Source organism: Mustela erminea, chromosome 6 (genome assembly GCF_009829155.1).
Source record: "Mustela erminea isolate mMusErm1 chromosome 6, mMusErm1.Pri, whole genome shotgun sequence".
In the NCBI taxonomy this organism is placed as follows: domain Eukaryota; kingdom Metazoa; phylum Chordata; class Mammalia; order Carnivora; family Mustelidae; genus Mustela; species Mustela erminea.
Window position 1 is genome coordinate 44,748,332 of NC_045619.1, and position 576,716 is coordinate 45,325,047.

Below are 576,716 nucleotides of genomic sequence, written 5' to 3' on the forward strand. Positions count from 1 at the left end.
TGAGCCACCTATTATCTTCCTCGACGGTGCCATCTCAAATTATACCCTGTCACTCTTTTTCTCCTTATTCTGTTTTATTTTTCTTCTTAGCACTTATCTCTGCCAAACTTCCTCTATACTTATTTAATATCTAATTTTCCTATTCGAATTTAGTAGGATTCTTTGTCTGTGTCTGTTCACTGCTCTCATACCAATCACTGTGACCTGCCTGTTACACATGAGGTGCCCAATCCATTTTTGTTGAATTGAATGAATTTAAAGTTTTAAATATTTCCAGAGGTACATGCTCTTCTAATGTGAGCTTTGCATATTTCTTTTGCGAGTTATATTGCTTTCCTTCTTTGTTGTAAGTTTTTAATAGATTCTATGCTGGGGTGAATTTATCTTCATTTACATATCTCTGAATGTGGGGCAAATTTATAAACATCTGCTCCTACTCAAAATAGAGTCGATATGTTCCATTTACTTCCATGGCCTATTCTATCTGAATATCATCTGCCTCTTCCCCTTCAACTCTGAGTTGGAGTCCTGGCTCCTAAGGTTTCACCTGTTCTGTAACTTGAAGGAGGAGCAGAGAAAGCAAAGACAGCTGGCAGCCATAGTTAGGGAATTTTACATCTGCATTTTCCCCTCTGTGTTTCTTAAAATTCTGCCCAAGTGTCCTGCTTTGCCTGTTGAGCTGTGAGCATATGTTATCCAATTAAAGTACCTTATAAATATGATTCCTATCTTGGGACAAACATCATTTCAGTGATAAGTTCATTTTGAAAGATGTGAATTCTTTTATTTTTTTAAGATTTTATTTATTTATTCATTTGTGAGAGAGAGAGAGAGAGAGAGAGAGAGCATGCACAAGCAAGGGGAGCAGGGGAAGGAGAAGCAGTCTCCCCGTTGAGCAGGGAGATAGACATGGGGCTTGATCCCAGGATCCTGGGATCATGACCTGATCTCAAGGCAGACACTGAACTAACTGAGCCATCCAGGAGTTCTGGATTCTTTTAATTTAGTATGGATGTGCAGCTTTGCCCTGGCAGTTTGTTGCTATTGGTCTTTAGTCTTAAAAATGGCTTTAGGAAGTTCTTTATCATTCTCCTGCTTTGTGCCCTTGTGGTGGGTTGAATGGTGGCCCCAAAATGGTAAGTCCATGAACCTAAGAATGTCGGCTTATTTGGAAGGAAGATCTTTGCATAAGTAACTTAAGTTTAAGAATCTTGAGATGAAATCATCCTTGGGATGCAATTATCCGGATGGAGCCTAAATCCAATGACAAATGTCTTGATAAGGGACACACAAAGAGAGGGAAGAAAAAGGTCATGTGAGGAAAGAGGCAAAGATTGGACTTTAGACAACTACAATTGCTGAACACCAGTATCTACAAGAGGCAAGGAAAGATTGTTCTGTAGGGCTCTCAGAGGGAGCAGAACTCTACCAGCTAATACCTTGTTTTCAGATTTCTTGCCTCCAGAAACTGTGACAGACTAACTTTCTGTTGGCCTTAAGCCATCCAGTTTGTGGTAATTTGTTGTGGCAGACTTTGATGCTAGATATCATCCTTCCAGGTAAGGGGGCAATTCTCTCTTTGATTTGAATGAACACTGTCATTATTAGAGAGTGAAAGCAGAAGGAAAACCAATGGAAACTTCTGGTCACATTTCTTTTGAAGTCCTTGCATTGAAATGTCAGCATGACATTAATATGCCCTCAGGAAAGCAGTTTCCAGAATATTCCCTACTTTCCCTTATCTACCATGCCCTACTACCAGCTCATCCTTCATTCAGTTGTGGAAACAACACAGTGCTCTTTTGAAAAATGTATTCTATATGTTGTCTGTGTAGGCAATCTTGTTTATGGAAAGGTCCATAATATGTCCTGGATTTCACCTTTATTTTGTTGCAAATTATAGTCTATTTAGCAGGAAGCAGAAGGAAAAAAAATTCTTTAATTTTGCGGTTAAGGAATTTTCCCATTTTAAAATCTTCACTTGTGTTTAGGAAGGAAAAGAGTTATAAACCTACACTTACATTCATGTCTTTTTTACAATACTTTATTTTGCTCTTGCAATCTAAGAAGATAGTTGATATATTGACTAATTTCTCTCCCCCTTGTCAGTCTTGGTCAGCATTTGTGTGTGTGTGTGTGTGTGTGTGTGTGTGTACATGTGTTACTAGACATAAACATAAGTACCATAAACAAATTCTTGATCTTATAAAGTTCCTGTGCAGCTAACATAGCAATTCTAATAGCATATACTTGAACATTAGTGGTTCACTGCTTATTAGACATGCTTATCACCAGAGTTCCTTCCTGCCTCCCACGAATTCATGGTGAGTATCTCAGACTCTTCAACATTCCACAGAACTAATGTTTTGTGGAATGTTGGGGGTGATACCACCGGTTGCATATGCTAGCTGCATCACATGACAACCCATTGATTACCTCCAAAATACATATTCCATGGAACTTTAGATTACAATTCCTGTCAGAGGAGAGATATCTAAAAAATGTAACATAACTCCAAGCATGGGATCTTATCAAATATTTCTTTAACCTCTCAAATGCCATAATCCAAAATACATACCAGTAGCATACATCATGAATTCTCTATAGCAATGCAAATGAATGGAAAGGCTATGGGGAATGTTTTTTCAAAATGCCCACCTGAAACTTGAGATAAAGCCTAGTCTGATCTACTTTAACCTCCTCATCAGTGACCTGAAAAAGGGTGGGAGCCAACAGCACATTAATTAAATCACAGCTGTTGCTTAATTGAAAGGTGTAACACCTGCCAACTGCGGACAGAGACTCTGAGGTTAAAAACAGGAGTATAGAAAATATACATACCCAGGCTGGAGAACAATCTAAAAACCAGATCCCATGGTTTGAAGATACTTGAGATGGTGCTCATAGTTCAGTAATTCTCAGGTTGAAGATGGGAGTACAGGATATGATAATACTATTATCCATTCTAAGTATCCCGCAATCCAGTGTAGGAAAGAGGCACATAGAAGGACATCACACAGCACACAGAGATGCGAGTAGCTCTTTAAAAGACATGCAAATCTCTATTTAGAATAAGTATAGACAGCCACATTTTAAGAAGTAGGAAGAAGAGATAACTGAAAAAAATGACTTGTAAAAATAAAAACATATGTATAACCTCATAATTAAGTCAAATTTGCAAAAACAAACAAACAACAACCTTGCAAGGGTGAGATCACATGAACTTTAAAAATACTATCAATTTACAGGTGAACAATATGACACCATGAAAGTTTAAGGTAGTAGTTCAGGCTCCTAAAGCAAAAATCTAAGAACCAGAAATGATGTTTAAGTCTCCTCACTACTCATTTCTGTACTGGATCCCTGCACCATTGCCACATCCAACCTAAATACAGCATTGGGGGTGTGAAAATATCCTTATCCTAATAATGGGAATTCCTGGTAAGGAAGCTTTAGTAGTAAGTTAAAATTCCCCAACTGTTTGGAGGAATAAAGGAAGCAGAGAGAGGACCAACGTCAGATGAATTCAGGAACAGTTGGTTGTGGTATCATTTCTTCTCTGTAGAACATTTAGTGATGATTTCTAATCTGACTTATGAATAGCAGCAAAGAACATCATACTAAGAATCAGAAGAATTTTCTTTAGAATCTTGAGCATTTATTTTAGTATTGTGATATTCAGCTTCAAAATTTGAAAATTAAATCCCAATAAAATTAATTAATATTATTGACAATCAATTAATTAATATATTTACATATTTATATTATATATTATACATTATTATATATTGTATATTATGCATTAATGTATACATATACATTATACATTATTATATATTATACATTATTATAGTAATATAATTAATTAATATAAAATTAAAATTAATTAAAATAATCGACAATTTTATAATTGTCAATTAAGGTTGATACCTGTATTGACCATTTAATAAGTTAGGTTAGGATCAGATTAAAAAGCTACAGGAAGGATTCTGTAAGAGAGAAAACTCATGTAGATTAAGATATAATTTGCCTGAGTCCTGACTTCATTACATGCTTTAACTTTCTAAGCAGGGTCCATTCAACTAAGGCCATGCCATTGCTGTAGCTTGTTCAAAAAGTCTGTCCAATGAAAGGATGGATAGTCAGGAGAAGTAAATTAAAACAAAGCTAAAGAGTGTACTTTTTTTTTTTTTTTTTAAACAGAAGCGCGACCGTTTCTTTATTAAATTATACAAAAAGGGGAGGGGAGGGGAGGGGGGCAGCTGTGGGGCTCGGCCCCAACCCTGGCCCCACCCCGGCCTGGCGCTGTCTGAGAGAAGGGGATCTGAGGGAGACCCAGGGATCAGGCAGGGTAGGGATGGACAGGACATGAGGCTGGGATGCAGAGGTGAGGAAGGAGAGGCTACTGGAGGAGGGATGGGGGAAGGGAGGAAGAGAGCAAGGACAGGAAGAAGAGCAATTGGGACCAGCTGGGGAGCTCAGATGGAGCCGGTCAAGAGGTGGAACAATGGCAGAGTGAGGCTAGAAGAGGCAGTGTCTGGAGAGGCGGACATGAGAAAGGCTGGGGACAAAGAGGGTGGCAGCTCTGGTGCAGGGTCCAGAGCCAGGAGCCAGGTGGAGAGTGGCTGCACTCGTCTGTCCCCACCCCCACCTCCAGGCCCTGAGGGGCCTCCCACCCCCAGCCCATTGGCGCGGGGCTCAGGCCGACGCCCCATTTTCTGTCTTCTGCCGCTTGGGATCCGCTTCATCCTCCTCTTCAGCTGCTCTCTTCAGCGCGGGCCCTTCGTCGTCATCTTCTTCTTCTTCCTCATCTTCTTCTGCCCCTTCATCCTCCTCCTCTCCGTCCTCAGCAGTTTCTTCTTCTTCCTCCTCGGCTCCGTTCTCCTCCTCCTCCACCACTTCTTTCTTTCGCTCTTTTCGGCTGGCTTTCTCCTCCACCTTCTCTTTCTTCTCCTTCAGGTCCTTGGCGCTCAACTCGGCCGCTGCCTCCACACTCTTCTCCGACGTGGTGCCGGGGCCGGGGCTGGCGGGGAGCCGGGGTTCCAGGGCCGGGACGGAGGGGCCCTGGACGGCGGAGGAGGTTCCTCCTCTGAGGAACCTGGGTGGTTCAGTACATTAAAGATCGGACTCTTGGTTTGGCTCAGGTCATGATCTCAGTGTTGTGAGACTGAGCCCTGCATCAGGCTCTGCATTGAGCACGGAGCCTGCTTAAGATTCTCTCTTTTCTTCTCCCCCTGCTACTCCACATTCCCTCATGAGAAAGAGAGAGGGAGATGGCTTCGCTGGAGTGAAAGTTTCCTGCATATAACAACACTCCGAAGATAGTAGCTTGATATTCTGTGTGTATAATCTGTAAGAATACTAAAGATTTCTAACTTCATGGATTAAAACTGTCCCAGAGAAATCAGCCCAAACTGAAAAGTCTAGGTTCTAGTAAGATGTAGAGAAAATGGCTAAATTTTAGAATCCGAATGATCTGTGTGTGTGTACCCTAGCTTCACTGTTCAAGGGCAGTGTGACTTGGGAAAGTCACCAAGCTCTAGCTGTTTCCCTTATAAAAGGAATGAGAATAATATCAATATCAAAAAGTTGTTGTAAGGATTAGACGAGTCCATGCACATTTTCCAATACGGTGCTGCACCTACATCATAATTACTTTTTTACTTTATAAAGCAGCTATGGGAAATTTCCTCCCAGCTATGGAAACACTCTTATGGATTGCATACAGGTCAACTTTGAGAGATTTATTTCAAACCCTAAGATTGAACTGAGCTGTCAACATTAATGAAAATAAAGACAACGGGCATCGAATGTACATAGTTATAATTCTACAAGTGATACATGATCGTACTGTGAGAAAATCTTGCCCTCACAAAATGACAATATGTTAGATCATTTCATAAGTCCTTTTTCATTTTTAATTTCTCTGGCTGTGACTTTTTTCTAAGTAAGTTAGTTAAAGGAACGATTCAAACCTATGTTGAGGTAGCTAGGGAAAAGCCTGTTCAACTACCCTTTGCTGTGCTATTAGTTCCATTAAAACCAACTTATTAAATATGGGCAGGTCAGGTCCAGGGAACAAAGAGAATTAGAAAAAATGTGTCAGATCTTTTGAGCCACGAAATAATCACAGCCAAGATTTTCCCAAAGCTAACCATTCGTTTGCACCCTAGCACTTATGAATCATTATGTTATTGTTTTTCTCTTAATGTCTGCTATGCATCAGTGGTCATAATGGATGGAGATTGATGGAGAATTGAGACTTAGCAGCAACTTAGCAATTAAAATGCTCAACCGGTCTTTGTTCTAGTGTTCCCTGGTGGATATGGCCCTGTTCATTAGTCTGCATGTTGATTATAGCCGGTGTGTGCTATTGATCTGTATTTCCCAGCCCTATGATTGTAGGAGTATTAAGTTGCCATAGGCATCTATAACAACTCATACCTCTGAATTTAATGTTGCTGACAATTACGCAATGAAAAAATTACAGTCAGCTTTTGTGCTGACTTGAGGATATCTAAGAAAAATTTCAAAACCTATCTACCTCAAATTAGTTTAATAAGATAAATTGAAAGGCTATTTTGCTTCGTATCATTGATGTGGTTCTAAAATTGTCCGGCTACTAAAAACATATTTTCTCATTGACTTACTTTATAAATTTCAGCTAGGGTTTGTTTTTATATTCAATTATTGGTGACTCCATTACATTAGTTCTAAATTTCTCTCTTCTGTTCCCAACCTTTTCCTCTCTGTCAAGTAGTTAATGATGTGTAAACCAGCACTTAGGTGTGCTGAGAGAGCATGTTATTTCAAAGAATGTGATCATGAGTCTTTTTATGAAATAGCTTTTAGAAATGTGGACAATTATCCTGAAATATATATATATATATATATATATATATATATATATATATATTTTATATTAGCTTTATTAAAGCAGAATATATCAAAATAATTGTGATATAAAGTATGAGGATGTTTTAATTGACACCAGATGAAATCTTAGTTTAGATCACAGTGATTGAGAATGATTTTGTAAGACTTTTATTTAGTAAACTTTACTTAACCTTACAGGTATTAAACATGAATATATGAAACACTGCTAAACTCATCAGCAGGACCTATAAATACTTTCACTTAGATGTTTACTTTAATCACTGAGGCATTTTAACAATGTAGTTAATTTCTTGGGGTCCTGTTTTAAGACCAGTACTAACACCTACAAACTCTTAAGCATTGACCTTTCCTGGGAATTTAACATGGCCTGTAAATATGTAGGTCTGTTAGAAGGAAGAGAGAGAGGAGACAATATTTAATTTATTTGTCAAAATAAGGATAACTGTAGATTGAAGTAAAAATTATGAATCTGCATTAATGTGAATCCTATGCCTATATAAATTAGGATACTGAAATTTAGCTCTTTGCTAGAATTTGGGTATTATTGTCAAATTTCATTACCTTGTCTGCCTCTACAAAAGTGAAAATAAATGATAGATTAAAATGTTTTTAAAATACTAAAAATGGAAGCCAGAAGAAACAGACTAAACGACCATTCAAGAAGCAGTGATGTCTTTGGACTCTTGCAAGTGAACTACTGTTAACACAACAGCTTATCCTAGTACTTTTAAAAGTCATTCTGCCAAAGACCAGGCCCTATAACAAACTGTTTTATTGTGTGTAAGGTCACTTTATAAAGTTTTTCAAGTTTATAAACTTTATAAAGTTTAGGCAGCACAAATCATATTTTATTACTTTAGGCTTAGAAAAGACCTTTTCCCTGGTCTAATTCATCCCATTGAGTCACTTTCTATGTTTCCAGATGAAATCTTAAGATGCCGTTAGCTTGAATACGCTCTTTATAGAGTTATTTTTTGTTAGGTTTTAAATGACATCATGGTGTATACTAAATTCTAGATGATCATTTTACCCTGGCATTATCTGAAGTCCACAGACTTCTGTTGTACCTCTCAGTGAAGTTCACTAGAGACATGGTAGAAGCCAGGCTTACAGGTTACAGAGCCCCAACTGCTTCCAGGAGGTCAAAATTGAAAGACATCCCAAAGCCTCACTTTTCACCAAAGACCAAAAAAAAAAAAAAAAAAAAAAAAAAAATCACTGACATGTGTGACACTGCTGGAAACCCTCCTTTTCCATTGTCACACTTGTCTTTTTTTTTTTGTTGTTACTAAATTTTCTCATTTGAAGACTCTTGCTAAAATTGGAATGTATTCCCTTAGGCAGAGAAATAGATGAACTCTCTCCCATCTATTAGCCAAGGAAGAGGAAAGGGAATATGCAAAAGTCAAGACTATTCTCTTTTGACTGGAAGGAAGTAGAGCAAAAGACTGGTAAGATTCAGGGAATTGCAGGATCCAGGTATGAAGAAGTGAGCAGGAAGGAGAATGAAGACCTAAGGAACTCTGAGGTCAAGAGGAACAAGAACTGGAAAACATAAGTTGCTGTCCTACCAGAGCATTTTCATTATTTATAATTTTTCAGTTCCTTTCAAAGCTGTGCTACCCCTTATTTTCAATTTTTCACTGAGTAATCAAAATGCAGAAACCCTAATTATCACTTAGAGCAATGGAATCTTTATTCCTGATTTTGTTTACCCAGTTTTAGATTACAGTGCTGACACGGGCTTCATCTTTTCACGTTAGTGATAGTGTTAAATCTCAGCTTGTCTACTGCAGAGTTACTTTAATTTGAGAATTTGGGCAAATGCACTAGGATTTAAAACTTAATAAAAGCCTCCTTTTTGCCTACAAACCAATACTGATGTTAATGATATTTTCAACCCTGATATCAACCAAATAAATGCTTTATTATTTCCTGTCACTTCCCCTCCACCTAGAATTTGACTTAAGGTTTTTTTCATGAAAATAAAGTAATGATTGTTTTTACTTACATAAATTTGATTTAAATTTATTATTTTTCTGTGAAATGTTAACTTCCTGTTTAATACAAATTTCCTTTTCATTCTTAGGTACCAGTAAGAAGCAGGTAAGTATAAGTCAAAGATATTGTCCAACTATACTGCTTTCTCAAAATAAATCACTTTGTGTACAATAATTTAATATAAAAACTATAAATTGTAAGAGCATTTCTTATCTGTGAACCAGGGAGTCCATTCCGGCACTCATCTATTTCCGTTTACCCTCACCCCCAACCCACTCTCTAGAGTACTAGTGAAAGCCAGACTTGCAAGACATTTGTTGAAATTCCCATCAGCTAAAAAGAATCAGAACCTCTGTTAGCCATTTTTCATCCCAAATCCCTATAGTACCTTCCATCATAATGTCCTGGTAATCAAAAGCAAGAGTTATCTACTCCTCAGCCTCTGAAATCCAAAACTCACTGACGTAATTTCCCCTGTCAAAAAGATGTTACAATAACAATTATCCCAGGATCTCCTTGGCAACAGTAATTGTCCCCAGAACCTTTGTTCTTTTCAGTATTCTTCTCAAGGTCCCGACACATTTTGTAGCATCCAAACTGTCCTCTTGGGTGTCCAATCTCTTAGCATAGTATTACATGTAGAATTATCTAATTATCCTGTCTCATCTTTCTGGATACTGTAAAGATCATAGCTTATGAATCCTTAGCAATTTTTGGTGTGTGCTAGTTAATAAATATGACTCATACTATATCTAATGTTAACTTCAGCAGGGGGAAAATATGAACAAAGTTTAATAGGGAATGACAACATGGACCATTATGCCCCACACGTGTTTTCCCTACTTTATATTGTATATCATCAATTCCACAGAGCTCTTTAATTCTTATGAACCTGACTCGGCATGTACAAGTTGTAGCTGTGCAATGTAGCTTTTCTTTTCAGTGATTGATCGTGAGCCTTAAAGCAGAATCATGAAATGTATGGGGAAATAGAATCTGAGTTATGTAGCTGCAAGTAAGTACTCAGATAATGCAATTCATACAAAATTCACAAGAGAACTAATATAGCTAAAAGATACAAATCAGATCTTAGGCATTCTGTATAGGATAAATATATTCATTGAAGACACATTTTTCAAAAAGCATTAGAAAAAGATCTGATCTCTTAGCAGATGGATCCAGAGAGAAAGAGATAATGTGTGTTGACACATAGAGGAAGGGATCTAGGAAAAGGAAAGATGGAATAGACTTATGATATTATTTACCATGCCATCGGCAAAGAAAAATAAATAGAAATCAGATCTCTGAAGTAGACCAGATGAGACATACAAGGCAAGAATTTGAACACATTGGAGAGGCTTAGCAAAGTGGTCAGGAGAGGAGGGCAAGGAGACTCTTCACAACAGAAAAGAGAGTGATTAAAATCAAAGAGGCAAAACGTTATAATTGCCAGGATGAAATTTATCCTAATGTTGAACAAATGGTTTTAACTGTAGGACAAAAAGAAGAAATAGTTAACAGGATTCTACAATTATCTGGATGAAAATAGAAGGTAATAACAACCCAAAAGTTGTATTCTGAAGAGATTAAAAAATGGTAAGATTTCAGCAGTGAAAAATATTTGTCAAGAAAATATCATAAGGCCTATAGGTAATAATACTGTGTGTGTGTGTGTGTGTGTGTGTGTGTGTGTGTGTATAAGCTTCCTATAACGTTAAATCTTACGTTGAGTGCTCTTATTACTAATAATAAGAAGAGATAGAGGGCTTGAGGAAACTTTTGGACACGATGGGTATTTTTATGTCATGGATTGTGATGGTAGTTACAACAATGTATACTTCTCTCCAAACTCCTTAAGTAGTACACATTAAATATGTACAGATTATTGTAGGTCAATCATATCTAAACAAAATAGTTTTTAAAAAAGAGAAAAAATCAATAGTATGCAAAGGTTAAATAAAAGATACTTTTTATATGGAATAATATACCCTTCAGTTAGATAATTTTCAGCACCAGTGTGAATTTGACAAGGCATATCAATTAGCTATTCTGGCATAACTAACCACTGCAAAATTTAGTGTTTAAAAACAAGAAGTATTCCTGTAGCTCTAAAAGTTTTTGGGTCAGCTGATCAATTCTATTGATCTGATTAAAACCCCATGCGGCTGTCCTCAGCTGATCAATCATTTGACTGGCCCAGGAGGGCATCCGTTGGGATTATTAGTCTATGTTCCATGGGGCCTCTCACCGTCCAGCAGGCGAGGCCAAGTTTACTCATGGGTGTTAACAGTGGTACTAGAGAGAGCTGAAGTGTGCAAGATCTCATGGCCTAGGTGTAGAAGATAAACCATAACTTCTGTCACATTCCATTAGCTAAAGCAAGACACAGTCTCTTCTAGATTTAAGAAGAGAGAAAATAAACTCCACCTGTATGTGAGTGGCTGCAAAAATTACATTGGAAGGGCAAAGGACAGAGGATTATGTTTTGTTTTTTTTGTTTGTTTGTTTTTAAAGATTTTATTTATTTATTTGACAGAGAGAAATCACAAGTAGGCAGAGAGGCAGGCAGAGAGAGAGAGAGGAGGAAGCAGGCTCTCTGCTGAGTAGAGAGCCCGATTCAGGACTCAATCCCAGGACCCCGAGATCATGACCTGAGCCGAAGGCAGCGAGGCTTAACCCACTGAGCCACCCAGGTGCCCCAGGACAGAGGATTATGTAAGTGTTAAGTCACGCTGGCCTGAAAGAGTGCTGTTCAGCGGCTGGAACTTAGTTTCTAGTGGAATAGCTGAAGAGGGGGCTGAGTGAGGAAGAGATAGCAGGCTAATATGGCTTGATTTTATCCTATAAGAAATATAGTTTAGGGGCACCTGCATGGCTCATAACTCACTACATGGGTAAGCCTCTGCCTTCGGCTCAGGTCATGATCTCAGGATCCTGGGATAAAGCCCCACATCGAGCTCTCTGCTCCGCAGGGAGCCTGCTTCCCTTCCTCTCTCTCTCTGCCTATCTCTCTGCCAACTTGTGATCTCTCTCTATCAAATAAATAAAATCTAAAAAAAAAGAAAGAAAGAAAGAAAGAAAGAAAGAAAGAAAGAAAGAAAGAAAGAAAGAAAGAAAGAAAAAAATATAGTCTACAAGAAGACAGCAGCAGGGACAAGGCTGAGAACTAGAAGTACAGACATATTGATAGGAAGCAGTTAAAATAGTTAAGTGAGAGGGCACCAGGGTGAATCAGTCAGTTACACACCTGACTGTTGATTTCAGCTCAGGTCATGATCTCAGGGTGATGAGATGGAGCCCCACATCAGGCTCCCCACTGTGTGTGGAACCCGCTTAGGATTCCCACTGTCTCCCTCTGTCCTTCCCCCTTCCCCCTCTCACATGCACATGCTCTCTCTCCCTCACACACAAAAAATAAAAATAGTTACATGAGAGAAAAACAGAGTAGCAACTAGATTGAAGAGTTATTCAGAGATAAATGATTGATAGATTGGATGAAGGTCAATGAATGGAGAAGAGGAACGAAAGGATACCAAGGGTTTAAGCATAGACACCTGGGTTGATGGAGCACCATGCACTGAAGACCATTACAGAGTAATTGATTTCTTCTTTTTGTGTATGAGGGGAGTAAGAGGGTCTGTTGAGAATTAGTAGAGTTTTGGCAATGTTGTTTCCATGCCTCTAATAATGCTGCATTTGAACGACAAAGGAGAAGTAGAAGTCAAACTATAAATTGACGCAAGAGTGGAAATTAAGCAGAGACATTGTGTGCAAATAACTCTTTTATGATGCTTGTCTGGAAAGAAATGAAAGTTGTAGGATATAGCCAGAGGAGAATGAAAGACTGAAAAAAAAACTGCTGTTTCAGTGTTTTCTTGCTTTTGTTTTTAAGATGGGAAGGGCTTCAGCCTTTTTATAGTTTGGGGAAAAAGGAGAAATTAAATATACAGGCAGTGAGAGGGTTGGGGGTAGGATTGGCTTTTGAAAAAGAAGAAAAATGAGTTTTTTAAAAAGTACATTAGAGGCTTTTTTTTATATGAAAGATGGGAAGTTGAGAGTTAAATGCCTGATAAGCTCTTTTCTCAACTCAGATGGTTTGGGTAAAATAACAGAAGATTTAAGGAAGTGAACAAGATATAGAATCGCTCCTTTGGGACATCTGGAGAGAGAGCAGTCTGAGGACACATAGAGACTGTGAAAAAAGGCTGAGGCGACTCCTAAAAGAAGGAAGCTAATTTGTGTTGACAGGAACTACCCTCAACCTTTTCATAGGTGTTACTACATTGAAATCTCCAATCGGCTCTTTCTGAGGCAGGAAATCCCATTTGACACATGGAGAGGTAAAGCCTTCTGAAGGATGCATGACCTGATCATCCTAACGCAGAGGCAGAAGGACCAAGAATTTCAATCCAGGTCTATTTGGCTCCAAAGAAGATCTTCCCAAATCATACTTCCCCTAAATTTCCATTTTCTATGGCTTTCTCCTGGCACTTGCCTACAATTTTTGACTACCCAACTCCCCCACTGAAGAGAAAGAGCTTCTGCTCTTTCTTTTTATCACAAGTACAAGTCAAGGGTTGGTCTTTCTTGAGGAACCATTTATAAAGATAGGAGACTGCTGCAAGGACAGACACTGCTGTCTCGTTCCCCACCCACCAATGGTGGATGCCCACTCAGGCAGCATATTTGTTGATCTGCTCTCTTTAGTATAAGGATGCAGTACAGAACAGTGGTAGAGTGGCATAGACAAAGGGGTATCTACAGAAGGTAGCAGAGCTTGTAGTCAAGAGAGCTTTCATGCAAGATGGTCTTGGCAAAAAAAAAAAAAAAAAAGACTGAGCAGATGATGAAGAGTGTCAGAAAAGGTTACCTCAAAGTCCTCCTCCTTAATCTGGTGCCAGTGCAGCAGAGACATTTCGTTCAAGGGGTCCCTAGGAATGCACCCACTCATGTCCTCCACTGGACAATAAGCATGGACACACTACAACGGATAGCAGCTAAAAAAGGATTTTAACACCATCTAGAGCTAGTAAAAAAGTCGGGGGGGGGGGATTTAAAATGGGTTTGAAATCAAAGCTGTAGCCTGGACTAAATTGAACTATGCTTTTTAGAACCTAACAGAGCAAAAGAGCTGGAAAATCTACATAAAATATTTAGTAATAGGAATAGGAGGAACAGCAAATTATGGTTAAATAAAGTGATTGTAGAAACGACTGAAACCACTTTTTATTTATACCCCCATGAAAATTAGATTCTTTGATAAATAAGTAACATGGAATCATAAAAACTTTAGTTAATAGGACCCCTGAGACTTAACATTTGACATGGTTTGGAGACAGCTTCAGCATGAAAGTCAAGACTGAGGACTCATACACCTAGAGATGGTACATGGCATGCAAAGGACAAAAATCATGATAACATTCATAAGGGTTTTTTTATTTTATTTATTTATTTGACAGACAGAGATCACAAGCAGGCAAAGAAGCAGGCAGAGAGAGAGGGAGGAAGCAGGCTCCCCACTGAGCAGCGAGTCTGATGCAGGGCTCGATCCCAGAACCCTGAGATCATGATATGAGCCGAAGGCAGAGGCTTAACCCACTGACCCACCCAGGCACCCCCATCAGGGGTTATTTATTGCATAATTTAAAACATTTTTTTACCATAAGCACCACCTTCACTCAGGGATAGCTCCTGCATCTCGTTTACTTCTCATGTTCTTGTCTTTCACCTCCGTGCCAGGGGCAACTCCAGTTTCTACTTCACTTAAAAATAAATCTTCTCCATTTCATTGATAATATCTGGGTTTCCCTCATCAAAAAATATAGCTAATTATCCTCCATTTGAAATAAACTCCTTACTCTGATTTTTCTTTTCTGGTTAGTAGTCAGTCAAGGTTAAGAGGTTGAAATGGACTGGGAGTCCTTCCGTGAACTCAAGAACAACCAGGCTTACAGACACTGTGTCTCTACTTATGTGATTCTAATTTCTTCCTGTCTGGATTATTATTTTTTTAAATGCAAGTGCTTCATAATCCATTCTCTTTATAATTAAATAAATAAATCCTAACTGAAAGTCTGAAAATTTTAAGGAGCACCGTTCTGAATGTCAAGTCCTCTATTATGTTCAGTGATGTCTACAGCTAGATATCTGCTCTTTAGAACGATAGAGAATTCCTCAAAGGAAATCCTGATGCCGCAAAAAAGATGCCAGATAATACTGTGGTACCATGGAAACTCATAGATCTGTGTTCAAATCTACACTTTAGCACCTTCATTTCCTCCCTTGTAGCAATAATTCTTATTTCAGGAAGATAGAGTGACCAAAAGAATATCAAATTTAAAGTACCTGAAATATAACAGGGGTGCCTGGCTGGCTCATTCGGTGGAGTGCATGACTCTTGATCTCAGGGTTGTGGGTTCAAGCCCCATGTTGGGTGTAGAGATTACTTAAAAATAAAGTCTTAAAAAATAAATAAGTAAAGTAGTCGGAATTTAATGAATGTTCACTCTTTCTCTTAGCATTCATATAGGATGACTTGTTACATTTATTCCTATACTATTGTGATATGTTATAAACATACTTACAAATTTGGAGCCCAGTTTTACAAGTGAAATAACTTTGCTCTGTGTTTTCGAACAAAACAAGTATGGAATAGGTCTAGGAAGTCCTTCAAATTTATTTTCGTCATTAAATCTCCCTGAGATGCTTTTCTCTATCTGAGCTTCATGCCTTCACCTACCTTTGGATGCTGAGATGCTTCCTCTTTTCCAGTCTCCTCCACCTACTACATTTTTGTACTGATGTTTATATATCTATGAAAACAGTTATACCAATCAATCATCTCTCACATCCTTTTGGATTGCAAGCATTTTTCTCCCCTTTATCACTAGTTTGGTGCAGGAGTACATGTTATATACTAACTTTCTGTTAAATAAGTGTTTAAGTAAAAAACAGTAATAGGTGGAAGAATAAATTACCTAAACATCTTGAGTGCTTCCTGTGTATGTAATCTGTGCTAAGTACTCTGCAGAGATTATCTCATTTAAACAAAGCTCATCAGGTAAGAATAATTATTATCGCCATTTTACCTATCTGAGAACTAAAGCATAGAAAAACTAAGTAACAGAATATTGCCACATGAGTAAGATGAAATGCATGTGAGATTCAAGCACAGGAAGTCTGCTCCTTGAGCCTATGCTATTATTGTATTAATGAGTATTTTCTTTCTCTTTCCACACCCTCCCTTCAAATCCTACAAGGGGACTCCGAGAACCATTTATAGAGTTAGGTGACTTAGCAGAGGCAAAACTTATGTTAAAACATAATACATCATAGAACACATAGAACACATACATTATAGAACAATACATGGACCAAATTAGTTGCTTATTACTACTATAATGATTCACAGAATTAGAGACTTAAAACAATATGAATTCATTACCTTACATTTATGGAGGTCATGTAACTGAAATCCATTTCCTGGGCTAAAATCAAGGTGTCAACAGGGCTATATTCTTTCTGGACATTCTAGGGATGAATCCATTTCCTTGTATTTTCCAGCTTCTAGAGGCTACCTTTATTCCTTGGTTTGTGGCCCCTTCCTATACCTTCAAAGCCAGCAATGCAGCATCTCTCCTGTCTGGTATCTGCTTCTGTTGCTTTGAATAGACTTTTGGTAGATGCTGCAAGTGAGGGCTTAGAAAAAAGAAAGAAATCAATAGAAGGAGCTTCTATTTTCTTAGAGAATAAATATATTACTCTAACAAGAAAGTTGGTATAAACATATGTTAAAGGCACTGCTGGTGAGTGCTCAGAGGGAAATGAGGAATAGATTATTGCAAGTTGAAGGAAAAGACTTCCTTGCTACACAATAGCAGAAAAATTAGCTGATTTGTGGCTTTCAGTTGTGTGGAATGCATAGCTGGAAAATAAGGAATTTGGATACTAAGCTGAGATTTCTAGAGTGTTGAAGGTGTGATCTGGTCCTTTTTGTTGCTTATTCCAAAATGCTACATGAAAGAGATGGAATAAAGATGTGTTTTTCTTTTCTCTTAAGAGAAAAAAGAGAAAGAGAGAGAATGAAGATTTGATGATGTGGGAAATTCTCAGCTTATCCAGATTGCAAAGAAGTTAACATTAGGAAATTCACTGTCACAAAAAGATGCTCTGGATTGAAAACCAAATGTAGCTGGACAGCCCTTTGCTAGCACCTCGGAAACAGCAAGAGCTCTGAGTATCAACTCACACAGAAGATTCTTTGAAATCATTAGGCATGTGACTCACTGATCTCCTTAGTCTTCTTAGCAGAAGCTAAAACAGTAGGTATAGTTTTCCAGGAGGATCCTCTTGTCTAATAGAAGGAATTCCTATGACAGATACTTGAGATTCATGAGTTTCTGGAAACGTTATACGAGCAGAAACACTGATCATTGGTACTGAAAGGAACAAAGAGAGGACAAAATGGGAGAAGGATGCCAAACTTCTAAAAAGCTACAGGCAGGAAACAAGTTTGTAAAACTACTAACTTGTAAACACGTATCACTCTTCATTTAAAGAGTTCATCCAAGAGATGAACGTAGCCCAAACGATGAAGTCATAAGCCACAGAAGATTATGCCCAGTCCTTGTAAAATAATAAAGTCCATCTCCTGGGATTTCAAAATGGCTTGGAACTAGTAACTATTTTTTTAATTAAAAATTATTATTATTATTATTATTAGAGCAGGTTAATTTTACCTGCTCTTAAAGAAGGTACATTTCTTTTCTTTTCTTTTCCTATCCTTACCTCTCCCTTCTTTTCTTTCCTTTTCTTTTCTTTCTCTTCTTTTTCTGAATGGAAATGTCTACAGCTATAATCATATCCTATCCAATCATTGTATTTTGGAAAAGACAACTTGTTTCATAGGTTTAAAGATAGAGAGGAATTGTACCCCAGAATGGGTTACTCCAAGCATCTCATACATACCTGATTTAGATGATGAGATTTGGGACTTCTGAGATGATGAGGCTTAGACGAGATTTTGTACCTGAGCTATTGTTGAATGTGTTGAGATTTTTGAGACCTTAGGATGGGGTGAGCCTATTTTCATGTTGGATGGATTTGAATCCTTGGAGCTCAGAGAGTGAACTCTAGTAGGCTGAATAATGACTTTTAAATATGTCCCCATTCTAGTTCCTGGGTGTTGTGAAAATGTTACCTTATGTGATAGAAGGGTCTTTGGAGATTTGATTAAGTGAGGATCTTGAGATAGGAGGATTATCCTGGATTATCAGGGTGGGCCCAATGTGATCATAAGAATCCTAAGAGAGATGAAGGAGGATCAGAGGCCAAAAGAGGAGGTATATTAGAAAGAAGAAAAGATGCTACACTTCTGACTTTGAAGTTGGAGGAATGGGGCATGAGCCAAGGAATGCAGGCAGCCCCTAGAAGCTGGAAAAGGCAAGGAAACAGATTCTCCCATAGAGATCCCAGAAAAAATACAGGATTGCCAATGACTTCATTTTAGCCTAGTGAAACTGATTTTGGATTTTGAACCTCTAGAACTATCAGATAATAAATTTATGTTATGTTAAGCCACTAAATTTGTGATAATTTATTACAGTAGCAATAGGAAAATAAAACATGGTTTGTGAATTGTCAGTTTTATTTGTTGTTTAGTAATATAAACATGATTTTTGCCCTGAAAACTGAAATTAAAACAAAGATAAAAATGAACGTCCATCCCACATGAGCAATTGACCACACCTCAGTTAAGCCTCTTCTGCAGTCACGAATCTCTTCTAATTACATGGCACGGCATCAGAAAACAGCAGATATTATGATAAAAATACAGGATGTAAAGTACTTACTCTAGCTATTAGTACTTTTGAATATATACACTCTCATTAATATATGTAGAAAAGAGTGGTTTTTAAAGAATACTTACCAGAAACTTGATAAAATCCTAGAAACTTGATAAAATCCTAGAAACTTGATAAAATCACATTTTAGTTCTAGTAGCTTCTTCATAGATTCCTTAAGTATATAATCTGTAGATAAAGGCTTTTATTTTGTCCTTTGCAAGATACATGCATTTTATCTTATTTTAATTTAAATTGTTTCGTATTATATTACTGCCTAAGAGCTCTAGTAAAAAACTGAAAAGATATAGTAAATTCAGACAACCATGCCTCATTATCAATCTTAGAAAAAAAATTATTTCAACTTTGCCATTAAATAATATACTACCTTTTTATTGGATACCTCTTACTAAGTTCAGTGAGTTCTAGATATTGAATTTTGTTATATGCTTTTTCTTCATCTACCGAAATCATCTTATGATTTAATTTTTTTCTTTTAATCTGTTAATATGATGAATTGTATGACTGTTTTTCATTGAAAAAACAACCTTGCATTCCTGGATAAACTGCATGTGGTCATGATACATTATTATTTTATATATAGGTAGGATCATATTGCTAATATTTTGTCATCTTTTGTCAAGAGTTTTTGTGTCTATGCCCATGAAAGGTACAGATCTGAAGGCTTTCTTTTAGTAATGTCTGTTTTGGCTCAATGGAATGAGTAGAAAAATGATTACTTATAATCTATTTTCTAGAACACTTTGTGTAGAATTGGTTTCTCCCGTTAATGTTTAATAGAATTCAGTAAAGCAATATGGGCCTGGAGTTTTCTTTATAAGAAGAGTTTTTACTAAAACTTCAAGTTTTTTGATAGAAGTGGAGATAATTCTTCCTAAATAGTTTAGTATTTTTTCCCCTCTAAGGAATTTACCTATTTCATATAATTTGTCAACAATATTGGCATAAAACTCTTAATAATATCTCTTTATTATCCTTTATAAAACTATAGGATCTGTAGTGCTATCACTTCTTTCATTCCTGATACTGATAATTTTTATAGTGCCTTTTTCTTGATCAGTCTGGTGGCTAGAGTTGTATCAATTTTATTCTTTTTAAAAAAAACTGGCTTTTTACTTTATTAATATTCTTTATTGTTTTATGTTTTTCCATGTAATTGCTTTCTATTCTTTATCCTTACCTTGACTTTAATTTCCTCCTCTTTTTCATGGTTTGTCAAGCTCGAAACTTATCATTGATTTTCTTTCTCATTTTCTTATATAAAAGGCTATAAGCTCTGTAAGCACTGTCCCTTAATTTTTATTTGGTCACAAAGCATTTGTTTGTCTTTTAACTTACCTGTAGGGTCATCTGGGTAGCTCAGTCAGTTTGGCAGTTAGACATCTGAATTTCGATTTCTGCTAAGGCCATGATCTCAGGGTAGTGGAGTCAAGCCCTGAGTTGAGCTCTGCACTCAGCATGAACTCTACTTGTCCTTCCTTCCTGCATCCCTCTCCCTGCTCATGCTCGCTCTCTCTTTCTCTCTTCCTCTCTAAAATAGATAAATAAATCTTGGAAAAATAACAAAATTTACATAATTTCTTTTTTGATCTGTAGGTGACTAAGGAAGTGTACTAGTGATTTTCTAAATCTTTGCATTTTTTTTCTAGATATCATCCTGTTTTTTCTAGATATCATCCTGTTACAAGGTATCATCTTGTTCAATTCTAATGTGGTCAGAGAACATGCTTTACATGATTCTAGCTTTTTTAAATATGTTGGAATTTGTTTTGTATTCCAGAATATATTGTATCTCAGTGACTGTCCCTTGTACATTTGAAAGAAATGTTTTCTTCCATTGTTAGGTAGCATGTTTATTAATGTGAGTTATGTCAGTACATTTGACAATGTTGGCTGGCTTCTATAACTCCACTGACTTGTTATGTCAATTACTAAAGTTATATCCTTTTGTCGCTGTGGATTTTTCCACTTCTCTTTGCAGTCCAGTCAGTTTTTGTTTCATGCATTTCAAAGATGTTATTAGGTGCACTTACGTTTAGGGTTGTTTTTGTTTTCTTAATCAATTCAATCAAGATTGAGACAAAAGAAGCAGAAAATGATGAGACAGAAATGGGACTTATTTGGAAGGAGTTTTAAAATAATTTCTAGTTCAATATTCTATAAAATCATCCAAATGGAAATGTATTTTAATTGTCAGGATGCAATTCATTTAACAAATAACCACCACCTCCGAGTTATGAATGGTACAAAACAGGGAGCAGAGAGAGTGGCTGTGAAGTTTTTTAAGATACCTCTCGATGCATTTCCTTCTTAGGCATGCTTCATACGGGAATTCTCCATGCATAAACTGACTTTACTCTTCATAACCATGTGTCTGGCATAGAGGAGATGGCTGGAAACAACACTTGCATAGAGAAAAGCTGTACATAAATTATCTTCTCAAATCTGAGACAGCAGAAAACACTGAAGAAAGGAATTGAGGATTTCTGGGTTAATATTTCCAACCTTTACAAATAACCCTTCTTCTTCTTCTTTTTTTTTTTTTTTTATTTCCCCCAGCATATATAGATCCCTCTCTGCCAAACAGTATTTTATTTATTGTTTGAAAAGCTTCAAAGGCAACCTGGCCAAATTTATTCCCAGGGGGTTGCTTCACCATCTGCTCCAGCAGTAAAACTTCATAACACTTGGTAAATATCAGTCCCATGCTATGTCTACACAGCAGCAAAAAGAAGCAAAGATTTCATGATGCTTTAATTATTTTTGGTGACCAAATAAGAGAATTTGACTTGGAATATGTTCTAATTCACACTTGTTAATTGATAATAAATGTAGTAATCAAATAATAACCAAATTTTGACTTTTAATGATGTTATGTGACCAAAGTAGACTTGTGCAAGGCCTTGCCCTGAATAAAGTTTATGCAGATAGAATAATCTTATTGTATATCTATTTATCTAACACGTATTTATTGAACACTCATTATGTACCAGGCAAAATTCTGGAAACTGTGGTAGAAAATTAAATTAAACTAGATGGGACTTATTTTGCATTCTCACGTAAGTATAGTCTATAAGCCGATGAACATATGTCAGCATTATGTGCTAAAGGGTTAAAAATGATGATATACTTTTTGAAAGATGGTCAGGAAAAGTTCCTCTGAGGAGGTGGCATTTCAATAGGGGTATGAGTAACATAAGGGAGTAAGCAAGGCAGTTATCCAAGCAAAAAAAATTCATCCTAAGCAAGAAGAATAGGTGGTACGGAATCCTTGAGACAAGAGCCAAGCAAGGAGGCCAGTGTGCCTCATGGAAAAAAAGTAGTAAGAGGCAAGGACTAGGAGGTGAGCTCCAAGGTACATAAAGGTAAATGGGAGGGTCAGACTACTCAGTACCTTTTTTGCTCTATTCCAAGTGTGACAGAAAGTCACTGGAGAATTTGAGCAGAGAAGTTATTTGATCAGGCAGTCATTTGATGTTTTGAAAGGATCCCTTGGGCTGCTGAGTGGAAAAGAAAACAGACTATATGCATGTAGACACAAAAGGGAAAGCAGAGAAACCAGGTAGGGAGACACGGCAGGATTCTATAGGGGAGGGTGGTGGCCTAGGACAGGCTGTAAGTATAATAAATGAGAAGTAGTATGATTTCAGATCTTTTTTTTTTTTTTCACTTCTTTTTTTTTTTATTTCCAGCATAACAGTATTCATTATTTTTGCACCACACCCCGTGCTCCATGCAATCCGTGCCCTCTATAATACCCACCACCTGGTACCCCAACCTCCCACCCCCCGTCCCTTCAAAACCCTCAGATTGTTTTTCAGAGTCCATAGTCTCTCATGGTTCACCTCCCCTTCCAATTTCCCCCAACTCCCTTCTCCACTCTAAGTCCCCATGTCCTCCATGCTATTTGTTATGCTCCACAAATAAGTGAAACCATATGATAATTGACTCTCTCTGCTTGACTTATTTCACTCAGCATAATCTCTTCCAGTCCCGTCCATGTTGCTACAAAAGTTGGGTATTCATCCTTTCTGATGGAGGCATAATACTCTATCCCCAGGGGTACAGGTCTGTGAATCACCAGGTTTACACACTTCACAGCACTCACCAAAGCACATACCCTCCCCAATGTCCATAATCCCACCCCCTTCTCCCAAACCCCCTCCCCCCAGCAACCCTCAGTTTGTTTTGTGAGATTAAAAGTCACTTATGGTTTGTCTCCCTCCCAATCCCATATTGTTTCATTTATTCTTCTCCTACCCACTTAAGCCCCCATGTTGCATCACCACTTCCTCATATCAGGGAGATCATATGACAGTTGTCTTTCTCTGCTTGACTTATTTCGCTAAGCATGATATGCTCTAGTTCCATCCATGTTGTCGCAAATGGCAAGATTTCATTTCTTTTGATGGCTGCATAGTATTCCATTGTGTATATATACCACATCTTCTTGATCCATTCATCTGTTGATGGACATCTAGGTTCTTTCCATAGTTTGGCTATTGTGGACATTGCTGCTATAAACATTCAGGTGCATGTGCCCCTTTGGATCACTACGTTTGTATCCTTAGGGTAAATACCCAATAGTGCAATTGCTGGGTCATAGGGCAGTTCTATTTTCAACATTTTGAGGAACCTCCATGCTGTTTTCCAGAGTGGCTGCACCAGCTTGCATTCCCACCAACAGTGTAGGAGGGTTCCCCTTTCTCCGCATCCTCGCCAGCATCTGTCATTTCCTGACTTGTTGATTTTAGCCATTCTGACTGGTGTGAGGTGATATCTCATTGTGGTTTTGATTTGTATTTCCCTGATGCCGAGTGATATGGAGCACTTTTTCATGTGTCTGTTGGCCATCTGGATGTCTTCTTTGCAGAAATGTCTGTTCATGTCCTCTGCCCATTTCTTGATTGGATTATTTGTTCTTTGGGTGTTGAGTTTGCTAAGTTCTTTATAGATTCTGGACACTAGTCCTTTATCTGATATGTCATTTGCAAATATCTTCTCCCATTCTGTCAGTTGTCTTTTGATTTTGTTAACTGTTTCCTTTGCTGTGCAAAAGCTTTTGATCTTGATGAAATCCCAATAGTTCATTTTTGCCCTTGCTTCCCTTGCCTTTTGCGTTGTTCCTAGGAAGATGTTGCTGCGGTTGAGGTCAAAGAGGTTGCTGCCTGTGTTCTCCTCAAGGATTTTGATGGATTCCTTTCGCACATTGAGGTCCTTCATCCATTTTGAGTCTATTTTTGTGTGTGGTGTAAGGAAATGGTCCAATTTCATTTTTCTGCATGTGGCTGTCCAATTTTCCCAGCACCATTTATTGAAGAGGCTGTCTTTTTGCCATTGGACATTCTTTCCTGCTTTGTCGAAGATTAGTTGACCATAGAGTTGAGGGTCTATTTCTGGGCTCTCTATTCTGTTCCATTGATCTATGTGTCTGTTTTTGTGCCAGTACCATGCTGTCTTGATGATGACAGCTTTGTAATAGAGCTTGAAGTCTGGAATTGTGATGCCACCAACGTTGGCTTTCGTTTTCAATATCCCTTTGGCTATTCGAGGTCTTTTCTGGTTCCATATAAATTTTAGCATTATTTGTTCCATTTCTTTGAAAAAGATGGATGGTACTTTGATAGGAATTGCATTAAATGTGTAGATTGCTCTAGGTAGCATAGACATTTTCACAATATTTATTCTTCCAATCCAGGAGCATGGAACATTTTTCCATTTCTTTGTGTCTTCCTCAATTTCTTTCATGAGTACTTTATAGTTTTCTGAGTATAGATTCTGTGTCTCTTTGGTTAGGTTTATTCCTAGGTATCTTATGGTTTTGGGTGCAATTGTAAATGGGATTGACTCCTTAATTTCTCTTTCTTCTGTCTTGCTGTTGGTGTAGAGAAATGCAACTGATTTCTGTGCATTGATTTTATATCCTGACACTTTACTGAATTCCTGTATAAGTTCTAGCAGTTTTGGAGTGGAGTCTTTTTAGTTTTCCACATAGAGTATCATATCATCTGCGAAGAGTGATAATTTGACTTCTTCTTTGCCGATTTGGATGCCTTTAATTTCCTTTTGTTGTCTGATTGCTGAGGCTAGGACCTCTAGTACTATGTTGAATAGCAGTGGTGATAATGGACATCCCTGCCGTGCTCCTGACCTTAGCGGAAAAGCTTTCAGTTTTTCTCCATTGAGAATGATATTTGCGGTGGGTTTTTCATAGATGGCTTTGATGATATTGAGGTATGTGCCCTCTATCCCTACACTTTGAAGAGTTTTGATCAGGAAGGGATGCTGTACTTTGTCAAATGCTTTTTCAGCATCTATTGAGAGTATCATATGGTTCTTGTTCTTTCTTTTATTGATGTGTTGTATCACATTGACTGATTTGCGGATGTTGAACCAACCTTGCAGCCCTGGAATAAATCCCACTTGGTCGTGGTGAATAATCTTTTTAATGTACTGTTGAATCCTATTGGCTAGTATTTTGTTGAGTATTTTCGCATCTGTGTTCATCAAGGATATCGGTCTATAGCTCTCTTTTTTGGTGGGATCCTTGTCTGGTTTTAGGATCAAGGTGATGCTGGCCTCATAAAATGAGTTTGGAAGTTTTCCTTCCATTTCTATTTTTTGGAACAGTTTCAGGAGAATAGGAATTAGTTCTTCTTTAAATGTTTGGTAGAATTCCCCCGGGAAGCCGTCTGGCCCTGGGCTTTTGTTTGTTTGGAGATTTTTAATGACTGTTTCAATCTCCTTACTGGTTATGGGTCTGTTCAGGCTTTCTATTTCTTCCTGGTTCAGTTGTGGTAGTTTATATGTTTCTAGGAATGCATCCATTTCTTCCAGATTGTCAAATTTATTGGCGTAGAGTTGCTCATAGTATGTTCTTATAATAGTTTGTATTTCTTTGGTGTTAGTTGTGATCTCTCCTCTTTCATTCATGATTTTATTTATTTGGGTCCTTTCTCTTTTCTTTTTGATAAGTCGGGCCAGGGGTTTATCAATTTTATTAATTCTTTCAAAGAACCAGCTCCTAGTTTCGTTGATTTGTTCTATTGTTCTTTTGGTTTCTATTTCATTGATTTCTGCTCTGATCTTTATGATTTCTCTTCTCCTGCTGGGCTTAGGGTTTCTTTCTTGTTCTTTCTCCAGCTCCTTTAGGTGTAGGGTTAGGTTGTGTACCTGAGACCTTTCTTGTTTCTTGAGAAAGGCTTGTACCGCTATATATTTTCCTCTCAGGACTGCCTTTGTTGTGTCCCACAGATTTTGAACCGTTGTATTTTCATTATCATTTGTTTCCATGATTTTTTTCAATTCTTCTTTAATTTCCCGGTTGACCCATTCATTCTTTAGAAGGATGCTGTTTAGTCTCCATGTATTTGGGTTCTTTCCAAACTTCCTTTTGTGGTTGAGTTCTAGCTTTAGAGCATTGTGGTCTGAAAATATGCAGGGAATGATCCCTATCTTTTGATACCGGTTGAGTCCTGATTTAGGACCGAGGATGTGATCTATTCTGGAGAATGTTCCATGTGCACTAGAGAAGAATGTGTATTCTGTTGCTTTGGGATGAAATATTCTGAATTTTCTGTGATGTCCATCTGGTCCAGTGTGTCGTTTAAGGCCTTTATTTCCTTGCTGATCTTTTGCTTGGATGATCTGTCCATTTCAGTGAGGGGAGTGTTAAAGTCCCCTACTATTATTGTATTATTGTTGATGTGTTTCTTTGATTTTGGTATTAATTGGTTTATATAGTTGGCTGCTCCCACGTTGGGGGCATAGATATTTAAAATTGTTAAATCTTCTTGTTGGACAGACCCTTTGAGTATGATATAGTGTCCTTCCTCATCTCTTATTATAGTCTTTGGCTTAAAATCTAATTGATCTGATATAAGGATTGCCACTCCTGCTTTCTTCTGATGTCCATTAGCATGGTAAATTCTTTTCCACCCCCTCACTTTAAGTCTGGAGGTGTCTTCGGGCTTAAAATGAGTTTCTTGGAGGCAACATATAGATGGGTTTTGTTTTTTTTATCCATTCTGATACCCTGTGTCTTTTGACAGGGGCATTTAGCCCATTAACATTCAGGGTAACTATTGAGAGATATGAATTTAGTGCCATTGTATTGCCTGTAAGTTGACTGTTACTGTATATGGTCTCTGTTCCTTTCTGATCTACCACTTGTAGGCTCTCTCTTTGCTTAGAGGACCCCTTTCAATATTTCCTGTAGAGCTGGTTTGGTATTTGCAAATTCTTTCAGTTTTTGTTTGTCCTGGAAGCTTTTAATCTCTCCTTCTATTTTCAATGATAGCCTAGCTGGATATAGTATTCTTGGCTGCATGTTTTTCTCGTTTAGTGCTCTGAAAATATCATGCCAGCTCTTTCTGGCTTGCCAGGTCTCTGTGGATAAGTCAGCTGCCAATCTAATATTTTTACCATTGTATGTTACAGACTTCTTTTCCCGGGCTGCTTTCAGGATTTTCTCTTTGTCACTGAGACTTGTAAATTTTACTATTAGGTGACGGGGTGTGGGCCTATTCCTATTGATTTTGAGGGGCGTTCTCTGAACCTCCTGAATTTTGATGCTCGTTCCCTTTGCCATATTGGGGAAATTCTCCCCAATAATTCTCTCCAGTATACCTTCTGCTCCCCTCTCTCTTTCTTCTTCTTCTGGAATCCCAATTATTCTAATGTTGTTTCGTCTTATGGTGTCACTTATCTCTCGAATTCTCCCCTCGTGGTCCAGTAGCTGTTTGTCCCTCTTTTGCTCAGCTTCTTTATTCTCTGTCATTTGGTCTTCTATATCACTAATTCTTTCTTCTGCCTCATTTATCCTAGCAGTGAGAGCCTCCATTTTTGATTGCACTTCATTAATAGCTTTTTTTATTTCAACTTGGTTAGATTTTAGTTCTTTTATTTCTCCAGAAAGGGCTTTTATATCTCTCGAGAGGGTTTCTCTAATATCTTCCATGCCTTTTCGAGCCCGGCTAGAACCTTGAGAATTGTCATTCTGAACTCTAGATCTGACATATTACCAATGTCTGTATTGATTAGGTCCCTAGCCTTCGGTACTGCCTCTTGTTCTTTTTTTTGTGTTGAATTTTTCCGTCTTGTCATTTTGTCCAGATAAGAGTATATGAAGGGGCAAGTAAAATACTAAAAGGGTGGCAACAACCCCAGGAAAAAATGCTTTAACCAAATTAGAAGAGATCCAAAATCGTGAGGGGGGAGAAAGGGGATAAAAAGAGGTTCAAAAAGGAAGAAAGAAAAAAAAAAGAAAAAAGAAAAAAAAGAAAAAAGAAAAAAGAAAAAAGAAAAGAAAAGAATTAAAAAAAAAAGGAAAACACCTAAGAAAAATGTAAAAAAGAAAAAATATATATATTAGATAAACTAGTAAAAAATCGTTAAAAAAGAAAAAGGTAACAGTTAAAAAAAAAAAATTTTTACCCGAAGGCGAGAAAGAAAAAAAAAGTGAAAAAGAAAAAAATTAAATTAACTGCAAGACTAAAAAAAATCACAGGGAAAAAGCCATGAGTTCCGTGCTTGGCTTTCTCCTCCTCTGGAATTCTGCTGCTCTCCTTGGTATTGAAACCTCACTCCCGGTAGGTGAACTTGGTCTCGGCTGGATTTCTTGTTGATCTTCTGGGGGAGGGGCCTGTTGTAGTGATTCTCAAGTGTCTTTGCCCCAGGCGGAATTACACTGCCCTTACCCGGGGCCTGGGTGAGTAATCCGCTCGGATTTGCTTTCAGGAGCTTTTGTTCCCTGAGTGCTTTCCATAGAGTTCCGGAGGACGGGAATACAAATGGCGGCCTCCTGGTCTCCGGCCCGGAGGAGCCGAGAGCCCAGGGCCGCACTCCTCAGTGCGCCCTCAGAGAACAGCGCCCAGTTACTCCCGTCTGCCTGACCTCCGGTCGCGCTCCGAGCTCTCCGAGCCTGCGACCAGTTCAAGGTTAACACCGAGCTGTGAGCTTACTGTCGGCTCTGTCTCTGTAGCCGGCTTTCCCGTTCCAATACCCGCAAGGTCTGCGACACTCAGACACCCCCGATCCTTCTGTGACCCTGCGGGACCTGAGGCCACGCTAAACCCGCGTGGGCTTCGCCCCGGTTTAGCCTCTGGAGCGATGTCCCTCAGCAGAACAGACTTTTAAAAGTCCTGATTTTGTGCACCGTTGCTCCGCCGCTTGCCGGGAGCCGGCCCCTCCCCCCGGGGTCTATCTTCCCGTCGCTTTGGATTCACTTCTCCGCCGGTCCTACCTTTCAGAAAGTGGTTGTTTTTCTGTTTCCAGAATTGCTGTTGTTCTTCTCTTCGATCTGCCGATGGATTTTCAGGTGTTTGCAATCTTTAGATAAGCTATCTAGCTGATCTCCGGCTAGCTGAAGCAGTCTCAGCCTGCTACTTCTCCGCCATCTTGACTCCTGATTTCAGATCTTTTTTGAAGAACTTTTGTTAATGGATCAGATGTGTGATAGAAGGAAATATCTATGTCTCCAGAGTTTTCCAGTCAGTGCTGGGTGAATGACTGGTTGGGCCAATTCCAGAACTCGGTATATCAAAAGTGACATGTTTACCTAAATAAGATGTTGATCAGGCAGTTTGTGGAATTCTGGAATTCAGGAATAGAGACAGATTTGGGAGTCACCAGCATATAAATAGTACTTAAAACCATGAGAATGGGTAGAAAAGAGAGATCTGAGGTTGGAGCTTGGGCTTGGTCTATTTGGGGTAGCCTGGACTACTCCATCACAGAGATGAAAGAAGGTCAACTGAAGTAGAATGAAAAAGAGCATGTAGTCCCCTGGAAGCCCAAGAACAAACGTGTTTCAGGAGAAAGAGGAAGTGATTCGTTCTGTGCATTTGCTTCTTAATGCTTTCTCTCATTTTATTTCAATCAAAATCAATATGAGTAAGAATGAATAAGCACATTTTATCTGTGGAAGACCTAGAAGATTAAGTTGAAGTAAAAATAGAAAATTCATGAAAAATACAGGGTTACACATCATATTTCCATGCCCTAACACCTGGAATCCACACAGAAACACTCATCTTCTTATTTATCAGGTTATCAGAGCTCATAAAATAATAGCACCTCAGATGAACAGCACACATGAATATATGTATTGGTATTAGTTGCTATGTTTAGTGACAATTACAGAATCATTCTCCTTTCTTTTTCCATTTCTAGATTATCAGTGATGTGGGTAATCATCAATATATTTAGAAATGAATCATTCTCACTAAGAAACTAAAATAACTCTATTGGACTCATTTCTAACTGTGCTATTCTTAGCTGATTAAAGGGGGAAAATGTTGAACTTTTAGCTATTACTTAAAATTTTGAATATTGAGATGCCTGGGTGATTCAGTCAGTTAAGCATCTGCCTTCAGCTCGGGTCATGATCCCAGGGTCCTGGGATCAAGTCCCACATTGAGCTCCCTGCTCAGTGGGGAGTCTGCTTCTCCCTCCGCCTGCTGTTCCCTCTGTTTGCTCGCTATCTTTTTCTCAATCTCTCTGAGAAATAAATAAGATCTTCTAAGAATTTTTGAGTATTATCTTCTTGCTAAAACTTAGTGTCTTAGTCTACATAGAGCACAGAGGATATTGTATTCCTTTTTCTCTGATGTTAAAAGAGCCAAAACTAGTATATTCCCCTGATAAACACACTATCTATCTATCCCCACAGAAGCCAGTCTGCGCAAGTTAATTGCTTGGACCTGACAGTGCAGAGAACAGCATTAATAAATGGGGTGTACTGGGTTGTAGAAAGAACAGATGTGAGTTTTCTGCTCCACTGTACGGTGAATTAATTCTCTATCTCTCCATTTATATACTGCGGTCACCATTGAAGACCTGTGTTTAAAGACTCTATGGTAAAGCACTCTTCATATAGTTTTCACTATTTCAAAAGTCTCCAGTGGCACTTAAAATTTCTCCTTTAAGTTATAGTCTTTTATTACAGTGTTCAGAAGGGGGGACGTTAACTTGAAATGCCGCTAAAATATGATTTTTGTTTCTGGTTGCTCTAAAAAAACTCTTGCTTACAGACCTACTGCCTGGAGAAAGTAGAACTGTGTAATTACCTATAACTTTGTTCTAGTGGAAAATGTCATTGAAATATATTTTTTAATAAATTTTGCCATTTTATTTTGTATCTGACACAAAGGATACACATATATAAGCTCCTAGGAATATAACATTAGCAAAGGGTTTGGAAGATTGATCCATGAAAACAATGCACATATTTACCTACTGAGCCACCCAGGCGTCCCAATAATGCACATATTTAAATAATACAGTAAAATAAAAGTGTTTTGGGGGGGTTCGGGCTTTTTTTTTTTTTTTTTTTGGTCATAGATTTTATTATTTGAAGCCAAATGTCATGCAAAGCTCTTGTGTATTTATTGTGTTTCTGGGCACACACCAAATTCTTGCGGATGAAAAGCATTCTGAGAGTCTATTACTAGACAGAATTGGGGATATGGGGATATGTTTCCAGCTCCCATTTTATTCTAAGCATCATGCCAGGTGCGGTCCAGCTCACTCAATCATTACAATGGTGTAATGATAAGAATCTCTGCTTCTGGAGGGCCACCTCTCTGATTAAGTTTCCTTATTTGTAAATGATAGAGAACCGTTGTACATGACTCATAAAGATTAAGGAAATTATGTCTGTAAAAGGACAGCTTGACACAGTCCTTACCTTGAAAACTCTCTCAGTTATATATAACCTATGACTCAAAAAACTGGTAACAAATGAAGAAACAAATTGCTTCCTATGTAACATGGCCCAGGTTCTGTAGACCACAAGAGGGAAATCTAGAATTTAAACCCAAGACTATCTATCTCCAAATACCTGTAATACCAAATACCTATAATATGTGTATTGACCACTTAATGGTACACGAAGCTAGGAATTTACATGCAATATATCATTCAATTAAAAAACAAAAACTTGGGGCACCTGGGTGGCTCAGAAGGTGAAGCCTCTGCCTTCAGCTCAGGTCATGGTCTCAGGGTCCTGGGATGGAGCCCCACGTTGGGCTCTCTGCTCAGCAGGGAGCCTGCATCCCCCTCTCTCTCTGCCTGCCTCTCTGCCTACTTGTGATTTCTCTGTGTCAAATAAATAAATAAAATCTTTTAAAAATAAATAAATAAATAAGTAGATTAAATAAAAAATAAAAAGCAAAAACTTGTGGCAATGGTATACTATGTCCATTTTACAGCTGAGGACCCCCAGATCAAATGTAATAAATGATATATCTAAAGCTGCCAAAGTTCATGGAAACAAGAATCAAAACCGTATCAATTATAGTGCAAACTCACTAGAGGAGGGACCCATGATCAGATTCTGTGACCAGCACATAATGAACACCCATTAAATGATAGTGGAATGAATGGACCTGACTCAAAAGCTGAAGCTTGTTTCTGTCTCATCCCTCTACATGCTCCAAGAAGATCTTTGCTAAAAGTCACGCTTCACTGAGAGGTACTGCATATAGGACTTCAAACTGGAACCAGTTGCCAAGCCAAAATGTTTTCAAAGTTGCCACCATTCTGCAAGGGTCCAAGATGAATCCTCGTGTCACATTGTTTTATTTGTTAAATAGCTTGTTTTGAGAAAGGGAAAAGTCACCTAAGCAGTGTCAGAAAGACTAATATGTATAGACCCTTCATTTCCTCATCTTGCCGCTGAAAGGACCAGGGTGTCTCCTGGACATGAAATGGATTCTGATCCAGTAATACCAAGTAGACTAAGTTTGAACTTTCACCAGTTTGTGAAAATTATCTAGAAATGCCAACTGCCAATCACCTGGAGACTTTGAGAACTGATAAATATCGTGGCCCTCTTTATCGGGGGAAGAAAGTACCCAAAGTGTTTAAAACTATGCTGAGATATAGCTGAACATGAGTCATTCTTCTACAATATCAGCTTGGTTAATCATGGAAAATTTGGCTCCAATCCTAATAACTGTTGAACTTCCACATAGTATCAGTGGGTTCAGTAAATTTAATGTACTCTGCTTTGTTCATTTTATTTTAATAATCAACAAATTTAACACTATTCAACATTATGTGAATAAAAATGTACATTTAAATATAATTCTACATAAAAATTAAAAAAAAATGAATATAATTCTATAGTATCATTCCGTAAGTTTTGGAAATTTTAACAAAAACTTCATTTAGTTTATTTTCCTTGTATATGTCATTAGATTCCACCCGACCCCCCCCAAAAAAAAAACTTAGAGAGTTATTTTTAATATTTTTAAATCCATACCTAACTAAAATGGTCTCTGGAGTCAGATGTAACTATAGTTTAGGAAGAAGATTCTCCACACGGTTATGCCCTAATACCTGGCTCTTTTATTATTCAACTCAGACTCTCACTGATCATTCACTAAATAATACTGAGGCAAAAACAAAGTTAAAATAAGACAAAATAAATTAGAACTGTAGAGATAAAATTAGCATTCCCACACTTATAAGTAGTGAGGAAAAGGCCTAATATTCTTAAAACTCAAATTGATTAATTCCAAGACACAAGATGGTTGAACTAATGCTTCAGTGAAATGTACATTGGTCAAGATACGGACTTTCTGTTTAAGACATTTAATATATAAAGGAGGCCAAGAGCAACAAATTCATTGGCAATCTTGAATTCAGGAAACTATGAAACCACATCTGCTGAGGAAGCATTTCATAAGGAAAATCCAGAGGCATTAGGAATGCTAAAGATACATAGTTAAATTTTCAGCATGTGTACTTCTGATAATCATAGTAATGAGGTTTTGCATTTACATATAATTTTTATTTTACTCTCAATTCTCATTTCAATTTGTTTTCGTAAAAACTCCACTTTTGTATATGGCAACATCACTGTCACACAAACATCATCTCTTACTCCCTGTCATGAGAAACTTTGGGCCCACGAAGTCAGATACAGCAGGAGGGATGGTCATAGGATAGTGACATGGTGAAGACAGAAGCTGAACTGTGAAACAGACTTGGAGTTAAGAATCAGCTCTACCTCTTGCTGTCTGTGTGTCCTTGAGCAAATGGTTTAATTTCCCTAAGCTGTTTCCTCATCAGTAAAACGGAAATAGTAATTTCTATCTCACAGAGATGTGGTGAGTGTTTAAAGGAGATCACAAATATAATGAGTTTTGCATAGAGCCTCAGGCATAAAGACATTCAGTAATTTTAGCCAGAAATATGTTTGTAACTATTATAAACTACCAAGCAGTTATTAGTAGTGAGTTCTCTGATAACTACTTTACGTGTTCAGAAAGATGCTATAAAACATTTTAATTTCTCTGTGCAATCTCCCTTCAACCTGTGCCAAGACTTTCCTCAATTTGGAGGCAAGAAATGAGATCACTCTTGCTTCAAGCAGGGATTATCAGTGGAAGATGTGGAGAACTAATGACCAGTTACTGCCTTTTAGGGTCTGAAAACTCCCAATCTAGGTAAAAGTTGGTTTAAAAAAAAAACACTTTTAATGTTTTCTGGCACTCTCACCACCCCTCACAACTTTGCTTCTGCTTCTGAGATGAGGAGGAAAAAAAAAAAAAAGAATCTTGGAGGGAGAATTGGAGGAAGGTGATCAGAAGGACAAATTTCCAGTTAGAAGATAAGGAAGCACGTGGAGGTTAATGTACAACACAGGGACTACAGCCAACACTGCCCTATGATAGGAGGGTTGTGAAGGGAGTAAACCCTAGGAGTTCTCATCACAAGGAGAATTTTTTCCCCTTTTTTATTCTCTTCTTTCTTTTCTCTTAACAGTACCTATATGGGAAGGTAGATGTTACCTGAGCTTATTATGGTAATCACTTCACAATATAGGTAAAGCAAACCATCATGCGTCTATGGTGACATACAACAATTAAATCACAATTAAACTCGGGGATGGGGGAGAATTATGGAAAATGGTGAAGAAATATAGAGCTTGGCGGCCTGGCTGCTGGTGTACCTTTAAATTTGGAAAAACAAAAGTAGAGGTATCTGAGGCCCACTTTCCAGCTGAGCTCTAAGGGGCCTACAGGTGTGCCCCGGGTCACAGTGAGGTAGCGGCCAGCTAAATGACAAGGACTTCCTGGGTTTCAGTGACAGAGAATATCTGCTGAGAACTCAGTTTCCCTCAGTCTCAGCGAGGTTGAGAAAAATCATCAAATCTTACCTGAAGCTAGAAGAATGACATAAAATTAACTGATCTTTAACTCAATAGAGGTATGCTTTCACGTATAGTATCTTGCACTGTGCGGCAGAAGAACGTTGAAACAAAGGCCGGTGGAAGTAGAAGCCAAACAATTTTGTGTCTCCTTGGATACCAGCACAGGACAGATCAAAGCCAAGAAGTGGAGTTCTCTACTTACCAATAACACAGATTTTTTTTATTTTTTCATAAGCCCTGAATCTTAGAATCAATTCCAGGAATAAAGATTAAGGAGAAACAATTCTATATTTGATTTTTAGCTCAAAATAATTGCAAAATGTCTGGGTTTCCCTAGGATGTAGTGCTTGCATTTCCTGATCCTAGATATAATTTGTGATCAAAATAGAAATTAAGTTCAGTTATGAGAAAATAAAATTACTTTCTCATACACTTGGATTTATAGTCTGTGAAAATATTGTGTGAACTACATATGCAGCTCTCACTGACTGTTCAGGTTAGGTTTCATTACCATATAGCAAAAGAATATATCATATCAGAGAGCTTATGTTTTTAGTCTCACATACAACCAGACCCTGTGATCACAGTTATGGTAACTGCCACCAGGTATATGGTGGGTCCTAGTTATTTGTCCAGTAGTGATGTGGTCCTCAAACATGAAGGTATAGAAGGGGCTTATTAAAAATGCCCTGTACCTCAGAAATTCTCATTCCCTAGGTCTTTGGTGGAGTGCAGGAATCTGAAGCTTTTTAAAAATTTTTTATTTTTAGAGAAAGAGAGAGAGTGCTCATAAGCAGGGGTGGGGGGCAGAAGGATAGAGAGAAGTCTCTCCACTCAGCAGGGAGCCCAATGCAGGGCTTGATTCCAGGACCCTGAGATCATGACCTGAACTGAAGGCAGATGCTTAACTGACTGAGCTACCCTGGAACTCCAGGAATCTGAAGCTTTTACATGAAGTCTAGTTTGTTTTGATCCTGGTAAAGCCATCTTAGCAACACTGGTCACAGGTAAAAAGGAAAGAGAGAGGTAGACAGAAAGACTAAAGTATATGACCAAGTACTACAATGATTACATGTACACAAAATAATTATTAGGTAGTAGTATTATAGTCACTCTTTAAGGAAAAAGATACTCACATGCAATGTTTAGGAAAATATAGTTAAGTTTAAACAGTTGTATTGCCCTCTTAATTTATCTATTGATGTCCAGGCAATTACAACCATAAATCTACCATTGTGAAAGTAATACAAAAGTTATTAGAACAATTGAGGAGTGCAAGCATTACTTCAATATATAAATCCGTTGTAATAGTAATTATTTTGCAAGTAAATCACAAGAGGAAATATGAGTTAACTAAATGAGTATACAGCAACTGTTTAAAAACAAATTTAAGAAACTAACCTGCCGTTTAGTGGACAAAATAAGGCAGTTTACTGGCTGAATAGAGTATGGGCTGCTGCCTCTAGCAGCTCCCAAGAAATGAGTCATTGTGGTATTGGCCAGAAGAAAGGTGATTCAGACATTTAGCAATAAGACACCAGTAAATTATGGCATGACCCAGCCACCCTGTCCCCCTTCTCATGTCTTCTCTAATCTCTCACCTCTTGCAGGAAGAGGGGTTTTTTCAGGCTGAGTAAAGTCTCAGAGAATTTTTCAGCATATTAATGGAATAATATTATCCTCTCAGTTGCTCAACATTTGCAGACTAGTGTGTGTGTGTGTGTGTGTGTGTGCATGTGCGTGTGCATGTGCATGTGCATGTGTGTGTGTGTGTGTAAAAACTGCCTCCATTTACCCAATACCAGCTTCAGCACTGCAAATCTCGCAAGAAAATTGATTCTCAGGCAAACCAGAATAGTTGGTCACCTATTTGCAAGAGAAAAGATAACTTATGCTATAAATATTATATTCAGAAGAATATGATGTGTAATATTAGGAATAATATTTGGAATAGTATTTGTGAGTTGTCTTTTTTGACTTTCTGAACACAAGACTTTTCATCAATTTACTCATAGCATCCATCTACCTGGGGCATGGCCAATGAGCAGTTCTTTGGGGAGAAGTAAAAAATTGGGGGAGTGCAGTAGAAGAGGTTCTTGGTGAAGAAACAGTGTGATGTTTGGCTTCATATATGTAATGCAGGGCTATTGGGACAATAGTTCTGCCATTATCAATATTATGCCTTGAAATGACTGTTTTTCCACTGAGCCTCTATATTCTTGAGAGAGGAATCACAAGATTGCTTTGTTCCCGTGTAGTTCACTGAAACAGAGACTCAAAGACATAGAATTCAGAGTTCACCTCAAGAAATTCAAGAGAATTTCTCTTCTTGCCCTGGGGCATTGGAGAGAGAAGAAGTGGGATAAGAAGAGAGACAAGTATGAGTGTGTCTTATCTCTAGCTACCGCTGAAATTGTGCCCCACAGGGTTAATGAGGTTAAAATTAGCAGAAAATTTAAAGCTTGTTTTTCAGAGAACTGTTTTCCCTTAATCAACTATTTTTTTTTTCAGACCCCACTAACAAATATACTACCTGCCTCCATAGAAGCCTGGATTTAAGGTCAACTGATGTGTTCCAGCCCTATAAACTATCAAGGTTCTGCATTCCTCAGTCTAGAATGGTCTTAGAAGCCAGCCTATACCAGCTTGAGCTCAGCCACCAAGTCAATGACTCTGCAGATGAGCTGAGAAGTATCCATCGGTTACCTCTACTTTATTATAATGTTTAAGTCTCCACCCTAGGAAGAGCACAAGCTTCATTAACATAACATAGGACACATGTATCTTTCTAGTATATCTGTGCAACCTTCAGCCCACCTTTACATGTGATGGCAAAGCTTCCTTTTCTAAATATTTACCCTAAATCCTAAAAACCAAGAACCTGCTTATCCCTGATCTGAGAGTCACGGCTTTGGATATTATTCTTCATGATCTCCTTATTTGCTACAAATAAAAATTACTTTTGTGTGATGACTCCACCTGGTATAGTCTCTATTTTCAATTCATCAAGGAGCCAACTCCCATTAGCCCAGTTACACCACCAAAGAGGAGGGCAGAATGTCCCCTCTCTGATTACAGTTCAGGAAGAAGACTACCTCACCAAATGCCTGTAGCCAACTGAGGTGTTGATAGGTCAAGATAACTGGTGGCACAGAGGGTTCCAGGTTGCAACATTCCCAAACCACACTTGGTTCAATATGTCTCGTGGGTGCATTGAGAGCCAATGGATCCAAAATGTATGGATTATGGATGAGGAATGTGTCCCCTCCACTGGCCAGAGTCTGGGAGGATCTCCAGGTTAGTATGACACATACTAAATCAGGCAGATGCCCAGTCAGCAATCAGCAGAAATCAAGGTGAAAGAGTGCCACACAGGTCATTATCAGAGTCAAAATAACTATAATAGCAAATACACCAGTTACAGGCCTAAGCATCAGAGGATATTAGGGCTCCAATTACCCAGTTGCAAGCTTAGCCTGGCAGTCAGACAACACTAAATCTAATGAAAAAGGAGCATCTTCTTCCAACTCAAGGCCACGTAAGCCCCACACACCTCCACTCATACACTAGACCTCACCTGAAGGCGAGAAACAGGGCAAGAGGGAATTTCAGAATCTGAGACACCGAAAAATGCTGTTTAAGAAAGCCTAAACTCTACCATAAGTGTCTATTTGAATAATTAGATATGGCTAAGATCCAAACTAAATTAGACATTTATTCATTTACTTTCTACTCTCCGAAGGTGGGTGTTCAAAAAGAAGTCCAAGTCATTGACTCAAAATATAAACTACTATTCTTTTATTGTTCTTGAATATCCTTGTTGTAGTGTAAGTGAATGACATTTTTAAATGTGTACATGCACTGACCCTTTTTCTTAAACATAGAATAGGCACTCTGGTATGAGAGGCTGTTAAATGTTCACCCAGCTCTCTTTTCCCTTTTCCTGGGGCAAGCAGCTGAACTATACTTATAAGGCAACTTTGTAGGTCATGTCAGTAAATTCTAGCTACACGAGTGAGTGAACTAAGAAATGTCACTGTATGGTCAGCTAATTAAAACATCTTTTTCATCTCCTCCCTACTGATTAGACAGAGATCTAATCTGAATCAGGTGACGTAGCCATGGGCTGGTAGCATCCAAGTCCCTGAAGTGAAAGAAAGCCACCCATGAACCACGCTGATTGGCTGAAACTTGAACTTCTCCCAACTTTCTGGGAGTTCTGTAAGCAGAAAAGTCACAGCACCTGGTATTTTCTCCCTGATCATGTTAAGATCTACCCTATATGTACACAAATTATCCTTAGCCAAAGACCCAAGGGAACCCCTATACAAATTTCCAAAGTTCTTTATAGCTGTGTCTCCCTTCTCTCCAGTAGTCTGATTTACAAAATTTAACTGTCTTTGCCTCCTTGAATTCCTATCTCTGACTCTTCAACTTAATGAGACAATGGCGCTGTTTGGATCTCACTTTCCTCCATTGTTGTCTGGAAACCAATCTTAGGAGATAGCCAGAGGCATAGTGGGATTCACAGCATTGGTTTCCATCTCTCAAGGATCACCAGCTTCCTCTGCTTATTGTCTAAGTGAAGGAAAATTGTTGCTTCAAATGTCTTTTCCCCCTGCTTCTTGGTTGTTAATGGTAGGAGGCCAAATACCATCTTCTTTCCTTGGCAGACAGGAGTGGGATTCCTAAAATGTTACATAATTTAAAATGCTTATGTTATCATGGATGTCAAAGGCTATGTGCCCAAAAACAATTTATTAGAATTTTGCTTACCTTTGTATTTATGTAAAGTGCCCTCTTGTTTCCATTTGAAAAACAAGTTTTCTACATTGGTGCATAAATACATAGCTGGTCAATTGTTTGAAGTGAGTTAATGTCAAATGCAACTTTATACAAATATTTTCATACACCTGTAGCAAAGATGTGTTATATATTTTAGGATTATGTTTAGACCTATAGCATGTCAAAATCCTTTACAAATGTTAGTTTGCATCTTTTGTTGTTCTTCAATTCTAGAAAGAAGAAACAGAAAGAAGAAAGAAAGGAAAAAGGAAGAAAAAGATAGGAAGAAAGAAAGAAAAGCTAACTGAATGGCTATGAAGTTTTCACAGAGAAGCTATTATGACTCTAAAGGCAAAAAAAAAAAAAAAAAAGACTCTAAATTCTTCATCAGAAAGCATTTTCCATTTTATTACATTTATATTTATTGACCACAGGGCCAAGCTCACTGTCTCTTTGGCTGCTAGATTCCTTAGCCCAAAGAAAACAACTAAGCAAATACAACACATCTCTAAGTTATAACTGAGAACCAAAATAATTGTATTTAATGATAAGGCTCATGGATTATAACAAGCTAGTTTTTACTGGTAAGGTTACTGTGGTGAGCAGAATTCTAAGATGACCTCCAAGATTCACATCCCTGGTGTACATGCCCAGTATAAGACTTTCCCCTTGAGTATGGACAGGGTTTGTAAATATGGTTGGTTTCACTTCTGTGATTGATTTTCATTATATGCAGTGGTAAAGGAGTTTTGCAAATGTAATTAAGTTACTAATCAGTTTGATTTTTGAGTTAGTCCAATGAAAGATTATTCCAGGTGGGCCTGACCTAATCAGGTGAAATCTTTACAAGAAGGTTTATGTTTTTCCTGAGAAAAGAAAGATTCTCTTGTCCTAGAAATAAGCTACTATGTTGTGAGAAGGCCTATAAAGGACTTGGGAAAGGACCACATTACTAGGAACCGTGAGAGTCTTCAGGTTGCTGAGGGTGACAGATGACACAAGAAAATAGGAACCTCCTTCTACACCCAAAAGGATTAAGCTTTTCCAGTACATACATGAGCTCTGAACAGAATTCAGTCTAACCAAAACTTTGATTAGGCTATAGATTTGCTTTGTGAGACTCTGAGCAGAGGACCCAATTATGTTATGTCTGGATGTCTGACTTGAGTTATTGTGAGATAATAAATGTTATTTCAAACCAAAAAGTTTTGGTATTTTTTAATGCAGCAATTGATAAATAATACAACTATATTGGTTAGTAAAATATTAAATACTTCTACCAGTCTGGAAATAATGTCTCCTCAAGCTCCTAATAATCCTACCATCACCCTTCAGTCATCCAAGTTATCATTGTTCTTAGATGAATGGACATTCCCACAATTCAGCAACTCCACGACCCTGTTTCCTCAATGCGGAAGTTTCCCTTCTGATTGGCCAGTGATCAGGCCATACCGATTGTTAAATATTTTTAATGTAACACTTAATACATTATATTTTATTTAATTATACATTATATTTTTAATATATATTACTATATTGTAATATATTGTAAAAGGTACTTCAAAGAGTTGTAGAGAGTGTAGGATATAGAACAAAAGACATCCCTACCTTCATGGAGATTACCTGTGAGCTAGCGAAAAGAGAGGGAAAAAAAGAAAATCAAGTCAACAAATAAGATTTTGACAATGATAGGGGCCTCTGGGTGGCTCAGCCGGTTAAATGTCTGCCTTCTGCTCAGGTTATGATCACAGGGTCCAGGGATTGAGCCCCACATTGGGCTCCCTACTTGGCGGGAAGCCTGCTTCTCCTCCCCCACTCCCTCTGTTTGTGTTCCTTCTCTCGCTGTCAAATAAATAAATAAAATTTAAAAAAAAGATTTTTGACAATGATAAATACTATAAAGGAAACTAAAAGGGTCTACATGACAGAAACAGGTTCTTCATGCCCACTTGGCTGACTTAAATTTGTGAACTGGCTTGTTTTGTCACAGCTGTCGTTTTGGCTGCTTTTCTCATTTTATCATGATGATGATGATGATTACAATGATGACTATTATGTACTTATATGATTAGAATATGATATTATTATATAATATGTAACTAAAATGCACAACATAATAATCTGATAATAATAACATCAAAAGTATGCATCTAGTGTATTCTTTGTGCTAAGAATGGTGATGGTTGCTTAACATACATCGTCTTAATCTATCCAATACCTCTGTGACTCAAGTACTCTGTGAAGTACTTGTTTAATATATATGACATAGTAAGTGTGATATTCAAAATATTTAACAACCATTATGACATAGTTACAGGCCAGAGTAATGAAGAGTGATTGGCAGGGAGATAACTCAAAGGTGGAATTTGAGCTAAGACCCAAAGATAGAAAAGGACCAACCATGAAATAATCTATAAAAGATGAGGTTAGAAAAGTAAACCTGGTTGGTTTAACACCATTCAAGCCACTGTAAGGAGCAGAGTTTTATTTTTAAGTGAAAGAGGAAGACTTTGAAATCTTTGTAGCAGAAAAGTTACATAATTTAATTTACTCTGTTCCCTGTGGCTTTGGCCCCTAGCATCTAATAACCAGCCATGGCATACTGCGAGGAGCTACTCCTTGGAAACGACTTTTCCCCTCTTTTCTCTATATACCCTACTAGCGATGTGCCCATATGGTCTCTCAGGTGAATGAAGTTTAGTTAATCTGTTGTTACTTGTCTTACTCTTGACACCCTACTTTTTAGAAAAGTTTTAAATCAACCCATATAGCTTACTACATTTTCAAACACATTGATGAAGGGTCTTCTTAGTTTATCATGCCCCTACTTCTAGGGAAGCTGACTAAGCTGTTTTAGTGTAAAAGCAATAGAAGAACGTAGGCTGGGTTGCTGCAGAGAAACAAAATTAACTGCTGCCCTCATCATTCCTTCCTGTGCTTTCCAATTTAATACAATGTTTCGATGTCACATTTTAGGTGAGTGTCTAAATCACACAAGATTTTCTGCCACGGAATGGTTAGCACGTGCCCCAAAAAGGTTTGTATGTAATGATCAGTTTTAGCTGGGTAGAGTGGATGAAAATTTGGGACTGTGTGCGCTCCTCCTGGTACACTTTTAGCCCGGAGCAGTGCCTTTATGGAAATGTCCAGCTCTGGAAGCTCCTGCTGACATCTGCTTGACAGAAACACCCACTTCCCGCCCAGAGCTCACCAACTTCCTTTCCTGAACTGCACTCACTTGGTGCTGCTACACCTCATTCCACTGCTTCTTTGCTTCTCTTCTCACTTGATGATGATGATGATGATGAAGGTCATGATGACGATGTAACAATGACCTCCGCAAGTATGCATCCACTGTACCAAGCACGGTAATAGTTGCTGAACACATATTATCTCATGGAATTCATTCAACAATTCTGTGGCTTGAATACAATTTTAAGCCCATTTTACCGAGAAGAAAACTGAGGCCTAGAGCCTAGAAGGTCTCACAGCTTGTGAGAAATGAACCCAAGACTTACACTCAGAATGTTCTGACATTTACCCACTCATTCCTTTCTGGACCGCGGAGTATCCTTGTGCCTCCAATCTACCCCTGCTTTGACTTAACTACATGCTTATAGCCTCACGTGGGTAATAATGCTTCCAGCTCTACCTCGCCTTAGGAAAATCCTTTCAGGATACTCCCCCTGAGTAACAAAAGCAGATCCCTAGTTTCTTTTTGTGACTTACCCATAATACATCTTACCTTGCTTTCTTACTGGAAGCTACTTATAGATAAAAATGGAAACTGTGATATGAAAATATAATGTTTACAAACTGAGTTATTATTAAATTACTTTGTAAAGGCCAAAAAGGTTTTTATAAAAGGCAAGAAGTGTATTGTTTCTTTGATTAATACCCACATTGTTCCCCAAAAAAGGATTTAGGGACATTAGAAATGTAATTTCAACTCAACCTGCTGTTCTTTAATACAGTTTTAAAAATAGTAAGAGAAAATTAATTGAAAAGAAATTTATGTTATTAAGTAATACTGCTTGACTTTTTACTTGGTTGCTTGGCTTTTTACTTTTGACTTGAATTCTATTTGGATTGTTTAGCCAAAAAAACACTTAATAGTTTTGTAAAAAAAAATAATAATAATAAATAAATCTGTTTTTCTCTAACCATAATGCTGGGAATGGTAAAAAAAATTTTCTTCTTGTCGAATTTTCTGGATTCCCTTAGTAATTTGTATTTGAATATGAAAAAGTCTTCTCCTCTTCTAAACTGTGGTAAAAAGAATATTCACATTCACTCTTCACAGATGTTTTGAATTTCCTTTATGTTATGTACTCATTTAATCTGCTTTTCATAATTGGCCTATTTTGCCTTTTTTTTTTTTCTTATCTATTTGTCATAGAATAGCACGGCAAGAGAGTTTATGCTTCTTAAAAGCAGGTAGTATGTATTTTGTGGCTAACCTTCTAATGGATGCAGACTTCAATGAACAAGATAGAAATATTTTTAAAAGTACAAGTTTTCAGATATCTTATATCTCCTGGCTGACAACAGTACCCTGACTGTGCAGTTATATTATTCCAAATAGAGAAAATTCTTTAAATGATATTGCAACATCATACCAATAATGGCCCAATGATATTCAAGACTAACTTTTCTTGTTATTGGAGCAGATTATCTCTTCATCTTTATATATGCATACACATAGGTGAGGATAAACCTGGCATTCTTGTCCTTAGAAATTCCTTTGTGAATTAATAGATGGGAATTTTTTCAGTGGTAAACTCCAGATTTATAATAAATTCAAAACATATTAACAAGTAAAAAATTTAAAAAAAAATTGTAAAGATTTTTTTCTCAGTTTTAATGGCAAGAATATATTTTGAATGCATTTTTTAAAAATTTGTTTAAAGATTTTATTTATTTATTTGACAGAGAGAGAGACAGTACAAGCAGGAGGAGCAGCAGGCAGAGAGAGAGGGAGAAGCAGGTTCCCTGCTGGTCAGGAAGCCTGATGTGGGGCTCAGTCCCAGAACCCTGAGATTATGACCTAACCTGAAGGCAGACACCTAACCGACTAAGCCACCAAGGCACCCCCTGAATGCCTTTTTGGTAAATCTATTTGAAGTTTTTTCCTCTGTTCTGTAAACTGAATTTATTTTGGCCCATCATTTTATTTTCTAAGGCAAAAGAATTGTTGTATGCAAAGAATATGTACTGCAAATATATGTTCCCTTCTGTTTTCTTTTGGAGATCCAAGCAATATTTTGGCAACATGATTCTTTTCTGATGCTAGAATTTGACTTCCAATAATACATTTCTAGAGATCTATTAAAAAATGGGAAGGAACAAATCTGAGGTGGTTATTAAAACTTTAAAACTTTCTGAACATTTCTCACACATGTAATCAAAACCATCTATAATCTTACAGAAAATCTTCTAGATTTATGCATTTAAAATGATGTGATTCAATAAAGATTCATACTAAAATCATTGAAAAAAAGGAATAGGCTGAAAACTATAGGAATATGGCTGAAAACATACATAAGAATGATGGCAATGGTTTGTTATTTTTTTTTTAATGGAGGGCATTTTGAAAATATTTGTAGAAGTTACAGGACAAGAGGGTTAGTTGGCAGTGAAAGGTATAAACATTTTCTTATTCATATTGATTTATATTGTACTAATCCTGTTATCTACTCAGGAAATTTATATAAAATCCAACAAAATGGTCTTTCAGTTTATTCTAAGTGTGCAATTCAACTACAGCTTAGTTTTAGTTAGGTAGACAGAGACGTAAAATTTATGTGATTTTTCTCCAGAATAATATAGTTTCTTGGATATATATATAGTGACTTGGATATGCTTATTTTGTTATTTGTTTGTGTACATATATGAGAAGGTAGGGTTTGTTTTTTAATTAAAGCACATTATATTGGCATTTTCCCATATAATTTTTCAGTTTGCCAAGAAAGCTGATATACAGTATTAAGTAGTCAAGTATCCCATGAATGTGTCTCTTTTTCTTTTTTTTGTAAGCATTTTAAGATTTTATTTATTTATTTGACAGAGAGGGACACAGTGAGAGAGGGAACACAGTGGGAATGAGAGTGTCTCTTAAGATGATTTTGTTTAAAAAGAAAATCTGGGGGCACCTGTGTGGCTCAGTGGGTTAAAGCCTCTACCTTTGGCTCGGATCATGATCCCAGGGTCCTGGGATCGAGCCCCACATTGGACTGTCTGCTCAGCAGGTAGCCTGCTTCCTCCTCTCTCTCTCTCTCTCTGCCTGCCTCTCTGCCTACTTGTGATCTCTATCTGCCAAATAAATAAATAAAATCTTTTTTAAAAATCTGGTTAAGCAAATTTACAGCTAAAATTATGTTTTCTAAGGAATTTATGTATTTATTTGAGAGAGAGAGAGAGAGCATGAGCAGGGGCAGGGGCAGAAGGAAAGGGGGAAATAGACTCCCTGCTGAACAGAGAGCCTGACGATGCAGAGCATGATTCCAGGACCCTGGGGTCATGACCTGAGCCACAGGCAGATGTCTAGCCAACTGAGCCACCTAGGTGTCTCTCAGCTAAGATTAAAGAGATAAATGCGTCTATTTGCAATTCTTTTATGACCCTTTTTTTCTTCTAGAATCCATATAACAAAAGAGCCAAGATGGTTTATATCAGTTTTCCTAGTTTTTATTCAATTTATTCTATTTATTTTTCTTAAGGTCTCTAATGCTATGGTTCATCATAGTTATTCCCAAATTATCTAATTACTTTTCATTTTTACAAGCCAAACTGATAAGGGTATCTTCCCTGTGTTCCATTCTAAATTTGTCAGATATTAATTATTTGTGTTGGTAGCAAAGCTTTCCCTATAGACAGTTGACTACTTCTCAGGGATGATTGGAGTGGCTTCTGGGGACAGAAGGTGATTTCTTTGTGTGTCTTGTTGTCCTGAATTCATGTGTATAAATAAAATCAGACTAAAATAAATCAGACTAAAATCAGGCTAAAAACACCTGTGAAAGGTAATACAAATGACAAGAAATGCAGTGGGTAGATTCAGAGAACTGGGTGAAAGTTAGAAGTATCTGTGAATGTTCAACATACTTAATGAAAGCATGAACTCCAGACCCAAGCTTTCTAGACTTGAGTTTCAGATCCACCACTTAACAAATTGGGCAATGCCCTTAATATTTCTGAGCCTAATCAGTAAATGAGGCTAATATTAGGTGCCATGGACTGTTGTTGGCACCAGCAATGTAGCAATAACAAAGAATAATTTACGAGTTCATAGAACTCATGTGGGGAAGGGATAATAAATACATAAAGATATAATTAGGCAAGGTGTGATAAAACAGAAGTAATATAAGATAGAAGAATAAAGTGAAAGTACAGGAGGTTGGGAAGTTTGTCAATATTTTAGAAAAGGTGGACAAAGAAGATGTCCCTAAGAAGGTGTCATCTATAAGTGAGATGAGAAGCCATTGGTGTACGTCCTCTCAAGCGATAACATAAATTTATTAGTTCTATAGAAGAGCCATGGCTTATGCGTTACAAAGGACTATAGGAAAGAAAGGATAGAAACACAAGGGAGATTAAGAAATGAAATAATTAGAGCACCAAATAATTCAGTAGTTCAGTGGACATGCTGAGAAATGATCACAATCTAGATATAATTAGAAAGAAGACCTAAATGAATTTACTAACATATTGACTGTGAGATAGGAGAGAAAGAGAAGGTATTTTGCCTTAGCATCTGGAGGGAAGAAATTACCATCTACTGAAATGATGACAGTTAAAGGGGGAGCATCATTGGTGGGAAGTTAAGGGACATAATATATAAATGTCTTTATATAAATGTCTTTCATATGTAACCTTAATATATAATATAATAATTATATTATTTTTAATATAATATATTAAAGATGCCCATTGGTAGGTAGTTTCCTGTAGAAGTCTCAAGTCTATCACAAAGGAATGTAAATTTGGAATCAATAAGTATATGGCTATTATCTGAGGTCATGACACTGAATAACATTCTTTGGATAGTTGTGTTGATAGATAATGGGTCTGAGAACTGAGCTCCAAGGCATTCCAACATCTGAAGTTAGAGAAACTCATAGAAACCACCAAAGATACTGAGAAGAAATGGTTAGTAAATAAGGAGGAGCACTTACAGAACTCTAGAGGATTCGGGAATTATATGTTTCAAATGCTCTCAGTAGATGAGTAATGGGGAATAACCACTGAATTTGGTAACAAAGAGATGACTGTTGACCTGTGCAAGAGAAATTTTGGTAAAATGTTGAGGACAAAAGCCCTGTTGGAACAGGTTCCTGAGAAAATGGAAAAGGAGGAATGAGAGACAATAGTTCTTAATCAAGTTTTTCAGGAAATTTTGCTACAAAGGAAAGAAGGAAAAAGGATAATGGCTAGAGAAGGATGTGTGATCAAGTAATTTTTTTTTAAATTCAGAGATAGTTATAAATATTAAATGAGATAATACATATAAGGTAAATAGAATAGGACCTGGCATGTATGAACTCAGTAAATATTATTATTATTATTATCATTTATTCAGTAAAATTATTTTCCATAATAGCAGCAAAAAGTCAGCTCTGTCCTTTTCCTTCTCAATCTCTGAATAACTAAAAAATTCCATTAAAATAGAAATAGAAATCTTCAGAAGACAATGAAACCATCTTGACTTTTGATGACTAGTCAGCTGAGTTGGGGACAAGGAAATAGAGATAATTCAAAACCATGAGTTATCAGATAAGCCAAACTCTATATTTTTGTTATAGATTTCAAACTTTGCTGCATTTGACACTGTTAACCGCCTCCTCCTTCATGAAGCTCTCAGCTCTCTTGATTCTATGACAACTTGTGACTGGTTTTTCTGCCTCACTGAGCATTTCTCTAAATTGTCTTCTTCCTCTCTAAATGTATATTTTTTCCAACATTCTGTTTTCACTCTTGGTCCTTTCTCTCTCTCCTTCAATGATCTCAACATCCAGAAAGGCTTCATTCTGACTCTGTTCAAATAGGAATACATTTTCTTAACTCTAATTGGTTCTTCCTACTTTTTTCACTGTTATAATTGAAGCCATTATCATGTTATTTGGTGGCTAAAAAAAAAGAAAAATCCTATCATTTTCAACATCTTTCCTCTTCAGTCACCTCTCAAATCCAATTACTTGTCTGGCCCTGTAGTAGTCTTCCTCTTGTCTATTTGTTTAAATGCCCTGGACTGCTGTTGATTCACAAGTTTCTTTATCAAGCCTGATTCTCTCCCAAGAGTTCTAGACTCATGACATCCACTTGGAATGCCTAATCATTACTTTAAATTTGACATACCCAAACTTGCAATTCCCCAAGGTTCCCCGTCACAGTGAAAGGCACCTCTGTTCATTCATTATACCTGTCTAAAACTTCATAGTCATTTTTGACTATTCTATTTCTCTAACATCCCACCTCTCACTCATCAGGATATCTTTCAAATCTGCCACCAGAATGCACTCCAAATAAATCTCAAGTCTGACCATTTGCCACCATTTCTACTGTCACTATCATTATCTTTCCTCTAGATTACTCAAATACCCCCTATGGAAAACAGGTGTTAGCTAATACCTTGTTCTCAGCAATACCTGCTGTGATACGCCTGGCAAGAGATTTATATTCAGATTATGATTTGTTTCATTTTCAAATGAAGTCACCTTCTTTGTTATCGCTGACTCTCTATATCTCATTTTCCTTCCTTTATCAACTGTAGAATACTTATTGATGTGGAGGTGCCATAAAAGTAAAGGAACCTGTAATACTACATGGAGAGTTGCCTCAAACCACAGCATACTTTGCATGTGTCATTATCTAGCCTGAATAATACAATCTCCAAATTGATCTCCTTGATAAGCTCTTGCTTCCACATCCCTATAGACTATTTTTTAACCAAGCTGCCAATTGCTCTTTTAATGCATAAAATACCTTCTCGGTCTTCTGTTCCAAAGCTTCTAATGCCTTCCCATTATACTTTGAATAAAATCCAAAGTCATTACCAACACCCTCATGGCCCTGAGTACTTGATTTGGTGCCTGCTTAATAAGAAGTCTTTCCAAAGCTCTTCCTCTCAGTCATTCTCTACCCCAGCTATACCAGACTTCTTTAACTCTTCGAATAAGACCAGTATGTTCCTGCTGGAGCCAAAACCAAAATATTACATCTCTTCTTTCTGCCATCTACTATCTGGTCAGTGCATACATTGGCAAAACTTTACCAGAGCTAAGCTGCTGAGGAAGTCTAGAAAATATTTGCAGCCTTCTAGTTTTAGTAGCACAGAGAAGAGAATAAATGAACAAGTGTGAAGCTAAGAACCAATAAACAACTATCTAGTGCCCTTGGCATCATATAAATTGCACAATAAATATTTATTGAGAAGGCAAAATGAATATGTCCTCCTCAAAGTTTCTCCTATTAATCAGCACCTATTCATGAGATGCTGAATAATACAGAGAGGCACAACAAGTAAATGGCAATGGAGGCGGTGTTCTGAGATTTATATAATGAGAAGATACAAATATTCCTGAAAACTCATACGAAGCAAACTATTACAGTGAGACTCTCTTCTTAACAGTAAAAGTTGCTTTACAGAATTTCATTAATATTCGTATTCAAACTCCCTTCCTGGAAAAGTGAGATACGGTGCTGTCCTAAGGCTGGAATCTCAGGAATTAATTCTGGCAGTGATGGTGGGCTGGACATGAGAGTCACAGAGCATAAACTGAGGCAGATCTAAATAATGGCAACCAAGGATAGAGCAGGAATTAAGCCAAGCTGGTATTAAAACTCAAGCATCAATTTCATTAAACTAGGTAGTGAGGCAGAAAACAGGAATCAGGCATCAGGACAAGAACTAGCCACCAAGGGATAGAGAAAAGTCTCAGAAAGAAGGAAAGGAGGCAGAGCTTTCAAAAAATTCCTGTGGCTCTGTAGCATAACCCACTGTAGTATTCTGAAGATGGACTGTGTTTCTTACCTCTACATGGGGAAGAGCAGATATACTGTAAAATTAGGAAAACATGCAGCAGATGAAATTTAATTTATTGTTATTTTATTAAGTTCTAGGAACTATGGTAAGCACTTTATATGAATGCATTATCTAATTTTCAGTTCACAAAACCCCCCAACGTTATTCACGGTCTCAATTTTACAACTGAGAATAATGATACCCAGAGAAGTTAAGTTTACTTTTCCCAAGTCACACAATTTAGTAAGGGGTACAGACAAAAACAAATAATGACCTAATTTCACAGCGCATGATCTTTCCCAGTAGCTATATCTCCTGGTAAAAGCTGCTGGCATCAAACATATTAAACATATAGGACACACACATACACACACAGAGGAAAAAAATTTTATCAATAATTTAAAATATACTCACAACTGCCTTTAGAACATATATGCTGAACTGATTTATCTAGCTAATTAAGTTTCTTATATTAATATTACAATGCACTAAAAGCAATGAAGGCAAGAGCACGATGATGTTGGCTTATGGGAATGCACATTTGTGACAATAACCCACAAAACAATATACACATAGATAATTGAGAGAAGACTGCATTTTTCTACTTTTAGTTTATCATAGCAGTATTCATTTTGTGTTAAATGTATATTGATGATAAATCTCCCATTGGAATTTTTTTCATGCTCATAATCACTCTTATGAGCTTAAGAAAAAAAAACACACAAAACATAAATTTGAACTTTTGAATTCTATTGTGGAGATACTGCAATTAAGTGCTATCAAACCAAGCTTTGTAATTTTTTTTAAAGCTGTAGAAAAACACATCAGTTTATATGTTCCACCTTTTTACTCCTTTTCTCAATGTGTAATGGATTAAAAACAATGGGTTATCTCTGAACTGAAAATGCAGCATTTAAATCAGCAACACCTATTTCCAAGCACATTTTTATACCAAAGCCCAAAAAGTAATACAATCAAAAGGCCAAATTTTACACACAATTTAACGATGAGAATTCAAAAAACAAGTGACTTAAAGAAATAAGATATTTTTCTCTTAGATCTTGACAGGAGGTAACATTTTACCTGAAAATTGTTTTGTTATAAAAAGTTAATGTATATAGCAAAGATTTGCAATTGTTTCTGCTCAATTTTTATCTCCCCTGGTGATTCCCATATCCTTTAATGGAACTACTACCCTTTCCTCTCCAGAGCACTTTCTCACCTCCAGTCAATCCACTAAAATTTGAATTTCTCAACCATGGGAATTGTTCTCCCAGAATTTCTAGATGTTACAAATTTACGGAGTACTTGACAGTTCTTACCTAATTCAACCTCTCTAAAACATTCAATACTATTAACTATTAACTTCCCTTTAAAATTTTTCTCCTTTGAGTTCTGTTTTAACATTCTTCTCTGGTTTTCTTCCCTCCCCTCTGATTGCTTCTTCACAAAATCTCTTGAAGCTTCTCCCTCTTTCTTTGTCAATGCTCGGTGTTGGTGTTCAGTGAGATCTACTTCTCAACTCTCCCCTACAATTCTTTTTTGCGATCTTAACAATACTAAATTGCCATTTCAAAAATCATATTTCGGGTCTTGACTTCTCTGGTAAACTCTAGATCTTTTAATCATGCGGCACATTGGATAATTCCACTTGAGCCTCCATACAAGCAAAACAAGAAAGGGATCACATAGCTGAACAATCTGTTGGCTCCCTTGTGTTCTGTATCTTATCCAATGTTATGACTATTCATGTAGTTTTCTTAGTCCAAAATCCACCCTCACTTCCAACACCCACCATGCCCCAAAAAAGAATATATATCAATTCTACAATTTTAGTATGTGCAAAAGTTTCAATCCCCTCTCTCTTTACCACCTCTCTTACCTTCTTTTTCTCAAATTACTTCAGCAGTTTCTTTTCTTTTTTTCCTTGATTCTGATCTTGCTTACCACCAATATAGTCGCTGCCCTTTACTTTTGGTAGTTGTCATCCAGTAGGTTGCCATTTTGTTTTGTTGATGGTTTCCTGCATTATGTAAAACTTTTTAGCTTATTGTAATTCCATCTCTTTGTTTTAGCTTTTGTGGCTTGTAATTACTCTGTATGGTAACAGTTGATAATTGAGCTTAGCATGGGGATCATTTTGTAATGTGTAAACATGGTGAATGACATGATATACACCTGAAACTAGTAGGATATTGAAAACCAATTATACATCAAAAAAGAAAAGGGGAAAAAAAAGTCTTCTCAATGCCAAATTCTCCATCATTGGATACAAGATCTTTCATAATCTGACTCCAGCTAACCTCTTGTCAGTATCAGCTTCTATCCCAATACCCTAGTATTTTAGTATTATCTTTAGAGTATTTTAATAGTAAAAAAAATCTATCAAACTATGTACATTCTCAAGGGCCCTATTGGATTCCTTCTTATCTTGGCACAGGCTGCTCACAAAGAATACTATTTTGGATATGTCTCCTCATTTGTTTCACTTTCTCTACTTTTATACTCAAGTGGAAAGTTTCCGTGATTCACACTTCCCAAGACATGCACACACACAAACACACTCACACACACACACACACACACTACATACATACATACAATTTTGGCCGAGTGCTCTATCTCTAGACCAGGATTTACTAACTTCAGCACTATTGATATTTAAACAAAGATAATTGTTGGGAGGCTGTTCTCTACAGCGTAAGGTGTTTAGTCACATCCTTAGCTCTACACACTCAATTCCAAAAGCAACCTGGCCTCCAGTTTTGACAACCAAATAGTTCTCCAGATACTGGTAAACATCCCATGCTAGGGGACATTGCCTCTTATAGAGAAACACAGCTCCCTGTTCTTACCTTTAACAATGAGCAAAATTACTTGGTCTTCCTTATTTGCACGCTTTCCAAAAGAATAAAGATAAAAAAAGGATATCTTGGAAATTTATCTTACAAAATCAGAATAAAGACACTAACCAAAACCTAAAAATGATAGTACACAGAACTAAAAATTACTTTTGTGATTGGGTGTAAAACCTTAAAATTAATAACAAAGAGAATTTAACAATGAATTAAACAACAGTATACTATTATTAAATCAAATTAATTTCACAATTACAAAAATCCTTCCACAAATATTAAAAGATTAAATTTACAATTAAATCACATTAAAATATGATTATTTCAATAGATTCTCAAAATTCATTAAATTTTTTCATATCTTTACTAGCATAGTGCCTTGTTTTAAACTAACATTTTCCCTACTTCCAGCCAAGAAGAAGTGTTAAATTATTCCAAGACTAAAGTGAAAATGGCAGCATTGAATAAGAACTCTATAAATATTTATTTCTGTTGCTTACCAGACATGGTAGAAGAGAGAATTCATGAAATGGAAAAGAGGTTTGGAAAAAAAAAATTGATACATAAGCAAATAAAAAATATGGAAAACTTGGAAAATTGTATGAGAGACACATAGAAGTGGTGACAAAAATTACAGAAGGAGATGAAAGAGAAAATGGGAAGAATCATTATTTGGTACACTAATCACTACAGGCATCAAGCCAGGTACTCAAAAGTTTTAAAAATAACAAATATGATACATTTTAAAAATACAAAATAAAATACTTATGTAAATTTTATTTAAAATTCTAATATTCCATAAAATAAATAAAAAAGAATATAAAGCAAAAAATATATGAATAACTGACCTAAGAACAACAGTGAAAGTGATAACAAAAACAACAGAAGGCAGAAAACACTAGAAAGTATTCAGATTGCTAAAAGAAAATGACTGCCAACATTGTATTGTACACATACATGCACACATCACTGGAAAGTGAAGGTAAGATAAAAATATTTTTAAGAACAAACAGTACAAGCGTTCATTCCCATAGACCTACACCAAAGAAATACCAAAGGGAGATCTTTAAAAAAGTTGATGATCTCAGACAGAAGCATAGAAAGGCAGAAAGGTATGAAGAACACTAGAAAAGGTGATTATGAAGATTATCTTAAAAATATTGGCTGTACAAAAGTATAATGATAATAACATGAGAACTAACATATATGCAGAATTAAAATGCATGAAAATAGTAGGATGAGAGAGAAAAATGTAATTAATGACTTCTAATATCATCACATTAATAATTTATATCTTAATAAAGAATTCATGATGTTATGTTCAGGTTAACCACTAAAAGAATAGTAAAAGAGTATATAACAATCAAATAAGGGTAGAATGTAGAACATTTAAAAAAACATTTAATCCAGCAAAGCAAGAGAAAATGATATAGACAAGATGGGTCAAATAGCAAACAAATTGTATGTTGATAAATTTGGTTCCAAATATAGCAGTCAAGAGTTTAAGTGAATTTGACTAAAAAATTAGAAGAGCTTGTTAGACTTGATTTTTAAAAACATGCAAACTACATGCTTTGTAAGTGATAAAATCAAATCTAAAAATGCATAAAAGTTCAAAGAACAAAGATAAGAAAATTAACAGGATGAAAACATTACCAGAAGGAAATGAGGGTAGTGATATCAGTATCATACAAAATAGACATAAAGACAAAAAGTATTAATGGGATGCCTGGGTGGCTCAGTCAATTGAGGGTCTGATACACGATTTCAATGCAAGTCATGATCTCAGGGCTGTGAGATGGAGCCCTATATAGGCTCCACACAGAGGGTGCCCACTTCAGGTTCTCTTCTCCCTCTACCCCTTCCCTCACTTGCCCACTCTCCCTCCCTCTTTCTTTCTGAAATAAATAAATGAATCTTTTTAAAAAAAGACAAAAAAATTGATAGATAAAAGAGAGGATTTTCATAATATTAACATGCAATTCATGAGGAAGATAGAATAATTTGTTTGCAAGTAATAATATAGTCTGAAAAATATAGAGCAAAAATGGAAAGTAAAAGAATAATCCATCATTGGACTGGGAAATTTTAATATACCTCTCTCAGAAACTGACAAACTAATCAAATAAAACAAAGCAAAACAAAAATAAAAAAACAGGTGAGATATAGATCATTTGAACAGTGCAATTAAGAAATTACCTAAGCATCATATCTGGGTCACTATATCCAGCAATGGAAGAAAACACTTTATTTTCAACTGCACATTTACCAAAATTGACCATAAACTGGACTATATAATACAGTTCAAAGGATTAAAATCATGCAAATTATGTGACCATTATGAAACTGTTAAAATTCAATTTAAAAAACATACCTAGAAGCCAAATATTTAGACATAAAGCAATATACATCTAAATGATCTATGGGTTCAGGAGGACATCACTAGAGAATTTTTAATCATTTTGAAATGAATAATAGTGAAAATACAACATCAAAACTTGGAGAAAATAGGTAAAATCATGCTCAAAAAATACTTTGCCTTAAATTCATATATGAAAAAGAAGGGCTCAGAACAAAAACTTAGGTATTTTTCTCAAAAAGAGAAAGGATAATAGCAAAAATGAATATAATTGAAGAAGTTGCATTTTAAAATATTTTAAAATTTTCACAAAAACTTGTAAAAATTCATTTAAAAATAAAAAATAATGAAATCAGGAATTCATAATCATATCTGCAGATTACACAAATATTAAAAAGATATTATAAAATCACCATACCAAAAATTTGAATATTTAGATAAGACTGACACATTTTTGGTTTAAATTCAATTAGCCAACTTATAGTACGTCATTAGTTTCAGAGGTAGTGTTCAATAAATTATAACTTGCATATAACTCCCAGTGCTCATCACATCACGTGCTCTCCTTTTTACCCATCACCCAATTATCCCACCCCCCTACCCTCCTCCCCTCCAGCAACCTTCAGTTTATTTCCCATAGTTAAGAGGCTCTCATGGTTTTTCTCCTTCTCTGATGTTTTCCCTCCCTTCCCCTGTGGTCCTCTGTCCTGGTCCTTACACTCCACGTATGAGTAAAACCATATGATAATTGGTTTCTCTGAGACTTATTTCACTCATCATAATACCTTCCAGTTCCATCCATGTCAATGTAAATTATAAGTATTGAACCTTGCTGATGCTGAGTAATATTCCAGTGTGTGTGTGTGTGTGTGTGTGTGTGTGTGTGTGTGTGTGTGTGTATGTGTGTATCACATCTTCTTTATCCATTTATCTGTTGATGGACAACTTGGCTCTTTCACAGTTTGGTTAATGTGGACATAACTGCTATGAACATTTGGGTGCAGGTGCCCCTTCCTTTCACTACTCTGTATCTTTGGAGTAAATACCTAGTAGTGCAATTGCTGAATTTTAGGGTATCTCTGTTTTTAACTTCTTGAGGAACCTCTATTCTGTTTTTCAGAGTGGTTGAACCAGCTTGCATTCCCACCAACAGTGTAAGAGGGTCCATCTTTCTCTGCATCCTCACCAACATTTGTTCTTTCCTGTCTTGTTAATTTTAGCCATTCTGACTGGTGTGAGAAATATTCTTAAAAGATTTTCTTAAGCTATGCTGGCAGGAGTAATGACTATCAGTGAACCTACTAACATGAATTCTTTTTCAGCAAGGGTAATCTACTGTTAAATGTCTGACCAGTCAGCTGCAGAACTTAACACTAAACTCTCAATATAGTACCATTCTTTAAAGAATGAAACCAGTCACTTGGTGGCTACTTAATTATACTGACAGTAATTCATCTTTTCTGGGATTGATATGTATCACTGCCAATAATGCCTCAGCTAGCAGAATTGTCAAGGGGCTCACAGAGTGTCTGAGTTAGTGTCAGAGGATCCCTGCATGCTATTACTTAGGACTAAGGACTCACTCTGGGATTAAGGAGGTATAACAAGGGACATTTGGCCATGGAATCGACAGATCAGGGATCTTATAGAATGTTGGAAGGACCTCTCAAAAGTGCACATAGGGTGTCAGCTTGGAGAAGACATTTCATGGTATTAGAGCATGGTCATTCAAGTTGCAGTACTGTATACTTCAAATCAATGAGACTTTAAGGTAAGCAGCTAAAAAATACGGGTCTATGAAACAAATGGTACATGGAATGTCTTCAACTCATCATGAATCCTATTTATCCACTTAGAGAATTTGTGTTTTCTGTCCCTGCAGTGTAGTCTTCAAGAGACTACTTCTCTAAGTTGGTACATGAGTAGGATGTGGAGTGGAGTGGAAACTCCAACCAAGGACACAGTAAATGTTCAGTTGAATTTAAACCTGAAGCTGTTACACAGTCATATTGGGCTCCTCATGCCAGCAGACCAGCAGGCAGATAAAGGTGTGGCTACCTTGGCAGGAGTAATTGACTTTATTCTTATGTAGACCCTGGGGCCGCAAGGGCCTTGTCAGGATTCGGGGCATTCAGCAAGTTGCTTCCCACTGTTTTCATGTCCACTGATAATTTGAATGAGCTGTTTCAGGGACCAAGGCCTGAGAAGAACAAGGTGACTAGAGGCTCAGACATCTCATACTGAAGGTGTGGAAGATCCACCAAGTAAGTAACCTAGAACAGAAGGATGTCCAAAGATGAGGGGAATCTAGACCAAATGCTGGGGGAAGAAAAAGGTGACTGCCCAGGATACTAGTTTGTTCCATTGAGCCTTGTAAGTCTTCTTTTCTAAAGAAATTTTGACTAACTGTTAACTTGAAGAAGAGATGGCGCATAGTGATGTTATCTTAGGGCATGGGTGAATCAGTGGATCCGAACAGTGGAAGAGGTGGACGTTAGCAGAAGCTATTGACAATACTCTCATAACCCATTCACCCTCCCATCCTCATGCATGATGGCGTGTCCCTTAGCCCTTCCTCAGGACAGGTCACAAAGCCTTAGCAAATAGCAGGGGGAATTTGAAGGATGCCAGGTGCCTTGTCTCTGAGGCTGGTTTAACCTTCTAGGGTTCAGTGGGACTCAGGCTCAGATGTCCATAAAAGTAACAGGTTCAATAATGTTCCTATTATTGATTTCCTTCCTTTTCCTGTCTCATTTCCTCATTCTCCTGCTGGTATCTCCTAGGATTGTCCCACCAGTAAAGAACTTGCACCCAAATCTGTATCCTCAGGGTCTCATTCTAGGTAAATCCAACTTAAACAAGACACCTTGCTACTGGTGTATAGCTTGCATTGTTTTGTCATTATAATCAGTCTTAAAGGCTTTGCCTTTAGATTGATTTTAAAAACCAAAGAACACAAAATAGAGTTCCAATTATTATGACTAGTTATATATTGTTTGCTACACAACAACATGGATCATGTTTTCTTCTCCATATGTCCAGTGATAAGCCTGCTGAGCCACTTGAAAGAAAAAGCTGAAAGTTGAATTAATTCTTTTCTCATATTGCAACAATTTCTTAAAATACTATGCATTTTTATTTACTTCACATTTTTATCATTCAGATGCCAGCACCCCCCACATTGCTAATTCTATCCTTTTAAAATTTTATATGTATCAAAAGGCTATTATCTCTCTCCCTCTCTCTCTCTCTAATCTATCATCTGTTTACCTATCTTTCTATCATCTCTCTAACATATGTATGTATGTGTATATAAATTTTATAAGCATATGATCATGTCATCTAAGAATAAGGTCAATTTTTATTATTTTCAATCCTTATTCTTTTTATTTCTTTTTTCTGTCTTATTGTATTAGCTAGAAGCACTAGTATGATAAATAGAAGTAATGATAGCTTGTAAAGGCAGCCTTCTCTTAAGTCTGAATTTCTAGCAAAAAGAGTCAATATTTTACCATATTTGAAATACACTTTTTTGTAGGTGCTCTTTTTCATTTAACAAAGTCCCCTTTTATTCTTATATTATTAAGTATTTTTACTTAATAAATAAGTATGGGTATTTATTTAATGGGTATTCAACTTTATCAGGGTTTTTTTGCATCTATTAAGATTATTTTTTCTTTATTGTGCTAAGGTTGTGCATTACATTCATTTGCTTTTTTAAATTTAAGCAAACCTTATATTCTGAGAAAAATAAAAAATTGGCTTTGGTATAGGATTTTGTATATAATGACATTTGATTGGTTAATATTGTGTTTAGAATTTTTTTTTTTTTTTTTTTTTTTACTTTGGAGAAAGACCTTGGCCTGTACCATTTCTCTTTTTAATATCTTTGTCAGATTCTTATAACAAGATTATTCTGTCCTTATCAAGTCAGTTGGAAAGTATAAATTCTTCCTTCCCCCCATGTTAACCCTTCCTCTTACTCTTGATAAACATTGTGTGAGGTCTTAACCATCTAACAAGTCTATCCAACATGACTATTCTCTGGGACCAGAGAAATGACTACACTGCTGTTGTGTAAAGTGGGCATGGACTAGGACATAGGACAAGGACTAGGACATGGAACCTGGCCTCACTATATCCCCCTCCACAAAGTGGCTAGTTGATGTCTGGGTCTTCTGTTCTGAGTGTTAGCTCAGAACCTGTATCTAAGTGCTCTCAAAAGATCTGGGTATTTCTCCTTTCCCCTGTGTATGCTCTTCTATTAAAGGGAAGGGAATGAGAGAAAGGTTATTGACTGTGCCTTAAAGTATATTCCTTCTTCCATCCTTTCAGTCAATAACCCAGATCCTAAAAACTGTCTCAAGTCTAAAACCAAGAATTGTAATTTCCCTCACAAAGGCTGGGATCAGTCTTCTCACTTGATCTTGACTTGCTTTGATTATGTAGGTCAGGGTCAGCAAACTTTTTCTGTTAAATGACAACATAGTAAATATTTTATGGCTTTGCAGGCCATCAGTCTCTGTTGCACCTACTTGACTTTGTCACAGTGGCACAAAGTGGCCATAAACCATAAGTAAACAAATGGACGTGGCTATGTTCCAGGCAAATGACTGACTTTGATCCACACCCCAGCATAAGGTCATTCCTGACTTCCCATCCATCTCATCCATAAGAGATCTATGGTCTATTAACTAAGGTGGATCCCCAAAGTAGTCCTCTACATACCATTCTGACCTTGATGCCCATCATAATAATTATATCTACTTTGCTGCTGATGGCTAAGTGCTGGCACCATATATCAAATATGCTATAATTTTATTATCCATACTGACCCCAGAAAGATGAATTCCATGCAAGTGTTTTGTTTTGTTTTGTTTTTTAATCAACAGAAACCTGAAGTAAGAATCACCATTACATTTCTCATCCATGCTGATGACATTTAATAGTCAATTCCTTAACACTTTCATTAAAAAAGAAGAAAGAAAGAAAAAGAAAATATCGTCTAAGTCCTTCATGAAAACATAGACAGATGGTACTTCTTCTAGACTTGCAAAATAAGTTCATTCTAACATGCTCAATTCTCTGAATCTTTTACCTTGTGCAATACTTTGTTAAGACAGTTCTAGCAAGTTTCCTTTATTTACTGTAGGCTATCATTCCAAGCTTCAAAGAGTCACTTCAACAAAATGGTAGGACTATATCAGAACCCTATTTCTATACTGTTAAATCCTGAGTTATGTTAGACTACCTCCATATCATCATGTCCACTACCCAGTCTTATGCTCCACTTTCCTAAACCTGTACCTTTGGTACAGCATTCTAAGACTCATTCTGAGGCATGTTATCCCACGTTCTGGTAGTATAATTTAACCAGATCCTACTGATCTTTTGGTAAATTATCCCTTTCCTCCTGGTCAGCTATAGTGCAGATGGTCCCAGACTTCTGATGTTTCAACTTATAATTTGTTGACTTTATAATGGTGCAAAAGCAATAGAAGAAATAGAAACTGTACTTCAAATTTTGAATTTTCATCTTTTTTAAAAGATTTTTATTTATTTTTTTGACAGACAGAAATCACAAGTAGGCAGAGAGAGAAGGAGGGGAAACAGGCTCCCTGCTGAGCAGAGAGCCCGACGCGGGGCTCGATCCCAGGACCCTGGGATCATGACCTGAGCCGAAGGCAGAGGCTTTAATCCACTGAGCCACCCAGGTGCCCCTTGAATTTTGGTCTTTTCCCAGGTAAGGATATACAATGGGATACTCTCACATGATGCTGGGCATAGGTAATGAGCCACAGCTCCCAGTCTTGACCACATGATCATGTGGGTCAAGAACTATCACACAACCCTTCTGTACCAGTACAACCATCCTGTTCTTCAGTACAGTATTAGATTACATGAGATAGTCAACATTTTATTATAAAATAGGCTTAGTATGAGATGATTTTTCCCAATGGTAGGTTAATGTTAATGTTAACTAACTTTCTAACTTTTAAGCTTTTAAGATGGTCAGGCTAAGCTATGAAGATCAGCAGGTTAGGTGTATTGAATGTCTTTTCAACTTATGATATTTTCAACTTATGATGGGTTTATGGGGACATAAACATCCTGAGGAAGATCTGTTCTTCTTTTTCTGGAGCCAAACTGAGACAAGCCTATTTACTGGTCGAAAGGCAATGACAGGAGGCAGGGGAAGATCCCAGGGAAGGCAAACAAACAAGGAGAGGCTTTCTCCTCTGGCAGAGGGGGATGTGGAACTCCTATTAACCTAGAACATCCAGGCAAATATGGGAAACCAAGCTTCTCCAGTCTACGTACTCAAATATTTATCCAGCTCTAAGGGCCCCCCTCCTTCCCTCTCAGGACTTGACTTTGCTGTAAGAAGACAGGTAATTCAAACTCCTATGTGACACTGCCACTCTGAAACTTAGGTATTGTTCCACTTTTTCTGGAGATCCTTTCCTCTCACCTGCAAGATTTGAGATTCTCTTCATTATCACCATGGAGACCTTCTGGCTTTTGTACAATCCCTTTGTTATATGATTACGGACCCGAGCCTTGTATATTCTTCCTTCAGGATGTCTGTGGAAGCTAGCAATAGCAAACCAACTCCAGGATTCATATAATAATTCTTTTCCTCATGTCTCACAAGGGCTAGAGCTATAACATAAGCCAGTGTGTCCCCTTCCACCTGTGCCTTATCACAATTTGTCACAGGGAAGAGCTTTAGTAATTGTGATGCTAGGCCTCTGTCTATTACCAAGCTATGAAGCACTTCCCAGGAGTTCGCTTACCCCGGATCATTTTCTTCCTTCCATAAGGTTTATGACCAGGAGTACTGAATGAACTATGCCTGTTGGGAGGCCTTTCCCTCACTGCTGTCCCACAGAGCTATCTCTCAGAGATAGTAGGGTAGCAACAGTTCTTTTTCCACTCATGCCAATATATCAAGCAAACCATCCCTGACCCAGGCCCAGGTTTTTACTCCTCCACTAACTAGGCCTAAGGAACACCCCAAGAGGCCGTCACTGTGAGCTTATGGAGAATTGGTGAGAGAGTTCTTACTTCCTTCTGACTGATAAGCTCTCCAATTCCAGAATCTCACATCAAGAGGTCAACTTCTGGTACTATGTTGAGTTTCTCAGTAGCAAACCCTACAGACCCTAAGGAAAGGATCTGAGGATAAGCAGCTTATTTGAGAGTTGTGCACAAAAAGGACAGGCAGGGGAAATGGAAATAAGGAAAGGAAGCCAACGAGTGTGTTATCAAGCTGGTTACTCTGATGGGCAACTAAAATGCAATCTCGCTGAAGAACTTTTGGAGGTGATGTAAAACATGCCTCTGATTCATCCTTCCCAAAGGGGAGGAAAGCTGAAGTATTTAGCTTTGAACCCCAATCCATCACTGATCAGGGACTGCTCCTGGGGTGGTACTTCCCCCTGGTACTTCCAGAGGCCCCAATGTAAATGAAGAAGCCCTGAGGTTTAAAGCGGCAGGAACATGCAGTAGGGTGCTGTGGTATGTACGGGCACAGTGAGGGACAAGCAGATATGGGCATGGCATTGATTATATATGCTCTATACGGTATAGCTGAGGGAAGGTGAGCAAATTATGGGCACAGGAAAGATTTTATTTCTTAGAATAAAAAGCTAAGATATTATTGCATAGACACTTTCACATGCCATGGCTTTAAAGAGATAGCTTATTTTCCTCACATGCCTCTAAGTGGTTCTTTTCCATGTAGTCACTCAGAAACCAAAGCTATGACAGACATTATTTCCACTTATGTAATATTAGCAAAATTTTTGTCACGTGATAGCACTTACCAATCAAGCTATCTGGCAATTGTTGTTCATAGCTGTAAAGTCACATTCTAACAAAACTTCTGAAAGTTATGAAAGTAAAGGAGGATAGATTGTAGGTCTGTTTCTCTCTCAAAAGCAAGAGCACTAGGGGGGATTTTGGATACTGATTAAAGTTCATGAGAACAAGAAATAGTTATAAATATATTATTCAAAGTTGCAAAAATGATCAATATAAGTATCAAATATTAGAAGAAAAAAGATAATTACATGTTAGTTCTATTATTAATTTTTTGAGGAAACTCCATACTGCTTTCCACAGTGGCTGCACCAATTTACATTCCCACCAATAGTGCATAAAAATTTCCTTTTCTCCGCATCTTTGGCAGCACTTGTTTTTCTTGGATTTTTTTGTTTGTTTGTTTTGTTTTTTTGATTCAAGCCATTCTGATGTGTCACGTGATACTTCATTGTGGTTTTAATTTGTATTTCCCTGACGATTAATGTTGTAATCCATGCTGAACACCTTTTCTTGTCCCAGCTAGCCATCTGTATGTCCTCTTTGGAAAAATTATTTTCAGTTCTTTTGCTCATTTTTCGATCAGATTTTTTTTTATGTTATCGAGTTAGATGAGTTTTTAAAATGTATTTTGGGTATTAACCACTTCTTAGATACATGATTTGCAAATATTTTCTCCCACCCATAAGATGTTTTTTCCTTTGTTGATTGTTTTTCTTTTCCTCTTCTTTTTTTTTTTTAATTTATTTTATAGTCCCACTTGGATGTATATCCAAAGAAAATGAAAACAAGATATCAAAAATATATCTGTACTCTCATGTTCATAGGAGTGTTATTCATAACAGCCAAGCTATGGCAATAATCTGTCTGTCAACTGATGAATGGATAAAGAAGTTGTGGTGTCTACCTACAATGGAATATTATTCAGCCATGAGAAAGAAGGAAATCTTGTCAATTGAAACTACAAGAATGGACCCTGAAGGGATTATGCTAAGTGTGTTGAATCAGACAGAAAAAGACAAATACTGTGTGAGATAACTTATATGTGGAATCTACAAAAACCAAATCTGTACAGAGAGTGGAACAGTGGTTACCAGGAGCTGAAATGAGGAAATGTTGGTCAAAGAGTACAAACTTCCTGCTAAAAGATGAATAAATTCTGGGGATCTAACACACAACATTGTGATTATAGTTAACAGTACTGTATTGTATACTTGAAAATTACAAGAAAGTAGATTTTTTCACCACAAAAAGGGAATGATGATTATGTGATATGATGGAGGTATTAGCTAAAAGTATTATAATAATCATACTTCAATATACACATATCCCAAATCCCAAGTATTTTGTACACTTTAAACTTACATGATGTTATGGGTCAATTATATCTCAATAAAGTCAAAGAGACATAAGGTACATTTTAACTGTGGACAGTTAAAAGAAAAAAAAGGAGAAGGAAGAGAATCAATATAAATCATCCAAATACTCATTTCATGAAAGGGAGTTGATAGTGATTGTTTAAAGGTAATAATAGAAGTTCACTCATATAATTTAGTGACTTGAAAGTAACCACCAAAGGAATTTACAGCAAACAAAGAGTTTTTTTAAATTGCTGATTTTTAGATATGCATGTGGAAAGAGGAGGATAAATTTTAATTTTTACCATTGCTTTAAATATAATTGAAATACATTTTGAAAATATAAAAAAAGAAGTACATTTTGATTGGTTGATAAAATAATTTCTAAGTATGTTATTGGAGCACCTGGGTATCCCAGTTGGTTAAGCGTCTGAGTCTTGATTTTGGTTCAGGTCATGATCTTAGTGTTGTGGAATCAAGACCCACGTGAGGCTCTGTGCCCAGTGGGGAGTCTGCTTAAGGATTCTCTCCCTCACCCCACACTCATGTGAGCATCTACATGCAAGCTTTCTCTTTCTCTCCCCCTAAAATAAATATATTTTTAATTTTAATTTATTTAATTTTAATTTAATTTAATTTTAATTTAATTACCCAGGGATGCCTGGGTGGCTCAGTCAGCTAAGTGTTTGCCTTTGGCTCAGATCATGGTCCCAGGGTCCTGGGATAGAGTCCTGCATCGGGTTCCTTGCTCAGCAGGGAGCCCGCTTCTTGCTCTGTCTGTAGCTCCTCCTGCTTGTGCTCTCCAGCTCTCTCCCTGACAAATGAATAAATAAAATATTTTTAAAAACACATGTTATTAACTGATAAAAGTGAAATACATAATAGTTTATTTAATGGAATACCATTAGTGTAACTAAGAAAGGATTCACACACACACACAAACTAATCAGAATAAACTTCTTTATGCTTATATATATTTTTAGAAAGATACATAAAAGATTTTCATAATGGTTATCATCAATGAGTGAAATCGCTGATCAGAAGTTTGGATTAGGAAAAGAAATATTTCAACTTTTCAGATTTTTTTTAATGACTTCAATTCACTACTTTTGTTCACATAAATTTTAAAGTTACACTTACAGGGAAAATAAATTCATAAGGCCAGAAAGTCAAACACTCCTAACTACATTTTCTAGCCATGTAACATAAACTGTGAACTATTTTAAATTCCTCAGTGTTCACTGCAGCCGTCTGTCTTCCGTCAGTTGGAATCACTGAGTTATAACACTACAGAGTTGCATTAGTCTGGGCAAAGAAGAGCACTCTCTTTCCTCACGTATCCCATCAGTGCTATTTGAGTGACTTCCATCCACTGAGAACAAGACAGTTCTAACTTAGCATGCATTCATTCGTCCATTTATCAATTCATCCATCTCCTTAAAATTTCAAGTCAGAAGCAGCAACAAAATCATTAGAAGCAGCTGATGAAAACATCATGACGGTGATGGATGGTGGAAAGAGAATTTCTGGAGACAGTGATGTTTCAGCACAGGTATTTGCATTATTTAAAGAGGCTCTGCCAACTCTGGGCAGAGCTGGAAGAGAGTCGTAGTCTTTGTCCAAATTTTTTTATTCTTTTTTAATCACAATACCTTTAGAAATGATAGCCCTGGGGATAAGTATTAAAAGGGGGAGGCTTTATTAATAATAATTTCTTCTCTAGAGCACTTTAATGAGTATGATTATTTAAGTGTGGCAGATGTCCTGATGCATCTGCTCACCTGTAGCCACTTTGCACAACCAAAGAGGAATAATGACCACTTTTAGTATGATATGCATTCATGAGTTATGTTTTGAACATAAGGTAAGATTTCCATTCCCACATAATGAAACTTTTTATGATGTGCTTATTTTTACTTTTCAGCTGGCTCAATGCATTATTTTTCTTCAAAAGTGATTAAATGTGCCATATAGTTTATGCACTTAGGTCCCTGTGGCCATTTAGAACATCATTCAGACATTACCTTTGCCTGATACTTCTGATCACATGGATGCATATCAAGTTGCTCTTTGAGATATTTATTTAAGTCATTTTAGAGTATGGTGTTGGTTGAATTCCCACTCTTCCCATAGAGAGACATGATAGGCTTGCTGCTGAGTGGGGTTGCGCCTTCTGTTTGAGTTCTACTCTTAGCTATCAGGGTCGTGGAGGCTAAAGGAGAAAACAGGAAAAACAAAACAAAGCAAAAGAAAAAAACCCAAAACCTGCAAACATGCCTAAAACCAAAATGGCAGGAGGTAATTCAGAGGTCCAAAAAATCTGAGGCTATCAGAGGCAGATTCCAGAGTAAAGGTATGGAGAAAGAAAAGTCTAGAGCTAGGGCATGAGTTCAAGAAAAAGAAAACTGGACAAGAGGCCGGAACTGTTCTTAGGCAATTGCCTAAAACAGGTGTCGGTCTGCTATCGGTAATGTCTGCCCAGGTAGAATCACTGTGTGTGGTTTGTCAGATGGTGCAGTGCATAAAAATAACTGAAGATGCAAGCGCGGGTGACCCCTTCGGGCCTCATTTATCCAAAGGCTCTCTATAGGCTAGTGAGGCTGAGCTCAGGTTAGGTAGGCAAGCATTCACATAGCTGCCTTATGACTTTTAGACACATCCCGCTCCCTAACCTAGAAGAGTTTGTCCTTCCTCAGTCAAACAGCAAGTGCATAAAAATATACAACAAAAGCATAGATGAACAAGCAAAAATAACAACAACAAAAGAAATGAGGTAAAAGAGGATAAATCAAAGGATGCAGAACAAAGAGTGGATACCAGCCTGAATATGGCTCGGGATTTTCAGTAGCTGCTTTCCCACACAATTAAAAAAAAAAAAAAATCACCAGGTACGTAATGTTAGAGCAAAACCCCATGCCAATGAAACAATACCATATTTACTCCTCTGTTTTTTTTAAATGATGGGATTGCATCATTTAACTTATTCTACAAGGTATTTACAAGATCTACAAGAAGAAGTTACAACTTCTTCTTCTTCTAGGTATTGAGTTCCTACTGTATATGTTCCGGGGGATATTATGGAAGATGCTATGGCTTTTGTTTTCATGGAGTTTATAATCCAGTAGGAGAAAAATCAGCAATCCCCCTGATATGGGCTTTCCAGTCCAGAAGAATGAAAAGAATGGAACAATGGAAACTGGCTGGGAGGAAAGGGTTGTGCTGAGACAGGCTGCCCAGCTTCTTTGCAGTCATAGGTGATGTTTCGTGGAAGCACATAAAGACAATGTATTCTATACAATATTAGTGCATGGCTTTTGAATTTATAGACACTTTAATAAAATAACAAATGTCCCATAGACATTAGATAAGGATTCCGATGCTCCAAATTTCAACTGACAGGAAAAAATATAGTTACAGACACTAGGGAGGGAACATTCTCTTATGAAAATGGAAAAATGGTTATACTGAAGGGTGGGGAGCTATCACACCTGAGCTGAGAGGCAGTTCTACTTCACCCTAACTTTCTAATATTTTGTAGTGAAGAAGCCCTTCTTCTTCCCACTGTCTGTAGAATCTGTGAGACTTGGATTTGAATCTCACCACACTACACTACCAGTTACAGGGCTCTTCTGCAAGTGTCATCATCTGTGAAAAAATGGTAACAAATAATACTTGTCAACAATGAAGGATTAAATGAGAAATGCGAAAAATGTGTAGTTCAAAATGAACTATGCAGTCTTTTTTTTTTAAGATTTTATTTATTTATTTGACAGAGAGAGATCACAAGTAGGCAGAGAGGCAGGCAGAGAGAGAGAGAGAGAAGCAGGCTCCCCGCTGAGCAGAGAGCCCGATATGGGACTCGATCCCAGGACCCTGAGACCATGACCTGAGCCGAAGGCAGCGGCTTTAACCCACTGAGCCACCCAGGTGCCCCTGAACTATGCAGTCTTAAAAATAAAATGAATTATATTCTTGGTGAGAAGTTTTTATTTGATATAATTGAAAGGAAAGATTGGCCATGGCCATCGCCAGTGCAGAGAGAGAAAACTTGAGGTTTCCCATAGATTGCCTGAGACTTCCACCCAGCCACAAGACCAGAGCTCCCCACTTCCCACTTGTCCTATGGGACCAGCAGAAATTAAATAATTACTTTAATATAATGCTCAAGTCTGAGCTGTCATTTTGTAAGACAGAAGGAGAAGTGGAAATGGGACTTGTGGATTAATGTTATATTGCTGTCACAACAAACCGCCAACAATTGAGCTGCTTCAAACAACACCCATTTGTTATCCAAATTTCCTGTGGGGCAGAAATCCAAGTACAATGTGGTTCTGGGGTGGGGCGTTGGTCTCCACTTAGCTTTATGAGGAGGAAGTCAAGGTGATGGGAAAGAGTTACCCCAAGCTCATCCAGGTTATTAGATTATTCTCTTGTGGAAATAATAATTATTTGGAAAAAAAATAATTATGTGGTTATTTCCCTGTGGTTGTAAATGTGAGGTATCTGTTTCCTTGCTGATGAGCCTGGAGCATCTCTCAGTTCCCTCAGACCATGTGCATTTCTCCTTTTGTCATCCTTTCCAACTCCACACCAGCGGTGGGTATCAATTACTTCTTACTTTTGAATGACTCTGACTTTCCTTCTCCTTCTTCCAGATGGAGGAAGTTCTGTGCTCCTAAGGTTCTCATGATTAGATTGAGCCTACCTAGATAATCTAGTTTCTGGTTCTGGTTTCTAGATAATCTGGTTTCACTCTGGGAGCTAACGGAAATGGTTCTGCTATGGGAGAAGAGGAGAGATGTGATTAAAACTGACTTTCAAACTGTGATTGACTGGATATAAAGAAGCTGAGTCTGTTTGGGGATTTTGTCTTTTTAGCATGGTGTTTGCTGTTTGTCTGGTTTTTAAATTGAATTTTAATGTCTCTAGGATCACCGTGTGCATACTTCAGAGTTCCATATTCCCTAGCATTCCCCATGGTCTGACTCCACCTCATTCAGGCAATGGTCTTACATCCATTGCCTCTGAGAACATCTGTGCTTGCAAAGTCTACCTTGAAGTGAGGTCCCCAGGAGGCAAAGGATGAGGATTGAAGTGGCGTATATGGGACTCAAGCATGTATTTGGTCAGGGGAAGACAGAGTGTCATAATTCCAGCCATCCCATCCTATAAGATCTGAAGAGTGCTGGTAGATCATCCTTTGTATGCTATTTTCCAGAACAACCAACCAAAAGATGGCTCCTATCTTCAGGGGTTCGATCATCAATTCCACACATACTCTTCTCCTCAAGAAAGGAATTGGGAGCATGTCAAGAAAGACACCTGGGTGGCTCAGTGGGTTAAAGCCTCTGCCTTCAGCTCAGGTCATGATTTCAGGGTCCTGGGATCGAGCCCCGCATTGGCTTCTCTGCTCAGCGGGGAGCCTGCTTCCCCCTCTCTCTCTGCCTGCCTCTCTGCCTCCTTGTGATCTCTGTCAAATAAATAAAATCTTAAAAAAAAAAAAATCCTTAAAAAAAAAAAGAAAGAAAGAAAGAAAGGAAAAAGTCTGCTGAACACAGCTATACTAGTTTATAGCAGAGGCTCAGGAATTGGTGACTAGTCCACTAACCGGTCTCTCTTTTCATAAACTCATTCCTTAACTGTTCAGTAAAATGTCTACAGAGGCAGATCTGTGTGCTTGGCATCGATCACTTTGACAAATTCATGATGTGAATAATTTCACAAGAAGCAATACAGTGACCCAACGGTTAAGAGCGTGGGTTTTGGGGCACCTTGGTGGCTCAGTGGGTTAAGCTTCTACCCTTGCTCAGGTCATGATCCCAGGGCCCTGGGATCTAGCCCCGCATCCGGCTCTCTGCTCAGCAGGGAGCCTGCTTCCCCCTCTTTCTGCCTGCTGCTCTGCCTACTTCTGATCTCTCTCTGTCAAATAAAAAAGATTAAAAAAAAAAAAAAAAGAGCATAGGTTTTGGAGCCAAGGTGCTGAGATCCAAGCCTTAGCCCTACCATTTACCAGCTGCTTCCAACTTTCCAACTTGGGGAAGTTATTTAACTCCTCTGTGCTTCTCTTCTTTTCATGAGGATCGAACAGAAGATTACGTGATATCCAGTAGTTATTCAATAAATATTGAATATTATTATTATTATTATTAAAACATCTTAATTGTTTTTATAACTATAATTTTTTTAACGGCTGGGTAATATATTTGTGAAACATTAAAATTTTGTTCTTGAATTTTGTGTTTAAGACTTCAAAGATGGGGGGCACCTGGGTGGCTCAGTTGATTAAGTATCTGATTTTAGATCAGGTTATGATTTCAGGGTCCTGCAATTGATCTCCGCATTAGGCTCCATGCTCAGCCAGGAGTCTGCTTGTCCCTCTGTCCCTTCCCTGGCCCCTGCTCTCTCTCTTTCTCAAATAAATAAAATCTTAAAAAAAAAAAAAAAAGATTTAAAAAATGTACTGGCTTCTTGCTAGTACCTCAGTCTTCCTGGAGGATGTCAAAGTAAACTGATCTTTCAGGAACTAATCACAGTTGGGGAGGAGGGGACAGCCTAGGACAATAGATCTGAATGCTTGCAGAGAGGTGGGAATGTAACTGACAGAGATAATATAACTTTGTAGCATTTAGACCTTAGCCAGAGGTTGATTTTCCAGGTAGCTAACTAAGCTTATACTTTGGGAAGCTTCACAATACAGTATACCCCCAAAGCTTGGGAGGGGACCAGAAATGTAGGAACCTAGTTTTGTGCCAGCAACTTTGTAATCATTTTCCTTCTCTCTTTTCTTCAGTGTTACTGAGGTGCAACTGAGAAAATTGTGAAATAGTTGATATATTTGATATATATGTCCATTAGGAAAGGATTCCCCGCATGGAGTTCACAATCCATCACCTCACCTATTTACCTTTCATGTGTGTATGAGAGAACATTCGAGTTCCATTCTCTCAGTAGAATTCTTTGTATATAACGCCTTCATAATCATTGCCACATTATCTTCAAGGGCAGGAGCCATTTATTTTATTTATTGTGACTTCTAAACATACCAAATTTCTAGCATATTTTATGTTTCAATAAATTTTTCGTGTAAGAATGATTAAAGGAATGGAATAAATGAAGAGAGATTAAAAAATTGTTGCATAGAAGTAACTTCTTATGAATAAATCTTGCCCTCCCAAGAACTATTTCAATAACTGTGTCATTGACAAGTGTCATGTCTTTTCTTTCTGGATTAGTCTCTTGAGTACTTATCACAGTACAGAGCACATTGTAAATACTTCTTAATTGATTAAATATTGTCAGCAAGGGCAATCTAAAACACACTCCATTTAAGTTCTCTGATAGAAAAGCTGGAGAGTGCCACAGAAAAGAAAAGGAAAAATAAAAACCAACATCTACCCAGAAGATGGAGGATTTACCTCCTTCCTTAATATCTTAAAAAAAAAAATAAAAAATACTGATTACCCAGTTTAGGGAAGAGTATTTCTGTGATAAGAAAACCATAACTGTTTTCATCTTGTAGCAAAAGCAAGTTGGAGTCCTCAGATCCTTTTATAGATTAATCTAATTTAGTATTTTACTTTGTCATGCCTTGGAAATGCATATTGTCTGCATTTATATGGATTTCAAAGTATATAGTTCTGGGTTCTTCACACAATAAATGTTGATATAACTTACATATTCTAATTGCAGAAAAATTGTAGTAAAACTTAAAGAATAAAACTATTTTAATCACAATGTAAATTTTAAAAAGACTTGGTGTTCTTTATAGCTTTTCTAATAAGCTCATAATATTGTTTTAAAAAACAAAATGCTTTCTCTTGTTTTAATATTTAATTATTTGTTTGAGAGAGCGAGAGCAGGGGGCAGGGACAGAGGGAGAGGGAGAGTGAACTGAAGCAGACTCCCTGCTGAGTGGGGAGTCGAAGGCAGCGTTCAACCTGGGACACTGAGATGAGACCTGAGCTGAAACCAAGAGTTCCTCATCTCACTGGCTGAGCCACCCAGGCGCCCCAGAAAATACTTCTCTTATACATCCATATATTACCAGCAAAAGTGCATGAAAGAAGATCAAGCTGAGAAAAATACGATTGGGGTTTAGAGAGGTACATGCCAAATATAATCATTTGAAGTACTTAAGTATGTTTCTATGTAAACATACCCTGAAAGAAATGTATTTTGTCATTTATTTCTCTAAAATCTGGCACTTACTGCAATCTAAGATTACAAACATAAAATTAGCATTATATTACTGTAAATTAGAATAGCAAGGATATGGGCAGCAGCACATTATGAGACGCCATTAGAGAAATACGGGTTTCCACCTTCAGGAAATATTGAGAGCGCTCTCTCTAATATTTAAATGACAATAATCATTATCAATATATATATTTTAGAATAACAAATATATTAGTTGCAAACTTCCTTTCCTCTAAATGAAACCTGGGGAAATCACCTTGAACTGACATGACATTACATGCTCCCAATCTGTGATAGTAATGACAATTGCAGCTACCCTTTATTGATTGTCCATTCTATGCCAATACTTTTATATACATTATTTTAAAATACACACTATAACCCTCAGAACTAAGTATTATTATCCCACCTTTCTAGCTGATTTAACAGAAGCCAAGAATTTTCATGTTGTCCAAGGATACAGACTTGGCTAGGAAGGTGCAGAGTCAGGAAACAATGTGAGGTTCCAGCCTAGCTTTCATCTACTGGGCCATTTTTACTCTAGGGAGAAATCTTGAATCCCTGAGACTTCTATCAACTTTGTCATCAGGAAAGTTTCCTTCCTCATAACTTCGCATTTCCTCTATAAATTTATTTCTTCCAATTCTGCCCCCCAGGGAGAACAGCTGGTCAGTGCCCTTCTAATAACAGTAACTGATTCAGGGGGTAATTGAGTAATTTTTCTTATGAGAGATTTTTAAATCTCTAGAGAACCAAGTATTTACTCACAGAAGGAAAAATACTTATATTGAACTAATCCAAGAAGAATATTCCCTGAGCATCAAGCTTTCCCTATATTTTCAGTGTGCAGGATGGGAAAAAGGAGACAATGTAAGAGAGCCAGAAGTGAAGATATTTTCTTCATTTTTTTTTTCTCTTAACTATGATCTAGAACTTGCTGACTACGAACAGAAAAGTTGATGGAAACTCAAAAAATATTAAGAAAACACCCACGCAAACATTTTTAGTGTTTACATCCCAAACCAAATTGTCAAAAAATTGCTTAAAGTATTATTTTTAAAAATGTTCACTACAATAATATCTGGCTTTAGATAAGGTCCTTCTTCTCAAATTTATCATTCAATAATCACTTTGCAATTATTCTTATTTAATGAATATTTTTGTTGTTTCTTTATGTGAGCTCGCTCACCAGACTCATTTAATGCCTCACTATGGTTTTATTCATTAATCTCTGTCTCTCTTTTGAAAAATAATCTGTGTTTAATGGCCAGCTTATGTAATATGCAACAAGGCAGGACTCTCCCATACATTTCAAAAAGGGCAGCACTGAAATGTGTCAACAGACTTACCTTTACCTTTGCATCAAAATCTCATTCATTCAGTTACCAATCTGGGGGATTTTAGAGTCTTATTATAATTTATATATATATATAAATTATATACATTATTATTAAATTATATATTATAATTTATATATATATATTTTTTTTTTCTCCTAGTGACTCCAGGTATTGGAATTCTGAATCATTCTGCTATTTCTCAAGGGATTACTGACATCATGGAAAAGATAAATGCTATTATAAATTAAAACAAAATACAAATTTAAAAATACATTTAAATCACTAAATACATAGAGCAGGACAGTTCTTTTGTTCTCTTGGGGTATTAAAACATGACTGCAGATTTAACATTTACCAGACCTGATAACAAGTTCGAAAGGTAAAGCATTTCTTTTTTCTCGAGTATAAGAATTCTTCTGAGTCCTACCTGAACCAGAGTGGCTGGACTGTATAATTCATAATGAATTATCGCTAAAATAAAAGTAATTGAAAATTAATAGGTTTGTAAGGAGATAAAAAAGAAATTAATGTCTTTGGTGAATGAATACATGAATAAGTGTTGAAGTAATTGGATTGTTTAGTTATTATTCCAATCTGTACTTCCTTCCCTTGTCCTTGCTCTGAAATTTCCAGAATGTGGTAATCCTGAAAGTGCACGAAGGAAAATCCTTACAGAAAGTAATGGCTTTCCCTTATTTCTGTTTCTCAGCTCAGTATATTGTCCTTCTGTGTATCTATTTCACCAATGTATTGAACTCCTACTATATACCAGATTCTGGTCAAGTCACAAAGACTAAAGATGAACAAAAATAGTCTTGCCCTCCATGTGTTGACACACTAGTAGGGAGACAAATGGATAAAAGGATTATTTCTATGCAATGCAGGAAATATAATAATTGAGGTCTGATTCAGTGAAATGAAAGCACAGAACAAAGGGAACTAACACTTGCAATAACAGCCATCACATCACATTTTAAACCGGCCATTTGTCATACATTTCATCCATGTGTGCTAAACTTAGGCCACAAAATTACCAAATTACTCCATAAATACTGCCAGGCAGATGTAAAAAGTATAATAACAGTAGTTTTTATTGAGTGCTTACTCTATTCCAGGCATCATTGTGGGGTTTTAATGTATATATGCTCAGCTAATCCTCTCCATTTCCTATGTTAGTTACTATTATTAAGTCATTTCACAGATGACAACACTAAGGCAAGAGAGGTCAAGTTACTTTCTCATGGCAGAGCTAGAAAGATCAAAAATTCATACTCAGTCTGACTCCAGATACCTAGTTCTCCAAAACTCTACTCCACTCTTTTTTATGAGTGAAAGTGTAACAACTAGGAAAATTTGGTTCCAGTCTCAACTACAACACTATTTCACTTTGGGATCTTAGGCAAGATTCCTAATTTTTCAACTCTCACCTTTTTCATTATAAAATGCAATTAAGTTTTTCCTCTGGTGGCAGCTTTCAGTGTGATTCTAGAGCTCACAACCCCTTCCTTGAGAGGTAGTGTTTATGTTCCTCCTACAACTAAGCTCTGCAATTGGCCAACAGAATTCAATAGAGGTGACAGGGTTCCAACAGAAGTGACAGGGTTCCAGTTTCCAGGCCTCGTCCTTAAAAACCATTCCCCTTCTACTTATCTCTTTGGATGCTCTCACAGGGAGCCTGCCCTCCATGTGTGAGGGAAAGGCTATGTATAGGTGGTTTAAGGCAATAGCCCAGGTAGGGTTGCAGCCCATACCAACTCTGCACATGGAAGACACAGCCAAGTCTGATTGCAACTGCAGGAGACACCCCAGGTGAGAATCACCTGCCCTCAGTTGGCCCCCAGATCCACGAGAAATCATTAAAAGTGATTAGATTGCTTTTGGCTATTGAATTTTAGGGTGATTTCATATGCAGCACAGATAACAGAACCATTCTTTACTTTGTCAGTGTTATTGGGACCAGTGTGAGAATCTTTGGTACATTACAAAGTATTATACAAATGTAATGAACTATGACTTAGCCACCTTATAAGCAGGTGACACCACATTGAATAATGAAAATTACAAAAATCACAGTCTTCAATACCAACAAGGGCCGCTTCGTAAGTTTGTTTAAATCCGGCAGGTATTCTTTGAGTGTGTATGTATACCTGGACAACTACCAGCAAATTAGTTTCCATAAAGATACAAAAACATAAGAGTAGGAGTATTCCATGCATTCAAAGAATATACTAAAGGCATCTTAAGCCAAACAATAAATAAAAGGAAACATTCTATTTAGCATCCAAATTTCTCAGAAACATTGTTTTATTCCTTATAGTTCATTTTTTAATAGAAGTTGATGCTGATGTCAGGAAAATCTGAGTTTCAACCTTTCTTTTAATATTACCTTGAGTGCATACAAAACATCTATGGGTGAAATGAGGGTAATTATTAGTAAAATGAGGGTAATAATACCCACTATTCAGGTGTCTCGGGAGGATTAAATGACACAAAGTATATTAAAAGCTTAGTACCTAAAATGAGCTCAATAATGGATAATGCTCATTACAAGTGGCCCTTCTAGGCTTGGTCTCTACTGCAAATTTGCAGTAAAATAATTATCCTAGGTATCTGTCATTGTAGTTAAGAAATATGGCTACCAACTTTTCCTGAGTTCAATTCTTAAGAATAATAGGCTGCATTTGTTCTTGAATTACTTCTAATTCTTCTTCATCAGACCACATGTGCATCAGCAAATCCTGTTGATTTTGTCTTTTTAAAGATAGAGCTAGTTCCCCCTTATTGAGACAAGGAAACTCAAGGGACCCCATGAGAGAAAAAGCTAGGTTCCCCCAACCCTTTGCTTCTTATCTGGCATCTATCGTTGCTAGGATCTGCACTCCCACCCCACTCCACTCTACATGTGCCTCAGAATGCAAATAGAGCATGTCCTCCTGGTAAGGGACAAGGGTTTAATGATTTCTCTAGAATAGGTAACATCTAAAGAAGGACCAGTTGAGCTTGATCAGATGAAGCTATCACACATATATCCAGACCACCAGCAGTAGGCATCTCAACACCAAAACCCCTGGCTTCAGGGAATAAGTGACTTGTGATGGGCCCCTGGATCTTGTCCTTGATCTGACCAATTCCTGAATGCTTGAGAGGACATGGGCACCAGACTACAATTTCCAATAAAAGCCCACAGACCCCAAACAAAGATGAGACCCCCTCCTTTCCTTTCTCAGTCTCCAAGACACTCAGTCCGTACGTACCTGCTCCACCTTCAATAAAGTCTGCTTTCTCCTCCTGCTTGCTCATGTTTGATTTCCATCCTGTATGAAGCGAAGGACTCTTTTGGCTGGTCCTGCAGGCCCCTCTCTGGGTCCTCAGACCCTGTGTGCTGACATCATAATGACTACCACTAGTACCAAGCTGACCAGCGCCATCATCTCTCACATGAATTAATGACCATGTCTTTCTGTACATGTTTCCTAGGGCTTCCATAAAAAACAGTGCCACAAACTGAGTCATTGAAAACAAGAGAAATTCATTCTCTCATTTATATAGGCTTAAAGTCTAAAATCAGTGTTATTAGGGCTGTGCTCTGAATATTTCAGGAGAGGATCTAGAATCTTATCTCTTCCTAGCTTGTATGGTTGCTGGCATTCCTTGAATTAGACAACATAAGTCCAATATCTATCTGTTATCATATGGCCCTCTCCCTATATATGCCCCAATTTCCTTCTTATAAGTACACCAGGCATTGGATTAGACCGTCCTGATCCAGTATGACCATATGCTAACTTGATGAAATCTGCAAAGACTCTATTTACAAAGTAAGTCATATTTACAAGTATCTGGATGAGGGGCTGGTAAGAACTTCAACATGGCCTTTGTGGGGACAGAATGCAACCTGTAACACTTCCTGTGTTGTCTCCCTGCTTTACCCTTGACACCTTTAAACTGTTTACCTCATCACAGCCAGAATGTTTGTTTCCCATGTCAGATCATGTTCCACGTTTGTTCAAACTCTCCAGTGATTCTCCATTTCTCTTAAAGTAAAAAAAAAAAAAAAAAAAAAAATCAAAGTCCTGAAAAATGACAAAATGTTTCATCTTGGTCTCCCCATACCTGCCTTCCAACTTCCAACCCTTCACTCTGGGTCACTCTTCAGGACTTCTCTCCCTGGGACTCATTCTATTCCGACTCCTGTCTCAGGGCCTTTGCACTTAGTATTCTATATATATATCGTATAACATGATTCCACATGTATTATGAGGCTATGGGAATTGAAGGGAGAGAAAAATACGTATATACAGCCCAGAGCCTCATGATATACTCCCTTTCTTCCTTCAGATTTCTGCTGAAATATCACCTTAGCAGAGACCATTCCTGATAACTCCACAGAAATTAGTACTCTACATTACTTAGCATTATTATCCTGGTTTGGATTTCTTCACTGATATAGCACATATCTCTAAAGGTCATATTATATATTTATGTATTTAATATCTGATTCTAACAACACACATACAAGCTAGAATATAAGCTCCAAGGAAGCAGGCATTTTGTTTTCTTTATTCCTATATCTCCAGTGCCTAGAACAGTTTCCAACCAATTATAGAATATTCGAAAGTAAAGCAAGATGCTTGTCCATAGAAATGTAAGTTATTTTGCTGGAGACCTGGTTGATTACTGCTGGTGGATATTGATCAGCTTGGCAATTTTTCATCTAAGAAATTCATATCAACGTTCCTGATGGCTTTAGGTATGTGTAGTTCTTTGAGTTCCTTTGAACATCTTATAATACCCTACTAGTTCCCTCATTAATGATCTTTTAACAACATCCAACTCTCTACACTGCCATGATCAAGACTTGTCTGCATTGCTGTGGACAGGAAATACCATGACGTCTCATCCATTCATTGCCATCTGCCCTCTAAATGTACATCTTTATCTCTATAAAAGCACAAAATACACCGGCTGAAGACAATCAAAGGTACACACCCCACAAAATAAAATAATCCTTGAAGAGTAGCCTAGATAACATCCAGCATTCCTTTGAAAGGGCATCTGGTGATCCTTTTGGAAAATCTTTCAGAATTTTTCTAAAATTAGCAGGCAAGTTATGCAAGGTGCAGAGGCTCACATGTTTCTGAGAGTGTTGAATATTTGTTTGGTTAGAGGAAGGGGTAGTCCGGTTGGTGAAAGATGTTATTGCAAGACAAGTTGGGATTTTATATAACAACTTATGGAAAATTACTCTAAATGTTCAAGCAGAGGAGTGACTTGATGAAAACAGTTTGAAAAGAATCATTTTAGCAGAGGTGTGTAGGATGGATCTTAGAGTTGGAGGGGAGGCAGGGAGAAGACAGGAAGCCAGGAGACACACTTGGAAATGTTCTGTAGGAATTCTGCCCCATTTAGGCCTGGGTCATGCAAATGACCCAGGTAAGGTTGGATGGCGAACACTGTTGGGATAGAGAAATAGCCAATTGAGTTGATTAGGGGAGAGTCAGCTTTCTTGGAATTCTTCAGAGGGTATCTGATTGTGGGAGTCTTTATATTTTAAAATGTGCACATGCTCACATATGACAGTTTATTTTTCTGCATGTCTATTACTTTCTGACAGCATGTTAATAAGTGACTTTTCTTTTGTATTCAAAATACTGTGTTCATCTTTTATTTGAGCCTGGGACTTTTGTAGTTTTCGTGCCTAACATGTTTTCTCCCTAAAATGTTTTCCTTCCCTATCATTTGAGAAAGGCATACATCTATAAAATATTCAAGGGTATCTTCTCCATCCCTGCAAAAGTGTATCTACTCCACCCCTGTAAAACTATAAATTTGTGATATCTTTTCTATGATGGATGTGATTTTGATGTCAGCTCTAGTGTTATTTATTAATATAATTGCACTAATACTTATTTAATGCCTTATTTAAATGCAGTATTGAATGATAATTAAGGTTCCTACAATATTTATAACAGGCTTAGAGAAATCTATCCTCTCTCTGCTAAGCTTTATTTCTCAGCTTTACTGAAATATAATTGATAAACAACATTGTGTACGTTTAGGTGTACAACTTGATGATAGGATACACGTTTTTATTGCAAAATGGTTACCACAATAAGGTTATTTATGCAAGTTTTTTTTTCCAGATCGGTACCTTAGTTATATTTTGTGTGTATGTGTTTTACTGAATTTTATCTGACTTGCAAAAGAGAAGAAAAAGCATCAAGCTTACCAATATTAGAAAGCAAAATAAATCACTCAAGTCGTTTAATTCTATAGCAACACATGTTTAAAGGGGTTAGGTGATATCCTGATTTCAGAAAACCCAGGTACCAGGGAACACACCTCATAATTGCCGTTGAACAACTGAAGTTGAAGCCATGCTTCCGATCTTCAATTTGAGAATGCTTCCTTCATCCAGTCAGATTGTGTAGAAATTAAAAAGTGGCATTTTAGGAAAATGCCCTTTTTGTAGCTTGACATATCCTAAACAAACACACGCACTCTAAAAATGTGCGTCCAAAGTTAACCTTTGGAAAATTCAAACTGTGCTTGAGGACATCATAAATGATTGACCGGTGACAGACATATAGGTAATTTTTATGACCCGAGCCATGAATCGTTCTTCAGTTCTTGATGCAAGTGACTACTTTCCACTATATTGAGCCATGCGTTGCAAAAATAAACCTTCTGCTGATAAGGAGATTTACAGAGAACAAAAAAGCCTGAGTCAACTATTTATCTGGGACCAAATTCTGTGAACTAAGCTTAGTTCAAGCAAGAGGTTTTCTAAGCAGTTCATTTATTTTAATATGGTACAAGCATTTTGGAGTTATACTGTAGCTTATATTCACAGTGCACTGACAGAAGAGGAGGGGAAAGGCCTGGAGGTAACATTTCATGCATTCTTAGAGATAAGAATTGAGCACCTGCTTGAAGCAAAGCTCCATGCCAGATGCTCTGAGATACACAGGTCTAGTCTGCAAGAAGCTTATCCCTATTATAGAGGGAATAAAACAAGTGCACTGATCATTATGTTATGAAAAACTATAATATAAGACAGAATATTATAAATGTTACAGGAAGGATACAAAAGCAAACTTTTTTTTAGAAATTTCAAAGATAGATAAAGTACGTTGGTTTTCTGGCAGAATGAAAAAGACTTCACGGTATTTGAGTAGAATGGTGTTTTGCAAACTTCTGCATGCTTGAAAGATGCCTGGGGAGCTCGTTAAAATTTAGATTTCTGGACCATCCCTAGAGATTGTGATTTATGCAGTGGGTCTGCATTTCTAGCCAATACCCCAGGTGACTGCGACAGAAATGACCCAAGCAGTGTGCTTTAAGAACACATGGTTGGAGCCTTAAAAGATAAATAGCATTGAGAAAGCCATGATGAACAGAGAAAGTATTCAGATTAAAGGAACGATAGGATAAATCAAGAGATGGAAAAGGTTTGATGTACCATCTGATCTCTTTTGGGGGGATTAGAATTCCTTTCTCTCACTCCTGTTAGCCTATTAAAATAACAATGGTTTCTGAGGAGCAGTTCTCCAATATGGAGAGACTTGGAATTTCACAACAGAACAGATTCAATATCACCACCCCAAAATATCCCTAAATTACCTAAACATTGATGAAGAGTAATTGATGAAGAGTTTGTGAAGTATCAGTAAGAGATCCTCACCTGGCTAGGTGGGCGAGCTCACTGAAACAGCGATCGATCTCTTGAAGGAAAGGCATCATAGAGCACTCACATTGATGGTCAGCGAAGTTATGATCCCTTTTTTGGAACAACATGTGGATACTGCTTTTCTGTGGGTGTGCTCTGAGTAACTGGTCTGTCTTGCTGATGCCAGGCTGACTCAATCTATCTCTGTAATCACTGGACAGTATTCATAAACATGTGATGAATGATGGTCATGGCACAGAGGGGATGGGGAAATCCACTATGCTACTCCCTTGGCCACCTGCAAGGGACTGGGAGTTTCCTGTGTCCTGTGTCTTTGGACATAAACTCAGATTCCTTTATTCTCATTTTACTTTCACTCATGTCCCTACATTACATCTTATATGCCCTCACACGACATTCTGCTGGAGAAAATGTTGGTTCACACTCTGGGGAGTTCCCCAGGTGACATCTGAAACTGCCAAGCCCCCCTCCCCATCCTTCACCGCGACATGGAGGGCAAGGAGAGACAGAAGGACGAGGCAGATTACTTCAGAATAACCATTCCAGGGAACTTACTTCCACACCTTGTCTTGGGTGACTGGAAGACAAATAGATATCCACACCAGCCAGCCAGACTCTTCAAAGTTTATAAGACCTTTCACTGGGTCAGTTTCGTATTCAGTTCAGATGGTCTCGAAAACACCTTACTCTTTTAAGACCGCATCCTTGGACCCATATCTAGTATGTGGGAATGGTAAGGAGAAGATGCATTCCAAGGACAGAGGAGGGAGTGAGGAGCCTCTGATTGCCTGGGTTTAGCTTGCAGGTCAGTCAGTGGTCACATCCTCTCCATGACCTCCTCCAAAAGGAAAGAAAACTAGCATTCCTTCTCTGTATTGACATATGGCTAAAGCGGTAGAGGTAGAGGCTAGGACTCAAGGAAAAGCCCTGTAGGATTGTTTTTCCTAGAGTCTTACCTCCAGCCTCTATGGGGTTCCTTTTCCCAGTGCAATCATGCTCTTGCAGGGAATTCCAAAGTTGTAAATGGCATCATTTTCTTGGATAGATTTATGTTTTGGTAATACGTAATACTGTGAATGTTTTCTATATGAAGATAATTTTAGAAGGCAGCACGTGTACAAAGTCAAGTGTATGTGAAGTTGATAGAATATTAAATGGAAAATGTGCTTTGTTACCAAAGAATCACCATTAACAGTGGGGGAAAAAAATCTCTTTATGGAAACAATATAGACATTTTTTTTTTTAAATGTACTTCTTGGTTCAGTTCTTCAACTAAAATTTCTTTCTCCCTAGTGCATTTTGCAACCTTTTGGCAGCTTTATTGTTGAAAAGCCAAGGTACATTCATAATTGCACCACAGTAACATGCATTTATCATTGGCAAAGGTTCCGTACTATAAATGAATTACTGTAATAGATGTGTCATGAAATAGCATCTTATTATCCTCTTCTTCTTCTACTTTCTCCACCAAGCAGGTCAAAGTCGATAACAAGTGTTACTCTAAAGTGATATTTTTGAACAAATTAAAGAAATGGAGTGAGCTTTAAAGCTTTAGCTTTACAATATTTTAAAATGATCAACACTTTTTATTCTAGTTATGCTTCTAAATCCCCAAAAACATTTCTTGCTCTGTGCTGTTTTTGCTCATACTAGAAAAGCCATTGGTTTCTATGCTGGCACTTAGGTTGTTCTCAATCAGGAGAATGTGATTGAAAATTTATTAAATTTGAAGTTGCTGTCGAGAAATGGAAAAAGATATCTCTACCTTTGAAGAATGTATAATCTAGTTGGGAAATAAATAAATAGTTGATATAAACTATCAAAGAAGTGTGAAATGGACGGTATAGTCAGTAAGGACTATATACACTGAAAAGAAAATCTATTCAGAGGAGAGAGATTTCAAATTGACCAAAAAAAAAAAATTTTTTTTTTAAACTGTGAAAAATTTTAACTGTGAAAAAAAATCTCTGATGTAGATGATAAGATTTTCAATTGGTTTTATTTAGGTAAGTTTGAGAACTGTGAGAAAGAACAAAAATCCACCCTACTCCTTTTCAAAGAACTTTGACAATATATGAGAATAAAAAACTTTCTTGGGCGCCTGGGTGGCTCAGTGGGTTAAGCCGCTGCCTTCGGCTCAGGTCATGATCCCAGGGTCCTGGGATCGAGTCCCGCATCGGGCTCTCTGCTCAGCAGGGAGCCTGCTTCCTCCTCTCTCTCTCTGCCTGCCTCTCTGCCTACTTGTAATCTCTCTGTGTCAAATAAATAAATAAAATCTTTTAAAAAAAAAAAAAAAAAAAACTTTCTTGGCTGTGTGGTATGTTGATAGCTGTCATTTCAATGTTTCTAAAGTAGGGAAAGTGAAGTTATCAGAAACATAGGGCAGTGTTCTGTTACCATGATATTCTGTCTACCTTAATGAATCCCTGAAGGAGGTAGTGTGTAGTCTATAACAGAAAAGTTCTTCCCAAACATGTCCTACAAAAACATAGACTAACCACAGGCTGTACACATCTAATTGAGTGAGAAACTACTCTCAAGTAACAGATGCACTAGCACAGTGATATCTGGGGGATAAAATTCCCTTCTCGTGATTTTAAGTGGGAATGAAGATATGCTACTTATATAGAAAGAGAAATAATCCATTGTACTGACAAGGTCAGAATCCCCAAATTCTCACATGACAAAACTGAACAAGAACAAAAAATTTTAATTTCTTGGTTTCAGTCCAAAATACAGCCAATATTTAACTGAGATGTGGCTTAGCGGTATTCAAACTTTGGACCTTTAATTAACTAAGAGCTATGTGGAACAAGTTGATCCTTTTAAGGAAACTGCAAATTTATAGTACATATATAGTACATATAGGATATATATTCACACATATATACATATATATATGTATATACGTAGGGCATGGCGTGTGCATATTTCGCTTGATTCTTGCAATTTAGCCAATCTGTACAAGGTCTGTAGGACAAAATCAAATCTCTCAAGTGATGACAAATATTATAGTAAGATAAAAATCTGTAATCAAAACAAATGAAAGTTTTACACACAAAATTCAAATAAAACATTTGCCATCACTCAAGTTGTTTGAGTTACAAGAATGACTAAAAACTTAACACATACGGACCCTTATTTTAAAATGAACTTGTGACAAAACGAGCAGATACTCATCTACATTTCTAATCCTGGAGTTCCAATGTTTTGTTACTAACCAGAAAAGGCAACCTGATTTTTTTCCAGTTTCATTTACCCAAAGTTAGGTTTTGGTATTTCTTTTTGCAATCAAAAGAATGTCTAGTTTCTATGTGACCAGAATCTTACTTGACAGTTCTAGAAACTCATGTCACTTTCTATTGAACCAAAACTAATAATATCACATTTCAGTCTAAATCTCTCTTCTAAATCACCAGGTATTTTTTTTCATATGCAACAAGATGAGAATTTTCAAACTAGCAAATTGAATAAATTGAGTCTAAAATAATGTAAAATGATTTCATTGTGTAATGTGGGACTCTAATTTCACTTTTTTTTCCATGTGAAAATATGCCTTCTTTAAGGTTCCTTCCTCTGCTTTTAACTCTCCTCCTCTCCCCCTCCATCTATGACACACACAAACACACACACACACACACACACACAACACACACACACACACACACACACACTTAAAACATCTAAATTTGTGTTTATTACATGAAACCTTCCATTTATCTCAGTCAATTATTTTCAGTCAAATATCACTGAAAAATGCTGAGGTCATCCAAGCATAGAACAATTTACTTGTATAGTATGTTGGTGCTATACTTAAACTGTCTGTAGTCCTCTACACACTTGTTGCATTCTTGGAACATCTCTGTGCGCTAAAGTCTTCTTAAATATGGCATCTTAAATATGGCATCTTAAATATGGCAAACCTACCTCCCCATCCCCTTTTTGTGCTAAATTTTGATGTATGTCTACCTAGCAATGTTGGATGGAAACCATTCCAATTAAGATTTTAGCTTTAGGATTTCTATACAATTCTTTGCTCATTAAGCAGTTCCCTCCTTACTCTACCTGGCAGCCAGTTGTTGGAATTCTTGAGTAGACCTGAATTTGTCAAATCTGTCTCCATGAAGTTAGTCTTTGTACAAATTTTGATAACTTAATAAAAAGTTACTAATTTGGAAGGTCTTACTCAAAGCAAAATTTCCCTTCTGCATGCAAATTGGCTCACTGTTAAATCATATCAAGATCATTACATATAGGGTAAAAGATGGAGAAGAAAAAAAAATAGCAGAAGTAGGGATAGAGAGGATTAAGGCATTAGGGCACCTTCTTTTTTTTTTTTTTTGTCAGATATGGCTCAAGAGTTCTCCAATTCTCCAATTAAATAATTCACCCTCTACTAGTTGCTAAAATGTTTCAGAGGTGGCAATGTTTCTAGTTTCCTTTCTAGTGAAAAAAAAAATGAATTCGTTTGCATTCTGAAATCTCTAATTAACCAGAGATTTTAGGAAAAGCAAGCAAAATTTAACAACCTAAAGGAGACCAAGAACTAAAGAATTGATGAATGAGCACAGAGTCCAGAGCACAACCAGGCAGTTGCAATGTGCCCGATGCCCTTTGGGCCTTGTTTGACAATCCCAAGAACACATGTCACTTTCTATTATGCACACAGATATGGTAACAGCTCAAAACTTCCACTATTCTTTTTGCAATGTCAAGTGAAAATATAGTGTCTGTTGCTGAAGAAGTCTCAGTGCTCAACGGGCAGGTCGCAGTGAGAGACAGAAAGAAAGAGAAGCTAGAGTAAAAGAAACCAGGAAAGAACTAGAAAAAAGAATATTCCAGATGATAACCATTTATAATAATAGTGTATGGTTAGTTTATGTCCCTGATGTGACCATGTTATCCCATGTGTCAGCCCTGAGCTCCAATTTCAGACACTTGCCAGATGAGGCACAGAAAACAATTGTTCTGGTCGGAAGGGCAAAGGTGCAGTCATTTGATGGAACGCCCTGCCAACAGCCTTTCCTTTTATTTCCAAGCAAAATAAAAGTTGAAAAATTGTTATTGCTGATAGTAGATGTGGATATAGTCATTCTCATTAAGACTGTAGAGAAAAAGATGTAAGACAAAGCAGGTGATGGAAAAAGTCAGTGAAACAGAGGAAACAGGGAAACAGAGGCATCTACATGGATGGTCTGGGACCACTCAGCACAGGGCCAGTTATATACCACGGAGAGCCATTGTCCAAGGTTCTTATTGGCTTCTCACTATTCAGCTAATTGACAACACAGGTTTTGCTTCTACATTTAGTGGAGAAAGTCAAGCAATAATAAGAACCTCTTAGATTTCTAAAAATAGGTACTTGGGTAACATTTCATAACTATTCCTTAAGGGCTTATTGTTCCATTTGGTATCTGTTACCCAGAATTCTTAACCCTGTGTATTAGAATCATCGGGAGTCTTTTACAAATGCTGATGCATATGCCTGATGCCAGAGATTCTTTTTAATTGGATCGAAGTACAGCCCAGACATCAGGAAGGTTTAAACACTATCTAGGGGAATCTACTATCAAGTCAGGGAGAGAACCACTGAGCCTAGCCAATATTCCTTAAACCACAGTCTAGACAGATTGCCTCCACTGGAATCACCTACAGTCTTGTTCAAAATGCAGAAGACCCCATCCCACCCATCACCTACTGAGATAGAATCTCTAAGGTTAGGGACCAGACAGAATGGATTTGTTGTTGTTGTTGTTGTTTATAGTCAGACCACCCTGAATGTGCCTGATCTCATCAGAATTGTTTCTTTATAAGTTCCTGCATGATTCTTAGAGAAAATTCTTGTGGTCATGCTTCTATAACTTAATGACCCATCTGACAGGTTCTTTAGGTAAAAATAGTACCCATGCTCTACTCTCCCAACTGGTATTTTATAATAACCGTTTTCTGACCTCTGTGATTATTCCACAGCACAATTTTCATTTCAGTACAGAAATGAAACTATATGTGTATGTATAGATTATATAGATTTGGATAGATACCATATATTTCTATCTATATGAAATAGATACAGACATCTATATTTCTCCAGTACATACACATAGAGACACTGCCTATAATACAAATAGGAATCGTCTTGATTCCAGTTTTAAAGAACTTCTATTTCTTAAAAAAAAAAAAAAAAAAGACTTCCATTTCTTATTTTCATGCTCATGACAGAGGAGGACTTCCTATGGCTGTATATAATGTATCAGGGGTAAAATCACAAATGGGTGGCTATACACAGCCAAATTTAATGTTTTCTGAATAACCCTTAGAAAGAGAAAAACCCAGGGACATCAAAAAATTTATCTTGAGTAATACTTATGAGTCCTGATTATATATATTTTATAGTTCTGTTGTTACTGAAGATGATTCTTGAAATTCAGGGATTCTGACAGTCTGTCCAATGTGGAAAACCTATTAAAAAGCAATCTGAAATGCATTGCAGGTGAAATCACTTTTACTGAAGTGAAGATCATTTAATTTATTCTAAGGGCATACAATTGGAAGAAAAGACTGCCTTGGATTTTTTTTTTTACGATATTGCATAAATACATACTTCTTTATTCTAGCTTCAATAAGTGTATAGCTTGGGAAAGGCTTATGTCAGAAAAGCAAGTGACATTTTTTTCTTGCCATGGACCTCTACAATATGGATACTCAGAATTAAAAATGGGTTCTTAAGTGAAAACAGAAGAATGAAAAAGCAGAAGGTATTGTTTATCTTGGCCTTATCTGTACATGTCAGAAAATTAAGACAGTGATGAATTACTGTACAAAATTTTATTTTCAGAGGCAAAATTCAAATTTGTTCTGCTTAAAATACAGAAGAGAAATTTTCTCATTTAGAAAAATCCACTTTGTTAGTGCTTGATTTTAATGGAATAAAAATTTCATGTTGAACACATACTGATTCGATTTTCACTGAATAGTTTTAAAGGCATACCATAGAAAACATTTATCTTCTAAACTAACACAAAACCATTGATTTGGTAAATTCTTTAGCAAGTTGTATTTACTAAAAGAATAGTTATTTTGTTTCTAAATCATAAAATATTAAAAAGCAAAAAACTGCTTCCATTAGGCATATTTTAAGTAAGTCTGTCCATTTGGGAAATGGCTTTAGGAAAATAAAGTTTGTTGCCAAATTAATTCAAGTTCATTAAAAATAGTCCACATAATATTTTAAAAGATTATCTGATGAGTCCAGTGGTGTGCAGAAAGCCACTTTTGACAGTTCAAGGACAGAACGTCTCATTTCACCCCAAGTAATTGGACAGTGCATAAGCTTCACAGAACTAATGTGTTTTATTTTATAGTGTGAATTTGTCTTCAAAGACTATCAAAAAATAAAGGTACCAAAATATATCAAAGGAAAATGGCAAGTATATTCATATGTGACAAGGTACAGGGAGCATTTAAAAAGGTAATGTGAGATTACTATTATACCATAGTTTAAAAGATAGAAACAACATTTGAGGAGAAATTCACTTGAAAAAATGTTATATGCTTGAGAAGTGATGGATAAGAAACCTATGTTAAATAAAACCGAATAACGCAAAATTAATAGCAAATGTTCTCACCCAGTAGGTCCTAGAGTATATGAAGGTGGGAACAGGATACTGTCCAAGAACAAGCATAGTAATATTGTGAACCTAGTAGGGGTTAAAACGGTAGCGACTTAATGATTAACTTGGAAGATAAATCCACTGCACATTCAAGGCAGATGTGCTTTACGGTAATATTCGCTATAAAACATTTCACTCTCTCATTTACTTACATGACATAGTAAAAATGTGTGCGATTAGAAGTAAGTTGACCTGTGCCAAGCTAGGTCAAAGCAGTTATCTTAAACCGCATCTGCTACGTACAGCAGGCCAATGGAAAAGGTAACTTCGAGTAAATTCAGCAGCAGCGGTCCATCTATACAGCTCCAAGCAGAAAGAAGAGCTCTCTGACCTCATGGCTAAACAACAGGAAAGTTCTGGCTACACGAATAGATCTCCTCTGCATGTAGGACAGAGGTTTAACCTATCTTTTGGTCCACTGGTGAAGAGTTTTGTAATCCACCCTCTCTTTTTACTTATTTTTCAAGGTTGATTGTCTGGAGTATCTGTTCATTATCTGTTGTAGCTTAAAACCTACTACACTACACACTAACATAAAACATTTGGATGAAAACTGTCAATAGGCCATGTGAAGTAACTGTTAAGAACCGAGTGTCAAACCAAAAAGCACTAACTAGCATTTTTTTCTCCAACAAGTCAGTGACAACGAAAAAGTAAGCTAAGTATTCAAATCCTCTATAGAGACTGGTCTGTACCGATAATGATTATGCTTCCGGGCATATGGGAGGCAGATTGATGACTGACTTGAGCCCCGTAAGTCTTGTTTTGCACCGTTTTGAATCCCAGCTAATACCTATCACCAGTCATGTAAACTGATCCCAACTCTTAACCTCAGTCTCCCTATTGATAAATTGAAACTGATGGTGTTTCAGTTATTAAATGAGATGATGTCTATAAAATGCCTGACATTTAGGGGCACCTGGGTGGTTCAGTGGGTTAAGCTTCTGCCCTCAGCTCAGGTCATGATCTCAGGGTCCTGGGATCCAGCCCTGCATCTGACTCTTCTCAGCAGGGAGCCTGCTTCTCCCTCTCTCTCTGCCTGCCTTTCTGCCTACTTGTGATCTCCGTCTGTCAAATAATAAATAAAATCTTTAAAAAGAATTGAAAAAATGCCTGACATTTAGTAGATGCTCAAAGGTTCATTCTTTTCCTATATTTTATCTCGTTTAACATTAATACAGCACACAAAAAATTAATTCAGATAAAAATAAAGAACTGGTCATTATTTTTCTTTTCTCTTAGTGCATTAGTACATGAACTGGGAATGTAAAAAAGAGACATTTTCAGTGTACTATCCTTAAAGTACTTAATATTCAAAATAAAGTTCCTTAATGTGCTATGTGTTCAAAATCTGAATTAAATCATACTGTCTACTAATAAGACCTTTGGTGAAAAACTTTTTTTAAAAACATAATGCATATACTTATACATAAATAGTATACTTAAAATTAGAACATCTATTTTTCACCAACTGCTTAATTTTAATAAAGACTCTAAAAACTTTTCTAAACTTTGAAACAAAATTTCATAAAATAAAATTGAAAATAAAAGCTACTAGAGTTCCCTTTTGTTAGCGTTTTCCTGAAGAGAAACCACGTTAAGCAAAATATTTTAATAATTCCTTATTAATTCACAGCGATTGAACTCAAGGTTACCTTTATATAGCTAAAACTTGAAATTTTAAAATATTTTATAAGTACATTTCTTTACTCAAAAGTTCACATGTACTAATTTGAACAAATACATTATTGCCTGGGATAAGAATTGTTGAACCTGCTTTAAAGAATATATGATTAACTTAAAATTAACACATTGTGAATATACAAATAGTATGCTAAACCCATTTTAGAAAACTTGAACTACTTTTCCTAAGTAGGTTAAACATCTTTCCTGCACCTTACTGATATTATTAAATTGTTCAAATAGCTTTTCTTGAAGATAAATTCTATCCCAATTTATATTCCAATTACAAAGTTTAAACCATGTGGTTTTATTATACTTTCTAAATGTTACACATTTTTGTGAAACACAATTAAGTGCTGTGATACCAAACATTGAGAATTATCCTCAAGTACCATATAAGTTTTGAAAACGAGTGTACAAAAATAATGCACAATATTATCTATACCTAAAAATTTAGTTTCTCTGATGTAGCAGGTAATTATTCTTCATGTCACCCTCACTCTGATTGGCTCATGATTTATGTTTGTTGCATTTACTGTGATGTGAATTCCTCTAGGCCTTTTTCTGCTCCTCCTTCCTTTCCCTTCACAGAGTGCTTTGTGAAATAAAATGTGCTCTATAAATATTTGTTTAATTAAATTGAATTTTGCCCTATATAATTAGCAGTGTCAAATGATAATAATCCAGCTATGATCTCTGGTAAAGGGAGGAAAAATTATTTAGGAATCCTAATATCTCATTATATAAACTTTTACCATGTCTTTAAGAGGTATATGTGGTTACCTCTTGGTCATCCTGAGAATAATTGAGCTATTTTAGGTCTTCAATTGCTCAGGGAAAAAAAAAATTCCTTAAAATTTTAATAGCCAGTGGATTTTAATTAAATACATCATTGTAAGTTTCTTCAGGAATTCCTATATTGCAGCTGCATAAACATTGCTTTTTCACAATTTAGTCTACATAACATTTTACTGAATATTATTTTCACTGATTTAGATGGAAACCATTTTATCTGTGGTCTGACCATCTGTTACTACAGTTAGAGTTTACCAGAGAAATATGTATAAAAATAAAGCATATTATCAACCATGTTAAAGTCCTATTTGAACAGTGTTCACCAAAAGATCAAAAAAGGAAACTATAATTAATGAACTATATGTTTTGTCACAATATCAGGCTGCTTATCCTGACTGAAGTGAATTGCTGATGAACATTCCATGCAGTTGTTTGACATCATGCCCATTAGAAACACAGACTTTACAAAATAATATAATTAGTGTAGACCTATTTCATCACGTGTTTTGATGCTGTTTCTGGTATTTGGAAAACCTCCAACTCGTGCAATGGATAGAGGCATTTCCAAAGTGTCTTTCTAGTTTTGTCATAGGAAGGTTCTATTGAAAAGCTAAGGTTATTGTGCCTGTTTCCCAGATAACAACTATGTAATTTTCAAGGTTCCTGTTGCTAATCCGAGCCTCAGTTTTCTCATCAGACTATCAGGGCTAATATAATTTATTATGTTAAGCATAATAAGCAATAAAATAGCATTTGTAGAAGTTTTTCACAAATGAAATGCAATTTATGAGTACGTTGTAATCTTAACCTTGTAAGCTATTACAGTTATGTTTGTAAATAGCACTGACACAAAAATCTCAGTCCTATGATATAAAGTATCTTAGAAATAATATAAATCAAAGTCAGCTAAGTTCCAATTTAAAAAAGCTCCAATTAAAATCTGGGTTATTGAAACTCAGGAATCAACCTCACATTGTAGAAATTAACCTTAGAGGTCGTACTCGACTATTTTTTAAAAACATGAAGATTTTAAGAAAAGTTTAAGGGAAAATGTGTGAAAATTGGGAAAACGTTTTATTTATAAGTTACCTGGTGTTATTTAATATTTGGTATGGTAAACAATTTAGTCCTGCCTAATTGAAACCAACTTTTGTGTTGTAATATATATATATATATTGGCAGAGTAAAGATTTAAGCCTAGATACTGAACAATTTCAACAGTTTGTTATTTCATGCATATATAGGACTTGTAAAACATACAAAGAAGAGAAAAAAGATAAAAACTCTATGTAGAAAATAGACTTTTATAACTACATTTTACAGAATATTCCAAGAGATATCATTGGTCATTTTATTATTTTGAAAATATTACTTATTTAAACAACTAAAAAACATCAAAGCCTGATATAATCTTCAACATTGGAAAGGATAAATCATTGAAAAATATGTAGAACAGAAATTCCATCTCGATGCCATTGATACTACTATACCGTTGAACAGATATTCTATGAGGTATCAAACATTGCACATAATTACACATTTAGGATTTGACATCATAGCTAAACCAGTTGTTCAAGGCCACTAAAATACTGAAAGAGGATTAAGATTATTAACAGTGGGGAGGAAAAAAAGAACTCTTAAAGGCTTTCTAACTCAAATCTGGAAATGGAGATTTCACTCAAAAAGAATGTCACAACTACAAAGAATTTTCAATAATCCATGACACAAAATAAGACATCCACCTCTAATTTTTTAATCTATTTACCTCAATTCCATGAATCCAAAGGTGATACAGTACATGTTTTGGACCTGCACTGCAGAGTGATATTTATTATTGTGATGTCTCAGAACTTGTCCCTAAAGGATTTTATATGCGATAAGTACTAGTTAAATTTCACGACTTCTGATCAGCAGAATGACTTTTAGATTTTCTACTATTACTATGTCTTACTAATACCACACAGTGTCCTTAAAATTCATGTGTTTTAATTGAATGAAGTGCTGAAAATGTTAGGTATGAGTAATAGTTATTAATTGCTAAAAAGATAAAATTCAGTTGTAGGTGATACTTGTTTGATGGATTGGGAAATTGCTCCTTTTTTCTACAGACTCAAAATAAATCTATGGCTCTGGTTTTTAAAATACCTATTTTTCCCCCAGTGCTCAGTGACTATTAGAATCTATTTCTCTCAATAATCTGCAAGAAGATTTGGAGGAGTGGAAAACCTCAGGACAATAAAAAGTGGTCCACAAACTTTTGGCTTGGGTCCAGTGGTTGTGTTGGTATTTTATAACGGCAAACTTAAAATATGTTCATTTTAGATCATCTAAGCAATGTTTGGAGAGCTGGCCTACTGGGTGAGAATACCATTTAAAAGCACTTGTGTTACATAATAGACAGCCATGGCAAGGGCTATTTAAAATTCCTAGGTAGAAGAGAGCTGTCAATGCCAAAGAAAAAGCTTTGCTCCAGGAAAATAACTGTCCTCTGAATGGATGGCACGACTGGGACCAAGGGTCATTACATGGTATCAGACCTACTTGAGGTCCCATCACTTAATGGAGGATTCGACTGACACAGACACAAAGACCAACACACACACACACACACAGAAAGTTTTTAACCCTCTGGACCACACAACATGAGATGGAAAAACAAACAAGATGGGAAAGAAACGTTTTCTCAGCACTGATAATTATTAAACGTGTACAATTGTTTTATGCAACAGGAAGTTTGACCAGAATGATGACAGAATCTGTATTTAGGATATGTTTCTGCCACTTTGGAGAATTAGAAGAGTGTTTATACATAAATTTTGCTTGAATTCACTTTCATGTAGTAGAATAGACTGTTGTTCAGGAAATAGATGGAAAAAAATCTGTAAGAGTCGAGAAATTTCGTTAGGAAATGGTGGAGAGTGGTGAGATAAATTCTTTTCAGCCTTTTCAAAGTTTGCACAAGTTTATAAAAAGAGATAAAGTTTCTTTGATTGGAAGAGATTCTTTGCAGAAGTGCAGTGTACAACATACTATATACATATAGGGCTTCCCTCTGTACATATACATATGCATACACTATCTATACGCCTTTTTAAACGTATACACGGCTTTAACTCGAAGAAAATGAGTTAGCTACACAGTCATCATTGCAAGACAAGCCAATTGCTGAAAGAAGTGATAATGATCACTTAAAGAGCTATTTCACCTCCCACATTGCCCAGGACTAAGAAGAGAATTCCTTTTCAGTTTTTCTTTCATTGCAACAATGATTGTCATAGATAATCTTTGTGCTTTTGTATAATGCCCATCCTGGATGTAACATATATACACATACGACATCAGACAGTTTAAGTAAGCATGCTGAACACAGGCAGGACCATACAACCATGCACAAAATATTCTGAATATGTTTTTCCGAACTGACGGCAACATCAGCATGCACCACTATCATATTTGGTCCTGTACAAAGAGGAATGTACAGCTGAGGCCATCATGGCTAGTGTCACTTGCAAGAGTTTTTTTAGAGAAGAACACCCAGTAGAGAAACAAAACAGAATGAATGAAACAAACCAAAAATTCCCCCAAAACCAAAATAAATAAATAAATAAAATTTTCCTCCCACACGTTAATGCTGAAAATCTGGCCATTTTCCACATAGCACATTTTCCTCATTCCGTAGAAAGCAGGTCTTCTCCCAAAATTCGGAGTTGGATTGTTTATAAGAGAGAGTTTAGTGTCTCAGAGCTTTTCCTAACCATTGGAAAAGCTCATCTTGATAAAGCATTTTCCAGCGCACATTGGCTTCCACGGTTTCCACAGCTCTCAAGAATGAGGCAGCAGCTACTCCGTCATAGTTCTTCATGAAGTTCTTCAGCTGGAAAGAAACAGTTTTGAATGGTAAATATGCATGCCTCAAGCTCCTGTCTAACGTATGTAAACAAGACTGTATGAGAAACGAAGTGCCACAGCCACCACAGAAGGCATATTTAATAGGGGAAGAAAGCTCACTAACAAAATACAATATAACAAATTGTGCCCATTAAGTGTGGTATAGTATCTCTGGAACCAGAAGGAAAAAGGAGTGGACATTACAGTTTCAAGAGCTCCAAATTCAGATTCTTGTTTCCTAAGTAAATATTAAAACAGACATATTTATCTTTTCGTAATAGGTTGACCGGACTGTGGCCAAGGCTAGTTCGAATTACGAAGCACATCAATGTTCAAATAGCCTCAAAAACTGAAGATAAGGATTAAAGCTCACTCTTTGTTGGTAGAGATCCAAATCTTCTTCATCATCCCCAAATAAGTAGCATAAGGGGTTGACACTATCTTTAGCAGCAAAGGATTACCAGATATTGGGTGGTGGGAAGAAAGTAACGATGCTGGGAAAACTGGATGATTAATGGCATTTCAGTTGCCCGAGTGACTCAGCTTAGAAAGAATGAAAGATAGTTAAATGTGGACTCATTTAGCTAGAGACTTTGAGCACTTAATTAAAATAAGTTACCATTTTAAGATATTTTGCTAATATTTTTCTGGATATAAGATTTTCTCTAGAGAGTTCACGTATTCTGGGAACGCTCAGGGATTTTGTTTCAAGAGTCTTTCTGGCAGTCTTTCTTTCTGTTCAATATGTTAAGAAACTGGCAACCAACCAACAATCTCAATGCTAATAGGCAAATGTGAAAAATCAGCTTGCAACACAGAAACATTAGTGGTGTAATTAGTGTGAGTGTGATTCATCATATGGTGGGTGCCACATGGAGGACATGCCAGGAGCAAAATGTAGTGCAGCAAGACTGACTCAGGGACAGGGGGAAGGGCATTTAAAATGGACTTCTTAATACCTTTCTGAGTTAATCTAGAAAGTGGTTCATTGGTAGCTCGGTTTGTTTATGACAGTGTTACTTTGATTACATGATACCCATCGGTTTTCTCAAAGTTTTCCTCCACTTTCCTACAAAGCCCCATGCCCCTCCACGTCATTAGCAATGGATGACTTCATCGCAGAGCTATATCCTTTATAAGACTTCAAAATCCCTATGCTTTGATAACAAACATGTAAAATATCCAACATATAGCAAAGATTTATTGATGCTACCCTGAAAATTGATTTGACATTTTACCAAATTTACACATGCTAAGAGGAAGAAGGGAAGATATGGTAATTTACTGAATGTCTTCAATATTACAGGCACCGTGCCACACACATATGCCTGTAACAGACACACATATATTAAAAGGAAGTCTAATGGAAACACTGAATCATATTTTTTAAACTTTAACTGATTAATGCAATAATTCATTGGTATTTATATGTTTGGATTCGTTCAGTCTATATTCCTATAGCAACAAGTAATACATCTATGTCTTGAATTGTTTTATTACACAAATACGTATATCACAGCATACATGTATATATCACATATGTTCATTATAGTGGTATTCTTTACATAATATATGTCAATCAGGAAAAAATTATATTTGCTGCTCTTAAAATACATTCTGCATTATTACAGGCTTTCCTCAGCAGTACTAAATATGCCAGATAGTGATAAATGACCCACTGGCAACTTTGACTCTGTACAGCATGTTCTTGGCCTCTTGATGGGAGACAGAGCAAGCGAGCCTGAACACTGGAAGTAAAACACTTAAGTCCTCCTCAAAGGTAAACTATGGGTTTGAATATGAATGTGTTATTGACACAAAGACAGTAGGTCAGATTATCTTGCAAGAGAACCATCAATAAAAAATGTAAGTGGTGGGTCTCCAGGGATTCATTTCTTAAATCACTATTTAAGTGCACTAAGTACTAGCCTCGTGAGCTCAGAGAGCCTGAGGTGACTTGAATGAATCTTGGGAGTAGCTTATTCATCAGAACACATATGGCCCACTTTCCGTGGTTGACACAAATTGATTTTATGCCCAGATTCCTCTGCAGCTCTTCTGGCAAACATGTGGTCAGAGCAGCCATCTAACAGGTCCCGGGGTGTGTGATCATAGCACCTTCCAGACCCTTTGCCTGACTATAGAGGGCACAGGGTAGACGGAAGACACTTGGCATTCCAGTTTGCTTATTTCTGCAGTTCTTTGGTAGATTTTCTGCTGTTATTAGCTTTTATTATTGTGTTTCCTAAATATTTATGCCATCTTCTGCTTTTATTTGAAAATGTTGCAAGTTTAGACATTTTTATAAAATAGCATTTAGTAAGATGTCAGAGTTGTTTGTGCTTCCTGTTCTTAGCATAAAATTTCTAGACATGTTTGTTAATTTCTCCATTAGAAGGCATTTTCACATTTAAAAAGAAACTCTGATTTTAGGGTACCCAAGACCCTAAACATCACAAAATAAATTATTTGTAGAGTAAATTGCAAAACATAATATACTCTCAGTAACCATATAAATGAATTGAATTAGCTATTGCCCTATTATGAGGTTTATATTTTCAACATTAAAACTGTAAATGGGATGTCTGTGATGCCCAGGATCTATGTTCCTCCACAACAGGGCTGCCGATGAGATTCAAGAGGCAGAAAAAGGAGCGCTGGGGAGAATTGCTCAACAGACATCAGTATGAAAAACTGGCAAAGGGCTTCTGTCGCTCCCTCAGGTTGTACTTCCATTAGTTTAAAATTAAGGAAATAACACACTGTTTCATGGAGAAATAGTTTTCAAATTCAAATAATTAGAAGGAAATTGCCAGTTTCAGGTACTAGAAGGCAGTTTTGGGGAAGGGACCTTGCAACTACTCCTATTTCTCTACTGAATGCCCCTGGGTCTGATGGGGTCATTAACACCTCAGCTGAGTTTTCAGAATTCATAAAGATGCCGGTTCCCTTTTGAACTATATATACTCTTGAAAATAAGAATATTCCCACATCCAAAGGGAGGGCATTGGGTTTTCTGCTTGTGAGATTCATTGGTTATTAGAGGATGAGTCTGGAATTTCCTCACCTGCTTTACATTAATGGGCGTGGGAGGAGGGAGTAATGAGCAATACAAAGCAAACTGCCATCCTACTTTATAACAGTGGTCCCCAATCTTAAAGACAATGATGAGATAATGAACATATGGAAAATCCTCAGAGGGCAACTATCAAACTAGAAAGTCAGCACAAGGGGAGCCTGGGTGGCTCAGTGGGTTAAGCCGCTGTCTTCGGCTCAGGTCATGATCTCAGGGTCCTGGGATCGAGTCCCGCATGGGTCTCTCTGCTCAGCAGGGAGCCTGCTTCCCTCTCTCTCTCTCTCTCTCTACCTGCCTCTCCATCTACTTGTGATTTCTCTCTGTCAAATAAATAAATAAAACCTTTAAAAAAAATAAAAAAAAAAAAGAAAGTCAGCACAAGCGGCCATGTCGGGAAGCGATTCCTAACTTATGCCACAGCCAGATAGTGTGAGGTTAGCTGCTGTGTAGATAATGGAATAAAAACCACAGTTTAGTTTCAGGTGTGAAACTGCACTTTTCATTACAAGGACATTTCAAATAACAATTAAATCAAGTGGAAAAATATTAAAAATATGTAAGAAGTAAATAAAACAAAGTGGCCAGCATATAATAAAGTCAAATAAATATCCATTTAAAAGACATTTTCCCAGGGCCTGGGTATACCTGAAACAAGGAAAGTAGGAAAGACCGACAAGAGTTTGAGGGTGAAGAAAAGGAAGCGGGAACAGAAGTGAGGCAGCAAGAAAGGAGGCAAAGGCAGAGAATACTGGGAAGAAGACAGGAGAAGGTGTTCACTTCAGTGGCTTCATAGGTTGTGACTAAATGAGTCTTTTACTCACTGATTATTGAATGTAAAATCAAGAAATTAAAAGTACTTCATTTAAATACAGAGAAAATTGGAAGCAATCATTCATTTAATTGTTCTTTCATTGTTTCATATGGATATGAAAGGAGTCCTTCCCATTTAGCTTCCTTCATTAAAAAAATTTAGTAAAACATTGGGCTGGGGCTTTCAGAACCAAATCCTTTAGGGTTGGGAACACACAGCAGGGGTAAAAATTGAATTTCAAATCATTACAATCAGAGACTTAGCTTAGCTTAGCTCGTCACATGCAAGAATCCAAGTCAGTACATGCGGGATGGTCATACAACACCGGCACTATTAGAAGATGTTAAGGGTGGTGCCAGGGTGATGCTTCTAGGGAAATGCTGCTGGATATGTTTAGCTCCGGGTCACAGCCCAGATATCCGATGAGTGAGAATCGAGGAAGCCATGATTGTCAAAGCCAAATCTCAGCTATACTTTGTAACGGAGTAAAGCAGCAGAAAAAAAGTAGATGGTTGAAGCCCAGCTCATCAGAATCCTTTAAAAGGACCTATGGGTGCCTGGGTGGCTCAGTAGGTTAAAGCCTCTGCGTTTGGCTCAGGTCATGATCCCAGGGTCCTGGGATCGAGCCCCACATCGGACTCTCTGCTCAGCAGGGAGCCTGCTTTCCCCTCTCTCTCTCTGTCTCCCTCTCTGCCTACTTGTGATCTCTGTCAAATAAATATATAAAATCTTAAAAAAAAAAATTGTATCGGGATGCCTGGGTGGCTCAGTTGGTTAAGCGACTGCCTTCAGCTCAGGTCATGATCCTAGAGTCCCAAATCAGGCTCCCTGCTCAGCAGGGAATCTGCTTCTCCCTCTGACCTTCCCACTTCTCATGCTCTCTCTCTCTCATTCTCTCTCTCTCAAATAAATAAAATCTTTAAAAAAATTTTTTTTAAAGTATCTATATGTTTTTCCTCCCTCCTACATACTTATCCCTCCCCATTTCATACCCTCTCTTCTACAAATGTAAGTTAAAGATTAGGGGGGAAAAAAAAAGCTGGTTTAAATTTCCAGAGAAATAAACCAGGAAAAAAAAAAAAAGAAACATTAGATATACTCTAAACTGGACACTAGTCCTTAAAGAATTGTTCATTTTCTTTAATGAAATTCATGTATGATTAAATCAAGCAGAATTTTCAACAAACTATTAATCTCAATATATATTGCCAGATATATCCTCTTTCATACACTGAATTCATTCCACTGAACAGACTAGATAGCACGAAGCTTTATAATCACACCTGGTGATCCACACCCTGTAATCTGCCTGAACATGAAGCAGGGAGACTCAAGTTCTATATCTTAACACAATCCTTGATCCTTTGTACCCTAATGCTGAGTCATTGTGACAGGATGGTTCTGTTATTTCTAGGATCCCAACCTGGGTTCACATCATCAGCCCAGGAGCAGCGGATTGGATCAAAGATACTGGGAGTGGATTTGGAGTCCTGGAGTTTGAGAATCATTATATTCAAACACCTCTCGAAGGCATTTTATGTCTGTCTGTTCTTAGATTGTATTTACTTATTTGATAAAGAGAAAGCTAACATTCACATGTGCAGGGGCACAGAGGGATGGGCAGAGGGGGGAGAAAGAGGAACAAGTAGACTCTGCACTGGGTGCATAGAGCCCCAAGAGGGGATCTCAAAACTCTGAGATCATGACCCGAGCTCAAACCAAGAGTCAGATTCTCAACCGACTGAGCCACCCAGGTGCCCCCCCCGAAGACATTTCATGTTTAATACAATAGAAATACCTTTGCAAATAATGAATTAAGTCAAGTCTTCAGCATGAACGTGTGTTTTTTAAAGAAATAGATAGGAGCCTGTCAGAAAAAAAGTGGTTAAAAGAAATGTATAATTTTATATATTTATAAAAGAAAATCATTAGAACTCCTATATTAAAATATTTACCTCTTTGAGTTCACCTTCGGTATTAAGAAATTCTGTAACTCCACTAATGAGTTTGGAATTCATAAATAATGCCTCTCCATACCTAGAAAGATTTAAAAAAAAAAGGCTTGATGTTATATAAGCAATAATTTAAGAAATCCTACTCTTCAGATTTTTTTTTTTTTTTTAAGAATCCTTTTCAAGGGCTCCATTTGACCAATGTTATCTTATTGCCATTAAGATCTCAGACCATTTCAAGGTCATTTCTCCAGGGAGCCAGGGAGGTGCAAAGAGCTGTGACTGCAGAATAATATCAGATGCCACCTGATTTGGCTCTAAATGTTTCAGGGAGGTCTATGTTGTAGTACATTTAAAAAAAAAAAAAAAAAAAAAGGACTCCTCTAAAATTAGATTTAGGAATTATTGTTATATTTTCAATCTAAGGCCTGAGGAAGAAATATTTTAAAACTTTCAACTTTAAAGCAACCTAGTTCACTATAAGAAAAAAAAAAAAAAGGAAATCCCAACAAAAGAAAGAGGAGTATAAGAAAAACAGTATGTCACACAGCTCCTTTGGTCTAGTCAGTCACAATTGACATTAGCATTCTCCTTTTTCATGCTTAGAAACTGAGCCATATTTCTTTGAAATGCTTCCCAAATATTAGTATGTTTTCATGTAGACATTAAATTGAAGTATTTAGTTGTTCACCTGTTGCATAATCCTTGTGCCACAGACATAAATTCTTGACTCATGACCCACAGTAAGGAGCAGTTTGTATTGGTGAGTTGGAAAGGTTTCTCATTTTATTGATTTATCTCTGTTGTGCTAAGGATACCTATCACAGACTACCATACTCTCAGAATTAAGATTAAAAAGATTCTGAGGTTTTGGAAGCAAAGGCTCAGCCCCCATTATAAGAGGTTTTCTAATGCTTCCCTTACAGCATTGTGGCACCTTTCTTTTAGGACTTGTTAAATTGACAATATCTCAGGCCTAATTGTCATACATGACCAGGGGGTATCTGTAGTTTTCCAAGTGTCTGGCTTGAGCAATTGGTGGATGGCCATAATATTTACTGAGGAAAGGAAGACAAGAGGATAATGATAGGTTTAGCTTTGCAGGTACACCTCAGTAGGGGGGCCAAACAAGCAACTGCCTATCATAGAGTGAAGCTTAGACAAAATGTTTGAGTAAGAGATCTAGAGCAATTGAAACCATTGGAATAGATGGCAATTAAAAGCAGGGACAATCTGCAAAAGATAGAGTACCTTGGACAGCACTTCCATGAACTCCAGTGTTTAAGGACTGCTAGAGCAGTAGAAGCCAATGAAGAAGACAGTTCTATTTGTCAAGATTTTAAACATTTCCAAATCTCAACCTTTTTAGCTTTTGGTTAGAGACCATGGACTCTCAAGTGTACAAAATAAGCACAGTAGGAACCAAACATTTTTTGGTTGGGACTGAACTATACATGCCCACTCTGCTGAGCCCTGATAGATAAAACCACTCCCTACACAGGCTGTGTATTGGCAGATATTTGACACTTTTTAAAGTGAAATGTTCCTATATATTAATTTCACCTTGTATCTGACTATTCACTATATTATGGTACATGAGAGCAAAGTAAGTTCTAATCTTCCAATCATTCCAATTTCTGAGCTGCAAATACAAGAAAGCTAATGTGTCTTCTAGGAATATCAGCACTTTCTGATGAAATATTTGTAGATAGAGTTGTGTTTTAACAGGACACATCCATTCAAATGGAACCCTTTATACAAGGGCAACTGAGAAAGAAAGGTCTATGTACCTTAAAAACATGAAGTTTACACACCAATTTTTAATAGACAGAACAAGAGGTCTGCTCACTTTTTGGGGACATTTAAGTTTGAGAGCATGTAACATCTACATGCCCTATAATAAATTAAATTTTAAAATGCCATAGAGATTATCAGAGTAATAAATCAACATTTATTATAATATATTTAAATACATAATGAAACATTTTCTTAAATTGAGGCTGAAAAAGTCTCACCATGAAACAAGATGTCTCAGGAATGAATTCTATTGAAACTAGGATTATACAATGATTCAAATGTTCCTTCTCTATATCTTGGTTTTATTTCAGGTGTTTTATGATATTCACATATAAAGAAAATTTAAAAACAATTCTTGCAGAGGTTAAATTTTCTTGTTATGTAGTATAAAAATTATATCTGATTTATAAATCATTTTTTCTATAACACATTCAGAATACAGTTGTATGATACTTCTTCAACCTTAGACAACTTAATAGATTTTCCACAAACGTTGTACTGCTAAACATTTTTACTCTCACATTTCCATATATAATCATAGTCTTTAATCTTTATTACATGAATAATATTATAGAATCATTAAAATAATTCTGAGTTTCACAGGAGTGGCAACACTCAACTTGGCTGACTATTTTAAAATCCAATTCTATTATCTGGACCTTAGTTTTAACACAAAAAGTTGGGTCTTTATCTCTACTATGTCACCTTTAATTTATTCATTCAGGTTTGAATGACTGAACTCTTATTCTACCTGGTATTTAATATCTTCCATTTATCTCTGAAAAACTTCCAGGCAAGGTCTCGGCCATGTGGATTTCGAGCGACATGGATTATCACATCAATTGCATCTTGATCTAACACCACCTCAGAATTCAGTGATAGATTCAGAAGCCTTTAAGGATAGAATTGTAGAAAAGCTTTTAGCCCAATAACTTAAAAATTTTTTATAAAATTACAAAATATACATGCATTAATTTGTCATATTCTTTAGAAGAACAATCCTGTGTAAACTACCAATACAACTTATCAACAGAACAATTTTCTGTTTTTAAAGGGGGGAAGAGCAAATTCATAGCATTTTAATTAGCTCATTAATTAAATTTAAAAAAATCTTGCTGGTGAAGAAATCACAAGTTTGTTCTGATGCTATCAACTTACTTAAAAATCTTTATAGTGAGAAACAAAGGTGTTTCTTTCAATTCAATTAGCATTAGTCATGTCAACACAGCAGTTTTCTTTAGCTATATCCTAGCGTAACTAGCTTATATTCAAGGAAATAAAATCAAGTTCGGTGTACTTTGATTAACTGAGAGTACTCTCATTACACAAAAAATTTAGAAAATTAATTGACTCACCTATTTAATAAGTTCCTGTCATCACTGCAAGTTAAGGCTTCCAATAATATTTTCTTCTCAGAAACCGCTGTAGTGGAGTGGAATTTCATCCATATGAATTCCCAGACATCCTCATCTAGTAGTGAAACTCCTGTACAGTAGACGATGTCTCTAACATTTAGTGGTATTCTAAAGAAGCAACCCATGGTGGTTTTCTGTTAATTAAATGCTTCATAGCATTGAAACTAAAGACAGATGTTGCTTTATTACAGTCAGTTTTTAAAAAGATGATTTTGTTAATCAGATTTTACCTGAAAGAGAATAATACTATATAGTAACAAGATTTTAAAAATTGGCAATTGAACGATGCAAAATCATGTATTTTGAATGCAAGTTTTGTTTCTATTCTTAAAACTATGTTTAAACCAAAGTCACAGGGTGCCTGGTGGCTCAGTGGGCTAAATGTCTGCCTTAGGCTCAGGTCATGGTCTCAGGTGCTAGGATCCAGCCTGGCCTCAGGCTCCCTGCTCAGAGGGGAGCCTGCTTCTCCCTTTCCCTCTGCCACTCCCCCTGCTTGTGATCTCTCTCTCTCTCTCTCTCTCTGTCAAATAAATAAATAAAACCTTAAAAAGGGTCAGAATATAAAGGCTTAAAGAAACAATGCAAGCAGGATGCCTATAGTTCTACCAACATTAATACACTTATCAAAGATTTTGCTTTCATAACTGGTAGACCCAAGAATGGCAAGAAAGCACAGGTTGAAGAGACTAATTTGAATAAACAAACATTTCTCCTAAAATCATGGACAGGTGTCCCTAAAATTATTTTTCACAAATAGGCCTTCACATTGCAGAACCTAGAAGATTACTGATAGAGATAATAAACAGATAAAACATAAAATAATAAATTTTGAGAAAAAAAATGTCTTTTTCCCTACATTTACAAAAGTGACTATAAAAACAGGCTAAATTTTGACTTGGACTCCAAAATAAATATTATGGTGGGAAAGTGTGAGTGGATTTAATTACTCTTGACTATTTATAACTTATAAAAGCTCATGTTTACTCACCATAGCAATTTTCTACTAAATATTGTCCTCTCGAGTCTCAGTATATATCCCACATTTTAAAAAACTGACTTCTCTGAAAGAAGACTAGAATGCTTACAAAAAGTCAAAAAAATACATTCTGCTTTGTGTCATATTCAGTGAACCACTATTTAATTTTCTCACTTGTAACTTGAATGTGGGTGATAACAGGTGTTTTTTTCTGGACAGCAAGATAAAACCCTCTCTTCTAAAGATTTAGGACCTTGACTGATGGTTAAAACACTGCTATGGTTGAAGGGCTATTTAGAAAACAGGAGGAAGTATCTGAATGACCACCGGGAATATGCTTCATCTGGCTCTGTTAAGCAGCTATAGAGGACAGAGGACACTCAAAATATAGACCACTGGGCTTCAGGATACCACATGCTGAGATTTGCTAGAAGAATCGTACAAAATTAATTGTTCCCAGAAATGCCTAAAACTATATTATTCTGTCTCTTCCTAGAAGTAAGTGATCTGGAGTGTTTGGACAAAAGTTACTTTAAACTTGCTGACTAAAGCCTTTTGTCTTTGCGGTATTAGATGACAAGCACTCTGCTTGTTTTGTTTTCAACAAAAGAACACAGCATCAGCCCAGAGCTTCAGAAAACCAGCCCAGAGCTTCAGAAAACATTGCTGCCATGTTTAATCATGGTAGATGCAATACAGGATTACAAATACGCCTCCATCTTTAGTAATGATAAGAAAATTAAGAAACTTAGTTTTTCTCTAAATCAACGGCTAGAAAGGAGGATGAGTCTTTTCTTTCGAATATAGGCTACAGAGCAAAACACTGTATAATTGTTATGACTTTAGCCAAGCAATCAACAAAAAAATTTGCAAGAAAAAACAATAAAATGTCTACTGAAATCATCAGCTCATCAATCAATGTATATTTTCCTTTTTTTCTCAGTGTACATTTTCTTAATATTAGCTCTAATAGAGAGTCATTAAGTTATTAATGTATTAAAGAGAATATAGGGATAGAGTCCATTGAATTAAGTTTGTTACTGCCTATGAAATGCATTTCCAATATCAATGGTTTCCAATAGAAAAAGCATACAGAAATAAGGAAAATGCAAAAACAATAAAAGAAAAGAAAGAAAAGAAACCCACCAGATATCAAACTATATTCCTTAGAAATAACTTGACTGCCATATATCATAGTCACTAGCAATAGTCCATACTTCATTATTCAGTAGATGCTGTTGGCTGATGCAGAACTAAGAGGCGCATACAAATGAATAAAGGGACTGTCCCTCCAAAGCCCTGGGCACTGGCTGGAGGAGCACAAGAGGTAGAAAATAACACCTCTGGGCAATACCATGTTTCAGGTTACACATTTTATTTAGTCTATATAATAATATCATGATGTCTGCCTTATACATTTCTTTTTGCAAGTGAGGGGACTCTGTTCTGAGAGAGGATATTTTGCTCTATCACCACGATATAGTAAACTGAGATCCAAGATAATCTGTACAAGACAGTCTTTCCCATTTTTATCAGCTTCAAGATGGCTAATAACAACAAAAGTATGATACGTTGGCTTTTGTTTTGTTTTGTAAGATTTTACTTATTTATTTGACAGAGATCTCAAGTAGGCAGAGAGGCAGGCGGGGGGTGGAGAGGGGAAGCAGGCTCCCGCTGAGCAGAGAGCCCGATGCACGGCTCAATCCCAGGACCCTGGGATCATGACCTGAGCCGAAGGCAGAGGCTTAACCCACTGAGCTACCCAGGTGCCCCTGATACGTTGTTTTTTATTAGTAGCAGTAGTCAGAGTAAAATGGACGCATCCAACCTATCATTTTCTCAGTGCTGAACTGGCCTGGCCATAGGGTCGCCGCTAGTCTTTTTTTTTTTTTTAAGTTAATTTTCTAATACACAGTTTAATCAGTCGTCTTTGAGAAATATGTAATGTTGGTGAGACCAGATTTCCAACAATAAGTATCCTCAGTGCTCCCCAGCACTGAACTGATACTTGTTAAAATGCCGCCTCTGGGCCAGCATAAGGACAGAGGCTAGCGGTGTACTGAAGGAACTGCTCTATGGCAATCTGGCCATACACACAGCAAGAAGAAAAAAAAGTCTTAAAAGGGCACTCAGCAATAAAGTGCTGGATAAAATGACAGAGAGACCACCCTGAAGGAATCTAGCAGAAGTTATCCCAGGCAAAGGAGGCCTTTAAACTCAAAGTTGACTGCCCAGAATAGGGGCTGATTCTGCATCTCAAGCTGCAGTGTCAAACCCAAAGAAAAACCCCATAATTTGGATTTGCTCTGCCAGAAGCTGCAGGTCAACTTGCAGGCTTTCCAGCAGCTGGCCCTCTGTGCACAGCAGATGAATCAAATTTGGTTACTAGAAAAATGAGACACACATATGTTTACATATTTAATTTCAATCCTGTGGATCGTCCATTGAAAAACAGCCCTCAGTCTCGTCTGCAAATCCCCAAACTCTCAGGAAAGAAATGACTCTATTAGCAGATGCCATGAGTTCGCGCTGCTTCCGGTTTACAGGTCTCCTTCCAAGAGCAAGGACAGAGCTGATTAACCAGAGAATACCGTCCGGATTTTTCGAGCATCTCTTCCCATGGCATCCACTCCTCAACTTCCTTACCCACCCACCAGCTAAGGAGTCAGTGGATAGTTCACAACATTATTGTACTCGTTGCTGAAAATAAAACAAGACTGGTGAGCACTGACTTTGCTAAGGGCCTTGGTTCCCGATGATTTCCATTGTTAATGAAGCCCCTTTTGTTGCTAAATTTGTAAAGATGTTCTAATAACATTTTAGCAAAATGATTGCTCTGGGGACAGTTTAAGATCTCTTTGTATAAACCAAAGTCATTAGAAACAAATGAAAAAGCTCATTTGTTGGGAAAGCATGAGCTGAAAACCCCACAGAACCCAGAGTTATGAGCAGTACAAATGAGTTTTGTGAGATTCTTGATACAGGATAACAGGGAGAAGGGCCCCTTCTTACGGACATGGAAATTGTTTATAAGAATGTGAATATCCCACGGTCATTTCTTTTAAACTTCCGCCTCAGAAATAAATCTTTTAATGGAATTTTATTATCTGAGAAGGAAATGTGCTTATATTTCTCCATGTGTAGTAGTATCCATATACAGGACGAGGAAGCTAGTCTCTCCCAGCGGTCTTCATAGGAGATGATTGGAGGAGAGCTTAGCCAAAAGGAAGTGTCTTGATCTTCTTGAGGGTCTAACGCTGCAGAAAATTATACCTAATTAGTGTAACTTGTACTGTAGCTTCTACTCTATTCTCATTTTATTTATTTATTTTTAAAGATTTTATTTATTTATTTGACAGAGAGAGATCACAAGTAGGCAGAGAGGCAGGCAGAGAGAGGAGGAAGCAGGCTCCCCGCTGAGCAGAGAGCCTGATGCAGGACTCGATCCCAGCACCCTGGGATCATGACCTGAGCCGAAGGCAGCGGCTTAACCCACTGAGCCACCCAGGTGCCCCTCTATTCTCATTTTAAACAGGACCATGACAAAGTTGATTGGTTTGGTGAAAGTTTTAAAAGCATAGCAATATCATCTTGAAATAATTTATTTTGTATTTTGGTGATATGTTAAACCTTTTTTTACTTTACCAAAAGCAGATGCATGACAATGAGACTTTGGGGTAGAGGTTAAAAACATTTAGTAGGTGGAAAAATAGAGCAATTTTTTTTAATTTAGAAAAATTTAGAATTTTTTTTTTTTTTACTGAGTTAAATAATGATGGTGGAATGGGACTAGTATCTTGAATCTCAGTAAAATGATATTTTAGTTTTAAATGGAAATCTGTGAAGTAGGTTGAGAAATTCATAAAAATAATTAGACAAATTTCTGAAGATTTTGCTATAAAAGTTTTCTTTGTTAAAAGTGTTTTTTAAGGTAAAATACCAGGACACATCTAAAATAACAATCAGGGACTGGTTTAAGATAGAAATAGCAACAGAGAATGAGATGTCATAGATTAATATTTAATGATATGATAAAATACATTATTTAATATATGAAATATATTATTAAGGATGAATATAACAGATACATAATACCACTATATTAAGTGAAAAAAAATAATGTTTATGTTAGAAAGAAAGACTAAAAGAAAAAAACCAAGAAAATATTAACATTTGCCTCTGAGTTGAGGGATTACAGTTAACTAGTCTTTCTTTTTGTAATGCATATATTTTGAATTTAATCATTAAATAAATTTGAAAATAAATTTGGAAATAAGATAAGTGAAGTATAATTACATTTATAAAGACAAAATTCTATTACTATTAGAGTAAAACATATTCCAATATAGAAAAATGCTATTGAATAATATGTAGAAACAATTCTGATGATTCAGTTAAAATATCTCCCAAAGGAAATTATACAGGCCAAAGGGAAAAAAAAATCGTACTATTTTAAAATATAAATTTTCATGCTTAATCATGATAGGGGTCTATTTTTAAGCAGGTTCTCAGTAGACCTAATTTGGCCAATAACTGCCTCTAGGACCAGGCAAGTCAAGGTCATTGCTTTGGGCTTCATTTTTCATCCTAATTGGACAGGGCTAACATACATGAGTTCTAAAGTCCCTTCCTGTTCTGTTAGTATAAGATTCTTTTCATTAGTGATTGTATTAACATTGAAATGCAGATTTAATTATTTTCAAAGACAATGAAAAAAGTTTCTTAAATCACTAGCTTCTCAAAGAGCGCCTGTTTCTGTCAGTGGCACTACACATTAATCTAGTGTGTGGCCTACTATTTAATTAACTTTAATTAATTTGCAGTTAATTCATTCATTTGAAAGATCCCTTGCCTAGTCTAAAAGTTAAAAGACAGCTTTGGTTGCGGCTTCCTCATCAATACTCTAGGTCTTGTTTGACCTTATAAGTATTAGTACCGTTATTTCTTTCAGGGTAATCATTGACATTAAAATATCAGACTGAAAAATAACCTGCATTTACAAAGTTTGACCCTGGTCATAGTACCCCCCAAGGCCACCTTTCATTCTATCTCCATTCCTTTGTCCCTTAGCTGCTCCCAAGAAGCTGTGTGGAATAAAAACTTAAAGCTGTTTCGAAAGAACATGTGACTTTTTGCATCTGAGGATCAATTTCCTCATCTGGAAAATGGGGAAAACCATTCTTTTGAGGTTTTTTCCAATGATTAAGTGAAATCATGTTTATCAAGGGTGTAGCGCAGTGCCCAGTACATATCTGGAGCTCAGTATGGACGTTATCTAAATGCCTCGCATAGCCAAGTGCTGGGTACACAGAAAATTGTCTCAATTTGTTGTAATGACATTCCTCCTCATTATTTTTATTATTACTATTACTAGTAGTATGAAGGAGCAAACAAATCTTTCCCAAAAGTGTACAGGACTCAAAAGAAAGCAGAAATAAAGTTTTCAGACAATCTCACCACAAGTGAATGAGAAATTATAAAAATCATGACTGACAATACATTAAGGCATTATGATAAAACATAGTTTTATAATCCTACCTAATTTCACCAGTATGCTTGTCAATCAAACGCCCACCAAACTCATAAAAAATCTGGCACCCGGAAGAGTATTGTTTTATAGTATCTCTACAAGGCCCCTAGCAAGAATCCCCCGTGCACGGTGCATCGGTGACTGGTGGAAAGAACATGAGGCCACAGGGCTGTGGGCCAGACACCTGTGGGGCAGCAGCTGAGGCTGCTCTGTTTCCAGAAGCTTCTCTCACTTGTGACCATACAGCGCCTGCTCATTCCCACTGAGACTTGAACATAACAAAAGGAATACTAAAACCCCGGAATGAAGGAAAAAGCAGTTCAAAACTAGACTTTGTGGCCCTTTGGACCTCAAAAAATAGAGGTGGATAAACCAAGTGGATAACAGACCAGCTATATTTAAAATTGTTGTGTTTTGAGATGTTCAATACCTCTTTAGGTTTGAATTTTGCATATTTGCAAAGAGGCATATGCTGCTCTTTCCATATGAAAGGAAACAAGATTGCTGAAGGGGGGCTCATCTTAATTGCTACTATCTGGAGATTATCAAAAGACTATATTTTAAGATAACAGTACTCCTTTAAGTGGCTTTTATAATTAAAATAATTGTACTTTAAAAGAGACTTTCACGGGGCACCTGGGTGGCTCAGTGGGTTAAAGCCTCTGCCTTCGGCTCAGGTCATGGTCCCAGGGTCCTGGGATCGAGCCCCGCATCGGGCTCTCTGCTCAGCAGGGAGCCTGCTTTCCTCTCTCTCTCTGCCTGCCTCTCTGACTACTTGTGATCTCTGTCTGTCAAATAAATAAATAAAAATATTTAAAAAAAAAAAAAAAAGAGACTTTCACTTTCTTTAACCTGAAATAATATACAGGACATTACATTTTAAACTTTTAAGTCCCATATATAAAATAGCTATTATTTCTACTGGGTAGGAAAGAAGAGAGATGGTGAGTGTAAATATTTAGGCTATAAGACCACTCTATAAAATATAATTGCTAAGGCACAAAAATGTAAGAACTCAGGTGGCCCAGACAACATTACCAAAAGAGGATAAAAAGACGGAGACATCAAAGAAAAGGTAGAAAAAAGAACACAAGTGAGAAATGTACAGAGAGGCCCAAACATTCAGCATGATGATGACAAAGACAGGCAATGACAAAGAGCTACAAAAAGGTAAAAGAAAAAAAAAAGGCAAACAATTAGAGAATAGAGAATTCGTGACTTGACTTGTTTAAACTGTTTCTTTGTCCTGGACTGTAACCACTCCACTGAAAAGCCTAGAACATTGTTACTTAACATTTCACAACTCAGAACCCTTATGACATCCAGAATCAATTATACCCGTGAGAGCTCAAAAAAAATCAAACTGCTTTATAACAAAAGTAGAAAAATTAAGATATCTCTGATGACTCACTCTGAAACAGTGGGCAGCAGCCTGCTAGTATAAATAGTTCCAAGAGCATAGCATCATTTAAAACTTAAGAGGTATACAGTTGTAGTAGATGTTGTGAAATGCATGATAAATTGCCCTATTTATAGATGCCTGTATTAGAGATAAGATTAATTGTTTCCTGATTACCAGGTGCCCATTATCCTTGGCTTCTCAAGGAACCTGCTCTGTCTTGATCTGTGATATTTACATTTCTTTCATTGGGCTCTGGCCATAGCACTGTAAAGCTAAGGGCCTGCTGGGATAAGAAGTCTAAATCTACATACATACATACATATGACGGTGATGTCCGAATCACAATGATTAGGAATCAGTACGTGAAGACACAAGATTAGATTTACCATCTGCCAATCCAAAATATGCCTAATTATGACTGACTATGATGACACAAGATAATGACACATTGGTAACATCAGCAATCCAATCCGTAAACTCTCTTCTCATTCAAATCATGACCCAGGCCTGAGTGTTTGTAAAAACCCTACCTGATGACATTGGGCTCCACCTTGACAAATAACTCTTACTGCCCAGGCATAATTTATAGCAACACTCATTGTCTTCTGTATTCTTCATAGAAAGGTTGAAAATTACATAGATTTATTGTATCCATCAAAATACTACTTCTATAAATGGGAGGGCCTGTGCAAATGCGGTTTACTTTCATTTCTAATGCACTGTCAAGGTCACTGAGGTTAACAAGGCTGTTTCTCCAGCCTGGGAAGAATCAACTACAGCAATTCAGTTAATTTTTTAGGATAACCACTAAGCTGTGATGCAGAGCAGTAAGTAATGTATTTTTCTCACTAGCAAGGTCCTCAACTAAAAATAGATTTTACTTTAGCCAAAGTAAATTCTACTGTGTGTGTGTGTGTGTGTGTGTGTGTGAGTGTGTGTACACACACCCTAACCAACATGGAATTGTCAGGTTTTCAGAGATTTAACTGGCAGATTCACTACACAAAAAAACAGTGCTTTCTAAAAATAGAAAAATATTCTTATTTATATCAAATCCTATATGTTCTACGGTTTCACTTTGACCCTCCTATGAAAAAGCAGTGACATCCATGGGAAACTTCATATATGTGTATGTGTGTGTTTTAAGGAATAAGGATAGGTATAATTAAATCTGATAATTAAAAATAGTTAACGATAATTTATTCCTGTTATATAAGGTAACAGAAAATTATTGCAGGGTAAAACCCTGACAATCTGGGTTCTGGAGGAAAGGGCAATCACAAGTGCAAATGACAAAGTTATAAAATAAGGCAAAAGGCATATTTTGCATTGGAAGATGATAAATCTAAGAAAAACACCAGTTTTATGATTTTTCTGAAATAACAAATATATATATGCACATATACATGTAACTGGCAGGCACTGGCTATAGCACTGACGTGTATGAAGAGAACAAAGTAGAGAGTATACTGGATGCCTGCATTCTATACTGCAGAATACAACAAGCAATGTTTATTTTATGTATATATGAGAAAATAAAATAGAAGTCACGAGAATTTTTTTCTATTTGATTTGTTTTAACTATAAAAAGAATCCCAAATCATGAAAAAGAAAAAAGAAGAGGCTCTTTCAAAATATTTAGAAGGGATCCTAAAACATGAGCACAGGTTCTTTGCTGTGAATTTTAGGAGCTATCTCTACATAATTATTCTATTTTCATAGCAATGAGCACTCCCATATATTTCTTTACACATTTACTAAAATAATTCCATGAGCACTGATGATGGCAGTTTTGTTGAATTTTTGTGATAAATAAGAACTGGCTTCTCAGTAGCTCATTCTTGATGAAAATCTTAAGAGCAGGAAGAAGTGAGTGAAAGTTAAAAGTTGAACTTGCTATCTGTAGTGACCCTTGATATTCTATCAAAGAAAGAAAAAGCAAAACATTGATTATAAACCAATTTTGAATAAGAGATACTAGACTGCCCTAACAAACTACCACAAACTTGATGGCTTAAAACAACAGAAATATATTCCTCCCCAGTTCCCGTGGCCAGAAGTCTAAAGTCAAGGTGTCAGCAGGATTGCTTGCTTCCAGAGGCTCCACAGAATCTGCTCTATGCCTCTCTTCTAGTTCCTGTGCCTCCAGCAATCCTTGGCATGCCTTGGTTTACAAACCCACTTCTTCAGTTTCTACCTCTGTTGTCACATGAGCTTCCCTTTGTGGCTCTCTGTGTCTTCTCTTCTGTCTGTTGTGAGTACCTTCATCACAGGATTTAGGGTTTACCCTCAATCCACATGAGTTCATTGCAAACCTATTTCCAAATAAGGTTGTATTAACAGATTGCAATTAGGATTTAGACATATCTTTTAGAGGACACTATTCAACCCACTACAGTGCATGCATCTGTTTTTATTTTTCCTGTAATTACAAATCATCAATGTTTTCATGTGTAGGTATTTTAAGATATATAGGTAGATAGATATGTATATGTATCTCACAAAATTTAAGATAGGTATATATATCACAAAACAATATTTGATACTTGTAGAATATTCTCCATCAATGTTATCACAATATTAAGTAAACAATATCACACTATCATTAGAAAGACAAACCTAAATTATTTTCATTTTCATTTTGAGCTAGAATGAGTTATGTGTATAGAATCAGTCCTAAGTCTTAATCTTGGAGGGAAAAATAAACAAAAAGGCTATGTTGCTAATGTTGCTGAAGGATTCTTCTCAGTGCTTATATTATTTTTGGAAAATGTGGGGGAAATTTCTTCTTTATAGTGGTTGGTAAAAGTTACCATAAACCTGAATCTGAATCCATTACTGTAATCCACTATCTGTGAGTAAGTAAGAAAGTTTTGGAAGCTGCAAATATTTTTATTGGTGTTCCTGCTCTGGCTTAGTAAATAATAGTGATCACTACTGTGAGTTAATCAACATTGCTCCCTGTGTTGCCCATGGAAATCCATATTCACTTAGCACTTGTACTGTGACAAACAGTCAGCCGGTTAAAATAGAGCTATTCTATAACTAATCAATAAGCATATCTTTTGATAGATGACACAAAAGTTCAATAGTGTTATGCCTGAAGTTGGTATAATATCATGCAAACAATACTAACATGATAGGAAAATCACTATTGGCAGAAATGGGGGAAAAACCAATTACACTGAAAAGAAAAACAGTAAAATTAAATCAAGTCACCTTCAAAAGCATGCTTCTGTAAAAATTAAAATACCTTAAAAAAATACTATTGACTATTTGCTTCTATGCATGATGGTAATAGAATTTTTTTTTTAAGTAAAATGTCAGGAAAAAGCCCAAAGTGTCAGGAAAAAGAAAACAAGTGTAGGATTATTTCTGCATTTTAAATTAGAATATAAAATTATTAGTGTATTTAGATTAGAAGCTAAATATGACTATATGAAAATGAATAGAAATATGCATTTACTGACGTTATATTAGCTCTCGAGGCAAAGTCTCTGCTACACCAAGAAGTAAATTAAAAAAATACATCCAGATTAGTTAGTGCCTCAAGTAGGTCATTTAGTCAAATATTTATCCCATGACAGACTGAACTAAGCCAGCATGTATCGAATTCTCCTAATGGCAAGGAAAAGTGGACCTCTCAGTGTGATTCCAGAGGAACTTTGGAAAAGAGAGCTACTACAACCCTCTTCTGCAGACAGGTGTAACCATTACTTGAGTAACCTTAACAGATGACCTCTACTTCCACAAATGGCAAATCACACAGCATCACTGGTTATGAAGGAGATTTCTACTTTGACAAAGGAATTCACAATAGGATAAATTCAGATAGCAAGTACATTTACTACACTTTATATATTATCTTTCTTCTACATAGATTTTCCAAAACATTTTTGTTTGATAGCATACTCTTTTAGAAGAGCGGTTCCCTCAAGCTTTGATGAAGGTGCCTAATCAATTAACTGGGATTTTTGCTCTTCTCAGCAAATAAAAACAAAACAAACATGATTAGCTGAAAAAAAAAAATTGCAAGACTTCCAAAGGATGTCCTTGGGTTAGTATAGATTCTGCCCAAATAGTTATGCCTTTGGAAAGTACCAAGACTTTAATCTTGAGAAATGATGTTCGGAAAGAAGGCTATTCTTGCACACTGTTTTTGTTTGTTTGTATGTTTTGGGGGTCGGCGGACATCTCCTTTCTTGCTCTGACTGATGAATGTGTATTTTTCCTGTAGGCCTCAGGTCAGTTGTCACTCTGCAGGTGTGTCAATCTCACTGTCAGGTCAAACTGTCCTTTTCTTAGAAATCTCCCTTCTGGCTTCTTAATACAGTTAAAGTCTTAAAGTGTTTGTATGACCTCTGATTACTCTCTGTCTACCCGACCGGACTGTAAGCTCCAGGAAGGCAGAACTGTGTCCTTTTGTTCATCACTGGATATCTGGTGTTTTTTAGTATGATGCCTGAAATGCGACAGAGGCTCAAGATGTATTCAGTACATGAATCAAGTAGTGTATGAGACTCAATTAATTTTTTTTTTTTTTAAAGATTTTATTTATCTCTTTGACAGAGAGAAATCACAAGTAGGCAGAGAGGCAGGCAGAGAGAGAGAGAGAGAGAGGAGGAAGCAGGCTCCCTGCTGAGCAGAGAGCCCGATGCGGGACTCGATCCCAGGACCCTGAGATCATGACCTGAGCCGAAGGCAGCGGCTTAACCCACTGAGCCACCCAGGCGCCCGAGACTCAATTAATTTTGATTAGATTAAGGAGATATATTACGATGGAAGAAATGTGCAATACTATTTTATTTTAGAAATAAAGTTGAAAGCTAAACACCAAGTGGACTCATAATCAGATACCCCATATCCAAGAGTGGACAGAGGAACATAGCCCTGGAACACTGCAAGGGTCACAATGAGGGAGGGGTGTAGCATATTAAATATGTCTTAGCTTTGAAGAATTACAGAGGGATAAATTGATAAGATGTTAATGACAGTGATGATTTTGATGGCAATTGTGAATTATTCCAGAGGTTCCCATACCACTTTCTACTTTAAATATTTTCATGAGCAACTTTTAAATGCCTGGGCTAGGGTTACACAGGCAACCATTCAGAACCAGGTGACTGGCCAAAACTACTGAAATATACAATTACTAAGGCAGAAAGACACTGGAAGGGAGGTGACTACTGCTTAAGGTTTATTTTCCAAGTATATGATAAAAGTAAAAAATATGTGTGCTCCAATTTGCATTAGGGAAAACTAGCTGAAAGTACTTCAAAAAAAAAAAAAAATCAGCCTTACAAACATTCCAATAGGTAATTCACTATATTTTCCCCCTCACCTCAGTGGGTCTGTTATGAAGAATGTTCAGGGTAGAGATTGCACAAAGTTCTCTATTAACAGGACCCCAACTGTTGACAGTGCAAAATAAGGCAAGAAATGACAGTACATGATGCTGTGTTATCTCACATGCAAGTAAAATTGTGAATGACTCAGAGTAGAGGTCAACGAGTTTTAAGTTTCTCAACCTAGTCTACTGAGAACAGAACTACCTTTTACAGCATCCTTCCTAAACTCTTAGAAATTAAAAATGGAAATAAGTTCTGATATTCTGATGAAAAAAAGAACAGTTTATAGCCCAGGTGTTAGGAGTTAAAGAGCTACATGACTTGTAAAAGCAGGTTTGGTTTAATGTAGAAAAATAATGCTTTAAGTTTTTAAAGATGTATGAGAAAATCATGAAAACTATTCTGAAACTAAGATATAAACTGCCTATTTTGTAAGGTAAGATAGAGTGGAAATAGTGGGATTTTTTTTTTTTTAAGGAGAAATAAGTTTTAAGAATTGTACAGGTTTCTGGGGACATATTTATAAGAAGGAAGTCCAGACATGTTTTTAGACTATCCACTGTTTTTAGATATTTATAGCTACAGATAGATCTCTATCTTCAAATAGATAAAATTCTTTGTACTCAAGGGAAAAGGATTCATAATAAATTTAAAAATATGAACATTGGCAGAGGGAATGAAACAAGTTTCAGAAGACACTGTAAATGTTAAGCTTCAAGGGCCACAACTCATGTCTGGATAATACCCAACGATTCAACAGTGTGATTTCTCAATTCTTTGCTTTTGCTCTCCTTGTTACACTCTCTCTCTAAACCATCTAATCCATCACTCGTTCTTTCCATTTCCACCCACTGCCCAGTGTCAAGGCCTTCCTTACCCCCAGACATAGGCATTTCTATCTCTGGGAGTAAGGACAGACTTCTTTTTTTTTTTTTTTTTTTTTTTTTTTATTTCCAGCATAACAGTATTCATTATTTTTGCACCACACCCCGTGCTCCATGCAATCCGTGCCCTCTATAATACCCACCACCTGGTACCCCAACCTCCCACCCCCCGTCCCTTCAAAACCCTCAGATTGTTTTTCAGAGTCCATAGTCTCTCATGGTTCACCTCCCCTTCCAATTTCCCCCAACTCCCTTCTCCACTCTAAGTCCCCATGTCCTCCATGCTATTTGTTATGCTCCACAAATAAGTGAAACCATATGATAATTGACTCTCTCTGCTTGACTTATTTCACTCAGCATAATCTCTTCCAGTCCCGTCCATGTTGCTACAAAAGTTGGGTATTCATCCTTTCTGATGGAGGCATAATACTCTATCCCCAGGGGTACAGGTCTGTGGAACACGGCAGGGATGTCCATTATCACCACTGCTATTCAACATAGTACTAGAGGTCCTAGCCTCAGCAATCAGACAACAAAAGGAAATTAAAGGCATCCAAATCGGCAAAGAAGAAGTCAAATTATCACTCTTCGCAGATGATATGATACTATATGTGGAAAACCCAAAAGACTCCACTCCAAAACTGCTAGAACTTATACAGGAATTCAGTAAAGTGTCAGGATATAAAATCAATGCACAGAAATCAGTTGCACTTCTCTACACCAACAGCAAGACAGAAGAAAGAGAAATTAAGGAGTCAATCCCATTTACAATTGCACCCAAAACCATAAGATACCTAGGAATAAACCTAACCAAAGAGACACAGAATCTATACTCAGAAAACTATAAAGTACTCATGAAAGAAATTGAGGAAGACACAAAGAAATGGAAAAATGTTCCATGCTCCTGGATTGGAAGAATAAATATTGTGAAAATGTCTATGCTACCTAAGGACAGACTTCTTAAAGAATATCTAAAGGGTACTTTGACAACAACCAAATTCCACAATCTAAGCTTTCCTATGGATAGCTCTTCATAAAAACCCGTCTCTCATTTTCCCTCACTTTCCAGGAGAAAGGTGTATTTCTCATTCACTCATCTCGTATCTTCTGAGAGTACACTGTACTGCAATATCAAATAAAAATTCTAAATATTGGTGTTGATGTCTAGAAAATGAGTTTTCAATTTTTTTAAATTCTTTGCTTCCATCAGAATTGAAGAAAGCCCTAATCAAGTTGTCAGGTGATAATTTAAAAATTGTGGTGATAGATTACTATGTAATTTTTGGCACAACACTTGGAAAGACAAAAGAACTATAACAAAATACTGTCCATTCCTGTCTACTTATTTTTATGTATAAAGTTTCTCAGTTCTTTAACATAAAAATCAAATGGAATTGGTGGTGAAGCTCTTCTCATTCTAGCTGTAAGTAATATTTTCTGTGAATATATAAACTGGTTGGGGAAAAAAAGCTAATCTCAATTTTAAACGTTTATATTTAACAACTTTTATGTTTGGAAATTACTTACCAGAGTTTGTATTTATGTTAAGAGTTGTATTTGTGTAATTTATGTATTATGTTAATCAACTATATACAAGTAACTGTTGTAATGAAAACTTAATTTTGAAAAAACTTAACATAAGATATTATGACATGAAGAAATGACGTGTGTATGTGTCTGTATGTATATATTTCCTATTGCAGAAAAGTATGATAGGGTGATCCAAAAAGGATTCTCTAGCAAAAATATATTAGAATATAGTTTGGGGGAGGAGAAAAGAATAATATAAAATTGGAGAGTTAAGGAAGAACATAATTCATATTTTTAAATGGCCAATGGTGGGTATAAGTAGCTAGGGTGTTTCAATTCCACTGGATACATTTAGGGGTTTGAAAGAATTTTGTTTAAAAAAAATGTCTATTTATAATATGCTGAAAGGTAAAACCTTGCAATTATTTACATGTATGATGAAGAGTTTTGGATAGAGACTAGAAAATGTTATCTTTGGCCATTCGTATGTATAAATGTTTGAGCTCTACTGGATTATTCTAATGGACTGTCATTAATCCCTTCCTTTTTTACCATTTATATGCAAGCGATCACTAACTCCTCTCTCTCTTCCTTCTTAGTCATGCTCAAGTATGTCCTCTTCATTTTCATCACTAGCTCTCAGGGCTGGAAGTTTTCCCCTCGTCTCTCTGATCTAGTCCAGTTCCCATGACATTCTCTCAGAACACCCCAGACTTCTTGGTTGCACTTCTCTGAGTTTCATTTTTCGGTGTGTGTTTATCTGAACAATTTCTGTTTCCCTCCTACACTCTCTTCCTGCTTCCACCATAAATCTTTAAGGTATGTCAGGACATAAACCACATATTCTCAATGCCAAGTAAGTAGCAGGGGCAGGCACTAGTTGAATGAAAGAACTTTGCCTTCCAAGTGTCCAGCACAGTGCTGACATGTCTTAGCTGCTCTATACACACTTACTGAATAGGTGAATAAATGAAAACACACCCTCTACACTATATAATAACCAAGCAACTGTAGCATAATATTGATATGATTTATGTTCATGGACAGGGAGTATGAAATTTTGAAATTTTGGACTGTTACCTCTAATGTAAGCCCTGGAGATTTGGGGGTAATGCCCTTGCTTTAGAAATGGTGGGGCAGGGTTTGGGGGGACGTGGAGTAAACACAGACTCATCTAAAGCCAAAGCTGTCTAATGACAACCTGGATGTCTAATAACACCACAATTACAATTAGGAGCAAACCTGATTCCTCACCCCAACCCAGGGAGTTGTGGGCAGTCCTGTCCTTCCCCTTACTCCCTAAAGACTTCCTACTGGCTTCACTTGTCTGAGAAAAGCATATGCAGGAAGCTGAGCATGAAAACGGCTGGTCTGGCTGGTATAACTTCAGCCTGTGAAAATTTATAGTAGGACAGCTCATAGTAAGAAGGATACAAAAAGCAGTGTACAGAACAAGGGGCATAGGACCATAATAACTTGGGAACATGGATAATAACTTAGGATCCATGTTTCTAGGGGAAGAATACATGAGGTTTCTGAACCAGATATACAGACTATAGCAAAAAGAGCCTTTTGTCGGTCCTCCTTTGTGTTTTTAGAGAAGGAAAGTGAACATTGATGGGCAGAGAGAGACACAAAGGGAGGGAGCTGAACTGGAGCTCTTTACCTGTGAGATACAATGAGCTATGGCTGACGGAGGGACATGACCAGCAGGTGAAGAGGAGGGAGGAAAATGAAACATCAGCCTGGAGGCCAAGCCAGGCAGTATTTCTTAAAGCAGGAGGAAAAGGGCAAACATCCCATGCTCCTGTTTGACAATCTCTATGGTAATAGTTTGTGTATAGTCTATGTTACAGGTCATGTGCTTATAACCCCTAAACTTACAGAGATCTGATAATGAAGGCATTCTCTACATGTTCCGTACTGCTCTATTCTCTACTTATTCCTACTCCCCCATTCCAAACTCACAGCACCCACCTGTATGGTCAAAACAAGTAGAAGGCCACGTCCAAAGATGATTCAAGTTTAAGATTTCCTATAAAAGCCAAATAATAAATAGGCATTTTTGTCTAATGCTTATGACTTGTTTGGTTAGTCTTATGACCGCCATTTTTCAGATGATGAAACCACGTGGTTTTCCTCAGGTCAGTGAGTGGCCCAGCTGCATTTTGATCACTGGTGTCTTTGATGACAGTAGCTTTTCCCTACACCAGTGGTTCCCAAAAAGTGGTCCCCAGACCAGCAACATCAGCCTCACACAGGAACTTGTCTTGAATACAAATTCTTGGGCCCCATTCTACCTACTGAAACAGAACTCTGGGGGTGGGGTACAGCAACCTGTTTCACAGGCCCTCACAGTGATTCTTACATGTGACCAGATGCAAGAACCACGGGCTTATCTCGTGAGCACAACCTGCATTCAACTACGGCTTATACTCAGTGCAGAGAGTATTTAAGTTCTGGTGGGTGTCTTTTTTTTCCTTTCTTCTTTTTTAAATCGTTTCTGAACAAATATATATTACCAATATATGGTAATTTGATATTCCTCCACAGCATCACATGCGGTCAGGTTAGAAGAGCAGGCAGCCTGGGAAAGGAAGCCCAGATCCACTGCCTGCTGTCACATAACCTTGCCAAGTTGTATATAACCTTTGAGAGTTTTGGATTTGTCGTCTATAAAAATGAAATAAAAACAATGAGATCGTGCACAAAAAGCAGTTGGTCTAATGCCTGTAACATGCCAACCACTCAATAAATAAATATATTTTTCATTATGATCATCATTAAAGACAATAATACCAGTAACATTATAATGAATAGCATGAGTAGTGACGTTTATGTATTATGTATATCACCAAGTTCCAGAGATGGTCCTCTACTTATAATTTTTAGTATGGAAGGACCTTAATTTTTCCATTTTCAAAATGATTTCCAATTCATTTCAATTCAATATGCATTTTTGATCTCTCATAATGTAGAAGGTATCCCACTGTTCAGGATATTTTTTAAGTAGAGTGATGATACCAGTTATCAATTAATCTACTAGGGAATGGATATCAGTATCTACTGAATACTTTTTAAAAACTAAATACTTTAAATCTTTGTTCCATATGGGCTTAAAGCTTTAAATTGTATCTTTTAACATTATTTGAAAAATAATACATTATCACAAAATTAAGAGGCTGTGTTACTATTGACACACATTTAATTTCGGAATAAATTGCTTATTAAAAAAAAACCCATTATACCATATTGTGATCTCTGTATAGTTAATTGTACAATCTCAATAGTGTTTTAACGAAATCTTCAAATAATAATTTACCTACAGTAATAATATAATCCTTATATTTTACTCAGTGAAGCTTATGCCTATTATTTCTTGTTTATTTGTGCTAATCTGTGAAAGAAACCAATTTCTGTCCCTTTTATTACATTTTTTATACTTACAAAAGGCTATCATCTTCTCTATGTTATTTTTTTTTAGAATGAAATTTTCAGGTCCCATAACCTCCTCTTGCAGCTCGTGTTTTCAAGATCTTTTTTATCATTTGTATTGTTCTCTGCTGAATGCTTGGCAATTTGTCTCTTTTCTGAGATGTGGTGTTCTGCTGAACTCAGTCCCCAAATCACAGCCTAACAAGACCTGAATGTAGCTCATCCCTTTTGATGCATGACATCACCATTACAATTCAACACACTGCAGCATTTGAATATATTAACATGTGGAATCATTCAATTTATCATTCACTGGAATTCTCGAGTTCTTCTCTCTCTCTGCTGCTACTGTCTCTAGCTTTGCAAGGCACTTTTTGGTTCCCTTACCTTTCCCTAGACCAACTTTCATATCCATTCGATCCTCCTGAATCCCACCTCGCCCTGGGAGCTATCTCCCCAGCATATCAAGATCCGGCTGTAAAATAGCAGAGAGGCTCCTGGGTGGCTCAGTCATCAAGCGTCCTGGGATAGAGCCCCATCAGGCTCCCTGCTCAGCAGGAAGCCTGCTTCTCCCTCTCCCACTCCCCCTGCTTGTGTTCGTTCTCTCTCTCTCTCTCCTCTCTCTGTCAATTAAATAAATAAATAAATCCTTAAAAAAAAAAAAAAAAGCACAGCACCCCAGATTTGCAATCCCTGCGAACTTCCATGACTCACTGTCTTTTAAATTTATTAGCATACATACGCAGCATCTCCCAAACCATTTTGTAAGTACCCTATTGCATTACCTTGGGAGGCTTTTCTTAGAGATGATTTTTAAGGGTCCTTTGAGACAAAAAACAAGCAAACAAATGCAACTGACTGGTGTGTTGCTTCAGGCACATTTAAAAAGAAACCTTCCCCTCCCCTTTACTGACTTGATTTAAGAAAGTTAATCTCAGAAACAACTACAGGATCACACAATTGTTTTATTATTAAGCTGTCACTGAAAAAAAAAATACAGGTTAAATCTCTGGTCCTCACACACAGATAGCTCAGAGAGTACCCTGTACCCTCACTGCGGGAGGTCCCTTGTATATGCAGGGACACGTCCTATGGCTGGTTAGGCAAATCTTAGAAACACAGCGTTAGTTCCACTTAGCGTGTTTACTTAGCCAGTTACAGAAGAAAGCAAAGGAGGAGAACATACAAATGATGAAGGAAAGAATGAAAGAACCTTCAAGTATTGGACCCAAGTTTAGTTACTTTGCCATAAATAAGTGGCAGAGTTATCAAAACCGAAATGAACTGATACCTCATGCATAAACTTTCATGTATAAGGGAATTTTGGAAGTGACGGGTTGTTCAAATTCACAGACCGAAATTTACTACACTCGTTCAACTAAACATCAATCTGTGTACCTTCCCTCTGCCTGGAAACCCCATCCACGCCCCCTGCACTCCCCACCCCTGACTTAAGTATTCATGCACCTGCCCAGGTCTCGCCTGCCCTCCTAGTCCCAGCAGGATCCTGCTCATCCTCTTGAGGATGAAGGTGATTCCCCCAAAGCAGAGTCCTCCCTTCTTACTTCACACTGTCATGTGCTGAGCTCTTGCTTCAAAGAATGACTCTTTGTTCATAGAGATGCATTCTCTAATTTTGAGCTCTCCCTCTTCTCTTTGCTTCCTGCCCACCAGCTGGTATTGAGAATTGCTTAGTAAAATTTGGTTAAATAAATGAATTATTTAAAAAAATAGCATTTTCCCAATAACTGTACTTTTATGGGCTAAAAAGCAACTGTCAGGTCTGAGAAAAGGCATGTGTCTGCAGCAAGAGGAATCAAACACACAAAAGACTAATCAAATAAAAAACAAAATGGCAGAGACCACGATCTTTAAATAATGGATTTTACCTTTTTTTCTCATATGCATTTATGATCAGGTATCCTAATACAATTTTGGGTGTATTGGTTTTGGGTAAATTTTTATGTGTTCCTCCCTTAAATACATGTGGTAGAACTGAAAAAGTTGGTAGAAAAAAGGAAAACAAAGCTTTTATTATATCATTTTCAAGTTTGATGTAATAGGTTTCAGAAGACTTAGTACAATGGATAATCATTGGTAAAAGTTAATAAATGAGAGCACTTTTAGTTCTAGAAAAGATCCGTGACAAATTTAACTGCTGTCTTTGAGTACATAATGGATCAACTGAGAGAGGATAGTGATAAAATATTTTCCTTCTTTAGCTTCTGGGTAAACCCAGAAACGGTTAATTTAAAGAGAAAACCAGACAATGGTTAAAAAGGTGACAAATTACTTAGCAATGCAGTGAAAGATCTCTCACAGATTTGTGAAGCAGGATAGATGTGCTTTGCTCTGGAGTCAGTTAACTACTACATTTAAACCTAAGTAACTTTTGACCAGACAACAATCAATTTGTTCCTTAAGGAGGAACAAATTACACTCTATGTGGTTCTCTGTATTTGCCTAGAACAAGTCCCTTTCTCTGTTTCCCATGAGTCATCCCAGCCACTCAGCTGGGGACAAGCCCACAGCGGCATGCAGGCAAGCGAACTAGCACCATCTGAATATAATGTCCCCCAGCTCCTCAACTTTCCCATCAGGCTTGCCTTAACACAGGGGCCAAAGACTGGGAGGAGTGATTGTAAGTTGCCCAAAGTGTAATAAGAAATGGAACATAAAGGTCTTTGGAAATATAAAAATACCTACGAAGGTTTAAAAAACTGTAGTGAAAAGATCATGATCTTCAATTTTTTATGCCTAATATTCAATATTAAAACATCATTAACATTAACAAGTGACATTTAGTATAATATTTTTATCAAAGGTAATTCTATTAAACAATTTGAACATGACATTATGTATTAAAATCCTGTATTGTGAAATTCCAAGATAAGATACAAGTTTAAGGTCTCTGTCAAGGGTCACTGAAAGAGTAGATTTTTTTTCTATAACCTTTTTGGTTTTTGGTTTTTAATATTAACATATGTTACTCTGTTTTATTATATCATATGCTTGCAGTTGTTTTATAAATAAATACCACAACCTTTATAAAGAACCTTAGAATCTGGCCTACATAAAATTATTTTATTCTAACAGAATAGCAAACTACCCAAATTCAAAATAAGCTGGCACCGTATGTTTGAAGAATAAGAGCCTAGATTAAGAAAGTTAATTTAAAACTCTACAAAACACTCCGGGGGAAAGCCTATTGTGGCTTTTGTGGGATCGCCTTGTAAGCAATGAACCTGAAACACAGTTTCACAGTGTTTTTTCCTTGTCTTGTCTTCCTCTCGTTGATAAATGCAATGCATCAGCTGAGAACCTGAAAGCAGTATTAAATCATATCAGAAATACAGGATTTGGTTCCACTTACCTGTTCCTGTTGCTGGAAATCCAATCTGAAATAAGTGTCGATGCCTGTTGGTGACAGTGTTTGTTGCCAAAACTGCACGCCAGCATTATAACTTCTCTCCGGAGCTCTCTAGGTACCATCAAAAGGAAAAACAATGAAAAAGCGGTGTTACTATCTGGAGAGGAAGGGTTCCTCATTGCATAAGCAGTAGATACGTAAATAATCAGCCCCAAAATAATTTCCAGATACAGAAATCCTATTTTGCCGAGGAGGAGATGGTCAGGCAGAAGAAAAGAAGTTCAGGATAATAAAAGTCACAAGTCTTCTCTGGAACAGTAATACAGTCGGGCAGGGGCGGGGGAGGTGGGGCTGGGTTCAAATCTCCCTTTTACCAGTAACGGCAGATCTTACACTGAAGCATGGCAAGGATATGCTTTTGTTCTCAGGACCAGGTAGGGGAAACTGTGCTATCCATCAGCAGGCCTCCCAGCAAAGGGAAATGAAAGATGCAGAATGAAAGAAAGATCATCTCATGCTGCTGAAGTCGCAGTGGTACTAGTTATATGTTATTGTACAGCTCTGGGGGAAAGAGGCAAATAAGAAAATAAAACAGTACTCATGTTGGTAGGAGGCTTGAACAAGAGATCCATTAAAATTGTTTTTTGGCCATCCAAGCTTGATGTACGTGGTTGCAACTTGCTTTAAAATATATTCCTAAATGGGGGTTAGGGGAAATAAAGAGGATGTCAGTTTCAAACCTCTCCATGATGATAATTACAGTTCCATAATACGATTAAAATATTTTCTAAATGCACCTACTTTAAAGAATCAGTAAAAAGATGGCCATGGTAAAGGCTCTAATTTTATCCAGCTCAGTGTTTCAAATATAGAAAATAAGGATAAAATACAGTTGCAATGGTAGAAGTCTACTCTTTACTTCCTATTGAATGATTAAGTAATTTGCACTAATCAATATTTTAGATGAAAATTTTGGCAGCGAAACAAGGACACTGAGGAACAGTGACAATGACAACCATGCATACAAATATACAAATGTATGTAGACATAGCTTGTGGAAAATAAGCACCTAACATTTATGCAGTTCATGTCAACAGAGCACATTTAAAGAAAAGCTGTGATGTAAGCCCAGCCGATAGCCTAGCACTGTTGAATCTGAGATACACAGAACACTCTTCAGTAAAAAATATGGCATTTCAAAGTCGAAATCCATTGAGCTAATGATATATTTAAATATTAGCAGCGATATAAAATATGCTCTCCTCACTTTAATGTGGTCCTTGAATTTTGTCAAAGAAATGAAAGCATCAAAATTACAGTAAAAGCAATTCTTAACTTTTACTGAAATTGAGGTGTCTGACATGAAATACTATTCCAAAGTACAAATATATACAAAAATGTATTTTACTTTTACAGAAGCTTAACATGGCAGTGTCTCTGTTAAGGAGAAAAGAGAAGTGTGGTAAGTCTTTCTCTAGCCGATAAAAGTTACACCAGAACTATAACGACCCATTTTTTTTTGCATGTCTGTTGTCAGGGATTAGACCAAACTAATGACAACGAACAGTCAAGCCAGGATCATTCCAGTTTTTAAAAAATATATGAAAACAGAGGTATTTGCATGCAGACTGGGAATAGGGAAACAAGAAGCAACTCTGATGGTCATCAGACAATGTGGAGGGGGCCAGAAACATACTTCATGTCATGGTATTCTAGTCTCGAATAATTCCAAATATGGAGGTTAATTAGCAGAGCCCATGGGTCATAAGACGTAGGAGGATTTTATAAAACACTGGGCAGACTCCTAAAATAACTGAGGGGAACCAAATAGGACTCGAAGGTAGATAGAAGGCAAAGAGACATAGTCTCATATACAAAGCCTCACTGGTGATAAGAAATTTAGGAATCAGAAGCTCATTAGCCATACTTAATCTTAATCTTATTCAAAATGGTTATTAAATTAGATTAGGTGGTGTCCGCCATGCAGTGTTGGTTTACCAGACTTCAGCTTAGGAAATCTGGTCAGGTAACATTTTGGAATGTTTGTCATGTCTTTGTGTCTATTTGGATTATCTATTGTTTGCTCTCCTGTATCCCCTTGGACCCAATTATGAATGGGCTCTCGCTTCAATGTTGATCTTATCCTTGTTAATTAAGGAAGTGAATTGAATTCACTATGCCCTTTTGGATAAAAATAATGACTAAGAATCTTTACTGAAACTGTCTATATTCTGTTAAGATCTTTGGGATCCCTCTACCCAGGTTAAGTCCTTTGTGAACACAGAGCCCTTTAACTCTTGGAAAGTAAGTTTGAACTTTAAGGATTTGCCATGTATATTTGTTCTCAAATTCTGAGTCATTTAAGCTTAATTGACACTTTTAGGCCAGAATAAAAAGTAGCTCAGATTCCATTTCTTCTTCAAGTAATTGTCATCAGTGTTGCACAGAAAATCAGGACAAAAATGATAATACAAATTAGAAGAAGAAACACAAATAACTCGGGATCAGTTGCATAAAGTGGATAATGAGAAAACAGTTCATCATCTGAAAATAAGAAAGAAGAAAATAGGTCTTTTTACATTGAAGACATTGTATTTCTCCATGCGGTCCAGTAATTTATCAAGGGGATAAAGAGCTCGGCTGGCAGCATGCCAAGGAAGAAAATCCTTCTCCTCAGATAGGTATCTGATAATCTCCAGGGGGATATGCTGAGGCAAGTAGCCGGCTCTGCACAGTCAAAAAAAGTTCATGTTAATTATATGCAGAAAATATACATGATGATGCAAAAGTGAAGATTTTACTTATGCAAATAAAAGGCAGAAAGCAAGATTCATCACAGTATAAAGAAGTCATACTCAGTGCTATAAAAATAAAATTACTCACTTTTTAAATATAGTCCTACTTAGGATGCCATGTGCCTTAATACATACAGAGTTAGAGAGTTAAAAATTTACATACACAAAAATATCAGAATGCATATTTTTTTAAAAGGAAAGAATTCCGGAATTTGAATAAAATCGACTCTAGGTATTTTCCTTCACAGAAACTCTTCCGAGGTCACATGTAATTGAAAATAATTGATTACTGAAATGCAATTTCAGTTTCTCAATGCATACTCTTTGCTCTTCCTGTAGTTCTGTGTAATATTTACTACAGATTGTGTTCAAAAGAACAATCAAACTAAAGAGGCAACTTACAGTTTTGACTGTATCTGTGTCATATTACAATTTGAACAGCTCAAAAGAAATGGTTTCCAAAACACCTATGAAAATCTCAGTTAGATTTTAATAGAGTCCAAATTCCAAACAAGTTGAAAGAACTGGCTCTTCCCGTTTATTATTTTTCTTTCAAAATAGATGCTGTGTCACCTTGGGGACCAATGTCAGATTCCTTGGAGAATATGAAACTGTAGCTTTTTAAAAAATGATCTGGACACACATTGTGCATATTTAAAGAGGGTATGTCCGAAAAGGATCCAAAAAGAAGTGTATATCTCTACTCTCCAGGAAACTACATATAAAATCCTTGCAAATCAAAGCATTATAAATGACAATCCACAGTACATTAAAAGGTAGTCTGTCTTAGCCTTGATGTCCCCGATGCATACACATTGTGACACTATGTGTTTTGCTGGATTTTTTTTTTTTTTTATTTTACAAGAATGATCAACTGAATGCAGACTTCTAACATGAGGACCAGCTAAATATGAAAGTAACCAAAGCCTGCTTATCTCCTTTATCTACTTCTCGCACTGATGTTCTTTTGTAACATCACAAAATTAGATGGACCTTTCATTTTTTCCTTGGTAGAGGTGGACAAGCAGGGAGCAAAGTCTGTCTCATCTTCACCTAAAATAAGTTTGCCAGATTATCTAATTCTTACACAGTCTGACAAGCAAAAGTTACTCTATGGTAAACTTGTGGCCATGTTCAGATGTCTGTAAGAAAAACCAATTCTGGGGGTACCTGGGTGGCTCAGTTGGTTGAGTGACTGCCTCCGGCTCAGGTCATGATCCCGGACTTCCAGGATCGAGTCCCGCATCGGGGGACTCCTTGGGGAGTCTGCTTCTCCCCCCGACCTTCTCCTCTCTCATGCTCTCTCTCACTCATTCTCTCTCAAATAAATAAATAAAATATTAAAAAAAAAAAAAAGAAAAGAAAAACAATTCTGAAGACTGTGCTTCAGTTTTCTTTAAAGGTTTTTAAAACACAGATGTGTGTCACTCTAATGATTTTAGTTCACTCATGGCATAATTCAATGATTTGTGCTTTGTAGGAGATATGACTAAAGAAGATGACAAATAATGTTATGGAAGAGACTTGGGTTTGAGAAAGAGCTGGGAACTACTATTGTTTCCCATAGAATTAAACAAATTCATCTTGCCAAGCTTCACATTCCTTATTTACAAAATAAGAAGGTTGAAAAAGAAGACCTCTTTTTTAGCCGCCAAACCTTTTATCCTAACCTTCTTGTGTACAATTTAAACTGCAACAAGTATTATAATAATACGGTCATACTTTATTTGTTCAAATATTTGAAAAAAAAACTTTGTAACTTCTTTCATTCCCCATTCTTCAGTTGTTCAATATGTGTAAATCTGAGAGGCAGGGCTTGGATCTAGGTTTTTTAGGAGATAACTGACAGAGTATCTCCTAAAAAAAGCAAAGCAATTTATAAGGTAAATAGCATAGAGAATATTTTGCTCATTCTTTAGATAAAGAGAAATATGTCTCAAGATTGAGTACCCTGCCGTATCACCTAGCTCATAGTGGCAAATCTGGACGCCCATCTCCAGAGTCCTACTTTCAAATAATGACAGAAGTTCCAAATAATGACAAACCAAAGAAAGTATTCATTAAATAGGGAAAGAAAGCAAGTTCTGTTTTGAGTCCTTATGGAAAAAATTGCTAACTGTTCACCAGAAGTCCATGCTTTCCTCTACTTCCTGGGATAGATTATAATGCCCATTTTTTTGGTATTTAGGTGTGGTCTTGTGAACGCTCATCACTGCCAAGGTTAGACCTCTCCCATTAGCTCCTCAATACTCATTTTCCCTGAAGTGAATCGTTCAGGGTGACTTTGGAACTCTTGTACTGAATATGTCAGAAGCCCACCTGGGTGTCTGGAAGACCGCATGCCTATGTACTAGTTCTCACACCAGTTCTGTTATGTGAGCAGGAAAAAAACACTTCTATTGTGTTTGATCCAAATACATGCTTGGGTCTATTTTTTTTAAAGCAGTTAACCTTCTCTAATGCAGCCCTCAAAGAGAATAAGAAACAGATTACATTCAAATTGCTCTCATTTGCGTTGTTACAAACATACGTAAGTAATTACCTACTACATAATTCAATACACTCACATTTAGCCTACTAGATCAAAATATGTAGCTACACTCAATTGGACAAGATGATCAGCTTCATTACAAAATTAGGACTCGTAAGAGATAATGTTGCTGAATAAGTTACCTAGTTTAGATATGTGTTTGTGTAATTGGCTGGTAATGATATCTGTGATTACTACTACTGATAATGCAATCAATATGGGGGAAGTGTGTGGAATCCAATGAATGGAACACTACATTAGCTTCAAGTAATCAGCCCAGTAGGGAGCACATTTAGGGTCCCGATGCCAAAAGGCAGTTGCCCTAGATTTGCATCATCACAGAGAAATGCTGCTAACAAAATAGGGGAAAAAAAAGCAAATTTAAAGAATATTTCATGTACAACTGTGTTTTATTAATATTTTAGGTAGAGGTTGTAGATGATATCTATCTTCTGTATTGGGGTATAGGTTGGCATAAGAAATAATTTAGGGGGGTGCCTGGCAAGCACAGTCAGTTAAGTGTCTAACTCATGATTTCAGTTCAGGTCATGATCTCATGGGTTGTGGGATGGAGCCCCGTGTCGGTTTTCTCACTCAGTGGGGAGTCTGCTGGAGACTCTCTCTCTCCCTCTCTCTCTGCCACTTCCCCCAGGTGTACACTGATTCTCTCTTAAATAAATAAATAAATCTTTTTTAAAAAAGAAATAATTTAGGAATCAAAGGAAATATGATGGGGAAATGAGGAAAGTTAAAAAAAAATAGATGAAGATTGCCCTTATACACCTATATATACAGTTCCTCTTCCCACTTCCCCTCCTTAAACACACACATACCCTCTTCTCCTTCTTTGATTTACTGGAGCTTGCAATGAAATATATCTTTAGGCATACAAGAGAGTATTTTTTTTAATAAGAAGAAGATTAAAACGAGACAATATTAGCTGATATTGAAATGCACTGATCTTAGCTGGCTTTGTTTTCACCTAAGATCCAAAACTACTTTTTAAAAACTGCTCTGAATTCTGTGAATGTTAATTCTTAAATCTACTGAGATGGGTGGCTTGCACACAAATAACTTATTTTATGTGAATTTCCTTGCAAAGCATTTGGCTTCTGGGTGCTTGATACTTGGAAAAAAATAAAAAGCACAATCAGACTCTTCAAAACATCCTGCTTCCAGGTTTCACTAGTGGAATCTTCATTTAAAACCAATAAATTACATACTACATCTTTCACAATATGTCTAAGAGACATTATATCTCTCTTTGAGGGCACAGATTTGTAAAGCATTTGCTGACATGCTTAATTAAAAAGTTTACTATTCTATCTATTATCTTTCATTAATCATTGGAAAGGGCTTTTATGTCTTCGTTGTGGGAAGATCCCATGGCCGAGACTGGAAACTCCAGTAGTCCTCAAAGTACCATAGATTCAAAGAGGAAAAACACAGGGGAGGTATCTTTGTCAACCAACAGTCTATTTGGTTAGGTCATAGATGAAACAAAAGCTATGATTCGGACATTGGAGAAATGTTGTCGGCAGAGACAGAAAGGAAATTACTTATCTGTAGCCCCATGAAATCAGAACCACAAAAAGTTGCACAACAAAGAATTCTCATATCACCCCCTTCTCCTGTTCCTTCTCCTCCAGAAAGCCTTCTTCCACACTGACTTAGGCACTTCTTTTCTGGGCTCACAGAATACCTTGATAACAGTAATCTTTATAATAGTTATCATGATATTAATCATAATTTTATCATAAGATGGTCTTTCTCACTCACTGGACTTACCTCCTTAAAGAAATGAAGCATGCTTTGCCTATCTTTGTATCCCCATAATCTAATGCAGACTCTAGTACAAAATAGGTACTCAATAAATGTTTTATTTTACACTAAATTACATTATGGCAATAATGTCATTGTTCTTTTTTTTTTTTTTTTTTTTGACAGAGAGAGTGAGAGACACAAGCAGGCAGAGCAACAGAGGGAGAGGGAGAAGCAAGCTTCCCACTGAGCGGAGAGCCCGACTCGGGACTTGATCCCAGGACTCTGGGATCATGACCCGAGCTGAAGGCAGTCGCTTAACCGACTGAGCCACCCAGGCGTCCCAATGTCATTGTTCTTAAAAACAGGAGCACTTTATAAGTATAATAAATTTTAACATACACATATGTTATTTTTTAAATTAAGCATTTTTTAGGGCTAAAAGATACCAACAGGATGAGGAAAGTCTATTAGAGTGATATTTATACTATTTTTAGTCATCTTGTTTATTAATGGTATACATGATAGAAGATAAGAAGGCCATTGCTATCTAGCTAAGGAGCTTTGAATCAGCTAATCTATATCCAAATGAAATATCTTTATAGCCAGAGAGAAAGCGGAAGCACTGTATCAACACCTCTGTTGTTTCTTTGTTTGTCTGTTTGTTTTTGTCCCCGACTAGTAAATTACTTTCCTACTTTCCTGGAAGCAACAGCATTATTTTATACCATGTCTTTAAGCAAACTGATCGTGGGTTTGGAAATCTCTTTCTCTTAATCAGTAAATGGACAAGGATGAACTACATGATCTCTAGGGTCCCTTCTTCAGTAAAAATTTGAAGATTAAAAATAAAACATCCAGAAATAATTTTTTGCAACTTGTATGGTCCCCCCTACCACCACTACAATCAGCCTTTCCTATCTGCAAACACACTTGCTTCTTTATTTCCAAGTATAATTTCTCAAGAAATCAGCCATCATCTAAATAGAGGGATCCTCTGGGTACTCAGTAATGTTAAAAAGCAGAATCAATGTTTGGTTATTAATTGGAAGAGTTAATAGATGTTAGCTATTCACCTGAAAAGGAAAACACCCTTAGCTTTATGGCTGAAATGAATTATTTTTTAAAGGAAAATGATCAATTTATTTTAAGCTCTTGTATATTAAGGATTTACCATATGGTATGGTGTTATGGAATGATGGTCTAAGTTTGTTTTAATTTACTATCCTTAAAAGCTTTAGAATCAGTGCTATTCTGCAGCCCCCCAAACTACTTCTTTTTTTTTTTTTTTTTTAGATGAAGAAGCTACAATTTAAAGAAGATAAGCAACTTCCCAAGCTGACTTGGCTAATAAGTGAGAGAGCTGGAATTGAAAACCAAGACTGACAGGAAAGCTCTCACTGATGCCACCACATGAGACTGCCTCCCTAAATACCACTTTGAACTAGAGTTAAACGCTTTCTGTCTCCTTTCCTTTAACATCTGTTTACACATCACTATCATAGCTCTCATCACATTAAGTCTAGTTCATGAAGAAATACATAATCAAAGCCCAGATGCTAACAGGGCAAGTGAGCAATGGTAAGGATCAGAGGGTTATAGGGAGTGATTTAAAGAGGAGGCTTAGGCCAGGCCTCAGTGAGGACACCTGCCTGCGTGACATGAGAGAGCAGATCCGGCGGGGGGAGGAATTCAGCACCCCCCCCCTCCCCGGGAAACAGCAAGGTCCAAAGTCCTAGACCAGGAATAAATTGGGGACATTGGCAGAATCACAAGGAGGTTTTTGTGGCTGGCATGGAGTGAGCCGCAGAAGAGTAGGCTAGGTACAAGGAGGTTGCCGATATTGGTGGTGCTGGAAGGCACTTAAATAAGAAGGGCTTTGGCTTGTTTTTCTATGGGTGATGGAATTCTACGGCAAGTGTTTGATCTGATTTTATGCTCTGAAAGGGTGACTCTACTGCAGTAGAGAGGAAACCCAAATATGCCATGTGGTCCACCCAGACAAGAACAGAGTGAAGCATGATCTCCTAGCTGACCGTCTCCCTCTCCCACTATACAGGCTATGCTTATGAGAAAAACATACCTAGTGAGGGAAGTTACTGACATGAAATCAGACAATGATTTTTTGAGGTAGGCTTCACATGAGATTTGTTTTAGAAACAGTAGCTTATGCAGGTATCAGGAAAAGGAAATATTCCCAAAGTTTATCTATGTATTATTTATTGTTACTCAATTGCTAAAAACAAAAACAGAAAACAAAAAAACAGCAATGATGATATGGGACTGTGACATTGTTTAGGCAATGAACACATTTTAAAAGATAAGAGTATATATTTTACATATAGGAAGCTGCACTTTCCACTCTGGGTTAATTAGCACAATTATTCCAGAATTTAAATAGTGAAAGCAGCCTGAAAGACAACGAGGAAAATAATCCACATAGCTTATGATTTCCACTGAAAACACAATACTTACCCCTGGGACTAATAATATATTATATGTTAATAAAAAATTTTTTTAAAGTTAAAAAAAAAAAGAAAATACAATGCTTAAATTTGGTATGGAATTTTGCTTACTAGGTAGTGACGTTTTCCGATGTTCTCCATAGTCACACAGGAGTAAAAAGAATTTAAAAATCCAGTAGGATTTTACTGACATTAGGATATCAAATCATTAACCTAATCGACTGTGTTTCATACTTCCTATTTGGTTGCTTTTTAGAGATATGTGTGAATAATAGGAAACCAGAAAAAAGAAAAATATCACTGAAACCAAACCACTTAAAAAGAACTAGAGAGCGTCTGGCTGTCTTAGTTGGAAGAGCATGTGACTTTTGACCTTGGGGTTTTGAGTTTGAGCCCCACATTGGGTGCAAAGACTACTTAAATAAATAAAAACCTTAAAAAAAAACTTTAAAAAAATAACTGGTTAGGGGCATCTGGGTGGCTCAGTGGGTTAAGCCTCTGCCTTCGGTTAGATCATGATCCCAGGGTCCTGGGATAGAGTCCCGCATCGGGCTCTCTGCTTGACAGGGAGCCTGCTTCCCCCTCTCTCTCTCTGCTCGCCTCTCTGTCTACTTGTGATCTCTCTCTGTCAAATAAATAAAATCTTTAAAAAATAATAACTGGTTATATATCCTCATATCTGATATTATATCAAATTTTTGCTTTTTGTATAGATTTTACTATACTATACATTAAAGTTTACATAATTTTTATAATAGTTTTCCATATTATTGGAGATTCCTCATAATTACTTTAGCAACATTCTGTTGGAAAGATAGATGGAGTTCACTGCTGTTTAGTACCTGAGGTGCACATAACAGAGCTATGAACATCTTTGTGCATGTTGTGATTCTTGGCAAATCTAAGTTCACGTTCTCAGGCTTCATCAATCAGCAATTGGTCTAGGTAAAAGAAAAAGACGTAGACAGTCCCTGTGGTGACCAACACTGATTTAGCAACCCCTGTTACTCCAGACCCTGTGCCAAGTGCATATATTATATATTACATATTATATATCATATATAATATTATACATTGTATCATATAATGTTATATATGTTATATAACATAATACATCATGTTATGAAATCCTCATGACAATCTTCTGAGCTTAGCAATATCACTAACCCCATTTTGCAGATCAAAATTGAAATCCAAAATGCTTCCTTACCTCTCCAGGATCATATTGCAAATAAGGGTGGTACTGGTATTTGAACCCAGTCTTCCTGCACAAATATTTTTATCACTATACCAAAAAGGCCCAGCAAGTCACCTTGAATTCCCTCTCCCATCTTCTAGTAAAAGGAGAAAATGAGAAGAGGAATTTAAGGGACATCCTGTGGGAGTAATCTTTGGAGGCCTTATAAGGAAACATAGTAGAACCTATGGGGAAGGAGAGAGTAGTATGGTCTGTGGCTGCAACTTTGAAATGGAGGCTTTAGTGGACTTATTGTTGATCTAGCTTTTAGACTTTGCTCATTTGGGGCCACTTCTGGCAAAACCACTTTAGTCACTACTGCCTCTAATTCCCCGGGTTCTAATCTCCATAAGACAAGAACACTGTCAGCCTAGACTCTGGCCTGGAAGGCCTGACGCCATTTAGAGGCACTTTATCTGCCATAACGAGCATTCTCTTCAACAACATGCTGCTTTCAGAGATCTTGCTGACGCAGGAAAACAACAGAGTGCTAGGATGTGGTCTACAGAAGAAAGGGAGGGGTAATCATCTGCACTAAGGATCTTTAATTCAAATAAAAGGAAATATTTCAAAATAGAGAAGGTAGTTTCCATCTCAAAGTCTTGCAAGAAAGAGAAATTGAAGCTAAGCAACATGGTGTGAGGCTCCTAGACACAGGCTGGGCAGGAAAGAATGAAGATTTGAACACTGGCATACGGAGTGTGGGGGAAATCACTTTCTGGATATAACTGTAGGGCAGACTCCTAGGTCTGGATAATGTGCTTCAATTAAAAACCTCAGTGAGAACTCTCAAAACCAAGCCAGTCCCTCTGCCAGTCTATTCACAGAAGGGTCGTTACATATATGCGGCCATAATAATTCTGTACATAATTTTCTAAATGCACAGCTAAGGTCTGAATTTTAGAATAACACAAAGGTAATAATTAAGAAGGAAGATTCAGTCCCAAATGGATGCATTCAAAAAAATAAAAGAAAAACACTTTTGAGAGTATAATCTAGCCATGCAGAAGTCAGTAATGACCCAGGTGGAAAGGTTCTAGAAGAGCCACCAAAAGTCATAAAGGGGGCACCTGGGTGGCTCAGTGGGTTAAAGCCTCTGCCTTCAGCTCAGGTCATGATCTCAGGGTCCTGGGATCGAGCCCCGTGTCGGGCTCTCTGCTCAATATGGAGCCTGCTTCCTCCTCTCTCTCTGCCTGCTTCTCTGCCTGTTTGTGATCTCTGTCTGTCAAATAAATAAATAAAATCTTTAAAAAAAAAAGTCATAAAGGAGATCTAAGAAGTACAATGACAGCAACCCATTAGATCTGGGCTCTGCTATCAGCTTGAAGAAGCTCCTGGCCAAGTTAGGACATCTTGAGTATCAGTAAGAATGAAAACTGCCATGGAATTAAACTTATCAAATATACTCAAACGCATAGGATAAAATGGTACTTGACTAAAAACAAAACAAAGCAAAATAATTGGTCACTATGGAGCATGCTAGAGGATTGACTCACTATTTTTGAAACTGAAAACGACAGGGAATCAGTTCAGCATTTATCCTGCCTTTCCTGAAGAACTATATCACGGGGTCACCGAACAGTACGTGAGAGCAAGTTTCTCTTGAGAGAACTATTTTGTTTATGAATGGAAGAAGAACCAGGGCATCCTCATTTTGCCACCTCCAGTAAATCAACAGATTTAGGCATTGAACAGTAATCGCTGCAAATGTCATAAAAAGACAACTGTTTATTTTATGTGTTCATTGAGAGTCAACTGTGACGCAGACTACCAAAAAGCTGAACCTGTAATGGATCAAGGCCTTGGGTTTGATGACCAATTTACAGGCCAGAGAGAGGACAGAGGACCATAGAAAGGTACACAGTGAGGAGGCAGTCAGCAAAATCTAGACAATGGGAATCACATAGGACAAACCACCTCGTTCCTCACCAAATAACTTGGAAATTTTTTTTTAAGACGAAGGGGAAAATCAATAGTTTAAAAGAGTGTGAAAAGATAACATCAACTAGTCACAGAACAGTAATATCATTTGGCTCATAATTCAAACAAAGTGTATAAAAAGAAAAAAGATACATGCCACTTATAAGATCACTGAAATTTAAATACTGCCTGGATTTTTATATTATTCAGGAAATGTTCATTTTAGGTCACCATCTTTAGTAATGTTCATTTTTAAGAGCCATATAGTGAAAATTATTTTATGAAATGATGAAATGTCTGGAATTCATTTCAAAATGGTATGAAAGGGGGTCACCTGGGTGGCTCAGTGGATTAAGCCTCTGCCTTTGGCTCAGGTCATGATCTCAGGGTCCTGGGGTTGAGCCCTGCATGGGACCCTCTGCTCAGCAGAGAGCATGCTTCCCCCCCCGCTTCTCTGCCTGCCTACTTGTGATCTCTTTCTGTGTCAAATAAATAAGTAAAATTTTTAAATAAATAACAAAATGGTATGAAAGGTTGGATGGAGATGTGAAGTGAGACTGACCATGAGTTAATCATGGCTGATGCAGAGCAAAGGATACACCTTTCTACTGGCTTTTGTGTATATTTGAAATTATTCATAATAAAGAGGTGTTTTTGGTTTTTTTTTAAAGATTTTATTTATTTATTTGACAGAGAGAGAGATCACAAGTAGGCAGAGAGTCAGACAGAAAGAGAGAGAAGCAGGCTCCCCTCTGAGCAAAGAGCCCAACGCGGGGCTCGATCCCAGGACACTGAAATCATGACCTGAGCTGAAGGCAGCGGCTTAATCCACTGAGCCACCCAGGTGCCCCTAAAGAGGTTTTTTTAAAAAAACAAAGAAGGGACTAAGTCTTATCTGTGTTTTCCCAGTGTGCATCAAAAAGCCTTCTTATTGTCTGTGTTTAAAAATATTTGCTGAAGGGGTGTCTGGTGGCTCAGTCTGTAGGGCAGGCGACTCAGTCTCAGGATCGAGTGTTTAGGCCCCCCATTGGGAACGGAGCCTAACAAAAAAAAAAAAAAATTAAAAATATTTGCTGAATAACAAATTCAAGGAAGGCAACATTTCTGGCCTCCGTTTCCTTCCTTAGAAAACGAGAGAAACGCTATTTACCTCCTAGAGTTGCTGTGAAAGCTAAAAGACAAGAAATGGAAGCGTATTTTGTAAACTGTAAAGGTCCACAGAAATGTGGAGAGCCTTCAGGCTGAAGAACCAGAATGAGAATTTGGCAACCGTATATTCTGCATTTGTATTCTGACCTTGATTTGTTCCTTACACGGAGCTACTAAACTCATGGATAGATCCCAGCGCATTCATTTTTCCCCTTAGGGACAAAGTACCAAATGGTAGTGTAATTGCCAAGGGAAAATTATTACTCTGTTCTGAATTATTTCTATCATAAATCCAAAACCAGTCAAACAGGCTCTGTCACAGAAACGACAGGGTTGCTGTACAGTGATGAGAATCCCACATACAAGTGCCCCATAAATCCGTGAGTATCACAACCCTCCAAAGTCATTCTGACTCATGTGTTTAAATCACAAGTGGGAAGCCCGGCTGGCAGCACGTTGGTCAACACTGTGGAAACAATGAAAATGAGGTGATTTACTCAGCCATCAGTTCGAGAAATGTCCCGTCATCTGTCTTATGTAGATTGCGCAAAATGTGACAAGCATTTTGTTTGCTTTTCTTTACACATTTTTCTATTGAATCGCAGGAGAAAAAGTCTTTTTCATTTAGTAATGATAACAATCACCCATATTTCTCCTAAATTCAATCACAACTGCTCTTAACATGTCAAAGAAATGATTTCTGGTAAGAATGGTGAATGATAGAAAGGCAGAGAGAAGGACACAACTTGTCTGTGTGTCATGCATTTTCTCCTTCTCTAATCTTAGTAAAATATTCATCTTTACTTAGGATGAAATGAAATATCTAATCTAATTCTTTATGATTTAAAGTGATATTTTCCTGCCTCTCAGAATATAATACTCCATTCCAAATTAGAGTTAAAAGCCACTCCGTGGCATTGTAGATGAAATGTGGAAGGTAAAAATACTTTTTATTACCAGTGAGATAGAAAAAGGACTTCAACTATATAATTCATTATATAAAAATAGGATTAGCATCTTGAAAAAGAAGAGAGCTGTACCCATTTGAAATCACGTTCAGGGAGTCGGGCATGTTAGTTAAACTTGTGGGACTTTATTTTTCTTTCATAAGGGGCTAATGAGAACATCAGGAAATGAAGGATGAAGATAAACAAATGTGCCTAGCCACGGCTTATTAAAAAATGCTAGCCCTATAATGATACAATCAACTTAGTTGAGAATTTGTGCCCACAAGGAGTTCTGGATTTATTTGAGGAAATTTTCAATTCTTAGAATTAAAATACGTTAAACTTCTTTTGAGATTGGCCAATAACTATATATTGAAATAACAGGTAATTCTTGTCCTGTGGGACACTAACTTGCAGACAAATCATTGAACCTCCAGAAGCAGAGGTTAGGAAGGGAAGTAGCTTTCTCTACTAGCTCCATAGCTCTCAATCTCTCCATTTATCCTTCAACTCCCAGGGTCACAAGATTCTGAAGATACACTATTATTATGGAAATATTTAATTAATCCTGGATCCCCAGCTCAGAAATATAAGACCTTAACCTTTCCTTGATTTTCTTTAACGCTGATAATGTTCAAATAAAACTTAGGAAAAAAATAATGATAATGATGTTCTAACTCCTTAATGATGATTAACAATTAGAGAACATTAATGGTATAGATTGACTGTGTTCTAACAATGACACTCATTAATTTTAATAACAGTCCTATAGTTCAGTCCTTGCTTACTGTCTGAAAATTTACCCCTCATTACCACTTGTAGGAAGCAATTTTTTAAAGTTGAAGCACCAGTGAAAATACAAAACAATAAAAAAGTGCTAGTTAATTTACATTATTTAAAAAATATTAGTGTAAAAATAAAATATTGTCTCTTAATAAGAACCATATGCTTAAAATATTTTTTTTAAGATTTGTTTATTTATTTATTTGACAGACAGAGATCACAAGCAGGCAGAGAGGCAGGCAGAGAAAGAGGGGGAAGCAGGCAGAGAGAAAGCAGGCTGAGCAGAGAGCCAGATGTGGGGCTTGATCCCAGGACCCTGAGATCATGACCCGAGCCGAAGGCAGAGGCTTAACCCTCTGAGCCACCCAGGCACCCCTGCTTAAAATATTTTATATCCTGCTAAAATGATCACATGTGGTTCAAAAACATTATTGAAATTCATATAAAATTTTTAAAAATTAGAAATTTCTCTCTAGTAAGAAAACCACTTTCATGAGAAAAATAATTCTGTAATCAGTTTAGTAGAAGTCATTATCAGTATTATTTAATATATAATTCTAATACAATCATAATTTTCACAAGGATCATGTATTTAATACTAAAAGGCAGAAATTTACAAGAAAAATGATAAAGTGATGAGGTCTCTCAAAGAATTTGTAGTTTGAGAAAGATGGCAGAAATCTGCCACTCGATGCGACTGAAATACCCTTTAAAAACTTACATTTGCTACTTTATCTTTTCAAAAAGAACTTCATCTCAATTAAAGTAAGCTATCTAAAAAGAATTTTTTTTCCTATTGATTTATTCATGGTTAAATCTGTACCACTGTTTCCTGATAAGAACGATGAGGAAATCATCAGACTTAGCACTTTCTACTAAACTCTGCAGCCCCGTTGGATTTTCACTTGCTGAATCATTTCTACATTTTCTTGGTTTAAAGATTTGCCTTCTATTTTGTAACCTTAATTCTCTTTCCTCTTTATCCTTGGCTCCATGTGCAAGTGCATTCAAGCCTCATCACCATTCTTTCGTAGGCAAAGGATAAGTTGACCGTAGAAAAGATTTTATATTCTATCTACTGGAATATTCTGGGCTTATAGAAATCTGAGTCAGTCTGAATTTCCCACTTTCCAGGTAACTTTTTCTTATGTTTAATTTTGAAAGTTCAGGCTATTTATCAAGATGCATCTGTGTTTTTTTTCCTAAGACACAGGGTACCTTTTAATCTACATACTAACATCTTTATTTTGAGAAAGCTACTCTTTGTATGTCTTCAAGTTTTCAAAATTTTCTTCTTCTTTTTCATGAATATTAAATGCATACATGTACACATACACCAACACACACACTAGATGTGTCTTATTTACATTATGATTTTCATTGTTTTTTTTCCATTTCATTGATCTCAGTGATTGCAAGCTCATTCTCCATGTCCTTGATGATGTTTCCCCTGTGTCTATAATGTTTACTGCTTCTCACATGGCTTTCTTTCTTGTAATGCCAGATTACCTTCATTCTTTTTGCTACCTTATCTCTTTCGGATTTCTTTGCATGTTTTCTTTAAACTCTCACCTCAAATGACAAACTCGATAAAATCCCCCATTTCTTTGTTTTCATACTTTGAAATCACATAGAGGGGTATATTTGAATTGTTTGTTTGATGTTCTAGTTCTTCTGTTGTTATTATGATTCTGTTTTTTAAAAGATTTTATTTATTTATTTGAGAGAGAGAAAGCGCATGAGCAGGGAGGGTCAGAGGGAGAAGCAGACTCCCCACTGAGCATGGAGCCTGATGTGGGGTTCAATCCCAGGACCCTGAGATCACAATCTGAGCTGAACTCAGACTCTTAACCAACTCAGACACCCAGGTGTCCCTGTTATTATGATTCTTAACTATCATTCTTTCTATACTCCTATAGATTTAAGATTGGATTATGTTTAAACAGTACTCATAATTAAAAAGTAAATTCCTATACAGTAAAAACAGTTGCTGATAAGTTATGGCTTAAGAGCAATCACGGTGAATAGGTTGGAGCAGTAACAGTTTACATCTGGGTTGTTATTTCCGACCAAGTTCTAATCAAATCAGTAGTTCCATCTGTTTAGGGGCATATTTCTGTGCTGTAGTCCCATTTCAGAATATGCTGTATAGCTGTGTGATTCTTACTTCGACCTTGTACATCCCAGGTTCTCATTGTGGTGATTTAGCATTTAATTGTTTCTCTCCAGCTGTCTCGATTAATGGTTGCCAAGCCAATTGCCATATATATTTCTTCCCCCACCCCATTTCTGTTCCCTGCTTCCTGAAAAACATGGGAGTTTCCATGTTGTCTCTTTCAGGCCTGATTTTGTTTCCTCTTCCTTCGTGTGAAGAAAGATTCAGCAATGGAACCCATCATGCCTTAAGATTTTATTATTCTAAATAAGCCAGTCCCTCCAAGAAGCTGCCTTCCATTTTTATAGATTTCTGCATCCCACAGAGGACAATCTACATCTATAAATCTATAGATATAAATATCTATAAATACTGTCTTCTATTTTCAGAATCGTCGTGAATTTAGGTCCATAATTCATTGTATTTGTTAGTCATTCTTTTTCCTTTCCTTCCTTCCTTCCTTCCTCCCTCCCTCTCTCCCTTTCCTTCTTCCTTTCTTTTTGGTTGTTGGCAGTTGGTGTTAAGGTGGAAATGGATATGTATTTCATTTCCTTTAACAGAATATCCTTAAAAAAACAGTGCAGAATAAACAAACAAACAAACAAAAAAATGGCCATACCAATAAAAGTCTTGGGGACGCTGTGTTTAAACTAGCACTCTCATCTATTTCTGGGAGCATATTCAGTTGGTATCTGTAGAGTACTCAGCTTGCTCTTGACCAAAAGTCCCTTTCTTTCCTCATCCTGAGAACATGACCAGACGTCATTTATCTGATTCCTTCAAAGTTAGATCTTATCATGTAATCTGATAGCTATCAGAGGAAAATAGGCAGAAGTGATACAAGTCTTCCAGACTGACAATATAAAGCCCACTATGGGTTTCTCCATGCCCTGTACCCTTCTGCCATGCTGAAATGGAGACAATCCCAAGCTGACGTGGAGTTATTTGTTAAAGATATCTACAACCTTGGTCACAAAGGAGGCCTACTTAATAGCAAATTTTTTTCAAATATAAATATAATGCAAGGAAAGAGCCTAAGGGTCTGGCTCTCTTGTTGAAGATTGATGAATTCAAGATATCCCCAATATGGAATTGCCTGGCATTAAATAGGAAGTTTTTAAGAGAGGTCTGTTACCAAAGATGCCATAATCTTGGACTCAACGAATGAGTAACTGTTTAAGACTTGAAAGAACCCTTAGGTATACAACCTTCTAGAAGCAGACAGTGGGATATAAAGCTGCATGGCACCCAAGGAAGGTAAATGGCCAGCACTCATCTCATATATGCCCATGTAAGATCATGGAAAAGAAAAAGTTTCTCAAAGGGCAGATCCAGAGAATACTAAGAAAACTTGACCAAGAAGTCATGCTCAAACAACAAAATCAGAATTTAATCAAACTACTCATCCCCAGGAATCTTTCACAATGGTTTCAATGTCTCCCATTTTTTTCTGTCTTGAATGGCAAGTTTTTGTATTTTTGCCCCATCATTGAGAATTGGTTGTTTGAAAGACACCAACTTATTAATTCATGGATTTCCAGAATTGATATAGAGATCTCTCTGCTTCACTTGAAGATATTGAAATTTGGACTTTGGTTTGTATATAAAAGATACAATTTCAGAATGTATCATTTGATTATCTAGTTTGCTGACCAAGAATATAAAATAAACCTAAAAAAATTAGCATTTCATGAATTAAAAAGAAAAAATCGACAGCAACCTTCTTTACTCCTTGTACTTTATCATGTGAAGGAAATGTTTTCTTTAGGATTTTCTAGTATGGAAAAACAGTGTAGGACTTCAGTGGGTATATTTGGAAATCAAAAGTACATAAAGACAATGCTAACTTCAACTAAATTTAAAAATATGATCATCGATGTTAAGTTCTGGTAATTACTAAGTGTAAATCAATGGATTTTTTATTCACCACATGCTAGGTACATTACATAATCCATTTGTGGAGAACAGAGTTGGTTAAGTATACTTAAATTTGTTTGGGCAATTAAATAAGTATTACTTAGTAAATTTCTGCAGCAAATGGTTTTTATGAGAATAGTGTATTTCAAAAAAGAAGAAGAAGAAGAAGAAGAAGAAGAAGAAGTGATTATACCAGTTTTTTTCCCCCCCTTTTACCTCCTCAAATATGGCATGCAGGTTAGGAGAAAGAGCACATTAGCAGCTTTAAAGAAACCAAACACATAATTTTTATTTTAGAATATATATGAAAAAGCCTTTTATAATAGATATTGTAGAATACACTCACACATAAAACCCTCTCTTACTTTTCCTAATCAAAGCACAAGTTGCTGTTGACTCATAATATAAATTAGGACCACAAGAATTGTTTATAGTTAAAAAGCAAATGCATGCAGTATAATATTCTAAGCATGAATCCAACAACAAGAAATTCCAAAAGCTTTCCAGTTCAATGACGCTTAACAGGGAGAGAAATCTGTATTTCCAGATCATCATTAAATTCCCATATATAACAATGTATAACTAGAGACACATTATATTCTCCAGAATGACAGACTTTTTTTTTGTTTTGCTTTCCTATCTTGCTATCTCATTAGTGATTTAATTCAGATAAATATGGCTTAAAACTGAATCACATAAAACTTGAAACTGGTTAGCCAAGAAAATATTTTTAAATGGACTTTCTATTGTAACATGTCACCCTAAGTAGGTAAAGCTAAAATTTGGACATCCTCTATGTATCCAGAGATTTGAAATATGAGCATGCTTCTTAATCCAAAACTGGGAGATTTTCATAATGGCAAGGAATTCCTTTTTTAAAACTTTGATTTCAAAAAGATGCTATCATTTTGAATTACTCATTCTGATCTTTTCCTGTACACCTTCCTCTTCTACATGTGTTTATTATAGTTACTTTATTTTGAGGTCTCTTTGAAGACTATCTTGAAATGCCATTGACTGCTTAAAAAGCTTGAGTTGGAGAGACGTCAAGGAAGATGGTGGAGTAGGAGGACCCTAACCTCACCTCATCCCATGGATACAACCAGATAACATTCTTATCAGTGTAAGCAACCCAGAAAATGACCCCAAAACTGGCAGAACAAGTTCCACAACTAAAGGGAGAAGAGAAACTACATCTAAGAGAGTAGGAAGGGCAGGGATGTGGTAGTGTGCTAAACAGGTCTTGGGGCATTCAGAGGAGGTGAGGAAGCCACCAGCATGGAGAGGGGAAACAGACTATCATACCAGGAAGCCTATGTGGGGAAGGAGAATCCTCATAACATTTGTCTTTGAAAACTAGAGGGGCCAAATTTCATGAGTTCTTACAATAAGCAGGACTGGACTTTTAAAGACTGGACTTTTAAAACTGCAGGTTCTGTTCTGGGAGAGCTGGAGGTCAATAGGAATCTGAGTCCCCACCCTTAAAGATATAGCAGGAAAAAGGGCATGTAGAAATAACCATAGAAACAGCAGTTTAAAAAATGGCTGGGGCAAATAGGAGGGAGAGTTATTTACTAATCTCAGAGCTTGTCCAGGAAGGGCAGGGTTCCCCGAGGGACTTCTCCAGGAACAGAGGAGGAGGCAGATGCCATTTTTTTTCCCTCCTCCCCAACATAAACACAGGGTCACCTGCAGGAATGATCAAGTCATGGACATTCAATACCAAAACTTGTTTACACCAAGCAGTGGCCCCACCACTGCTCTTTGGAGGATCTGCCCTTTCTGATCACACTTCCCTCAGTGCTGGCACTGCAGGCCCCCTCCCCCAGAAGATTGGTGCAAAACTTGCCAACACCTCACCTCCTGCCCCACACAGTTTGTGAGGTCTGGGTCTTGGTGGCAGCAACAGCAGTGGTCCCCTTTTCACAAAAGACCAAAATGTACCTTGTTAAAATCAGTCTTCCGGAGAGGCAAAACACTGCCTACAAAAGGCAAAGAGAACCACTGCAGATGATTGGACTAAAAGAAAAAGCAACCAAGACATGAGAGCATGGTGCACACAAAATACATAAGAGATATCCTTTAAGTGCCATGTTCTGGTGAACAGGACACTGCACTGTAGGGAACTACAGACCTTTTCTTCATAAGGCCATTATTTTCAAGAGCAGAAGACATATCTAACCTTCCTAAGACACATTAATAGAGAGAGCAAGATAAAATGAGGAGACAGAGGAATATGTCCCAAATGAAAGAATAGAACAAAACCACAGCAATAAACCTAAGTGAAATGGATATAAGTAATATGCCTGATAGAGAATTTAAAGTAATGATCATAAAAATACTCACTGGACTTAGGAAAAGAGTGGAGAACATCAGTGAGACCTTAAACAAAGAGATAAAAAAGAACCAATCTGAGATGAAGAACACAATAAGTTAAAGTAAAAATATACTAGATGAAATCAATAGGTTAAAAGAAGCAGAAAAAAGACTTAGTGATCTGGAGGACAGCAATGGAAAGTAATCAAGCTGAGAAGCTGAGATTTTAAAAAAAAATTATGCAAAATTAGAACAGACTCAGAGAACTAAACAGCTCCATAAAAATTAGTAACATTCACATTATACAGATCTCAGAAAATGAATAGAGAGAAAGGGGGGCAAAAAATTTATTCAAAGAAATAATAGCTGAAAACTTTCCTAATCTGGGGAAGAAAATAGATATTTAGATCCAGGAGACCACAAATCCCAACAAAATCAACCCAAGGTGTCCCAGTCCAAGACACCTAGTCATTACAATGGCAAAAAATAGTGATAAACAGAATTTTTAAAGTAACAAGAGAAAAGAAGACAGCTACATACCAGGGAAACCCCATAAAGATTTCAGTGAATTTTATTAGAGGAACTTTGCAGGCCATAAGAAAGTGGCATGATATATTCAATGGAAAGGAAAAAATCTACAGCCAAGAATACTCTAACCAGAAAGATGATCATTCAGAATGGAAAGAGAGATAAAAGAGTTTCCCAGACAAACAATAGCTAGAGGAGTACATAACCACTAAAGCATAAAGTGGGACTCTGAGTAGAAAGGAAAGACCATAAGTAAGAATAAGAAAATTAGCAAGCACAAAAGCAGTAAAAAATAAATATATATGTAAAAAATCAATCAAGGGACTCAAAAATAAAAGGATGTAGAATATGAAACCATATACCTAAAATGTGGAGAGGAGGAGTAAAAATGTGTTCAAATATAAGTAACCATCAACTTCATAGAGACTGCTATATGTAGAAGATGTTATACACAACCCTCATGGTGCACAAATCAAAAATCAGTAATAGATTTTCAAAAAATAAAAAGACAGGAATGAAAGAATAGAACAAAACCACAATCACTAAAGAAAACCAGCAATCTGTGAGAAAAGAGAGCAAGAGAAGAAAGGATCAGAAGTAAACTATAAAAACAACCACAAAATCCACAAAAGAAGTAGCAAATTGGCAATAAATAAATACCTATCAATAATTATTTTGGATGTAAATGGACTAAATGCTCTAATTAAAAGATGTAGGATGACAGAATGAATAAAAAACACAAGACCCATGTGTATGCTACCTCATTTTAGATGAGACATTTTATTTATTTATTTTTAAAGATTTTATTTATTTATTTGACAGAGATCACAAGTAGCATAGAGAGGCAAGCAGAGAGAGGGGAGGAAGCAGGTTCCCTGCGGAGCAGAGAGCCCGATGCGGGACTCGATCCCAGGACTCTGAGATCATGGCCTGAGCCGAAGGCAGAGGCTTTAACCCATTGAGCCACCCAGGCGCCCCTATATGAGACATTTTAAATGAGAGTCTCATTATAGACCTAAAGACAGATATAGTTCGAAAGTGAGGAAATGGAGACACATTCATCATACAAATTGAAGTGAAAAGAAAGCTGCGATACCAATACTTATGGCAGAGAAAATACAGTTTAAAACTGTATCAAGAGACAAAGAAGGACACTGTATAATCATAATCATAAAGGGGACAATCCAACAAGAAGACATAACAATTATAAATATTTATGCGCCCAGCATGAGAATACCCAAATTCATAAAAAAGTTAATGGCAAACAGAAAGAAGTTAATCAATAGTAATACAGTAATAGTAGGGGACTTTAACACCCCACTCATATCAATGGTCAGATCATCCAAACAGAAAATCAGCAAAGAATTAGTGGTTTTGAATGACAAACTGGACAGACGGATTTAACACATACATTCAGAACACTCCATCCTAAAACAGCAAAAAACACATTCCTCTCAGATGTACATGGAACATTTTCCAGAACACATATTAAGCCACAAAACAACCCTCCACAAATTTAAAAAGATCAAAGTCATGTCATGCATCTTGTCTGACAACAACACTATGAAACTAGAAATCACAAGAAAAAATCTGGAAAGAACACAAATACACAGAGGTTAAATAACATGCTACTATACAATGAATGGGTCAGCCAGAAAATAAAAGAAGAAATAAAAAGCATCTTAAAACAAATGAAAACAAAAACAAAACATTCTAAAAACCTCTGGGATATAGCCAAAGCTATCCTGAAGAGGGAGGTTTATAGTCATACAGGCCTACATCAAGAAGTATGAAACATCTCAAATAAACAACTTAATCTTACACCAAAAGGAACTAGAAAAAGAAGAACAAATGAAACCCAACTCCAGCAGAAGGAAGAAAATAATAGATTCGAAAGAAATAAATGATATATGGGACACCTGGGTGGCTCAGTGGGCTAAGCCTCTGCCTTCGGCCCAGGTCATAATCTCGAGGTCCTGGGATTAAGCCCCGTACCGGGCTCTCCACTCGGCAGGGAGCCTGCTTCCCCCTATCTCTCTACCTGCCTCTCTGCCTACTTGTGATCTCTCTTTCTGTCAAATAAATAAAACAAAATAATCTTTTAAAAAAAGAAAGAAATGTTATAGAAATAAAAGAAAAGAAAACCATATTATAGATCAATGAAAAGCAGGAGCTGTTTCTTTGAAAAGATCAACAAAATTGAATAATGTTTAGCTAGACTCATCCAAAAAAAGAAGACTCAAAATCACAAATGAAAGAGGAAAGGTAACAAGTGACACTACAGAAATACAAGGAATACTAAGAGATTATTATGAAAAGTTATAGGCCAACAAATGGGACAACCTAGAAGAAATAGATAAATTCCCAGAAACATATAACCTACTAAAACTGAAGAAGAAAGAAATAAAAAATTTGAACAGACTGATTATCAGCAATGAAATTGAATTAGTAATCAAAAATTTCCCAACAAACAAAAGTACAGGAGCAGATAGCTTCACAGAGGAATTCTGTCAAACATTTAAAGAAGAGGTGATATCTATTCTTCTCAAACTTTTCCAAAAATAGGAGAGAAAGGAAAACTTCCAAGCTCACTCTATGAGGCCAGCATTACCCTGATACCAAAAACCAGAAGAAGAGGACTACAGGCCATTATCTCTGATGAACACTGATGCAAAAATCCTCAACAAAATAGTAGCAAACCAAATCCAACAATATATTAAAAGTATCATTCATACAAAACAACAACAACAACAACAAAATAACAAGGACACACAAACATACACATAATTCACCATGATCAAATGGTGTTGGGGGAGGAGTCAAGATGGCAGAGAAGTAGCAGGCTGAGACTGCTTCAGCTAGCCGGAGATCAGCTAGATAGCTTATCTAAAGATTGCAAACACCTGAAAATCCATCGGCAGATCGAAGAGAAGAACAGCAATTCTGGAAACAGAAAAACAACCACTTTCTGAAAGGTAGGACCGGCGGAGAAGTGAATCCAAAGCGACGGGAAGATAGACCCCGGGGGGAGGGGCCGGCTCCCGGCAAGCGGCGGAGCAACGGTGCACAAAATCAGGACTTTTAAAAGTCTGTTCCGCTGAGGGACATCGCTCCAGAGGCTAAACCGGGGCGAAGCCCACGCGGGTTCAGCGTGGCCTCAGGTCCCGCAGGGTCACAGAAGGATCAGGGGTGTCTGAGTGTCGCAGACCTTGCGGGTATTGGAACGGGAAAGCCGGCTACAGAGACAGAGCCGACAGTAAGCTCACAGCTCAGTGTTACCTTGAACTGGTCGCAGGCTCGGAGTAACTGGGCGCTGTTCTCTGAGGGCGCACTGAGGAGTGCGGCCCTGGGCTCTCGGCTCCTCCGGGCCGGAGACCAGGAGGCCGCCATTTGTATTCCCGTCCTCCGGAACTCTACGGAAAGCGCTCAGGGAACAAAAGCTCCTGAAAGCAAACCCGAGCGGATTACTCACCCCGGCCCCGGGTAAGGGCGGTGTAATTCCGCCTGGGGCAAAGACACTTGAGAATCACTACAACAGGCCCCTCCCCCAGAAGATCAACAAGAAATCCAGCCGAGACCAAGTTCACCTACCAAGGAGTGCGGTTTCAATACCAAGGAGAGCAGCAGAATTCCAGAGGAGGAGAAAGCCAAGCACAGAACTCATGGCTTTTTCCCTGTGATTTTTTTTAGTCTTGCAGTTAATTTAATTTTTTTCTTTTTCATTTTTTTTTTTTTCTCGCCTTAGGGTAAAAATTTTTTTTTTTTAACTGTTACCTTTTTCTTTTTTAACGATTTTTTACTAGTTTATCTAATATATATATTTTTTCTTTTTTACATTTTTCTTAGGTGTTTTCCTTTTTTTTTTAATTCTTTTCTTTTCTTTTTTCTTTTTTTTTTTTTCTTTTTTCTTTTTTCTTTTTTTCTCTTTCTTCCTTTTTGAACCTCTTTTTATCCCCTTTCTCCCCCCTCACGATTTTGGATCTCTTCTAATTTGGTTAAAGCATTTTTTCCTGGGGTTCTTCCCACCCTTTTAGTATTTTACTTGCCCCTTCATATACTCTTATCTGGACAAAATGACAAGACGGAAAAATTCAACACAAAAAAAAGAACAAGAGGCAGTACCGAAGGCTAGGGACCTAATCAATACAGACATTGGTAATATGTCAGACCTAGAGTTCAGAATGACAATTCTCAAGGTTCTAGCCGGGCTCGAAAAAGGCATGGAAGATATTAGAGAAACCCTCTCGAGAGATATAAAAGCCCTTTCTGGAGAAATAAAAGAACTAAAATCTAACCAAGTTGAAATCAAAAAAGCTATTAATGAAGTGCAATCAAAAATGGAGGCTCTCACTGCTAGGATAAATGAGGCAGAAGAAAGAATTAGTGATATAGAAGACCAAATGACAGAGAATAAAGAAGCTGAGCAAAAGAGGGACAAACAGCTACTGGACCACGAGGGGAGAATTCGAGAGATAAGTGACACCATAAGACGAAACAACATTAGAATAATTGGGATTCCAGAAGAAGAAGAAAGAGAGAGGGGAGAAGAAGGTATACTGGAGAGAATTATTGGGGAGAATTTCCCCAATATGGCAAAGGGAACGAGCATCAAAATTCAGGAGGTTCAGAGAACGCCCCTCAAAATCAATAGGAATAGGCCCACACCCCGTCACCTAATAGTAAAATTTACAAGTCTCAGTGACAAAGAGAAAATCCTGAAAGCAGCCTGGGAAAAGAAGTCTGTAACATACAATGGTAAAAATATTAGATTGGCAGCTGACTTATCCACAGAGACCTGGCAGGCCAGAAAGAGCTGGCATGATATTTTCAGAGCACTAAACGAGAAAAACATGCAGCCAAGAATACTATATCCAGCTAGGCTATCATTGAAAATAGAAGGAGAGAATAAAAGCTTCCAGGACAAACAAAAACTGAAAGAATTTGCAAATACCAAACCAGCTCTACAGGAAATATTGAAAGGGGTCCTCTAAGCAAAGAGAGAGCCTACAAGTGGTAGATCAGAAAGGAACAGAGACCATATACAGTAACAGTCAACTTACAGGCAATACAATGGCACTAAATTCATATCTCTCAATAGTTACCCTGAATGTTAATGGGCTAAATGCCCCTGTCAAAAGACACAGGGTATCAGAATGGATAAAAAAACAAAACCCATCTATATGTTGCCTCCAAGAAACTCATTTTAAGCCCGAAGACACCTCCAGATTTAAAGTGAGGGGGTGGAAAAGAATTTACCATGCTAATGGACATCAGAAGAAAGCAGGAGTGGCAATCCTTATATCAGATCAATTAGATTTTAAGCCAAACTATAATAAGAGATGAGGAAGGACACTATATCATACTCAAAGGGTCTGTCCAACAAGAAGATTTAACAATTTTAAATATCTATGCCCCCAACGTGGGAGCAGCCAACTATATAAACCAATTAATAACAAAATCAAAGAAACACATCAACAATAATACAATAATAGTAGGGGACTTTAACACTCCCCTCACTGAAATGGACAGATCATCCAAACAAAAGATCAGCAAGGAAATAAAGGCCTTAAACGACACACTGGACCAGATGGACATCACAGATATATTCAGAATATTTCATCCCAAAGCAACAGAATACACATTCTTCTCTAGTGCACATGGAACATTCTCCAGAATAGATCACATCCTCGGTCCTAAATCAGGACTCAACCGGTATCAAAAGATTGGGATCATTCCCTGCATATTTTCAGACCACAATGCTCTAAAGCTAGAACTCAACCACAAAAGGAAGTTTGGAAAGAACCCAAATACATGGAGACTAAACAGCATCCTTCTAAAGAATGAATGGGTCAACCGGGAAATTAAAGAAGAATTGAAAAAAATCATGGAAACAAATGATAATGAAAATACAACGGTTCAAAATCTGTGGGACACAACAAAGGCAGTCCTGAGAGGAAAGTATATAGCGGTACAAGCCTTTCTCAAGAAACAAGAAAGGTCTCAGGTACACAACCTAACCCTACACCTAAAGGAGCTGGAGAAAGAACAAGAAAGAAACCCTAAGCCCAGCAGGAGAAGAGAAATCATAAAGATCAGAGCAGAAATCAATGAAATAGAAACCAAAAGAACAATAGAACAAATCAACGAAACTAGGAGCTGGTTCTTTGAAAGAATTAATAAAATTGATAAACCCCTGGCCCGACTTATCAAAAAGAAAAGAGAAAGGACCCAAATAAATAAAATCATGAATGAAAGAGGAGAGATCACAACTAACACCAAAGAAATACAAACTATTATAAGAACATACTATGAGCAACTCTACGCCAATAAATTTGACAATCTGGAAGAAATGGATGCATTCCTAGAAACATATAAACTACCACAACTGAACCAGGAAGAAATAGAAAGCCTGAACAGACCCATAACCAGTAAGGAGATTGAAACAGTCATTAAAAATCTCCAAACAAACAAAAGCCCAGGGCCAGACGGCTTCCCGGGGGAATTCTACCAAACATTTAAAGAAGAACTAATTCCTATTCTCCTGAAACTGTTCCAAAAAATAGAAATGGAAGGAAAACTTCCAAACTCATTTTATGAGGCCAGCATCACCTTGGTCCTAAAACCAGACAAGGATCCCACCAAAAAAGAGAGCTATAGACCGATATCCTTGATGAACACAGATGTGAAAATACTCAACAAAATACTAGCCAATAGGATTCAGCAGTACATTAAAAGGATTATTCACCACGACCAAGTGGGATTTATTCCAGGGCTGCAAGGTTGGTTCAACATCCGCAAATCAGTCAATGTGATACGACACATCAATAAAAGAAAGAACAAGAACCATATGATACTCTCAATAGATGCTGAAAAAGCATTTGACAAAGTACAGCATCCCTTCCTGATCAAAACTCTTCAAAGTGTAGGGATAGAGGGCACATACCTCAATATCATCAAAGCCATCTATGAAAAACCCACCGCAAATATCATTCTCAATGGAGAAAAACTGAAAGCTTTTCCGCTAAGGTCAGGAACACGGCAGGGATGTCCATTATCACCACTGCTATTCAACATAGTACTAGAGGTCCTAGCCTCAGCAATCAGACAACAAAAGGAAATTAAAGGCATCCAAATCGGCAAAGAAGAAGTCAAATTATCACTCTTCGCAGATGATATGATACTATATGTGGAAAACCCAAAAGACTCCACTCCAAAACTGCTAGAACTTATACAGGAATTCAGTAAAGTGTCAGGATATAAAATCAATGCACAGAAATCAGTTGCATTTCTCTACACCAACAGCAAGACAGAAGAAAGAGAAATTAAGGAGTCAATCCCATTTACAATTGCACCCCAAACCATAAGATACCTAGGAATAAACCTAACCAAAGAGACACAGAATCTATACTCAGAAAACTATAAAGTACTCATGAAAGAAATTGAGGAAGACACAAAGAAATGGAAAAAATGTTCCATGCTCCTGGATTGGAAGAATAAATATTGTGAAAATGTCTATGCTACCTAAAGCAATCTACACATTTAATGCAATTCCTATCAAAGTACCATCCATCTTTTTCAAAGAAATGGAACAAATAATGCTAAAATTTATATGGAACCAGAAAAGACCTCGAATAGCCAAAGGGATATTGAAAAAGAAAGCCAACGTTGGTGGCATCACAATTCCGGACTTCAAGCTCTATTACAAAGCTGTCGTCATCAAGACAGCATGGTACTGGCACAAAAACAGACACATAGATCAATGGAACAGAATAGAGAGCCCAGAAATAGACCCTCAACTCTATGGTCAACTAATCTTCGACAAAGCAGGAAAGAATGTCCAATGGCAAAAAGACAGCCTCTTCAATAAATGGTGCTGGGAAAATTGGACAGCCACATGCAGAAAAATGAAATTGGACCATTTCCTTACACCACACACAAAAATAGACTCAAAATGGATGAAGGACCTCAATGTGCGAAAGGAATCCATCAAAATCCTTGAGGAGAACACAGGCAGCAACCTCTTTGACCTCAACCGCAGCAACATCTTCCTAGGAACAACGCAAAAGGCAAGGGAAGCAAGGGCAAAAATGAACTATTGGGATTTCATCAAGATCAAAAGCTTTTGCACAGCAAAGGAAACGGTTAACAAAATCAAAAGACAACTGACAGAATGGGAGAAGATATTTGCAAATGACATATCAGATAAAGGACTAGTGTCCAGAATCTATAAAGAACTTAGCAAACTCAACACCCAAAGAACAAATAATCCAATCAAGAAATGGGCAGAGGACATGAACAGACATTTCTGCAAAGAAGACATCCAGATGGCCAACAGACACATGAAAAAGTGCTCCATATCACTCGGCATCAGGGAAATACAAATCAAAACCACAATGAGATATCACCTCACACCAGTCAGAATGGCTAAAATCAACAAGTCAGGAAATGACAGATGCTGGCGAGGATGCGGAGAAAGGGGAACCCTCCTACACTGTTGGTGGGAATGCAAGCTGGTGCAGCCACTCTGGAAAACAGCATGGAGGTTCCTCAAAATGTTGAAAATAGAACTGCCCTATGACCCAGCAATTGCACTATTGGGTATTTACCCTAAGGATACAAACGTAGTGATCCAAAGGGGCACGTGCACCCGAATGTTTATAGCAGCAATGTCCACAATAGCCAAACTATGGAAAGAACCTAGATGTCCATCAACAGATGAATGGATCAAGAAGATGTGGTATATATACACAATGGAATACTATGCAGCCATCAAAAGAAATGAAATCTTGCCATTTGCGACAACATGGATGGAACTAGAGCGTATCATGCTTAGCGAAATAAGTCAAGCAGAGAAAGACAACTATCATATGATCTCCTTGATATGAGGAAGTGGTGATGCAACATGGGGGCTTAAGTGGGTAGGAGAAGAATAAATGAAACAAGATGGGATTGGGAGGGAGACAAACCATAAGTGACTTTTAATCTCACAAAACAAACTGAGGGTTGCTGGGGGGAGGGGGTTTGGGAGAAGGGGGTGGGATTATGGACATTGGGGAGGGTATGTGCTTTGGTGAGTGCTGTGAAGTGTGTAAACCTGGTGATTCACAGACCTGTACCCCTGGGGATAGAGTATTATGCCTCCATCAGAAAGGATGAATACCCAACTTTTGTAGCAACATGGACGGAACTGGAAGAGATTATGCTGAGTGAAATAAGTCAAGCAGAGAGAGTCAATTATCATATGGTTTCACTTATTTGTGGAGCATAACAAATAGCATGGAGGACATGGGGACTTAGAGTGGAGAAGGGAGTTGGGGGAAATTGGAAGGGGAGGTGAACCATGAGAGACTATGGACTCTGAAAAACAATCTGAGGGTTTTGAAGGGACGGGGGGTGGGAGGTTGGGGTACCAGGTGGTGGGTATTATAGAGGGCACGGATTGCATGGAGCACGGGGTGTGGTGCAAAAATAATGAATACTGTTATGCTGGAAATAAAAAAAAAAAATGGTGTTTATTCCCAGGATGCAAGGGTGGTTGGATATTTGTAAATCAGTCAATGTGATGCATCACATTAATAAGAGAAAGGATAAAAACTATGTGATCATTTCAACAGATGAAAAAAAGGCATTTGACAAATACAACATCTATTCATGACAAAAACCCTCAAAAAAGTAGGTTCAGAGGGAATATACTTGAGCATGATAAAAACCTTTCATCAAAATCCTACTGCTAACTTCATACTCAATGGGGAAAAATAGAACTTTTCCCCTAAGTTCAGGAACAAGACAAGAATGCCCACTCTTACCACTTTTATTCAACATAGTATTGAAGTCCTAGCCACAGCAATCAGATAACCAAAAAAGGCACCCAAATAGGTAAGACAGATGGAAAACTTACATTATTTGTAAATGGCATGATACTATTCCACAAAAAAAACTACTAAAAGTGATAAACGAATTCAATAAGGTTATAAGATACAAAATCAGTGTACAGAAATCTGCTGCATTTCTATACACTAAAAATGAAGCAGCAGCAAGAGGAATCAAGAAAACAATCCCATTTATAATTGTATCAAAAAAATAAAACACCTAGGAATGAACTTAACCAAAGAGGTGAAAGACCTGTACTCTAAAAGTATAAAAATAATGAAAGAAATTGAAAATGACACAAAGATATAAAAAACATTCCACACTCATGAACTGAAAGAAGAAATATCGTTAAAATAGCTATACTACCAAAATGATCTACACATTTAATGCACTCCATATCAAACTACCGACAGTATTTTTCACAAAACTAGAACAACCCTAAAATTTGTATGGAACTACAGAAGACCCTGAATAGCCAAAGCAAGCTTGAAAAAGAAAAGCAAAATCAGAAGAGGTATACAATTCCAGACTTCAAGTTATCTTTAAAAATTCCAGTAATAAAGACGGTATGATACTAGTACAAAAATAGACACATAGATCATTGGAACAGAATAGAAAGCCCAGAAACAAATATACATGTACATGGTCAACTAATCCTTGATAAAAGAAGCCAGGATATGCAATGGGAAAGTGACAGTCTCTCCAACAAAAGGTGTTGGGAAAACTGGACAACAACATGCAAAAAAATGAAACTGGATCTCTTTCCTACACCATGCACAAAAATAAACTCCAGATGGATTAAAGTCCTAAATGTGAGAAGTGAAATAATAAAAATCCTAAAAGAGAGTACCAGTAGCAATTTCTCTGACATTGGCTACAACATCTTTCCAGTTATGTCTCCTGAGGCAAAGGAAACAAAATCAAAAATAAACTATTGAAACTACATCAAAATAAAAAGCTTCTGCACAACGAAGGAAACCAACAAAACTGAAACATAAGGAAACCAACAAAATTGAAACATAATGTACCAAATTGAAGAGAATATTTGCAAATGATGAAATCTGATAAAGGGTCAGGATCCAAAATATATAAAGAACTGATAAAACTCAACACCCAAAACCCTACAAATAATTCAATTAAAAATGGGCCTAACACTCTGCTATAAACATTCGGGTGCATGTGCCCCTTTGGATCACTACGTTTGTATCTTTAGGGTAAATGCCCAATAGTGCAATTGCTGGGTCATGGGGCAGTTCTATTTTCAACATTTTGAGGAACCTCCATGCTGTTTTCCAGAGTGGCTGCACCAGCTTGCATTCCCACCAACAGTGTGGGAGGGTTCCCCTTTCTCCACATCCTCGCCAGCATCTGGATTGGGTGGGAGACAAACCATAAGTGACTCTTAATCTCACAAAACAAACTGAGGGTTGCTGGGGGGAGGGGGTTTGGGAGAAGGGGGTCGGATTATGGACATTGGGGAGGGTATGTGCTTTGGTGAGTGCTGTGAAGTGTGTAAACCTGGTGATTCACAGACCTGTACCCCTGGGGATAAAAATATATGTTTATTAAAAAAAAAATTAAAAAATAAAAAAAATTAAAAATAAAAAAAATTAAAAAATTAAAAAAAAAAAATGGGCCTAACACATGAACAGATATTTCTTTAAATACACAGATGGCCAAAAGACACATGAAAGGTGATTAACATTGTTCATCATCAGGGAAATGCAAATCAAAACCACAGTGAGATATCAACTCACACTTGTCAGAACGGGTAAAATAAAAAAACTCAAGAAACAACAAGTGTTGGTGAAGATGTGGAGAAAAAGGAAACCTCATGCACTGTTGGTGGGAATGCAGACTGATGCAGCCACTGTGGAAAACAGTATGGAGATTCTACCAGAAGTTAAAAATAGAACTACCCTACCATACTCAGTATTGACCCTAAAAATATAAAAACACTAATTTATGGGGATATATGCACGCTTATGTTTATTGCAGCATCATTTACAAATGCCAAAGTATGAAAGCAAGCAGCCCAAGTGTCCATCGATAGGTGAATGGGTAAAGAGGAATTAGTATCTACCTATGTCTATATCTGTATCTATCATCTATCTATATCAACCATAAAAGGAATGAAATCTTGTCATTTGCAACATGGATAGATCTAGAGAGTATAATGTTAATCAGAAAGAGAAAAATACTATGTGATTTCACTATTATGTGGAATTTAAGAAAGAAACAAAGAAGGGAAAAAAAAAAAAAAAAGACAAACCAGAAACAGACTCCTTAATATAGAGAACGAAGACATGGTTACCAGAAGGAAGGTAAGTAGGAAGATGGGTGAATAGGTGAAAGGGAATTAAGAGTACACTTGATGAGAACTGAGTAGTATTTGGAACTGTTAACTCCCTGTATTGCATACCTGATTAATACAGTACTGTATGTCAACTACACCAGAATTACACTTTTCAACAAACTGAGGGTTTCAGAGCAGATGGCGGCAGGGGTTTGGGTAGCCCAGTGGTGGGTTAGCTCAGTGGTGGGTATTAAGGAGATCACACACTGCATGGAGCACTGGGTGTCACACCCAAACAATGAATCATGGAAACTACATCAAAATCTAATAATACACTGTATGGTGACTAACATAACATAATAAAAGAAAATTTAAAAATAAATAAACAAATAAAGTCTAAAAAAAAGAATATATCATAATTTGTTTTAAAAAAATGCTTGAGATCTATTACCAGGTAATCCCGGATGCAGGTATCATGCCATCATTTGTGTGAGGTTCCTTGTTTCCTTCTTTCACATGTTTTTCAAAGATCGCCCTAAGTTCCCAATTGCTACTTCTTCCGTGGAGCAGTAGGAGACTGTGAGCATATCACCCAGAAGTGATCACTCCTTTAAAACAGTGTTTAGATGTGCTCTTAAAACACCTAACATTTATATTAGAAAAACTTTAAATATTTTAGACCAATGTATTACATTAGATAAAATCTTACACTAGATAATTGTGAGATTATAGTCTCTCTCTAAATTCTAAGGCATTTGATGACATCCTATTAAATTTTATAGTTCATATGTTTAATATAATACACCAGCATAGTAGGTTCCTCATAAACATTCACTTAATGAACAAATGAAATACATGCGTTTCTAACAACTATAAAAAAAGTGTGTTTTATATGTGAATGTTGTTTTTAACAGATTAATTGCTTTCAACATCATGAAGCTACATTTATCCACAATTCTTTGTATGTCCTTTATCCATTTAATCATCAAAGTGACTAAATTTAGTATTAATATGCAACCTTCATACTTAAAACCATATGGTGTATATTGGAAGGAGGATTCTAGATTACAATGATATTAGTTACCCAAAGAAAGCTAAGGGAGAGTATGTTATAGAGAAAGATAAAATGGAATGAAAACTGAGAGTAGAAAACTTCATCAGAATGGACTTGAATTAAACTTGGGACACATTTTTTACTTGAGTATATAGGTATACATTTCCAATAAAATCAGTCCTTAACGATATGTTTTAAACTGAGGTGAAACTAAGGGAAAATGGGTATATCCTGAATTAACTACTTTTCTAGTCTAAAGTCTCAGTTCAATATCTTTTGTCCCCTGAATGTCATGATAGATGCTGATCTGTCATGGAAGGGTCATGTAATAACAGAAAATATTGATTAAGCACTTACTGGGCCCAGGACTATACAGAATATTTATTACATAATCTCATTTCATACTCAAAATAAAACTCTAATCTAGGTACCCATTTATCTACACTTTGTAGTTGGCGAAATTAAGACGACGGTAGCTTGTTCAGAGTTACATTTTTGTTGAAGCTAGGACTAACATTCATCTTAAATCTAGAGTTAATGATCTTAACCACTATAATTTCATAAACTAAACACTAGGGAAGGGGGAACAATTTACTTTTAACAAAATAAATATTCCTTAAGCTTATTTTGGTCTAGAGAATAGAATACTATAAAAAGTAAAATAAATAATATCAATTTTAAGATAGCCACACTAGAAAACACTCTACTCTTCTTGAGAGAAATGTGTCCATCTTTAGTGGCAACTTGACCATGTGTTTCACTGCTATTTATCATGTTTACAATCATGGACTCAATAATCAAAGTTCTAAAAATATATATTCATAAACAACAAATAAATAATAAAAACTGCATGCACAAAAATTTTCTTAATAGAGTTATTCATAAGTGAGAATTTGAAAACATCCTAAATTTCCAATAATATAAATATGTTTAGGTTAATTATGATATACATAGCCATACGACCATATAGTAGAGAGCATTTCAAAACTATTTTATGAAGATAGGGAGATAAAATGTATAAATATTGGAAAGGAAGTAATGCTACTGTTATTTTTAAAAGACATTACAATGCTTGTAGAAAACTCTAGAAACTATTTAAAAACTGTAAGAAATAATAAGCAAATTTGGCAAGGTTGCAGGCATAAAGTGAATATAGAAAGCTCAAGGATATTTCTAAGTATGAAGGTTTGGCATTCTCTTTCTTAAAGGGTCAGACGGTAAATATTTCAGGCTTGCAAGCTACACAGTCTCTGTCGCAAAAATTTAACTCTACCTTTGTAATGGAAAAGAAACCATAGACGATATATAAGTAAATGGGCCTGGCTACGTTCCAATGAGAGCTCATTCACAATAGCTAGTGCCTGGCATGTGGGCCTCAGTTCATCAATCCATGATGTGTGTGTGTGTGTATATAATTATGCAACTAACAACTCCAGTGCAAAATTTTAAAAATACAACTTTATTTATAATAACTAACAGATAAAATATACAGGAATAAATTTATTAAGAGATATGTAAGATTTGCACACTGCAAACTACAAAGCATAGCAAAGGAAAACTTTAAAAGACCTGAACAAATGAGGAGCTAAGCCACAGACATGGCTATCAAGATGGCAATTCTCTCCAAATTGATTTATATTCTTAAAGTAATCTCAACCAAAATCCTAAAAGACTTATTTTAAAGCTATAGTAATAAGATAGTATAGTATTGGCATAGCAATAGACTTATAAATCAATGGAACAGGTTAGAGAGTCCAAAAGATAGATGTATAACTTACACAGTCAACTGATTTTTGACAAAACTTCCATGGAAAGTCAGAGAAAAATGAAGTCTTTTTACCTAATGGTGCTGCAATGTATCTGCAATGAAAACAGCTAAAAATAACCCCTACCTTACATCAGTCACAAAAACTAACCATGGGTCACAGACTATATAAAAGAGCTAAAATTACCAGTCTCTTGGCCAAAAATGTAGAAGAAAAACTTTGTGTTATTGAATTTAGCATAGATATCATAAATAAGTCAGAAAAAGCACATCTTATGAAAGAAAAATTAATAAAATTGACCTCTTCAAGTTAAAAACATTCAATTTTGAGAGACAAGTCAAGGAAATAAAAAGGCAAACCATAAACCTGGAGAAAATTTTGCAAAACATATATCTGAATAACGGGCTTGTATCAGAATATTTAAGGAATTCTTGTTGTCGATAATAAGACAACCCAAATTTTTTAAAAAATGGACAAAAGATTTGAATAGATAATTCACAAAAGAAGATATACAGATGTCAAGTAAACACATGGAAAGATTCTCAACATCACTGACTGCCAGAGAAGTAAAAATTAAATCAATTACAATAAAAGGTCTTACATGATCAGTACTCTTTTAACTCCCTAAACTCATCTCATCCTGCTTTGCCCCTTATCATTCCATTAGAGCCACATCCATCTGTTTTCTTTCTCTTGAACATGCCAAGTACCTTCCACCTCAGGGCCCTTGCACTTGCTATTCCTCTGTCTGGAAAGCTCTATTCCTGGGTAGTTCACTTATTTACTTCTTTTAGGTCAGCGTCAACTGCTCAGATTGTCAACTGGAAAGTGAGAGCTTCCCTCATTGCCATATTTAAAATAAATTCCTTCTCTGTGCCACTTCTCCAAACACTCCCATTCTTTGCTTCACTATTTATTTACTGTAAAAATAACACCATCTAAGATATATTTGTTTGAGTGATAATCTGACTGCAGTCACTCTACACTGCAAGCTCATGAAACAGGGACTTTGGCTCTTTTTGGGCGGGTGTGGGGTGGGGGGTGGAGACTGGCTCTTTTGTTCACTATTATTCACTCTAGTGTCTTGTAACACTACCTGGTATACAGTAAGTGTTCATTAAATATTTGTTGAATAAAGAAATTTGCATTACAGATAAGCCATCTGGGATCACCACTCCATCCCTATCTACGTATATTTGCAACATCCATGTTTTCAAACGTAAAAAGCTGTTATTACAAAACTAGAACAGCGTGCTGACCAACTTTGTTTTACAGCATTTTCCATTTGTGAATTATCTGTACTAACAAGCATCAAAAATTAAAAAAAAGAAAGACACCCCACTAAAAGCTCTTTGAAGTGCTTCTCATTCTTTTCATTAGTTCCATTTGCCTGTTTATGAAAGATGCTCTCACATCACTTATCTGTTAGGGATAAGGAGAACTCACCGTTCATTTTAATATGTGTATGCACTCTAGAAACCGATTAACTTACCTACAATAAAAAGTACACAATCAATAATAATAGCACATACAAATAGGTAAGTAACTATTGAAAGATTTTCCTACTAGTTTCTATGCATTCTTATGATAAAATTTAGACTAAAAAATAAAGAATGTATGTTTCTACCTTCCTCTTAATGTGGCATATCTTTGAAGTATGTGACTATTTGAAAATTTCTTCATCAAACACTTATAGCCTGTTATTGTTACATGTGATAATTATTTAACATGTTACTCATGTGTATAAAATATTTATCTCAGTAATACCCTCCTTTCACTAAGAGAAATCACTTGAATTTATTTTAAGTAAACATTGGCTATGATTCTCAAATTTCAAAATTCTTATCACTTTTCTTATATTAAATAAGCATGACAAAATAATCTTTCTGAACCCAAAGACAGTGATTCCATTATATGAAATAAGTCTCATGGCTCTTTGTTCTCCACCCGCCTTTCAAACATGTATCTATCATTTACCTATTAGTCAACAAACTCATTAACTTTCATATGGTATATGAAATACCCTATGTATGTGAAATACCCTACTGTATATTGAAATACCCTACATGCTACTTTAGCATTTACTGAGACACAAATTTTCATATGGATTTCTCAACTCTACGCACATACTCTGAGAAGTAACTGATAGTCTATCAATGTCAAAATTCAAGAGAATGCAGTGACATTTAAAAAATGGATAGGAAACCTAAGAAACTACAAAGATGGAAATTTTAAAATCTAGTAAGCTAGGAGGCAAGGGGTCTAACTGCTCTGCACAGTAACTATCTTTCTGTAATGATTTTAGTCTCACTATTGGTGGAAAAGGGAAAAGTGACATTTCCCTCAATCTGCATTGGGTAAAATTCATCATCTCCCCCCAACTTACACAATTAACTTCCAATACATTTGCACACGGGGAATGCAAAACCAACTACTTTCACCTGCGGTCCTTTCTACTTTGGCATTTCTGATAGCACTCCCAAGAACCCTCCACTAACTTAGAGTGTGTTTAAGTTAGCACCCACTTGAAACTCTGATACTCAATCATTATTCTCTTCAGGGCCTATTAGTCTTACTTGAGTTTGTCCCATATAGAGTGCAAGACCAACACTTTCTTATTACAAACTCTATTTTCTCCTCTTTCAGTTAGCATAACCACCTGGTGACCTGGAGAGTTGATACTGAACTGTTCAATCCTCATCCTAATTAGGTAAATCAGCTAAACAACAGGAAACCTCTACCTACTTCCCTTTGGAGGCTCCAGTGAATGGCACTCAGGCCACTCCTCGTTTAGGAAGGAAAAAATCTGATCTGAGAGTCAAATGTGGTCTGATTCCACAGGTCCCAGCACTGCTTCTTAGCTTCTGAGTTGGCCTGTGTTCATATCTTTCAATAACATTAAAGAAGGCTTTGGCACAGCTGTAATGAGGCAGGTTTTCCTAATCTGATGTTTTCTTACATCCAAAATAGTGAAGACCTCTTCACTGGTACTCCATTCCACGTAAGGGCATCTGAAGCATTCCACACATAATGGTTCAAATTGCATGCAATTAAGGAAGAACATCATGTATTTCAAATCATCTCCCAAAGGCCTCAAGATTTGCCTCATAAGCAAGAGTGTGTTAATTTGAATTAATCACTCACCTTCATTGCACATAATGTTAGAACTAAATTTCTTTTCCTTTCCCCTCTTCTCCAAATTATTCCTGCCTCAAATACAAAAATGAATCTTATATATTTTCATGACAAGGAGAAACCACTGTAAAATGCCTACTTTTCATTACCTTTATCCAAGTTTCTTTACCACGGTAGTGCTGCAATTTAGGTAAATAACTGCTGAGGTCCAGAACAGACTCTTTTGAGTTCTGGGAGAAACACAGGAGCAGCTCTTACTTTATCATTGGCTGATTAGCATGTTTGTTAAGAAAGATGACAATCAGAAAGGCCTCTTCGCATCTCTGTTCTAAGGTGAGAAACTATCATAAAATAACCTTAAGCAGCAAATAATTGATGTAAAACCAGTATTAATACATATATTCATACAGTCTTCATTTTAACGACTTCTTTATCATTTATCATAATAAAGATGAAAGGAGCCAGCGTATACATAGCTCGTTGTGAAAATTAAGCCTTTCCGTTAACAAGCCAAATACCAGAAGGATTCATTTAATTTTTCCACACACTGAATCCACCTCAAAGCTCTCATTTTCTTCTTTCTTATCACATACTCCTTGCTGAAGCAACCTACTTACTTTTCCTTTCTTTCCTTTATCTTTCTTGGTTTCTGATTTCCTTGATGCCACAGAGTAACCACAAGACCTGAGGCTGGGACGTCTTGGTGGCTCAGTCGGTTAGGCGGCTCCCTTTGGCTCAGGTCATGATCCCAGGGTCCTGGGATTCAGTCTGTAGTGGGGAGCCTGCTTCTCCCTCTGCCTGCTCTGCCTGTCACTCCCTCTGCTTGTTCTCTCTCTCTCTCTCTCTGATAAATAAAGTCTTAAAAACAAAACAAAACAAAACAAAAAAACCCTGAAGATACCCCTCAGTTAACACTTGTTTCAGATAGCTCAAGTGTTCTTGCTTACCTGCATTATCAATAGATTTGCAGATTATTCCAGGTGTAGAAGCCAGATTAATTTGCAAGAAAATTCTGCCATGCCTTAGACCAGAGAAAACTACTGAATACCTTATAGATCAACATGCCTATGCATGACTGATAGATGCCAGTCTACGCATTGGAACATAAAGGTCCTTCCTAATTACATGAGAATCCTCCAGTACTTTTCCATTCTTGGGAAGATTTCAGAGACACCCAGATTATGAAGCTTGTTTATAGCTGTCAGGTAGAATATCTAAAACAATAACATATTTAATAGTAAGAATTAAAAAAAAAATGTTTTTGAGTCCTTATAACTGATTCCCTGACATCCTGATTGCTGAATGGTCACTCTTGACTCCAGGATCCAGAGAAAACCATGCTTCCTGTTATTACGGATGCCTGTCTCAGACCTCCCAGCCTCAAATGAGTACCTGTCTGCCTAACCTAATGCCATAAATACCCTCTGGGACTCAAAAGGAGCAGTTTTCACATTGTTGTGTGTGTTGGAATCACATGCAGTGCTTCACAGAATGCAGGTTTCCAGGCAGCCTGGGTAATATACAATTTTTAATAAAATACTTCCAGAGATTCTGATGCAGGTGGCCTTTCAGAGCACACTCAAAGGAGCACTGTACTTGAACATGCAAAAGATTTCCAGCAAGCTGCAGAAGGGATAACTCAAATTCATAAAAGGAGAAACCCTAAGATAAAACAATCTCAATTCAGGAATCCCAGATCAGAGGAATAGTCATGCCTTTATTTTAAAAGTATGCCTTACAAATATCTGTTCAAGGAAAATTGGTGTTTATAAATGGCATTTTGGAGGGACCATTTATATACCTCTGCCCAAGTAAATTATTGTTAAATTCTTAGGAAGGTCAGAGAGCCTAAAGCAAATTCTTATGGAATCTCAGGCTTAGCTTTCAAAATTCTTACAGAAATAAAAGAATCACAATTGGTGTTAAATATGACTAGACAGTACTAACTACAGTGTGAATTATAAAAATTATTTTTAATGTGTGAGATACTAAGGAGCATAAATATATACACTTATTCAAACAAATCTGTACTTGCTTTGGAAATTTAGACTATTCAATCTTTAAAAAGAATGGCAAATCCATGCAACCTACAAATATCACCCACACTTTTGCAACTCAAGATTGAATGCTGTTTGTCATGAAAATGGCACAAAACTACAGAATGATGTCAAGACGTCTCTCTCCCATCTGCTACTCAACACTGTCAGACATTAGGCACTAATATTACAGCATTTTAACCTACAGAGTTGAAATGTCAATTTGGCAGCAGAAGGTTACAAATATGCCCTTGATTTAATGCAGTGCAACTTAAGTTTCCAAGAAAGTTTGGCTCCTCAAGAGCCACAGGCCTTCCGCCTAATTCTTCAGGAGGATTGTACTTCTCAGAAATACCTCAGATGGTACCTCCACCCAAGTCCTTATCCCAGGCAATAGTCTGTAACTTAACTGATTTTTAAAAAGAAAGTGCAACAGAATGTGTTACCCTACGTTAGCCTTGAACAAATCAGGGTATGCCTACAGGAAGAGTCTAGCATGAAAATTCAGGAATATACTTCAGGCTTTTACTGGGCTATCATAGGAAGAAAGCTGAAGACACTGAGCTCTCATTACAGTAAAATATCCTGAAAATGCTCTCAAAGTATTTTTAACATTTATTGGTGGCAAAGTGTTGCATAAACTAAGACTAATTTAGAGGTCTTTCAGAAATGAATTCTAAAGCAATTGCATGCAGAAAGGTGTAGAATGAGAGGGTTCTAAGGTGATTTTTTGTATGTCTCAAGAGAAGCATTAGCTAATGATGACAAATCAATTAATAGAATGCTTCCTTAGCCTCAGAGATGTGAAAAATATTGTGATTTTGCAGGGATGGCCATGAGGTTCCTAAATGTACTCACTGTGAGTCACTCCTCATAGCATGGAAATATCTGCACTGGTTAGAAAGTCTGAGAGGATAACTACAAGCTAATTTTAATAGCTTTTGGTCAATAGCAGAAGATTGGAAGCATAGAGCCAACAATAATTCTTATTTTGCAATAAACAATTTTATCACTTTCAGGACCGCATAAATATTTAATTGTAATCCTCTTGCACACACATTCTCGTGGCTTAACAGAAGATAAATAAGAATATAATCATACATGGATACTTCTCCCAAATGAGCCTAATACAAACAACTAAAGAATCATCCTTCTCTCAGTGAGTACAATATAAAATACACTTTAATCAGTATTCTATTATTATTAATGACTCTCATGATTCCCTTATAAAACACAAGTAAGAAAGGAAAATGTTAATGCTGAGATTTTACAGTACTTTAAAAAAGGAAAGGGATAAAGAATTCTGAATAAAGAATTCCAAAACTAGACATCTTTCATAAAATCAGAATTTATAAAGCAGAAGACAGTATCAGAAGGACCCAGGATCCTTAACCAGCTTTTGCATGGCAGTGTTCAGCAGAAGTGAGGTAGTCTCGTTATCTCTGGAACACAATGGGAAATCAGGACAAAAGGTCCAGCCTCCCACCGATTTCTCACAAAAGGTGTTTAAGTCATTCCTTCTCAATTTCATCTATGAAAGGCCAGCATACCACCTTTAAACAACTAGCCATCAAAATATGAAAAGCTTATTGGCATGGAATTGCTTTTCAGACACATCAGGCTCTTTTCTGCATTGACCGAAGAAAGATCAACACATGTTTTGTAGGAGTAGCTTTAAACAAGGTACAGGAGAGCCATCAAGAAGTCTTAGAAGAACGTTTTCTTAGAATTTTATTTAAATTCAAGTTAGTTAACATATATTGTCTTATTAGTTTCAGGGGCAGAATCTAGTGAGTCATCACTTGCCTATACCACCCAGTGTTCCTTATAAGTGCCCTACTCCATGCCCATCACCCAGTTATCCAGCCCTTCGCCCACCTCCCCCCAGCAACCTTCAGTTTGTTCCCAGGACTTAAGTTTCCTATGGTTTGCCTCCCTCTCTGTTTTTATCTTATTTTCTTTTTCCTTCCCTTCCCCTATGTTCACCTGTTTTGTTTCTTAAGTTCCACATATAGGTGAAATCATATGGTATTTGTCTTTTTCTGCCTGACTTATTTCACTTAGCATAATACCCTCTAGTTCCATCTATGTCACTGCAAATGGCAAAATTTCATTCTTTTTGATGGCTGAGTAATATTCCTGTGTATGCACATGCATGCACACACACACACACACACACACACATGCACATACCACACAGAGCAGAACATTTAAACAAAATCATGATGGAAGCAGTTCCACAAGGAGATTACTACTACTCAATTTGTAAATACTGTTAGGGTGATTTTAACAATGTTGTTACTACTCCTGAAAGCAGGGTTCAGAAATGAAAACATGTAAGAGTAGAATTTTGGATGTTCTCATAATTTGCTTCTTCATGAGCCATTATATTTTCGCTAGTTCATAAACTGAATTTACAGTTTTCCTAATGTATCTTAGATTTATAAACTCTGAAACAAGTAGATAAAAATGTATCTATTAATTTTTTTAACTCACATACCCATCGAACACATATTAAGCACTACCCACGGCTGCTCACCACCGATAGAGCACTTCTGCTTGTGACATTCATAATCTCCAGATACAGGTCCTTATATTTGTTGTTAATATAACACTACTATTTTAAATGAAATAACTGCTATTTTATTCCTTAACGAAGTTTTTAAACTAAGGTATAATAATGTGCACTTCTTAAGGCTTTTTAAGTCATTGGATCCTTAGCTGAATAGCCTATAACAGAAGTTTTTAAAATATGTAATGCAGGCCAAGAAAGTTATTATATTCATAATGCAACAAATTGGCATGTGTTCACCATAACTGAAAGTTCCAGGAAAAATGCCACTAAATAAATAAATCAATGCAGAACTGCCCAGGGCAAAGATGATGATGATGATGATGATGAGATAATGGTGATGGTGGTGATGATGATAATTTATCTCTGAATTCTTTTGGAAAATTAACACATTTTCCAAATAATTTTCATGTATTTTGAATATTTGCAAACAAAATACTATGCAAGTCCATGATCAAGTGATACACCCTTTTATAGCTTAAAACTGTACTCAGAGTATATTAATAGCTTTAAATATACAAATGCAGTGGTAATTACACTTCTTGTTGCAAATCTTGTAAATTTTCAGTTTCTCTCAATACTAAGCTAACAAGTGGCTTCAGTAAGAGTTCTATTTTTTCTAGCTGCTAATTCTACTCTTTCCCAATCCCTGCTTTACTCAGGGTGCAGCACAAGTCATGACTATCCTAACAGCTCTCACAGAAGTCCATCCTTTAGTTCACACTCTTCCCACTCTCATTCTTCTACTTTTAAACATTTAATGGATTTTCCTAGTAAACTCAATCTTCTAATATTGTTTGCCATATGATGTCCTCCATAATATTCCTAAGCCTCATTAATTCTTTACTTCCCAATGCTTTCATAATATTTTACTCATAGCACTTATATACTGAATATAATTAATTACATACTGTGTATCATCCCTGCTAGACTGTGAATTCATTGAAGACAAGGGCTGCATCTTGTTCATTTTATGTCACCCAATCTAATAATGCTTTATCAAAGCAAAAAACAAAACCAAACATGAACATCCATCAACAACAAAATTCTAGGCATTTTCATCACTAATTTCAAAGTCTGAGTCATAACACAATGGTATTCACAAGCAATTGATTGATCCTTATACACAAGCAATGAAAATCAGAGTATACTTGGACAAGGCAGTGTCATTTCCTATAGAAGCACATACCATAAAAAATGAGGCAAAAATATAACATGACCAGAATTCATGTACATAAAATCATAAAGCTTGACTTGGGGACCTGAATAAATGGGGAGAAGTAGCATGTCTTAATATAGAAAGCTTACATTTTAAAATATGTTAATTCTTTAAAAATTAATTTATAAATTCAATGCATATCCGGTCATAACTATAGGAGGATTTTTAAGTCGACTTTGTCAAATTGATTCTAAATTTATGTTGATAAAATCTGTAAGATTTTGAACAAAAATTTTATAAAAACTTTTTCAACCATAACACACTATATAGCTAAATAAACTAATTAGAATATGACAGGAGCTCACAAAAGAACAAAGGACCAATTAAACAGAATCAAATCAATTCCCTAAAATATGACCACTTGTATTAAGATAAACATACCATTTCAAATGTATGAATAAGGAACTCCTTTTAAGTCAGATGGAAATAATTGGTTAAAAATGTATTAAAATGAGGGCTTCCTGGGGCTCAGTCAGTTAAGAATCTGACTCTTGATTTTGGCTCAAGTCATGATCTCAGGGTCATGAGATTGAGCCCTATGTCAGGCTCTGTGCTCAACAGGGGGAGTCTGCTTGAGATCCTCTCTCTTTCCCTCTGTCACTCCCTCCTATTCTCTATTTCATATAAATAATTAAATATTTTAAAAATATATATTAATGTGAAAGAAAATTAGACCCCCAACTCCATTCTGTGCACAAAAACTAATTAGAGGAGGAAGGGCTGAATAGATAGATGTAAAAGCAAAATAGCATTTTAAAAAACACAGTATTTTCAAAATCTTCAGATAAGAGAAGCTCTTCTAAATGAGACAGAACCAGAGAACTAGGAAGTTATAAAAGGGATGACTAGACATATAAAATAAATGCCTTTGAATGATGAAATACATCACAAAATTAAAAAAAAAGTTGACAGAGTCAAGAGAAAATACCGTAAAAGTGTATGTTACAAAAATAATTAATAACTTAATACATATAAAATATATAAGAAAATATACTCAGAAAAATATCTTATCCTTTTTCTGTTAGGTTTTTAATCCTTTTTTTTAAAAATCAGGTAATAATTCACAGAAGAAAAAATACAAATAGCAAATGTGTATGACAAAGACGAACAAGCTAATTTAACTAGTACGGTAGCAACTTACATTTGCTACCAGGCTATCAAAAACTTAAAAGATATATATGATTCATCATCATGGAGGGTTTGAGGAGATCAGACCCTCTCACACAAGGTTGATGGAGGGCTAAAATGGTAAAGCTTTTGGAAAACAATTTTTAATATTTATCAAAAATTTTATACCTTGTGAACCCACAATTCCACTTGCAGGTATCTATCCTATCAAAATATACATATGCACAACAAAAGACTACTCAAGGGTACTCAAGGTAGTCTTACTTATAATAATGAAAAATTAGAAACAATGGACTAAAGCTCCCCAGTCTAATTTATAGAAATGAGTCTGAGAACAGAATACATTTCTGTAAAATTTAAAAAAAAAAATCAAACGCTATGGAAATGTAAAGAAAAAATGACTGGATTGATACCCACCAAATATTGACAATTTTATTTGTGAGGAGGATAAACATGATGGGAAGGTATGGAAAAGAGTAAAAGAAATTTTTCACATTGTATTGCTCTTTTGTTTTATTCTTTTATAATTAGAACTAACTCATGTGGCTTTTATGTATTTAAAAAACAACTCCAATAAGAGTACCCAAGAATATGTTTACTTAACTGTACAAAAAATGGTAGGCATGAAAGTTTATAGTTTGAATAATTAGTAATTAATTACCAATTCATGCAACAAATAAATACTGACAGAGTTTTGCACTAAAGATTAAATGCGAGAGTAGTAATACAAGGATGAGACAAAGCCCTATCTTCAAAGTTACCAAAAAATCATCAGGGATGCAGAAAGGGAATGAACTACAAGGTGACAATTGTCAATTGCTATACAATTCAGACATACAGGATGTTACCTTATCCTTACTGGAGAAGACAGATTTCAGGCATGGGAATGCAAGTGAAATTTTTTTTTTTCTTTAATGAATAGTAATATTCCCAACAGATAAGAGGGAATGCAAGTGGGAAGGAATTCACATAATGGGCAAAGTCACTCTGACTTGAGGTCATGGGCTCTGCTGTGCCAGTGTTAGCTGTTGAATCTCCCCTCTGCCCCTCACTTAAAAGCTGTGCAACCTTCAGCTAAGTGACTTAACTCCCCTTAATCTCTATGTCTCAGCTATAACATGGCTAATGTAACCATCCATTCTGAGGGTTTACTGAGAAAACTGCACAAGGCCATTCATAAGAGCCTCAGTAGAATACCTAGAATACAAGTTTTAATAAATATTTGCTTTTCTTCTACTTCTTTATTTTTTTAAATATTTTATTTATTTATTTGACAGAGATCACAAGTAGGCAGAAAGGCAGGCAGAGCTAGAGGGGGAAGCAGGCTCCCTGCTGAGCAGAGAGCCTGATGCAGGGCTCGATGCCAGGACCCTAAGATCATGACCTGAGCCAAAGGGAGAGGCTTAAACCACTGATCCACCCAGGCGCCCCTAGAAGTTTATTTCTATTATATAAAAGAGGTCCAAAGGTATACAATTATAATTGGCATAGGATTTTCAGATGACATGGTAAACCCAGGTTTCTATTTTACTATTTTCCACCTTCAGTGATAGGGTTCATCACCTCTTAATTCAAGATGGTTACTGGAATTCTAGCCATTGCATCTACATTTCCATAATGGCATACATGCTATCTTTAAAGAAGCCAAGAAGAGCATGCTATGCTTCGGAAACGGAAAGGCTGAAACAGACTGGTAGCAAAACTATGAAATTTTTCTAGGAAACAGTGACCCATGATAACCCTCACCTCCAAGTTATGGCCAGGCATGTGCCTATAGAAATCTGATTTTTGTATTTACTCACTTGCATACCAATGGGACAACTATCTCAGTATCAGTAAAGCAAATTTTAATATATATTCAATGAGATTTGCATTATTTTCCTGGTGAATTGTATAAATGATAATTAAATTATTTACTCCAAGTATGTAAGGCTTCCAAAACTAGAATTGAAAACAATGTTTTGTCTTAGGCAAAAAGAAATTTAATTTTTGAAAAAAATAATTCATCCACTGGAATTCAATAAAATATTCCATTAAAAACTAATGTAATGAAGATGAGTCAAAGATCCTTTTCTTTCAGTTTTCATCTGCCCTCCAACTTTAGGACATTTGCTACTTATATGCTTTCTCATCATTGTTTCAAATCCATAAGAATTCACATGAATATATGTATGTATTCATTTTATATATATATATATATATATATGCAGTAATATTATATATTACTTATTAACATTATAACAAGTATTAGTAACATTAAGAATAAGTATTTCTTATTCACTTAGTAACATTATATATATACATATATATATATTAGCAGTAATAGTAATTTAATTAAAATAATTAAATTATTATGATTAAAGAACCAGGCAATATAGGAAAACTGATAGGATTTGAAATGGTAGTTTTGTGTGTATGTGTGTGTGTGTGAGTGTGTGTGTGTATAATATATATCTATAGTAATAATATTTATTATAATGAGTTGACAGCGTTGGGCTCTATAGCCAGACTACCTGGACAAAGCCCTGGTCCTGTCAGTTACTAGCTGTGTAAATTTAGGCATGATGCTTGACCTCTCTGAGCCTTAGTTCCCTTACCTATGATATGGAAACAATAATAATAATAATAATAATAAATCCACATATCTCAAAGGTTGTTGTCAGAATTAAATGAATTGCTACATATTCAACAGTTAGAACAGTGTCTGGGCCCTTAAGAGTGTTTATGTAGTGGATGGTAAGAGGTCTCTTCTAGTCCTCAAACCTTTACTTGTGGTGCTATCAACATAATTCTCTCCTTTTCCTGCTTCTCTTTCAATGCAATGTTACATTTAAGTACACTGTCTTACTGGCTTTCTGTCCTTTTTAAACTTCTATGTCAAAGTAATCTTCATGTCATACTGAATACTTTACTCAGAGTCTTCATGTCTTATTATAGAATCAAAGGTACATCTTAATCATTACTCCACATATTGCTATCTTGGTGGGCCTTCTTCTAGCACTATTATTTTTAAGTTTCTGCCCAATAACAATGGATTATTAAAATTAAAACTGTACTTGGATGTGGAACAATTTAAAATACTTAAAGGACTGAGTTTATTTTACTGTTTAATCTCAACATTGACTAAATAGCTTGAGTTTACAATCAATATTATTTTAAAGAAATAACTGTTCAATGACTATTCCAAGGAATAATTCATATTAGCATTGTAAGTCTAATGATGAAAATAATATAAATATTACCATAACAAGTACAACTAGAGGCTTCTGCTATAAAATTGATATACATTTTGTCCAGAACAGCTTTACTCCATGGAATATTTATTTCTGTCTTGCAGCACAAGCTTCTCATAATGAATCACATTCAAAAAACATTAAAAAAAGATATACGGGTATATGCTGGGAAAAAAAATTGCTGTTGCTTGAAGGTATTTTCCATCAAAAATTAAATATGGCACAATGGTCATTTTGTAGAGTTCATTAATGAAATTGGGAAGGGATTATTAATCTCCAGTGTTAAATTGAACTTACAGTGAAAATTGATCAAGCTTCTCCTGATTCAGAAATACCCCATGGCTACTATTGATCAAGAGTGTGGGACAGTGATTATAATTCATATCCAAATACCAAAAAAAAAAAGAGATAGAAATTGTTCTTAAAAGGTTTCTTATTCAAAACATGTAATATTTAGCTTTATAGAGGAAGCCTTATGGACACAGTTTTCTTGTGAAGATCCACTGGAAAACATACCTGGCCAGGCTGAAGGCATCGTCAATCAAACCTGCTCTGTTACTGACAGAGAGAACCTATGAGATAGAAAGAAAGAAAGAAAGAAAGAAAGAAAGAAAGAAAGAAAGAAAGAAAGAAAGAGAAAAAAAGAATCAGGATTAAAATGGCACATGTTGACCTCTTGAAACATGTTTGAGAGTAAATCCAGTTTACCTCATGGTTCCTGATTAATTGATCAATTAATAATCGCCAATTCCTTAAATCATAGTTGACTCTAAAATAGCCAGTTTGATTGATATTCCCCAGCAACCAGCTTCCTTTGTCCAAAGTTATTCTGTGGTGCTCTGAAAACAATATTTTGGGGGGTAAAACAGATTTAAAATTTATGGGTTAAAATGATATGAAGTATATTTTCTAAATAATGGATATTAGAATACCAATAATAAAAGGAGAACACCATTAAAAATACCTAATTGAAATTTAATCTTTAATCAATTCATCACTATATCTAGAATTCACTAGAAAACCTTCAGTTGCTTACTCTATTACCTGTTGTTTTCTCATAATTAGCATTTTTTTTCTTGATAAAACCTCGTTACCTATACACAATATTGTCTCAGATAAATGTCAACAAGAAATTGCCTGGATTCATGTGACTTCTAGTTAGATTGTATTTAAATATGGGGCTAGAATAGAAGAAACAGTTTTAGATGCATATTCTACTTATTTTATTCAGTAAGAAAGTGATTAAAACAACAGGACTCATTCATTTTAAAGTCACTATTGTTTCTTGCCTTTTTTCTTGTGCTTTTTTGGAAGTACTAATAAATAACAGTCTTTCCAGCATCATCAATAATGTTAGAAAAAGGAAACTCATTTATTTAAGACTCTAATATTTCTACATATAATTAGAACAAAGATAATAAATTCTGTTTATTGGAATCACTTTGGAAAATGGCAACTTGCTTATATTCCCCAGCTAATTCAATTAAAGGAAGCCAGCAAAAGCAATCTTATAACTTATATATTTAACTCCTTCAAAATATGGTACAGATGGAGAACTCCATTCACTTTAATGTCAGCCTCTGTTGACTTCACAGAACCATAGCTTACAATTCTAATCATTTGTGGATATTCTCAGGACCCATGGTTCACAGAAGTTACAAAATGTATTGTTTACTTAAAATTTATATTTTATATACACACAGACATACACACACACACCGGTCTACCAAATTCCACAATGATTCAAAACCAGAAGATGCATCACAGAAAACATTTGTATCAGCTCTGATTGGGACACACAACCTCCAATTCTCACCTTATTATCCAGGTTTTTTACACATCAGGCTACAAAACAAGTTTTCTTTTCCTCTCTCTTTCTGAAACACTGAATCTACATTCTCTTTCAAGTAAAAGCCACACAGGAAGAAGGTGTGACCACAAAAATTAAGTGAACATTAATGACTATTAATTGCTGAAATGGGGTGAGCTCTGAAATGGGGTGAACTTCTTAAGCTAATGCCTGTTATATTTTGCCAATTTTTATAAATGTACAATAAAGTCAAAAATGCATGTTGAACATAAAAAAATCTAATCTTTAATGTTTCGAATAGCACGTCAGTTTTTTTGTCACTTTTATAAATAGTATCTGTCAGAACAGATAAAGAAACAAGGCTCAGATAGGCTAATCGAATTGTCCGAGAAAGCTGGGATGGTCCGTCTCAGGTCTCCTGACTTGGGTGTCCTTTTCACTACAATTATACTCCATTGATACAAGATGGTATAGCACTTTTACTGTAATATATTTCTCACATTCTTAAATCGATTTGAAAAAGAGGGCCATAGCGTTGGAAACAAGAATTAGAACCAGAGCAAGATAGCTAGATTTTTGTTCCAGTTCTCCTAGACTTAAATGTTTGAGCTTAGGCCACTCATATAATCTAAGGGCAAACTACTCGCATTTAAGTTTCCTTCCAACTCTAGGACTCAGTGGAAGGAGGAATGGTTTTTCTCAGTGTAAAATTTTACCAGGCTTCATCTATGGTACTTAAAAAAATAAATCTATCAGATAATGCTTTAAAATATTAATAGTATCCCAACTTTCTGATTCTTTGTTTTGAGATATTTTTCAAAACCTTAATGTGCTTATGTACACAATTACTTTGAAGTTTTAGAATATCACCCCCTTTTACAAATACAAAAATAAAAAATAATTAACAAAGGGTATGACATTTTTAAAAACTTAACCATCTAAAGCAAGATTTCAATTAATCATGTCCAAATTCAGTGAAAAAAATTTAAGATTAAAATATTGAGGATACTGTTTCTCTTGAACGCTGTCTTGAAGAATACGAGGATTTTTACAACACGTTTAAGTTGTGATTAAATTCATGTGGATTAGGTGCTCACTCTGACAGCACATATACTAAATTCACTTGGGTTAAGAGTAAATTTGAGGGGTGCCAGGGTGGCTCAGTGGGTTAAAGCCTTTGCCTTCAGCTCAGGTCATGATCCCAGGGTCCTAGGATCAAGCCCTGCATTGGGCTCTCTGCTCAGCGGAGAGCCTGCTTCCTCCTCTCTCTCTGCCTGCCTCTCTGCCTACTTGTAATCTCTGTCTGTCAAATAAATAAATAAAAATCTTTTTTAAAAAAAAGTAAATTTGATTATTTTGATCTAAGAAGTGTTATTTTTTGAAGAAATTATAATATTCAAGAATCAAGTTTAATATATGAATATGTGATTTAGGTATTTACAATTCTGAAACAGTCATCAAATCCTATGATATTAAATCTGTTTTTTAAAAAGTTATTCTTGTTCACATTTTAGAGAGCTGGGAAAATTTAACTTCATGTGATACACTTGGCTATACTTGGACATTAAGGAGGGAACCTACTGTAATGAGCACTGGGTGTTATATGTAAGTGATGAATCACTAAATTCTACTCCTGAAACCAATATTACACTGTCTATTAATTAACCAGAATTAAAATAAAAACTTGAAAATTCAAAAAATTTTTAAAAATTAAAAAAATAAACTTATGGAATTCAATGGCTTACAGGTAGAAAAGAGACTAATTTAAATGGGAAAGCAACCCCTATACCTTCTATTTCATCTGATAAGAATAAAAAAGGCAAGCATCTATTGTTATAAGTATGCTATTATTAAATTGATAACTAAAACCTGAAGGTTATTACTGTTCATGAATGTTTTTATGCCTTTGTTATAAATGAAATCTTTGGAGAAATGATTCCCTGAAAGATTTGTAATAGATTTTTAAATGTCTTTTTTCATTCTAGTTAATTATATCTTTAAAATGTTCTTCAAATTAACTAATGGCAAGCAATGAATTTTAAAGAGATCTTTTCCAATGGCTTAATGAGGTATGGTACGTGATGTGTACCAAAATAAAAAGTCTAAAAGTTGTGTTTTGAGTGTTAGTAATAACAACTTAAAATTGTATGTAGAATGTATCCAAAATGGCACAAAATTTAGATTATATCAGGGCACAGAATAGTTGGAATTTTATAATATTTTGGGTTTATAGCCTATACTTTCTGCACAAAAAGAAGAAGATTAAGACTTTCTTCTCTATATTGGCCCGTTGCAGAAAAATCAGAATTTAAAACAAACAAAAAGTTAACCAAAGTAACGAGGGTAGCAACACATACTTGTTGCCTGTATACGAGTTGCTTGTACATACTTGTATACTCAGATATAACACATACTTGTTTTCTCACTGGACTTGTCTGAGAATTGAATTAGAAAATGCTCCATAGACCCTATAAAGAAATGTACATGTATACAATGGTAACATGTTGAGTAATTAGCGCATCAGCAAAGCAACCTGCCAAAATCTTAAAATTTTATGTGTGTGTTTGTGGTTTAGAGGGAATATGTTTAGGGGAAGAAAAAGCAAGCTCCTAAGACAATTTAGGCAACTTATTTCTCAAACCCTAACTTCCTCATTTGTAAAATGGAGATAAAAATAACACATTCTAAAGCCTTGCAAGTCATACAAAACAATGCTTAAGGCAAGCACTATATCATTACATTATTTTTAATGTTTACTTACAATTTCAACATCAATTTCCCTTTTACTCTCAATCTTTTCTTTCCTAACATCTGGCATTAAATTTATTCCCTTACATTACACATTCATTGTCACCCTACAAGTTGCTATATTTATAAACTTCTGCATTCTCAATATCTCAGTAGTAAAAACAAAAGAGATAAATCCTTTTACCTTCTTTTAGTAATTTAAAAGTTTATTTAAAAGCTATTTTAGGCTAAAATAAACTATACCTTAACTTGGAATTAATTCGATATTCATCTAATGGGTTTAATAAATGGAAATTTGATTCAAATCAAATTTATACTTTTTTTAATCACCACAACTGTGCCTTAATACCTGGTGAGATCAAATCTATGTGACTGACAATGAAAAATTATAACAACATTGATCTTACTGTTATAACCAAAAGGTAGACTTCTAAAATATAATGTTGGTAAGAATTGACCGAAATTTTCTTAACGTTTTTATGGAAAAACATTGTTACCGATATTAGTTAACTATATTTTTTATCTTGAGTTATTTATTTATTTTTAGAGAGGGAAGTAAGGGCAGAGGGAGAGAATCTGTACATGACTCCCTGCTGAGCATGGAGCTCAGTGTGGGGCTTGATCTCAAGACCCTAAGATCATGACCTGAACTGAAACCAAAAGTTGGACACTTAACCAACTGAGCCACCCAGGTGCCCCTAGTTAACTGTATTTTGAATAAAAGGAGATAAGAGTTAACAATCATTTTTCCCCTAGTCTGTGCCTTGTGTCAATTTTTTTTTGTCATCAGAATGAAGGACTTAAAGACAAAACTAAAGAATGAGCCTGAAAGGGAAAACAGAATGGTTGTCTTTCTTTTAAGTCTCTCTTGGAAGCTTCTTCCAGATTTACATATTTACAAAGTTTTCAAGAAACATTTACTTTGTGTGGGCATTCCCCACAAAAGCGTCAACACTGCCACTGGGACCATGTTTCATCAGCCAGAAGACTGCTGTGATTAAATGGAAACTGACACACTGTAGATGGCACAACTCAGTATCAGGGTCAATATCAGTATCATCTCCCAGAGTTATGCACTGCATACACTAGGTAGTGTGCATGTCACATGTATTAATAAAGGTGACATTTCAGGTAAATGTAAATCATGTTGTTATTATTCCTGATTAATAATGAGAGACTACAAACGGAAACAACCTCTCAAACACACCTGTGGTTATTGGTCAAGAAGAGCTGTGACACTATTCCATGTACGATGTGTGAAACGAGAGAATACCATGTGAAAAAGAGCATACAGACAACTAGGGAGTTAGAGGAAATGGATGTGGGGAAAGTAACCAAGAAGAATCAGGCTTACCCTGGATCTGTTCTCTACGAGTGATGTTTTGGCCTGATCCTGCCTTAATCAGTATCTTTGCTCTCTTGTAATTGTACCCCCCAATGAGAAATGTTTTACTTGTGTTTCTGAAAACTGTTCTATTTCATGTTCCTAGCAATCCCATGGAGGATCTAATAGTTAGGTCATTAAGTTAATGACTCACTGTTTTCACTCATCATTTCATAGCAAATTATGTAGATAAACAAAACAACTACATGAGAGTAAAAAAGCAGTAAAAAAAAAAAAAAACAAATAATACAGTAAGTGAATTAAGAATCATGGTATAAATGCTAATTCTAAGAAATAAAAAGAATAGATTATAATAAGCAACTTTAAAAGGAAAAACACTAATAAATTTTAAAATAAGCATTTCAATTCATCACTACATTACTTATGAATCTTTCATACACAATGTATATAAATAAAAGCGCACATTTTCAATAGTATGTGATCATATGTTAAAATACCACATGAACATATGAGTAAAAATTCAACTGAAAATACAAACATTTATATTTTTGGTAAGCTAGATTAGATTTTGCTTTAAGAACTTTTTCTTGTAAATATGTATTTTGAGCACTTACATCTCCTTTATAATAGCAAGACTGAGGAACAGACACAATGTTTGTGATTTGATTATGCCTCACTTACTGCAAAAAAGAGTTTGTGGCTGCTTATAGTGGTTATGAAATAAGACAATATCAATTAGCAGAATGGAAGAAAGCAGTTAGAAAAAACAAAATGTGGACATACTTGACCATCTAAATCTAAATAAAATGTTACATAAAAGATGATAATTGGCTTTTTCTCCAGTTCAATAGTAAACAGAAATTAAAGAGACCTGTTTCACATCTAGCATGAAGGATTCAGATTGAATTCAAGAAATAGCTTTCTGATAGTGAATTTAAATAGGGCGCTATCTTATTTGAAGATTTTTAGAAACAGAATAGAATCTCATCTTTCTCTACTGCTTGAGAATTGACCCTAGTTTAGGTGATGCTTTGATGACCTATCAGAGCCCCTCCCTTCTGTGCCTATAATTATCTAATTTTATGGAGAATATCGCCTTGTCCATTCTTTAAAGAGCCAGTCTGGAAAAAAGAAAATAGCAGGAAAATGGAATTGAAAATGGTGACCTCTGTTTCATTATTTGGCATACTGTTCTATGGGGAGTTTATAATTATAATTTAATTACATTTGGCATTAGAAAATGATACAGTTTAAAACAGCTAAAAGTACTATCAATGTTTTGTTTTACATTTTCTCTTTACCACCAATGACCCAAATGAACTTAAGAATTATATAGGCATATGAAAATTAGACTTAAACTATACTATACTTAATTTTGTAGAGGTGATTATCATTCTTCCATATTCTCTTTCTAGTTTGTCTTTATTCACATTTTTATAAAGGCTGAAACCAGAGGTTAAGTTGCTAAACAATTATCTGAAACCAAATAGTTCCTGAGGGGAGCATATATATTTTACCTGATTTGTTAGACACCCAAATAATTGCTTCTGAAGACACATGGCTTCTATTTCCTACCACAATAGTTAGTGGAATCTGCCACAGATAACTGCAAAATATAATAGAAGCTTTAAGAATAAAATTGGTTATAACAAATAAACAAACAACATTTGCTATGCACCTTCTGGATGATTTCCATTATTCTCTTTAGGGGAAAATTAAAAATTCCCCACTTACAAAAGTAAAGAGTAAGTCAAGAAGATGAATTCACTTCTACAATGCCACTAAGCAGACTTAGCCTATAAGAGTTTTAATTTCAATATAAAAGGGAGACTTTAAACAACACAATTTATCTTGAAAAAAAATTTGCATTTTACATTATGGAATAAAAAGTAGCTAAAATCAATAAATCAGAGCCACACCAAATATTGATTAAAGTCTCAAAATAACTCCCTTCTCCTTGTTTCTATGTTAAATTAATGCACATTTCAGTGGCTTGATGCATTTACATTTCAACATTATACTTGTTTATTCACTTAACTATCCTAAAAAGCAGTAGTATCACATTTTACAGAAAAGTTAAAACAGCACACCTAAAGTTATTCAGCAAAGCAGGAATGAAAGGTGAAAGTAATGATTCCCCTAAAATTCAGATCAATATAAAGATTAGTGTGGAACACCTTTAATGCTGTTTTCTGAAATGAAATTTCCAAACTGGTGTGTGAAATCATCAACCAACATTCAGGGATCAGTCAGGAGTCTCAGCTATTAAGAGAAGCATTTTCTAGAATTTGCCTTTTTGTAGGAAAAAAATGGAAGTTTACACTTGTACATGAAGTAGTATCAATTTAATCTCAAATGGCTACCCAGAGATAAACTGGATGGTCTTACAATAAGTTCAATGACTACATTATGTTCCTTTCTATGAAGTACAGCCGAATTATGTTGACTTATCATTGCACTATTAACAGCAGGGGTAGCCAATAATATCTAGTATGTGAAAAATATTTTTGATTTTATGGAAGAGACACTGTGTGAGTTCTATAATTGGGAAAGTAAACAGAGAATTGGTATTTTTCAGGAAACATACCAGGGATTATATAATTACAAATATAATGAATCTGCTTTGGGGGGATGGGAAGAGAAGACATTTCCTCTAAATCTGTTATATGGAATTTAATTACTTTGTCATTTCATCTTTCTCATTCACAACAAACAAATGTCAGTAATGTAACAAATCTAAGTGGAAGAGTGGAAGAAATTAATAATTTTACACCAATTGCCCTCCTACGATATGGAAAGTTAAAATAATGTGTTTAAAATTCTAAATTTTAAAAATATTATGCTGTATTTAATCAGCAAAATATTTTTTAAAATTTTTTATTTTTTATAAACATATGTTTTTATCCCCAGGGGTACAGGTCTGTGAATCACCAGGTTTACACACTTCACAGCACTCACCAAAGCACATACCCTCCGCAATGTCCATAATCCCACCCCCTTCTCCCAATCCCCCTCTCCCCAGCAACCCTCAGTTTCTTTTGTGAGATTAAGAGTCACTTATGGTTTGTCTCCCTCCCAATTCCATCTGTTTCATTGATTCTTCTTCTACCCACTTAAGCCCCCATGTTGCATCACCACTTCCTCATATCAGGGAGATCATATGATAGTTGTCTTTCTCCGCTTGACTTATTTCGCTAAGCATGATATGCTCTAGTTCCATCCATGTTGTTGCAAATGGCAAGATTTCATTTCTTTTGATGGCTGCATAGTATTCCATTGTGTATATATACCACATCTTCTTGATCCATTCATCTGTTGATGGACATCTAGGTTCTTTCCATAGTTTGGCTATTGTGGACATTGCTGCTATAAACATTCGGGTGCACGTGCCCCTTTGGATCACTACATTTGTGTCTTTAGGGTAAATACCCAGTAGTGCAATTGCTGGGTCATAGGGCAGTTCTATTTTCAACATTTTGAGGAACCTCCATGCTGTTTTCCAGAGTGGCTGCACCAGCTTGCATTCGCACCAACAGTATAGGAGGGTTCCTCTTTCTCCGCATCCTCACCAGCATCTGTCATTTCCTGACTTGTTGATTTTAGCCATTCTGACTGGTGTGAGGTGATATCTCATTGTGGTTTTGATTTATATTTCCCTGATGCCGAGTGATATGGAGCACTTTTTCATGTGTCTGTTGGCCATCTGGATGTCTTCTTTGCAGAAATGTCTGTTCATGTCCTCTGCCCATTTCTTGATTGGATTATTTATTCTTTGGGTGTTGAGTTTGCTAAGTTCTTTATAGATTCTGGACACTAGTCCTTTATCTGATATGTTGTTTGCAAATATCTTCTCCCATTCTGTCAGTTGTCTTTTGATTTTGTTAACTGTTTCCTTTGCTGTGCAAAAGCTTTTGATCTTGATGAAATCCCAATAGTTCATTTTTGCCCTTGCTTCCCTTGCCTTTGGTGTTGTTCCTAGGAAGTTGTTGCTGCGGCTGAGGTCGAAGAAGTTGCTGACTGTGTTCTCCTCAAGGATTTTGATGGATTCCTTTCGCACACTGAGGTCCTTCATCCATTTTGAGTCTATTTTCGTGTGGGTGTAAGGAAATGGTCCAATTTCATTTTTCTGCATGTGGCTGTCCAGTTTTCCCAGCACCATTTATTGAAGAGGCTGTCTTTTTTCCATTGGACATTCTTTCCTGCTTTGTCGAAGATTAGTTGACTGTAGAGTTGAGGGTCTATTTCTGGGCTCTCTATTCTGTTCCATTGATCTATGTGTCTGTTTTTGTGCCAGTACCATGCTGTCTTGATGACGACAGCTTTGTAATAGAGCTTGAAGTCTGGAATTGTGATGCTACCAACTTTGGCTTTCTTTTTCAATATCCCTTTGGCTATTCGAGGTCTTTTCTGGTTCCATATAAATTTTAGAATTCTTTGTTCCATTTCTTTGAAAAAGATGGATGGTACTTTGATAGGAATTGCATTAAATGTGTAGATTGCTTTAGGTATCATAGACATTTTCACAATATTTATTCTTCCAATCCAGGAGCATGGAACATTTTTCCATTTCTCTGTGTCTTCCTCAATTTCTTTCATGAGTACTTTATAGTTTTCTGAGTATAGATTCTGTGCCTCTTTGGTTAGGTTTATTCCTAGGTATCTTATGGTTTGGGGTGCAATTGTAAATGGGATTGACTCTTTAATTTCTCTTTCTTCTGTCTTGTTGTTGGTGTAGAGAAATGCAACTGATTTCTGTGCATTGATTTTATATCCTGACACTTTACTGACTTCCTGTATAAGTTCTAGCAGTTTTGGAGTGGAGTCTTTTGGGTTTTCCACATATAGTATCATATCATCTGCAAAGAGTGATAATTTGACTTCTTCTTTGCCGATTTGGATGCCTTTAATTTCCTTTCGTTGTCTGATTGCTGAGGCTAGGACCTCTAGTACTATGTTGAATAGCAGTGGTGATAATGGACATCCCTGCCGTGTTCCTGACCTTAGCGGAAAAGCTTTCAATTTTTCTCCATTGAGAATGATATTTGCGGTGGGTTTTTCATAGATGGCTTTGATGATATTGAGGTATGTGCCCTCTATCCCTACACTTTGAAGAGTTTTGATCAGGAAGGGATGCTGTACTTTGTCAAATGCTTTTTCAGCATCTATTGAGAGTATCATATGGTTCTTGTTCTTTCTTTTATTGATGTGTTGTATCACATTGACTGATTTGCGGATGTTGAACCAACCTTGCAGCCCTGGAATAAATCCCACTTGGTCGTGGTGAATAATCCTTTTAATGTACTGCTGAATCCTATTGGCTAGTATTTTGTTGAGTATTTTCGCATCTGTGTTCATCAAGGATATTGGTCTATAGCTCTCTTTTTTGATGGGATCCTTGTCTGGTTTGGGGATCAAGGTGATGCTGGCCTCATAAAATGAGTTTGGAAGTTTTCCTTCCATTTCTATTTTTTGGAACAGTTTCAGGAGAATAGGAATTAGTTCTTCTTTAAATGTTTGGTAGAATTCCCCCGGGAAGCCGTCTGGCCCTGGGCTTTTGTTTGTTTGGAGATTTTTAATGACTGTTTCAATCTCCTTACTGGTTATGGGTCTGTTCAGGCTTTCGATTTCTTCCTGGTTCAGTTGTGGTAGTTTATATGTTTCTAGGAATGTATCCATTTCTTCCAGATTGTCAAATTTGTTGGCGTAGAGTTGCTCATAGTATGTTCTTATAGTTGTTTGTATTTCTTTGGTGTTAGTTGTGATCTCTCCTCTTTCATTCATGATTTTATTTATTTGGGTCCTTTCTTTTTTCTTTTTGATAAGTCTGGCCAGGGGTTTATCGATTTTATTAATTCTTTCAAAGAACCAGCTCCTAGTTTCGTTGATTTGTTTTATTGTTTTTTTGGTTTCTATTTCATTGATTTCTGCTCTGATCTTTATGATTTCTCTTCTCCTGCTGGGCTTAGGGTTTCTTTCTTGTTCTTTCTCCAGCTCCTTTAGGTGTAGGGTTAGGTTGTGTACCTGAGGCCTTTCTTGTTTCTTGAGAAAGGCTTGTACCGCTATATACTTTCCTCTCAGGACTGCCTTTGTTGTGTCCCACAGATTTTGAACCATTGTATTTTCATTATCATTTGTTTCCATGATTTTTTTCAATTCTTCTTTAATTTCCCGGTTGACCCATTCATTCTTTAGAAGGATGCTGTTTAGTCTCCATGTATTTGGGTTCTTTCCAAACTTCCTTTTGTGGTTGAGTTCTAGCTTTAGAGCATTATGGTCTGAAAATATGCAGGGAATGATCCCAATCTTTTGATACCGGTTGAGTCCTGATTTAGGACCGAGGATGTGATCTATTCTGGAGAATGTTCCATGTGCACTAGAGAAGAATGTGTACTCTGTTGCTTTGGGATGAAAAGTTCTGAATATATCTGTGATGTCCATCTGGTCCAGTCTGTCATTTAAGGCCTTTATTTCCTTGCTGATCTTTTGCTTGGATGATCTGTCCATTTCAGTGAGGGGAGTGTTAAAGTCCCCTACTATTATTGTATTATTGTTGATGTGTTTCTTTGATTTTGTTATTAATTGGTTTATATAGTAGGCTGCTCCCACGTTGGGGGCATAGATATTTAAAATTGTTAGATCTTCTTGTTGGGCAGACCCTTTGAGTATGATATAGTGTCCTTCCTCATCTCTTATTATAGTTTGGCTTAAAATCTAATTGATCTGATATAAGGATTGCCACTCCTGCTTTCTTCTGATGTCCATTAGCATGGTAAATTCTTTTCCACCCCCTCACTTTAAATCTGGAGGTGTCTTCAGGCTTAAAATGAGTTTCTTGGAGGCAACATATAGATGGGTTTTGTTTTTTTATCCATTCTGATACCCTGTGTCTTTTGACAGGGGCATTTAGCCCATTAACATTCAGGGTAACTATTGAGAGATATGAATTTAGTGCCATTGTATTGCCTGTAAGGTGACTGTTACTGTATATGGTCTCTGTTCCTTTCTGATCTACCACTTGTAGGCTCTCTCTTTGCTTAGAGGACCCCTTTCAATATTTCCTGTAGAGCTGGTTTGGTGTTTGCAAATTCTTTCAGTTTTTGTTTGTCCTGGAAGCTTTTAATCTCTCCTTCTATTTTCAATGATAGCCTGGCTGGATATAGTATTCTTGGCTGCATGTTCTTCTCGTTTAGTGCTCTGAAAATATCATGCCAGCTCTTTCTGGCCTGCCAGGTCTCTGTGGATAAGTCAGCTGCCAATCTAATATTTTTACCATTGTATGTTACAGACCTCTTTTCCCGGGCTGCTTTCAGGATTTTCTCTTTGTCACTGAGATTTGTAAATTTTACTATTAGGTGACGGGGTGTGGGCCTATTCTTATTGATTTTGAGGGGTGTTCTCTGAACCGCCTGAATTTTGATGCTCGTTCCCTTTGCCATACTGGGGAAATTCTCCCCAATAATTCTCTCCAGTATACCTTCTGCTCCCCTCTCTCTTTCTTCTTCTTCTGGAATCCCAATTATTCTAATGTTGTTTCGTCTTATGGTGTCACTTATCTCTCGAATTCTCCCCTCGTGGTCCAGTAGCTGTTTGTCCCTCTTTTGCTCAGCTTCTTTATTCTCTGTCATTTGGTCTTCTATATTACTAATTCTTTCTTCTGCCTCATTTATCCTAGCAGTGAGAGCCTCCATTTTTGATTGCACCTCATTAATACCTTTTTTATTTCAACTTGGTTAGATTTTAGTTCTTTTATTTCTCCAGAAAGGGCTTTTATACCTCCCGAGAGGGTTTCTCTAATATCTTCCATGCCTTTATCGAGCCCGGCTAGAACCTTGAGAATTGTCATTCTGAACTCTAGATCTGACATATTACCAATATCTGTATTGATTAGGTCCCTAGCCTTCGGTACTGCCTCTTGTTCTTTTTCTGTGGTGAATTTTTCTGTCTTGTCATTTTATCCAGATAAGAGTATATGAAGGAGCAAGTAAAATACTAAAAGGGTTGCAACAACCCCAGGAAAATATGCTTTAACCAAATCAGAAGAGATCCCAAATCATGAGGGGGGAGAAAGGGAATAAAAAGAGGTTCAAAAAGGGAGAAAGAAAAAAAAAGAAAAGAAAAGAATTTTAAAAAAAGAAAACGAATAAAGAAACATATAAAAAAGAAAATATATCTATATTAGATAAACTAGTTAAAAAAACGTTAAAAAAGAAAAGGGTAAAAGTTAAAAAAAAATTTTACCAGAAGGCGAGAAAAAAAACAAAAAATGAAAAAGAAAAAAATTAAATTATCTGCAAGACTAAAAAAAATCACAGGGAGAAAGCCATGAGTTCCATGCTTTGCTTTCTCCTCCTCTGGAATTCTGCTGCTCTCCTTGGTATTGAAACCGCACTCCTTGGTAGGTGAACTTGGTCTCGGCTGGATTTCTTGTTGATCTTCTGGGGAGGGGACTGGTGTAGTGATTCTCAAGTGTCTTTGCCCCAGGTGGAATTGCACCACCCTTACCCGGGGCCGGGGTGAGTAATCCTCTCGGGTTTGCTTTCAGGAGCTTTTGTTCCCTGAACGCTTTCCGTAGAGTTCCGGAGGACGGGAATACAAATGGCGGCCTCCTGGTCTCCAGCCCGGAGGAGCTGAGAGCCTAGGGCCCCACTCCTCAGTGCGCCCTCAGAGAACAGCGCCCAGTAACTCCCGTCTGCCTGACCTCCGGCCGCGCTCCGAGCTCACCGAGCCTGCGACCGGTTGAAGGTAACCCCGAGCTGTGATCTTACTGTCAGCTCTGTCTCTGTAGCCGGCTTTCCTGTTCCAATAGCCACAAGCTCTGCAACACTCAGACACCCCCGATTCTTCTGTGACCCTGCGGGACCTGAGGCCACGCTGACCCCGCGTGGGCTTCGCCCCGGTTTAGCCTCTGGAGCGATGTCCCTCAGCAGAACAGACTTTTAAAAGTCCTGATTTTGTGCTCCGTTGCTCCGCCGCTTGCCTGGAGCCAGCCCCTCCCCCGGGGTCTATCTTCCCGTCGCTTTGGATTCACGTCTCCGCCAGTCCTACCTTTCAGAAAGTGGTTGTTTTTCTGTTTCCAGAATTGCTGTTCTTCTTCTCTTCGATCTGCCGATGGATTTGCAGCTGTTTGCAATTTTTAGATTAGCTATCTAGCTGATCTCCTGGTAGCTGAAGTAGTCTCAGCCTGCTACTTCTCCGCCATCTTGACTCCTCCCCCTATCAGCAAAATATTTTTGAGTGCCAACTACATGGAGACACTAAGCTCCACCACAGTGGAATCCACATGGTTGGTCAGGAAATCAATAACCTATATACCCAAACGTATCATTTTTAAAGTAGACATAAATGAACATAACCCATGTAAGCTCTTATTCAAAGCCTGCCAACCTCTTCACATAATACCAAGAATATGGAAAATATTTAATAATGGTATTACTATAAGAAAGACAAAGAGAATAGATATTTATTTCTTTAACAGTTGTTCTCTAAAAATAATGACTCTTCTTTGATTAATTGAAAAAAAAATATTTAACAGACAGTAATGCTTAACTGTGTGTCTGACTCTTAAACCACACGCTCATATTTGTAAACCTAATATCTTGAAAAAACCTAGAAATGGAAGGCGTTCCAGAAACTGCTATTGAATTGGATCAAATGGGATGAGACCAAAGTAAAATGAAAGGAACCAAATCAGTTAATCCGAGATTAACTTTATGAACTTAACTTTCTGGTCCATATCTTCCACATTGAGTTCGGTCAACTAAATTGAGAAGTCAAACAAGTATCCATTAAAGGGCAAGGAATATACAAAATTGAAGATGTTTAAAGATCCTCAAGGATAAATGTGCCTTTTTAAAGCATGATCTTAAAATGTGAAATATTATTTGCCCCAATATAAATAAATATACTTTTGCATTTATTTAAGCTGTATTCTTTTAAATAGTAGAACTAGAAACAATGATAATATTTCTATGGTAATGCTTCAGTATTTGAGTTTTAGCAAAAGTTTCTTAAGTACAAGAAAAAGAAATTCTTCTTAGAACCTGGGTGTTGCTTACAGTCAATGCCACATCCCTATGGGAAACTTAATGCATGGCAGACACTTAATCACACAGCTGTTCAGATGCAAAAGAGTTAACTATAAAGTATTGGGATCCAAACACTTGGGCATTTTGTAAAACTTTTGAAATAGTCTTCTGTATTCTTCCCAAGAATGTTTTTACTCTGTGTCTGTGTGTGTATATGTCTGCATGATCGTGTATGCACACAGTTAAAATGTTTATATTGTCACAAAAACAAAATAAAAATTACAAATTACCAAGCCTATCTAAAATTTGTATTCATTTCTGAATTGCTATACTATGAATCCTGTATATTGTTTTTCATAACTTTCCAAACAACACCTATCTGGTCTTTTCCCAACTTCATTTTGAAGTTTCATTTGAAAAATCAAAGAAAGCTCTTTGCTTGATGGTTAGAACTTAAAAGAGTGGAAGACACGAAACATGGTTGAGTGAAGCGTGGTGTGCTATAAAGAAAATCTCAGACTGCAGTGGGTTATGTTTGAAGAAAAACTAGAAAAAAGCATTTGTGAAATTAAATTGTGTCCTTAGCTACCTAAGTTGAATTCTAGTCATCTCATTTTAAGCAGAAAAAAAAAAAAAAACAAAAAAACCAAAAAAAAACACAAATGCATTTCAATAGACTTCTAAGATATATTTTTCTTTAATATTCCCCAGGGTTATCGCTCTCTCTGTAGTTCATGTTTTTTATAATAAAACAATGTTTATCCTAGTAATCATGTTAAGGTAGACAATAATAGGTACTTATTTTAGCTTAAGGGAAAAATCTTTCTTAAAAATGGTACCAATGTCAATGAAGCATTAACGTAGACACCACGAACTCTACAGAAATTCCTGTCATCAGGTCAATAACCAAAGGGAATTATGACTGTGGAGATAAATACAATTGTCTGTAGCACAGGACTCCGAGAAACCCCATAAGCAGATGAGGAGACAATGGTTGACATTGCAATGTATTAACTTCATAAAGAAAAAAGCTACAAAGAAAAAAAAAGAAGAAAAAAAGAAAAAAGCTACATAAATTCAGAACTTCCAGAATACATAAATTCTAGCCAATATCTTACTCGCTTTTACATATCAATGAACTGTATGCAATTATTAGTTATATAGCAGTCTTTTATACTATAATATACTATAATATACTATACTATATATATATTATATACTATATATATAATATACTATATATATTATATACTATAATATACTATAATTATACTATAATATAGTTAGTCCATATGACAAATATAATTACTATATACATTAAAAATGTTTTGGGCATGTTATTGTGATTTTCTGATATCCTTTACAAAATTCAGGACAAAGAATTGATGAGACTGGCTCAGAAAATATCCACAGCTCATGGGATTTCTGGTACCGGTGGGCACTGTCTCACTGGATCAACAGTTTGCACTGTACAATAAAGACCTAGGAAGGTTATGTACAAAGGATGGATAGGATTGATATTGAAGCTCTGGCCACAATCTTAGAGTGAATAAAATGGATCAATAAGACACAAATGAATACTAAATTTTTAACTGCAAGCTCAATTATTCCAAAATAGATAGAAAATAATTTTCGAGCTTAAAGGGACTCCATGCCTTATCTTACTCTTAATATTTTATACACCAGGTTCTCAGGGTTCAACGTTATCCATATGATTTTACAACTCTAAGGAAAGCAAAGCTCTATTCACATTACATATACTTATGCAGCCTGGGAGAAATTCTGCCTTTAAAAGAGTCAGACTCACAGCTCATACATCTGATGCATGTTACAGGCTGACAGCATATTTTTGTTCAAAATTTGTTCTGTCATTTGCAGGTCCTTTATGTTTTTCTGCATCAGTGATGTTTGTGTCAAACTGATCATTCTCAAAGGCATGGCCTAAATCTCTCTAACTTTGCCACAGTCAAGTAGTTTTTATGTACTTCCTGGCAAGGCTGGGGTTGATGCCTAAGCAGGTTTAGCCTGGGGCCAAAGGGTGGAGGATGAGAAGCCACATTTGGCAGCTCTATAGAATCCCAGGCTGGGTAAAAGGAAGCACTGGCAGAGTCAGACCCTGACGTATGGCAGGGTATTCCCACTTTGCAAAGGCAGTTTGTTGAAGACCCACGTATATATTGACCGGGAGATTTAAGTCCGTGCTGTTCCAAATTTAGTCACCAGAAAACATTCAGGAATTTCTCAGTCACTTCTACCTATAACCCATCTTGGAGCTAGCCTACTTGGAAATGATTTCCGTCCCTCTCAGAGATTAAAACAAGAACAAAAGCAAAAACAAAAACAATTCATGCTTCACACCTCCGGGTAATGTAATGGGAGACAGCATGACCAACCTAATCCAAACACCCCTTTATTAATTTTAAACTCCATTCCTTCTGTACCCTCCCCACTCCAACCTTTTCTTAGGGCACCTTTTGAAAAATGAAATGAACCATTCCATTATCTTTCTTTGGCTCAGCCTTTAGTAAAACACCATACAGTAAGGAAACGTGAAGTAGGAAAGAAACACTATATGCTGTTTTCAGTAATTAAATAAGAGTTTCAAAAGAAAGTTTAACAACAAATAAAAATTCTATGTATGTTGTTTGTTCAGTGGTTTTACACATGGAATGAGGGAGGAGAAAATATTTTGATGCCAAGTAACACTGATACTCAGATCATTTAAAAATGGTTCTACTTTGAGTTCCTTTGGCTCAGATACTAGTCTAGCTGTGGTTTTTGTTTGTTTTAATTAGTCTTTCTGGATTGTTAGTTTCTATTTTCATCTATTTTATAAATCGCAGTTTACTCAATTCCATTTAATTGACTTCATTGCATCCTAACTTTTTTGAATTTTATTCAACAAACATTCACAGGGAAAAGTAAAAAAAAATCACATATTTTTCTAAATCACCATGATAATTTAAACTCTGCTTAAACAAAATAACTTTGGTGTGCTGTCACTTTGATGGTTAAAATATCTGGAAATGGGAGTAAAAGAGGAATCAAAATGAAAACACCATCTGTAAATAAAGAAATGAAAACCATATTTCACTTACATTTTATAATTGGGCTAGCGATCCTTTTTAAAATGCTAAAAACACAAAGTGAAACCTAAGAATATAAGCAATTGTTTTTTCAGGTAAAAGAGTGCTGTACCTGTTATTTTGAAGTTCAAGTGCTTTAGTTTTAGCACTGATGTCATAAATAAAATGTTGTTGGGTAATTATTATTCTATTTTCTGCTGTTGAATTTCCCAAGATTGTGATAACAGGATAACCCATCTGGAGTGTCCACTGATCCATTACTTCTTGTATATTTACAAATTTTCCATTCCGTTTTAAAGCCTTTGTAACCCAAATTGTATAAATTAGTTTCATAAACATGAACCATAAACATAATTAACATTAAGCCATTTTTATTTTTACCTTTATGATTTACTTAAGGATGAAAACATGTAAAATCAGTGAAGCTAATATAACGTGTTAGTAAAATTAACCTTGTTGCCTTAAGTTTCATGCATATATAGAGAAAGGAAAGCCTTATAAGCATTAAAGTTTTTACTTAATGGAAGATAAAACATAGCTGATTGTTAAAATAAGTGCTTGTAGCATCATTAAGTATCCCCAGTATGCCTAGTACCAAATTTAAATATTTGTTATTCACCTATAGAAAAAAACTACTTTAACTTCAATATTTCTCTCAAACATGAATATCTGACACCATATGAATGTTGTATTTCAGTATTGTCTTGTTTGAGAGGAGGCAAGGTACTTTTTTACTACCATTTGTACTTTAAGTAATTTTAAACCCCATTACTTTTGTAATACATCAAAAATAAAATGATAAAGCAATATGAGAAAATATAAAAAGTAAAAACAACTGTCAGTCTCAATAAAAGTTAAACGAATGGTTTATAAACTCAATTCAAATATTCAAGAAGAGGTTTTGCTATTCGAGCTTCCTATACTTTACCTCTGACAGTGTATTCCAGAGATCATTTCTGGCTGCATTGCCGTACTTATGAATGGTTAAATAATCCTACAAAGAATATAAAATTAAAATTACAACTCAGAGGCTAAGCAATTTCCAGTAAACACATATATTTCTCAATTCAATTAATAATTTCTATTTGTTAGAATTACATTACTACAAAGACAAGGAGAAAAATGTGGAAAAAGATGAAAAATTTCATTTTACAATATCCTGAAGAGTTTTAACTGTAACACATTTCTTAACTCATCAAACAATACTGGTCTCTTAAAAAATATGTTCGTAGCCATAATCACTTCCCATGGATTTCCAGCGTCAAATACCTTCCTCTAATTTAACAAATCAACCTCAGGCAATTGTTAAAGAAACAACCTCTGCAATGAAACATTTAGGAGAAACTTCCCCATCAGACTTTCCTGTTGAAATGTTGAAAAAAACAAATTCTGTTTTACGGAAAAGTAAAAACAACAACAGAGACCCGACTGATATATGCCAAAATGAAGAGGAATCGCTTTGCTGAAAGAGTCATGACTATATCCACAAGCTGTCCAGTTCCCTAGTCTCTCTGCAAGGGACAGGCTGCCTAATACAAAAAAGGACACATACTTATTTCCATGAGCTTGAAACATATATTAATACTTAATAAGGAAAAGTTAATCCTAAATTTATTTAATATTTTTGAGGGTATGGTTTTTCACTTCCCAGTTTCCACCATTAGTAGTTAAACCTACACACTTTCTATCTACCTATGCCTGCTCCCTTCTATGAAGCATGGTCTATGTCACTGTGGATACGTGATTTGGTTACGGCCAGTTGGTGTTATTCTTTTTCAACATCAAAGCGGAAAAATGAATAGGAAATAGTGTTTTATGTTATAAAACAGAGTCTCCTCAATTTGAAATTCCTTCATCTCTACAACATGTAGGTAGTAAACAAAATCCTAATTTACATCACAGTACTGAAAATGAAAAAAAAAAATGCTGACTCTCTTCAGTACTTTGTGTAGAGTAGAATACTTTAGGGATAATTAAACTTGGGGAAGACGTTTTTCTGAAATACAAATTGTAGCACCTGTGACAGATTCAGCTTCGTTGGCAACTCACAGCCCAGAAAATGGCAACTCCCACTTAATCAGATTCTAAAGATGCAATGCCCAACACTAACTTAGCAACCACAAATTCATCATCGTCATCAGGGATTATGAATAACTTTAATGAAAAAATATAACCCCAAATAACCAATCTGAACTCTACTTTTGATTTTGAATATGCCATATGAGTCATTTTCCATTAGAACTTGGAGACCAGGATTAAAATAAATTATTTCAGATTTAACTATCAGCATTATCTTTCATGCTTTTTCAGCACCTAAACGAATAAATCTGGGAACAATAGGAATTATGAAACACAAATTTGGGGGTTATTTTAGTACGTGATTTTTTTTAGAAGTATCAACATTAGAACTATTTATTTATTGGGTTTAGTTTATGGATATGCTGCTAGGATAATCCTAAAGAGGGAACAAAGGAATACCCCATGGACTTTGAAAAGTCCAATACCTAACTACAGGATTCTCTTCACAGACAGATCATAAAAATCCAACTGTTCAAGATACAAGTTGACTTTGGCCCAATATTGATCATCAACTCGAACTCTTGGTTCCCTCCCCAATTCAGAATAAAGTTCAAATTTACATTTCAAGCAAGCTGAAACGGCAATTATCCAGGCTTAGGAAGCAGTTCCAACTTGCTTGCCTCGGAAGTCAGGGCAAAAAGCATCTTCTTGGATTCCCAGCAGTCCCAATTTTCGGGTGTTACTGGAATTCTACATAAGTCAACTCTTGTTTTTCAAAAACTGAGAAAACCCCAAGTGTTTTCCTTAGTTATCTTAGCCTTCCTCTTGCATGAAAATAGTCATATTTTAAGTTAAAGAAATTGTGTTTTGTCCTTGCTGAATTACAAAGAAACTTACAGAATAGTAAATATGGTTTTTCTGATAATCAATTATTTATTTATTCATTCTTTCCACAAAAGGTATGGTGTACTTTGCATGTGCTGGTAGCTTTCACATGCTGGGGAATGGTTCGGGGAGACTAGGTTACTGAGAACAATGGCAGATACGGAGATGGGATTTGTGGAGGACGGTTTCTGGGACTGAAACTGTAGAAATCTTGGTACAAAAACTACTTGACAAGATGAATTTAAACATTTGCTGTGTAATTAAATAAGATTTTAAATTCCTTTCAAGCCTACAAGCCGATGAATATGAAAATGGCTGGAGTTATGAATCTGAAATGTAAATTTATGTTTATATGTATGTGTATGAAAGTCAATTAGCGGTAGATTTGACATTATGATACAAAATAGGAGAATTTTTTAATATTAACCATACAAAGAATTTCAGAAACAGAAGAGTTGTTGAAAAGGGGGGGAAAAAAAAACAACCATAGATGACCACTAGAATATTCTTAAGGGATCAAACCAACATTATAAACTGATTAAAAGTTAAAGGCCTATTTAGCCAAAGTATATTCTCATCCCTAAAGTACAAGAATGGAATTCTGACTGCCCTTGTCCAAATCTGCACCCCAATGCTCTCTAGTTACTTGATTTTGGCAAGTTGCTTAATATCTTTGGGTATGAGTTATGCTAAGGAATGAATGATTTTTTAATAGAATTAGGTTAAGGAATAAATGATTTAATATCTGTACAGTATTAGAAGAGCAAAAAGTGTCTAGTACCCAGTAAGTATTCAACAGACATCAGTTGTCATAGGCTTTTTAATCACTTAGGCTACCTGTTAGAGTAACAGAAGGAAAAGCATCACTGAGGATAATAACCAAAGAACATAACACATGAAAACAATATCTGTCTCTTTTGTAGCATTGTGTGAGTTGCTTTCTTTTATCCCATTCAATCCCAGGACATTTATGAGATAGATATCATCATCATCATCTAATAAATCAGAACACTAGAACTCAGAGACTCCAGCCCATGTCCAAACCCCATTCCTGTGCACACCGCTGCTGACCCAAGTCCAATGTCTGCTAGATGCCCCACAGACAACTAACTAAGAGCTGAACTCATTGTCCTCCCCAGCATTAGCTCCTTTTGGCAATCCTTCCCCAGCGATGGCCTTCCAACCACCTCAACCAAGGAGGCTTCTTGGATGCCTCTCTTTCCCTTTCTACCACATTCAAGTAATGATCTACATTGGAAATCTTCCCTCCAGGTTCCCCTTTCCCTCCACCTGTCTGACAGCCTCTCTAGATGACTAAGACCACCACTGCTCTGTCCCTTTCAGATGGTGTCTCTCCCGTGCAGCCAGAAGAGCTTTCATCAGATGCACACATGGATCCCTGCTGCATTCAGAAGACAGTCTGAACACGCTAAAGGAACGGTCCCTCTGTATTTCTGCCAGCCCGACTGTCACTTTGTTGCTCTGCTCTCTACCCATGCCTGTGCAGACTCTTTCCTTCTAGTCCCCTGCACAAGCCCTTCTCCACATATGCTCTACTTCAAGCCCATTCAAGCTCCGGGACTCAGGCTTGATAAATTCTTCCCAGAGATTCTTTCTTGGCCATTCCCAGACCTTCCTGTGTTACATACCCTCCCATATTCTCACACATTGCACCATATGAGAGCATCTATCACACTGTGTTATAATTGCTCGTTCATTACTTTAACCACCCATATACTCTGTAAACTCCATAGGAGTAAAGCCCCTGTTACTCCTCTTGACCACTGTTTAGCTGGCATCTATGTGCCCATCCCGGTACACAGCAAATGCTGAATATATTTGTGTGATTTTTGACTTTCCTTATTCATCAAGCTTTTCAGTTAACAACTGACAGTGCAGTTAAAAGACGTTTCTCATATCCATCAGATTCCTCCAAAATGTCATATTTAAACACTAGCACAGGACACAATTTCTTATTTCAGTGCATATATGCCAGCTCTATAACTTGCATTGATATATACAATTGCATGTGATGTCATTGAAAGACCAAACTATTGGGTAGGAGGCCATTTTTATTTTACTTTCTTTGCTAACAATGACATGATCCACAATTTTGCATGTACAAAAGCCAATGGGACTACTAAGTAAACAGGAGAAAAGGAAAAAATGATCTGAGGAGGTAAAGCACTATTATCTTTTAACATGTTTATATGGAATAATTATGCTCTCCTACTAATGGGTCCCTTAGCATGTTAAAAAAGAGGACTAACTGCACAAAGGATTTATTCCTCAGGACACAGAAGGACAGTTTAATAAAATCCAAAGATATATGGACTGGTTTATTTGTGTTTAGCTGCAAATTATAAAAAAAATTCCACCCTAAAATGACCTTTATAATGACAAGATTTATTCTTCCTATTATAAGAAGGTAAGACAGACGCAATTTTTTTCTCCAGAAATTGTTTGGCCTTGCCGTTCCTTGTGTTTTGTCTCCCTGCTTGGGTTTGAGGCTGGATGGCACAAGCAATCCCAGCCATCACATTCAGACAGGACATGGCACAGAGGAAAGAGACAGAATTTCTTTCTGAGAAACTTCCTCTCCGTTGCTGCATCAAACTCTCCGTGTTTCCCACTTGTCAGAATTGTATCACGGGCTCCAGCTGAAATCTGCTGATGAAGCTCTTAGGGGGTATTGTTTTGGGACAGCTCAAGGCAGGCTCGGTGCTGTGTTTTCTCCAATGACAGAAGAGAGGCAAGTCTGGGCCTCAGTGATACTGGCAAGTAGGAGCCCTTCTACCCGTAAGACTAGCCTGGGAAATGCCAGGTAAATCCAGGCATCGATTTTTCTGACTATGTGACAAGAAGGCTGAAGCAGGGATTTGAAATATTGTTCCTTTCTATTAAGAATAATTGTACCTCAAAAAATGTGTAGTGAGCATTTGTCATTCTTTTGGCTTTCCAGCATTTAAACACCACGTTTATATGGGGACAATAACTCACCATGGAATCCTGCAGGAAGGTGAGGGCTCTGCCTCCCACTCTCAATGGAAGGGACAAAATAGTAAATCCCTCCTTCTCCCCTTTCCCTGACAGCTAAAGTATGTACGCGTGCCCTGGCCTCAGATAAGTAGATACTTCAGCGCAGGACTGTGAATCCTGCCAGATCGATGCAAAGAAGAAGGAACAGGTAGCCACATTAACGGTAGCAGTTAAACTAACCACTCCTGAGGCAAGCCCTTGGCTAGCTTTCTTAATTTCTTAGTTTCCCTTAGTTCCTACTACCCATTTTGCAAGCCTGGTGCTCCAGCATTCCCAATGCTTCCAAAGGCTACTGACCTACACCCTTCCAGCAATTTTTTTTTTTTTTTTTTTTTTTTTTTTTTGCCTGATTGGCCAAACTTTGTTTCTATTGCTTGCAACCCAAAACCCTGACTGTTACAACACTAATAGGGGATATAATCAAAACAAACACAAACATCTTAAGTTTTCTTGTTAACCTCGGAATGAAAAATAGAAATGTTCTCACACAACTTATACAAAATGAAAAGCAAAGGACACCCAGTTTTACTGCATAAATCTAGGGTTTCACGGTATTAGAAACAGTAGGTATGAGGGGAAGGAGGTTGATACTTAGGTTTAAAAAGGAAAAAAGAGGCAGACAAGAAGACTGGAGAAAAAGTATAAAACTTCCATAGACAGGAATGCACAGAGAGTAACAATAATAAAAACAAATCTATGTTAAACTCTTGTCTTAAAAAAAGCTTCTAGACAAACCATAAGTGACTCTTATGATTTGGGAGACAAACCAAAAGTGACTCTTAATCTCACAAAACAACTGAGGGTTGCTGGGGGGAGGCGGGTTGGCAGAAGGGGGGGTGGGATTATGGACATTGGGGAGGGTATGTGCTTTGGTGAGTGTTTTGGTATGGTATGCTTTGGTATGGCATGCTTTGGTATGGTATGCTTTGGTGAGTGTGTTTGGTGAGAGTATGTGCTTTGGTGAGTGCTGTGAAGTGTGTAAACCGGGCGATTCACAGACCTGTACCCCTGGGGATAAAAATATATTATATGTTTATAAAAAATAAAATTTAAAAAAAAGATAGTCTTTATTTATATTTTAGATCTAATTATTGAGCACTAATTATATATCAGGGCTAGTACATGTATTAACTTTCTTGAAAAGTCTAAAAAGTGGTTCAACCCAGAACACATGATATCATATATGAATTTGAAAACAAATAATTATTTATAATTCTGTTACAGGTGCACATTAAATCTACTTTCAGCAATTATATTTACATTATTTTTGTCATTTGGTACTGGTTATCAATTGTGAGTTATTTGACATAGCATTTCCTCTAATTTTTATATTCTCATAAAGGATTAATGTAATATCATGTAATATCTCAAGTACTCAATAAATATATTTTAAATATCAAAAAAAAAAAAAAAAGCTTCTAGAGCAGGGGCTTTTAAACTAGAAACCTAAAGCTCAAAACTTAAATACTTGTGAGTGTATGCGTTATTAGAGTTGGGTGATGTTAAAGGAATCCGTGGACAATAAGAAAGCAGATTAAAGGCTATCAGATCAAAGCAATGTCACAGAAGGGTTGGAAAAACCCCATCTGAAGCCTGGGCCATGCACTTCAGAAATGTTTCTACATTCTCTGACCTTGAGAAACAGTAGTAAGGAGACCAAACGAGTGACAGAAGACCAACTAACACACACAAGAAAGATCAACTACAGATCGAGATGTTATTTTGTTTTTTATCTGAAACATGGCTGTAGATTATGAAATTAAATAAAAATGAGAAGCAGAGCACTGGAAAAGCATTATGCAAAATCAAAGAATGTTTACATTTTATTCTATTAGCCAGGAACCAAGGATGAAAAGGTATGAATAATTGTTAAACCTTGACTGTTAAATTATAACAAGTTTCTAAGGAGGAAGCCCAATAAAAGAGGCACCAATACTAAAGTTTTCAAGGTACATGAGTGTCTGGCCACCAGACACAGTAAAAAAGAAGCGGTATTTAGGAAAGAAAATTATTCGACTAGATAGAACAAAATCAATTATGCCACTGTTTGCATGCATTTTTTATTTTTATTTTTTTAATGTGCATTTTACCTAGATTTACCATTACACGTTGCTTACTTACATACAGGAGAATTCAGATATTTCTCTAAGAACAAAAAGGTATTTTACATGTTCCAAAAAATCCACTACCCACCTAATGAGGATAATTTTGTAAAATCAGCATATGTTCTTAAGGAGTTGCGAAATATACCAGAAAATCAGAAAATCTTAAATCAAAACAACTTGCTGGTACATAAAAGATTTGTTTGTTGGTGTTTGTTTGTTTTAAATCACAGGCAATGGCAAGTTCTCATATCAGCTTTGTTTTCACAGATCTCTTACTTAGCAATTACACATCATGCCATCAATGCCTTCACAGGCAGAAGCATCACAAGAGGTGTGAGGGATATCGCCACCGCTGAATTTGTGCATTCCAGAGCAAGCTGACAGGTCTTACACCTGTCAGTAAAATAATGTGAATGTAAGTCTACAGGGGTGTTCTGGGGTACTAAAATGTCCCCCCCCTTCTGCCACTAGCTTGAAATATTACTGAGACATAAAATGAATCTATTGGCAAAACTGAAGTTTGTAGATTGCCTTTCCTGAATGCCCTGGTAAAGGACTTTGACCACAACAAGCTCACGAAATAGATAAATGATATCCTGACTGGTAAAAATACACTGCCTTTTGTAAATCAAGATGCCCATGGACTGTGGAGCATGTACATGGAGCTCCCTCCACTTCCACTCCTTTTCTTAACCAGCCCTAGCCCTGGTGACTAGTTGAGTTGAAAAAAAATGCAATTCAATTAAGATAGAAGCATGTGTGTATTTAGAAAACTAAACAGAAATTTAGGCTGATCCTTATCAGTCATGTGATCTTGAGTAATTTTTCTATTATCTCTAAACTTCAATTTTTTCAGCTGGAAAGGATAGATAATATAGTACCTACTTAGGAAAACAGTGCACAGAAAATGACATAGAACAAGAAAAGCACTTAGAAAAATGCCTGCCACACAAAAACCCAAGGAACATTAGTTATTATAAGACCAAGCGCAAGGGGAAAATACCTCTAGAGTCAATATTTTTGATCTCACGTCCAAGAGCAGTCAAAATATTCTAGAGGCTAAGGAAGGGAAATGATACGGACTAACTGGAAGAAAGTTAGTGCTTAGAGGGACCTTTTTTTTTTAATTTTTAAAAAAGTAAAAATGCAAGAAAAAAATTGAGGCCAATGTTTTTTTAGGTTTGAGGAACGCTTAGAAACCTTCCCCCTCCTGGGTCTGGAAAAAGAAACTAGGAGGACTCCTGAGTTGTGCAGTCTAGCGCCCTATTTTTCACCGAGCTCTACTCAGGTGACAAGCCACTGACTGTTTATGACTTGGGTGGCTCATGGAATAAGGGCACTAATTAGGGACTTCAACACAAAATAGCCATACCTAAGTTGGCATGAAGCTGCAAAAACACTACTATTCAGGTGACCAGAAAGACAAGGCTTGGCCAAGATATATAGCAAACACTCAAGCAACATGTGCTCTCTCACTTCTTTCCCACTCACTAATCAACCCACACCAAGAAACCAACAGGAGTGCGTGTCAGTGTGGAAGAGAACAAAGGGTTCTTCACCACACATTCCGGACTGAAAAAGTCCCCTGCAATATCCTCATATTAATATCAATAAGCACAGATTGAATTTCCCATATGCTCAGAAGCATGGGGGATCTCTTCTAGTCAGTGTTAAAATCATATATACTTGTTAATACATTGTTTATCAATGACAGCTATTAGTCTATCAGATCCTTTCTGGTTTTAGTCCCCTGATTATCTAGCTTATATTGCATAGCTCATCTTAACCGGTTCGTAGCAAACTGGCTCATCTCCTTTGCAGCGCTATCCTTTAAGTTTACTAGTTGGCAAAACCCCAGTCCTGGATGAATCCAAGCATGTGCCTTCTCTAAACCTGCACCATGCCGCTGAGCATCATGGGAGAAAATAATGCAATTGAATAGTTTGGTTGTATTATAAATTCATAATTCCCAAACTCAAATAGGCACTCAATACAACAGTCATGCCATCTACTCTTCCCAATCTTCAATCTCCAAACCTCTCTCCTGCCTAGGCTTATCCCCCAATTTTAGCTACTGACGTTGCTTTAAAAAAAAAAAAAGAAAAAAATAGAATTCATCAGAAAGGAACTCCCTCATGTTCCCATTTCCAAATCCCTAAATTTACTGGAAGTGTATCTCTTATCAGAGACCAGTTACTTTACCTTCGCCAGGACAAACGTCCCAGTCAATTCTCTAGTTTCTGTCCATTAAGCTTTTCCTCTCCTGACTCCTTCTCCACCAGCCTAATTTGTACAACGGTCCCCCATCTTTGAGAGCTTGTTTGGAGGTTCTAGCAGGGGAGCGCAGCTACTCGTATACCCTTGACCGAAGAACGGTCCTCTCCTCTATCGGGGAAGGTCATCCTCTTGACCGAGTGCGCAGCTTCGGGAGGGACGCACATGGAGCGGTGAGGGAGGAAGGGGACACCCGCCTAGACAGCCAGATCAGCCGAATCAACCCTGGCAATCAATGGGGTGACAGATGTCGCAGTCATATCGCCCTCACATCCACGGTCCCCATCTTTAAAAACGAAACAAAACAAAAACTTTCTTTAGCCTTATCCTCCTCTAACAACCTACCCTGGTTTTCTGATCTCTTTCCTTGGCAAATTTCTTTAAATTTTACTCTCCAGGCCTATTTCCACTCAGACAAAAACCCATGCACTCTTTAAGCCATTCCAGAGATAATCAATAAATTGGCAAGCTGCCAAAAGAAACACTTTTCAGTCTTTACTCCACCGCTCAGTCGCATTTAACCTCTTCGATCACTGTCTTGAAATAAGCTTTCTTCTTGACTTGGGTGACACCACAGTCTTGGTGCCCTGCCTGCCTCTCCGGCTGCCGCATCTCCATCTCTAGCTTTGGGACCCTCCCCTTCTCTCAGCCTCCAGTTGTTCAAGACCCGCAGGGCTTGTTTCCTGGCCTTTGCCCCCGAAACATTCTCAGGTCCCCCCTCTTCCTCACCTCTCATACATACCCTTTACCCAATCTATCCCCAGATCCCTCTACAGGACCTTCAAAAAACATTGTGAATCCACGTCTCTGTGTATTTACTGACTATTTATGTTGCCATCACCTCTCACCTGAATCTTCAAATATCTTCCTAATTTTATTACCCGATTCCTGTCTTGGTATGCTGATTGCCCCACTCCCCGTGTATTATTATAAGTTGCCAAATAACTATTTTAAATATAAACAGAACCACATCACATCCCAGTTTAAAACTGTTTAATAGCAGCCCGCTGCACTCAGAATAAAATCCAGCCTTCTTAGCACTTGGTACTGCGTGAATACTTCCTGCCTTCCACTCCCACCTTCTCTCTCCTTACTGACTCGGCTGAGCCACACCAGCTTCTTTCTTTCCCTAGAAGTTGCTCAGTCCTTGGCCTCAGCCCTTTGCACAAGCCGTTCTATATTTCCAGAATGATCTCCTTCCTCCCCCAGGTTTCTCTTGGCCTCCAGACCTCAGTATGGATGCCTTCTTCTTAAGGAGTTCCTGAGCGCCCAATCTAAAATTGCCTGACCCATCTGCCCATATGTTCCCTCACAGCATTCTATTTTCTTCCTTCCCAGCATTTCTCGCATTTAGTAAATATATATGTATTTGCTTTTTTCGTGTTTAGGGTCAATCTTATCCTGTTACATATGATTTGTGAGATCAGGGGCCATCTCTGCTGGGGGCGGCATGCCCTGAACACTCGGTACTTACCACAGTGTCTGACATAGAGTGGGTATATATAAGTTTGTGTGGAATAAATGAATAACCGAACATGCCTGATAGGGGAGCAATGTGTGCTGTGGGTCTAAAACAAAGCACAGCTGGTGCAGGAAGTGAAATCAGAATTTTGGTTTATTAGCACAAAGCATTAAGGAAAAATCTTAGCACTATAATGAGCTATGTTTCAGGGGAAAAAAATGATCTGTGAAATAATCACAGGGAGAGACCTTGAGCAGGAAAGAACAAGTGAATATAAGAGCCTGATTGCAAGAGGCAATGAGATTCAGGATGACAAATGAACATCGCCATTTCTTTGTGTGTCATACTAGCACGGATCCCCCTCTTCCATGGACGAAAGAAACCAGAGGTAGACCAAATGGGTTTGTTGTTGTTGCTGTTGTTGTAATTTTAAAGATTTTATTTATTTATTTGACAGACAGAGATCACAAGGAGGCAGAGAGGCAGGCAGAGAGAAAGAGAGAAGGAAGCTGGCTCCTGCTGAGCAGAAAGTCCAATATGGGCTCGATCCCAGGACCCTGGAATCATGACCTGAGCCGAAGGCAGAGGCTTTAACCCCCTGAACCAAATGTTTTGAATGCACTTGAACCTTTTGTAAGGCATTTTCCAAATATATAACTTAGGTCTTTAGCACTCCTCCTAAGCCACTAATTTATAATATGGGCTTTTTCACCATAATACTAAGATACTTAGAATCATGGGGAAAAAAGAATGTGTAGTAAATATGTTATGGTTTATTATTTTTACTGTATAGTCATTTATACAAAATTATGAAAAAGGGAGTAAAACTTCAATCTTCAGATGGGTAGGAACGTGGGTGATTATATCACCAAAAAGTGAAATACAAGAGAATATATGAAGTGTTTCCAACATCATTTGTGATAAAAAAAAAAAATACACAAGATAGCAATTGGGTAATTTTTTTTAATTTATGAAATTAGTAAGAAAATTATTTTGGAAAGTAAGACCTAAGGCTGTTTGCTTAGTGCATTATAAAAAGAGAATTTTCAAACTTTACTTCTACTACTATGTACTGGCTTAACATTTTGGAAGAAAAATTAAGAATGTGATTCCAGAAGTGGATATGAAGAGACAACCAAAATGTAATAGGAAAAATCTATCATTTGAAGACCATGACAGTATTGTTCATTTAACAGAAACTGGAAAGTGACCTGGATGTGCACAAACAAGGAAAAAACTAAATATATTATGGCACACCCAGTATTAACCTATATAATAGCATCACCAAGCAGTTAAGGAAACATGAGTAATGAGAAAAACCACCTTCCCAACTCAGGAAGGTTCTTTTTGCATCAAAACTTACAACATTGCCAGATATGTGGTTCTAGGCTATTACATGAAGGTTCTGAAAAGAGAATATTAAAGGAAAAGAAAAAGAAATTAACAGAGGAAAAGAAAGAAAACTGCTAACGTAGGCATTATAACAGGTCAGGGAAACAGATGCCTGGGATGCAAGTTTACCGTATCCTGCACTAGCGATCTAATCAATTGGTACAGTCCTCAAGGAGTGAGAGACACTTTGCAGTTCGGTGTACCCATGGCAATGCAGATTTAGAGACTGGTGTATGTTTGCACACATATTCACATATCAATATATCCACTCGTCAACCAAAGGTGTCTAAAAATTTCACAGATACAATTTAAATATGGTTTCACTTATTTGTGGAGCATAACAAATGGCATGGAGGACATGGGGAGTTAGAGAGGAGAAGGGAGTTGGGGGAAATTGGAAGGGGAGGTGAGTCATGAGAGACTATGGACTCTGAAAAACAATCTGAGGGTTTTGAAGGGGTGGGGGGTGGGAGGTTGGGGTACCAGGTGGTGGGTATTAGGGGGCACGGATTGCATGGAGCACTGGGTGTGGTGCAAAACTAATGAATACTGTTATGCTGAAAATAAATAAAAAATAAATTAAAAAAATAAATAAGGTTATCTAAGACATCATTTTATAGGATCAACTCTATATAGCTAAAATGTATAAAATATCCTGAGCCCTTAACAGGTAAAAGAAAACCAATAAATATAACTTTCTAAGACTTCCTATTGAGCTGGGTAAATGCCTGCAGGATGACCAAATAGAGATATTTGTCATTAATAATAAGGGCTTTTTAGCTAATGCTATATAGTCATAGTGGTCAGTTAACAATATTGAACTCAAAGGCAAAATGATAAGGATTCAATCAGTAGCTGTATATAAACAAATGAGTTGAAACTGATGAAATGGAAGCTATTTCTCTCTGATTGAGAAATATGAATAACTACTGCTATCTAATTTTTAAAGTATTTGCTTTTTATTGAGATTGTATTCTTGATTCTCAAATCTATATAATTAATATTTTTCTATATTAATATTCTCAATAATTTTAGCTTTCTAGTTAGGTCTATATAAGTTAAATGCTAATTAGGTCAAATCCAACAACTAAAAACACCAGCAATGATAGCACTATTATCATATGGTATTGAGTGATCAAAACAAATTAGTGAGAAGTGTTAACCTTCTCCCTCTAGTATAACTAAAACTGCCCAGTGATTTAAGTGAAACATGGAGAAATTTGAGCAAAAGCTGTCGGTGGTTATTCATTTTAGATTAAGCATGATTCAGTTATCATCTGGAAGAAAACACAATACTACCTCTTCAGAAAGGAAATGAACTTCGACACACTGTCTCTGTTCCTCTATTATTCTATGACTTTTCATTTTTATGAAAAAACTACATGTGAGAGAAAAAACGTTCTCTCAGAAACGCAAGCTGGAAGTTATTGAATAAAAATCCTGTGTACACATGTTAACATAGAACTTCTCACTGGAACACAAGTTATTGAGTATGTTGTTGCTACTAATAATCCCTCTGGCTTTGTGCCTGTCATTACCTTCAGGCTATCAGAATTTTATGAGCACAAACCAATAATAATGATATTTCCCTTTTGCTTTTTATCCACACCTCATTGCCTTACATTGATTTGCATAAGCAATTTCTACCCTGATAATTGGAGCCAAACATCTTGTTCTGGCTTATCTTATGGAAAAGAGCAGTTAAATACTAATCAGGGGAAATCTTTTTTTATTCAACTACATTTTAGATGATATTGAATTACCCTTATTGGTTGAGAAAGAAGGTAACTCATTTTCTGACATGGATTTCAAGTTTTGAGTTTATATCAAGCTTAATAATGATGTTTCTTCACAATTTCATTTCCCTGATGTTGACTCATAATAACATGAAAAATGATGTCGTGAGGTTCAAATCATTATAACAATATTGTTTTGTTTAAAAAGAAAAAGCAACAGTACTATGTAATAATTATTTTTTAATAGCTACTGAGCCAATCAATGTTATCTGAGGGTTTCATAATTATAGCTTTATTCTTTTATTTCCAGAAAAATAAGAGAAAAGGAGAAAATATAACTAGGAGATTAAAACATGTAAAAAATGAAATAAGAAAGGTCAATGCCATGTAAAAAAAATTCTTTCTAAAAGAATCATTACTTGAATCACTTCAGAAATAAGCATAGTACTTAAATAGAATGAGGATTTGAGCTATGGGAACTTAAGTTATAAAAACACAGTAAAAAAAAAACACACACACAGTAAAAGAAGTACATCTTAATTTACTGACCATATGCATAAACATTACTACATGTGGATGAAAATTAACAAATAGGCACTGAAACAATCAGATACCCAGGAAATAAAAAGATGTAAGGAATGCTGAAAGATTCAGCAATACTTAACCAGTATTATGGTTTGAAGACGGAGTGAACTATAACCACACTCAGGAGACCACAGTGTTACCCAAGCCAACAGAAGAAAGTCTTTCAAAGCACTTCTGGATAAAGACTATAGATTGAACAAACCCATCTAGTTTCACTCATTTCCCAAACCTAAGTAGAACTATACTGAGTGTATAGGTATCATCAATTCTTTGTGAAAACTAAATATCTTGATTTTCTGAAATCTAGCAGGAGCTTTCCTGACATTTACTCCTCTAACCCTCCCAACAGTTTTTTAGAAAATTTATATACTCTGTGTTAAATCCCTTTCTTTTGAAAGACCTAGAATGGATTGGGTTTTGCTACTGTATCATGGGCCAGGAGTGGTATGTTCCAGGAAATAGACCCTCAACGATGGGAATCTACAATCTAGATTTGTGCCTGATAGATTATATTTAGATGAGGTAATATCACTGAACATGGGTAATAAGGTTCTGGTAAACTATGGTTTTCAGGGTCAACCAGTTTCTTAAATTATCATCTGCAGTTGTCTAAATAGAAGAAGAGGCTTTTTGGGAAAACAAATAATTGCTTCAACAGGACATTACCAGAGCATACAGAATTACAAAGTCTTTGAGGCTTTATAAAGCCTTTACAAAGGCTATTTCTGACAGGAGGGAATTGGGACGGGGACCTTGAAAGTATAAATTCCACTGAGCCTCTTTTGGGGTCAAAAGCAGCTCTTCCTGTCTCTGGAAAAGTTAGTTACCACTAGTTTGAATTTCTGATAATGGCACACTCACTGGGGGAGAGGGGGGAATGCTGATTCTCAAAACCAACATCCAATATATCTCAATGCCATCAGACCCACAAGGACAGTTGACTCCAGCTGATTCCAGGAATATAAGTAGAAATTCTTACTTTAGAAAAGATAGCATATACACTAAAAATCACCAAGAAATTTCAAAAAGTCCGTAGAAAATGTCATCTGAGACAACTGTAGCTTCATCATAAACATGTAAAGTATCCAGTGCAAAATATGAAAGTATAACAAAATACCAAAGATAACTAAAAAGCAAGGGAAATAGAAGCAGTTTCTTAGCAGTAGGCAAAAAGAAACATCGCCAGCAAAAATTCCCTGTAACAAAAATTGCTGGTCTGGTTTGACTATAGTTACAACACTATGCACATTGAAGGCCATTAGCCTTAATATTCAGATAATAACTAAAGATTCAAGAATAGGGAGTCACTCACTTTTGCACATCTGGTTTAAAAATTTTTCTATCAAAATAGTTGTTCCCAAATTAAAGTATCAAACCCAAATTGTCTAACTAGTAAAAAAATTTGGAGAATCTGAAAGATGAAAAAAATCTTAAGAGAGTATTTAGTCCAACTCTTGCATTTTATAACTATGGAGCCAGGAATCGAGAAGATTTCATGATTTGTAGAAAGCCCAGCATTAACTGGAAACAAAAATGAGAATCATTTTCATTGCCTCATGCTTCCCAAAATATATGAGCTATTATTCTGGGAAATGGGTTACGTAAAACAGTAGATACAGAGTTTGCAAAACTATAAACATATCTACGTTTTAAAAATATATTACTTATGAGGACATACCTCATAAGAGGTATTATATTACTTATGAGGACATACCTCATACCTCATATGAGGACATACCTAATGCAACAAGGGTTCATGCTTGATTTGCTCCACATTTCATTTTCAATTTAAACATCAAAACAGAAGACAACTTATTAATGGTAGGCAGGTCTAATATTTTAAAACTATATATGCTATCTATTTATAACTGTGTATAACTATCTATAGCTATTTTATAACTATACATACTATCTATATATATAACTGTATATACTATCTATATACTACAAAGAGAAGTTTTTGAGGCAATTTTATTTATTTATTTAATTTATTTTTAGTGTATAATGCATTATTTGTTTCAGGGATGTAGGTCTGTGATTCATCTGTCCTATACAACACACAACACTCACCACAACACATAACCTCCCCAATGCCCATAACTCAGGCACCCCATTTCTTCAATCCCCTACTCCTCCAGCAACCCTCAGTTTGTTTCCTAAGATTGAGAATCTCTTATGGTTTGTCTCCCTCTCTGTTTCATTTTTTCCTCTCTTCCTTTACGATCCTCTGCCTTGTTTCTTAAATTCTGCGTATCAGTGAGTTCATATGATAATTATCTTTCTCTGATAGACTTATTTTGCTTAGCATAATACCCTCTAGTTCCATCTACATCACTGCAAATGCCAAGATTTCATTTTTGATGGCTGCATTAATATTCATATAGATGAATATTAATATTATGATATTAATATTAATATTATATATGTATACACCACATCTTCTTTATTCATTCATCTGTCAATGAACATATGGGCTCTTTCCACAGTTTAGCTATTGTGGACATTGCTGCTATAAACACTGGGGTACAGATGCCGCTTCAGATCACTATATTTGTATCTTTGGGGTAAACACCTTGCTTGCGCTCAATCTCATCTGATCTTGGAAGCTAACCAGGGTGAGGCCTGGTTAGTACTTGAATGGGAGGCAATTAATTTTAAAACTATGTTAAAATGAACCATTTAAGCATCAAATAAAATTTAAGAAACAAGGGAATTAGACAAAAAAATCAAGAAGACCAGACCAAGGAAAGCTGTGATTATTCTGTAAGAAACTATTTATTAGGGGGCACCTGGGTGGCTCAGTCATTAAATATCTGCTTTCAGCTCAGGTCCCGATCCCAGGGTCCTGGGAGTGAGGCCCCATTGGGCTCCCTGCTTCACAGGAGGTCTGCTTCTCCCCCTACCACTCCCTCTGCTTGTGTCCCCTCTCTCACTGTCTCTCTCTCTCTCTCTCTCTCTCTCTCTGTCAAATAAATAAATAAAAATCTTTTAAAAAAAGAAACTATTTATTAGACTTTCTAATAGCTGATTAAATGAATCAAATGGTTACTAGGAATAGAACTTTCCTCAAAAAGTCTCTAGAGTGCCTTCTTGCTGTGGAATATATGGGTGAAGTGATACAAGATAATACAAAAGGTAGATGAATATATTTGAATTGATACTCAGATACTTCGTAAGTTAAATACATACATTTGAATTGATCCAGAAATTTTCCAGAAACCTACTACCTTTCTATATTACTTTTATTACATTTAATATATAAGTATTATATTTATATAAATTATTTTATAGCTATCAATATTTATTACATATTAATAATTATTTATATTAGATTGTAAATTTTGTATTGTGTATATTATATAATACATACAGTTGACCCTTGAACAACATGGGTTTGAACTACACAGGTCCACTTATATGTGGATTTTTTATCGTATAGTACTGTTGAGGTATTTTCTTGTCTTTAATATTTGATAACCCTTTTTCTCCAGCATTCTTTACTGTAAGAATATAGTATATAACAGAACATACAAAATGTGTCAATTGACTGTTTATGCTATCAGTAAGTCTTCCAGTCAACAGTAAGCTACTCGTAGTTAAGTTTTTGATCATCAAATTTATATGAAGATTTTTGGCTGTGTCGGGGGTGTGAGGGGGTCAGTTCCCCTAACCTCTTCATTGTTCAAGGTTCAACTGTATATATTTAATATATTTCTGGTTGTATTTGTAAAAAATATTAGCCTTGTTCCGAAAAGTGTTTAGGATGAGTCGTGAGGATACAAAAACTGTAAGAGAGCACAAATTTTAGTAGAAACCTCCAGCATAAGATTGTTCCTATGCAGAACATGAAAGGTCTTAGTAAAAAATGAAGAAAAAAAGGAGGAAAGGAAAGGCAAGAAAAACAGAGGGGAGAAGGAAGGGGGTAACAAAAAAGGAGAGAGAAAAATGTATATGAAAAACATACTATTTCCAATCTGTGATTGACTACAAACCTAACCCTGGGTCTGTCTTCAACATAAACTTCTATTTGCCAACATAGAAATAGCCACGGTTAATGTAAAAACAGTTAATGGATTTTCCAGCAAAGGTAAGCGTTGACAGTCCAGATTAGCACCTACAACAACATGTAAACCAAGACTCCCCAGAGCCTTGTGGATGGGAAATATATTAAATCAACTCAGTGACCACTCAACACCATGACACAAACGGTCTGTTCAGGAGGTCATTTCCAAAATGTACCCCATACATCTTCATGCACAAGAGATGATAATTTATCACCTAGACATAGGGATCTACTGTAAACTAATCCAAACTGCTGATGATACACTAAATCAGTTTGAGTGATGAGTATAAATAAAGCTGCAAGCAAAGTACTGAAGGATACAGATCTTTCTGATCAATGAGATGTCACAAGGCAAATGAAATGCAATGTTGACAAACATAGAGTCCCCTCAGTTGAAAATTAACCACCTCATGTATCAAAGCATAAAGGCACACATTAATAAAAGTTTACTATAATAGGAGTCCAAGGCTATATTCTTTTTCAGATAAAACTGAAGAGACTGAGTCAGTAGTACAGGGTGTACTAAAAATTGATATATTTTTGCATACCACCAAAAAAGCGACAGGATAAAGAAAAACTTTGCAAAGCAGTAATCCTTCCCAAATAATATAACTAGAGTTATTCAATCTGCTGAGCAAATCCAGATGAAGAAAAACAATAAAAATTTTATACAGAAAGTGATTTCACATCAACTTGCTGCCAGGAAATCAAATTCAATTTGTGTTGCCCTTATGAAAGCTTAGATATTTTCTGGAACTGTCATACTACAATTTCAATGGGGGAAAAACAAAGGATTGGGGATAGGAAGGACATTCCTCCAGACAGTTGATATTCATGGAGGGCACTCCTTGAGAAAAAAGATTTTCCCAACTATGTGATCAGAATAGAGACTTCAGCATCCAGCAAACAGGTTCAATAGAATTCAGCTATTCTGAAGGTGTCCCGAATGGAAAGAGCTGATTAAAGTAAATTTCAACCCCTGCTGGAACAAATCTGTAAGAATATTTTCTAAGGGAAATTAGTCTCCAATAAATTTATATTTTTTTCTTCATTCTGTTAAGTATATGTAACTTTGTCATAACATATTCAACTCTTGCTTTGTATTTTATCTTTTAGTTTATTTTAGGTAAAGATAGAATTATACTACTAAGATATGACCTAATCCCATACGTAGTTTATTTAAATTTCAAAATGAAAAGCTTACTAAGAACAGATAAGATTGATTGCTCTCTCTGTCTTAGCATAATTGTATTTCAGGTGAACATCAATTTACTTTAAAGGACACTTCTAAGTAGCAGAATGCATCATAAATAATTCATCAATCACAGCTGCTCGAAACATGATTTACTTCAACAGATTCAATGGAATAAAAGTTCTATTTTTCTATATTTGTGTATGCTTTAAAGTGTTTAAGGACCCTCCTTTTTAAAGAATCACTCTTAGATTACATACTTCATACTTACAATGCAGTCTGATAACACTGGGGTTTTTTGTTTATTTTAAAACATATTTTCAATTTTAAAAACATTTAAATATCTTCAGAACAAATAACAATTTATGTATATCAACAGTAAAACTACAGCAACATAAAAGAACAAGTCTGAAAAACCGGCATTAAGATTTTAACATAATTTATTTTCACTTTATATTAACTTTTATACTGAAGGAAAAGTGAGGTAGGCTTTTAGAGCATCTTATACCGATTATTTAGAATCTCACATATTTGAAAAATACTTCAATTTAAAAATGCATATTGAACAGATCTAAATTGCATAACTCTTCAAGTTCTACCAGTTGATACAGTGAGAATACTATCTACCACTTTCATTTGTCATACGGAAAGACTCTGCTTACCTTATTCATCTTAAAGTTTTCCATCAAAGGCAGCAATTTTGTATTGGCAATTTCTCAAGCTGTGAAATATCTTTAAAATAAATATATTGACAAGGAAAATGTTAAGAAAAAGTAGAAAATGTTTTACTCACTTGCAAACCCCTTTGAAATACTGAATGGCCCATAAAATTAGCCAGCATTCTAATTAGAGCAGCACCCTGTAGGAAAAAGTATTTAAAAAGAAAAAGAAAGAAAGAAAGGGAAAATAATTAATCAAATAACATAATTCAATAATTATCCTATATCCATTAAAAAATCTGCTTCCATCATGCTATTGTATTCTTAGAAAAGAAACAAGAGAATCATGAATACAATATCCCACCTTGCAGATAACAATTGACTATTTGTTTTGTGGATCTAAAAGTTCCATGGATATAAAACCAGTGACTTCTGGACAGTCTCCTGGATAGAGTGAGTATCTCAAGGCAAAAATAAGCTGTAATTTAGGAGTAATAAAATTTTTATTGAACACTGCCTATGATGGAGTTAATAAAACATGGTCCTTGTTCCTACAAGCTCATAATCTAGTAAGAGAGGGATACCCCTGTTAATAAATCATCATATTAAAATAGAGCTTTAGAGTAACGTAGGTACTTACTCTACCCCTGGCTCCACTAGAAGTTGAGCTATAAAAGCGGAGAGTAGAGAATACCATGTATTGAGACTGCTTGGGTTCAAATCCTGGTTCCGACACTTATCTTGCCATACGTACTCAGGAAAATTATTTAACCTCTCTATTCCTCACTTGTGTCACCTTATAAAGTGTAGCCTATACCAGGCTTTATGTCATGTAATTGTTCTGAAGCTTACATGAATTACTATATGTAAGGCGAACTGGGTCTGAAAAACAGTAACCGTGATGTGAATGTTAGTGATCAGTATTATGTAATTGTTTTTATTTCCTGCCTACTTTGTTTAGAGGCTGGATGTAGCCCCCTATGTGCAGGAAAAACATGTGATCAATATAAATATTTAGAATAATAGGAGAAAATACTAGTTTAAGAGTTCACCTCACCTATCACAAGTATGATAACACAGTGGAACAATATCAGTGAGAAAGGATAGACATGTAATCAATATGAAACATTCCAAATGATAATTAAGCCTGGATAATCGTGAATTTGTATGTGAAATATACAGAAGACGTCAAGAAGATGTTTTAGTCTGCACTAAGTTGTTTGAAGTATAAAACGATGGGTTATAAGCTGCAAAAGTATAAATATAAACGATAGCCTGGTTTTAGTGGGAAAAAAAGTCCCTGGATGATTACATACTCCACTTCATGCTCGTTTACAAATTCATACCCTCCAACGACTCATTTCTTACTTGTGGTTTGTTTTTTATGAGAGAATCATTAGAACTACACATGGATTCATCCTGCCGGGAACTGAACTGTGGCAGCCAGTTCAGTCACAAAAATGCGTTTCTATTGTTTGTTAAAAATTGTTTCCTATAACTCTGGAATTTTAATGCAATCCAGTACTCAGGCTCCACGAATCGCCATTCAAGAAATGTCTCAAAAAATTTCAATCGTCACCAACAATGCTCTCCAAATTGGTATTTTATTCACAGCTCAACAAATGATAAGCTGGACAAGCCATAGAGTTTTATGCCTCTTCTGATATATTTTCCTCCCACACCTTCTACTTTTTGCTCTTTCTTTGGCTTCTTCCTCTTTATCTTCTGGACACTTGTGTAAGTCCATAAAATATAAGCATTTATGATTCAATCAGAGGACCAGGTTAGAATTCCCTCTAGAACTTATCATCTCTGCTCCTTGAATTTCCTTGACAAGCTCTCCTCCTATACATTTCCCAGTCTAATCTACCCACCCAGAGGGTAGAAACTGTCAATTCTGCAGCGAAACTAACCCTTGCCACTTGGGAAGAGAAACTTAGAATCTCAAGCAGTCAACTCAAACTTCCCTTCAGAACAGAATAGCTATCTTCAGATGATTTAAGTGTTTCCCTCCAGGTAATGATGACTTGGTCTCTTGTCAGGCTATAAAAACTATCAATTTAGCATGGTCTAATGGCACAAGAGCCCTTTCTAATCATAAAGAATGTACCCGTTTTCCTGTCTGGGTTGAGCGTTAACAGGAAATAAAACGTAGAAATATAATCAATATTTAAAAGTTATATAATACCACTGGACTTTTTTTTATTATTATACCGTGTAACTTAGTTAACTTTTAGAAAATATGTCTGTGTTGCCCACTTGAATATTTAAAATTCCCCGGAGTAGCATGCACTCTTCTATATTTAACTAGCCTTTTCTTTCCACAGCTAAATTTTGAGAATCCTTATATCATAGAACTGCATAGACAGATGGGCTCTCCAACTGTTATCATTCAGACAACATACACTGAGCACCTACTAGGTCTGGATTATAACAAAGATCACACATCTTAACATAGGCATAACTCACCACAAACTTTTTTTTCTTTTAAGAAAACATTAAATCCCCTTTCAGCATGTCTTTAAAACACTGCTTTCACCAAGCAAATACCATTTAAAATATTGTAAATTATATTCACCTGCTATTCAAAATTCTAGACACATTCAAACAAAATGGATTTTAGATAGCCTCAATAGATTTATGGGAAATAAATATACTATTTCTGCAAGGTTTTTATAATTTTAAGACTTGATCAAGTAAACCTAACATTGCATTTGCTATACTAAGGTTCAGGATGATATAAGGATGGAAGGTACTGATTTCTTTTAAGGTTTCATAAAGAATATTCCAAAAAAGTATACTTACAAACATATTCTTCATGTACTAATTCTTCTATATGGAATACTTTTTTTCATATAAGTTCTCTGCTAACACTTAAATTTCAGATAAGTTCTCTGCTAGATTTCTTTCATTTTACACTGTAGTCATCTGTATGCATGCCGGTCTTATAGAGAGTAAACATCTCCAGAGAAAGGACTGTGTCCTTTAGGTCCCCCTGCTCTCTGTGCCTGGCTCAGAGAAGGTGTTCTCTTAACATTATAACTGGATGACAGAGAAAGAGAAATTGGTAAAAGTACAGCAATTACTTTGTATTCTTGAAGACCAGTCAGCCGGGAGACACAGTTTACTGCTTTATCAGTGGGCATTAGTGTTAAGTAATCACTCTGAAAGAGAGGAAGATCTTCTCAACTAATTTATTCCTTTAAAATATGCTTATGGAGTAAGACTCCATAAGTGTACTCAGGATCCAGTAGAATAAAAATAGGAATGCCACAAGTCTCTGTCCTCAAGGACCTCAAAACCTTCTAAATGAAATGAGAAGATACAATGTTATTCTATGAATGACAAAGAAATAAAATATTCTATTATGTTTCAGAAGGGGGGAAAGTTCTTACATCTGAAGGGATGAAGGGTCAGGGGATCTGAAAAAGTGAGGCTTGGGTTGGACTTGACGGAGGGACAGGATTCCGGTAGCACAGTTAAACAGAGCATCTGCTATGGCAGCAATGGCCTTTGTGTGGTCATACAGGTGTGAAAGTGAGAGGTCCTAGTAGGGAAGGGGATACTGAGGAACAAAGGGTATAAGCCAGGCAACAGAAGAATTGATGGAATATAAGTTTTCAGCAGTCATTAGAGAAGAGTGAATACCAAGGCTAGGGATTAGAACTTATTTAAAAGATGAGGCAGGATTTTGGAAAGGTGGTTTAAAAATACAGTGGACCCTTGGACAACACAGATTTGAACTTCACAGGTCCACTTACATGCTGATTTTTTTCCATGAGTACAGGACACGACTATAAATGAGTTTTTTCCTCCCTTATTGATTTTAGTAACACAGTATTCTATCTTATCTTACCATAAGAAAACAGAATATAATATATATAGGATACAAAATATGTGCTAATTGACTATTTATGTTATGGGTAAGGTTTCTAGGTCAATAGTAGGCAATGAGTAGTTACATTTGGGGGCAGTTAAAGTTATACATGGGTTTTTGCATGGTGTCAGCACCCCTAATCCCTGCATTATTCAAGGGCAAGTGACTTATCTGTGATACTCCAAGGAAGGAAAAGAACTAGAAGCAGAAGAGAATAATGGTAACAATGAGGATAAACCAGAGATAGGTTTAAGGAATAGAACAAAGATTTTAAACCTTAAAGCCTCAGTGACTGGAAGATAATATTAGCAGATATGTAGAATTTAAAAGAAAGAGTTAGGGGAATATGGTAACTTCCACTTAAAACATGTAGAGTTTGAGGAACAGGTAGGAACCAGAAGAATAGAAGGCATATGTGACCCCAGGAATGAAATTCATTGGCAGGTTATGACTGAAGACCTAAATTAGCATCTGTAGTGGGTGAGATCACTTGGAGAAAAGCACTGAGGTTTTAGTGAAGGAGAGAGAAAACAGAAACTTAGACTCTCTCCAGAATCTGTATGGTCAGCACTTGAGTGCCCATAATAAGTAGCCAGTAAATAACTGCTGGGAAAGTCAGTGAAGAAATGGAATTAAGAGCAAAGGATGACACATTGTGACAAAAAACAGAAGTAGCACTGGGTTTAAGTAGTGTCATGTTTTAAGACATGTTTTAAGAATAAGTGCTTCAGATTGCAAGAGAAAAAATAGCTGAGAAAGCCATAGTAGGTCACGTTTAAGAGAGAGTTATTTAAGTAGACTTGGTGTGAAAGCCAGAATGAAAAACAATGGAAACAGAAGGAAGAAAGAAAAAGCAATACGCATGTCCACATGAGGTTTGTGTTTCTCTTTGTAAGATTATGGGAGACAATTTTAGGCAAAGAAAAAGATGATCTAGTGGAGACAGAGAGTGAACACACAGTAGATCAAGAAAGAGTTTTCAGACCAAGATAGCTGGGTAAGAAAAGAATTATGGTGAATATTGAAAACAATAAGGACAATCTTCCTGTGAGACAGGACTAAAGCAGAAAAGGAAAGTAAAGATAAATAAGACATTTTGAAGTATATAACACAGAAGTTGAGGAAATGTGTTGTTTCATCAAGTTGAACACTTGGTTTGTCTGAGTCACTGCTATAGATGCATTGCAAAAAAAATAGTTCCTGGAACATAGTAGGTTCTCAAAAAATACTGAATAATTGATGGCCTGTCACTTCTCAATAACGTAGGGGATATGGTCCCAAGATTATGTGAATTGGAAAGAGTGAAGCTAGGTTTGACGTAACTCTAATAAAAAGGTAGTAGGGAATCGAGAATGTGGAAATGTGCAGAAAATTCCCAAGTCCTAGTTGAAATGATTAATAATGTAACTTTCATTCATTAAGCACCTTCTATATGCCATATTCGCAATACTGAGAATAGGGAAATATTCCCTATTTCCCAATAGGGAAAATATCAATATCTTATTTGTCAGATCAGAAAATTGAGGCTTGAAAAGTTGTGTAATTGTCCAAATTAACCTAGGTAGTAAGTTATGGAGTTAGGATTAGAAATCCATTTATATCCAAGTCCAAAATCAGTACTCTTAACCAAAGTGGTTTATATTATCTTGATCCTTAATCAAAATAGTTACATGATACTCTTTAGAAACACTGGATACAGTGAGAAATTAAAAAAAGAAAGGAAATTCTTAGAATTACTCATTTCTTGGAACTAGTAGATGTTCCCAAAAGAGGATGAAGGGAAATCTAATTCAAGGAGACATAGTTGAAACAGTTGACCAGTAAGTCCAGGAGTGGGGATGAATTAGAAGACATAAATTGGCTGGCATAACAGAACATGTAGATAGATAAGGAGTCACAAAGCTGGTTTAGGACAGGTTAAGTAAGAGTAAAATACTAGCAAGGTTAAAAATAGTGATCTCTTTTATCCCAAGCTATGTGTGGATATGGCAGCCATGAAAATGCAGTGCTCAACATTTCTACTCTTGGCCCTCCGCACTTGCCACCATGAAAGCAATGCTTTCCTCAGTGTACTCCCAGCCAATGACTAACCACAATGGTGGAATTAAGGTGGGCCCATTCCACTGAGACAGGGACCCCTACAACAGGAAATTCTGCCTCAAGGAGTCTCCACTGGCCTGGATGAATGTTTCTACAACTGGGCTGTCATCTGAAACTCTTACAACCCAGTGCTTCTTCCTTCCCTATCTTCCTGCAGTGTAGTTTTGTTTGTTTGTCTGTTTGTTTGTTTTAAGATTTTTTTTATTTATTTATTTGACAGAGAGCACAAACAGGGGAGCAGTAAACAGAGGGAGAGGGAGAAGCAGGCTCCTCACTGAGCAGGAACCCAATGCAGGGCTCCATCTCAGGACCCTGGGATCATGACCTGAGCCGAAGGCAGATGCTTAACTGACTTAGCCACCCTGAAGTACAGTCTTAAGGAGACCCTAACTACCTTCTTGGGCTCCTTTCCCAAATAAATATCTCAAACACCACAATGTCTTCTTCTTAGAAATCTGACCCAGTGGGACAACTTTAAATACTGAGGTCCAAACAAGTGTAAATTGTTGGAACAGAGGTCACTGAAATAAGTTGGCCGTGAGTATACTCTAATAATAACTAAGACACACACCAAAACCAGATCTTCCCCCTTCTTACTCCTCTCACGAAAACCTTTTAGTGGGTATATTCCTACATTCCTCATTACAGATGTGTTTGCCTTTCTTTGGTAGAGAAGCAGGTAAGGAATCATTACATTCAGTTTACATACGGGAGTGACTGAAGCCAAAGAATAAAGTCATTTATCCAAAGTTTACACGGGGTTAGTAATTACTAGAACTTGCCTCCAGACTTGGTTTCATCTTTTCAGTTGTTGAGTTCTTTGATTAGCAGAGAAACCTAGGAGGTAAGACTTTCTTGTTATTATTTAAGTTACTGGAAGGATTCGTCCATTGATTCTAAATCAAAGTACTTTTAAAATGTAAATTTCTTTTTTCAAAAAGATTTTATTTATTCATCCAAGAGAGAGAGTGAGCTCATAACCCAGGTGGGGAGTTGGATAGAGCCAGAGTCAGAGGGAGAAGCAGACTTCCCACTGAGTAAGGAGCCCAACATGGGACTCCATCCCATGACCTGAGCAGAAGGCAGATGCCTAACCATCTGAGCCACACAGGCACCCCTAAAATGTAAATTCCTAAATGATGTCTGTGCATTAAACTTAGACATATGTGGAGATAACATAGTGTTCTCACATCATTTGGTACTGAAGAATGGTTTTTGCTCTGGAGTAAAAGCCTATCTTAAATCCATCACAGTTTTTCAAAAATATGATCTTTTCCTTTTCTTTTTCCAACAGAATGATAGCTATATTTAGGATCTGAGGAAGAAAAAAAAATAAATACCTAATCTTGTATAACGCTCACTCATAAATTGACTACCAAAAAGAAAAGCTGATGGGGCAAGAGAATGGAAGAAGAGGAAAAAAAAGACAAAAAAGGTAAAAAAAAAAAAAAAAAAAAAAAAAAAAGTTCCTATAAATAAGAAGACTTAATGTCCCGTTGCTCCAGTCACCCATGCTTGGAAGCCCGAGGTCCTCTTTGATGTTTTACTTCCTAAGGCCAAGACTCTAACACTGCAGAGCTGAATTATACTACCGCTTCCCAAGAAACCCCAGATCCATTCTTTTTCTCAAGTCCATTCTATGGACCACAGCAGACTAATTTTAATAATTACTTCTGAAGAAGGATGTTTGCTGAAAGTCCTAGCTCTGTCATCTACTAGATGGAAAAGCTTAGGCAAGTTAGATGACCTGCATTAAAATCTCACAGCATTCACTACCACTACTGATGATGACAATGCTGCTGGGATGCTGCTGGTGAAGGTGATAGTGACCTCAAGATTCTTCTAAGTATTCACTTAAATCATTTATAGGAAGCACTTGAAAAAATGTTTGCCATATAATATACTTCCACAAAAGTATGTAGTTACTATCATTGCCTTCATCATTACCATCAATTTTATGTCAGCTCCCTACCCCCAAAATCTGCTTTTTAACACATTTCTTAGGGTAGCCCATAAATCCCATACAGAATGAAACTTACCATTGCCTACCGAAACATTTTCCCCATATGACCAAATAATCAGCTTCTACTCTAGTTAAGCTGATCTTTTCATGATCCCATGGGCCAACTTTATATTTTCATGTTTTAATCATAGTATTTACTCCAATAGCAATAATATTCTTTCTCAATCTTATGTTCTAAGTCCTGTACATTATTCAAAAGCACAGGGAAAGCCCATACTGTCAAAGAATACATTCCGAAATGTTAGCCCTCAACGTTTTTCTCTCTACTGCAGTCATAAATCCTTTAAGCCTCACTACACAATTTATCAAATTATTTTACATCACTCACTAATTGTTTCATATGACTGTTCTTCTTTCCACAACTGGATGCAGGTCATGTCATTTAGACTTATTATTGGCACACCTGTTAGCTGTCAATGCTATAATTTATCCATTGCCAGTGAAAGCTGTTCCCTGCTAAGCAAAGTGTCCACCAACTACTTGCTGTTTTCAAATCAGCAATCCAAACCACGAGCTTGGAGCCAACACATAGGTCTCAATCTTCCTTGTAATAAAATTCAGCATCTCCTCTACAACTGGGAACTTTTAATTTTTACTATTCTCAGGCAATGATATTCAAACAGTGCAATCTATATTTAAGTCAGTAGGAAACCAAAAATGAGGACCACAGATCCAGAGACAAAGAAAACAGGGAGCTTTCAACAGTGTCTGAAATAGCAATTACATGAAAGCATTCAATTAAAGAAATTTGAAACATAACAATACTGTAAATTCAAATGAATGTTCATGGAGGGATGTAACATAAGAACAGAAACTAACAGAATAGAGAATAAAGAAATGGTTGAGAAATGAAAAATAAAATAGCCACATGAACACAAAGACTAATAGGAAAGTGCTGGAGGATCAAGGGGGAAGAAAATATAAAACACATCAAATGAACAATATTAGAAATAAAAATGGGCACATACCTACTGAAATAATTAAAAATAGAGAATACTATAACAGCATGCTACTAAATATGAAAACCTAAATAAAGAGTATTTTCTATAAAACTACAAAGTTGTCAAAAATGACCCAAGAAGTAAAAATACTAATCATTAATAAAAAATAGAAACACATACACACACACACACCCCCATACCAGTTTTACAGGCAACTCAACTTTAAAGTTGATTCTGTAACATGTTACCCTTGTCTTATACAAATAACTAAAAGGAAATAAAAGAGAGCAAAACCTTAGCATTTTTTATGATGTTTGTGTAACTGATAGGCAAATTGGACACAGTAAATGATAGTCTAGTCTCATTGTTGATCATGTAAGGATACATAGATATAAAATTTCTGGGATAAATCCCCCTTACACACTATATATACTAATATAAAATGCAACTTGGTTATATATTTTATATGTATTCTATAATACAACAAATAATGTATATACATAGAATGTACATAAAATGGAGGAAGAGAGAGACTTTAAAAGTAAAGTTTAAATAAAAGTGGAGTTTATCCTAGAAATTTAATAATGTTTTTTTTTTTTTAAGATTTTAATTATTTGACAGAGATCACAAGCAGGCAGAGAGACAGGCAGAGAGAGAAGGGAAACAGGCTCCCTGGTGAGCAGAGAGCCCGATGAGGGGCTCGATCCCAGGACCCTGGTATCATGACCTGAGCTGAAGGCAGAGGCTTTAATCCACTGAGCCACCCAGGCGCCCCTTAATAATGGTTTAATAGCAAAAATTATATGGATGCAATTCATCCCATTAATGGACTAAAAGAGATAAACTATATAATGATCTCATTATATATGTGAAAACATTTGCTATGACTTAGAATTCATTCAAAATAATACACCTTAGTAAAGTAGGAAAAGATGGGAATTCATTAACACTTTAAAGGACATCTTCAAAAAATACACTGATAGTGAATCATTATATGCATTCTCCTTAAAATGGTAAAGAAAAAAAAATGGCCTCTATTAATACTTATACTCAACAGCACAACAGAACAAGTAACAACAGAAATATGAAGCAAAAGATAGCCAGAAAGCAACAAATTAGTATTATTCAGAGATGATGTAAAAATCCCCCACAGAAATCCAAACAAATGCATAGAATTAGTCTATAATATCAATAAGAGTGCAAAAGGGTTGACTGACACAGATCAGTAGATAAAAATCTAGAATTGATATATATTAGTAACAACTAATTAAAATAAGTAATTTCCAAAGAGTCTCATTCTCAAAAACAAAATATACAAATATGACAAAACCAAATATTATCTAGAGAAATTAAAAATTAGCACTTTCATGAAAAAAAGTCATAAAACTGACACAAGGACCTAACTATGAAGAACTATATTTCTTACTAAGCTAGGAAGAGCTGTTATTATAAAAATGTCAAAATTAATATATAAAAACTTCAAAAGACTTTTCCTAGAAACTGTCTTCATCTGAAAATTCATATGGATTGGCATATTAACAGTAGGAATTCTAAAAGAGAACAAGACAGGAAGAATCCTCATACCCAATAGTAAACCTAAAAGGCTGTAATAGACCTAAGGCAGAAATGTTGAAGTGGGGATACACATACAGATCAGGGACCAGCACAAAGGACTGCAGATGCACCAATGCTGATACTGACAGAGCTGGTATTACAGAAGAGTAGGACTAGCACAGGAAATTCATAAATAGCACCAAGAATATTGATTATCCAAACAAAAATGAAATTATGTTTACACACAAAAGAAAACAATTGAAAATATCCATGTCAATTAAGGAACTTAATATAAAATGCCTAATTTTTAAAATGTTAGGAAAAAATATCAAAGCATGTGTTTAAGAATTTGCATTAAAGAAGGATAATTAAATCAAACAAAAAGCATGAAGCATAAAAGAGAAAATGGACAGACTACAACAGAGCTAAAAACATCTGTATGATAAAAGACATCATAAATTAAATGATAAATTACAGTCTTACTAGCCACAAAAAATTAGTACCCAGAATATACAAAAAGACTCTTATTAATCAATGATTAAGTAAATAAGCAAACAATTTTGAAAACAAAGGCCCCATTGGAAAATGGGCAAAAGATGAAGTCTCAATAATTTGTTTTTCCTTTTGTATCCTTTACCTCAAGAAACATATCTAGAAGGAAGTTGGTGTGGCCAATGTCAAAGAAGTTACTGCCTGTGTCCTTCTCTAGGATTTTTATGGTTTCAGGTCTCACATTTAGGTCTTTTCATCTATTTTCAATATATTTTTGTGTATGGTGTAAGAAAGTGGTCCAGTTTCATTATTTTTCATGTCACTCTCCAGTTATCCCAACACCATTTGCTATTATCCAGCAATTGCAATACTTGCTATTTACCCAAAGGATAAAAAAACACTAATTCATCAAAGGGACACAGCACCCTGACGCTCACAGCAGCATTATCTACAATAGCCAAATTATGGAAACAGTCCAAGTGTCCATCAACAAATGAATGGATAAAAAACATGTGAGATCTCTCTCTCTCTCTCTCTCTCTCTCAGATGTTCTTTAGTAGGTAGATAGATACTATATAGCTCTAATGGAATATTACTCAGTCATAAAAAGAATAAAATCTAGCCATTTGCAATGACATAAATGGAGCTAGAGAGTATTACGCTAAGCAAAGTAAGTCAGTCAGAGAAAGACAAATACCATATGGTTTCACTCACATGCAGAACTTAAGAAATAAAACAAATGAGCAAAAGAAAGAAAAGAGAGAGAGGGAGAGAGAAACCAAGAAACAGACTCCTAACTATAGAGAACAAACTGAGAGTTACTAGAAGGGAGGTGGGGTGAAGGTGGGGGAAACAGGTGATGGGGATTAAAGAGTGCACTTGTGATGAGCACTGGGTGATGTATGGAAGTGCTGAGTCACTATACTCTATACCTGAAAGGAATATTAGAGTGTATGTTAACTAACTGGAATTTAAATAAAAACAGGCAGGGAGGAAGGAAAAAAGGAAGGAAGGAAATGGGCAAAAGATATACACAGAAAATTCAAAATGTAAGAAATCCAAAGGGCAGTAAATACACAAAAGAGACATATTCTCACTAATAAAGAAATGCAAATTAAAACAGTAAGATAGCATTTCACAGCCTTAACAAACCAGATTAAAAAATTGGGGAGTTTAATAATATCAAGTATAGATAAGGACCTGAGGAAACAAGATCTCTCAAACATTCTAGTGGGAGTATGTATACAAATACACTGGGGGAGAAAGTGGCACATTATGGGAAATTTAAGGATTCATTTATTTGGAAACCAACATATAATTATTGAGTACTTGCTATGCTAGATAGGCATCGCTGTAAGGACCGAAGATAATGCAGAGAACAAACCAAATGAAAGTTTTGTGGAGTTTACATTCGAGGGAGAAGAGACAGCTAATAAACAGCTTAACGTAATCATGCAAAGTACTGATTATGGCCGTGAAGAAAAATAAAGCAGGACAAAGATGCTGGAGAATGCCGGAAGAGAAGGGCTCTCAAATTTTTTTGTAAGATAATTAGGGAAGACTCTTCTAATAAATTGATATTTGAGCAGAGACATGAATCAAAGGAAGAAGTAAACCCTGTTGATAATTGGGGACGAGCATCCCAAGCAGAGGGAACAGTTGACTTCTGAAATCTGAAACTCAAAAGAGAGATTTGAGCTAGAAACCCAGAAGTCACAGCCTCCCACAAGAAGCCAGTATAGATTAAAAATATCTATTTGTAATTATATATATGTTGTTTTATATTATATATTTCATAGTATACATTTGTTCTTCATGTATTACATATTATATATTTATGATAATTATTATTTTTACATTTTATATTATAAAATACTAAATCAAATTACTAGAATATGTATTATAAATATACAACTACGTACCTATATGTTATATAAATTATAAATATATACTTATAAGTATATTCTGAAGAATGGTTCCTTGGATATTTCAACATTTAGAGTCCAAGAAAAGTAATTGAGTTCATCAAAAAGGTGAGGGAAGAATGGCCAGTGAGTTAGTAATAAACCAAAAAGAAAAAGTTTTTAAAGAAAGAGCATGGCATCTAGGAAACAAAATGAAGAAGTGTTTCAAGGGGAGAATGATAATCACTTTAAAATGTGCTTGAGAAAGCAAGTCAACTAAGTTGAAGACTAATTGGATTTTTCAATGTGGAGTTAATTTTTGACCCGACAAGAAAAATCTGGTCAAGGAGTAAAAATGAAAGTATAATTAGAGTAGTTTTAAAAGAGAAGGGGGAAGAAGAATTGATATTTTGCATTAAAAGACTATAAAAACATAAAGAAATAGTCTGGGGGAACATAAGTCAAGGATTTTTATTAAGAACAAAATATAACATTTTATACAGATAAGAGTAATCGAGTACAGAAGGGAACTTCTTTTTTTAAGATTTTATTTATTTGACAGACAGAGATCACAAGTAAGCAGAGAGGCAGGCAGAGAGAGAGAGAGAGAGGAGGAAGCAGGCTCCCCACTGAGCAGAGAGCTGGATATGGGGCTCAATCCCAGGACCCTGGGATCATGACCTGAGCCAAAGGCAGAGGCTTTAACCCACTGAGCCATGCAGGCGCCCCCAGAAGCTTTAATGCGTCAGGACAGAGGACACAGCTCTGCGTGAGCAATCTCCTCCTGTAGGCAAGAGAGGAAGGGAACCAGGACAAAGTCATCCCCTGGACCCAGAGCAAGGCAAATGGAGTATTTAGGGATCGACAGGTGAGATGTCAAATTTTGGAGGTGGGACGTTGGTTTTTTTTTTTTTTTCTTATACCTCTGTGAAATAAATGCAGTCATCAAATAAGAGTGAAGAAGAATGACAGAATGTGAACACAGAAAAAAGAAGAAAGCCCTAGCTGTCTGGAAGTAGGGTAAATTGCAGAAACATAAATGCACAAACCCAGCAATTATCCAGTAATTTCTCTAGCAGGTATATACACAGTATGAATGATTTGTGTAGGTACACCCAGACACATGCACAAAGATGTCATTTGCAACATTATTTTCCATTTCTTGTTTTAAAAGCTTTTATTTCTTGATTAGAGAGAAAGAGAGCAAGCATAAGCAGGGGAAGTGGCAGGCAGAAGGAAAAGGAGAAACAGTCTCTCTGCTGAGCAAGGAGCCCAATGCAGGACTTAATCTCAAGATCCCAGGATTACAACCTGAGCTGGAGGCAGCTACTTAAAAGATTGAGCCACCCAGGAGCCCCTATTTTTCATTTCTAATTCAAATTACAATAACTTCTAATGAACAAAAACTGCAAACAAACTTGGGTCCACGAATGAGGTCTAGATAGATTTATTTTTTGTTTCAAGTTTTTATTTAAATTCCAATTAGTTAACATATAGTGTAATATTAGTTTTAGGAGTAGAATCTAGTGATCTGTCACCTACATATAAGTGCTCTCCTTAATACCTATCACCCATTTAACCCATCCACCCTCCTGCCTCCCCTCCAAGTAACCCTCAGTTTGTTCTCTATGGTTAAGAGTCTGTTGCATACCTTGCCTCTTTTTTCCCCCTAAGTTCATCTGTTTCAGTTTTTAAATTCCACATATGAGTGAAATCATACAGTATCTGTCTTTCTTTTACTGATTTATTTCGCTTAGCATAATACACTCTAGCTCCAAGCATGTCATTGCAAATGGCAAGATTTCGTTCTTTTCTTATGGATGAGTAATATTCCACTGTGTGTGTGTGTGTGTGTGTGTGTGTGTGTGTGTGTGTATCCTTCTTTATCCATTCATTAGTCGAAAGTTAAAAGTAGGGAGTGCCTGAGTAGCACAGTCAACTAAGCTACTGACTCTTGGTTTCAGCTCAGGTTGTGGTCACAGGGTCCTGGGATCCAGCCCTGTGTGAGGCTCTGGGCTTTGCATGGAGTCTGCTTGAGACTATCTCTCCTTCTCCCTTTGCCCCCACACCATTACTTGCTTGCTCTCTCTCTCTCTCTATCTCTGAAACAAATAAATCTTAAAAATATAGAATTAGCCTATGATCTAGCAATTGCACTAGTAGGTATTTATCCAAAGGACAAAAAAATACTGATTTAAAGAGACACATGTAACCCGATATTTATAGCCCCATTATCAACGATAGCCAAATTATGGAAAGAACCCAAGTGTCCATCGATGGATAAGGGACAAATTTATAAATTGTTTTTTAATCATATTGTATAGCAGTGAAGATAAATAGCATAGACACCTGAGCATAAAAATATGAATGAGATAGAGTTATATCCATTTAATGGATATCTCTGTAAAGAGAGCAAGGAACATGGTAAAGATAATAATGAAATAATGATATGTGTTAAATTTGGGTTTTGAGTACATGCATATATTGTTCCCTGTTTGAAAAATTTCTTGAGATTTTTCTTAAATATAGAGTCTCTGGGAAAATTGCTAACCTGAAACACCATATAATTAATCTCCATTTAGTTCAATCTTCCTTGTTTTATATAAATCTTGAGGTCCTCTTATCTTTATCTTAGTGGTAGAAAACCCCCTATTCCACGAATTAACTGTGGATCCTTCTAGGATGATTTCTGTCCTACCATTTATTATTTTATTTATATAAAATGAATTACTCTGACAGAGGAAAAATGAAATAAATTGAACTGAATTAGCCAGGCATTTGGAGTAACTCTTTAAACAATTCTGATCTTATGAGTAATAATTTTACCTTAAAAATAAAATTATTATTGAACATATTGTAATTCCCATTACAGTGCAAAGATATTAGCAGAGCAAAGGTTTAAAAGTACATGGTAAAAATATTATTATTTTTAATTTCTGAACCAAATGGAAAGCTAAAATGTCCCAAACCAATAACAGTGTTAAACGAGTAAAACAATTTAAAGAATTATAAGAAACACCATTTGTTTGTAAAAATCTAAATATTCTTTAATCTCAAATTCATTTGAGAACTTGATAACAACAGGCTATAAAGTAATTGCACAAAGATGCCAATATCATTTGTGGTTTTTGTGTATCAGCCAACAAATAGTATTCTTGTCACTTATTATAGAACAATCATTCCTTGTTGGAGTTAAACTATCACAGCTGGAAACCCATATGAAATTTAGCTTATTAAGAAAAATACAACATAAATTAATGTTAGTGAACAAGGCATATCAAACATGCTACATAAATAAGACTTTTAAAGACACTCGCATAATATTGTACTGGCAAATGTCACAAATTAAATACTTAACAGAATCATTACGAATTAGGTTTTGATATGCTTAGAATACAAAACACTTCCCCAGTTTCTGTCTAATATAAAAAAAGGACATGGTATTTCTTAAAGAGGCATTGCTTGATTAAGTTGAATGCTAATAATTTGAGTAAATATGGTTTATTATGCAAACAACAACATACTTTAGTGTAATGATATTTTAGCATCAGTAGGATATTGTTTGAAAATCAGAGTGCAACACTAACCTCTGATACATTAAGTTGCATCTTTCCTGAATAATCTAAATATTCACTTGTTCACCTAATAATCAAAATGCCAAATATTCAAATACTTGAAAGCTACTTATAAACTAATTTATAAGCACAACATTCAGCTACACGGTTAAAATCATTCTTCCTTCCAATCTTTCTTTTCTTTCCTAAATTTTATTCTTTTTAAAGGTTTTATTTACTTATTTGAGAGAAAAAGTGTGTTAGAGTATGAGTGCACAAGCGGGGGGGAAAGGGGCAGAGAGAGAGGGGGAGAAGCCAGCTTCCTGCTGAGCAGGGAGCCCAAGGCGGGCCTCGATCCCAGGACCCTGAGAGCAGATCCAAGCTGAAGGCAGACACTTAACTGACAGAGCCACCTAGGCAGCCCTCCTAAATTTTATTTTTATTATGTATACAGATATATATAATACTGAGGTGTATAAAATATATACAGCTTGCATCAGTCCTTCATATTTTTATTTGACTTACTGAAAAATAAAAGAAAATGAATGGGCATGTGACTCCTAAGAAATAGTATTTTCTTAAATATGTCTTTCTTTTATAATCCCTCTCCCAGATTCTGGCCTGTATTGTCTTTTGAGAAACTATGTAAAGAACTTTTTATTTGGTCTCCCTGAAATTCCTGTTATCCTTGACTTTGAATGACTTCTTCATCCCTGAAATGCCCCAATTGCCCCAAATCAGGTCTTAACTCTTACAGGACTAAAGTCTTTAATATCACCTTTTTTTCTCAGAAACATTTCCTAATTCAAAAGAATCAAAACTGCTCTCATAATTCTCCTACAGTCTCTGCTTGCAGTATCTATTTTTGTATTTATTTTACATACATAGAGCACAGGCTGTCTTATTTTGAGAACTCATATATAACAAATTTTTGCCACACCACCAGTAGTCAGGAGAGGAGGGGGCCCTGTTCTATAAAACGTCCCATTTTCCTGCATGACTACACATTCAATACATGTCTATTAAATGAGATAACTAAGTAAATGCACTAACTGTGTAATATTAACAGGAAATGATGGGGGTGGAAAAAGCAGTGAATTAAGTACAGTTGCAGCATTATTTAAAACAAAATAATTCTCTTGTTTCTAGAGACCAGTCCAGGTGGGGATGAAAAGAAGAAAATGATTGTATAAAACTACATACAGTTCTTATTATTCACCTACAATGACTCTTCTCTTTAGGGATTCCCAAATTCATGATTCCCTTTTATAGATTTGCCTTAATATTTTCAATATTTCTTAATATTTTTTCTTAAATAATTTCATCCATTCAACCATTAAATTATAACCTTTAGTTATAAAAGGTGTTTTTAGTCTTTATATTAAAGTCATAAAGAGACATTCCTCTATAGCTTAGCTATCCATGTACAGACACCTCACAGACTCTATGTCAAGTGTAGCCATATGGCAAATGATGCTTGGAGAAGGGTGAACTTCAGGAGAGTCCAGGCACTTGTGTGTAATTCTCAGGTCATCAGAGAAAACCTGTTTACTGGTTATAAAGAATTTATTTTAATAATAATGGGAAAATGTCTCCACATAATTACTTTTAAAGATAATTTGGGGAGTGCCTGACTGGCTCAGTCGGTTAAGCATATGACTCTTGGTTTTGGCTCAGGTCATGATGTCTGGGTCATGAGAGGGAGCCCTGTGTCAGGCTCCATGCGCAGCACACAATCTGCTTGGAATTCTCTCTCTCTCTCTCTCTCTTTCCCTCTCTCCTTCTCCCTCTCCCTCTTCCCCTCCCCCCTCTCTAAATTAAAAAAAAAAAGAATAATTTTGAACTATTACATATCAACTACAGAACATTTATAAAGCAGACATTCTAACAACTTAAAATATCAATTGTGAGCTTAATAATCAAATCAAAAGAAGCTATAATCCTCAGGTACTATTTCTAAATCATCTACCAATAGCTGATAAAAAGCAAGCAATTGCTATTGTCTAGAGTTGTTAAAAAAAAGAGAGATTGTAGCAATAAGTTATCTGAAAAAAGTATAAAGAAATAAATTCAGTGAAAGCACAATAATAGAATGCATGACCCTTTGCTCATGAATATAGTGAGTGTCTGGAAGTGCTATTCAGTATGAACACAATATTGGGATGTAAAACATAATGCAGGAAAAAAATTATATTGAACATGATATGAAATAACCATGTGCTCAAAAAAAAGTTATAGGTAAAAATGTCAGAGGGATATTGAGGAAATACAGAGATAAGATAAAATGTTTTAAAACTAGATAGAAAGAAAGGCTATCCAAACACTTAGTAATAATTTTTAGGGGGCGCCTGGGGGGCTCAGTGGGTTAAGCCTCTGCCTTCAGCTCAGGTTGTGATCTCAGAGCCCTGGGATTGAGCCCCGCATCAGGCTCTCTGCTGGGCAGTGAGCCTGCTTCTCCCCCTCCCTCTCTGCCTGCCTCTCTTCCTACTTGTGATCTCTGTCAAAAACATAAATAAAATCTTTTAAAATTTTTTAAAAAATAATTTACAATGTAGGAAAGTTTCATATAAAGTAAATATGGTCAGTTGATCTGCAACTGCACTGGGAATTAATGAGCAACCATATGGGCAGAAAAAAGACTAAGAAAGATCCCTGAAGGAAGGAAAGTATTTCTTAGCCATGAAAGACTGAATATTTGTTATTAATCACCAATGGAACGTGTAGATGGTGCTTTAAAGTATAGTTTCAATAAACTACAGTTTATTGCAATTATTTTTTGTACTAAGAGTTTAAGTATTAAGCTGCCAGAAAGTAGAAGAATATTCTCAAGTAAGACCTGCCACAAAGAAACAGTTGTATATGGACTCTGTTTAGCCCATCTCCAAACTGGTGCATTCTTGATCTATTCATTTATTCATCCATCTAACCCAGCTACTTACTAAAAAATTGCTGCCCCAGATCCTTTTCTATGATAGCTCACTGGTATTCCTTTTAACTACCCACCCATACACACACACACACACACACACGCACACACACAAGTAATAAAAGAAGCCTAGTGTAGCATCTTACTGTTATATATAGTTGTATATAGTAAATACAAAGAAATATATTTCAATAATATAGTCCCAAAATATACCGCAGAGAACCTTCCAATTTTTTCATTTTGTAATTCATCAGGCTAGATAATATTTAAATATTTTATTACATTATGCTATTATTTAAATTTAGAAGAGTTGATATTTTTAGAAATGAGTAGCCTTAGTAAATAATAGAAGACCTAAGAAAACACTATTTTTTAATATAAAAATAATACAAATATCTATTGAAGTGATCATATGGTTCTTAGCCTCTCTTTTATTAATGTGGTGTATCACATTGATTTGAGTATATCAAACCACCCTTGCAATTCAGGAATGAATCCCACTTGAACCATATGACCATTTCAAAAGGTGCTGAAAAAACATCTGACAAAGTACAACAGTCATTCATTATAAAAAACTCTCAACAGAATAGGTTTTGAGGGAACACAGCTCATCATAATTAAGGCCACGACAGCTAATACCATCTTCAATGGGGAAAAAATCAGGAGATTTTCCTCTACACTCAGAAGTAAGACATGAATGTCCAGCCTCACCACTTATATTTAACATAATACTGGAAGTCCTAGCCACAGCAATCAGATGACAAAAAAAAATAACAGGCATCCAAACTAGCAATAAGAAGTAAAAATTTTACTCTTCGCAGATGACATGATACTCTATGTAGAAAACCCAAAAGACTATGCCAAAAAACTGCTAGAATACATGAATTCAGTAAGGTTTCAGTATACAAAATCAACATACAGAAATCTGTTGCATTTCTATACAATAATGAAACAGCAGTACAAAAAAAATTAAGGAATCAATGCCATTTACAATTACCCCCAAAACAATAAGATACCTAGGAATAAACCTAACCAGAACAATAAAAGACATGTATTCTGAAAACTATAAAACACTGATGAAAGAAACTGAAGATGACAAAGAAATGGAAAAATATTCCATGTTCATGGACTGGAAGAACAAATACTGTTAAAATGTCTACACTACCCAAAGCCACCTACACATTTAATGCAATCCCTATCAAAATACAAACAGCATTTTCCATAGAGCTAGAAAAAACAAACCTAAAATTTGTATGGAACCATGACAGACTCCAAATAGAGAAAGCAACCTTGAAAAACAAAAGCAAAGCTGGAGGCATTACAATTCTGAACTTCAAGTTATATTACAAAGCTTTTGTGATCAAAGCAACATGGTACTAGTATAAAAATAGACACTAAGATCAATAGAATAGACTAGAAAATCCGAAATGAACCCACAACCATATGGTCAATTAATCTTCAGCAATGATGTTGGGAAAACTGGACAGCAACACGTAAAAGAATGAAATTGGACTACTTTCTTATACCATACACAAAAACGCAATAAAAACAGATTAAAGATCTAACTGTGAGATCTGAAACCATAAAAATCCCAGAGGAAAACACAGATAGCAACTTCTTCGACATTGGCCACAGCAACTTCTTTCTAGATATGTCTCCTCAAGCAAGGGAAACAAAACAAAAATAAACTACTGGGACTTCATTAAAATAAAAACTTCTACACAGTAAAAGAAACAATCAACAAAGTAAAATGGGAGAAATGAAATGAAATAAATCAACAAAATGAAATGGGAGAAAACATTTGGAAATGACATATCTGATAGAGGTCAAGTATCCAAAATATATAAAGAATTTATAAACTCAACACCGAAAAAATGAATAATCCAATTAAAAATGGGCAGATGGGGGTGCCTGGGTGGCTCAGTGGGTTAAGCCTCTGCCTTTGGCTCAGGTCATGATCTCAGGGTCCTGGGATCGAGCCCCGCATCGGGCTTTCTGCTCAGCAAGAAGCCTTCTCTCTCCCCTCTCTCTCTGCCTGCATCTCTGCCTACCTGTGATCTCTTTCTGTGTTAAATAAGTAAATAAAATCTTTAAAAAATAATAAAAAATAAAAATAAAAAATAAAAACGGGCAGATGACATACAGGCATTTTTCCAAAGAAGACAACCAGGTAGCCAACAGACACATTAAAAGATGCTCAACATCACTCTTATCAGAGAAATAAAATCAAAAGCAATGAGATATCACCTCACACCTGTCAGAATGGCTAAAAAATAACAACGGAAAAAACAAGTCCTGGCAAAGATGTGGAAAAAGAGGAAACACTCTTACATGGTTGATGGGAATGCAAACTGGTACAGTCACTCTGGAAAACAGTGTGGAGTTTTAAAATAACACTGCCCTGCAATCTAGCAATTGTACTATTAGTATTTACCCACAGAATACAAAAATACTAATTTGAAGATGTATATGTACCCCGATGCTTAAAGCAGCATTATTTATAATAGCCAAATTATGGAAGTAGCCCAAATGTCCACTGACTGATGAATGTATAAAGAAGATGTGGCATATGTGTACAATGGAATAGTATTCCGCCATAAGAAAAAGAATAAAATCTTGCCATTTGTAAAACATGAAAGGATCTAGAGAGTATAATGCTATGAGAAATAAGTCCGAGAAAGACAAATACCATAAGACTTCACTCAGATGTAGAACTTATGAAACAAAACAAAAGAGCAAAGGAGGAAAAAAGAGAAAGGGAGGCTAACCAAGAAACAGACTCTTAACTACAGAGAACTGATGATCCCCAGGAGGGAGGTGGGGGGGATGGGCTAAATAGGTGATAGGGATTAAGGAGGGCACGTGCTATGATGAGCACAGGGTGTTGTATGGAAGGTGGAATCACTATACTGCATACCTGAAACCAACATTACATGGTAAGTTAAGTAACTGGAATTTAAATAAAAACTTAAAAAAAATAAATTCCACAGTTGATAAGCAAAAATAGATAAATAGATAAATATAAATAAGGAAATAAACATCTAAAGAGCAAAATTATTTATTTTTATTTTAAAAGAAGATCCTAGATTTTCAAAACTTTTTTCTCAACCATGTATACTGTCAAGTGACCTTTTTCTAAATGATTTTAAAATGAAGTAAACTGTAGTGCAACTATATTCACAGAATATTACCTGGAAACTGTATTCACAGGGTATTTTATGTAAACACCCATCGTTTGCTGGTCTAATTCAGAAACTCGAGATTCAAATTTGTCTTGGTATAAATTTTGTCTTGGGTGGTATAAATGTATCTCTGAAGACAGGTATTAAAAGAAGCCTCCATGGAAAATTAAGGAAATTCAAGGCAAGAAGGACTTGAGAGTTGGAGGTCAGTCCTCTGGACATCGAGCCATACTTTCCACATGAACAAAATTCACTAGACATGACCATAAATAACTATGTCCTTCACGTGGGCTCAGGATTGTCTTTTTTCTGTGAAACCCAGGATGCACTAGCTGCTTACTCATCCAGATAAAATGTTACTGGGCCTCCTCTTACAACAGAAGCTTTATTTAGCAGTTGTGCTGAACATCTCATATGTTCTGACACCACTGACAAGGACAAAAGCATAGTATATTTTTTCATTAAGCATCCATAAGAGGAGATCTTCAAGGATGGGCTCACATAAGAGGTTGATGAGATTATTTACAGAGATGGGCCATCACAGAGTTCAAGAACAATATTGAATAAAGCCACACTTCTCAAACTCCACTGGGCCATAAAACTGAATTTACCATCTTACTGGATCCATAATAAATAAAATATGCATTATCGGTGAATATCAGCATAACTGATGTTTTGATCAGTACAATTAATCCACAATGGAAACAGATCAGCTAAAACCTGAACATCATCTTACCACTAAGATATACATAGAAAAGGAAAAGAAGAAAAACTTCTTGTCTGGGGTATGGGTTTAATAACTGACACTTTTTAACCTTCATTGTTGGGTTCATTTATCCATACTTGATATGACCAATTTTCTGGAAGCGAAGGAAATTATTTTACTGTACTGGTATTTGCAGGATAAGGGAAATAATTGCTAGAGTAAGGTTTTCTCTCTCTCCCTTTCTGCTATTCTGACTTCAGGGTGAGTTTACAGAGAGAATGAAACGTCCAGATTAAAGTTTCATCAAACCACCTTCAGCTCTTCTCAAAAAAAATAAATTTGCCTCTTCACATAGTTCATTGAGAAATGGATTATTTCTCTCCCTGCCTTACCTCTAGGAAGGCAGAAGTCATAACTTCAGTTTGGATGCTAGTGGGTAACAGAGGATAACGGGGAGCAGGTTAGTACTGAGGACTTGATAACATCTAGAAACCAGTCCATAACATCCGGACATCCGGTATGTGCACCTCACCTGCCCCTCTTGTAAAACATAAGGACAGCTTTTGCCTCCAGCCTTTGATTTTTGTTTTCAGTGTGGCAAGGCACAGATGTATTCTATCCCCAGAGAGTTTCAAAACTCAGAAACATATCGTCCAGGGAACTGAAGCAGCAAGCCATTTATCACGGAACAAACCCTTCCAACAGTGGTGGATCATGCACACAAAGAATCAGCCCCTTGCTATATATAGACAAGCAAATGCATTCTTGCCAGTGTTCACCCACCGAGTCCACAGAGGAAATTCATTTAACTTTTCATTTAAGGCAAAGTTTTGCACCTTTAGCCAAATCAGAAGTTTTAATATCTGAGTAAAGGGGGAAAAAATAGCTGTAAGAGAATATATTGTGGTGTTCCACAGACTGCACTTTGGGAAACACCATCTTTGCAGGATAAAATTTCCCAACACAAACGTGTAAGAATATACAACGCCCTTTTGTCTGGGAATCTATGAGGAAGCATTGGACACTCTGTAAGCAAACATGTACATCACAGATTCTGCTGTTAAATTCCCAAACTTTAGCTCTTTGTATGTGGCAGCAAATTTCTACCCCTAGCTTTCTTTCATGCATTTTATCATCAACCAGAACAAGAAACATTGGGTATCGTCCCTGCCAGAAGTCTAGAAGAAGTAAGCCACTCTAACACCTGGTGATCTAGTACCCTTTCACTTCAGGAACAATTAAAGAAAGGTCCACTTGTAGAAGGGAAAAGTTAACTGACTCTCATTCCCTTATTTCTGGGAGAAAATAAGTGTGCTTGGCTGGTAGCAAATTTCTCCCATACTCCTCTGGCAGCATCCTGGTTTCAGTTGGCAACAAGGTCACTGAAAAGAGACATTAAAATGAGCAAATGGAAAACGTTTGGTCCCAAAGCTATAAAAATGGTTTCTCAAGCAGAAGTGGAAAATAGAGAAAGATCTGGCTTTTAAAGTAAACAAGAGTGGAATTAGGGGGAAAAGGCCATAAAGGGGCAGATCAATGGCCCATCAGACTGGGGACTGTGTCTGAGAGAGGCAACAAGGGATGCTGAAACAGGAATGCTCATTGTTTTCTATGGCCAGCATCTCTGAGGTGAGGGGTGTGCTCTGAATGTTCCTAACTTCTCCATCAGGTTTGTCTAAGGAATCACAGGATCTCAGAACAAGGGAGTATCACGTAATGCTCAAGGCAGGTAATTCAGAACAAGTAGAAGTTTCACTCTGCGTTATTTTTCAGGGAACGTGTGAATAATTCAACCTAAAGAACTCTTAAAAAGGGAATACTAGCATTTAATAAAGCATAAATTTGTGTAATGGTACAGAGCCATCTTCACGTTTCTTTTGCATCCCAAATGTTTAAAATAAAAAACAAAAAAATGTCTCAAAAAGATACTGCGGTTAGGAATCTGAAACAAATAGAAATTAAATTTGCATTACCACCTTATCTCTGGGGTTTTGAGAGTAGAATAAATCGCTGTGAAAATTTCTTTAAACTAGAAGCATTATTGTGTGTTCACTATCTATAAGGCATTGAACGAGGTAATAACTAGGATACATTGAAGCCTTGTCTCTAAAAAGGACTGGTGAAGCTGATATTTACAAATAATGTCAAAATCTAAGAGCTCTGCTAGAAATGAAATAGGTGCCTTTTCATGTTTTATGTTCAACATGTTCTGTAAACATAAAAAGAAACTGAAGGATTACCAGTCTAACATAGTTGATGGAGGGCACAGATAGAAACATCACTGTATGAATCCCAACTCTAACACTTACTAACTTTGAGATGCCGGTTAAGTTACTACTTAGGTTTCCCCCCATCCATAAATTGGGGATGGAGAGAGCATCTGTACCATGTGGTTGTTATAAGGATTAAATGACTTAATATACATAAATAACTTAAAGAGAAGAGACTGGTGCATCATGTTATAGAGTGTTAGATGAGGTTATTATTTCAGACATAAATACCTTTAAACAGCTAACTTTCCCCAACACTACCATCACACTCATTTCAAACTAGAAAAACTATTTTAGATATTAGAGAGCACTTAAAACTCTTGCTTTTACTCTTTAACAAATGTGACCAAACTGTTCCAATTTACTCATGAAGTTCCTGCTGGGACTGATGCCCTTCCAGAAGGAAAATGATGTAGCATTAAATGTTTGCACATTTCCTCTTACAACCGTAGGGCCGGAAAACAGTTTCGGGGATATGTAAGCAAAACAGACATTCAGCTGCTTGATCATTGCTCTGTTTTGGCTTACAACGGGGATACATACCAAAAGTTCTCTCCTGTAGGCCAGATATTTTTATGGCATGGACATAATTGCATCCTCATGTAAAATTACAGCAGAGAGGCAATGCACATCTCGACTGCACCAGTTGGTTGGCTTCTGGATGAGTTCTACTCTATGCCTCTCTGAGTCACCTAGGTCCACACAGCTCCACTCCAGCTAATGCCCCTCTCTACTTAGTCTTTCAGCTCCATGAAAGTCTTGGCATAGAATGTTTCTGAGGGTCTGTAGATTATTGGCTCAAATGTAAAAGAGGGTAAGTCAAGAAGAGCTAAGTAGGGTAAAAAAAAAAAAAGATTGAGAAGAGGAGGACAACAAAAATAAAAATACCTAATCAAGGTAGGCTCTTCAAGAATGATAAAATAATGATACTGGTTTTCTTAGGCAAGAAATTGTATTTAAAGGTCCTTTTAAAAGGGAGATTAAATAATTGGTCAGAGGAAAGGCAGAATTATTTGAATAAATGTATAAAGTTCTCTGCTAGGTAAGTCAGCACCTACTTGACTATGTGATCAGGCAGTTGGAGAACAGAATTTGGAGTCAGGTAGGCTGGGTTGAAATTTGGTTCTTCTACTCATGAGCTATGTAAGCTTGAGCCAAAAACAAATAAATAAATAACAATTCTAGACTTCAGCTTGATGTAATATGTAATATTCCTGGAACATAGGGAGCACTCAATACATAATAACTATTACCATGGAAAGTATACTTAGTGCTTAGTTTTTAAATTAGTATCTTTGTTTTATTTTACTTAAGTTAAGATGGTAATAAAAGAGAATAGAAATGACAAAACAGTGCTTTGTTCATGGCTTAAATTTGTTATGTAAAAGAAAATCTTAGATCAAACACAGAGCTCTGTTTCTAAGAATGATGCCACTTGTTTAAGGCAAAATTGTTAATCCCTCAAGCTAAGAAGCAATAATCTGGTGGAGAAACTAAGGATGGAAAAAAGTAAGTGAAGCTAAACCTTGAGTATATGTATTGACCAATGATTACAACTTTTCAATCTCTCTCCTGTCCCTTAACCTCTCTTGTGAATTTTCCATCTCTTTGTCTCTCAGTGCCATACTCTGGATAGTTTCTTCAGTTCTATCTTCCTGTTTACAATTCTCTCTTCAGCTCTCTCTAATCTGTAATAAATCATCTACTCCATATACTGTATTTTTAAATGTAATTATTACATTTTAATTTCTAGGAATCCTCCTTGGTTCTATTTAAAATATGCTTGCATTTTGCTTTTATTTCCAAGTCTCTTTTTATTCCCTCAAATTTATTAACATGCCATTTTATATTCTGTGTCTCATATACCCAATATTTTCATTATTTGCATGAATGATTCTGTTCTCAATTATTTTAGCTATCTCAGATTCACAGGACTTTGGTTCCTTGCATGATTAGTGATTTTTGACTGTGAGATGCTCTTTTTCTTTGGGATTTATTTGTGGAAATCTTTTGAGATGTGATACAAAAGCACATATTTCTAGAAAGGATTTGTTTTAGCTTCCGTCTGGCATCTGGGGACCCCTCTAGTGCAGGAACAAGCATTTTAAATTAAAATCCTGTCTTGAGGTTTAAGTATACCAAGGTCATTTTCATTTGAGCTGCAATGCCATGCAACTGTTACTTGTGGTCACAAATTTTCAGGGAAAAATTTGGAACAGACAGTTTCTCCGCAGTCCCCCAAGGAAGGAGATAGGTTTATTTCTAGTTCACCTGTGTGCTAAGGGTACAGATCTTTAAGGTCCTGGCTTTGTGGGAGGCCTCCCATTAAACTTCTCACCTTAGGCTTTGTCTTCTTTTCCTATCTTTGTGAAACCCTGAAAAGTATGCGCAAATTCTCCCAGTTGGAAAAATGCCCTCAAGACAAAAGCCAGCTTCAGTATTTTTTTTAATCTTTCTGTTTTTTTAAAGGTAAGAATATGTTGTATGAAATCACGGTCAAGCCTTCTAATACTGACATAAAGACAACTCAAAAAAGCTGTAAGACATCCTATTTTTAAAAAAGCAGAAAAATCAAAAACTTGATTCAGTGCTACCAGGAAATATGCAATAGCATGAATGATAAAGGATATAGAAAACATGTAGTCTCTAGATAATTTTCTCAGTAGGTCATCGAATGGCCCTTAGCCTCCACTGAAAGAATCCATGAAAATATCTGTGAAAGTGTACCCAAAGAACTATTTTCATTATTTCAAAGGAAATAGCATATTTACCTTCAGTAAGCCGACATGGGCCAAACAGAAAGAGTTTTTGTTTATTTGTTTGGCTAGAATTGTATCAGCCCAGCGTAGTGACACAATTTGGCCTTTTTGAAACAAAAACTCTGCTTGAGACTTATATAAAAGTTTTTGATGAATATAGTAGCACATTGTTTAACACTTAGAAGGTACTTTTTTTTTAGTAATAAGATTAGAGAATCTCTGGATTCACATGTAAAAGGAACAGTAATGAAAAGGGTCCTTAAGGGTAATATGGGTAACTGGGGAATAACTCTTTTGAACTTTGCATGTAACACTGGTAACTATTTAGCCTTCTTACAGATTTTAATATTATCTAAACATACCATGTATGGTTGATTAAAAATGGAGCGTGGCTCTGTTGAGGAAAAAGGTGTGAGTCCCTCAGATGCTAAAACACAGCCCATTCAGGATTGTTCTTCATAAAAATTCAATTCAGTTCAACCTCTTCCAACCTATTTCATTGTTGTAAGTACACAAACAAAAATTACATTGTGAATGTTTTTATTCTCTATTTTCTCCAAACATCCTTTTTTGTGAAAAGGAAATTTTACTCCTGTTCTCCTTTTCCCTCTTCTGTACTTCTCATTTGTCAAAATGTCAACCTTTAATTCCAGTTGCCTTGCTTGTTTATCCTTTAAATCTTAATTTATTCCTAACTTTACTTGTCCCTTTTCTAACCAACACAGAAGCCTGTTATTATTCCAGAAAACCTATTCAAAACATTGCAATCCCCAATGTGCTCGGGGACGATGCATTGACTGATTCCCAATTCTTTTTGGTTTTTATCTTCAATTGCTATTTTTCCCTGAATATCTTGTATGAAACATTTTAAGATTCACAGGCCTACTGACTGAACTGATCTTATTCTATTAAGAGAAGCCCTTTTCTTTCTGAGATGCACTATAGCTGCCTCCTCACCTAATGGAATTAAAATCACATATAGTAACACAGTGAGCAACTTATAGGAATTGAATTCTCGTTGTATGTTCCCATTTACACTAATCAAAGTGGTACTTTTTGTTCTCAATTTTGGCTACTGATGAAGTCTGGCATGAGTGAACCATTGCAAAATTCATTAGAATTAGTCTTTTGCATAAGCAAAACACTCAGAACAAGTGTAGTTGTGAAAGTATTTCAGAAAGCTGCAGAAGCACAATCTTCCTATAGCCAAGTTCTACAAGCTAGGAGTTACAAAGCTCTGACCCTTAAGCTTCTTACATTTTGTGATCACCCCTCTGGCTTTCACAAAGAAAAGCAAAAAAAAAATAAAATAAAATAAAAAAAGTCAAAACCAACACTGTACCTTCTGAACCAGTTCAGCAAAGTCAAAAACACAGAAAGTTTATGCAGCAGAGGAATTCAAAAGTAATATACTCAACCATTAGTTAATATCAAAACAATGAGACACAGAAGGGCAGAAGAGTATGAGAATTCTTCCAGTGGGATTAATCCATTCCTTACATGATGGAGGAACCTGTGATTTAGTTCCACAAATAGGTACTTTTTGTTTCAATTTCATCAAATAACTCTAAATCATAGATTTACAGCTAATGGAGAAGATGTAAAAGTGACTCAAAAGAAAAAAGCAAGCTCTTTTAAGAATTGAGAAAGAAAAAAAGAGAAAGGAACCATCAGCCAGATGGTGATGAGTCAGTCAAACACATGTGCAAAAGAAAACGTGCCTCCATCAGCAAATTGCACAAATTAATAATTTACCAGGAAGTGCTAAAGGCATTTATCAGAAAAATGTCAATAAAGTCATCTCCTCCCACCATGTACATTTTCTTTGCAAAAGGGCAAAAAGGCATTTCCTTTACATGATATTCTTAAAATCACCTCTGGCCTAGAAAAATAGTAATTCAAAGCCTAGGACAAAGATAAGCTTCATGGTAATAAAGGGAAGGAATTTCTAAAGTATGTTCAATCATGGACATTCTTTCATTAATTATTTACAGATATCAACAGATGATTCAGAGATGTATGGGAATTATCTCTAAATTTCCCCATTTTTACCTAAGACACAAGTAGTTTACAGCCTTTACATTTACACTTCTACAATTATATTCAAGAAATTGAATGATACATAAAGATTGTCATACAAAATAAGTTTCTAGTAGGTTATAAATTTTGTACTACATTATTTGATTATGATATACTAGGAAGTCAAGACCCAGGAGGAATTGTTTTAGTGCCCTTCTTCAATTATTTTGCTAATTTGGGAGCAAGTTCTTAACTTTATTTTTAAATAGTATCAAAGAATGAAGATTTTCTAACCCTTGGTATTTCACACTGAAATGTTTCATTCCCTTTTCTGTCAAGAAATTCTTTCTTAGATGGAGCTGAAATTTCTTCCTGTAATTTAAGGCTATTTATCTTACTCGGACCTTGATGTTGACAGAGAAGTAGTGAGCAGCCTTCCTATAATGACCATTCATATATTAGAGCCAATTATTAAGTCACCTCTTTGCCCTTTCTCCTCCAGGCTGGACATATGTAAGTTCTTTATCTTTTTTCTGATAGAATTTATCTCCAGCTGTTTCTAAATCCATCTCTCTCTCACCCTTCATCCCTCTCTCTTCCTCTCTCCTCTGCTTAATTTTTCTCAATCTCCTAAACTGATCATATTTTCTTTTTGAGATTATCATAACCAGTGATTATTACTTCCAGATTGCACAACCCTTCTTTTTATGTGTATAGCAGTCCATTATTTATTTTAAAAATACTGTACTTTTTTATTCAGGGACAATCCCTTCCTTTAGTGTATATATATATTACTGAAACAATGACATAAGAGGCAAGTACTTAAAGAAAGTATCCTGGTAAAGTGGAAGGAGCGTGGGTTAGAAACAAGATGTAAAACCCAGGTCTGACTCCTAAGATCCTGTGAACACTGTTAAACTCCCTGGGCCTCTGTTTACCCTTATGAAAAGTAAAGATTATTATACCCACCTCGAAGGAGTGGGAAAGTAAAGGAGATAATTAAATGGATGTTCAGTGGCAAAGCAGACCGTCAAAGAGCAACTAATACTATTATTCCTACTAATAGCATATTGCCATTATGAACCTGACCCAAACACTGTTATCCAACTGTTTGGACAGAAGTGACCATAAGTGCTATAGTTCATCAATATATATAATATACCAGATGCATAGCAAAGCTATATATATATATATATATATATATTATGCACACTATACAATAAAGTATGCACCAATGTGTCAAAGAAGCCAAAATAGTCATCAGTTGTATTCGTTTGATGGTGTGTATGTAATAGCCTGTGAGTGAGAATCAAAGCTGTGAAGAAGGATCTGTTTAGAAGAGCAAGGGCTGGAAAGACTTGTGGAACAGGAGGCTAATGTGCCTGAGGCAGGAGAATGCAGAGACAGAAGGAGAAGAACTGAGCTCACAGGAAAGGGGTCCCACGAGGTCTAGGACTCAGGGGTCAGGCCACATGTGACAGAACCCATTAGGAGCCAGAATGATTGCACAACACAATCTTCCTTCCCCCTCTGGAATTCATATGATATATCTGAAACTCATTAATCCTATTTCAAGTGCCAACTCTTTCTCCTAATTCCTATAAACAGATGGGATCTTTCCCTCTGAAACATCATAATGTTTCATTTATATCACTTTCCTTACATTTACTTTAATTCAACTCGAGAAATACTTAGTGAGTGCCTACTATACACAGGCAGTATAACGAGTACTGGAAAACAATGAAAAACATAGAGAGACCCCCTCCCTTTATGAAGCTCACATTCAGTGGGGGAAAGCAGGAGGCCAGATAACATAGTAAGCACAATATTGAGAAAATTGTGTAACATGTTAGAAGGTGACCACTAAACAGCCCCAAACAGTAAGTGGATCAGAATAGGAGAAATGAGTGAAGAAAAAAAAAGAGGGTGTCAGCTGACATGTTAAAACGGCCACCCTCTTTGAGAAGGTGACATTTCTGAGAAGTCTTGAAGGAAAACAGGCTTAGAATCATGGTAACATCTGGAGGAACATCAGTCTTGACCTTGGGAACAGCCAGTTCAAACACCTTGGTGTGGGAGGGAGTTTAGTTGGATTTCAGGGAAAGCAAAAGAGTTGGGGGAACAGGTGGACCATGAGTGAAAAGACAGTAATAAGCGATGCAGTCAGGAGGGATGACAAAGTATAAATACTGGAAATACTCTGACAGCAGAGACAGTAAGTTTTCCTGACAAATAAGCTCAGAAAGAGAGAAATGAAGATGGCCAGAACTTGAAAATGGTCATCCACTGAGATGGTTCATACCATAACCTGCCTTAAAATATATTTATTTGTGAAAAGTGTTATAGATCTGATTTCAAATTGTTGGCTTGTTCACTTGCTAGATGTCCGACCCTGTAGAAATCACTTCATTTCTTAAGTTTCAGTTTCCTCATCAGTAAAATGGGTTAGAAATGACTACATTCCAAGTATTCTATTAGGGATCAATGGGATAATACCTGCAAAGCATTTCACAAAATGCCTTGTAAATAGTAAGTGCTCATTAAGTGAGCGATGTGCATTACTGTTAGTCTTAGTATAATTTCTGTTTTTATTTCATATGTTTTATGTCTATGACTGGGTTATATTCTTGAAGGAAGTGACTGTCTTAAGTTTTTGTTTTCTGCAGAAATGACCTGCTCTGCTTGTAGAGTTGGTATGTGCTTTCTCCGTGTTCTGATCGCGACCCGGCTGACATAATACAGTGGTTGGGAAACATGTTATCAGAAAGGACAACAGATGCAAATGACTGGCCATTTCATATTTATTTATAAAGATGATGGAAATTGTACACATCTTCCTCATTAGACACACAAGGATTTTCATAAAATCTATCAGCCTTGATAAAAGAATTGTTCAAAAGTGTTCTTGCTTTTAAAGGATCCTGTCTAAGTTTGCTGAAGTCATTTGGCAATCTCTTATTCTCTCCCAAGCTTGTAGCAATTCTCTTCAATTTAGCATCATATGTAAATTTAATAAGCATTCGCTCACGCCCATCATCCAGGTCATTGGGTCATTGATTCTTATTTCCCTTTGTGTTTTTAGAGCAAAGAGACTATCTCAATCCATCTTTTCCAGTCGTTTTATCTATGGACAGTATTTCCTGTTTCCACTGTACTTTAGGAAAAAGCATCTACATTTTCAATTAATATTAAAATGGAAAATTGTCATTTCACTGGAATGTAATTTTTTAATAGACTATCTCTTGCATTTCTCTCTTCCCATTCTAAAAATATGTATGCAATTTTAGGAGTTTATCTTTCTTTAAATCCTGGCTTTGAGACTATCTGTACTGAACATCACTCAGTATTTATTCAAAACCACTCGGTTCTTAAATTCAAATCTACAAAAATTAGTATTTGGTCTATTGGTTTCTAACATTTATTTCTATATAATATTCTCTACCCCATAATACATTTCTATTCAAAAAAGTTATTTAAAGTGTAATGAAATTACTATGCAGGAGGAATAACAAAAAAACAGAAATGGGAATAATTTGAATAATTATTAAGGGAATAATTACAAGACATGATAAGCCAACAAAGCACCGATGCAATAAGAGGTTGATTGTTGGCAGAGGTTAATGTTGTTTAGTAACAGGGATCTTCAGGGAATAGAGCACAGAAAAGGAGTAGCAAAAAGTTTTTATTAAGTACCACATATTACAATACAAAAAATAATAAGTTTTATATACTACAACTCCAGTCATTACAACCTTTTCTAAAATGTCTAGATCTATCATATTATTTTAACCTTTCATACCTCTAGGAATATTCCTTCTAGAATACAATTTTAATTATGTTACTGCACTCCTTGAAACTCTTTGTTGGCTCTTCTCAGCATCCTGGATAAAGATCAAACTTCTTGGTATTGCACAAGAGGTCCTCCAGTTCTTACGGGCTTAACTCCTCAGACTGCCTATTGCCCCAAACACTTACTGTTCTATATCCATGTTGAATTTGATGTTCCACTCAATCAAGGAGCAACAGGGTCTTCCTTTTCTAAACCTCCTTGACAGAATGGTCCTCCTTTGTCTTTTTGTCACTCTGCTCCCCCTTTCCCTGGCAGCTATACATTGTACATATTTTTATCATAACACCTAAAATTCTGAGGTTGACATCCATTACTTTTTCTAGCTATCTTTTTTTTTCCTTTTTTTTTAAAACCCGCCTTCAGGTGATCCCAAGGGCCTATTAATTATGTGATTTATCTCTTATGCCGGAGGATGAGCTCATGACCCATGCTAGCTAGTCAGAATATCTGTAAGGAATTGTTCATCCTTTGGACACAGGGATTGGCCAGTAGTGATCATAGCCCTCTGTGGAAACAGTTATAGATTCTGTTGTGATGAAGGAAGTTTTCTCTTTCTCTGAGATCATTAGGATCACAAAGTTGAAGATTCTACCAGCCCAATTTCTTTGGGGTCACCTAAGAATAATCTAGATAGAGAAAAAGAGCTAAGAAGCTGATAAAAGATAGATTTCTGATGAAATTGTTAAAATATCTGGAGTCAACCATTACTAAAACTACTACTACATCTCAGATTTATCAATTATTCAGTCAACAAATTCCTTTTTATTGCTTAAGATGGTTTGAGTTAGGTGTCCACATTTAAAATAGATATATTGCTACTAATACTCAGTTACTGCACTGACTTACTTATATGCTGTCTTTCCTTTGTGCCTTATCATTATATCCTAGTACTTATTAGCACACAGTCCCTGGAATAGGAGCAGAAGCTTATCAAATTATTCTGAATGAATGCTCCAGCCACACTGGTTGATAAAATATGGTAGTGTTTAATAACAATGGTTCTGGACCTTAAGTTCCTGGGAAACATATTATTGTTAGACACAATATCCTCATCTTTAAAATGAGAACCATTTAAATTACCATACAATAAGGGGGTTATGAGAATTCAATGAGTTAATAAATAGGAAGTTTCGCACAATGCCTGGCACCAAGAAGCATGCATTAACTGTTGATCTTATTTATACCTGTACAATTATCTATATCAACTGTCATACATCCCAGAATCACATGATTTACCCATGCTACCTACAAAGTTAAACTCGTTATTGCATATTATCTACAAACTAACTTATCTAATAGGAAGAGCCTGAGAGAAGCCGAACAGAGACCTAGACTAAGGGACAAGGTGTACATCAAGGCCTAATACAGAGATTCTCAAAATAAAATCCCTGATAATTCAGTCAAATTGCTCTAATCTTTATTTTTCCAAATTTATATTTGAAGATTATTTTTTAGATAGTCCAACAGTACCTGAGCCACTATTTTTCACTAAATTTTTAGATGTTTGATTTGATATGATGTGAGTGAATTCAAACAATGAGGGCTCGTCAAGAAAGCATGATGAATAAGTAGACAGAAAATCAGTAAGGATATAAAAAACTTGAACAACTCTATCAACCATTTTGACCTACTTGAGATTCATAAAATAGTCCAGCCAACAACAGCGGAATACACATTCTTTTGAAGAGCATATGGTACATTTACTAGCAGACATCAAATTCTAAGCCATAAAACAAACCTCAACTCTAAGAAAATTCAAGTCATACAGAATATGTTTAACTGACCACAACAGAATTAAATAAGAGATAAATAACAGAAAAATAATTCTGGAAAATCTTCAAATATTCATAAACTAAATAACACAAGTTAAATAACCCATGGGGCAACTAATAAATCAAATAGGGAATTTAGAAACTATCCTAAAGTGAATGAAAATGAAACCTCAAAGTATCAAAATCTGAGGCATACTTTAGGCAGTACACTTAAGAGGAAATTTATGGAATAAACATCTGAACTCAAAGAAATGTCTCCAAATAATGACCTGAATTTACACCTAAAGAAACCATAAAAAAGACTAAGTTAAATCCAAAGTAAAAAAGAAGAAAATAATAACGATTATAGAGGACATCTATGACACAGAAAGTAAGAGTAAGGGTGCCTGGGTGGCTCAGCTGGTTAAGCGACTGCCTTTGGCTCAGGTCGTGATCCTGGAGTCCTGGGGTCAAGTCTTACATCAGGCTCCCTGCTCAGCAGGGAGTCTGCTTCTCCCTCTGACCTCTCTCCTCTCATTCTCTCTCTCTCTCTCCCTCTCAAATAAAGAAATAAAGTATTAAAAAAAAAAAAGAAAGGAAGAATAAGAATCAATTAGATCAAAGGCCTGAGTTCAGAAAATAAAGTGTATAAACTTCTAGCTACATAAAGACAAGACAAAAATTAACAATATCCGGAGTTAAAGAGGTGACATTATTAGCGATTCTGTGGTTATTAAACTGATAAGAGAATTATCACGTACAACTTGATGCCAATAAATTAAACTTCTTAGATGAAATGAGCCAAATCCTAGAAAAGATACAAACTACAAAGCTTATTCAAGAAGCTTAAATAACCTGAATAACCTGCTAATATTTTCAAAATTAAGTTACTAGTTAAAAATCTTCCCATGAAGGAATTCCAGGCTGTATTGGTTAAATTGCTATACTGGTAAATACTACCACATATTTAACAACAACAAAAGAACATAAATTGTACATAAATTCTTCCAGAAAACTGAACAAAAAAAGTAAAAGTTTCTGTGAGGCTAGCATTATAGTGATAACAAAACCAGAAAAAGATGTTATAAGAAAACAAAACTACAGACTGATACCCCTCAACATAGATGCAAAATTTCTAAATTATGAAATAATTCACTATTATAAAAATAAGGGTCAGATCACGAAGTGGGGAAAATATTATTTGCATATCATATATCCGATGAAGAATCTGTATTCAGAGTATATGAAGAATCTGTGTGTCAAGCGTCCCACTCTTAATTTTGGCTTAGGTCATGATATCAGTGTCTTGAGACTGAGCCCCACAGTGGCCTCCACACTCAGCGCAGAGTCTGCTTGTCCCTCTCTCTCAAATAAATAAATAAAACTTTTTAAAAAAGAAGCTCAGTAATAAAATAATCAAATTAAAAAAAAATGGGTGAAGGATTTGAACTGACTCTTCCATAATGTAGATACATGAGGGAAAATATGCAAGTGAAGTACAGGTCCATATCACTAGTTGTTACGGAAATGTAACATAAAACTACAGTGAGATACCATTACAATATCTAAAATTGGGGGGTGCCTGGGTGGCTCAGTCATTTAAACGTCTGCCTTCAGCTCAGGTTATGATCTTGGGGTCACAGTATTGAGCACCATGCTGGACCCCCTGTACAGCAAGGAGTCTGTTTCTCCTGCCCCTCAAACCCCTGGCTCATGTTCTCTCTCTCTCTCTCTCTCTCAAATAAATAAAATGTGTTTATTTATAATTTATATATTATATATTATATTATATTATATTATATCATATATTATATATTTTTAAATATCTAAAATTAAGAGAACTGATTATAACATGTTTATGCTGGTGAAGATGTGGAGAAAGTGGAACTTTGATACAGGTTCAGCAGGAATCTACCATGGTACAATGGTACAACTACAGTGGAAAACAGATCATCAGTCTTAAAACATTGAACATACCTATCATATCATCTGGACATTCCACTTCCAGGTATTTACCCAAGAGAAATAAAAGTAAATATACATACAAAGAGCTGCATACAAATGTTCATAGCAGCTTTATTTGAAACAGATAAAAACTAGAAACAACTCAAATATCCAGGAGAATGTAGAAATTGTATTATATCCATATATTCTGCAACATGAATGTATCTCAGAATCATTATGTTGAGTGAAAGAGAGCAGACAAAAACAGTACATGTGTATGATTTCATTTATATAAAACTCTAGAAAATGCATTTAATTGATAGTGACAAAGTTTATCAATGGAGGAAACAGTAATAATGGGAAAGTGATTATAAAGAGGCATGAGAAAACTTTTGATAGATATGATCATTAACTGGATCATGGTGATGATTTCACTGTGTATACGTTTGTCAGACTATATCAAACTGTACCTTTTAAACATGTACAATTTACTGTATTTTAATTATATCTCAGTATAGCTGTTAAAATTTCTTTCTTGTAAAATCTTCTTTGAAAAATCCAGTAGATCTATCATCACTTGAAAACACACAGGAAGGACAGTATTTTAGTGGTACTTAAAGCATACAGTGGTACTTAAAGATACATAGATATGAAGACAAGCCCCTAGCTAACATCATACAAAGTGGTGAAAGTTAAAATCCTTTCCTCTAAGATCAGGAATGATAAGGATGCCCACTGTCATCATTTCTATTCAACACAGTACTAGAAATCCTAGCCAAACCAACCAGGCAAGAACAAGAAATAAAATGTATCCAAGTCAAAAAGAAAGAAGTAAAATTATCTCTTTGTGTAGATGATATAGAAAACCCTAAAGACTCCACCAAAAGTGCAACTAATACATTAATTAAGTAAAATTACAAGATACAAATTCAACATACAGAAATCAATCATGTTTCTATACACTAACAATGAACTATCTAAAAGAGAAATTTAAAAATCAATCCCATTTACAATAACATCAAAGGCAAATAATACTTAGTGATACATTTAACCAAGGAGATGAAAGACTTCTACACTGAGACCATAAGACATTTATGAAAGAGACTGACAAAGACACAAGTAAATGCAAAAATAGCTTATGATCTTGGATGGGAAGGATTAATACTGTGAAATCTCTATACAAACCAAAGTGATCAAAAGATTCGATACAATCCGTATCAAAATTCCAATGGCTTTTTCAGATATCTATATTTCTATATATCAAGAATATATATCGAGAGAGAGAAAGAGAAAGATCTCCATATCCTAAAGACCTCAAATAGCCAAAATAACCCTGAAAAAAAGAATTAAGCTGAAATAAACAAAGACTACATCACTAATCATCAGGGAAATGCATACCAAACCCACAATGAGATATTATTACATAACTGTTAGAATGGCTACTAACAAAAACACAAGAGATGGGGGTACCTTGCTGGCTCAGTCAGTAAAGCATGCGAGTGACTCTTGCTCTTGCAATTGTGGGTTCAAGCCCTATGCCTGAATTGCACTACTGGGTATTTATCCAAAGGATACAAACATAGTAATTTGAAGGGGCACCCCACCACAATGTTGAGAGCAGCACTATCAATAATAGCTAAAATATGGAATAGAGCCCAGATGACTATCGACTGATGAATGGATAAAGAAGATGTGATATTATAAATACAATGGAATATTACTCAGCCATCAAAAGGTATGAAATCTTGTCATTTGCAATCATGTGGATGGAACTAGAGGATATTATGCTAAGTGAAATAAGTTAGAGAAAGACACATACCATACGATTTTACTCATATGTGGAACTTAAGAAACAAAACAGATGAACATAGGGAAAGGGAAGGAAAAATAAGATGAAAATAGAGAAGGAGGCAAACCATAAGAGACACTGAAAACAAACTGAGGGTTGCTGGAGGGGAGGTGGTTGGGGGAAGAGGTAACTGGTGATGGGCATTAAGGAGGGCATTTGATATAATAAGCGCTGAGGGTTATATGTAACTAATGAATCATTAAATTCTACCCCCAAAACTCATAAAAGTATGTACTAACTACACCAAATTCAAATAAAGTGTTTTAAAAATATATAGTAAAAAAACCTCATTTATAAAAAATATATATTTTAAATTTTGATATTTTATATAAATATAATAACATATATTTTAAATATGATTCAATACTTCCACTTATTTTTCTAAAACATCAGAAACCCCTTTATAGCCAATGCAAAGATCCATGATTTGAAAAGGTATTTTCTAACACAATTTATATCCTTACATAGTATAACATATAATATTAACTCATAGTCATTGAGATAGTCATTTCATGAGTACAAAACCAAAATCTAAATTAGTGTACCTTATTTCACCTCTAATTGTAAATAGGAATATATCAGGAAAAATGTTAGAAACAGTTTTAATCAATTAAAAACTTAATCAATAAAGTACATGGAAATCCCAGTAAATGCAATTCGATCTACGCCAAAGGTGAACGAGACTTTAACACTATTTTCACAATTCCCAAGTAGCTGTAAGTATTAAACAAAGAGATATACATATTTATGTTAAATGAGAACAACAAAGGGATAGAGACAGGAAACATCTTAATCCACGTAACAATGGGGAAAAGTTCAGAGTGGGTCTTATTTCTGTGTCTCGTCATTGGTCCAAAATCTTTGTCAGTCAAAGTCTAGTCTTTAAAATTTCACTGATCATGATTACTATCCAAGAAAGATGTTTAATCTCCTAAATGTCCCTTAAATAATATTTATAAAATACATATGTCACTGCCTACATCCATTTGTACCAGCCAAGCAAAACAAGTTAAGTATTTAAGGGGCATTGAAGACAAATAATCTGTCACTGTTTAGGTCAGCTCTCTTATTAATAATAATAAAAACTGACATTGACACAACACCATTTGTACAGCAATTTCATATCAAGGCTCCAAACATTTATTCATTAATACTTCCAACATTTCTATGCATTATTTGGCAAACATTCATCTCCATCTTGCTGATTTATAAAGCAAAAAGCCCTAACTCATAAAATGACATGAACCTTGTGACTCTATATTTTCTAACTCAGTCCATTTCTATCAGCAGGATGGAGAGACTATATCTCGCATGAAATAGCTGGGCCGCCCTGGGATAGTGAAATATCCAGTTGGCGCTTGGGTCTTATCTATTCCCACCTTTTTATAGGCGATCCAGTCAAACACCCGGTCAATGTCTGTGGCCCGCAGCACTTCCTGTGATACTGGGTGGGAACTGGCCAAGCCGTCAAGCAGCATCACTTCATGCAGAACATCCGTCAGAAACCTCTGTTTTTCCTGCAATACAGTAGACGGGGCAATATCATAGGTGGTTCGTCATAACCATAACAGAATGAGTGTTACTTCATTAACGATGCTTGTCAGTGGAGACTGAACTCCCAAGGAGAGTCCAGTAAATAAAATGCCTCTAAGTTACTCTGAAATGAAGGTGGTTGATTTGAGTGCAACACGAAACAAAATCAACAGGCTACAATGGGCCTTAAATAAACATGAAAACAGTGGACGGTGCTTTAACAGCGGTTAGAGCAAATTCAGACAGTGGGGACGTATGTGAAGCGACTAAGCTTGTTTGTGTGTTCTACAGGATCTAGCCCACAGTTCCAGTGCCAAATAACCTTTTTCGTTAAGTTCAACATAGGAATAAGAACTAAATTTCCGGGTTCCAGTGCCATTTTGCTATTTATACCATTTACGGGTAGTACCACTTCAACACTGCATCCTCTCTCTCGCTAATCTGTCCACTTTTCCTCTGTCCTCCCCCCACATTATTTTCTCTCTAGTACACACACACACACACCATTTATCTTCTTAAAGAACCTCAAGAGACCCCAACAAATAGCAAAAGGCAAATTGACATAAAACTGTAATATCTGTGGATATATGTGTGACTTCAGGATAACGAACATAAAGTAGAGATCAACAGGTATTAATGACCCATTACCATAAAGTTGTGAAAACAAAGGAAATCCTCAGATGTCTATTCTGTGTGATGTTCAGACCTTTGTATTTGCTCTGATAAAAGCTGATTTGTTAAGTTAGAAACAAACTGAAAAGAAAAAGCACTTTTCTGTCGTTTTAAGAACCTGCTTTAAAGAAACAGCTAGGGTTTTGTTAACAAAAATGCTAGCAGATCTTAGTCCTCTGGCCTCCCGCCTTCATTGAGGGAGGAAGGAGAGAGAAAAGAAGTTGCAAGAGATAAGGAGGGCTAAATAGCCCCTAGGTAGTTCAGACTGGAGGAGTATCATTACCGAGATTAAAGACTGCAACACTTAAATTGCTAGAGCTAATTTTGAGCTCACTCCTGCAGCCTTCTAGTTCTGAGCCAGCAGATAAACAGCGTGTTATTTCTGAGTGAGTTGTAATTTCAAGCTGGGAGTACACCAATCCTGGATTTTTACAAAAATGGAAATGGAGAATAAATATGCTAAAAAAGGAATAGTTAACTAGCCATTATATATGTGTGTTCTTTAAATCTGGCTTTAGAGAGGCATCTTACTTCATCACCATTTGTTCAATGATTTAGTATGTTTAATCAATAATTTAATTAGTTCTCCAGCCAACTGTATACTATCATGTTTATTTCTAATAGCATATTTTTATACTCTGTGGACTACAGATCTAATTTCTTCAGTCCTTTCTTGGTCTGAGAGTTTCACACCAATGGTCCCACTGAACTGGGACTGAACTGGTCCCAGGAGTCTGCTTCAGACCCTAAGAGCCATGATGAGAAGTTCAAACTTAACAACAAATTGACAAATATGACATAAACTAATACTGTATTTCTTCTCAAATTAAGTTCCAAATTCAAGACAAATTAAGGAGAGTGAGATTGGACCTTGGAATTTAAAATTTTAATAAGGTCACCTGGGTGGCTTACTGGGTTAAAGCCTCTGCCTTTGGCTGAGGTCATGATCTCAGGGTCTTGGGATCAAGCCCCGGAATCAGGCTTCCTGTTCAGTGGGGAGCCTGCTTCCTCCTCTCTCCCTCTCTGCCTGCCTCTCTGCCTACTTGTGATCACTGTCTGTCAAATAAATAAATAAATAAAATCTTTTTAAAAAATGAAATTTTAAGAATAAAAAGACAGATGGCTTAGATTAAGAGAATAAGAGAAAATTGTGTATTTCCAAAATACACATGTTAATGTTACTCTTAAGCAGGTATGCAATCTTGTTGCTCATTCAATTTAAAATGCACATTACAACTATTTGATATTGAATTTAATGGGTAGGAACTTGGAATATATCATCATACTTCAACTTGATCAATGAACACTTTTATTTACACAAAATACAAATTAAAGATGTGGTTTTCATTCCAAAGAAAAAATAATATTTAATTCTTTAAATATTGCCCACTCCACTATGTAACTCAAACGTCTGATTGAAACCACAGTGCAAACTGAACTTAAAATGCTATTTTATTCAAATCTTAATTTTTAATATTTAGCACCAATAAGTGTATATTGATCAATATGAAAATTTAGTGCATGTATCTTGTTTTGCTAACAATGTGATTTTTAAATGCTATAAAGTGAATGGCTAAGTAATTACAAAAGTGAAACTTAAAGTAAATGTCTTAAAATGAAATTCTCTTGTTTAAGAAAATATAAGTTATACGTGATATGTTGCTTCATGCTTCTGAAGGAAAACAAAAACAAACCTTTGCCTCATCAGTAGAATTTCAAGAAACTGCTTAAATTTAGTAATGTTGAGTCATTAGCAAAAGATTCATTTTCTACATTTTTTGAGAAAATGACATTGTTTAATTGAGGGGGGAAAAAGGCATTAAAAGAGAAGAGGAAAAAAAGAAGAAAAGAAAAGCCTGGCAGAAGAACACTTACAAAATTCAGAAGAGAGAACACTTTAAATTAAGGAAGAAAAAAAGAAAATTCTAGCCAGAGGCAAACCCAATTTAGCAAAACTACAAAGAGTTTCCAGGAGGGAAGCTGCTAATTTTTTATAAAAACTGTGTCACTATAAAACTTAAAAAAAAAAAAAAAAAAAATCTTAGCTTGTCCATCGCCTGCTGGGGCCCTTCCCCACCTTCCTCCACAACTACAATAATAGTAACAGCAACAATTACAAAGTATTGATTAATTGCCTACTGTGAATCTGAGACCGAGAAAGTTTCAAAATAAAGTTCAAGATATCCTGGCTCTAATGTGAGGTAAGAGATCAAACAAAATAGTTGGATACAGTGAACAAAATAATGGTTTTCTCTTACACACTAGAAATGCCATAGGAAATCTGAAGGGGGGAGAAAATCTGTAAAATAGAATTATTTATACAAAGTTTAATGAAAGAAATAGAATTTGTTCTGATGCTTGAAGGAACTTTAAAGTTGTGTGTGTGTGTGTGTGTGTGTGTAATAATATATTTATGGTGCATATCTAACAGTTTTATTCTAGCTCATATTTTAAGGTCACCATGATAAGCTATTCTACCAGTTTCAAAAAGCAGCACAATAAGGTAAATGTGGAACTTTAAAATTTGTTTAAGTTTAATGCTAATAGTAAGAATAAATCCTACCACTCTAACATAGACCCTTCTTGGAGTTGTTGCATCTGTGTCTACATTTAAACTATTCAAATAATACAGAATATATCATTCTGTATTGAACTATTTTTAAAAATAAATTATATTTGAATTTTTGGAGAATAGTGAAAAAACTTTTTAGCTAGGTAAAGAAAGTATGAATAAATTCGGAGTTGAGAATAACACATGGAAAAAAAAGAAAGGCTCCCTTATTCTTTTTTTTAATTCGTTTATTTAACCAATATGTATTAAATTCCTCCTCTGTGCCAGATACTGTGCTGTGTCTGGGGAGGAAATATATGACAGAGACTTAGATCCTAACCGTAAAGAACTCAAAAGCATAAGAGAAAGACCGATAAAGAGCTAACTGTATTATAATATGATGGATGTTATAAAACACAAAGGATGAAATGATTAATTAGTTCAGAAAAGGCTTCACAGGGGAAGTGACATTAAAGCGGGTTGTTGAAGGATGAAGGGTTACTTAGATGAATGGGGGAAGCAGCTTTTTTAAAAGGGACAACTCCAGGCAGAGAAAACATGGAAAAAAAAAAAAAAAAAAAAAAACCTCCTCTGTGTGAGTCCTCCGTTACCAGGTGGAAGAGTCTGGTCCTAATAAATAGGCAGTAGCAGGCATAATGACATAATAAAAGTAATGTCGTAGGAAAATTAACTTATCTGTGGTATACAGGGAGGCTTGATGTATGCAGAGACGGGAGGCAGAAAGTGGCTGTTGTGCTCAGAGGGGAGGCGGCGATGATGTATTAGAACAAGGCGCTGGTGAAGGACCCCTGTACCTGAGAGATATTTTGAATGAAAATTCCACCAACACAGATACCTCGATGCCCTGGTCCTCTTAGTGGATGATGGAGAGAAAGTATTAAGAGATGACTTGACAGAATTTTTTTAAAGAGTTGGGGGGAAGCTCCTGAAAGAAATGGGAGTCGTGGAAAAAAGTTTGCTTTGGAGGGCCAACTGAAGAAGACCACTTCTAGACATGGTGCTGGAAGGTGACAGTAAACATCTACAAAGCAACACGCTACAAGTACCTGGCGGAAAGGAAAGGCCAGCCTCCAAGGAGCATGCGCTAAACAACTTTTGGCAGTAAATTGTAGTCCGTTTAAAAATATAAATAAAATCTCAGAATCGAGTCTTTTTTATTATTTCTTACAATATTAACCTTTCCTGGACTGGAGTCTAGTAATACATGTAAAGGGAGTTATTAAGAATTCTTACCGCAGTGTTAGACACACTTGACAAATTACTTTCCTTAACACTTCAAAATGGCTTCTGCCTGGACATGTCAGACTCTAATCCAGCCACAGGTTTGGGGGTGCAGGGATGCGCATAGGAAAACAGGAGATACTACTGAAAGGTGGGGTGGGTGTCACCAAGTTTCTACAAGACGTCTGAGCAGTTTTAGTGAAGAACAATACAAGGCAGTCACTTTGACTCCATCACCAGCAAAGAAAGAAAAAAACAGAGACTAATCTGAATCAAGATCAAAGAAAGTCAGATACATCAAACCAGACGAAGGTGACAGCCAAGCCTCAGCCAGTTCAAGTTGTGGTGAGGTGCTCATAGGCATGAAAAGAGCAGAAAAAAAACAATTCTCAGGGCAGCAGCGGGTTACATCAGAGCAGCCACGAGGACCCAATTTTCTAGGAGGATGGATGTGAACGCAAATGGCTCTTTGGTATTCCTGGGAGAAGAGGCAGGCTCACGCCTGTGAAGTTGATGAAAGTGCCCTACATGCCAAGGAAAGTATCTGCCATTCATGAGCTGTGTGACCTTGAGCAAGTTACTCAGTATTTTTAGACTTCACCTTCATTTGTAAACATAGGTGGTTGTGAAGATTAAATAAGAGAATTTGTTCTACAAATATTTATTGAGCACCTGCTATATCCCAGATGGTATGCCTGGTTCTGGAGATAAAAAAGATACAAAGACATGGACTCGACCTTCAAAGATTTTATAGTAGTAAAAGGAGAGATAACGATGAAAACAAATATTACAAAACCACCTGCTGTATATAAAAGTGGGAGTAGGTTCAGGAGACAGTGTGCCTCCACACCTAAGGCTGAGATTTGTTCTGCCTGGGGGATGGCAGGAACAGCCTCTGACAGTGTTGAATCTTTAAGGACTATTTGAGTTTTCTAGACAGATACAGCGGGAAAGGGCATTTGGAACAGACGGGATATCTTGGAAAAGTCATGAGATTTAATGGCTTGTTTGGGAGACTACCAAGTTTTGCGTGCCAGACGGCCAGGAGTAAAATGGGGTAAATGATTATCACATAGAGATAGAGAAGAACAGAATCATCAAGGATCCTCCACGGCAAGTGAGGAAGCTAGAATTAAGAAGTGACATCACCAGACCTACATTTAGAGAGATTATGAATGAACAGTGGAAAATGGACTAGGATGCAGAGCAACCAGAAACAGAGGACAAAATTGTATAATCGTGTGCAAAGAATACACAGTATGGACATTATCTTTGTGCTCACCAGACACTGTAATAATTATTTCTCTAAAACATAGTTCAACTTTGTGATGATCACTGGTGATCAGTAAGATATTTATTTTGGAATTCTAAGATGTATGAATTAAATGCAGATTTAGACATAAATACAGACAAAGACCCATATAGATACGTATGTAGATACATATACAGATAGCCAAATAGACACAAGTATTTCCTCTTTCAGTATTTTCATTTGTTTAAAGCAGTGTCTTATTGAAATATTTAATGTTCACAATGTCCTGTTGGATATAGATATATATGGATATAGGTATGATATGGATATAGGTACTTTCCTAATCCATGGAGCAAATCAGTAAGGGTATCTGACATTAAATATTTGAACAATGCAATCTTATTCTATACATGTTTATAGATTGCTTTGTACATGTGACATCCTTTAGAAGCTGGGGAAACAAACACAGCTGGGACCCAAGCAACTCCCATTATGATAAGGAGACAGGTACGCATACAAATCGTTAGTGCCATCTGATGGGTGAAGCATTAGCGGCATAAATAAAGTACTATGGGAGTGGAGAATAGAGGGAAGGTTATGGGTAGAAATGCTTTCAGCATCTATGACCAAGTCCATTCAATCTCAATTGATCTGTCAATACAAAGAAAAAAAGACATAATATGTTATTTATGTTTTACCCCCCTGAAATCTATTCTACCATGAGATAAAGATCTTTAAGATTTCACAGCGTCAACAAAATGCCGCATAAAGCATTACTAATCTGAGCCCCTTTCTACGCAAGACGAGAACAAGTGATAGAGCTTTGTTTGCATAGTCCCGGTTTTTCAGTCTTGTTCTCTGCGACTTATTCAAACCATGACAAGGGTTAAAGCAGAGGAATACAAGCAAGAATTCAAAAAAGAAAAGCAAATATATGGAGGAAAAATATTAATCAGGTTTTATTTATGTTGATATGGTATCTCTGTAACTCTGCAATTATTATCTTTGTAAACAAATAACACCATGCCATACTTGTAAAAATTACAAATTATTTGGATTCCGAGTTTCCTAAAATATTAAAAGAATTTTACTCTGCAGTTTTATATTGTCGTCCTACTTTTACAAAGTTCTAAAATGTCCAAAAGTATTTCAAATTTTATTCAGTTGAAAGTTAGCTAGATGTGCTTGTGAAATACTATGTCATTATTTAGCTGATTAGTTAACATTTTATAGACAGCTAAATCATATGGATGGATGAAATAAAACTAAAGAGCTAGTGAAAATAAATGGTGCTTCCCTATAGCAATGTATCTTAAAAATTAGCATTTTAAAATCTCATGTTTAAAATACACATGCCCAAGATGTTAATAATCATTTTCATGGGCAGTTTGTTAAAGCGCTCCATCTATATTAAAATCAAACTTGTGTAAATACACATATATAGTAGCCATTGAAGAATAATTTTTAAAATATCACCATTAACGCCTACAATGAAACAAGCACTGTACTGAAAATTTTACTACTATATTTGTTTGTATAACCTTTAACAGAAAATGATACATAAACACAATAATCCAGGCAGATCTCTAGTGATATCCCATTATTCTGGGATTTCACACAAGCTTTACAGTAAGTAACTAAAATGAGTTCTATATGTTCTTATTTCTTTTAACTATCAACCACATCTCAACCCCTGCCAAGCCACAAATTTCTAAGATGCCTTATTCAATGCATAAACTAAAAAAGCAATTAAATTTCTATAAGCCTACCTCAGATGACTTTGTAAGCCTCTCGTAACCCCAAATAACCCCCTGTACAGTTCTCTATGAACGGCTATATTCTCAAATGTGACTAACACAGAGAAAGTGGGTTAAATTGTCTCTCCCATGACGATATCCTTCAGCCGTCTTGTTTTGTTTGTAACACACAAGTTAAATATGTCACGTCTCATATTATCTAAAATGTGGCACAGCTAAGAGAAAATACTAAGATGGAAAACAAAAAGTATTTCATTATATACAACTAAATTATGAACCTTCTTCAGACTTACTCAAGAACCTGAAAAGTATAGCAGTATTGTATTCATAGGGCAGACGTTATCATCAATTAGTCACTCATGTTTTCATTAATTATGATAATCCTGGGTCTTATGGAACAATCATGAATGTGCTTCAAATAATGCCAATCACAGTAATAATTAAGAACAGGTTGTCTAATTACATAGCTCATTCTGATTCTAGCAGCCCAAAACATCACTGTGAATAATAACCATATGCCATAAGCTTTCATATAACGCTCTTAAAATGTTCATATCATTTAGCTTCCCTTTACTTTTTAGGGTTTCTTGACACCTTTCCCTCATTTTTCCTTCAAACACTTACCCAATGCGGCTGCATATATTTGAAATATCAATCTCCTTTTTAAGTCAATGAATGAGTCCCTAATATAGGTACAAAAACTGTTATCATCTTTCATAAGTGATCTATTGACCTTCATTTCATAATTTTTTGTTAACTTTTGACTGGAATTTTATTATTGAACACCTCATAGATGCTATACCTCAGGTTAAATGCTGAGAAATGAGGGTAAAAGAAAGTCTCTAACCTGGTGAAGCATACTGTTTAGTATATGTGCTGCCGAAGCGAGCACAAGCATATTGTTTAATAAGGGAGATTTACTTCCTGTCCTTTGCTGGTTAACAGGAACTAATTCCCGCTCTTCCACACGTCACTTCAGGATCTTTTCCAGAGACTTTAAGCTTCTGACAGAAAATAGCTTCTTCATCTTTTTCAATAATCCTATCTTGACTCTGGCAGTGAGAATCTTTTTCTCTATTTCTATGCTTAATTTTTTTGACAGGCTGATAAGGCATTTCAATGAAATCAAATTTGCCAATCTTCTTTGATAACCACACACTTGTTCCTCACATCCATCACAAGGACTCACTAATATTTTGCAGACACATTAGTAATAAGCTAATGAAGGCACTACAGTATTTAACTGATAAAATATAATTCAGAATATTTTTAAATGCATTCTGACTAGCCATCTTAAACAAAATCAATTTCTGTTTAAATTCTTAAAGAAACTTTCTTATACCATTCAGTCTGGAAGAATTCCAAGGATAAGCTAATCAACTCCCTGAAGTTATTAACATAGATACCAAGTGGCTAATTCATTTTATGTTATTTTAATTTGTGAAATCAAAAATAATTCAAATGACCTTAATCTGTAATAAAATTCTTAGTAACTTGATGAATGAAATTTATTAGAACATTTTTTATACTTTAATATCAATATTTAGTGCTATACCTGGTCAATTCATCAAATAACCTAGACTAATAAAACTTTACATTTGTTGGGGCTCCTAGGGGGCTCAGTTGGTTAAGCATTCAACTCTTGGTTTCAGCTCAGGTCATGATCTGAGGGCGATGAGACTGAGTCTCACATCAGGCTCCACGTTCAGCACCATCTGCTTGAGATTCTCTCTCCCTCTCCCTCTGCCCCTCCTCCTGCTCTCTAAAATAAATAAATAAAGTAAAAAAAAAAAAAAAACATACTTTACATTTGTTGCCAGATTACAGAAGTCTGTATTTTCAATAAAAACAAAAAGTACTATTTTTTTTTCAAATTTGAAAATTTAAACCCAAAACTCCAAAACATATATGGTACTTATGGCCCAAAAAGTTAACCATTCAGAAGGAAGTTCCATATTTATTCCCAGCTCTCAAAGTAAGCTACCAGAATATTTATATGTTGATTGTAATATTAATAGAGAAAATTTTCAACATTCAGAATGCAAAATCTAGACTACCAATTCATTTATAAAGTGCAAAAATATTAAAATATTAGCATTCTAGAATCATTCAGAAATAGAATAAGTGTACTCAATAGTATCTTGTAAAGGTACTTTCTTTTTTCTTACTAATTTTTATGGCATTATTATTAATAATGAGTGATACTATTGTGATCCTCATTTTACAGGAAGTTCACTGGCTTGCTCAAGTTTGCCTAAGAACTGGGGACTGAACCTGGCCAGTTGGGTTCTAGAGTCCATGCTCTTAGCCACTGCACCATGTCGGCCAGAATTAGGAGAAATAATAGGGCAACGGTTTGTATGTACTCCATTGGAAACCATTCTCAAACTCAACTAAGACCTAATGGACATCAAACGCTGCTTCTGGTATAACCAGAGAGATCAGTTATGGGCATGACCCAGACCCCCTGCTAGCTCAGCTAGCAGGGCTGACCTAGCACTGAGATGCTGTCAAAATCAAGAGTCTGTTTAATACACTCAGTAAGGATTGAGATGAACTTAGATGGGAATTCTGTTCTTGAGTCTAGTTACAGTCAGGAAAATCAGATTTATCATCTTTGCTTGATCGTAGCAAACGTTGATCTGGTCTAGAGTGTCGTGCAGCCACTTTCTTCAGCCATTGAGGCCAATGCTGAGATTGTGTGGCTAAGTTCCACAAAAGCTATGATGCAGATGTGAAGCAAATCACTCACTGCAAACGTACTAGCACACAGGTGTGCCTGTGTCTACTCGCAGGCTTCCTTGTGGCTGGCTTTGTTTTTGTTTTGTTTTGTTTCTGATTCTACACAGTTTATTTTTTTTCCTTCTTAAGAGCTTTTATGTTAATTCCAGTTAACATACAGTTGTTATTTTAGCTTCCGGGATACAACCTAGTAATTGAACACTTCCAAACATCACTTCCTGCTCATCTCACAGGTGCACTCCCTAATTCCCATCACCTGTTTCACCCAACCCCGCCCTTACTCCCCTCCCCTCTGGTAATTACTAATCTTTAATATGTGATTCAGAATATTATCCACCAGAAGATAATTTTTGAACCTTAAAGGTAATACCATTACACTTAATTACATAAGAATAACAATAATATTGGTGACAATGATCATAAAACCATTTTTTTTTGATTCTTGAAACTATCCTATGATAAAAAACAGCATGAATATTTTATACATATTTTGAAGATGAAGAAACAAGATCACACAATTAGGAAGCATCGAGGGTCAAAAATTTAGTCCATGGAATAGGTAGAAAAAAGGAATTGAACCTCGTTCTAGGAAACTGTAAAGTAACATTACTCTGATGAAAATAATTAAATTGGTAAAAGAGATCTGTGAGGATTTGATTTTCACACTTACCAGTGTGTTCCCCATCTCTGGCAGAGAAACTAGCAAAAAAAAAAAAAAAATCGGTATCCAATAAATGTTTGTTAAATAGTGGAAAATGAGTCAATATAGATTGATCTCTGGAAATATTTTGTCAATTAAAGGCCCAAAAATGCCAACAAAATGCTTAGCAACAAATGGAACAATATTATTTTGTGGTGAGAAGCCAAATTATTTTCAGGCCTGGGAAGGGATATGGCTTGTGAGCTCTCAAAAGAAGCCAAAAATTCCAAGAAAAGCTCCTTATGGCCTCAAAACCAAGGCAAAAGCTTTATTTAAAGAGCTTTCATTTTTAATTAGTCATCTTCAATAGTGTAGTATGTTTAAGATTCTTCAAATCGGACCAGTCATATGGGTAGTTAAGAAGAGAATGTAATTCATGCCAAATCTGCTCTGAAGGACCAACTGACCTAACCTTATCTTTAATCAGACAAGTTGGGAAATAAAGAATATTTCAATAAAAATATCCTACCATATACCACCCCTACCACTACAATCAAGAGAAGACAAGTCTTCTGCATAAACTACTTATCTTCCAAGCAAATCTGGGAAGTTTACAGAAAGAACAGGACTCAAAAGCAGAACTTAACGGAGCAGAAAGATGCTCAATATCTACAGGAAAAGAAATGGCTCCTGTAACCAGATAAATTTGATGTATTAGTAGACAACATGTTTGAGCCATGTGATATAAACATGATCATTGGTGGCTAAATGTTCTACTGTTCCATTGTTTGACTAATCTTCTGAGGCTAACTGTGCTAAATTTTATTTTCCAAATGTATCTACGAATATGAGCAGTCTGATGGAGGTGACAGACTGTGTTTTTGAGCTATTCCATAAACAAAGCTACTTCGGACAGAGGCTACTTCTAACAGAGGATGTATCCTGAACCTATCCATACCTACTAATGGAAACCACTACACCAAAGACAGAATACAGTATACACAAGGAACTAATACAGAGCAGTTCCAAGCTTATAATACCATGAGGTTTATTCCACAGAAATTAGCAAAACAAAGGCCTCATTTTAAGTGCTTGATAATTCTTTTACTTAATTAATAAAGAGAATAAATTAATTGTATTACTGAATGTAATGGCAAAAAAATAGCAGCAATCCATCAAAGTAGTTTACATAAAACCATTGAGCTGGTACATTGTTAACAGCACTCAAGAAAGGCATCGCTGGACTATATCTGGAGAGGAGAAAAAAATGATTAAAGGAATTAACTGGGCACAGGTGTATCTGAAGTAGGTAAAGGAAGCATTCCCACATATCTTAATTTTGTAAGACAAATATAACAGAAATATGACAAAAGACAGCACACCGATCATTATAAAGAATTCGATTTCATCAATCCGAGGGTGAGGTGAAAACCCAAAGATACAACCAGTTTCATATAAAGGGGCTTTCCTACATTTGCGAACGCAGATTCACAGAGGTTATTGAGCTCAGTGCCAAAACATGTTCCACCGCAAACCATCTTTTTGGAAATGCAGTTGAGGAGAACTGCCTGAGTGGTGAACTGTGTGGTGGTTTAGCCATTACAACACTCTTCAGACTGTTAGGAAAGATGATAACAGGTGTACTCTCAAGACACCTAGCAGAATGTCTTACCCTATTTCACAGTGATGTTTAATGATGTTTAATGCTACACAGTAAATGCAACCTAAGTCTTCGCCATCACAAGTGTTAATGGTAGGGACATCTGAGTGGCACAGTCGGTTAAGCATCTGCCTTTGACTCAGGTCATGATTTCAGGGTCCTGGATCAAGCCCCACGTTAGGTTCCTTGATTCGCAGGAGTCTGCCTCTCCCTCTCTTTATGCCACTCCCTAGCTTGTGCTCTCTCTCAAATAAATAAATAAAATCTTAAGAAAACAAAAATAAGTATTATAGGTATAACTGAGGCAAAATTTTCAACAACCTCAAACTATGTTAATTACCCTTTGTGGGTTTTTGTTTTTGTTTTTGTTTTTGTTTGGCTTTATCTTCACAGGATAGCCTTTTACATTTTTTTTTTTTTTTTTTAATTCACATCACTTGAACTCACTACTTTCATTTCTCACATTCTTGTCTGGTAACATTTCAACAGTGAAAGTAACCTTGATGAAAAGGGGGAGAAAAAAGTCCCATAAAGTGTTATGGACTGAAACAGTCACTCCTTGCTTAGAAATGAGTTGTGTTCTAATGTCTTTGAAAACATATAGCTGCCTGGTTAAGGATGATTAATAATTAGGAAATTAATAAATCAGCTTTTGGTTGTCCTCTTAGTCCTCCGCCTTCAGTTTTGGTTGTACGTTGCAAAACAAATTTTTTTTTAGCATATCTGGGAAAAAGCTGAATGATATCAAACGTTGAATAATACTATATTATAGGGAGACAAACATTTTTACTAGCAGTGGTAAGAGATACAGATTAACAATGGCATAATCTGCTATCATAAATAATGTGTTTGTGAACAAGGATGTCTAACAGAACATTTCATCATTTTGGTATAAATTTTTGACATTATCAATTTTTTGGTTTATCAAGCACTGTCTGACAAGTTTTAGTAAGTGGAAGGTATTCTGCTTACAAACTGCTCTTACTTGAAAGGGGAATGAATGGGTTTATTTTCCTTGCAATATTTCTAGATATGAAAAAGGATGGTCTTGCATTATTGTTGAGCTCCAGGTTCAGAAGGATTTTCTTCTTAGGAAGTGTCTAATCTTGTCAATTGATCAGTTGCTTTTGAAATTCCTATGGAAATGTAGAAACACCTTGACACCATGCAAACCTGAACATGGTCTTCAGAAGAAATACTTTATTCCAAAGGGAATGCTCATTTATCTTTTATCTCTAAGTTTAAAATATACAAAACCTGAAACACTTAGTGTCTTTCTGAAGAAAATGATTGCTTTAAAGAAAATTCATTCTTTAAGAACATACAGGAGATTTCCATTTGCAGCTTTGTCTTAAATTTTAAAAATTCACATAGAAGAAAATGTGAGGTAATGTGACTAAGAAAACCTCCCAGATACACACCTGAACATACAAAAGGATAAATGAAAATATTTGAAAACTAAGGAATTATGATTATTTTTTTCTTTCCTCCCTAAAGATTGTACTTAATAAAAATTGGTCTTCTATTAGAAACAGTAAATGAAGCAGAGTTACAGTTTCTGAAACTTATCACACATTGATAACAAGCTCTTCAAAAGCTTGCATTTCTCAAACAATTGTGAAGCCAACGTTTTGATTCTTATAAATAAGAACGACAAGTGTAAATAAAAGTATGAATGCACTGTCTTCAGTTGTAGTTTCATCCTCAAAAATGCATTTGTGACATAAAACTTCTAAAATTGTTAATGTAGTTTCACAATTAATAAATGACTGCTCAGCCTTTTTCATCCCTTTTGTGAAGAGGTGCCCTTAACAGGGCTACTGGCCCATCATTAACATGTTTTGTAAAAAGCACAGAATTAGCCCTGAAATGAGAGAAAATGTAAACACAACTTTTTTATTATAGTAGTCTTAGTGAGAAGTATTGTCACGTGTTAGTATAATTGGCCTAGTTCCTTTTTCACTGCTATTTCTGCTAGACATTCTAACACTGATGCGCTTTTTGGATGAGCCCAGTTTGTACGCTCTTTGGTCTAACCCTCAGTGCACTGGGAACTCCTTCAATGTTTACTCAGATTTCAGATACAGCGGACGAGATTCTTTCCTTCAGGGGCATCGGCTACTTTCCTCACTACAGCTCTTACTTCCTCTGTGCACTTTGTTTCTTTGTTACAAACCTACTGTCCCCCAATGCCCCAAACTGCTCTAATCACAAATGTTAAGGAAAAAGCAACTCTTCCTCCCAGAAAAGAGAGCTACAGCTAGCTCACCAGTTCCACTCCAATGAGGAAAAAAAAAAAACAAAAAAAACAAAAAAAAAACAATTTTCTATTCTTTTAATTAAAAAAATCCATGTCTTCATCAGAGAACTGGCTTGCAGAAGTGGGGAGGCGGGAAGAAAAAAGGGAAAGCAGGAGATAAGGGCCATTTGGAAGGCTGTGGGCCCCCAAGAGACCCAAGTACACCCTCCTTCCACCTTCCTTCTAGCCCTTTAATGTCAATGTCACCACTAAGCTACTGAAGAGGTTCAAAAAGACCATAGCCCCATGGAACTAGTCATAAGAATCCTTTAAATTTTTCACATCCAATGTGTGTTAGTCATTTGAAAAAAAAATATCATTGACCAGTTGAAAACAATGGGGTCATCTAATTTACTGGCTTCTCAGGAGCAGAAAGAATATTATAATGTGGATTTTGATCATAATAGACAAATACAACTATATGAAAAATCATGAATATATATACATACATTCATTTGGTATTCAGTATTTGTTAAGTAAGATTCTAAAATACATATTTAATTTCCAAGTGATCTATCTGTGACCCCACAGACCTACTGGGCAAATATACTTTGATACTGATGAAGTACAGACAATAACATCAATATACCAACTATTATTGAAACATCTATTAACTAATTTTAAAAAGAACGCAAAAGAATTTTTCCCTACAGACATTAAGTCAAGTATGGAATTGAGAAACAAAGACCTGAACCAGTAAAATATTAACCAAAACCAAGATGTTTTCTTTCTACCTTTCTGTTCCGCCCAGCTCTGGTAGAGTGTATATTATTATCTGGAATGCTGAAACAGTTTATCTTTACATTTAAACTGGAAGAAACATTGAACTCAATCAACTCTGTTGCAGTTCATCAATGATTTTCTCAACTTCTTTTTGAGTAAAAATAAAATAATTTAAAAAGGAAAGATAATTTTTTATCGCAATGCCTGTTAACTTAGGCAGGCAATTTTTGTTGGAGCACATTAAAATGATACTAAGTCTAATGGCAGAATTCATTTTTACTATTTCAGCCCCATCCAGGACAGAGACAATTGAGAACACTTCTCAAGGTTTTGGGCAATACAATTTAAGATTATCTTAAGTATTTAGCATAATGAAATTTAGTTGCATGATTCTCCATTAGTAATTATCTTTATGCCCAGGTATGTGTCCTCATAAAAATTTAGGGAGAATTCCCAGTCTGCAGACTTTATCAGCATACAAAGTTATTGCCGTGTGCAGCTCCAGAGAATCCCAATTCATTTAACAAAGGAACATACACTCATGTTTAATAATTCTCATTATAGCAGCACGTCTTTATAATGCTATATTCAGGAAACTAAAGGACATGCCTACAATATAGATACAAACTATAATGAAAACGTATGCTATCTACAGAGGAGATCTGATTTGGCCTGCATCAGCACTAGGCCTATAAAATAAGGAGTTCAAGGTAGCATTTTACCATGTATCCTTTTCTTGTACTAAAAGTCCTTTATCATAGTTTATTTCACATTAAAATGGTCAAGAATTATTGAAGAATAGTAACTATGTTGAGTGAGTCTTCCCTTTTTTCCCTCCCATTCCAGGGAACATAGTGAGACTTAATACAACTGCCATCACTATCATACTGTAACTTGATCCATCCAATAACATTGTCACTAACAGCCAACTCTGATGAAATAGCGTCAAGCAAAAGGACTACATGCCCCTGAAATGCATCCTTAGCCCTGAGCTGAAGAAGCTGCTTCTGATAATCTTGACACTTCTGTTTGATGAATGAAATATTATACAAGGCTTATGTTCCTACAGAAGAATCCACATTGCCAGTATAGATAAGAATTGATTTGGTGAGACTGAGTCCAGGTACAAGGATTATAAAAATTATTTTGTAATCTCTACATAATTGTTATAAATCTAGGGTGTCAAAACAGATGACTGGGCTTGGAAGTGTTAGGGCATCTATACATAAAATCAATGCCCCTTTCTAATGGAGCATTTATTTTCCAGGTACGTGATGCCGACTCACATTTGTATAGTGGCTCATACATTTCAAAGGCCTTGCAAGTTATTTTATCTTCACAAAAATCCTGCGAGCGTGATAAGTCAGGACAATCGCCCCCATTTTTCAAATGATAAGAAACAGTCAGAGCAGTGAAACACCTTCCTGGAATCTGAATTTCTTCTTTCCAGTCCATTCCTCGGACCTTCCGTCATAGCACCTGTAAAGGCCCATATCTATAAAATGGTAAACTTGATTAGTTTGTTGGGAACAAAACCATCTTAACAGCTTTTATTCCATGGAGTGTTTCTAATATAAAAACTGATTACTTCTCTATCAGCAACTGGCTCTAAACATACACACACACACAATCTAAGACTTTACTAACTAATTAAGCAGACTAAGCAAATATACTGGCCTAAATCAGAACAAGGACTTCCTTGACAAGATTATGTAATTCCGGGCTTCTTTATTGCTATTCCATTGAAGGTACTTCGTCGTAACAATCACCATAGCAAATTGAAATTGTACTTTAGGGCTCGAGACTGGGTATGTAAAAATGATAAAAGCACTGTTTTTGAGATTAGAGACAAAAGGGGTCAGCTTCCGGAATTCCTTTACTCCTGACATGAGTCTGACTTCTGATTTTTCTATTTTAGGCTAAGCTCTAGCGAAGCCCCAGCCTGGCACTTCTAGGTAAGATTTTGCACGTATCACAACGGTATGAGTTACTGCTGACGCAGCTGTCACTCTTGTTCTTTCTAGTATTTCTTCCACTCCTGCTGATGCCATTATGAAAAATAGTGCTGGCAGAGCCTGAAAGTTACTTAATATCCTCTTATCTATGGGGCTAACTTACTCTAAAAATTTTGTTTGCAAAGAAGATATTAATGATATAGAGAGGAGCAATTTGTTTATAATTTTTTCTCATAGGTTTTTTGAATTTAGTACAATGAGGTATTCTAAATATAGCTACCAAAAAGCAAAAGCAATCAGAGATTAGAAAGTGTTTATAATCTTTACAATCTGAACATAAAGAGACATCATGATAAGACCTGTACCTCCTCTCACTGTTGCCTAATTAACTGTAATGGATTTTATTCTTCCATTTATTAGTTTAATAATAAGGTGAGCTTCCTATATCACTGTACTTATAACATCATTAATTCTTATTTCTTAATTATGAAATATGGATTTATAGGAAATAAAAATCTTATATCTTACCACCCCAGGGTTTTTATACTTTCAGTTCATGGTCTGTATTCTATTAAAAACAAAGTCCCAGGTGGGTTATTTATACTTTATGTTCATTTCCAATACATCTTATAAATATGTTCTCCAGAAGGCCTACATTTATATCTTAACTGATAAAAAATGATGAAAGAGCACAAAAAATTATTCAGAGACAAAATCAGTATAAAGACATTGAGACTTGGGATATATTGCCATGCCAGAGCCAGCAAAGGCTGTCAGTTTTCAGCCCATGTATAATTCTGTTGATTACTTTTTAATCCAAGATGTATTTTTCATAATGATGACTAGAAGGGGTTTTACAATAGATGGCTGAATGAACTTTAAAAAAAAAAAAAAAAAGCTTACCTATCTGAGTAGCATGTCACTTGTATTTAGGTCATTTTTTTAATATTGAAACGTAATGAAATTATAAATCAGTAATAATCCACAGCATAATGAAAATTAAATGAAAATTTTAAACAAAGTTGGTTAAAAGTCATGTAAAAATGAAAAGATATTTGAAGGAACTTGGGGAATATTTTCAATATCTTTAAACATTCTGGTTTTAAAATTTCACATTTGTTACAAGAATGCTTTAAATAATTAATAGTATACAGTATTGGTGATTTTTCTTTAAAGTTCTTAAAAGGCATTTTTACTGCCATGATAAAGCAGCAAGATTTTTAGAATCGTGTCATATATGCAGACGCACCTAGTTACAGAGGGTTAAGTAAAAGTATCTCATTGTTTGAGGAAATGACCCATGTTGCTTTTACAAAATAAGGACAAAAAATGCATGAACATAATGAAAATATATCATATGATACTACTATTGTCATGGGTCCTCTGTGAGATTTGTAAGATCACATTATTTTTATGCAGCAGAAGTTGGCTGAACTGATGATAAAGTAGTTATATCATGACTTACAGACCATATTTCACCTTTTTTAACTCTTCAAAACATACTCATAATTATGACAGATAATTAGATAATCACTATTAATAATTTAAACATCAAAAAACAGCAATGTAAAATAAATATATGTTATTGTTCATGCTATATCGCAGGTGAAATATGAGCTTCTGGAAGCCAACAAATGTTAGTACTTGGCAACTTTTACACAGTATCACTTAAATTAAATTTAAAATTCAAGTTCCAAAACAACATACATCCCGGGTTTCATTTAATAATAACATAGTTACTTATTAACAAAAGCATATATAAAATGAAAACTTATATTAAAAGACACATAAAAACCATGCCTTTCCTCCACTTTTTCTTTTAGGATGTTCTAGAACCATCATTGCTTAAAGGACAACAAATCCGACTTCAGGTTCAGACAGATATATTTTTGAGGCTTTTTTTTCTTAAAGGTTTTATTTATATATTTGACAGGGAGAGAGACAACAAGAGAGGAAACCCAAGGCGGGAGTGGGAGAGGGAGAAGCAGGGTTCCCATTAAGCAGGGATCCCAGCGTGGAGCTCAATCCCAAGACCCTGGGAACATGACCTGAGCCCAAGGCAGATATTTAATGACTGAGCCACCCAGGCAACCCCAGACAGATACATTCTTAGAGTACAGGTATAATGTGCATAATTCCTCATGAAGTTAATGACATCTTACTAAGTTATTTGATCCTAAAGTATATCTACAACTATAATGTATTTTATAAATAAGCAAATATTAGTCACAATGAAGTATTAAGGTCTCATTTTTATATATACTGAAATACTCTTCACACTTAAAATACTACTTATTAACTACTATTACCTTTTCCATTTTAAAGAATTTTCCTTTGTTCTCAAATGTTACAATCTAAGATATTTCTATAAGAAAAGCTATATCATTTTGAAATCAACTTATAACCAATCAAACTCTATTCAGTTCTAATAAATAAAACAGAACTCTTTTGGAATACTTTTTGGAATTTAAGTTAAATTTAAATTTTGGTTACTTTTTCTTTATTGGACATGTGATTTTTCCAGAGGGTATTTTCAGTCACCTCTAATGATAATATAAGCTCTAATGATAATATAAGCTCTAATGAAATATAAGCTTTATTGTGGAGATAGGAGGAATGAGGTAAGATACAAATATAAGAGCTAATGATAATATAATATAATGCTAATATAATATAATATAATGATTATATAAGATAATGATAATATAATATGAGACCAACCTTTTGCTAGGAAGTCCAAACAACTAAAAAAAAGTGCACCTACCATATTCCAGCCAGGGTAGAGGTAGTCTGTGCCAACAAATTCAAAGTAGTGAGCAAAACCTTCCTTCAGCCACACATCTTCCCACCATACTGGAGTCACAAGGTCACCAAACCACTGCAATTGAAAAATGAATGAGCATCAGATCAAATCAAATTTATCCCAGAATTATTTCATCTAAAATTAAATGTATTGAACTATGACTATCATACTGGAATTCATGATCTTAAAATGTATTGTGGCAAGACTACTCATTTGTTCAATCACTTGGTGACATGAGTTTTTTGTTTTTGTTTTTGTGGGGCTTTTTTGGTAAATGTATTCAGGGAAAAACAAAAATATAATGACCAAGAATACAAAAAGAGTATTTAACCTGGAGAAGAAAAAACTCAAGAGAAAAAAAAAATGATAGCTATTTTCAAATATTTGGAGGTCTAATACACAGAAGACAAAGAGACTTGTGTCATGTGGCCCTACAAGGTACAAATAAGGACTAACAGATGGAAATCAGGTTGAAAGATGTCTGCTGAAAATATAGGAGACCCTCTAATGGAATGAGATGGCCAAAGATGGGAGAATACTGCCTCAAGTGGTGAGCTGCTCATCACAAGAGGTATTGAAGCATTGCCTTCCAACAGCACAGACAACTCAAAGAAGACATGGGCTGGTTGAAGAAACTGAGGACTTTCAGTCTCTCTATGATCTTGTGATAAAAAGGGGCTGGATCAAAAAAAAACTCTAAAATCCCTTCATGAAAAATAATGTCTTATTTTTATTTATTTATTTATTTATTTATTTATAAATAAAGAGAGAGAGAGAGAGAGAAAGCTAGTGGGGGGAGGAGCAAAGGGAGAAGGATACAGCAAATCTTATGCAGGCTCCATGCCCAGCCTGGTTCTGGACACAGGGCTTGCTCTCAAGACTAAGATTATGACCTGAGCTGAAACCAAGAGTTAGACGCTTAACTGACAGAGCCACCAAGGTGTCCCAATAATGTTGTCATTGTTAAATGGTGTTTTAATTAACTCACAATGCGCCACTCTGAAATCCTTGCTTAGTTCAGCAAAAAGTTAAAGAAATTCTTTTTTCCATTAAAAATAAAAACAAAAACATTATATGTTTAGAGTTATCCTAAGGACCTTGGGTGTGATGATGAAAAGTTGGGAAATGTCCCTTCTTGTACAGCTGATGCTTTATTGTGGAGACAGGAGTAATGAGGTAAGGTACAGAATAAATAATATATAAGCAGATGAACAGCACAATTTCAAATCCTAATAAAATGTGACAGGAATGGGGGAAGAGCCACTCTTGACTGTCAAAGCAAAAATGCTCTCTCTAAGCCATTGACAGTTGAGCTTAGACTTTAACGATAAGAAGGAACCAGTCAGGAGAAAGCCTTGGAAAGAAGATTCCAGACAGATGTAAGCAACACTCAGTGTGAAGAGCCTAAGTGGGAACAAGATATTTAAGAAACTGAAGGAGAAAAAAAACAGTTATCAGGTCAGGTATAGCTAGCTTTAGGAGCTCCAGGAAAGAGCTTGGTGACTGAGGGTTTCAGTATCAATAATAAAGAATTAGTTACTCAAAAGGATCTCGAACCGAAGTACAAATAAACAATAACTCAACATTAATGGACACAAAATAAATGATATTTAAAATAATTTTTATTCTTAATCAAAAATGGATATTCCTCCTTTAAACTGAGAGCCTGTCTTGAAAATCGTGACAATGCATAGGTGAGAAGAGAGGGTAATGCAGAAAATAACTTGGTAATGAGAATGGAAATTCTGTTTTTCCCAGCCTCTGGTCCATCTTCTCATGGTAAGTAGCCTAGCACCAATAAGTTATAACAAGAAAGTTGACATAGAATATGGAACAAATAAAATCCAGTTCTAGGAACAAAGATAACATCATCAATGTACTCTTATTTCAACAGACTATACAAGTGAACTGTTTCTAGGAATCTACAAAAAGGAATCTGCTTATGCCTCCAAGAATTACTGTGTTTCATTGGAAAGCCTCCTCTTTAGCATGGTGGAGGAACCCTGATTATCTGTGCAATGGATCCCCTTACATCTCTGGGGCAAGGGACACATGCCTGACCTGGCCAGCAGGACAGACAGAAGCATCGTACAGGTGTCCTTGAGGGAGGCTGGCATTGAGGGAAATGGCCGCATGGCCTGAACCAATTTATCATTAAGTCAGTGTTCATGTATTAGCATTTAGCACTTCACTTTCTTTTGCTAACAGCATTTTCCACATAATTCCTTCTTGAGTTTTTCCATCTTTTTAAAAAGGTTTTGGGTTCCTAATAAATAGAAGTCATACAGTATCGCAATGAGATTTCCAGTGGTTTAATTTAAAACCATCCATACCCACCAGGAGAGGTACTGCTTTCCATTAGCATGAACATTTATTTTCAGTTTTGTCTTTTTTTTTTTTTAACTAGAATCAAGATTCAAATAAGCATTGCGAAATCTCTGTAATACCTTCCACTCGTTGTAAGAAAGTGCATAAAATCAAAATGAAATTAATTTTATCTTTGCTTCACTACAAAGTTGGCTAATTTACATATGAATTTCTAAACATGCCAAGACAAAAAAATATCAATCACTAGAGAACAAAGAGTCTATGGCTGAGTTAGTGAAAGACTTCCTAAGTGTCTATGTGATGGGAAAAAGGGAATAACAAATTGATTTCAGCAAAAGCAAATTTTGACACGTACACAAAACTCAGCTGCATCTTGCAGCAACGCAATAAATCACTGCCATCGCTGCACTTACCATACATACACGCCAATAATCACAAGGAAATAAAGCAAGGTTGACAAGGACCCAGGACCGGACAGGGTCTCAGAAGAGGCTGCTGGGTGGCGGTTCCCTCTCACTCCTCAACTACACTGAATGGCAGTTGCTTATTCAATACCATCAGTGTGTTTGCTTTTGTTTGTGCCGTCAGCTGAGAAAAATGACATACCCTCCGTAAAGAACAGCACAGTGCTCTCTACCTAATTAAAACTTAATTGGGAGGGTAATAATGTAGTTCCTAATCTAAGTATCTGAAATCATTCTGCATTCTCAATAGTTTGCAGTCATACTTACACCTGATCCTTTTTCTCCTACCTGGTGACATATCTCATGAACAATGACCATGGTGACATCCAGTAAATAAGAAATAGATGAAACACTGGGATCCAGCAGTATTCTTTGCTCCACAAAAATACTTAGTCCCCAGTTCTCCATAGCAGCGTACGGATGCTTAGGCACAGCTAAGAGATCTAGAAATAGAATAAAACAATTCCAAAGGCTTTAACAGACATATCGGATTCTAAATTCATATCCTAGAAAAGTCCAGAAATCCTAATGAAAGGGAATATTTGCTCTTTCTCAGTAATTTTTTTTTCTAAATTAAACTACCTGCCATTTCTCCATGACAGCAGAAATATAGGCTATCACTGTACACGCTGGCCATATCCATTCATCACCGTTCATTTTCAGACCCAGTGTTGGAAGAGGCTGGAAGTATCGGCACCATTATTGATGGGCCCATCCTAATAAGTTTTAGGAAGTCAAGGAAACCAAATGCAGCAGAAATCTACAGAGTCAAAAGGCATTGTGCCTTCTAATGAAAATATATTCAGCCCAAGGCAGTGAATACTGTACTCTTTCTTTTACCTCAAATTTTTTTTGAGAGAAAACATCTATCAGTTTAAAAATGTGATGTGTCATTTTTTTAATTGCAGAGATGCTCCTGTATTTTTTGAGTTCTGTTAAAAATAAAATGTTGCATGCAAATACAGATTAGAGACAAGACTGCAATAGTGGAAACTGGCAAAAGGACTACTGAGGGAGTCCGCAGGCTTCGGTTCCGGTCCTGCCCTCCACCATTAACTAGATATATGACCTCGGTAAATCACTTAATTTCTCAAGACCACAATTCCCTCACCTATAAAATAAGGTTATTGGCCTTCATTATCTCTAAAATCCCTTCCAGCTCCAAAAATCTTTGATTAGATGATACTAAGATGTGTGCTTATTTTAAAAGGCTGCAGAGGTATTATCAAGTTCTGGTTAAGGTGACACAATAAGTTCATGCTTTGATGTACTCCCTCAGCTCCAAACACATAGGAGTGATAAATAAAATATTAAAAGGGAAAACTAAAAAATATCTCCAGGCTTGAAAATAAACCTCTTCATGGATCAGAAATGGTACAGAAATGCAAAGCAGTCATTGCGTGTGAAGCCAGAGTCCTGCGGGAGACGGGCTCCAACAGGATCAACTGGAGCCAAAGGGACCTAAGCCAAGATGAACGCGTGATGCCAGGGGTTGGGTAAGGTGTGTGTGTGTTCACAAGGGCTGTACGCAGCTGCTGCTCATGGCTTCTTGGGAAAACCAGGAAGTAGCAGAGTGAGGATTCAAACCCAGGGAGCTCGATTCCAGAGCTTTGCTCTCAATCACAACATAATGTTTTCAGTCTTTGACCCAAAAGCTCCAACTCCCAATAACCCTAGAGGAACTACCTGGGATGCTGAGAAAAAAATGGCACAAGAATGTTTGCTACAGTATTGTTTTTGTTTTTGTTTTTTAAAGATTTTATTTATTTATTTGAGAGAGAGAAAGAGAGCATGAGAGGAGAGAGGTCAGTGGGAGAAGCAGCCTCCCTGCCGAGCAGGGAGCCTGGGACTCGATCCCGGGACTCCAGGATCATGACCCGAGCCAAAGGCAGTTACTTAACCAACTGAGCCACCCAGGCGCCCCAGTATAGTTTTTTAAGAGTGAAAGAAGAGGGGTGCCTGAGTGGCTCAGTCGGTTAAGGTTCAACATCTGCCTTTGGCTCAGGTCATAATCCTGGGGTCCTGGGATCTAGTCTTGCTTTGGGCTCCCTGCTAAGCAGGGAGCCTGCTTCTCCCTCTCTCTCTGCCTCTTGCCCCCCACCCCGCTCATGCTCTCTCTCCCTAAGAAATAAAATCTTTAAAAAAAAAAAAAGGAGAATGAAAAGGGAAAATCAAATGCCTTTTAATAAGATAGTGGAGAAAGAAACTATAAAATAGTTATAAGAGAGGAATACTACATACCAATCTTACCCCTAGATTCTTATCCTATATAAATCAATATGGATTATCTGAAAAACATAATGTTAAGGGAACAAGTAAGATGTAAATTAACCCTTATTATATGATACTCAAAAATAAGCAGACTGGGGACGCCTGGGTGGCTCAGTTGGTTAAGCAGCTGCCTTCGGCTCAGGTCATGATCCCGGCGTCCTGGGATCGAGTCCCACATCAGGCTCCTTGCTCCGCAGGGAGCCTGCATCTCCCTCTGACTCTGCCTGCCACTCTCTCTTCCTGTGCTTGCTCTCTCTCTCTCTCTCTGACAAATAAATAAAAAAATCTTTAAAAAAAATAAATAAGCAGACTAATTCCATATGTTATAAATGGACACTCACACACAGGTACACACATACCCAGATAGTAGTGGCAAAATGCACATACAATCACACACGTACAGTAATGATGAACACCAAATTCAGAATCATGATCGCTTCAGGAAGGGGTTGAGGGACAGTCTTTTAGGTTCATGGACTCCATTTCAGCACAAGGTTAAAAAGGATTTCCACACCACCAAGCAATTCCTGGACATTGGAAAATATGAGAATTCAACTCAATTCTGCCACTATCTACCCAGAGATAGCATCAGATTCCACAGGTTAAGGGTTTGGTCCTACAAGACCATCCTGTAGCCCCACTTAAGATGCTAGTAACAAGCCCGGGTTGTTATCTGTATTTCCAACTGACTGGCTATAAATAAGAGGTTCCCACAACCACCTCCTTTGGTTTGATTAATTTGCAAGAGAGGTACACATAACTCAGAAAAATGTTTTTACTTACTAGATTATTACAGTTTATTACAAAAGCATATAACTCAGGAACAACCAAATGGAAGTGATGCATAGGGCAAGATACTGACAAAGGGTGTGAGGCTTCCATGCCCTCTTAGAATGCACCATTCTCCCAAAATCTTTCTGTTCACTACCAGGGAGGCTCTCTGAAGTCCATCCCTTGGAGTTTTTACAGAGATTTTGTTACACAGAACTAACTGACTAAATTTTTGGTCTTTGAGAACTGACCTCAATCTCCAGCCCTTTTCCCCTTTCAGGAGGTGGAGGTCAGAAGATAGGACTAAAAGTTCCTACTCCCTAATCATGTGATTGGGTCCACAGCAAGATCAGATCTGCCCCCATCTTTAGGTGAATTCCAAAAGCCACCTCATCAACCTAACAAAGATACCAACATTAACATAACAAAGACATTCAAACCCTTAGGAAATTCCAAGGGTTTTGGAAGCTCTAAGCCAAAAATCAGGTAGGAGCACCAGATACATTTGAGTACATACATTGATACACACATTTGAGAAATACATATCAAATATATATGAGAAATATATATTTGGTCATTCAGATGACCAAATACTGCCAGTACTGCAGATGGTCACAAAAGGGATTTCAAACATGTCTTTAATTTTAATTTTTTTAAAGCAGGTGATTGTACATGGATATTATTTGTAATATTATTGTTTCTTTCTGTATGCTTTACATATTTCATAATAAGAAAAAGAATAAAATCACTGGCAGTCTTATAATATGGTTGACTGTCATGTACTCATCATTTTAATGAGTATCTTCTCGCCACTTGCTCTGTCCTTAAGTCTGAGATGTATAATAAAATAAATTGGTATGATCCATATTTCCACTACATTTTAATCTCAGAATGGGGACGTGATGGCATAAAATAAGAAATAATAGAAAGAATAAAAAGTGCTGTGAAAGAGAGAAAAAATGTCTCATTGGAGAAGTTCCCAAGAGTTATTATTTGAGAAGGAGAACAAAAGCCAATGGGATTTCCACAGGCAGTCAGAGGTACATCTGCATTCATGGACACAAGTATTTACTTAACATCTCCTTCACTCAATATAAGAATTGTTCTGTCCCTTGAGTTCTCCTTACCCCTTGCTCTAATGGCACTTACATTCCTATGGGGTGCATGCAGGAGGAGGAGGTCAATCATCAAATAGTAAATGAATGAAAGAAATTCAGTGAACAGTAAGTTCTACAAAGAAAATACAACTGAGTAAGCGAGTAATTGACGGATGAGGTTGGTGCAGTGCAGTCAAGGCAGACCTCGTGAAGTAATCACATTTCACCTGAGGTATGAATAATGTTTGAACCCAGCCATCCAAAGACTTGTTGAAGTGTGTTCTAAGAAGGGACAACAAATGTAAAGGTCCTAAGGAGGACATGAAATGGGAAATGAGGTGAGTATATTGGACAAACAGGAAGAAGGCCAATGTGGCTGAAAGAGATAAAAGAGAACCAATTGCAAATACATCATAGATAGACATTCTTCTGTGTAAGATTTTAATTTGAGACCTTCCCTAAATATGACCACGCTAGGCAACAGACCCACCCTGTGCCAACTCTGTCTGCCACCAGCAGATGGCAACAGCAGTAACCCATCTGGGGTCATTTTCTTGAAGGAACACATGAACTTATGAACAATCCTTTGGAGCCACACCCGTTGAAAACAGAGGCACTTCTGCATGCTGGAGTTCTTCAAGAGTTGAGAGTAGTCAGGTCCCCGAAAATAAGTGAGCAGATCAGTCCACACACTGGATTGGCTCAACTGGCACAGAGAGAAGATTCCTGACTTGAGCCTGAAGGGGACTCTAGGTGATAAGTAGGAAGGTACACTTAGGGGGCAGTCATCAGACAGCAAGAGCCTAACTAGCAGCATAAGCAGGTACAGTGAAGGGTCAGTTAAAGGTGCCAAAGAAACCACTAATGGTGATCTAAACAGTCAGCAGGTTACCTATTGGTTTCCAGACTTCCAAGGGCACAGAAGTCAGGCCTGAGTAATAAGGCTATACATCAGCCAGACAAGAACTCTTCAGCAAATGGAGCTAGACTCTGAAAAAGTGATGGAGAACAGAGTAAAACACAGAAGCATCAGTAATAGGAGGCAGCTTCACAGACACAGAAAGGTCTTACAGTAGATAGAGGGAACCATGTCTATGGATAGCAGAAAGGGGGAAAATGTGGAACTAAAAAAACCAGATTATGCTACTATGCATATAATAACCTTGCAACAAAATACCAAAGAAAATTGGATTTTGTTCTAACAACTGCTAAGAGATTTTTTTTTAATTTTTTAAAGATTTTATTTATTTATTTGACAGACAGAGATCACAAGTAGGCAGAGAGGCAGGCAGAGAGAGCGAGAGAGGAGGAAGCACATACCCACATACTGTCTGCAGAGAGCCCGATGTGGGGCTCGATCCCAGGACCCTGGGATCATGACCTGAGCCGAAGGCAGAGGCTTTAACCTACTGAGCCACCCAGGCGCCCCGCTAAGAGATATTTTAACTGGGCCTCTCTGCTCTGTGTCTTTATAACTTAAGGACTCTTAATATTTTTATATTTATATATAGTTTTATATTTTAAGAATATTTGGGGAGCATCTGGGTGGCCCAGTTAGTTGATCATATGACTCATGATTTTGGCTCAGGTCATGATCTCATGGGTCATGGGACTGAGCCCCAAGTCAGGCTCTCCAAATAGCGGGGAGTTTACTTGAGTTTCTCTCTCTCTGCCCCTCCCCCCACTTGCTCACATACTCTTTCTCTCAAATAAATAGATAAATCATAAAAAAAAAGAATGCTTTTGTGAAGCATATATCCATACTGATACACAAATATCCTTACCAGTTTTACTTCCAATAGCCAAAAACTAGAAATAAATCAAATGTCTATCAGCAAGTAGATACTGTGGTATATCAACAAAATTCTATTCAGCAATAAGAAGACATGAACTATCGATATACATAGCAAAGTTGTATCTGAAATAGCTATACTGAGTAAAAAGGAATATATATATATATATATATATATATATATATATATATATATATATATAATGAATCACACATTTATATGAAATTCTAGAAAATGCAAACTGACCTATAGTGTCAAAAAGCAGATCAGTGGTCTCCCGGGGACAAAGACGGGAGATGTTAAAATGTTAAATGTTAAAAAAGATTGCAACAGGAAATTTTTAGGAGTGAAGGATATGCTCATTAGGGTGATGATTTTATGGGTATATACACATCTTAAAAAAATCAAACTGTACACTTTAAATGTGGGTAGTTACTGCACTTACTATACCTCAATGAAGATGTTTTTTCAAAAAGTACCTTCGGTAAGTTGAATTTTTTTTTAAGATTTTATTTATTTATTTGACAGATAGAGATCACAAGTAGGCAGATAGGCAGGCAGAGGGCGGGGGGGGTGGGGAGCAGGCTCCCTGCTGAGCAAAGAGCCCTATATGGGGCTCGACCCCAGGACCCTGAGATCATGACATGAGCAAAAGGCAGATTCTTAATCCACTGAGCCACCCAGGCACCCATGAAATATTCTTTTGCTTAACTTTGAAGTTGTTAAGAGTTATTCACAATGCATTAGGTTATTTCCATTTTTACAAAAATAACTTTGTCATGAGGCTACATCCATTAAAATGTGCAACCATCCTCTTTAATATGCCCTGAAAACAGAAGAAAATTCAAATGGTTCAGATTTAATTTACTTGGAAATTCAAGGAAAATCCTGGATAAAATTATGCATAGGACTCTGTTTCCAATTAATTACTACAGCTTTAAAAACTATAGACAGATAGCAAATATTCGTATAATTCTAGTGAATGCAATTACATACATTAACATAAAAATTTGACTTTCTCTACTTGATCCCTTCAATGCACTGTAATTTGCCTTCTACCTTTAACACTGTGTCAAAACAGCTCTTGCTGACTAAAATCTCAGAATCCTATGGACACTTCTCAGTTCTTATTTGCTTGATATTATTGAGAATTATCATACTGTTTGTTGGTCCGGGTCTGTCATAACAGGATATTGATGTTTTCCTCCACTTCTGAGATTAGCCTATCTTATTTTTGTTGCTTGTTTGTTTCTATTTCGTCATCCTGGCTTTTGAAAATCAAAGCTCCTAAGATTTCCATCTGTGAGTTGTTTTGTGTTGGTTTTCTTTATAACCCATTGAACTAGTTTTCTTTGAATGTTCTCACCCACTCCAATGTCATCTGTCACCTCCTACATGCACAGAAGCCCTCTTTGAGCTCCAGAGGAAAATATGGAAACGTCTTTGTGGTAGACTGTTATTTGATATCTCCCCAGTGTACTATTCCTTCTGGAGTAGATCGCTCCCATTAATCTAGTCTAAACCTAAAGATAACCTTGCAACTTCCTCCTCTGCACTCTGAAGCAAAGTCAATCACCAGGGAAAATGTCCTACTACCGTGACAACACTATGCTTTGAGGAACACTGAAACTATGTGGAAAGATCCAAAGAATCACCAAATAGGGTCTAATAATACATACAAACCGAAATGGTCTCCAGCATTAGTGGCAGTGTTTTGATGCATGACTTTGTAAATATCTATTCTAATGTACTCTACATAATTAAACAACCACTAGCAGAAAAAGTGTGGGATATTTGGCCTCTCCATGCTGTGGTCAGATTCTAGACTTACAGATCATTGTGGGTCGTCATCTAGAATAAGTTGTATTGGCTCTAACTCTGGGCACATCCAAGCCCTGGCTCTAGGGTGAGAATCTAGTGTCCTTCAGCTCAGATACTTTCTGCCACAGTATTGCGTTTGCACTCCATGTTCTAAGAGTAAAGGCGATATCATCTGAAACATGTCTTCGAAGTACTTGTCTATGGTCTTGCTCTCTCTTGACACATTCCCTTTTGCCTAAGTCAGACTCCCTAAAGTCCTGGCTCTCCTCAGCAATATTTTCTTCACCAGCCAATTCTGGCTTCGATTATCCACATGCAAACTTGTGAATTCATTTTGCATTTGCCATCCATTTATTTATATAAACATTTTGAGAGTAGTAAGAAAGTCCTGGTTAAGATCAGAACTCACAATGACCCATATTTCAAACTTAAGCCTGAATAGGGATAGAAAGTCCTGGAAGATAACAGTTAAATACCAAAGAAAGAAGTTGGATACCTGCAACTCAAGAGCATCACCTCAGGGACCAATCCCTCCAGACCTGAGCAGAAGACAGAGCCGTTGCCAAGTCCGGAGTATGACCAGAGGAAGTGGCTCTTTCCCGAACAGCAGTGGTCCCTGTTTGGATGTGCGATTTTCTGCTTGGAAAATCTAAGGCGCCAGACATTAATCCTAGAAGTTTTGGTCTCACAATGGGGAAAAATCCATAAGGCTTTCTCACAGGAGTAATCTTTCTTATTTTCTCTATATGTGCAATATATTTTGTCCATTCATCCAGTCATTCACAAATGACTGAGTCCTTACTCTGCCTCAGGACAGGAGTCTGACAATGACCTGGCTCCCATGGAACTCACATTCCAGCTTTGGGGCTGAAGGGCAGTGGAGGGGGAGGGTGGGGGAGGGGCCAAAGAATACTCAGATAAATAAAACAATAAGAGATTAAGATTGGCACTATAATGAAAATAACACAGGAGATGTTAAAAAAAAATATGGGGTTGTAGGGAGGATACTTCCCAGTCAGAGTGAGTGACAAGGAAAAGCCTCTCTGGGGAGACAGCATCGAAGCTGGAACCCCAAACCAACTGAATTTCACCTCCATAAAGGCAAGTCACTTTTTATTTCATTCACTGCATTTCCAGGGCCCAGCAGTGCCAAGAATATGGCTGATGTCCAAGAACTTACTGCAAAATAAATGAATCATTTTCCTTCTGATGACGAGTCATGCTGAATATAGCTTACAACTGGTTTTGCTGGTATGAAGAGCCAAATAGGTACATAACCATTACCACTACCCATCTAAGAACATTAAATTCTGCAATTCTGGTCCACAGGCCCATGGTTCTCTGGCATGTGAAGTGTTCTGCTGCTTCTTTAAACTCTTCCACCGAGGAGCATTCAGAGGCACACCCTCCAGATTCACAGAAGCATTGTGGACTCTGCCCTGGACCTTCCACCCAAATCCATCTTGCTCTCAAATCCCCAACTTCTGACCTAATTCTTCCTTCTGTGTCCTGCTGCATGTCACCCTATAAATCACACCCCCCTCCAACACTGTCCTCCGTTCTCTACTCTAACAGCATCTCAATCACAACCCAAGTTCTCTTTCCAGCTCTGCTGCCCAGGCCTTCTTGCAGAGGATAGTGAATGTAACAGTTAAACCTTGGGACTTTAAGTCTTCACTGTCTGGGATCCAAACCCAGCTCCAACACTTACACGTTGGAGGACTTGGAACACATGGCTTAATCTCTCCCAGGTTCCATTCCTCATGGATAAAATGCGGATATTAATGGTACCTTCCCTGCAGGTTGTCATGCAGATTAAATGAGATGGTGCATGAAAGCAGTTAGTCTGCAGTACAAACCCTGATAAATCAATGCTATCACTAGTTGGGATCTTTCCAGCTCACCCCCACTTGGGGGAATTGAATACATCACAGGCTCTAGCTTGGAAGAGGAAAAATCTTATCTTTGAACAAAGATGAAGTGTTGGCTAATGTTACATTAGGCATTTTAATTTCTGAATTTTAAATTCTGAATTGAGATTTTATGTTAAAGCCATATAGGACCTACCTACAAATGAGAAAACAAAACAAAAGAGACTACATCATAGGGCATTTCCATATTATCATCCAGGGATCCTAAGTTCATTTTAAAAGGTATAGCAGGTAAAAACAAATGTTATATTTTGATTATGCCATGACTAGCACTTGCTCAAGATACTATATACATATGCATTTATTCTTAAGTATAAAAAATAAAACTCCTTGCTCTGACAATTACTGTATGTGGCTAGTAGAAATATAAGTTGCATTTGAAATTGTAATATGAACAAGGTGAAATGCACAGAGGTCACCTATTACCAGTATTTATAAAATGAGAACAACCAACTTCTTTTCTTCCTCCCAATTGTAAATTCTGAAGTTTTGTTTTTTGGTTTTTTTACTCACAAAGTGGTTAGGTCCTAAACCAGTGTTTTTAAGATCATTTGACAAAGAGGAGTTTAAGCTTTGCCCTTCCCTGGGTACATTAAACCAAATTTAAGAGTGAATCAGTCCTTCAAAGCTTAAAACAAAACACCCTTTCTCCTGATGGACTTTCTAATGGGGCATCTCTCTATCAAAAAAGGCTAGTTTCAGCTACACCTTTTGGCCTATAACAGAATTTTCATCAGTACCACTTGTATTCACCAGCTTAGCATTTAAGTTCTCAAATTCCTAGCATTTTCCCAAAGTAGCATTAGGCCATAATATGCAGTCTATGTTTTTGCTGATTCTCCTGCCACATATTCATAAGATTTTTTTTTTCATTTCTGCAATCACTTTTTTTCGACACTTACTGATTACTGTCAATTGCAAAGGAGGAATGCTTTTCATGTGTTGCTTAATTTCCTTTTCCCTTGAAAAAGAATTTCTATGCCAAAGGACTTATCCTAAATGCACAGGGAATATATGTCATTTTCTCACCCATTTAATTTTTTAAATTAGCTCTACTTCCAATTTCCATCATCATATTTTGCATCTTCTTTCAAGTACTTTCCAAACTCATTGGTCTTTGCTTTAATGGGCATGATTAGGTATAAACATCGAACACACACTGAATGACCCCTATCTTCATCATTTGGTAACAGGCCAAATTGACTAATGCTTGATATATAACAAAGACAAGTTATTATCTAAGAGAATGTAGGTTGAAAGTAAAAGTTGCTCTTCATTAAGGTTTCATTTATGATGCATTTTCATTTATTCCTAAAGTACTGATTCGTTACCTAAGAGAGGCCAGACTGATCTGGACACTGGATATATAAACCTTGAACAATAAAGACGCAGTCCCATGAAGCCCCAATGGGGGATGCAGTCAAGTTAAAAAGTAGAGACATTATTGACAAACACGTAGGAAACTGCAGTTCCGTGCCTATGCCACCATCACAGCATATACCTGTATAATGGATGCCTCACAGAGCGGAGATTAAGAACACGGGCTTGGAAGCCAGGCAGCCTAGGTTCAAACTCAATTCTGCTACTTAATGAGGCATGTTACTTATCATTTTTGTCCCTCATTTTCTTTACCTGTAAAATGGAGATGATTATAATTGCAACTATTTCACAGGGTTACTGCGAAGGCTATTGTTGGAACACAATTCTCAAGGGTCTCTCACATTTCTCTATGTCTTATGAGCACAGACACTGACTGCTTTTTGTTCCAGGCAGTCTTTTTAAGAATGTTTGTATAGCAAAGATAAAGAGCGTGTCCTCTCCACAGCAAAGGACAGGCAGAGATACCATCATTTCTGAAAGAATCAGGTTCCGTAGGCTCGGGTTCTTCTCCTGTAACATAATCCACTCCATATGCAGGTGTCACCTGGCCTTCCTGGCATTGCTCTTGGGAGCTGGGGCTCAGGGAACCAGAACACAAAATACTAAATCTCTGGCCACTGCCATAGCTAGGGCCGTCAAGAGTTTATCTCTAGCCCAGGGATTTCGTGTCTTGTGCAAGCATTCCTGAAACAACGCCTGGATGACTTGTCAAGCTTGCAAATGGGGCAAGGCAAAATCTCAGCCCCCCGACAGTTCTTGACAACCACATGAGCTCATACATGTGAGGTGCTTAGAATTGTTCCTAGCAAGTGGTAAGTTCTCAGTAACAGTTAGATATTATGGTAGACAGCAAAATGTCCATCTAAAGAGGTCCATGGCCTCTTTCTCAGAACGTGTGAATATATAAGATTACTTGGCAAAGAGAAACTAAGGGGCAAATAAAATTAAGTTTGCTCATCAGCGAACCTTAAAATGGAAGGGCAACCCAGATTATCCAGGTGCACCTGATATAATTACAAGGGTCCTGAAAAGTGAAAGCAGGAGCCACAGGTGTTGGTGTCAGAGTGAAGCAATGTGAGAAAGACTCTGGAGGTCACTGCTGACTTTGAAGATGGAAGGGGGTCATGAGCCAAGGAATGCAGGCCAACTCCAGAAATTAGAGAAGGTGAAAAATATTTAGAGATTTCCCCCCTTAAAGCCTTTAGTGAAAGCTGTATCAAATTGTCAATGTACGGAACCATAAGATAATAAATTTGTGTTGTTTTAAACCACTAAGGATAGTGCCATTTTTTACACCATCAACAAGAAACTAATAGAGCATTGCTGTCATCATCATTACCTTTATCATTATTACTATATTGATATACTCTATTACTATATATACTACATAATATGTAATAATAGTATATATAATATTGCTATCTTATATACTATATTACCACAGCATTACTATATTATTATCATTAGTACTACATGAAAGAGGTCCCAAATCTTAACATAGGAATGGGGAAAGGCTATCTGAAGAAAGTCAATTAGGAGATTTACTGAGACAAAGGGAATTATATGGAGGGAAAGTACATTTCAGGGTAAGGGTATGTGCATACAAGTAAGGGAAAATATGGTAATTTTAGTCAATAAAAACTAAGTCAAGGTGGCTGAAGAATATAGTGACCAGTCCTGTTTGGGACGTGCTGAGTCTGGAACATTCAAAGAGATATCTAGTAAGAGAGGCTGAATATAAAGGTCTGATGTGTTGGGGAGTGATCTGGGCTGGGGGAGCAGATTTAAAGTCATCAACAGGTATACACTAGACTGTGACTGATACAGAGTATAGAAGAGTACCAAGAAGATGTCTGAGGGGCACTGAAATTTGAAAAAAACAGGCAGAGGAAGGGGGAAATGGAGCAGGACACAAAGGGTCCCCCCCATCCTAAGAGTGGGGGGAAAAGCGAGAAGAAGTGTGACATCACATCACTCAAGAGCAGTGAACCACCCAAAAAGGAGGCAAGAGTAGACAAGTAGACAATGTCTGTGAGTATCTTCAGTAAATTCATGTGAATTTATAAAGTGCAGCTATTATGCACTCAAGTAGTCAAATATTAATTAATTAAATATTAACTCTTTAAAGTAATACTAGCTTACCATTCAATATCATTCTCAACAGATTTTCAAAATGAACTATAAAGTCCTTTACACTAAATATAACATAACATCCAATCACATGTGTTAACGTCATCACTTGAAGGTGGGGGGCAGAATACAATACTGTGCTAGGGGCTCTCATTAATCAGTTATTTATTGAGTCTTAGTTGCTGGAATGGGTCCTTCCCACAACATGCAACTCAGGAGTTTTCCTTGTTTCAAAAGTGAGGTAGCTGGGAGTCATTTTGGAGATATGGATAGCTCTTTGACACTCTTTAATTGACAGATTCACATTTCCAGCAGAAGAGAGTATAAAAACAGCACTATTTATAAATGAGCATTCTTAACTTTTGAAACTTGAGTTGTCAGTAAAATGTATTTCCAAATTAATATGCATTTTAGACAGTCTGAGTACAAAGTGGTTACCTCTAAAAGAAATTATTTATGTGGGTCTGGTAAAGTGGAAACAAAGATTCATTGTGCCTTAAAGGCAGTCCCTCTTAGCATAAACTACTAGAACTACACACAATATTCAATAAAAAAAATGCAAACATATAATTCAAAGGAACCAATGTTGGATTCTTATCTTAAAACTGTCAAGCATTAATTTCAAGCAAAGTCAAATACCTGTTGAAGCCCCTGAGGAAAAAAAAAATCATTGAAGCCCATAGCTGTTGATTTTTTATCACTTCTTATTGCAGTATAAACTATTACCTGATATTAAATGGCAGCTAAACAATGGATGCATTTTCAGAGGGCTAGCAGTATAAACAGCAAAGACCAAAATTCACTGTGAATTTTAAAGGTTTCCAGGGAAATCTCTGATGGTGTTTGGGGCAATGAAGGCAGAGGAAAAGGGGAGGAAAAATAGTACAATTATACAACCAGAAAATGTGGTGACACAGTGTTACTTTACTAAATTTTAACACTACCCCAAGCTCATTTGCCTTTAAGAGAACTAAAATAGAACCTTATCAATTTAGTCCTTGGCATATCACTAAAAGACTCTTTTTAAACAATCCAAACCCATAGATTTACCATTTGAAATAGCATCAAGTCACTCAACTCCATGAAGAAAAATGAATGTCATGTCCCATTCAGGCTGAATAACATATCAGATGAGAGGCATTGATCAAAATAAGAACCATGTCTTTCATTACCAAAGGTACCTGATGATTTGTTATAAATATCTTCTTGAGAGTAGGAAAAAAAAAAAAAAAAGCTACCTTTTCCAAATTTTTCTACAGAAGGGTTTCTGAAAGTTTCTACTCAATCATTTTTTTTTCAAAACCCATTATTAGTGTTCCAAATATTCCCTAGTTCAATTTATGTTAGATCAAGAAATGAAGTACAGAAAGAACTGATAATGAGCCAGGGATCCAACTGAAACCTTTACTTCCCCAAGCTCCAGTATCTAATGTGTATCACTAAGTTATACTCCTAACGTATATTCTATAGGAAGGAAAACATTTTGTATGCCTAATGGGGAAATGCTGAGACGAGGGGATTTTTTTTTTTGTACCCATCATAAAAATGTTGCTCCTAATGTAAATATACAGGGAATTGACATGATGGAAAATTGCCAGAAGCCATCTTCCTAACACCACAGTTAATAGAGCATGAGGGTTCCATACCTCAAACTGACATGTAACTGATCACTCCACACTTGGGTGTGGGGGGGAGGCCACCGTAAAGCAAATGGCAACACCCCTCTCATTATTTCTGTTTTTTTCTTGTCCTCTTAATACACTATGCAAATTTTTTACATGTGCATTGGAACCTGTATGAATAGTTACTAAAACAGTATTGTGTGGAGTGCTGCATTACAGTGCACAGGTCCAAAAGCACCAAAGCTGCTCCTCAGGTCTTGCAGGAGCATTTGGGACATCCCAGTCCTGGATGGGGGATGGTACTCTGAGAACCTGACTACCTTACAGCCTGAGCAGAAAATGTTACAAAGTGTTTGGGACCTTCTAAAAGCTAACCACCTCAGGGAGCTTGTGTCCACTTCTCTGGATCTCAGTGCATCAATGTATGTACATACATATGTGTGTATGCATATATGTAGATATATAATATTTATAACATACGTATTATATAAATATACATAGTGTATATAAAGGTATATATTATATAAATTACATATATACATATATAGACAGTGTATACAATTGAAATTAGCTGAATTTCGGTGACTTCATGAGTCTACCATTCTAAATTCATGCTGGAAGTAGACTTCTCTATATCTCGTGCTATGTAACTTAAGGTAGATGTAGTTATTAAAATCAGGCCACAATTGTGTACTTTGTCCCAAAGGGTCTAATTAAATACAAGTAATAGCTAACAATACTTTCCAAAAATCATCCTCAATATCTCCAAATTAGCTATACAAATACAAGACCCCTAACTTCTCAGCTGGTTTTACTCCTAACCTCCTGATCTCTACAACTCTTCAAGTTTAATCAATTGTTGACTACTAGGTAAGTTCTCCTATTTAATGAAATCTCCATCGGACTTTCAGAACTAGCTCTGTTATCTACTGAATCAGAATATGCCTTTTAACGAGATCCTCAAGTGATTCACATACACATTAAAGTGAAATGTCCCCCCCTCCCAGGAGTTTCATAAGACTATCCAGGAAGGGGTGAAACTAAATTACAACTTTTATTTCTATTTACTTTGGTCTAATACAAAAATACTCTCCCCTGGCCAAATTATTCAGGACCTTGGAGAGAGAGCAGAAGTTCCACAGACAACCCGGCACTGGCTCTTTCACTAGTTCACTTTAAAGCGATTAAGGCATGTGATACCCAATTAAATGGATTTGTTAATTATATTGCCTTGTTCAACTAGACCAACCCTAACAAAATAGTGGCTTAAAAAGATTCATGCATATAAATAAATAAATAAATAAATAAATAGATTGAGCTTCATATAATGATACAAGGACAACAGAAAATGACAAAACCTGAGAGCTCTTTAATTCTCAGTAAGAATAACTGGTGTTTTGGGGGCACATACTAACAGCCATGCACTTTCTATGTGATTTGCACACATTAACTCAGCTAATGCTAACAATTCATTGAGATGGATACTATTCATAGCTCCATTTCACAGATGAGGACTTGAAGAACAAGAGACATTAAGTCAATCGCCCAGACCAGTTTGGTATTGGCAGAGATGGGATCCAAACTTAGGCAGTCTAGTTTAGATCTCCCAACCACTATACTCTATTCACTCTATTGCCTTTGCATTATAAGGTTAAAAACTAAGATATGTTATTACAAAAAAAAAAGGAAAAAAAATTTATCAACAAGAGTACTTCAACTATTGATTTATATCCATTCTCAGTAACAATGAACTTCACTTTAAGTACATACTGTGCTTTGAAATTTAGCGGTATAAGTATTATGTGTATTACTTCAAAACAAATAAATATAGCTAAATAGATATGAACATGCTAAAAACAATTCATGCTAGTGATGCACAATCAAAGACTTCTGGCATAACGCTGTGATTCTTAAATTCAAGTAGTCATTGGTATAGTTGGTTAAAAATACATATTTCTGGGCCTCAAGCCCAGAGTCTCTGATCCAGTAGATCCCAGGTAGGCCATGAATTTGTATTTCTAACAAGTGTCCAGAAGATGGTGATGCTGCTGCTGGGTCAGGCAATCACACCTTGAAAATCACTGCTATAAAGGAGCCATGAGAACAGAGGATCTCAAATACTCTCATACATGGAAGTCAGCTGGCTGGGAAATGTTTAAAAAGTGTTAATGTCTGGTTCCCCTCCCAGAGATTTCAAATTGATTGTTCTTTTTTTAAAAATCCATTTTATTTGGACATCATTTCAAGCCTACATAATTTAGTACAAAGAATACATAGATGTTCTTTAACAAAATTCTTCAAACATTAATATCTTATCACATTTTAGTTTAAATATACTCAGAGTAATAAGTTTTTCTACATGCAAATGATGAAAACAAGTATATAATTAACCATTTCAGGTAAATTGAGAATATGGTACCCTTTATCCCTCCATCTTTCATGGTGTATTTCCTAAGAAACATCCTCTTACTAAGCACCTATAGGTACCAAAATCAGGAAATCACCATTAATATAGTAGAAACTGTTGGCAGACCTCACTCAATTTTAGCGAATGGTCCAATAATGTTCTCTGTAGCAAAAGAAAATTGAGTTACATGTCTTGCATTTAGTTGTCTTATCTCTTTAGTCTCTCATAATTTGTGACAATTCAAAGACAAAGTCCAAATTGATTGTTCTAAAGAGGGACCTAGGCTTCCTTACTCTTTAAAGAGTCCTCACATGCAGCAAGAGTTGAAAATCACTGCTTAAGGAAGAGGGGAAAATAGAAGGACAAAGACTAGTTCAAATTAGTCCAGGTAAGAAATAATAGAATCCTAACTAAAATATAGAGGTGTCTCAGCGATGGAAACAGACAGGAGTTGGTAATTAATTAAGTATGAAGATAAGAAACCCACCAAGGAGACATAGACCATGCTACCTAGCTGAATGAACGGGTAATGAATAAGATCATGGTATTTCATTAACCAGGACTGTGAATCCAAGGAACCAGAAGGGGCAGGAAGATAAGGAGAAGAGAAAGGGGAAAATATTTTTATATTACAAATAGAACAAATTATTTTTATAGTGCTCACCTCAGAAGTCCATTTTTGCTAGTAATGGAAAAATGATACAAAAAGTTCCTTTCCATTAACAGCATACATGTCTTTAAATCCTTTCCAGTGGTTAAAACCCAGGCCACCTAGCTTCAGAGTTCATGTTCTTAATCTCTACTCTGTGCTGCATCCTGTTCTATTTTTATGTTAATGAGAAAGAAACTAAATTAAAACCCAAACAATAAGTCAAAAATAGTAGGGATTAGCACCCAGGGCTATGAGATACTAAACCATCATGCCTGCCCTAGTCCATCTTTCTTTTTACTCCTGATGATGCAGTCTGAACTAGTCTATTGTTTTAGAAAGCTTTCAGAAGAAACAGTAACAACAGCAGAGGTAGTGTGTCTGGAATCCAGGGGAAAAGTGTTGAAATTTCAGATCATATGGACTTCTGCTGGTATCTAGGAAGACATGAAATAAACGTTTTGGGGTTTATTATGGACTATCAGTGTTAATTTCCACAAATGTTCAATTCCCTCTTACAGAACTGTATTATAAAAGGCAAGACTCCTAGTACACTAGCTCTAAATTCCTTTGCTTAAGTGACAAAAAGTTCATGTAAAAATTACTTAGATCTCTATTTTAAACATAATTTTATTGTCAGCTAAGAGCCTGAAAAATTCCTCAGTATGGCACTTTATCTGATGTTAATGAAAAACATCAAAAGCTGCTCTCCCCACCCGCAAACATCCTACAAAGAGAAGAAGAAGGAGTGAATTTTAATCCCTAGGGAAAAGGGGAAATGGGATCGCATGCAAACCACACTCTGTTGACATTCTCAAATTAAGAAAATATATATGGCAAGGTACTAACTGCTATGATATAAAAATGTTTCATTTCCACTCTGGCTGAATAGAACAGCAGGTGGTAAAGTGGCATTACAAGACAGTCACTTTAAGCCCAAAGGCAAAAGATCCATTTTATTTGCCGAGTTAGCTTAAGTTATTTTATTGCTTCTTCTATACACACGCACGCTCGTGCGCGCTTGCGCACACACACACGCACACCCCTAAAAATAGAAACTTTCCATTATCTCTAAAGGCAAACAAAATGACTAGTTGATAATATGTCTCCTTTTTTTCTCTTCCCTAGATTGCTTTCTATAATGCTGTTATTCAAATCATTGGGCTAACCTACAATGGCACTTTGCTTATTCTAAAATGCTTTAGTGATACTGTCATTGCTTAATAATCCTATAATTCCGATTGCCATACATAATAGGCACAACTTTTAAAAATAGTTCTAAAATAGTCAAATGAATTAGACATTAATATATGCCTTTCAATCAGGGAGATTCAAATTAAAACCACATTGAGATATCACCTTACACCAGTTAGAATGGCCAAAATTAGCAAGACAGGAAACAACATGTGTTGGAGAGGATGCTGAGAAAGGGGAACCCTCTTACCCTGTTGGTGGGAATGCAAGTTGGTACAGCCTCTTTGGAGAACAGTGTGGAGATTCCTCAAGAAATTAAAAGTAGAAATTCCCTATGACCCTGCCATTGCACTACTGGGTATTTACCCCAAAGATGCAGATGTAGTGAAAAGAAGGGCCATCTGTACCCAATGTTTATAGCAGCAATGGCCACAGTCGCCAAACTGTGGAAAGAACCAACAAGCCCTTCAACAGATTAATGGATAAGGAAGATGTGGTCCATATACACTATGGAGTATTATGCTTCCATCAGAAAGGAGGAATACCCAACTTTTGTAGCAACATGGACGGGACTGGAAGAGATTATGCTGAGTGAAATAAGTCAAGCAGAGAGAGTCAATTATCACACGGTTTCACTTATTTGTGGAGCATAACAAATAACATGGAGGACAGGGGAGATTGAGAGGAGAAGGGAGTTGAGGGAAATTGGAAGGGGAGGTGAATCATGAGAGACTATGGACTCTGAAAAACAACCTGAGGGTTTTGATGGGGTGGGGGTGGGAGGTTGGGGGAACCAGGTGGTGGGTATTAGGGAGGGCACAGATTGCATGGAGCACTGGGTGTGGTGCAAAAACAATGAATACTGTTACGCTGAAAAGAAATAAATAATTTTTAAAAAATATGGCTTTCAAATACATTTTTATTGGGACACTCCCACCCTAAGTTTATAGAAGCTAATTAAAAACTATTAAATGTTTAACACTGATACTAAACTGAGCCACTGTTTATTTGCCAAATGATTGATTACTCAGAATGTTTTTCATCTGAGGGAAATCTGTTTTATCAGGAATTTACAGTGGTCTCATCTGTTAGACTAAACACAACCTTACTGCTAACCCAAATGATATCATTACACAATTTAGAAAGCAACCTCTTTTCAAGGCACTGTACTGCCATCTGCCAGAAAAAGGTCTTAATAAATATATACAGATCTGATGGTTACAAACACAAACGGTCCCCTTCTAGAGTTGTGCACAATCTAACCTATCAGACCATTCAACAGAATTAACAAAAAGTGATTCCTGATCCACGTAGCCCAGAAGTCTAATGCACTCCGCAAGGAGACAGTGAGATATGCTTTCAAAATAACAAATACTGTGAAGAGCTGATTTATGAAATACCATATTTGATCAAAGAACCCAGAAATCATTAAGAACGTGATGGGAAATCAGCTATGCTTTCCTTTACATCAGATATAGCACAAAAAAAACAAACGAACTTTAAGTTAAAAGTAGTAATGGAGTTAAAACATTTTTTTCTGACAAGAGCTATTGAAAATCCAGGTAATGTGCCAAGAAAGTCTCCTTACTTAGCATTGTTCTCAGCTCTGCTGTACACTAGAATCAATTCAGGAGCTTTTAGCAATACTGATGCAGAGGCCACCCCAGATTCTGTCCAAATCTCTAGGGGTGGAAGCCCAAGCATCAGTCTTTTTGGAAGTTCCCCAGATGATTTCTAATGTCCAGCCAGGATCTAAAACCTCTGACTTAGGTGATTTTATGAACAATGTTCTACTTGAGATTAGACTGAAATGGTGGTTCTCAAACATTAGTTTACATTAGAATCACCAGGAGGGTTTCATAAAACAGATTGCCAAGCAGAGTTCATAATTGAGTAGATTCTGATGCTGCTGATCAAAAAACATACCTTGAGGATGACTGGTTTGGAAGCTTAATCTTAAAATGTTGTCCTGAGATGGAAATTTTGACATCACTTGGAGTCTGTTAGAAATGCAGAATCTCAGGGAGCACCTGGGAGGCTCAGTCAGTTAATCATTTGACTCGTGATTTTGGGTCAGGTCATGATCTCAGGGCCATGAGATTGAGCCCTGCATTGGACCCCTTGCTCAGTGTGGAGTCTGCTTGAGATTCTGTCTCTCCCTTTCCTTCTGGTCCTCCCCTCCCTTATATAAATAAATTAATTAAATCTTTAAAAAAAAAAAAAAAGGGAAATGCAGGATCTCAGGCTAAAACCACTACTGAATTAATATCTGAATTTTAACAAGATCTGCAAATGATTCATATAAAGATAAAAATGTGAGAAACGCTGTTTTAGAGCATAGAGCAGTTAAGAAGTTTACTAGAATAAGAACAATATAAATGGGGATGAAATAGAGAAGGGGCTTATAAATACCTAAAGAGCTCATATTCTAAAACCTTCTGTGCTAACCAGTGTCCATGTAGGAAGGCAGGCTCAGTTACCAGATACTCTAATTTTTCAAGAAAGATAGCAATCTGGATTTTTAATGTGAAATCCCCAACTGTAAAATATTAGCAATTAATTCAGAGGTTTTATAACACCTTTAAGACCAAATAAATTATGTCTGTGGCCCATATCTGGCCCCTAGTTTGCCTGTTATGTGACCCCCGGTCTAGAAAGAGCTGATCAACTAATTGAATTAGAGTTTGAAATAAATCACTGGAAATCCCCTTAGAATTCCTCCTTTAAAAACTGAAGATAAATGATATATTTGACAACAGTTAATTATTTTCCATAGGGCATACTTCTGCCTGACATGAACTCAGCAAAGCAACAGAAATAAATGTTAGACAGGGCAGCTTTGATATATGCGTTATGGAAGAAAAACTACATAGCTGTAAGGTAGAGGTGAGAGAGGATGCTGAGATGCCTCGGTTGTGCCCCTGAAGAACAGGGGAATCGTAAGCAATAAATCTCAAAATAAGAAAAGTGAGGCACTTGATTGTGTTTGCTGATAAATACACAGATGGACACAGCCAAATTTCTAATCCTAAGCCTTTCAGAGCAGAAGAAAAATAGTGGTATTATATATGCAGAATTTATTTTTACTTGTAAAGGAAGATAAGGTTAAAAAAAATACCTTGTTCTATCCTTCTTCTCCATCTTTATTTAACAGCACTGCATTGTGTCATTTCCTTTCACAGAAAGCAGTCTGAAAAAGATTTCCAACGAGGCACATGATGTTCTTTGTGGATGCCATTTTAATGGTCACTGGGTGTTTTTTCTTTAAACCTTATACGATCACTTATTAAAGTCATCTTAGAAGCTATCTAGAGAATAACAAGAAGGTACCTAGCAATAGGGTCACATAGGACCAGAAAAACACAAAAGGAGTCACTAAGCAGGTTGAAAAGCATCATGAAAGTCAAATCCTATATCTGAAGTGGGACAGAAGAGAACAGAAAGTCATGAAAACTGCTTATTACTCTGTTAGAGTAGCCGTAAACAAGTGACGTTTCGTAAAGGACACGGGAATGGAACAGGAGAAAAGATTAAGAGAAATATCTGATCTTCCGCAACCAGGCTGGCCTTCCAAACACATCTCTTCCACTACATGACCCTTGAACTCCATAACCTCGAAAGGTCTTCTCTCCAGGATCAGTAAACATTTCTTAAACTGTGATAAAAGACATTCATAATACAGTTTAGCTTCAATCCTACTAAATTATTAAATACCATCTCACACTTCTCTCTAAATCGCTTCAATCAGGCCCACAATGAAGAGGGTGGATACTTTCCTGTTCTCTAAATATGTCCTTACAAACTTCCAAACTTCTGCCATCAGAATATTGAAACAAAGGTCAGTGGGATGTCTTTCTCAGTTCAACATTTGAGAGAATCACCATCATCTCTCTATTCTCTCATCAGCCTATTTAAAAAACTCTTCGGTGTACCAATGACATTTTACTAGCAAAGGTATATTAGATGAAATTGTTCCTCTAAAAAAAAAAAGTAAAGTAGCACCTTAAACTGCATATGTGCCTTAAGTGACAAATATGAGTAGATGAAGGACAGACTCCTAGGCCTACCAAAATAAGGGTCTTAGCAGTTGAAGCTGCCAAGGTTAGGTAACTTTTCAAGTTTGGGAATTTTTTTAAACATAGAACATAGAATTTTTAAAATATAGAACATGATATCAAAGAAGTCACAGAAAATCAGAAGCACTTTGCTTTTTACTGATGTCTATAAGAAACCATCTGACCTAAGGCCAAAGCATTTCAGCTTCTTTACTTTAAATTGATGTCACAATTTCATTTTCATTATATACAAAAGGAGGAATGAAATAAATTAGCATTTAATCAAGGCCAAATATCTGCTAGGCTCTGTGTGACAAAATCACCAGCCAGATGAAAGGATGAACTAGACAATCTTTATGGCTACTTTAATTGAAAACTTATCTTGTTTCTATGGACTATGTCATAAATTGATATGTAAATCACATGTAAATCCTGATCACAGTAAGTTCGTTACACAAGGACCACAGTTCTCTTAGAATCCATTTTCTTTCAACCATAGCCTCACTTACCTGCAATGAATAACACTTTCATTTACTTATTAATAAGAAATCCAGAACCATAGAGAGAATCTATGATAGGAAAGAAATAAAATGCCTTTCTTTCTGGTCATGTTGTGGTAGTACATTATAATGTTAGAGTGAGGGGGAAAAAAGAAGAAAATAGATTTACAGCACTTAGTGAAAAATATTCCAATCAATGTGTTTTCCATTTTTCCTAGAGGTATTCAAGTTTTCCTTTGTTTTCCCAGTTTGTTATATCAGTTTCCCACTGATATATCTATGTTGATACAGACCTACTATGCTAAATATTAGAGAAACAAAAAGGAATGATGTTCAGTTCAAGCCCTTGTTTCTTAGGACTCAAAAAGATTATAAAACAAATTGTTTTAGTACATAGTAAGTGTAATATGCCCAGGATGCTAAGAAAACACAAAAAGAGAGCATCTGATGCAATCAAGAGTCAAAAAGAAGGTTTCCTAGAACAAATGATGTTTGAGTAGGTCCCCTGAAGAGGAAACCAGGGTGGGACAAAAAGCAAAAGGAGATGGCCACCTGGGTGGTTCAGTTGGTTAAGTGACTGCCTGTCGCTCAGGTCATGATGGTGGAGTCCCAGGATGGAGGCCCTCATTGGGCTCCCTGCTCAGCGGGGAGCCCGCTTCTCCCTCTGACCCTCCCCCCTCTCATGCTCTCCTGCTCTCATTCTCTCTCTCAAATAAATAAATAAAATCCTTAGGGGAAAAAAAAAAATAAAGCAAAAGGGAACACGGGGCAACCCAAGCAGAGGGAATAGTGAAAAGAAAGACACAAGGGTCAACTAGCACCGTACGCATGGAAAACAAGCTATAAAATACTATCGAAGTACTGAGTGAGACATAAAGAGTACAGGGAAATGAAGCTGTAGTTGTCAGTGCTGAATCATGGAGGGCCTTATATGTCAGGCTGAGAGTTTAGATTTTATTTTAGGGACAATGAGAAGCCAGTGGAGGGTGCAAGAGAAGAGCGTGACCAGATTTGTCTTTATTGTGTTAGAAAAGTGGATCTGAGATAGAAATAAGAGAGGGCAAGAAAATCAAGTGAGTCCTTATGGTGTACAAAGTTAACAGTGGATAGAATTAAAAAATATTTAAGAATTAAAATCAAAGGAATGACCTGAGGGCGGCAAGATGGAAGAATCTAGGAATCCTTTCCTTATGTTTATGGCTCTAAGGCCAATTGCTTAGACAGGAGAGCAAACAATTGAGACATGAAATATATGGGAAGAGCGGGCCTGGTTAAGGTGCAGAATGGGGAATAGGGAAGCTGAATTCTGTTTGGATCTGCTGCAAAAATATGAGTCATAATCCATGAGGGGAGATTCAGCAAGCATTAATCAAAGTGAGAGGAGGAGGAACAGGAGGTAGAGCTATTAGACGAAATTAAGTTCTAAGACTGAAAGAAGGATCGATAATGCCAAATGCAGCAAGCAAATGCAGTTAGATAAGTACTGGAAACACGTTGGTTGGATTTGGTGATTTTGCCTTTGCCAGGCAGTTTCAAGGGATGGTTGGGAATGAGAGCCCGCCCGCTGTGGGCTGCCGTGACTAAGGGGCAAGGAAGAGACGGTCGCGAATTATCCGGAGATGACACGCCCATGCAAAAGAGTGAGACCTGCCCAGGTATCTCTGCCCTCTCTTCCCAGAGCTGAAATTTCCTTTATACTTTATCACGTATCAATGAGGAGCTCTATCAAGATACTTGAAAATAGAATCATTTTCTTTCGACTGAGTAAAAAAGCCTTAATCCCAAGTAAAAGTCATTGTGAATAGTAGTTATCAACCACTTTAATAAGTCTCCTGTAGAAGGGCCAGATCAGACACCAGGTCAACCACAAATCTCAAATCGTCCCAGCATTATTTAGGGACTCTGCCTTCTTTGCAAGTTAAATGTTGTTCTATATACACACCAAATATTATAAAGAGTATCAAGAGACTTGTGGCTTCAGTTTGCCACAACTTTGGCTTAGTGTGTATAGGAAAAGTTCTAAAGAGTTCTGTCTCTTGTACCCAAACTTGCTCAGAGTAAGGGTGGCAGAAAAGGAGAGAAGGAGAGAACGCTTGTCCAAATTAACTTATTTCTTTTTTTATATTTCAAGCACTGCCTCTGAACTATTATTGTTCTTTTCTATTTCTTGCAAGCATTGGCTTTATTGTCTTGTTTATCATTGTCATTTGGTGATTAGATTCAACACATATATGATGAATTTGGCCTAGCAACATCAACAGGAATGGAATAGCTTCTGGTTCTTTAGAAATAAGAATGCACCTATAACAGCTTTCTTCATTAAATTCAAATCTGGTATTACTTAAATTTTATGATTCTTCTTGTAACAGTAAACCACTTAAATAGATTTTAAGAGATTCTTCTCCAGGAGGATTAATAGGAAGCTGTGTTTCTCATCAGACTTTTCCCACGCCTCCTGTCACTTTCCTTTTCCTGCCTGTCCAGCTCCATGTCAACCACCTTGTGTGTAGCAATGATGGACTGCCTTATCCAGAGATACTCATCTCAGGAGGCTTCCGCAGGGACAGCGAGGCAGTCACTGTGGGGGCAGGGAGGAGGCAAGCAAGGGGAGTAAAGGAAAAATAGAAAAGTTATTATCAAGGTAATTTTATTTCTGCTTCAACCAAACAACAAATTACCTTTTTTCTGCTTGCAAATTATGACAGAACTTCGGTGATAAAAAGGGAGAACTTGATCTGAGAGGAGGGGGGTTAGAAGTATCAGTTAAAAACAACAGCAACAGAAATAAAAAAGGAAGAAACTGTCACAATACAGCCACTGTGAATTGCAAGCAGTTATAATTTATGTTGACTTTTTTTTTTTTTTAAGCCTTTCTCACCTACGTAGCACTAAAATCTAAGGCAATTACATGGGACTGAGTAAAATGGTATTTCGATCCTTCCTATTTCATCCTTATTTTTCTCATTTCAGAAAGTTATAACAGACATAAATATCCTCCACCTGAAAAATCTCACCCAGTGTGGATTGTTTATTAATTGAGCCATTTGTTACTAGATCCTTGATTAAAATCATTTTGCATGAGCTTACTTCCATCCTTTGAAGTCCTGGTGAATGTGTGATGTTATCTGAGTTCCAATAATTGAAGTCCTGGTGGCCATTATTAACAAATACGCCCCACGCTTATCTGCAGCAGACACGGTGCTGGGTGAGACCTGCACTCAATACTCAACACAGGACAGCTCTCACTCACAGAACAGAGAGGTCTAGATGTTAGATCCCAGACCAGGTGGGCTCCCTAGAATTGAATCCTGAATCTGCCACCTATTGCCACTGCTTAACCTCTTTGAGCCGCAGTTCCTGTTTTGGTCAAAATGTCATTATATGAATGTATATATCTTAGGAAGGTTATGAAGACTACCTAAGTCCGTGTGTATGTGCTGGCATGTCAAACATGCTGAATATGTCTCAGCTAGCATTATTAACATGAGTGTAAAGAGGTAAATATGTGTTTGACCCCTCTATGAAACAAAATTTTTGCAAAAAATCAAGTCCTAAGGTCAGCTTATTCTCATAAATGTCTATGTAAAAATTAAAGTCGATCTTCATGTGTGGAACGATGAATTAAAAATGGACTTCTGGGGGGCGCCTGGGTGGCTCAGTGGATTAAGGTCTCTGTCTTCGGCTCAGGTCATGATCTCAGGGTCCTGGGATCAAGCCCTGCGTCAGGCTCTCTGCTCAAGCCAGAAGGCTGCTTCCCCCTCTCTCTCTGTCTGCCTCTCTGCCTACTTGTGATCTCTGTCAAATAAATAAATAAAATCTTTTAAAAAGAAAAGAAAAGAAAAGAAAAAGAAAAATGGACTTCTGAAGATTCTTACCATGCTCCGATTCCATAAAACTATTAAATTATATCATAAGCTGAAAGTAATAATAGTAGTTCAAAACTTGCTGGACTCTGGCCTGACAGTCGGTACTTGGGGACAAAAATGACAGAGGCCCTGAGGGGGAGCCAATGGGGTAACAGGCCTCTTTTAACAACCTGCCATATTAGATAGACAAATGTTGGATTAGCTTGTGAGACGCAGCTGAGAAATGGTGGCAGGAGGCCAGCGAAGGAGGACTTAGGGATGACCAGGGGTTAGAAGAAAGCGCAATAATAATTACTTTCATGGCATGCTTGTTCTTGTCTGGCAGTGTTCTAAGTGCTTAACTCATATTAACTTGTTTAACCCTCACGATGACCTAAATTCTTAAAAACGTACTAGTATCATTTTCATTTTCCATATGAGGAAACTGAAAGAGGTTAATTAACTTGCCAAATTCATACTGTAGCCAGTAAATGGTCTAGATAGGGATTATGCCCAAACCAGTCTAGCTTCTGTTCATGAGATATCAACCCCACCCCACAAGGTAATGTGTTTAGCTCAATTAGATCATGTATAAACTGAAGTTATAAATACCTGAAAACCCATAATGAAGGATCTTATTTATGGTGTATTTATTCTCTCAGATATGAGCATAGAGCAAATATGCACACACTGCATGTTGAAGTTTTGCTTTAATATCCTGGAATCTGTGAGGTTCACAGGAATGTCTGATTATGACACGTAAGAGGGAAGTTTATATTGCACCTTACCTGTCCAGATCCTTCCTTGATAGTGCCAAATAAACGATTCTAGAACCACAAAAGCAAGAAGGGAGTTCAGAGAAATAGCTATCTGTTCTTCAACCCCTCAACTTTACTGAACTTTCAAGCCTCCTGATTCTGGAGAACATGTTGGGCCAATTCTCTTGGAATACTATTAAAGGAAGCCATAATATTGGTGACAGGCCATCTCTTATCACTGGACCTGACCTCACAGGAACCCTGTGAATCCCAGCAGATGGCATATGCTTGAGTAAACAAGACAAAATAGGACATCATTATTTTGTAGTAACACCTCAAAAATAATCTGTGTGAAGAATTTGCTACAATGTCTTTATATATAGAACATTTTCAAATTTTAATAGGTGTGACTTATCATAAACCAGATTAAACGTCAACATGACAAAAAGAGTGAATGATTTAATTGAAAAAGCTAGTGAATTATTGGGATCAGAAATAAGCCTGGTCATACCCTATATCTTTATTAATAACTTGAAAAAAATCCCACAATATATTAATTATATCTATAAATGCAACTAAACTGATACGGTATTTCCAAAGGTTAAGCTAGGACAAAAGTTAAAAAGGAGCATCCTCACCTTAAGGAAAATATTTTTAATAAGTAGAAGCACTGTCATAAACTCTCATTCAAAGCACCATCAATTATCATCAAACAGAGATGCTCTTTAAATAAAGGTCAAATTTCACATAATAAAACACTTGAGGACAGACACATGGCCCTGGCTTTAAGAGAGGCTTCATCGTTTATATATTCATTTAGTATAAAAAATCCTCCCTCTTATTTTTATTGGTCAGAGGGGGAAATATGTGAACAAGTAAAAAAATTAAATTTTCACCTTTATCATTTATACTTATTTCTTGCCTTTCCTACTTAATGAACCAGAAACTCTCTGTTTGCTAGTAATAACATAATTATGTCCTCGGGAACTGGTTTTTATATTGCAGCTATTTATTCCATTACCTATCAGGTCATTAGTTCAGAATTATATGTTTCTCTTGTAACAGCTGATAATAACAAATTCTTATATTGCATCCCCAAAGAACTATGTAAAAAATTCCTATTAACCACTTCATTCAGAGCAAACACAATGCACCAGTGGACTGGGGAGGTTTTGGCCAAAAAAGTATGCCCAAGGTTGGCCCTACTTATATTCGAGAATTGTACCCACAGGGGCACCTGGGTGGCTCAGTGGGTTAAAGCCTCTGCCTTCGGCTCAGGTCATGGTCCCAGGGTCCTGGGATCGAGCCCTGCATTGGGCTGTCTGCTTGGCAGGGAGCCTGCTTCCCCCTCTCTCTCTGCCTGCCTCTCTGCCTACTTGAGATCTTTGTCTGTCAAATAAATAAATAAATCTTTAAAAAAAAAAAAAAAGAATTGTACCCACAAAATTAAATGAGATACATTATGAATGAGAGTGTAAGAAAAGCATGATAATGTTATTAATGTCATAAAATTAGAAGGTTTTTAAAAATACTACAATCAAACATATAACAATCTAATTTAAAAGAGACTGAGGTAGGGAAGAACTCAGTCCTGAATAGCAGCTCCCCAACCCAGTTTGGAGGAATTTGGCCTAATTCTCCAAGTCATGGGGCTTTCAATCTAAAAGACCACCAATACTTATGAATGAATATCATAAAGATCAATTATTTCAAGATTAGTTAAGTGAGCTGCTGTGTTTTGAGGGAAGATTCCCATTCTTTGGGGAAGACAGATTATTGAAGTGGATACTAATTTTATCAGATACCAGATATAGACGACAACCATGTTTTGCTTGACCTACAGGGTTGTTTTAGTTTCATTTTTTAATTAGTTGTCAGCAGTTAAAAATTTGGGAGCTTTCACATATAAAATAAATCTGGATTTCTGGTTGCTCTTCAATAATGGCAAGATCTGAGGAATGACAAGAACAACATCCATCTGGATATAATCATATGATGAAGAATAAATTTTCATTTCAAAGAGAGGCACATCTTCCTTCTCTGGTTTACCTCAATTTCCAGTTCTCTAATTCCTATTACACTCTTGACCCCTATAGCCATATTTACAATATTTAAACTTGACATCTTTGTTCTATAGCCCAAAGACCACATCTTACTGCTCTTCTTCTACTCTGGAGTAGGTCTTACATTGGAGAGGAATAATTGTGGGGTACAGAAGGAGAACAAGTGATGGGATTCATTCCCATAAACACGTGAGCATATTGGGGGTGGAGAGTGATTTGGTAGACAGTTCTCCCACCCACTGGAACCCTTGATTTTTCCCATGACCAATGTAGCCTGGAAGTTAAGAAGTATGCATTAAATATGAGACCCTAACATTAGAAAGAACCTATGAGGTTATTTTGTCCTAGGTCTCCCAAACTGGCCCATCATGGGAATTTTTTAAATCTTTATTTTTGACAGGAATTTCAGTAGTGAATTAAGTCAAATCTAGAAATTCAGAATATTTCCAGAATAACAATATGGGGAACTCTACAGACCCAATTCTCAACAAAGCACTCATAACTGGTGAGAATTATACAAACATACACAATCTTTAGAAATTTCCCTAAGGGTATCCAACAAATGAAGAAACATTTATTTAAGAAAACCTACTAAGTCTCAATAGGAAACATGAGAGTCTATGACACGTGAACCACAAAACAATCCCTCACTCACCCCCTCGCTTCAAATCAGCATGAGGGAAGCTGCACTACAGACAACTGTGGCCAAGAGGACAGGGACCAACAAACTCTGTCTAGCTCCCAGTCACCATCTATAATATCTCTCCTGAGGAGAAAGGCTCCCAGCATTTCTACTGTACCCCAGCTCCATGTTGCAGAGGTTAGCATCCAGTCATGTGTAGCAAGAAGATATCAAGAGTTTCCATTCTATACCCAGTACCAACTGGTACACTAGAGACTCTACCCCAGATGTGGTAGGTTGAGAACACTGCAGCCTCAACTGCCTTTGCTTCAGCTTTCTCAAAGATTCCATGCTAGAAGAGGCAAGCGAATAACACTAGACTTACTGCTCCTGCCTGAAATCTCTCATATTAATCAGGGGTTTTACTCCAAAAGAAGCAGGTTACTCTCCCCAGAACCAGTTGTAAAGCAGTGGCTCAGAGATTTTGCCCATAGAAAAGGCAGGGTGGAAGAACAGAGGACTCAGTAGTTATTCTCATAGATATCTTTATTGGAAAAGAACAGGGAAAAGTCCAAACCTAGGGTACTTCCAGAAATCATGGATATTTTGGTAGCAAGCAATTAAAAGGGGAGCAACAAGCTAAGCCATAGGCCGGCTTGTTTATCAGAGAGAATCAGAGAAAGAAAAAGATAAAAAGAGCCCTCCAAAGTCAAAACAAACCTCAGTGATTAGCTTCATAAAATGTTCCTGCAAAGAAGCCTAAATTTAATTGGACCAGAGTTTAAAAAAGAATTCATATGGATTCACCACAAATTTTTTCCAAAAAATAGAAGAGGAGGAAACATGTCCCAATTCATTTTATGAGGTCAGTATTACCCTGATACCAAACCAGACAAGACATCAGATAAAGTAAATATACAGGTCAGTATCTCTTATGACCATAGACATAAAATCATCACCAAAATACTATCTAACCAGATCAGAAATATATAAAAATGATTGAACACCATGATCAAATGAAATTTATCCTAGGAAAGCAAAGTAGATATAATATCCAAAAATCAGTAATGTAACATATCAATAATAAAGGACAAAACCACACATTTCAATAGAAGCATTAATAATAATAATAATGCTTCATAATAAATGAATAAATAAATGAATAATAAATGAATAAACAGAGAGTATGTGCTATGGTGAGTGCTGTGAATTTTGTAAGACTGATGATTCACAGACCTGAACCCCTGAAACAAATAACACATTATACATTAATTTAAAAAAATTAAAAATAAATGCTGATGATGAAAAATAAACAAACAAACAAATAGGAGCTTCCTCAATCTTATAAAGGATACCTATGAAAAACCCACACCTAAAATACTTAATGTTAAAAGACTGAATGTTTTCCCCTAAGAAAAACAACATAAGGGTCTTTACTCTCTCCAATTCTATTCATCATTGTACTGGATGTTCTAGCCAGAGTCTTTGGGCAAGAGTGAAATAAAAGGTATCCATATTAGAAGAGAAGAAGTAAAATCGTCTCTATTTGCAAATGTCAGGATATTTCACATAGAAAATTCTAAGAAATCCACTAAAAAACAATTAGAGTAATGAATGAGTTCAGCAAGTCAAACAGATTAACTTCAATATGGAAAAATTGGTTGTATTTTACATATTAGTAATGAAATATCCAAACATGAAATTGAGAAAATAATCCCATTTACAATAGCACAAAAAAGAATAAATCCTTAGGACTATGTTTAATAAAAGAAGTACAAGTTATCTGCACTAAAAACTACAAAATATTTTTGAGAGGAATTGAAGACCCAAATAAACGGCAAGACAATATACATTCATGGGTCAAAAGACTTAATTTTATGATAATCCTCTTCAGACTGATTTAAAGATTGAAAGCATTCTCTATCAAAACCACAATTAGCTCCATAGCAGAATTTGATAATGAGATCCAAATTTTCCATATGTTAATTTAAGGGACCCAAAATAGCCATCTCCCTCCCCTCCAAAAACCCTTAGTCTGTTTCCTATGATTCAGAGTCTCTTATGGTTTGTCTCCCTCTCTGATTTTGTCTTGTTTTATTTTTCCTGGGTTTGTTTCTTTTAATAACCAGAATCATACTGTATGTATTGTTCTTTGATATGCTTGTTGGAGATTCTCAACCTAGTACACTCCTTTTATCCATTATATATCTCACAGAATTAGTGTTGCTTACTATTTGGATTGCTTCATTCTGCTGTCATAATTATGCTCACTTTTGTGCACAAACTTGAGTACAAGAGCTGGAATTTGAGGGGAAGAGTGTCAGTTTGGGTCCTAGTCAATCTGAGGTGAAGGAGTATTGACTTGGCATTGAGCAGGTGGCAGGCAGTGCATGCTGACTCAGGTAAGAGGGCAGCTAGACTATGGATTTAGGACCCACAGGTCGATGGCATCATGTGTGACAGGGAAGTGGCTGGTTTTGCTCCTGGTCATAAATTCTTTTAACTTTTGCTTTTCTGGGAAACTCCATCTCGCTTTCTATTCTGAATGGAAGCCTTACTGAATAGATTACTCTTGGCTGCAGATTTTTTTTTTCCTTTTAGCACGTTGAATATAATCCTTCTTCCTTCTGACCTACAGAGTTTCTGTTGAAAAATCCACTGATAGCCTTATAGGGTTTCACTTGTATGTAACTGCTTTCTTTACTCTTGCTGCTTTTAAAATTCTCTCTTTATCACTGCTTTTGGCCATCTTGTTTACTTTTTATCTTGGTGCAGATCTTTTTGGATTGGTTTTGTTGGGAGATCTTTATGTCTCCTGGATCTGGATTTCTCTTTCCTTCCCCAGATTCAGGAAGTTTTCAGCTATTATTTCTTCAGACAATTCTTCTGCCCCATTTTCTCTCTCTTCCTCTTCTGGGATCTCTATTATGTGACTGTTATGCTTGACAGTGTCCCTGAGTTCCCTGGGCCTGTTCTCATTTTGTGTATTTTTTTTCCCTTCTCATCAGCTCAGCTTGATTACTTTCCATTACTCTGTCTTCCAAGTTGCTGATCCATTCTTCTACTTCCTCTTGTTTGTTATTTATTCCAGGTGGTTGGTTTTTAATTTCATTTAGTGAGCTCATTATCTCTAATTAGTTCTTCCTCAGGACTCCTATCTCTTGGTGGAGGGTCTCATAGAGGTCCTGCACTCCTCTTTCAATTCTAGCAAGTATCTTTATGAGCATTACTTTAAATTTGCTATCAGACATATTACTTATCTCTATTTTGTTTAGGTCTCTTGCTATGATTTTGTCCTGCTCTTTCATTTGGAACACATTTCTCTGTCTCCTCATTTTGTCTATTGCTGTATAGGAAAGTCAGCTATGTCTCCCACACCCGAAAGTAGTAGCTTTATGAAAAAGAGGTCCTATAGTGCCCCATAGTACAATATCTCCTTTTCACCAGAAAATGGTGCTTCAGGTGTTTCTACTATGTGTATTGCTATGGGGGTGTACTACTGTTGTGTCAGAGCTGTGTTTGCCTTCAGTCCAGCCTGTGGTGGCTCTCTGCCTGTTGTGGGCAGAGTCTAGTGCCTGTGGTATTAGTGAGACAGTCTGGGCCTGCCCTGGGCTTGAGTTGAGTCAGACCAGTTGTTTGCCAGAGATGAAGTTGCACCAAACTGCAAGCACTTTACCTGTGTTTTCCCCCTGAGAAGTTTTTATTGGTGAGTGGGGCCTGCAGTCAGATCAGCTTCCTGCCCCCAGCCCAGTGCTGAGGTCACAGTCAACTGATGTGTGATTATCTTCCCCTCTCCCTGGAGCAGGACTCACTTTGGGGTGGGGCTGGCTCTTGCCTGGGCTGTGCACACACTGCCAGCCTTATGACACTGCGTTGATGGGCTCTTGCCAAGAGCGTACTAGAGGGTGTGGATCCACTTCACTGTGGCCTCTTGTCTATGTCCAGCTGCAGAGAATCTGTTTTACCATTCTTTGAGTGGATTTCTGGATCGTTTATTCCCATGTGGGTATTCTCTAGGTGGCAGCCATGCCACAAGATGTCAGCCCAGGATCCTCCCATTTTGCCATCTTCCCAGAAGCCTCTCTCAGTTCCCTCATCTTAAAAATGAGGAAAACGGTAGTCCTACCTCATAGGCTGTTATGATTAACTGAGTTGACATATATAGATTATTTAGGACAGTGTCTGGTACAATGTGTCTAATATTGCTGCTATTTTTTGAAAGTCTTCAATTACAATATACAATCGGTTGTAACCACTGAGTGTTACTCTTAGAAATTTTGGAACTTCTCTTGCTCTTTCACAGAAATTAAAGTTTGTAATTTATAAGCCTCTAAGGAAAGACCAACATATATGTGGTATATTTCTATGGAAATATTTTACCCACTAGGATACATTAACAATTATATCCAACAATGAGAAAATAGAGTGTGCCACTGTATGTCTTCAATCAAACATATGCATATTATATTCACTTGCTATGTAATCACATTTATAACACAGTGTGGCAAGTGTTTCTTAATAGTATTAGTTTAATCCCTACCACTACCTTGATTGATTCAATCACCAATGCTATTGGCATGAATACCTGGTGTCTTACTTTTCCCTTCTAGATCCTCCATGATTTTTTTAAAGTTTTATTTAAATTCCAGTTAGTTAACATATGGTATAATATTAGTTTCAGGTTACAATACAGTAATTGAACATTACTATATGACATCTGGTGCTCAACATGAGAAGTGTACTCCTTGATCCCCATCACCTATTTAAACTACCTCTACCACCTCCCCTCTGGTAACTATCAGTTTGTTCTCTACAGTTAAGAGTCTGTTTCTCGGTTTGCCTCTCTCTCTCTCTCTCTTTCTTTTTCCCTTTACTCATTTGTTTTGTTCTTAAACTCCACATCTGAGTGAAGTCATGTGGTATCTGTCTTTCTCTGACTGCATTATTTAGCTTAGCATAATAATCTCTATTTCCATGTCGTTGCAAATGGTAAGGTTTCATTCTTTTTTATGGCTAGTGATATTCATATATATTTATGTATATTTACATATACATACACATCATCTTTATCCATTCATCAGTCAGTGGACACTTGGGCTGTTTCCATAATTTGGCTATTGTTGATAAAGTTGCTATAAGCATCAGGGGGCATGTATCCCTCTGAATCAGTATTTTTGTATCCTTTGAGTAAATACCTAGTAGTATGATTGCTGCATCATGGGGTAGTTCTATTTTTAACTTTTTGAGGATCCTCTGTGATTTAAGAGCTGCAAGTTTTAGCAACTCCAATGGTTGCTGGACTTCCAAATTTCTTCAGCAAAAAATTGTTGCTGTTGATGTGGTTGTTACCTACAACTTGAATATGCTTTCTTTATAACAGACCAATAGTAAAAAGCAAATAGTTAAATAAGTAAGTATGAAAGAACAATATGAGGCAATGTTAAGACTTTCCTCCTAAAATCATTTCTCTCAATGAGGGGTGGAAACAGGAAGATAGCACAAAATTTCAAAATGTTGAAGAAACAATTGCTCAGAATTGAGATGAGAGAAAAATGTTGTTTTCCCATGTATTTTAAATGTTTTATTTTTAAGATTTTATTTATTTATTTATTTATTTGACAGAGAGAGATACAGAAAGAGAGGGAACACAAGCAAGGGGAGTGGGAGAGGGAGAAACAGTCTTCCCGCCGAGCAGGAAGCCCAACAAAGGACTTGATCCCTGGACCCTGCCATCATGAAGCTGAGCTCAAGTCAGACAATTAATGACTGAGCCACCCAGGTGCCCTTCAATGTTATCTTATAATGAAAATTTCTTTCAAAAGGGTTCCATCAGCTGTCATGAAGTGAGGATCTTAACTGAAGACAAATTACAGAAATACCATTGATCTGAGAACTTTTTAAAGAAGAGTTACTAAAGTAAATAGAGCCAACACACACACAAAGGACAATCTGGTTAAGAGATTCCTCCAAATTCTTCTGTAAGTAAGAATTTTAGAACAGTAAATGTACTTTGGAACCATCAGAAACTATAAAACAAAGTTAGATATTAACTATGTATTTTGGGCATATTTAATCAGGAACATGCAATTTGCAATAGCTGCAAAAATTGAACTAATTAGGAGCAGCTGGGTGGTTCAGTTGGTGAAGCATCTGACTTTCACTCAGGCCCTGTATCAGGCTCCATGTTCAGTGGGGAGTCTGCTTCTCCCTCTGCCCCTCTCCTTGCTCATGTTCTCTCTGTCACTCATTCTTTCTCTCTAATATGTAAATAAAATCTTTATATTAAAAAAAGAGAGAAAGAAAGAAATTGAATCAAGGAAAACAAAACTGATCCATTCAAACTTTTTAAGGGAAAGCTTTGAGGGTTTAGCTGGCCAACAGAATGCCAATACTTTCTGAAAAACACTTTTGGAGCCTAAGTCACACTAACAACAACAACAAAATGCATGTACAATTGCTCTTTTTTATCAAGATATTCTAAACTCACAATAAAATTTAATGTAAAACTCATGGCCAGTATTGTTTTCATTTCTCTTACAAAAGTAAAGTTTTTATAGTGACTTTAAAATTTACTATAAAGTGTTTTTTTAAAGATTTTATTTATTTATTTGACAGATCACAAGTAAGCAGAGAGGCAGGCAGAGAGAGAGAGAGAGAGAAGTGGGCTACCTGCTGAGCAGAGAGCCTGATGTGGGGCTCGATCCCAGGACCCTGAGATCATGACTGAGCTAAGGCAGAGGCTTAACCCACTGAGCCACCCAAGCGCCCCTATAAAGTGGTTTTATAGTAAATTTTTAAAGGATTTTTTTCCTTTCCTTTCTTAGATTTCTTCAACCTTATTTTAGCTTTTTTTTTTAATTTTTTATTTTTTATAAACATATATTTTTATCCCCAGGGGTACAGGTCTGTGAATCACCAGGTTTACACACTTCACAGCACTCACCAAAGCACATACCCTTCCCAATGTCCATAATCCCACCCCCTTCTCCCAACCTCCCTCCCCCCAGCAACCCTCAGTTTGTTTTGTGAGATTAAGAGTCACTTATGGTTTGTCTCCCTCCCAATCCCATCTTGTTTCATTGATTCTTCTCCTACCCACTTAAGCCCCCATGTTGCATCACCACTTCCTCATATCAGGGAGATCATATGATAGTTGTCTTTCTCCGCTTGACTTATTTCGCTAAGCATGATACGCTCTAGTTCCATCCATGTTGTCGCAAATGGCAAGATTTCATTTCTTTTGATGGCTGCATAGTATTCCATTGTGTATATATACCACATCTTCTTGATCCATTCATCTGTTGATGGACATCGAGGTTCTTTCCATAGTTTGGCTATTATGGACGTTGCTGCTATAAACATTCGGGTGCACGTGCCCCTTTGGATCACTACGTTTGTTCCACTGAGGGTTACTTATTTTAGTTTTAAAATAGTTATTCTGAGAGAATCCCTTAACACTATACAATAGGAATTATGTTCTGGATAAGAATTCACTAGGTAGTTAAAGAATGCCTATTGGGTGCTAGCTACTCAAGGACATATAAAGATGAAGAATTAATTGCCTCTTCCCTCAAGAACTTTAGGTTTAGAGGGATACAAGTATCATGAAATAACAAGGAAATGATTAATGGTTAATATTTAATTAGAGAAAATAAACAATTTAGTATCAGGAGATGAAATTTAGCGGGAGGGAGGTAAAGGACGTCAAAGGTAGGACAGCATTTGTGTCAGTTTCCTTGCCTCGCGTCCCTTTTTCTCCATCTTCGAAGCCAACAAGGGCAGATCTAGTTCTCATGTCACACTACTCTGAGCTCTGCTTTTACTGTTACATCTCTTCTCTGAAAGTTTCCTCTTCTGCTTTCCTCCTCCACTTTTAAAGATGCCTGTAATCACACTGACTCTCCCAGATAATCCAGGATTATTTCCTTATTTTAAAGGACAACTGATTTGCAACCTTAATTCTATTTGCAATCTTAATTTCCCTTTAAAAATGATGTATTCATAGGCTCCTGAGATAATAACAGGGACATCTTCAGACCACTGTACTGCCTCCCATAGTCCATAAAGTAGAGCTCTTTGAAGCACGGTAGACAGAGCACCTATATCAGAATCACCGTGGTATTGGTTAAAAAGGCATATCCCTAGACCTTGATTGCTACATTATGAGTGGGGACCAAAAAACCCATGCAAATTTAGAAGTAGAATAGAGGGATGCCTAGTTGGCTCAGGCAGTTTGCCTTTAGCTCAGGTCATGATCCTGGCATCCTGGGATCAAGTCCCACATCAGGCTCCTGTCTCAGTGGGGAAGTCTGCTTCTCCCTCTGCCTGCTGCTCCCCCTGCTTGTGCGCTCTCTCTCTCTCTCTCTCTCTCTCTTTCTTTCTCTCTCTGGAAAATAAGTAAATAAAATCTTTTTTAAAATAGATAAATAAAAGTAGAGTAGGATTCATGACTGGTAGCATTGACCGAAAAAGTATCTTAAGTGGAAGAATACTTTGAGTCTATCTATAAAAAGAGGAAAATAAATATTGTGATCATAGAAATGTAAACAGTGCAGTTTTACTATACTGAAGGATAACCTAAAAGAGGTTCATGAAAAATAAGTTTGAAATGAGGATGGGGCCAGAGATGAAATAACTTCAAAGGCCAACAACCTACCCAAGTTTAACGTCGCTTGGAAAGTCAAGAAACCAAAGACATTATAGAGGTAGAATCATTTTTTTTTCTTTTTCCTGGACATGTTTGCTTTCTCTCCAAAAAGAAATTTATACCAGGAAGATTAAAATGAAAACATTCTGTAGAACTTGAAGATATTTTTGAAATAATACCACTTTCTACTATTTAGTTATGAGGACTTAAAAAATTACTATTCCTATCTTAATCCATTTCTCTCCAAGAGTTAGTCATCAGCCAGAGTTAAAAAGATAGGTCACTAATCAAAATGTTTTAGTTACTTGGCACTGTCTATAACCAGAAAATATAGTATCTCATCTTTCACTGTTAATGAATATAGACTCAGAGAACTATATAGGGAATGCAAAGATTAAATGGCACAAGTAATAATAACTGTTAGCCTTATCCAATTCAACATGATGTTAATATCTAGTTAACCAATTTCGAACTCTTTCCATTGTTTTAAGGTGCACTATAAAATTGGCAAGATTTTCATACTCTTGTCACTATTTCGAGGAACCATAAAACCCCAACTATTTCTAAAGATAAAAATTTAATATAAGAAATGAAGAGCAGCAACCCAAGAACATTTAAAATAATGGTTTCGGGATGAGAGATAATGAGTCATTGCAACTATGAGAATGAGAAAGACATAAGACTCTTTATAACAATAAATCTATGTCAATATTAAGAAATAAAGATGGACATATATATCTATTGTCTCTGTACCATAAAATATTTGGCATTATGGCTTACACATTTCTTTTTAATAGGGTATTATATGCCCATCACAGCTTTTGCAAAAATGTCCTGAAGCAATGGAGCTTTTAAAACTCTTAATTGAACTGCCACTGTCACCATAGACATGTCTCAAAAAGCATAGGTACCTAGCAAGAAATAACTGAGAGGTTTCTTTTACATTTTCCCATTTTACTCACTTTCCAAGAAAAACAAGTCAATCAATGAAACTAATTAACCAAAACTGCAGAATGTGTCAGAAAATTTTTCAAAATGTCCACAACAGTATCTCCCAACCCACAGGATCTTCAAGGATAATGTGATCTTGCAAAGTCCCCATCCCTTTGAATCTGAGTTGTCTTTAGAGACTCTCATTACCAATAAAATGTAGCAGAATGGTGCTTTATGACTTCAGAGACCAGATCAAAGGAAGTCCTACAGCTCCTGTGTTGGTCTCTGGGAATGCTCTTCCCTGGTATCCCTTTTAGGCCATTACTCCAGAAGATGTCTCCATACTATAAGAAGGCCAAACTACATAGAGAGGTCACATGCATGTACTCTTGCTTCAGGCACAGTTGAGTCAGCCTTCAATTCCTCTTGGCCCAGATAACAAACATATAAGTTAAGAAGTTTCCAAATGATACACCAGCCATTTGAGAGTCACTCTAAACCTCAAAATTTCCCAACTGAAGCCCAGACATCATGGAGTTGACACAAGCTTCACAATCCATGAACAGAGCAAAATGGCTATTATATGATAGCACAAAATTTGAGTTGGCTTGTTATGCAGTATTGATAACTGGAATATTCACCATACTTCATATTTTATATACAAACTATTAATCTCAAATTTAGTCTGTTAAGAAAAAAATCCAATAAATAGGATGTATCGCTCCATTTAGGAATTATATCTGTGCTAAAAGTCTACCACCTACATCCCAGCCTTCAACCAAGCTGAGAATTTAGTTTAAAAGTATATTAGGCATTGTTGTCCCACTAAAGACTGGAATCTACTTTCCCACATCTGATGTCACAAATTTGGAGACAGTATCAATATACATGAAACTGATCTAGAGTCTCCCTATGTATCTTTTGTGTGGCCAGTCTGTGTGATTGACTCTATGTGCTAATCACTGGTACAACTGAACTCAGTCTATTTACATGGTACTTTATTCACCTTGGCTTTTTCAAGATTCTTTTCTCTAGGGCTGAACTCTACTTCCAGGAAGTTATTCAGATTTTCTTTTCCATGAATGAGAGCCCACCTAATGATAAGAACCATGGACAATATTATATATCATATCACGCAGACTCATTGAATATGATGTTGGCTTAGATCAAAAAGGTCTCAAGTCCCTTGGACTCATTTACGTAAACAGTTTATACCTTCCAAGCACTAAGTTGGCCTTTCTGTTGCAAGATTGTTCCCTCAGCTCCTGACCTTCATTCTATGAAAATTAAGATACTAGAAGTGGCTGCCAAGACAGGGATCAAGAACATTAACAAGACAAGACTGCAGTTTCCAAAATTAGGACTGGACTGCCTGGATTCTGACATTCAGTGTTCTAAACTAGAGTTCCATAATTACATACAACCTAATTTTGAGCCTGACCTTAGAAACGGGAGGTGGGCCTGCATCTACAGTGAGGATCAAAGTGCCCTGGTGGTAAAAGGTAGCAAAATGTAGAGGCCAGAAAAAAAAGGCACTGTTTAATAGAGATGATTGCTCTTTTATACGGTATATGGCAGCAATCTTTAACACAATGCCTTCTAGAATTGTATCTATTGTTAATCGATTTGGGGAGGTATGGTTTTACTAACTTGTCTTTTTGCTTATTTGAAAAATGGAATATTTTTCAATTTCCATTCTTATTTTCCATGATTTTTCAAAGAGTTACCCATAGAAGCTTGGCAGATTCCTCTGTAACTCGATGGGCACAATTCCTCAGGGTCTGAGAAGGAAGTGTAAGGCAACTAACATTTAATTAAGTAGCCACCATTCACCGGACCCCTTATTAACATTAGTTATCTCTTCCAGTCTCCTAACTACTAGAATCTAGGTATATTTTTCATAATTACCATGTAAAGAAACTGAGACTCACAGAGGTTAAATACGTTGGCCAAGTTCTAAACCAAGAAAGAGGCATAAATCAAGATTTGAACCTACATCTGACTGACTCCAAAGCCCATGTTCCCTTCACCATGCCTCACTGCCATGAAGTTCCAACTCGTGTGGGGCAGTTATTTACCTTCCATAATCTACTCAATCTTGGATTTCTCATTTCTCTTTATAAAAATTTCTCTCAACAGTCTGAGGATTATTTTTCTTCACAAAGAAGTAAAAAAGAAATTTGAAGCTGAGAAATTTCTCTTCTCCCTGCCATTTGTCCCAAGGAGTAAGCTTTTTTATCTTCCTCCACACATAACTTGTCCTTTGATTATTATTAGCACTTTTTTTTCCTTTCAAAACGTTTCACCTAAATCTATGTTTTACTTTTCAGAAGGTTCCTACAAATCTATGCCACTCTTTTATACTCATCTATAACCTGGAGTAACTTGCCTATTAACCCCTCTGAAACTTAGTTGCCTCATCTTTAAAATGAAAAATATAACTAATAATATATAGTGAGATATTTATTTATTTATTTATTTATTTATTTACTGGGTAGGTTTATTTACTTACTTATTTATTTAGAAAGTAAGGTCTATGCCCAATGTGGAGCTGAAACTCACAGCAGCAAAAGCAAGAGTCACATGCTCCACTGACTGAGCCAGGCAGCTGCCCCTCTTGTTGAGATATTAAAACACAATATGGTTGTACTGAGTGCTCAGCAAATGTCATCTATTATTTCCATTATCATCCGTGGTCATCCATCTCTCCTTCCATCTTTTTGTATGCATCCTTTTGTATCTTTACTCTGAAAAATTCATCCAGGAGCTTCTTAGTGAGATACATCAATTTCTTTTAACAATGATATAGAAGCAGGGAAAAGAAAGGCCATATGTACCCCCAATGTCATAGCAGCAATGGCCACAATCGCCATACTGTGTAAAGAGCAAAGATGCCCCTCAACAGACAAATGGATAAAGAAGATATGGTCCATATATACAATGGAATAGTACTAAGCCATCAGAAAGGATGAATACCCAATTTTTGTATTAACATGGACGGGTCTGGAGGAGATTATGCTGAGTGAAATAAGTCAAGCAGAGAAAGTCAATCATCATATGGTTTCACTTACTTGTGGAGCATAAGGAATAACCTGGAGGACATTAGGAGAATGAAAGGAAAAGTGAATTGGGGGAAATCAGAGGGGGAGACAAACCATGAGAGACTGTAGACTCTGACAGTTTTGGAAGGAGGGGGTGGAGGGGATGGGTGAGCCTGGTGGTGGGTATTAAGGAGCGCACATATTGCATGGAGCACTGGGTATGATGCATAAACAATGAATCTTGGAACACTGAAAAAATAATATTAAATTTTTAAAAAAGGATTATACTGTGAGAATTTTATTTAGTTATTTTTCCATTCCTCTTGATCTACCTACTCATTCTTAAATTTCCATCAAAAGAATTCTGCATAGTTTTTCTTCTATTAATTTTGAATTGTGATGTGTTCAAATAGCTGATTAACTCTTGAATGGTGGAGCTGTTTTTGTCCTAGAGTTATTTCTATCACTTCCCTTTTGGGGTTCCATGTCTCCTTGGCCAGATTTAAGACAAAATAGCAGTATTCTACTCACTTACTCTGTCTCCCAAGAAAATCATTAACTTCTGCTCATCATCATAATCCTTGTGATTGATTTCTGATGACTTTTAAAAACTAGAGACTGTTCTAAAGCATTTTCTTCTTGTTTAGCATCAAAATGCACAGGAGACAGCAATACTTCTTGGAAACAGGAACAAAAAACGAAGTTCTATTATAGACTTGATCTCTGACTTGGCACGTGATTGGAAACAAGATCTCTTGATACTGTCTATTTCTCGCCAAAATACTGGGCAATAATGTTTTTTTCTATTACTGGGGTAAGGATTTATAAGACAATGCTTGTAAAGCTCTTCGAGAGCCTCCAATGGAAGTTGCTCTATGATCACTCTGATTTTTCCTTAAAAAAGTAGAAATCAATTTACCAGTCTCTATGGAAAGTTCTCTGAAAATTCATTTTGCTCACCTTTTGTAACAGAGCTGGAAGAGAAAGAAGAAATTTACATAGAAAAAACAACAGATTCAATGATTTTGTACTGCATGTTGTCATTAGAACCATGAAGTACATTAGATCTAAGAAACCTGGCATGCAATGAACAGCTTTGAAATATATTAAATATACATTTACCTAAAAAAGTAAATGGACATTATTCCAGTGATTATCACACATTTTTAAATCATCCACAAAAGTATTTATCTTATGTTCTGCTGCTATAATGGGATACAAAAAGAGAAACATTGAGCTAATAAAAACTTTAAGCCATACCTGAATAAATGAGAGAATTAAAAGTTACTCTTGAGAACCACTATTGCTACATATCTTCATGCCTCAAAGAAATTTAAGCAACACCCTCTCTCTGCCAGTTATTTTTGATAATAAGAGTTAATAAAGGAGGAAGTATGGAGAGATTTAAACTTCACCATAAGTTCTGAAACTAAAAATAATGCTTAGGACATCTAAAAACACAAAATACCCTACCTGAGTTCATGTGTAGTTCCAGAAATTGCTATATATGAAATTTCCATTTTTCTACTATCTGATAAATAATTACTATATACAATGAATGTTTCTATGTAATTTAGAAAGACAGCAAAAATATGAGAAAGACTTATGAAAACTTAGCAGCAGACTTAAAAGAAATAAAATATTAACACATGCAGGGACGAAATTATGATTATATAGAAATATCTAAGGCTTATTTAGATGGCTAGATACAGAAGGAGTCATGTTTCTAGGAAATTTAAGAATCAAACTGGGGAAAAATCTTCAATAATAATACAAATGTTATGCACCAAATAGAACTTCACATCTTTTTGGAAAGAACTATAAAAAATCCATCATAGAGCATGAATACAAATAAAATCCAGTAAAGAACACTACTCAGCTCCATTTCTCCTGTGTTTCCCCCCCCCCTTTGGAAACAACTTTAAATATAAAATCATTAACATTATATTTGGTACAGAAAATATCAGTTGCTCATAGTAACTCCAACATGCAAAGCACAGTTGTTTGGCCAAAGACTCAGCAATGGTTTGCTCCAGACTGCAGAAGGTAGAAAAGAAAACCAGAGTAACCAAATAAGCTAAAATTGGTGTGAAATTGCAAGAATAAGGGTTTAATTCTATATTCCTCACCAAGGCTAACCTCCCACTGATTTCAATTATATATCTATTGAGAAAACACAACTGAAATTTAAGACTATTGAAGTTAGGTTTCAGTCTCCTTGTGGTTATTACACTTGCCTTATACAGGTTAGCAGTAAAAACCCAAAGAATTAAGAACTAAATATTAAAGGAACAAACTATAGCCCTGGTTCCCCAAGCGAGGTATTGAAGGGCTGGCATTGTAAGGCAGGATCATACCATATACAGAGATCTCACTTATATAAAGGACTCCACCACTAAAATCCTGAAATACAGGGGCACCTGTGTGGCTCAGTGGGTTAAGCCTCTGCCTTCGGCTCCTGGGATTGAGCCCCATATTGGGCTCTCTGCTCAGCAGGGAGCCTGCTTCCCACACCACCCCCCACCTACTTGTGATCTCTGTCTGTCAAATAAATAAATAAAATCTTTAAAAAAATAAAATGAAATAAAATCCTGGGATACAAATTTGTGAAGTAACAAAGAATAAGAGATCTGGCCATAAAAGGCAACTGCACAAGCCCCAGAATCCGACAACTGGAATTAAATTCAAATCCTGTTCCGATCCTACTAATCGTACAATTTTAAACAATTTACTTAAATTTTCTAAATCTCAGTTTCTTAATTAAAAATAAAAGCATATTAATACAACCTTCACAGGACAGTTATAATGATTTGGCATTTAAATGTATGTAAAGAGATCAGCAGAGAGTAGTAAATGAATAAATTATGTCCTCCCCTTCTTCACCCCAGAATGCACTAAGCAGGAATCAATTAAGACATCCCTATGTCTCTATCAAAACTAAATGTTTTACATATGAACGGCTTTGAATGAAAGCAATGTTATAGCAACCATCTCTTATAGGTTATCATAGTGATTTACAAACTTACTGTCAAGATGTTGTCCCTACTGCTTACCTAACTACAAATTAAGTCGGTTTCTTCTTGACCTTATTCAATTACCACACTCCTTAATTTTACTTCTAGACAAAGATTTATTTGAGAAATTCTTTGCCTTTGAAAATTCATTGTTTTAAACTAAAATCTATTAATGTATTTTTAACCTTTCTTTGTTCTTCTATTTCTTGCAAATGAACACTTGCATCAAGTAGCTAGTATCTAATATTGGGTTAGTACTACAGCACATGAATTTTGCTGTCTCTATATCTCCACCAGTCTTTCAAATTTATCTAAGGTGTCCATGGTCTCTGATTTCCCTCACTACTCATTTATAAAGCAACTGATTTCATTACTTCCTTTAAAAAACCTAAGTCTAAATTAGAACTTTGCATTGTTACCAATTTGTTATAATCCTAGTCAAAACTATGTAATTATTCACTTCCTTATGGATAAAATATCGCACCAAGAAGCATAATCATGGAAGACAAAGAAAATTTCAAGCCCCACAGAATGAGCACAAGAGAATCTGTTCCTCCAAAAGGTTACTGGAGGTAACCTAGTAATTACCAAAATTAGTGTCTTCTATGGTTATAAAAGCATATTTTTTTAGATTATTTATTTATTTATTTATGAGAGAGAGGAGAGAGAGACCCTGAATGGGGAGAGGAGCAGAGGGAGAGAGACAAGCAGACTCCACACTGAGCACAAAACCCAACAAGGGGCTCAATCCTATGACCTTGATATCATGACCAGAGCCAAAATCAGAGTCAGACACTTAACCAATTGAGCCACTCAGGATTCCCAAAAGCACATATTTTATAAAATATTGATTTTGAATTTGACAATGGACACTTAAACAACTTTTCATATTTTGAAAATTTCTTTTAGAATATCTCCCCAGCTATATCCACAGCAACTTAGAATCCAATTGTAGAAAGCAGTAAAATAAAAACATAAAGAAAATAGGTCTTGTTCTTTAGGCAATATATAAGCAAACGGAAACTATGGCAGCAACAGTCCATCCCTATAAATAGTAAAAGGAAAGAATTTTTTAAAAGATTTATTCTGTGACAGCCACCATGCTAAGAACCAGCATGGAAATTCTCTCATTTTACTGTCAAAATTGCTCAGTGAGTTAAGTAATGTTATACAATTTTACAGACAAAAAAAAAAAAAAAATCAAGACCTAGTTAAATTACATAGCTTTATGAATAGCTACAAAGTTGTTCGGCTGAGATGTGAACCCAAGTCTGTATGACAACAAGGCCAACATTCTTTGTACTTTACCACAACTACGTAACAATATAAAAAGTTGTGGAGGACTACGGTGCTCACCATCCTTTCCTGATTCTAAAACCCTCAAAAAAAAAAAAAAATTAAGTTGTATTGTATGCAATAAAAGACAAATTTGAGGGAGGGCAAGTAATGCACTATATTTGGGATGCACTTTCCCATCTGTGAAATTATATCAGCAATGTTCATGAGGAATAAAATGTGAGCCGGTATGTAATTTAAAATTATCCAGTAGTGAAGTTTATGAAGGTAAAATGAAACAGGTGAAATTAGTTTTAATATTCAACCCAATATATCTAAATATCATTCCCACATGTAATCTATATGAAATTATTAAGGAGATTTTTATATTATTTTTTCCTAAACCTTAGAAATCCAGTGTGTTTGGGACTTGCAGCACATTTGAGATGGCTACATTTCTAGTGCAAAACAGTCACATGAGCCTAGCAGCTGCCATCTAACTCCACACAAACTTCAAGTTTCTCTCTTAACCTAAAAGTCTAGAAACCTATCATTCTGTAGTTTGCAAAACACACAACGTAGTTACTCAAACTATCTTTGTAAGATTCATATTATCTTTTAGATATAGTTTATTCATTTTCATGCCTATATTAGTGCATTGTGTAACTATTACCATTCTATTATCGATATACATTCAAAGACTTTCCAAAGTTGGACATTATAAATAATTCTTCTGTGAACATTCTTGTCCACATATATTAAAAAGACAGATGTCCAAAAGTATATCAAGAGGACACTGAGGAGTGAATTTTCTGTCATACAATAAGCCCATCTTTAGCTTTATTGGAAAATGTCTAACCCTTCTGATTTGTTAAATAAGTTTATATTTCCACCAGGGGTGAGTTCTGCCACATCTTTGCCAATGGCTGGAATAGTCGGACTTTATAATTTTTGCCAAACAGATGGAAATATAATGGTATTTCATTGTACCCTGATTTCATATTTCTTTAAGTGTTAATAAAAGCAGTTACCTTTTCAAATATATGTTTACCATTTGGGTATCTTCTTTTGTGATGTGCCTGTAAACTCTTTTAGTCCATATTAGTAGCACAATGTCTCTTTTTTCCTATTGATTTGTTCTCCTTTGCATGTTCTCAGTATTTATCTCCCCTTTCCCTCTTTGGTCATACTAGTTCTTATAACTCCCCAACTCTGTAATGTGTCTTATCATGCTTTTAATGGGGCCTTCTAATGAAAAGACATTGTTAATTTTAATTAAATCAATACGCCAAACTTTTCCTTTATAGGTACTGGGTTGGTTGGTAGGTTTTTTTTTTCATCTTGTATAAGTAAGCCTTGTCTATATTGAAGTTATGAAAATTCTTCTATATTACCTTCTAGACTCCTAATTCTTTTTACATGTAATTCTTTAATTTTCATGGATTCAGTTTTTATATGGTGTGAGATAGGAGCCAAGTTTAATTTTTTTTTTCAACTTGGATATCTACATAGTTTTAGCATTATTTATTAAAAAGTCTTTCTTTTTCAATATAGTCTACAGAGCTATCTCCCTCATATATCAAATGTCCATAAATAAATGGGTCTTTCTGGGTTTTCCTGTTCCTTTTGGTCTACCAACTTAGCCCTATGTCACTGTCACATTCCTATAACTTTAAAATACATATTGATACTTGATAAGGCAATTCTCTCCCATACCTTACAGTCCTCTTCCAAAAGTTCCTTGACTTTCTTTTTGAGTCTTTCAATTTCCATGTAATTTTTGAACTTGCTTGCTGAGTTAAACAAAGGAACCTCCTAGGATTTGGTTTAGAATTCATTGAATCAGCAGATCACCCGAGACAGAATTAAGATTTTATTTTAATTTTGAGTCTTTCACTATATTCATTTTTGTTCTAAATATATTTAGGTCATTCTTAATACAAAATTTTTATATTTTTTTTCACATTAATCATATATCTTTGTTGGATTTATTCCCAAGGAGTTCATATTTTTTAAGCTAGAGTAAAATATGTTATTTTATTTTAACTGGTATATTGTTGGTATATAAAAATACAACTCATTATCATATATTAATGTACATTTAACAATTCTATTAAACTTGTTAATCATAATATTTGAATCTTGGTTGTTCCAAACAGGATTATATCATCTTAAATGGTGGTAATTTTGTATTAGGGTTTTAATCTTCATCTTTTGCTTCTTTTCCTGCATCACTTCATTGGCTAAGGCTTCTAGTGTAATACTGAATAGAAGGTGTGGACAGCCAGCCAGCATCAATGCGTGATTCCTGATCCAAAACAGAAAATGTTCAATGTCTCATCATTAAGTTGTATTTTACTACATAATGGGTACAAATGACCTTTTATTTTACCAGTGCTGATCCTAATCTGCTACAAATTTTTGTCATGAATTAGATATTAACATTGATTAAATATATTTCTGTATCTATTGAAATGGTCATATATTTTTTCTTTTGTATTCTTTTATTTTACTGACTTACATTGATTGATTTGCAAATGTTCAAACCATCTCATACTTCTGGAATAAAATTGACTTTGCAATGATTTATTTTATATTCGCTATTCTTTTTTTTGCTTAGAATTTTTGCATGTATTGTTCATGAATGAGAAACACATTTAATTTTACATTTTAGAATGACCATGTCAGGTTCTGATATTAAAGTTACAATGGCCATAGAATATATAGAGTGAATTGAGAATATTCTTTCTTTTCTAGAAAGAATTTGTATAAAAATGAGATTATTCCCTTTTTACTAATTGATAGAAAATGATAGAATTCAATAATAATGCCAGCTAGTCTCAGAGGTTTCTTTGTATGAATATTTTAACACAGTCAATTCATTTAATGGATATAGAACTATTCATATATTTCTATTTATTCTTTATCAACACTAGTAAGTTTATTTTTCTGGGAGTCTGTCCATTTTACTGAGCTGTCAAAACTACTGGCATAAAATATTAATAAAACCTCATTATTTTTAACATATACAATATCTGTGGCAACAGCCTATTTTATTCCATACATTGATAATTCATACATTCTGATTTTTTATTTACTGGTTAATAGCTCAGATATTTGTAAATCTGATTATTCTTTTCAGAAAATCAAACTGTGGCTTCGTTGATCACCTCATTTTGGATTATTTTACAGTTCAGTTTCTGCCCTCTTCCTAGATAATGCAAGGACCTTAGAACAGTTTAACTACATTTATTCCCCATCCATTTTTTGTTATCATTACCAGTTACTTTATTTCTATTTTAAACCTAATAATACCTTGTTGTTATGCCTTTTTTATTATTTTAAATAATTAATATTACTTTATTTTTGCCTAGGTTTTTTGTTTTTTTGTTTTGTTTTGTTTTGTTTTTGAGTCATCCCTCTTGGTTTTCAGACCTTCCATCTGGGATCAGTTTCCTTCAGGCTGACTGACACCTCTATCAGAAATTTAAGCCAAATTTTGCTGCAATAACAGACAACTCCAATATCTTATTGGCTTGGACAACAAAGGTTTAATCCTTTCTCGCATTTATCCCCATGGTGGATTGACTACAGTTCTGCTCAATGTATTCTTCATTTCAGGATCAAAGTTGATGGAGAAACCCCTACCTTGGACAATTTTAAAACCTCTACTCAGAAATGTTACATGATACTTCTACTCACACTTCATTGGCTTATAAAATGATGTGGTCACATCTGATATTACTGGGGCATGTGGTCTATATTAGAAAGAGCCAGAAAAGCTGACATTAATAAGACTTTCCCTACCATTTTTTTGAGTTTCCATTTGTTAGAGTCTGTTAATGACAAACTCAGTGCTTGTTTCTCTGAGAAAATTTCTTTAATTTACTTATGCTCCCTGGGTATGCAGTTCCCTGGGTATTTTTCCTTTCTGTACAATAATAATATCATTCTACTTCCCTCTGACTTCATTGTTATTATTGAGAAGTTAGCTGTCAGTCTAACGGGTACCACTTTAAACATTATCTCTTTTCATCTCTGGCTATTTTGAAGATATTAACTTGTATTTGATACTCTGCAGTTTCACTATGATATATATAGACACAGGTGTGTATTCCATTCTATTTATGCTTTAGATTTGTTGGGCATCTTGAATCTACAGCCTGTACTGTTTCTCTGTTCTGGAAAATTTATAGCCAGTATCTCCTCAGATATTTCTTCTTTCTCATTCTTTTTTCTCCTTTACTTCTAGAAATACAGTTAGACATATATTATACCTCAGATATAGAGAAAGAGATTTTCTCTTTCTGTCCTACATGATGCTTAACTGCCTCTTTTCATTCATATATATATACATATAATCATATTATTTCACATATATGATCTCTTTGCGTTTTCATGCTATACTCTGTAAAGTTATTCTCACTTACTTTAAGTATTATTATTCTGAGTGATTCACTGAATTTTTAATTCCAGTTATTGAATTTCTCATTTCTTTTTTTTTTTCATATTTAATTTTTTATTTTTATAAACATATGTTTTTATCCCCAGGGGTACAGGTCTGTGAATCACCAGGTTTACACACTTCACAGCACTCACCAAAGCACATACCCTCCCCAGTGTCCATAATCCCACCCCCTTCTCCCAAACCCCCTCCCCCCAGCAACCCTCAGTTTGTTTTGTGAGATTAAGAGTCACTTATGGTTTGTCTCCCTCCCAATCCCATCTTGTTTCATTTATTCTTCTCCTACCCACTTAAGCCCCCATGTTGCATCACCACTTCCTCATATCAGGGAGATCATATGATAGTTGTCTTTCTCTGCTTGACTTACGTAGTGATCCAAAGGGGCACGTGCACCCGAATGTTTATAGCAGCAATGTCCACAATAGCCAAACTATGGAAAGAACCTAGATGTCCATCAACAGATGAATGGATCAAGAAGATGTGGTATATATACACAATGGAATACTATGCAGCCATCAAAAGAAATGAAATCTTGCCATTTGCGACAACATGGATGGAACTAGAGCGTATCATGCTTAGCGAAATAAGTCAAGCAGAGAATTTCTCATTTCTAAAATTTGTTTGATTCTCTTTCAAATCTGCTGTAGGGTAGTTTTAGAGTACTCTAAATTCAAATATGTTTTTATTTCTTTAAATATTATTAGTATGATTGTCTTATAACATATAATTACAATATCTAAAGTATTTACACATTTGTTTTTGTTTTATGTTTTGTCGGTTGGCTCCTGCACATGGTTTTATTCCAGTAAATTGGTTTTATTCCAGTAAATACCATTGAGTCATTTTCCTAAGAAAAATATTTGTAGATACTCTTTGTATGATGAAGATCTCTCAATTAGCATTAAACTGTCTCACTTCCTTCCACCCATATTCAGTAACTTTAACTTGTTTTGTTCTGAAGTCCGATGTGTTGGAAGGGATCACTTTGCTATTCTCTACTGTACTCCTCTATATGTGATTTATTCCCCTTTCACTATCAGCTAATTAGCCTCTCTCCAGGATCAAAGTTGTGTATGGAAGTCATGAGCATGGAAGAGAAAAAAGTTAAGGAAACAAGAAAGTACGTACTTAGAGTGGCAGATCTGGGCTATAGACATCTAGCAAATCATGAAAGCTGACTCTTTATGGAATATTTTGTGGGTTCAGTGGATGATCCCTGACAGGACAGATGAGAGTCTATTCCTGAAGGTCATTTGAAATTCCTTCCTTAAGCCCTGGCAACAAATTGTGTGTGTGTGTATATATATATATATATATATATTTATATATTTATTCAAAGTCATCCTTGGAAGAAGAGGCCTGAAAGTCTATATATAGGCTTTCATTATACACACACACACACACACACACACACACACACACACGTATATATACATATGTGTGTATACATATATGTGTATATGTACATATATACGTATATACATATATGTACACATATGTAGACACAGGTATGTATATACATATGTGTATATACGTTTGTGTGTGTGTGTGTGTGTGTATATATATAATGAAAGCCTATATATAGGCTTTCAGGCCTCTTCTTCCAAGGATGACTTTGAATCAATCCTCAGGTAATTCTATGCTAAATTTCTCCCATATACCCCATGTTCAGGCCACTGAAAATGCTTCATATCCCTTTCCCTGACAAACTCTGGAAGCACAGGTCAACCAGTATACTCCAGGACCCTCTTAGTTTTGTTACAAAGCAATCTGTCCACTTTTTATCACCTTCATATTTTTCATATTTTTCAGTTGGACCTCAGTCTTATGTCTGCTTTAGCTTTTTTCACATGTAGGTCACACATTGTAAGAAATACATATAAAGTTCTAAGTGATCTCACTAATGTCTTCCCCAACTAGTTTGACAAAAAGAAACTGACAATCTTCCCAAAGGCTGTGGAACAGAGACTCACCATGGGGCTATAGTTCTCTGAAAAGAAACCTCTTTGGAAATCTTTCCCCCAAATCCTCTGACTCTTTAAGACCTTGTTCTTGATGAGGAATCCAAGATTCATGGAATAGCTTATCTCCATTCTCTATAAATTCATTGGTTCATAAATTCATGGTTCATTGTTAATGAACCATCCTACTCTTACTTGGCATCCTTCTTTTGACACTTCAGTAAAAAAGTGGGACATTCTGTACACTTTGATAATCATTTTTCATAATCAATAGTAAATGATTTTTTTAAATGTCATAGTAGAGGATTGGTAGAATTTTATAATTGTTTATTGACAAAAAATGCAAACTTTAGTAGGGAAAACAAGGGCAAAAATATGTATCTCACAAAAACAGAATGGGAGAGAAAGTTTTAATGTTTTCTAAAAGAGAAAAATATATTTGAATAATACTTAAGAGAAACAGATATTTTTAAGACTTGTAAAAAGAAGGAAAAAATGCATGCTCACCAAAAACATTCAGGTATGCTTCCATTTATCTCCAATTTAAGACCATTACCACAAAGCAAAGAGTCATGCAGAGGTAAAAGTGATATTAATTAAAGACAGGAACACTGACCATGTATTTGATATTTACACAGGAAAAAACCCTATTTCCTCTAAAGGCTGTGTGCATCTTACATGAGGAGAAGCCTGAATATCCTTGCTCCTGCTCAGAAGCAGTGATATTATAAACTGAGATTTTTGCAGGACTTCTACTGGGAATTTTAGTGGAAACAATAATCTGTTGACATTATATAGGACACTATACAATGCTCTGAGAAGCTCTAATTCTTCTAAATCAAAGTTCTACTTGAATGCATCTGATCTATTCTGAGGAAGGCAATCCTACTCAGGATCAGATTTGTCTTGGCACATTCCTTTAATCCTTAGCAGTATGAGCTCTGTAAACACAGTATTTGAAATAACATAACACATTATTTTATAGAGAAGCCTTCAGAGTCTTGCATCCCTGAATGCTTTCTAGTAAAGGAGCCAAGTTACTTACTTAATTTTTTTTTTTTTGAAGTAGGGGAGAAGTAAAAGTCCTATGGGCCAATGAACAAAGAAATGTTTGAATAGTGAAAGGAGTTAATGAGACAGAGAAGGAGCTGTTTCAGTTGGCAAGTCCTACAAAGCAAAGTTTAGTGTAAAGGTAATAGTGTTATGAATTAAAGATGGGAACTCTGACCATCCTTGATATTTATATGCCAGAATCTTGTCCTCAGTAACAGTTCCACGTATACAACTTGCTTGCATATATAATCCTTGTGAAATGACATGTTTTCCTTTACACTGAACAAGCATTCACCCTTTTAGAAACATCACAAAAGACTCTTCATGAGGCTTTAAATCAATCTACATAAAGCCTCTTTGAATTAGATAAGCAAGGGTTTTTTTTATTTATTTGTTTTTAATTTTCCTCTCTGTGGCCAATGTACTTGTAAAATGAATGTAGTTAGAGAAAAAGAAAAATAACAGAAGACTTCAATGAGATATGGTTAAGATAAGTGATGACTTTGAGAAAAGTACAATTAGGAATCAACCAAGTATTAGAGAAAAGAGTTACCAAGTTACAACTAGAGAACTAAATCAAATCATGGAGGAGAACCATTGAAGAAAGTAGAGCTAGAGTAGTGAGCTATGTAGAGGTCAATTTAAAGGAGCAAAAATAGGCAACTCAGATGCGATATTTTGCAAGTCAATAGATAAAAATATTAAACATGATCTCCAACATGGGGCTTTTCATGACCCTCCTCTATACCTGCCAACAAACAGGGTTATTACAGTATCCTGAGATGATGTTTAACTATACATACCCACATATTATTCTCCTTGTCTCAGTTCTCTTTTGTAATTAAGTTCTCTATTAAGTGAGAAATTACTATTCACTAGGCACTGATTTACATATTTTACATGTGGATACCATTGTTACCCTTATTTTACAGACAAGAAAACACGGATTGAGAGGGCAAAAACTTGACCAAGACCATATAACTGGGAAAAGGCAGAGCTAAGACTTAACTCAGATAGTATGGCCCATAAGTAGTAAAACACAAATATTGATACATTTAGTACATCCTCCCCACCACACACACACATTTGCATGCATTCTACTTAACTATAAAGACAACAGATGTCAAGACTCGATCAACTTGATCTCCTTTATATTTTCCTTTTTACACCTAGTCAAAATCAGAAATGCTGTTAAAACTAACTTCAGTTAAGACCCACATCTTTCACTCTATATTCCAAGCCCCTTCTGGTAATTCTGTTTTCTGTCTATTGGGTTCTGCTTTTCTGACAATCCTCATCAAATAAAAGTCCAATTTAAACTTCCTACCTGAATTTCAATGTTAGCTTCATTCCAGAATCTAGATTACCTATGGCTTGAAATGCTCTTATCTTTGGATATGTCTTATACTATTCATGTGTCCAATCCAGGTCACTGGGAACCCATTCTTGGCCTTTGTTTTAGAATCTACCTTTCCCTGAAGGCAAGTATGGATATTTAGAGTCAGTCTAATTTAGGATCACTGATCCTAAATTAAACCACTGATCACTAGTTCCAGTGATCCTAAACAAGTTTTCAATCTCTCTGAGCCCCAGTTTCCTCACTGGAAACATAGAAATTATTAAGGCCTGTCTCACCAGGTTGCTGTGTGAATGAAATAGAATAACATGTAAAGCACTTAAAATGGTGCTTACTACATAGCAAGCAATGTAAAAGTACACTGAATAAAAGAAAAAAAAAAGGTTGGGATAGAATAGTTCAGTCTGCTTTCATTATTTTGTCTACCTGAACATGCTTCTTACTCTTCTCTTTCCCTTCATTCTTTAAGACTCAGCTCAATCATCATCTCTTTAAGGAATACCCCTCTCTTTTGTGCTACAACAACAATCCCAATTAACTTTAATCTTAGTCTTTGCTGTATTTTATATCATGTATTTTTTAGTCTATACTACTAGGTTTTCAGCTTCCTGAAAAAGGCTGGTGGATATAGGTGTGGGTGTCTGGGGGTGCAGGGAAGCGTGTTTGGAGTGATCATATACTCACCAATGTTCCCCATCATAAACACTGGCTTTTTCTGGACTTAACTGAACTGAGTACATGACCTTATGTCACAACAATGTAATAGGAAATTAATACCTGGCTAAATAATGAGTCTGGGTGGACTAGAGGGAAGTTAGTGAGGAAGTATTCATCAGCCTACAACTGCTTCTCAGCTCCATGGCAGAATGAGGTACTTTGAACCTCCACCCTGCCACTGAATCAGGTAGCCTCCCCAGTGTAGATTAATCACCTTTTGCCTTAGGAAATAAAGAATGAGAAGGTGTATCCTGTTAAAAATAAGTTAGTGGGGATATTTCATAAGAAACATAGCATTATCAAAACTAGAATGAGATATTGTTATGGGTTGAATTGTGTCCCCCAAAGAGATGCTGAAGTCCTAGGCCCCAGTTGCTATGAATATGATCTTATTTATAAATAGCCTCTTTACAGATGATCAATTTATTATGAAGTTATCAGGACAGCCCTAATCCAATATGATTTATATCATTATAAAAAAGAGTAAATTTGTGCACAGAGATAGACTCATGCAGAAGAAAGACATACACGTGGAGAATGTCATGTGAAGATGAAGACAGATATCAAGATGATTCTTCTATAAGTCAAGGAACACCAAAGTCTGCCAACAAACCTCCAGAAGCTATGAGAGAGGCATAAACAGATTGTCCCTCAAAACCCTCAAAAGGAGCCAAACTTGCCTGTTAGACCTTGATCTTTAACATCTAGCTTTCAGACTGAAACAAGAAAATTTCTGTTAAGGTAGCCAGTTTGTGGTGTTTTGTTACAGTAGCCTTAGTAAACCAATACAGATTTATTCAGGAAACAACAGAGAAATATCAATAAAAGATAAGTATAACAGAATCCAATGGAAAAATAAATAAAACCATTTTAACCAAAATTCTGAAACAAAGGAACATTGTTACTCATCCCAGGCCAACAATTCCGCTTAGCAGCTTATCACCCACATCTGGAAAAGCAAGCACTCTCCAGCCTCAGCTATTACTATTCTCTTTCTAAATGTTCATGGTCCATTCTTGCTCAACTATTTCTATTCCTCCAAGTGAACTTTAGGAGCCTTTTGTTAAAGAGTATTTTAAGATAATATATAAAATGTTTCAAGTCAATTTTTAAATGACACAATATAAGATTCAAAAATACCTTATTCATGACATTCCTGTATTTTACAAAATTTGTTGTTAATGTGAATTTGATCACATTTCTCATATTTATATTGTCACCTGATAGTGCAAAAGAAACCTCAAGTGGTATGTGTTATGGTCAGCTTCAGGCCCTGGAACACAATGCTCAGGTACAAACTCATACTTTTCCACTTGTTTTGAATGTGGCTAAATAGATTCTGGTACCAATTCCAATGGGAGCTGGGTGTTCCTCATACCAAAAAGCTATTCTCTGGGACACCAGCCAGGTATCCTATAATTCAACATAATTCTGATGTTATCTACTTGGAGATAGCGTAAGATTCCACGGGTTAAGGAGTCAGTCCTATAATACTGCCCCCCACATACACTTCATACTCCAGTTGCAAGTCCAAGTTGTTACTTGTGCTCCTCACTGACTGGCCACACTACAAACTGTAGGTTCCAATGATTCCCTCCTACTCAGAATGCTAGTCCCAAGTCCAGGTTGTTAACTATGCTTCTGACCAACTAGCTAGATGCCAGTGTCCCCCTCCTCAGGTTCAATTAATTTGCTAGAGTGGCTCACAGAACTCAGAGAAACTGGGGTGCCCTGGCTGGCTCAGTCAGTGACGCATGTGTCTCTTGATCTCAGGATTGTGAGTTCAAGCCTCACATTGAGGGAAGATTACTTAAAAAAATAAAATCTTTGAAAAAAAAAAAGAACTCAGAGAAACATTTTACTTACTAGACTGCTGGTTTATTATAAAATGATTTAACTCAAAAATAGCCAGATGGAACAGATGCATAGGGCAAGGTATGGGGAAAAGGCATGGAGAGTCCATATTTTCTCCCAGCTGGCCACTCTCCCCAAACTTCTGTGTGTTCACCAACCCAGAAGCTCTACAAACTCTGTCCTTTATGATTTTTATGGAGGCTTCGTTACATAGGCATGGTTGATTGAACTGATTGGCCACTGGCAACTGATTCAGTTTCTAGCCTCTCACTGGACTGAATGTTCCAACTCTCTAATCATATAGTTGGATCTCTTGGCAACCAGCCCTATCCTTAGGTGCAATCCAAAAGTTACTTCATTAACATAACAGAAGACTCTTGTAGCATTCTCATCACTTAGGAAATTCCAAGGGTTTTAGGAGCACTGTGCCAGAAACTGGGATGAAGACCAAATATATTTTTCTTATTATAAGTTCAATATCACAATCACCCCAGCCACTAAACTTCTTCAAGGCTGCTTTCTCTCCTGTAAAATGAGGATAATAGCCATACTTACCACATAAGGATTACAAGATTTTAATGAAATAATGAGTATAAAATGCTTAGCATGTCTTGAATATAGTAAGACTTCAGTGAATATTAGATATCTTTGTTGCTGTCATTAGTATTTTTGATTAATTTCCTAATAAGACACTGAAAAAATGATAACTGTCATGGTTGTCTGTCTTAAGAAAAGACAAATGCTCCCCCAAAACTAAAAATCACTTTAAAATATCATTTCAATTTTAAAAGACTACATATTTTTCTGATTGTTACTTTTTCCCCTAGTATATATGTCGTTTACAAACAAAGCGAAGTTGAAAAACAGTGTTAAATGTAAAGACTTACAAAGAAGATGGCAGAGTAGGAGGACTCTCAGCTCATCTCCTCCCACAGAACCAGATAACAGCCACATCAGTGCAAATAACCCACAAAATGACCCAAAGCCTGGCAAAACTGACTCTCCTTAGGTAAATATAGAGAAGAGAATAGGAAGGATAAAGATGCAGGTAGAGAAGACAGACCTGTGACTGTCAACAGGAGGGAGGGACAGTGCAGATACCAAGAGGGGAGAAAAGCAGTTCCTCATACCAGGTGCCCCAAGTGTGGGAAGCTTGCATGGGGAAGACGAATCCCTAAAACATTAGGCTTTGAATATCAGAAAGGCAAAATTTTGTCAGACCCTTAAATAAGCAAGGCTTAAAACCTGGAAATTTGAAAATCCATGGTTCCTAGGAAAGTTGGAAGAGCAAGTGGAAACTGGGTTGCCATCCTTAAAAAGACAGCACAACAAACAACCCTGTGGAGATACACTACAGAAGTGTGAAAAAAAATCCTGGAATATATGGGAGTAAGATTTCTTTACTAATTTCAGAGAGCATGTTAGAAGGGCAGGAACTGTTAGGAGACTTCTCCAGGAACAAGGAGCTGGCAAGCACCATTTCCCTCCTAGACCCCCAACCTAGACACACAGACATCTGTCAGAACCAGCATGGTGCCCACACTCACTACCTAAATTGTTAACAGCGCACCCTGCCTCCTTGTTTTGCTATAGGAACACACTTCCAAGCCAGACCTCAGCTCTAGGACCCCTCCAAGGCAGACAAACCTTGTTAACACCAAACTCCATGCCCTCCAATCTGTCTGCTTTGGTCCCCAGTTCCCCCAGTAGAAGGTCCCCTTCCTGCCAGCTCAAACCTTGTTAGAAACATGCACCCTACCCCTATATCCCCTACAGTTCAGTGCCACCACATCTCTGTTAATTACCTGCTCAGACTCAATTAAGCCCAAGACAGCCCCAGACTGGACCACTAACAACACAGGAGCCAAACCCTGCCCACAACAGGCAAACTAGCATTGCAGGCTAAATTGAGGGCAAAAGTGGCTCAGCCACAATAGTAGAGCACACACAACTTACACAGAAATAGACACAGAGGGCACCTGGGTGGCTCAGTTGGTTGAATGACTGCCCTTCAGCTCAGGTCATGATCCTGGAGTCCTAGGATCAAGTCCCGCATCAGGCTCCCTGCTCAGTAGGCGATCTGCTTCTCCTTCTGACCTCCCCCCTCTTGTGTTAGCTCACTCTCATTCTCTCTCTGTCTTAAATAAATAAATAAAATCTTTTCTATTTTTACTTATTTTTTTTTATTTACGTGAAAGACAGAGATCACAAGTAGGCAGAGAGGCAGGCAGAGAGAGAGAGAAGGAAGCAGGCTCTCCGCTGAGCAGAGAGCCTGAGGTGGAGCTTAATCCCAGGACCCTGAGATCATGACCTGAGCTGAAGGCAGAGGTTTTAACCCACTGAGTCACCCAGGCACCCCAATAAATAAAATCTTTAAAAAAAAAAAAAAGAAAAGAAATAGACACAGAGAGCTAGCCAAAATGAAAGGGCAGAGGAATATGTCCCAAATGAAAGAAAAGAACAAAATCACAGCAAGTGACTTAGATGAAATAAAGATAAATAATATGCCTACTAGAGAATTTAAAGTGATAGTTGTAAAAATAACCACCAGACTTGAGAAAAGAGTGGAAGACCTCAGTAAGCCCCTCAACAAAGATACGGTAAACATAAAAAAAGAATCAGAGATGAAGAACTCAATAACTGAAATGAAAATACACTAAATGGAATAAATAGTAGACTAAAGGAAGTAGAAGAATGGTTCAGTAACCTGGAGGACAGAGTGATGGAAAACAATCAAGCTGAATAGGAAAGAGAAAAAATAATCATAAAAAATGAAAAGAGACTTAGGAGCTCAACACCATCAAACATAATAACATTTGTATTATAAGGATCCCAAAAATAGAAGAGAGAGAGAAAAGGAGGCAGAAAACTTATTTGAAGAGTAAGAGCTGAGTGCTTCCCAAATCTGGGAAAGGAAACAGAAATCCAGATCCAGCACAGACAGCCCTCAACAAAATCAACCCAAGGAGGTCCAGACCAATACACATAGTAATTAAAATGGCAAAAAGCAGTGAGAGAATTTTAAAAGCAGCAAGAGGAAAGGGATGGGTGGGGGTGGAGGGAGACAGCTACATATAAGGGAAACCCCATAAGGTTTCAGTGGATTTTTCAGCAGAAACTTTACAGTTCATAAGAGTGTGGCATGATATATTCAAAATACTAAAAGAAAAAAATCTCCAGTCAAGAATAGCCTAGAAAGGCTATGATTCAGAATAGAATAGCCTAGAAAGGCTATGATTTAGAATAGAAGGAGAAAGAAAAAGCTTTCCAAACAAAAGTTAAAGGGATTCATGACCACCAAAACATCCTTACAAGAAATGTTAAAGGGGGGGCACCGGGGTGGCTCAGTGGGTTAAGCCACTGCCTTTAGCTCAGGTCATGATCTCAGGGTCCTGGGATTAAGCTCCACCTCGGGCTCTCTGCTCAGCAGGGAGCCTGCTTCCCTCTCTCTCTCTGCCTGCCTCTCCGTCTACTTGTGATCTCTCTCTGTCAAATAAATAAATAAAATGTTTTTAAAAAGAAAAAAGAAAAGAAATGTTAAAGGGGACTCCGAGTTGGAAAAGAAAGACCATAAGTAACAATAAGAAAAGTAGGAAACACGAAACCAGTAAATACAGGTATATTTGCAAAAATCAGTCAAGGAATCCACAAAATAAAAGGATGTAAAGTATGACACTATATACCTAAAACATGGGAGGGAGAGGAGTAAAGAATGGATTCAAACCTAAATGACCATCAACTTATTATAAATTTCTATATGCATAGAATGATTAGTATAGATGAAAAAGCATTTATCATGCAAATGGAAGTAAAAAGAAAGTTAGGATATCAATTCTCAGACAAAATAGATTTTAAAATAAAGACTTTCTATAATTTGGCCATTGATAATGCTGCTATAAACATTGATGTGCTTATATCCCTTTGACTGATGAATGGACAAAAATGATATAGTATATATATGCAATGGAATATTACTCAAGCATGAAAAATAATGAAATTTTGCCATTTGTTTTTTTTTTCTTTTTTTTGTTTTTTGTTTTTTGTTTGTTTGTTTGTTTGTTTTTTTATTTCCAGCATAACAGTATTCATTATTTTTGCACCACACCCCGTGCTCCATGCAATCCGTGCCCTCTATAATACCCACCACCTGGTACCCCAACCTCCCACCCCCCGTCCCTTCAAAACCCTCAGATTGTTTTTCAGAGTCCATAGTCTCTCATGGTTCACCTCCCCTTCCAATTTCCCCCAACTCCCTTCTCCACTCTAAGTCCCCATGTCCTCCATGCTATTTGTTATGCTCCACAAATAAGTGAAACCATATGATAATTGACTCTCTCTGCTTGACTTATTTCACTCAGCATAATCTCTTCCAGTCCCGTCCATGTTGCTACAAAAGTTGGGTATTGGCTAGAGCTGGAGACAATTACGCTAAGCAAAATATGTCAGAGAAAGAGAAATACCATATGATTTTACTCATATATAGAATTTGGGAGATGAAACAAATGAACATGGCAGGGCAGAGAGACACATAAACAATAAAACACACTTAACTATCAAGAACAAACTGAGAGTTTCTGGAGAGGAGGTGAGCAGGGGGACGGGTTAAATGGGTGATGGGTATTAAAGACAGCACTGGTTGTGATGGCACAGGGGTTGTATGTAAGTGATAAATCACTTGTAAGTGATAAATTCTATACTTGAAACTAATATTACACTGTATGTTAACTAACTAGAATTAAAATAAAAACTTGAAACTAAAACTAAACTAAAATAATAAAATAAAGATGAACGAAAGACAAAGAAGGGCACTATATAATCATAAAGGGGACAATTAAACAAGAAGATATAACAATTGTAAATATGTACTCAACACAGGAGCATCCAAATACATAAAACAGCTAATAACAAAGATTAAGGAAGTAATCAATAATAATAAAATAATAGTAGGGGACTTTAACAGCCCATTTACGTCAATGGATAGACCATCCAAACAGAAAATCAACAAGGAAACAGTGGCTTTGAAAGACACATTGACCAGATGGATTTAACAGAGCTATTCACAACATTCCATCCTAAAACAGCAAAATAAATGTTCTTTTCAAGTGCACATGAAACATTCTCCAGAATAGATCATATATTAGTCCATAAATCAATTCTTGGCAAATTGAAAAGATCAAAGTCATACCATGAATCTTTTCAAAACACTATGAAACTAGAAATCAACTACCAAAAAAAAAAAAAATCTGGAAAGAACACATGTACAAGGAGCTTAAAGGAGGTTAAATAACAACCTTCTATACAATGAATGGGTCAACCAAGAAATCAAAGAGGAAATCAAAAAGTACACAGAAACAAATGAAAATGAAAACACAATGGTCTAAAATCTTTGGGATGTAGCAAAACCTATTCTAAGAGGAAGTTTACAGCATACATGCCTTCCTCAAGAAGCAAGAAAAATCTCAAACAACCTACTATTATACCTAAAGGAGTTAGAAAAAGAAGAACAAACAAAACCGAAACCTGTAGAAGGAAGGAAATAATAAAAAATTAAAGTGGAAATAAAAAATAGGACCATAAAAAATAACAGAACAAATTAATGAAGCCAAGAGCTGGTTCTTGGAAATGATCAACAAAACTGACAGACTCAGGAAAAGAGTGGGGGGAGTCAGAGGGAGAGAGAGAGAAGACTCAAATAAACAAAATCAGAAATGAAAGAGGAGAAATAACCAATATCGCAGAATACACAGAACCATAAGAGAATAATATACGTCAACAAATTGGACAACCTAGAAGAAATGGATAATTCCTAGAAACATATAATCTCCCAAACCTGAATCAGGAAGAAACAGAAAATTTGAACAGACCAATAACCAGCAAAGAAATTGAATCAGTAATCAAAACACACCCAACAAACAAAAGTCCAGGACTAGATGACTTTACAGGAGAATTCTACCATTTAAAGAAAAGTTAATATCTATTCTTCTCAACCTGTTCTAAAAAAACAGAAAGGAGGAAAAGCTTCCAAATTCATTCTATGAGGCCAGCATTACCCTGATATCAAAACCAGATAAAACACTTCAAAAAAAGAGAACTACAGGCCAGTATCTCTGATGAACATAGGATCCAAAACTCTTCAACATAATAAAAGCAAACCAAATCCAATAATACTTCACTCACCATAAAAATCACTCGCCACAATCAAGAAGGATTTATTCCTGAGATACAAGGGTGGTCCAATATTTATAAATCAACCTTTGTGCTACATCACACAAACAAGAAAAAGAATAAAAACCATGAGATCATTTCAATAGATGCAGAGAAAGCATTTGACAAAATACAACATCCATTCATGATGAAAGCCCCAACAAAATAGGTAAAGAAGCGTACCTCAACATAATAAAGGCCATACATGAAAAACCCATAGCTAACATCATACTCAATGGTGAAAACTGAGAGCTTTTTCCCTAAGATCAGGAATAAGACAATACTGTTAACATTCACCACTTTTATTCAACATAATACTGGAACTCTTGCCTGCAGCACTCAGACAAGAAAAAGAAATAAAAGGCATCCAAATTCAAGGAAGAAGTAAAACTTTCATTATTTGCAGATGACATAATTCTATATATAGAAACCCTAAAGACTCAAAAAAAAAAAACTACTAAAACTGATAAATGGATTCAGTAAGGTTGCAAAATACAAAAACAATGTACAGAAATTCATTGCACTTCTATACACTAATAATGAAATAGCAGAAAGAATTTAAGAAAATAATCCCATTTACAATTGCACCAAAAATAATGAGATATCTAAGAATAATCTTAACCAAGGAGGTGAAAAGACCTGTTACTCTGAAAACTATAAAACACTGGTGAAAGAAATTTAAGGCAATATGAAGAAATGGAAAGATATACCATGCTCATGGATTGGAAGAACAAATATTGTTAAAATGTCCATACTACCCAAAGCAATCTACAGATTTATTGAGATCAACAGCATTTTTTTACACAACTAGAACAAGTAATCCTCAAATTTGAATGGGACCACAAAAGATCCCAAATTGCCAAAACAATCTTTTTTTTTAACTTTTATTTATTTATTTGACAGAGATCACAAGCAGGCAGAGAGGCAGGCAGAGAGAGAGAGGAGGAAGCAGGCTCCCTGCCAAGCAGAGAGCCTGATGCGGGGCTCGATCCCAGGACCCTGAGATCATGACCTGAGCCGAAGACAGAGGCTTTAACCCACTGAGTCCCCCAGGGACCCCGCCAAAGCAATCTTGAAAAAGAAGAACAAAACTAGAAATATCATAATACCAGATTTCAAGATACACTGCTGAGCTGTGGTAATCAAAACAGTATTGTACAGGCACAAGAATAGACATGTAGGTCAATGGAGCAGAGTAAGGAGTCCAGAAATAAACCCTTCAACAAAGGAGGCAAGAATACACAATGCAGGGGGGGAAAAAAAATCTCTTCAACAAAAGGTGTTGGGAAAACTGGATGAAACTATACCATTTTATTACACCATATACAAAAAAATAAACTCAAAATGGATCAAGGACCTAAATGTGAGAATAGAAACCAAAAAAGTTTTAGGAGAGAGCATAGGCAGTAATTTCTTTGACATTGGCCATAGCAACATTTTTCAGGTGTGTCTCCAGAGGCAAGAGAAATAAAAGCAAAAATAAACTATTGGGACTACATTAAAAAAAAAAAAAAAGAAAAACACAAACTTCTGCACACAGCAAAAGAAACAGTCAATTAAACTTAAACATAACATACCAAATGGGAGAAGATATCTGCAAATGATACATCCAAAAAAGGTTAATATCCAAAAATATAAAGAACTTATACCACTCAACCCCCCAAAAACAAATAATCCAATTTAAAAATAGGCAGAATATCAGAATAGACATTTCTCTAAAGATGACATATAGATAGCCAACAGACACCTGAAAAGATGCTCAAAATCAATCATCATCAGGAAAATGCAAATCAAAAACACAATGAGGTATCACCTTGTACCCATCAGAATGACTGAAATCAAAAACATAAGAAATAATAAGAGTTGGTGAGGATGTGGAGAAAATGAAGCACTTATGCACCATTGATGGGAATGCAGCCATCATTGAAAATAGTATTGAGGTTCACAAAAAATTTAAAATAAAATTACCATATGACATAGAATTCCACAATTGTGTATTTATCCATGGAATATGAAAACACTAGTTTAAAAAGGTATACACACATTTAAAAAGATATACTAATTTTAAAATGATGTTTATTGCAGCATTATTTAGTATAGTCAAGATATATAAGCAACTTAAGTATCCATCCATAAATGGATGATTAAAAAGATGTGATAAACACACACACATGCACCCACATGCACATGTGCATCCCTGGAATACTACGCAGCCATGAAAAAGAATGAAATCTTGCCACTTGCAACAACATGGATGGATCTAAAGAGTATAATGCTAAGTGAAATAAGTCTGTCAAAGAAAGACAAATACCATATGATTTCACTCACATGTTGAATTTAGGAAACAAAACAAATGAAAAAAATAGACAAACCATGAAACAGACTCTTAACTATAGAGAACAAACTGATAGTTACCAGATGGGAGGCAGGTGGAAGAACAGGTGAAACAGGTGAAGGGGATTGAGAGTACACTTATCACAAGTGGCACGGGGTGATGTATGGAATTGTTAAGTCACTACATTGTAAACCTGAAATTAATATAACACTATATGTTAACTATACTGGAATTAACATTTTTAAAAGATGGTATTATGCATATTTTTTAAAAGGGGATACAATGGCTGAGTAGGACCTTCCCAAAATATTTTATCTTAAAAAAATTGCCTAAATCTTCTCAGCAGGTTACCTTAACTGAATACAAACTCTCATAATTCAAGAGATAAACTGTTTTAGTCCATTAATGTACTCACTTTCTAGTTGATAATTACTTTCCTCAAGCAAAGAAGACATAAGAGAGCATTATTCAACCTTCAAAGTATTTCAGTAATCATAGTCTCCTTAATTAAGAAAAATTATTTTCTTAAGAGGATACAATATACAGTGAAGTATGTGATTTAACTTTTTTCTTAACAGGATACAATATACAGTGAAATATGTAATTCAACAAAACATATGTAATCTATAATTCAGTCCTAAAAAAGCCTATTTAAAATTGCCTATCTATGCTAGGGATGTGATTTACTCAAGTTGCTCATAAATGTATGGTAATATCTTGAAAGGCATTTCTACCAGTATCTGTACAAAGTCCTTACTCTCCCAAGGTTTGAGAATATGCAATACACGTTAAATAGAAGCTCTGTAGGTGCATAGCTGCTGATGTGCATAACAAACACGTTTAGCCTGAGAGTTTTTTGGCAGTATATGAAATCTGATTTTGCTTACAGCCCTGTTAAATAAATGTATGTGCAGTCTAAGACGTATCTCTCTTTTGAAGAAAAGAATTAGTCATAGTAATAGCAGTTAATGCGAATGCCTAGTTTTCTACACTTACAGGGCCAAAAACCAGGAAATGCTGTTTATACCACTAAACTTGAATGCTTTACAAAATACTTTCTGCTGCAGTGTCTTTTAAGTGAACTTTCGCCATTTAAAATGATGCATTTTACTAATACATTAGAAGACACACTTGTTTAATTGAAAAGAATTTAACACGCTTTCATAGGATTCTAAACTACATAGATCAAATAAGGCTGACTCAAAAGGCTTGATACACAACTGTCAATATCCAAGACAAAATGAAAATGACAAGAAGTAAGATCCCCATTTATTAGATTAAGAAACTGAGGTCCAGAGAGATTTTTGCCCAAGATTAAACAGTGAGTTAGTGGCAGAGTGGGAAATTAAAACTGAAATCATTGCACTCCATTTTCTCCCTTGATAGCCTATTCATCTACATTTTAAAATAGACCACAGACAATTGAGATACAGAAGCAATAAAGAACCTAGAAATCTGTCAGTCATTTATCATTAAAAGTTTACTCTTAAAAAAAAAAGGTAGTCTGCTTCTTAGAGTCATAAAAATGACTACACTTTAATAAAGAATAAGAAGAAAAGAAGACTTTTAATTATACTTGTGCAGGAATTATCTAATAACCGGTGAAAGGGGGTTATTTTCGCCACGTATATGTCTCATCAATTACAAACTAGGTTTAATTTGAACTTTCTGCATGCGAACTTTAGCTTTTTCAAAAAACTACTTGTTTTTCATTATAAAAAAAACTGTTTCTTGGTGGAAAATATAAGTCACAACATTGACATTTATGTTCTCATGTGAATAATATAATTAATAAATCATCCCTATTTCCTATACTTTACTAAGCAACAAAAAATTATCAAGTTTCACATCAGATCATCCCAGAAATTGGAAACTGACTCAAGTGCAATGGTTTCCTAATAAGAATGAGATATTTTTCTCTCAAAAATTCAATTTCATGATCTAATGTTAGGAGATTCTCCTAAACCGCTGTGCAAAGATTTTTCTAACACTGGCCTTCTGTAGTGCTTGGAGTTTAACTTTTCTATTAATTTGGAAACACCTCAAGCTTAGACTAATAAAAATATTTCTATCACAGACATTAAGTATGTAATACTTGTTTGCACAACATGAAGAAAGGGTAGAGTGAGGGATACCCTATCAATCCCCCATCCCCTTTAACAAGACAAGCTCTGCTTACACTTTTCTGTCTATAATGGGAATCCACATGAGATTTAAATGTTTTAAATTGGGTTCTGCTGACTTAAAATAATTGAAAAAGTTGTCTGTATTTATACAAGGAAAAAAAATAGTGAGCCAGGGATGATTCAGAATAAAACACTGATATTTCAATAATTCACTTATCCAATGAATATTTACTAGGCATCTACTACTTTTCAGTCCTTGAGAAACCATATATAATTAATGAGATAAAATTCCTCCCTTCATGTAACTTCCAGCTGAGTAACAAGACACCGTTGTGTAAATGGCAAAATACGTAACAAATGGCACACAAGTGCTGTAAGAAAAATGAAAAAGGACGAGGAGATGAGTTCTAAAGAGTAGTTACTTTTGGTAACTTCACCAGAAGTTGTCTGTGTCTCCACAGGGGGCAGCATTTGAACATATTCCCAAAATATAACTCTAGTGAAAAACATTTCAGACTGGGGGAACATAAAATTGAGTTTCTGAGGGGGAACGAGACTGGTATAATTAAATAAGCGTATAAATTTGTATTATTAGAGAGGAGTGGGCACAAAGTCAAGGGTTGGTTCTGTCAGAAACATAACTGGAGGTCAGATCGTGGAGGACCTCCCCTGCTGATGTGAGAACTTGTTCTAAATGTGATGGAAAGCAATGGAGGGAGAGACTGATATAATGTCATTTACATTTTTCAAAGCTCACTCTTGATTGCTGTTTGGACAACAGAATTGGGTGGCAGGGAAAGCTGCAAGAGAATAATTTGAAGGCTGTGTCAGTAATCCAGGAGGAAGAAGAAGGTGATATGGTATAGAGAGTAGCAGTAGAATTAGTGAGGCCTAAGAAAATACAGGATACACTTTGAAGGTAGAAGCCTACAGGACTTGCTGGAGGATCACATAAAGGATGCACAGGAGAGAAGAATCAAAGCTAACTGGTTGACATTTTGCCTAAACCTTCTGGTGACTTGAGCTGCATTTACTAAAATAAAGATGGAAGAAGGAGAAAACTTCATGGGAAAACAAGACATCTGAGTTTGGGTGTTTACATCTGCCTATTTGGCATCTGAAATGTCAATAAGATGGAGCTCACAGAATATCAGAGATGAAGACATAAACATCTGAGATTAGCAAACACAAGTTTCCAAGGCTATCGACTGGATGCAATCAACAAGGAGACACCAAGCAGAGAAAAAAGAGGGAGCAAAGATTCCATTCTTGTATTAGGAAATATGGAGACATGGAGAAAATGAGAATTCAAGAAGAGAGTCTGAGAAATCCTAGCCAGTAAAGTAAGAAGAAAGTAGGGTAACATTCGAGAAGCTAAGAAAAGAAACTGTTGAATGAGCAAGGGGGAAGAGGGAAAGAGAATCCTCAACCAGAATCCTCAACCTGATGCAGGGCTCAATCCCAGGACCCCAAGATCATAACCTGAGCCAAAAACCATGGATTTTAACAGACTGAGCCATCCAGGCACTCTGAGAGGGTAATTTTAAGAGCAATATTTTAGAGCAGGTTTAAGATCAAGACCATCTGTGGAAGAGCTGGCCTCATACAGATTTGTAGAAAAATCCATCCTACCAGGAGGGAAGGCAAGGCATATGGGTAGAGATGCAGATGAATCAAGAAGGAAATTCACTTCTGAATGCTTTTTCTTTTCTTTTTTTAAATGAAATAAGTGCACATATTATGCGCACAGACTGAGGAAGGGAAGGGTGTCTTGGAGATTTGAGGAGAGGGAAGATGTGGGGTCATTGTCCTGGAGAAGGGGAGAACAAAAGGACAACTTAAATACAGTATGATTGCTGCACAGCATAAGGGCTCACTTAACTCTGGGGTCATAAATTTAAAGGGAATGCCATGATCCAGGCAAGGCAGGCACAGGACAGACATAGAGCAGGGCTGTGGACACTCTGGAGAAGAGAGAATGATGGAAAGAGGGGCAAAGGAGTTGAAGATAGCAGCAAGGGACAAGACTGAACGGTAACTACCATCATGCCTCCTGTCATCTATCCTGGGTGAAATGGGATCTGGGAGATGAGAGGAGGAACGGCTGTGAAAATGTGTAGAATTTATGGGCAGGGCATGATGCATTGTTGGAACAGAAGTGGGAGAGCAAAACTGGGAAGGTAGGATGCTGCAAACAAGGACTGGAATGCTTGAAATGATGACATGTCCCAGGTGGTACAGGCATTGGAAAAGGCAATGTCCAAGGTGTGACCACAGACTGGATGGAGAGAATGAAAAAGACTTTTGAATTAGGCAACTGGACTTAAATTTCAGATCTGTAGATCTAATAATAAGAGATATTATTTTTACTAATACAATGCTTCTCAAAGTCCTAAATTCACTAAGCCGCATGCCTAGACCGCTACAGCTCTGGTTCAGAACATGGGCCACAGGAAGGAAACTGGTCCTCACACTGCAAAGGTTACTCATGAGAAGTGCATGGGGGACAAGGCAAGGGTGGGGAGGGGAGTGCATAACAAACAGTCAATCTCAGAGAACACAAAACATGTTTCAGAATCTGTCACATTTTTAAACCTAGCAAATAGTAAAATTGAGGATCTGTTCCTACAGTGTCAGATTTCATGTATCTGTTGTCAAACATATCAGTCACTGAAGATACGAGATGAAAAAAAAACTACAAATAAATGATCACAAAGAAGAAAATACACTGATCCTCATTCTCAGATGGAAGTTGATTTATTTTGATAGATATAATGCTGTGTTACAGTTGATGTGTGTGTGTGTGGTTTTATTTTTTATTTTTTGTACTGAGCCTAGAGAGTGAATCTTACGATGCTCAGATCAGACGGTAAATGTGTCACACATATCACAAAGATGTTACTACAAATTTCATTAAAGTATTGAACTTACTATTAGGAAGTCCCTTTTGTCTTCAAAAATATAGCAGAATCAAAAAAATATAGCAGAATCTAGATTAATATATCAATACAGTTCTCATGCATTTGCTTTTTTCAGTGCTTCCCTGGGAGAGAATGAATGGGTTGGAAATGCAATTAGTAATTCACCCGACTCACACGAACATGCTCAGGTGTACATTACTCATTAGTGCACTGAGGGTGGTAAAAGTGTAAGAAATACTAGTTTAGGCAATTAATTGCTTAGACTTGGAAATGTTCAGATGAACGATTTTCAGGCCTATCTTAGTGTACTTAATTGAAATTTGTTAACAGTCACCAGTGTCTAATAAATGGGGGCAAGACAACACTTTCTGAGCTCTCAAATTCTCAACACTGAAAAACGTGACTAACAGCCCAGGTTAACAGGTAGATTCTGAAAACGCCGCTTTCAACAGGATTTACAGGAGCCATGTGTATTTATGACGTGAATTTTATGAACTTTATGCCTCTCATCTCCCAAAACAGCTCTTACTTTTCTTAGGTACAACAAACTGCATAAGAAAAAATTGTACAAAAGATAAAGTCATAATCAGATTTGATTATTGGCCTTCCATAATAGATGACCAAGACTATTCAATTCTACACCATCATAATCCCAGGCATTCAAGACATCTCTCATCATCTTGAGTCTTTGCCACATTTCTATGTGTGCATTCCCTAATCTTCAAATCCACATCTGCTCCAAACATTTTCATCCTACCCTTCTACATTCTTAACTTCTTTCCTAAATGTTTTGTTTACTTTTTAGCCCTAACCAAAACTTGAGTATATTTTGAAGGACACCTATTCGCCTGTGGCTCTCTCAAGTCGGGGTGAGTTTTCTTTCATACCCCACAACGCACAAGCCTGTAGGGTATGTTGAAATCCATTTGTTGTTGAAATCCACTTACATGTTAAAAAGCTTCTCTACCACCTCCCTAAAATCCCAGCTAAATTGATTTGATGCAAGTGAATTATGCTGTCTCCTGCCTCATCTTGACTGAATTTACCTGGTATTGCCGTCTTCCAGGTAAATTTCATTAAGCAATGTCTCACTGAAGATCCTGAAACACTGACTTTCTTTCTACCACTCTTCTGCCATCTTTGCTGGTTGTTTCAATGTCCATATTGATAACCTCTCAAAATCTTTAAGAGGCTTTGTTCTCCTGGTTCTAGTGATCTTTCCCATTGACACACTCAATTCATGTTCATAGCCTGAACATTGCCTTTTCCAATGCCTGTACCACCTGGGACATGTCATCATTTCAAGCATTCCAGTCCTTGTTTGCAGCATCCAACCTTCCCAGTTTTGCTCTCCCGCTTCTGTTCCAACAATGCATCATGCCCTGCCCATAAATTCTACACATTTTCACAGCCGTTCCTCCTCTCATCTCCCAGATCCCATTTCACCCAGGATAGATGACAGGAGGCATGATGGTAGTTACCGTTCAGTCTTGTCCCTTGCTGCTATCTTCAACTCCTTTGCCCCTCTTTCCATCATTCTCTCTTCTCCAGAGTGTCCACAGCCCTGCTCTATGTCTGTCCTGTGCCTGCCTTGCCTGGATCATGGCATTCCCTTTAAATTTATGACCCCAGAGTTAAGTGAGCCCTTATGCTGTGCAGCAATCATACTGTATTTAAGTTGTCCTTTTGTTCTCCCCTTCTCCAGGACAATGACCCCACATCTTCCCTCTCCTCAAATTTTCAGCATGCTTTTCCTTCCTCAATCCCAGCCATTTCTCTATACTATCTCGCTTCTTAATTTGGAACATTATTAGAGGTTGTAGAGAAAAACAGGCATGCTAATCCTGACCAAAAAAGTCAAAGTTTCCAAATGTTATTCATTTAACTTGTAAATGGGAAATAAATTATATGGTATTCAGCATAACAGTCTTCATGTGACTATGTAATATGGAATATGAATATGTAATACATAAAATGTGAATATGTAATTAGGTATATAAATTAATTATATACAAATATATATAGTTTAAAATTTATATATTAATAAATTGGTATAGTATGTAAATACAATAATAATTACATACTAATGTAAATTCTATTAATGAGTATATTCTACATGTACTTATGAGTAAATGGATGCCTTTAAGAACAACATATACTAATTATTTTGAATGTACTGATTCAGTTTGATTCTTAAACATTTATAAAAATGTAGAAAAAATAAATCCCTAATAAGGGTCTCTTGGTTTGAGAGATTTGTAATTTTTGTATTGTTGAACTGAAGAGGTTATCTAGTAGTGCAGGACTCAGCAGACTATAGCCTATGGGCCAAATCTGGCCAACCATCTGTTTCTATAAATGAAATTTTATTGGAACATAGCCACATTCATTCATTTATATGTTGTCTATGGCACTTTGCTATTATGGCAGAGTTTAAAAGTTGCTTCTGAGATGGTATGATTCACAAAGCTCAAAATGTTTTCTTTCCGACCCTTTACAAAGAAAGTTTGCTGAACACTATGATATTGATTATGGAGACTTCTTTAAATGATTAAAATTCTTTCTAATCACAGATCTTTTTTCAGTACAGATGAGAGGGCAGGGTGAGGCAAAGTAACAGATATTTAAGAAGGTAAATCAATAATTTCTTCTTAAATGATCAAACTAATTCAGCAAAATAGAATTGTTATCGGAAGACCTGAATAATTCAAGTGGGTGCTAGGATCTTTATTTGACCCATGTTTTCACTGGCACCCTAACACAAACATAAGCAAACAGTATTGAAAATTACCTATAGGATTATTACTCAGCTTGGGCTGCCATAACAAAATATCAGAGACTGGGTGGCTTAAACAACAGAAATTAGTTTTATCATAGTTCTGGAAGCTAGAAATATAAAGTCATGTTGCCAGCCTGGTCAGGTTCTGGTGGGAGCTTTCTTTCTAGATTGAGGATAGCTGTCCTGATCTCACATGAAAAAAACAGAGCAAAGAGAGATCTCTCTTTTCTCTTTATTATAAAGTCCTAATCCTATCAGATTAGGACCATTCTTATGACCTCCAAATTACCTCTTAATTACCTCTGATCTCCAAGGATGTTCACATCAAGGGTTAAAGCTTCAACATATGAATTTGAAAGAGATACAATTCAGTTCATAGTGATGGGTGTAACAGATTTCTGATACAGACATGAAATGCTGGTTTTGTACACTAGAGAAATTTGGCTTCTCAAGTTTCATACTGTGTACCAGCTGACTTTACTAATATTAATAAAAATTGACAGGCTATATCTCAATATACTTAAGAAGCTAAATGGTCCTAAATATTATCAACCTAACAATTATTTTACAACTTAGTGAATATTTTTCAGTCTGTAAAATAAAAAGAAATGCTAAACAAGCTAAAAGCTTAAAAGCATCTTATTCTATAGTGTTGAAGACACACTCAAGTCATTCATGAGTTATTTCCCATACAAAGACAGAATGCATAAAGAAAAAAAAATAAAGCCAATAAAGAATAAATCTAAGTTACAAAGCATTAAAATTCCTCCAACTGAAAAATGGCATATGGGACTCACCCTCTCTTTTAAAATTACCCTTTAAAAAGCTTCAGAAATGCCCTAAAGGCTTCATTTACAACTACTATATTGGATTCACTCTGTTTGTGTATTGCAACCTCCCTGACAGGCTAAGGTTTGTTTTACACTTCAGTCTGTTTTACATTTCAAAGTCCATAAGCAGCAGCATCAAAATTCTCACAGACAGTAATGAAAGATCTGAACACTAAAAGGTGGACCAGTAGCACATTTTCCATCTGACATCTCCAAAAGTTTTCGTTTGAGTCCTGGATCCCTCAATGTCATAGTGAATAGAGACACAATTTTTAAACTTGAAAAAAAAAAATAGCTTATTTTACAATAATAATTCAAACTCAAAATATTAACATCATGTTATATTAGCTAGAGTTTTTTCCTAAGGTTCTCTTTTCTTGTAAAGATCTGTCAATATCCATCCACGTTGAATTTTATATGGTCTGATGGATTTGATGAGGACACTTCTTCCTCCATTAGACAACAGAGTAAAAAAAATACACCCTCCTCATCTTACAACAGTCCATCTACTTTCCACCCTATGAAATTCTAAGTAGGTATTCCTTGGTTTACACCAAGGAGTTTTATTACCCTCCATTATCTGATAAGATCAAAAGACCTTAATGCCAAAGGTAAATATGCCCTGATCAGGATTACCACTTAAAGTTCCTAACCCTTCGAAATGATCATCAATTAGGAAGTAATCACTGCATATGTTTACAATGGAATCATTTGAAAAGTTCTGAATTGGATAAAGAACATCATCACAAATACAATGGAACAAAGGAAAGGAAAAAATGTATTTTGACTATTTCTGTCTTATTGAACATCTTGCCTTAATTGACTTTTAGATGCTTTAACCTTAATTTACATAACTATCCCTCAGTTTCAGCTTCCTGAAATGAAGCTATTCTGAAAAACCTTCTGATCTCAATATAAGCTATTTTAGCTCTAAAGTTTATGGGAATAGTCACCTTTCTTTTAAAACCGCCTGATTGTCAATGCTTCTGTCAGCAGTAATCCTCAGCCTAGACTTTAATGAAATGTTCCTCCCTTTCTCTAGGGCTTTGGATTGCTATTTGGCTATAATTAACTCCAGACTGACCAGTGAAGCCAGTGAAAGAAGTAACTCACTCCCAGAAAAGGATTATTACAGACATTATTTTGTTCTAAGTATAGCTGCTCTGTCTAGAAAATACAAATTATTTATCTTGCTATGTTAATTTCAAATAACCAAGAAAGAGAGAAAGGGGCATAGAAAGATTGCTCCCTTTCACTATAGCTACATAGGAAAGTAAGCCACAGGGGAAAAAATGAAAGCTCATAGTTTTTCAAGCTTGTCATAATCTTCTAAACTCTAGCTGAGAGGAACTGACATCAAACCTTCATTTGAAATCCTATTGTAATGTAGTAAATCCTGTTGAATCTCCTTTCAAAAAATATACCAAAATCTGCTCACTTCTCACCATCTCCACTGTCACCACCCTGGTCCATTGGAAAATTATTTCTCAGATTAATGCAGTAGCTTATCTCTGCTTTGGCCTTGCCCAAGGCCTTGCCTCTCCCCTCTCCCCCACCCTTCCACCAACAATCTGTTGTACATGAGGCAGCCAATGTGATCCCTTAAAAATGGAAGCCAGGTCAGGGACACCTGGGTGGTATAGTCAGTCAATTAAGCATCTGACTCTTGGGTTTTGGCTCAGGTGGTGATCTCAGGGTTGTGAGATGAAGCCCTCTGTCAGGTTCCATGTTCAGCGTGAAGTCTGCTTGAGACGTTCCCTTTGCCCCTCCCACTCATGCTTGCTGTCTCTCAAAAACAAATAAAAAATTTTTAAATTAAAAAAAAAATGTAAGCCATGCCAGATCATGCCTGTTATGGACTGAACTGTATCCCCTCTAAATTCATATGTTGAAGCCTTAACTCCCCACCTGATGGTATTTGGAGACAGGGCCTTCAGAAGGGAGATAATTACATGTAGATGAGGTCATGAGAGCAGGGGTCTTCATGATGAAATAATGCCCTTTACAAGAAGGAACACCAGAGAGTTTGTTCTCTCTCCTGCTGTGTGAAAACACACAAAATGGTGGCTATCTTCAAGCAAGGAAGAGAGTTCTCACCAGAACTGGCCTATACAGGTACCCTGATCTCAGATTTCCAGCCTCCAGAATGGTGAGAAAATAAATCTGGTATGTTTAAACCACCCACTCTACGGTATTTTGTTACGGCAGCCTGAGCAGACTAAAGAAATGCCTCCAATCAAAATAAAAGTGCATACTTTTCAATGGCTAACCAATAAGTTCCTTCACAACCTGGCTCCACTTTTTCGCAGACTTCATCTCCTGTCAACCAGTCTCACCTGCTTCACTCCAGGCACACGGGTCTCCTTGCTGTTTCTTCAAAAAGTCAGACACCCTCCTCCTCAGGGCACCCTCACTCTTTCAGATTTTGAATCAAGTGTCGCCATTTCAGCAAGGCTCCCTGACCATTCACCCTATTTAAAGCAGCCCACTAATATTTCTGACGCTTTCTTCTCGGCCTTATTTTCTCTATAGCAGTTATCACTTTTTAATACTATATATTTTTGTGTTGTTTGCCTCTCTCCTTTAAAGCCCAGTGAGGAAAGGATTGTTGTCTCTTGTTAACTGCTGATTTCTCCAGTACCTAATAGAACAGTGCCCAATATATAGTAGACAGTAAACAATGTTGTCAAATTCATGAATAAATGTTGTTTTCATCTCAGTGAACAGTAAGAGGGAAAAGAACTGATAGACAATTAGATAGTTATTTCATTTTTAGATTGCAAAATCACTCCAGGTGCAAAGTATAGCTTCTTAATAGCCTCCTTCCCTCTAGGAGTGCCATGATAACAAACCAAAAGTTTAATACTTCTTCTAGATATCAACTCACCCATTTTCCACCAAAAACTTCCTTTACATGAATCCTTAATGAAAAAGTGACTATAGCTATAGCTAACTCATCTTTCACTCCTTCCACTTGCATTTACAAAAGAAAAAAAAAAAAGAAAGAAAGAAAAAATAATAATTTCCTTAGAAGGTTGTAAGATATATTACCATATTTTTTTGTTTATGTTACTGAAAAAAAAAAGCGCATTTTATTTGATTCACAAAGCAGCCAAAGCTTGGCCTTCTCTCCAATGAGGTGAAGATGGTTTAAAAAGGAAGAAATTGGCAATTGCTCATTCAGTCAACAAGAATTTATTAAGTGTCTACCTTGGGTCAGGCATTGTTCTAGGAAAAAGAATAGAGCAGTGAACAGACAAAAATGTCTGCTCTCACAGAGCTTACATTTGGGGTAGGGATCGCAGGTACTAGGAAGCAGATAACAAAAGATAAATCTATGCTAAAGGAGACAATAAAAAGTGCTATGAAGAAAAGTGAATCAGAGAAATGAGATAAGAAATAATCAATAAGCTTGCATTTTTAAATAGAAGGGTCAAAGAAGCCCTACTGTAAAAGGTAGTATTTCAGCTATGCATATCTGAAGGAAAAGTGTTCTAGGCTTCAAGGAGAAACAAGTGTAAAGGCCCAAAACTGGTGCATGCTTGGTATGGTAGAGAAAGAGCAAGGAAGGGACTGCCACTGAAACACAGAGAATGAGTAGGAGAGAAGTAGAGGATAGGTTAGAGTAGCAGCATGTGGCCAGATCCTCAGGGGTCTTGGAGGACAATGGAAGAGTTGTGGATTCTCTTCTGTTACCAATAAGAAGCCATTGGAATGTTTGAACAGGAGAGCAACATCATCAGACAAGTCCAACATCCTTCATAAGAACACAGTAAATTCAAATATCTCGTGCTCTCACATCACTTGAACTTCACAATTCATTTTGGTTGGATTCTTGACACAGGCAAGAAAGCATGGAAGCTGGAATGAGAGTAGTAACTGTGGAAATAGTGAGAAGCAGTCAGATTCTGGACATAGGTAGAATATGAAACCAAAAAGATGTGTTGATGGTTTGGTCATTTAACAAGAGAAAAAGATTATAGTTCCAATCTTTATTGAAACAAGTTTTGAAGGAACAAAGCTGCCCTTCCCTAAAATGGGAGAGGCTATGAAGATAGTGATGTAAGATCTGGAGCTCCAATTTGAACATATGAAGTTGAGATATTCATGAGGCATCCAAATGTAGATGTCAGATAGTCAGGAGAATGAAGAAGTTTGGAATGGAGAAGAGAAACAGGCTGGATCTGTACATTTGGAAATCATCAGTATCAATACATGGTATTTAAAGCCATGAGGCTAGATGAGGTCACCAGCAATGGAAAGAGCAAAAGGAAAATGTCTAATACCTGAGCCCCAAGATACTCTAATATGAATTAGCGCAAGAGGGGAAGAGAGAAGAAAACAGACTTTGAAAGAATGTCCAGTGAGTTGGTGGGGGGTGGGGGAAATCAGGAGATGTGTTTTCCAGGGAGACAAGAGAAAAACGTGTTTCAAGGGACTGGAGAGAATAACCGTCAGAGGCTGCTGACAACTCAAGAGGAGGACTGAGAATTGGCCATTGGATTTAGCAATGTGGCGGCATAATTGAATTTGACGAGAACAGTTTTAGTACTGTGTTGGGGCGAAAAGCTGATGTAGAGGGCATTCAAGAGACAAAGGAAAGAGAGAAATTGGAGTCAGTACAGATAGACAACACTTTCAAACAATTCAGCTGTAAAAGGAAAGAAAGAATGGTGTAGTAGCTGGAGTGAGTATGCATGTGTGTGGTTAAGTTGAGAGAAACAGCACTGTATCTTTAATGTTGGTGGGGAAAGAGCCAACAGAGAAAACTGAAGATTCAGGAGTGAGAAGGGAAAACTGATGAAGTGATACCCTTGAGCAGGTGAGAGAAAATGGAATCAAGTGCAAAAAGGAGGAGGTTCCAAAGATGGAGCAACATAGCTTAACTTGTAATAGGAAAGAATACAGAATATATGGCACAGGCCTAGGCAAAAAACTGGAAGGAGTTCTTTCCTAACTTAATGGCCAGGTTGTAAGGGCCAGCTACCTCTGTTGGAAAATGTACAACAATGCCTTGGAGGTCTCTTTATAAATATGTTCTGACTAAATTAAGCACTTTCTAAAATTGCATTTATTTTCGGGATAAGCGATCTTTCACAAACCCTGATTAAAATCAGTGAAAATATACCTAGGAGTAAATTCAAAGCTGTGAAAGTTTGAAATTCTTAAAAAAGGAAGGTAGTATGCAAGCTGAACATGGAACAATACTGGGTAACTGACAAAACATACAAAACATCTCTTCAACTAGATCTTAATCTCCTAGTGGAAGAGGCAATTTATTATAATTCCTGAGTACCATGTACATATTAACTATTCAATAAGTGCTTCCTGAATTAATTAGTTAATTTCAGTTCTATGGTCGGTTTTTGTTGCGTTAAATTCTCCACTCACTCGTGGTTTGCTAGTTTACAGCAGTAATAATCTCATGCATCATTCCCACAACATGTATTGTTTCATTGATTTCTTTCTTCTTTACTGTTCTGCTTGTTTCTCTTTCTTTTTTTTTGGCATTAGTGATTAAATATCATAAACACTGAGTATCATATATATGTTTTTGTTTGTTAGTATAGTCTTGGAAGTGTATAGCATGTAATAGCTGCAAAATAGCTTAACAAGAACAGTTAAGTGGTCATATTATGGAATAATTAATGAAGGGGAGAATGCCGTGTTAAAATAACTGTAATATATTGAAGTAACTGTGTCCATTTTAATAGGATTTGGTGTTGTTTTACTACAAATGGTGGTTAGAGTGGGGGTTAGGAATATATAAAAAATATTATCCTTTGAGAGAAACAATAGCTGCTCTTTTGGTTTATGAGAAAATCACCATATGAGGGTTTTTTAAAAATGAATTACCTTTATAAAATAGGGAGAGACTGTATTTATTTGCTTCCAAAGAGGGGAGAGAGGATAGTCACTTAAGGAAACTCATTTCTCTACACTACCTAGTAACCCAGAAGACAAAGTACTACCTCAGCTGCTCCCTTAACAATGCACTAGAATGTTAATCCACAGGGAGAGCCTTACATTAGTTTCCACTAAAAAACCATAGAATTAAACAGATGCAGTATAACTCCAAATATTTTTAGGAATTCTGGTTGAAAAAAGCATCTTGAGAGTAAAATGATGTTATACATAATTAGACCAGCCTATATAAAGAAACTCTAGAAATTTTATTTTATTTTTTTTTTGCAAAGAATTTCTTTTCTTTTTTTTCTTTAACATAGGCACTTTTTGTAATATATTTTTCACCATTTAAAAAATAAAAATATAATTTACATTACAGTAAGATTTATGCTTTTTAGTGTATAGTTCTGAGTGTTTTTTTTTTTTATTTCCAGCATAACAGTATTCATTATTTTTGCACCACACCCCGTGCTCCATGCAATCCGTGCCCTCTATAATACCCACCACCTGGTACCCCAACCTCCCACCCCCCATCCCTTCAAAACCCTCAGATTGTTTTTCAGAGTCCATAGTCTCTCATGGTTCACCTCCCCTTCCAATTTCCCCCAACTCCCTTCTCCACTCTAAGTCCCCATGTCCTCCATGCTATTTGTTATGCTCCACAAATAAGTGAAACCATATGATAATTGACTCTCTCTGCTTGACTTATTTCACTCAGCATAATCTCTTCCAGTCCCGTCCATGTTGCTACAAAAGTTGGGTATTCATCCTTTCTGATGGAGGCATAATACTCTATCCCCAGGGGTACAGGTCTGTGAATCACCAGGTTTACACACTTCACAGCACTCACCAAAGCACATACCCTCCCCAATGTCCATAATCCCACCCCCTTCTCCCAAACCCCCTCCCCCCAGCAACCCTCAGTTTGTTTTGTGAGATTAAAAGTCACTTATGGTTTGTCTCCCTCCCAATCCCATCTTGTTTCATTTATTCTTCTCCTACCCACTTAAGCCCCCATGTTGCATCACCACTTCCTCATATCAAGGAGATCATATGATAGTTGTCTTTCTCTGCTTGACTTATTTCGCTAAGCATGATACGCTCTAGTTCCATCCATGTTGTCGCAAATGGCAAGATTTCATTTCTTTTGATGGCTGCATAGTATTCCATTGTGTATATATACCACATCTTCTTGATCCATTCATCTGTTAATGGACATCGCAATTCCTATCAAAGTACCATCCATCTTTTTCAAAGAAATGGAACAAATAATGCTAAAATTTATATGGAACCAGAAAAGACCTCAAATAGCCAAAGGGATATTGAAAAAGAAAGCCAACGTTGGTGGCATCACAATTCCGGACTTCAAGCTCTATTACAAAGCTGTCGTCATCAAGACAGCATGGTACTGGCACAAAAACAGACACATAGATCAATGGAACAGAATAGAGAGCCCAGAAATAGACCCTCAACTCTACGGTCAACTAATCTTCGACAAAGCAGGAAAGAATGTCCAATGGCAAAAAGACAGCCTCTTCAATAAATGGTGCTGGGAAAATTGGACAGCCACATGCAGAAAAATGAAATTGGACCATTTCCTTACACCACACACAAAAATAGACTCAAAATGGATGAAGGACCTCAATGTGCGAAAGGAATCCATCAAAATCCTTGAGGAGAACACAGGCAGCAACCTCTTTGACCTCAACCGCAGCAACATCTTCCTAGGAACAATGCAAAAGGCAAGGGAAGCAAGGGCAAAAATGAACTATTGGGATTTCATCAAGATCAAAAGCTTTTGCACAGCAAAGGAAACAGTTAACAAAATCAAAAGACAACTGACAGAATGGGAGAAGATATTTGCAAATGACATATCAGATAAAGGACTAGTGTCCAGAATCTATAAAGAACTTAGCAAACTCAACACCCAAAGAACAAATAATCCAATCAAGAAATGGGCAGAGGACATGAACAGACATTTCTGCAAAGAAGACATCCAGATGGCCAACAGACACATGAAAAAGTGCTCCATATCACTCGGCATCAGGGAAATACAAATCAAAACCACAATGAGATATCACCTCACACCAGTCAGAATGGCTAAAATCAACAAGTCAGGAAATGACAGATGCTGGCGAGGATGCGGAGAAAGGGGAACCCTCCTACACTGTTGGTGGGAATGCGAGCTGGTGCAGCCACTCTGGAAAACAGCATGGAGGTTCCTCAAAATGTTGAAAATAGAACTGCCCTATGACCCAGCAATTGCACTATTGGGTATTTACCCTAAGGATACAAACGTAGTGATGCAAAGGGGCACATGCACCCGAATGTTTATAGCAGCAATGTCCACAATAGCCAAACTATGGAAAGAACCTAGATGTCCATCAATAGAAATTTTATTTTTAAAAGCAGTATTACTTGAGTCAATAAATACATACATAGTACTCCATGTTTACCTAAACAAAAGCAAGGTTAAAAAAAAAAAAAGTCCAACTTTTTTTAAAAAATGAAGTCTCAAATAATAACTGAGGTATAAGATGTAATACTAAGATGGAAATAGGATTATATAATTATCATTTCAAATTAGAAACAACAAATATATCCACTACTTACAGAAAATAGATACAGGGCACATGGGTGGCTCAATTGGTTAAGCGTCCAACTCCTGTTGTTTTTTGTTTTGTTTTGTTTTGTTTTTAGAGATTTTATTTATTTCTTTGACAGAGAGAAAGAGACTCAGGGAACACAAGCAGGGAGAGTGGGAGAGGGAGAAGCAGACTCTACAGAGCAGGGAGCCTGATGCAGGGTTGGTTGGCAGGACCCTGGGATCATGACCTGAGCCAAAGGCAGATGCTTAACCCACTGAGCCACCTTAAGCGTCCAGCTCTTGATTTTGGCTGAGGTCATGATCTCAAGGTGGGGGGAATCGAGCCCCACTTTGGGCTCCGCACTTAGCGCCGAGTCTGCTTGTCCTTCTCCCTTTGCTCTTCCCACCCGCGCCAGGCTCAATCTCTCTCTCTCTCACACACAAATAAATAAAATTTTTAAAATAATAAAAAGTAAAGAAAAAAATACATAACCACAGAGAGGGAAATACTTAGCAGCCACTACAAATATTTTATGAAGGAAATATCTCCAAAGCTTTACTACTTGCAGACAACCCACTGTCATCATCATCATCACCGTCATCACCACCACTACAATAAAAAAATGAATGTAAATTGGAAGGGGAGGTGAACCATGAGAGACTATGGACTCTGAAAAACAATCTGAGGGTTTTGAAGGGACGGGGGGTGGGAGGTTGGGGTACCAGGTGGTGGGTATTATAGAGGGCACGGATTGCATGGAGCACGGGGTGTGGTGCAAAAATAATGAATACTGTTATGCTGGAAATAAAAAAATAAATAAATAAATAAATAAATAAATAAATAAATAAATATTTAATGCTCCAAAAAAAAAAAAAAAAAAAAATGAATGTATCCATGACAGCTTAAAATGCAATCATTCAAGCAAGGCTCTCCTATTCGTGAACTTCAATAAGGCCTTTTATCCCACAAGTTATCCCATAACTCATTCTATTATAAAAAAAAATAGACTATTAACATGATACATAAAGCCCAATGTATCCATGGGCTTTCCCTAGTGCACAAATCTCAAAAGACTTCTCCCCCTCCAATTAAATGTATTTCTTTTTTCAGGACTCAAGTAAAGATAAAGCTTCTTTTTATGTGCATTTCATGCCTATAGCATTGTGCAACGATCCCACATTTCTTAACTTAACATGGTACTATATTTTTGCTCTACAAAATTTCAGTGTTTGATTATATTCCTTATTGTGTGAGACTCTAATCCATTAATTTTAGTAAATACTGTATTCTCTCCTCAACAAAACCACAATCTCCTTGAGGCTAGAAATTCTTGTTACAAAATACCTGTGGCTCTTTCTACAATCACAGCACTGTGCCAAGTAGATAATGAATTCTTCAAAAAAGCACAGTATACTGAAAAGAAGCAATCAAGCAAACTCCTTTACAAAACTTATTGATTTACAAATTACAAAATGGGAGCAAAAGGAAGCTAAAAACTATCTGCCATAGTTAATTGAAATATAAATAGGATGAATAATAAAATACTCTAACACAAATCTGAGTCACTTTACCTGCCACCTAATTAACTTATAAAGCAGCTATGATGAGGAAAACATTTAAAATATTCAAATGTAGAGTGGGGGATGGATAAAATAAAAGATGGGAATTAGGGGTGCCTGGGTGGCTCAGTGGGTTAAAGCCACTGCCCTAGGCTCAGGTCATGATCTCAGGGTCCTAGAATCCAGCCCTGAACAGGGCTCTCTGCTCAGCAGGGAGCCTGCTTTCCCCTCTCTCTGCCTGCCTGTGATCTCTGTCTGTCAAATAAATAAATAAATTATTTAAAAAAGAAAAAAATGGGAATTAAGGAGTGCATCTGTCAGGATGACCACTGGGGGATGTATGAGAGTATTGAATCACTATATTGTACACCAAAAACTAATATAACATTGTATGTTAACTATACTGGAATTAAAATTAAAAAATAAAATAGAATATTCAAATATATCTTCTACTAGTTGATGACATTGTGAGTTATAAAACATGTGCTTCTTTAATTTTAATGTGTCCCCACATTTTCTACAAGGACCATATATTACTTTTAACATCAAATGAAATTAACAAAAATAGCTATTACATTATTCCTCCAGCAATCAGATTATCTAGATTATTAAAGTAGTCCATATTTAATCCTCAGAATTCTCAACATTTCTGGGTTCTGTTTCAGCAGAATCTCAAGGCCTTGGAGCTAGACAGCATGGGCTTGAATTATAAATCCACTAATTCCTACTATCTGAACTGAGTACATTAGGTAGTCACTCAGTCCCCAAATTTCCTCACATGTAAAATGAGAAAGTAACAGGTACTACCCCAAAAAGTTGTGAAAAAAAGAGTAAATGGGTTAGAACGTACAAAGTCATTAAGAGTAGCTCATATTTTGTAAATACAAACCCATTCACTTTTGTAGCTCTGGTCAATGTTTTTGAGATAAAAAGAAAGATAACTTAATTCTTTATACATCTACAATAACCTTGTTTTAAAGTAAACTTCCATACCTCTGAAAATTCTTGGGAAAATAGGGAACACAGTTATAGAATGTCTTCCTGTATTGTCTCCTCTAGAGTCAATACCTTTCATTATAACCTAACACCAATAAAGAGGAAATCTCTACAAACCCCATACAAATAAGTTTTAATTACCTAATTCAGAGACTTTAAAAACGAATTATCATACAGTGTACACTGGCTGCCTATTTGGGCTTAAAATATTAAAGGGATGTCTTTGTGCAAAAAGGAGAATAAATTACTGTCCTAACAGCAAGTATGAGAATTCCTCTTAGGAACCATTCTGATAAACCACTTCGAGCGGAAACTCAAATCCTTAGAGATGAGCCAGCATGAGATGATGCCACAGTAGAGGAAGTTAAACAATTCAGCATTAGAAATGAAAAAGAACTTAGCGACAGAGAAGCTGTTGCAGAATTTATGACAGAACAGCAAAGTGACTTTTAAGGAAAGAAAGACCCAACATTACATTTTATGAGTTTGTGTGGTTTCATTTTGGGTTTTGCAACATAACACCCCAGCATTCACAAATGCATACATCACCTCCCACGCATCAGTAGTAGCAGGTTAACGGGAGAGAGTTTTCTTACTTGTTTTGATTTTTGGTTTTCTAATGCAAATCAAAGAAATGCAAGATCCATGTCTCCCTTGACATGGTTTGGGACAAGAACAGATCTGAAAGCTACCAGTTCACAGAAACACCTCTTATCCAGAGGTGAGCAGTATTAGCTAGAATGAATACAAATATTTCTCTCTTCCCCCTCTATTCCCAGAGGAATATTCTCCATGGGGAATTTTCAGAAGTTCCAATCTATCAACTAAACTCACTGACTCTAGTCACTGTATCTCCTCCCAGTCTCACCCCCATTTATTCCTGAATACATTCATTAGGACTTTGACCTGAAACTGCTCTTGTCAAGGTCCCTAATGAGGTTCACCTGGCTAGGTTCAATAAATAGTCAATTCTCAGTCTCCATCCAACTTGACTTCCCACAATTTATCATCTGCTTATTTTTGAAATTCTTCACTAGATGCCCAGAAGTACTGTGGATACCTGTTTTCTTAGTGCATCAACCAGTTGCTCCTTCTCCATAGCCTTTACTGGCTCTTAACGTCCTTAACCTCTGAATATTGGATCAGTCCCTCCTTGTTTCTATTCTCTTTTCTATCTGCTCTCACAGTCCTGGCAAGCCCATCCAACCACATAGCTTTCTGTATCATCATACACTGTCAAATGGATATCTCTAGCCAGATTATTCACCCAAACCTCGTATCTATAAATTCAACTACCTATTTAAATTCCTTTCCCACATCAAGGTGCTACTTAAATGTTTAACAGACACATCAGTATCAAAAATCATCTCCTTCCACAATCATTCTGTCTCAGTAAAAGGCAATTCCATCTTTCTCATTCTCAAGCCAAAAACAAAGACTTGGAGCTGTCCTTGGTACCTGTCTCTCATCCCTCATTCTGATCATCGGCAAATATTTTTGTCTCTGTTTGAGATACATATCAAGAATTGGACCATTTCCAACCACCTCACTGTTAACATCTTAATCTAAGCAACCATCATATTTTGCCTGAATTTTGTTGGAGCCTCTTAAATGTTTTTCATGGTCTGGCCTTTCCCCTTCATCAGGGTCTCTCAACCTCAGCACTACTGACTCTGGGAGCTAGTCTTGTTGTAAAGGCTGAGCTCAAAAGTGACCAATAGCTTTCCATCTCACCCAGGGGAAAAAAAGAAAAAAAAGGGAAAAGGAAGAGGAAAAGAAAAAAGAAAGAAAGAAAGAAAAGAAAGAAAAAAAAAAAAAGCCAGAGCCCTTACCATGGCCTGATGACTCTACATGATAGATTACCCACCCCTTTACTCCTTCTTAGACCTCATCTCCTTTCTCACCCATTTACTCACCCTGTTCTAGTCATACTTGCCTACTTGCCTCCTTGTGTTCCTCAAATATACCAAGTTTCCATCTCTAAGTCTGGGTACTTTGTTACCTTCGCCTATATACCTATATCCTTGTCCCACAATCTCCATTTGGCTTGCTCCTTCACACTGCCTTGGGTTCTTTGCTCAAAAGTTGGCTTCCAAATGAAGCCCCAGAAGGAAAGGAATTTTTGACTTTTTTATTCACTGTTGTAATCCCATCACACAGAAAAGTGCCCATGGTGGGGACACTCAATAGTGCATATTTAATAAATGAGGGAAGGAAGAAAGGAGGAAGGGAAAGAAGAAAGGAGGAGTGGAATCAAAGATAGAAGGGGAGGAGGAAGAGAGGGTAGACTAGATCTTGGAAACCACTGTAGGTAGATTTGAAGGCTTCAAGGCAGATGCAGCTGACATCTAGGATACACATACAAGCACCATTAAGAAAGACTGATTGGTTTCCACTGAACTTATTTAATCATTACATACAACAGAAACTAAGGATTCGTCAAAATGCTTCTGTGTTTAGGAATTTTATGTAGGGAGTATTTAGAAAACATACTCATAAGTCCATTAATATGTAGAACTAAATATCTATAGATATATAAAATAAGTAGAACTTAAAAAAGGAATTTTATAAAGTGCCATGGGCTGTGGTAATTCCCCTAGTTACCTACAAAGGAGTGTGCTGGGGTAAGTCAAATCATTCAATTATATACACCGTAAGGAGCTTAAATAGTAATAGTAACAGTGAACAAAGCTCTTTTCTACCAGGTGAAAGCCTGCATGGTTCAATTGTGAGTGAAAGAGAGGAACAGAAATGCTTCCTGCTGCAAGCTGACAGTTACATCGAACCCCCTGAAGTTATAAATTGAGTTCCTCTACTAATTACTGGTCTGAAGGGGACAAAGATCCACATTTTATTTTTCTTGCTGAACTTGCAACATAAGCACTTGTGAATTTTACATTAGGGTCAAGCTGGGAAGTTCCCAGCTGGTTTTACCTGGAGTAGAGAACAGTGTCACCTCCCATGCAAATAAGGTCAGAGAGTCCTTCCTGCCTGGGTGCCTACCAGGGAGATTTCAGTGTAACAGATTCTAACAGGGAAGTTGATACAGGGGGGAGAAAGAGAAAGAAGGAAAGAAGACAGAACAAAACTAAACTAAATATAGATCCTATGTGAAATACAATTTTGTTTAGAAATTTGAAATAAAATTGTATGCATTTTAAGAGCACATATTTCAAAAAGACTTCAGAATTTTGTAATATCATTCCTTAAAATTGTATGCCACACCCATTTTGGTAACAATATCAACTATTCTACTTACTTTCTAAGCTACTCATTGTAAGACCAATAAAGCTACACAGCAGGCAGTTACTTTAATAAAATAGGCCCAGTTCTCCTGAGAGAGGAACCTGTTGTTCAAATACCAACACTTTTGATCAGGTAAGCACTTTATTCTCGCCAATGAGCAATCACTTTTATGTGTGTGCTGATGAAAAATGTTCTTGGGAAGGAAAAATATTGGGGGGGGGGAGGAACAAAAGACTGCTGTGATGTACTATTTCAAAACGGGTTTTCTGAAAAGGAAAAATAACTTCAGTGTTTTCTAATGGGTACATGTACCCTTTCTAACTTCCTGGAAATTCATTGTTCACTCCCTTGCAAAAGCAGGAGCTTCACTCAGATTAGGATAATAAAATTCATTTATTCATTCAACAAACAACTATTGAACATACTGTCTTTGTAAAAGGAAGAAAAGTCAAAGTATTCATGATGAACATAATCTCCATTGTACAATTTCCCTTCTCTTTTGTTTTTATTCTACTTGCTACAACTGTACTGAAACATGACCACACAAAAATAAATGTGAGGGATAACTAATATATTGTGGTCCAAGATCTGAGAATTAGGAAAGAGAAAATAATGAGTGTCTTCTCAGTGTAAAACATGAAAGAGTTCTGGGAGTCATCAAGACTTTGCTTGAAATCCCAGTTCCACCACTTACTGGCTATCTGAATGAAGGAAAGATTCCCTGGATATCAAGTCCCTTGAGTGGAAAATGTTCTAACAGTACCTATCCATCTAGTACTTGAGGATTAAATGAGATGTTAGCAAGCACCCCTCCAGAGCACAAACTCAATGAATTATAGCTACCTGAGTTATCTTTTGGAAACCTAAACTTAGATAATGCCTTTCTTAATTCCTACGAGGAATTCTTGGCAAGATTTAAGAAGCTTAAGTTTTATTTTATCTCTTCAGAAGAAATTATTTTTCATGTTCATCTTCTCTAAAAATATAATTCTTGGAATTTTCACGTGTCAAATAAACGCATGAAGACAAATTTCTACCTTCAAGGATCCCTTCCAGTAAAATAATCAAGAAAATACTTACCTAGTTTTGGCAAGGAGTAGGGCACTTTAAAGTAGTCTTCATAAAATTCTATTAATCTCTTTGTTATATGGAGAGCATAGTCCCCAGATCCTCTTCTGATAGCATCGGGTCTTGCATATAATCGTACCTAATTAAAAATATATATAAAAGTTACTTTAGCCTTTTGGTATTCAAATTTTATCTTCCCTGCATATTATGAATCTACACAAATCACTGTGAATACTACAAAAATTAAACAGTATTCCTATTCATATATCAAAGCATGCTGTGGCAGAAAGAACCAAACTTGAACAATTAAAGTAACCAAGTTGAGCAAGTCACAATTTCCTCTCTTTACAAGATGACATAGAGAAGATTTATACACCTTGCATCAAAATAAATATTCAAGTTATCATTTACATGTGCTTGCTAGAGATATGAAGGTATGGTGGATTACTATAATGGTTCCCTAACTATGCTCTAAGTAGGCAGGATATGGTGGCTCCACAGGAGAGAAAATCCATGGTTTGTTAAAGGCACACTGCATCAGTTTTGGAAGTATTACTAGACTGAACAAAATATAATTTATTCTTCCTTCTTTTCTTTGGAACCAAATGTCCTAATTCCCAATATGCAAAGTAGGAATAGCAACCTTTTTCCATACATAAATGACTGCCATTCTGGAAGTCTGGCTACAACCGCTCCCAGCTTCAAAACCAGCTGAAGTATTTCATATTTCTAATACAATTTGGATACTTAATATTGATTTTTAAATCAAGCCCTGTATATTATCTAGTCCTTGGCCAAAAAGAAGCCTGAGGCAGATAACACAAACTGAACAAAACTAACAATTGTACAGGAAAGGTTAAAATGAGATTAGTTGACATGAAGATTTCATAAAGCTATCCAGCATCTTTCTTCCTAAAGGCTAAATCTATTTTTCACAGATGTGGCCCCTAATCCTCATATCAATTCTGTGAATAAGAAATAAGCATTTCGTAGAGCAGTGGAGAACACAGCAGTCAGGGAGTTGGGTGTTAGTCCTGCTATGCCACTAAGCAAGCTGGGTGATACTGAACAAATTACTTAACCTCTTTGGGCTTCAAACGTTCTCACTTATAAAATGAAGGTGTTGACTAAAGTGCTTTTAAGTTCTAAAACACATTATTTCCAGTCCCATTTTACAGATAAAGGAGTTTGTGTTCTTTTCAAATCACTACAAAAATAAAATAAATGGTTTACTCAGTATGTGGAAATGGGTATTTATATTCAACAGGAAGATGAAGGAAAGCTGTACTCAATCATATGAAAATTGATTATACAATCAATTCTGTTATCCTTGCTAAAGGAGAGAGAACAGCGACGTATACAAACACAAAGAGTAGAAAGTTAAGAAAAATGCATTCTGACTTGATGTTAGAAAGAACTGTAACTCAATAAGATATTTACTAAATTCAATAACAATTATTTACTAAAGTAGTGAAGGTACTTCCTACCCAACAACCGAATCAAATATCAAATTTAGTTCACAGTCACCTTCACTTTTAGTTGGTAGTAATATAAAACCAAAAACTATCAGGAACTACCAGATACAACAGCAGAACTTAACACTCAGAGAGAGTGTGGACATGATTCCCTGACCCTGACATTAACTGATTATAAATAGGCACTGTCTTAAGTTCCCAAGAAGCACACCCTAAGGAAAGTGTGGGCATGCAAGTGAGTCACTAAGAAAATGTTCTTTGGAGAAACCTTCAAGAGAGCAAGGCAAGCAAGATAAGGGAGACTAAGAAGTCAAGGAAGGTTGCATGCAATTTTAGGCAAAGTCCTGGCCTTAGCCTGATCCCACAGGGAGCTCTAGAGTATAAACTGCACTTGCAAGTTTGCACTGTATTGAGGCATGAGAGCTAAACCTCCATACTTTGCATTCAGTCACTGGATACTGGTTACTAAGGGCAAGGCCTAAAATACCAAGGACTTCTTGTTCTTGGAGCATCTAGGTGATGTAGCTCCAGTGGCCCAAAGACAGCCCTCTGGAAAAAGATTTTAGGTGTGAGCTTCTAGGAGCAAAGTAATGAAAAGCTGGGAGATAGGCACATCAAACAGGAAAAGTTTGAGGAGATCTGGTCCTGGCATCATCAGCATATACCACAGACAGTAATCGTTTACTCATGTAGTCATTCATTCAACAAATATTTATTTGGCATCTAACTTGCACCAGGGCCTGGACTAAGGATTTTTGATTTAGTGATGAAGCCATGTTTTCTAACCAGAGATTGTACAAATTATTTTGAGGGGAAAAAAGAGCAATGAAGGTGTAGTCCCCATTCTCAAAGAGTTTCCCATGGACTCAGTAAGTTAGATGATAACAGATAATGATATATGTCATATTAATGGTAAACTAAACTAACAAATGTATTCTGAGGAAGAATGGATAGCTTTCAGAAGGCTCAATGGTGAAGTAAATAGTAAATTCATGTTGAAACTATAACCAGGACCGCTGTAAAATGATACAGCAAAAGGTTGCTGATTTTATTCCTACAAAGTATCATTGATTTTTGTAGAAACACAGCCATTCCCATCAATCAACTCTACCAGTTGGTCAACCTATCTGTAGGCCCAGACAAGAGAAACAATTAAATCAATCTGTTTGTCAAGATTTGATGGAAATAATCCAATCTGCATGAGAAGATAAAACATACACAGGCTTACCACGGTGATTTTATTTGCTCCATTCAAACATTTATTGCATACCTTCTGTGTACCAGGCATTGTACACATATTACTCTGTGTGCCAGGGATAGAAATAGAACAATACAACTTCCTACCACAAAATGAATGAGACATTTACACCTACTACTCATAGTATGTGGAAAACAAACACATCCACAACAAAAATATAATGTGAGCAATGTAACAGTGAACTCTGCCTTTCCCCATTACAAAGAATTAACTGACTAAGCTCCTACATGAGGCCAAGCCCCCCACATATACTCTATCTCCTCTTGCCTTTTTGAACATCATGCCCAAACTTCTCTCCTTTATCTCCTACATCACCAATTTATGCCTCCAAACTGGATAATTTTCATTAGCATATACTCTGTATTGTTTCCTATGTTTTCAAACAAAAAATTTTTCTTGAGCACAGTTTCTCCAGCTATGGTTTCCAGCAATGCCTATTGAGTTTTCCATATAGTTAGTATGAACATATAAGTTAAAATCCAAACTAAAACACTTTTCAGAATGAAAATAGCCCTTACACCATGAGATAGTAAGTAAGATGATTGTCTATTTATTCTGCCTGCTTCTAATCCTTCTTGAACTCACTGCAATAGGGCTTTCATCCCCATTATATACCAACAATGTTCATCCCTACTATATCCCAAAAGTGTTCTCACTGAGATCACTAATGGCCCCAGGTTGCCAAATCCAACAGTCAGATTCTAGTCTTCAACATGTTTCACCCTCCTTGAACCACTGTTTCCCTTCCTTGAACCATTTTCTTCCCTTGGCTTCCATCTTACTTTTTCTTCTATCTCATTAACCACTCCTTCTCAGTTTCCTCAGTGACTCTTCCTCATCCTCATCGCTTTCATCACTTAATTTTGGAGGGTCCTAGGTATCAATCCATAGACATCTTAATTTTTCTGCCTATGTTTGTTATCTTGGTGGTAACATTTAGTCTCGTGATTACAAATATTAGATGCCAAAGGCCTATTTCCAACTTCCAGACTCATTAATCTAGCTGCCCATTGGATATCTGCACTTGGATATCTAAAAGACATCTCAAGCTTAACACGTTTGAAACCAGATACCAGATCTCCTCTCCTCCTCTCTTCTATTCTCTCTCCCTCTCTCTCTCTCTCTCACAGACACACATAAGTTCCCTTTAAATTCTTTACATCTGGCTGCCCAAGGCCAATTCCTCAACCTTATCCTTCTTTCTCTTGCATTCCACATTCAATTGGTTATTAAATCCTTTGGCTCTCTACTGATGTCTCATTCCTTCTCCCTTCAGTCAGTTCTCTACACAGCAACCAAAGCTTTCAAATGAACATCAAATCATATCACTCTTCTGTTTTTCCTCTTCCAGTGGCCTGCGATCTCATTCAGAGAAAAAGCCCAGGTTTCTAGAAGGGTCCCAAAATCCCTATAAAAATCTAGTCTCCTTAACTTCTCTGGCCTCATTTCCTACTATTTTCTTCCACATTAACCTTACACACTAGCTTCCTTGTCATTCCTCAAACACACCAGAGATTCCTCTGTCAAGGCTTTGAGTTTTCCATTGGGTATCTCCATGACTTATCCCCTCCTCTTTTAGATAATTGTCCTAATAACCCCCTGTTTCTGAGAAGTCTTTCCTCTCACTTCAGGACTCCCTTCCTTGCTTTATTGTTTCCTGTATCATTTATCACCATTTAACAAAACATAAGTTTTCCTTATTCATTTTGCTTCTTGTTGCTTTTTTTCCCAAGAATATAGATTGCATGAGAACAAAGATTTTTACCTATTAATTCTAACTATGTGAAAGTGCCACTTTGGAGGTCAAAATATTTTGTTCAATTTACTTCCCAAGTGTCTTGTGCATAGTAGACATTCAATAAAACTTTGATGAAGGAATGAATTAACTCCACAGGTGTGTGCAGGTCCCAAGGGAGTATATAACAGGAATTCTTTGATAAAACTGTGGGATTCTCAGAAGGAGGGGACATTTCACCTCGATCTTGAAAGATAAGCTGAATGTAGTAAGCTACCAAGTGGAAATCCCAGAACAAAATAACATTATGTGCTAAGGCAACAATGTTGACCAAATAATAAGTGATTTTAAAATTAGTAACAAACATTGGCATTTTATTATAATAATGATGGCACTTCATTGCTAAATATTAAGCCAGAAAATAACAAAATTACTTTTGCATTTCAGAAAGACCATATCAGTGACCTATACCAGTTGAACTAAGGTATGGGGGCTACTTATTAAACCTGCCCACAGACAAAATGAGAAAAGTGAGGAAGCATGCAGTGATAGATGACACTAAAGAAGTGAAAAGAAATTTCAAACCAGATTTATAAAGGGCCTATAAACCAAATTTTAGGATATTAATTTAATACTATGGGCACAGACAAGATTTTAAGGCACAAATGACATAGTCAAAATTAGGTCTTAACAGATTACATCACTGCAAAGAAAAATTAAGGAATCGATCCCATTTATAATTGCACCAAAAATAATGAGAAACCCAGAAATAAACCTAACCAAAGAGGTGAAAGACTTGTAGTTTGAAAACTATAAAACACTGAGGAAAGAAATTGAAGATGACATATAGAAACAGAAAAACATTCCATGCTCATGGATTGGAAGAATATTGCTAAAATGTCTATACTACCAATAAGAAACTCTTAATCATAGGAAACAAACTGAGGGTTGCTGATAGGGAGTGGGGTGGAGGGATGTGATAACCAGACAATGGTCACTGGGGAGGGTGTGTGCTATAATGAGCACTGGATATTACATAAGACCGAAGAATCACAGACCTGTACCCCCAAAACAAACCATACATTATATATTAATTTTTTAAAAAGTTTCTAAATCCAGAAAATAGAAGGAAAAATTTTTAAAAAAGAACATTCATGTGAAAGCATTTTAACAATTAGTCAATACTAAGATATATTAACCTATTAAAGGGAACTAACCCAACAATGTGATCATAGGCAATGCCATCACACATGTTTCCCTGGCTACATAATTTTCCATTTGTCAAAGGCACAATTTTTAACATGAATACTTGTAATAGCCACAAGTTACCAAAGCTACTATTTATCATAATAAACATTCAGATTTTCCAAGTCTGAAAAAAATGTCTATACTACCTGAAGCAATCTACACATTTAATGCAACCTCTATCAAAATAACAACAGCATTTTTGACATAACTACAACAAGCAATCCTAAAATATGTATGAAACCACAAAACACCCAAAATAGCCAAAGCAACTTTGAGAAAGAAAAGCAAAGCAGGAAGTAACTTCAAGTTATATTACAAAGCTGTAATGATCAAAACAGTATAGGACTGGCAAAAAAACAGACATAGGGATCAATAAAACAGAAGAGAACACCCAGAATTAAGCCCACAATATATGGTCAATTAATCTTCAACTAAGCAGGAAAGAATATCCAATGGGGGAAAAAAATCTCTTCAAAAAATGGTGCTGGGAAAACTGGACAGCAACACACAAGAATGAAACTGGATCACTTTCTTATACCATACACAAAAATAAGTTCAAAATGGATGAAAGACCTAAATATGAAACAGGAAACCATTAAAACCCTAGAGAAGAACATGGGCAGTAACCTCTTTGACATTAGTAGTAGCAACTTCTTATGAGATTTGTCTCCTAAAGCAAGAGAAACAGAGGCAAAAATAAATTGTTAGGACTTCATCAAAATAAAAAGCTTTTCACAGTGAAGGAAACAATCAGTAAAACTAAAAGGCAACCTACAGAATGGGAGAAGATATTTGCAAACGATATATCTAATGAAGGGTTAGTATACAGAATATATAAAAAATTTATAAAGGTCAACACCCAAAAACCAAATAATCTAAATAAAAATGTGCAGAAGACATGAACAGGCATTTTTCCAAAGAATATATACAGATGGTGAAGAGATCTCAACATCACTCATCACCAGGGAAATATAAATCAAACTATAATGAGGTATCACCTCACATCTGTCAGAATGGCTAAAATCAACAACACAAGGAACAAAAGATGTTGGCAAGGATGTGGAAAAAGGGGAACTCTATTCCACTGTTGGTGGGAATGCAAACTGGTACAGCTACTCTGGAAAACATTATGGAGATTCTTCAGAAAGTTAAAAAAAATTACCCTATGATCCAGGAATTGCACTATAGATATTTACCCAAAGAATGCAAAAATGCTAATTCAAAGGGACACGGCACCCTGATGTTCTCAGCAGCATTATCTACAACAGCCAAATTATGGAAACAGCCCAAGTGTTCAGTGACTGATGAATGGGTAAAGAAAATGTGATACACACACACACACACACACACACACACACATGAATATCTTACCATCAAAAAGAATAAAAAAGAATAAAATCTTACCATCTGCAGTGACATGGATGGAGCTAGAGCATTATGCTAAGTGATATAAGCCAGTCAGAATGAAATACTGTACGATTTCATTCACAGAATTTAAGAAACAAAACAAATAAGCAAAGGGATAAAGAGAAAGAACCAAGAAAGAGATTCTTAACTAGAGAGAACAAACTGATGGTTACTAGATAGGAGGAGGGGGGCCTGTATTAAATAGAGGATGTGGATTACTTGTCTAGTGCTCTCTGGCCACCCTGTGATTGGTGCAAGCCAAGAACTCTTAACTAGAAGAAATTCTATTGCCTTGTAAAATCTGAACCCAAACACATTGAGACCACACACCAAGGTGGTGAATAGTCTAACCTGTGCTGACATTAGGGCACAACCTGTTCGATAGTTTTAGCTTTCTGTGAACATTTGTAACCCCTGCTTTAATCACCTCCCACCTTTTGCCACCTGCTGCTGCTACCTGTCCCTACTTGTGAGCTTCTCCCTGGTATGCCAAGAGCTGGCATTTTTAGTGGCCTTTGATGTTTTGTAATTGAGAGCTCATTCCAAAAGCAGAAAAAGGCAAAAAAAAAAAAAATATATATATATATATATTAAACCAGGGGAAAATGTCACTGAAACAAAGAAAAGACCAGATTACATCACTGCAGTGTAGATAATGAGCTAGAAGGGAATCGGAAAGTGTAGAAGGAAATGAGTTAGACTATTGCAGAAGTCCTAGTAAAAGATGTATGGTTTGCACTGGAGAGATGGCAGTGGGATACAGGAAAAAAAAAAATGGATGGATTTATTCAACTAGTCCTAACATTCTATCTGCTTCTTTGGTTACCAAATAAAGTCAATTATAGTCACACCTCACTTAAGGACAATCATTTACCTTGTCTATACCCATCCCACACCAGTGCCCTGTTGGAACAAAGGAGATCCAGTTAAAGGATGAGGGGAATAGTTCAAAATACATCATCAACTGTATAATTTTTATGTGTGGTTAGTCAGGAGTTTACCATTACAATAATTCATTTTATACTGTGAAAAAAATAACAGTTGTTTTCTTCTTTCAGAAGAACAAAGTTCCACTTAATCATAACATAGAAACTAAGTCTTCATAAATACAGCTATCACTCAAAAGCAATAAAATATAATTTTATTATACCTGCTTATTTCAATTTTCTGATATTCCATGATAAGAGCCCAGCTCTGAAAATGTAAATCACTTACCAGGGCTTTTCTCTCCCTCTGCAGAGCTTCTTCCAACAACCAGTATAAACCAATCTGCCCATTGAGTCCAGTGAAAAGGATACAACACGAGGAACATGCAGAGATGTGAAACTCTGCTTTCTCCCTAACTACTTCTGTCAACTTGTGACAGTCGGTTAACTTTTCCAGGTTGTTGTTCCAAGTTCTTTCCATGATAATAGTTTATCATGACCTGTATATATTATGCCCGAGAGATTGGTATACCTCAATTCACATCCCCTGGAAACACACGCATACCAACTGCTCAGCTAACATCCTTTATTGATTGTACCTCCTTTTTTTTCCCCACTAACTGCCCATGAGCTTGACACCAATTAGACCAAAATAACTTTAGTAGCCAATATGGAATAGAAGAAGCCGGCTTTGGAAAATATTCTTATGATGTAGTAATACATCATAGCAATGAACTAAGGTGTAAGAGTTACATATTTTGGATCTCTTAGAACATTTGAATGCTCAAAATAAGTGTTCCTAGGGGGGTGTCTATGGACTCAGGGGCCTTTACCTCATAGCTTAATGGACTCTCTATATTTAAAGTATAGTTGTTTCTCTCTTTATAAGATTTTAAGTATTTTAATCTTTGAAGGGAAAAAATGTTAAAGGCAGTTATCTCAAATCCATTTGTCATAAAAACAGGGATGGCAATTAAGTTTCAACTATCCTGAAAACTGAGAGTGGCTGCTTAGAGGACACGTTGGGATGAACCCTGAGACCACATCTGCAGCTGGCAGATCTGTGAAATGCCATCTGTGCTCTTAAGGATGGAAGCAGCAGCACTGGGGTCAGCTTTTGCCATTATTAGGATAGACTATCCTATGGAAGGGAGTCATAATGCAAGGGAACTTTAGAAAATTCAAATTGACTTTGTCTCTGAGAGCTGTGCAATTTATAATAAGAACATCAAAGACTAATTAAGGATTTCATCCACGGGACATTTATTTATTCAGTTATTATTTTAAAAAGCACCCATTAATGGTCAAGCCACTGTTCACATGCTGAATGTCCAAAGGTAAGCAAAAGACAGGTGGTCTCTTTTCTCAAGAGGCTCGTGGTCCAGTGGGGAGAAACAGCAACAAAGTCTTATAATTGAGAATAATAAAGTAGATCAAATTTACATTGTCTTTTCAGAGGAATCCTCTCTACAGAGATGATGATGAGCAGAACAGGGACAGAGCACCAGGGAAGTAAAGGAAAGCAAGCAACTGTTTAAATTCTTACATATAATGTTCATCTTTCACTGCTGTAAAGATTTCAAAGGAAAGGTAAAAATACATATATAATTGTAATATAATGCAAAAAGTGTTAGCAAACACATGCAATTGTCAGAAATATTTTAAAATCATATACTAAATAATTTTTCAGACTTTCTTTTAATAATTTAAAAAAATTCATAGATTTTCTTTTATTTTTTAAAAAAAGATAACACCTGTAGGAGAAGCATGGAGTTAGCAGTACATTCTGATTTTATAGATGAAAATTTTGAAATTTTGAAGTTTTTTTTTAAGAGGTTTTTTTATAGTCATCAAGTCACATTAAAGGACAATGAAACTAAATCTCTCTGTGCCTAAGCCTCTCTTCTAGATTGTTTTAATTATTTGTTGTGCTAAAAGTGAATTGTAGTATTTGCTCTATAATTATGTGAAACAGTGTGTAGTTACGCCATACAGCAAAGAAGAAAAGAGAAAACATTTACAACAGTAGTACACCTGCTAAATAAAGACTTGAATAACACTTTCTCTCATTTGACATTTGTAATTCGGTGCATTAAGTGAAACAAACTTTCTGGTTTGCCAGAGTTATCCTCTGAGAAAATTCTGCATGGCAGGAATACACTAGGAACTTTGGAAGACATAGTAATTATTTCATGGCTTTGAAATATCACTATAGTAATGATAATAAGTTCACTTTTCCTTCCACCTAACTGAAAAATCAGTCTCTTTCTTAATAACTGCAAAACGACGATGTTGCTGTCACTAAATTCTCAGCCAATAAAGCTGAATTAATTCACCTCTGTGAATATAATTTGATTTGGGGGTTCTCCATACAAAGCAGTAAAACAGAACAAGCCAGGGAGAAGGGCGCAGGTGCTTCTGGTACTATGTAGAAGACAAATATATTGATACCAAGAGGAAAGGGTTGTGTAAACAAGAAACTAAATGCCTGAGAGTGTTCGTCTTATTTAAAATTCAGAAGATAATTTTCTTTGTGTGTGTGTGTGTGTGTGTGTGTGTGTGTGTGTGTGTGTGTGTGAAGCCAAAGGGAAATCAATACACACAAAATTCTGACAGAAACAAGGAATCGGTGCTCAGAGCACAAGCCAATAAACATAAAGAGGAGGCAGGGAGGGGCCTACGGAGGGAGCTGGCCGGCCTACAGCAGGCTGTGTGGGCCCAGGAGACAGGGACTTGCGAAGCCCAGACATCTCAAGGGGACGGTCTCCGTTGCTGCTCTGAGCCACCGAGAGTCACCTCAGGGTCTGAAGCAGAGTAACCTAACTGGAAAAGACAAAGGGAGAGGACTGAAGCAACAGAATTTCAGATGTATTGAGAAATGGAGGCCTGTGCGTCAAAAAGCTCATTACAAGGGAAAAATTTGTCCTGGAACTTTTACAGTGAGAACAGCCAGTAATAGGCAGCCTCCACCCCTGCAGCCCAAGAACTCATTCTGGGAAGGAGGTGAATTTAGAATCGGGGATGGAGAGGTAGTCAAGTCCCAGGACGGTACTGGGAATGAAGCTCAGGACCAAAGCAACCCCACAACTACTTCAAAGCCCACCATTCTCCCAAAACGCACCGCAGAAACTAGTATCAGGGCCTCTCCGGGAGTCTCACCGTGGAGAGCAGGCCCCCAGAGCCCCGTGACAGCTATCCTGGGAACCAGGACCAACACATCACGGGTGAGGCCAAGTACCAGCCTTCCACTCAGATCCATTTCATATCAAACCCTATCATGGAGATGCAGAACACCGACCCTGCGCAAGGTTCTTAAGGGCCTGTCCCTACTAGCTTCCTCCCTCCTCCTTGAGTGTCTGACTTAAGGATTCGAGACAGCGCTGCTACCTGTTCCTTTGGGACCCAGTAGCCTTTACTCTTCAGGCTCATCGGCTCGCTGTATCTGAAGATATCTGAAGTGCTTTTGTCTTGTCTCTCCACAGGACAACAACTGCTTTCAGTACTGTGTCCATCTCTCCAATTTCTCCTTTCACTCCTTACTATGTCTAATACAGGGCCATTCGCCCAGTAGGGACTAACAACATGTTGCTGACTCCCATAAAATGGCAATAAACTTTGAAGGTCCTTGTCCGCTCCAGCACTAAAATGCTGTTATAAGAGATTGATTACACCTTCCAACCGCATTTTGCTTCAGGCAAGGAAATTAGCACTGTGGCAACCTGGATAGTCTCTTCTTCTAAATCACTTCACGTTTATTTACTAAGCACAGTATTTGCTAGTTCATGATGGGGCTTACAAGTTCACTTACTTACGGATACTTCAAGGAAAGGACACGGCTTTGCCATAGTCACAACACTGTTGTCACATTTTTCTAATATACTGAATAACGGCCTGAATAACGGCCCCCAGAATGCCATGCCCCAACCCCCAGAACCTGTGAATGTTCCCTAAAGGGACTTGGCAGTTGTGATCAATTAAGAATTCTGAGATGAGGCGATCACCCTGGATTATTTGGGTGGGTCCTCAATGGAGACACAAATGTCCTTATAAGATGGAGGGAGGGGGGTAGTTTCGAGGACAGAAAAGGAGAATGCTTAATAGGATGACAGAAAAACGAGAGAAAGCTGCCGATGCTATGAACCAGAGCATAGAAGGAAAATAGTTGCAGAAGCTGGAAAGGCAATACAGGAACCAGCTCTGCTAACATTTTTATTTTAATCCCATAAGACTCATTTTGAATTACTAACCACTGGAACAGTAAGAAAATGAATTTGTGTTAAGTGACTAAGTTTGTGGTGATTCGTTACAGCAGCAAGAGGAAATGAATACTTTATACCTTTTTTATCTTCCCACCAGTTAATACACTGTTTGTTTTGTGTTAGATTTTCAGCTTCTTGCAGGAGCACATTTTGTATTTATTCATGTGCTGCTCTTTCTGCGGTAAGCATATTATTTACAGCTTTCAAACTGCTCGCGTTGGCACACTTACTTTACCCACACATATTATTACCACGCACCCAACACGACACTGCACGTATCTGGTCCACAGGCAAAAGAGTGAGATGATTGAGTAAAAGTTAAAATCATCTACAGCAATTTTTCTCCCAAGTGTTGCACTCTGTTTTGCATCAGAATCACCTGGGGAGGGTAACTTTAAAATTCAGATTCCTGGGCCTACACACTCTGGGAATTTAGAATCACCTTTCTTTCTCGGGTAGGGCCCTAAAAATCCTTCATTTTAATAAACCTACCAATGGAATCATAGAAGTATTCTAAAATTGAGGAACTAGAGTCCCCTGAAGAAACTTTTGTTCATTCAGCTCCATGGCAAGCAAACCTTAAGTCTTGAGAGAAATATTTAGCGAAATCCTAACACAGAGGAAAACATATATCTTTATTCCTTAAATCTCTTTCAATATCAGACTCTCGATCTGATATAATATAAAATAATATAATAATATAATATAATATAAATATAAGATCCATTCAGCATGGCTGATACTATTTTTAGCTCTAACAACCAATCTTTCCTTCCCCTGCACAATAAATGATAAACAACAGATGGGTCAAGTCTAATGATTGGAAACCAGGAAGAGTTGCTTAATACTGTCACAGAGTACAGATAAAACAGTAGCTTTTAATCCCTCTCTGAGGTAGAGAACCTCTTTGATAGTTAATTGAATTGCAGGGTTTGTTTGTTTTTAAATAACATAGAATAAATATAGAGAATTTCCTTATTGAGCAATCCTTGTTATGACTGGTCAAATTTCTTCAGCAAGACGGATAGCCAGGTACATCTATTTGTACATACAGAAGCTCAGTGCTCAGTTGGATTCAGTTTCAATTTGGTTTGGCCCATCTGTCCTTTTATTCCCTGATTTCACACTCCCTGCTGACCTCACTTTTGCATATGCCACCTTCGCTTCCAAAGTGACTGTCAAGTTCAAACAGTCCTGCCTGCCTCTTCGGTTCTCCTGTATCTTTCAGTGATTTCGGTAGCTCTCTACTGTCTAGGAGCAGAACCCAGAATTCATTTGTTCGTTCTCTCATTTAACAAAAATATTTAGTGAGGACGACTGGGTGGCTCAACCAGTTAAGTGTTTGCCTTCAGCTCAGGTCATGGTTCTGGGGTCCTGGGATCCAGCCCTGAGTCAAGTTCCCTGCTCAGCAGGGAGGCAGCTTGTCCCTCTGCCCTTCCCCTGTTTGTTCTCTCTTTCTCTCTCTCTCTCTCTCTCTCAAATAAATAAATAAAATCGTAAAAAATGTATTTACTGAGAGTCTGACTCTGTGCCAGGCCCTCTTTGGGGTGCTGCAAATATAGAAATGAACCAAACAGACAGAAACCCCTGCCATGGAGAGCTAAGTGAGATAAATACAAACAACATATAGCATGTTAAATAATAGCAAATGCTCAGCACAAAAGTAAGTCAAAGAAGGGAGGGAGGAAATGTCAAAGGCCAGAGAAAGCCTCACCAAAAAGGTGTTATTTAAGGTAAAATAAAATAAGTGAGGATGAGAGCAATGTGGATACGGATTTCTGGAGGGAAGGAGAAGAGGCTCTTATCAGTGTCCTGAAAATCACTGTTTCAGTCCTCAAGCCTCTCTAATCAACTCCTTCTCTAAAGAAATTGCCAAATAATAGAAAAGTACAGGACCAAAGTACATTATCCTCGTATCCTCAAAAGATTTAAATAATGCTGGTACGTTTTTCTACATTTGCTGTGGGTCTTCTTTAACAATGTAAAACATTACAATTCCTTTGAAGCAATACACCCCCCCCCATTCCTCTCCCTCCCAGGCCATGGCATGCGAGTATATTTCTACTGCATGTTATATTTGTCTTACACTTTTATTCAACTTCTCTTCAGAGAAATTGTACCAATTTACATCCCACCAGCAGTGCAGGACAGCCCTGCTTCCCCACATCCTCACCAAATCTTGTATTTTGAAATGCCTGTTAATCAGTGGGTATGAATGGTGTCTCATTGTTAGTTGTAATTTGCATGTTTCTGATACTGTGATGTCCACATCATTTCATATATTTCTTAGCTGTTCTTCCGCAAACTGCTCTGTTCCTTTGCCCATTCTTCCAGTGGATTGTTTCTCTTTGTTTTTTCCTCATGATTTGTAGTCATTCTTTGTATATTATGGACAGTAATCATTTGGCAGTATATGATTTGCAAAAAATCTTCTCCTAGTCTCTGCTAGCCTTGTGCACTGTCTCTGATCAAAGAGAATGCTTTACTTTGAATGTAGTCAAATATCAAATGTTCCCTTTAGGGTTTTTCCTTTCTGGGTCTCTTTAAAGAAGACTTTCACTGCCCTCAAGGTCAAAAAGATATTTTTCTTACATTTTCTTCTAAAGTTTTTAAACTTCTGCTACTCAAAGTCGGAGCTTTAAGTCATATAGGTGGTATTTGTGTGAATGATGTGAAATAGAGATCTCATTTTATTTTTTTCTATATGGATAATCAATTGTCTCAGTACAATTTGTTGAAGAGCCCTGTCTTTCCCACTGATTTATAATGCCCCTCTCCGTAAATCAAGTTCTCACATCTACTTGGATCTCTGTTTATATTATTGGTCAGTATGTCTATCATCGTGCCAATAGCACATTCTGTAATCACTAAGACTAAATGATAAATTGTGAGGTCTAATAAGACGCTGTTCTTACTCTTTTTCAAAACTTCCTTATTATTCTATATTAATTTTAGGATCATTTTCCATACTTACACACAAAATCCTGTTGGGGATTTTGCTAAACTTACACTGGATTTGCATGTTAATTTGACATCTTCAAACATTATATCTTAACATCCATGCCCATGGAATATCTCTTGATTATTTCAGTCCTTACCCCACTTTCAAGTGTTATGAGAAAAGCCTTACACATCTTCCATTAGATTTTATTTTTAGATATCTTACAGTTTGTTGTTACGTTGAATGGGACTTGAAAAATCATATTTCTAATCTATTAGTTTGATATTAACTACTTACTGATTTTCATGAAGTGACTGGGAAACAAGCCAACTTTCTGAATTAATTCTAATAGTTTTACTGTGTTGTTCTGTGTTGGCTTGTCTCAGTCAGGATTCCTAGAACAATGCCAAATCGGAGCAGTGAAAGAAGGCATCCTTATCTTATTTTTACTCTATTTGGAATGCTTCTATTGTTTCACTACCAACTATAATTCTTGCTGCAAAGATAAGGAAATTCCCTTCTATTCATTGTTTGCCAAGAATTGCAACATGAATAGTGCTGGATTTTTCTAATGCTTTCATCACATCTATTCAGATAACATGTTTCTTCTTTTTTCCTGTGTTCTGTTAAGGCAGTGAATTATAGTAATAAATTTTCTAGTGTTAAACTGTTTGCTTTCCTGGGCAGGGAGAAAGGGTAGAAGACAACCTACTTAGACATGTTGGGGAGCTTTCCTCTTTGTTTAAGATAAGATGTAATTTAAAAAGCAGAATCAAACCTATAAATCCAGAGAACAAACTGGTGGTTGCCAGAGGAGAGGTAATTGGGAGGGGATAAGCAGAATGGAGGAAAGGAAGCGAGAGATACAGGTTGAATGAATAAGTCACAGGAATGAAAGGCACAGCACAGGGAATACAGTCCATGGTACTGTAATAGTGTTAACATGGTAATAGATGGGACCCACACTTGTGTAACCACAGCATAAGGTATACAGTCCTTGAATCACCAATTTGTACACCTGAAACTAGTCACATGGTATGTAACTATGCTCAGATAGATGGATGGATGGATGGATAGATAGATAGATAGATAAGATGTAACTTTTCCCAAAACTGTGTAAACATGGTGGTTGTAGTTGTGTGCAGGAGAATAGATTTTTTGATTAGTGATTTAATATCTCTATGGTTACTGGTAATTTATAATTTTCTTAAAATTATGCATTTCATCTAAGTTTTAAAAGCATGAGCATGAAATTCTTCATAATATTCTGTTTTTAATATCTCTCCCTTATCTATAATCGTTTCAACTCTATTAATGTTTGTATCTTCTGTTTCTCTTGATCAAGACTGTCAGACAATTTCTTCCCTTATACTCTGTTATTTCTCTGAACTCTTCAAGTCATGTTTTTTTTTTTTTTTAAACATGACCTTATATACTAGGTCCTTTAAGGTTATAAATTCCTTCTAAGTACAGCTCTATTGCGTCCCATGAAGTTTTATTAGCAGTATTCTCATTTTTCATTAATTCCTAAGTATTTAGTAACTTTCTATTTAACCCATAAGTTATTTAGAAATATGCACTTAACTTCCTAATGTATGTGATTTTTAAGTTATCTTTTTATTACTGTTATCTAACTTTATTGTCAAAACCATGGCCTGTTTGATACTGATACTCGGTATTATTTCAGATTTTTCATAGACTAATAACTGATGAATTCCGTAACTGATACAGATGCTTGAAACCAATGTTTAACCTCTAACTTTAAGGTACATGATTCTAAATATACTACTTAGATTAATATTGTATTGTCTAATGTTTCTAAACCTGTTAGGCTTTTCGCTTTATGTTTCTGAGAAAGGTATAAAAATCTCCCACAAATCCATTAATTGGAGTTTGTCCTTCTGTAGTTCTGCTGGTTTCTTGCCTCATATGTTTTGAGCCATTATTATTTGTTGCATACAGGTTGATATCTTTCAGGTTAACGCTTTCATAATTTTAGCCTCAATTATGCTAATGCTTTAAAATCTATTTCACCAAGTAACATCAGCTTTCTTCCTTTCACACGCAGAATTTTGGGCTTCATATATAAGATGAATCTTCTGTTAAGCATAGTGTTGGATTTTATTTCTTTATCCAATTTTACCTACTCTATGTTTTAATAGGCAAATTCAGTATAAACAGATATAGATATATGTGTATATATCCATATATATATATATATAATATCCACAGATATTATATATATATATATGGATATATACACATATATTATATATACACACATATTATATATATATATATATTTGAATTCTCCTGAACTATCTTATTCAATATTTCCTATTCATCTTTATTTTACTATGCTTTTTTTTTTTTTAAGAGAGATAATGGGAGAGACAGCACAAGTGGGAATGAGAGGTGCAGGGGGAAAGAGAGATCTTAAGCTCGTTTCACACCCAGCATGGAGCCTGACCTGAGATTTGATCTCACCACCCTGAGCTCACAAACTGAGCCAAAATCAAGAGTCAGACACCTAACCAACTGAGCCACCCAGGCACTACTCTGTTTCTGTTTTCTATTAGGTTGATCATGTTTTCTTTATTCTAATTTTCTCCTTTCACTCACTTGGAAGTTGTATACTCTATTTCTATTTACCCTTCAGTGGTTGCACTTTGACGTTAATGTATAATGACTTTACATATGTCAAATATGTATTTATTTATAACATTTTATAACATATGTTAAATATGTATTTATATATGTTAATTCATATTTCCACATGCCTTGAGAACAAGGACCTGAATACACTATACATTCAATAGAGTATAGTTGTCCCGTAATTAGGTCTGAAGATGGATTACCTGAATGTGGATCCTTGTTTTACCTCTTACTAACATTTAACAGGCAAGTTATTAACCATGTCTCCACATCAGTTCCCTCATCTGAGAAATAAAGTTAATAATAATTGCTTGGGAATCGTGAGAATTATATTAGTCACACAAGGAAAGGGCTTACAGAAATACCAAGTACATATATCAGCTGTTAAAAATGTTCATTTTCCTATTAAACTATAGTTACAACTCATTTTTAAAACTACCAATGTTAGGGATGTTTGGGTGGCTCTGTTGGTTAAGTGGCTGACTCTTGGTTTTAGCCCAGGTCATGATCTCAGGGTCCTGGGACCTAAGCCCTACATGGAACCCCACACCAGACCCCCTAGTCAAGCCCCATGTGGAGCCCCCAGTCAGGCTCTGTGCTCAGCAGAGAGTCTGCTTGAGGATTCTCTCTCCCTCTCCCTCTGCCCTTATTCCCACACATGCTCACGCTCTCTCTAAAATGAATAAATAAATCTTTAAAAATATAAAATAAAATAAAACTACCAAAGTTAGTCATTATCATTATTTTACAGATGATGTATAGTTTAATTTACCAACAGATTTACCAAGTCCTACTTCACCATTGTTTCTTTCTTTCTAAGTTCAATTTCCTTCTTCTTGGGGTATATCCTGTGGTCAGTCTTCTCACAATGGTCTATAAATAGAAAATGGTCAGTCCTTTTTGTCTGAAAATGTCTATATTTGCCTTCACTCATATTTAATAATTTAGAAATATATGGAAGCCGAGGTAGACCATGAATTCAACCTTCTCCCAGCATTTTGAAAGTATGTGTTACACTATCTATGAAACTCTGTTTTCCCTGATGAGAAGCCTATGTGTCATTCCAGTCTTAATAGGTAATATTTCCTTTGTCTCAGGTTGCTCTTTATTAAACATGAAAAGTTTTAAATTTTCAGAAGGAAGCAGAAAGAACAGTATAATGGACCCCTGTGTAACCATCTCCTAGATTCAATAATTATTAAGAATTTACTTCAACTACCTCTTTTTTTCCTTTATAGAAATGGGGTTTTTTTTAAAGGTTTTATTTATTTATTTGTCTCAGAGAGAGAGAGAGAGAGATGAGAGACAGGAGCAGACAGAGGGAGAAGCAGGCTCCCTGCTGAGCAAGGAGCCTGATGTGGAACTCGACCCCAGGACCTTGAGATCATGAGCCAAAGACAGACACTTAACCGACTGAGCCACCCAGGTGTCCCTACTGAGGTTTGTTTTTTTGTTTTGTTTTTTGTTTTTTGTTGTTTTTAAGATTTTATTTATTTGACAGATGGAGATCACAAGTAGGCAGAGAGGCAGGCAGAGAGAGAGAGGGGGAAGCAGGCTCCCTGCTGAGCAGAGAGCCCGATGTGGGGCTTGATTCCAATGTGGGGGTTGATCCCAGGACCCTGGGATCATGTCCTGAACCGAAGGCAGAGGCTTTAACCCACTGAGCTATCCAGGTGCCCCCTACTGAGGTGTTTTAAAGGAAATCACAGATACTATGCCATTTCATCCATACCATATGCACTTCCAAAACTACAATTTTTTTTATGTAACCTCAATGTCATTATATATCTCACAAAATGAAATACAACTTCTTTTAAGCTTTCTTTGCATTTGGTGTTTCATAGTTTTATCATAATGTATCCAACGTGGCTTTGTCTTTACTTAGTCTGCTCACGTCATTTTGACCTCTCCTCTACCTCATCACACTATCCCAAATCCAATCCATCCCTGAGCCCTTTTAATTTTGCTTCTTTAATACATTTTTAATCCACCACTTCTCTCCATATCCACTGCCATCTGAGTCACGTGAACACATCTCTAGCATGCGCTACTATCATTTCACAACTTCTCAGGTTCCTTCCTTCCCCTCTACAATCTTCAGAATGTAGCCAGAGGCTCTTTTTAGAATGCGGATTCAATGATGTAACCTCCATCTGAAAAGCTTCACCTTCTCTGAAGAAAAGGTCGACAAGCTGTGTGATCCACCTCTCAACACCTATGTATAAACTATTAACTTAATCTTGAACACCTTTCCCAAACTCTACTCTTCACCACACCCCCTAATGACTTCCTAATTAACTTTTAGTAATCCTTCAAATTTCCCATCTCTTCTTCAAAGAAACCATCCTTGGAATCCAGATCTAGATCAAGATTTTGTTTCATTCTTTTTTATAAGTTCTCAGAGAGAACACCTGGCGCAATAGCAATTTTGTACTTTCCATTTGTATGTGTGTGTGTGTGTGTGTGTGTGTGTGTGTGTGTGTGTGTGTGATTATTTGGTTAATGTCAGTCTCCAGGGGAGACAGGAGTTTCATGAAAGCTCCACATTTTATCCCTCACACCTAGAAAAGAAATTGGCATAAAGCAAGAACTCAATCACTTAGCTCAAATAGAAAAAAAGAAAGAGAGAGAGAGAGAGAGAGAGAGGGAAAGAGAGAGAGAGGAAGGATGGAAGGAAGGAAAAAGGGGAAGGAAAAGGAAGGGAAGAAGGGAAAGAGGAAAGGAAGGAAGGAAGGAAGGAAGGACGGATGAACATATACCCTGGCATTTTTCCTCCATGCTTCCACCTTAATTGGCAAATTCCTATCTTATAGTACTTATTACACTTGACATTACTAATAGTTTTCCACTCAATCTCCCCAAATAGATTATGAGCTCCTAGAGGGCAAAAGTATATACAACAGATCCACTGTTGTTTCTCTAACAACCAGTCCACTGCCTATATTTAGCATGAATTTAGTTAAAAATATGAAATTGGGGGAAGGGCAATAGTTTTTATTGTCTTCCAGGTATATAAAACAGAACTGGCCATTCTTCTTAATTTATTCATCCAGTCTTCATTCCCATTTTACTTATCTGAGTATCTGCTCCATCCCAAATACTGGTTCAGGCAAAATAGATATAGCAATAAATAAAACTAACTAAATTCCTGTCTGCATTGAGCTTATGTCATGTCATGCTTGCATTGGTGATCTGTGAAATTTTCCTCTTCAGTTTTATATTTGGCTTTATTTTTGTTTTCCCCTGCATTCCCTATTTTCAAAGCCATTCTTTTCTCCTTATTGGTAACTACTCATATGAACTTTCTATCCGTCTACCCTACCTGTTTTTACACGTAACAGTATCCAGAAATACATAGAGTAGTGTATGCTTAAAGTTTTATATATGCTATTATGTTATCATCTCCTTCTTTTTTACTTTTACTGTTTGTTCATTCAACTAATTTTGAGATCTATCCATATTTCTAACTGTAAAATCTAGTTAATTTCTTCCGAGTAGTCCATACTAAACCAGCCTATAAATATGCCAAGTTATCAATTCCCCTAAGAGGGGAAAAAAAAAAAAAACTGCTGCATGTAAGTGATGAATCACTAAATTCTACTCCTGAATCTAATATTACACCATACATTAAATAACTGGAATTTGAATAAAAACTTGAAACTCCCCCCCCCCCCAAAAAAAACCTGCCATGTTTCTTTCAACTCCCCACAACTCCAACATTGAGACAATAAAGAATCCTAGTGTTTGTCTCCACATGCATTGACTTGATATTTTCCTTCTGGCACATGTCCAAGGATGGAAGTGTCAGCACGTCAGGACTAGCATACCCAATTTCCCTAAAAGCTATAAGTTGTTCTCTGAAATGGCCATACCAGCCTATGCCCCCCAATAGTAGAAGAGGGCTCCCCCATCTTCTCATCCTCACTTAGAATTAATATTATCTGATTTTCACATCTCCGAAAATCTGATTATTGTATTCTTTGATTATTGTTTTAATACATGTTTCTCTGCTAACTAGTGAAATTGAATATCCATAAACATATGAGAGATCTGAAAGCCAGACTTCCAGTTAGCATCCAAGTCATAAGTATATCATTGATTGCTCTATGACTCAGTTGCTTCCTCTATAAACTAAGGCTGATAATACTTCTTTAATGAGAAATTAAATGGTTTAAAAATTGGGCACCACAAGAAAATCTGGCACAAAGAAGTGTTCAGTAAAAGTTGGATAGGGGCGCCTGGGTGGCTCAGTAGGTTGAGCCTCTGCCTCATCTCAGGTCCTGGTCTCAGGGTCCTGGGATCGAGCCCCACGTCGGGCTCTCTGCTCAGCAGGGAGCCTGCTTCCCCCTCTCTCTCTCTGCCTGCCTCTCTGCCCGGTTGTGATCTCTGTCTGTCAAATGAATAAATAAAATATTTTTTAAAAAGCTGGATATTATTATCACTTACTATAATTATTTTCTATTATCTTTCATTCAAGTTTCCTCTTCTATAAATTGTCTATTGACACCTCTTAATTTTTCCATTATATCTTCCATATATTCTTTTCTGGTTTACATGAGCTTCTTGTGTATTCTGGATATCAATTCCCTCCAAATGTGTTTAAATGAATAAGTGAGTGAGTGATCAGAGATTAAATATGCCGGTTTTGTCTTAACAGAGATCCAGCTGTTTGCTTTCTATACTCACTGCATTGCTGGGTCATTTTTGTGAACAAAATGTTGAATCTCAATGTATTTTTAATCTGGTCAATAAATTTTAAATAAAATTTAATTTATATTCCATTTTTCTAAGTCAACAATACACAAAGCCACAACTGTAGGGGGGGAAATAGCTAGCTCCACAGTGAAAAATTTAAATAATGCTATTTGTGGCTTTTATTGGGCAATTTTTTAGAAAAGCAGAGGGTACAAAGAGTTACTGATTTTGTCAAATGCTATCAAAGGCAAGTACTTTGTCTCAATTTCAAACTCATTATTCAATGAGAACAATCCCTACAATGGGCTGCCAAAACAGCCTAATTGTCTGCAAGACTACCAAAGGAACTATTTATCGCCATTAAAGGGCCACTTTTAAAGTTTTGTTTGTTGTTTGTTTGTTTGACAGAGAGAGATCACAAGTAGGCAGAGAGAGAGGAGGAAGCAGGCTCCCTGCCAAGCAGAGAGCCCAACGTGGGACTCGATCCCAGGACCCTGAGATCCTGACCTCAGCTGAAGGCAGAGGCTTAACCCACTGAGCCACCCAGGCACCCTAAAGGGCCACTTTTAATAAAATTCTAGTAATCATTTAAAAAAACACACAGAGAATCTTAGGAAACTCCAAAATAGAGCTGTAATAAACATTTTTTTAAAGATTTTATTTATTTATTTGACAGACAGAGATCACAAGTAGGCAGAGAGGCAGGCAGAGAGAGAAAGAGGGAAATCAGGCTCCCCGCTGAGCAGAGACCGATGCGGGGCTTAATCCCAGGACTCTGGGATCATAACCTGAGCCGAAGGCAGAGGTTTTAACCCACTGAGCCACCCAGGCGTCCCTCTAATAAACATTTGATAGAACAAGTGTTTAATGAAAATCTTTGTGGAGAGCTCCCAAATCTGTACCATTTTCCTAGCAACTCAGGACATAACACAAAACACAAAATGATAATATAGTGGCAAGTAAACTGTTCAGTTCAGATCTATATAGGAAGTCTATGATTACTCAATATTTTTAAGCAGAGGGTCAAAAGTATCAGTGAATAAAAAGTAATTGTCTCTATCTTAAAGGTGTGCAATGTACATAAAAGTGGAGGTGGGAATCATAGCTAAATATGACTTAGAAATGATGACCAATCACCACCACTTTCACGTGCCACCCAGATGACTTTATTCCACCTGATGCCACTATTTTCTTTAATTTTTAATGGAAATGATGTAGATATGAATTCATGCATTGACAGAGAAGACATCTTGGTGAATAATGATGTGTTTCTAGCTGCATTAGTAATATTCTTAGTAGATAAAATAGACATAATTATGAAAAAGTTGTCCAATTCTCATCTTCTCTAACAAATTCCAAAGCTGATAGGCAGATTCATTCTGTTTAATGAACATTCTGGAGTTACAATTATGAGTAAAACCTGAATATCCCTAATGGTTTTGACTGAGCAGGAAAGAATATTGATTTGAAAATCATGCCAAGGTGAAATCATCCTGAAGGAGAGAATCATGGTCAATGTTCCTGTAAAAGTCTATATTATACAAGAATCTGACCTAGTATGGAAGCTTAGAGAAAGCTTCCTTGAGCCAGTATCTGTAGGGAGAAGATAAATTAAGATGGTGAAGGGAACAGCATGTTCAAAACTCTACCATGTAAGGGAATGTGGTGAGTCCACAACTATGGCAGGAAGGGAATGTATAAAGGAGATGGAATGTAGAACTGGGGGGTGTCCAGAATGTGCCTGGCTACTTAGTTATCTTAAGGGTTTATTCTGTAAGTGAAATGGAAAGCTGTGATGGGATTTTTTTTTAATTAATTTTTTATTTTTTATAAACATATATTTTTATCCCCAGGGGTACAGGTCTGTGAATCACCAGGTTTACACACTCCACAGCACTCACCAAAGCACATACCCTCCCCAATGTCCATAATCCCACCCCCTTCTCCCAAACCCCCTCCCCCCAGCAACCCTCAGTTTGTTTTGTGAGATTAAGAGTCACTTATGGTTTGTCTCCCTCCCAATCCCATCTTGTTTCATTTGTTCTTCTCCTACCCACTTAAGCCCCCATGTTGCATCACCACTTCCTCATATCAGGGAGATCATATGATAGTTGTCTTTCTCTGCTTTAAAAAATGGGCTCTAATTTGGGGAATGACTTGGGGGAGCAGCAAATAAAAATGCTTCCAGAGTCCTGGTAAGATTGTAGTAACTTGAACTAAGGTGGTAGTAATGAAGAGAAGTATAGCACATCTAGAGACACTGAAGCAGCAAAATCAATAGGATGAGTTAAGTAAGAATAGAGTAGGCAACAAAGCCTCTTTCCTAATTTCCCCAAGAATCTTCAGGCATTGTACTGCTTTCTATTATGGCCGCCAGTCAGTCACATCCTGCAGACTGAACAGAAACTACATGCTTGCAACTGTTTAGATACCCAGGTGGAATTTTTAGGTATCCATGAAAGAAATTGTTTTGGGTGCCATTTACAATAAAAGTTTTAGTTGTAGATATTCTGTAATCTACACTCTTGTGACATGGCAGAACTGATTTTCCAGACCAATGAAAGATCCTTTTTAACCCTGTAGGACACAAGTTATTTTCATAGCTGTTAATTTTGCTTGTCTCTTCAGCATGGCAGATTATCACACATAGGATGTCCACTTCCCAGGGCTTCATTTTTTTCCAAGGATTTTTCCTGTTTATAAAATCTTTTACCTGTAAAAATTTAAAAAATTTTCTCATCTTTTCCTTTGGGTTGACTACTAGTTGAACAAAGTGTGTATAACAGAAATATAAACATGTTTTAAAGGCTCTGCTACAATTTTTCATTCACGTTCACAGTCAACTGTATGCAAACAGATAGTTCTATTTGGCTAGGTCTGGATTCTTTTACTATAGATTCTCATAGTAAACACTGACCATAATCCTGTCTTCAGAGTAATTTCACCTCTGTGTGTTTGTGCGATTTTGAGATTAACATTTGTTTCTTGCTAAGCCATAAGCACTATGGATGTTGTGAGCTTTTGCCACGTTCTCTTCTAAATGGATTATTAGATTTATTTGTTAGCATCCATTCACATATTCTGAAAACACATCCAGTTTTAATTTTTAGGATACATCTGTACTTCCATTTTTCCATCAAACCTCATTTCTCATGAGCAACTTCAATAAGGGAGTTTGGTACCTAGAAGATTCTAACCTAGCCAAGTAGAATTAGCGTATAACCATCTGCTGGAATTCTGGGCCCACAGCCACCGGTTGAAAACATGGACTTCAGGGCACCTGGGCAGCTCAGTGGGTTAAAGCCTCTGCCTTTAGCTCAGATCATGATCTCAGGGTACTGGGATCAAGACCCACATCGGGCTCTCTGCTCAGCAGGAAGCCTGTTTCCACCCCACCCTTCTCTCTGCCTGCCTCTCTGCCTACTTGTGATCTCTGTCTGTCAAATAAATAAATAAAAATCTTTAAAAACAAAAACCAAAACCATGGACTTCAGAGTGTGCCTGGGTGGTGAGTTGGCTGAGTCTGACTCTTGGTTTTGGTTCAGTCATGATCTCGGGGTCGTGGGATTGAGCCTGTCATGGGGCTCAGGGCTCTGTTTTCAGCAGGGATCTGCTTGGGTTTTCTCTCCATCTCCCTTTGCCCCTGCCCCTGCTCTATCGCTCTCTAAATAAATAAATCTTTTTTTAAAAAGTCAGCTTTGGTATCAATCTGATATTCTACCATTTACCAGTTACATGGCCTTGGGCATGTCATTCAACCTACATAAGCCTCAGTCTCATATTAAAAATTCCTATAAAATATATTATATTCCACATTATATTACACAGTATATAATATGTTGAGATATATAAAGTGCATGACACAGAGATGTGTGTGGGAGCTATCATCACCAGCGATGCTGTCACCACTGTTAGGTTTCCTACTTGCCTCCAGGCATGACCATTCACCAAAGAAGGAGAGATACTCAAGAAGGAAAAAATTGTGCCAATGATCTTCCATCTCCTAGAATACTGAAAGATGCAACTAACCACACAATTAGAGACTTAAAGAATTAGGCAAGTCCAGCAAGAATAAATAAAAAGAGAAGGTGTGAAGTGGTGTTTGCATATGTGTTTGTTGAGTAGGTTCAATGACAGAGTAAGCTGTAGCTCCAAAGAAAAAAGTAGATGGTATATGGAAAATATATTCCACAAATTGAAGAATCCAATATCTCTATTTTGTTTTGGTTCTCATATTTGTGTCAAAACAAGAATGTTCTTGTGTATAATTAACAATGATGAATGAGAATGCATGACAGCTCTTCCCATTTTACACAGGAGGCAAGTAAGGCCCAAAGAAGTGATTCACTTATAGTCATACATCTAGGAAATTATAGGCCAAAATTATAGGCCAAAACCTAAACTCATTTCAAAAGTCCATGCTCTTCTTCTACACCAAAGTCAATCCCAAAGCCACACAGGTTGGCCTTCTTAGATCAGCGTTGCACATGCAATTAGTTATAGTCACAAATCACCATCCTCAACAGTTAGGCCTCAGTGTAAAGTAAGAAGGTCTTAGTGCTCAGGACACTGTATGAGTGTATCTGTCTACAAGCTAAAACAATACCAATTACCTTTTAAGGAAATCCTCTGATGAAAAGTAAAACACGGGAAAGAAAAAAATGAACGATGTTTGCATTCATTGTTCCCAGGCATCAAATAAAGTCATTCTAATAACAGCATTGCTTGTGATATTCCTTTCAAGATTGCCATAAAATGCTTAGAAATTTCAGAGGCATAGAGAACACCTATTTGTCTAATAAGGGCAATAAAACAAAATAAAGTCAGGCAGATTAGAAATAAAACTATGTATTTCCACAATGATTGCAGAATATTTGTATGAGCAAATGAATTTCTGATATATATGGTTAGCATTTTTAGGAATGCAAAGATATTCATAGGAAAAAATGGTAAAAATGCATGCTTTGCTAAACTCAACTTTATGTATGAGAAGTCATAACTACGGTATAAAATCCATAGTAGAAATGAAAACAGGATTACATCACTGACAGTTCCTAATATTAATGGACCAGAAGGGACTACATTCCCTGAAGCTAAAAACATGTCAGAAGGGAAAGACATACAATTCAGCTTGAAAAAGCAAAATCCATTAACCATGAAATAGGGAAACAAAAAATCAAACTTTCCATATACCATATCCTACTGGAAAAAATCTATTAGCAAAAAAGACCTCTACTAAACAAAATGTTTTCAACTCAAAACAAATATAGAAATAAATGATTTAAAGTCACAAAAAAATTCCAGAAAATTTATACGGTTGATATTATGTTGGCAATACAGATCCATCAAAGTGCTAACATAGTTCTCTGAGTGTACAGATCTCAAAAGAATGCATGTCAATTGAAGGGTACAAAAATGCATTTTTTTTTTTTTTTTAGTTTAAGAAAGTATTGTATTAGCTACCACAAAATTGATGTGAAGTGTCTCAAGTTTTCAATTCCATCATGAAATTACTCCAAACAACATTTAATCTGGAAAAGAATCCTGGTGTCTCCATTATAAAGAGTTAGACAAATAAGAGAGATTTGACCCTCTCAATATACTTAAATATGCTAAAATTTGTAATGGCTCCTTGAACAATCTCTTTAAAGTAGTACACACCCAAAAAAGAGAAAAAATAACCTGAATCAATTAGACAGTTGCTCACATAGCACCCCTCCTAGACAGAAAAGGTCAAGCCACTCTCAAGAGAAATGCAGAAGAGAGGTGACATAGCATATACACACTGAGAATTAAACCAGAAGATGGAGGCTTTCTACTACTTTAATGGGATTAAATAAATAAATTTCAAGATGACTGCCACATATAAACTCTTAAAAAGATGAATAACTACTTCAAGTGCAAATCTTTACTCACATGAACAAAGCATATGTGTAGACAGACTCTCTAAGACAGTCCCCAGGGATCTTTGCCGGCCTTGTGTAATTGCTTTCCCTTAAGTGTTAGCTGGACCTGGTAACATGTTGTTAATGCAGAGGACATGGCAGAAATAATGGGCTACCAGTTCTGAAAGTGGGTGAGCCACTTTCTGAAAGTGGGTGAGCCATAGTCTTCTGTCACCCAGAAGACTATGAAGACTATAATTTTTGTCTTGCAACTACCTGGCTCTTTTAGTTTACTCATGGTCATGAAGCCGGCTTTCATGTTGTGAGATGCTCTATGGAGAGACCCACATGACAAAGAACTGAGGGCAGCCTCCAGCCAATGCCAGCAACCCACAAAGAACTGAATCCTGCCAATAACCATGTGAGTTACTTGGAAGTGGTTCCTGTCCCAGTCGAGACTTGAGACAACCAAGGTCCCTGCCAACACTTGATGGCAGCCTCACTAGGAACCCCTTGAGCCAAAAGAGGCCCCAGCTACACCATGAGATAACACCATGCTGTTGTTTCAGGCCACTCAATTTTTGAAATAATCTGTTACATAGTAAAAAACAATGTAAAATATTCAACAAAACATCTTAATGGCCTCCACTTTGAATAAATATATTACTGATTTCAGAATGGAAAGACCCTTGTCTCACCCCAATTCATATTACTCAATTCCTGGACATCAGTATCTCTCACCTCAGACTCGTCTATTTGCTTCTAATTTTGCACCCCTGAAGCCACTGTTACAGGTTTACATCCCTCAAAAACTCATATGTTAAAGTCTTAACCCTCAAAGTATATTCTTACTTGAAAATAAGGTTGTTACAGAGGTAATTAATCAAGATGAAGCCAGGTTGGAACAGGTGGGCCCCTAATCCAATGTTATCGGTGTCTTTACAGAAAGGGGACATTTGGACACAGATGCATACACAGGGAGAATGCCATGTGAGACTAGAGTTATCTTGGCACAAGCCAAAGAATTATCAGAACTAAGGGAGAGGCTTGGAACAGATTCTTCCCTCCTACCATCAGAGGATGTACTGCCCTACTGACACATTGATCGCAGACTTCTAGCCTCCAAAACCATGAGACAATAAATTTCTGTTGTTTAAAATACTCAGTCTGTGCTATTTTATTACAATAGCCCTAGTAAACTAATTCATCATCTTCTACACACTTGCCAAGGGAGAGCCATCTGAAATATGAATCTTATGTGTCATTGCACTTCTTCATTCATTTATTCAACAAGTACTTACTCAGTGCCTTCTATATGCCAGGCTCTGAGCTAAGTACTGGACATTCAGCAGTAAACAAGGGATACAGCTGCTACATACATGAGTGCACTAGCACAAAAGGTATCTTGTGCTTGAGAAAAGAAGGGTCATCTCCAGGCAGACAAATTGCAAAATGTTGTTCCCTTATGTGGGATGAATTAATAGAAAGATGTTCCCCTGAAGGAATAAGTAGACCAAACTACAGCGCACGGGCAGACAACTCCATCGGTTCCATCTGGGCTGAAGAATTATACTTGGTAAGGGTGCACCAACTGGATTTCAGCCTGCATAGCCACCCTCTTGGCTGGATGCTGTTATGAGGGGACAATTCCACAGCCATTAATGGCAGACCTGAGTTAAACGTCTCTCTCTACTTCCCTCCCCTTAGAGATCTTTCAAAATAGAACATTTATTCAGCACTCCCCATCGATTCTTCATTGGGGTTATTCCAAGAATCCAGAATCCCATGCTCAAACAGCCCAAACAGTGGTTGGCTGGAGCTGGGTCCTACAACAGGGCTCGACGTCCACTGTCTGGCCCATGATAGCAGAGGAAATGATAGAATCTTCTAGTATACAGAAACAGATGACCTCAGACATGAAATTTGCTCTGTGTGGCATCTAGTTTGAAAAATATATGCAAATTTATATACATCTCCATGATACATTCATTCTTACTGTAAGAGAAAGTAATATTCTTACTTCTCAAATGTCTGAGTAAAACTCAGTAAAACAGTAAAACACTGTATGAAGATGCTCATACTGTAGCTTCACTCAACTAAGGAACAATTAATTGCTTAAACACTGAGAGGTACCAAAAGCAACCAGAAGGCATTCTGTGATCTGGCCTCAGAATGGTCTTTTGATGAGGGACCAGGGTCCCTATACTGGCCTCGAGTTTTGGAGGACCTCTCTCTTCCTTTTCTCCACCTGAGTCTCTCCCCAAGGGTCAAAGATATGACCCCTGGAAGCTGACACATTTGTCCACCCCATTAGACAATGCTTTAGATATCCAAGAACCCAGAATCCCACACCCAAACAGCATGGTGTTCTGGTTCTGACTTCTACTGGTTCACTCTTAAATTTCTAAAATTTGGTAAGCAGGGTATTAAAAGTGTTCGTAATTGAAAATAAGTTTAAGCAAGTTACGTTGAAAACAAACATACTAAATATTAAAAACCCATAATTTCTTAATCTTATTGCTATTATTTATGAATTTGAAGTTATTTATGTCTATGTATCTGTATGGTAGATTCTACTATACGATAGTGTGCTACTTACATCTCTTTCCAAATTTGCCTGCATACATCATGTTAGTAGCTTAAAATTGGTCATGGTAAGAGTATTTACAACAGAGAAATCAGAAAATGCTATAAATAAAAACTTGATTTCATGTTTTCTTGATTCTTTAGGCACTAGAAAGTGATGGAGAAAATGTTAATAATGCAGAGTCAACTTAAACATGTACTGTGTCTGGGACGTCTGGGTGGCTCAGTCAGTTAGAAGTCTGCCTTTAGTTCAGGTCATGATCCCAGGGTCCTGGGATCTAGTCCCCCATCAAGCTCCTTGCTCAGTAGGGAGCCTGCTTCGCCCTCTGCCTGCTGCTCCCCCTGCTTGTGCTCTCTTTCTCTGGCAAATAAAGAAAATATTAAAAGAGCAAAAACAAAACAAAACAAAAAGTTCTGTGTCTCTTGCCATTATATATAGGCATAAAAAAAATAATGTATCCGCAGGGCACCTGGATGGCTCTATTGGTAAAGCATCTGTCTTTAGCTCAGGTCATGATCTTGGGGTCTTCGGATCGAGCCCCACATTGGGCTGCCTATTCTGTGGGGAGTCTGCTTCTCCCTCTGCTCCTCCCCACCCACTCTCTCTCTCTGTCTCAAATAAATAAATAAAATCTTTTTTTAAAAAAATGTATCCATGGGGCGCCTGGGTGGCTCAGTGGGTTAAGCCTCTGCCTTCGGCCCAGGTCATGATCCCAGGGTCCTGGGATCGAGCCCCACATCGGGCTCTCTCCTTGGCGGGGAGCCTGCTTCTCCCTCTCTCTCTGCCTGCCTCTCTGCCTACTTGTGATCTCTCTGTCTCTCTCTGTCAAATAAACAAATAAAATCTTTAAAAAAAAATGTATCCATTATTCAAAAAATATCACATAATTTAGCAAAAAAGTCACCATGTTGTTGAGGAACAAGTGAAATTCCACTTTACCATTTCACCTTCATCTTACTCATTAACGTAAATAAATGTGTCAACCACCATGCATGCACGAATTATACCCAAAAGCTACAGAACTATTCCTGAAAGCTAGTTGTTAAATGCTTACATACCACTAGGCCCAGAGTTCATTACTAGGGCCAGAACTGACCTCTTCTTTGATCCATCCTCCAAGAGAAGAGAGGATCATGTTACCTGGGGTGTCCACCCTTAGCGGACAGATATGTGGGACAGATATATTCATCCATATGTTCATCCATAAACCAGGATGACTAAGCCAGGAGTGGAAAGACAAAAGAACTGCAGATGGTCAGAGCATAAGGCTGGGAGATTGGGCATGGTTTCAGCTTGTACTCTGACATAGTTCTGCAGGTACTAGACTTCTGAGGGGCAGTCCAGGCCCCATACCACTCTCTGTAACTGTCTTGCCTTTTGCATGCCAAAAACAGACTGACTGCAGTGTTCACACCTCCCACAGAATGTTGTTTGACCAACAAGCTCTTGCTCATGTTGCTTATTTGCATGGAATACCCTTTTATTTCCATCATTTTACCACCAAAACCCAACCCAGGGCCTGGCACATAGTAGGACTCAAACGCTTGATTGAATTAATGAATAAATGAATTGTATGGGCACCAATGCTTGGTCCATGAGCTACTAGCTACATCAGACAAGACATTTAAGCTCCTCAGACTTTGGTTTCCTAGTGGGGAGGAGAAATAAATCTTACCTTGCTGCAGAGACTAAATAAGATACTTAGGTGATAATTATAGTAGCAAAATCTGCTAAGCACTTACATGCTGGTCACTGTGCTTGGAGCTTTCCAGAGACTATCTCATTTTAATACTATCACTCTTTAACTCTAGGAGCTAGGTACTATTATTATGCCCATTTTCGAAAGGCAAAAACTAAGGCTTCAGAAGTTTATGCTCACATCATAGAACTCAAGTAATATCTCTGTATCTATTCCCACCAAAGCAATAAATTATTTGAATCAGTGTTTAAGCTGCAATAAATTCCAATAAAATGATTATTAAAATATTAATAAAGAAGCAGCCCATCTAATCCAGTCATATGTTCAGTAAATCCTGTACTAAAAAGCAAATATTAGTGAGTCCAATGACAACAAATTATAAGAAATCAATATAGTCAAAGGAAATTAAATATGATTCTACTATAAAGCTGATTTAGATAAATAAGAATAACAACCACAAGGCAAGTTTTCAGTGAAAGCAATAAAACATATAAATGACCTATTCCAAGATCTAAATTAACAATCAGTTCTCCAGCCCTGAGACGGACCTTCTCCATTTAGAGCCAAGGAGCTAGAAGATATTTTAGGAACCTTCATGCTTTCTTTAGATCCTTTAAGTGTCTCTGTGCCATATCCCTATTCATGTTAATTTTTTTTTCCTTCAGAAAAAAACTCTAAAACAGTATATCCAATGAGAAGAGTGACACTCAAACAACAGTTATAAACTATTTCAAACAACTGACGCTGACAACACAAACTCAGCACAGTAAGCAGGAAAGCACATAAAATTAAATTTAAAGTAACAGATAGGGATGGCTGGGGGGGCTAGGTCCGCAAAGTGTCTGCATCTGGTTCAGGTCATGATCCCAGGGTCCTGCGATTGAGTTCCGCATCAGGTTCCCTGCTTAGCAGGAAGTCTGCTTCTCCCTCTGCCTGCCACTCCCCCTGCTTGTGCTCGCTCTCTCTTTGACAAATCAATAAATAAAATCCTTTAAAAAATAAATAAATAAAGTAACAGGTAGTAAGTTTGTTAATTTCACCTGGCCAAAGACAAAAACATATGGACTGCTATAAACTATAGTTAAGAATAATATGGCACTAAATTCTTACCTTTCAATAATTACTCTAAATGTAAATGGACTAAATGCTCCAATCAAAAGACACAGCATAGCTGATTGGATTAAAAAAAAAAAAAGACCCATTGATAGGCTGTCTACAAGAGACTCATTTTAGACCCATAGACACCTCCAGATGAAAGTGAGGGGATGGAGTATTTATCATGCTAATGGACATGAAAAGAAAACTGGGGTAGCAATCCTTATATCACACAAATTAGATTTTAAGCCAAAGTCCGTAATAAGAGATGAAGAGGGGTATTATATCATAATTAAAAGTCTATCCAACAAGAAGATCTAAAAAATATAAATTTTTTTAGATCCCTAACTTGGGAGCAGCCAATTACATAAACCAATTATAACAAAACTAAAGAAACACACTGATAATAACACAATAATAGTAGGGGATTTTAATACCCCACTCATATCAATGGACAGATTATCTAAGCAGAAGATCAACAAGGAAACAAGGGCTTTGAATGACACACTGGACCAGGTGGACTTCACAGATATATTCAACAATGGACAACAGACACATGAAAAAATGCTCAACATCACTCGGCACCAGGGAAATACACATCAAAATCACAATGAGATACCACCTCACACCAGTCAGAATGGCTAAAATTCAGAAGGTAGGAAATGACAGATGTTGGCGAGGATGCAGAGAAAGGGGAACCCTCCTACACTGTTGATGGGAATGCAAGCTGGTACAGCCACTCTGGAAAACAGGGTGGAGGTTCATCGAAAAGTTAAAAATGGTGCTACCCTGTGACCCAGCAATTGCACTACTGGATATTTACCCAAAGGACACAAATGTAGTGATCCAAAAGGGTACATGCACCTCAATGCTTATAGCAGCAATGTCGATGATAGCCAAACTATGGAAAGAGCCTTGATGTCCTTCAAAAGATGAATGGATAAAGAAGATGTGGTAATAATACACAATGAATTATTACTCAGCCATCAAAAAATGAAATCTTACCATTTGCAGCAACATGGATGGAATAGAGGGTATTACACTAAGTGAAATAAGTTAATCAGAGAAAGACAATTACCATATAATTTCACTCATGTGGAATTTAAGAAACAAAACAGAGGATTGTAGGGTAAGGGATGGAAAAATAAAATAAGAGAAAATCAGAGAGGGAGAAAAACCATAAGAGACTCTTAACTATAGGAAAGAAACTGAGGATTTCTGGAAGGAAGCTGGGTGGTGGGGTAACTGGGTGATGGGCATTAAGGAGGACACCTGATGTAATGAGAACTGGGTATTATAGGCAACTGATAAATCCCTGAACTCTACCTCTGAAACTAATAATACATTTTATGTTAATTAATTGAACTTAAATAAAATTTTTAAAAAGAAATGTTAAGAAAACTTAATTAACATTTAAGCTGGCAAATCAGTATTTATACAGCAAAGCTACTTTCTCTGTTTCTTCTTTGGGCATGGTTGACATTCCCAATATATGCTATTTAAATAGCATAGTGACCATACATTCTGGAGCCTTACTGCTTGGATTAGAATCCTGATTCTGATTGTTTTTAGCAGTGTTATATAATCTCTTTGCTCCATACTTTTCTAATCTACAAAATGGAGTTAGTAACAGGACCTACCTCATGGGATATTAGGAGTATTATACGTAAAGGACTTATAAAGTATAATAAATGCTGTATGTTGGCTGTGATTATTAGCATCATTGTTGAAATTAAATATTTTGTTATGGACTGCATGTTTGTATCCCTCTTCAAATTCATATGTTGAAATCCTAACCCTCAACATGATGATACTTGGAGGTAGAGCCTTTCGGAAGTAACAAGGTTTAGGTGAGATAGAGATGTCTTGATGGCATTATTTCCTTTATAAAAAGAGGCTGGAAGGCTAGCTCTGTCTCTCTCCACGATGTGAGAATACAGTAAGAAGGCTGCATTTCAAACCAGGAAGATGGCCCCCAACAATCTGCCAATATTTGATGTCAGACTCTCCTACCTCCAGAACTATAAGAAATTAATGTTTGTTGTTTAAGCCACCCAGTCTATAGCATTCTGTTACAGCAGCCCAAACTGACCAGAGCATATCCCAAAGCCTAGTTTCTACACTGGCTGCATTAAAAAAAAAATGAAAGAAAAAATTTCTATCTGAGAATCATGTTCAAACAACTATATTAAATGACCACTAAAATAAAAAGAGAGAAAAGCAATGAATGTGTTCTAATTCCTAAATGTTCAGCTTCATCTTCCTCGAATGTTAAGAAAAACAATAGAATTAACTCTTCCTCAGAGGTATTAGCTAAATCTACTTATATGATACATAAATTATGCTCAAGTGGTGTTCTTTTTTTTTCATTAACTGCTTACCTCACAAGTTAATGAATATAAAAAAGATTTATTCTTCCAATTCCACATCTCAATCAACTGCACTAACCATATTCTCTTCATCATTGCTTTCTTTAGGAAATAGAATATACTCAAAGATATACTCCTTGCTTTTTAGTGGGTACAGGGAACTTTTCTCTCTCCTTGAAAACCTATTCTGTTCTCCAAGAGTTCAAAACACCAAAAATTTGTTTAGAGGATACATTTAAAAAGAAATGATTAGTTGAGAACTAAAACAAGTCCGTAGCACTGGTAGATTTAACTCATATTACTTACACCACACTTCTCAAGTATTTGCCAGTTTAAGAAAAAGGTTATTACATCCACAGTTTTCTTTAAGTTAGGTTACTGTACAGTGATGCAGGTAAATGAAGAGAATCAAATTATAACAATAAAACACACTAACAATTCAGGAAGACAAATACCAAGTATTGGCAACTCTTTCTCTAAATGAGCTTCAATTTTATTTCACATAGCTCCATATTTATAGAAATTTGGGACCTTTTGAAGTCTTTTCATTCTACTCATATTTGTATCTTGAGCACTGATTTTGAATTGTATTTCAATCCTTTCTACTATTTATCCATTTCCTGCTGTTTTGTAGCTCACCATTTCTGTAGACTAGCCCTTTCAAAACCTTTTCAAATATTTTCTTTCTGAACATATACCCATAATTTATAAGACCAGGATTTTCAATAAATATTGTATTTCATTTGTTTTTAGAAGGTTCTTTTAGAACTGTCTTCATAAACACCAGCTTCATCTTTTATTAATGAATTTTACTGGTCTGTAGATATGGAATTTTTAAAATCCTGTGGCCTCTACCTTCTAAATATCTTTTAAACACTGCATCTTGGCCCCATCCTTATTGGCATCTCTAAGCTGAGCCCCTCACCACTTCTTATCTAGATTCATGCACTAGTTTCAGAGCTCTCTCTGCTTCCAATCTTAACTTCTTCCAATTCGTCCAATTCTGAAGGTTTTAAAAAACGTTTCCAAGACAAAAATCTGATAACATTCTATCCTGCTTAAAATTCATCAATGTACTCTTTCATCTCTAGAATTATGTCTGAATCCTTTAATGTAGTTAATATGATATACTAGTTAGGAAATTTTTTGCAAGTAACAGAAACAACTTTGAACTAAGGAAAGACACAGAGTGGCTCACAAAATCAAAGAAAAGATTGATTAAACAGGCTTAGAAAAGGAGTTCCAGGATGCAGGAACACACGGATGGTCTTTCAGAATACCAACCATGTCAGTCTTTGGGTCATTCAGGTGATATACAAATATCATGGACAGAGCATATGATTACCAGGTTTAAATCACCTGTCCACCTGTTGGCGTCTAACAAGACTGTATCCAGTGGGAGGTGACAGCTTCCGTGACAGAGAACACTAATTATTCACAATATTGTGTCTTTTCATCATATTTTTACTTCATACACAGTCTCTTAGAATAAATACCACATTTTATCCTCCGAAAAATAATGTGACTGAGTTCTGGCCAACGGAGCATAAATGGACATTATTGTGTACAACTTCAGTAAGTATCTTTAAAGATGGGGGCATGGTTTTTTTCCTCCCCTTGCTCCTTTCTGCTGGCTGGAATACTGAAAGGATAGATGGGTCCAGCAGGCATCTTGAACATCCAGCGGTTTTGGGAATGGAAGCCATCTGTGGTGAAATAACAGCCTAGAGTGAAGCTGGGTCCCTGCTACCATGAAACACCATAGCAGCCCTAGATTGACTACATCCCTACTCTTTTTATGTGACAAAGAAACAGAAACATTTCTAGTTTAAGCCACTATTATTGTGGGGTTTCCATTACTTGTAGCCAAATCCACACTCAACTAAAGCAGCTCCTCATAGCAACTCAAAATGTTAACACTAGAAGCAAGAGTACTGGATAATGGACAGGAATAAAACAATAGATGCCCACTGCACACAGCCATTCATAATTTTCAATCATTCCATTTACCTTTTCCCTCATTTTGTACAGAGTTCATTTCTATTTAGGGTTTCCCAAATATATCAAGCTCTCCTAGCAAAAACATTTGTTGCCTGGATTGCTTTTATCCCCTTCATCTAAATGGCCAGCTTCTATACACACAGGTGTGATGTCATCAATCTTTACTTCCTTATTGTTTTGTGCATTCCCTTAATTCAAAGCATCTTTTACCCTTCCTGCGAATTCTCACACAACTCAGCAGTTCACCATTGTGCTTACCATATTTACTTTTAATGACTGGTTTTCTTGTCAATCTCTTACACTAACTAAGGTATGAACTCCTGAAAAGCAGTATCTTAGACTGGTTTCTCTAGAAACCAACTCTCAGGGGAGAGAACTGCATACACAATGTCTCTGGGGATGCATTCTCAAAAAAAAAGTATCTGTAAGGAAGCAGGGAAGGCAGGACTGGGCAGAGGGGGAGGCTGACCTGCAATTCAGTTAAACCTGATGGACCTGAGGCTCCAGCCCATCCAAAAGGGCAGGATGGCCCTCTGGGGCTAGGGTGGCTCTTCAAAGTTGTCACAAAAGCAAAGGAGTAGGGGTCTTGCTTTCTTCACATGAACGAGTTATTTATTTTTGCCCCTTCTCCTACTGCTACTACCTCCCTTTACCTCCCAGGAAGATAAACCTGGAATGAGAAATTTACCTCCAGCCAAGAGCAATTCCCAAGGTGGGGACTCAACTATGATCCTTTAGCAGTAGGGATCCTCAGCAACAAGGGGATGGGTAAGCACCACAGTATCCACTACAGTGACAGACTGTGTCTTGTTTGTTTGGAAATAAAGCAATGCTTAAAACAATGGAAAAAGGAAACCATTTAATTTTGAATAAATGAATAGATGGATGGAAGGATGGATGGATGGATGGATGGACAGATGACACCAAACCAATGAATAATGATGTCTATTTTCAGGCAGAGGGGATAAAATCAATAAAGCGGAAAAAGAAGAGGCTCATGAAAATGATAACTATGGAAGCAAAGTCCTGCCAGAGAGACGAAAACAGGGTTGCAGTAACACATCAGCTCTAGGCTGACACTCTTTAGAGATACGGTACATAGTAGGAATGACAGTTGAGGCATAGGTAGACCAAACTAGTCTTGAAGATAAGGAAATAAGGAATGATACTTCATTTGTTATGATAGCAACAAAAGAAGCCAGTATTGATTCAAAGAAAAAAAAATATTGAGTTTAAGGAGATAATTTGAAGTTAAAAGCTTCAATATTTTCAGCAAAATGGAAGGTAAAAATAATTAGTGGAAAATGATTAAAAGTTTGCAAGAACGTTAAAAGGATCAAAGTTTGTAAAGATGTTATAGGAGTGTCTCTGGAAATGAAGAGATATGCAGAAGGTGGGCATCTACATAGAGCATTGTTAACCACGCCAGAAGTTCAGTTAAAGTGTGAGGACCATTAGTTGTCATACACCAGGTCACAAAAGTCAATGCTTAAAGGAAAAAAGTTATTTTTAGAATTTTCATTTCAAAAAATATTTTACTGATAACATAGGTAGCCTGGATTTGTTCAACTTAATATTATCCTTTTCCCCCATGTAAGGGGAATTTCTCACCCAATGCCATAGTTTACCCTAGAGTTCTTTCTTGGTGTACATTCTATGGACTTATACAAATGTATAATAACATATATCCATCATTATAATATCAAAGAATATTTTCCCTGCCCTAAAAATCCTGTCTATTTCTTCCTATTTAGCTCTCTTTACCACCTTGGCCCCTCAGTCCCTGGCAACCACTGAACTTTGTACTGTCTCCATAGTTTTTTCTTTTCCAGAACGCCAATAATTAGAATCATACAGTCTAGAGCCTTTTCAGATTAGCTTCTTCACTTAGTAATAAGCATTGAAAATTCCTCCGTGTCTTTTCATGGCTAGATAGCTCATTTCTTTTTAATGCCAAATAATATTGCATTGTCTAGAGGTATTACAGTTTATTTACCTATTCATCTCGTGAAGGACATCTTGACTGATTTCAGGATTTGGCTCTTAGGAAAAAATGTAAGGTCAATTCTAAAAGAAAAAACATCTAGGCTCTTTTTCCTTTTTAAGGAACTCAAATTATGTTGATTGTTAAATCCTGGAGTTCTTGGGAGAAAAAGAAGTCATATACTAATAGTCTCCTTTTGTTCATAGCTCTTTCTAAAGATACGTTGTAAGTTCACAAAATTCATTTATAATATGTCTTCCTTATGGGACATAAGTTTCATTACCATGAACAAAAGCAGCATCTTCATCATCTGCTACTTGATATGTTTATGGCACATCAATGTTTGCCAAGGGCTTTACATACATCAACCACTCAACCCTCCTTAAAGTATTATGAAAGAGAAATTTATCCTCAGTACAAACAAGTGACTTGGGCAAAGTCATATAACCACCACATGGTAGGTCCAAAGTTAGAACCTATTCCTGACTCCTGACCCAGTACTTCTGATATCTTCATATATTGATACTTGAATATGGAAATACACTGATACTCAAATATACTTTCTTCTACTTTCAATAGTTCCAAACTCTGAAGGTCAATTTAGCTATGAAGCATCTATTTCTTCACCATCCCTGAATTCTTTAAAATTTACCAGGTAAGTGCTACAAGAAGGAAATACCCAATTGGAGAAGTCACATTCTATCTACACAAGAAATCTTTGGTGTAACAGCTGCCAAGCAAAAAAGCAATCACCACTGTCCTTAGTTAGAAAACAATAGGATTTTTGCCTGAGGTGGGATGGTGGAATAAAGCCCCAAACTGGCAATAAAAAAGCTTCAGAGGAAAAGCTTGGCATCAATCTAGGAAATAAGTTTAACCGAGAAAGAGAAAACACATTCCTTTCCAATGCTCTGTGTGAAAACATAAGCAGCACAGTGACATTTGTTTAAAAAGTCATCTCAAACATATTTACAAGTTCTAATTAGCAGAAAATTCCTACTAATCTGAAATTTCTAAAAGTTCTTTTTTTCCAGGATCTATTTGAGGCTTTATTTGATTTTGTCGATATGTTTTCACAGATCTCAAGTTCCTACCTACAAGAGTTCTTAGCATCGTGCATAAGCACAGCCAAGTCCATGTGGCAGGAAAACAGTGTATTTATCCACCCTACTACCTTGAAACGTTTGCACCAGGATGACCATAAAAAAATAATAATAATAGTAATAACCCCAGTGCAATCTCAGCTATGCATATTAGGAACAGCATGTGAAACCAGGGAGGCAACAGTGAATCTAAACCAGCCAAAGACCATAAGCAGGAACTCTTCTGACTCCAGCAGTTTAGGAATAATGCAGATAAATCATAGAGCAAGTAAAGGGGAATAGAATGCATTTCAGGCTTGGCTCAGAGGAAAAGACATATGAGACACACTCGGGGAAACTAAATTTATACAGTCTAGAGAATGAGCTTCAAGGAGGGAACCTGATCATAATCTATAAATACCACCAAGGTAACACCATAAATAATTAAGGAGAAGAACTATTCGTTGTCTCTTAAGCAAGTCTAAAAATGAAGTTTTAGATTTATTTTTCCCTTCCTTTCTTTTTGACATCAGAACATGTTGATATGGAGAGTTGGTTGCTCTTGCCTGGGATATATTGGGACAGAGCACTAGATGGGTAGGGGCCTAGAGCTAGTCTATCCTGCATGAGGAGCATGACTCTCTCTCTTTCTCTCTAGCCATGCAGCCCAGGACTATAAAGAGCAGGTGCAGAAACAGAAGAGTAGGACCTTTCTCGGCACACACTTCTGCACCCCAGGAAATCAGAGTACCCATACTCTTCTAAAACCCAAGCATAGAACTGAGCTACATGGGTTGTTGTTGTTGTTGTTGTTTTAAGTTAATAAATTTATTTAGAGAGAGAGAGACCACCTGTACATGTATGTGAGCCCAGGAAGGGACAGGGGGAGACAGAGAAAGAATCTCAGACTCCTCACTGAGCACGGAGCCCCAAGTGGGACTCAATTTCATGATCTCGAGATCATGACCTGAGCCAAGACCAAGAGTCAGACACTTAGCTGACTGAGCCACCCAGGCACCCCAAAGATTTTACTTTATTTTAGAGAAAAAGAGAGAAAGAGAATGAGAATGGGGTGGGGAGGGAAGCAGAGGAAGAGGGAGAGAGAATCCAAGCAGACCCTTTACTGAGTGCTGAGCCAGAGGGAGGGCTCTCAGGACCCCAAGATTGCAACCTGAGCCAAAACCAAGAATCCAACACTTAGCCAACTGCACCACTCAGGTGCCCTAAGCTTCCTGTATTTTAAATATCATTTGTTGTTTCATCTGTTTGCTTAAATGAATGCTTACCTTCTGCTAGGAGAGTGCTTCCAAGTGCAAACAAACCGCTTGGGGGTTTCTTTACATGCAGATTCTGACTTAATAGGTCTGGAGTGGAGCCTGAATTTCTGTGTTTTTAACATGCTTACACGTAATGTCAACACTGCTGAGTAATAAGGGGCTCTGAGTAATAAGGGGCTAGAAGCTTAGTCCCTTGGGATAGGCAGACACAGAGTGAACTAAAACACAGTATGGTAACATGCCATAGGCATCTAACCTAACCTGGGAGGTACAGCGAAAGCAAGTTTCTTGAAGAGACCAATCCTTTGAACTGAGTCAGAAAGGATATTAGCGCAATTAAACATCAGAAAAGAGTGCCCAGGAAATTCCCATGATATTCATTCATATGCAATTAATATGGATATTTTGAGGATTAAGAGGGATTCTATTAGCTGCTGACTTTCTTGTGCTAGTCTATGAGCTTTACAGTGCTCTAACATAAGAAGAGTGTAGAGTAGAAATAGCATAGGCTTTTAGGTCAAATAGCCTCTTCTGAGCTTCAGTTTCCCAGAAGTAAAACAAGCGTAATAAAACAATACACAACAATTAACTCCAAATAAATCAAAGACCAGAATGCTAAGAGGTAAACTATAAAATTCTTAGAAGATGACATGGAGGCAAAGCTTCATGATGTTGGATTTGGCAATGATTTCTTGAATAGGAGTGGCAAAAGACAATAAGAAAAGAAAAAACAGATAAATAGGGCTATAATTAAACAAACAAAGTTCTCTACATCAAAGGATACTATCAAATGTCCTTTGAATGAAAGAATGAAAAAATATCCCACTCATTGGGAATCATATATCTGATAAGAGGTTAATAACCAAATTACATAAGGAGCTCCTACAACTCAAAAACCAAAAACAAACAACCCAATTCAAAAATAAGCAAAGGGCTTAAAGAGTCTATTGAATTTCTCCAAAGAAGATATTCCAATGGCCAATTAGAACTTGAAAAGATGCTTAACACTGCTAGTCTTTAGGAAAATACAAATCAAAACCACAATGAGGTACCATCTCTCATTTGTCAGGATGGCCATTAAGAACAGCAATAACAACAAAACAGAAGAAAACAGTACTGGAGGATATAGAAAACTGGAACCCTTGTGCCCTCCTGATGGTATTGTAAAATGCAGCCACCATGGAAAACAGCGTGGTGGTTCCTCAGAAAATTAAAAATAGAATTACTCTATGATCTAGCAATTGGTTTCTGAGTATATACCTGAAAGAACTGAAAACGGGGACTTGAACAGGTCCCCGTTCACAGTATCATTGTGCACAACAGCCAAAAGATGAAAGCAACCCAAGTGTCCATTCATGGATAAATGGATAATAAGGCATGGTACAGCTAGACAATGGAACATTATTCCATCTTAGAAAGGAAAAAAATTCTCACACATGCTACAGCATGGATGAAGACATTATGTTAAGTGAAAGGACAAATACTGAATGATTCCACTTGTATGAGGTACTTAAAGTAGTCAAATTCAGAGAAAGATGTAGAGTGGTGGTTGTTGGGGGTGAGGGGGAGGGAGAAATGGGAGTTACTACTTAATGGGCATGAAGGTTCAATTTTGCAAGATGAAGAAGTTTCAGGGATGGATGACAGTGATGGTTCTATAAACATTAATGTATTTAATACCACTGAGTTGTACACTAAAAAATAGTAACAGTGATATGATTTAGGTTATGTGTACTTTAGTACAATTAAACATGATAATAATAATAATAAATTTGAAATGATAAAAAAAAAACTTGCTCATCATTCCATATACCAAATCATCACCTGGTACACTATAAACATACACAGGGATATTTGTTGATAATTTCTCAATAACGTTGGGGGAAAAAACAACCTGTCTACAGGGTTTTAGAAGAGATAACAAACACAAGCTCTTAACAAATATTAAAGCTCTTTTTCCCTTTTACTAGCACCTAAAATAAACTGCATCTCCAACCTCACCCTAAATGTTTTTCCTTTCCCTCCAATCCTGCTCTATTCCTGAGTACTCAGGATGTGCTTACATCTAAGGAAAATAACATTGAATTTACACATTTCTCTTCTTTTTTTAATGTTTTCAATGTATTATCCTACTTGCTCACTAAGCATTTTGGAAATAATTGTTCATGAGCCTATTCTTTAACAGGAATACAGACAGGGCAATCATACACCCTTGGTTTTTCACGGAAGCTCTGATTTCAAATATTCTGCCCACTCATCAAAGAATAGTCTCCAATTTTTGGCTGAAAAATATTATCACCAGAAATATAAAACTGAGTATTCTAAATTGCTGCCACAGTCTCTGGGAAATGTTTTATTAAATTCTTTATTCAATAAGCTCAATTTGATAGATGTTCATCTTTGAATTCCTATACATACGGTTCTATGGGACAGACCTACATGATTATGACATTGTCCCTGCCTTCCGGGGGTTCATACTCAAGGGGGTGCTGTGTGTGTGCCAGGTGGTGGCTGGCGGGAAACGAGGGAAGCACCCCGGAGTGTAGTCTAGTATTTGGTGCCAAGTCACTCATTTTAAGTCCTATCTTCTTTATTTCTCTGGCCCATCAAGGAAAAGACTGAAATAAAAGATGCCTAAATGCCAAAGTAATTTCTAATATTATAAATGTGTGCCCACTGGTTCATTTGAACTTCCAATCTGTGGCTCAAAGAATGAGTCTTCCTAAAATAGATACAAAATGGCATTTAAGGGCTATGCAGCAGTCACAGGGTCTACTTCCTGAAACCTCTTGACAGAATATGGAATCCGCCCCCAAGAGAACATAAAGAAAATGCTCTGTGATTGGCAAGGTGCTGAGGAACGTGCAATCACAATAAACCAGAATTCGAGTGGAAGTGGATTTGAAAAAGACACTGTTCTTGTCCCTGTTCTATCATGAAGGATAGGATTGAACCCTATAGCTACTCTTTAAATCATTTTTACTGAAGAAAAATTCTAGCGAGAAAGGAAAAATCTACAAATGAGCCAAGTGTCGAGTATAGCAATTATGATGATGAATGATTTGCTGAACAATATATTACACAGAGATTCTTGCTCTCTGTGAGCACTATAATGTTATTATTTTACACCATGCCCCTTGAAATACAATTCTAACGGTATAAGCCACTGCTATCTTCTCTTTCCACTTTAAAAGAATTAGAAGAGGAGAGAGTAATTAGAAAAGTCATTCAGAGGACTCTGCACAAACCTAAAATTATACCATCCACTAGCTATAGAAAATCAAAGGTTGACTTTAATCCCCAACTATCTGGACCATAAAACGTCACATCTCTCCATGCACTGTCACTTAAATTTGAATTATCCAGTGTCATAATGCTTTTTTAAAACCCTGTGTTTCTTGAGTAACAAGATTTCCAATAAACAGTGTACACATTCCTAGGGAAAAAATATATAGATAGATAACCAAGATTCAAAATAACCCTTCATCTCAGCCCCAAATCCAAATCACTGACTCAGTCTGGTGGTATTGGTATTTTTTGTCCCCAGTTCTATCTTTAGAAGTTTATCCAGGCTACATAGCCAGGAGGATCAAACAAGATTTACTAATGGCACAGGCATGTATTCCTGACCTAATATATACCTAATCATCAAGGTTGGTGAATTTCCACCTAGTGGGTCCCTTCAGCCCATGTCCATCCATTTTTAATGCGTGGAACAAGAAATCTTCAGTAGCACAGAGCTATTATTTTAATCCCATTACTGTCACAAATTCGTCACAATATCTCCCCAAACTACCTCCTTTTCTAAAGCTAGACCTCAATTATCTTCACCTGGATTACCTCGCTTTCCTATTCCAAATTCTGAATTCTTAACATTCCTCAATTCAGACAGCTTTCAAATCTGCTAAAAGTAGCTTTCCTTACAATTTTTGTCCTAGCTTTAGATCTCACAGTAAGACATTAACATATATTGGTAAATATTCAGAAATAATCTCTATTTTTTTCATTTAATTTTTATCCCTTTCTCACCATTTGAACAATCCATCAGTCCTCACAGGGCACCACCAAAGTGCTTGGCCCTGAGGTAGAAGCTGAAGAAGAGATAAAAAGGTAATAAGCATCCTCCCTATCACCAGAGATGTTAAATCAAGTACCAGATGACCATCGGGACTTTATATCCTTCATATTTTTACGTGTTCCTATTTACTTTGTTCATTCTCGGAAATGTATTCATCTCCTAATTCAGACTCTCCTTCACGGACGGTGATAACTTCAGTGAATGAGAAGAACAGAGACAAGTGCTAAAAGCTGAATTGTTTAGTACTTCTCAAACATGAATGTCCACATAAATTACCTGAGAATCTTGCTTAAATGCAGATTCCAACTCAGTCGGTCTAGGCTAGAGCTGAGACAATGTATTTCTAACACACTCGCAGATGATAATACCTAAAGCTGATGCTGCCAGAGCACTGAGTAGCAAGGGGCTACGTTGGAAGTCCTCCAAGTGCAGTGTCTCTGTTGGTCTTTTATACATCACTTTGGCCCAGTGCCTGGCCCACTGCATATAGTGCGTATAGTGAATACCTGATAAATATCTTTGGAATGAATAGTCATGGAAGAGACATAATTAAAGGAGAAAAAATATAGAGAAGGAGTGCATTCATCTCAACTCAATTTTTCTCTTTCATGGAATTGGTCAAAACATTTTTAAACTCAACTTTGCATCCTGGACATCCAACTGATCCATATTTGACTCCCCATCCCTAATTTTTGCTTCTCCCCCTACCTTCCCCTCAGACTGGACCATTTTTCTCAATATATGTGCATAAATGCATGCCCATTATATAGAACACCTATAACCTACCCTGTTCCTTTTTCCCCATCACAATCTGGGTTTGCCAACCTCTTTGGCTCGAGTCTCACCTCTTCCCTGAAGTTCTACCCACTATCCTTGACCATCCCCAATACCACCTTCCCAGGAAGTCTGTAGTTCAGTTCTTTTGAACACCCAAAGTAGAGCAAAAGGACACGTGAGCAGCTCCATGGCAAATGTAATTATAATTTTGATGGCAAAGCAATGAAATGTCCTCTGGTCAAGGTAAAATCCACTGAGAAAGCTGTCTTGTATTTGCATGATCCCTGCTAAATAAATAAGATTAATCCTCTTCAGAGGTTTCTCCATTCTTGGGATACAAGAACAAGTGAGAAATTTGAGCCAGGCCATTTGTAAAGACAAAGCACCAAGACATGCTGTGATGCCATGGTTAGAGCACAGGTTTTTGGAAACCAACACGTGGGTTCAAATTCCACCTCCATCACTAGTTATCTCCACGACTTTGGCCAGTCCTCTGGCTTGTGGGAGCCCAAAACTGTGCATTTAAAGGGGGATAAGTGATATCCAACAAACTCTCTGTAAAGATTAAATGAGATAATGGATTTAATTGGCTGAGCAAAGTGCCTGGCATATAGGAGGTATTCCCAGTTTGCTACTGGAGCCATTACCATAGAGGGTTTTCTGTAGGCATTGGTTCTCAGAGCCAGCAGCACTGTCACCTGGGAACTTGTTAGGAATACATAGTTATTCAGACTTCCTGAATTCCGGTCTCTGGGAGGGGGGCCCCTGAAATCTGCTTTTAACAAGCCCTGGGAAATCAGATGCTAAGTTTGAGAAGCACTGTTCCAAAGGTTAAAGAAACTGGAGATGTTAACGACCTGTGATTAGTGTCAGGCACAGGAGGAGATACTAAATGGTTCCTATTATTTTTGCTAGGAAAGCCCCTTTATTCCATTTCTTAATGCTAACTCTTCTGACCAGCGTAGCCAACTGCCTCATGGCCTCAGTCATGGAGCTGCCTAATTGCCGGCCTTTCAGAGTGCCCCAAACTGCTGCTCACAAACTATTTAATTGCTTATCCAATTTCCTACCTAGAAACAGCCCTGCTCCTCATTACCAGCGGCTGACCCTGGCTGCAGGAGCACGACCAGGAATTCTCCCAGTTCAGGAAAGCAGCCTTGAGCCCGAGCGCCGCACACAAAACTCCAGTGGCCAAGTTTCCCCTCGCACAGTTCACGGTCGCGTTGGCCCCAGGAACCAACCACGTGCATGACTCAGAATTGCTTTGCCTTTTTCAGCTTTGATTTTGGAGTTCTATTTTTCTTTGTTTTTATTTATTTATTTATTTATTTTAGAGTTGTGGGAAGGGGTGGGGGAGAGCAGCTTTTGTTTCCTTAACAGCAAACAGTAAAACTTTTCCATAAAAACCGTGTATTGCTCAAGGCCAGACCATGCAGCAGCTGGGGCATTTTGGGCACTGCCTGTTACTGATTTTATTTCCTTTTCACTGCACTTGCAAGCAAGTCATTTATCTTTAAGTTAGCAAGCAAGAAATGGGAAATAAAAGAAATATGTTTTATTTAAAGCAGTGTTTGGGGCTAGGCATGATGAGGGAAATGGGCGCTGCCTACACTGATTTCATTTTCCTTACACTGCACTGACAGCAAAACCATTTATCTTTTTTGGAGTCCCACTTTCATCTCTCTGCTTCCCTTATGTTTCTCTTGGTTCTGTCGGCCCCACCCCTCCTGTCATATCAGTGTTCTTGAATTTTGATGAGAGCAAACTGGTGGCATCCAGTACAAGGGAGTCCTTTGGGCACCAAGCCCCAAGACCACTTTTCCTCTCCGAGGGATGTGACGCAGAATAAATAAGCCATCAATTCACAGTGTAAACCAGAAGAAAACAAAAACAAACAACACTTTTTCTATCCAAATGAGATAAACAAAAGTCAAAGAAAATGTTCCAGTTTCACTACTTATTCTTCTTTAAAATGAAGATATATGGTTCTACCATCTACCAATGCAACCTATATTACAGTAATGAAACAAAATTGGAACAAGCTAGAAATTTCCTCAAAAACCAAAGAATCGGGGCACCTGGGTGGCTCAGTGGGTTAAAGCCTCTGCCTTCGGCTCAGGTCATGATCTCAGGGTCCTGGGATCTAGCCCCTCATTGGGCTCTTTGCTCAGCAGGGAGCCTGCTTCTTCCCTCTCTCTCTGCCTGCCTCTCTGCCTACTCGTGATCTCTCTCTCTCTATCAAATAAATAAATAAAATATTAAAAAAAAAACAAAGAATCGATTTTCCTTAAAAAGTTCCATCTGCTTGCTTTTAAAAACATAACACAACACCCATTTCAAAGACTCCATGGGAAAGGTATTGCATTATCAACATAGAGGATAAAAATGGGTTCAAGGCATTCAGTATCATATTAATAATTCTCTGATTTCCCATGTTTTGCCCTAGATATATGAAAGTCACATTTCCAGGTCAAATTGGATTTTTCTGTAGCCTAAATGTGGCTTTAAAATTGCTGAGTTTATTGTCAACTATAAAATTTAAAGACTGCTCTATCTAAAGTGGATGAACTCTACCAACACTGTTCTCCAATTAATATTTGAAAGAACATACATTTAGCAGTCCAATAATGCCCTCTTGTTGGCTAACCATAGTAGACCATGTACAATAGTTACTGATTTTCTTAACTGTCTCCTAATCAGTTGACTGTGAGCTGGGAAGCATGTAGGATAACCCATGTCTAGCAAAAGACAAGAGAACATAGTGAACGCTCCATAAATGTGTTTGTGATGGAATGAACAAGAACCTTACAAAGCTTACAAGAAACAATTTTTCGTATCTCACTAGAGACAGTTTTGATAACATCAGAGAAATGGGACCAAATAAATGGGGATAGCAGACGGCTAAGTTATTACTCAGGAACTTATATGATTTAGCTGTTAAATAAACTAGATATTATAGTATTAGCCCAAATAAATAATAAACTATTTTCTCATAGAGGATTATGTCACTTAAGAGAATGCCTTGAAAATACACCTTGAAAATTCACTGTATGGCAAAGTTAGCAGCAAACGAAGTTTTCCTCACTGTAAAATTTCCTCACTCTATGAAAAGTTAAATATTGTCATGTTAAACCATTTCAACAAAATTTTTTCTGGCTCAATCCACTTATGGTGCATAGGTAGTATAGTTTCTCTCTAAAACAGAACATGGTGGAAATCTACTAAAATGTCAGAGGTACCTAGAGTAAAAATGATCTATATGCTTCCCGCTCAAGGCCCCCAAATCATAAAAATACAAATTGCTCTCCTATTTTATCTCCCTAAGATCGTGATAAATTAAGTCATCAATAATTCAAAGGTACATGTAAGATTATCCCTTTTATCTTTAGGCATATGCAAAAGCATTTAAAAGAGAAACCAACAGAAAATGTGTGAATGCTACTTAGAAAAAGAATATAGATCAAATTTAAATTTGAACCATTCAATTGTAAAAAGTGACCTACCGCAAAAAAGAATCCCAAAGTAGGCAATTACTTATAATGTGTCTGTAATGCCCAGCTTCTGTCTTTACTGTCCCTGAACACCTAACCCATCCCATAATGCCAGCCTTTGTAGAAATCTAATGTTAGTATGTGTCAGTACACAGCAAAACGAAAGGACACGCATGCTAGCATCAAACTCAAAATGGAGTTTTGGGGGTCTCAGATTTCAGTATTTTGGCCTTGGTCGATATAATTTATAACCTGACATTGTTTAAAGCTGGTAAGCCAGGTTTTTCCCTCTGATACTCTTAGGCCATTTACAATACACGTCAGGATGCAAAACCAGAGTGACTGGTGTTGATTAGGTAAGAGCCAAGCAAGGACAATTACTAAAACTGGGCTGCTTGCCCTGCACACACTCCCAGTGAGAAAACAGAGGGGAAAACATATAGATGAGACATAAGTGGCAAAAAGAAGTCTGAGTAGAAAAAAATTCCAAAACCATCTTCTGAAAGTCAAGGCTAGTTCTTTTGTATTTATGGTCTGATATGGCTTAGGTGTTAATTTTATGTTACATCTTTTTATTTTCTTTTAAAATTAATTCCATAAAAGAGAACAACTGCTAAGAGCTAGTTTCATCTGGGATTTAAGAAGCTTCAAAAGAAAAAAAAAAAAGTGTAAGTCTGCAAAAACAGGAAAAAAAATCATTCCTAAAACGATCTGTACCATCTCTTAATTGTGGCCTCAGAGCAGTTTTCTCCATTGACAATGTCACTCTGAATATTGTGTTGAAATATGAAAAGAAATCAGTTTGGTGATTCAGTGTGTTCTACTAGATGACCCATTAAGTCATAAGGATTTCCCAAATACAAACAGTTTCAAAACATCATGAATCCAACTTAAGTACTTTCATCAGGAGGACTTAATGAGGTGAGAAAAAAATGTTCATTCATTCATTCATTCTCCCAACCAATACTTATCAACTTGGGAAATCTACACCAGACTTCTATGACTGCCCAACCCACAAGTCTCAACACTATGCCCCATTTTTCTCTGTATCCCCTAATATTCATTAAGGAGATATGAAAAAGGGCTCTCCCACTCAGACTTCATGCTCACCAATTTGAGCTGCTGCTCTGTGCCCTTCCTTCTCAATAGACATGCCAGCTCAAAACATTTTGTGAAACAACCTCCAGTTGGTAGAAAATATGAGTGAGACAAAAGTCCTCAAGAAGTATAAAAGCAAAAAAATCAAAATCTGGCAATTAACTTTAGACTTTATCTTTTTCTCTAGCTTATAAATGTATGCTTAAACAAAACTTAGAATCATAAAATCAAAGAACTTTAAAGCTTGTTGGGATAGAAGCAGAGATGGTGATAGAGAGATAGATAATAATCTAGCCCAGAAGATTCCAAATAGGGGTCCCAAGGTTGCTGCTGCTCCTTCCCAATATATTCCAATATTCATGATTCAGGTCAAAATGAGAAAGGTCAGAGTAATGCAGCAAGTTTTCACAAAGCTTAATTTGTTCAATATGAAGAATTATCTGTTATTCTGAGAGTGTAGTTCCTACTAGAATGATGTTAAATAGACTTTCTTTGATGGGATGATGGCAATAATGATGGTGGTTTGCTGGAGGAAGGGTGACCTGTGTTTATCTGGCAGACTAAAACATGGCAAACCTATGCCAATCTATAATATTTGTTGCTTAATTTTTCTGTTCTGTGAATTCCCTCAGCTTACATTTTTATCTAACCCAAACACTGTATTTTAAAGAGGAAGAAAGGTGAGATAAACTAGAACAAAGTCACATGGACTAGTATGTACCATGATGGGAGACAGGATTAGTCTCGTTTCACAACAAATCAGTACCATTTGTCTTTGAACTGTCTTGGTGTCCTTTAAAAATAAAACAATAAAAAATAAAAATAAAACAATAAAAAAGACCATTTTCCTTATGAACATGCAACCATTGGCAGTTAAAAAGAAAGCAAAGACTCTTTCAAATGTTCTCGTTGTTCTGTTGTCTCTATGTTCTAATTGCTTGTTAAGAATGCCAGCTACTTGGAGGACTAGATTGATGACTGCTTTGAGTGGTCTACGAGAATAAGACTTGTCCCCCCAACAAACAGGCAACTTCCTTGACTGAATACACCACATCAAGTGCTTGGTTTATAGTCCCATAAACCAAGAATCAAATTTTGTGTAGAAGTAAAGTGAACTGCACAACACGTAGTTATCCAGTTAATTCAAGCAAAAAGCCCCAAGCCTGCTATTAAAAAAGGAACTGGCTGGCTGTATTGTCAATTTCACTAAATAATTCCTCATTTTAAAGTAATGAAAATCATCCTTATAATAGAAAGGTTTCACTGTGGTGCTTAAACACAGAGACTTGGCTCTGTAATCATTGATTAAAATCTTCGAAAGGCTGAAAAAAATGAAAACAATTTCCAGGTAAAGGAAATGGTAAAATATACGTAAAAGACTTCTGATAAAATATAGTACTCTCTTCTTTCCTAGCCTTTATTTCCATCCCCCCCACCGTGGGGGGGAGAGGATCCCTTATTTTGTTGACATTGTTGCTATTTGTTATATGTGTATAGCTTCTTCACTCCCAAAGCATCAAATTTTGGGGACAATAGCAAAATCATCAGTGTGGTTTTTCTTTACAAAATGCTGTTTGGTAAACAGAAGTGTTCATTTGTTTTACTGGCTTTCTTTCTTTAGATTTCTTCTTTCTGGGATTTGAATAAATGTATAAAAGTATATAAATCTCTGAAGATGAATTCAAAATGTCTTTGGTGTGCCGAACTTTAAAATACATGAAGAATTGTTAAGAGACAAAAAGTGATGTGTGAGAACAAAACTGGAGGGTGCAGGCTTATACTGAAAAAACTAGCATTTAATTTAGAGTTAATCTTTTTCTACACATAACCCTGTTATGTCGATAGAACAAATAATAAAATGTGTTTGTTTGTTTGTTTGTTTGTTTCAGGTTAAAAATATGGAACAAATGACTATGGGCAATGTTTTATGCCAAAAGAGTTCCACTGAGTTTTGTTTTGTTTTTCTCTTTTAATTCTTTTTTCATTTTGTTTCAAACAATTCACTGCTTTTTTGTGCTACCCCTGAGAAGGATATTTTAGCTCAAAAGCTTCCAACTGATGATCGACACCTCAGAAGCACAATTCACCATACATTGACCATATTATGACCAGTGTTTTCTGAAATGTCAAGTCATAACCAAGGTCTACAAAGAAGTTTATGACAGAAAGATGAAAGAACATCACTTACATATAGTCATTTATTAAGGAGTTTCATAAAATAACACTAAAGATGGTGTATGAAGCCTTCTGATACAAAAATCTAGAGATATAAGTGACAGTCTGCAAAAATCCACAATGGGGGGAAATATTCCCCTCTCTCAGGAGGTCATCCTCAATATAAAATTGTGATTTATGGGGGCATCTGGGTGGCTCAGTGGGTTAAATCCTCTGCCTTCTGCTCAGATCATGATCCCAGGACCCTGGGATCGAGCCCTGCATCAGGCTCTCTGCTCAGCAAGGAGCCTGCTTCCCTTCCTCTCTCTCTGCCTGCCTCTCTGCTTACTTGTGATCTCTATCTGTCAAATAAATAAATAAAATCTTTTTTAAAAATTGTGATTTATGCAGTTAAATCCTACCCCATCCTTGACTCTGATTTTTTTGGCAGATCCACTTCGCTTTTAACCATGGGGTTAAAACCATGGCACAGCTCCCACATAGCCACTGAACTTCCCTGCCTAATTCGGGAGCCTTTCTGTGATGACCAATCTGGACCACAGGATTATCCAGCTCATACCTGACTTTTCACCCAAAGTTTCCCACACTTACTTCCATTGCATAGACATCTTGGGATTGGGAAAGGCAGTCTCAAGCATGCAGTCTTGACCCCAGTTGGCTGCATAAGAATGAGCCTTCAGCCTGGAGCACTCTTTAGCAGGAGAGAAGGTGCTCTCCCAGCTTGTACTGGGCTTATCGCCTTGCTTGGGACTACCTACCCTTGTTCCAGACTCAATGTGTGCTCACTCCTTTATTCTGCTTAAGCATGTTCTTCATAGGGTACCTGGCCAGCCCCGCTGCTCTATGTGCATGTTCTCTGTGGGCAGGAGAGAGGGTCCTTCTGCTGCAGGCACAAAAGAGGTCAATGACCCTCCCTTTGCTGCTGGGAACCACCCAGTGTAGGCTCATGCGCACTACTGGAGTTGGTCCTGCTCTGTCTCTTCTGCATATGAGTCAAAGCATTGCTCTAATCAGTGCCTGTACTGGGCTTTCCTTGGCAACTCCCATACTAAGATGCATTCGGCAGAAGTCCCAACTACCAGAAGTCAGACTCTAGTCCTGGTGAACAGATGCCAGGCAAACAGATGCCATGTGATCAAAATGTGAAAGACTCACCTCTCCTTTCGCTGTAAACCCACCCCATCACCAGCGCCCTTACCTCCTTCATGAAGCCTTTTCTACATTCACGGCAACAGTATGTAACAATCGAGGCCTGTGGCATCGGGGAGACCCAGGTTCCGGTCGTGGCTTTGATGTACTTACTTATTTATCTGTCATTTAACCCCTCTGTACCTCAGAGGTCTCTAAGCAGAGATGCCCCCCTACTGGTTTTAAACAGATAGAACAAATACAAAGTATTCAGTAGGTTTTCACTAACCAGGACTCAGGCTGATTACTTCAGGTTCAATACTCAGTATGGTCATAGCCTTTGGTTCCATGGAGGAGAAACATGCCCAGGAAGCAATGACCAGCCTGGTTGCAAGAAGGGCAGGAGTGTGACAGAGCAGCCCTTTCAGGGGTGTGACCTTGCAAGCAAAGCTGTAGGAAGGACAAATCAGGAGAAGGATGGCAAGGACATGGCGGGCCTTTTCTGGAAACTCATATGACACTCATTACCAAGGGTTTGAAATCTTATTTTGGGAGAACGCATTCTCATTTTCTTAGAACAGGACAAAAGAGAGAGGGGGTTATATGTAGTTAATCTGAAAAAAAAACTGTTCCCCACCAGGTGATTCTAATGAGCTACTGCCAGCCACGTCTCTACTGTCCACGTCCAGATTGAAACCCATTGCTCAAAAGGATCTAATTTATGATTAATTATACATCATTTCATATTTGCTTACTGTTTCAATTTTAGTGTGTTATTCCAAATTGGTTGTGACCTTCTTAATTATAAGCACTCTTCTCATTATTTTAGTGATGAGAAAATGGGGTCCAAACAGAGTAAAAATAGTTTTTCTGATTTCAAACAGCTAATCAGTGATAGGGCTAGCACAAGAACCCAGGTGGGTTACGGTCATGGCCAATATTTATGCCCCTTCTATCTATGTTATATGACACACAAGCAGGCATATCTCTACGAAAAATTCATTTATAATTTCTTATGTAGCTACTGAATTTGTCAGAGATGTCTTTCAATATTAAAATAGTATTTACAAGTGTGTGTACCTATTGAAAAAAATAGCAATTATCTCATTATTTTCATATACGGTCTACTCAGAGTAGTTATTTGCAGTACTTATGTTCTGGGACGTTGCTGCAAACATTGATTTAATGAATACTGAATCACTGCTCCTAGGAAAATACAAGGTTCGGTTCCTGAAAGCCTCTGGTCACATCCTCTTCAACCAATCAATACAGAACCATTTCATATGCCCATTTCTGTTTAAAGACAACTTATTTACTATACACTGTTCATTCATTAACACTGAACAGCACAGTCGTGCTGTAGCTCACCTACACAAAGCTTATCCAGCTCATGTGCTTTCTCCATGAGGCACATCACAGCCTTCCTGCACTTGGGGACCCTAAGTAGCATTTCAGCACTACACTTAGGGGCCATTTTAAACAAGGAAATCACCAACAAAAGGCCTAGACGTGTAGGGAAAGAAAAGAAATGACACTAAAATCACTATGAAAAGGACACTTGTCTATAGCAGGAGAGCTGAAAACAAGTGGGGAAAATATTGCCTTATTTGACCTCAGCTGGGCACATTCACATCAGGTGACCCAAATTTTTCACCATTCTGTACGTGTCTGAGCATGACCATAAACATGCCACGAGTATTGACTTTGAGGCTACAAATAAATTTCAGCACGTGGGCAAATATGCAAACATGGAGTCTGCAAATAATGAGGACTGACTGTATTTATATATAATCTAGGTAATTAAATCGCATCCTACTTTCTTCCTAATATTTCCTGTTACTTTTCTTCCTGATATTTATGTAGAGAATACTACAATCAAATGAACAGCCAACAGTTTCTTTGGTGTCCGTGAAAAATAGCCTCCAGAACTACCATATATATGTATATATACCATATATATATATATATGGTATATATAGTGTGTGTATATATATATATACACATACACACACACACACACACACGTACATACATACATTATGTTGTCAACATAATGCCATATATATAACATTATATTGTCAACAACTAGGCAGAGAATACCAACGCTAAGCAAAATTTTACATTATTTACAAATAATCGTCTATAAATACTGCTACTTTTGTATTTTACATCCATATTAGCTTTGCATTTTAATGCATGCCTCTAAAACTCATTCATAGTAAAGTGTGCCTTTTAGAAACAAAACAATATATTTAGAACACAATGTATAGATTTTAATGAATACGCACCAGAGAAAAAGCTTTGTAACATTTGGTAAAATAGATCCAGGCATGCTTTCTAAAAACAACTTACAAATGTATCCTTTCTTGAGCCTATATGGTCTCAAACACAAGGTGAATTTTGAAAACTGTTTCCAGAGCAGAAAGCATGAACTAGTAGGCCAAAGGTTGAATACAATATTCAGTTTTCCCTGAAGAACGTTACACAGTGTATTTCTTTAGAATTTGAACTAATTACTGAAGTTATAAATCAGGAGAACTTTCACAAAATTTAATTTTTCTGTATTTTCTTGAAAAAAAGTCATCTGCGAACACAAGCTCCCTTTCCTGCGTGGAAACCATTAGCAAGGACTCAATAATGATTGCTCCAGCTCAGGGCACATCCCCTCTCCTGCTGGCCTGTTTCTGCCACATCCTATTAACCCTCCCACTCTGGCTGAGTGTCAGTTACATTTTTCCTACTGTAAAATTAAGGTACAGGTTCACTACGTCTCCTACTAATGCCTCTATCAAAAAGATGAAAGATTTGAAAAAGATGAAAGAGGTGAAAAATTGCTGAGAATCACAATATTTTTTCCCCTCCCCCTGTTCATTCGTAGAGGCATTTGAGTTGGTGATTTCTGTTCTAAAGCTAAGGTAGATACTCTTCAGACAAAGTTAAAATATACCCCTCATAGAATCAATGCCTGAAGAGCAATCATGCTTATACCTCTTTACAGTTTACAGAGGCTCATGTCTTCCCTAATTTAATCTGCAATAAAGATAAGGTAGGGAGAGCAGATATTTTCATGCCTGCTCTACTAAGAAATCCAAAGCCCACAGAGATTAAGCAGTTTGTCCAAGGCCACACAGCTAGGAACAGACTAAGAAATCTTCTGATTCCAACTGCAGAGCTTTTCCTAATATACTATGCATAGAGGCAAGAGGGCTGACCCATATTTTATCACACATTGTACTTTTTTTAGTATGACTTTGCTATCAAGATAAAACTCTGAAGTGATAGAAATTAAGGTGTTTCTTTTATATTCCACAAAGAAGAGCCAACTTCACTTGAATAAAAACATTTTTGTCTAGATCATTCCATTAATGCTACTAAAAAATATATGATTTTCGGTACGTGTGTTCATGCCCCAGTGCACATGTATACTCCTCATTCCAAATAGGAACTGGAGCAATTTACCACTATAAGACTAGAACAATTGAAAAAATGATGTTTAAGGGGAAATAAAAATAGGAGAGAGAAAATAAATCTAGAGGTATGGTTAGTACATGAGCACATATAGTAATAATTGGAAGCTTCATTCAAGACCATATATTTTACTCTGAGCTTCCCAGTGATCAGTGCACAGAAGGAAACATCCTCAGCCACTCAATTCCACATGTTAAGGAAGGAAATATATACTATTGTTGTCTCAAAGAGATTTTTTTCCCCAGAGTCCTCATAAATTCCCCTGTGCAATATAAAGACTCTGATTCTCCAATATATGAAAACAGTGAATAAAAGAGTAAGCCCTAGTTCCCTTGATTGTTTCTTATAATATTTCTCAATACAGGCTGATGGCATAATACCAAATCACAGGTCAGCAAATGCAATCTTATAAGAACCAATTTGAAACAATCCAGTTACCCAGCAAATCTGATGGCCAGATTAATAAAAACAAATAGATGACAGATGACAGATACATACATACATACATACATACATGCATAGGTGACATATAAGACATCTGATAAACCATCTATAAACTGTATACCTTTCAGGCATTCCATACATATACTTTTTTTCCTATCCAAGCTTTTGATTAAGTATCATGCAGAAAAGAGTTCAAGGTTAAAATCGCTGACAAGATCTTGGCACAGAAAAATTTCACGTTGTTGATTAAAGACAAATCCATAACTTTTGACAGTCTACTAAGGTGGGTCTAGGTTTGATACTGCATACAAAATAACTGAAGCCCTTTCCCACAGTCCTACAGACGGGAGCCATGGGAGCCACAGAGGGCAAGGTCAGTGGCACTTATTTTCTCACCTAGACAGCTGGCCCCTCTATGAGAGATCAGAAAGTGCAAAAGGCTATGGCGGTTGACCTCTCCCCTGAGCTTCAGTCCTGTATCATCAGCAGCCTACTGAACATTTCCATCTGGCTCTAGTGTCTGCTTTTCAATGAGCTCTTCTGTTCTTGTATTCCCAGTCTCTAGTGCTGAACTCACTGCCTACCCATTCATCTAAACTAGAAGCAAATGGAAACTGTCTCATTTCCTCTCCTTCCCTTCAACCCATTACTGGTGAACAAGAGCTCCCAGGGTTAGCGCTCACCAGCTGCACCCTCTCTCCATGCCTGCCTCCATGGCACAGGTTCAAGAGAGAACCATCTATCACATGCATTCCTGGACAGTGCTCCTAATGAATTTCTTCATCTCTCCTTCTTCATGCCTACTTTCCCCTCTGATGGAATTATCTTGCCAAAATACCACTCCTCTGCTTTTTATTACTACTACTACTACTACTACTACTACTACTACTACTATGACTACTACTAGAATTTATTGAGACTTTACCACATGCAAGGCACTGTCTTAAGTATTTTACATATATTATCGTATACATTGTTTTTTAGTTTCAGTTTAATTAATGCATAATTGATACATAGAGTTGTAAGCAACTTAAAGTGCATGCCACAGCACTTTGATGTATGTATACTTTTTTAAAAAGATTTTTTTTTTTATTTTAGAGAAAGCATGAATGGGAGGAGTAGATAGAGAGGGAGAGAATCTCAGACTCCCCGCTGACTCCACAGGAAGCTCGAAAGTGGGGCTGCACACAGGGCTCAAGGGGGGCCCCATGTAGGACTTCATAGGGGCCTCTACATGGGGCTCAATCTCATGACCATGAGATCAAAACTTGACCCCAAACCAAGAATCACATGCCAAACAACTGTACAACCCAGGCGCCCCTGATGTAATATAGTTTATAAAAGGATTCCCCCATCTAGTTCATGAACACGTCCATCTCCTCACATATTTATGTTTATGTGTGTGTATGGTGGGAACATTTAAGTTCTACTTTCTTAGCAAATTTCCATTATGCAATACAGTGTACAGTGTTATCGACTATCATCACCATGTTTTACAGTAGCTCCTCCGACTCCTTTCATCTTACACAGGGGTCTGCCCCCTTTGACCAACCTCTCCCTAATTCCCTCAACCTCCTACACCCCTAGCAACCACTTTCTACATCCTGTGTCTATGGGTTTAACTGCGCATATAAGTAATATTGTACAGTATTTGTCTTTCTCTGACTTATTTCATTTAGCATAAAGCCCTTAAGTCCCATCCGTGTTGTCTGAAATGGCAGGACTTCTTTTCCCATATACAGTAACTAGAATTCCACAGTATGTATATGTCACATCTCATTTATCCATTTATCTGTTGATGGACACTTAGGTTGTTTCGATACCTTGGCTTTTGTTAATAATGCTGCAGCAAACATGGCAAGTACAGATGTCTCTCTGATCACCTGTTTTCTTTGTATATATACCCAGAAGTGGGATGGCTACATCATGTGGTAGCTCTATTTTTTTAAAATACTTATTGTTTTCATTTCTCTTACAAAAGTAAAGTTTTTATAGTGACTTTAAAATGTACTAGAAAGTGAGTTTTTTTAGGATTTTATTTATTTATTTGACAGAGATCACAAGTAGGCAGAGAGGCAGGCAGAGAGAGAGGAGGAAGCAGGCTCCCCGCGCAGCAGAGAGCCCAATGCGGGGCTTGATCCCTGGACGATGGGATCATGACCTGAGCCAAAGGCAGAGGCTTTAACCCACTGAGCCACTCAGGTGCCCCGGTAGCTCCATTTTTAATTTTTTGAGGAACATCCATATTGTTCTGCCTAGTGGCTGCATCTGGTTCGCATTCCCACCAAAAGTGCACAGGGTTCACTTTTCTCCACATCCTCGCCAACATTTGTCCTCTCTGGTCTTTTGAACAAAACCATTTCTTCCCATAGGTGTGAGGTGCTATTTCATCATGCTTTGATTTGCATCTCCCTGATGGTTAGTGGTAATGAGCATCTTTTCAGGTACCTGTGAGCTATATGTCTGTCTTCTTTGGGAAAATGTCTAGTCAATTCCTCTGCCCATTTACTAATCAGATTGTTTGGTACTGAGTTGTAGGAGTTCCTTACATATTTTGGATATTAACCCTTTACCAAATACATGGTTTACAAATATTTTCTCATATTAGGTAGGCTGCCTTTTCATTTTGTTGATGATGTCCTTGGCTATACAGAAGCTTTTTCAATTGATGTGGTCCCATTTGTTTATTTTTACTTTTGTTACATTTCCTTTTGGTGTCAGCTCTAAAAAGTCATTGCCAGGACCAATGTTCAGAAGATTTCCCCCTGTGTTTTCTTGCAGGAGTTTTATGTTTCAGGTCTTACATTCAACCTTTGAATCCATTTTGAATTCATTTTTGGTATGCTGTTAGAGAGGAGGCCAGTTTCATTCTTTCTCAAGTGGCGGTCCAGTATTCCCAACACCATTTATTGAACAGACTATCCCTTCTTCCTCATATACTCTCTGTCATAAATACACCTCTCTATCATAAATTAATTGACCATATACATGTGGGCTTATTTCAGCATTCTCTATTCTGTTCCATTTATCTGTATGTGTTTTTACACTGATACTATATTGTTTTGAATACTATAGCTCTGTTATATAGTTTGAAATAAGGACGTGTGATGCCCTCAGCTTTGTTCTTCTTTCTCAAGATTGCTTTGGCTATTCAGGGTCTTCTATGTTCCCACACAATCTTCAGGATTGTTCTATCTCTACAAAATATGCTGTTGGAATTTCAAAGGGATTGCATTGCACATTGCTTTGGGAAGTGTGGGTATTTTAACTATATTCATTTTGCCAATCCATAATCAGGGAATATCTTTCATTAGTTCGTGTCTTCTCCAATTTCTTTTACCAACGTCATTCACTTTTAAGTGCATATTGACATTTCACCACCTAGTTTCATACCACGGGGTCCAGAAAAGATGCTAGCTGTGACTTTAATTTTTTTAAATATATAAAGACTTCTTTAATAACATATGATCTATACTGGAAAATGTTCCATGTGCACTTGAGAAGAATGTGTGTCCTGCGGCTGTTGGATGGGATGTTCTGTAAATATTGGTTAAGACCTTCTGGTCTAATGCGTAGTTTAAATCCAATGTTTCCTTATCGATTTTATGTCCAGATGATCTATCCATTGTGGAAAGCAGGGTAGTGAAATCCCCTACTATTAGTGAAATCCCCTACTATTACTGTATTTCTGCCTGCTTCTCCCTTTAAGTATGTTAATATTTGCTTTATATATTTAGCTGATCCTGTATTGGGATCAATATTCTCATACATTCTTCATAACTCATCAAAACAGCCCCATCTTCAGATAAGAAATTAAGGTTGGGGCACCTGGGTGACTCAGTGGGTTAAAGAAATTAAGGCACAAGAAAAATAAGTATTTTTCAAATATCACTCAGCTGGGACATAATGGATCCAGGATATGAGAAGTGCCAGACTGAGTTTACACACCACATTACTAACTACTGAGAAACAGAAAAGCAGCCCTTCCAGAAATTGGCCTGAAACTCACAGCTAGGCCATGGGACTCTTCCATTGGTATAAACAATCTCAAAAGAATGCCAACATCAGCCAAGTTTACTGTGATGAAACGAGACTAAAACCAAGACCATTTCATAATCTCTTCTCTGCCCGTGCAAATAAATTTACTGTGTAAATGACAAAAATACCAAACATCCCCGTCTCCAACTAATATGAGGGGCTGCTGCGTCTTCGCCAAATACAGCTTTAAACCTCTCTTTTCTTTCCTTCTTTTAGACAAGATTATTATAGTACTAAATTACACTAATTATGGTACATAATTACTATTATGTACCATATATGTACCATATATGTACCAATTAGTATAATTATGGTACATAAATTATACTAATTATGGTACATAGAATTACCCCCATTTCTTGGTAGATCCCAATCCAGAATGAACCCCCACTTTTTCAGACCCTCCCCAAACTCACCCAACCGTAATCCTGATCCAACAAGTCCTTTCTAACACCTTCTTATTGAGATGTCCCCCTGTTGCCCGTAGCATAGATTTTCCCTCATTGCAATGAGCAACAAATTTATGTTTTCCAATTACAGATATGTCCCTGGCTAAAGGACACTGGCACCAGAATGCTCTCCTACCTATAATCATGACTTCTCCGTGATGAAAACCTTTTGATGGCTGCACATTCCTGACATGGAAAAACCTGAGCTCAGGAGGAGGAAATTCCAGTCCTCTGCGCTTCGATCTATGCCTCCTTCTTCAGCCTCACTCCTACCAGATCCTTCCTTCTGCCACCCCACTCCAGCCAGCCGCCTCGATGTCTTATGACAGCAACATTCCCAAATATTCCAGGTGTGTCCCTGTACTGCCCTGAACGCTCTCTGACCATTCCACCCTACAACTCCACCCCTCCTGCAGTCTTTTCCTCACTCCGTGGGCTGCTGCTGGCATTTCCCTCCTATGTGCTGATAGCTCCCATATGGCTCTTAAAATTTTTCTCTACCATATTGAAATTCCCTTCTAATCTGTCTGCTTTGCCCACTTGTAGCTTCAGCCTTCACCGAAATACACACTCCAGGCATGCAAATATCACGCCTAAGTAATTTGTAAGACATAGTAGAAGAGGCATGATGGTGCAGCCTACCTCACAGTTCCATTACTTAGAAGCTATATAGAAACAGACAACTAATAAACTTGTTCATACTCAGTCTTCTCATCTATTAAAAAAAAAAAAACTAGAATGATAATACTTTGTAGACTTGCTTTAAGAATTAAAAATACTTAATATAGTGTCTGAGACTCAATACATTTAATGAATCTAATAGTACAGAGCACAACAAAATATACAAAAACCCTTCTTTTGATACATATTAGGTCCAAACATCTCTATTTTTTTAAAGTTGTTATATCCTACTTCTAGGGAATTTGAGTTTGCATTAAATGCTATCTTGTGAGAACTACCACAACACAACCACATCATGTCTACATCAGAACACAGGTCTCTGATGGGTCATTCAGCTATAATCTCTCCTTCAAACCAAAGAGAGACTACAGCATCACTTAACCTAATACCCTCTCATTTTTTTATCAGATCAATAAATTTTAGTACATTCGGATGATGGAATTTTGCCACATGCATCGACATGAATGAATTTTACAGACATATGGATGAGTGAAAAGTCAGAAACAAAGAGCAAGAATGGATGACCCCATTTACACAAAGTTTTAAAAAGACACAAAAACCAATTTATGGTGTTAGAAGTCAGGATAGCATTTTCCTTTGGGAAAGTGGGTGGGGTTAGTTACTGAGAGGGAGCCTCGGAGGGCCTTTTTGGGTGTTTCTTTCTTGATCTAGATAGTGGTTACATGGGTGTTTTTACCATGTAAAAATTCATGGAAATATAAACACATGACTTGATCGCTCTTCTGTACATTTGTTACACTTCAATAAAAATGTTAATTTTTTTTTTTTTTTTTTTTTTTTTTAGGTAGCCCCAAGGATCAGCCATATTCCATGGTAGCTGCCCAACTCCCAGTGATACCTGTTCTACAGGCAATGCACAGGTTTTTAAAATGAGAAGGGTGCAGCAGCAGAAGTGACTACCCCCAAAGTCATAGAACAAATCCATGACTCAGAACTAAAACCTGCAAGTACTGATTTTCTTGCCAGGCCTCTTGATTTATATGTGTGCATAATGCTATTCCAAGTAAATATATCAGTGTCTTCTCAAGGAAAAAGTTCCTTGGATCTGTGCATTTGGAAGCTGGAATAGAATATATTCGATGAAAAGCTGCTCTTTGGCCATGTCCCAGCTCTTACGCTGGCTGCTGGCAGAACATCCCCTGAATCTGTGAAAATGTGCAAATCAAGGCCAGGCCTCAATCTGCAGCTGGTGCAACACATTTCTATTTGAAATGAAATTCAGTTGCGTTCTTTTTTTCCCAGCTAAATTACATATAACGGGGGGGGGGGGGGGGGGATCGTTACGTATCCATTTAAAGGAACCATAATTCCAGGGCCACACAATGCAATTAAAATGCTGCCGAAAATCAGGCTAGGTGGTAATCACGCTGCATTGCCGTCGCACCTCTCCCTTCAGTACTGAGAGGCTGGTCAGAGTCAGCCAGGAGTGAGAGGGCACCCGTCCATCTTTCCAAACCCGCAGGACCCAAGGCCCAACCGCAAGAAGGCCAGGCACCCTGGCAGCCTCAGACACCAGCCCCGGGGTTCCTGTTGCCAGCTGAGCTCCCAGCCGCTCAACAGGCCTTGTTTGCATATCCTCTGCTCAGGTACAGGAAGAAAGTGCACACCGTAATGCCACAGCTACGGGTTCTAATATCCTGCAGCACTTGACTCTTTTAAGTATTTAGGTGGCAATAACTCTGGGGCTATGCATAACTAGATGCTGATTAAAAACGCACAAGAAATCATGAGTTACAGCACAGATGGCTGCAGAAAAAAAACCCTAAAGTGTATATGGACATTATAAAATCCAAACTCCTTGTTCCATAAAATATTGCCACCTTGAGGAACTTGTGTAAGACTTATCAGTTCATTCATTTTTTTTTTTCCTTACAAAATTAGTAGAAAGCAACCCATAGGTCTCACTTGGAAATACTTTCACATCTCACCAGAGACGAAGGTAAAAGTTTATCTTCCTCACATAGATTAGGCAAATGAAAGATCTTAGGGCAAACACATCAACTTAAAAATAAATAAACAAACAAACAAACACACAGACAATTTTCCCTTAAATGGAACAGAAAGTCTTCTTCGAAAAAGCCATGGGTAAAAACACTCTAAATATACTTTAAGATCTCATCCTAATATAAATTATAGAGATAGACCTGCCTAACTATTTTCAATTATGTAGCACAAAGTTAATCTGGTCAATTTGCAATGAACACAAGAGTTATATTAACAGGTATCTGTGGTTCAGTGAGAGCAAACTTGCCATCTAACTGCTGAACACTGGTCCTGAACATAATGTTAAAAAACTAGTTTTAATACAAGCACATATTAATCCCAAATTCCTAGTTCCAGGATTTAGTCAAAGGATCTGAGTCTGGGGGAAAAAAAACAAAAAAGGCACCATGTCAGAGGCAAAACAAGGTCATAGTCACCAGGAATCTCTACTCTTTACAACTCTGTTTTTAGGCAGTTGCTACAATTCAAGTAAAAACTTCACCTGCAATTTTTGTAGGCCAAAGGGTTGAACTCCACAGAACTACCATTTTTCTTTCAGTGACATTCATTTGAAACAGTAGCAGTTTTATGCAAATAAAATTAATTTCATATTCATGTACTGCGTCTACCATAAATGCTGCCATAGTGGATTATGTTTTATAAGGCAAATATTATATATGAACGATTCATTCCCAGTGCATTTAATTTGCAAAATCAACCAAAAATCAGGAGTAACAGATTGCAAGTTTGCAATTTATGAGATGTTTTTGTTTTTTTTTTTTTTTAAAGAAAGACCTGGTGCTCTGGTCTTTCATATTCAGCTCACATGTGATAGAACAGGATTATATCAAGAATTGGGAAGGGTCTGAAATTTTATCTTCCTCACAGGGAGGGAGAGAGGGGGCAGGGGGAGCCGCCCCCAAGAGAAAAAAAAAATTAAGAAAAGTTTTGCTTCAAGACCTTCAAAAACTAGAGATTTCTTCACCTATGCCCAGAGAGATGGAGAAAGAAAGGAGGAGGAAGAGAAATGAGGGCAGTGATATACAGGTCACTATTACTTAATAAAATAAAATGTTTTCTCATTAGCCTAAGAAACAGGTGTGTATTTCGTATAATTTTAAGTGGGATAACCTTCAAAAGTTTGCCTAACTGTAACCTTCAAGGAATTTTTTTTAGGCTTGAGAGAATAATATAGCCCAATGAAATCTGGTAAATTCGTGGCCTCCCGGAAAACGTGTTCATCTACTCTGTAAGTGAAATGACGGGAAATAGTCACAGGCTACCGATATTACCTTTTTAACACCCACCACACTGTTACATAATAACCAAAGGATCATTTGTTGTGCTATTTATTTTTTTTATTATTTTTAAAACAATGGCTGAGTGCTCTTGGATCATAATTAATAGCAGGGTAGAGAAGGGCTGGTCATTACTTTACAGGAAATGTCTGACCTAAAGGTCATCATATTTATTATAAGTTGGTCTAACCTCCTAAATATAGAAAATAAAAAGCAACTCCTGTTATTTGTTGAACAATTGTACATAATCATAAAGCTGCTGCACTGTGACCAGTATCAATACATTTAGCCAGTAGATCCATGGAGCATAAGGGATAACACTGAAAAAGTCATTAAAGGCTGCCATATGAGAAATCGGCAAGGGCAGGTGCCTTGACTATGGCCCTTGAGGACAGACTTGGTTTTGCCAGCTGGGTGACCCTGGACAAGTTCCCTTTCCACCTACTTATCTATATAATGGTGATTTACCTACTTCTCAAGGGGTTTGTGAAGATTAAGTGAAATATATTAAAAGTGCTTGTTGTTTGTGTAGCACAGATTTAACTGTGGGTTCATTTTGCCTCCTTGCCTACCTACACCTATGCTAAGGCTACAATCCAGACTTTGAAATTCTTATAATCGTTCTAACGAACAGGAAGAAAAGAAGAATTGTAAGAAAAGACCACTTTCTCCAAGGAATGTACTAAATAATTTGAAGCTATCACAACAGGCAGTTAGGAATGAGCTTCATTCTCTTCCAAATGTTATGGGAAGAGTTTACACTGTCTCCCAACTGACCATTTTGCGATCAATTTCGTTTTCTCTCGTTGTGCTCCTGGGCATCTACCAAAATGTACAGACTCAACTATGGTACTCCAAACTGGCCAGTGTAATGGGAAAAATACGATTAATTCTGCTTTTATTATCATGATTATCATATGGATTGGCAATAGGTAAGGCAATTTTGTTAGTGTTCTGTTAGAGTATCACCCATTTGATGTCAACAATATTTACTGAGTGGGACGCTTGGGTGGCTCAGTCGGTTAGGCGTCTGCCTTCAGTTCAGGTCATGATCCCAGAGTTCTGGGATCAAGTTCCTCAGTGCGGTCCTTGCTCAGAGAAAAGCCTGCTTCTGTCTCTTCCTGCTCTTCTCCTTGATTGCGCTTTCTCTCCTGCTCTCTCTCAATCTGACAAATAAATAAATAAAATCTTTAAAAAAAATATATCTACTGAGGGGCAGCTGACAAAAATAATCTTTTCCTGGGGACGCCTGGGTAGCTCAGTGGGTTGGGCTGCTGCCTTCAGCTCGGGTCATGATCCCCGGGTCCTGGGATCGAGTCCCACATCGGGCTCCTTGCTCGGCAGGAGGCCTGCTTCTCTCTCCGCCTCTGCCTGCTTGTGTGCTCGTGCTCTCTCTCTCTCTCTCTCTGTCTCTATCTCTGACAAATAAATAAATAAACAAATAAAATCTTTGAAAAATAATCTTTTCCTGTTCCTGGATTTCCTGCAATTGTTACATGCTGACCCCATCTATGACAATCACACCTAGGAGCTATTATGTCTTAAACGAAGCTTGCATCTGTGGGCTCATTAGCCCATCTTCATTCAACTACCCATAGCCAGCTACCTAGACCCACACATTCAAACACTCACACATGCCCAGGTGATGAATAAATAAGGGTGTAATGAGTAATGCAGTTCAGTAAGAGGTTTCCAAACCTGTCTTAAAGTAGCTAACTGACTTAAACGACATTCTGAAAAGGACAAAACAATAGAAAAAGAAAAAAGACCAGTGATTGCCAGGGACTAGAGGTCGGGGAAAGGGGAATGACCATAAAGAAGCTTAAAAGGAACTTTTGGAAGTGATGGAAATGTTCTATATCTTGATTGTGTTGGTGATTACACGACTGCATACATTTGTCAAAATCCATAGAATTATATGCCTAAAAAGGATGAATAATACTTTTATAACTTATAGCCCAATAAACCTGACTTTAATAAGAGCCAGCTAATTGGAAAATGGAAAAGAAAGTCAAGGGGCCCTTAGTGACAACAAATGCTATAATTTATCCTCCAATAATGCTCCATGAAGCTAAAATGCAGAGTTGTCACAAATCTTTAAAAGAACTTGCAACATTCTGTACATGAATAAATTCTTGGATTCAATACCATTAAAGGTCAGAATCAACTGAAATTGGTATTGATTAAGTACTATCAAATTTCAACTCCACATGCTAAGGCAAAAGGAGGAAATGAGATCCATGAGGAGAGCAAAAACTTTATTTTAATTAGGAATTAAAATGGCTGCCTTCTCTCCAATTTATTTTCTTCAGAGCTCCAAGTTGAAAATATAACCATATTACTATATAATTATATTATAATAAAGCCCACAAAACAATTCCAATTCCCAATGCTGCTCTACATTTATATAAACATTTCATTTTTTGAAATTTTCACATTCATTACTTTATATAATTCTTATGTAACTGGACACACAATTAATACAACACATTACATGGGAATAATAAGACGTCTTTATTTTGATTAGGATTTCAGAGTTATAGAGTACTGCCACATATATTATCTCCTTCAATTGTCACTAGAGCATATGTAGTCAAGGTTATTAAACCTGTTTTACAAATGAGCTGAGTGAAAAGCAACCAGCAATGGTTGGATGGTTTGCCTGGAGTCCCAGACTCAAGGCTCTGATTTAGACCTGCGGCTTAAACTCAGGTTTTCTGACTCCTATTCATAATAGCTAGACTTACCAGTTAGCACATATTAAAGCACTTAATTTGCACAAAACACTATTAATTGAATACTATTATTGTCTCCCTTTAGCAACGAGGAAACTGAGTTATAGAGAGGTTAATTGACTTGTCCAAGGTCACACAGCTAGACAACTGAGGAACTGAAACACAGACACAAGGTCTCCAGATTGCATGGTCCAAGATCATGAAATATTGTGTGTCACAGCATCTTCTGTTGTTCCTACACTGTGCAGAAGGCCTTCTGTAACCAACACACACTCAACTCATGTTTGTTTCATGGAAACTGAATTAAATTAACAAGTTATAAATTAGAAGGATTGGTGTTTCACTTCTTTTTCTTTTTACAGGGCTTCCTATATGAAAGAGAACATGAAACATTTTCACCCTATCCTGACTCCTGACACTGACTTGTTCCCTAAAACATTTAAACTCCGTGGCATATAACACCATCTCCTTGAATACAAGCATTCGATCTCCTGATTTTCTGGTTCTTTCACTCTCCACTCTTTGCAACTTCTCTTCAGCTTTGAAAAACCCCATCTTCTACTTCCCTTGCTGCTGTATCCTAGCCACACAGCACAACTGAAAGAAACAATCACCAGGAGACTGGTTCCACCATGAAGTCCTGACTTCCGAGGTTAAGGAGCTTTAGTGCCACTCAGCAATCTTCGTCACACAGGACAACTTTGTCCACTCCCTTTCTCTCACAGCTGCTGTTCCAAAGCCTCCTTAGTGTCCTCAGGCACCCTCTTGCTTCTCTCCTCCATATCTCTCAACACATGAGCTTTCCTGGTACTCGATAAAAGAAACTGAGCTATCAGATATGAGCTCTTCAACCCTGCCTTGAAGTATAGTAATACATCTGTTCTCTGCTTTGTCTCATACCACCTCACCTCCACTTTTTGAGAAAAAGCTCTTTCTCTTCTTGTTTCGAGTTATTCCCCCAATTATACTTTTCATCCCAGGCCCTCTCATCTCTTTTGGCTGATTTTCCATTACAGAACTCCACTCTCTTCAGTAGTTTTATAATCCCCCTCTCCACTGCTTTTCCTACTCAGCACATAAGCATGCTAAAATCTTTTTTTTTTTTTAATTTTTAAAAATTCCTCCCTCAATTTGTGTCTGACTTCCTCTCTTAGGCTTTCACCTCAATTGAATTTCTTTCGAGAGTGGATATTTGCTATCTCCTCTTCTTCTCCTCCTCTTTGCTTCTCAAACCAGTGTCAAATGTCTTCTACCTTAAAACGACTTTGCAAAGGCTGGCAGAATTAAAAGCAGACAGTAGCTGGCTGGGGTTGGGGCTGGAAGTGGGGGGAGGGGCGTGAGGGAATTCTGGGCCATGACAGAAATGATCTGTCTCCTCATTGTGCCCCCAGTTTCACAACTGTCAAAACCCAATGAATTGCACACTTTAAGAGGGTGCCCTTTATCATACACAAATCATGTTGATTACAGTTGATTAAAAAATAAACCCAGTATGACAAAGAGTTCTACTGTTAAAGAAAAAAAGAATGGAGAAATGAGCTAAAAGTAAGTCGACTAGCATTATCAAAAACTAAAATAAGATAAATTATGCAACTAGACACTAAATTGAGATGTGAGTTTCCTTTCAGCCTCAGAAAGGAAATGACATTGGCTTAGAGAAATTTCTTCAATGAGGAATGTATCATGTAGACTTTACAGATAAGATTTTAGATAACAGAACACCTTTAAAAAAAATAGAGAAATGTCATTTAATTGAACATTATATGTATCACCTCCAATTTTTAAAAGATGAAAGCATAACATTGAATTATTACTCAATGAAAGCATTTCTGTAGTTACCGCTCTAATCTGGATGGGGCTTGTTACTCTCTGACAATGTAATACACTGCAGGAATAGGTAAGAGTGGGAGAAAAACCATCTTCCACACATCAGGTACTTTATATATGTCTTCTCATTTTGTCTAACATGCATAATAAAAGCTTGTTAGGTTAAATGAAATTACTTATTCTAAGTGCTTAAATAACACGGCTAACGTGTAGTAGAACCAGAAATCAGTTCCATTCCAGAATCAGCCAACCTTTAAAATCCTCCCTCTGGGGATGCTGGGTGGCTCAGTTGGTTAAACGTCTGCCTTCGGCTCAGGTCATGGTCCCAGGGCCCTGGGATCAAGTCCTGCATCAGGCTCCCTGCTCAGTGAGGAGCCTGCTTCTTCCTCTGCCTGCCACTCCTTCCCCTGCTTGTGCTTGCTCGACCTCTGACAAATAAGAAAATAAATAAAATCTTAAAAAAAAAAAAATCCTCCCTCTATGCCACACACATCCACTATCCAAAGAAGTACGTTGTCCACATGCCCATTAAATGCTCTCAGATATCAATTGTCTAAGAAGTCATTGGCAAATGCTGGGTCACAGGCAATGTGTCCTCACATACACTGCTGTGTGCATGGTATCCTAATAGCCTACGGGACAGAAGGAGAAATAAATGTGCTTTAACCACCAAGAGCGGCCCTGCTTGGACAGCCTACTTGTATTGTCTCCCAGTCCTCTCAAATGATGTAAACCAGAGAAGAACCTTCGAGAAAGCAAAAAGTATACAATCAGCCTTGATTCTACTGAAGCCGCTAGGCAGTTATTCTTTGAAAAACAAGAGTTCCACACCATATAATAGGGAAGAGACAAGCATGACAAAAAGGGGACCTTCACCATAAAGCATTTGATTTTTAATAAAAACTACATTTTTATAGTTGCACATAAAATGCATTCGCTACAAAATTCATTTGCCAAAGTTCAGTGAATTACCTTGTTGGGTGGAATTATTTAGTCTTACCTATTTAGAAAATGGAAAGATTTCAATTTTAGTTTTAGTTGAGCAGATTCGGAGCTGTTCGCTCTGACGACAATGAGCAACTAACTCAGCTGTTCCCTGTGTAACACAGAAACCGTACGGATCTCCTCAGCATAAAACAAACTTGAGAGCATTCCTTGAATTCTCTCATTTTCTCAAAACCCAGATCCAATATATCATGAATCCCGGCAGTTCCACCTTTAAAATATAGCCCCAATTCTACTACTTTTCTACACTCCACTGCCTACACACCGCAGTCACCATGTAGATGGTCCCTTTGCTTCCATCCTTTAATCCGCTACCATATATTCCCACACTGCAGCAGAGGTATTTTCTAAAACTGTAAGTCTGACATGTCATTCCTCTGCTTGAAACCTTTCAGAGGCCACCTGACACACTCAGAATGAAAATAAACATCCCTATGATCACCTACAAGATACCACCTACATGCACACGCACACACGCACACTCAACAGACATCTGACCTCATAATCTCCCATTCTCCTCCTCACCCCAATGCTCTTTTTGAAGCACCTGGAACACTCCAGGCAACGCCCCCACCCCCGGCCCCAGTGCCTTGGCACAGTCTATTCTCTCCACCTAGAATGCTCTTTCCCTAGGTATCCCAGTACTCGCTCCTTCAGTGTAGTTATGTCTACTCAACATGTTCACAGAGCTCTTTCATAAGCATCCCCTTTTAAATAAAATCACACTCTCTCCCTGCTTTTTCTTTCTCCTTAGCACATATCACCACCTCATATATTATGAATTCTATTTTCCTGTCAATCTCTACCCCCACTGAAATAGAATGTAGGCTCCATGAAGCTCTGCCCGTTTTATTCATTGTGGGGTCCCCCTAGTACCTAGAACCATGCTGGGATATGAGAAAATTCCAGTAAATATTTGTTGAGTGAACATTACTGGTTGACTAAAGGAATGAAATTATGATATCTATAGAGAGAAGAAGGCATATCCTGTTGGCTACAGCTGAAATATGTACATTTACTACATCTAGTACTGTTGCCAAGTTGTTTAATGTAAATTTAAAACAAATGAGGAATTAGGGCAAAAGTCTGTTTGATGTATTGAGTACTGGAATTATGTGTATCATAAAAAGGCTTCCTATCCTCTCCAATTTAAAAATGCTAGTATTATGCAGATTTTCCAAAAGCCCAGCATTTACTAGGCTGTGATTTACAGAAATAGTATGCTTAATACATCATTACTTTCTTACATGGAATCAAAAACTAATGACGGAATTAATAAATACTGTCCTCTAGCTTGTTTTCAGTGAAAACTATGGGTATGGGAAACATTTATAAGAAACAGATGTGAATAGGGGTGCCTGAGTGGCATAGTTTTTTAAGTGTCTGCCTTTGGCTCAGACCATGATCCCAGGCTCCTGGGATCAAGTCCCTTGTCGGTCTCTCTGTTTAGCAGGGAGCCTTCTTCTCCCTCTCTTTCTGCACCCCCCTCTCTCTGCCTGCCACTCCCCCTGCTCTCACTCTCCCTCTCTGTGAAATAAATAAATTCTCAAAATAAGAGAGAAATAGATGTGAATAAATTCTACTTTGTTTGTCTTACAAAATATTAGATTTTAAACTAATTTCATAATTTTTTTTGAGAAAACCAAGAATTTCAATTGGGTATCCATCAGCAGAACAAGGTCTCATGAGGCAGGTGGAGGAGGAGAAGGAGAGGACCGAAGAACCCAAGCTGCAAACAATCTGTCTTAGGAGTAGCAACTCTCACTAGGAGTGACCTTGTAAGATGGATTTGTTTGGACAACTGAGCTGTACAACCACATGGAGCTAAGAAGTAATAACAACCAAGGCAAAGGAAAGCAGAACACCAAGACAGAAATCCAGGAGTGCCTTCCAAGATTTGGAGCATGAAGAGGGATAATAAGCTATGTTCAAGGAAAAGAAAGGAGTTTAAGGCACAGAATCAGTAAAACCAGTAAAATTACTGGAGAAAATGACCTACTTTTGTCAGACTGTACCTCCTCATTCAGACAGACCCTGTACCTTCAATAATAAAATCTCATCACTCTGGGGTTTTTTACCTAGATTGGGATTGGTCCCATATATTCAACCAGAAAGAGATTCCTTCTCTAGTCCCAGATACATCCTGATACAACCATCCCCATACAGTTAGAAACTATACTACTGAAAATATTAGTACCTATGATTGAGGAGGCAAATGACTCTGTAGCCAATATCCTCCTGGATGCTTAGTCACCATTTGGTGATTAATTGTTTGGCTTCTCATCAATGGCAATTTATACCTCTGATTGCTTTTGCAAAAGTCACACCATGAGCACCAACAATGTTCCAACATCATTCTCAGTAATTACCCATGATGATTGGCCTGGAGTCTTTCAAAGGGGTTTAGAATAGATAAATTGTTGAAAATGACTTCACTTAATTTCTGGAATGAGAGTTTATTATTTTTATTATTTCCTAATGAGAATGCCACATGTCACCTTTAAAATTTTGTCAAAATGGTTCAATTGTTATGGAGGGGGTTAGGTACTCTTGAATAAAAAATACCAAAAAAAAAAAAAAATACTCATGAGACTATTTCCCAGGAATAAGGGCTTTTACTGTTTTTGAAATTTTATTAGGGTCTCTCTTTTTTTGGTGGATTATTCTAATTAAAAAAAAATCAATTGGGGCGCCTGGGTGGCTCAGTAGGTTAAAGCCTCTGCCTTCGGCTCAGGTCATGATCTCAGCGTCCTGGGATTGAGCCCCGCATCGGGCTCTCTGCTCAGCAGGGAGCCTGCTTCTTCCTCTCTCTCTGCCTGCCTCTCTGCCTACTTGTGATCTCTGTTTTTCAAAAGAACACCAAATGAATATAATCTTAAAAAAAAAAAAAATCAATCTCGATCTCTCACTCTCTTTCTCCGTCTCAGAATATTCATCCAACCCCAGAATGAGATGACAGACACATGATATAGTAAGACTGATTTCTGCTCTTCTACAACCCTGTACAACTACCTATAGAGGAAATACTTCCTTAAAAAAACCAGTTCAATTAGTGTATAATCAAACTGGTTCAGTCAGTGTGTAATCCAGCTCAGTGTTACTGGGAATCCAAAGAAATTTAAGGAAAGATTCTCGAGGCAAATAACCATCTCAGGGACAGACCTAGCTATAAGGAACTCATTATTAACCTCTTGATTAAAGCAGACTGCCTAAGACTTCTAAGAGGTTGCTGTTTGTGTCACCTCAAGATAATGAATAAGATTAACCAGGTATTTCTCTATTTAATTCATGAGCTAGCTATAATGCAGAGAGAGGTACATATATTTATATAAATTCAAACAAAATTTTCTATAAATCATACCCTGGTAGGATCACTACAACGCCAATATTTCCTAAAATTTCTATATGATCCCCTTGATCATTGAGCCCTATATACTGGAAACGATGCCAAACTTACTAAATAAAATCAGGCTCTCTCTGCAGCCACCCTATCTTATGGAGATATTTCCTTTCCCCACTTAGAATAAAAATGACAAGGGAGACATTAAGTTTAAAATGCACAGTAGTAAAATTGCAACAAAAGCTGAAGGATAAAGGAATACTGACATTCCCATTACCAATAAGGGCTAAATATGTTTTATATGTAAATCTGAAGAATCCAAAAACTGTAACTAGGAGCTTCATTGGAGGCAATAGAGGCAGTGCAATTAGATTGTCTCATGGAAAATGTTTGTAGAACCAGACAGAACCTGTTTAGTATTTTAGCTCTAACATCCACCAACTACATGACAATGATGGAGTTGTTAAGCCCTTTGAGATTCCATTTCCCTACCTAAAAAAAATAGGGATAACGACAGCAGCATCATCACACAGCTACTTCTCACTGCTCCGGGCACAGGCTTCATGTTTGCTAAGTGTCTAATGCTGTTATTGTGTTTTAATGATAATATTCTGTGGCAAGGACTGCTAATTGTCTACCAATGTCCAATCCCTGTGCTTTTTACTTTTAGAACCCCACATTTTCATCTCAACACATGACTTTATAGAATACACTACACTTCCCAACAGCCTTTCCACCTGGATGTGTGTAGCAAGTAAGAAAATTGAAGTCAATGAGAGCATTTCTTTTAATGCTTTATATGTGACAGAATGACCAAAGATCATCCAGATAGCATGGGAAGAAAACCTTTTGTCCATGATCCTGATTCAGGAATGTCCATCAGAGCATTTTAATATACTCCCAAAGCCAAGACCCTCAACCTGAAGGTTCAGGTTCAGCAAGCCTAGAGTAGTGCCTGGAAATGTGAATCTGAGAAACAGTTACTAGGTGATTCAGATACGCACCTGTACTTTAAGGACCACGGCTGTAGAGCCTCCATGAAGTTCCATACATCGGGAATATGAAAAGTTCCATACATCTGGAAACTCCTCAAACAGAACAACATTCACACTATCCTAAAACAGCCGAACGATACCTGAGCACAGAACACAGTATAAAAGTGCCTTCTCATGTGTTCTTTCTGCATGATGAGCTTATGCTCTTTAATTATGAAAACCTTTGTCTCTTAATCCTTCTGTTTCCCAACCAGAACGTCAAACGATGTGCCCTAGATTACCTCCCAGGGCCTTTGCGTGCACGCTGATCTGCAGAAGCAAGCGGGTATCTGTAAGTGAAATGATCTGGATGAGTCCTCTGTTGCCTCTTGAACACGTGCAGCAGCCTGGCTGCACACTTCCAGACGGAGTCACTCCATTCCTTCAAATGGGGTCATCAACCCCCAGTATTCTCAATCAAGGGTGATTTTGCCAGGGCACATCTGACACCATCTGTGTCACAACGGGGGGCGCCACCAGCATCTAGCATGTGGAGCCCAGGGATGCTGCTAATGACCTTGTAATGCACAGGACAGAGAATCACAACAAAGAAATATCCAGTCCAAAATCAACAGCATCAAGGATGGAGAAACTGTTCCAAAGGGAGTTGAATGAAACCCCTTCCCCTATAGATCTGTGGTTAGAATACCCTAAACACACAAGCTCTAAGAAGCATCTCACACTGATCCAGAAAATAAGCTCCATGAAGAGAGAAGCCTTGTTCCTCATGCACACACCTCTGCAGGGGCAGACTTCAGTCTTAACGTCTGTGCGAGTGTATAGCAGGAACAGAGAGGAATGCAGGCTTTGCAGTCAGACCAACTGAACTCAAGCCCCCGCTTCAGCATTTAATACTGTGGTACAACAGACAAGGTACGCCAACTCTCAGAGCTGCTTATCCCCTTATCTGTGAATGAAAATTCTTAATCACACTGTTCTAAAGATTAAATTAGATAATCCATGTAAAGTTCTTAGAACAGTAACTGACACGTAATGCAGGATTAATAAAATAATGCTATTATAAAATGAAATAACTAATCTGATGAATGAATGATTTTCCAATGTCCAATAGTGCAGAAAATCTCCTCCTTTCCATCTTTTAACCCACACTCCCCTGACCTCCCCCCCACCCTTAACTGTAATCTGGTAACTAACAGGATACAGGATATCACTTCATTTTTTATATGTGGACATAGGATAATAGACACAGACACTTCTTTGTTCAATTCTGGTTTAATTCTCCATGTCTTCAAATAGCTTTCTTTCCCTGATTTCCTCCTGAGAGCAATTCTTCCACACACCTAAGAAGAGTCCATCTTCCCCCATGAGAGAAAATCATAGTAAAATATCCCTCACACCCATCTCACTTCCTCTAACGATAAGGTTATAAGTCACTTGCGTGATGCTGGTAATCACGGGAAAAATAAACATTACAAATTTTGCAGCACTTTTCACAGTGCCATTATGCTGGGGCGTTGAGATGAAATGGCAGTGGTTCTTGTCTCCCCTGCTAAACAATCCTCCTTCATAGACCATCATTTTTAAGGCATTCACACAAAAGTTCCCATGTCAACCTTGTGTGTTCTTCCTTCCCACGCCCCAATCAGCCTGCTTACTACTGAGACACAAGTGGTCTCTCTTCTGTAGAGGTGGCCATGCCCTGAGCATCCTTCTGGGTCCAGCACTCTATTTCTTTGAGCTTTTCAGCAGCATTAGAAGGCATATGTTGTTAACCCTGTTCTATAGAAGAGACTGCAGCTCCAGTTAAGAAACCTGCCCTAGTAAATGGGGGACAATCCAAAATCTCACCCTGAGTGCCAAATACCAATGTTACCTCCACCACGTTTCTTTTCCCAGCCTGCACTTGACTCCCCACAGCCTCCCAAAAAAACACACATCAGGGGAGAGAATCCCTTCACGCTCCGGCGATGTTTTACACAGGACTACTCTACATGCTTGCTGTTCACACTGCTTCTCCCAAAGGGAAGGGAAGGCAAAAGGACTGTCTCCACCAGGAGCCTCTCTAATATTTCCACAGAGGTCCTTCTGATGGAAGTTCTCGTCGTCTAATGAATAACTAGAGAAAAAAAATAAGAAGAAGAACACTCTCCCACTCAGACAAAGTTATCCTGTTTCAAACAATTATTTTTCTCCATGTGAAATGCTGAGACACACTTCTGCATTAATTCCAAGCATGTGTACAGATAACCCAACTTCCAGCCTGACTTGCCATTTAAAAGATTTACATCATCAGAGAGACATGTATAATAAATTTGCCATAAAAAAAAAAAAGAACTCCGTATTTCTTCATTTTCTTTCACTGGCACGACAGGAGTGTGTCATGTTAAGTTGGAGGGGAAGAAAGAATGAAATGCCTCACTCTGGCCAGTCCTCAGCCTGAATCTGAGCTCTATGGAAAAGAGAGAAGGTAAGAGAGTAAGCAAAAGAAAGCAGGGAAAAACTACTGGAAATCAGGGCACACTACCAATACACCATCCTCTAGGTCAAGCAACCTAAAACTCTGAGGTTCTGTGATTCACTTTTATTTCTTCCTTTGTCACCCAAACCAAGACACTCATTAAGGCTTTTTGATTTTTCTTCGAAATGTGTCTCCTATCATCCATGCTTCAAATAATTACTAAGTGACTGCTGTTTGCTACACACCATGGAGGATATAGTATATGCTATCCATGTCATTTCTGTGAGCTGCCCCAGCATATGTGTGTGTGTGTGTGTGACCACATGTATCAAATAGCACATGTGTGTGTTCGTCACTGACAACAGCTCTTACAGATATTGCAATCTAGTGAGAGAAGATGTGCAGGAAACAACAAAATGAATTCATTAGGACAATGATCAAAGAGAATTTACAGCTGAAGGGCTATTACAGTTCAAGGAAGGGAAGGAATCTAGCTGGACAAGGCTTCTAAAACCACCTAGAAGAACAGGTATTCCCTTAAACAGTCAAGCAAGTGTAATTATTCCTTGTTACACCAATGTTCTTTAAAATTTCAACTCAGTAATTGAAGCACAGTATTTATGGGGTATTTTTTAAAAGATCTTAATTATTTATTTGAGAGTGAGCACAAGCAAGGGGAAGGGCAGATGGACAAGCAGACTCCCCACTGAGTAGGGAGCCCGATGTGGGACTCGATCCCAGGACCCTGGGATCATAACCTGAGCCAAAGAGAGACGCTTAACCAACTGAGACACCCAGGCGTCCCTCACAGAGTTATGCTGAGAAAAAGTTTCACTGTCATGTAAAAACCACAGATAGACAGTTGCTGTATTTGCCTTTTCAAGGTCTAAATGTTCATTATCCGTGCTCAGTCATGACCTTGGGGTGGGGGATGCTTCCAAAACTGTAGGCTTCCTCACCCTCTAAAATTATTCACACAGGTCTTCAAAGATGACTACTTCTTAAACTTCACATTTATTATGTCATTTCCCTACCCTTTGGGCGTCCTTATTTTTTTCCATTCCTGATCTAAACTAGTCTCTATGACCCCACTCTACCTATTTAATTTCACTTCCCACAATGCCACCTTGCATCTTCTCTGGGATCCAGCCTGGTTGAATACAAGCTTGGGAGCTCAGCGGCCTGGGTTTGGATGCTGGCTCTGCCACTGTAAGCCACGCGACCATGGGCAAGTTCAGCAGGCATTTCCCTGTGCCTCACTTTCCTCATCTAGAAAATGGGAATAATAATTATTGAAGTATTAAATGAAATGATACTTAGAACTGTGCCCAGCAGCTAGTCAGGACTCCGTAAGGGATATCTCTATTTCTGCTGCTTTTGCTTATAGGATATACTTTCTCCTTTCTTGATAATGTCCTACTGTTTTTCCTTTGAAAAACTACCACTCTGCCCTGAAAGGTACGTTGAAGAAGGAACCCAAGTATCTTCATCATCCCAAAAATGGGCACTCTATTCAAGTAAAATAAATTGCTCTTTCTCCTGAAAATTTGAAGACAAAAGCTAAAACAATCTGATGACAGTGCCCTGAGAAGTTTCTTAATTGGTATGCCATCTAGATCCTCAAACTATCCTTCTCAAGACCTAATTATTTAATTCTTCATTTCTGTGAGCTTTCCAGAATGTACCATTGATTTTCTCTTTTGCTTAAGTTTTCCTGAGATGCTTTCAGATATTTGCGACCAACTGCCTGATATATTAATCTTCTCAAACTGAAGAAAACCCCAATCTCATTCCTTCCTTGGACATTCTCTTCACCTCACAAAGAGGCTCTCTAATTTACTTTCTGCCTACCCATATCCACCCATCCCTCAGGACCCAAAGCTTTTCAATAATTATCTATGCCCTCACTGATTTCTTTTTCTGTTCTTCAACATCTAGCATACCACTGAATTTTACCTTTCCTTTATAAACTAGTGCCCTCTGTACCATCCAGGGAACAGTTGCGAGTTTATCTTGTCTCATCAACTGGCTTCTAAATCCTTGGGAAACAAAATCTATACCTTATGCATCGGTATATGTCTAGTATTTAACATGGTGCTAAGTCCAGAGATGACACCGGGTGTTTATTAGCTTACTAATTAAGGTTAATCCGAAAAGTCAGGATTTTTTCCTCTCCTTGCCACTTGAAGTCTTATAAGTAAGTGAACTTCTTATGAATTCTGCTCAGTCTCTTCTCTCATTGATCTTAAGTGTGCCATAATTTTCCAAATATCAATAGTCCATTATTGAACACAGTTGCTCAATACATATTTGTGAATGGATAAAGAAATGCATTTCTTATGATTTTTAAGAAATATAACAAGAAATAAGTCATTTTCAGTATCGTGTGAATAGTACATATGGGTAATGATTGGCTTTAGGCGTTCACCAGTTCCTCCCCAAATCAAACCTAATCAGAAAGCAGCACTCACAGACCCAGTGAATTTCTTTTCTGCCATCTGGTCTGAAAAGGAAGTCAAGAAACATTAAGTAGGTGGCAGTAGCTAAGGACAGGCAGTACTATTAACACTTCTAATGCCTTCTTCCACTCTGAATATTCGCTTTTATATATCCAACTGAATATAAAGGCCTTGTAGGCCTTCCTTTGATTCTTTAGCAAAGAATATTTCTCTTTATTTCCTGTAAGTTCCATCTCCAGAAATATTAATATACCTCAACTAAATATCCTAGTCTTCCTAAAAGTTTATTATAAGTCATATAAGAATAGTCTGATCTGAGTTACATGAACCTTTAGAATATGATTTTGTTTCACCCTTTGTTTTAGATCACAGCTACCCAGAGATTTTTCTCTAGACGGCAGCACATTTTCTGTCTGAGTCTAGATGCAAAAGCTGGGCTACTTTTTCATGTCAGCCACAATCTAAGCAATGGAGCTTGTTTGTCCTACATCCAATTACTGTCTGCTCCTTGATCCTTAGAAAGCTTGATCTAGACTGGCATGGCAGCTTTAATCAAACAGGAAAACAGACCCTGGTCAGGTAAATAATGGAAAAAAGGAAGTGAGAGTCTTTTAGCAACAATGATAAGACATTTTAGATTAGATTTTAGTTTATTACTTTAGATTATCCCCATGCTTCAACAGAAAACTCCTGATATGATCTGAAGCCCTCCCAAGCTCAAATACCTCTGCTTAAAGGATAAAATCAAAACTCCTTAACATGACTTACAAATCCCTTCATGATCTGGCCCCTGCATAAATCCCCAACCCCATCTCTTAAAATTCTCTCCTCAATATTACACAATATTCTGTCTACCTCTCTTAGATTATAAAGGGTTAGCCAAAACAATCCTTTAAGTACAAGGTGGGTCAGTCTGTTAAGCCTCTGACTCTTGATTTTGGCTCAGGTCATGATATCATGGTTATGGGACAGAGTTCCTCAAGTCAGGCTCCACACTCAGTGGGGAGACCACTTGAGATTCTCTCTCTCCTCACTCTCTCCTCCTGCCCCTCCCTCCACTCATGCATGCTTACTCTCTCTCTCAAATAAATAAATCTTTTCAAAGAATGAATGCCTCTTTATAAAAAAAAAATTAAAATCAAAAAAGTAGAAGTCCTACAGAACTAGAAGGAAAAAGAATAAGGAATATCAAAAAACAACAGTAATGAATCTGAAGTTAAAAGAAAGTAGACAGCAAAGAAAATTATGTTATCAGATTATATGCTACTACTTAGATATGTGGGGACCATATCTAAAAGACAGCTGAATTGGTGGTGGCCTCTGCTATGAAAATCCTAGCAGGAAGTCTGGGGAAAGGAAGATCATAGCCGAATCACCCTTCCCTCTCTCAAAAAGAGAAGTGGACCTCGCTATGTACCACACAACCCATCACACACACAATCAAGAATAAACATATTACAGCCATGAATACTCTACACTAACTAAATTAGTCTGTTTTGTAGGTTTGCTTTTTTACTTCAAGCTTTTCCTGTAGCTTCTATTAGCCTCCTCAATATGTAGACTCTTAAACCTCAGGACAGTTGATAAATTGTGGATTGTATAACGAAACCCATTATCATCCATCACTGAACTCACCATCAGCCCAGGCTAGCCACCAGGGGATGGGTATTTGCTAAAGCACACTCCATTACACCAACATCCCAATGGAAACTTTGGGGCAAGATAGTTCTATAAGCTCTTCCATTAACTAAATTGTGCCTACTCAGTTCACTCCCTCTCTGTTAAGACATCCCTCTGGTCTACCATTCCATCCTCTACGTAAGTAATCCTTATTATCAACAGCTCTTATTCCTTACACAAACCCTAGACACCCACTGCTTCGGCCCACATTCTTATCCTTATTTAGATCTGTTCTTATCCACCCTCAGAGCCGGAGCGAGAGACGTGAGCACTTTCCCAGCTCCTCAATGGTGACTTTACACCACTATTCCTCCACTTCCATTAAAATAAACTCTTCTTTCAGAGTTCATGGCTTTCACCAATCCTCTTCCACATCTAGGCATGTAGGTGTTACCCTCGAGAATCTGAAGGCTGGCATAGTTTTCTTGCCACGTTCTCAAGGATTCCCCCTTAGTGTTTCTGATGTTTGTTCCCATATGGCCCCACAGTTCTCTGTGCCCTCCATGCCTGTGTCTTCAATCCTCTTCATCCATCCAACTTTGCAATAACAGGCCTAAAATTCCTTCAGCTCATCCTGAAATCTGAAACCTCCCACTCTACCCCAGACCATCTTTCCACCTTATTCCCTTTATCATTCTACTCCTACTTTTTATTCTCACGGTGACTTCTATTCGCCAACTGTCCCAATCCATTTTCCATGAATATCACTCCCATTGTGGGTTCCCTCGCCTTTCTGCCTCTCTGGACACCAAGGCCTATGATTTCAACAAGGCCTTTATGATCACTCTTTTACTGTTACCCCTTTGACTATTGGCCTTGTGTGCCTCATCAGTCTCCCATGCTGAATCTCCCCACATCTGTTTTCTCTGTTCCTGGTCCTGGGTTCTTTAAACAGAAAGGTACAAAACAGTGTTGGCTATTTCCCCTATGAAAACAAGCCATTAAACATCAAGTAGTCATTGGCTTCTGTCTGGGATCTTTTTGGTTCTCTTCCTATAGATTCAGCTCTCCCATATCTAAAAGTCACCCACAAGTAGGCTCTGCATAGATTTATTTTCTTATCCCTTCCATAACTATCACTATTAAAAACAGTCTACAGTCACTGCATGCATTTCTTCACTCTACACTCACTTCTTTGCAAAACTCATCAGGTCTGTTCCTCCCACACTAATGAAATTTAAGGAGGTTCATCAATTAAATCATTTTCCTTTCTCAGTTATCAAACTCATTGGCTCCAATAAACTTGTGACCTAGCCACATAGCTTGCTGACAAGACTGCAGACCCAACTGGATAACCCAAACCTGGCTCAAACTTATCTCTCATACAGCAGAGGTGAACTGGGAGCTATAATCCCAAGGCAGGCACCCGTAGGACAGCCAGCCTAGGGCTTCCTCACTGGCAAGCCTAACTCTCACCAGCCAATCAATAATACTCAGAAACTTGGCTTTCCTGATAGGGGACAAAGACAATCCCTGGTCCTTTTGTATTTAAGGGCCACCCAATTTCCACCTTCCCCATACTAGATCCCCCACAGCTTAGACTCTGTACTGAATTCAGCTCCCTGTTTGGCAGTAAAACTTTTCCCCTCAGTACTCAACTCTCAACACTTTTCACCTACATGTTCCTACAGAGTTCCTAAAAAGAAATGATATCTGTATTATAACATTTGCTATTTATATTTCAATATTAGTCAAACATTTTTCACAAATTTTCATGTCATATATTAATCAAAAGATTTTGGAACACCCCTGGCCTTGTGACTTCTCTAAAGGGAATTCACTCATTTAGATGTTCAATGGACTTTCAATGAGTACCTATCATTTTCTAGGTGCTGAATCTTACAAAATCTTACAAAGATGAATAAGATATGGTACCATATCTTTTTTCATATCCAAAAGGGCTATGAACAGTGAGATACTGACTATAATGGATGAGTTTGCAAACTTTCTAGGAGTAGAGAGGAGGAGGATAGCTGTCTCTTATTGGGGTCATCAGGAAGCCTCCATTTATATTCCTAAATTGACTGTAATCTAACTCTTCTGTTACTATTTTTCTTTCTCAGTGGACCTTATTATATTGGTAATACAATCTAAACAGAATGTCTAATGACAAAAGATCTACTATTAACATGAATTTTTTTCATACTGGAATATATGCTTAGAGCACATTAACCTACACTTGCACATCTCTTGTTAAAATGAGACCTAAGTTTTATTTTCAGTAGGAAATTACATGGAATAATCCCATGTTTTAAGGGTATATATACAATATTACTAGAACTCTAGCATCGGAAATGTGTGTCACGTGTATGCTTGTATACATTTTCCTTGGTATATTTGTAATATTTATCACTACAATAAATTTTGGGTATCCCTCCTGTTGTATGCAGTCCACACAATAAAACTAAAAGAAAAAATCCACAGCACTAGTAGTAGATTTTTCCCAGTGTGCCTTCTCTAGAAACTCCTCTTCTTTGCAACACACCCTCCCATCCATGAGGTGAAGCAGAAGATGCCATGTTCCTATGATGTGACTCCACATATATACTGTCCAGACACAGTGACCAGAGATGATCACATGAACCATACAAGGGCAATCAGTAACACTCTCTATAAGTCTGGGAGTTTCTAAAGGTCATTTTCCCTCTTGGGTCCTCCATGACAATATGCGAAACTTGGGGACTTTTGTTGGTGATATGACACCATGTGAATCAAAGAACAGAAGTCTGTCCACAGTGAGTAAAGCAAAGCAGAAGCAACACTGATGAGGACCTGCCATAGGATTCCCAAGCTTCTCACAGGACTCCAAGCCCCAGGTCTATCCCTGACCTGGGATGCCTTGAGATACCCCAATACCTTCCCGATAAATTTTCCTTTTTGATTAAGCTCACATTGAGTTTTTGCAACTTGCTAATAAAAGAATGCTAACAAATAAAATTTTATATATCCAGTTATAATAGGATGAACAGAATATTTGGGCAGTGTAGACTGTGCAGCCAAGAGAATGATCAAAAAAATGAAAACCCTTCATTGGTTGTGATAGCCAATTCAGAATACATAGGGAATCTGGAGGAAAGAAACATTCTATGATACCACATTCTTGATTCTTTGCTCAAGGGTCACATTCTTGAGTCTTTGCTCTTCTGCTTCCCCAATGTTTACTTATTCCTATCTTTTGTCCCTCATCAAGTCCTACCATTTTTTTTAATGCCTTTCATATCCATACAACCTTATCCATTTACACTATAACTACTCTAGTCCAGAGTTTCTCAGGTGAAAAACCTAGTCTTAACCCCAAACCCCTCACCCCATTCTCCTCATGTCCACATATTTTCCATGCTTTTCTCAAGCAGATTATAAAAATTACACGTCATAACTGCAGCTTTTAAATTCTCAGTGGCTCTTATTGTTAACTGAACAAAATCTGAAAATGAAGCCTGGCATCAAGCTCTTTCACAATCTAGTTTCCATCTACCTCTCAAATTTATACATCCCTACTCCCTTCTAGGATTTCTGAATATATTATCAATTTAATTGTCATCATCAGAGTAAGAACAATGTGTCAGGCACCATGCTTATGATTTTATTAATATAATCTCCTATAATACATATAACTACTGTGATGATTTCCAATGAGTCCAAATTCTTTGACATTATTCTCATTGAAAGATGGGGTCTACATTCCCTTTGCTATAATCTGGGCTGCTCTATTTGTTCCTAATACAGGGCATTAAAAGTGACACTGTTAAAATTTTTAGGCTGGGTAAGATAGCAATTCCTTGCTCAAAGAAAAAGAGGGAGAAAAAAGGTGGTGACTAATACCATCTATGTAACCATTTGTAATGGAGTGAACAGGCAGTGTAGGCCCCTTGATACACTCACCTTTCGAGGCCTGGGGCACCAGTAATGTGTTGGATGACTTCAGGCCACCAGGCAGCAAAGTAGCTCAGGCTACATGGTGAGACCACCCACAGGTGCTCCAGATGAGAGCCCCAAATAAGGGACGAGAAACAGCCAACATCAAGTAAAGACACTTAGTAAAGATGCTCCCAGATGAGTCTGGCCCCCAGCTGTCAAGTCACCCCTGCTGTCAACCCTCCCAGCTAAGACACTGACAGCAGAGTCCTCCCCTACTCTGTACTGCCCATACTCAGGACACACAGAATCCACATACATAAGAAATGGTTATTTTTTTATTGCTAAGTTTCATAGTGATTTCTAACTTACCAGTATCAATTGGGGCTACTTTTAGTACATAGACATAGGGCACTGGCAGAGCAGAAGACTTAAAACATGAGGTACTGGCTTTGGGATTGGACTGTGGGTGACAGTAAATGATCCTTGAGAGGACCACGTATCTGAAGCTTTATGGGCTTTAAGGAAGCTGCTGGTGACAGTATGAAGGATGTTAGGGGGTATAGCTCAGTGGTAGAGCATTTGACTGCAGTATGAAGGATGTTAAGGTAAATGGTACTGGAAGCTAAAGGAAAGGAGTCCTCTGTCACACAGTAGAAACAAGTCTGGCAACACTGATGTCTGTAATGCTATGTAAAATAGGAAATGTAACTATATTTTCTAGCTCAGAAGACTTTCAAGTAGAATATGGAAAGCGCCTTCTCTATGGCCATGAAAAGTCCCAAACAGGAGAGATGAGCTTAAGAACAAACTGTCCAGTTTCCAAGCAAAATTTGGAGCTTGAAATTAAAACTCTTCTCCTTCCCAGGCTCTCCAGATGGCAAGAGATTCTCAAAGTAAGAAACAAACTCAGGGAGGAAAAATATAGGTCACTGTCAGGAAAAGATGATCTAAAGATGAAGCCAAGGACTCAACTTCAGGAACTGTTAAGACTTCAAATACTTTTAAAGTGGTGCCCTTCAAACCTTTTCAAACAGATAAAAAGTTTCTAAGGACATTAAGGTTCTGCCTCATAAACCTTCTCTGTTCAGTAACAGAGCATCTAAGAGTGTTATGAGCATTGTTCTACAAAGCCTCACAGTAGACAAAGGCTCATATTAAAGAAACCCAGGGTATAATTTTGTCTAATGGAATGTATGTAACTGGATACACAAAAAGTCCAATTTAAAAAAAATAATAATTATACCTGGGGGTGCCTGGGTGCCTCAGCTAAGCGTCTACCTTTAGCTTAGGTCGTGATCCTGGAGTCCTGTGATGGAGCCCCACATCAGGTACCCTGCTCAGTGGGGAGTCTGCTTCTCTCTCTGCCCCTCACCCCACTTGTGCTCTCTCTTGTGCTCTCTCACTCTCAAATAAATAAAATCATTTTTAAAAAATAATAATTATGTCTGTTTTGACTTAAAGCAACAGAACCAATGCAAAATAATAATAATAATAATAAGCTTTTGGAACCTTAAGTTTTTACAGATAGGAAGCAGGTGGAGAAGGTTATTCCATGGCAAACACAAACTAATTTTTAATTACAAAATAAAAGATGGCTTAAAAGGCAAAACTAAGAACCCAAGTGATGGTGCCAAGTGCCAGGAGGACAAAAGGACAATTTATATTGGACAGTATTAAGCCATAATTTTAAAATTGCCAACATGTGCCCACTTGGATTTCAGAACTGCTATGGGCCAACAACTGCTATGTCCTCCCATTTTCTCCATTCTTGAATGGAAAGTCCTTTTGAAACAATCATATTCCCAGCTCAGCATCATCTGTTGTGGGAGAGAAGATAGATAACATGTCCCTTTAGTTAACAGGCCTTCAGAGCAAAAGAACCATGTCCAAGAAACGAAATCCAAATAGTCTCATCCACACCTAGAGCTAAATCAGATGGTGAGATCCTGGATGTCAGACGTCAGCCTGATGTTGTAAATGCAGTTAGACCTACTGGTGAGTATATTTTGTATGTGAGATGAATGTAAATAATTTGCAGCCTGAGAGAAGATGTACTGATTTGAAAACACATCCGCAAATTCACTGACACTCCCTTATCAAGAGGTGGGATATACGCCCTTCTCCCGCAATTCAAAAGCAGCCTTAATGACCCACTTGTAACCAAGAGCAGAAGTGATGATGTTTATGATCATAATAACCACACACTATGTCCCGTAGATACCCCATAGATATCCCTACCTTTGTCTTTTCTTAGTAACATTTCCCACCAAGGACTATATGCATACATCATCTGCTTTTCTAAGACCAAACCATCATTCGGCGTCTTAGTAAATCCCATCTACTCCATAAAGCATACCATTAGACTCCAGCCTTAGCAATTTCTCCCTCTTCTAAATGGTCTTGAATTTATTTTCTACAACTTTCATTTCACAATTAGTGAATGCCAGTATCACTAAGACGTAATGAGTGAATTCATTGCTTTTCTAATGCAGATTCCTTGGCTATGCTCTTGAATTATGTCCCTAGACTCCAAATGCCTACAGAATGAAAGCAAGTAATATACAATAATAAATCTGACATGGTGCAAAAGAAAAAAGTGGTCTGAATTAGGTTACACTAGGAAGCAACTGTTTCATGTAAATGGGCCAGCCACCACCCAGCTACAGGGCACTGATTTTCTTCATAGCAAATATTACCACCTGATATACATTTATTTGTTTATTGTCACTCTCTCCTCATGAGAATGTAAGTTCCCTGAGAGTAGAGTTGTTGCTTTGTTTGCTGCTATATCACCAGAGCCCAGAATAATACCTGACACTCAGTAAGTATTTGCTGAAGGAATAAATGAATGATCAGTTGTTGCCACATGGGAATGTGAGCCCAATGTCACAAGTTCTTCCCATTTTTCAAGAGAAGCCAGAAATAAATAATTTTATGTGCACTCTCTCAATTTCTAAATATCAACAATTTATTACAAAAATATTAAGCCATTTTAGGAATGGGTAAACAAAATAGGTCTCCCAGCTTGGATTCCACCTGAAAGAGGCACTTGCAATCGCTGTACTAGAAAGATCTGAGAGTTTTTTACCTAATTACTTAGAATAGTGCCTAGCAAGGTGCAGAAAACTTGAGAAGTAAATGATGATGCTTCAAATACACACACTTGAGGCACTATTACTATTCAGCTGCAAATTATTAAGATGCTACTCTAGTTATGCTCTTACAGCTCAAAGAAAACTGTGTCAGCTTCTGCTCCAACATGACCACCTGGACTTCACAAGACTGTCCCTACCCCCAAGATCCTAAAGCTAAACTTCCACTCCTTCCAGCTGTTAAGAGTTCAGAAATGTGATTCCTATGTGCTCCTCTCCAGTAATAAAGAGGAAACGTGATGAAAATAAAAACAGATTGGATATCCAAGGGGTGACCAAAAGAAAAAAGAACCAGGTTTTAAAATGTATTTCCACAATTGATAAATAAGGGCTCCCAGTGGCAATTTCGTTTTCCTTTTTATTATCCTTAGCATTTTTAGATTATATAATCTAAAATTTTATTTCAGTTGACCTTTCGATGTTCTCTGGTAGCATGTTTTATCTTTTCTACATAAAAATTATTAAAGAGGAATTTTAAAATATTTACTACTTGGATTCTTAACCCTAATAAAAGTCACATCTAATAATTAGAGTGTGTCTGGATTTAAATATAGGTCACTTAGCAACAAGCTTAATTGTGTAGGGCTGAGAACACCTTTAAGATGCTTTAAAGAAAACATACTAGAAAAAACACTTCCAGTGTGCCCCATGCTGCAAGCTGATGCACAGCAAGCCAGCCATCAACTTTTGAAGACGTCAGAGTAAATGAGATGTCTTGGTGTTCCTTTTCTGTGTGCAGTCCAACATGTATAGCCTTGAAGTATCCATAGGAGACATCAACAAACATCAGAGGAACTCAACATATCAAATGAGTACAAGTCCAGAAGAGCAAAATATCTTCTGGACCTCTATAGCCAGCATTTAGGACCTAATTTTAAGGATTATGTAGATTAATTCATTATACACAGTTCTTCAATAATGGCATTAATTTTTTATGCATGCAGATTTTACTTTTTAAATAGGTGCCACAGTGATTTAAATTGAAAGTAACACTGAGAAAATTTATTGATCCAAACCTATTTTTCAAAATTTAGGTGGTTTTGGACCTATGAACTTCTTACAGAACAAGAATATAGATTTCTGTTAACTCCCTTTGTTATGTTTGAGCAATGCTGAATACAATGGCCCTGAACAGGGAGAACTATTACTGGAATCCTTTTACAGACATATAGCTGAAATGATGAAACAGAGTTCCCAGGGCACATGGTGGGAAAAAGCCCAAAATACGGAATCAGACCAACGAAGTTTGTCTTGCAGCTCTACCACTTACTTAACTTTTTGACTCAGGGTAAGTTACTTAATCGCTTTAAACCTCAATTTACTTTATTCATCTGGAAAAACAGAATCATAATACCTTACTTTAGGGGCAACATAAAAATTAAAATAGATACATACTTATTGTGTAAGTCATTGAAATGAGGAGGAAGTTGTTAACTCAGCATGGCGTGACCTGACCTGACTAGTGCCAATACAATAAACAGCATGCAAAAAATGCTTGGAACACCATGTTGTCACAAATGATAGTTATCACAGAACATCCAATTGCATCTTATTGTAAATTAAATGCAGAGCATGTCTTCTCTAGGCTTCCTATATATCATGCTCCCCTAAGAATGTATTTCTGTACACTTCGGTATTATGGGCTAAGAGAAGCTTTATAACCCTACAGAAATTCTAGCACACTGGCAGATGAACTCATGGACAAAAATACCCATTGAGCATTGTTGCTAATCAGAAAAATTAAAATGGTTATCTATAGGAGGATGACAGATTTTGATATCTTCACTCAAACCATTCTATTCAGATAAACCACAAAAACATAATTTAAATCAAATATTAAAATGAAATAACTTAGAGAACTTTATCTATAATATAAATCACTTATGTGAAATTTTAAAGAACAGCATCTATTATAAAAATAGACATACACACACACACTTGGTAATTGTATGAAAATATGCATAGAAATGGCAAACATCAAATTCAGGACAATAATTATCTCTAAAGGAAGAGGTAAGGCAATGAGATCAGGCAGGTGCAGACAGAGGGCTTCAATTCTATCCAGTGCCTTTTACTTTCTCAAAAACTAAATTAGACTAGAGCAAAGATGGTAAATTGTTTAGATTCTCTAGAGCTGGCTTGTAGGCTTGTGGAGTTTATTACATTATTCTCTATATTTTCTGGATATTTGAAATATTTCACTATGAAGAGAAGCAGCTTTCCCAGTCCCATAAATAAAAAGCAATTTCCCAAAGCAGACAACAGTTGTTTCAGAAACACTGAGAAGCTAAAAAGGGATGGGGATGCTGGGGATGGAGGAGGCAGTGAAAGGGACAAGAGGGGTGGGTACGGAAAAGACACTCCTCTTTGACTCTAGAAACCAGAAAATAATTTCCCGCCAAGGGTTAACAACAGAATTTAGCTCTGTACGTCTTGAAGAGGATAAAAATGATTCATTCTTCATCCAGAAATGATTACTATACAATGCATACATTATCTAAAAACATATTTAAGTGTAAAATACTTACTGCAACCCCACTCTTGGTGGTAGTTTCTCTGTATGTGAAGTTGCAGATCGCCCAGGCTAAATAATATGTAGACATGAGAGGGGTCTGTGAAAAGTGATCCGTAACCCATCCATCTTCCTCAAACACAGAAGTTTCCACTGGCATATTGGATAAAGATAAATAGGTTGCTTGGTGCTTGATGCTAATTTTGAAAGTAGCCTTGTAGATCGGCTCGTCAAAACAAGGAAATGCCTTTCTGGCATGGGTAGGTGAAAACTGAGTGACACCAAGGAATCTGGAAAACAGAAAATGACGTTCTCAATTACATTCATGGCTTGATAAGTTATGACCATTTTACATGCTTCTGCCGATAAAATAATGTATTTTGCCAAATTGCAAGGTAGTTTCTTCTGTGCCAAACTTAGGTGTATGAATAGCATGAAAGTATAATTTGTATGTATTTCCCCAACAATAAAAATTCTTTGGGGAAGTTTTTATCTCAAATTAAAGTAAATCCTCTAAACCCAGACCAGTGCTTTTTAGACGAAACATTACACTTTACAGAAAAACAATTCATCAGCATCCCATTGGCTAACACTGGAAAACAATAGTTCTCTTTTTTGGTATGCCCTCACTTTCCCCTCTAAATGTATTTAAGTTAATGAAACTAAAATCCAAAAGATGTCATCAGATACATGTAGAATACAGACCATCAGTGGGAAACATCTGTGCCCTCAAATTTCAGCTAGATGTGATCTGATTTTGTTAAGGACTTTGAAACATGACAAACTTTGGTCTAAATTCTGGCTTTGCAACATGCTCAGCCATATCATCTTGGATGACTACTAAATTTCCCTACGGTTTAGGTGTTCCTTGCTTGGAAGGAAATAATCAAGCCTAATTTTTAAAAAGTACTATAAAGCTTAATGGAAATATATATAAACACATGTTTATATTGACTAATCCAGAGATTATCAGTTTTACGACTCACAATACATATTTATTATACAAATTATAACTTTGATATTATTATGTTAATATAATACAGGTAATTGTACATAATAAATAGATAATAAACATGTTAATGTAGATATAGGTGTATATATTTCTACTAAGTATATTTAATGCCTTCAAGTTTTCAGATCAAGCTGCAGCATTGCATTTCATTAAAACTAACTAGAAACAAGATGGGATTGGGAGGGAGACAAACCATAAGTGACTCTTAATCTCACAAAACAAACTGAGGGTTGCTGGGGGGAGGGGGTTTGGGAGAAGGGGGTGGGATTATGGACATTGGGGAGGGTATGTGCTTTGGTGAGTGCTGTGAAGTGTGTAAACCCGGTGATTCACAGACCTGTACCCCTGGGGATAAAAATATATGTTTATAAAAAATTAAAAATTAAAAAAAAAAACTAACTAGAAACAACCTCTTCATTTTTCCACAGTTATTACAAATGAAAATACTCAAACTAAGTAATTCAGGGACACCCTTTTAACTTGAAAAAGAAGCCATCATTTATGAAAACAGTCATGATACAAATCAATTTAAACTTTTCTGATAATATTAGTTACAAAACTCAATACCAGGCAAGTCAACATCAGACCCTTCATAAAACATGACTGAGCGCTGAAGTCATTTCTTTAAAAAACTCCTTCCCCCAGAAGTAGTCCTGCCACCACTCCCCTCTTCATCACCCACAATGTTCCTGGTTAATCTAAGATGGCACCCTATCCCACTGAGCTCAAACCTGGCCTCAAAATTATTTTCAGCATAACACTTGAGGCAGCTGCTAGCAATCAATAGGAGTTGACATATGCATTGAGTCTTATTGGCTATCCCCGGCTCAAACCATCAGATGTAAATGCTTATACCTTTTTAACATTATGAAGCTTACATTTATCCTTGAGAGTCTACTTTTTTAAAAGTTAATTTTGAAACAGAGAAAAATAAGACATTCTAAAGATTAACTGTATACTTACTCTTGGAAAGAGGATTTTGGGGAGTTATCTTGAAAAGAGTACTGGGTTGCCACATAACAGGCTTGGGTAACTGCTAGAGCCTATTTTTTCATTAGTAGAAGGAAAATAATAATGCTTTCTATGCTTTCCTTCCAAAGCTGTCGAGATGATAAAATGATATAATATATGGGAAAGAAGTCAAATCTTCAGACAAATAAAAGGTTAAAGTTGGAAGCAATCTTAGGAGCAAACTGTCCTCTCTCATAAATTTCTAAAATGAAAAAGTAATTCCAGTAGGTAAGTGATTTGTCCAAAGTTACACTAACAATTAGCACAAAGCTGGGTCTAGAAGTCAGTTTCTGCATCTGAGTAAAAAGTTATTATGTTTCAAGAACAGTAAAATAACCTTTAGCCATAGTTTATAAACAATGTTTTAATTTGACTATTGGTAATAAAGGTTCTTCTTTCCAAAAATGCCAGTACCATGATAATAGTTTTCCTTATGATTTTCTATTGATAGTAATATAGTTTTGTTTAATGAGAGGTCAGTTTAATAAAATGTCCTTTCAGTTAAAAAGTACCCATTTACAATTTTCTCTTGACATGCTTTTGTCTTCCATAATGTTGTTGAATCTCATCTTTCCATCTCATTAATTGAAATGTCCACTGAGCTTGATATTTCTTTCCTGAGCTCTTTAGAAGTTACCTGCAGGATTCCACATATGGGTAAAGAGTGTTCCTTTTTAATTTTCTGAGTCTGAGAACTCCAGTTCCACCACTGACAGACAAATGCTGTCTGTGAGCTTTTTAGGTACATGGTAGGATTTTTTTTAAGATATGACCTTTTTTTTCTTAAGGTCATGATAAGGTAGACGACTAATAATACTGGGGAAAAGGCTCTGCAAGAGTTCAACAGAAGGTTTGCAATTAGAATGTATTAGTCATTAAGTAAAAATCAAAGGTATCTTTGGCATTAAGTAATTAGTGGGTAGGAATTTATTAGATATAGAAGATTTAATACATCTGGGTTAATGAGAAATTCATAAACCAAATATTTATGCAGAAGAATCATGTTGTATACTCTCTTTTTGCCTTATATAGTAAATAAATATGTTAGTAAAGCTAGCAATTTAAATCACTGATTCTCAGGGTTGAAAGGAATATAAAGACCATCTAGTGCCTTTTTCTGCAATTAATATTCTTAATGAATTCACACACCACAGTATATATCTATGCACAGAGGGCCACCATATATTCTGATAATGTCTAAATGAGGAAATACCAATTTCACAGTCTGGCAACTGAGGGCGATTGCAATTGAATTTCAATTCGGTATTTAGGAAATCAAAAGAAGTCCCTTGGTAAAGAAGAGTGGTTGGACTAGATTACTTTTTAGGTCTTTTCCAAGCTCGAGATCCTATAACTGAACAAAACTGAGAAATAAAATATTCCCTGAACTTGATGAGATTTTTTTCTTGAATATTAAATTACACTACCGCTAAGTAGCTTTTTACTACAAGCTCTGTTGCACATTTGTTTCTCTTAATCGTCATTCTTGAGTGTTCAACACTGAGGAGAAAAAGATAAATATATATGCTTCCTTCCCTCAAGGAGTTTATACTCTAATAAAAGAAATTAAACAAATACCTAACCAGGTATTCTACAAAAAGCCATGACAAAAAAGGAAAACATATGAAGACATTACATTCTCCTGAAGCAAGACTTCTCAGCTTCCGCACTACTGACATTTTAGATTGCATAAATATTCTTTGTTGGGGGCTGACCCATGTCCTGTAGGATGTGTAGCAGCATCCCGGGGCCCTTACCACTAGATGCCAGTAGCACTTTCCACCCCATCTGACAGCCTAAAGGAGGAGCAGGGCAAATACTCAGTTGAGAGCCATCTGCCTTAAGAACGGAAGAGACTTCACAGAGAAAGAAGCATAACAATTGGTCTGAAAGCCTGGGTAGTATTTTAAAGGTCAGAAGCAGATGAAGAAGTAAGGCAGTTGACTCCACGTAGCACAGAAATAAGCCTTTAAAAGAGTGTTGACTCACTTATTAAGTTAGCGTTCTGCCTGGCCTCTCATGGATTCTGGCTTTAACAGGTCTCAGCATTGCCTGTCCATCTCTAACACCTCTCTTACCCTCAGTACTCCTCTGTCTAACAAAGAGACCTAGTTCAAGGCTCTGTCCCCTCAACATGCAACAGTGTCTGCTGGATTTTAAAAATATCATTCTGCCTTCATCGTTGCCTTGTTAGGGTTGCCTTCAGTTGGTGGAAGTGAGACTTCTTTTCTGTTTACTATCATCCCAAACATCAAAGAAGCCTCTAAACAGGGTGACTTGGAGTAGAAAGTAATGAATTTGGGTTTTGAGTAAATTCAAAGTAAGTCTGAAGTGGTAGCAGGACACCAGATAGAAGAAATACAAAAAATTAATTAAAAATAGAAACATTTTCATATACAGTATAGATACGAAATATACACGTAAATGCAGCAAGTAATATAAAACAGCAGGAGGCAGAAGGTAATCGGGACAAGTATTTCATTTTCTGTTTTTCTCCTGCTTTTTAAACAAAATCATTTTTATCTTTTAATGAATCTCTCTATTACCATAAAAAATGCTACATCCAAAAGTGACATCCTAGAAGTGTCATTCCAAGAATGTCACTTTAGCATAACTAGAAAAACAGAAATAATATACATGTATTTTAATTCTCTTCTATCTAAAATAAATTACTTTATTTCTTAACAACTTGCCTATTTGACATTTTGGTTGAGCTAAGAAGGAGGGCGTAAAGCTCCGTGTTGCCTCTGAAGGATACAGAGAATTGATTTCTTCTTATTTCTGCGGAAGTTCACTAGGCAAGCTACTTGTGTCAAGTCATTATGATAAGATCCAGCAGAAGTAATGCATTAATGTTGGCTGATATTGCCAACAAATTACTGTATGTGATACAAAACAATTTCTGTTCCATTATTTTCAGTTCGCCTTTTCATAAAGTTAAAATATGCATAGGAAACCAACATTTGCATGACTCTGTTAGCATTCAGATTGATTTGTGACTTTTCATTGTGGAACCCACCCAAACTAAGAGAACCCCACAAATGGTATGCCCTATTCAAGAGGTTTGCGTCTGGACCACATCTCTGCACACCACACATAAAGCAGCGAGAATGATCTTTGAGTTTCCTTCTACCTCACTTGCAATTTGCCAGGTGTTGCAATAGTTTCTGACTCTTAATGAAAACTCCCAAGACCTAAAGAAAAGTTCCAATGGAACTATTCACTGTTTGCAGTAGATGGACTCAGTTACAAGGTCATGGAAGTTACACATGTCCCATTTAAAGTTAAGGTTGTTAATCAAAATGCAAATTATTACTCAATGACAAAACATTTTAAGCTAAAACGGGTCGTTGTTTAGACTGTGTGTTTTTATGTACTTCAATGAGTCATTAAACCTCTGCCACTTCAGAAGAAAAGTGCTCCTGCTGAATATTCAGTGCCATAAGCAAGCGTGTAATCTATTTTTTTTAAATAACCATTCTAGTAAAGTAAAAACATAATGCAATAATGCCAGCAATATGTATGTAGGAAGTGGTGCATATGTGAATAATCGTGTTATAAAAACAGAGCACAATATTCATAATTGTTTTCCTATTTATGTACTAAATACTCTTATCAAAAATGAGTCCTGAGTGCTTGATCACCATTGATGAAGAGTATTACGAATGCACTAAAATTACGTTTGCAGGCCATAATATTAGGTTCTCATAAGAATAAATAAACTAGTGTCTGAGATTCATTTGTTTCATAGTGGAAGGAGGCAGAGCAATACGTAAGTATTATGAAATACCACTACTCTCAGAACTCAAATAAAGTCTTAGGAACAACAGCTAATGACTAGTGTGCCTTTCCCTTCGTACTTGCAGTTTTTTTCTATTTGATGCTCTAGCTTGCGATGACAATGAAGGCACCCCCCGCCCCGGCCCTTCAGCCACTGGTCTCTGCTCTTCTCGCTGCTGATAGAGAGCAGTACCATAACTAGAGAGTTGTATGTTCCTTTTGTTTCACACTCTCTTCCTGCTCTCTCGGCCCCCTCCAGCTCACAGGGCCTGGGCCAAGCATGGGTTCCTCTCGCTGCCCAAAACCACAGCGCTGCTCTTCACTCTCTTCTTCAGAGTGGAAAGGCTCTGCTTCCTCTTCTCTGTCTTTGGAACCTTGCTTGGGAGGAAAAACAGAAAGCAGCAGGAGTAATGTCCACAGGTGACCACTTCCCCACTGTCTTGATAATAGTTAAAAACCCCAACACAAGAATATTGACCCTACATGACCTTGTACCAATGCAAATAGTAGATCTCCAGCCATGGAATAATATAATAATATTAAAAACCCCCCAAAAAGCTTACCAGTTGTCAGACATGGCTCTAAATGCTTTATTACTTAACTTGTGATCCTCACAATAACCCTAGGAAACAGGGTATCATTATCCCCATTTTCCAGATGAGGATACCAGACACAGAACAATTGGGAAATTTTGCCAGGGTCATAAAGCTAGGAAGTGGCAGAGTCAGGTCATGAACACAGGCAGCCTGGATCCAGAGTCCCTGAACACGCTAAGCACACACGTGCTCTTCCATCCAGCAACACAACAAAAAGCAGCTTAAACCGATTCTTAAAAGAGATGGGAAGTAACCAGGATTGGTAATTTTAAAACTTTTTTCTTTGTATACCCCTCCTCTGATTTTTTTTTTTTCAGTTGTGTAGTCATAGGGAAAGATCTGAATAATTAAACTAAAACATCACCCTGCAAGTGAACCTACGTCTACACTGGGAATTCACCCAATCCTGGAAAAAACAGTGCTAGAGCTCCCTAAACCAGGAAGCCACTCGTTTATTCAGAAGCAGGGAAGGCAGGAGGGTTGAGCCGGGACCCCCTCACCCCACTTCAGCCTCACCCAATCTTGCCAATCTTATTTTCATTACAACCATACATTGCGGCCACGTGAAATCATTCCAGATTGGCCAGGAAACCCGGGGGAGGGGGTATCTTTCAACTCTATATTCTTCCAATTTCCATGTGGTGAGATTCTACTTGCTGGAGAAACATCCACTCTCTAGTGGCAAAAAGCAAGAAGACCTGGGACTTTGAAAAACTCTGGAGGATCCTAGTCACCATAGCAAATCTAAAAGCACGTAAAGGACAAATAAATAATTAAAATGAAGTGGGCAATTTTGACAATGATGATGTCAGGTGGGAGAATGAGCAGGGGGTGAAGAGGAACACCTTTCCTTGCAAAAGGATGTATTAAAGATCAATCATTTCTTCCTTGCTCCTTTTATATCATTCTCGAAGCTGTGCTTAAAGAAGTGAGTGTTATTCTTGTCATCACATGGACAAATGTCCCCATCCTCAACAAACGGCCTCCAGCCCATCACCATACCCAGTGGGGAGAACTGATTTGAGGAAATAAACATGCTTTGCAAACCAAACAAATACCAGAGAACCAGTCACAGGTCCACCTTTGTTTGAAACGGATCTGAGCAGATAGGCCCTATTTAGGATTTAGAGTACTTTGCACACATAAAAACACAGGCAAACTAATTTAACTCCTTGAGAAGAAGTATATATTGTATTACTATCCATGGTAATCAAATCAGATGGCACCATGAAAAGCATGCAGGACAGGGGCGCCTGGGTGGCTCAGTGCATTAAGCCTCTGCCTTCAGCACAGGTCGTGATCTCAAGGTCCTGGGATTGAGCCCCGCATCAGGCTCTCTGCTCAGCAGAGTCTGCTTCCTCCCTCTCTCTCTGCCTGTCTCTCTGCCTACTTGTGATCTCTCTCTGTCAAATAAATAAATAAAATATTTTTAAAAAAAAAAGAAAAAGAAAAAGAAAAGCACACAGGACAAACACCAATTGTATGGATTTTCCTATCTAAATGAGTCACTAGTCATTATTAACTGATCAAAGCTTTTTTTTTTTTCCTTAATTTATTAGAAAGAAGGAAACATCAAGAGAGGGAATCCGGCAGGGCGGGTGGGAGAGGGAGAAGCAAGCTTCCTGCTGAGCAGGGGCCTCAACGCGGGACCCCATCTTAGAACCCTGGGATCATGACCTGAGCAGAAGGCAGGTGCTTATCAGACTGAGCCACTCAGGTGCCTCTGATCAAAGTTTTTAAAAATATTTTCTAGATTTGGTTTACTGATGGCATTCTGAATTATGACCAAAATCCAGCTTGGGACTCTGTTAGGCCATATGGTTATGTGTGCCTGACAGGAAAACAATGAGCTAAGTCCATTAAGGAATTCTATAAAAAAAGTTTTCACAGAAACAACTGGTTCTTACAGATTTTTCAGTTCAGAGCCTTCTATAGAGGAGCAAAAAGACATAAACTCTAACTTGCTCATATAAAGATATCTCCTCTCTGGAATGAACAACAGAAATGAGACTGCTTTCAATATAAAAGCCATGTGATGGTTTTCTAGTTTTTATTAAATATCGTGATTATTAATTCAGTCCGGGAAAGTATGAGGCATCAAATCATGTACACTAATACCACAGAAGATCAAATAGCTCTCCATAAAATCCTCTATTCTCGCCACAAGACTTTGCAAGAGAGTTTTTTGCAGTTCTCCTTGAGAACCACAATCTTATTTTCCCATTTTATGTGGAGATCATGGTTTCTCTTTAAAATAATCCTTTACAGAAAAAGACCACCCATTTTTAATTTGTCTTCTGTAACTGTGGCATGTTATAGACCCAATCAAAGTTTGTCAAAAAAAAAAAAAAGTCTTCCATTTGAAAATGGATAAAACATTCATTTACTTTGAGTAAATTTCCTCTTTTGATCCAACCATCTGGTTCTAAATTAAGGTACCCTACTTTGAACGTGGGTATGCTTGCCATCTGGCTACCCGAAAGCAGCAATTACTTCAGGTAAATGAACATATACCTAATTCTAAACAAGTATATTCTACTATAGGATAATCTGACCTAAATACACACCCTTTTTATCTGCCTGCTATGCACCAACTTGAGGGAAAAAATGAGTATGTGCTCCGCCTAATGGAGATAATTTACCGCTGTGTGTAAACATTTCAAATTCAAGAGAATTTATGTATTTGCAATATTCAACAAGTGGTGAATTTCTCATTATCCAAATTATCAACTGAAAGCAGAAGAGCCTTGGGTTTCAAGGTAGAGTCTATCCTTCTGCCCTCTACCTTTCTCCAGTGCGGTATAAGAACCAGAAAAGGTAAGTGTTCCATGTAGGATAAAACCAGGTCCCATTCAATACCTTGTGGGGGATAAAACCTTCCAAGGGTCATAGGTATATAGCAATAGTGAGATCTAATTTTCCTGCCCTCACCCAAATTCTTTTTCTCAGACTTCCGAGAAGTGAACCAAAGAATCACATTGACTCCTGGGTATTAATGTCTCCATATAGGCTAAATAAGGTGGACTCAATTGTAGCACTGCTCTTTTAAATACTTCCAGTTGCTCTCTGTGACTCCCCATTGGCAGAATAAATACCTATTTTATTGCAAAGATTATCCAATAATTAACCTGGCAAAAACTACAACTAACTAAAGACCATGATGTTTTATCATTAATCAAATGAAAATTTAGAATTTACACCTATGTCCTCTTTGAAAGTGTTTAAAATACCAAATTACAGAGCATTTTGGGGACGAAATCATCACCAAAGTCCAAACCTGACTGAGTTCCTGACATTGGTGTGTTTTAAAAATTCTCCAAGTAGCCATGGTAACAACAACAATCAAAAAAAAAAAAAAAAAAAAAAAGACTTAATAGATGTAATGTTCACATAATTGTGAACAGAGATTTCCTTTGCCATATTAACTCTAGTTAGAAACACACTCAAAAAATTATCATATTCACTCTGGTATTGATGGAAAAAAAAAAGAACAAGAAGAAGAGAAGGACTTTCTCTCAGATGCTGTTTAGAAACAAAAACCTGGGGCTCCTGGGTGACTCAGTAGGTTAAAGCCTCTGCCTTTGGCTCAGGTCATGATCTCAGAGTCCTGGGATCGAGGCCCACATCGGGCTCTCTGCTCAGCAGGGCCTGCTTCCTCCCCTCTCTGCCTGCCTCTCTGCCTACTTGTGATCTCTGTCTGTCAAATAAATAAATAAAAATCTTAAAAAAAAACAAACAAACAAACAAACAAAAACCTGAGAGCTCCAGAAATATTGAATCCAGATTTTCTATTGGGATGCAGAATACAGCCACATGTGCTCTAGGTTAAACTTTCAACCAAGTCATTTACATCTTTGGGAGAAAACTGAAGGAGACAGTTTAAACACAAATATGCATTAGGGGTACAAGAAAACAGTTACGGGTCAAGCTGAAACATCTGGTCTTTTTAAGAGTCCTGCTAATTTGAATATACTGACCAAAACAAGCTCAGTTCCAACAAACACATTTTGGCATGGCTCAAAAAAACAGGATTTGTTGGAAGTATTTATTTCACCAGAGCAAGATTTATCAGTGATATGCACTCCCACTATTGACATTTTGACATAAGCTTGTTTCCAAACACAACATGCAAATTTGCCTTCTATGCATTTTCCCCCCATATTTGATATGATGGTGGGTTTTAAAAATGTATTTATTCTGTATTGTTTAGAATATGTTGAAGGAAGTGGTATAAGAGGGTTTAAATTATCCACACCTGATCTTAGTAGTTTGAAAGTGAATAATTTATACATTCACTTGTAGGAGGCTTCAACTATCACACAACTACTAAAGCATTAGAAAATTTATCTGAAGTTGCTTCATAAGCAATATATAAATAATAAAACGTTTGTGTTCTCCCATAACACACTGACATTTCCCAGCCTCCTATATAATAACAACTTCTTCTGGGAGTTTCCAGCCACCATAAGCCCCGGTCCATCAGAAAACCTAAGTTCAAGCCTCACTTCGCCACTGACAAACCTGCTGTTCTCAGACACATGGGGCTGATCTCAGGCACCTGGGGCTGCTTTGAGCCCCAGTTTTCTGCTGTTGTGAAAATCATTTGAGGACAGAAGAGGCTCTTCCAGGGGTATCATTGCTAATCTCCAACCTGCCTCTACTTCTAAGGTTGTCAGTTTCTTTTTTAAGGTCATTTCGGTTGTTTGCTGGCCCTATCGTCATTTAATTAATCAAAGTTGTTTTAAATGCAATGGATTAGGACAAAAAGCAAAAATCACTTGTTTATTCATTCAGTAATATGCTTGAGTGCTCACTACTCCAGGAGGCACAAAATAGCTCATATGTATAGTGGACACTCTATATGCCCTGTATAGTTTAAGTGCTTTTCAATGCATTTGCTCATGGACACCTGCAACAATCCCTATGAAGACAGTACTTATTATTGTCCTCAAGTTAAAACTAAGCGTATGGGCTCCAGAGCCAAATTGCTTGGGTCTAAATTCCTGCTGTGTCAGCTCATTACGTGACGAATTACTTGACTTCTCTGTGCCTCCATTTCCCTACCTGTAAGATAGGAAAGTGTCTTGTGGGACCAAGTTAATATATTTGGCTGGATAAGCACTACAGATAGCCATTGTCAGGAGCTGGTGACAGATTCGTCAGTGTCCTCCAACCTTCAGCACAGCTAGCTCTGCATCTGGGATTCGAACCCGCTTCTGTTTGACTCCGAAATCTGAGGTCTAAACAAGTTGTGAAAAACCCCACAGACTCTCAGAAAAAAAAATAAAATAAAATACTGCCCAAATCTAGAAAGCATCAAAGGCACTCATTAACGAGGCATTGGAGACTGATGGCTAGCTTTCCCTCTTTGCACCACTGGAGTCATTTCCAGAGGCAGTAACTCAAGAACAACAACAAAAAACTAAAGTCACTCTGTGTCTGTGTTGAGAGACCTGGCAGCACCTGCAAGGGCATTTCTCATTGGCATTGGCCATGGTAGCCTCCCCCAGACCCCTGTCGCCCTCCCCCTGAGTCTGTCACCTGGGCCTGCTCTTACTGCTAAGAATCTCAACTTGCAGTTTTGGAAAACTTCATGCAGCCAAAGCTCACTGTCTGCTCTGTGCCTGCCAGATAACAGGCGAGGTGGGCATGCTGAGGGGGAGGGAAGGATTTTGCCCTGCACTGCCATCTCACCTGGATGCGCTACAGCCCTGGCCTTTGACCCCGCGAGTATTTTCCCTCGACGGTATCTTGGCAGGCTTTCGATGTCACCCTGGCATCGCTCAGATTTCACACTACCCTTTAAAAATTGCTAGGCGCCATGCTGGCTAAGGAACTTTGACAGGAGGGAGTTCCAAACTAGAGGAGGGGGTGGCACTCAACGTTTGGTGCTGGTAACTGTGTGGAGTCGGCAGCAGTGAAAGCCCGGGCATCTGGGAGACCCCAGGGGTTCTGGGTGACGGCCCTACCCCACCTTCGCTTCCTTCACCCACCCCGCGCTTTTCGGACTCGGAAGCCAACCGGGTCCCCCGGGTCGCCGGCCGCCCAGCCTTTCGAGCAGCCTGGCTGGGTGGGGCGGTGCCGGGCACCGCCTCCCTCCCTACCTTCTCTCCCCGTGGAGCACGTAGGAGCTGCGGAAGAAGCCCAAGAGCTCGTTCTCGATCAGGGCGTTGTAGATGATCTTCAGGTTGTAATTCCTCTGCGCATCCAGGGTCCTATTCAGCACCACCACCAAGACCTGGGTTTGCGGGTAGAGGAAAAAACCGGCCACCGGGACAGCCCCGGCCACCCGGTCCTCGGCCACCTGCACCTTCTCAACCGCCACCCGGGAGGCGTGCAGCACGACGTAGCGGGTGGCGTTCCGGCACGCGATCTCCACGTTGACCTCGCCGGAGAAGGTGAAGTTCTCCATGAAGGCGGTGAGCATTAGGTTGTAGTGCAGCGGCTTGAGGTGGCCGGACAGGCGCAGCTGCGTCCACGGCTGCCACTGCTCCCGCTCCTCCTCCGACGGCGGCTGGGCGGACGGGCTCCCAGGGGTGGCCTCTCCGCCTACCTCGGGCTGCGAGGAGTCCCCGCCAGCCTGGTGGTTGCGCCGGGCGGAACCCGGAAGGCTCCCGTTGCCCCCGCGTGCCGGGAAGCCGGCGAGACCGCCGTCGGCGCCCGGGGCTGCGCTAGCTCCGCACTCGTCGAAGCGCAAGCTGAGCAACACGGCGAGCATGGTGACCGCGAGCAGTGCCACGATGGACACCGCGAAGGCCAGCACGAGCCGCTTGTGCACCGTGATGTGGCGCTCGGTTGTGCGGGGTCGCACCCCCACGGAGTCCGTCCACGGGTCCGAGAGCCCCCTGCCGCCGGCCCGTAGCGCGGCGTCGTTCTCCCCCATGCTGGCCGCGAAGGGTGAGCGGCTCTTCTCAGCCCCCTCCTCTTCCTCCTCCTTCTTCTTCTTCCTCTTCTTTTTCTTCTTCTTCTTTTTCTTCTCCTCCTCTTGCTCCCCCCGCTCGCCGTCCAGGGCCATCACACAGCCTCCTCCTCCTCCCCCGCCCCCTCCGGCACCCCCCGCGGGCGGGCCACCCGGGCCACCGCCGGCGCAGGCATCAGAGAGCGCACGCGGGCCGAGGGCGCGACGCCAGCTGGGACCCTGGAGACGCCGGCCCAGGTTCTTTTAAGACGGGTTCTGGCCGCAGGCGACGGCAACCTCGGCGCCCCCCATCAGCCCCGCCTTTCTCCGGACACTGGCGGCCGAGGCGCGGGGCGGCGAGGTCTGGGACGCGCCCAACTTAGGGAGCGTCTCGCTCGCCCCACGGCGCGCTACTTCTCCGGCCGGCGCGAGGCGCCGGGGCACATGCTGCCTCCGCCCCCGTGCGCCTGCGGCTCCCGGCTCGCCCTCCCCTGCGCCCGGCTCTCGCCAGGCTTTCCGCGGGAGCCTTCCGCGGGAGCCTTCCAGCGGGTCCTCGGCTAGAAAGAACGGGGAGCGGTGGAGAGGGAAGTTAGGGCTTCCGCTTTCTCTCCCCACTCCAGCGGTGGCGTTCAGTCCTCTGGGTGGGATGTGCTCGCAGCGGTAGCGGCGGCAGCAGCGGAGGCGCCCGAGCCATGCACTCCGCAGCGTGGGGCGAGAGGATGGCCGGAGAAGAAGACAGCGGGGTGAAGCCGGCGGGCGAAGTCCCAGGGCCGCAGAGCTGCGCCGGGAATCTGCCCTGAAGAAGCCGTCTCTTCCACCCCGGACACTTTAAGCAGCGGGGGCGGCAAACGGCGTGAGGTTGCAGACCGGACAGCGAGCCTCCCTCGTTCCGACGTTGTTCTGACCTCCGGGGATGACAAGTGAGCAAGAAGTGTCCGGTCGGGCCATCCCCTTCAGGTAGATGATGCTCCGGGTTTGCTCTGTATCCCCGTGGGGAGAGCCGGAGTGCGTGTGTGCGAGTGCGAGTGTGTGTGCATGTGTGTGCGCGTGTGTGCCTGTGTGTGTACACACAGTCTCCGGGTCCAGATTGCCAAGGCTACTCTGACTGCATTCAGGGACTGAAACTCCCCGAGAAAGGCAAAGGAGAGAGCGAGAGACCGCGAGGAGGCAGGGAAGGCGGGAGGGAGGGGAGCGGCTGAGCGGCAGAGGCAGGCACTGGGAGATTAGAGAGCTTTTCTCCGCTCTGTCACACCAGACACCCACAGCCACAGAGGGGGTTGCTGAGCCGCCTGCAAGAAGTACATTGTAAATCTTCAGCGCAGCCAGCCCGGCAGTCTCCCTTTTTCCCCCCGACTCCTTAGCCTCACCGCGCCTCTCGGGAGGGATCCTTGGAGCCTTTGGCTATTAACATCGAGAGCAAAGGAAGATCCTGGTGCGGAGACGTGGTTGTATCAGATTTCACATCAGGCTCGCCAGAGGATTTGGAGGATTGTATGTAAATTGAAACAAATTCTCCAAAGCCTGACTACATATATTATACTGTTGTGATGAGTCCAGGTGTTCAGTATGAAAATACGGGTTAGCAATGAAGCATTAGAATCTCCCAGTAGGAAAGGCTAAATGAAAGAAGTACTTTCCCCCAATGAATAATTTCTATTTATAGATTGGGGAAATGATTAAAATCGAATGCCTTCATGCAGGACCAAAAGCTTGAGACTGAGAGAAGCTTGGGATCTGAGCCCCATCACTGGGGACTCACTAGAGCAGTGAACAAATACATTCCATGATTGACCAGTTTTTCACTTCACCCAGCCACAATTGCTTTTTTGCAGTTTTTAGTGTTATCAGGAAAATCGTTTAAACTTTTTTTAGAACAGTTATCAAGAGGAAGTTTTGCTGATAGCAAGAGCATCCAAACAGGCTCACAGACTGTTGGCTGGTTATGGACTTCTAAGTTTATTGAAGTTTTACAGTGCAGAGTGTGTATGAGTATATGGGATATGCAAGCCTTAGGATTTGTGTGAAGAACTTGAATTGGAATAATATTCAGAAAGCAGCCACCCCAAAGGTAACAACTAAGAGGCAGGAGTCTCCAGTTTTTAATAAAACAAAGTATAATGGACTTCAGAGCCAATAAAAAAAATGAATAATAAATAGAAAGTAAAGAATAAAAAGAAGTAATTCCTTTTTAGGTGTTTCTTTCACATCTTCAAATCCTGAAGGCATTTTAAAAATCATGCCCATAATTCTTTTTCTTACCAAAAGGAACGTTAAATGCCCCTGGCTTTGTACACATCCTGAAAATGAACAACTAAAATATTGTGTTTGGCTTTAAAAGCATGACCAAACAGAAGAGATGAAATGCACATAAACTTTAGCCTGACAACCACTGAAAACAGCCCTGCTCAATGAAGCTCTTTTCTATTTATCCCCAGATGGGATATATTCCCAATGCCATACATTCTAAAGGTCCATTTGAATCCTTTTTAAATGATGATGAAAAGAAGTGCCAGGGTGGGATTTTTTTTTTTTTTTAAGCATGTTGTATGTGGGCCGTTAGCAACAGACCAAGGGAAATGCCACATTCTGTTCAAGTTACTTTTTTCTGCTCTGTTTTTAAATCTCCATGCTCTTGCTGTCCATATGTATTTGGCTGTATGCATTTTAAGAGTTGAGGAGTTGGGATTTGTTAGTTTGTTTTGACAGAATCAGGAAATATAGTACAGGCAGGCAAAAAGCACTGTGTGACTCTTAGGAGACCACCAGACTTCCCTGACCACAAGGGGCTAATCTGTCAAGTCAGGATTATCAACCTAAAATCCATGGATTCAACTCACTATGATTATCAAGAGGGGCCTGGAAACCCCGAGAAGTTTTAGAATCACTACCTAAATGAAGAGTTCATCCACTAAGGAACCTCTAAGACCTTTCTCTAAAATGATATTAGTCAAGAAAAGATTCAAAGGAGAAAGACTTTTTCAATCTTATTTGTATTTTACTGAAGTGTATACGTACTTCTGAAAATTATAAGGCAACTTTCAAATATTTGGGAATTTAAGTATATGTTTACCAAGTAGTAAAGTCACTACTGCCTGTGATTAAATTAGTAGATGGATTTTTTTTTCTGAAATCCAAGTGGAACAGACCCAAGCTTATTAACACAGAGTACACACAGTTTATTAAAATACTGATTCCCTTAAAATGCAACTTTATCCAATAAACTCAGTATCAGGTCAGGTGGGTAAATATTTCTTACTCTTGTATCAGTGTTACAAAAGGGCCCCAGTAAGTCTTTCTTTTTTTTAATTTCTGAAGGCATATAACACCCTTCCCCTGAAAAGCCAGTACTCTGTGAATAGTTTTTTTAATATTTTTTTTTCTAGAGAATGTCCATTCTACCCGCAAACCAAGAGAAAAAAAAAAGGCAAAAGTTCAGATTGTGTAGGTGAAAAAAATATTAAAGGGATGACTCACTAATTTTCCATAAAGAAGTTGCCTTCAGTGTTGTCAATCACTAAATTGGAGATAGTTTTGACTTTGCTAAATGCTAGGGCCATTTAGTGGGATGAGACTTTCCAAAGTGCCTGACACTTCTCTCAGAAATACATTTATTGCTGGGAGAATTTTATGGTTATTTCTTTAGCTAACAAACATCTTTAAAGTCATTTTGTAGCCATATTTGATTTAAGGACTTAAAAAAGTATGAACATTTAATATACACGAGGCCAGCAGAAGTTATGCTTAATTAAATCTACCCCTTGGTCCTGCAAATAATCAAAATGAACTATCTTCAGTAAATGTCCTGGCCCAGAGTCTTTACTCTTTGCTGACACCAGAACTGCTTTTTTTTTCCTTTCACTCTGATTTGTATGAGAGTTAAAACTTAAGTGTCCTTAAGTACTCAGTCCTTCACGTGTGATTAGCACTTCACATCCAGAAGAAGCTTGACTCAGAATTAAGAACTAAATCCCACTCTGCCCTCCCCTCCATACATTATCTTAACCTGGTTACTTTATAACTCATTTTCTTGATATGTTAATGTATTGGAGTTAGAGGGTTAGCTCAGAGGTCTCTCTGGTTCTCAAAGTCTATGAAAGAAATTCCAAAGCTAATACAGAGTCTCTTTATGCTTTCAAGTGATTTTTAATTAATCTTCTCTATTGAGAAGCCAAAAAAATTCAATGAAAAACTCAAAGTTCAGTGGGTAAAGAGACTTTATAAGAATACACTGTATTAGCAAAAACATGAGGGAGGGGTGGTGTTGGGAGAAAACAAGCCCCACTACCCTGGCAGTGAACAGATGTGTTTTCTTTGTGGAATGTGTTCCTGAAGACCCCACACAATTAGAGACCAGTGCTGACAAAGAATGGCAGAAGTCTGTTTACTAGCTGAAGTGGTGCCGCCATGTGGCAATTATAAAAAGCCAGTTGGAAATTTGAGATTGTGATAATTTGTTCTTAAGTAGGCTCCACACCCGACATGGGGCTTGAACTCACAAACCTGAGATCAAGAGTCGCATGGTCTACTGACCAAGGCAGCTAGGTGCCTGGAGATGGTGATAATTTCATGAAATTTTTAATTTGAGGAAACTCAGCTTATTGCAAACTTTAATATTTTATATTCTGTCATTTCAGAATTTCATATCATCTAATCACTGTATCTGTTGAGGGGTTTCATATAGGAAATACTCTTCTAGATAGAAGATCTTAAAGAGGGAAAGAGGAGAATTGTTTAAAATTAGCCATAATTGAGACTGGGCAATTTTATGATGTCAATAGTTTGCCAAATTCACTAAATACAATTAACACCTTGATTTAACTGTTAGTTGTCTGACTTCTATTTATTTAAAAATATTGATCTGAAAAGAAATTATATCTAAATTTGATTATGTCTCTTTTTCTCACATAAAATCTATGAAATTATCCATTTTTTTAAAAAAAGAAAACATTCCTTAATCTATTACTATATGTTATCAGCCCTAGCAAAGTCTCAATAATTACAGCTTCACCAAAACAGAACAAATCTTATAGCACAGAAAGAACCTCTGTAGATGGTGAATATAAAAAAAAAGTATAACCAAATAACCATCATATCACTCCCAATTCCAGCATTAAATGTTATATCCAGAGAGGAGAGAATTGGGATCCCAAGAAGGTTTATGATCTCAGTAAGAAAGTTCCATAAAAAGGCAAAAAAAAAAAATGTGTCATGGAAATGTTTATAGTTAATTCATGAAATCTGAAAACATAATATATGCCAAATTCTGCAAACAGAATAGAAATTGGGTAACTTTCTGGATATGCATCTGTTGAACTACTCAATTTGTCTAGAAGCTTAAGAAATCTAAATAGTAGGGGCACCTGGGTGGCTCAGTCGATTATGCCTCCGAGTCTTGGTTTCAGCTCAGGTCATGAAGTCACCGTCTTGAGATCAAGCCCCTTCCTCATCGTGCTCTGTGCTCAGCAGCAAGTTCACTTGAGATTTCCTGTACTCCTCTTCCCCTCCCCACTCCCGCACACTCTCACTTTCTCTCTTAAATAAATCTTAAAAAAAAAAAATCGAATAGTAAACATACCAATACAGACTTACCGTGAATTTAAGTTGTTCAAATCCATGTTTCTAGATAAATAAGGTACGAAGAATTAATAATAATCACAGCCAACACTTTTCAAGTGTCCATCTTGCACCAGGTGTTTGTTTAAGCACTTTGTGTTATTTAATCATGAAAATTAATCCCATAGGTCGGTGCTGTTACTTCCCCCATTTGAGAGATGAAGAAACGGAGGGTTAGCAAGAAGAAATACCCTGCCCGAATGCATATAATTACTAGGTGGCAGAGCTGGAATTCCAATTTAGACAATGTTACTTCATCACATGTACGCTTAACCAGTATGCAGTACTGCAGTCTGAAAAATCAGCCAGATGCACACTATCCAACTGCATAAGCAATATTTGCTGCACAAGTTGGGAAGTCAGTGCCAGGCAGAGTGCTAGAGGTAGAGCACTGAACTAAAGAGCCTTGATCTCCACCCTCTTTGTGGGGTACAGTGCCTGGTCCATTTTTAGTACCATGGTGAGTGTTTATTAAAGGAGATGAATAGGGGGGGCTCAGTCCGTTAAGCATCTGCCTTTGGCTCAGGTCATGATCACAGGGTCCTGAGATCGAGTCCCACATTGGGTTCCCTGCTCAGTGGGAGTGTGCTTCTCCCTCTCCCTCTGCCTCTCCCCTCCACTCATGTACACTCTCTTTCTCAAGTGAATAAATAAAATCTTTTAAAAAATAAAATAGATGAATAAATAGAGAAAATGTAGTATGACCCTGAGTAGAATAATGATTGCAATTTTATAAAATAATGACAAAGAAAAAAGGAGAGCATTATTCACCCTGGATTGAGAAGCAAGTAGTTGAAAGCATCGACTATAGCTTATTTTCATACTGCAGAACCAGCAGTTTATATGCCTTAGAAATCTTACCTCTTGAATGCATTAAAAAATGTATCTTTGACCCGGGCTTATTTGACAACTCAAATTTACATGATTTGAAGGGTGCCTCACCTCTTTGAAACCACAAAAAGTATCTGCTTCAAAGGCACACATATCAATATTAATGTAAAGTCTCATGAAGACATAAAGTATCCTGTTTTTCTTCCATAGGTACCTCCTGATACATGTTTTTTCCTCTTTTCCAATCATTTATTTATCCCTCTTCCATTTAACAATAAAATATATTATTTATCTCTTAAAATCTGTACTTCCTTTTTTTTTTTTTTAAAGATTTTATTTATTTATTTGACAGAGAGAGATTTGACAAGTAGGCAGAGAGGCAGGCAGAGAGAGAGGAGGAAGCAGGCTCCCTGCCGAGCAGAGAGCCCGATGTGGGACTCGATCCCAGGACCTGAGATCATGACCTGAGCCGAAGGCAGCAGCTTAACCCACTGAGCCATCCAGGCGCCCTGTACTTCCTATTCTTGACTGCTCCTCTCTTTACACCTACACATTAGTGATATGTAAATGTTTATCACTGTAGCTTTTTAAATGAGGTAGTTACAGTATTTTCTTAAAATTGAGCCGCAAATGATCATCATGAGTGGGTTGATAAAAGAAATATAAGGATGTTTTTCTCTTTTAAATGATGAGATATCACTAATCCTGGGCTCAAGTACTTGTGAGTTTTTGAAAGCTGATCTACAGTTTTTTATTTTTATTTTATTTTTATTTTTATTTTTCATAATAGAATATAAAACATCGACAAACCATAAGAAATTCTTAATCTCACAAAACAAACTGAGGGTGGGGGGGGTGGAGAGAGGGGGTGGGGTTATGGACACTGGGGAGGGTATGTGCTATGGTGAGTGCTGTGAAGTATGTAAACCTGGCAATTCACAGACCTGTACGCCTGGGGCTAATAATACATTATATGTTAAAAAAATTTTTTTAAAGAATATAAAACATATATATATAAAATATGTAGTTTTGCTGAATCAGTATTGTAGTCAAAGACAGTTATTTCAGGTGAGAAACACATCTTCTGTTAGGAAGTATTTCTGTTAGAAAAATATTTCACAATTGCTAATGAAATAATAGTAAAAATTAATATTGCATTATTTTTCAACTCATTGAATTCCTACTTTGAAACTAAGAAAAAAAGGATGACGCATAATATTTCCCTTCAAGTTTTAGGCCTGTGCGTGAAGATCCTCTCTCTTAACCATGAACTGAACAATAGCTCTCTTTTTTGGGTCTATACCTTCTCCCTGCTCATACTGAGTTGGTTCCTTCTACCATGTGACTCTGTAATTAAGGTTCCCCCATGCATCTTTACTTTTAGGGTGGTGTACCAAGGGTATGCCAATATCCTACCATTTCTTTTTTTCTCCATACGTGGTTTTCTAAGAACATTCCTGCATTCACATCCAAGGAGTTCTCTCCTGCCTGCCTTGAAAGTTAGGTGAAATTTTGTATTTCAGGATTCAGAAATTATGCTTGGAATTTAAACAATTAGCCTTTGCCTAAAATGCCTTTTCCTTGGAGCTTTAAAAAAGTTATTTATAAACTATTATACAAAGACTGAAAGTCTAAATAAATCATTATGTTATAAATAGTATAATGTTAGTTTTTTACATTTCTATTAATAATATATTTATATTTTTTACATTTATATTTATATGTACATGCTAGGCATTGTATAAACATAAAAAAGAAGTGTTCATAATTTATAACCATATAGTGGTCATGGAGTCTGCTTATGGTGGTGGGGGGGAACTTTCCTATAGAAGAACTACACAGAAATAATCAAATTACTAACTTTTGAAAATAACCAACTGCTTGATTAAATGAAACTTCTTTACTCCAAAAAGTCTGTAGGAAAAAAGCAATGAACTTGAATATATATGTTTTTAGTTACTAGCATATTAAAATGTGGATGATCATTTCATGAAATAAGTTTAGTTCTCATAATAGAATTGATTTAGTATAAAAGTTGCCTGTGATCACTTTTGTCACTTTTCTCTTTAGTGCCACCTTGTGGGTTAGCTAGTAACAATTAAATATATAAGGTTTTGAGTTTGGGGTTTTTTCTTTCCTGTGCTATGTTAAAGTTCGTCATGGGAAATATTGCAGTAGAACTCAGATGTGAAGCAATTTCTTTGTTTTCTCCAAGAAGCAAGCACTTCACTAGAAGATATTTGCCATAATTCAGCAATCGACCATTCTGAGCACCAGAACAGTTTCTCGAAGATTGGAAATACTGGATCTACACAAAAATTGATATTAATTTAAAGGATAATCACCAAACTGACAATGGCTAACATAAGTGGCAAGCTGTGACTTGTGATGATTTTTCCATAAGAAAAATGTTTTCTAAACTCAGTATCATAATTTCTACAATACTGTCCCATGTGAATTGATCCCAGGTGATTCAAAACACTGCTGAATCCTGTTTTAGAAGAAACTCCCGCATCTGTTTTAGACTTGTATGCAGCTCATTGCTAGCATCATATTTAATTTGTATTGAGTTAACTTTTTAATTATGCTGAAGGTGTAAGGGAATAAGGAAAAGTTTAGTATAGTATGTTGAAATATCTTTTAATGGAGACACACAGGAAATGTGTTCCACGTTCTCTAACATTCTCCATATAGTAGAAATGCTATAGTGATCTTGATTAACCAAACAAAAAAGAATAGTTTGTCCTCTTTGAAGCACCTAAGCATGTTACAATTTATTGCTAAGTCTTTTGTGGTATGATGAAGAAATACATTTTGAAATTGCATTTATGGAGTCATTTCAGAGCAAGTGAAAATTATATATGCTGGTCACTCTGAAAGTGTAAATTCTGTATCAGAACTCCTCCTGCCCTATCATGAGTTAAAGGTTGTACTGGGTGTTATTCAAAAAGTAATTTTCCCTAAATGTGCAGTAAAACATCAGATTTGACCTATAACCTGAATATCGTAAGCTATCAGTTATCTATTCTGGAAGCACACCAAGAACAAAAAAAAATTTAAGCATTTTTATAGGCTTGCTGAAATCTTATTATAAAACCAAAGTAGCCAAATAGTATCAAATAAGGCTGCAAAAACTTACAATTTAACTCCCTAGTCATTTTTTAACTTGAGCAAGTCTTGTGCTTTGTCTCTAAAAGTAGTATATTGTGCTTTCCAATTCAGGAAATGCACTTCAACTGTTAATTTTTATACCCTTTGGTATTTGAATTTTTCCATGACATTCTGACACATAATCAGGTTTTCATGGATTTGGTACTGGAGCAAATTAAAAGGTGCCTTAGAATGGCAACATTCAATCCATAGTCCTCCATTTAACCTTTATTTGACTATCACTAAACAAGTCCTTATTCTTAGAATTTATCCTAAGAAACAAAACCAAAAACTAGGGAAAGGGCTTTCTTCTCTGGGAACCAAGAAAAGTTGTGACCATTTTTCCACTCTTGCTTCAACTGTAGCTTAGGTGTGTCTTCCTTCACTTTAAGCTGAATGAACTGCCATGTGGTACCATCGAGAAGACTCCTTGGACACGTTTGTTGGCCATGGTGGGGCTGCACTATATTCAGATAAGCGGGACCTCCATTCACCGTACAGCGTAATTCTAGGAATAAGATTTAGCCTCTTCTTATTTTTATTATGTTCATGTTAGATACTTTTTTAAAAATAATTTATTTATTTGAGAGAGAAAGAGAGAGTGTGCACAGGCAGGGGGAGCAGCAGAGGGAGATAGAGAAGCAGGCTCCCCACTGAGCAGGGAGCCCAATGCAGGACACAATCCCAGGACCCTGGGATCATGAACTGAGCCTAAGGTAGACACTTAACCGACTGAGCCACCCAGTTGCTCACATATGTGTTTTTTAAACAAGTTATAAAGCAACAAAACACATTTCATATCTACTGTGTTACAGATTCTAAATTAAGCAGATTCTGATTAATTGGGTTACATTATATACCAACAGCCTTTCCCTTTTAATATCAAAAGGCTTTTATGATCTCCATTCAGTTCCTCTTAAAGTGAGACAAAGCAAAATATTTTCTTGACATTTCTGAGAATTTCAGTTTCAAAGGATCATGTACTCCTTTAATCTTCCATTGTGGGAAAGTAATTAATATTGACTCATTTTTATAAGCACTAACATTCAACTAGGTAAACTAAGTAAGTGATAGCTATTAATGTTCTCTTTTGTCTTCTAGACAGAAAATCAAAGCTATTTAAAGTAAAGGATGCATTTAAAATCAATGTCTGTCTAGAAGTTACCATTAATGTTTACAAACACTTTGTGTGGTCATTATGTCTTATTTGGGGGGTGTCTTTATTCATCTATATCTATCTGTAAAGATATAAATAGATGAGAAAAGTGTATATGTTTCTGTGTGGTCTGAATAGGTGTTTTATTTTTCACCGTGCTAACTTGCAATGTTATAAAGCACGCAAATAGTTCTCTGTGCCTCTCCATTTTCAGTGCTTGCCTGGATAGTCAAATTAAACTGCTGGCATGATACTTATCCAAATATGTAATTCCAAAACCATGATTATAGTCTCGTTTCTTTATTTCTGTGAGATTTACCTATAGTAATTATCATTCAGTGTTCAGAGCTCTACAGCAGTGCTCTTCTAAATATTCAGAGCAGGAGCTACACCTTCTAGGATCTGCAAGTAATCAAATTCTAGGAACATTATGAAACACAATCCACATTATGAATTGAACAGAATGAGCCCTTAGATCTGATGGCCTAAGGCTCAAAATGTTAATGCTCATGACACACATCATATGTTTCAGCAAGTTGAAACTGCATTAAAACAAGAGAATAAATTATGGTCTTGACCTCAGTCTCACTTCACCAGTCTTTCTGCTCCTGTTTACCAGAGAGGGGAGTCTGGGTTCTGCAGACAGAAGACTGGCTACAGATCTTCACCTCCTGTCTGTTTCCACAACTCCAAAAAGGATTGGCCTGAAGAATTTTATCTTCTGATGTTCCATTGTGAACTGACTTAATTAAATTTTCCCGAAGTGCAACATTCCCTGGTTCTTTCTCCAGAGAGAAAATTGAGAAGACACAGAAACAGGTCTAAATGAAGTGCAATTTTTTTTTTCTAATTAATTCAAACAATACTGCCATGAAAAAGCACTTTGAATTTTTCAATTCGTAGGCAATTGGTTCTAAAAAGAAAACCATTCTGAATTATCCACATGCTCTCATTTATTAGTCTAGAGCTCTTGCCCAAGGAATTCTTTGCAAACGTAATATATAGTACATCATGGTGATTTACTTGCTTTTCTAATATATTTTGCCAAAAACCCTATAGAACTGAAAGTATGTCAGCAAAGAGAAGTGACTAAGAGAAGGCTCACAAATAAACAAGAAGTAACTAAAAATAAAGATAAAGGAGCTGAATCCCATGGGATACCTGGGTGGCTCAGTTGATTAAGCATCTGCCTTTGGCTCAGATCATGATCCCAGAGTCCCTCGATCAAGTCCCATATTGGACTCCCTGATTGGTGGGAAGATTGCTTCTCCCTCTGCCCTTCACCCTAATTATGATTGCTCTCACTTTCTTTCTCTCTCTCTCTCTCAAATAAATAAATTTTTTTTAATTTTTTTTAAAGAGCCAAATCCTATTTCTAAAAATCAAATTTTGTTGAAGATAAATTCCACAGATATCACTGCTTATTTATTGACAATGGCTTAAGAGCAATTTGTAATTTCTACCTAATCCTCAAAATAAGTTTCTGCCAGTCAAGTTATCTCCTGGGGAGGAGTGTCTTATGGAATTACCACTTGATTTTATGAAGTCCAGACAACCTCTTAAACAAAATAGCCATTCACAAATGTTAAGATAATGAACAATCAACAAAAGTAACAAATTAACAATGCTTTAACTGAAACATAATTCTCTACACCCTTTGGAATCCAGCCCATTACCATCAAAATCTAGAAAAATACAGGCAGTAGAGGCACTGTTTTTGGTCTTTGTATTTTGTGTTTGTTTTTTGTTTTTTTTTTTTTTTTCTCAAAAAAGCCATTATCTACTTTCTTGGTACTTATTTAACAACTCAAGAAGGGGAGGGGAAGTATCCTAGGTAGGTTGTGAATTCTTATCTAAATCTTCTTAAATTGTGCCTTTCAAATACATGACATGTGTGAAATGGGTTGTTCAAGACGTATTTAGAAATGACTTTCCAACTCTTATTAACCTTATGGAAAACAATTTAGCAACAGCTGTCAAAATTCACAAATCTAAAACTACAACAAGACTCCTGAGATTTCCACTCAGTAGTGTCGTTGTCAGATTCTTGGCCCCTTCTTTCAGTAGTTTAAGTCTTCTCTCTTCCTTCCTCTCTTTGGAGCACTCCTTGGCCTCCACACCTGGTGAGGGTACCCTTCAGCATGGCCTACCATGAATTGCCCCAGTGAGCCACCCTATTGGGTTTTCCCATGGCCAAGATGAGCTCTGGCCTAGGAACATGGCATCAAAGTATTTATTGAAAGCATTTTTATCCATATTTTTGAGGGAATGAGCTAACAAACAAAAACCGTATCATTTTTCTTTGAATAAGTAAATACGATCTAAAATCAGTATCTGATCCTCTCAGCTTTCATCTTGGAAACCAAAGTGATGTGTTCTCCTGGAAGGAGATTTTGAGACAATTTAGGCTACATACTGGATCATTAGAGTCTGAAAGTGTCATATAAAGTTAAAAGTACCTCTGGTCAAATTTGCCCTTGAAAATCCCCTAAAACTGGGGTCAAAAGGCAGTAAACCATGGTTTTGTGTGTCCATTCTTATATAGCAATATATACATATAGATGTAAGTGTAAAGTATGTACAATAATACAGTGTTTTCAGTGTTTTTAATTCAGTTGAAGTAGAGTAAATAAAATACCAGTATGTTGTGACTCCACTGTTAACAACAGCACTGCTATCAATTCACTACCGTGTTTCTTTGATACCAAAATTACCAACCAATGCAGAAAGTCCAGTTAAAAATAAGGGCAATGCCTGCCTGCCTTTGCATCAGGTAGGAATCAGGGCTCACATAGGGTAAGCTTCTGAGTGGGTCAGAGGTCCAGCAGGATTGTATGGTTAGCTACACACACAAGGAGTTGAGATTTTTAGTGCTGGAGGAAGAAGATACAAATATGGAAGGGGAAAAAGTTCAGATGAACCCTGTGAGGTTGGATCATTAGATTAGAATTGGAAGAATAGATACAAATTTATGATTTTATAAATATATAGAGATAAAGATGTGTGTGTGTGTGTGTGTGTGTGTGTATTCATTAAGACGGCCTGAGAGTGGTAACACCTAAGTAGCAATGAGCAAACTTAATGCCCAAGTCTTGGTTACTAAATACATCTTCCAAGGCTCCCTGCAAATTCTAAGGGAGGATCAGGGAAAGAATAAGGTGATCACTGAACATACTACTATGCCAGAAAATAAGGAAGTTCTTGAAAGAATGATGAGGATATAACCAAATAATATAGGAGCCACCTTGAAGAAACTCCCACTTACTAAATCTAGAACAATTTGAGCATTAAAATTAAAAAAATAACAGTAATGGATTATAATCCACTGAATAAAATATGAATCCATGAATCTACACTGATATCATAACAGATAAATAGAAAGGAAATCTTTTTTAGATTGGAATTCCAATTAAGAAAAACAGGAGGGATCCAGGCAAGACACATCAATGAACGCTTAAATTAGTGGATGAAGGAAGAATGAGGGACAAGTTCTTACAGTCTCAATATAGCTCTCTCTAAAAGTGTATTAACTACAAAAGGAAAGAAAAATTAACTTCAGAGTGGAAAAATCTAACAGACACCATCTGAATCAAATGTCCAAAGTTAACATTACCAGTCATGGGCCAAATCAGTATTATGTGCCACTTGATAACATGCAGTGAGAAGAACACATCATACTTCTTTTACTTCCACAAGGAAAAAATTCACAACCCAGTTATAATCAGGAAGAAATGTCAGACAAACAGAACTTTAGAAAACTTCTATAAAATAACTGACCTTCAAAAATGTCAAGGTCATGAAGGTAAAGTAGAAACTGAAGAGCTCTTCCAGATTGAAGGAGGCTGGAGAGACAGGATAATTGAGAACAATGCATAGTCCTGAACTGGACCTTTCAGTATAAAGATATTATTAGAACAACTGGCAAAATTTGAGCCAGGGGTCTAGAAGAAGGTATTAAGTTTGCAATGCTATTCATGCAGTTCTTCTGAGAGTTTGAAACTTTTTGAAAGTAAAAAAATAAAAAAAATTTTTAAAAAAAGTCCAGGCTCATTGGTACTTTTTTTTTTTAATTAATTTTTTATTTTTTATAAACATATATTTTTATCCCCAGGGGAACAGGTCTGTGAATCACCAGGTTTACACACTTCACAGCACTCACCAAAGCACATACCCTCCCCAATGTCCATAATCCCACCCCCTTCTCCCAAACCCCCTCCCCCCAGCAACCCTCAGTTTGTTTTGTGAGATTAAGAGTCACTTATGGTTTGTCTCCCTCCCAATCCCATCTTGTTTCATTTATTCTTCTCCTACCCACTTAAGCCCCCATGTTGCATCACCACTTCCTCATACCAGGGAGATCATATGATAGTTGTCTTTCTCTGCTTGACTTATTTCACTAAGCATGATACACTCTAGTTCCATCCATGTTGTCGCAAATGGCAAGATTTCATTTCTTTTGATGGCTGCATAGTATTCCATTGTGTATATATACCACATCTTGGTACTTTTTCAAACTCCCAATGTGAAGCTCCAAAGTTACACAAGCCAGGAAAGGAATTGGTTGAAAAACAGTAATAGGAGCATCAATAATATGTCAGAGAAGATGAACTAATCATATGACATCAACTAATTTTTTCACAATACTTTTTGGGTTTTATCTACTCTCTTGGCATCCCAAAGGCACCAGTTTTGCTCATTCACATTTTTCCTTCGATATTATCTCATGAACACATTTTAAAAGATATGTTGAGAATCCCTTTTGCAACTGCTTTTATCTTTTTCTCTCTTTTCCTCTTCTTCTTCCCTTTCTTCCTTAGTTTATTTATTTTAGAAGCAGCATTCATCCTATGAGAAGAACCCATCCTTAACATAAAATACCTTGCCTCACCCCCTTGACAAAGTAACCTCTGATCAGTCAGAAGAGAGAAGCACCATTACACACCCACCCTTCCTCAGCCAGCCAGCAGTCTCTCACACCCATTCTTTTTTTTTTTTTTTTTTTTTATTTTATTTTATTTTTTTTTTTATTTCACCCATTCTTCCTCATCACTATTTTCCTCCTTTCTTCCCTGGACCAGGAATGTAAAATTGTCCTTGAAGTTAATTAACAGAATTGAGCCTCCAGGAACTATTCTTCCCTATAATCTAAAGTACTCAAACCCTTCACTTAAGATATAAAAGGAGAGAAAATCAGGACTGAAATCATATCCCCTTTCTTAACTCTGTATTTTTAATTTTACTTATTTATTTACTTACTTATTTATTTATTTACTGTCTAAGCCATCTTCCTCAGCATTAAGTTGGGGCTATGAAACAGTCTGCCATTCTAAACAGAACTTGCTTGCCAGGAATATCAGAACTTCTTAGGAGAACCCTCAAAAGATCTAAATTCAAATTACCTGAACTATAATTAAAATAGCCACCATTCTGTGGTAATGACAGGAGAGGCAGAAAGAAGACAATAAAGAGATGGTCTAAGATGTCAAGCAACACTCCTAGGATACCAGAAACATCTGAGAAACGCAGCCTCAAGTTATATTTGCAGAGATAGTTCCTTTCTCTTGCCGAAACCTGCCTCACAAAAACCTGGGAAATATACTCATAAAAAGCCAAGTGCTCTCCTCATAGTCACTCTGATTTGACAATGATGATGATGACAAAAAACAAAGCAACTACGCGGCTAAGCAGCACTATTCGTGGCATCATGAAAACCATTGCTAACATATTCATTCCCATTGAGCACTCTATAGTCAAGAAGTATTGCCACTTGAATTAATACCACGTTTATTTCTCATTCCATGTGACAGTGTTCACGCAGAGCTGGTCCGAGGGCTGTTCCTGATTTCATCCAGTAGCCCCTCTCATTCAGCCACATCTCTGAGTTGAAGAGAATCCTGGTTCTAGGTTCTTCCAATGCACGTCTGCCCCCATACCTCTCAACAGACTATAGCCTTCCTAGGTATTATGAGTACCATAAGGGCGGGAACTCAGATGTGTTTCCCGACTTAACATCAATCTCTTTTCAGTATGGCCACTAATGTAAGTGTTACCTCATAAGGTTTCTTTTCTCAAACTCATCCCAAGATTATCATCCCTGTAATTTGTGTACTAATTCATTTATTTATTGGGCTAATATTTACTAAGAAGCAAGAGTGCAGTGGGTACTGTTCTTGGCATAGTGAGCAGTATGGGTTAAAATTCCTGACCTCATGGAAATTGCATTCAAATATGGGAGACAGACAATGAAAAAAATTTTAAGTAAAATAAATGAGAATAAGAAAAGGGATATAGAGAGTGATAGGTCCGGGAAGAGAGGTCACAGTATTAAAGATGACAGGGAAGTCTTCACATTTGAACAAGGACTTGTAGGAAGCAAGGTGTGTACATCACTGAGGGAATGGGAACAGCAAGAGCAAAGGCCCCAAGACAGGGGTGTGACTGGTGTGTTTGAGACATGGCAAGACCACCTGTGGGGCTGGAGTAAAGTAAGTTAGAGAGACAGAAAAGGGAGTGGGATCAGAAAGATAATGTGAAGCCAATATTGTATAAGGTTTTGTAGGTTTTTATAAGAACTCTGCATTTATTCTGAGAGTAAAAAGCCATTGGAGAGTTTTGAGCTGAAGGAATGACATAATCTGTAGTGAGTTCTAGAGAAATCCTTATGGTGGATTTGATGAGAATTTACATAAGAATAAAAGAGAAAGAAGAGTTTCAAGGCAATTGAAATAGTCCATATAAGAGATTACTGTGGTTTGGACTAGGACAGTAGAAGTAGTAAGAAGAGATTTGATTTGCTAATTGTAGTTAGGGTATGAATGAGAAACTTTAAGGTTGATGCCAGATTTTGATCTGAGCAGCTAGCTGGATGAGGTTGACATTTATTGAGATAGCAAAGGCTTAGAGAGAATCAGGTGTGAAAGGAAGATCAAGATCTTTGTGTTTATATTGCTGATAGTTAAGAATATGTGGTCATGGGACACCCTGGGTGGCTCCGTTGGTTAGGTGACTGCCTTCGGCTCAGGACATGATCCTGGAGTCCTAGGATCAAGTACCACATTGAGCTCCCTGCTCAGCAGGAAGTCTGCTTCTCCCCCAACCCTCCACTTCTCATGCTTTCTCTCTCTCTCTGTCTCTTGTTCTCTCTCAAATAAATAAATAAAATCTTTTAAAAAAAAGAATATGTGATCAGAGAATTGATCATTATATTTGGCAATGTGGAAGCCATTATTGACCTTCACATGATCAGTCTCAGTAGATTGTTGGAGGCAAAAGCCTAATTAGAGAGGGTTCAAGAATGAATCGGAAAAGAGTGGTAGTAACTGGAGCATACAGGCAAATATTTATAGTGTTTTTTTCTGTAAAAGGTGATAGAGAAATGGACATTATCCAGAAGAAGATGGAGGGTTAAGAAATGGCTTGGTAGTGGTTGTGGGGGAGGGTAGGTAGATTGGAGTTAATTATAACAGACTTATATGCTAATGGGAATGACCCAGTCAGGGAGAAAACCTTGATGCATGAGAGAATGAGAAGAGTTGTTGGAATTATGTCCTAGAATGGGTTTGAGAGGATGGCTGGAAGTAAAGGGGTGGGCCTTGGTTTGAGGATAGACAGTTCATCTGTAGGAACCAAGAGGAAGATGGTTTAGTGGGTACATGTGGTAGTGGGTGCTTGTGAACATTCTCTCCCAATTGTTCCTATTTTCTCAGTGAAAATAGGAAGCAAGGTCACCAACTGAGTGGGTAAGAAGATATTGAAGGTTTGAGGAAAAAGGTAAAAAATATTCTATAATAATCTGAAAGGATGAGTAAATAGTAAATGGAAATGTTGGGCTTTAAGCTTATTGGGCCTAAGGGCCTATATGATATTAGTAGACACAAATTTAAAGTGGAGCCACTTCCATGCCATGTAGATGCAGGTCCAGAGTTGTTGGACAGTTGGATTTAATAGGATTAAGGTTCAGGCAGCTGCAATGGAGGGAGAGTGAAGAATGGAAGATAAAGTCTATCAGCAAGGGAGCAATTGTAAATATTTACAGTGGAATCAAGACTGAATAAGCAGGAAAATAAGAATATCAAGAGCTAAAGATGGTGAAAATGAGGTAGATTTAATAGATTGTACGTCCCTGAAAAATTAAAGAAATATTATTGTTTAATATTGGTTATTGAAATGAAGGTATTATATTCTTAAGGCACAGTGAATCCCAGAAAATAATGGCTCTTGTATCTCAAGAGGTATAACATCCTCCATGCTCCAGAACTCAAATACACATATATCCTTTTCTTCATTGCTACTTATTAAGAATTCACATGTAATTCCACTGACCACCCCCCCCTTGACTTTAATGTATAGTACAAAATTTCTGTACTGTTATGAATCCATTCTTTGGACTTTATTTTCTTCCAGCACTTTTCCTAATTTTTGCTAGCCATGACTGACACCAGGCTTTCTTCCAAGATTCCATTTTCATAACAAATTTCATCACCATAAGCCCTCAACTTACAGGATGAGTTGGAGGAATTAGTATGATTGTATCAATTAATGCAGAAAAAACATCTGACAAAACCCAGTACTCATTCATAATTTAGAAACCATAACTGAGGGGCACCTGGGTGGCTCAGTCTTTAAGCATCTGCATCATGATCCCAGGGTCCTGGGATTGAGCCCTGTATCAGGCTCCCTGCTCAGTGGGAAGTCTGCTTCTCCCTCTCCCACTCCCTTTGCTTGTGTTCCCTCTCTCTCTGAGTCTCTCTCTGTCAAACAAATAAATTAAAATCTTTAAAAAAACAACTAAGTTAGAGATAGACAATATATACCTCAATTTGATAAAGAACGTGTTTAAAAAAAACCTACAGAAATCATTCTTAATGGTAAAAGATGAATACTTTCCCCTAAGTTAGGGAATAAAGTAAAGATTCATTTCTCACTTCTCCCATTCAACAAAGTACTAGAAGCTCTAGCCAGTGCAGTAAGGCAAGAAAAGGAAAGAAAGGGCATACAAATTGGAAAGGAATAAATAAAACTCTCTGATTACAGATGACATGACTGTCTATTTTTAAAATATCCAGGATTCTACAAAAATAAAATGCCTAGAACCTAAAAATTGATTTTAGCAAGATCAGAGGAGAAAAGATCTACACACAGAAATCAATGTCCTGCACCCAATGTTTATAGCAGCAATGGCCATGGTCACCAAACTATGGAAAGAACCAAGATGCCTTTCAACGGACGAATGGATAAGGAAGATGAGGTCCATATACACTATGGAGTATTATGCCTCCATCAGAAAGGAGGAATACCCAACTTTTGTAGCAACATGGACGGGACTGGAAGAGATTATGCTGAGTAAAATAAGTCAAGCAGAGAGAGTCAATTATCATATGGTTTCACTTATTTGTGGAGCATAACAAATAGCATGGAGGACATGGGGACTTAGAGTGGAGAAGGAAGTTGAGGGAAATTGGAAGGGGAGGTGAACCATGAGAGACTATGGACTCTGAAAAACAACCTGAGGGTTCTGAAGGGGCGGGAGGTGGGAGGTTGGGGGAACCAGGTGGTGGGTATTATGGAGGGCACGGATTGCATGGAGCACTGGGTGTGGTGCATAAACAATGAATTTTGTTATGCTGGAAAGAAAAAGAAAGAAAGGAAGGCAGACAGACATGTCATTTCTATGTGGTGCAAAAATAATGAATACTGTTATGCTGGAAATAAAAATAAATAAAATTAAAAAAAAAAATAAAGATCAAAAAAAAAAAAAAAACATGTTTATAATCACTCCAAAGAAAATGAAATACACACAAATGTTGAGAAGTCAATAATCTATATAGAAAGACATATCATGTTCATAGGCTGGAAAGATTCAACATACTAAAGATATCAGTTCTCTCTAAATTCATCTGTAGGCCTAATGCAATTTCATAAAGTAAATGCAAATTAAACCACAATTAGCTATCACTAAATACCTATCAGAATGGCTAAAATAAAAAAAAATAGTGATAATACCAAATGTTGTCAAGGATGTTGAGAAATTGGATCACTCATATATATAGCTAATGCTAATATAAAATTGTTGTGCTATACTGGAAAACAGTTTGGCAGTTTTTTAAAAAAGTGGTGCAAAAATAATGAATACCATTATGCTGAAAATAAAAAAAATAAAAAATTAAAATTAAAAAAGTAAAAATAAAAAATTAAATAAAAATTTTTTTAAAAAGTTAAACATGTGGTTACCATGCACAGTAATTCTACTCTCCAGCATTTATCTCAGAGAAATGGAAACTTATGTTTGCACAAAAACCTGTATTTGAGTGTTCATAACAGTGTTATCCATAATAGCCAAAAACTGCAAACAGTCCAAATGTCCTAAGTGAACAGCCAAACAGGTACATCCATACTATGGATTAGAACTCAGCAATAAAAAGAATGAACTATTCATATATGTGGCAGCTAGGATGAATCCGCAGGCAAGTATGCTGAGTGAAAATAAATTATTCCCAAGACGTTATATACTTTATGATTCCATTTCTGTAATGTTCATTAAATGATAAAATTATATAAATGGGGGCGTCTGAGTGGCTCAGTGGGTTAAAGCCTCTGCCTTTGGCTCAGGTCATGATCCCAGAGTCCTGGGATCGAGCCCCACATTGGGCTCTCTGCTCAGCAGGGAGCCTGCTTCCTCCTCTCTCTCTCTCTCTCTTTCTCTCTCTCTCTGTGATCTCTGTCTGTCAAATAAATAATTTTTTTAAAAAAACTTTTAAAAAATTATATAAATGAAGAACTTCTTAGAGGTTTCTAGGAGTTCTTTACAGCAGTAAGAGTGAGTGGGAGGAAAGTGGCTGTAGTTATATAAGAGATCCTTGTGGTGATGGAACTTTCATGTCCTGACTTTTGATGGTCACATAAATCTACACCTGCGACAAAATGACGTAGAATTAAGTACACACACACCACCCCCATAACACACAGACACGCTCTCACTCATAAATCTGAATAAGGTCAATGAAGTGTATTCAGTGTCAGTTTTCCGGTTGTTATTGTGCTATAGTTATCCAAGGTGGATGCTGGGGGACGCTGGGTGGTGAACATACAGGATCTTTCTGAATTGTTTCTGTATAACTGCCTGCAAATCTCAATTACTTCAAATTAAAAATTTAAATGAATAAATTATAGGAACACAGAGAGGGAGAGAGAACGAGAGAAAGCTCTCCTGTGAAGAACAAATAATTCAAGCAATCTTAAACTTTCGAAAAGAAGCAATCAAAATCAAACAATTTTAAATCTATAACTTACATTAAAAGTTATACACCATTTTGGGCAAAAGTGAAAAGTAAAAACAGGAGCATACATCGTTAGCTCTAACAGTAATCTTTTACACTATCTCTGGTTTTTTCTCTGTCCACACCATTAAAAAAAAGAAGAAGAAAAGAAAGAAAGAAAAGCAAAAGAAAGAAAGAAAGGAAGGAAGAAAGAAAGAAAGAAAAAAAAAAAGCTCTTCAGATCCACTCTGAAGCCTTTCTTGACTGAGACGTCTCTGATACCTTTCTAAGCAGCTTAGTGTCAGACATTCTTTGAGTATATTTGTAACTTATTGGAAAAAAAATTGTAAGTTGCTTTCTTACCACAACACAATTCTCATTTTACCCAGTTCTGATTACTCTGTGATCTTTAGCATAACAGAGAAACACCTTTCAGCCCCTTAAAATCTGTGAAAACAAAGTTTAGATGAAAGGAAGAGTCCTCAAAGCTGGATTGTCAGACTCCCACTCCGGTGTGATCTTCTGACCGTCTTCAGCTGCATGTCACAGAGTTTAGCCAGGCCTGACATTTCTGCATTCTAACCTGTCAGCGTCTAATGATAGCTCTCATCCCTGAACTTCTCTAACACTTATTACCTACACTACTGTGTTGATTTTCAGTGAAGGCATATTTATATGCAATAAAACAGCACTCATTTTAAGTGTAAGCTAATACGTTTTGGAAAATTAATTCACCTCTCTGTAACCATCATAATTAATTTATGGGACATTTCCATCACCCCAAGTTCCCTTGGCTTCTTTCTCTATCTCTCAGCCCCAGGCAACCATTATTTTGGGTTCTATCACTATGGATTAGTTTTGCCTATTCTAGAATTTTACTGAAACGGAAGCAGAAAGTGTATATTCTTTATTATCTGGCTTATTTGACACAACATAATGTTTCTGATACTTATCTATGCAGTTGTGTGTTTTAGTATTTGTTCATTTCCATTCTATTGTGTGTATATGTATAGTTATACTACATATATATTTTTTTCACATATTGATAGCCATTTGGATTGCTTTTAGTTTCAGACTATTCCAAATATAATTTCTATAAAGAGTCATGCACATGTCTTTGTAGGGGGTCATATGGTTTTACCTCTCTTAGGTAAATACCTGTGAGGGGAATGGCTCCTAGGAACAAATGGTAGGTATATATTTAACTTTATAAGGAACTGCCAGACTATTTTACATTCCTACCAACAACATATGAGAATTATAGTTGTTCCACATTCTTGCTAATACTAGTTTAGTCTTTTTAATTTTAACTTTTAGTAGGTATATAATGGAATATCATGTGGTTTTGAGTTACATTTTCCTGATGATGAATAATGATGAAAATCTTTCTATATGCTTATTAACCTTTGTATAACTTCTTTTATGAAATGTCTGCTCAAGTCTTTTCTCATTTGTTTCTTGTTTATCTTATTGAGTTTATGTATTCTGAATAAAATCCTTTGTCAGGTACACAAATTGTGAATATTATCTTCCAATCCATGGCTTATTATTTCAATTTTTCTTAAGAATATCTTATGAAGATCATAAGTTTTAATTTTAATAAGATCCAACTTATCATTTTTAAAATTTTATCAGTGGTGCTTTTAGTGTCTTTCTTATGAAATGTTTGCCTGCCCCAAGTCTGTGAAGATTTTTTCCTATATTTTTGTCTGGAGGTTTTATAGTTTTATTTTTTATGTTTAGGTCAATAATATATTCTAATTCTCTTTTGATTTAAAAATAATAATAAAAGCCATAACTCTCCTCCCTATGTCCTCATTAATATTAAACTTATTTAAATTGAATTTATTAGTGATTCAGTGTTTTACTTTAAATCCCCAAGAATTACTATCAATGTAGTAAATCTGAACAGTAATATCTATTAATGAGGGTTTCTAATATATAAACTGCTTTGTTCTTAGCAAAAATATCACATTTCACATGTACCAAGGTAAAAACACTAATCATAAGAATTTCTACCTTAATCATGTTTTTTTCAAGTACTCTGTCCCTGCTTCTCCTTTTACTCTCAGAAAGATCTCAATAGATCTATCTTACAAGAAAAAGTGACCAGAGGAGAGAGCTCAGTCAAAATTCCACCTCATCTCATACTCAAGAGTTGGGAAAACTACTACACAATCAGTACTCTAATTCTGCTCTTAGTGTTCCATCTTCCTCCCTCATACTTCTATTTCCCTCATATTTCTAATGATTTATGTTCTGAAATGGATTGGCCTCAAGAGACATCAGAGGAAGTTTTATAATGACTTAGGAAAAGCATTTTATATTATTAATTCATTTTTATGTAAGTAATGTGAAAACACATATGAATAAGCATTTCACTCTTTGATTTTAATATCTAATTCCATTAGTTTTATATATACATATATAAATATATATACATATATAGTTATAGTTTTACATATACATATATAGTTTTATATATATAAATATAAATATACACATAAATACAGAGATAAACGGTGGTCTGTACCGAATGAAAATGAGGTTCTAAGACACCATTCCAATGTCTGTAATTCCAAAAAAAGTGATTCTTGAAATTGCTCTGGCCCATTCTCTACACAAAACAACCCTGGTCTACACAACATGGCCTAATATTGTGTTATATAGTTTTGTCTTTTAAATGTTTCTGTGTTTATGTTTTTCAATACAATTCCACAAGAGATCTTGAGTGTCTACAATGAGAAAGACACCATGCTATGTTCTATAGTGGTGATCTTGAACTCTGGTTGCATGTTAAAATAACCTAGGAAGTTTTGATTAAATACCAATGGCCAGGCCTACCCAATCTAATTGAATCAAAATCTCTGGGGCTGAAACTCAAGGTAACCCAAATGATTCTCATTTCAGGTAGATGGAGAGCCATAAATGGCTTTAAAGCTATTAATGGCCTTAAAGTGAGGTCTCTGAGACCTTTTCAGGGGGTCTACAATGTTAAATGACAAACCTTTCTCCCAAACTCCTATATAATTATTGAATAGACCTTTCAGCATACAATATATACACTTTGATATATTGAATTGAGTTAATCGTGATTTTGATCTTCATTCAACTTAATACAGTGATTTTGAAACAAGATATTCTTTGCCAGAGAGTAAAAAAATTGACAATAAAACAATAAGTGTTCTCATACTTTCTATTTCATTCAAAGGTTTGGAAAAAGAAAACAAATAATTGTTTTTAAGATCACTCTTCTCTGCTTATAGAAGCAATTTGGTGGAGAAGTTTCAAAAGCACCACCTTAATATAAAGAAGAAAATAACTTTTCTAACACTTAATAACAAAGTGTTAGAAACTAACCAAAAGCAGGAGGAATGGAATGGAAGGTGAGGTGATTATTCCTTTGGCCCTTCAGGGAGTGTCTGGGTTTGTGTTCTTGCCAGAAGCAATATCTAGCTATTTATGTTAAGCAAGTCAGCTGCTTGAAGTGAAAGCAAGCAGGCCTGAGGAAGACTGCTCTTAATACTTTATCAAAAAAGATGAAGACAAAAATAGAAAAGAGGAAATGATCCAAAAAAAAACTGGAAAATATGTTTTTTAGGAGTCATAGGGGAATCAAAAGCCATAGCAAAATAATACTAAGCAGATAAATATGGCCTAAGGGAAAACGAATAGCAACTTAGTATTACCGAAACTCGAATTAAGTGCATGCCTCTTCTCGCAGAGTAATGCACCAGAAGTCAGAGAAAGGCAAATTTAAATATTCACAAGAATTCATTTTTTGCTATTTGACTGGCAAACATTATAAAAGTTGATTATATGCATCTTTGGGAAGGTATAAAGAAACATATATTTCTTCCATTGTTATTTAGATGTAAAAATGGCAGTTTTTGGAGGATAATATCCATTAAAGATTAACGTTACTGTGATCAAGTAATCTCACAAGAATCTATTCTTGAAAAATAATCAAACATGAGCACAAAGATACAGTCACAAGAATGCTCTTTGCAGTATTATCTGTGACTGAGACTAAGCACAGAAAACCTCTTATGTGGCCATGAAAATGGACAGAGCTAAATATAGCATGGTACTTTGTATTTTGTTGTAGTTAAGAACAATGAGATGGATCAATAAAATACATACTATGCCCCAATAATATAAAAATACCTCAACTAAATGTGTGTGTGTGTGTGTGTGTGTGTGTGTGTGTGGATTTAAAGACATAGAAAAAAATTTAAATAATTTCCTACATTAGTTCATGTAATGTAGGAAAAGGTATTGAATAAATAAATATATAAATAGATACAAGGACATACGCATGTATTCCTAGATATATGACTATACCCAAATCAGTAAAAGTGGACTTTTTAAAGTGGATGCAATACCCTGCTGCTTTTTGTAAGGGTCAGAGAAGGGAAAATTCCCACAGAAGAGACTTGGGACTCTTCTATAGAGACAATAAAGTCTTAGAGAGAAAACTAGGATTTGTAGCATTTAGGCCTCTGGGAGAGTGGAGTGCTTTTGTTATGTTTTCTCTCTGAATGTTGGAGTATGAGAGGAAAAAGTAGTACATAGGAAGTGAGTAGCTGGAGATGGATATAGATATAGCTACAAACTCAAAGAATAAGGTTTGGATCTCTAAACATAGTTAATTAGGAATATATTCTTGTCATCCAATTGGTGAGATAATTGACCCACACTATCTGACTTTTTTCAAGGGGAATTTATATTGAATACGATGAGTTGGGAACAAGAAATATCCAGACAAAATTTGACAATTTTTACACAAAAGCATCAGTTTCTCTTGCACACTATGAAATAATTTTTCATTGTTAATATCACTTCCACATTTTGGGGTTAAGTCTAAAAATGCTAATATATGTATAAATGGTTGTAAAGGATATAATTTCTTGTGTATTTTAAATAGTGACATTCTTAAATAGAATTGTTCCATCATATTTAATGTGAGTCAGATGAATCTAAATGACATAATTCAAAGAATACAAAGCTCTCCTTTGTCATTCTTTTATCATTCTTTTTTCTATCTTAATGTACATTTTCAATTCCCCAGTCCCAAAGTATTTGATCTTAAAGCAAGATATTGTTATGCTTAAAAGTCTTTTATTGATCAACTTGTCATATTCTCTTTAATAAAATTTTTATAAAAATTAAAAGTTTAATTTTCGGGCGCCTGGGTGGCTCAGTGGATTAAGCCGCTGCCTTCGGCTCAGGTCATGATCTCAGAGTCCTGGGTTCGAGTCCCGCATTGGGCTCTCTGCTCAGCAAAGAGCCTGCTTCCCTCTCTCTCTCTCTGCCTGCCTCTCCGACTACTTGTGATTTCTCTCTGTCAAATAAATAAATAAAATCTTTAAAAAAAAAAAGTTTAATTTTCAAAAATTTTATGAGACCATTAAGTATGACAGCCTTTCTTCTGGACTGAATTTTCATTAAAATAGCTTTTAGTACATAATCAAAATGTAAACATATTTAAAATTATTAGAATTAGTAAACATAAAAGTAAAATTTTATTGACAAGTCATCCCTTACTGAAACTAAGATGCTTTGTATTTTTCGCTGAGTTCATGTATTCATGGATGATTACTCCTCCTTTTATTTATAATGAGGGGTCAGTGGAAATTAACAGCCAAAAGAAGAGACATATTGGACCACCATTAGGAGCTGGACTTAAAAACAGTGTTGTTAAATGCATCACTTACAGTAGAATCCACAATGTGTTTCTGTTAAATTACTCAACTCAAAAATACCATATCCCTTGGAAAATCTCATTTACTCAAGAGTTATATGTGCCCTTGTTTGAAAATCAGGACAACATAAAATGATGGCAAGGGTCCAATAGGTGACATGAGAAAGTCCTTAAGAAAAGGATCAATAACATCATAATCTCACATTTATATACCAATGTGCAAGCAATAGATAAAAAGTAAATCTAATAGGTGATAAAATAACTTAGGTGATAAAGACTACAGCTGAGTAAATATGTGAAATGATACAAAGCTATAATGTAGTCCAAATAGAGATATTTGAAGGAAGGCAGGGTACGACTGTATGTCATTCATCCCTTATACACCTAACTGTGGTAGCATACTGAGAAACAGTTAGAAAAATATCCCAGAAACTATGAATTAAAATGATACTGTTATGTCAAAAAAACAAAGAGGCAACCCGCGGAATGAGAGAAGATATTTGCAAATGACAGTACAGACAAAAGGTTGATATCCAGGATCTATAATGAACTCCTCAAACTCAACACATACAAAACAGGCAAATATATCAAAATATGGGCAGAAAATATGAACAGACACTTCTCCAATCAAGACATACAAATGGCTATAAGACACATGAAAAAAATGTTCATCATCGCTAGCCCTCAGGAGATTCAAATTAAAACTACATTGAGATATCACCTTACACCAGTTAGAATGGTCAAAATTAGCAAGGCAGGAAACAACATGTGTTGGAGGGGATGTGGAGAAAGGGGAACCCTCTTACACTGTTGGTGGGAATGCAAGTTGGTGCAGCCTCTTTGGAGAACAGTGTGGAGATTCCTCAAAAAATTAACTTCCCTATGACCCTGCAATTGCACTCCTGTGTATTTACCCCAAAGATACAGATGTAGTGAAAAGAAGGGCCATCTGTACCCCAATGTTTATAGCAGCAATGGCCACGGTCGCCAAACTATGGAAAGAACCAAGATGCCCTTTAATGGACAAATGGATAAGGAAGATGTGGTCCATATACACTATGGAGTATTATGCCTCCATCAGAAAGGATGAATACCCGGGGTGCCTGGGTGGCTCAGTTGGTTAGGAAATTGCCTTCGGCTCAGGTCATGATCCCAGGGTCCTAGGATCAAACCCCATGTCGGGCTCCTTGCTTGGCAAGGTGCCTGCTTCTCCCTCTCCCTCTGCCTGCTGTTCTGCCTGCTAATGCTCTCTCTCACTCTCTGTCAAATAAATAAATAAAATTAAAAAAAAAAAGAAAGAAAGAAAGGATGAATACCCAACTTTTGTAGCAACATGGATGGAACTGGAAGAGATTATGCTGAGTGAAATAAGTCAAGCAGAGAGGGTCAATTATCATATGGTTTCACTTATTTGTGGAGCATAACAAATATCATGGAGGACAAGGGGTGTTAGAGAGGAGAAGGGAGTTGGGGTAAATTGGAAGGGGAAGTGAATCATGAGAGACTATGGACTCTGAAAAACAATCTGAGGGGTTTGAAGTGGCGGGGGGGGAGGTTGGGAGGTTGGGGTACCAGGTGGTGGGTATTATGGAGGGCACAGATTGCATGGAGCACTGGGTGTGGTGAAAAAATAATGAATACTTTTATGCTGAAAATAAATAAATTTAATTTTAAAAAAGAAAAAAATGATACTGTTATTAAAATATACCATAGACAACAAAGTCAGTTCAAATTTGATGATGATTTTTTATGCAGATTGTAAATCTTAAAGAAGATCCCATAAAGAGCATTTCTCTTTCCTACCATCACTTCTTTTTTTTTTTCTCCTACCATCACTTCTAATGTAATCTCTGAATTAGGAAAATGAAGCCAGTTATTCACAGGCAGTTTTAAAGAGGCTTACATCAGCTTACAACAAGGATGAACAAAGGAAAATTTAACCTTTCTATGCACATGCTCCCTCTTCAGTGAAATAAGGGGAAAGCTGAAATAAGCATTCCCATTTGCTCCTGCCATATTCTCCAGTCCAAAACCCCCCAGGGACAATGTGAGTAAATAGAGAAGAGAGACCCATAGTTTACTACTTTAACTCTCTATATAGAAAGATCAGTAGGAAATAAATATTCCCCATTAATATAGATTATAAAACAGGAAAAGAGAGAGGAGAAGATATTAGTCATAAAATTAACTACCTGGACATTTTGCTGAAAGTCTTACTTTCCTCTTAAATAAATTGTCAGTGAGGTTTTAATTGCATCTGCTAATATTTTCAACTCTCAGAAAGAAAATGAAATAGTAGGTGAAATTACTCTAAAGTTATTTCTTCTTTCTCTTTTTTTTAATTTAAAATTTCAGTATGGAATAAAAGTATATCAAAATCCATAAGATAACAAAGGGTAAACTGTGAAAAGTAAATCTGAATGATCTTTAATGAAAAGGAAGAAAGAATAGATATGGAATGCCTACCATGTGCCAGCCACTGTTCTAGATGCAGAAGATTCAAGAGTGAATCCAGTAGACAAAATCCCTGCCCTGACAGAGTTCATCATGTGAGGATAAGATAGAAAATAAATAACATATGATGGTAATAAGTACTAAGGAGAAAATAATAAGATAAGGGAGACAGGGTACACACTGGAGGTAGAGTGTAAAATCTTACACACTTTGGGTAGAAACACAAAGGAAGTAAGAACAAGCCCTATGGATATCTGGAAGAAAAGGCATTTCAGTCAGATAGATCATTAAGTACAAAGATCCTGCAGGAGCTCACTGAATAAGTGCAAGATCAGCATGAAGTCCACGTGGCTGGAGTCAGGTGGATGAGGAAGAGAGTTGGAGGTGATAAGGTCGGAGAGGTGGCAGGGCTCTGATTTGAACTCTCACTGAGTGAAAAGATACACCATTGGAGGATTATGAACAGAGAAGTAACATAATCTTACTTCTCAGAAGGACTGTTCCAGTTTCTATTTAAAATAGAGACAGTTTCAATAATACAGACAATAGATGATAGCAATATGAATTCAAGTAGAAATATAGAAGACAGTGCAATGGGGTGGGTTTGGATCATGGATCGTTTTTGAATGTAGGGAAAATAGATGTGAGATATGAAAGAAGGAACCATAAATAAATTCAAAATTTTAACCCATATAACTTGAAGGATTGAGTTGTCATTTACTAAAATGTGAAAGACTACAGAATAAGCATATTTGAAGAGAAACTGAGGAATTCAATTTTAGACATACTAAGTTTGAGGTGACTGTTAGACTCCCATGTAGAACTATTGAATAGTAGTTGAATATATGAGTTTGGGATTCAGTGCTCTTCAATAGAAATATAATGCAAGTCACATATGTAATTTTAAATTTTCTAGTAGCCACATTTTTAAAAGTTTAAAAAAAAAGGTAAAGTTTATTTTAATGTTATATTTATTTTTTAGGTCTCTAAAATATTATCTTTTCAACAAGTAATTAATATAAAAATTAACCAGACACTTAACTGTCTTTTAAGAAAAAAACTAAGTTTTTAAAATCTGGTGTATATTTTACACTTCAGAGCACATTCTTAACTCAAAATAGCCACATTTTAAGTATTTTATAGCCACATGTGACTGGTGGCTATCTTGTTGGACAGCACAGGTTTAAAAAAAAATAGATGACTACAAAGGAAATGGAAAAGTTCAAATAAAGAAAATTTGAATGAATTATAGTAAGAATACTGTACTTTAAGATACTTTGGGCAACAAGTAAAATCCTCATGCCCCAAACCTCAAACAAGCTTAGTGGAAAGTATGTAGCAGCCATTAGAGGAAGTCTTGAAGTGGGGCAAATACAAACATGTCATCAAAGACCAACGTTCTTTCCATGTTTTTACATCATCATATGTGTGTTGCCTTTATCCCAAGGCTGGTAGAAAATGGCAGCAGTAGTCCCAGATGTCATGCCTTGACACAACAGCATTCAGAAGTAAAATGAAGCACTTCTTCTTGTGTGTCTCTCTTATAAGAAAACTTTGCCAAGAGACCCACCCTCCCCCACAGGATTCATTTCACATTTCATTGGCCAAAGTTGAGTTAAATGCTATTCTTTAACTAGTCACTGTCAAGAAGTGAATATGGGGAGTTCTGGAATTCTGGATAATAGGAAGTAGGCATTTTCCAACATATCTATAAAAATTAAGCTAGAAAAATATAAATGGAAAAGATATTTGAGGACTCTTAAAAGTGAAGATCAGCATACAGATTTGGGAAGAAGATAAGGATTCAAATCACCCCTGAATCAACAGTGAGTCTATTTATTTCTTTTTTTTTTTCCTCCAATATCTCACAGCTTGGTTTCAAGGCAGGCCAAAAGCCAGATGTACACATTAGTGTGGATAGAGAGATCTCAAGAAGCAGCCCTCTAGTCCAGTCTCAAGGAGCACAGAAGTCTACTGGTAGCAACAGTCACTTCAGCAGGAGCCCACATGCCCCTAAAATTCCAAGGAAGAAAAACTTTACTCTCCAGCCAAAGGAGCTGTGGTCCCAAGAATGTGGCAAGAACTTCTGTTGTTTTTCTGTCTGTGTGTTCTGATGAAAATAGATGACTACAGAGGAAATGCTCTAAAAAGTTAGTGCACATTTCACTTCGGTTCTGAAGTTGGGTGCAGGTGCAAGAACTGTGTGACAGCAGGGTAAATAAACCTCAGCTTTCTAGCCATAGGACCATAAAAGGGAGTCACAGGAACCACAAACTACTGAGGAGCTAGTGGAGAGGAAGTAGCTCAAAAAAGCAACACTATAAGGTTATTTGTTAATTCCTGAGCTCACCCTGGAGCCTCACATACATGGATCTAATCCTAAACAGTATATTAAATATTTTGATGACTGAATTAAGAGACAAAACCCTACGAGGTCCCAGACTGGTCACTGGATGTGTGACAAATCTGCATGGCTCAGGAAAGGTTTTGAAATAAAACGGTTTTAAAACCACAACTCATAGAAAGCTCACTGGAACTAATGGCTTGAACTCCAACAGGTCAATTGGCTGCTAAACAAAAATATCAACAATGTCCATAATATTCAAATAAGACATAAAGTTTCACAACCTCATATTCAAAATGTCTAAGTTAAATCCAAAAGTACTCAACATATTAAGACCCAGAAAAATCTCAACCCACATGGGAAAAGATGATCAATAGAAGCCAATCCTGCAATGACACAAATTTTGAAACTGTCTTACGAAGGCAGGTAGCTAGTACAAAATGTTTAACAAGTAATGAATTAACAGAAAGATCGTCTCAGCAATGAAATAGAAAATATAAAGAAGACCAAAATAAAATCCTTAGAACTAAAAAATGCAATAATTAAAATTTACAATTCACTGGATATTCTCAACAGCTGAATGGGTATGACAGAGGCAAGATTTGGTGAACTTAAGGACAGACTAATAGAATCATCTCATCTGAGCAACAGAGAGAAAAAAGTTTGGAAACCTGAACAGGGCCTCAGAGATCTTAGAGACAATACCAAAAGGTTAACATTCATTTCATCAAAACCCCAGAAGAAAGAAAAGTGTATGGTACAGAACATAATATTTGAAAAGCTAATAGCTAAAAACTTCCTGTTTGGTAAAAGGTATAAACTTACAAATTCCAAAAACTTGGTGAATCCCAAACAGGAGAAAAGCCATTAGTATCTTCATATCCATGCTCATGCACTTCACACTCATACTACTGAAGACTAAAGAAGAGAATCTTGAAAGAAGTCAGAGAAAAATTACACATTACTCATAGTAGAACAATAGTTAAAATGACTGAGGATTTCTCATCAAAAACAATAAAGACCAGAAGGAAACAGAACAACATTCTTAAAGTGATGGAAGAAAATACCTATCAACCCAGAATTTTATATCCAATGAAAATATCAGGAATGAAGATGAAACAAAGACATGCTCAGCTAGAGAAAAATTAATAAAATTCATTGCCTCTAGACCTGCTATAAAAGAATTGTCAAAGCAAGTTATTCAGACAGAAGGGAAATGATAACTGAAGCAAAGTTAGGATATCATTAATAAAAAGGGCATTAGAAATAGTAAATATGTTGGTAAATATACTACTTGCCTCTTGAGTTCTTTAAAATATGACTGATAGTTTAAAATATATTATTACACTATAGGTTTTCAATAATGAAGTATATATGGAATTATATCACAAATGGGTAAGATAAAGTCATCTGTACCATGTGGTAGGATATATACATTCTCCTTGATTGATTTTAAATAACTGAAAAAAGTTAAGTATGCATATTGTAATGCCTCCCTTAGGTCATCTATTAAAAAAGAAAATGTAAATGAGAATATATATTTAAACTTAAAATGCTATCCTAAAACAATGTTCAGATAACCCAGGCAAGAAAGGGGAAACAGAGGAATGGAAAACAGGGGAAAGAAACAGGAAAAAATAATGGTATATACCCCCAACCAAATAAATCAATAATTATACTAAATGTTAATGGCCTAAATGTGTAGACTAAAAAACAGAGATTAACATAATGGATTTAAACTGTCTGATTCAACTATATATTGTCCATAAGAAACTCACATCAAAATAATGCTATAGATACATTAAAAGTTTATAAAAGAATAGAAATAAAAATAAAATAAAAGGGCAGAAACAAAAAATATACTATGCAAACACTAGACAAAAAAGCTAGTAATGCTATTTAATATCAGACAAATTAAATCTCAGAATACAATAAATTAACAAGGTAAAAGAGAGACATTACATAATGATAAAAAGAGTGGAATGACTAATTAGGATATAACAAACAAAACTGTGCATATATAACAAATGAGATTAAAAATACATGGATAAAAATAACAGAATTGAAAGGAAAAAATAGATAAATCCACATTACAGATGAAAAGTTCTAAACTCATTTCTCAGAAATTGATAGAATTAGTAGAGTATAAATAAAAAAATATATGTAAGAAGTGAAAAGTATCATTAACAAACTAGATCAGTCAGCATTTATGGAACACTCTACTCAATGATATCAGAACACATCACTTTCAATTAGACATGGGATATCATCAAGATAGACCACATCCAGGACAATAACAATAAAACTTTAAAAAGTGTTAAAGAATTAAAATCCTATAAAGTACTTTTCTGATCATAATGGAATTGAAAAAGAAATCAATAAAGACACTGAGAAAATCCACAAGCACTTGGAAATTAAACAATATACTTCTAAGTATATACTTCTAAGTAATTCATAATTCAAAGAGAAATTCTCCATTGAAAAGAGAAAATAATTTGATCTTAATGAAAAAATCAAGATATCACAAAATTGGGGATGCTCCTAAGCAATGTTTTGTTTTTCTCTTTCTTTTCTTTTTTTTTTTTTTAAGATTGAGCATGAGCAGGGGAAAGAGGCAGAGGGCAAGGGAGAAGCAGACTTACCGTTGACCAGGGAGCCCAACGCTGGGCTCTGTCCCAGCCCTGGGATCATGACCTAAGCTGAAGGCAGATGTTTAACCAACTGAGCCACCCAGGCACCCACTCCTAAGTAGTGGTTAGAGGGAAATTTATAGCATCAAATTCTCATATTAGAAAGCAGAAAAACTTTAAATCAATAATCTAGCTTTTAATTTAATAAACAAAAACAAAATTTAAAGTAAAGCCAATCAATGCAAGAAGAATAAAGGATATAAGAGCAAATATCAATGACTTTGATAACAGAAAAACAATAGCAACAACCAAATCAAAAACAAGTTCTTTGAAAAGATCAATAAAATTTATATAACTCAACAAAGACTGACTTTTAAAAAAAGAGAAGTCATTAATTATCAGGAATGAGAAAAATCAGGAATATTTCAGGAATATCAGGAATGATAAAACAGATAAAACTCCAGACATGGAAAATCAAGGGAATAATGAACACTTTTATACATAATCACAACTTAAGTAGCCCTATGACTATTTAAGAAATTAAAGTCATAATTAAACACCTTATAAGAAAATAATCTCTAACCCACATGGTTTCATCAGTCAATTATACCAATCATTTAAAGAAGGAATAGTACCACCAATTCTAAACTCTTCTAGAAAATACTAAGAAAGTAAAACTTCCCAACCCATTTTATGAGACCAGCATTACCCTGATACCAAAACTAGAAAAGACAATACAAAAACACAAAACAAAACAAAAGAAAGACTATAGACCAATATTCTTTATGATCATAGATGTAGAAATCCTCAAAAAAAAATTAGTAAATCAATTGTAGCACTATATAAAACATATAATAGAACACAGCCAAGTGGAATTTATCTCAGAAATATAAGACTAGTACAATACTCAAAAATCAACCCATGTAATCCATTATATTGATAATATAAAAAGAAAAATCATATGATTTTATCAATTTATGCAGAAAAAACACTTGAAAAAAAAATCCAACATCCATTCATGATAAGGATCCATAGCAAACTAGATGAAGCAAATAGAATCAACCTCAACCTGGTAAAGAGTATCTACAAAAACCCTATGAGTAACATCATACTTACATGGTGAAAAAAATGAGTTTTCTCCCTAAGTTTGGAAATAAGGAAAGAAGGGAGGGAGGAAAGGGAGGGAGGAGGAAGAGAGAAAAGAAGGGCATACGAATGGGAAAGAAAGGTATAAGACTGGCTCTATTTACAAATGACATAATTGCTTCTGTAGAAAAATCCCAAGAAATCTACCCAAAAATATTTATTTTGTTTAGCAAGATCACAGGATATAAGGTTAGTACAAAATATATACAGATATTTCAATACACTAGCAATAATCAGTGAGAATCAAAATTTCAAAAGTAATACCATTTAAAATAACTCCAAAACAAGAAATAGATACAAATTTAACAAACCATGTACTGGATCTGTATCCTGAAAACTATAAAACACTAATTAAAGAATTCAAAGAAACCTGAATTAGTAACAAGATACTCAACAGTTTTGGATTGGAAAACTCAACATAGTAAATATATCAATTCTCCCCAAATCAATGTACAGATTCAAAGCAAACAGTCCAATCAAAATCCAGTAGAATGTTTACTGGAGATCAACAAACTGATTCTAAGAGTTATATATAGAGAAAAATGAAAAGTCCAAAGAAACTAGAGTAACCAAAACAATTTTGAAAAAGAAGAATAAAGTATGAGAAATCACACTATTAAATTTTTTATTTTTATTAACATACAATGTATTATTAGCCCCAGGGGTACAGGTCTGTGAATCGCCAGGTTTACACACCTCACAGCACTCACCATAGCATATACCTTCCCCAATGTCCATAACCCAACCACCCTCTCCCTACCCCACTGAAGTAATCAAGACAGTATGATATTGGCAAAGGGAAAGATACATAGATCAAGAGAACAGAACAGAGAGTAAAATAGAACCAAACAAATATGACCAACTGATTTTTTACAAAAATGGAAAACCAATTCAATGGAGAAGGGATAGGTTTTCTAAAAAGTGGTATTGGAACAATTGAAGATCCATCCAGAAAAAAAGAGAGAGAAAGAAAAGAACTTTGACCTAAATCACACACTTAAAACAAAAATGAACACAAAATGAATCATAGATATAAATACAAGATGCAGAACTATATCTCTCAGAATAAAACACAGAAGAAATTTCTCATGACCTGAGATTAAGCAAAGTGATCTTAAGTATAACACATAGGTATAAATCCATAAAACATAAAAATTAATAGATTAAACCATTAAAATTTTTAAAAATTGCTCTATGAAAGATACTGTTAAAATAATAAAAAGACAAGCTGCAGATTGAGAGAAAATATTTTTAAATCATATACCTACAAAGTACTTGTATCCAGTATATAGAAAGAACTATTATAATACAATAGTAAAATAACCCAATTAAGAAATAGAAAAAGAACTTGAAAAGACAGTTCACCAAAGAGGACCTATATAAGTTACATAAGCACCAGCAATATGATCAATCATTGGAGAAATAGAAATTAAAGCCACAATGAATCCAGTACATAACTATAAGAAGAGCTAAAATTAAATACCATGAGCAGATAAAGATGCAGAACATGGGCAGTCATAAACTGCTGATGGCCATGCATGATCCAGTCACTCTGGAAAATGGTCTGGTGCTTTCTTATGTTAAATATATACTTACTATATGACTATCTATCCTACTCCTTAATATTTACCCTAGGGAAATGAAAACCATGTTCACAGAAATATTTGTACACAATGTTTACTACTGCTCTATAAATGATCACCAAAAATTGGAAATGATCCAGATATCCCTTAGCAGGTGAGTCAATAAACAAACTGTGCTTCCTAGTTATAATAAATACTACTCAGCATAAAAAGGAACAAAGTATTGCCACATGCATAACTTGGATGAATTTCAAAAGTATTTTGCTGAATGAAGGAAGCCAGTCTTAAAGTTTGCGACTGTAAAATTACATTTATAAGACACTCTCAAAGAGATAAAATGATATTAACAGAAACTCAGTGATTTCCAGGAGGTATGGTAAGGGTGAGGCCATAACTAAAAAGGGATAGCACAATGAAATTTTGGGGGGTGATGGCACTGTTCTGAATTCTGACTGTAGTGGTGTTACCATCTATCCATATGTGTTAAAAATCTTTGGTACTGTATGCACACACACACAAAGTGAATTGTACATTAATTTAAAAAATTTAAAAAAAAAACAAGTGAAATGGATTAGGCACATGACTGCATGTATAAGCGGAATGTTAGGTAAGGATTGAGATAAGTCAGCCACACCCAGGAATCCTTTTAGAAAGAAGAAAGGCAAAAATATATATATATGTGTTCTATATACAAACCAGCAGTGATCACTATAAGCATACAATAGAGGAAAAATACATATAAGACAGTAGCTTAGATCTCTTAAAAATTGTGGTAGTGGATAAACTCTACATTGAATTGCCATGTATGAAAATTAATACAAAAATAAACCTGAATTTTTTTTTTTAGTTATTTGGAGCAAAAATAAGGAAGCAATAAGCCCTCTGTTAAGGGCAGATGGTATAAGGTTAACAGATGTCAGTGAGAACATGGGACTGTCTAATTGTTATTATGTCTCCATTTTATCTGTCAAGGAAGTGACCTTATATATTCCAAAACACAGTGTACAATATAATTCCACTTGAAACAGATAGATACAAAGACACACACACACACACACACACACACACACACACACACACACACACCTGTATGTGTATAGAAATAACATGGGAAGCATATACACTGATATGTTAGCAATTGTCCTTTCTAGGTGTAAGATTTTCATTTTCCTTTTTGCTCTGCACATGTATTTGCTGAATATTCTTCAATGCACACTTAATACTTTCAAAATAAAGCAGAACAAATAAGTGGCTTTAAAATGAAAAATAGCATAAAAGAAACTTTAAGAAAACAGAATCTCCAGAGGAGAAGATTTTTAAAGAATATAGAGATTCTATGAGAGTTACAATTAAGTACTTCTCAAAGCACAGCAAGAAATTTTGGAGTATAGAACATATGCAAAAGTAATCCCAATCTTCAAAAATCAAAGTTTCTGAAAAGTATGGCAAGACCTTACACCTAATTATTGAAGGAGTGGATTTGGAGAACTTAGAAAAGATATACTACTAGGATCCTAGCTTAGGCTCACTAAAAATAAGTCATGACACACAAACTTCATTTCCTTTTCCAGAAAGTTACTCAAGATGTCCTCAGACTTGACCTGTTCAACATATTTTTCTCTCTTGCTGATGATAGTGTCTTGATTTTATTTGGGGAAATTACTTTGGCTATTTTATAGACTTCTAAAACTTACCATGTCCAACGATTAATTCATCTTTTCCCCTAAACCTGGTCCTTTTAGTATCTTTCTCATCTCAGGACATAGCAACTGCAACCTTCTGTTACTCCAGCCAACGATCATAGAATCACCCCTAATGCATCACTGTTTCTCACACTGCACCTTCAAATCCATCTGCAAATACTTTAGGTTCTACCTTGAATATACATCAATGATCCAACCACTTTCTCACCATTGCTGCTACCACTACCCTGTGGTCCAGTGCCCCCCACCATACACCATCTTTTCCCATCTGGCTTGTTACAACAGCCTCTAAGTGAAATCCCTATTTCCATTCTTGACTACTTACACCCTACTACCCTTTTAAAACACAAATTAGATCATGTCACTCCTGTTAGAAAACTCTTAGATGACTCTTCATTTTACTCAAAGTGAATGCTAAGATCTTTACCATGACCTTCAGGGCCCTAGTGAAATGCTTGGGTTTCTTTTTTCCCTCCTGCTCTCTCTCTTGCTCTCTGGCTCTAGCCAGGGTACCTCCTTGCTGGGCCTTAAACCAGCCCTACACACTCCTGCCTCAGGGCCCTTGCACGTGCTCTCTTCTCTCCCCAGGAGTCTCTGCTTCTAGATCCTCACATAGCCAGGATGACCATAGCCCATGTTTTACCTGAGAGAGTCCTCATTTTTATCTGCTATCCCAGAATGACAGGCACAATTTTGAAAGTGTCCCCATTTGGATGATAAGTTATATGATCACCCTATTCATGTCTCACTGCTTCAACTCTTTCAGGTCTGCTCTATTTCAACTTCTTGAGAACTCTGTAATTTCCATTTTAAAATTATGGCCCCACCTCAGCACACTATACATCTCCTTGTTTCATGGGGCTTTTCTTAAGATTTTATTTATTTATTAGACAGAGAGAGAGAGAGACCATGAGTGTGGGGGATAAGCAGAGAGAAAGGGAGAAGCAGACTCCCTGCTGAGCGGGGAGCCATCCTAGGACCCTGGGATTATGACCTGAGCCAAAGACAGACATTCAACTAAGTAAGTCAAGCCACTGAGGCACCTATGGGTTTTTTGTTGTTCTTCTTCTTTTTCTTTATGGTTCTTTTCTCCTCCACTTTACCATATTTCTTTCTTATTTATTGTGTTTGCTATCTGCATTCTGTATTAGCTATTAAGCTCCATGAAGACAGGCATATTGCCTATTTTATTTTCAATATTGTATCCCCAGCCTCTAAAACAGTGCCTAGTATAAAACAATTCTCAATGAATGCTTATTAATAAATGAACACACAAGTGAGTAGCTAGAAAATTGTTTTCCCACTAGATATCAAAGTAAAATAAAATACAAATTTAACTTTGGGGACCTTGAAAAATATTCTATTTTTCAATATTTTTGAAGCCACATTATCCAACATGCCTTATTATCTAAATAAAATTCATTATCTTAGTCTTAAAAGATGTTTGAGTTTTCATTTAAATATTTTCCTGATTTAAATAAATGTAGATTATTATATTGAATAAGTATGTACCAGGATTCCTTTATTCCTTTAGTTGAAAGTGATAGAAATTTAACCTGAACTTCTGAAAGAAGAAAAAAAAAAAGTGGGGAAGGCCTTGATTAGAAAGATACTGTGGAATCTCAGAGAAATGAGAGACAAAAACTTAGCACACAGCTTCTGGGATTTTTAGAGCCTACACACAAGAACTAAGACTCAAACAAAATTCTCTCCTCTCTTCTCTGTTCTTCCTGTATTTTGGACTTCCTTTCTCCTATTGCAGACTGACTGTGGAAATTCTCCCAGCTGTAGTTAAGGGGAAAAAAAAAAAAAAATCCCAGGGAAGGACTGACTTCTATTGGCCTCAGCTTGAATCACACCCATTTTGGAAAGAACGAGAAATGCTACGTTGCCCCTCTCCCCCATTCCCTCCACTAGCAATCACTGTCATCAAAAACGCAGGTCCCTGCCCACAAAATGACAACTATTCTCATGTGAACAGAAAAGAGGGAAAGAGAAGCACTTCCTCAGAAGAAACCAATTTCCTTTCCCCAAAAGAAATGAGAGGTGAGAAAAGTAAATAAAATATATTAAAAATATATATAAAATATATAAAAAAATATAAAAATGCATTTCCATACCTTTTTACATTTTTAAAATGCTACATAATGGGATGCTTGGGTTGCTCAGTTGGCTAAGCATCTGCCTTCAGCTCAGGTTGTGATCTCAGAGTCCTGGGATCAAGTCCTGCATCAGGCTCCTTGTTCAGCAGGGAACCTGCTTCTCTCTCTGTCTGCCGCTTCCCCTGCTTATGCTGCTCTCTCTCTGACAAATAAATAAATAAAATCTTTTTAAAAAATAAATAAAACACTGCATAATGCTATAACTTATTCTAGAGATTAATAAACATAATGTGATGTTCACTTCTAAATGTGTAAGAATTTTCTCCATACACTGAACCTCTGATTCAGCACTTGGATAAGCTCTTTGCAATTTTACCATCCAGTAGCCAATTTACTTTGCTTTACACATTACCAAATACTGTACATTCCATAGTCATTGATGGTCTCTCTTTTTTACTATGTTAAATAGTGATATATACTTTCAATTTATCTATGGTGCATGTTAGAATATGACAGCTGTATTTGTTTTTCATGATGTAAAGTGAATGATAATATCTCACAAGCTGATTTATTTCCTTCTCTATCCACAATGATCTCACCACGCTATTTCAGCTTAAAAATATGAATATTGAGGCACCAGCTGCTTTAACATTAGAGAACAGTTCTTTTCCATGAACGAACAATTTTACTTAAAAGAGGAAAGAGAAAATAAAGGAGCATTTCTCAGGGCCACCTAAACCAAACAAACATCAACTCAAAAAAAAATAAAACAAAACAAAAAAAAAACAAACCTGAGTTTTGACAACACTGCAAGATTTCTTCTGTTAAGGTACAAGATACAAAAATTCCCAGGAAAATAACAAAATCAGATAAACCACGAATTTTCATAATTAGAGTTGTCATTATTATTACACTGTTGACACAAAAATGCCTCACCCACATTCCCAATTAAATTTGCCATATAACTGGTGGAAAGCAAATGTGATAAATTAAAACTAAAATGTTGCAACATTTAAAATGTGTAACAACTTTTTTTTCATTTTGTTTTGTTTTATGGGCTTTTCACTTTAAAGGACTCTAACAGCTTTTATCTCCTTTTAGAAAAGCATGCATGGAGAGGCTGCGGCAGTGACTTATACTGTGACATAATATGTTTTTGACACAAAAAGTACTTGTCACAAATGCAGGATACAAAAGCAACTCTTCTAAGTGTTTTAAAGGGAGCAAGGAAAACCCAGCTTTTATCAGTCAATAATACATCCGACATAAATAATGATTGAAAACTGACAGCTACGAGATGTGATTGAGGTGCTTCAAATCCCTGAAAATGAAAAGGTAAGAAACATCAATTTTGGATTTCACTGTAATTGTGCTCTAATGTAATTGAACTATTCATTGCAACAAGTGTTTTAATAATTGTATTAGTTATTAGTGAGTCATATCATGAATATCATCTTTAATTGAATACTTGTTTTCATAGTATAGCTACAGTTGTGCCTCAAAATTGAATTCAATTTGGCCATATAGAAAATAGATTTAATCTTTCATCTTCCACCTGTCTTTTATAAATAATTTTATTTTTAAAAATACACAGAAAGAAAAGAAAATTCAGGAAGTTAAGTAATGAGGTAGAGTTTTAACTGGTCATGGTCCTCAAGAACATTGTAGATTAATGGGGAAGATGAGACTTCCCTGAAACCCTGCAAAATTGCAGTATGCTTTCATAAAACTGAAGAGAAATGTCAGTTCTAAATGGCTTCAGGGAAATCATGCCATCACAAAATATTTTCCTCAAAAGACTCATATGCTGCTTAGGGACTTCAAACCTTCCCATTTGTACATATTGACTGCTTTATTCTGGTGTAAACTCTGGGCTTTCACACTCCGGGCTCATTTTTACAGGACAGGATAGAGGTAAGGATCAGTAGAGTTGGCTTCCTCTTTTCACAATGACCACTCTGCCCACTCAGCTCCCCAAAATGTCAAGACTTTCTCAGTACCATTATCATAAGTCTCTCATTTTATCCTAAGATTTTATCTTCATTTTAGAAAGAGACTAAATATATCCAAGTCTTTCCGGTTCATGCTATATGGTGGTACCATGAGGCATAAGCTCAAATACCCAGGCTTTGTTGTGCACTCATATGAACACCTTTGCTTACAAAAGCACATCGCCCTCCCTGACAAAGACCAGCTAGATGCTCTCACCAAGTCCATTTATCCTTCTTTCTGAGTTCACAATTTTATTTTCTCTCCAGCCTTTCTTGGAGTCAGGAGCAGCCATGTGACTGAGTTCTAGCCAAAAGAATGTGGAGAAGTAATGAATGCGACTTCCAGATTTGGTCCCTAACAAGCTGTCGTGCCCAATCCTCCACTCTTCTTCTATGTCTGCTGGCTGAACAAATGTTCTCCAAGATCACAGAGGAAGACAGAGACAGCGTGCTAGGTTAGGATCTAGTTGACCCCATAAATGAACAAGTGAAACACTGCCCAAATGCCATGTGCATGAGAAATAAATATTATTATGTTAAATAATTGACATTTGGGGGCTTATCTAATTTAGGAGCTAAAATAATCTCAACTAATGCACACCCTTACTCCTTAAACTTGGTTGGGTGGTAACCGGGTTAGAGAGAAATAATTTGGATTGCTGCTATTTAGAAAACATTCACCACTTCCTCCCGCTGTGGGAAGGATATACTTGTTGCAGTAGTGATGTTGCCCTCTGGCCGATGGCATGTCAGCAGATGTGATGTGAGTAGAAGCCTTAAATATGCTTGTGTCATGTGGGACTTGGGTACAGCACCCTGCTGGACTGCAGTCTGAGAAGACCATGACCTGGATTGCTGCCCCTTCAGCCCAAGTCCTACAGCCTGAACCCACCCACAGCCTGAGGCAAAGGACATTTGACCCACAGTTGGAGATGGAGTCATCCAGCTGAGCCCTTGGTAGATCAGACAAACCATAGCTGGTTACCCTAAAGCTCTCTCGGCAAGAAAAGCATATGCTTATAAGCCACTGAGTAAGCACTAGCTGATGATACACAGGCAGACTTAATGTACTGTGGTTAAGGGTGTGGACTATTTGGCCAAATTCTTTATGTCAAGGGCTGCCTGGGTGACTTAGTCTATTAGGCATCCAACTCCTGATTTTGCCTCAGGTCATGATCTCAGGTTCATGAGATTGAGCCCCGCATCAGGATCCATGCTGGGTATGGAGCCTGCTTAAGATTCTGTCTCCCTCTCCTTGTCCCTCTACTCCACTCCACACTTGTGCTCTCTCCCTCTCTCCCTCTCTCTCTCTCTCTCTCTCTGTCAAAAAAAAGTTTTCAAATTCTTTATGTCAAATCTATATAATTCATTAGCTACATTTCCTTGTGAAAGTTATTTAAACCATGCCTTGGTTTTCTCATTCACAAAATGGGATAATAGTACCCATCTCATAATATACTTAGTAATAAAAATAATTGTACCTATCTCATACAGTTAATGCTTAGAAAGTGCTACAGTGCCTGGCACATAGTAGCCATTGCCATAGTGTACATGAGATAAACAGAATAAACCTCATTAACCCATAAATGTATCGGCAAAATAACCCTATTCAAGAACATGACAATTTCTATATTGGTTGCTGCTGCCAGAGGATGCTCGAATTCTCCAGAGAGCTTCTTCTCTGTAATCAGGAGTCTGTGTTACATAATGTTAAGAGTTCCATCTGTTGAGACTTCCTTCTGATGAGTCAAACAGCCTGGATTTAAATTCTCGTTCCACAATCTAAGATCTTGTTCCCAGTCCAATTCCTTCATCAGTAACTGGAGACCATCACAGTAGTTAGCTCTGTAGAGTTAGCAGTGTTACAGTAGGTGTTCTATGTAACACTGTAACATTGTAACACAATAAACAATGCATTATAATTGCCTAACAAATGTTAGTTACTTTCAATTTAGGCAAACAATTTTAGTAACTGCAAGGTCACTTTCAGCTTGTTAGGAAGTAGATTGTAACTTCAAAGTACTGTTTGCCAAAATTCACCAAAAGGTAACCTCTAATCTATTTGAGGCCGAGTCGATTTTTTTTTTTAAAGAATACCTAAAACCAATAAAAATAACATTTCTCTCCTCTACTAACACAAATCTCTTTAGCTTTTATCTTCATTTTGTTCAGATATAATAATATAATATGAATCATAAAAATCATAAAAATGATTCCTATTATTATGTCTCTGTTATCTTCTCTTTATTTTTATGTAAATAATGTTGTTTCTACCTTCTATTTACTAACAATATTTCTGGTATTAATCAAAAAGAGCCCTCAGATCACATTCAATTCAACAGCAATTTAATTTAAAAAGTAAGAGATGTGGATTATGTGCAATGCTAAGCCACAATGTGTTTATCTTTTACATGAAAATAACCTTAATTTCCCTGCTTGACTGAGAAAAGAAATAAAAAGAATGATTTCTATAAATCAGGAAAAATTCACAACTTGCTGGAGGTGTAACAGCTGTTGATTTAAGGTTTGCATCTTTGATAACACGATGCTGCTGAGAAGATAACATCTTCTTGACAAAGCTGTGAACATAAAAATTATATGGCTTTATTCAACATTTAAATATTTTCTCTGTATCACTTACAGAAAAAAAATTTTCTTTTATTCACTTATACTAAAATGTGTTTGAAGTATACTGTATCTCATCAGCAAGCTTTATAATAAAATTCAGTGTTTTCTGGTTCCATAGGTATACAGTAGACTTGTCATACCACAAATAAAAATAACTTAAATTATCCTCACTTTAGAGAAATGGTCTACTATTATTACATACAAGTAGTTCCTGCCATTGGTAATACAAACACAGAATTGCGCATACGCTCGGGGTATTATTCATTTCTTGTATTATCAGCTAGAAGTAGGTGATTGAAAAATTAGGTGACAAAACAAAGCAAGTATTGCATTGACTGGGAAAAATATCTGCAAAGTGGAATCTTGAAAATGCATAAAAGAGAATAACTTTGCCAAGCACTGAGAAACAATAGCAGTGTTTTTATTTATCTAAAGGCTGCTGCGTTATTGTACATGTCCTTGCACTGTTGACTCACAAGCGATGCAATTTTGTGCTGAGGTTTTGTGTTTCTTATATTTCAGTGAAATGCACGGAGATCATCAAGGAAGAACCCAGAATGACACTAGGACAGATCTTGTCTCCTCACTCCTTAACAAAACTCAGTGTGCTTTCTTTCTTGCATGAATGTATGAAGTGGACTTACCTTAGAAAGTCAGATTTGCTTATTATTAAATATATTGTTCTTTAAACGTTCTTTTACCTAATAGTGTCTTTCACTGTCATTTTGATGTATAGGTATTCCAGCACTCCAGCCATCAGAGTCACTTTATTTGTTGAATATTCAGATAAAATGATTTGATTGTCCCTGCCACATACCTGGGGAAATCCAACCCTCCCTCTGGCCCCAAGAACTGGAGCAGTTGCCTCCAGTTCTTCTGGATTATCTGTCACTCTTCAGTTTTACCCTGAATTCTTACTCTTGCCTATTTCTTGATCCCAACCCATGGTTTCTCCTCCTGGAGCTACCATTTTCTCCCTGTACTCTTTCATCCCCATTTGGACACTATTCCCAGTTCATTGTCCAAAGGACCATTACCCAAGATTGTGTATCCAACAGGATGTTATTGGAGGTTTCAGGGAAACAGAAAGCAGCTTTCATTGAATGTTGAATATCACTGCCCATTCATTAACTTGTTCATTCAACTAATATTCATTAAGTACCTACTACATACAGGCAGTGTTCAAGATAATGGAGATGCAGCAGTAAATAAAATAATTTTTAAAATCTGCTTTTATAGAGTTTGCATTCTAGTTCTCGGAAAGAGTTAATAATAAACAATAAAATGTATCTTACAGAGTGGGGTGATCAAGAAGAATAAAGCAGGGAAGGCAGAGGGACTGTTAAGGGTGCAACTTTATGTAGAGTGGTCAGGGAAAGATTTACTCTGTGTTATTCAGGTCAAGATGTGAAGGAAATAAGGGAGGAAGCCACAGAGAGAAGTTTGGAAAGAGAGCTTAGGTAAAGGGAATAGCCAATGCAAAGGCCTTTGGTAGAAGTTTCCTTGGTATGTTAAAATAACAGCAAAGATGATACCGGGGTTAAATTCTGAAACTTTTTACTATCTAGACTCTTCTCATTCCAGAGTCCCATATTAACTATATTTCTTTATTTTCTAAATTCTTAAAGCTCTGGTGTCTTAGGCCTCACATCTGGGGAGAGATTACCCCTCCAGGGCCAGTCAGTTCCTAGTGATAGCAAATTACTATCCAGGAGGATCATCTCTCACATGCAAATTAGCCAGTTCAGAACGCAAACTCAGAACTGTCTCTGCTGTCTGGCTTTTACACACCAAGAGTCAATATTCCTCTGCCCTAATTATCCTAGGACCAGGTACTAGACAACTAGAAACTGCCCCAAAGCCCAGAGTCCACCAAGTTATTCACACTAACCTTTGACACAAACCTGCTTAGCTGCTTATCCTGCCTCACTCATTCCTTCCTTGGAAACCCACAATAAAGACTTTTGTCCATGCTTCTCCCTCCCCTGCTTCTTCCTTCTTATTGGCTCTGGTGTTTGCCCATATGGCTTTGCTCAGCATGGCATCTCATCACCTTTTGGGAACTGTAACAAACTATCCTTTCAAGAGATGGCAATCATCTCTTGATCTGTTGGCCTCACCATACCTGAATAAAAACAAAATCCCAGGTACACGTTAAGAGAAGTCCGTACCAGGTAGCCAGTGACAGCTCACAGATTCTTTTTATTCCTCAGTAAAAGAACAGCGGCTCTTTCTTTCCAGTAATGGCTCCTACTCAGGCCAGGTCTTGAGGTCTACCTTGGCATAACTAACAAACACATCAATTAACTTACCTACACAAAATAAAGATCTTCTATGGCACTAAAATTCAACTCCACTTTTGATTACATGACCATAAATGCCTGCCATCACTCCATAGCCTCATTCCAATTTCCATACCATTTAATTCTTTAATATAAGGGGTGCACCCCAGGTCACATATAATCTACCACCTTAATTTTGAGCAGTGTGTTCACTAAGGAAGTGACCAAACCTAAACTAAACATATCTTTAAAAAAAAAAACAAAAAAAAAACAAAAAAACTTTTATTTATTTGAGAGAGAGAGTGAGAAGGGGAGAGAATCTGAAGAGACTCCTCACTGAACACAGAGCCCAACATAGGGTTAGAACTCACAACTGCAAGATCATGACCTAAGCCTAACCAAGAGTCAGATCCTCAAGGGACTGAGCCCCCAGGTGCCTCTAAGCTAAACATATCCTACGCACAAGGTCTTGTGGCCCAGGAAGGCTTACAGTTTTTTCAGAAGTATCCATCTACAGACCTTAACAAGTTAGTATCCCTAGAGACTCTACATTCTGCCTTTTCTGGACTTTAAGAAAACCACCCATCTGGTTTGATAACACAAAAGCCTCTAAGGCAGGAATGGCATGATGGGCCACCCTTGATGGCCCAACCCTCTAGCTGGGAATGTGAGTTGGTTTTTCCAGACTGTTGTATACAACAGAACTCTCCTCATACTTGATATTCTTCCAAAAGGGAGGTTTTCTTTTGGGGGGGGTGGGGGAGGAAGTAAGAGAGAGATAGAGAGAGAGGCGGGTCGCGGGGGGTGGAGTCAGAGAGAGAGGGAGAGAGACTCTTGAGCAAGTTCCAGGCCCAGTGCAGAACACAACTCTGGGCTCAGTCTCAGGACCCTGAGATTATGACCTGAGCCGAAACCAAGAGTTGGACACTAAAACCATGGAGCCAACCAAGAGTCCCAGAGAGGCTTTCGTTGAGCAAGTAAATTTTGTAAATACTGAATAATATATTCCATCTCTATGACCTCGGAAGTTGACTATGCACATTAGGCAGTTATAACTGTCTGATTTGAGTGGGGGGGAAAAGTAGATAAATATTAAAGCCATTAAAAACCTTATCTCATAGATTGTGGGCATCTCAATAACATAGTGAAACAGGAAACATTTTGTTTTATTTTGCCTTGTGTTTTCATGTTTTTATTCTTAATTGTTATGTTTGTCCTTGGTTGTCAAATAGACATATACATATATTTTTATAGGCTTTTAATTTTTTTTTCAAAAAACAGTTAAAACTTTTAATCTGCTAAAATGCTGCCTTGTATGTGAATTAATTCTTTGGGAACAACAGAGTTCTGACTTCTAAATGTTGATAAATGTCCAAATTCCAAAAGTGACAATATCATTTCTGTTACTCATTTTCCTTTCACAATTTATGTTAATTCTTAGTCCTAAAATAACCCCAGTGTGTTATTTTTCAATTACATTTCTATAGAGAGATGAAAACAGAATCATGATTCATAGTAACAGTATGTTTGCCTTAAAAAGAATTTTGTGCTACTGGAGGGGAAAGACTACATATCTGTTTAACACATTACCATATTTTCTGGTTTATAAGCTTTGACAGTTTATAAAGCACAGCAAACTTTTATAAGCATATGTTGGCGATTGTTGGGGGGGGGCGGATTTTATAGCAAAAAGAGTAGAAGGAAAATGTATCTCCCTGCCCGGACAAGGTCAGTGGGTCTTTCCGCTAGGGTGCTCTGAGAGCTTTTGCAACAGACACTCTAGGGAAAAGCTTAGGGCTCTGAGTGGGGAGCTCTGAAATTTGTTTGAATGTCGGTATACTATAGTGTCATAGGATTTCACCATCTAGTGGCAGTTACTGAAAATTATAGCCAGTTACCCTGAATGACACGCATTTGGGGTGTGTTGTTAAACAATTTACTTCTATACACAGTTTTTATGTAACAGTGTGAATTTCCATATTCTGAATTGGATATGATGTGATTGATAAATTGCAAAACATGTTTTGCAAAACAGAGATTATCTGTTATAGCAGGATCATGTCTGGGTGCCAACACATTCATAGAAGAAAAAATTGAAGCAACTGTTATAACAGCTGCTTTCTTTATCATAATAGGGGTAATAAGGATGATATGAATGTATGGAAGCACTGAGCTAATGGTAGGGTTAATGATAATGAGAACACAAAGACCATTATTAATGACTAAAACCTAGATGGGCTCTAAGGCAATATTTATTAAACCTTCTAGAGGAAATAGGATTTTATTATTGCAGTTTTCAGACTCTTTAGGACCTAAGGTGGTAGCAGGCCAGAGGATCTTCTTGCTAGCACAGCTACAAACTGACAGAATATCATTTCTTATGTGTAGAAATACCCATTTTTTCCAGATCCCACAAAATAAACACTGACTTATACTATCTGAGATGTCCATTCTGTTCTGTAATACCATTTTAGCCTCTCACCTCTCTGCTCTTTTAGTGGTTCTCACTGTCTTTGGGGACCAATTGTTCCTCTAGTGCCCATTCTGGAGCTTTTCCATTTCCCTCTTTCTCAACTCAGATGGCTGTTAAATCTGATCTCTCTTTTTTTTTATTTATGAGTTTATTTTAGACAATGTATCATTGTAACTAGTTAAGCTAATTTTAATTAAAATTTTAAGCAGGCTTTCAAAAGGCATAAAGCAAATGATTTAGTGAAGTCCAGATATGTTATATCTACTGAACTCCCTTCATCCACTTGGTAATTTGATCAAAGGGATGAAATTGAATATGTCCGCTATAATGGGTTCTGTATAAGCCTATGCTGTTTATCTCCCAGGCTTCTACTACTCTCTTCACACATATATAATATTTTTTTTTTCTTAATATCCACTCTGTTATTCTACTAAGAATTTAAGATAGTAATAGCCAGAAGGCTTCCTTTTATCTCTTTCTTTCCTTCTGAAGTATTTTTAACTTGCTTATTGTTCCTATTGTTTTTGAAATGCTTTGGTTGCCCTGATCCCAAGAAATATTTCCCAATGGAAACATAAACACAGTGGGTAATTTTCCTGGCAAGTAAGGGTGCTTTATTTAAACCAACTGTGCTTAATTGCTGTGTTCCATGTGTTCATTTTTAGCCTATTGAGTTCAAATAGCTTATTGATGTTACCATTAATCTTAGGCACCAAGCTCATCCTTTTAGCTAATTATTCCCTGATAAAATCATAAGAAAAATCTGTAGTTTCTGAATCATGTGCCAATTCAATCAGAGGTTATGTTTGTCATCCATTTTAGAGTACTTTTAAAAAGCTTATACATATTCCACAACATACTCAATTATGCCAGCCTCAGCATATTTAAATGATAATTCTATTTGTCACTTGGGTACATTCTTTACAACAGTAAGTCAAACAATTACTAGTTGGTCCCTGGAAATTCACAAATCAGCAATGAGGTTTACAGTCTATTTATTTTACATGATAAGTTAAAGATCGTAACTTGAATTTCTACTAATTAGAAGTAGTTTCTATTTTATTAATACAATGTTTATTAACATAACTGTCAGTTCAAATACACTGCAGTTAAAAATCGGTTGGACCTATTTTAAAGGGTTTCCACAAAATAAAGAACTGTTTTCTACAATTTTGTATGTACAGGAGTTTAAAGAAAATCAAGATCTGAACAGCAAGGAATAACCCTAATCCCTTTAGAAACCCTTCGCCGTGAACAGGGCAAAGTGTGCATGCTAATATAACCAAAAGGTCTCATTCCCAAAGTGCAAGGAAATGTCACCTTTGCTTATTATGTCAAATCAAGTCTACCTTTGGACCCCCAATTGCAATGGCCAGAAATGTAGGTCATTTTAAATGGCTCTCTTTCCTCCCTTAGGAGGATTGCAGAATCCCAAGCTCCCCTGAGTCTATAGAATCCCATGGAAATAAAGGAGAGGTTTTGGTCATGGTTGAGAAGCTGATCACACCCACCCACGTGCAAAGGTGGACCACTCTGCAGGTCGCATCCATGTCATCACCGCGCACTTCCGCTGTGGTCCCCCGTATGACAACCCTTAGGGCACAGACCTCCCTGACACCCATCCAGATGTTGTTTATGAGCTATGGCCCCTTCTAGGCTCTGCTTTCTGGTGAGACCTCGTGTTTGCCACCCCAAAAGGGCAGTCAGCCTTTGACCCCTTCTGCTCTGAGGAATTCTCCTGCCTTCTGAAAGGTTAAGCTTTCATTTCTCTGCCCCAAACAAAACAATACAAACCAGCAGATACAGAACACAATACAGAATATAATACAGAACAAATAACAATAACAACAACAACAACGACACAGCCTTTCTTTCTCTGGTCCTTTCTTTGTGGCACATCACGAAGTACTGGACGATCAGACAGCCAACCACAAAAAGAAACTATTCATGTTCCTGATCTCTCTAGGGAGACAATGACTTATCTTCCACCCACCCAGGAGAAATGGAATGCTTCCTATAAACAGAAGAAACAATAGAGTTGTGTTTTCAAATATCACCACACTAAGTGCTTAATCATGCACACTTCATACAAGGAAACCAACACAACACTTCCTTCAGACCAGGACAAAAATCTTTGGAATAAATTTCAATGCCTGCATTTGAAGTTAATGCGTCCTTCATCCCATCACCCATTTCTGCTTCCCAGCTTTCTTCTCTCTCTCCACTGGCTCTTCCCTAACTCTAAGATAGTTGGAGACAAATTAACACTATGCAGAAAGCAGCTGGCATCAGGCTTTTAATAAACAATAGGTTATTATAAATAATAGTAGTAAGTATTATTTAAGCAATTCACTTGGTTAGAGGGTATGATGCTTATGAGGCTAAAGTCACACATTCATTCCTACCTTAGCCAATTAACTTCATAGAGAGAAAACTCTTTCAGCAACAAGACTGTATCCGTAACTGCAGCCAGCAGAGTAATTCAGCAAGATCGCTACAAAAGAGTTCAGAGAACATTTCCTGACAGTTGGTCAATTGCATCATTTTAGTATATGACAGACAGCATACTATTATATTATTATTCGCTGGGAAGAGGTGTACTTCTCTGCAGAACTTCTTGAAAAATCGGACTTACCAATGCTTCAAGAAATAGGAGAGTTGACTTAAGCTCAGTGCAAATTATTCATTCCAAAGTAAACCTAAAATTACTTAGACTCAGTGTTAATAAATAAAATAGTTAGAAAAAACATTAAAATTAAATGATGAAATGCTGAGTTTGCTAATAAGGATTTTAAAAAGAAGAGGGAGGAGAATGATTAAAATGTAACCATGATATGTAGTTGCATTAGTGGAGAGATATGACTAATAATCACACCATTGAGATTCTTTATAACCCATTTTAATATTTTAAGGTGGCTTATAGGATATGTATGCTGCAAAATACTCATTAGTATGAAGCTGTATGCTAGCAGTTAATTTTCTTGTTACTGAAGTGTAGCTTATTGATTGCTATCTTTGTCTGAGCAGCTCATAATGGCAATTCTAGGGAACCATCAATGTGATGAAAACCTACAGAGAATGCCACTGTTCCCTTAGAACACAGATCTTATTACCACATCTAACCAGTAATCTCTGCACAACCCTCCATTGGGGAACCATGTGACCCTGATGCTTCAATACCAAGTTCCAAGCAAAAATAATATTTTGCATTCACCAAGTCCAATTAGTGATGTGGAGCACATTGGTATGGAATAAGAGATGATATTGAGATTTTGAAAGATATTGGGCAGCTGTCCTTCCTATGGTACCATGCCCGTTATCCTGGGCTCTAGATCCTATGGTGCTTTCTTGGCAGATACGACCTACAAAGGCTCCAGGCTTTTTAATGTCTTTCTCCCTGCATAAGTCCTGGTCCACCACAGGAACCCTTCTTATTTGCAACCACAGTTAAGAATAGTATACAATTTAATATATTTATGCAAGGGTTTGGTGCAAGGAAGAAGAGATTAGGACATGTTTTTAGTCTGCACTCTTAAAACTGGAAGTTTTGAGTTATTTTGTCCCAACAGGGAAAAAAATATTTTTAAAAAGATAAACACATGAAATGACAAAAGCAAAATGGGGAAGAGGACAGAAAATAAAATAGAAATCAAGAATGAAGCTAGTATAAACAAGGCATTCTATGCCATTCTGTCAACTTGCCAGACACAGGTCAGAAATCTAAGCTTTCATTTGTGCAACACAAAGAAATATGGTGAGATCCATGACTCAAGGTGAACACTCAGGAGAAGCTGGAGTACCCCAGTATTGGATCAGAAATAAATATATCCCATTAGTCTGCACAGAAGACCCTGTGTGATATAAACAAGATCCCCAACACTACATTTGTAGAAAATACAGTGTTGAGTTTCAGAGTAGACCAGTGACATCATGTGAAAGCTTAATGTGGCAAAAAAAAAAAAAAAAAAAAAAAAAAAAGAGAGAGAGAGAGAGAGAGAAAGAGAGAAAGAAATCTGTTCATACTGGGATGCACCAAAGAAATGGTCTGGCTTAATGTTTTAAAAGAAATGTTTTTAAACCTTTTCCTACAAGGGAGGAATCATCCTCTAGAGAGCATTGGAAATTTTGGTTTTTTTGGTTTTGTAACTGCTGTGTTTGTGGGGCACTACAGGCATTTGATGGGGAAGAGGCAGGGGTGCCAGAAATGTTTAATGCCCAGGAGAATCCCACCCAATGAAGATATGTTTCACACCTTCTTATCTTTCACATGACGAGCTAGATATTATACTACTGAATATATGTTTGCACAGGGGGTGGCATTTCAAGTCCGGAAGAATGTTTTCTATGTTATTTGATCATTTGCTGATTCCTAATTTTCTCCATCTTCAGAGTCTGTAATTTGCTAGGGCATTGTTATTCCTACCTTGGTTAAGGTACTTTCCTTTTTTCCTTATCGTTTACATATAGCCAGGTTATTATTACTTATCATTCCACTAGTTTTAATTAGGGTCCTCCTGCTCTCTGCCTTTTAATTTTCTTTCCTATGTGCAGAATGACTTCTGGCTCCTTTATCTTAAACCCAAGTATTCATCATAAGTAACTGCAAGCATCTGACTATTTCATTATGTTTTCCAGAGCAATCATGACTTAGCACTCATATTATCTATTATTTTATTATAAATTACACTCTTTTTTCTTTATTTTATAGTGTTAAATTATTATTCTTCTTAAATTATGTTCTTTTAAAAGTGAAAATATTTTCTTTTATGATATTTTATTTTCTCTGAATTTTATTTCATGATTTTAAAAAAGAGGATATACAAAGTATTTATTACCAAAGGGGGCTTTGAGTATAATAGAGATGAAAGTCACTTGTAAGGATGAGAAGTCCTTGCCAAAAGAAAAAATAGACTACCATCTCAATTCTTAATTGGATATCCACTGATGTAACATATGAAGTTGCCTAGGTGGACAGGGGGAAAGAATTGGAGTAAAAATAAAGTAAAATAGTGTGAAACTGGGGACAACAGTTAGTGTGCTAGCCTGTACATTTCCATCTGAAGTGGCAAGGATTTAAGAAATCTTGAGTTTGGGGTGTGAGGAAACACGATGGAAGATAACTAATGGGATGTCTGACAAGTATGAGATCCCAGGCAATGGGAGGCTGTAGGGAGTACCACTGGCATCCAAGGCTGATGGGACTTGGAAGAAGTCTTGCAGGAGCCCATCTCCCATGTCAAGGATGATGCAGTGGGGACTCTCCCAGGGGGCCCCTGAAGAACAAACATATACATCTTATAGAAGCCGAGTTTGGGTTCCTGTTATACAGAAGTCATCAACTATAAAAGGACCATAGTAATATTATTGAGTAGTGCTTTGAGAACCTTTAAACTGAGCTTTGTAAACCAACAAAGGAATAGAAAACCATAGAACTTGTCTAATTGCAGGGTAAGAGATGAAAAAGCCCATTCAACTGAGTATGTTTGAATTCAACTATTGGAGAAAATGTAAGATATTTTACATCTATATTGCACTGAGGTCATATGGCTGAATATAGTAATTAAAAAGACAGAGTTATTAAACTAATACACCTATAATCCGAGGCTAAAAACTTTTCATCCTTTGAGAAAAAAAGAAGTTGAACAACTTTTTATCTAGTCCAACTAAACAGTCTATGACCTGGATTAATACAGACAAGGATCAGAGCCCAACATTTAAAGTTGTCCTTGAACAGTATTGGGGAAAGATGCTCCTCTCTGCCAGCTTTATTTGCTTTGAGCATTTAAGTCAACTGTGAATAAGTTTCACCAGCCAGACTATCCCAGTTTCCACAAAATTCAGAGTTGTTAAACTTGGGTTGCAAAACCCAGAAAAATAACCCTCCAGATGTCCTCTGAAAGCTGAGTTCCCATGACATCATCACCAAATTCAGGAGACTACATTGTATAATCTGGCCTCTTTTCTGATTGTACAGCTAAACTCAGATCCTCCCACCTGGACTAATTATATTGGAAATTGTTATGCCACCAAAGATTATAAGACTATTTCAAGGGTACCTGAGTGGCTCAGTCAGTGAAGCATCTGACTCTTGACTTCAACTCAGGCTGTGATCTCAGGGCGGTGAGCTTGAGGCCTGCATCAGGCTCCATACTTAGTGGGGAGTCTGCCTGAGATCCTCTCTCCCTCTCCCTCTGCCCCTCCTCTCTGTGATCATGTTCTTTTTCTCTCTCTCTCTCCCTCTAAAATAAATAAATAAATAAATAAATAAATAAATAAATCTTAAAAAGAAAAAAAAAGATTTCAATTTTATAAGATGCCACACTGTTTCTTCCAATTTCTCAGGTAACTACACTAACTAGGTGAGGGTTTGGGACAGTCCAGAAACCCCTGTCATCTAAGACCCATCAAAGATGAGTTGCCCTCCACTGTATGGACAGAACTTGTCATAAGTTATCAGCAGCTTCTTGAAGGAAAGAAGCTTTCCAATTGGAGCCTGAGGCAGAATTTGGTGGGGATTTTTTGGTCAAACAGTAACAAATCCTCTTCTGTGGCCTTCTCTCCCACCAAAAACTCAAGTATCCATCACTTCACATAGACATCTAGTCAGCTTTTTAGCAGGAAGATGACATGACCAAAGCAACCTTCAAGACGAATAACTTGATGACAACTCTCAGGACTGAAAAGAGGAGAATCTGGAGGCTGCAGAGACCTTTAAGTGGCTTGCAAAAAGATGCCACCCAAAGTCATGAAAAACTTCTACTCGCAAGCCTCTGGCCACATTTTGCACTCTCCCCACCACACACCCTTTTCCTAGCCACCCTAAATTCATCTGCAGACATGTGGTGCCCTTTGAAACACCCATGCCTTTTTACATGCCATTTATTATCTAAGCCTGGAAGGCCCACTCATACTTCTCGTTTCCTTAGTGAATCTCAACCTATTCTAGGGTTGGTTAGTTATTTCTTCATCCCTGCAAATGGCACTTTCCCATACCCCTTTGAGGGTAGTTAACCATGTTATGTTTTAATTAAAGGTTTAAAGTTATTTATGAGAGGGGCCTGTGTACCCTTTTATCTTTATTCCCTCAGCATCAAACATAACATCTCAACAGGTTGCCAGTGAATAAATGCACAAAATCAACACCAAGATGAATAAAAGGGCCAGAGATCATCAGTAAAGACCTGAGACTGAATGCCCTGAATTTGTAGTTCCCAAAAACAGTTTTGTGACTTCCTCTAGAATGCTCAGTGTCCAAGTATCAGAAGGTCATAAATATCTTTTGATTTTGTTTATACAGGTTTTATTCCTAACTGCTAGCAATAAGCCTATCATGTGGACCTCAGTGCTGAGCATGTGACCCAAGCTGGGTTGATCAGAGTAGCTTGCTCACAGCCACAGTGGTTGGTTCAACAATGGGCAAAGCACAACCCAAGCTGAGCCCGTTGGGATCCTTCTCTGAAAATGACTTTCACTGTAGCTGATTGGAATGATTCTTACCCTTTGGTGGCCAGGGTAAACCCTTTGGATTTAGGGTCTACATTTTTATGTAAGTTATTGCAATGTGAGCTTCAAGAGAACATGGACATTTAATGTCTTTTTTATAGCTGGACATGAATAGGTACAAAACAAATACTCAAAAAATGTATGTTGAATGAATGAGTCCAGAGCACCCAACAGCCATATTTTCAGACATAGTTGGAGTTTGGGCTACTGGCAAGTAAAGAGTCCTAATAGAAAAATCAGATCAGGAGCTTTATTACATTAGCATGGTTTTTACCAAAATGTGCTTGCTCCCTTCCCTCAAAGAACCTCCATTTATTATTATTATCTATTATTATCATCACATTTGAATAAGGAGAAACTAGGAAGGAGTAATCTTGGAACAAAAGATCTTATCTATATTGAATTCATTTAAGTTTATGAAGAATTAACTTCATAACCATTGATTCTCTTAATGCTTTGCCATCTAGGAAACTTAGGTCAGACTTACCATGGAACTAGGGCACTAGGGAGAGTGTAGGTTGAACAGGGGTTCTCAAAAAAATGTCCAAGTCCTATCCCCTAGTACAAGTGACTGTGACCTTATTTGGGAAAACAGTCTTTGCAGATATAATTACATTACAGATCTCAGGATGAGGTCATCCTAGACCCTAAATCCAATGATGAGAATCCATACAAGAAAAATGCAGAGGGGGATTTGAGAACCACAGCAGCTGTAGATCAGAGTTCTGCAGTCATAGACCAAGAAACACCAAGGATTGCCAGTAGCTACCTGAAATTAGGAGAGAAACATAGAATGGGTTCTCCCTGAAGGAGCAGAAATCTCTGGCAGACTTCTGGCTTCCAGAACTGTGAGAGAATAAATCTTGGTTATCTTGAACCACCCAGTTAGTGGTAATGTTATAGCAGCCCTAGGAAGCTAATACAGGGAGTTATTCTATTGGAGACTGGCAAACAAGGCATTATGAGAATGTAAGAAAAAGGAGGAATCTGTAATCTGAGACAGGCCATTGTGTTTAGTATTTTATGTTGGAAGAAGAGTATCAAGTGCTAGCACTCCCAACTTTGCATTTTCTTTGGCTCAGAGCTGATAAGTATACATAGCTATAAAAGCCAAATTTTAATCAAACTTGTTTGACCAAATTTATTATACCCAATTCAGAACCACAGTGTAAAATTTTCCATTATTTGCTTTTATATAAAATCTTACTGACATAAAATCAGGATCATGAAGAAAGTAACTTCACATTTTTTTTTCCTGCACCTATATTGCCTATAGCTTACCTTGGAATCTTTATTTCAATAGATACGTAATATCATTTCATCACTTATCTATGAAGGAAATTAAAAATCAGGGTTAGTGATGTAGGTAGGCTACTTTTTTTTGCCATTGCTAAATCATGAACTGAGCTACATCATAACTCATAATCATATACACATTCTTTTTGTAGACAAAGGAAATTAAAATTAAAACCGGATTTTAAATTTTATTTTAATAATATGCAGAAACAAATGAGGAATGAGTATATCTGATCCTGGGTCTCTGCAAGACCCAATATTTTGTTCTAACCTTTCCCCATCAAACATAGTAAAAATAAAGTTGAGTTGCCGTTGTTCTGCAATCTGACATTTAGGCTTATGTTTTTAAAATTTTTATGTTTCTCATGTTTCTGATTCATTATATTGTGCAATGAAAGCATCTCTCTTTCACTTAGCATTCTGTTGAATCTGCAGAGATCTTGCTACTTTAAATGTATATGCACTGTGCTTCTAGCATAAAAATCAGCCATTAAGTTGGAATGATGGAACAGCAATTTCTGGTTTTCATAGTGATTAACAAGGCTTACTTCCTCCTACAGAGATCATTTAACTGACATGTTGCATGTACATTGATGACCAAATAAGAGATTGACAGATGCAAGTAACTCTCGTGTCCTGTCAGACATCCATTGGATTTTTCCAAATGCAGTAAATGATCTTTGGCTTTTCAAGTAGCTGTTGAAGAATCTGCCATCCATTAATTACTAAAGGCACTAGGGAAAGTCCTTAACCAAGATGTGGATGGATAGTTATTTAGGAAACCAAAGGCTAGAAAGAGAGCTATTTAGTATTAATGAGATTATAGAGTAATTTGATTCATTATGGCTACTAGCTAAAATTGAATGGGAACAATCAAAGTTCATTACCAGGCCTGATTTCCTGAGCAGGGAAATAGTAGAAATACTGCATATATGATTACCTTCTCTACACCTTCATTTGAACTTTTTTTTTAATTGTTTCTTATCAGTAAAAATTATCCTCTTCCTATTTTCTTCACTTAGGGTAGCAGTGCACACCAATAGACATTCCAAAAGAAATCATTTATGGTATGTGTAATGAAATCAGAAAACTGTGATTGCTCACCTGAACAATTCCCTTAATATTCTCTTACTTTAAAAAAAAAAAAAAAGAAAGAAAAACTGATATTACCTTAAAATCTCTTTAATGACGAAAAGGAAAAAAAATGAAACAAACAAACAAAAAAATCAAGTTAGGTTGCTGTTTACTTTCCATGGCCAATACCATTAAAATGAAATGCCAAGAATTCAATTTATGTAAATTTTTTCAGTTAAATTATTTATAATAGGAAATTCTCTCACCTTTCTGAAGTGAAATAAATGCAAATTTAATTCATTAGATGACTAGACTGGTATAAAACCTTAGAGGAAATGCAAATCATAATTGAAAATATAGAAATGATACTTGTTTTGGTGACACAACAAATCAATCAGCATAAATGGTCAAGCTTAAAAAAATATCACTAAAATGTATTTCTTGTTGCCCATTAGAAGGCATGTTTTTCTATTTAAGACACGTTTCAGAGGGGAATGAGATAAGTAGGCACTGTGGGTTCAAGTGGATCTGAATGTCATAAACCTTGCAGCATGACCATGTCCTCACCTCTGAGGACAGACCCCTAATGAAGTCTCAGATGAAGAAAGACCTGGCTTTTATCCTCCTGTCTCTCCCTGACAATTCTCTGATTTTTCCTAAGTTGTGGGACCTCTCTGAGCATCAGTCCCCTCATCTGTATTAAATGGAGTTTAAATAGTAGATGCATAAATGGCTAGTCATGCCCCTACCATGAAGTTCTTTTAAGAGTCAAGTGAAATAATGAAAGAATGCTTGATACATGATAAAACACCTCAGAGTCGGAATGCGTTCGCAGCTACACCTGAGTCCTAAGCCGCCAGCCCCGAAGTCTCATAGAATCAAGCAGTCTTCGTTCTGTAATTTTACTGTTCCCACTGGAACAGGATTCATTGGATTTCTGGGAAGTATGAAGCCAACTCGACATTTGTTGAGTGCCGACTACCTACTCCCTTTCATAACCTAAATTCATCCCCACAACAATATAGAGAGTTCAGCTTTGCTATCTGCCTTTTACAAATGAGGCAGGAGACCCCATGGAGGAACTCGCCTCATTTCATTTGGAAATAACAGCAGAGGTGAGATGCAAACTCAGCTGTCTTTTGCAGCAATGCCCAAACTATTTTTCCTACCTGAATCTGTAACCCCTCCGAATTTCTCCTTCTGGCTACAGTGCAAGTCGAGGGGGAGAGTCACACGTCAACCATAAGCACAACCATGATCCTCCTCTGTGTTCAAACGTAGCTGCTTAGCTTCCAGATTGTCAGTGTCCAACCATCCCTGAGGCCCCCAGGGAACTTAGGTGTTGCCACCGCCATCCAAATGGATTCCAGGGCACTGCTGGGCCACCTGTCCTTTCTAAACTCCTGGTGAAGACACAAAACAAAGCTGCCTCATGAGCTGACATTAATCTAAATCTTCATGGGCCCAGAGAATTTAGCTGTGGGATCCCAGACACTATGATCACCATGACAGCTTGAGGAGGACAGCTGAAGACAGGTGAAGAGTTGTTGACTAGGGCAGCAGAAAGGCACAATGAATTTAGGGACCAAAGCTGGTTCCGATGCTTCCCATCAGTAGCTCATGACCTTGGCAGTTATTAGACCTCTGTGAGCCTCATTTTTCACATATAAAGATGAAAACAGCACCTCAAAGTGTTGAGAGATAAGTGAGGTCACATAGGAGAGGCTCCTAACACAAAGAAGGCTCTCAAGGAATGAGAATTTGGTGGAATTAAGGAGTGAAAATATATCCCTCTTCCTGCCACAATGCCTACAAAGCTTTTAGAGATTCAGGACAATCCCTGCCATGAATTAGCAATACAGGAGAATGTGCATGAAGAAAGAAAAAGAGAGTTTGGTCCTTTGACCAGGGATAGGATGAAAAGAAATTATGTGAGGGGAAGAAAAGTATAGTGAAGCACAATTTCAATCACAATTTAAAATTTGTCTCGTAAGGTCTATTTTTTTAAAAAATTTCAACAAAATGACGGCTCATTCAAGAAAAATAAGTAAATGTTATTTTCCATCATTTTTTTTTGTTTCTTGTTATTGTTTTATATTGTAGTCATGGCATCATTTTGTTTAAAATGTTTTCTAAAAACCCAGTTCAAATGTAAAACACTGAACATGTTATTATAAAGTCACAGAAACTGTATCATTAGCTTTGCTTGTTACTCAGCAATTGAGTGAGGCAGCACTTTAAAACATCTGAAACATCTAGAAAACCAAATTCATGACCTCAGAAAAAGCAATAGTTGTTAGGCAAATTAAAATCCTTTTCCCCACTCCAGTCAGTAACTTAATCTTTGAATGTAAATTCGGTATGCACTGTGAGTAACCTGAAGGAGGAATCACACATCATTTTGCCTTAGTGCCAGCAAAATATCTCCAGTTGACAGTTATTAATTTCTAGTCAAATTATCCGGGAATAGGGTCAAAGAGAACTAATGGTTTTATTTTACATTCCAGAAAGTGTTGTGTTTCAGTATTCAGAATGCAGTGCTCTGTAGAGAGAGCTGCCACAGAAAGCAGGAGACCTGCGTGACCTCTCCAAAGAAAGTATTAGTGAGATTATTAAGTGTCTTAACCCTTCCCCGTGTCTCAGACACTTTCCCACAAACCATATTAAAAGTATCAAAGCTGTTTATTTATTCTTGATCTGTAGTGAGTAAAAAGTACAAAGTTTTAACTTACCGAAAAATATGTCTAGTTACGTACGAGTGACCAAGGATTAAGAGAGCTGTTACTCTTTTCGTTCGCTTTTCAATTTGTCATTGATTTTGGAATTTTAGTATCAAAAATATAAAAGTAAAGGAGATCTGGAGGGCCTGGGTGGCTCAGTCAGTTGAGCATCTGACTCCTGATTTCCATCCAGTTCATGGCCTCAGCATCCTGGGATCCAGTCCAGCATCTGACTCTGCACTCAGCAGGGAGCCTGCTTGAGATTCTCTCTCCCTTTCCCTCTGCACCTCCCCCTGCTCGCTCGCTCTCTCTCTCTCTCCCACTCTCCCTCTAAATAATTAAATAAATAAAATATTTTTTTAAAAGTAAAGGAGATCTAAAGACTATTATAGAATTTTTTTTCTCCTCAGTTCCTAGCTAGGTGATCTCTGTAACGTGGCCAGTATCATGACAAAACGATAATTTTATTCAACTCAAATATAATCCTTTCAATTGACTTGCAGAAGCTTAAACAAATTCCGTGTTGCAGTGTCACATGCAAATAATTCCAAACAATGCTATCTGGGGCTTTACAAAGCCCCACCACAATTGTGGTGCCCATCCAGGTACATCTTTCAGGCAACTACAAAACTCATATTGAAATTTGATAGTTGCAGGTGTAATATAACCGGTAGCATGGTAAACAGAAAGAACAGGAGACTTAGATTCAGAAGATCTACTATCTGTGTCCCAGCCCTGGTAATATGGTCTTGTGCAAGTCACTCTCTTTGAATTTCAGATCCCTATCCTCAAAAACTCATTGAAAAGAATGCCTTAAAAATGACTAAGAAATAGCAACAAATGTTACTGCCATGTTTAAGAGAAATGTCTGGGAAGGTATCTTCACTACCTGTATGCACTCTAAAGATATGGTACTTTTTAAAGCTTGATTGAGATATAATTCACATACCATATAATTGTACACATTTTAAGTATACAATACAATGTTTTTTTTTACTAAATTCACAAGATTGCACAATCATCTAATTTTAAAGCCTCTTTGCCTCCCCAAAAGTAACCCTATACCCATTAACGGTCATCCGCAATGTTCCCTGCTCCTTCTGTCCCTATCTCCAGGCAACCACAAGTCTATCTGCTATCTCTATAGATTTCCTGTTCTGTACATTTCATAAAAAAGAACTCCTATAAATACATAATCTTTTGTGACTGGCTTTTTTCACTTGGCCGTCTTTACAAGATCCATCCATAGTGTACGTATTATCAGTACTTCCTTCCTTTTTATTGCCAAATAACTTCCCATTGTATAGATAGACCACATTTTATTATGCTTTCATCAGATGACAAATATTTGAGTTGTTTACTTTTTTTTAGCTTTTATGAATAATGCTGCTATGAACATTCATGTACAAGTTTTTGTGTGGATGTGTGCTTTCATTTCTAATGGGTATATATCAAGGAGTGCAACTACTGGATTCTATAACTTTTTAACATTTTGAAGACTCTGCCAAATTGTTTTCTAAAGCAGCTGTGCTGTTTTACATTCGCCAGCAATGTATAAGAATATCAATTTCTCCACCTCATCACTAACACTTGTTATTGTTAGCTTTTTTATTATAATCATCCTAGTGGGTGTGTAGTGGTATGACATCATGGTTTTGATTTGCATTTTCTTAGTGATTAATGAGTTGAATACCTTTCATGAGCTGATTGACTATTTATACAGCTTCCTGGGAGAAATGTCTTAACCCTTTGCCCATTATATAATGGGGTTATTGTTTATTATTGAGTTGTAAGAAATCTTTATATATTCTAGGTATGAGTGTTTTATCAGATATATGGTTTACTATTTTCTGTCACTGTGTGGATTGTGTTTTTACTTTCTTATTGTTATTATTTACACCACAATGTTTTAATTTTGATGAAGTTCAATCTATCTTTTCTTTCGTTGCTTTTGTATCCACATTTGGCATTGTAGATAAAAGCCTTTGCCTAACCTAAGGTCCTAAGGTTTATTCCTAAGTCTTCTCAGAGTTATATAGTTTTAGTTCTTACATTTAGGTCTATGCTCCATTTTGAGTTAATTTTTGTTAATGATCGCTGATACAGGTTCAACTTTATTGTTTTGTCAATTAAATATGCCCAAAGCAATACATGTTCATTAAAAAAAATCATAAAATATATACAAGAAAAAGGAATAAAATAAAAAATATCCACAATCCTATTTATCCCTAAATAACTACTTTTAGCATTCTGGTTTATATGCTTCTAAAACCTCTTCTCTGTATGTGTATTTTATTTATTTTTTAATGGGATCACATAATGGACAGGTTCTGTAGGCAACTTTTTTCCTTTGATAATTATAAACATATTTACATTTCTGTTTTTTGGTCTTTTGTGAACTTTAATTTCTTTAGCTGTCTAAAAGCAAGTAATTGTTAGGATCAAGTAAAATAATGATGTAAAAGCATTTTGTAAGACTTTATTAATAGAGTAAATTCATTTTGTTTTTATTATTATGCTAAATAAGTCCTTTTTACTGAAATGTTTTCTTCCAATACTCTATAAGAATGCTCATCCTGCTATATTAGCAAATTAATAATTCTTTAATGCCTATGTCTACTAAATTCTTCAAGATTAAAGGTCTATATCTTTGGTCCCCAAAGCCGGCCACAATTCCTGGCCCATATTAGTGCTCAGCAATTGTCAGAATTAATGTTTACTGTCAACACCTCTGAATTTTTTAGAAGTAAGTGTTGTTCTTGATCATGAAGTTAATATTATCAAATGTTTGATGAATATAAGTTTATAATTGTTATATCTCCCTGATGGATTGACCCTTTTATCATCATAAAATATCCCTATTTATCTCTAGAAACATTTTTTTGTTTTAAAGTCTGCTCTGTCTAATATTAGCATAATCATTTCAGCTCTCTCATGGTTGCTGTTCGCATGATATATATTTTTCCATCTGTTACATATAAAGTCCCCTCAACTGGAACTGTAGAGCTCTTCATCCTAATGGTCTCCCTTTCTCCCTAGGCAGAGTTCCAGTACCACTGCAGTGGAGCTGGGAGTGGTTGCCTCTGGTCTTCTCAGCTTGCCACTTTGGGTGAGCCACCAGAGGAGACAGCTGAGGAGGGGAAGATTATGCTCCCAGGATTCAAGGCCTGTGACACCTGAGACAGAGTTTCTACCCTATGAGTGGGGGTGGGATGGGTTAAAGTCAGTGACTGGAGTTGTAGCCAGTGGGAAAGGAGGCATGAGAAATACTGGCAGCCTGCCCTTTCAGGAGGATTATAGCCCCAGGATGGGAGCTGGGGGGAAAGAGAGCGCCCATTTCCTTCCCTATACTTGACCAAACTAGAATATACCAGGTAGATTTTCATAACATGGAGGAGATGATGGACTAGGTTGTGGCTGAAATACCATAGACCCTGGTGTTCTTGCCAAAAGATTTCGTAGATTTTCCTGAATGATTCTCCATTTTCTGTATACCCTCAGGAAAATTTCCAGAGACTTTAAATATTTTTTTTAATAATTTCACCACTTAAATTGCTTAGGGTCTACTGATCTCCTTACTCTGCCATTCCCATTATGATAATTTTTTAAGTGTTACTGAAACTTCTATAGTGGAAACTTTCCAGGCAAAAAGCATTATAGGCTCAGAAACATCCCCTTAGAAGCTTTCAGATTTCTTGTTCTATAAGAAAGGAGTTGAAGAGAAAAAAAGGAGCCTAGAGGCAAAGGCCTAAGGATGCTGATGCCTTAAGGCAGGTACCAAAAGAGATGTGAAGTCTTTAAGAATAACAATAAAATGGGCCTAGAGGGCATTATGCTGCATGAAATACGTCAGACAGAGAAAGGTAAATACTGTGTGATTTCATTTATGTGTGGAATCTAAAAACAAAACAAAACAAAACAAATGAACAAACAAAAAAGAATAGAAACAGACTCATAGATACAGGAAACAAGCTATTGGTCACCAGAGATGGTGGAGGGAGAGGGTTGAGCAAAACATGTGAAAGGAACTGAGAGGTACAAAATTTCAGTTATATATAGTCATACATATATACATACATATATATTGTAATAACTTTGTATGATGACAGATTTGGTAACTGGTCGATTGTGGGGATCATATCGTAGTGTATAAAAATATTGAGTCACTATGATGTACACCTGAAACTAAGAGGTTATTGTATGTCAATTATTCTTTGAATTAAAAAATGAATAACAGTAAGAGTTTGAGATTGTGCTAATAATGGTTTCAGAACAGATATGATTGGAAGTTGCCTGGGGGTAGGGCTGTTCTCAGATCTGTTTCAGGAGTGGACCTGCAAGGTTCACTGGGTAGCGAATAGCAGCTAACAAGACTGTGTTTGCCTTTTTTTTTTTTTAAACAGAAAACAGATTAACATAAAATCCAATCCAGTTTAGTATTATGAAATAACCTATAGACCTTGGTGCCTGTCCTCCTACTCATTTCTGGGGAAAGGGTGTATTTCTAGAGGGGGGAGAAGTTGGGAGATGAGTTGGAGAGAAATGGAGGAGAGTAAGAGGAGGGTGCTGGGCTGGCAGACAAAACTGTCTCTGGAAGCATCAAGGAGAGAGAGGCTTTCCACTTCATGATATTCACCTGACATCCACAATTCCTTTGAAGTGAGGGTTCAAATGTCATAGAATTGAGAGCTAGCAGGGAGATGGCATCAATGGACAAGTATTAATTATCTGGCCAGCCAGCTGTTAAGTTTTCATAATTTCATTAATTTGGGAATGGAACAGTACTCTCTTTGAAGTTTTTCCTCTATTCATGTTAAAGTAGGATTCGGGAATTGTATTCATTTTCTAAGGTTGCCATAACAAAATACCACAGACTGGGAGGCTAAAACAACAAAAATGTATTTTCTCAAAGTTTTGGAAGCTAGAAGTCCGAGATGAAGGTGCTGGCAGGTTTAGTGTCTCGTAAGACCTCTTTCCTTGGCTTGCTGACGGCCAGTTTGCTATGTCTTCACATGGTCTTTTTTGCATATGCAAGTCAACATGGTGTCTCTTCCTCTTATAGGGGTACTAGTCATAGTGGATTAGTGCCCCATGCTTATGACCTCATTTAACTTTAATGCCCCTCTAAAGGCCTTATCTCAAAATATAGTCATAGTAGGGGTTAGAGATTCAACATATGAATTTGGGAGAACGCAGTTTAGTTCATAAGTATCATGTATATGAATGTCAGAAAAAACTGTGAATGACTTCTAATTGGTTAAAAAGAAGAAGAAAAAAAGAAATTGGGGTTCTGCTTAGCTCAGTCATTAGGGTTATCTCCCCCTTTGACTAGCCTATTTAGAAAACTGATAGTAATGAAAAAGTTCCTTGTCCATAATTATGCAAATGGTTCCTCTTCATTCAAATGCAAATAGATCTGTTCCACAGAGAACATAAATTAAATTCCCCTTTTAACCAGTTGTAACATCTTACTGGTTTCCTCATTAACTAACAAGCTAAACAAATTCTTTAACACTGTTCATTTTGTATTTGTATGAAATCTGTATGATTTTACCCTTTTCAAAATATGACCCTCTAAAATACAGAAGATTATGTGGGCAGTATTACTGCTGCTGCTCTAATTTCTCTGCCCTTCATTGATTTTCCTCTCTTTCATAACTTTTCTTTCCTATTTACTAAATTTAATCTCGGGGTTAGACATGGAAAGTAGCAGGCAGGTGCAACTCTGATGATGGACAAGGAAACAATGGAGGCCCCATCAGAATTCTGTAATGTTTCAATAAGGAGCCATGTTATTGAGAAGAATGTTACCAAAGCGTTTTTTTTTTTTTTTTAATTTCTTTTCAGCGTAACAGTATTCATTGTTTTTGTACCACACCCAGTGCTCCATGCAATCCGTGCCCTCCATAATACCCACCACCTGGCTCCCCCAACCTCCCACCCCCTGCCCCTTCAAAACCCTCAGGTTGTTTTTCAGAGTTCATAGTCTCTCATGGTTCACTTCCCCTTCCAATTTCCCTCAACTCCCTTCTCCTCTCCATCTCCCCATGTTCTCCATGTTGTTTGTTATGCTCCGCAAATAAGTGAAACCATATGATAATTGACTCTCTCTGCTTGACTTATTTCACTCAGCATAATCTCTTCCAGTCTCATCCATGTTGCTACAAAAGTTGGGTATTCATGCTTTCTGATGGAGGCATAATACTCCATATTGTATATGGACCACATCTTCCTTATCCATTCGTCCATTGAAGGGCATCTTGGTTCTTTCCACAGTTTGGTGACCGTGGCCATTGCTGCTATAAACATTGGGGTACAGATGGCCCTTCTTTTCACTGCGTCTGTATCTTTGGGGTAAATACCCAGTAGTGCAATTGCAGGGTCATAGGGAAACTCTATTTTTAATTTCTTGAGGAATCTCCACACTGTTTTCCAAAGTGGCTGCACCAACTTGCATTCCCACCAACAGTGTAAGAGGGTTCCTCTTTCTCCACATCCTCTCCAACACACGTTGTTTCCTGTCTTGCTAATTTTGGCCATTCTAACTGGTGTAAGGTAGTATCTCAATGTTGTTACCAAAGCTTTTATGTCATAGATTAATGATTCACAGATTAATGTCTGAATGTCATCGCTTAACAAACATCTATAAAATAGGTATGTTATTCTATCAGAAAAATGTATATATATTTAAACCTATCTTTAAGAACTTAGAACCTTTCTGGTTCTAGATATTCCGAAGTTCATGTTTAGATATTAAGATTAAAATTTTAGATACTTGAGATTTTTAAATTAACTGGAAAGAGTCCATAAAATATGTCCTTTGCAGTTATTATAAATTTCTCAACCAGTCTTAAATAATGTCTACTATTTTTATTCGTTTTACATCTCAAAAATGTCTATGCCTTGGTCTTGGAACACTTTTCCTTGATTTCCTTAACCAACAATTCAGTGATCATAAAGCATTCAAGCAACATGAAGGATTTAATCAACACTTGCATAAATGCATCGGAAAACACTGTATAAGCAGAGATAACTTTAAGCAAATATGTACTGTTCTTCTAAGCCATAATTTGTTTGAAAGTAGGTTAGTTCCAGAATATGGTGTAAAGTAGTTTTAACCTTAAATGAAAGCAACTTGCCTCCATCTCTTACCAAGGTGAACCTGTACCCAATATATCATACCAAATATGTTTGCCATGGTTTGATGTAGCAGGAATCTTTATAAAGGGAAATCAGATAGACAAAGTAAATAAACTAATACCTTAGATTACCCAAAGTCATCTTTATTCTTCTCCAACAGTAAAAACAAATTAATTTGCTTTCTGGCCCTTGGCATTTATGAATTCTAATTTAATCACGTAAATTTAGACTTCCTATGACAGAATTTGAAACCACATTGTGAACATGACTTTCACATAAGGCTTGTTCCTTTTTCCTGAATTAGAAAGTAAAATTAAAAAAAGAAAACTCTAAGCTTGTATTAGACCCAAGGCAAAATCAGCATAACCCTGCCATCTCCCGTTAAGTTCATTCAGGACTCTGGGGAGCCATGTCACCATCTGGACTGAAGTGCAAATGGTCAGAGGGAGGCCTGGGAGAGTGTCCTTAAAAAGACCCCAGCTGGCTGAGCAGCCACCTGTTGCCAAGATGAGTGAGGACACAATATATAGTGTTCATCATAATCCATCTGTTTCTAGTCTCCGAATATCTGATGCTGCCATGGCAAGGTACATCTGACACCAGGAGAGGACTGACTCAGACAGGCCAACACTACAAGTCCAACTAAGCAAAAGATGTCTAGAAGTTACCATGATGACAGAGACAGAAGGCCGATTTGGTTAAGGAAGACAGAAGTAGGAGGCTTGGAGAAGCAGAAACACAGGAATTATTTGGAGCCCAGGAGCTCAGAGAAGCCAAAAGAACAGCATTAGGGAGTGGGTTGTTTTAATGGCCTGCTGAACACAGGTGTCTCTGGAACCAGAGACATTGATTGTAACTTCAGAACAGACAGATACATGTAGATTAATTCAACTCCTGACTAAGGCAAAGATATAGAATCTAGGATTAATTTACAGTCTCAGTGGTAAATAATAATAATAAATATAGTCAATACTTACACAGGACTTAGTAGTACTTTGTGTATATTCAATCCTCACCATAACCCTGTGAGGTAGGTACTATGGTTATCCTCAACTTGGAGATTAGAAATATTAAGTGCAGAAGATTTAGTAACTGCCCCAAGTGACGTTAAGTGGTAGGGCTGGATATGAAAGCCAGCTGTCTATACTCTTCACCAGTACCGTATGCTGCTTTCATTTCCTTGTACCTTCCAAGAAACTCCAAAAGCTGAGCTCTTCTCTTATTTTCTTACTTTATACTCCACTTGCCCTATTCAACCCTTTTCCCTCTGATTTCCCCTTTCTATCATATCATGAACATCGGGAGGGATATTCATGGTGCATACCGGGAAAAGGACTTCAAATACATAGAGCATGCCCTCCTCTTCTTCCAAACCCATTTGCTTGGGTTAAAATAAGGAAGGAGAGATGAACTAAATTTCTTATGTTGACAAGAAACTATAAATTAAAACAATGGAGTAGAGAAGAGGTGTTAATAATAGCCTACTGGCTAGACAATTTTCATAACGTGGTTATCTCATCTTTTTTATTATTAAAGATACTTATTTTGTGTTAGAAAAAAAAAATAAAATAAAATAAAATAAAATAAGGAAGGACTTCTGGCTTGGGGCCAGAGAAGTTTCGCTTTTGAGTGCCTGAACCATATAAAGGACATGAGGGTTTGTGTGTGTGTGTGTGTGCGCGCGCACGCGCGCGTGTGTGTGTGTGTGTGTGTGTGTGCCCGTGCACGTGCTTATGCATTTGCACATACTCATACAGATGTAAAGGGCAGTGGGTAGGATAGAGAAGGTGGAGACTGAAGAACAGCGAAAGGTTGAAGGTGGGAATAGAGGAGCTGTGTTTAGGAGGAACTGGCTGAAACTTGTGACTTACACAGGCTGAGTAAAGCCCAAGTGATAAAATGAGGAACAGTTGGGGAAAGGGCAACAGAAGGGACTGAGACACTCAGCACAGCACCAGCTAAGGACAGCGGGTGACTCACAACCAGCAGATTTCAAACAGACAAATGCAGATTGATGGTCTTGTTCTTCAGGTCTCATGAGAACTCTTCCAGAGAATCCTAGAAATAAAAGGGAGGCTTTGAATAGGAGCAGGAAAAAGATGAGACCCCTGAGTTGTACAGGTAAGCACCACCAAGGAGCAAAATGCAAGTATTTTTGTTAATGGGACTTCATTGTTTGCAGAGACCAGCAAGGCCTAGGGACATCCTAGCTTGCTGGATATTCAAGAGAGGGAAGAATAAGAGCCCTTCCATCATGTTGAGCACAACCACCAACATATTCTACTTAATAAAGGTCAACACAAATGTTGTGTTAGAATAGTTTATAATCCATCAAGGCCTTTGTTGTTGAGGTTTTATTTTTGTAGTCATTATTATAAATATTGAGTTTAATCATATATTAAAATGGTTGTTCTCTTTGTTATGGTATTCTCACAATGTGCAAATTTTTGTGCATTTTTCCCATTAATACTGGCACTTGGTACTCAAGCTTGTCCCTCCAGATGTGATTCAATTCAAGTCCTAAGAAATTTAACTGTGACCTTTTAACTATTCACTGAACTTGTGTTTTCTTAGGTTGCCTGAAGTCAGATTCCAAGGACCAGGTGACATAAGTCGTTTAAAAATAAAAAAAAAAAAACCCTCAAAACAACAGAATAAGCATTTTTGATGTAAGCTAATGTGACTGGACCATATGTAATAGCCCTGCTGTCCTACTCCTATTTTTTATTTTGTGCATATCTTTTCAGTCATCAGCTGTAGCAGGCAATCTTAGGGGGGAAACAGCCTTTAAAAATTCTCAAAAGGATGAAGTATGAACAGATGTCCAAGAGAAAGATAAAATAACATTGCAAATAAAATGTAGAGATTTATTGGCACACTTTAGCAAACTGTAATAGAAAATGTTGAGGACCTTTGAGTACAACACTAAAAGAGAAAAGGTAAAAAGTCTTATTTTCATCCATTGGATTCAATAAATCATGTAGTTCCAGTTGTTTTTGAGAAGTTTGTTCACTTACTAGGAGTTGTCATTAGTTGTTAGGTCCAATTTATCATATGCAAAACCCTTTCTCCTGTATGTGTTGTTATAGATAAACAAATTACATGTAAGTAAGCATTTAGGTATTAATTTATAGCATATAACACTTTAACTTAAAATAAAGCCCTTACTTACAAAACAATATAATGATGTTTATTTCTTTTTTTAAAAAAATCTTCATTTTGGAATAGGAATAGAATAGCTACACCAATGAGTCAATCAAATTCCATGGGAAAAGGAATAATATTGAAACATAGTTCATGTTCTTCTCTTTTAAAAAGTAGAGGATACAGTTGGTGTTAGATCAACTCTTTGTATACATATTGGCAGAGGGATAATAAGAAGTAGAATATTATTTACCTACTAATAGGAATTAAATAATTAAGTACACCTTGAGCACCTATTATGAACTAGGCACTATGAGGTTACTATTAGTAGGCAGTGCTTACTCTATGCTTAGTGAAGAAAAAGACATGTAAACAACTATCTAAAGTGCAAAACAGAATTAAATAAGAGCCAGGCATTTTGGTATGAGATATTACCTCATAGTATTAGAATGGCCACCATAAATATATAAAGGGTGGCAAGGATGGGGGAAAACTATAACCCTCATATGCTGTTAGTGGGATTATAAAATAATGCAGCTACTATGGAAAAAGCAGTATGGAGTATCCTCAAAAAATTAAAAATAGGGGGCACCTGGGTGGTTCAGTCAGTTAAAGGGCCCACTCTTGGCTTCAGCTCAGGTCATGATCTCAAGGTTGTGGGGTGGAGCCCCATGTCAGGCTCCACAGTGAGCACAGAATCTGCTTGTCTCTCTCCCTCCCTCTTTCCCCATCCCCCTATCCCCTTCTGCCCCTCTGACTCTTTCTCTGCTCACTCTCTAAATAAATAAATAAAATAAAATATTTTTTTTAAAAAAATTAAAAATAGAACTGTCGCATGATCCAGCAATCCCACTCCTGGGTATTTATCAGAATGAGTTCAAAACAAAATATCAAATAGATATTTGCACACCAACATTCATTGTAGCATTATTCACAACAGCCAAGATATGTACGCAACCTAAATGTCATCAATGCGTCAAAGGATAAAGAAAATGTAAAATGCAATGTATATTATTCATCCTTAAAAAGAAGGAAATCCTATCATATGCAAAAGATGAGTGAATTTAGAAGACATTATGCTAAGTGAAATAAGCCAACCACATAAAGATGTACACTTCATGATTCTACTTGTATGAGTTATCTAAAGTAATCAAATTCATAGAAACAGAAGGTATAATGGTGGTCACCAAGAAGTAGGAAGAGGGGCAAGGGGGGAGTTGTTCAATGAGTATAGAAATTCAATCATGCAAAATTAAAATGTTCTAGAGATCTTTGTACAACAATGAGCACAGTTAACAATACTATAACATTCTTAAAATTGTTAAGAGGATAAATATATGTTATATGTTTTTTACCACAATAAAAGGAGTCCTCAAGAAAAATTAGTGCTTTGGCAATATAAAGAAAGGAATAAATTAATTCTGATTCAGGGGAACATAGCTTCAGAGTGGCGGCAGCATTTGACCTGAGTTTAGAAGAGCGAGTAAAATTTTGATGTACAAGAAGGTATGGGAAAGCATTAACAAAGATCCAGATAAGTAAAATTTCATGGATTGCTTGAGGAACCAGCAATCTGGGTAGTTAGAATACACGCCATGTAGGACAGCTCAGAGCACTTCTCAAACAGCTTCCTTTAAAGGACAATAACATCTTCTCTGTTATCTGTAACAATTTACAGCTATTTTACCAGGATAGAATGTTATTTTATAACCTCATTGTAAAAGTCTTATACATCATAGCTTATTTAACACCCCTCCTAGAAAGTGTAGAAAGAAATAGATTGTGATTCCACTAAATCTTGATATTTTTGCCCTTAAATTTTAAAGAGTTGTTTATCATGACTTAACATGGGACAAAGCAATTCAATTCAAGAAACACAGACATTAAAAACACTATCAAGAGAAAAAGTATATACAAATCAAAGCTCATTACTAAGTTTACAATTCTGATATATATAAGAATATGTTTTGTTGTTGTCCAAGTCTCTTATTCTAAGACAGTTATAAACCTTAATGGCCAAAACTTATTTCTGTCTAAGATATCTTCTGACAAAGATATTAATAATTAAAATAGAAAGAAGGAAGTAAAAGTAATGAATTTAGACTGGGCCTGTTTGAGATGCTTATGGGACATTCGGATGGAAATGTTGAATAATCAATAATAACAGGAGGTTGGAACTTAGAAAAGAGTTTGACAAGAATGCAACTCACATGTACACAGTAAACTAATTTTGACAAAGGCACCAAAACCAAACAACTGGGAGAGGATAGTCATTTTGATAAATGATGCTAGGAAATCTGGATAGCCACATGCAAACTAACGAAACAGGAATCCTATCTTATATCACTCACAAAAATTAACTTGAAATGGATCACAGGGGCACCTGGGTGGCTCAGTGGGTTAAGCCTCTGCCTTTGGCCCGGGTCATGATCCCAGGGTCCTGGGATCAAGCCCCGCGTCAAGCTCTCTGCTCAGCAGGGAGCCTGCTTCCCTTCCTCTCTCTCTGCCTGCCTCTCTGTCTACTTGTGATCTGTCTGTCAAATAAATAAATAAAATCTTTAAAAAAAAAAAAAAGAAATGGATCACAGACTTAAATATACAATCTGAAACTATAAAGCTCCAAAAAAAATAATTATATAGATAGATAGATAGATAGATAGATAGATATGAGAAAAAATCCTGAACATTGCTCTTGCCAATAATTTGTTGGAAAAGACACCAAAAGCATTGACAACAGACCCTAAAATAGACAAGTGGGACTAGATCAAATTAAAGAGCATCTTCACAACAAAGGAAACAGTCAATAAATTGAAAAGGTAACCTACAGAAAAGGAAAAAATATTTAGACACCAAAAATCTGGTAAGGAATTAATATTTAAATTATATGAAGAACCTATACAACTCAATAGCAAAAAAGCAAATAACACAATTTAAAAATGGGCAAAGGACCTGATTAGACATTTTTTAAAAGACAATATGCAAATGACCAGTAGGTATTTGAAAAGATGATCAACATCACTAATTGTCAGAGAAATGCCAATCAAAATCATAATGCGATCATCTCACACCTGTTAGGATGGCTATTATCAAAAATACAAAAGATAAATATTCACAAGGATGTGAAGAAAAGGGAACACTTTTGCACTGTTGGTAGGAATATAAACTGGCATAGCCATTATGAAAAACAGAATGGAGTTTCCTCAAAAAATTCAAAATTTAACTATGAGATGAACTAACAATCCCATTCCTAGGTATATATGAAAGAACTGAAAACAGTATCTCTAAGAGATACCTGCATTCCCATGTTCATTCCAGCATTATTCATAATAGCCAAGATATGAATAGCCTATAAAGAAAATGTGGTTTACATATTATATATTATAGAAAATATTATTCCATTATATGGGTATATATATTGTCCTTATAAATAAGGAAATCCTGCCACATGTGATGCTATGGATGAAAATGGAGGACATTATGCTAAGTGAAATAAGACAAACATTGAATGGTGTCAATTATATGTGAAATCTAAAAAATAAATAAATAAGGCCAATATCACAGAAACAGAGAATAGATGTTGGTGGATGGGGAGTGGGGGAGATGGGTGATGTAGGTCAAAGGGTAAAAATTTTCAGTTATAAGTTCTGAAGATCTAATGTACAGCATGGTGAAAAGAGTTAAAAATACAGTATTGTAAACTTGAAAGTTGCTGAGAAAAGTTCTTAAGCATTCTTATCCACACCCACAAGAAAGAGTTAACTATGTGAAGTGAAGAATGTGTTAATTATCTTGACCTTGATAATCATTCCACAAATGTATATTTATGTCCAATAACCACATTGCACACTTTAAATATATACAATTATATTCATCAAAAAAATAGTAAAATACATTTTTAATTAATTAAAAATCTTACTAAGCTAATTTAGGATTGACACATGAGCAAGAAGAAAAGAATGCATCTGGCCTATGTGATGCAGGGAGTTGTAACTGAGATACGTCATAAACCCAGGCACTTCAAAGTGTTAAAAGCTCAATTAAAGGGTGGTCTAGAAAAAATCCATCCACGAGCTCAGGGAGATAATGATGAAATTTATCTGATTCCTCCTGAGTTCTGAGTGACTGAACAATCAAGAAATTTATTTTAAAATATCAAAACAACAGGCCTATCCATGTAGGTGTCTGGTGGCCAGAACACCAAAGCCAAGAAATTAACATAAAATGAATTCAGACTTTTTTCTATATTCCTGGGGCTCCTGGCAGAAACAAATGCTTTTCAGGGATCTCCCACAATCTGCCCCACAAAACTATTCTCTTTCTCTCTCCCTCCCTCTTGCCCTCTCTCCTAAGCAAACATTAAATAGTAATAAAAATGTACCATGTACTAAGCCACAAGGCAAATCTCAACAAAAAAGTAAAGATTGGATATCATAAAGACTACCTTCTCAATAAATGCAATAAAATTAGAAGTGAATAACAATAATGTAATTCCAAAAGACTCACATTTGAAATATTCAAAATATACTTCTATATAATTCATTGATCCAAAAGAATTCATAAAGGAAATTTTAAAATATTTAGAAAATAATGAATTATTACTTAACAATAATGAATTTAGCTATAGTAGTAGTTACAGGAAATACTACAGCCTAAAATGTATACAATAAAAAAAGGAGAAAGATTAAATTAAGGAGAGTAGCAAATAAGGAGTTCTATTTTGGACTTGATACATTTGAGATAAGTATGACACATCTCCATTACACTTGATCTTAGCCAAAAGGCTGAGAAGCGATTGAAACATCTCCATTAAACTAGTGACCTTACTGTAAGTGCCTAGAATTCAAAGAAGGGTTCAAGTTTCAGGAGAGGAATGTGACAATTATCTCCATATAGATACTATTTACTGTCAAGATGATACATGAAATTACCCAGAGGAAGAGCCTATATAAAAAAGATGGGTAAGAACAGAGCCTTGGAGTCCCCCAAAATTTAGAAGAAAGGAAGATGAGAATCTATCAAAGGAGACTGGAAAGAAGCAAGCTATGAAGGAGGAGAAAACCCGTAAGTATCTTGGAAAGGAAGGTAAGAAATAAAAGTGTTTCAAGAAGGAAGAATTAGTCAACTGATTCATATTCTCCTAGGAGATGAAGTGAGATGGGTGCAGAATTAATAACTGATTGAATTTTGCAATATGGAAGACATTTCAAAGGATTGGAGGAAGGAGAGAGCCTGAATCAACCACTTAGGTAAGGGGGTAGGTGTTGCTTAACTGTAGGGTTCCAGCTCCACCTGTGTCTGGAGAAAGACAAGGGCAGGTGAAGATATAGGTAAAGTTCTCATTGAAAAAGAGTTAAATATAAGATATAAACAGAAGCTAAATTGAAGGTAGTGGATTCTGTGAGATATTCAGAAGGGAAGGGGTATATTCAGAACTACATATTAAGCTGTCTTTGCCTGAAAGGTGACTGGAGAAAGGAAATAGTCTAAGCCAGAGACATCAATGGCTTCAAGCAGTAAACAGTCAGCATTCCAACAGGAAATGGATGGCACATTCATATTAAGATAATGCTAGGAGAGTTTATTTAAGAAGAAATTCAATTTCATGATCTGAGTGGGGATAGGGAACCTCAAGGGATAGTGCAGAAATCAGGAATTAGAAGCAGTAAGACTAAAATCAACTTTCCCCTTCGACCTAAAGGAAGATGGGAAGGATAAAGCATCACAATTCAAGAAGGGAGTTGAGGAGAGCAGATTACCTTGAAAATACCCACATCCCATAGGAGAGACAAGAAAGTATTATTTGACTTCTTAAACTGTATTAATTATTCTTTAAAAAAAATATTTTGTTGACTTATTTGACAGAGAGAGAGAGAGAGAGCAGGCTGAACAGGGGGAGGGGCGGGGGGGGGAGAAGCAGGCTCCCCACAAAGCAAGGAGCTTGAAACAGGGCTCAATCCCAGGACCCTGAGATCATGACCTGAGCTGAAGGCAGACACTTAACCAACTGAGCCACCCAGGCACCCCTGTACTAATCATTGCTAAAAAGAAAACTAAAAGAAGTTTTATTGAGAGATTCCATGTTCCAGGGACTGTACTAAGTTTACATTATTTAAATTCTCAATAACTGTATGATCTAGATACTCCCTGGAGAAACCAAGGAAATAAATACGATGACCTACTTCCCTTCCTCCTTCAGAACTCCTGTCAAGGCTCCCCATTGGTCAGAGCCAACAGTAATCAGAGGACAAGGCATCAAACTGACAGAAAAGAGAATAGTCTTAGCAGTAAAAAAAACAAGCAGATCATCTAAGGCCTAGGCCTACCATGGAGATGGAGGCAAATTAAAACCCAAATCTGATTTCAGCCATCTCACCAAGCAACCATCATGATTAATTGGCTTCCCATTTAGGTTGCTTGCAGAGAGAAGCAAACTGTTGAGGCCAATGCAAATATCTGTTCCACTTAGCATTTTATATTCTCAACTCAGAATTAATAAAATAGCATTCTGGAGTTATTAAAAATAGAAACTTTATAAACTATTAACCAACAGCTCACATGGTTTTAGGATTCGAACAACACAAATGATTGGAGGTAGCTGTGATAGAAACAAAGGCAAAAACCAGAGGAAATTTTAATTAGTCATCAATACTGTACAAAACAGAAGATGTGGCGATGAACACCAGGGCACGGTGGCTGCATAGCAACAATTGACTGAACAGCTACTTCTCCCTTTAATGGTGCATGCTGATCCCTGTTTATTTCCATCCTAGCATGCTTCACTCCACTAAACTAATGACCTCACTCCTACAGTACCTGAGGTGTTCCCTCGTGCAATCCACCTGAAAATCATCTCAGAGGGTCTGGAGCTTAAAGGGGTCTCAAGAGTCATCCTTGGGTTTCCAAATCTTCAACAACTAGAGATACTACATGGGACTAACTAGGAGCTTAATAAAAGGAGGCAAAGGGACGCCTGGGTGGCTCAGTGGGTTAAAGCCTCTGCCTTCAGCTCAGGTCATGTTCCCAGGGTCCTGGGATCAAGCCCCACATCAGGCTTTTTCTGCTCAGCTGGGAGCCTGCTTCCTCCTCTCTCTGACTGCCTCTCTGCCTACTTGTAATCTCTGTCTGTCAAATAAATAAAAATAAAAATAAAAACACTGATCCCTCCTTGCTATGCTTTTTTACTTTGTCTTCTTTATGTTTTTTCGCTCACCTAAAAAATCCTTTTCTAAAAACACTTGTAAGTACAAGCTCCTGAATTTGGATTTTATAACCCTTTTTGTTGTTGTTTACAGCTATAGCATTTTCTTTTCCTCCTTTAATTGTTTCCGTTTCATTGACTAAGATCACTTAACCTGGTTTTATGAGGCCTTTGTGATCTGGAGCCTGATTACTGCCGCAGCTGCATCTCTTTACATGCTTCCCTAGTTCCACATCCACACTGACCTTCCCTGCAATTCATTAGAGAGAGAGAGAGAGGATCTCCTGGAATATTAAATCAATGCACTTAATGGCATATCATTCTGTAAAATTTTACCCCTAGCAGTTTGGACATACTAGAAAGGGAAGTCTTCCCTTGTCACTGTCCTTCTCCAGACTCCCTATTAATATATTCAGTGTCATTCACAGCCATTCCCAAATGCTTCCCTGATGCCCACACTCACAAAGTTGGGTTAAATGCCCTGCCTTTGAGGCCCTAAACAGCCTATAAAAGCCTTATCTGTATTACAGGTTTGCTTATTTGTTTATTTTTCTGTCTTCTCCACTAGACAGGTGGATTCTTGCAAGCAGGACAAGCCACACAGGGGTTGAATGAATCAGTACCTAAAGCTGAATCTAGGGGCCAGTTTGGTCACCTACATCCTCACTATTGTACTAGACATACAGCAGCGCTCCAGGTTACTGGACCCCTAAAAGTGATTTCTCCACTTCACTCCCTTTTCATTCCCCGCACTTACCAATCCCAAGTCATAAAGCAAACTTTCTAAAACTCATTTTAACTTTTTTCCAATAGTCAATACCTCCCACCCAGGCACAGGGAATGTGTTTTCTGATTTCATAATCAATGATATAAACCATTATCACAAATGATACTTCTGTAGGAAATGTAACTCCAAGTGAGACACCAATTTTCTCGGCAACAAGTGTGTGTTCTAGTACATATCTCTGTGACAGCTTATTAAATGGAGCCCTCTTATGACAGGGTTCAAGCTCTTTAAATATATTAAGGTTTCAACCCCTACTTTATAGTGTTCCCCCTTCACTTTCTGTTCTACCCCCACTTTCCCTCTTCACAATGCATGTGCAAATCCACAAGCAATCTCTACTACACACACCCACTTGGCTTTCCGTTACAAGACATGTCAGCCTAATGGATTGGGGGTGTCACTGTTCCTATTCTATTCAAGGAACAATGTCAATAGGAAATAAATCTCCATCCATCAATTTGCTAGAAATCACAGGGTTTCTCAGGTCATGCTGTAATTCACCTAAGAATACCTTGGAACGCAGTAGAACTATTCAGGGGCACCCTATATTCAGCTGAGAGACACACATCCCTCCCTATCAGAAATAATTAAACATGTGCGGATAAACACTGAAGGGATTTTTAAGGAGTTCAGGCTTCATTTCACCACAACCAACCACATTTAGCACAAAGAAGAAGAAATCTCAAACAGGCTAGCCCTTTAGAATTTAAATTCCTACAAGGATCTAAACACCAAAATCACATGAGCTCCCTAATCAGAATGCACTGGTGCACAGAGACCAGAAGAATCTTCACATAATCCAAGAATTAAATGGCAAGCCCCCAAATCACTGAATGAATAATGAACAAAGTAATTTAATCAAATTACCTGCCTCTTGAAGGCTTATTTCAGTTCCTGGAGTGGCCTGCTAGTATGCGATGTCTTTATTTTCCTAAAGGCTATTTTTATCCTGTTACCTGTTTAAACCACCACAGTGGCTCCTTACTATTTGCAGGAGTTTGTGGGCACAAATATCTCCCAGCCTCCAAGGCCTTCCACAATCTAACCCCCATCTATAGCATATTCTCATACTCCTTGTGGTCTTTAGTTTGTCCCTCCAACATGTTGCCACAACCTGACACGTGTTTCTGCATAGTTTTGCCAACGTAACAAGCCCCATATAAATTTATTGTACGTGAATTATAATCAATTTTTAAATGAGAAAGAATTTAATCACCATTAATCAGAGATGTGAATAAGCAAAAAGAGTAGAGTGGAACAGAATAATAGAGGGAAACCTAGGAAACATAATGGTCAGGGAAAGTCATTCTGAGAGGCAGTAGATAGTCTCATACCTAAAATAAGCAAGATCCAGATACACAAAGAAAGAGGAACCTGTTCCTGGAAGAAGGAACAGAATCAAGACCTTGAAGCAGGAAGACTCTTGGTGTGTTCAAGGAATTCAATGTAAGAATGAGAAAAGGACACAAGAAGTTAAAGAGGAAGAAATGGGCAGATCACACAGGGTTTTAGGTCATGGTAAACATTTGGATTTTATCTTAAGTGAAAAAATAAGCCATTGAAAAGTTTTTTTTAAAAAAGATCTTATTTATTTATTTGACACAGAGAGAGATCACAAGCAGGCAGAGAGGCAGGCAGAGACAGAGGTGAGCCGGCTTCCCGCCGAGCAGAGAGCCCAATGTGGGACTTGATCCCAGGACCCTGATATTATGACCTGAGCCAAAGGCAGAGCCTTAACCCACTGAGTCACCCAGGTGCCCCTCCACTGAAAAGTTTTAAGCAAGGGAGTGACCCCTGTTCATTCACCCAACAAGGTTAGTTATCATCTACCATGTGCTAAGCACTGTTGTGGAACAGAAGATGCAACCATAAACAATCATACAATCTTTTACCCTCATGGAACTACCATTCTAGTGGAGGAGACAGTCACCCGATCAGTAAATTAATGCAGCATAGTATCTGTGGATGGTGATGGCTGCTGTAGAGACAAGAAAATGAGGGAAAGGGATAGAGTCTGTCAAGGAGGGTTGCCATTTTAAATAGGGTGGTGTGATGGTAAATGTAATGTGTCAACTTGATTGGGACATGAGATGTCCAGACATTTGGTCACACATTATTTTGGGTGTGTGTGTTTCTAGATGAGATTAACCTTTGAATCTGTAGCCAGAGCAAAGCCGATTGTCTTTCCTAATGTAGATGGCCTCCATCAATTGAAAACCTGAGTAGAAAAAAAAGGGAGCTGAATAAGTGGGAAGTTAATCTGCCTGAAATCTGCTTTTCTTGAGCTGGGACATTGGTCTTCTCTTGCCCTTGGGCTAGAACATTCACCCTGTCCTGGTTCTCAAGCCTTCCAACTGGGACTGGAACTATTCCTTCATCTCCAGCTTGCAGATCTTGGGACTTAACCTCCATAATTGTGTGAGCCATTCCTTATAATAAATATCTCTCTGTGTCTCTCAGGAATATATATATATCATATATATATATCATATATATATCATATATATTCACGAGAATATATATATATTCATATATATATCTTATTAAATCTGTTTCTGTGGAGAGTCCTAACACAGAGAGAATAAGAAGACCTCGTTGTGATGTGATACATGAACAAGACTTGAAAGAAGTGAAGGAAGCAGGACATAGTGTTCATGAGGGAATCTAAGAAAGAGCTGCCAGTGAGGTAGGAAGAAAACTGGAAATTGTGATAGCCCAAAAGCCTACTAAAGATAGTGTTTCAAGTAGTAAAGAACAATCGGTTGTGCCAAATGCTGGCTATTGCTCAGTTAAGAGGAGGGCTAAGACTTGACTGTTGGTTGAATTTTACAATGTGGAAATCAGTGGCAAACTTTAATAAAGTAGTTTCAGTAAAGTAACGGTGGGTATTGGCCTGAATAGAAGGAGTTCAGAGAAAATGGAGAAGTGGAGGAAATGAGTATAAATTACTACTTAGAGGAATTTCCTTGTAAGTGGAAGTAGAAAAATGGGGCAAGGGGTTTGGGTGGATATGCTCGTAGAGATGATCCAACGGAGAGGGGAAAGTAGTGATGCTGGACAGAACCGGGAGAACATCTGGAGTCATTTTTTGAGTAAGTGAAACAAGATTGCATCTCACCCACGAGAGGAGGCGTGGCTTTGGATGGGAGAATGAAGAGTTTATCCAAAATAGTAGGAGGAGAAGGAGGTCAGAATGGCACATATACAGGTAGGTGGATAGACATGGTTCTGAGAGTCTGTGCATATAATCGAAGTTAAGCTTGAGAAGTTAATTTGGACCGTTCTGTGGGCAATAGGCCAAGTGTGAAAGCGGGGAGTCCAGAAAGAAAGCTGGTGCAATTATATAAACAAGAGATTTTGGTGTCTGGGACTAAGGTGGTGGCAATGACGATGAAGTTCTATATTATGATTAAACAACATATGTTATTTCTATGTATCATCAACAATAATCTTTCTAACAAGAATTTATTTATACATTTATTTTGCAGATAAACTGAAAGCACTATATTATGCCTTAGAACAATTACAGACACACAGTACATTTTTAAGTTCCTATCACAAATACGACTAGAAAATAACTTCCCTGTAAGTTTTTATGTTCCATTAGGTATTAACAAGTTCTTTAATCTTATTCCAACATGATATTCTGTAATCAGAAAAAACATGTGACTAGATAATGATATTTCTACTCTTGTCTCCCTCAAACGTCCACCAATTTCCACAATCATAGGTATGTGACAGAAATAGTCCCTGTGGTTCTACAGAGATGTTACTGCATGTTATTGAAATTAAAAGCTAGCTGATGGGAGGGGGAGCACGCATCCTGTTCATAAGCTCTGAAAGGATTATTATCTGAAGCAGAAAATTCCTGTAGAATTGAGACTGAGAAAATATACCTCCTATTTCTATTTTCTACGTATTCTTGATCATTTTTAACTCCACCATAATGTGCATTTATTCTTTCTGTCTCTTTTAAAGCTTCAACAACAAATGTATTTGTAACCATTCTGCTCTTTTATTTAGTCACCTGATGTGAAACCGTCTAATACGCACAAAATATAAGATTCAACCCCACACTTCCCAGTGAGATTTGAAACATGCCTAGACTCTCTGGTAGAAAATAGGTAATTCCCAGGGAGGGAAAATGTTACGCTGTAAATAGCTGCCTCTTGTATTAATCCACAGCCTTTACTATTTGCTCCATTTTCTTTCATAAGATTAACATTTAAAAGCCTCTTTGTCACAGACTGAAATTGAATTGTGAAATGTGCTCCTGAATAAATAATTTTTCCTGAATGTTAATTACATAGGCAATTATACTGAAGTATAATTTTACATAAATACAGTGTTAGAAGTTCTACAGATATGAACAATTGCACAAATGCCTCCTCAATGGGGGGAAAAAAAGTTTCTGAGGTTGAAAGTAGCTAACATGCTGGATAAATATGGAACATTTGATGTATTGAATATTAATCTTTATGTTTATAGAATTCTGTATTACAAAGCTTTCAGGCAACTACACAGCTAAATATTCATAAAGACAAAATATACATACTTTAAAATTTTCCTTACATATTCAGAATAACAAAATAAGTATATGAATATTTGTTTGTTTGTTTTTACTTTTTAAGTTTTTCTTTAAATTCCAATTAGTTAACATACAGTGCAATATTCGTTGCAGGTGTACAATGTAGTGGTTCCACCTTCCATACAACATGTGGTACTCAACACAATTGCACTCCTCAATCCCCATCACCCATTTCCCTCTTACCCAACCCCCATCCCTGCCTTCCTTCTGGTAACCATCACTTTGTTCTCTATAGTTAAGAGTCTGTTTCTTGGTTTGCCTCTCTTGTTTTTTTCCTTTGACCATTTTTTTTTTTCTTAAATTTCACATATGAGTGAAATCATGTGGTATTCATCTTTCTCACTGACTTATTTCGCTTAGCATAATACTCTCTAGCTCCACCCAAATAAGTATACTGATATTTAAGGGTCTAAGCCAAAAGCTATAATGACACAAGTCTAGTTATAAGTAATTTGAAAATAGAATGTATCCAATTTTGATACTCACATTATTTCTTCCAGGTGAAGTATTTCATAGGCAATTATCAGCTCCGTATTTGATAATATGACCAGACAATGATGATGGCAGTGACTAGTTTTCACAAAGCAATCTCACTCATTAGAGGCACTAGACTCTTAGTCAAGAATTCCTACTCTAGTTAAGAGTCACAACCAACCTGGAGCCAGACTGCTGCTTGGAGATAATAACTAATGAAGCAAGTAATCTTTATTGATGACTTCCTGTATGTAGGCACATGGCTAAGGACTCCCTATATTGTCCCTTTTGACCTCACTGCAACTCTATGACATTGTGACAACCACACAGAAAACCAAGCTTAGGAATTTTTTGATTTGCCCAAGTTCATACAACGTTAAAGGTAAATCTGATCCAAATACAGGTCTTTCTCTCTCTTTTCTTTTTAAAGAATTGTTTATTTATTTGAGAGAGAGAGAGAGAACAGGGGTGAGGGGATGGCAAAGAGAGAAAAAGGAGAGAGAGAATCTCAAGCAGACTCTCTTCTGATCATGGAGCCCAATGCAAGGCTCAGTCTTATAACCCAGAGATCAAGACCTGAGCCAAAATCAAGAGTCAGACCCTCAGCCAAGTGAGCCACCCAGTTACCTCAATCCACATCTTTCTTAATTCAAGTCCACACTATTAAGTAGACTCTGTTTTGTAACACAGAAATAAAAGCTTTAATTACTTCAGAATAGAAAATCTGCCAGTATTTAAAATCACAACCTTAACTTCCATGCCTTTTTTTTTCTTTTACAAATATGTATCCTGGTTTGACATTGGGACTGGGTTAAGTGCAGTATCCAAATTACCTGTCTGAATTAGAAGAAGGAAACAAATAATTTGCCATTAATTTTTAAAGAACTTGGCTAAGATTTTAAATCTCAGCCTACAAATCCTTCTTATTCAAAGTGTGATCCATAGGTCAAAAGTATCAACAACACCTGGGACCTTGTTGGAAATGCAGAAATTTAGTCCCCTTACTGGCCAGCCAAACAAGTCCCCAGCTTAAGAAACATTGCTACAAATAATAGGTCATCCAGGTTTACACAGATCCAGCACTAATACCCTTTAAAATTACATAATTTAAAATTACCTAAAAGCACAGTCATGTTTTAAAGTATCCTTTGCAAGTAGATACTATAAACTTCTAGTACTTGATGACAATGATAGGAAAAGGAGGCCAGCAGATGCACTGGATAAGCTTCAGGAAGTACTTTCGTCGGGTTTTCAAATTTCCCCCAGTTTTCCAATCTATAGAGCTAACCCAGAAAAGCTTCTATTTAGAGACTTTTAAGCAGACAGCATTTACTACTCCTTGACTTCAGTGGGAGGATTCTGTTTTCAAAAAAGTATTTCCGTCACTGATTTTTGTAAAAATAATGAATAGATATGATTTTCACAGTACATTATGGCTTCCTTATATTTCTCTTCTATAGCACATTGCTGTGAATCACAAAATACCCCATTAACATCTCCATTAGTTTCATGACATGTTGAAGAGAACACATTGCTATTCTAAATTTACAAAATAGTCAGTGACTTGTCCACATGGTCACAGAATCTGTAAACATTATTATTATTGCTAGTTTCACTTCACATTTTTAAACTTAAACTTCCCAAGAATTCATACCAATACTCTTCTGTCCTTTCTCATAATCTGCTTAGCATTAAGACAGCAATGAAACATTTTGGGAATATATATAATATGCTGCTATTGAAACTTTTTCAAAATGCTACCTATTAAAGACACAGGTTAAAACTTCCTTTACCTGTGCATGGAGTCCATTTTCTGCCTACTTTTGGATTGGGGTAAGACTTTCCTGACTGTACCAGTCAAGGCTTAGTGGGAGAACACAGAAGCCATTCTAGCTAACTAAAGAAAGCAGTATGGAAATTGCTTAAATTAAATGACTTCAACTTTAGGAGTGCTATAGAAACTGAATGCAGGCTGGAACTCATGGAGTGACTCCCAAAGTCACATCATAGTACTTGCTTACTAAGGGAGCTACTGCTTCTGACAAAAATCAGGAAACTGTATGATGAAGAACTGCCTGTGGCATTGGGAAACCTCTACAATAGCAACTAGCTCCAGAACCACACCACTTCTGCCAAAATCCACACAAACCAGTCTTCAATAGAGCCTGCTAAGCATTCTATAGAGCCATTGTCGGATGGATCAAGAAAAAGTGCATCTATGTACGATGGGATATTACTCCATCTTAAAAGGAAATCCTACCATTGTGAAAACATGGATGAACCTGGTGAACACTATGCTAAGTGAAATAAGCTAGGCAGAGAAAGACAAATAGTGCATGGTATCACTTACATATGGAAGCTGAAAAAAAAAAAAAAGTCAAATTCATAGAAACGTAAAGTAGAAAAGAGGTTGCCAGGGGCTGGGGGAACTAGAGAGAGTTTGGTAAAGAGTGAAAACTCTCAGTTCAAAAATGAATAAGGCTTAAGGATATAATGTGTAACATGGTGACTATAGTTGATAACATTGTATTGTATAATTGAAATTTGATGACAGAGTAGAACCTAAATGCTCTAACCAAGAAAAAAAGGTAAATATGTAGTGCTGTGTTAATTAACTCGATGCGGGGAATCTTTTCACAATGTATATATCAAATAATTACATTGCATAATTTAAATATCTAATAATTTTATTTGCCAATTATACCTCAGTCAAGCTGGGGGGGGAGAAGTTATCTATGATTTATGGAATACATGTTAAGACCAGTGTATTCCATGAAAGCCCATCACCTTTTACTTTTTACATAAAATTATTTACTTGGTCAAACTCACTGTTTGTGCGGTAACATGACAAAGTATTTGCAGAAAGATGACAACGGGGAAGACAAAATAAAATCTAGGACAAATGAATACTTCAGTGAGAACAAGTTGAGAACCTTTCTAAAACAGAGTTTGATCCAACTGACCTGCCACTAGATGGGCCCATTCTAAGAAGTCAATCTGCATATCTCTTCCCCAAACCTACTTATCAGCATTCCCCCAATCATGATCTTTCCAAATCCCTGAATATCTAGCCAAACCATTAACCACAGTACATGAATTGGTATAGATACATGATTACAACCATCTCTCCTTTCAGACAAACAACATGGAAAATCAGTTATATCACCCAAATTGCTACCCGCTAGAAGGATTTTCTTTCTTCTTGTCCTTCAGGTCCACCCCTCATGAGGTTATATGGCTGCAGCAGGGCACTGGTGCAAAGTTATATTATAAGACAGAAGCATCTGTAAACCAGAACTGAACTTCTTCCTCCATTAGCTAGTTAGAGAAAAGTCTACCTGAGGCCATGGTGGGTTGATGGAAGTCTGTTACTTTAATAGGTGTAAATACATGGGCGATGTGAGCCACCTGGTCTTAAAACTTATTAGTGCCTCCAGCACATGTGTAGGTCTGATCTCATGCATGCAATTTTCACCTGATGATGGAGTGCTGCTGGACAAACTGAACATTAGTGCCTGGTGGGGCAGAAGACATGTCATTAATAGAGGTGAAGTTCACATGGTCAGACTTTCAATGTGTAACAGAGTCCATTAGCAAGCCAAGAGCAGTTTCTCAACAGTAAAGTATTTATTTCCAAATATTACCAGCTTGCTTTGTATATTATGCTCTGATAGGGGTCTGCTAGAAGCCACATAGGGCATCCCAAACTGCCACAGACATTTCAAGCACCATTGGACTTTCTGGCTCATAACGACTGCATGGCAGAACTTTGTTCCGAGGCTTGGACCAGCTGCAGTGAGCTCTTCCATTCAAAACTAGTAACTTTATGGGTTCTATCAGTAAATAGATTCCAAATGTGGGATATGTTGTCCCTGAGATCCAAAGTGACCCACAATGCAAAGCACCTCCTTCTTAGAAGCACTTTGGAAGGGATAGTCCTTCACACCCCAGATCACAGTCTCCCAGAAATTTCACTGACGTAACTGGCCCTAAATTCTCTTTGGATTATTTTCCTACTCTCAAATAATATATTTCCTACCAGGACTTCTAGAATAACTGTACTATCTATTTACCAGGTCCTGCCATTATGAGGTCATAAAGGAAACAGGTCAATACGTGTTCTCTTGTTTGTTTTGTTTTTGAGATGGTGAAATAATCAAGATCTTACATAATAAAGGTAGCTACCGTGAAGATGAATTTTATAATCTCCATTTTAGTTAAGAAAACAAATGAGTTTGAATATAAGTTCATCCCTTGAACTTATAGGTCTATCAGTCTCCAAATGCTTTTCTCTTGACCTTTATGACATGAGCATCTGGATGGGGATGAGATTTTCAGCTTGTCACGCATTTGTAGGAATGTGAGTCTGGGTGAGAGAGGTGGGAGAGGTAGGTACTAAGGGCACAGGTAATGCCCAACAGTCTTTGTTTACATTTAGCCTGTCTCCCTTATCCAAGTCGTCTACAATGCTCTCACAGGCTCTTAAACTTACTCTTATTATTCCAGCTCTACTAGGTACAGAGTTGGGGGAATGGGAAAGAGTGGGGCATAAATAGCTTGGTCTAAGGTAGATCTTGAGAATTGAGATACAGAAACACTATATTCTTCCTTGATTCCAATAAAAAGATCCATTTTCACAATGGCTTTAACTATTTTTTAAATTTATATTATTTATTTATTTGAGAGAGAGAGAGAGAGGGAGAGATCACTAGCAGGGGGAGGGGTCGAGGCTGAGCAGGGAACCCAATGCCAGACTCAGTTCCCAGGCTGAAGGCAGACAACCAACTGAGCCACCTAAGGACTCACAATGGCTTTAACTATTTAAACAAACTGAAACTTGTCTGGTTTGATTCCAAATGTCAGTGCAATTGAGTGAATTTACTTAAAACTACAATGAATTCTGTTTTTATCAAGAAATTAAATTAGAAACTACTATACCCTGTCACCCAAATCATCCTAGTAATTAATTCAATCAGTCTCCACATTTGATTGAGCAATTCCTCTGACTCATATACTCAACAATATATGTCATTGGGTAAATTCTTCATACCCTCACTTCACGGGAAAGTAGTATCAGGAGTCATGACTATTAACTACTTTAAACGAATATCACAACACCTATTCTTTGAAGCAGAGTTTTGTATTCTCCTATTCCTTATTTCTTATCATGTGTGTGTAATACAGCCCTAAACTGTTGATTAGCTTAAATTCGAGAACTGTTAATACACATTCTTAGCTTATTTAATCTGGTACTATATTCCAGAAAAGTCAAAGTTTAATCACAATTGAACCCCAGTTCTGCCTCTCAGAAACTAGGTGATCTTGGACAAATTACTTCAGCTTTCTGAGCTCTATTAATTTGTAAAATGGAATAAGAACATCTAACAACATAATATCAAGGGTCAAATGAAATAATAAAAATTAAAAACACTTGCAAACTGTTATAAACTAATCTTGTGTGACTTCGTAGTGGCCTTAAAGTATCAAGAATGTCTTGTGTTGAACAGCTAAATTCTGTTTCTTGGCTTATAGACTACTTTGTACAAGATTATATAAATGTTTGTAATTTAAGTTCCATCTAGACTGTGAGCTCTTTTTTTAAGATTGATTGATTGATTGATTTGAGAGAGAAAAAGAGAGCATACCCTTTGGTGGGGGGAGGTGCAGGCAGAGGGAGAAGGAGCCAGATGCTGGGTGGGGCTCCATCTCATTGACCCTGAGATCATGACCTGAACTGAAATCGAGAGTCAGATGCTCAACTGCCTGAATCCCCCAGCCTGCTCCTAGACTGAGCTTTTTAAAAGCTGGTCCTATACTGTATTCTTCTCTGTATCACCATGCCAAATTCAGTTCCTATTATGTAAGTGGTGGGACCGGTAACAGAAGCTGTCCATTCTATTTCTATCAGTCAGGAGATTCAGAATTTAATGGAATCTAACTGGAACTGGTGCCACCCCTCCAGAGTGGTAGAGAGCCATTTACAACTGCAGCTGTAAACTCTTTTTTTAAAACCCAAATCCAAACAAGAGTCAAATCTTTTTGGTAAAAAATCATATTCATTGATATTATTATTTAGTAATGGGCAAAGTTCTATCATGCCCAAATGCTAATAGAAGAAATATACTTTACTCATTTAGATAATACCATGTTGTCTATGGAAAAAAAAAAAAAACATATTCTTACCTTGTTTCTTAAGGAAAATCACTCTGGAAATCAAGTACAGCATCTGCTGGAGGGCAGACTAAACTAAAATTAGAGAATTTTACTTTTCCCCCAGGCATAGGGAAAAAAGGCCATCTCCTCCATCTCCAGACTGGACACAGTCAAGCCTGAGGCCCTCAAGACACAGGAAGGAATGAGAAGGCCAATGGTGGACATGGAAACTCCATTCTATGAAGGAGGGAGTAGAGAAACAGATGAGAAACTTAGAAAAGTTGACTGTAAAATATCAAGGAAAGAGAAGTCAGTGAAGAGAAAAAGAGGACTTTTGAAGACTAAATTAAATGAAGGTTCTTTAGTACAAGAGGGAAAGAAAGACAGTCTTCTCCTCTGTTCTTTCTTTAGTTTTGGTGTTTTGAGACCTAGAAGACCCTTCATCAGAGAACTCGAGAAATTGCTACAATAATCAGATACACAATTGTGCTGAGGAAGATGGCAGAGTGGGAGTACCAGGGAGAGAATGATAATTTCTCCATCACCTTGCTCAGGCTTCAGAAGAAAAGGTGCTGGAAGAATAAAGCCCCTGGCAATGAATTACAAAGCAAAGACGAGATATGGGGGAACCGCGTCAGAGAAGCTCGCAGGCAGTGGAGACCTTCTTCTTCTAAGAATAGAAAGAAAGAACTTTTGGTTCCTCATCGCATGGATAAAAGAAAGAATAAAGAACCCACGATGACTGAATGGGCTGTTCAGCTTTCGGTTTTCCTTCCTTGCCTACGTCTGTGTCATCCTGTTTGTGGTTATTTTGTGTGCCCGTGGATGGTTCCTAAACATTTGGATATTAGAGAATAGTAAAATATCAAGAACTGTTTTGAAGGCTGATACGAACTTGCCATTATTTTTTCCAGGTAAGTAAATTTTAGAAGTACTATCTACTATAACATCATTTTACAAAAGGAAAGCTATTTTTAACCCTCCAAAATCCTCTAATCTCAGACTTTCATAATTGAATAATTTTACCTTTTTTGAAACTAAAATTCTTTATACTATTATTATTATTTCTCTCATTTTTCTCGGGCAGGTTTCAACTTAGTCATGAACTGGGGTTTGTGAACTACTTCCCTAGACTTAAGACTGGATCAGAGCCTAGACAATTCTCCGCATGAAGAAACCCTTCATTTCTCAGATGCACAAAACCATTAGCACTATTATAACATTGTTATGGTGCATAATGAGGTTTGCTCATAGGAATTTGCCTATATTTGCCCATTTTGACCTACAAAAAATGTCATATGGTTCAAATGAAT

At 36.8% G+C, this 576,716-nt stretch overlaps 2 protein-coding genes and 2 long non-coding RNA genes across 4 annotated transcripts in view; 1 reads left to right on the plus strand and 3 right to left on the minus strand.

The window, feature by feature from the left end:
* Positions 1-4,202: 4,202 nt before the first annotated feature.
* On the minus strand, positions 4,203-37,622 carry LOC116593467 (parathymosin). Its single transcript, XM_032347735.1, has 3 exons — positions 37,566-37,622; positions 36,719-36,789; positions 4,203-5,098 (listed from the first exon to the last, which is right to left on the minus strand). Exons 1-3 carry the CDS (start codon positions 37,620-37,622, stop codon positions 4,699-4,701), a joined length of 528 nt encoding a protein of 175 aa, XP_032203626.1. The 3' UTR covers positions 4,203-4,698.
* A 1,664-nt stretch (positions 37,623-39,286) lies between these two features.
* LOC116593129 lies at positions 39,287-78,010 on the minus strand. Its single transcript, XR_004286766.1, has 3 exons — positions 77,915-78,010; positions 52,611-52,751; positions 39,287-39,611 (listed from the first exon to the last, which is right to left on the minus strand). It is a non-coding gene; the product is annotated as an uncharacterized LOC116593129 (long non-coding RNA).
* Positions 78,011-93,113: 15,103 nt separating this feature from the next.
* Positions 93,114-482,424, minus strand: TRHDE (thyrotropin releasing hormone degrading enzyme). Its single transcript, XM_032347011.1, has 19 exons — positions 481,488-482,424; positions 469,001-469,274; positions 375,269-375,395; positions 283,760-283,914; positions 280,641-280,754; positions 260,230-260,367; positions 219,284-219,349; positions 198,667-198,732; positions 197,851-198,038; positions 186,145-186,233; positions 179,433-179,563; positions 179,241-179,296; positions 130,492-130,639; positions 128,511-128,608; positions 127,916-128,023; positions 105,378-105,545; positions 104,774-104,914; positions 102,229-102,310; positions 93,114-96,372 (listed from the first exon to the last, which is right to left on the minus strand). Exons 1-19 carry the CDS (start codon positions 482,396-482,398, stop codon positions 96,229-96,231), a joined length of 3,204 nt encoding a protein of 1,067 aa, XP_032202902.1. The 5' UTR covers positions 482,399-482,424; the 3' UTR covers positions 93,114-96,228.
* A 71,255-nt stretch (positions 482,425-553,679) lies between these two features.
* LOC116593128 overlaps positions 553,680-576,716 on the plus strand; it is a 23,212-nt gene continuing 175 nt past the window's right edge. The window contains exons 1-4 of the long non-coding RNA XR_004286765.1: positions 553,680-554,089; positions 555,091-555,180; positions 561,097-561,264; positions 575,815-576,716. The exon at positions 575,815-576,716 is cut by the window's right edge and continues 175 nt beyond it. This is a non-coding gene — a long non-coding RNA (uncharacterized LOC116593128). The remainder of the gene's footprint in view (positions 554,090-555,090; positions 555,181-561,096; positions 561,265-575,814) is intronic.

Excerpts from the sequence above, each read along its gene's own strand:
- LOC116593467 (XM_032347735.1), bottom strand. The coding sequence starts at position 37,622 with ATGGATACTTCTCAGCTCATCTGCAGAGTCATTGACTTGGTGGCTGAG. Across the intron at positions 36,790-37,565 it reads TGGTGGCTGAGCTCAAGCTG|GTGACCAACTATTCTGGTTT; the intron begins GTATAGGCTGGC and ends TCTTGCAAATAG. Across the intron at positions 5,099-36,718 it reads AGTGCTGAAGCTGGTATTGG|GTTCCTCAGAGGAGGAACCT; the intron begins GTAAATGGAGGC and ends TGAACCACCCAG.
- TRHDE (XM_032347011.1), bottom strand. The coding sequence starts at position 482,398 with ATGGCCCTGGACGGCGAGCGGGGGGAGCAAGAGGAGGAGAAGAAAAAG. Across the intron at positions 186,234-197,850 it reads CTTGAACTTCAAAATAACAG|TTATCTGTGGCAGATTCCAC; the intron begins GTACAGCACTCT and ends TATATTTTGCAG. Across the intron at positions 179,564-186,144 it reads TTGGGTGTCTAACAAATCAG|AGCACCACAGAATAACTTTG; the intron begins GTAAAATATATA and ends TATTGTTTTCAG.